This window comes from Equus caballus, chromosome 3, assembly GCF_041296265.1.
Source record: "Equus caballus isolate H_3958 breed thoroughbred chromosome 3, TB-T2T, whole genome shotgun sequence".
Taxonomy (NCBI): Eukaryota; Metazoa; Chordata; class Mammalia; order Perissodactyla; family Equidae; genus Equus; species Equus caballus.
Genome location: NC_091686.1, coordinates 35090869 through 35608030, shown reverse-complemented (window position 1 = coordinate 35608030; position 517162 = coordinate 35090869). Strand labels below are relative to the sequence as shown.

At 59.2% G+C, this 517162-nt stretch overlaps 15 protein-coding genes and 4 long non-coding RNA genes across 71 annotated transcripts; 14 read left to right on the top strand and 5 right to left on the bottom strand.

Moving 5' to 3' along the window:
• The first annotated feature begins 27570 nt into the window (after positions 1 to 27570).
• Positions 27571 to 64001, top strand: LOC111772822 (uncharacterized). 2 transcript variants are annotated; one of them, XR_011436982.1, is made up of 3 exons: positions 27591 to 28065; positions 52259 to 52421; positions 63220 to 64001. It is a non-coding gene; the product is annotated as an uncharacterized lncRNA (long non-coding RNA). The 2 variants fall into 2 exon arrangements; XR_011436980.1 differs by lacking the exon at positions 52259 to 52421 and having other exon boundaries at positions 27571 to 28065.
• Positions 64002 to 102457: 38456 nt separating this feature from the next.
• CBFA2T3 (CBFA2/RUNX1 partner transcriptional co-repressor 3) lies at positions 102458 to 196843 on the top strand. Of its 4 annotated transcripts, none has more exons than XM_014738362.3 (12): positions 102929 to 103000; positions 168571 to 168723; positions 171832 to 171909; positions 176381 to 176622; positions 176753 to 176842; positions 181259 to 181440; positions 182186 to 182409; positions 185911 to 185996; positions 186522 to 186720; positions 187383 to 187451; positions 188984 to 189174; positions 190611 to 192703. In XM_014738362.3, exons 2-12 carry the CDS (start codon positions 168603 to 168605, stop codon positions 190908 to 190910), a joined length of 1782 nt encoding a protein of 593 aa, XP_014593848.3. In that variant the 5' UTR covers positions 102929 to 103000; positions 168571 to 168602; the 3' UTR covers positions 190911 to 192703. The 4 variants fall into 4 exon arrangements, with proteins under 4 accessions (XP_023493270.1, XP_014593848.3, XP_014593850.2 ...); XM_014738364.3 differs by lacking the exon at positions 102929 to 103000 and adding an exon at positions 133980 to 134191; XM_023637502.2 differs by lacking the exon at positions 171832 to 171909 and having other exon boundaries at positions 102458 to 103000; positions 190611 to 196843.
• A 2449-nt stretch (positions 196844 to 199292) lies between these two features.
• Positions 199293 to 202422, top strand: PABPN1L (PABPN1 like, cytoplasmic). The gene is made up of 7 exons (XM_070262165.1): positions 199293 to 199584; positions 199748 to 199886; positions 200193 to 200260; positions 200756 to 200862; positions 200965 to 201052; positions 201655 to 201797; positions 201922 to 202422. Exons 1-7 carry the CDS (start codon positions 199354 to 199356, stop codon positions 201959 to 201961), a joined length of 816 nt encoding a protein of 271 aa, XP_070118266.1. The 5' UTR covers positions 199293 to 199353; the 3' UTR covers positions 201962 to 202422.
• A 2024-nt stretch (positions 202423 to 204446) lies between these two features.
• On the bottom strand, positions 204447 to 209769 carry TRAPPC2L (trafficking protein particle complex subunit 2L). Of its 8 annotated transcripts, XR_011436979.1 has the most exons (8): positions 209435 to 209769; positions 207879 to 208051; positions 207485 to 207572; positions 207266 to 207345; positions 205641 to 206333; positions 204919 to 205146; positions 204754 to 204820; positions 204447 to 204621 (listed from the first exon to the last, which is right to left on the bottom strand). XR_011436979.1 is itself a non-coding variant. In XM_001488335.7 (5 exons), exons 1-5 carry the CDS (start codon positions 209465 to 209467, stop codon positions 206288 to 206290), a joined length of 420 nt encoding a protein of 139 aa, XP_001488385.1. In that variant the 5' UTR covers positions 209468 to 209769; the 3' UTR covers positions 204447 to 206287. The 8 variants fall into 8 exon arrangements, 1 of the variants encoding a protein (XP_001488385.1); XR_001380385.3 differs by having other exon boundaries at positions 204919 to 206333; XR_011436978.1 differs by having other exon boundaries at positions 204754 to 205146.
• GALNS (galactosamine (N-acetyl)-6-sulfatase) lies at positions 208555 to 238706 on the top strand. 3 transcript variants are annotated; one of them, XM_070262163.1, is made up of 14 exons: positions 208555 to 208683; positions 214326 to 214449; positions 215026 to 215100; positions 215966 to 216068; positions 219950 to 220093; positions 221103 to 221169; positions 221254 to 221381; positions 221741 to 221880; positions 223286 to 223389; positions 226666 to 226802; positions 227707 to 227809; positions 231966 to 232087; positions 234855 to 234972; positions 237698 to 238706. In XM_070262163.1, exons 2-14 carry the CDS (start codon positions 214326 to 214328, stop codon positions 237782 to 237784), a joined length of 1452 nt encoding a protein of 483 aa, XP_070118264.1. In that variant the 5' UTR covers positions 208555 to 208683; the 3' UTR covers positions 237785 to 238706. The 3 variants fall into 3 exon arrangements, with proteins under 3 accessions (XP_070118264.1, XP_023493274.1, XP_070118263.1); XM_023637506.2 differs by lacking the exon at positions 208555 to 208683 and adding an exon at positions 209587 to 209881; XM_070262162.1 differs by lacking the exon at positions 208555 to 208683 and adding an exon at positions 209716 to 213398.
• A 542-nt stretch (positions 238707 to 239248) lies between these two features.
• Positions 239249 to 242151, top strand: APRT (adenine phosphoribosyltransferase). Of its 2 annotated transcripts, none has more exons than XM_023637509.2 (5): positions 239249 to 239657; positions 239923 to 240029; positions 241141 to 241274; positions 241505 to 241583; positions 241794 to 242151. In XM_023637509.2, the coding sequence occupies exons 1-5, from the start codon at positions 239476 to 239478 to the stop codon at positions 241934 to 241936; spliced, it is 645 nt and encodes a 214-aa protein (XP_023493277.2). In that variant the 5' UTR covers positions 239249 to 239475; the 3' UTR covers positions 241937 to 242151. The 2 variants fall into 2 exon arrangements, with proteins under 2 accessions (XP_023493277.2, XP_070118265.1); XM_070262164.1 differs by having other exon boundaries at positions 239498 to 239657; positions 241928 to 242151.
• A 478-nt stretch (positions 242152 to 242629) lies between these two features.
• Positions 242630 to 247569, bottom strand: CDT1 (chromatin licensing and DNA replication factor 1). Of its 2 annotated transcripts, none has more exons than XM_023637503.2 (10): positions 247164 to 247569; positions 246581 to 246703; positions 246347 to 246501; positions 245675 to 245875; positions 245442 to 245587; positions 244928 to 245028; positions 244277 to 244465; positions 243894 to 244034; positions 243613 to 243814; positions 242630 to 243020 (listed from the first exon to the last, which is right to left on the bottom strand). In XM_023637503.2, exons 1-10 carry the CDS (start codon positions 247536 to 247538, stop codon positions 242857 to 242859), a joined length of 1797 nt encoding a protein of 598 aa, XP_023493271.2. In that variant the 5' UTR covers positions 247539 to 247569; the 3' UTR covers positions 242630 to 242856. The 2 variants fall into 2 exon arrangements, with proteins under 2 accessions (XP_023493271.2, XP_023493272.2); XM_023637504.2 differs by having other exon boundaries at positions 245675 to 245872; positions 247164 to 247564.
• An 18065-nt stretch (positions 247570 to 265634) lies between these two features.
• PIEZO1 (piezo type mechanosensitive ion channel component 1) lies at positions 265635 to 331453 on the top strand. Of its 5 annotated transcripts, none has more exons than XM_023637488.2 (51): positions 265635 to 266016; positions 297169 to 297264; positions 304207 to 304329; positions 305335 to 305377; positions 305515 to 305653; positions 308788 to 308956; positions 309107 to 309320; positions 309428 to 309599; positions 309702 to 309815; positions 309898 to 309991; positions 310773 to 310873; positions 311228 to 311488; positions 312219 to 312330; positions 312415 to 312593; positions 312662 to 312810; positions 312911 to 313078; positions 313504 to 313613; positions 313788 to 313948; positions 314106 to 314282; positions 314801 to 314926; positions 315022 to 315222; positions 315787 to 315991; positions 319459 to 319563; positions 320341 to 320494; positions 320755 to 320998; positions 321075 to 321171; positions 321391 to 321562; positions 322019 to 322108; positions 322189 to 322274; positions 322594 to 322665; positions 323261 to 323364; positions 323834 to 323930; positions 324004 to 324060; positions 324140 to 324312; positions 324475 to 324581; positions 324822 to 325016; positions 325152 to 325410; positions 325478 to 325666; positions 325849 to 326149; positions 326283 to 326406; positions 326502 to 326649; positions 326733 to 326947; positions 327095 to 327253; positions 327336 to 327483; positions 329153 to 329341; positions 329512 to 329604; positions 329702 to 329874; positions 329947 to 330069; positions 330435 to 330514; positions 330612 to 330801; positions 330874 to 331453. In XM_023637488.2, the coding sequence occupies exons 1-51, from the start codon at positions 265953 to 265955 to the stop codon at positions 331121 to 331123; spliced, it is 7572 nt and encodes a 2523-aa protein (XP_023493256.1). In that variant the 5' UTR covers positions 265635 to 265952; the 3' UTR covers positions 331124 to 331453. The 5 variants fall into 5 exon arrangements, with proteins under 5 accessions (XP_023493256.1, XP_070119255.1, XP_070119253.1 ...); XM_023637486.2 differs by having other exon boundaries at positions 265640 to 266016; positions 312388 to 312593; XM_070263154.1 differs by lacking the exon at positions 305335 to 305377 and having other exon boundaries at positions 265639 to 266016; positions 312388 to 312593.
• Positions 268794 to 269780, top strand: LOC106782956 (uncharacterized). Its single transcript, XR_001380377.3, has 2 exons — positions 268794 to 268956; positions 269488 to 269780. It is a non-coding gene; the product is annotated as an uncharacterized lncRNA (long non-coding RNA).
• On the bottom strand, positions 331410 to 340563 carry CTU2 (cytosolic thiouridylase subunit 2). Of its 29 annotated transcripts, none has more exons than XM_070263167.1 (16): positions 340360 to 340476; positions 339616 to 339690; positions 337953 to 338140; positions 337311 to 337753; positions 336166 to 336225; positions 334905 to 334965; positions 334342 to 334451; positions 333855 to 334159; positions 333618 to 333753; positions 333289 to 333420; positions 332651 to 332742; positions 332385 to 332488; positions 332142 to 332283; positions 331900 to 331966; positions 331715 to 331773; positions 331410 to 331638 (listed from the first exon to the last, which is right to left on the bottom strand). In XM_070263167.1, the coding sequence occupies exons 5-16, from the start codon at positions 336184 to 336186 to the stop codon at positions 331551 to 331553; spliced, it is 1317 nt and encodes a 438-aa protein (XP_070119268.1). In that variant the 5' UTR covers positions 336187 to 336225; positions 337311 to 337753; positions 337953 to 338140; positions 339616 to 339690; positions 340360 to 340476; the 3' UTR covers positions 331410 to 331550. The 29 variants fall into 29 exon arrangements, 22 of the variants coding, with proteins under 22 accessions (XP_070119268.1, XP_070119270.1, XP_070119267.1 ...); XM_070263169.1 differs by having other exon boundaries at positions 331410 to 331626; XR_011437423.1 differs by lacking the exon at positions 337953 to 338140 and having other exon boundaries at positions 331410 to 331626; positions 332142 to 332300; positions 337311 to 337389; positions 340360 to 340519.
• A 38-nt stretch (positions 340564 to 340601) lies between these two features.
• Positions 340602 to 351224, top strand: RNF166 (ring finger protein 166). The gene is made up of 6 exons (XM_023637501.2): positions 340602 to 340788; positions 346206 to 346362; positions 348055 to 348167; positions 348707 to 348821; positions 348972 to 349079; positions 350070 to 351224. Exons 1-6 carry the CDS (start codon positions 340634 to 340636, stop codon positions 350133 to 350135), a joined length of 714 nt encoding a protein of 237 aa, XP_023493269.1. The 5' UTR covers positions 340602 to 340633; the 3' UTR covers positions 350136 to 351224.
• Positions 351225 to 359167: 7943 nt separating this feature from the next.
• SNAI3 (snail family transcriptional repressor 3) lies at positions 359168 to 368305 on the top strand. 4 transcript variants are annotated; one of them, XM_023637481.2, is made up of 3 exons: positions 359168 to 359616; positions 362220 to 363078; positions 365171 to 368305. In XM_023637481.2, exons 2-3 carry the CDS (start codon positions 362346 to 362348, stop codon positions 365350 to 365352), a joined length of 915 nt encoding a protein of 304 aa, XP_023493249.1. In that variant the 5' UTR covers positions 359168 to 359616; positions 362220 to 362345; the 3' UTR covers positions 365353 to 368305. The 4 variants fall into 4 exon arrangements, with proteins under 4 accessions (XP_023493249.1, XP_023493251.1, XP_070119251.1 ...); XM_023637483.2 differs by having other exon boundaries at positions 359453 to 359616; positions 362461 to 363078; XM_070263150.1 differs by having other exon boundaries at positions 359481 to 359772; positions 362461 to 363078.
• Positions 368306 to 379967: 11662 nt separating this feature from the next.
• Positions 379968 to 388638, top strand: MVD (mevalonate diphosphate decarboxylase). 2 transcript variants are annotated; one of them, XM_001488033.5, is made up of 10 exons: positions 379968 to 380256; positions 382473 to 382543; positions 383197 to 383311; positions 383596 to 383742; positions 384676 to 384875; positions 385153 to 385227; positions 385445 to 385663; positions 386053 to 386168; positions 387115 to 387223; positions 387894 to 388638. In XM_001488033.5, exons 1-10 carry the CDS (start codon positions 380187 to 380189, stop codon positions 387972 to 387974), a joined length of 1203 nt encoding a protein of 400 aa, XP_001488083.1. In that variant the 5' UTR covers positions 379968 to 380186; the 3' UTR covers positions 387975 to 388638. The 2 variants fall into 2 exon arrangements, with proteins under 2 accessions (XP_001488083.1, XP_014593934.1); XM_014738448.3 differs by having other exon boundaries at positions 387094 to 387223.
• A 1038-nt stretch (positions 388639 to 389676) lies between these two features.
• On the top strand, positions 389677 to 399122 carry CYBA (cytochrome b-245 alpha chain). Its single transcript, XM_014738449.3, has 6 exons — positions 389677 to 389838; positions 395404 to 395473; positions 395951 to 396025; positions 396287 to 396370; positions 396926 to 397007; positions 398844 to 399122. Exons 1-6 carry the CDS (start codon positions 389781 to 389783, stop codon positions 399057 to 399059), a joined length of 585 nt encoding a protein of 194 aa, XP_014593935.1. The 5' UTR covers positions 389677 to 389780; the 3' UTR covers positions 399060 to 399122.
• Positions 399123 to 401371: 2249 nt separating this feature from the next.
• IL17C (interleukin 17C) lies at positions 401372 to 407071 on the bottom strand. Its single transcript, XM_070262879.1, has 4 exons — positions 406898 to 407071; positions 403440 to 403509; positions 402789 to 403272; positions 401372 to 402185 (listed from the first exon to the last, which is right to left on the bottom strand). The coding sequence occupies exons 1-4, from the start codon at positions 407069 to 407071 to the stop codon at positions 401924 to 401926; spliced, it is 990 nt and encodes a 329-aa protein (XP_070118980.1). The 3' UTR covers positions 401372 to 401923.
• A 1758-nt stretch (positions 407072 to 408829) lies between these two features.
• On the bottom strand, positions 408830 to 469447 carry ZC3H18 (zinc finger CCCH-type containing 18). Of its 2 annotated transcripts, XM_023637477.2 has the most exons (19): positions 469234 to 469447; positions 461828 to 462426; positions 453540 to 453624; positions 452702 to 452773; positions 443955 to 444103; positions 443527 to 443619; positions 442508 to 442665; positions 437196 to 437313; positions 435698 to 435966; positions 420585 to 420776; positions 419632 to 419757; positions 416338 to 416442; positions 414654 to 414797; positions 414134 to 414193; positions 412831 to 412991; positions 412459 to 412658; positions 411698 to 411794; positions 410576 to 410672; positions 408830 to 409730 (listed from the first exon to the last, which is right to left on the bottom strand). In XM_023637477.2, the coding sequence occupies exons 2-19, from the start codon at positions 462410 to 462412 to the stop codon at positions 409523 to 409525; spliced, it is 2919 nt and encodes a 972-aa protein (XP_023493245.1). In that variant the 5' UTR covers positions 462413 to 462426; positions 469234 to 469447; the 3' UTR covers positions 408830 to 409522. The 2 variants fall into 2 exon arrangements, with proteins under 2 accessions (XP_023493245.1, XP_023493246.1); XM_023637478.2 differs by lacking the exon at positions 452702 to 452773.
• Positions 469448 to 469535: 88 nt separating this feature from the next.
• On the top strand, positions 469536 to 473465 carry LOC138923593 (uncharacterized). The gene is made up of 3 exons (XR_011437418.1): positions 469536 to 469645; positions 471873 to 472173; positions 472718 to 473465. It is a non-coding gene; the product is annotated as an uncharacterized lncRNA (long non-coding RNA).
• A 3912-nt stretch (positions 473466 to 477377) lies between these two features.
• Positions 477378 to 482360, top strand: LOC138923594 (uncharacterized). Its single transcript, XR_011437419.1, has 2 exons — positions 477378 to 479541; positions 479623 to 482360. It is a non-coding gene; the product is annotated as an uncharacterized lncRNA (long non-coding RNA).
• Positions 482361 to 491789: 9429 nt separating this feature from the next.
• Positions 491790 to 502167, top strand: LOC100050529 (thyrotropin-releasing hormone receptor-like). The gene is made up of 3 exons (XM_014738286.2): positions 491790 to 492214; positions 493265 to 493691; positions 495643 to 502167. Exons 1-3 carry the CDS (start codon positions 491790 to 491792, stop codon positions 496012 to 496014), a joined length of 1224 nt encoding a protein of 407 aa, XP_014593772.1. The 3' UTR covers positions 496015 to 502167.
• The last annotated feature ends 14995 nt before the right edge of the window (positions 502168 to 517162 follow it).

Sequence of the window (517162 nt, the reverse complement as noted above, 5' to 3'; positions counted from 1 at the left end):
GCCCCCCAGTCTGTGAGCTTCTGTTACAGCCTCCGGAACAGACCAAGACAGTGCCCTAAGCAGTTGCCCACAGCCGTCCCGTCTCCTCCATCACCCCTGGTGCATGTCTAGTCCTGTTGGCTTGACCTTCAGAATCTTTCAGAAGCCAGCCACTTCCCCCATCTCCACTGCAGCCACCCTGGGAGGCCCTCTTTCACACCCGAATCACTAGAACAGCCTCCTGGCCTCCCCACTTGCACCTCCCCCTCAGTCTGTTCCAGCGCAGCAGCCAGAGTGGCCCAGTTAAAAGCTGAGTCAGATCCCAGCTTCCTGGCTGTCCCCACCTCCTGTGCCCCCCAGGGGACCCCCACCTGACAGTGGGAGCGGTCATCCTCAGGAAGACAACACTGATGGGATGTCTGGTGTGTTTGCCCATTAGAGGAGATTTGAACAATCGAGGGAGAGTTTGGGCATAGAAGATGGATAAATACAGAGAAAACTGATCAAGAAAAAAAGGCGATGGTGGAATACTAGGAAAACAGAGATGTGCAGCCAAGGGGAAGTGATCATGTTATTCTAGGAGGCTCAGTTCCCAGCAGCATTCACAAAACGGCAATAATGTAAACATTTATAATGTAAACACTGATGTGCAAACATTGGTGTTGATCTAACTGAGTTTATGGCAGACTCTTGTGGGGAGGGATGGGGGTGCAGGAAGGGTGTGGGGTGGAACACGGGGTATGGTGGGAGAGCGTGAACCCTGAGTGTCCATCACAAGAGCAAACAGTGACAGCAGTGACCGTGAGGCTGCTTAGACACATGAGGGTAAATATCAAGAGAATTGTCCCACGTTGTCACCTCCAGTGATCAGGAAGGGGAGGGTGGTTCCTTATACTGTGTGGATTATAACTGGTGAACTGTGGTAAATAGACTGTAGTGTAATTTTAAAAGGGAGGGGACAAGGAAACGCTTCAGGGGTGTCCATGTCAGTCTTCAGGGAGCCCCTGCCCAGCACTGTCGTCACCTCAGCTGCATTCTTGCCTCTGGTCCCCTAAACACTCCAAGAGGATTCCCAGGGGTTCAATTTGCACCAGGCACAAGATGGGAAAAGGAACCAGATCACCACCCACGTGCAAATCCTATCATCAAGGCTCCAACCCCCACGGAAGAACATGGACCCTAAGTGCTCCCCTTGGCCTCCCAGGCCTTCTGGGACAGATGGGCGGGTGTTGCTGCAGGTGCTAATGTGCTCGGTTGTGTCCCCAGCATGGGGTGTAGACAGAGCCCTTCCCTCCTGTAGCTTACAGCTCAGGAGAAGGAAAGTGAATGAATAGACAAACAAGTAATGTGCTCGGGGATGAGGTTATGGATGAATGTGTGTGTCCCCCCAAATTCACCTCTGGAAACCCTACCCCTTAATGTGAAGGCGTTAAGAAGTGGGGTCTCTGGGAGGCAATCGGGATTAGATGAGATCTTGAAGGTGGAGCCCCGGGATAAGATTAGGGCCCTTCCGAGAGTCATGAGAGAGCTTGCTGCCTCCCTCTGCTCTGTGCCCTGGGACACACAGAGAGAGGACGCTATCTGCAGACCCAGAAGAAGCTCTCTCAGACGGCAGGTCTGCTGTGCCTTGATCTTGGACTTCCTGAGGCCCCTGAGAATGATATCTGCTGTTTACGCCCCCGTCGTCTGTGGTGCTCTGTTATAGCCGCCGGAGCTAAGACAGAGAAGTGATCTGAAGGGAAACGAAGCCAGTCAGGCGATGGAGAAGGCTTTCAGACACAGAGGCCCCAGGGCCCTCTGAGGAGGTGCGTGGGAGCAGGGCTCTGCGGGCAGCGGGCCATGTGACGGTCTGGCAAAGGGCTGCATGGTACCCATTTTACAAATGAGGAAACTGAGGCTCAGAGAAGTCACATCACATGTCCGTGCTCACATTCCTACAAAGGGGCAGAGCTGGGATTTGAACCCAGAACTCCAGGTCCCGTGCCGCTGCTACATGCCTCACCTCTTGTGAGATCAAAGGAACAGACACGTGTCCCTGTGCTGAAGACCAGACTCCCTACACCAGGCCAGACCGTCTCCTGCAGGCTCTATCCTCAGAGGCGTTATTCATTATAGCCACAAACCAAGAAACAACCTAAGTGTCCTACCCCTGGCTTCTAAATTAGGAGACAGCGAGATAATGAGAGACGCATGGCCATCACAAGGATAATAACAGAGTTATATAGAAACCCTACAATTGCTTATAACCATCTATGGTTGAATAAAAATAGCGTAAAAGGGACCAGCCCAGTGTCGCAGTGGTTAAGTGCGCACGTTCCCCTTTGGTGGTCTGGGGTTCGCTGGTTTGGATCCCAGTTGATGACATGGCACCGCTCATCAAGCCATGCTGTGATAGGTGTCCCACATAGAAAGTAGAGGAAGATGGGCATGGATGTTAGCTTAGGGCCAGGCTTCCTCAGCAAAAAAGAGGAGGACTGGCAGTAGTTAGCTCAGGGCTAATCTTCCTCAACAACATCAAAAAAAGCATGAAAATAATTTCCCAAATCCTACAATTCAAAAATTACAACACAAGGGCTGGCCCCACGGCTGAGCAGTTAAGATCATGCGCTCCACTTCCATGGCCTGGGTTTTGCAGTTCAGATCCTGGGCGCGGATGTGGCACCACTCATCAGGCCAAGTTGAGGCGGCGTCCCACATGCCACAACTAGAAGGACCTACAACTAGAATATGCAACTATGTACTGGGGGATTTGGGGAGAATAAGGAAAAAAGAAGAAAAAGAGGAAGAAAAAGATTGGCAACAGATGTTAGCTCAGGTGCCAATCTTTAAAAAAAAATTCTAGTAAAAAAAATTACAACACAAAATTATGTGTACAGTAGAATTTCCCACGATGTCTGTGGACAGGTTCTAAAGGATGGCATGAAAAATGGGAGCAGCTGTCTTACAAAGAGATGAGCACCTGCACCTGCTCCCAGTGCTGCCTGGTGAACCCACGCATTCTCCCCGCACCTTCGATTTGGTGGGAACTGGCCCCAAATGTACATTGCCGACAGCTTTCTTCCACCTTGGTGGCTTAGAGCTGGGAGGCCTGCATCACCTGGGAGGAGAAGACCTCGCTGCTCCTGGAGCCCTCCAGAGGGAGTTCCACCTGTTCCGAACCTGAGCTGCACTTGGATTGGACCCTGGGAGAGGTGTCCTTGGGAAGGAGCCTTGGGTGGGCAGGGCCTCCACAGGGCCGGGTGGCGCTGGCCACTCAGTCTGCATCTGCTTCCACCTGGGAGCCCCTGCGAATATAAGGGAGCTCGCCGGTGTCTAATCCTCCCGTCTAAAAGATGGGGAGATGACAGCTCTCACCTCAGTTCCTAGTTTAATCCTGCTGTGAGGATCAGGGAGCCAGGACACTTAAGCTCTTCATAAATGTTAACTGCTGTTACCGTCCTCTGCTGTCGTTATCAGCATCTTTATCGCCAGCCCCCTCAAACAGAGACCCGAGTGGGCGCTCAGTAAATGGATGTTGATGCATGGGGATGGCTTGTCCAGAAGGCAGACAAGAGGGGTTGCGGCCTCTGCAAGGGGTGATGGCTCCCACCTGCCCCTCCGGGAGGCGGGCCAAGCCTCCCCACCCCGACAACTTGGGCAGAGCTCGGGTGTAGCTCAGCCTCACCCCCCATCCCCTCCCAACCCCCAGCCTTCCCCAGAGGAAGTCCTTCCAGCTGGAGCATCCTGGGAACTGGCAGAGGCGGGAGGAATCACCTCCTCCTTGATTCCTTCACACCTCCAGCTTAATGAGCCCAAACTGCTGGGGGCGTCTGGGTCGCACCTTTTCATTTGATTAAAGCAAAACACAGATCTGGCTGGCAGCAGTTCCGCACAAAGGGAGCTTCTGCAAACTGTGAACACATTACCTTCCCGCTGCAGGCTCCCAGCTCTGACCGGGAGCGGCTGTTAAACGCTAGGAAGGAGTCCCCAGGGCTGAGTCAGCTCTGGAAGCCATTACAGAAGACTCGCTAGTCAGCCACGGCTCGGGGTAGAGGTTACGGACCCCAGTGTCAGGGTCACGCAAGATCTGGTTCCGATCCTGCCTGCGGCCCTGGTGGACCCCGCCTCCTGGTGTCCATGCCCACATGTAGTTCCATTCCAACTGAATAGGCCTGACCCGTGTCAACAGCAGGGTTTTGAGGAATGGCTGTGTGTGACTTCTGGGCAAGAGCATAAAAAACATTAAGCTTCCTTCTGGTTCTCTCTCCGATCGCTCACTTAGGGGACGCCAGCCACTACATTGTGAGGACACTGGAGCAGCCTGTGGAGAGGTCAACGTGGGGAGGGACTGAGGCCTCCTGCCCACAGCCCTGTGAGGAGCCGCGTTGGAATCAGCTCCTCCAGCCCCTGTGGAGCCTTCACATGAAACACTGAAGCCCCTGTTCACGTGAGACCGGGAGCCAGGACCACCCAGCTGAGATGCACCCAAATTCCCAGCACAGAACTGTGAGATAATAAATATTTGTTATGTTAAGCCACTAAGTTTCAAGGTAATTTGAACACAGCGACAGACAACTAATACACGTCTTCTATCAGTTACAGCTGTGTGATATTGGGTCCGTTAATCTCTGGGTCTCAGTTTCTCACCCAAGGATAAGAATGTCTGCCTCCAGTGGGTGTAATAAAAACTAAACAAGATCTTCCGTGTAAAGCTCTCATTACTGTGCCCGGAATATAGAAAATGCTGAACAAATAGTGATCCTCATCATTAGAAAACATCTATAAAAATGTCTGTATCACAAGGTAGGAAGGGATCAGAAAGACTTCAGTTCAGATGGGTGGGTTCAAGGAAGATGTTGTGCGAAAGCAGCATTCGATCTGACCCTTGCAGGATGAGCAGGATTTGGAGATGGGAGGGGGAAGGACAGCAGGGCCCAGGGTGAGCAGTTCCTGCTCAGTGGAGAACTGCTCAGTGGAACTCGGGGCTTGAAGAGGTGTGCTAGGAGATAAGGCTGTGAGGGCGCTGGGGTCAGGTTGGGGGGTGGGATGGAGGAGTCGAGAATTTACACCACGGGAAGTAAGAAGCCACTGGTTCTGAGTCCACCGTGGGAAGCTGGAGGGAACCGTACGGTGTGCACTGGATGGGGCGGCCCTGCCTCTCTCCTGTGGTCTGCCCGGCACACGGAAGGCATTTGGAAGGGATGGAGGAATGCACGGAAGCCTCCCTAATTCTTGTATCTGGTCACCCCAAAGCATCAGCTGACGGATTCTGGCAGAAGCAATATTAAAGGGAAAGACTGGCATTGGAAGGAGCTGTCATCAAAGCCTGTTGCCACCAGTCCACCTGTGTACTCCCAAAACCCAGGACCACAACCCTGGCAGACCTGTTCACACCCACTTGACAAACGCTCACCACTCCACCTTCCTTCTTTCCTCTGAACCCTGATTTTGTTCATGTTCCCAACTTCCCCACGAGTCATGTGTTTCAGGAGAGGTGGGCCCAGACCTCCAGCCACAGAGGGCAAATCGTGATTGGCCTAAGCCACTGACAGCCATCTCGCTCCTCTTGCCGGGGATCTGGCCTGTGAGATGCAAGGGCAAGTCCGGAAGGTTTTCCTCACCAACGGAAGAGACGTGTTGGAAGAAGCAGCCCCACTTTTTCCAAGATGGATGTCACGTCTGCGTGTGATGTCTGGAATCTACACAGCCATCTCGTAACCATGAGGAGCGCCATCCTGAGAGTGAGCCAACAGGAGAACAGGCAGACAGAGCCCAAGTGCCAGAACCACTGCACTTATCATGTTGAGAGCTGTCCTCCCTCTAGACTTGTGCTCAGGCTGGCTAAGTGGCTTTGGCCACTTTGAGTCTGGATCTTCCGTTATTTACGGCTGAAGGTAGCAGAAGGTGGCAGTAGGAGGAGGGATAAGGCAGCCAGTCAACTCATCAGCCTTCCTCGCTGAGCACTGATTAGGGATGAAGAGAACCCGGTCAACACACTCAAGGAGCCTGGCCACGCAGCTGGGCTTCAAAACTGAGGTTCTACAACACGGCTAAGAGCAAGGAAGCAGGGAACCGTGAGGCTGACCTCGGGGCGAAAGAAGTCCCACAGAGACGCGTTTGGGGGGCTGGGAGGCTCTGGGCAAGGCAGGTGGACATTACGTTACAGCTGGGGCAGCACCAGGACAAAGGCCAGCGGTCAGGGACGGGCAAGTGCTCGGTGCTGGGGAGACGAATCCCCTGCGTGTTCCCTCTCGGGGCAGTGGAGGCGGGCAGAGCATGAACTCGGTCCTCGGGACCGGCACTCCTCATAGTCCGTCCCCCTGGCGGCCCCAAGGCCCTTTCAGGGTCTGTGAGGTCAAAACCAGCTGCGTGGTACACTCAGAGGTCATTGCCTTCTTCACAGGTTGACCTTTACGATAATGGTGTTGATGCAGGGGTGGCGGCGACATTGCTGCTGCGGGAGCAGGATCGAGGCCGCGGCCCCAACCTGTCTTCATGGTTGCCGTGCCCTTCACGGCTCCACACGCAAAGAAGCATGGCTTCCCTGAGACTGTCCTCGATGAGACCGCAAAATGACTGTTTATATTAAATCTCCACCCCGAGGGGTGGTCTTTTAACATCTTCTGTGACAACAGGGACGTACGCGCAGACCGCGCCCCCTGCTCTGGTGGTGGATTCCACGTGTCCACTTGGCTGATTGGGGGAGCCCGGATACACTGCGGTAAAACATCATTCCCGGGTGTGTCTGTGAGGGTGTGTCTGGAAGATTAACATTCAAATCAGTAGACAAAGAAGATTGCCCTCCCCAGTGCGGGCGGGCACCGCCCAGTCCACCCGGCCTGAGTAGAACAAGAGGTGGATGCTCCCTGCCTGAGTGGGCTTCCATCTTCCCCTCCCTCAGGCGTCAGCACTCCTGGTTCGCGCTCAGGCCTTCGGACTCAGATGAATTACACCACACACAGGTGTGGAGGGGCACACACAAATATAAGGGCAAGCACACAAATGCATGGACACACACGTGCATGTACGGGCACACGTAGTAAGCACACACGTATGGGGCACGCATGTGCATATGTACTGGCACACACACGTGTGTGGTCATGCATGGGTGCACACGCAAATGCATGGGCGCACATATGTATGTGTGGGCACACACATGTGTGTACATACTTAACAAGCATGTCCGCAAGCCTCTCCCTGGTTCCTTCCACCAGGCTCTTCCTTTTTCCACCCAAGGCCCACATCAAGGAGATGAGGATGACGGAACCTGACTAGGGAGTGCCTGCCCACCTGGACTTGGGGAAAGTTCTGCATTAGCTCGGAGCTCCAGATTCAGCCTCGCTGGCACCTTGCAGAGGGCCTGACTCCCATGGATGCTCATGCCATTACGTAGAGCCAGGCAAACCGTGGGGACCAGACTCTGTGGCTGACCTCTCTCCTGGAGATAGATAAACAGGCTGACTGCTCTGGGCTGATGCCATGGATGCAGCTGCCAATGGGGAAGGCCCAGCAGGATGGAGCTCCAGCATGGGCATGCTGCCCAATGCCCTGCGTGCAACACCTCCCTGCTCGGAGTTGGGAGAGAGGAAATTGTCCAAGTTCCAAAACATGTGTCTCTCGGCAGCCGGGCGCTGACTTGGCGCCAGCCCGCTACCAGCTCTGGCTCCTTGAAGGCGGCGCAGCAGCACAGCTGCCAGCTTGTCGAAGCAGCTGTAAGAATGGCCCCAGCCTCCCCTGTTGGTGCCAGTGGGGATGTGGCCGCTGCTACTTTGGTGACTACCTGTGGCTGGGGATGCACTTCCTGGCGACTGGAAATTGGATCTGTTTCCAAATCCTTCTTCATCCCATCGTGCTCCCCTCCTTCTCGGGCCTCCCTCCCTCCTCTGTGGTGGCCAGCAGCCCCCGAGCCCCACCGTCCCCGCTGCATCCCATGTGCCTCTCGCTGCTCAGCACCATCTGCACCCACTGCCAGTCAGGGCAGACGCAGTGTCTTCTGTGAGGGCCCCTGGGTCCAGGCCCTGCCTGCTGCCTGGTGCCCGAGGTCCCCAAGCCTGGGTTTTGCCCTCCACAGAGGGGGCAGCTGGTGCTGTGCAGGAAGGGACCTGAAGCGCCCTGAGGGATCCAGAAGCGGCTCTCAAGAAAGTGGCTCTCATGAAGTTGAAAGGTTCCTCCTGAGCAAGGGAACCTGCACTTGAATGGGGAGACCCACAGGAGCCAACGACAAGAGGGGAGCTCCTGCAAGAATCACCGTGTGTGGACCAGATGGCCCCTCAGCCCCAGGAAATGACGGAACACATCCTCACTCAGCACTTCTCAGTTTACAAAGCTCTTTCCCAGATGCTATGCCACTTGAGCAGCTCTTCCCAGCATTCGGAATCACCCCATCTCCACAGAAGGAGAAGAAGGGGGTGCTGGGAGGGGCCTGGGGTCTTTCCAGAGCATGGTGACAGCATCCCCTGAGCCAAAGTCTGGCTGAGTTTGGAGTGTCTGAGAAGTAAGGCACTCATTTGGTCATCCTTTCACTCGACCACTGTGTGGTGGACGGAGGGCAAGGATGAAGATAGAAATGGGTAGGGGTGAGATGGGGATGGGCCCAAAAAAAGATGGGCCAGGCCCCGGGAAACCGGCCCATCTGCAGAATGTTCTCAGGAATCCCGCAGCCAAGGCGGGAGCAGGTGAGCCAGACAATGCATCTGGAAGCCACAGCCCTTGTCCCTGCTGTCAAACACGAGCCGAGAGCTCCCAGAGGAGGACCACAGCCTCTGGATTTGTCCATGGGCCACAGTCCTCCCGGGTCCAGGGAGATCTTCGGTCGCCCAGGGCGGAGCCGTGGGGCTGATGGCTGGAGGGGTGGCTTGTGCTCCAGGTTCAACCCTGTCTCCTCAGAGCACGCTTACTGTCGGGAAAACCAGAAGTTCCAAACTGCTCCAGGGCCCAGCTCCACCACAGTCCTGACATACATTCTGGATGGGGGAACTGCATGGAGTCTCAGCCTGTCTCTGTTACCTTGGAAAGGTGCCCTGGCAGGTCGTGGGCAAGCGTGGCACCATGTGGCCAGCAGCTCAGCGCATAGGGGAGGTCCTGGAGGGGGTCCTGCCCGGCTCATGTCCACATCCCAGGCCCAGGCCAGGAGGTCAATGGAGCACAGCATGCGCCCAGGGAGGCCCCTTTGGGCCTGGCCCCTCCAGAACCACCCACCCCTAGGCCCCGCCCCGCCGAGTGCCCCCAGTGAGTCCAGCACCACCGCAGAGGCCCTGGCCGAGAAGACACATGTGGAGCTCTCACTTCTGCTGGGGCCTGGACTCGGCCTCCACGCCTGGTCTCCTCAGCTGTTCTCTGTCAGAATGACTTTTGAATTCAGGCCACTTTGGTCTCAATGCCCCATTTCCACATCAGCCACAGCTCTGGTGCTGGCCACAGCTCGTCCATCCGGGCTTTACCCTGGGCAGGCTCGGGGGAGCAAGGTGGCCCCGGGCCCAGTCCCAGCACCCACCCCGCTCGTTACCCCCCAGCAGGTGTGGGCTGTTCTAGTGACCAGAAGCAGCAGTGACAGGCTGGTGGGTGGAGGGGCCGCCCTGCACCGTGCCACAGGCCATCAGTGAGGAGCCTGGGTCTTCTGCAGCCTGCTCCTCCCTCCCCCGGCTTCTTACAAAGCCGGTTCCCGGGGAACACTTCTCCAGTCCTCTGTTTTCTCACTTAAACTCTCCCCAGAGCACATTTGGGGCATCTGGGTTTAATCACAATGACAGCTGAGCAGTCTCAGGCCCTCGCCTGGGGCGTTCTGGAGCGGGCTCAGTGCCAGCCAGTCTGCAGCACAGACTCCTGTCCTTGAACCCCTCCCTGCCACCCCACTGGGTCCCTCTGTGCCTTGATCTTCTTTCCCGGAGCACAGCAAGTGGGGCCAGATGATCCTGTGCTCCCCCAGGGCCCTTCCTGGGCAGGACCCTGTCCCATCCCCCCAGACAGGAGCCACAGCCCCTGGGATACCTGCACTCAGGAGCGAGCACAGGAGCCAGCCCCCGCGCTCTACATTGTTGCAGACCGCAGGGTCAGGCCGATTCTTGGCCCAGGAGAACGTTATCCTGGGAGACACGGAGCAGAAGAGGACTGGAAGCCTGAGGGCAGAGATTGCTGGGCCACTGACAGTCCAGGGCAATATGGACCAGGGCCTCAAGGAACTGGAGAAGGACGGGCAGGATAAGGTGACAGTGACGATGAGAGTCTCAATGATGACGAGTGACAAGAGTGACTCACCAGGCTGTAGCTCTGGGTTGGCACCGGCCAACCGATTCTACAAAATCGCCCCCTGCAAACTTCTTAGCCCACAGAGGCCATGATCTCTCTCCTTTTACAGTCAAGGATGGTGGAGGGGGCGGCCACTCGTGGTGAACAGGAGGCAGGGCCCAGTGCCTGGGAGACGCTCCTTGTAAGGGAGACACACGGGTACCATTGCATTGAAGAAAATAAGGCCTGTGATGGGAGGATGCATGCCTTGGTAGGGAGGCAGGAAGGAAGGGAGACCTGCTGGCTGGATCAGAAGTAGCTGCAGCATGGGCCCTGGACACCCTGGGGGTCCGGAAGTGGGAGAGCAGCCCCAGGGATGAGGAGGGGGCCGCAGAGCAGAGACACGGGCATTGGGGTCCCAGCTCCACCACTTACTATCCACGCCTCGCTAAGCCTCAGTCTACTCATCTGCAAAATGGGTCAGCAAGGCACCGACTGCACAGGGGTGGAAAGGTGGAATGAGAACGACTGGAGGGAGGCAGGCTCGACCAACACACATCATTTCTGACTTTTTCTGTCTCTTGAGTGCCGGTGACTAGAAGCTAGAAGCTCAGGGAGGGAACCACTGGGGTCCAGTGCCCACCCAACGTGCAATTTGCAGATGACACAGACGTCCAGCTCCCGTCCATGCTTAGGACAAGAAAGTGTGGGGAGGGGTTGGCTGCAGGGGCAAGTAGCCAGAAGCCCAATTCACTGGCCCAAAAGCCACAGCCCAGAGACTGCTCTGCCCTCCACCTGGGGCAGCTGGTCCCCTGACTGTTTCCCCAGCAAAAGCAGAGGGATGCAAGCCCCTGTGGCTGGCCCTAAACCTCACTTACCCCAGTCCTTCAGGGGAGAGGTGGACAGGTGGACGCACTGCCTCCTGAGCTGGTGCTGGTCACTCCAGGAGGGCAGATCTGGCCCTGGTTGGTAAGGCAGAAGGGGACATGGCCAGGATTTTGGGCTGTGTGGTGGCTGGCAATTCCTGTGTGGGAGGGGCCCCTGCATCCCCATATGGGAAAGGGAGTGAGGGCCGCAGCCACCCCAATGCAGCTTGGCCTCCAGCTCTGGACAGGGAGACCAGGCTAAGCGGCCACGGTGGGCCCCAGCCACTCTGGGAAGCACAGTTTGCAAACAAGACCCACAGCTGCGGGGCAGTGCTGGGCACTTGTCCTCAGTGCCAGGGCTGCCTGCCACATGTCTGCCTGCCGCCTGGCCACACAGAGCCCGGCCAAGGATTGCAGTCCTGTAGCACTGGGACACACACCAGATGACAGCCCTCCAGGGTGCCTGTGGTTCCAGGCCCAGGCGCCGCTGTGGCATTGCTGGCATGGCTTGGTCAGCCCCCCGAACTCCCCCCCAGCTGTCCCCTCCTGTTCCCCTCATCTTACTTTAGACACAAAGCTCATCGGGAGACTCTCCCCACCAGAAAACTGGACAAAATTCCCATTGAACAAACACCCCCGGGCCACTCCTTTCACCTGTACGATCCATTTATCCTTGCCCAGCATGCTGCCCCATTTACAGCTGGAGTCACTGAGGCTCAGAGAGGTCCAGCAGCTTGCTCAGGGCCACACAGCAAGCCCACAGCAGAGCAGGATTCAAGCTCAGGCCCCCCCAGGCAGGTCTTGCCTCAGCTCCTCGTGTGTCTATCTGGAACATGGGGCAGGTGCCTACTGTTGCTGCCCTGCAAATGTTTGCTGACAGCGGCGATAAGGTGGGTGGGGTGTGCCCAGGCCCCTGTGCAGTGGAAGGAGGGTCTCCAAAGGCCCCAGAGTCAGGCCTGAGCGGCAGAGTGGTCAAACCCGGCTGTGGAGGAGTTTATTTGGCCAGCACGATGATTATGTTTTTAAATTTCATTTTCTTTGCTAGGGCGTGACCTCCCGTTCCCCACCCCACACACCTCCTGGTCTGCACCTGGCCTTGCCCTCCTGCACTGTCGCTGTGCCTGGTCCTCGGCTGGTGGATATGGGGACAGCAGCCAGGCGTGAGGGACAGGCTGTCACCTGTCACCTGCCCCTCCCCAATCAGGTGATTCCACACACACGTCCTTCTCTCCTAGAGGTGACAAGCGCCTCACGAGATAGTGACCCAGTCCTCGCACGAGTCAGTCAGCACACAGATGTGGAGGTGCCACGAAGGGCAAGCAGTATAAGGGGCTGCCTGAGTCAGGAGCTGCAGGCCATGAGCCAGAAGGCAGCTCCTAAAGAACTTCAGACCAGCAGGGAGACCCCTAAACCTCTGACACCGGGGCCAGCTCCAAGCCCGTCCAGCCAGGTTCCAAGTGACCAGGCAGGGGACCTGGATTCTGGGTCAGCTCCATGGTGCCCAGGAGCTCACGTCTGCTCTTGGTGCCTCAGTTTCCCTTATGTGGAAATGCGGAGTTGCGTGAGATCCATTTTACATTTTAACCACATGTATCTCTTTGAACCACCCTTCCTCCAAAGATAACTTTTTTTTACATAGAAGTCCTATAGTCACTTATTCCAAACAATAATGACCAGGAATATGTAAGCTGAACAGCTGGAGTTCCTGGGGGTCAGGGTGGGGCTGGGGTTTCCTTGGCCACGCCCCAAGGCAGCCTCCTAGGGGCCAGGGAACTCTGGTTCTCTAGGGAACCCAGTATGAGAATGCCTACATGGGGCCGAGCATCAGACCCTCCTGGCCTGGCCCGGGAATGCTGTTGATGCTCACGACAGCTCAGAGGGATGGCAGGGGAATCATGCTGAGTGAAACGAGCCAACCCCAAAAGGTGCGGATTGGCTGGGCCAGTGCTCAGCTGTCGTCATCTTGAAACGCTTCATACTCCATAAACAAGGGGCCACACAGGTGACAGAACTGGTCCTGGCTCTGGGCCTCAGTTTCCTCATCTGCAGAAGTGGGTGGGTGGAAAGCGAGGACCGCGGCTGTGGGGCTGTGCTGAGCGACACGTACTGGGCGCTGAGAACAGGCCTGGTGGGCTGGAGTGTCACCAGCGGACTCTCTCCTGCAGGCTGCCCACATGGGCTGGACCCCAGACATGGCCGCCACGTGGGTGCACAGGTGCCTTGTGATGCGGCTGCAGGATCGCCTCTTCCTGGCGGACGCTGAGCTGATGGTCAGCAGCAGTCAGCAGGCTGGGCGGGCGGGGGTCTCTTTCTCACACCCGCCAGGGCCAGGCCCTCTGATCCTCAGCTGCGGACACTTGGAGTCCACCCAGGTGCTTGGGCAGCAGACCGGATCCCATCTACCCCGGAAAAACCTGCCTGGTGGACCCTGCTGGCCCTCGGCCGAACTCCCGGCACAGACCCAGCGATTTCACTTCCCGTCCCGGGGGTGGGGTGGGGGTGCGGGTGGAACGCCCCTCGCCCACGCACTGCATGCATCAGCTCAGGCGCAGCTGGCCAGGGCGGCCTCCGGAAGGCCAGGCTGCCAGCACATGGGGGTGCTGGGACCATCCCTCCCCTCTCACAGCCAGAGCAGATGGTCCCCCTTCAAGGCGGAGAGCATGCTGCCGAGCCAGCCACGGCAACAGAAGGGGCATGTTGGGGAGGGGGCCGGGCTGGGGCTCCAAACCAGGCCCTGGGCCTGGGACAACCTCCTCAGGCCAGCGGGCAGAGTGAGTGTGTGATTAGGAAAGCAAGTGGCTCACCTGAACATGCCTTCAGGTTCATGGAAACTTCTAGAAGCAGCAACAGAATGACCTGGCCTGAGGCGGTGCCCTCTCACAGGACATGGTCCTGGCCATCCTCAGGGCTCTTCACCAAACTTCTGTAGCCTCTGGGTCTTCCTAGGGGCTGGGAGTGCCTCTTAGGCCAAAGGGAACACCCTTCTGTGGGTTGTAAGGCCTGGTCCACTCAGGTGCAGCCACAGACATGCTGGGGGACCATGGACAAGTGCCCATCCTCTCTAGGTCGCCAGGGGCCCTTCCAGCTCAGGACGGTCATGGTAGGGTAGCAGGAGGCTGGCTCCCTGCAGATCGGCTGCTTTGGTCCTAGAGTCACCAGGGGCAGAGATGGTGCAGACACAGGGCAGAGGTGGTGTAGATATGGGGCAGAGGTGGTGTAGACACGGGGCGGAGATGGTGCAGACACGAGGCAGAGGTGGGGCAGACGCGGGGTGGAGGTGGGGCAGACACGGGGTGGAGGTAGGGCAGACACGGGGTGGAGGTAGGGCAGACACGGGGCGGAGATGGTGTAGACAAAGGGCGGAGATGGTGTAGATACAGGGCAGAGGTAGTACACACATGGGGCAGAGGTGGTGTAGACACAGGGCAAAGGTAGGGCAGACATGGGGCAGAGATAGTATAGATATGGGGCAGAGGTGGTGTAGACACAGAGCGGAAGTGGTGTAGACATGAGGCAGAGATGGTATAGACACAGGGCAGAAGTGATACACACACGGGGCAGAGGCGGGGCTCTGGGGGCCAGGCTGTGCCTCTGCTGTTCCCACAGGATCAGGGACTCCAGAGCTGAGCGTCTGCTCAGAAGTCAAGTCGTCCAGGCCTTGGGACGCCACCCTGCTGAAGGACGGGGCTGAGCCTGGGCCCCAGCTCCTGGTGGGGCCTTGGGTTTGGTCGATGGGCAAAGAGGAGCCGCTGACAGGGCTCTGAGTGGGTGTCCTAGGAGTGAATAACAGTCACAACGTTGCATGGTGCTCACACTGGAAGGTTTGTGAAGCTTGGAGGGCCAGATGTAACGAGCACAGAAAAGATACTTGCTTAACAAATGTTTTCTCCTCGAATGGCCATGTGGCCTCCTCAAAGGGACTTCACTCCTGGGGGAGAGGAGGGAGAAGCTTCTCAAATCCCTGAAGTGACACCTGTGGAGGCCAGGGAAGGAAGAGGAGTTAGCTTGGGGAGCGTCTCAGCTGGACCGGCTGTGTTACAGACTCCATTCCCAGCCGGCAGATGAGGAAACTGAGGTTCAGAGAGGAACATGTGAAGCCAGTGGGCAGCAGGTCTTGAACTCCAACCGTCACCTGCCCAGCTGAGCCCCACCCTGGCCAGGACCGGTTAGGGGCCAGGTGGGACCAGCGGGCCTCCCTGATGGCGGAGGGGTCATGCCTTCCTGAAGAGCACCTGGGACACCAGTGCTTGGCCATTCCCCACCCCTGCAGGAAGCAGAGAGGACTGGGCTGAGCTGTGGTGGCTCACGGGGCTCTGTGACCGGGTGGAGCCAGAAACATGGCTCCTACAGCACGGCAGCCAGACTCAGAGCCGCCGCGGCCTCTGAAGTCTCCACGGCTTGGAGGAGCTGGGGGTCGGTAGGAGGGCCAGTTCCCAGGGAGGCCCTTGTGCCTCTCCCCTACCCCCAGGCCCCTCGAGGAGCCGACCAGGGCACTGACCCCGACCAAGTCAGAGTGGGGCTTTTGGGCGGCCTCCCTTCCTGGCAGGCCATGGGTGCCACTGGGTGACACATAGCCCCAGCCTGCAGCCAGCTGTCCTGCTGTCCCGTGGTCTAGGGTGGGTGGACCGGGGTGGGTCATGAACTCGGCTCGACTGAAGGCCAGCCCACGTTTCCGGGGCTGGCTGTGTGGCCGGGAAACTCCCACAAGCTGGCCCGCCCTGGGCTCAGTCTCCCTTCCTCTTTCCTCTGGCATGGCCTGGCCGGACCACACCTGGGGGCTGCGGCTGGCCACCTGTGCCTGCTCTCTTCTCAGCTCCTCCTGCTTCTCAGCTCCTCTGGGGGCCCTGTGGATGCCCCAGCAACCTAAGGGCTCAAGAGGCAGCAGCTTCTTCCTGCAAGTAGGGGCGTGGGGTGAGTATCCCCCAGCGGCCCCTGCACTCCTCATGGTGCTGGAGGGGAGACTGAGGCCAGAGCACACAGGACGCCTTCCTCCAGCCACGCGGCCAGTGAGCGGACCCAGCGACCATCTTCAGACGGTATTGGGCCTGCAGTGGCCATAAAGCTCCTGGACGAGGTCGTGAGCACTGGCTGCTCCCTAGAGAGAAGGCACAACCAGGCCCAGGAGCCAGGGCAAGGGTTGGGCCGCCAACACCCATCTAGCCTCCTAGTCCCCGTCTGTGCCTGTGCTCATTTGGTTGACTCCATTCCTGCGACCAGAGAGCCTCCAGCATCTCCAGCCCTTGGGCCAGTGGTCCCAGCCCGGGGGGGTCCGGCCCAGAGGCCATGGCCTGCCTGGGACCTGTCAGCCCAGGGGCCCTCACTCTGTCCTTGGGTTAACACACAGCTGCCAGGGACACTGTTCCACTGAAGATGACCGTGTCCTCCAGGACCCCCTTTGCCCTCTACCACCCCTCCCTGGAGACACTCGGTGTCCACCCCTGCAGGTAAAGCCCCAAACGGACTGCAGCCCCCTGGGTGGCTTCCAAGGAGCTCGGAGAAGAGAGAGACACCCTCTGGGCTTTCAGCCTCTGTTTCCGTGAGGAGCCTGCAACCCAGCGCTGTCAGCTTCTCTCCAGGGCCTTGGTGCATGTATTCCTATAGACGTTCTCAAGGTCCTGGTGTCCGGAAGCCTTCCTGGACCCCTGCCCCAGCTCCTACCGAGCTCACCTCTCCCCTGGACTTGCTGCAGACCAGCTCTGGCCACAGCCTGCCCGGGGCCGCTCTGTCAACATGGCCCCAACGACCACATGCAGGGGCACTTTCGTCCTCCTCCCATTCTTCTGTGTCTGTGGCACTCCCTGTCTCCGGGGTCCTCTGGGCCCTGGACCCCCAGGACCCCCACTGCGGCCCCCTTCACAGCCTTCTCTCGCCTGGCCCACCCGTTATTTACAGGGCCTCCTGATTCCGTGCCACCCTCTGGGGTGGGAGAGGGCGGGGCCGACTGCCAAGGGGCACAGGGAACTTGGGGGCTGGTGGACATGCTCAGTATCTTGGTTGTGGTGATGGTTTCATGACTGAATACACACGTCAAAACTTAAATTGTACATTTTAAATATGTGCACTTTGTCATACGTCAATTATGTCTCAATAAAGCTGTTTACAAAATGGCATTACTGTCCTGGAGAGCAGACCTGAAGAAAATGCTAGAGTGTCAGGGAGACCCGTGGCTGGCATTCCCATAAATAGCCAAGAACACGTGGGACAGAAGCAACAACCTATGATGTGACAGAAGGAGACTCCTTGCCTGGAAGTGAAATGGCTTGTCTGCGTGCGGTGAAATCAGTGAAAGAAAAACCGTAGATGATCCTCAGAGGAACAAAGCATTTTAAATGTTGAGACTAAAGAAAGAATTCTATTAACTTCCAGGCAGAAAAAAATTTAAATATTACATTAAATTCATCACTTCCTTAAAATCATAAATTCTGAACAGAATAGTAGCAATACATTCAGAGTTTTGAAAGAAAATGATTCTGATCCAAGATTTTATATAAAACCAAGGTGTCATCCTGTGTGATGGCATCAGGAAGACATTCTCAATTATGCAAAAACTTAGAAATTATGCCACAGGTGAGCCACAATCTAACAAAGAAGAACTGAGGGGAAGAAATCCACAAGAACAGGGGAGTGGTTGTATAGAAGACCATCCAGGGGCCGAAAAGCCAAACAGAGGCGAATCCAAATGACCTCTGCGATGTGATCAGAGACAGGATCCGAACGCCATGAACATTCTGAAGAGAAAATGTAACATGTTAACTCAGTTAACATCCACCAACTGAGTCTTCCCTTCCTAACATGCGATAAAAATAAGGCAGGTGGCGCAGGAGTCAACGGGGTGGGTTCAAACCTGATGTGGCCGATTAGGAAAGCAGGAGGTCAAATATGTTTTTAAAAATAAGGTACCTGCAAGGAAATTTGAAACAGGATGAATATCTCCCAAGCAACGAGTGAAAATAAGTTAACTAAAATATAGTCTATCTGCGATAATTAGGAAGTAGCAACCCCCCTCTCCCGACACACACACAGCAAAAGAAAAACAGAAGCCACCGCCCAGATGACGGGAGCACCCACAGACACAGTGTTGGCTTGTGAAACAACTGTAAACAAATTTGACTCCTTCCTTAAAAGACAAAACCTCTCAGATTTAGTAAAAAATCAAAATCTAACTGAAATCTGTAAGAAAATATCTAAAAGAGAGCAAATTAGAAAGGTTAAAATTGAAAAGTTAGACAAGACAGGCCAGGAAACACAAACCAAAGGAAGTAGAATTTCAGTGTTAAAAGTGGAATTCCACCTGCGGAGTTTTAAATGAGACGAGAGATCAGGTCTTGTTGACGAAGGATGTCAGCTGCGGCGACGAACTCTTTAGAGTCCTCATTAATATTTATTAAGTGGATGAATGAGCTGTGTAGACCACGTACCTAGTGATAATCCTGAAGGCGGAGTCCCCAAACCACCACAAATGCACTGTTTTCAAGGTTTTCTCGTCCTTGAGGTAGTTTTTAAAATCCACCTTTTGGTTTTGAGATAACTGTGGACTCACATGCAGTTCTAAGAACTTAGAGAGACTCCGTGGGGCCTTTACGCAGTTTCTCCCAACGGCACCACCTTGCAAAGCGGAAGAGCACCACAACTAGGCTGCTGACGCTGATGCGCCCGAGGACATTTCCGCCCCCTCGAGGACTCCTCGTGCCGCCTGGTAGCCTCCCTCCCACTCCCGCCTTCTCCTTAACCCGGCGACCGCGGATCCCTTCTCCATTTCTGTGTTTGTCATTTCAAGGATGACACACTAACGCAATCGTGCAGTCCGTACCTTTTGGGGTTGGTTTGGTTCACGCAGCGTGATTCCCCTCCCATCCCTCTGAGCTGTCATGAGCATCAACAGCGTGTTCCTTTTTACCGCCAAGGAGCATCCACGATGTGGACGCGCCACTCACCCAAGGAAGGACGTCTGAGTTGGTTCCAGTTTGGGGCCATTACAAATAAAGCTTGGATGAGTACTCACGTACAGCTTTTACTGTGAACATGAGCTTTCATTTCTCTGGGATAAACGCCGAAGAGTGTGATCACTGGGTCATATGAAAGTTGCCTGTGTTGTTTTATAAGAAACTGCCAAACTGTTTTCCCAACAGGCTGTACGTTTACATTCCCAGCAGCAACGTCTGAGAGATCCAGGTTTTCCACATTCTCACCACTTGGTGTGGTCACTATTTTTTATTGCAACCATTCTGATTTGTGTATAGTGATGTCTTACTGTGGTTCTAACTTTCATTTCCCTGAGGCTCGTGATGTTGACCATCTTTTCACGGTTTATTTGCCGTATCCTCTTCAGTGAGATGTCTGTTCACGTCTTTTTCCCCTTTTCTAGTTGGGTTGTCTTTTTACTGTTGAGTTTTGAGTGTTCTCTGTGTATTCAACATACTCGTCTTCTGTCAGTTCCTTGGCTGGCAAATACTTCGTCCAGTGTGTAGCTTGTCTTTCCATCCTCCTAACAAGGTATTTCGCAGAGAAGAGGCTTTCCATTTTGATGAGGTTCAATTTATCATTTTTTTCCATTTATGGATCATGCTTCTGTTGTCAACTCTAAGCACAAAACTCTCACATAGGCCTGAGAGATTTTCTCTTGCGTTTTCTTCTACAAGTTATACAGTTTTACATTTAAGTCTGTGATCCATTTTGAGTTATTTTTTTTATTCAGTAAAATGCACGTAACATAAAATTCCCCATTTTAAAATGCACAGCTCAGTGGCGTTAAGCACATGCAGCTGCCGCCACCATCTACTTCCAGCACTGCTTCATCATCCCAGATCTAAACTCATACCCACTGAGCAGAGTCCCCACCTCTCCTCTCCCCAGGCCCTGACAGCCACAAACCTCATTTCTGTCTGCATAGATTTGTCTGTTCTGGACACATTTTGAGTTAAATTTAGATAAGGTGTAAGGCTTAGGTCAAGGTTCATATTTTTTGCCTATGGATGTCCAATCGCTCTAGCACCATTTGTTGAACATGCTGTCCCTGCTGTTGAATTGCTTTCAGACCTTTGTCAAAAACCAGTTGGGCATGTTTGTGTGGGCCTATTTCTGGGTCCTCCATCTTGTTCCACTGATTATGATCTGTGCCTCCACCAATAGCACGTTGCCTTGCTGCTGTAGCTATATATTAAGGCATTAATATCAGGTCGAATGATTCCTCCACTGTCTTCTCCCTTTTTTCAGGATTATTGTAACTATTCTAGATCCTTTGTCATTCTCAACAAGAATTTTAGAATAAGCTTGTCTATGTCTACAAAATGCCTTGCTGTGGTTTTGATAGGAATTGTGATAAATCTACAGATCAATGTGGGGGAAATTGACATCTTCACTACATTGAAATCTACAATCCATGAACATGGTATGTCTCTCTGTTTATTTAGGTCTTTGATGTTCTGTCATCAGCATTTTGTGACATTCAGCATATGGATCCTGTATGTGTTTTCTTAAATTTATACCTTAGCGCTTCATTTTTTGGAGTGATTAAAGATAATATGGGATTTTTAAATTTCAGTTTCCACATGTCTGTTGTTTATATATATATGTGTGTGTGGTTGATTTCTGTGAGTTTATCTTGCATCCTGCAACTTTGCTGAACTCACTTACAGTTCTAGTAATATTTTGTAGAAACCTTGGGGCTTTCTACACACACAATCATGTCATCTGCAAATGGGGCAGTTTTCATTCTTTCTTTCTAATCTATATGCCCTTTCTTTCTTTCTTTCTTCTTGCCTTATGACACTGGCTAGAACGTCCAGGACAGTGTCGCATGAGATTGGTAAGAGTGGACGTCCTTGCCTGGTCCTTGGTCTTAGAGGCACACATTCGGCCTTTCACCATTAGCTACAGGGCTTTTGTAGGTCCTCTTTATCACATTGAGGTGGTTCAGCCTTTATTCCTAACTTGCCGAAAGTTTTTGTCATGATAGATGTTGGATATTGTCAAATGCTTTTTCTGCATCTATTGCTATAGTCACATGATATTTTTCTCTTTAGCCTGTTGATTGATTTTCGAATGTAGCACCAGCCTTGCATAGGTGGAATAAGTCCTACTTGGTTGTGCTGTTTAATTATTTTTCTATATTGTTGGATTGAGTTTGCTAATATTTTGTTGATGATTTTTGCATCTAAGTTCATGGGAGACGTTGGTCTGTCGTTTCCTTTTTTTGTGTTGTCTTTGTCTGGTTTTGGTGACAGGGTAATGCTGGCCTCATAAAACGTGTGTTCCTTCTATTTTCTGGAAACGTTTGAGAAGGGTCGGTGCTAATTCCTCTTTAAATGTCTGATGGAATTCTCCAGGGAAAGCACCTGGACTGGGAAGTTTCTTTTTTTGGAGCTCCTAGGTCATGAATTCAATTTCTGGAACGGCTGTAGGTCCGTTCAGAGGGTCTGTTTCATCTTGATTGATTCCAGCGGTGTGTGGTGTTGGAGGAGCTGGCCCATTTCTTCCAAGTTGTCAAGTGTGTGAGTGTAAAGTTATTGGCAGTGTCCCTTGACCGTGCTTTTACCGGCTGCAGTGTCTGCAGTGTGTTCCTGTTCGTTCTGATATTGGTGATTTGAGTCTTCTTTCATTCTGGTTTTGTCAGTCTTGCTGGAGCTTTATCAATTTACAGTCATAGACTTTTATGTGAAAAGTGACAACGTTGAAATATATAAGGCAAACTCTGTGTGAAAACATTGATGGTTGCAATAACAGAGGTGATAAACTTTAAGACACTTCTCTCAATTTTTGACTAATCAAATTAGCGAAAAAATAGACCTAGAGGAACTGAGAAATATTATTAATTAAGTTAATGAAGCAGGTCTAAATTTAAACTCCGCACCCTACAGTCAGGAAACACATTCTTTTCAAGTTCCCTTGTAGCAAGAACTAAAACAAGTCACATTTTAGGTGACAAAGTCTCAGTGATTAGAGTGGCCGGTTCATCCTGGTTTGCCTGGTACTAAAGGACGCGTGTCCTGGGAATGCCTTGGTCCCAGGAAAACCAGGATGGTGGGGCACCCAGATATCATCCAGGCAGAATTCAGAGGCCAAAATACATTAAAACTAAAAGCTCACAATTTAACATTTGTTACAATTCCCAATTTGGAATTTAAAACATAACCTAACTGTTTATTTTAGCAAAAAGAAGACCAAAACTGTGCTTCCAAAATATCTAGAAAATAGCACACTGAGGTTCCTCAGTTTTGAGACTTATGTGACACAGTTCAAGCTAGACCGAGAGGCACAGCGACGGCCTGAAATATTTCCATCATTAAATGTGGGGTAAAAGGCAGCCAAGTCAAAAATTTGAAAAGAGAAAATAAACCCAAAGAAAGTAGCAGAAATAAACAAATAAAGCATAAAAAAATAAATTATGAAAGAAAAAGTCATATTGATGGACACAGCAGAGAGATTTATTTCTTGATTGAAAAAACAAACAATAAAATAGTTCAACTTCTACTTAATCTAATCTAGAAAATAAGAAACTGGGAAACAAAATGAAGAATAAGAAAGAGCCTATAGCTACCAATTAGAGGATCTTAAAAAATCACAAAAGAGTATGCATGATTCCTTACTAATATATTCTAAAATAGTACTGAAACACATAATTTTCAAGAAAACTATATACATTCAAAATTGACCTAAAGAAGTAGAAAATCCAAACCAACCAATAATCATAACCAAAGAAGAAACTGAAGAAATAATTTAAAGTTTCTCCAAGAAGGGCTCTCTACTTGGAAGTCTTTATAAGTAAGTTCTTCTAAGCAGTCAAGGAAAATCAATCCTCAATTTATTTTATGAAGATAGCTTAACCCCGACACCAAAACCAAACAAAGACAACACAAAAACAGAGGAGCCCCAGGCTGACAGAACAGCACGTGCAAAGGCCCTGGGGCGGGAGCTGGAGCGTGTGTTCCAGGAAGAGCGTGGAGGCCTGAGTGGCTGGAAGGGAGGAGGCAGGGGGGACATGCCTGCAGTTCCTCTGTGTCAGTCATTGCACCTGATGTTTCCTCAGCTCCTTCAGACAAATTGGGACAGAAATGAGCACAAGATCACATGGCCTGAAAGGTCCACTTGCACTAGCCCTCCTGTCCTGTCTGGGGTGGCAGAGACGGGGACACATGTGGAGGCCCTGCGGAGCAGCATCTCACATTGACATGTCGCTGCTCACGCCCAGCACAGGCCCCGGGGGACCTCAGGACTCATGACCACCTGCAGGGCTGGACGGGCTGCCCCCAAGGTCTCTCCCAATGCTGGGACCGTGATGGTGGAAAGGGCACTCTCTCCCACTTACTCGCCCGCAGATGCACACACCTTCTCCCAGGCGCGCCACGCGTGGTCCACGCAGGCTGGGAAGCACAGGTGCTCACGTGTGCACGTGTCTGCATGCTCACCGAGGCCGGCAGACATGCACCTCACAGCCCCCTGCGCTCAAATGTAAAAACCGTGGTTTTCACCGTCCTGAGCTTCCGCTCCCACCGTTATGTCTAGAGCTGCACTGAGGTCTCACCTAGCCTGTGAGGAGTACTGTTCTATACTGGGGTAAACTGAGGCATGGAAGGGTACAGAAGGAGCAAGCCTGAGCAGTGGGGAAGCTGGCTCTGGACCAAGGCTACTGGTCAGTGTGCCTCTGCGTGTGTGGTCACCAGACGGAGCTGCAGACCGCCCCTCCCCTATGCCTCCTATGTCCACCGCACAGCCCCAGGGCCGGGGTGGCCCGCAGAGCTCTGAGTCCATGGGGGAACAGTGGATAAGCCAGGGAACCCTGGGGAATGTTACCCCCACAGCCAGACCACCAGAAGAAGTCCCCTGACAAGGCAGGCAGCAGCAGGTGGCTCCTGGCCAGTGTTCTGGGGGCTGAGGGCGGCAGGTGTGCCCAGCCACCCACCTGCCCAAGCTGGGGAGGGGTGGGGGGCGAGAGGCACTTAGCGCCTGCTCGGTGGCCTCTGAAGGCATGTGCCCGGGGCTGCTCGGGCAGCTGCTGCGGCCAGCCCTGCCAGCAGCCCTGGTGATGGATGAGGTTCGAGTCCCACAGGCAGCAGGGCGCCAACCCCAGCTGGGGGTCCCCTGACTTGGCTCATCCATCAGGGTGACAGGTGGAGCCCAGGGGAGCTGGAGGGCGGGAGGGGAGGAGGAGGCTGAGCCTCAGGGAGCCCCGCAGGAGTGTCTTGAGGAGGCTGGGGCTCAGGGGCACTGTGGTCCCTGGTACATCTCTGCGGTCAGACTGTGGCTGCGGGTCCATCTTCCCAATGGCCTGCCCACCCCCTGACCTTGCCCTAAATGCAGCCAGTGCCAACCTCACACTGGACACCTGGTCATTCATCATCCCGTGTCCATGTCTGCTCTCCCCAGCCCAGTGGTCAGCAAGCTCATTTTATTTCATTTTATCGGGACATTCTGGAGCCTTCCATCCTTCACTTCTATGTGGACTGAGGGCAAGGAAGGGGCACAGGGAGATGGGAGACGTGTCCCTGTCCCGGGTCCCACAACCACGCCCAGATGGCAGATATCACCCAGACAGGTGGAGTGGCAGCTGCTACAGGGGTCACGGACCTCGGGTCCCACAGCCCTGGGGTGCACCCAGCTCCATCACGAGTGGTGGGACAACCGCAGCAGGCAGCAGAGCGCAGTGGGTGATGGGTGCACCCTTGCCCATGGGCGTGGGACAGGAGCAGGGTGACCTCCCTAACCCCAACAGAGATGCAAGGACCCAGGGCTTTGCTTTCCTGCGTGGGGAGCGTGCTGTCCTCCAGTCCCTAAGCCAACCACTACTCGTGCGGCCATTCAACTGACCGCGTCCTCTGTGCTACTAAAACGCTTCCCTTCTCATCCAAAGCGAGTCTGGTCCCCGCCCGGCCGCGCCTGGCACTGGCTGACGTGGTGGTGTGACAGCCGGGCCCATTCCCGAGACACGAGACAGGAGTGTGCCTGTGAGGGGGATAAACCACCGGGCTGTTTAAAACGGAGGCAGATCAGCCGAGACAGGAACGGAGCTCTGACACAGGCCGCGGGGGGATGGCCCACGAAAACGCGGTGCAAGAGAGAGAAGCTGCATGTGGACGATTCCTCGGCGGTGGCACGCCCAGCAGCAGATCCACGGAACCGCGGGGGGCCGGGGCTGGGGCGGGGCGACTGCCAATGGGGATGAGGCTCTTTGGAGGGCGGTGGGATTGTTCTGGAACCAGGTAGAAGTGGTGTTTGTGCCACACTGTGGATGTGCTAAATGCCGCTGAATCGTGCATTTTCAATGGTTACAGTGGTGACTTTTATGTTATGTGGATTTTACCACAATTAAAACAAAAAGGAATGGTCAGGCAAGACCCCCTGAGGAGGGGGCGTGTGAGCCAGCCTTGAATGCGGAGGAGGATAGGCCCATGCGAAGGAGTAGCTAGAGCCTCAGCAGGAGCTGCTGGAATGTTCTGGAAGCAGTGAGGAGGCTGTGTGGGGGACGGGAACCGAGTAAGTGCCGGGAAGCGAGGCTGAAAGGCCAGGTGGCCCTCCAGGTGAGGCCATTCCTTCCAGAACCTCCTCCAGCCTGGGGCCAGGGCACACCCTACAGAGAGGAAGACTCAGTAGCCTAGAGGTCAGAGGTTGCCCCGGAGGTCACCTCGGAGCCTAAATGTCAGCTGTGACCAGGAGCAACCTTGATGGTGCGGAGGGACACGACCTGGTAGAGCAGAGGGAGGTGATGACTCGAGGGAGGCGAGAACCCGAGGGAGGTGACGACCTGAGGGGCTGATGACCTTAGGGAGCCGATGACCTGAGTGGGTGACGACCTGAGGGAGGCGAGGACCCGAGGGAGGTGACGACCTGAGGGGCTGATGACCTTAGGGAACTGATGACCTGAGTGGGTGACGACCTGAGTGGGTGACAACCTGAGGGAGGCGAGGACCCGAGGGAGGTGACAATCCGAGGGAGTGAGGACGTGAGGGTGATGAGGATGTGAGGGAGTATGAACCTAAGGGGGTGACGACCTCAGGGAGTGAGGATGAGGGAGGTGAGGACCCGAGGCGGGGGTCTGCTCCCAGCTTCCGTGGGCTTGTGGAGCAGAGACGCGGGCAGACGCCCAGCCTCCACTCCGCAGGTTCTAGCCTCCATCGGGAGTGGCGCTGGCGGCGATCCCGGCGATACCCACGATGCCGGGCCCGCAGGGGAGCAGGCTGTGGCCTGGGGGGATGGACTGGCAGGAGCACGGGGTCCTGGGCAGCCAGAGTGTGGGTAGGCGTGGGCTCTGGGCGTGTATCCAAGTTGGAACTTCCCCACGTCACTGCCTATCATGGTCACCCTGTGGTGACTTTTCCTTTGTGTCTATTTGGGGACTTCAAGGAATTTTGAAGCTAATTAGTCTTGTCAGGTCCTTAGGATAATTGGCAAGAAAAACGGTGAACACCCAGAAAAGCCGAGTGAGGCCTGAAGGCAGAGGCTCCCGGAGGCTCCCCCACCTGCACAGGCGCCCCACAATCGCAGCTGAGGCTCAGGGTGACCTCTGACCCAGAGCCAACGTGGCCCAAACAGGGGTCCCCAGTGGACCCCCAGCAGGACGGCTGGGCCGTCCCCGGACTGGGGGAGGACCCCTCACACACATGTAGCCACAACGCCATCCTGCTCCCTCCCCATGCTGGCACTGTGTGACCGCCTGCAGGATCATGGAGATCTGATGCGGGACTGGGGACACGCCGAGCGGGGGTGATGAGAAAGTGGGCGGCGGCAAGTCCAGGTGGAAGGCCACTGCAGGGGTCACGAGGCCCAGTTCCTTCTGGTTTCCTCTAGTTCTTTCTGGTTCCCTCTGGCTCCTTCCGGGTCCTGGCTTGCCTGGTGAAGGAGCCGCTCTCATGCTCTCAGCCTTGAGGGGCCAGTGTGCACTGAGGGCAGGGAGGGTGAGGGCAGGGGGCCACGTGACCTGCCTCTGTCCCCACCCCTGCCCCGGATGCCCCTGAACAGCCACCTCGGCTCCTGGGTCAGAGATGGCCACCTGCCCTGAGCCCTGTGGGCTGTGTGTCACCAGGTCGTTCCCTCAGCGAGGAGGGGAGGCTGGGCTCTAAGCAGACAGCTGGCAGTGCCACCCTGCTCCCTCTCCACTGGACTCTGACCCAGGCCCCCAGTCCTGCACCCCACCCTGGCCAGAGGCTGGCCTGGACCCTCACGTCCACTTGGGCCCCTGCACTGCCCCTCAGTCGACTCAGTTGCCCCCACAGTCAGCCCTGCCACCGGGGCATGAGTGCATGTCCTCGCGGCGTGTGGTTAGTCATGTCCCGGCTGGGCCGCACGCTCCAGGAGGCCAGGCCCACGTCCAGCTAGTTGACTGCCCAGCACGTGGCCTGCAGCCAACACTCCGGAAAGAGCATCGCTGAGGGAGGGGACGGTCCCTGCAGCACAGGGGACCATTCGGGAGGCTGGGGCTGGGCTGGGGCCAGGGCGTGCGGAGGACCAGGCGGGTGATGTGGGGGACCCAATCAGGAGGCTCCGAGGTGCGACGTGAACGTGACTTCCTTCCTGCTTCCTGGTGCTTTGCGGACAAGGGCGGTGATGGGAGAGGAAGGGACGAGCCCAGGCCGGGGTTTCCACGGCTGGCAGCCCGGCTCCCTGCCGCCCGCCCGCTTCTGGGCTTCTTGGCTGGGGCTGCTCCTGACAGAAGGGATGCGTGTTGTCGGGGGCGGGGGGCGGCGTGTGTGCGTGTGCGTGTGCGAGAGTATGTGTGTGCGCTTAAAATACAAAAAAAAGAAGGCTGGCTACACTCAGCTGCGAGAGGCTGGCCGGGCTCCGTCCGTGCCAATTCCCTCCGAGCTGGCACCGTGGGGACCGGGAGGGGGGAGAGGTGAGGGAAGATGGACGCTTGCCACGGACGAGCGGCAGGGCTGGGCGCCTCCCGGGTGCCAGCGGGCGCACGGGGCCAAAACTCACAAACAAAAACCGCAGCAGATCGCTGGCAGCCCGTCCTGGGGAGGCGGCAGCCACTTGGCAGAGGAGCCATGGAGGACCCGGCTGGGAGTAGGCGGCCGGCGCACAGGTAATGACCACATGGGGCTCACGGAGCATGTGGCCGGGTCCTGGCCAGGGTGTGGGTGACATGGCATGGCAGTTGGCAGGGATGGTTGCGTCTGGGGGTCTAGGGCCTCCTGTGCCAGGGCCAGCATGGTCACCCCTCTCGCCTGGGGTTCCCCGAGCACTGCCCTGAGAGTGGTGGCGTAGGTGTGGTCACCTTGAGTCCTCCGGGTGGCTCGGGAGCCGTCTCTGCACAGAGGAATGAAGCGGCCAGCCGGGCTGGGCAGGGGCAGCACGGTTTGAGGGGACAGCAGCCACACCCAGGGTCCCCCACATGGCAGCGCCTCTGGCTCTGGCACTCAGGCGCCTCCCTCTGGGGCCTCGTGGCTGCGTCACTGCCACCCCACACCCGGCTGGCTCTCAGGGCCAGGTCCTCTCCGCCTCAGTTTTTGGAAGGCGTCCCCAAACCGTCCTTGAATGTCTGTTTCTTCTCGCGGGCCATCCTGGGGACACAGGCGGGGGCTGGGAGGAGGGTTGGAGGACAACACCTGGTGGGGTTGGGTGGTCCCAAGAGAAGCGTCTCTACTTCCCTCCTGCCCATCTGCCCAGAGTCCCAGAGCCAGCTCGGCGCCGCAGTGCCTGTGTGCAGACCGGTGGGACCGCAGCCAAACGTGCCCGTCAGAGGGAGTGCGGGTGGCGGTGCCAAGGAACCCAGCTGCCGAGGGCATGGGGGCGAGCTGCTGGGGTGGGGGGGAGCCGTGCCGGCAGGGACCCCAAAACAAAGCGCCGATGGGCAGAAAGTGCCAGGGCAGCGGAGGAGGCTGTGCGGACATTCGCCCACTGGCGGTGGTGGCAGAAGGGTGCATGAGGGGCAGTGCCCGCCCAGCACCCGGCCACCCCTCCCTGGGCAACCTACGGTGACAGTGGGAGGGAAGCTCCGAGCGCACCACCCACGGGGGGCCAGCCACACTCCTTGGGCGTGGGGCACTCGGCCAGCAGGCCGTGGCAGGCCGTGGCGAGGCCCTCGCGGCGTCAGTGCCCTGGACGGTGGCTGGCCCCGGCTCTGCTGAGTCAGGAGGCGCTTGTGCTGCGGAAGCGTGAGAAGTGGAGGTGGAGCCAGCCGGGGCCAGAGGAGCCTCAACGCGGGCAGTGAGGGGTCTCTGAGGTCTGGGCTGGCTGAGGGGCAGTCACGTGGGGGTGACCCGGTGCTGAGAGACCCAGGGGACACGGGATCTGGAGTCAGGAGGGTGGAGATGGAACAAGAGGCCCAAGGGGGTCTCGGCTGCGCCTCAGGGCTCCAGGCAGGGATCAGACCCCTGGCAGAGGCCCAGCTGCGAAGTCGCTCGGGTGGAGGAAAGGGGCCCCCGGCAACAGGCCATCCGCTTGGCCAGGTGGGTGATAGGGGGTTTCTGAGGAGGGCAGCCTGCCCCTCAGAGCACCGGTGGGCAGCACTCTCTGGGTCTCTGGGCGCACTGGGTGCTGGCTGGGCTCTGCACTCAGCGGGGGTGGCCAAGGTCTGCAGGCCTGTCTAGTGGGCTGAGGGGGGCAGGCGCCCCTCGGCACAAAGGCTGGTGTGGACCAGGTCATCCTGCAGAGAGCTTCCTGGCTCTTCGGGCGGGACCATGCCCTGGTGCTGGCCGAGGTTTTCTCAGGTCTTCGAGACCAGCAGAGTCCTTCCGTCTCTGGCTCCCAAGACTCCCCATCGCCCACCCTGATACCCCCATAAGCAGGACCCTGCTCTGAGCACCTGGCATGGGGTTTCAGAACCCAAGGGGCTGTGGCAGCCATGACTGTCCACCGTGCCCCAGCAATGGGATGCAGGGACCCCCACAGCCCTATTGCACAGCCCGCCGCCCCATCAAGCTCCAGGGGGGCACTCTCTGCTCCCTGGTCCGCCCCCAGCCCCAGAGATTCAGACCCCAGGTCTAGACCCTCTCTGGGTCCCCTGCTCTCCGAGTGGCTCTGACTTGGCCATGGCCCTGGGTGGGGCAGGGTGGGCAGTGCGAGCCGTGCTGTGAGGGGACATGAGGAAGCTGGCCCAGGACTTCTGCCCCATGCCAGCAGGCCTTTGTCCACGGAAACAGAGGGAGGGGGCTGCTGGAGCAAGGGGGAGAGCCGGCCTGAGTGGCAGAGGCTGGCCCCCCACTGCCTCCGCGGCTCCTGGCCCCCTCCGCCTCCGCGTTTCACAGTCCTGCTCCTGCGCGGCTCCCAGCTCCCTGGAGACTCCGCCAGATGTTGCTCGCGGCCGACACATTGCTTCCCTAATGAAATATTCATGGCGTCTTTCTGCCTCTCGACAGAAAAGCCTCTGCAGCTTCCCCCACGGAAAGTGAGCCGGGCACCCGCCTCCCAGAAGGTCCCGGGAACCAGCGGGCACCGCCGGCCCCACCCCATCTGCTCCAAACCCTTGCCACCTCGTGTGGGCACTGGCCACTCCACATGGGGGCGGCCATCCAACTTTGCAGCCCCAGTGGAAAGGGATCTCTAGTTTCCATTGACTGTTTGCGCTGCTGTCTGATGGCCCCTACCGCACTCCAGCGAGGCCTGACCCCTAGCCCACTAAGGCCTCTCCTGCATGTGGTGGCCGACAGGGAGCCAGACCTCTTCCTGGCATGCCAGTCACCTGCCATCCATCCATCCACCCGTCTGTCCATCTGTCCATCCATCCATCTGTCTATCCATTCATTTGTTCAGTATCAGTGGAAAACCTACTATGTGCCAGGTTCTGTACCTAGAGATTGGGCATCAGAATGTTGAGCAAAACCTACTCAATCCCGTGCTCTGGGCCAGACATATGTGACGTCCTCCACGCGATGGTCACGCAGGCACCCCAGGCCCTTGCAAAGACCATAGAGAACCCCAACTACTGTCTGAAGCCTCTGAGGGGCCAGCCCCTGTGTCCCCCTAGATCTGCCCACAAGGTCCCTGAAACGCAATGGACCGGATCTCAGTTGCTGTGCCCCAGCCACACCTGGGTGGGAGCAAGGACAGGAAGGCAGGAGGCCTTGGCAGGGGCCGGGCCCAGGGGCGAGTTGGCTGAGTGGCTTCATCAGGGTCACTTTTCCAGGTGCCCCCACCACTGTGCAGATAGCTCACACAGGTAGGCCACGCACTCCATGTGCATGCGTCCCGGCCCGGGTGAGCTGGGCTGCTGTGCCCTGCCCCCCATGCTCCCCAGACCCCACTATAGCGTTCCATGAAACAGAGCTGACGGACGGCTGGGGTTCCAGGCCTGAGCTCCTGGGACGGCTGGCGGTCCCGCCCTGTGTCGGTGCCTGGCTGAGCCCTGCACAGACCCTCACCAATGGTGTCAGGCGCCTCCCCGACGGCTCCAGGGCCAGCTGCCTGCACCTTCTTGACTGGTCTGGCCCGACCCCTCAGCCAGCACCTCCGCCTCACTGCTCAGGCAGTGACCACACCTGAGGCGCCCACCCCCCCTCACCGACTCTAACCCCTCCTCCACCTTGCGGAGCCGTGGGGTGAGTGTCTGCTGAAGGCAAGGCTCCCCCGGTCCTTACAGCTGAGTTGTTGGATGAGCGGGTGGGGGCTGGACAGAGATGACAGGGGGGGCGGAGGGGTGCGGGAGGGGCCTCATAAGTGTCCATGAACGTGGGGGCCCAGCCCCAGCACTGTGCTTGCTGTGTGACCTTTGTCCTCTCAGCCTCCCCGTTCTCATGTGTAAGACGGAGAACGGCCCCTGATGCACTCAGGTTCACGAAGGCCGGCGCTTGCCTTCGTGCCTGGCCCGAATTGCCCCCAGCAATGTCACTGCCGTCACTGCCCTGGGTCTAGACAATCTCTCTGCCACCTCTTCCTTTGGGCCACCCTCACAGAGGACCAGGGAAGCCCCGGGGCCCAATGGAAACTCTGGTCCAGCTGCCTCCAGGATGGAAGGGCAAGGAGCCATCAATGCTGTTGGCAGGAAAAGGGGCTCAGAACCCTTGAGATCTCTGGACCCAATGTCCTTCTCTGAGGAGCCACCAGGGTGCCCAGCCCTCCTGTAGGACCGTTGCCCAGGTCGGGGTCGAGGAGCTGGCAGACAAGCGGCTTCTCCAGACCTGCTCTCTCTGGACCTCACACCAGGGGGGTGGCCAGAATGCGGCCCTCGAGAGCAGGGCTCGAGGAAGCTTGGGAGGAGGAGAAGGGGCCCGTTGGTCTCCCACCTGAGGGGTCCTTATGGCCCTGCTCTTTCCGCGGAGCCGAGGGCTATGCTTGGTCCCTCTGCCCAGCCAGGGTCTCCCGGGTCTGGAGAGAGGGCTGGTGGGACAAACAGCTGCCCCTAAGACCCCCACAGGGGAGAGGAAGTGCAGTGAGACCCGGGGGGTCTGCAGGCAGCCGCCACGGGGAGGCTGTGCCCACGGTGGCCTGAGTCCTGCCCGGCGGGCTTCCCTCAGGCGCTCTCAGGGTCCACTCTCAGACACTCTGTGCAGGATCAGAACCATGGGGCCCTGGGGTTCCCTCTGCCCACATGTTGTGGGGGGCCCTCCCCTCTGCACTGGGGCCTGGCCCGCCTGCCCTGGCCTCTGGGTGGGTCTTTGTCATTCACTGTCTGCTCTGACCTTGACAACTGTCGCCTCCGGCGACAAGATAGAAACTCGGGCAACGGTACTGTTTACTGCGAGCCCGAGAGCCAAGCATGAGCTTTGCCTGCGTGGTTTGTCTAAGTGTCTGGGCGTCAGTTCCCCAAGGCCATGGAGCCGGATGGGGCAGGAAGGAAGCTGCCCAAGAATGTCAGGCCTGGAGCCCTGGCCTGTTGTCATCAGGAGGCAGCCAGAAGCTGGGACCCTCCTGCAGGAATGACCCCAGGGGCTGACCTCAGCCCTTCCAAGGTCACAGTCCAAGGATCGGGCGCCCTCCTCCGTCAGGCGGTGGGCTTGGGGGGAGGAGGAGCTGGAAGGGCCACATCTCCCCCCGCCCCCAGCCCAGGCTGCCTCTCTCCCCACGCTGCCAGCAAAGTAATAAGCTATGCGTGTAGTGTAGAAATAAAACATGTTCTGCAGAACAAATGGTGTTAATTTGCAACGCGCTCCGCAGCCTGGCATTACTGAGCGCCTGGAGGGCGGGGGCCGCAGCTGCGCCAGAATTAACAGTCGTGCGCGGCGAATTAGTGGGCTGTGCATCCCCATCAGAGGGACAAAGCCCCCGCACCCCAGCTTGGGGTAGCCCTGCACCTCCCCGAGGAGGCTGGTTCTGGGAAGGCAGGAGGAGAGGCTTTCCGGCCCCTCTCCCCTCAGAGGTCGCTGCTCAGAGTGGTCAGCACCCACTGCTGGGCCCACCCAAAAGCACTGGCGGATCAGGTGTGGCCAGCTATCGGATATCCTCCTCCAGGAACCCAGGTCACACCTGGAGGGGTGGGTGGCCTTGTCCTGTCTCAGAGGCTGCCCCACCCACTGGGCCTCCAAAATGCGTTAGGGGCTAGTCCTGCCTTGGTCCCTGTGCTCTCAGTACCCTCTCTCTGGCGGCCTCGACAGACACCCCACCTCCTGACTCCTTCCTCACCAGAGGTTTGAGCTCCTGGCCTTGCTCAGAGGCACTCCAGCCCGGGCCTAATTAATCCACCTGTCTGCCTGCTCCTATTTATTACTATCGGCTGCTCAGAGCGGCAGGTCCTCATCGATCGGCAGCGATGTTGGCGGCTCAGAGATGTGCTGCTTCTCCTGGGCAATTTGTCTTCCTCGGCCAGCCCCCGTCTGTCCGACTGACAAGCGTCTGCCTTAGGTGCGAGGGGGGAGCTGCCATTCACCCCGGCCTCGTGGGGGATGCCAACCCCTTCGCTGCATCTGCTGAATATTTAACATTCTCCATCCATCCTTGTTGGCGCTGGTCGGGCCATGTGCTTCTGCTCGCCTTCTAGGCCCTTCTGACTCTGGAAATCAGGGCTGTTCCCTGGGACGGGCAGGAAGAAGGCAGGTGCAGAGGGCAGGGGTGTTGTCTGCCCTGCTGCTCCTCGCTGGACCCAAGGGGCCGAGGAGCCCAGGACGTGCAGAGTCCGGGTCCTCTGCCTTCTCATCTTGCTCTTGCCGTAGCCTCTGCCTCCTCCTCCTCGTGGGAGGAGGGTCATTCTGGAGCTGGGTGCGTCTCCTCTCGGGACCCGCCCTGCTCCATCTGCCGAGGTCGGTGCTGGGCACCCAGAGGCCTTTGGTGAATGCTCATTGGGCATGGATGATGGACAGACGGACACGTTAACTAACAGGGTCCTGGACTCAGAACTTTGCCCGGGAAGGGTCTTTGTAGGGCACCCGGTCCGACAGTCCTACAGTGCAGAAGGGAAAGCTGAGGCCAGAGCAGAGGAAGTGGCCTGCAGGCCCTGTCCAGTGCCCACGCCTGTGTCCTTCGGAGCCCAGTCCACATACCTGCTTCCAGGTGGGGAAAGTGGAGAGGCTGCTCTCATCTCCGGCCCGGGATCCCCCAGGCCCTGGGACAGCCTCCTGAGACCCAAGGCCCCATCTTGCCTGCCGGCAAGGGTGCCCACCCCTGGCCTCCGGTCAGCTTCAGGCTGGGTCAGCCAGCCACCTGTCTGCCTGCTCCCAGTCTCCTTCTAACCTCGTGGGAGAGGCAAGGGTCTCTTGCTGCTAGAGCCCCCCTCACGTGGGAGCTTCCTTCTCCTCTGCGGCCTGCGTGTCTGGCGGGATGGGGCGCCTGTCAGTCCTCTCGGGGGCTTCTCAGTGGGCAGAACTTCAAGTGTGCCAGGCCAGGGCCGGGGCTGGGGGGCGAGAGTCCAGCACAGGAGTCCTGCAGGGCTTGGAGACAAGTCAAGAAGACCCTCTGGCTCTGGGAAGCCTAACCCCACACTTCAGGAGGCCTCTCAGGAGAAGTGGTCCCGGGGTGGAGGGAGGGGACAGAGGCTCAGGCTCAGGCACCAGTCTGGAGCTGGGCCCTGGGGTTGGGGACTGAGGAGGAGATGAGGGGAGGACAAGAAAAGCGAGTCCCACGTGAGCAAACCGGGGCCAGCGGGGGCAGTGTCCCTGAGGGCTGCCAGACGTGCGGGAGGAGGAGGCAAGGATGGGTCGTGATGGCCCCGGAGGGCTGGGACTGACGGCCAGGCGGCTCGAGCATCACAGGCAGAGGAAGGATGAGTTCCTTTAAGAAAGGTGGTGGGGGCGGCCTGGCCCATCTTTGGCTCCTGGGCTGCCCTCTTCCTGCTGACACCATCCACCCCGGTGCCCAGGCCTGCTCCCTGTGCCCTTCTGCTGCTCAAACTCCATTCTGCAGAGAAACACCCTTTTGAGATGAAATTTTACCCACAACCGCAACATATAAAGCAGCTTGTGAGAGGCGTTCTGCTGAGGGGGGTTGCAGGTGAGGGTCCCACGGGCCAGCCTCCCCCTGCCTGCCCCGTATGGGGGCCTCTCAGAGGAGACTGACCACTTTCCTAGACCCAGTGCAGTGGAGCTGACCACCTGCCTGGCTCTGGCTGCCCTGTGGCAGCCATCACCACAGCCCCCCATGGTCCTGCCCGTGGGTACTGGCACCGTGGGGTTGGGGGCCCTTGTTTGTGGGGTGGGAATGTGGGGTTTGGCTGGAGAGGAAGAGGGACGGTGCACAGAATCCCCACTCTCCTCTCTCCCCTTGCCTGGGGCTGGGGCAGAGAAGGAGCCCTGCATCCCCTTCCTGAGGCTGGGTGGCCGCGGTTACCACCCGGTCACATCTGCCGGGCACACAAGAGAGGCTCCAGATGTACCAGAAGGGCCCTGCTAGAATGTCAGCTCCCTCTTCCCACGATCATTTCAGCATCCTCTTAGCACCACGAACCAGCCTGCTCGTTTGAATGCATAATTAGCCCAAGCATTCTACCTCGCTAATTTCGAGGCAGGGGAAGGGAGTGGAGGGGGTGAGGAATTTGCATATTAATTTAGCCGAGGGAGAGAAAAATTGTTTACCACTTCCTTCTCACAGAAGACTTAAGTCCTTCCTGCTTGCTGCCTGGAGCCTGGGGGAAGGGCCTGTGTGGGGGTGCGGCCAGCCCGCCAAAGCCGGGCCTCCCACGGCATCCCCCCACCGGGAAGCCCCCGCACACACCCAGCTCAACCTGCAGCCCCTTCTTTGCAGGGCCCACATGGGGGCACCCCTATGGCCAGGCAATGCAGGAACGAGGGTTGCTGGGGCCCTCAGTGGACCCTCACTCATGGGTTTCAGGAGTTGGAGATGCCTGGGTCCCCAACGTCTTCATCTATTTGTTTATTCCACAACCTACACACACACCAGGTTCACTCTCAGCACAGTGTGGGAGGCCAGGCGGGGTACACATGGCTGCCCGCCCCCCACCAGGGCAAGAAGCCTGTGCTCCCAGAGTCGTGGGCTGGTGGAAGGTGAGGTGCTGCTGAGAGCCCTCTGATTTCAGAGGGGAAGATGAGCTTCCACTGGAGTGGGCAAAGTGGGCTTCCTGGAGGAGGTGGCATTTGCCCCAGGCCTGGGAGGAAGAGGGTTTTCCCTGGCAGAGGAGGACATCTCTCCAGGTGATGGAGCTGGTGAGAGGAAGGGCCCAGGGGCGGGGGGCACACTGGAGATGCTTGGGGAACTGGGTTCTTGTTCTGACCAAGTTTGGGGCTCGTGAGGTCTCAGAAGCTGGAAAGGTGTGTGAAAGGCCTCGACGATGGGCCAGGCAAGGCCTGTGCCCTGGCAGACAACGCCGTCCCTCTGCGCCTCCATCCCATCTGTAAAGTGGATAACGTGATTCCGGGGGTTGCTGCAGGACAGGACGTGGCGCTGGGATGCATTCAGCACCGCCAGCACCCGGCATGTCTTCGGTCAATGGTGCCACGTGCTGTGGTTGCGATTCCCACTCTGACGTCGGCAGCAGTCCACTTAGGAAAGGTGCCATGCATCACAGCAGATGTGGCTCCTGACGGCGACCAGAACCCACGCCACACGCGGGCAACTCAGAGCATGTTCCAGAGTGCGCTAACACCGCCTAACCCACCGCTGGTCACATGGGTGTCGTCTTCCTTAGAATCAGGACAGGTGCCCCACGTCCGGGGGCAGCCCGCAGAGGGCCAAAGGGCAGCTGCTGTGGACACTCTGAGGACCTATGGGGACTGTGGGCGTGAAGGACAGGCTGTGAGAGGCCCGGGCGGAGGGCGAATCATGTAGACTGAGACCTGCATCCGCAGGGGAGGGTCCAGGCCAGGCCACCACTTCTCCTCTAGGAGACTCAGTTTCTCTGCATCACGAGAGGCTGGCCCAGTCTTGAGCCAGGCAGACATCACCAATCAATCATGGCACCCTCTCCCACAGCCCTCGGGAGCTCCAGGGAGCTGCTGTCCATTAGTTGTTTGCACCTGGATTAGGTGAACTCCAAGATGCCCCTCTCGGGGCTGACCTGTGCCCCACATGCAGGTCCCCAAGAAGCCCTGGTGGCTGCCGGCATTGAAGAGACCTGGGCCGCAGACCCAAGAACGTCCTCTCCACAAGCTTTTTGCAGTCACAGACCTGCCAGCAGCTGGCGAGTGCTGCACTCCAAGGTCTACAGCCTAGTGGGCTGGCAGAGGCCAGATCTGCCCTGCACACTGCCCCTAAGAATCTCTCAGCCACATGCTGCCTCCCTCCTGGCTCGCGGTGCATTGTGACCAAGAACACGGGCCTTGGGCTCACAGAGACCTGGGTCTCGGAAGGCCTAGGCTCTGCCGCTGACCATCTCGTGCCCTGGGTGAGATGCCTTCCATGGGGTCACATACGGTGCCTGGCACACAGCACTTGCTCGGTAGCCAGTGCCGGCAGCATGAACACACATGCTCGACTAATGAAGCTGACAATGACGAGTGCAGAGCAATGGGCCGGGACTGTGGGCACAGGGTGTGCACCTCCCTACATGGGAGCCTGAGGACCCAGGGACGCGGCCGAGGGTGGGGAAAGAGGGCAATGTGGGCATGGGAGGGGAGCCGCTCCACCAAAGCACACACGCGTGCCGACAGGCCAACAGCCGGCCCAGCGGCTGGGAGCTGCGGGCGGCAGGACCAAGGACTCGATGACGTCCAGGGCCACAGCTGTTGGCTGTAGTGAGAGGAGGTGGCCCCGAACTACCCTCCACACAGCAGCAGGCATCAGCACACCCCCAGAGCCAGTGCGGGTGAGTCAGAGCCTGGACAAGTCCTCAGTGCCCCAACCTGGCCAGGTCCTGGACTGGCCCTTCACCATGGACCCCTCTGCCGGGGGGGAGCACGGAGGGAGGTGCTGCCACCCCTCAGCCTTTACACCACTCAGCCAAGCTGCCAAGATGTGTCCTGCGGGGCAGGAGAAACTGAGGCACAGTGGGCTCGGTAACCTGCCCAAAGCACACAGCCCGTGTGGAGAGGCTCGGCCCGCCTGTCTTCTCTGTCCATCAGGGTGTCCCCCTGCTGGGTTTCGGGCAGAAGGTAGGCACTCTGGAAAACTCTGGGGGCACAACCAGGAGCCTGGCAGGCACAGACACAGACTCACTGCCCGCCTACCTGGGGCCCATGGGAGGTTGAAATCGCTGCTGCGTCTGGAAGCAGGAGAGGGAGAGGTCCCAGCCCTGCACCCTGCCCTGCCCACGCTGGTGGTCACCCACTCCTACCCTGCCTCCTGGAGAAGGGAGGAGACGAGGCCCAGGGAGCCGAGGGTGGGCAGCACAGCAGGGTGGGCGCTGCTGACCAGGGGCTGCTCCCATCTGGGCACGGGCTGGTGGGGCTCTTCTGTCCTTGCTAGGCAGAGGCCCCAGGACTCAGGAGTGTGACCCACGGGGCACCTGCCAAGGATGCCAACTCCTGGGCCTGCCCAGGCCCAGTGAGTCCAAACCAGCTCCGAGGGTCCCACTCCCTGATTGTTGGGGCCTTCCCAGGGTCGTTCCCCACCCAGGGTCCGAGAGCCCAGTGCCCTTGAGCCTCATGTGGGGGCAACAGCCTCCCCCTCCTGCACCTCTTTCTTTGGAAACAGCAATGAACTCGAAAGCTGAGCCATGACAGAGGTGAGAGGCTATTGCTGGGGGAGAGAGGCCAGCAGAGCTCAGACCCCTGAGCAGGTGGACGCTGAGTGGGGCAGCAGTGGGGGTTGTGGCCCCTGAGGGACCATGCACAGTTGGGTGCTCTGGGAGGGCGGGAAGAGCTTACTGGGCCCCCTGCCATCGCCGCTCATCCAAGTGAGGCAGGACAGCTCCTTTATTTCCATCCGTGGGTGTCGCGGTGGGCTGGGTCTGGAGGTAATCTGTCTGCCTCCTGCAGCTGGCTGTCAGCGCGCATCTGGAACCAGCTTCCTTTTCAGTCATTAAAGAATCCCAGGTCTGACAGGTAGGGAAAATCTGACGTAAAAACAACCACCCAGGGACCAAGTGCAGCTCCAGGGGAGCCCGGCTTCCCGCGTAGGAGCCCAGGCCCTCTGGGAGACAAGTGGGGAGTCCGCCCTGCGCCCCAATGTTAGGGGGTGGGCTGGGCTAAGCTGAATAGGTGTTAACCTGCCATCAGCACAGCAGGACCAGAGGAGAGACATGGAGAGAGAGGCAGAGGGAGGGGACAGAGGAGGAGGCATGTGAACCAGGAAAGGCCACGGGGTGTGGGGGCAGAGACCAGCCCCAGGCCACACCTGCACATCCATGGGACGCTGGACAACACGGAGGGTGGCCCGACACTGTCCCATCAACAGATGAGGAAAGGAGACACGAGAGGTCTTGTAGCACGCCACCATCACACGGCTTGAACCCGATGCCCACTTCTGACCTCCACTGGGCCTCCTAGGGGAAGCCTCTGGCCAGAGACCGGGGCCTGCTGTCCTGGAGACACGAGGCCTCCCTGCCCTTCTGGTCTGCCAGGGCCCTTGGGAAGAACCCGTGTCTCTCCCTGGGCACTAGAGGAGCCCTGCTGCCCTGACTAGGTCATCCAGCCCCGTGGGCACTCAAGCAGGTCACAGGACAGATGCCAGCCCTTTTTTTGAGATTTCTCCATCACTTGGGCAAGCCACTCGCCCCTTCTGAACCTCTGGGGCCACAACTATAAATGGCAGGAAGTGGGTGTATGCACCCAGCGTGGGGCACATGAAGGGCATCGGGCCCAGCCTGCGTGGTGGGGCTGGCTCTGCAGGTCACCCCGGGGTTCTGCCCTCACTTCGTCCGGCCAGGCCCTTGGCTGCAGTGAAGTGCTTAGCTCTCGGGGGAACCCACTGCCATCGCTTCTCTCACAGGGTCGTAGCACATGCTGGACACCAGCCGCCAGGTCACGGACCTGGGATGACTGTGCTCAGCACCCATCTGGAGGCCCTCCTGTGGTGGTACTGGGGCATCAGGCCTCAGGGATCCTCTGTTGCTGCTCTCAGCTGGCTGGGGCGGCCAGGAGCCTGGGTGAGGCTGGCCCCATGGAGAGCCTGGCCTGGCTGAGGCGGGCTCAGAGCCTGGGTCTCTCCCCAGGGCGCTGGTACCTGTGTTGTCATTGACATCTGGAAAAAGAGGTCACAAAGGGCTCTGGAGGACGCCCCCTTGCCAGTGTGGCCAGCTCCCTCCTTCTCAGAGACAGGGAGACCTTCGCAGGGCCCGGACCACCCCACCCACCCCCTGAAACTGAGGAGCTGGTGCTGGGGAGCCCAGCACATAGAGGGTTAAGCCCTGATTGTGGCTGTCTCTGCATCGGGTGCATAATGTGCTCATTTGCATACTGCAGTGTGCGCTCAATTAAAATGAACTTTTAATTTCTTCTAAGTAAATTACTTCTTGCCTGTACGTGAGGCGCTCGAATGTCAGAATAATGGGAGAGCCTTAATGAGCTGGGGAGAGGAGCAGGGAGGGGGCTGCTGGGAATAACCCCAGGAACACGCGTGTCCACACGCTGCACAGACACACACGGATGGACGCACAGACCCATGACCCGCGCACACACTCACCCCTCCACACACAGCCAGCTCCCTGCATGTGTTCCATGTGGGCACTCCCATTTGCTCACACATGTGTACAGGATCCCACCCGAGATGGACACAGAGCCTCAACCTCCCTTCCTCCTGCGTCTGATTTAGACCATCAATAAGGATGTAAGTTCAGAGGAGTTAAAACAAAGAGACAGAATCCAGATCAACAAAGGCCAGGCTGTTCCCCTGCCCCAGGGTCAGGAGGGAGCCCTGGGGCTGTTCAGGGGGCAGGCGGGGGCAGGGGTGCGTCCCCTGGCTATAACCCAAGAAGCAAACATCACCTTGTCCAGCTGGGCCTCCCAGAGGCTGAGCCCAATCTCCATCCTCCTCCTCCTCATGCATCTGAGTGGTGTAGGGGCGTTACTCCCACTGGACTTCAGGGGAAATAGCCTGAGAGGCGATGCAGTCTGCCCAGGGCACTCGGCTCAGTCTTCTGAGAACGGTGGGGGAATGGTCTGTCTGCCCCCAAAGCCTTGGTCCTTTATCTCCTCACCCTTTGGAACCCAAGATAGGAGAATGTGGAGGTGGCATCAGCCTTCAACTGACCAGGCGGGAATAAGGGGCCATGAGAGAAAGTTGACCAAGGCTCTAGGCTCCAGGCCCCTCGCCCTGCTTAGGATCATTTCAGCACCTTGGAGAGAGCCAGAAACAGGCCTGAGCCCTGAGCCCTGACCCTGGCAGGACCAGTGGGCCTGAAAGGCCTCAGCCCTGATCCTGGGCAGGGCTTGAGTTACCAGGAGGTCTCAGGAGAGGCTCTGGACTCTGACCAGAGTCTGGCACAAGGTCTGTCCCTGTCCAGAGGAGGCAGGAGACACATGGGTGCTGGGTCCACATGGACTGGGGATCAAGCATGGGCTCCACCCCCACAAGTCAAATGGCCCTGGACAAACCCTGGAGCCCTCCACCACTCAGCTGTCTCCTCTGCACCCGCTGGGGCCGGGGCTCCCTGAGGCCGCGTTTAACCCGCCCCACGCTGTGCCGAAGCCGCCGCTGGGCAACTCTGTGACCAGGGACCACCCCGTGGAACTGGGTCATAGCCACTGCCAGACACCTCTCAGAACCACCACTCAGCTGCCCCACGGGCCAGCGTCCCCATCATCCTCCAGTGTTTGAGTCTTGGGAGGGCCAGTCCTCGTCGGGTCTGGAAGAGTCAAAGGAGAGTCAGTGATGTCGACGACGATTCTCAGGACATGGGTGGACACGGCTCCCGAGAGGACAGAGCACAGCCAGGAGCTTGTGGCATGCATTCTGGGCCTGTGGGGAGCCTCACAGTGCTTGAAGAGGCCCGTGGCCCTGTGAGGAAGGGTACGGACATCATTGACAAGGCGGGATGAGTGCCCGTCCTTCAGAGGGTGGTCAGGGAGGGCTTCCTGGAGGAAGAAGGTCTAAAGCCCAACACGTCAGGATGAGGACTCACCTGGGGAATGCAGGGGCTGGAACAACCCAGACGAGCAGGTGGCTCGTGTCGGGTGCATTGGAGGTTGAGGCCGGGGGCGACCAGGAGTGTGCCAGGGGGAGGCACATGGCAGATGGGAATCGCTCATGGGGGCACGGGGCATGGATGTCCAGGCTCAGAGACATGCACCAGAGTGCCTGAGAGGAGCATGCTGGAGACGGCCGCCCTAAGGGACGTGACAGAAAGGCAGCATCGTGAAAAGGCCTCGGAAAACGGGGGTAGAGGGGCTGGGGTCTGAGGCTCCCAGGTGGGCTGTGGGGGCTCCTCAGCATGCGGGCACTGAGAAGGCGGCAGGCTGTGTTTGTAAATAATTTATCATTATTTGCAGGCCAGGGGCAAGGCCATGGTGGCGGCCAGCGGGAGGACAGAAGCTTCCAGCCACTGCCCCTCCCCAGTGTGGCCCTGGGCACCCAGGGCACAGAGGGAAAGCCCCCGTCCAGCCCTCACTGAGCAGGTGGGGAACCTGAGGCCCAGAGTTCTCTCAGCCAGCACAGCCTGGTGGACAGCTGGACGAGAGAGGTGGCCCCTGGCGTCTGGGAGGGCCAGGCTGTTGCTGTGCAGCGGGAGATGGTGGCTCTGCCACATCTGCTGCCCCAGGACCCTGCAGTGTCCTTGTGAAGGGCAGCTGCAGAGGTCCCGGTGATGAGCTGGCAGGTAGGAGGGGAACTCGGAAGCCGGCAAGGACCGGAGAGTCAAGGAGAGCAAGAGGCAGCCACGGGGCCAGGAGGTGCAGCAAGGCCTGCTCACGCCCCTCCCCTGCTCAGGAACTCTCTGTGGCTCCCCATTGCCACCTGAACAAGCCTCGCTGGGCACCTGCCCTCAGCACACCTCATGACCAGCCCAACTGAGCACCAACACCTCCCCACTCTGCTCACGGGGCCCTGCACCTGCAACGCTCCTGCCTCCCACCCCTGCCTGACAGAATCCCCAGAACGAGCAGAACTGCTGCTTCCACGAAGCCCGCCCTGCCCCCCAGCAGAGTATTCCTCTCTTCTGATCTCTCTAGGATGATGTGCTGATGGCCCCGAGGCGTTGGGCACGGTTGTGCACAGCGGGGGTGCAGGGACACCACAGGGCCAGGGCCAGGCACCCAGCTGTGTGTGCGTCCATCCTACGCCAAGGGCAGCAGCGTCCTCCTCGGGCTCCTGTGGTATCCAGGGCCGAGCTCGAACACTGACCAGCTGGACGTCCTGCCAGGTTCCCACCCCCTCCATGGGGGAGGGGCATTCTCCACCTGCCCACACGCGTCTGTGCCTTTAAGAGGACAAGTCTCACCCTCGGCCCCCTTCCTCCCTGTTTTTCATGCCAGTCTCTCCCCCTGGATAGGTTCTGACAATTACCACTTCGCTGGCAGCTGGGGTGTGCTGCGTGTGTGTGTGCGTGTGTGCGTGTCTATCTGTGCACATGAGGTGACTGGAGCCCAGCTTTCCCCCATTGCTGAAATTTACATTGAACCACAAATTAATTTCATAATTTTTTCCTCTCTAATTATGCCAACATCTGCTGCAAAGCCAAGCTGTGCACATGCATTTTAATATTCTCCCCTCTCTCTCCTCCTCACAGCATCGCTGTCTGTCTCTGCGCTGAACTTTTCAATAATTATCGCCAAGAGAAGATCTTGACTTCCATTTCTCTTGCCTTTCAAGAGCGGGGGGAGGAGGGGGAGATAAGGAGGGGCAGAGAGAGAGAGAAGGAGGGAAAGAGGAAGAATGAGAGAGAGAGAGTGAGGGGGATAAGGGGGAGAGAGAAAAGATAAAGAGAGAATGAGGGCGGGGAGGGGTGAGGGGAGGGAGAAAGATCTCAAGTTAACAAACAGGACTGCGCATCCGCATCCGTGTCTCTAGGAGGCCGTGCGGGGTGGGGGTGGAGGGGCCGCTGACGGTGATTTCTTTGTTGCTGAGGAGGAGAGGGTGGGTCTGAAGGGAGAGAGAGAGGAAAGAACAAAAGGAGAGGGAGGAAGAGAAGGAAAAGGGGAGAACAAGGAACCGCGGGCGCAGCAGGGAAGTTGGGAGGGGAGGGCCAGGCCCGGCCCGGAGGGCATGAGTTTGCGGGTACACCCAGCACCCCAAGACCGCAGCCACCCCAGGGCCGGGGACAAAGTTGTTTTCCACTTCCTGCAAGCACAGGGCCATAGGAGGTTATGGGGACCCACCCATTGTCACCCACTTTCCTAAGAGGGCCGGCCACCCACAGGCGCAGTGGCTTGACCCCAGCGATGCTGTCTCGGGTTCCCAGGCACCTTCAATGAGGATGTTCTGTGGGCTCTCTGACGGGAGGGCTGGCCTGGCATGTGTATGTGGGCGCCACACCTGACAGGGAAGGTGCTTCCAGGTGTGCACGACCACCCGTCTGCCACACTTTCCTCCCCGCATGCCCACACCCACCCAGTCGCCACCGCCCACTCAGGAGTGTGGGTGCACCAGCCCTCCACCAAGACTGAGGGGCTGGGCGGCTCCCCAAACGATTCCCCTCCACCTCAACTCAGTGTGTGTGTGTGCACACGTGTGTCTTCATGTGTGCAATATACATGTATGCATTTCATGCACACCTGTGTGAGTGTGTGCACACATGTGTGTGGAAGTGTGCGCACCCGTGTGTATGTGTAGAAGTGTGTGGGAATGTTGTGCATGTGTGAGTGTGCAAAAGGCACATGAGTGTATGTATTCACATGTGCACACATGTGTGCCTGTGCGAGACTGTGTGCATGAATGTGTGTGCACATGCATATACACACAGTATGTGATGGTTTGTGTGCATGTGCACATGTGTGCACACATGTGACAGTATGTGCATGTGTGTGTTCATATGCATGTGGGTGTGAGTGTGTGTGTATGAGTGTGTGACAGTGTTTGTGTGTGTGCATGTGCGAGCCTATATATGGAGTCTGGGCCCGCATATTCATCTCGGCTCAGCCCTGCAGCATGTGGATGGACACCCAGAGAGAGCACGTGTGGCAGAGTGCTGGACAGGAGGCAGGAGGCAGGGTTCTGGCCCCAGTTTGGTCAGCTGTACTGGGTGACCCTGGGCAAGACGCTGGCCGTGTGTGAGCCTCCGTCCCTCCAGGTGTCCAGTGAGAGTAAGCAGCCGTCCGTCCGCACCGACCACCTGCACACAGCAGGTGCTGTATGACGCATGTTGAATGAAAAGCTGTGAAGCCCTCCTCTCCTCTGTGCCCTTGGGTCTGGGTCTCAGTGCAGGGACAGCAAGCTGGCACTCAGTGAGTGGATCTGGTCCCCCGTCCACCTCCTTGTCCCCCTGGAGCCCGTCCTCTCCTCTCCACCCCTACGACTCCTCGCTGGAAGAGCTCCCAGCACTCCCCCTCCTTCCTAGATCCTCTCTCCTCCAGCCCACGGCGGCCGCAGTGGGAAACGTGCCCCTCCACCCTGATTTAAAGCTCCCCATGGCTCCTCGCTGCCATCAGGACCAGGTCCACCCTCCTCATGCTGGCACACGAGGCAGCACCATGCCCCAGTCCTCGGTGAGCCCACGTGCACACCCCAGATGCCACCCTCTCAGGGCCTCTTCCTGGCCCGTCCACATGCTCTTCCCTCTCCTTTCCCTTGATGATTACACAGTTCAGCTCTGGCCTCCTTCTTCCAGAAAGCCCTCCTTGTCCGCCCCAGGCTGGCTGAGGCCCCTCCATGCTCACCCCGCAGGGCCCCTGGGAGGACATCACTTATTTATTCCCCTGTTTCTCCCACCTCACCCCAATCTCAGAGCATTTGGAGGGCAAAGTGTTTTATCTCTAGCCCGAGTGTCGCATACGGCTGCTGTTCGGTGATATTTTGTTAAATGATGAACAAATGAATGGTGTAACTGTGCTACTCAACTTCCCCGGGTCCCTCTCCTCGTATAGAAAGTGAGGGGCTGGCTCTCCTGTAGCCAAGGATTCTCACCCCCACGCTCCTCCGCGTCCACTGCAACCTGACTGAGAGGTCAGCAGTGGAGGGAGAGGAATGCCCTCTGCCTTAGCAATGATCCAAATAAACACACATTTCTTGAAGCTACGATGCGCCAGACCCTGTGAAGGGTTTTACAGTGGCTCACTGTCCAGAAGAGGATGCACAGACAGCCAGCTACGACGCCCGTGAGAATGAGATACAGCTCATTGTGGGGACTGCTCCCCCGTAGAGGGAACAGGGGAAAAGTTACAGAGGACGTAGCATCCAAATGGAGTCTGGAGGAGTGAGGGCTTTCATGGGACTTGGGACAACCTCGGGAAGGGCATTACAAACGGAAGACAGTAGGTTGCAAAAGAAGAGAGCCAGCTTCTTCTCTGGCCATGATAAAAATAATGGGCACCAGATGTACCCTCCTGCTATAAACAACCATGGAACTGGACAGAATATGTGTGACAACTGTTTTCAGACATTGGACAGCAGACAGTTCCACATTCCCCCCAGCTTCCTGCCTCCCCAAACCAGCACAGGGAACCTGAGCCCCAGTGCAGTGCAGTGATCTCAAGAGGTAGAGGAAACACAGGTTGAAGCTGGGGCTGCTGAAGCGTTGGCAATTTGCAGAGTACCGAGGGGGAGGCCCGGAAACCTGCACAGGCGTTCCCTGAGTCTCCCACTAGCCAGCTGCGCGTGGGCGGGGCACGGCTCCACAAGACCTGGCAGAGAACCGCTAAGGGCTGGGAGTTGACTTGAGAGTCTGGAGTTGATACAGAGCCGGGAGACACTGCGCAGTCCAAACAGCTGCAGTGCAGAGCCCACAGCAAACATCCCAGGACAGCGCGTCTCAGGAGCAGGGCTATGCGGCCCTCGGGCAAGGACGGCCTGAGAGCCCGCCCAGCAAAGCCCGGGCCCAGCTCCAACGGGCCGAGCCACGCTGCCAGGAAACTGACCATCTGCCAGAGCAAAAGGGAGCCCCCCTTACAGAAGACGGCATGATCCGGACCCACAGCCAGGCAGGACGCACAGTGTCCAGCACACAATAAAAAACTCCTGGATGTGCAAACAAGCAGGAAAACTTAACCTGGAAAGAAAAAAGAAAACCCGGTCAATAGACAGACCCAGAGATGACGCAGATGTTGGAATCATGAAAGAAAGATTTAAAACAAAAGAAAGACACGAATGAGGAGAGGGGGGCTCTCTAAAGAATGGGAACCATAGGGGGTGAATCTAATGGAAAATGTAGAATTGAAAAACGCAAAATCCGAAATGGAAAATCCACTGGATGAGTCTATAGCAGGTTGGAAATCAGAAGAAATGATTCGTGAACTTGAAGAATGGTGCATAAAAATCCAATTAAACAAAGACAGAGAAAAAGCCTCTAAAAAAGAACAAAGGCCTCACTCAGTGACCTGCAGGCAACATCAGACAATCTAATTATATCTAATTTAATTCCCAGAAGGAGAGGAAAGACGGTGGGGCAGAAAAAGGCATTTGAAGAAATAGTAACTGAAAATTTCCCAAATTTGATGAAAAATATCAACTCACAAATTAACAGAACCCAAGCATCATAGACATTTAAAAAAACCCTAAGAATATACTGATACCAAAGGTAAAGAGACCACCTTAAAAGCAGCCAGAGGAAAACAGACACATCACAAGGAACGAGGATGAGAAACACCGTTGCCAGGAGACAATTGAACGACATCTTTAAAGGGTTAAAACAGAGCTGTGAACCTAAAATTCTACATCCTGCAAAAAATAGTCCTTCAAAAATGAAGGTGAATTAGAGATATTTTCAAGTCATCAGGAAAGCATAGCAATCATAAATGAGCACACACTTAATAAAAGCTTCAAAGATATGAAGCAAAAACTAGCAGATTAAAGGGAGATAAATCTACTATCATAGTTGGAGATTTTAACACTCCTCTCTCGGTAATTGGCTGAATATGTAGAGGGGAAGCCAGCAAGGCTGTGAAGACGTGCACCACCATAAACCAGCATGACGCTCCACCCAACGGGAGCAGAAGACACACATTTTTTTTCAAATGCATATGGACTATTCACCATAAAACGTCTCAATAAATATGAAAGGATTAAAATCATACAAAATATACCTCTAACCATAGACAGTTAGAAAGAAATTACATTAACGTACCTGTAAAATTCCCTCAAATATTTGGAAATTAAACAAAAGACTTCTAAATAAACTGTGAGTAAAGCAAATCCCAAAGGAAATTCAAAAATGTTTTAAACTAAATAATAATGAAAACATGACATATTAAAATTTGTGGACTATAGCCAATGGATTGTTTTAAGTGAAAATCATAGTTTTAAATGTTTGTGTTAGAAAAGACTAAAGGGTTTTAAATAAATGATCTAAGCTTCTGCCTTGAAAATCTAGAAAAAGAAGAGCAAATTAAGCTCAAAGTAGAAGGAAGGATGTAAGAAAGAGCAGAAATCAGTGAGACAGAAATTGAACCAGCAATAGAGAAAAATGTTAAAAAACCAAAAGTTAGTTCTTTAAAAAAAATAATAAAATTCATAAACTGCTGGCTATGTTACTCAAGGAAAAAAAGAGAGAGAGAAAACACAAATCACCAGTATCAGGAATGAAAGATAAGACATCACCACAGATCCCACAGATATTAAAAGGAGATAAGAAAATATTATAAGCAACTTTATGCTGATAAATTTGACAACTAGAGGAAATGGACAAACTCCTCGAAGGACACAAACTGCCAAAACTGACACAAGAAGAAATAGAAACTCTGAACAGATGTGTATCTGGTTTAAAAAATGAATTCATAATTAAAAACCTCCCCACAGAGAAGAAAGTGGAGGCTGTTTGGTTCCAGGACGGGCGAGGGGGAGTCCTGGGGTTCGGCTGAAGAACATGAGTGTGGGAAGGGCTGGTGCGCGTGGGCGTGACTGTGACGGGAACCATGGTGCCATCCGCCCCTGTGCAGAGCCTGCTGCCCAGCAGCCTTAGAATACAGATGAGGAGGAAGAGGCTCAGAGATCCCGTTTCTCGACAAGGTCACACAAGAGCTGGCAGAGCTGTCTCCTGGTGCCCACGGCAGGGAAGGTACTTGGAGACGCCCGGAGCTTCCTTCCCACGTCTCCTTTTCCTTCTCATCCTCAAGCCTTTGAGACAAAGGACAAAGGCCCCATGAACCGCAATCAACCTACACCATCAGAAGCCAAATCTTGCAGACATTCCCTCTTGCTCCTTGGACCTAGTGTCTTGTTAAGTCTTTCCTACCACGCGCCCAGGCGATCAGGGACATCATAATATCTTAGCAATACAGTAGAAATACAAATGCATACATACACACACATAGATATGGTAGCCATGAATTGATCCTTCAAGCCAAGACGCTCAGAAGGTGAAGGGTGCTAACAGTCACATGAGGACTACGGCAGGACCAGGACTGACCTGAAAAAACTAGGATGAGTGGCGGATCTGAGCGGGAGGAGCGAGAGCATCCTCGCTCTCCAGGCACGTCATGTAATACAATAGCCGCTCCAGCCTCGGTCTGCACCGCGCTTCACAACCGCCAGGAAGTGGTGGACGGCACTATCATTCCTGCACAGGCTGGTCGGCTGACCCTCTCCCAGGCCTTTCGCGGCCTTCCCCTGAAAGCTCCTTCTTCTCCTACAGAAAAAATTCTTCCTTTCCTGAAAAACCTGAACATACGAACAAATCTCTAGCTAACGAACCCCTTTTTGCCCCAGGTGCCAGGGAATGCAGAACAAAAGTGAGGGCTGCCTTGAAGTCTGGTGATCAGTGCAATCAACCCGCCACTTCTGTTCCCACAGCTCCACTGTTTTCCTGCGTTTCCCAAAACCCTTCTGGAAGCAGAATGGGTACAAGTTATAAATCACATTTTTTTTATTGAGGTTATGATAGTTTACAACATTGTGAAATTTCAGTTGTACACTATTATTTGTCGGTCACCGCATAAGTGCTCCACTTCACGCTTTGTACCCACGCCCCACCCCCCTTCTCCTGGGTGACCATTAATCTGTTCTCTTTGTCCACGTGTTTGTTTATCTTCCACATATGAGTGGAGGCATACACTGTCTGTCTTTCTCCATCTGGCTTATTTCACTTAACATAATACCCTCAAGATCCATCCATGTTGTTGTGAATGGGACAATTTTGTCACTTTTTATGGCTGAATAGTAGTCCATTGTGTATATATGCCACATCTTCTTTATCCATTCATCAGTTGCTGGGCATCTGGGTTGCTTCCATGTCTTGGCTATTGTGAATAAAGCTGCAGTGAACACAGGGGTGCATAAATCTCTTTCAATTGCAGATTTCAAGTTCTTTGGATAGACACCCAGTAGTGGGATGGTTGGGTTGTATGGTAGTTCTATTTGTAATTTTTTGAGACATCTCTATACTGTTTTCCACAGTGGCTGCACCAGTTTGCCACCAGCAGTGTATGAGGGTTCCCTTTTCTCCACAACCTCGCCAACATTTGTTATTTTTTGTCTTGGTGATTATAGTCATTCCAACGGGTGTAAGGTGGTATCTTAGTGTAGTTTTGATTTGCATTTCCCTGATGATCAGTGATGATGAGCATCTTTTCATGTGTCTATTGGCTATCTGTATATCTTCTTTGGAGAAATGTCTGTTCATATCCCCTGCCCATTTTTTGATCCGGTTGTTTGATTTTTTGTTGTTGAGTTGTGTTCTTTATATATTATGGAGATTAATCCTTTGTGGGATATATGATTTGCAAATATTTTTTCCCAGTTGGTGGGTTGTGTTTTCATTTGCCTTGTAGAAGCTCTTTAGTCTGATGAAGTCCCACTTGTTTATTCTTTCTATTGTTTCCCTTGTCCGAGAAGAAATGGCATCTGAAAAGATCCTTTTAAGACCAATGTCAGAGAGTACTGCCTATATTTTCTTCTAGAAGTCTTATGGTTTCAGGTCTTACCTTCAAGTCTTTGATCCATTTTGAGTCTATTTTTGTGTAGGGTGTAAGATAATGGTCAATTTTCATTCTCTTGCATGTGGCTGTCCAGATTTCCCAACATCATTTATTGAAGAGACTTTCCTTTCTCCATTGTATGTTCTCAGCTCCTTTGTCGAAGATTAGCTGTCCATAGATGCGTGGTTTTATTTCTGGCCTTTCAATTCTGTTCCCTTGATCTGTGCACTTGTTTTTGTACCAGTACCATGCTGTTTTGATTACTGTAGCTTTGTAGTATGTTTTGAAGTCAGGGATTGTGATGCCTCCAGCTTTGTTCTTTTTTCTCAGGATTGCTTTGGCAATTCAGGATCCTTTGTTGCCCCATATGAATTTTAGGGTTCTTTGTTCTATTTCTGTGAAGAATGTCATTGGGATTCTGATTGGGATGGTGTTGAATCTGCAGATTGCTTTGGGTAGTATGGACATTTTAACTATGTTTATTCTTCCAATCTATGTGCATGGAATGTCTTTCCATCTCTTTATAGCGTCATCAGTTTCTTTCAGGAAAGTCTTGTAGTTTTCATTGTATAGGTCTTTCACTTCCTTGGTTAAATTTACTCCAAGGTATTTTATTCTTTTTGTTGCGATTGTGAATGGGATTGTGTTCTTGAGTTCTCCTTCTGTTAGTTTGTTATTAGTATATAGAAATGCCACCAATTTATGTAAGTTGATTTTGTACCCTGCAACTTTGCTGTAATTGTTGATTATTTCTCATAGTTTTCCAATGGATTCTTTAGGGTTTTCTGTATAAAATCATTTCATCTGCAAAAAGCAAGAGTTTCACTTCTTCATTGCCTATTTGGATTCCTTTTATTTCTTTTTCTTGCCTAATTGCTCTGGCCAAAATCTCCAATATCAGGTTGACTAAGAGGGGTGAGAGTGGGCACCCTTGTCTTGTTCCTGTTCTTATAGAGATGGCTTTCAGTTTTTCCCTGTTGAGTATGTTGGCTGTGAGTTTGTCATATTTGGCCTTGTTATATTGAGGTACTTTCCTTCTATCTCCATTTTATTGAGCGTTTTTAAATCACATTTTTAAAGGAACCATCTGTGTGCAGAGGCAGCCCTCACAATCTGCTCCCCAGTCCCGCCCAGCACTGAGACTCCTGGACAATGCCTCCCTGGGGTGTCCTCAAGGCTGGCCGCTCTCTCAGTCGCCTCGGTGTCTGCTTCCTGGAGGAGCGGCCCTCACCATGGAGAGCTGGTGAGTGTCTGGTGCCGTGACTGGGGCACTAGCTTAGGAGCCAGGTGACTCCCCCGAGAACAGCAGCCCTTCAGGGCTGGGACTTGGGGCCCTCCTGGTGCCACCTCTGCAGAGTGCAGGCTCCTCGAGCAGGCGGATCCTCAGCCCCCCAGGCTGTGAGCCCGTCCAGGCGATACTGCTCGCCCTGCAGCTCTTCCCGGTCCCCGCTCCAGGACCCGTCTGCTGGCACCTCCTGCAGACCCCCATACGGAAAGCCAAGACGTCGCCAAGGGACACCCCTCCCTTTCCTCCACACCAAGTCCAAAGCCCCTCCCTCCCCACTCCCGAAGCATGTTGTGTGTGCGCCCCATCTGCAACTCGCGTGCCGTTCTGCCTGGACCTGGTGAGCTGGGAACATGCCTGTGCCCTGGACGGCCACACTGAGACCTGCACACTGCGCAGCCTTCAGGAGCTGGGCCTCCTCACCTGTGGAGTGGGGCGGCCCACAGCCCACCTCTGTCACAGCCACAGACACAGGCACCTGCAGACCGAGGCCCACCATCCCAGTGGGAGGGCAGGTGAGGACTGGAGGAGTCAGACCTGGACTGGCCAGTGACAGCCAGGACTGAGGGTGCTTGGGAGCTCCCGCCCCGCCTGCCTCCTCACACCCGCCTCTGCTGTTTGCTATTTTGTTATTGTTGTTAATTCCTCGCCAGGTGGAACCCGGCACTGTGGGGCTTAATTAAGCTCAGCCAGCTGTTGCCGAACATGGGGAGTGCGATGCGTGGCAGAGCCAGCCTCGAGCGCTGGAGCAGGGTGGGCGAGGGGGCGGAGCGGGGCGGGCGCCACAGAGGCCCTGGGAGGCCAGGAGCCCCAGGCCCAGAAAGAATGGGGTCTGAGTTAGGGGGACAGGAAGCTGGGTTGGCAGGGGGACCTCTGGGCAGGTTCAGGATGTGGGTGGACCAAGCCCGCTGCCACCTCTGCCCCCATGGACACAGAGACCCCAGCTCCCGAGAACCAAGACCCCAGAGGACAAAAGATGTTGCGGGGGGTGTTCCTGTGCAGGGGGAAATCGTCAAGGGCCTGCGCTGAGGCTGTGCTGCCCAGACGCTGGACGGCAGCCCCCAGGGCGCATGAGGTGTGTTGTGTGTGTGCATGTGTGTGCTGTGTGTATGTGTGTGGTGTGTCTCCATATGTGGGATGTGTGTGTGGTGTGTATGGTGTGTCTCCACATATGGTGTGAGTGTGTGAGTGTGTGTGTATGGTGTGTCTCCATATGTGGTTATGTGGGGGGGGGGTGTGTGTGGGGTGTGTGTGGGGTGGTGTGGTGTGTGTGTGTGGTGTTTGTGAGTGTGGCGTGTGTGTGTGTGTCTGGTGTGTGTGGTGTGTGTGGTGTCTACACGCCCAGCCTCAGGGTGGGATTGGACGGGTCGGCATTTCCCAGTGTCATTTCACAGAACAGGACTCACGACTTCCACACGACGTTCACAGACATTCCACAGAACCACGGTCAGGTGAGCGTGCACAGCCCTCGTCCAGCAAAGCTGAGCTGGCTTGTTTGCTGCAGGCTTTCTCTGAGCCACTCACGCGTGCTCTGAGCTCTGTGTGTGACCACGCGCACCGAGGAACCCTTATTTGAGGGGTCCCAGTTACGCGCACACACACTGGGAAGTGCTGGGTGCTGTGAACAGTGAGCGTCAGGCTGCTGCTGGGTGTGGGCCTGGCGGGGCAGGAGGAGGGTCCACCCGTGTCGCACCTCCTCCCCTTGTCCCCACAAACTGAACAGTCCCCTCAAATAGATAACGAACTCCTACAGATCAGTCAGAATAATAGGCATAGATTTGAGCAAACCTCCACAAAAGGAGCCCTCCACATGGCCAGTGAACATATGAGAGTCGTTCAGGCTTTGCTGTGACACCACTGCTCACCCCCAAAGTGGCTACAATTAAAGAGACCAACAGACGGAGTGTTGGTGAGGACGTGGAGCACCAGAAGCTCTTGCACGCAGGCAGTGGGTCTTCGAACTGCTCACCGGGCCCTGAGGAGCCGCTGGCACTTCCTATGAACGTTGGGCACAAGCGAACCCTGTGCACGGTCTTCACCTCTCTCCTGCCCCCCGTCAGTCCGTTCAGGCAGCTCTGCTCGGAATACCCAGACGGGGGCTTGCACTGCAACCAGGGATTTCTCCAAGTCCTGGAGGCTGGAGGCCGCAGTCAAGGCACCGGCAGACTCGGCGCCTGGTGAGGACACTCTTCCTGGTCCGTAGATGGCATCTTCTCGCTGTGTCCTCACATGGCAGAAGGGGACAGGGAAAGGAGGCTAATCCTATTCATGACGGCTCCACCTGCGTGACCCAAGCCCCGCTCCTAACAGCATCACATGGAGGGCTAGGTCTCAACAGGTGGGGGACACGACAGTCCGTCTATGGCACCCACCTAGTAGGACATTGGGTCCCTCTGCCTTCTCTGCCCCGCAGTCCCAATTTACCTCCGCCCCTGCCTGGGCCGCAGGCCTCTGATAAAAGTTTGCCAAAGCAGGTAGAGTAGCGGCTCCTCCTTCCTAAATGTGCATTATCTCGGCCGTTGGAACGAAGCACCAGGAAATGAACTGAGGTCTCAGTCTGCGCTGGGAGGAAGAGGGAGAATGGAGATAGTCGTGTCTTCCTTCCGATGAACTCTGTGGTTTTCTGAGCACTTTTGCCAACAGAACTTCACTGGCTCTCACCGCACCTTAGCGAGGTGAGCAGGACCTTCATTCCCTGCCCAGCTCACACTGCTGACAACAGGTGAGACCAAGGGAGGAGCAGGCCACCCCGGGTGCATGTGGCTGCGCGTACCGAGCTTAAACGGGAGGGGATGTCACGTCCCCAGTGGAGGTCCAGAAACAGGCAGGTTCAAACGCTTCACGACGTCATCAAAGACCCGCATTCTTTTCACATCTCTGCCCTGCCAGGGTCTCCTGTGGGTCTGTGGTCAGAGGCACTGATGGCTTTGGGTCGGCCCATCTGTCCAAGGATGCCCGGTTAGCAAGCAGCCCTGGTAGAGAGAATGCCGAGGGCAGAGCTGTCTGTTTTCTGGGGTGAAGTTCGGGCAAGTCTGCTTGCAACTCATCATAAGATTCGGAATCCTGCCTCAAACGCCTGCAGGCACGGCCTCCACCTGGACCAGCCACGGGCCTTGGGGGAAGAGGGAAGCCCACACACCGGGAAGCTCGAGCTTTTGGCCAGGCCAGGAGTAACGCCATTCTTTGCCTCTGGTCCAGGAGCCTCGTGTCTTCCGCCAGCATCTTCAAAACCGGGGCAGGCCAACTCACTAGCCTCAGACTCCTCGCCTGGCTGGTGCAAGACGGCTCAGTGACACAGGCACCACCCCAGACAGGGTAACTAACAGGGGAAGGTGGTCAGTCCTGGGGGCCTCCCTTACAAGCCAGAATAATGTTTCCTGGAAGTCTCCCTCGTGTTGGGCCACGTGCCCAGCTGATAGGTAAGTGGGGGAAGGACTGGGTGGGCAGACGCCAGCGTGCACCGTCCACCACAGGAGGGCTGGCGAAGCCACGGACCAGGGCAGCAGCTCACAGCCAGTCCTCATCCAGAAAGCTAATGTGAACCGAGCACTTTCTGTGCATCTCGCTCCCAAAACACAGCCCTCGCTCTGGATGAAGCTAGAAGCAGCTCACGGAAGGGGACCAAGCTGGCCAGTGGCAGCACTGGGGCCGAACCAGAGGTCAGCCATCCTCTACACCGTGTTCCTGCTTTGAGGTGACAAAAGGCCACAGTGTCTTAAACCAGGGGGCTGCCATCACCCTGGGGACAGGAAAGGCCTGGCTGGCAGGCGCTAGCACTGCAGGGCCCCGTGTGTTCAGACGTGGAGGCCTCACATGGCGCTCCGGGGAAGAAGGCCTGGCAGTGTGTGTCAGCCACGATTCACGCCTCCTGCCTGCCACGGAGGCTCCAGCTGGGGGCCTGGCAACTCAGCCTGACCTCCACTCCCTGCCATCGTCTTTCCAGCTGTCATCACCTGTGGCCCCAGGGTCTTCTTGGGGACCAGATAAGCAGGCCACAGCCCTCCCCAGTGGCCCCCTCACCGGGACATCCCCTGCACCACCCTGGGTGTCCTTGTCAGCTGGGAGAAGACAGCTGCCCTGGCACTGGGACAGGCTCTGGACCCCCAGCCCGTCCCAGAGCCCACTGAGCTCCCTATCTACCAACAGCCCATAGAGGAAGGAGCAGAACGGGGAGGGGGACGTGACGCTCACATGGCCCAGACCAGGAGATGCCCGTCCATCTGGGTGCCCACCTGGAACCTGGTGGTGGCCTCACCTGCAGATACACCTGGGGAGGCGGGCTCTGACCTATCAGTCAATGGCCACCTGCCCCACTGCCGGTTGGTGTAAACGCCTCCCACAACATGGGATGATTGACATGCTCTGGGTCCAGTGAGCATCAGATTCGTTCCCAGAGTCACTGTGCCTGTGCGGGAGCTGCCTTCACAGCCAGACTGTGGTGGGTGGAGAAGGGAGGCCCAGGGCAGGTGGCCATGCGGCCGGTGCGCCTGCCTCAGGGATGGGCTACCCTGTCTAGCATGACACTCCCATTAGGGCGAGCTGCTTTGGGGTGGAGGAAGGCAGGATGCAGGTGTCTGCAAGAGTAGTTAATGGGAACACAGCAGCCCTGCTCCTGGAGCAGGTTGTCAGGTCAGGAGGGGGGCCGGCGAATGCCACCCCCAGCCCGTTCTGACCCAGAGACGCCGTGGCCATCTGGAGACCTGGGGCCCAGCCCCATGTGTTAGCCCCTGCAGAGTGGTGGGCAGGCCTGGGCAGCCTTCCACACTGGCTCCTGGTGAAGTCCCATGGAGGCTGGCTTGCCCTCCGTGTCCTGGCCTTCTACTGGACACAAGGTGGCAAGCCCCAGAAGCCTGCTGAACACAGTGACGTGCCCGCCCACCTGCTGCTCTGGCCTCCCACCTCCTTCCATCCTCAAAGGCCAGAGCCTCAGAAGCCTCTGGAAGAACGGGGGCTCTGTGCACTCGGGGCCGCACAGGTGGGCCCGCATGCCCGCCTGCCCTCTGCAGTCTCTCCTCCCTAGTGCAAGCCTTTTAAATCGTGTCCTGTACCCTCCTCTCAAAATGCTACGGGCCTCCTCATTGGCCTGAAGGAAAGTCCGGTCCCCACCAGGGCCCGCACATCCGTGCCTGCCTGCGGTGGGCGTCTCTGCTTCCACCAGTGTGGACTCTGCCCTCCCGCCTGCGATGGGCCAGCGAGACACGGCCAGCTTTCGGGGAACTCGGAGGGGAAGCAACTGTGTCCCCTCCTGTGTGTGGCTCTCCCTCCATCCCTCCCCAGTGGCCATTTAGAAGGTTCTGGCTTCCAGATGGCACAGCTACCCTTCCCCCGGGAGCCCTCCCCCGTCAGCCCCGTCCCTCCTCTGGTCTCTTCTAGGAGAGGAAACAGAACCCATCTAGGTCTTCGTGGTAAAGACGTGCTGCGTTGACCAAGCCCGGTCCTCACCCTCGGGCAGGCAGGAAGGACCGGTTTCAATACCTCGTCACCACTGGGGGCTCGGCCGAGCTCTGGATGTGGGATGGGGTGGGAAGCATGCAGGCAGCATCCGGGCCTGGCCCCTAAAGCCTTGCACTGGAGACACTCATGTTTTGTGGGTTTGCTCAATGTCAGGGCCTGTCCACCTTCTGTGCAAGCAGTTGGTGGGATCGCGTCCTCACCCGGGAGCTGAGCAGGGAGCCCAGAATCGACGTTGCTTTTCAGCCTGTGGAGGGAATGCAGGTGGAGGCTGAGAGAGCAGACAGAGAACACTGGCCCGTCCGCCCCGCGCTGCTCCATAGCCACACACAGCCACACACGCCCTCCTGCTCAGACTCCAGCTTCCAAACGTCAGCGGCCAGCACGCTCCCAGGAACACGGAGCAGGCTTCCCGTGAGCCAGTGAGAAGAGGCGCCCTCTCCCCACAGCGAGACTGCAGCCGTGCTCTGCTGAACGGACGGGTGAAGAGACGACATCTAACGAGTTTGAAATCCACATGCCCTTCGATCCCCCGGCCCCACTTTCAGGAGTTCAGGGTGTGCTGCCCAGTGGCGCCCGGCATCATCTGTGGTGGCGGAGGGCTGAGAACCCCGATGCCCATCACTGAGGACGGGCTGTGGCTCAAACATGACAAATGCTGGGTGTCCGAGAGAACTGCAGAAACAGGACCTGGCCTGACAGAATCCAGCGTGTCACACAGGGGCCGTGCGGTTCTCAGTGCTGGCTGGGGGTTGAAGTACCCAGATGTTAACAACACAGAGTAACCCCTGCCCCAAACGTCTCCGGGTGGGCCCAGCATCTCCGGGGGTGGGAGGGGGGCTGGGCTTCTTGCCCTGGGGGTGAAGACGCTCACTGTCATCGAGCTGCCACCTTCAGGTAGGGCCAGGAGGTGGGGTGCCAGGCACGCTCGAGGGAGGGCGAGGAGCTCACACATGAGGTATCACGTGATCACACTTGCACATTCACACTTGGTATTGCATGATTGCACATGCACACTCAGTATCACGTGATCACACTCACACATTCACACTCGGTATGACATATACTCACACACTCATACTTGGTATCACGTGATCACACATGCTTGCAAACTCACACTCGGTATCATGTGATCACACACACTCAGTATCACATGATCACACACTCGCACACTCACACTCAGTATCAAGTGGTCATACTTGCACACTCACATTTGGTATCAAGCGGTCACACACACATACACTTGCATACTTGGGCATCATGTGAGCACACACATACTCACACTCGGTATCAAGTGGTCACACACGTACACTTGCACACTCAGGTGTCACGTGATTGCACACCTGCACACACACATTCACACTACACAGTCACACAGACACTTGCGTGTGCGTGGCTGTCCCTGGAAGGGTGCAAGGACCCAAGGCTTGGGGGTCGGGAGCAGAGGGGCCGTGTTGGTGGCTGCCTGCCTGCTGGTCGCTGGCTTTTGTTGCTGTGTGGTGGTGGTGGTGGTGTAGCACTTATTCTCCCTCCAAGAAAGGGATTTCTGCTCAGTGGTGACCTCGGAGCATCACTTAGGGGCAGACAGGCCCCCTCAGTCACCTCCTCTGTGGGGTTTCCACCTCAGCCTCCAGGGTGAGATGCCACTCCCGGGTAGAGGGTGCAGATGACCCTGGCCAGAGCCGTCCCACCACGGCCTGCCTGCCGATGGTCCTGAGCAAGCCAGTGCTGGACGCGCCTGCTCTGGGCTAGACCCTGGGGAGACAGCCTTGGGAACTCTCAGCCCGGATTCAGGCCCCTGATAGCAAACAGCTGTGGTCCCACCTGACAGTGGAAGCTTTGGGGAGGAACACGTCCCGGATTCCCGAGAAAGCCCGTCCCAGCAGGCTCGTTCCCTGGTGAGGACTCAGATGCAGAAGCACCCTGGCCTTCCTCACCCTGGGCCGCAGGCTGGCCGCTGCCTGAGGTCCCTCCCCAGCATGCAGCTCCAGAGCCTCAGGCTCCCGGTGCAGCCGCAGGCCCAGCCTTCCTCTCTGGGTGGCAGTTGATCCTCTCTGGAGGGAGGGCGCTGGACTGCTGCCAGCCACCAGCCTCGCCTGAGCTTCCCAAGATCACCAGCCAGGATGAGGGGGGCCAGTGAATCTGCATTTAATAAGCACCCAGGTGACTCCCACGTGCGTGCAAGTGTGAAGATCACAAACTTGGGGGGTCTGGAGGCAGCGCTGAGTGAATGCATCTCAGCTTTCTTGGCATTTGGCTCGACTGCGAGAGAGCAGGACTCACCAGGCACCCAAAAGGGGAACGGGTGGGCATGGGGGAGCCCCAGGCAGCAGGAAAGGACGGGGCAGGTCCGAGGACAGCGAAGCCTGGGTCCCCACAGGTGTTGGGGAGTGCCCAGCCTCCTTCGTTCCACCTAAAGGTCCAGCCTGGTGAGCCCCGGGAAGGCTGCCAAGACAGGGAGGAGGCAGCCCGAACTTTCACTAGGAAAACAGGCAACAGCAGCCTGGAGTCCCCAGAATGTCCCCCACGGTTCGTTTTTAATTGGATTTAATTATTTTCCTTTTAATTGCATTTTTTGAAGCTCTCCCCAGCGGTTTCTTGGTCTGAGGATCTCTCCTCCCCTGTCTCCTCCCCGGGCTGGAGGCTTGGCTGGGGCGGAGATGGAGAGATGGAGCCCAGGTGCCGTGGGGTTGTGGTCCGGCCGAGGCTCTCTGTGGACCTGGGGAGGGCCCGCGGCCAGGGTTGTCGGGGTGAAAGTGGAGCTGCCCCCCGTCCCGCCCTGGGACGAGCAGTTCCTGGAGGCGTCCCTCACATGCCTCACAGCCTGGGTCCCACACACCCTTCCCCAGCTCTCCCACCCTCACTGCCCCACATCGGCCCCCACTGCTCCCCTGCCTGACTCCCCGCTATCTACCCCCATCACTGCCCCCTTGCCCAGAAGCCTTCCCCCTCCCTGTCACCCTTGGAATCACGTCCAGAGCCCTCTGCATGGCCTCCTCTCCCTCCCCAAACCGCCTCTATCCTCTGCTCCCTCGAGCCCCCTGGCTCCCCCCTCCTCTGCGCCCCCGCAGGTGCCTGCCTCGCCCCCTCCCTGAAGCCTTGCACAGGCGTGCTCAGCAAACACAAGTGAGCCCTCAGCAGACACTGTCCTGCACTGGGCTATCCATCCTCCATGAAATGTGGCCACAAAGGACTTGTGGAATCTCCCACCCCAAGCCTGGGTGGGCCTCTGCCTCGCTTTGGCCAATAGGATACGGTGGAAGTGATGTTGTGCGAGTTTGGAGCCTGGGCGCCTTAGGGTGTGCGGCCTCCACTTGATCCTCATGGACCGCTATGCTGAGAACACCGTGGAAGGAGGCTGGTCTAGCTCTCAGGGGGACCTCAGGGGCCTCATGGACAGCCAGCAGCCCCTGCTGGCATTCAGTGAGGCTGTCTTGACCCATCCAGCCCAGCGACCTCTGACTGAGGCAGCAGCAGGTGTTACACCCGGGCAGAGACGGCCAACCCACAGAGTCACGAGAAGCGATCAGTTGCTGTGGTTTGAAGCCACTGAGCTCTGGGGCGTTTGTTACACAGCAAGAGTTAGCCGATGCACGACCACAGCACGCAGCACTGGACTTTCCGTACTCTGCTGGACTCCCTGCTCCCCCAGCAGTGCCAGCCTCCCTTCCTCCTGTCCTGAAAGAACCTCATGAGCACACATTCACGGAGGACACCTGACACCATGGTCTTCCTTCAGCGGTTCCCGTCACCCACCAGGGTGGAGGGCAAGCTGCCTGCCTAACTGGCCTCAGAGGCCGTGTGGGTCCCGCCCTGACCACCTCCTCCTGCACCCCAGCCCCCTTGCTCAGCAAGCTGAGCGGCCCCCCTTCTCCATTCGTGCTGAGCCAGGGGGCACCACCCTGGCCCTGCTTGTGCCAGTTCTGCCCATGGAATATTCTTCACCAACTTCCCCATCTGACACACTCATCCTCCAAGACCCACGTGAATCCTCACCTCCTCTGAGGAGACCTCCGGGGTCTCCAAACGCCCCTCATCCTGCAGCCTCACACGCCTGGCCGAGGAGCCTCTTCCAGGCAGTCGTTACCCTTCCTCGTGCCTGGCCAGACCTCCTCTGGCTCCCTTGACCGCAGCCCCCTAGCAGAGAGCTGTGGCTGGGCACCACCCCACGGAAAAGGGAGATCCAGAAGGAGTCGTTTAAATAACGAGATGGGATAAAAGGCACACAGTAGGGGTGTCAATGTCTCCTTCCTGCATCCCAGGGGATCACTTCTGCAGCCCCTAGGGTGGGTGCACCCCTGCCTGGAGCCCCACCTTAGCTTGGAAGCTTGAGGGTTCACACGGGGCACTGTTCATTGTTGTACTTCCCAAAGGCTGCGACATGCTAGACACGTGGTACAAACTCAGTGAATATCTGTGAGTAGGTGGATGGTGGATGGGTGGTAGATGGACGGATGGATGGGTGGATGGGTGAGTGTGTGAGTGGATTGATACTGTGTGTCCACGAAAACAAAGTAGAAGCTTGATGTCCCAGATTTGAGAACTCGCTACCCTGAAATGCTAGCCCGCAGCCTTGGACAGGCCAGGTTTAGCCTTCTGTGCTTCCTAAGACACGAAGGAGATGAGCTGAAACCATAGTTCTGGGAATGCTCCCCTCTCCCTGATGCAGGAAAAACAACTTAGTCCTAGGCCCTACTTGGGGTGTCAGGACACAGCTGACCTCTGGACACACCTCCGGGCCCAGCCCTTCCCCAGGGACAGCCTCTGAGTAGGCCCCTTCCCAGCCTTTCTGGGCCTCACTGCCACCCAGTGCTTCTGGCAACGGCTGAACCGCTTGAAGGAGTGAAGCCTGGGGGGTGGGGGTGGGGGCGGTAATTAAAGGGTCTGCTTAAGCTGCTTCTTCTTGGGGAAACAGTTGGCAAAGTTGAGGGCAAGGCCTTGGGTAGCAGTGGGGGTGACCTCAGGGGCCTGCATCTTGTCCTCCACCCAACCTGGGGGCAGGCTGAGCTGCGGGGAGGGTCAGGAACCTGCAGAGGATGGCAGCCCCTGATTTCCGTTCCTCCCTGGGTCTAACTCACTCTGGAATCCACTGTGATGTCTTGAAAAGAAGCTGAGTTAGGAGAAAGGACAGCAGTTTCTGGTCTCAGCCCTGCTGATAGCTTGTTCCAGAACATCAGACAAGACACTTTTATTCTCTGGACCTCAGTTCCCCGTAAAGTATCCACACCTGGCATCCATCACCCTACACTTCTCCCAGGACTGCGCCTATGCAGACATCACTAACTGACCCCAGTTCTCTCTGTAGGTGGCCTCAAACAGCCTCAGAACCTTTCCTGACACAGATTTCGGGCAGGCACGATGAACTGACTGGCCTGGAAGATGACTCTTGTTTGCCATCCTGAATTCCAAGGGCGCCGTCCGGCCAAGATGCTGAAGTGTAACGTCCTATTGACTCTGTCCATCGTCCTCACGACACTGTGGGTACATTGTGGGTTCCGGACTGCCTCTTCAACTCTGCATTTTCCTGACACACAGGAATGGGCCCCAGGAAATGCTGGTGGAGAGAAATGAATGACTAACTGTTTATAATTCTAAGTCCTTTCGCTTCTGAGCCTGGACAGGACAATGGCTGGGGTCCTAGGACCCACATCTGCTCCTGATGCAAGCAAAGTGTTGGATCCCATCAGGAGCTCCAGCCTCACACTCACGTTTTAGGAAACTCCCGGATGGAGCACGCAATGTGAGCCCCAGTTAACCACCACAGTGCATCTCCTTGGCCACATTTAGGCTCAGGGGTAGGCCCACAACACCGTCAGAGCAAATGAGATGCAACAAGGTTTCCCCACCCATTGGGAATTCTTGGAGGTGGCCCCTCGCTCGTTCCCCAGGGTGGACACTGGGAGGATTGTAGGGGTCAAGTTCAGCATCTTGCAACCACAAGAGGCCTGAGAATGGAACCAACATTAGGATCTTGGTGTTGGAGAAGTTAAAGAGAGAAACCAAGTCCTGGATTAACCTGTTCCTGAAGCTTGATCAATCCCATGGTCACCCCAGTATATGAGTCAATAAATTTGCTTTTTGGTTTAAGACCGTTTTGGGTGGATTTTCCATCCTTCACAAAAGAGGAAATCTGTTAGAGAGCCCAGCCCCCCTGCATCTAGGATGTGGGAAGGCTCAGTCCATTCTGAGTGCCCTGCCCCTTCTGCAGACAATGCAAGAGAAAGGACTGAACGCAGTTGGTGGCAGCGAGGGGTCAGCCACTGCCCGGCTCGTCGGCCCTCAGATCTGTCCTTATTGGACTCAGGAGGAGCGGGCAGAAGGCTGCAAACACAAACTGAGGAGCAGGAGGAGGCTGAGCTCCACTCACTGTGACGGGGCCATGGGCTGACACAGAGGCAGTGACCTCCCTCCCGTGGCCGAGGCTGTGGGCTCAGCAGGCACAGGGGACTCAGCGGGCATGGGGAGGCCAGGCCTGGTGTCGGCCCCACAAGGGCCACAGTTGACCACACAGGTTGGCGGTTCCTACCCTCAGGACCATTAGCCAAGACATCAAGGAAAATGTTCCAGCTGGGTGCTCACAGACAGGCAGAGGCCAGCTCTGACCCAAGAGGAGCTGACCTCAAACCACAAGTGGCCCTCCAGGCCTCGGCCCCCTGTCACCTCCCTCGCTGTGGTGGCTTTGTCCCGAGTCAGCCGGCCAGGCTGGCCTGCATTTCCCGGAATCCCTTCCCTGTGGGTTACAGACAGGGTAGGCTCCGAGGGAGGTCTCATGAGGACCTGGAGGGAAAGGGAGAGCCACCATGCGCCACCCCTGATCTGCAGAGTCACATGTGGTGTGCAGCCGGGCCTGCCACTGTGCCACCATCCCCTGACCCTCCTTCAGCAACTCTGATCCTGGGCAGGGCGTGTCCAGCTCCAAGGTGTGGCCCTGGCCTCTGCAGGACCACCCAGTCCCCAGGCACAAGCGTGAGATAGCCTGAGGCTGACCTCCAAGGGTCACGCTTGGGGTACAGCTGTCCCCCTCGCTCTTTCCAGCCACTCCCCATCCAGCATCAGACAACAGCCCTGCAGAAACTGTCTAACTAGATCCAAACTGCATGAGCGCAACTCACTGTAGTGAACCCACACATCCCTGCACTTCTATATGTCCACACATCCCTAACACACACAGGCACACATGCTTGGTGGGTCTGCTTCTCTGACTGAGTCTGGCGGTTCTCACACAGAGCTGCTCAGGGACCCCCAAGTGGAGCATGGGGGAGGAACAGTGGCAAATAACCGTATGAAAAATCTCCTCCTTAGATGCCATGATTGTTGAAAAATGATGTCAAAACAAAAGCCCCTTTCTCTCTGGTGATGTGTCTGTGAAGCGACTGCCTTTGTCTGATTCCCAGCTGTCTCTCTGTCTCTTTGTCTCTCTCTCTGCCACTGTCTCTCTTTCTCTCCCTCTCTCTTTCTGAGTCTCTCCCTTTCCTCTGCTCTCCCATCCTTTCTGACACCTCTTGTCTCTCACCTGGCTCAGACTGCCTGGGAAGAGGTTCGACCGGGACCGGGTGCCTGGGTCCCAGGGTGCGAGGAGCGACATGTCCCGAGAAGGTGGTTCAGCACCACGGACAGAGGATCAGTATGGCAGGATCTCTGCCCCAGGCGTTTCACATCGTGCAGGGCCCCTAGCCGGCACCCCTCGTGGTCCCCACCCAGGACTCCTTCATTCATCTGTCGGTTCCCTGGGCAAGCTCATCCAGGGCAGCGGGGCTGTGGCTGCAACGGCAACAGTTATGACGCCCCTTTGTGCTGCCTGCACCTCGTGTGTCATCTCATTTGATCCCCATAACGGTCTGTGAGGTAGGCACTATGGCGCTCGCCCTACAGCCAGGGAAGCTGAGATGCAGTGCAGGAAGTGGCTTTCCCAGGGTCCCTCAGCTGAAAAGAGGAGGAGGCGGGAGTCCAGCCAGCCGCACAGACCCGGTCCCTGCATCCTCCTTGCAAGGCTCAGACGTGGAAGGTGTGATGTTGGCCGATTCCAGATACCAGCTCGCCTGCCACCCTCACTTCATGCTTGGGATCACCCGCCTATCCATCAAGCCACAGCCCTGTAGAGGAAGCCCAATCACCATGGACCATCCCACCACCCAAAACCAGCCACAGCCTGGCCTGTGGTCTGTGGGGGGAGAGGCAGGCAGAGCAGCCGAGGCTCCCCAGGCCCCATCAGGCGCCCACTCTCAAGAGAGACCTTCCTGTTATAATTCTCATTTATTTATAATTCTCATTAATGATTATTAATGATGGCTGATATTTGCACAGGCTTTCCTGCTGCCGAGGAGCTCTCGTTCTGGGTGACTTGGCATTTGCTTACGAATGAAGCCAGATGCGGAAGCAGACCGGCCTTGAGGGAGAGGCGTCAACGGCACCGGCCGTCCACGACCCGCGGAGCAGCCAAGAGGACAGACGCTGGGAGACACCGGCCGCCACTGGCCTGAGGGCATCTGTCCTGACATGTCCCCTCTGACGCTTCCGGAAGAGTTGGGAGGCTCTTAACAACCAAAATATGTGCCTGGAGAATTGGGGGAATTAGGAATCTGACCCTTCCGTGCCCCTGTGCCTTCCAAAGCATTTCCTCTTTTGTTCTGTCCACTTTCCTTTGAATGTGCTCGCTGCTATCCGCTCAGCCACGAGGAAATGAGGCCTCGTCCCGTCTGCCCCAGGGACCAGGGGAGCAGGGAGGGCGGGGACGTGCTGCCTGAGGCCTGACAGTGGCAGTGCGCGTCTCCTGGTGCCGTGCCCGTGCCCCTCACAGCATCCCCGCTGGGAAGTCCCCAGTGTTGTGCCCATTTACAGACGAGGAGACGGAGGCTCCGGGAGGAGGGGTGCCCCCACCAGGGAGCGTTGAGCCAGCGTGCGCGCCCAGTCTGTCGACTCCACGGTCCAAGCCGACCTTGGGAGGGTTGAGGTCCCTGCACCTCAATCTCCACAGCTGTGGAGCAGGGGTGGTGAGAGTCCCCACCTCGCAGAGTCACTGTGAGGGTCCAGCCGCTGAACGTGTGCAAACAGGAGGAGAGTGCAGGTGGAGAGTGAGCAGTGCTGGTCGTCTTGACCCAAACATGTGTCCCCAAAACCAAAGTTTCCCAGCACTTACTTTTTCCACGTGCAACACATCCTGATGGTTTTTGAAAAGCTCTGCTGCCAACAGCGGGAGACCCCCGCCTGGAAGAAGGATGCCCGGGAGCAGTGCCTGGGGTGCGCCATCTGCCCCCCAGGGTCCCTTCTGCTCGGCCCAGGATGTGGTGTTTTGTTTTGGCAAAAGGGCGGTCCCTCCCTTTGGTCCACCTCACAGAGACCAAGTTACGATAAGGCTCGAGGAAGAGTCCAGGAAGGTGGAGCATGGGGAGAAGCGGCCCCAGGGAGCAGCGCGGACGGGCTTCAGCGAACAGACGCGCAGGCTCTTCTGGTGCGGTTGGTAGGACCACCTTGTCAGCTCATTCAACAGGCTTCACTGGGACTGCGGTTCAAGCGGCTTCACGATGTGGGGGCGCCAGTGTGCCCTCACGTCCCTCTGTCCCTGGACCTTTCAGTGCACAGCAGCCAGGTGTCCACCTGCCAGTCCCAGCATCCTTACCTGGCTGCTGGAGCCCACCTGTGAGCATGCTTCTGGGGAGCCCCAACCAAGACAGCTGAGCACGAGCTGTGCTGGAGGCCTGCAGGGAGCTGTGTGCATGGGAGGAGCTGGGCATGCTCTCACACTGCTCATGAGAAAAGTCCCCCAGAGTCATCCATGGCCCGAGGGCCCGTGTGCCTGGCGCACTGTCTGCTGCCTCTTCTCTCTCATACTCTCCGGCAGCCACCCCGACCACATCAGACTCCAACTCAGGGCCTTTGCACAAGCCAGTCCCTCTGCCTGGAGGTCCTTCCTTCCACTCTCTGTGTCTAACCCTGGTTCCCCGTCCACATCACCATCCCACTTTCCCCCACCCCAGCATCTAAACTGGGAGCCCCGTGCCCATTTTTCCCTTCACTCAATAAACGTGCATGGGGAACCTACAATGTGCCAGACCCTGTTCCAAGCTCTGGGGTCATATAAAATGGACACAAATTCCTGTTCCATGGTGCTTTTACACTGTGAATGGGGGTGGGGGATAGTAATGTGGTAAAGGAGGTGAGGAGGCAAAGGGGTGGTCAAGGAAGGCCTCTAGGAGGAGGTGGCAAAGACTTGAAGGCAGTGGGGTGGGTGCCAAATGGACCTCTGGAGGAAGATGAGTTGGAGAGGCAGCGCAGCAGGTGCGTTAAAAACAAGGGAGCACAGCAAAGGCCAGGAAGGGAGGCCTCGGGTGCCGGGGGCTTGTCACTGAGGAGGGGAGCTGCCAAGGGGTCTGAGCGGACCGTGTGGACGTCCTCCCCTCAGGGCGCTGCTCTGCCCCGGTCGCACCTCTTACTTTCCCTTTCCCATAATTGTACGTTTGTCTGTGTGGTTGTGTGTTTAGCCGTCGTCTCTGCCAGCGGGCGGACAGCTTGGAGGAAAGGCCACACCCCACACACAAAGGACTCGGAGGGCGAGGCTGCCGGCCCCGCCCGTGCCCACTCCCCTGTGCCAACGTCAAGCCGTTTCCTTCCTAAATCACTGCAGCCCCAGGGCCCGGCCGGGGCTGCCGCCCGCCGGCCTCCCCTCCCCGGGCAGGTGCGCCCCGGGCCTCCCCGTCAGGTGTCTGCACCTGCCCTCCCTCCTGGTCCTCCACCTGTGTCTGGAAACTTCCCTTCCAAGTGGAACTCAAGACACGGAGACGACAGCCAAGGAGGGGGCAGGAAGGGGCGACATGATGGAGTGTCACGCTCCTGACGGCTGAGCTCTCAACTCTGCATTTTCCACGGCGTTTAATGCCTGAAGCGGATTAATGAGGTCTGGGCGGCAGCAGCGGTGGTAGTCTATATTTATTCTATCTGGAGCACCAGTTGGTCGGCCGTGCACACGCCGATGGCGGGGAGGGGTGGTGGGGAGGGGGCAGGCGGCTGCGGCCTTATCTCTTGGGCACAGGCGGCCCGGCCCTTATCAGGCCCCGGCTGTGCAGCTGCATCTTCAAGGGCCCGCACCCGCCTCCCGCTGCCTGCTTTGTAATCAGAAGAGAAGAAGTTGCTGCCTTGATATTTCCATTTTTATCTCCTTTATTTACTTCATTTTAATGTCTTTCAGGGGATATTTTCTTTGCAACAAGGCAAGGCTGCCGGTTGCTTCCATCTCTCCACCGCCGCTGCCCCGACCAGGCTGGGGGAAGAGGAGGGTGAGGACTGGGCGAGGGTCCCACTCCCCATGCTCCCTGCCCTCGGTCTCCTCCTTCCCCCCAACCCTGCACTACGCTGCTCTCTGTCTTTCTTGTCCCTCCTGCCCCCCGCCTGGGCCACCCCATCTTCTGCCTGCCACCCCTCCTGATTCGCCAGCTCCAGATGCAAGCCTCCAGCTCCCCTGTCCTCACCCCTCACCCACGTCTTGAATTCCCAGCCCAGCCCCGATGAGGGATCAATTACAAGGAGCCTTAACCCACAGCCCCTGAGGGACCCCCGGCGGAGAGGAGCCTGTCACAGTTGAAGAACAGGCCGGGTCCGAGCCTCCTTCCCCTCGCCGTCTCCACTGCTCTGGGGAGACACGGTTATCTCCCCTCCCAGACGAGGAAGCCGGGGTTCCCAGAGGTTATCAGTCTCTGCCACCTGGCTCCGTGCTGGCAACTCGTGACAGAGAGGAACTGCAGAGCGCCAGCTTCGGAGTGGCCGCCGCGTCCGGGGCAGGGTGCAGCCGGGCTCACCTCGCCTCTGCACCTCGTCCCTCCTGGGGAGGTGGAGGATCATGTCCCGTTAGGACAACCAACCAAGACAGCGCGCAACGGGCTCATCATAAGGGCCCAGGCCTCCGTGTCCTGGTCGAGTTCTAGCGTCATCACTGCCCCTGTGGTGGGTTGAACAGAGTCTCCTGAAAAGATACGTTCACATCCTGACCCCCCGGAACATGTAAATGTGGCCTGTTTGGAAAAAGGGTCTTTGCAGATGCGATTAAGTGGGGAATCTCAGGACGAGATCGTCCTGGATTTGGGTGGCCTTAAATCCACTGACTAAAGTCTTTATAAGAGAAGAGAAAGATTCAGACACAGCGGAGAGGCCATGTGAAGACAGAGGCAGAGGTGGAGGGACACGGCCTCAAGCCTGGGGTGCCTGGAGCCCCCAGAGCTGGGCGAGTCAGGAAGGACCCTCCCCTGGAACCTCTGGAGGGAGCACAGCCCTGCGACCCCTGGATTCAGACCTCTGCCCAGAGGACTGGGAGAGAACACATTTCTGCTGTGTTAAACCCCCAGTCCGTGGTCCTGTGTCACAGCACCCCTGAGACACTCACACCATCCCCGCCTGGCTGGGAGCCCCTCATGGGCATGGATGCAGTGTCCCCATCCACCCCAAATCCACAGCAAGGAGCCAGGCCCCCAGCAAAGGCTCCCCGTGGAAGTTCCTTGAAGGAGCGAATTAACCCAAGGGCGGGAGTCAGGCCCAAGCCCCAAGAAGCGGGGTGCAGGCACCGGGGCCCTGGGCTCATGACGCCCAATGGCAGCAGCACGGCCAGGCTGTCCGAGCCCCACATGCACCCACATCTGCCAGCCCCACGTCCCAGCTCATGCCACCCCAGGGCTCCAACTCCCCGTGAGATGCCGAGATGGTGGCTTTGGGAGGTCTGAGCAGCCTTGGCAGGAAGCTGGAGGACGCTGTCCTGCAGGGGTGGGGGCTCCACTCACAGCCACACTTGTGTGAACAGAAATTAAATTTTGCTTGTGCCGAATCCCAGAGATCTGGGGGTGACTTGCTCTGGCAGCACACCCAGCCCTCCCGACAGCACAGCGGCCGACCCCCAGTGGGCCAGGGACTGAGTGGGCCCCATGTTTGCACCGGTGGAACCCCAGCCGGTGGGACCCAGAGACGTCTTTGCCATCTTCTTCATAAAGTGTGATAACCGGAGGCCACCCCAGGAAGGGGTGGAAGTGGCAAGAGTTTTTCTAAAAAGCAGAAACCAGAGAATCCGGGGAGAGGGCTGCCGCATGCATTTGGGATGTTATTTTCCAGAATTCGTGCTGAAGAACAGAAGGGTTAGGAGCTGACGAGGATCGACGTGGTTTCTGTCACTAAAAAGAGAAAGGTCAAGGCTGCGAGGCCACACTGCCCCCTCCATCTGGAGACTGAGGCACTCCGTTAAGCCGATGTCCCCGCCAGCCGCCTGGGGAAGCCCTGCGGTGTTGGGTCAGCCCCCGCCACAGGCGCGATGAACGCCAAGATGCTGGGCCCTGAGGAGGGACACGTGGGCCACTCTCAAGGGGCCTCGGTGATTGCCTCTGGAGTGGGGAGGGGCACACTTGGAGTACAGACCGAGGTCGGAGCAAGAGAAGCCCTGGGCCAGAGGGGAGAGAGACCCCGGGGGATGCGGGTGGGAAATGCCTAGGATCAAGGTGTCCCTGGGGTGAGGGGGAGTTTGGGGAGCCATCCCTCTGGCTGTGACGGCAGACACGTGAAGGCGAGACAGAAGACAGGTCAGAAAGGATGGGTATTCCCAGGTGAACCCACAGGGTCCCCAAGGAAGCTCTGCTGCCCGGCTGGGGGCTCCCCAGAGTGGCCCCGGGGGAGGTGGAGGGCCCCGGGTGATGGAGGAGCAGCTGCGGCAGGCCCAGGAGGAAGCCTCAGGGGAGGTGGGAGCTGGTCAAGACTCAAGGAAGCTCAAGGTTGGCCAGGTCGCACAGGCTGGTGACGACGCAGCCAGACCAGGCCTCCCGCACTCCAGGAGGAGTGTCGGAACAAACGATAGCCCCAGGACCCCGCCCACGAGCAGCCTTATAGCGAGCAGCAGATACTGCCATCACCCCGGTGTGCAGCCAGAAAGACTAAGGCCCGGGGCTGGAAAGATGCTCGGTTGGCCAGGCCAGGGCAGGCCCCTGGGCGCAGCTCTCCAGCTCCTGGAGAAAAGGCCAGGGTCCCTCCACGGTAGGACCGTGAGGCCACCAGTGAAAGGCCCTCACCCTCCTGGTCCCATCATTAGTGGGAGCCAGGACTTCAATTCGGCAATGTCCAAACTGAGAGAGGCCACAGCTGCTGCAGCCTAAGCCCCACGACACCCCCACCAAGAACGAGGAGCAGGAGCTGTGGGTACAGGCTCCAGCCCTGCCTTGTCAATGCGACTTAGGGTTTTCTGTTCTTCTGACTAAACCCAAACCTGCCTGACCTTCCTTCCAGACCCCTCCATCCTTCCCCCAGCCCCCCCCATGCCTGTCCACCCCACGCCCCTCAGCCAGCCCTCTCTTCTCTCCTCACCCTCTTTGACCCCAAGGGTCTCCCTAGCTAACACTCTGGGTATGCTCCCCACTGCCTCTCGCTCCTGGGAACGAAACTGCTCTTCGAGGCCTCTCCAACTTGCCTCCCCTCTGGGTTGCTGGAAACGATGGCAGACAGGGCCACGTCCGAACTTTTTCTGGGTCACTCCTCACGGCCATCAGGCCTTGCTGATTCCACCTGCTGATAGCCCTCGGGTTGGCCCAGCCGCTCCATCTCCCAGGCAGAGCCCAGACCAGGGCCGCACTGCCACTCGCCTGGGCTCCCAGACACCTTCTGGCCCCAGAGCTGTGAGAAAGACGTTTCTGTTGTTTTATGTTGCCCAGTTTGTGGTCCAGTTGGCAGCCCCGGTCACTCGTGCAGTGGGTAAGACTTAGCCCAGGCCCAGCCTGCTGACCAGCCTTCGTAGCACCGTGGGCGTGGACCCTGGGGCACCAGGGTGGGGTGTGGCGAGGAAGACCCAGGCTCAGGGCAGGGAGAGGTGGCAGCGCCCACACTGTGGCTTCAACAAGGGCACCAGGGAACTCAAGGAGAGGGGCGCCCCCTCACACCGGGCTGAGGGGACTGCATCCACCTGAGCCAGACGCCACAGGGAGAATGCGCGTGCAAAATCGCTCACCCACCTCTTTGTGAAAGCTAACGGTACGTGACTTCCGGAAGGAAAGAAGAGAAAATCCACCAGCAATGATTCCTCAGTTAGGACACAAAAAGAATTCCCTGTGGAAGAAAAAACAGTAAAAGGACTTCATCAAAATTAAAGGGGCCGGCCCGGTGGCATAGTGGTTAAGTTCGTGCGCTCCACCTCAGTGGCCCCAGGTTTGTGGATTTGGATCCCGGGTGCAGAGTTAGCATCGCTTGTTAAGCCATGCCGTGGCAGCGTCCCACATGAAAAATAGAGGAAGATGGGCATGGATGTTAGCTCAGGGACAACCGCCCTCACTGGAAAAAAAAAAACTAGAAAACAAAAAACCTGACAGTATCAGATGTTGGTGAAGACGTGGAGCAACTAGAACTCTCGTCCGTGCTTGTGGGACACTACCTTAGAATAGCTAGTCGGAAAAACAGTTTGGAAACTTCTTTAAAAGGAAATCCACTTGCTAAATAACCATCACTTTTACTCAGAGGGATGCAGCTGGAAGATACTAAAGTGTGCACCCACAAGAGTCCTGCGCACAAACGGTCATGCGGCTCCATTCGTGCATAACGGTGTAAAGTGGGAGCATGCGGAGTGCGTGAGGGGTGGCAAATGCCCCGGGGCGGTGACCCGAAATTCTGAGGCTGCTCAGTGATGGAGCGTGAGCTGGTGACGCACACACATGCATCTCTGGAACATAGTGACGGGCTGGGAACTGGGACACAGACAGGGCTCACCAGTGACTGTATTTATATGAAGTTCCAAAAGTGGCGAGACTAATCCTATAATGATAGAAATCCATCAGTGACTGAGTTGAGGGGTGGGGAGAACAGATTTTAAAGAGATACGAAGAGATGGAAACGTTCTGCATCTTGACTGGAGACACAAAGGCACAGGTTCACATGGTGAAATGTCCACCTGAAACGTGCGCATGTTATTGTCCATAAATCACACTGCGATAAGGTCAGTTTGAATAAGCGTCAGTGCATCACGGATGAAGCTCATCCTGCCTGTGTCTCGGTCAGCTCGGCTGCGGTAACAGACAGCCCCACCTCCGTAGCCTTCACCCACACACGGCCACACCTCGCTCAAACTTCGTGTCGGCAGCAACAGGCTGGCTGTCGCTGTTCTCAGTCTGGTGGCAGGATCAGCTCCACAGGGACGTTCTGTCTCAGATGAAGGGTGAGAGTGAGCTGCGGTGGAGACGCTGGCGACTCCTGAAGCTGATGGTCGGGTGTGGCAAACGGCAGTCCCCCCACATTCCACTGGCCAAAAGGCCACGTGTCCATGCCTGACACCAATGAGGCGGATGTATCCCCCTCCAGAGAGGGCAGAGGGGTCCTCAGAGTCACAGGCGGGTGAGGTGCATCCTGTTCAGGGAAGGACAGGGAGCAAGTCATTGGAGATGCACCTCCCACCCCGTCAGGAAGCTACCCAGGGCTCCGAGCGGGGGCTGGGAGGCCCAGTGAGGAGGGGACACAGTCGGGTAGAGGGAGGGTCCCCTGGGCAAAGCCAAGGGGATGAAGGAGCCAGTGGGTTGGGAACGACGGTGATCCCCACCCCTCCTGAGCCCACACGCCCAGCCTGTGTGGGCATTGGCGCAGGCCAACTCCCTATACCCTCCGCTGGCCCCGCGGGGTGGGCGCTCTCTGGAGGAGGAGCAGGAGGCACAGGCAGGCCACAGACCCACCCCGAGGCATGCGGTAAGCCGAAAGGCTGGAGTGAGCCAGGCGGCCCGGCAGAGCGGCTCAGGCTCCACTGCAGATTCTTGGGGTGTGGACGGTACAGGGGAGGCTGGGACCACCCCTGGGGGCTGGCACGCCATGTTGCCAGCTAGCTCCTCTGCCAGGGCCACGCTAGGATGAACAGGGCCACGCAAGAGCTAGCCCCAGCTTGCCCAGCCCGCTGCCAGCCCAGTGAGCTGCCAGGCCGGCCAGCTGTGTGCCGGGATGCCGGCGGCCGGGGGTCACCGCTTCCCATCTGTCTCCTCTCCCAGGTGGCACTTATTTTTAGAGCTGAGGCTTCACAGACAAGGCGGCAGCAAGGCTTCTGTGGGGTGGGCTCAGGCTCGGGCACGGGGAACCTTGGCAGGCGGGGAGCCAATCGTGGGGGGAGCCCAACCAGGACCACCCAGCCGAGAGCAGCAGGCTGGCAAGGGTGCACTGCGGGCCCAGGCACCCTCTCTCCTCGGAGGGGCTCGGCCACTGTGTGCTGGCTGCCTGCGGGCCCGCCGCCCCTGCTCCTCCCGAGCCCCCTCTCCTTTCCACCCTCCTGCTCCTTCCTTCCTCTCTGGAAATACCTTTGCCCCCTGGCCTCCAGGATGCCACGCTCTCCCGGATCTCCTCACAGCCCCACGACTGGCCCCCCCAAACTTTGGAAGATCTGAGACTCTGTCCTTGGGTCCCTTCCCTCCCACTTGTGCCTGCTCCCCGGTTGGCTTCTGATACCGTCTCCCCTCTGGCGACTCCCACAGTCACGGTCAGGACCAGAGCCAGCTCTGAGCTCTGCGCCGCAGACCCATATCTCCAAGAGGTGTCTGTAAGGGAGCATGTGGGGCCAGCTCTGGTCCTGTCCCCCGGCCCCATCTTGTCTGGGTAGCCCGCCCTCCCACACACCCCGGTGTCATCCTAACCCCCCACTCCCCACATCCCATCTGTTGGCTCTACTGTAACCAGCTCTGGAACCAGCCTCTCTCCTCTCTCTGGCACCACTGGCTCCAGGCCACCATCAGCTCTGGCCAGGATTCTCACCATGGCTGCCTCACTCCCTCACCCCAGGCTGACCAGTCCATGGCTCCACCCTGGTGAGAGCCCCATATGACCTCTGACCCTGCCCCCTACACCCTTCACTCCCTCTACTCCAGCCACAGTGGCCTTGAGCACCAAGGTCCCCTGCTGTCCCAGGGCCTTTGCGTCATCTGTGCCTTCCTCTTGGGCCACTTGTTCCCTCACCTCCTTCAAGACTTGCTCCATGTCCATCCCCGGGAACCCCTGGGCAGGCACCCCCTATGCCACACCCCATTGCTGGCTGTAAGTTCCCCTGTGGGTTTGCCACCCACTGGCTCCATATAGATTTCACTTGTTCATCCTGTCTCTTTCCTGTCTCCCCTCAAGGGGGTTTGTGTCCGTTGTGCTTGTGCTGCCCCCAGTGCCCAGAACAGCACCTGACACATAGTGGCGCTCAATTAACATCTGTCCTGTTAGTCATCCACAATTACGAAGACTGGGAAGGGAGACAGAAGCGCAGAAAGACTATTTCCATGCGTCTTTGTAGAGCGGCAGCCCCCTCACCCCCGCCCGACCCCAGGAAGGAACCCAGAGAGGGGGGACCCGGGCAGAGGAGGCCAACCCCAGAGGCTGGCCTGGTGTCCTGTGCGGAGGAAGAAGCGATGGATGCAGTGAGACCCTTGGCCTCCCAGACTCCCCGAACCTGCCGTGCCCGCATGTGGTTAGTGACAACGGCCTGCTGTGCTTGAAGACCAGGTGGGGTCCCCAAGAAGATGCCTGCCCCCCCATCTCCCCACTCCCTTCCCAGCTCAGACCGGTGACAAAGGCAGACCTCAGCCCACCCTGGAGAGGCACCCAGCCTCCTGAGTTAGGGGGCAGCGCAGGAGCTGCGGGGTCCGGCTGACAGGTGACTGTGACGGCTGGGGCAGGGCGGGTGGAGCCCTGAGGCTGCTGGGTGGAGGGACGGGGTCGGGGGTGATGGCAAATGATCAGTATGAACACAGCTCTGTGACGCAGGATTTGTCACCCTGGCGAGGACTCCAGAAGGTAGTCAGTGCCACCCTCCTGCCAGGATGGTGCTGGATGGAGCAGAAAGGCACCAACGGCCCTGCGGGAGGGCAGCCGGAGCCAAGGACACTCTGTGTGCGATGACAAGGAAGGCACAGTTGAGGGGCACCAGAACCCAAGAGGAGCAGTGAGGGCTGTTCTCCAGGGGCCGGCTGGGAGACGGTGCCCAGAACTGGCCTCCCCGATAGCTACAGGGACCGTAGGAGCCAAAGCAACAGAGGTAGGTGAGGCACCTGACGGTCAGAAGCCAGGTGGGACCGACCATGCAGCCGGTTGCAGGTGGGAGCGGCAGGTGAGGCCCAGATGCAGGGAGCGCAAAGGTCAATAGGATGGGACGTTCCTCCAGAAGACAGAGGGGTGCCAGCAAGGTGTCGCTGACTCCTGAGGACGGGGTGTAGCCGCCCCTGAAGCAAGAAGGGTTAATAATCACTGGAAAAGGCTTGCCAACAAACTGTGACCCGGAGATGAAAAGGCCGGTTAGCCAATGACGGGTAAGACCTCCAAGGGGAGGCAACCTAAGCCAGGCATCAGTCACCTGGGGGCACAGATGGAGACACGATATCGGGAGCAGGAGGGGCTGTTGTCTAGGAGGACTTGCATGCTCCGAGATAAAATATACGAGCACAGCAATAACATGATAATATCAAAACAGAGGCCAAGGGAGGGGTCCTTGAGAAATCACTAAGAATTCTTGGCATTCGCTAATTGCATTGTCCAGAACACCTGTGTATGTTCAACAGACGTAAGCTATGTATATATTGAAACGCTGGTTGTAATAAACTCAGAGTGGCCATCAGCCCTCTCCGCATCTATCCTGATGTGTCCATTGGACTGCGACACCGACACAGGGGACCAGGGGCTGACAGCAGCTGCCCTCCCCAGGTAAGCGAGGCCCCCCTGCCCGGTTTTCAAAGCTGAGCCAGTCCTCAGACCCAGAAGCCACTGACGGAAGGAACCACTGGCCCGACGAGGCAGGCGCCGCCAGGCCGCAGAGAGTATATGCACTCGAATCCCCCAGGCCTTCCCCATCAAAGACCCACAGAATGCAGGCGTTGGCCCTGTCCTGTCCCCATTAACCCACCAGCTTGGTCCCTACAAAAGCCAGTTTGTCGGTGTGAGGTAACAGCGGGCTGCACACATTTAACCAAGTGGCCCAAGTTGTGAAGAACATGCCAGCCGAGGTGTCTGTGCTGGAGAACATCACTGCAGCCCCCACCACGTGGTAAACCACCAGTGACCTGGCTAACAAGGAGGCTTGGCAGGTGTGGACAGCAGTGACATCTCAGTCTTCCCCAGGGCTGTGGTGACTCTCCAGCCCACTGTCTGTCTCGTCTGGGTGTCCAGCAGAACATCACAGTGGTCCGCGGATCATCGACCCCGTGCTGACTGGACCAGAGGAGCAAGAAGTGCCTGGGAGGCCTGGGTAAGATTCCCACTCCCCAGAGGGCGGAGAGAAACTGTACAAAGATTCGAGGCACACCACCCCAGCGGAGGTTTTAAGGAGCAAGTGTCTGGGACGTGTTGGGACGTCTCCTCCAAAGTAAAGAACAAACAATTGCATCTCGCCCTTTTCACCTCTCGGAAGGCGGGCTGGTAGGGCCCTGAGATATGGAGGCAGCACGTTTCACACTTGAGAACCATGCTGCGACCCATGTTCTGGGGACACAAATGCTGCCAGCTTTGAGGGGGGCCCAGGCAGGAAAGGGTTCAGCAGCAGGTCCAGGCTGTGGAGTTCGCCGCCCTGCCGCTGACCATACAGCCTGGCACGTCCTGCGGCACAGGGCATCTGTGGTGAGAGGAGACCCTGAGCGGCATTCACGGCAAGTTCCCACGGAGAACGGAAACGCAGACCCCCGAGCTTCTGGAGCAGGGGCACGCCTTCCGCAGCAGAGACCGATGCTCCGTTCAAAAAACCAGCTCCCGCGCGCTGCTGGTCCTGAGAAAGACGGGACAGCTGACTACGGTGCAGCCAGAGCTGCCCAGCGTGAGCGAGGCTGTGCCGGCCCTGCTGTGTCATTAGGCTCAGCAGCCACCCGTCATCTGATGGAAGCAGTACATCCAGGACTGGACGCGGGAGCAAGCTGCACGAGAAAGCAGACCCCACATTGTCAGCCAGCGCCCCCTCTGCATGTGCGTCTATGGCTACCTGGGGCGCTGTTAGGATTGGCTGGCAGGGGAGGCTCTCAAATGGGTGGATCCAGAGTGTTGTGAGCTGACAGTGGCTAGTCACTGTGCTACAGCCCCACTCGGGGCTCGCCTTCACATACCGTGGTGAGCAGAGTCCCCCTGGGGTAGAGCTCTGGATGGGGCACCTGGTCATCCACCTGGGGAGCAGCAAGGACTGGCTCAAGGGAAGAGCAAGCAGGACCTCACGGGCACTGGGAACGGCCTGGCCTGGTCAGGGGCCTGGAAGGAGAGATGGGGAGGTTGGGGCGGGACGTCTGGGGAGAGGCATGTGGATGGACACATGGGAGTGGTTCGAAATTGGAAGGTTTGTTGCCCCGAATGTAATGTGTCCTTTTCTTTGGCTACTTTCATGCTTTTCTTTAGGTTTCAGAAGTTTGACTATGATGTACCTCTGGGTGGTTCTCTCTGTATTTATCTGTCTGAGGTTCACTGAGCTTCTCAGGTCTGTAAATTGATGACGTTCACTAAATTTAGGGAAGCTTTGACCGTTATCTCTTTAAATTCTTTTTCTGCCCCAATTTCTCTCTTCTCTCATTCCGGGACTCCAAGTACACGTGTATTAGACAGTTTGTATTGTTCTACAGATCACTAGGCTCTGTTCCTTTCTTTCAGTGTTTTTAAAATCACTATTCTTTAGAAGAGATGATTTCTATTGCTCTGTCTTCAAGTTCACAAGTCCTTTCTTCTATGGTTTCTAATTTGATGTTAATCCCAGCCAGAGTTTTTTATTTCAGATATATATTTTTTAGTTCTAGAATGTCTCTTTTTTTTGTCTTTATTTCTCTGCTGGGAATTCCTGTCTGTTCATTCATTGTGAACATCTTTTTTGTTAAGCATTTGAACACATTGTAACAGCTGCTTTAAAGTCCTTATTACTGTCTAATACCTGATTCATCTGAGCGTCTACCACATCAATTGATTTTTCTATTAAGTGTGGGTTGTGTTTTGCTGTTCCTTCACATTTCTAGTATTTTCTTATTGTATATTGAGTATTGGGGATGGTGCATTGCTATATATTTCTTCCTCTGTAGGATATTGATTTCCCCTCCTCTCTCCCTGCCTACTCTGGTTTTAATTGTATGATTTAATTGCATGTATTATATGATTACTTTTATCTCCTCTCCTGGCGTATCAATAATACTTTTAAAAAATTTTAGTAGTTGTCCCAGAGTTTACAATGTTCATTTTTAACTAACCTAAGCCCACCTTCAAATAACGCTACACTGCTTCACGTGCATCGCAAGGACCTCGTGCAGTGAGAGAATTCCCAATTCCTCGCTGTCGTCCCTGTGACGCGGCCGTTGTTCACGTCACTTATCCATATGCTACAATTGCCTGATGCATTGTCACTATTACAGCTTTATGCAGTTCTTGTGGATCAATTAAGAATTAGGAAAACAAAGATTGTGTCTGACCTTCATTTATTCCCTTCCTTGGGGCTCTTCTTTTCTTTTCTTAGACCCAAGTTTCTGACACATATAATTTTCTTTCTTCCTGAGGACTTTTTAAAGACATTTCTTACAAAGCAAGTCTGCCAGTGATGAATTCCCTCCGTTTTTGTCTGTCTGAGGAAGTCTTTGTTTTTCCTTCACTTTTGAAGGAAAATCTCACTGACTTCTAGCTTGGTGTTTTTTTCATTCAACACTTGAAATATTTCACTCCACTCTCTCCTTGTTTGCCTGGTTTCTGACAAGAAATCCCTGTTCTTCTCCAGGAAGGTTCCCCTCTGGACTCTCAGATTTTCTCCATCTTTGGTTTTCTGCAGCTTGGGTACAGCACGTCCAGATGTGGGGCTCCTGTTGTGTCACACTGTTGTCTTCATCCTGCTTCGTGTCCTGTGAGGTTCCAGCATCTGTGGTTTGATGTCTGTCATTAATTTTGGAAAGTTCTTGGCCCTTATTACTCCAAATATTCCTCCTGCTCTATTCTCTCTTGCTTTTCCTTCTGACCTTCCAATCACGTGAAGACTCCACCTTTTGATATTGTTACACGGTTCTTGAATGTTCTGTTTTTTTCTTTTTTCCTCTTTTTTTTAGTTTTGGAATTCCCTGCTGGCCTGCTTCAGGTCACGGTTTCTCCTCAGCCCAGCTGAGTCCACTACAAGCCCGCAGATGTCTTCTTCACTTCTGTTACAGTGTTGATTTCCAGCATTTCCTTTTTCTTCTTTCTTAGAGTTTGCATCTCTCTGCTCACATTATCCATCTGTTCTTGCATGTTGTCCACTTTCCCCATTAGATCCCTTAACGTGTTAGTCATCGCTATTTTTAACTCCCTGTGAGTTTAAAGTTCTGGCGTCTGTGTCATGTCTGAGTCTGCTTTGAGGCTCAGTCTCTTCAGACTGTGGTTTTTCCTGATTTTTGATCTGCCTTGTAATTTTTTTATTGTTGGAAGCCAGACATACTGATTGGTAACTGTTCCAGGACTTCCGTGGATGTCTGATCTGAGCCTCAGGAGATGGGGTGCTGTCACCCGACAGGGCAGAGAAGCACACGTGTGCCCCCAGGGGACCTCGTGCTGCCCCTGTGCCTGATTCTAATGGAGACAATACGGCAGCCGTGCCCTAGAGGAGCCTGTTAACCAGGGGCTTGTTCCCTCAGGAATGGGGTCTGGTCAGCAGAGATGCTCGTCAGGGACGCAAGGTCCAGAGGGGTGGTGTCAGCCACGGCCTCGGGACCCACTGCGGTGTGGTTGATGGCGTCCTCCACTTCTCCTAAGACTTTCCCCAGAAAATGTGTCCAACCGCGATTCTGGAAGAGTTTTCCTCAGTTGGGGCAAATTTCTTGTAAGGAGCAAGTGCATTCAGCACTCGAGGGTGGGTGCTCTGCTCCCCCAAGCCCGTCTTCAGGGCTGACACACTCACCCCTCTGTGGGAACTCTCGCTGTTGACAGCTCGCAGCTGCATTGTGTGGGGAGTGCAGCTGACAGAGCACGAGAGGCGGCAGGCTCTGGCCCCAGAAGAGCTGTGACCGCCCAGCACGGACCTCAGGCAGGAGCCTCCACTGTCCGGGCCTCAGTCTCCTCATCTGTGAAGTGGCCGTAATGGTGACAGGGCTGCCCATGGGCCCTGCAGATGCACCGACACAGGGCAGGCTTTCCAGAGATTTCTCTAATGATTCCCAGTCGTGAGAGAAAGTCAGCTGAGGAATGGTGGGCTGTCAGAGTGCAGAAGGACGACACAGCAGCAGATACTGTAGCTAGCAGGGGAGAAAGTATGGCAGGGAGAGAGAGTGGGGGCATGGGGAGAGACAGAGAGACAGACAGACAGACAGAGAGACAGAGACAGACAGAGACAGAGACACAGAGATGAGAGATAGAGAGACAGACAGAGAGACAGAGACAGAAAAAGACAGAGAGGTAGAAAGAGAAACAGAGAGAGATAGAGAGAGGGAGACTTGGGGGGAACCTGCTCACGCAGAGGTCGGCGCCTCCTACAAGTGGGCGGGGGTCTCGGGATCCCCCATAGGCCTGTGGAGGGACTCAGAAGGCAGGGAGGCCAGCCTGCCCTCCCAGCCTCACAATCAGGCTGTGAGCAGTGTCGTCCAGGGGGTGGGATGGTGTGAATGAAGGCTGGAGGTCCGTTCCACAGAGCCCGTCCACCTCTCTGCTCTGACTGACCACCGTGGAACCCCCGGGAGCCTGAGCAGGACAGGGAGGACCCAGCTGACACCCTCCGGGATCCTAGCCCATCCTAGGCAGCAGCTCCATCTGGGAGCCCAGGAGCCTTAGCAGTCGGTCCTTAAATTGAGTGCCAGCAGCCTCCCTCATGATGGAGAGAAACTTCATCCACTCACGGCCCCAGGTGGGACGCCACAGGCTACTGTGCAGCTGGCCTTTCCCAGGCTTGAGCAGGAGATGCGAGTCCTCCGGCCTCACATTGGCCTGGGCTGGGATCCGCCAGGAGGGCTGCTGGGCGGGGGCTGCTGCGAGGGGCTGTGCACCCAGGTCCACGTTAGTAACCTATTAGGGGCACCAATGGGGTAAATTCAATCCATGCTGCTTTTGACTCCATTTTGAAACCCGTATTATTGGCCCAGTGGAGCATGACCAACTCCTCGAGGGTCCGTCCAAGCCGCTTGAGTGAGGCCAATAGGAAAGGCTGTGAGGCAGGCAGCAGGAGAGCAGAGGCGCACAGCGGGCCCAGCACGCCTGCAGCTCAGCTTGTTGACTGTGTGCCCACCACCCCCATCCCTGCCAAGAGCCCAAGCCCACCCGCCCGTCAAAATCCTACCCCGCCCCGGCTCTGCACAGACTCTCCTGGGGTGCCAGGGTTGGCGAGGGGCTGAAATTCAGGATATTTAACTGTTACGGGTTGGACTAAATCCCCCCAAAATTCGTGTTGAGGTCTTGACCCCATAGCTGTGAATGCGGCCGTGTTTGGAAATAGGGTCTTTGCAGACGTAGTCAAGTCAAGACGAGATCATTAGAGTGGGCCCCAACCCACGATGACTGGTGTCCTTAGAAAAAGAGGAAATTTGGACCCAGAGAGACACGCACACAGGGAGACCCATGTGAAGATGGAGGCAGAGATGCGGGTGAAGCTTCTACAAGCCGAGGAGCATCAGAGATGCCAGCAGACCAGCGGGAGCCGGGGGTGAGGCCTGGGGCAGACTCTCCCTCGGCCTCAGAAGGAACCAGCCCTGCCGGCACTGTGGTCTGGGCTTCTGGCCCCCAGACGGCGGAGAGTGGATTTCTATGGTGTGAGGCGCCCGGTCTGGGGGACTTTGTTACAGCCGCCCCAGGACACTCACAGACACACTATCAGAGCAGGCTCGGCCGTCAGTGTAGGGCTGGAGCAGGTCCCATAGGGCCCCCTGGGCCCAGCACCACCCCATTAGTTACTAGATGGTGGGGGGCCTTGGAGGGAGGTGCTGGGGTGGTCAGGACAGGGGCGCGTCCCCAGGGCCTGGGAGAGCTGGATGCAGCAGCTGTTCACAAATATTTCAACAAGTTCGCACGAGGAGCAGCTCTATCTGGTTCCAGAACTTTTTCACCATCCAAAAGCAAACCCCGTCCCCACTGGCTCCCCATTTTCCCCAAACCCCCAGCTCCTGACACCCACCAGTCCACCTTCTGTCTCCGTTGACCCGCTTCTCTGGACATTTCCCACAGACGGACTCGCACGACAAGCGCCCTTGGTGACCAGTCTCTTCCCCTCAGCACTTGCTTGTGACCAACGTGTTTTAGTGAAATAGAATAAAATGGAAATACAAGAGCTGGAAAGCACAGACCCAGGGCCCAGCATGTCCTCCCCCAGAGCCAAACCCAGAGATGCCCCTGGCACCAGGGGTGAGAGGACGGCGCCTTTGGCAGTGGAAACCCTGCACGGCTGGGGACCGAGTGACAGGCGAGACGGCGCTTACTAGGCGTGTGGGCAGGAACGAACATGTGAACACTGACAGCATGGAGAGAACACGGGAAGGAGGCACAGCCGTGTGCCGGCCCTGGCACCAACCAGCAACCCTGCCCTCTATCTCGGGGAAGGACGCGGAGACGGCAGAACTGTGAGGCAAAACTGAGGACGGGCGTCGTGGAGCCAGAGCGGCCGTGGGAGGAGGCGCCGGGCGAGCGGATCTGGAGGCTGTGGCTGTGGTCACACGAAGTGTGTTTGTTCACATAAAAGGGTCAAGAATCGCTCAGACACGTGACATAGAAGCATTGCCACTCCTGTCAGGAAGTGCAGCGATTTGGTGCGCACACGCTTTATGACGCACAGATACACACACATAGACAAGTAACACACATGTTAGTCACAGGACGCACATGAGCACGTAAAGACTGAGTGGATAGACAATGGATTTCTCACCACAGAGTGTACTCAAAAAGGCTTGAAACCTGCAGATCTGGTCAATTCTCAATAAAAACACCAAGATTCTTCCGATTCCCGTTTGACAGATGAGGAAACTGAGGCTTCTGAAGCTTGGGTGACAGTTGGGGGTCCGGGTTCCCTGTGTGGGGAGTCCCTGCTCCGAGCCCCTCTGAGGGGTCTGCAGGAGTGCTGACCGCGAAGGCGGGCCCAGGCTCTAGACCCCTCCAGCTGGCTCAGGTCACAACTGTGGCGGGAGGACGCCTCTGGGGCACCTGGTCCCGCTGCTCAGCAAAGCAGGCCAGGCCTGGGCCCCGCATCTCCGCCATCTGGAGACCAGAGGATGCGGATGTGTGGAACTTGGTGGAGGGGCTGGGCTGAAGTCCAGCTCTGCCATCTCCTGCCCGGGAGACCACGGCCCTCAGGGAGAAAGGGAAGTGCCTTAAAAGGAGACGGCCCTCCTGTCCACCCACAGCCTCCGTGGCCACCGCGCCAGCCCCACACCCCTTGAAAACCCAGGGTGAGAGCTGAGAGCCAGGGGACGAGGCCCCTCTGTGCCGTCCGGCGCCTGAACGCAGGGCTCCCCGCCTGTGCAGGGAAGGGCTGAGTCCTGGGACTCTGTCGCAATGGCCCATCTCCCTCCGGGCAGGTCCTTATTCCTACCCAGCCATCCAGACCCCCGGGCCTGGGGCCACCGCTCGCTCCACTGTCCCTGCGACTGAACCACAGGGGAACACGTGTGCAGGTGCCTGGCAGCGGGCAGACGCCTGACAGGAGGAAGGAGGCAGGGCTGCCTCTTCCACCTCTATTTCCTCATCTCCCCGACAGTCCTGCTGTCTCTTCCTCCAGCTACACCCAGATTCCATCCCCACCACTGCCTCCCTGGTCCAGCTCCATCCTCAGCCTCCTGAATCACAGCCTCCACCCGGGCTCCCCACTTCTGCCTCGTCCTCGTGGGGGAGGGAGGAAACACCTGCCTTTTCCCTTTCTCTTCCTCTCTTGAAATGAGACCGGTGAACACGTTCACCACATGCAGTAGACAGGTCTTAATGTGAGCCTCACAGCAAAATAAGAAGTCATCTTTTAGTCCCAACCTTGTCTAAGCAAAGATCTGGAGCAGGTGGGGGAGCGGCCATGTGGCCCCGGGGGAGAGTCCTCCTGGCAGAGGGAGCTGCGGGCACAGATGCCCTGAGGTGGCTGTGCCTGGCACCCACCTGTGGTCCGGCTCCATTCGGAGCAGAGCCCATGTCCCCATCCCGCTGTAACCCCACGGCCAGGCTCACAGGGAGGGCTCAGGGCAAAGGAGCCCATCTGGGCCAGGGTCCCCGCCTCCCCACTGGTGGGTGAGGCTCTCTGTGGGTTCTGCCCCAGGATGTTCCTCCTGGGCTGTGGGGGAGGAGCCCCCCTTCCCGAGGAGGGGGCTGTTTTGGCCACCAGGCTCCTGGGGCCGGGAGGGGGCCGGAAAGGGGACTGGGCAGCAGGTGCCACTTCTAACAGCCTTGACCGGCTGCCAGTCCCTTGGAGCTCCAGAGCGCATCTGTGCTCATCGGTTGGCCGACAGATGGGCCCCGGCGCAATATTTTTGGATTCAGTTAGACTTGGGGTGGTGGGAGCCCATACGGAGCGCAGGTGCGAGAGCAAAACAGCGTCCTGGGCCGGGCGGGGGGTGGGGGGAGGGGAGTGTCACCAGAAGCAGAGGGAGGGGACTTGGGGACCTGCTGGGGTGGCACACGGAGGCTGGCTGGAGACGCTCCAGGTGCCTGTGGGAAGGATCCTCATTTTACACCTCGGGTTTGGCTGAAGATTTGGGGGGAAGCTTCTAGCAAACCACTGGACCCTAATCCCCTCGTCCACCTGGGAGTGAAAATGGCGGCCCTCAGGGCTGGGCCAGGGGAGACCACGGAGGAGGGAGGAGAGCACGGCCGGGAGGGCCAGATGGCGGGTGTCGAGGATGATTTTCCCACCAGCAACTGCTTTTGTTGCTTAATCTTGTCATGGGCAGGAAGGCGCCACCCCCACGCCTGGTATCTCTGGGGCCACCTTCACGGCCGGCGGGGGAAGTTCCCAGGAACCGAGATAAGGCAGCCGGATGCGGCCTCGGACCTCAGAGCTCCAACCAGGATCCTGCAGACGGCCCCACGCCGATTGTTTGGGATGGGAACGGGGAGATGGTACTGACCGAGGTGCCTCGGGCAGCCCAGCGCAGGAAGATGTCCCGAGGCCAAGGTCCTCAGCGGGTCAGCGGCAGTCCCCAGCGGGCCCAGCCTGGGGTCCTTCTACACTCGGGGCTCTGCAGGGGGCAGTTTGCTTTTTCTTATGATGCCCTGCTCTCCCTGGCTGACAATGGGGAAACTGAGGCCCAGGGTGGTCAGGGAGCCTACCCAAATCACAGACATGCAGGCCAGGCCCGCAGACGCAGCCGGCACACGGTGTTGCGTCCTCGCCGACCCCAACGGTCCTACGAGGCGCACCTCGTCTGTACGTGTTCCCCTGTTCCCGTGTCAGCCTGCCTGTCTCCCGGGCCCATGGCCGCAGCTGTGTGTGAGGTTCTCCAGCGTGGGGACCCTGCATCAATATAAATATCAGTATTTGGTGCGTGAATGCGTAGCTACAGGAATCAGGGACGCTTTGTTTTAAAAGTACGAGTGGAGATTTTTCAGAGCAAATAATAAAAACAAACCTCTTTTGGAGTCTTAGTACGCGCCAGGACACACGTTTACGTGAAGCCGCGTGGGCCTCCTGGCTGCCCCGGGAGGAAGGCCTCACTGAGGGTTCCCACTGTATTAGGAGGGGACCCCGGGCACCCAGTGCGTGTCCCCACCCAGCAGCAGCCAGCAGCAGGGTAGAGTCGGGCCAGGGGGAGCTCGTCCCAGGCAGAGGGAGACACGCTCAGCTCCCCAGGAACCTCCAGAGTCACCAGCTTATGATGTTCTTTGGGTGGGCCGTCTGCTGACTCCAGACCCTCCGCCCGGGAGGACGAAGTGTGACTTTGCTCCCTGGCCCCCGGGTACAAGAAACAACTCACGCTTAATTTATCTAAGTCCACACAGAGCTGCCCCTCCCCCCTCGCCAGGACAGACCCCTCCCCCATCGTCACCGTTCTAAGATGTGTAGTCCATGCCCAGGGGCCGCCATGAAGTGTCCAGCGCTGAGCACCAGGGCCCAGCTGGGTCCGGGCCTCCAGGCTTCTCTCCAGAACCCAGCCCTGCCCCAGCCTTAGGGACGCCCCTCCTCTCCTTCCAGTCCTGCCGCCTCTGCCTCCTCTGAGCCCTGACCTCCACCCTCTCCATCCTCTCCCTGCCAGGTGCGCACTGAGAGCTCATCGCCTCTCAAAGGCAAGGACCACGTGGGAGGTTCCCAGCCTCCTTTGCAGCTAGGCACAGCCATGTGACCCATGTAGCCAATAAGCTGGAAGGGGAGATCTGCCTGGAGGTTTCCGGGAAAGATTTTCCTCCCTGGCTCCTTTTCTTCCCTCCTGGAACGAGTAGTCAGAAGTTGTGAGAGTTGGAGCTATGGCAGTCATCTTGGAACCGTGAGGCAAAGAGCCAGAAGACAAGAAGCCAGCACACAGGAGCTGGCAGGGCGCAAGGGTGCAGAGAGTCAGGGCCCCTGACGATGTCGCTGACTTGCTGCAGCCACTCCAGCCCCTGCTCCAGAGCTCCAGGTAACTAAATGGCTGTTTGTCGACCTCTCTTCACTGGAGATCCCGTCACTTGCAGCTGAAGTCTTGCTAACGGAAATGTGAAGCTATGTGCCCGTGAGCCCCTGGGCTCAACCAGGGCCTGCCAGCCCTGCTTAGGGCCACAGTGGAGGGAGGACACGAAGAGGAGGCGCCAGGAGGGCTCTGCCCCTCACTGCCTAGCGACCTTGGGCAGACCAATGGAGCCACCCCCACCGGGCCTCTGTTTTCCACTGGACATCGGAAGGGCCCTACAGGCCCCGGCCGAGCCGCCTCCAATGTGCCCCAGTCTGGAACCACCACACTGGGCCGTCTCTGAGGGCTTGCTCACATCACCCACGGCCCACGACTTTAGGAGGGCATGCTTGAGCTGGCGGTGAGGGAAGGGACAGTGGTGGGCATTCTAGGGGAGGAGTTTGTAGAAACTTCCTGGAGCCACAGCCGTGGAGGTGAGCAAGGAGGTTGGCTTGTTCGGGACCTGGAACGCTGAGCTCCGGCAGCTTTGCTTCCGTGGGAGATGGGGAGCTGGTGAAGGTTCTTGAGTGGAAGCATCCCCCAGTCCAGTCTGAGTCCTGGCTCTGCTCCCAGCTCCCGGGCTCCCAGGCAACTCCAGCTCTGCTGGGAGCAGGTTCGGTCTGGCAGGGGAGGAGGCAGAAATTCCGAGGTCCTCCATGTGGCCAGGGGAGGCCCTGAGCTCTCCTTCTCCTCTGAGAAGGTGATCCCATGACAGGCCACCTGGTCCTCCCGCGGGGCCACAGGGACACCTGGTTCTCCCCCCGGCCTGGCCCGGAGCCAGGAGTGAGGAAGAGGAAAATAACAGCAACACTGCTGCTGGGGGCTGCCAGGCAGGTGTGCCCGCCACGCTGGCGCTGGGCCAGGCCCCGGCACCGCCCCCATCTCGTCCTGACGACCCGGGCTCGGTCACCCCGCCTCGGCAGGCAGGGAAATTGAGGCTTAGGGGGGTGACCTGGCAGCCAGTGAGAGGCGGGGCCAGGACTCAAGTCCAGGTCCGTCAGACCCACGTGCCCCCAGGGCCCGGGGAGCCGCTAACCCGGCAGGTGGAGACGCAGCCTGTCCCCTGCACGCCTCCTTCCCCACAGCGAGGGAGGGGAGGGCGGCCTGAAGAGAAGCCATATGGCCCAGATTCCCGGCTTCCGCGGAGACGCGAGGGAATGAGACCTCCTCTCCCAGCTACTCTAGCGACTGAAAATATTTACATCCAAATACGTCCCAATGTGCCATATTTTTGCCTCAAGCCAGCCTGGGAGTCTGTCCTCACCACCTGGGAGGTGGCGACGCCTGGTTAGGGAGGGTCTGGCCTCCCTTGTCGTCAGGAGAGCTGACAACAATCTTGCAAGAGGTCCTGATGAAGCAGCAGCCGGGCATGGCGGGGGCCTCGGGGTCTGAAACATGTCGGAGCCAGAGGCCAGCCTGCAGGGCACTCCTGCCTCAGGGCCTTTGCACGTGCTGCTGGCTCTGCTCAGAGCCGCTTCCCGCAGAACAGGCAGGTGCACACCCTGGGTCACCCACGGCCTGTTCTGCGTCTCCTCTTCCCAGAGGCCCTCCGACCTGACGTTGCCTCCTTGGCCCTCTCCACCCTTAACCACGCGTGTTCCTTCCCAGCAGCCTCACTACGTAATGTGTCACATTTATTTTGTTTCTCCTCTTGCTGTCTTTCCCCCTCACAGAAATATCAGACTTGTAAGTGTGGATACTCGGCCTTGCTCACCCCGGTTCCCTGCACAGAGACCAGCACTCAGCTTGCAACGGGCCCTCAGTAAACACTTGTGCAATGCATCAACAACTGAGTGTGTGGGAGGGGGCATGCCCGGGGGCTGGGAGCTCCCGCTGACCCCCGCATGGAGTGGGGAAGTTGAGTGGGTCACTGGCCTCGGGCCTCCCACCTGTAAAACGGGCACGACCAGTACCAACAGCCGCAGCTCCCCTTTCGTGTCAGAGGGGGCTCTGCAACAAGCGGCCACGAGCTAGGGGCATAAAATAAGAGCCATTTATTCTCTCAGAGTCCCGGGGGGCGGAATTCCAAAACCGAGGCATCGGCAGGGCCCTGCTCTGTGTAAAGGCTCGAGGAAAGAAGGTTCTGGACTGAATCGTGTCCCCACAGACTCCTGTGCTGAAGCCAGAACCCCAGCCTCTCGGCACGGGGCCGAGCTCAGAGACAGGCCTTAGAGAGGTGGTTCTGCGAGGCGGGCCCGGCCCTCTGACGGGCGTCCCTGGAAAGAGGGGGATTTGGACACACAGAGAGACACGGGGGGCGGGACACTCAAAGCCCACGTCCACACGGAACCCGCACGCGGACGTTCAGAGCGGCTTCACTCAGAACCGCCACAGCCTGGAGGCAAGCGCGCTGCCCCCAGCAGGTGGACAGGCGAAGGCACCATGTCCATCCAGACGAGGGAACATACTGAGTCCTAAAAAGAAGAAACGAGCTGTCAGCCATGAAAAGGCACAGAGTAGCCTGAAAGGCATATGACTAAGTGGAAGAAGCCAGTCTGAAAAGGCCATACATTCTATCGTTCCAACTCTGTGACATTCTGGAAAAGAGAAAACCACGGAGACTCTAGAAAGTCAGACGCTGGCAGGGGGGAAGGGGAGAGATGAACAGTGGCGCACAGAGGATTTCTAGAGCAGTGCGACTACTCTGTAGGACACCACAGCAGTGGGCACATGTCAGGACATGTTTGTCCAAACTCACGGGACATCCAACGCCAACAGTGAACGCTAATGGAACTGGACTTTGGGTGACAGTGACATGTCTGCAGAGGCTCATCCCCTGTGACATGTCCCATTCTGGTTGGGGATGTTAACAGTGGGGACCCCAAAAGAGGAGGACATATATGGGAAATCTCTGTACCTTCTTCTCAGTTCTGCTGTGAACCTAAAACTGCTCTAAAAAATAAAGTCTGTTTAAAAGAAAACAGCAACAAACCCGGCCCCATGGAGCTGACCTCCTGGTGGAGGGCCTGATGGTAAACAAAATTAATAAGCAAACTATTTATCACAGCAGAAAGAGACACCTGCCATCTGAGAAGAAAAAGTGCGGGGCAGGAGGAGGCACACTTTTAAACAAGGGGATCGGGGGAGCAAAGATGCAAAGACGGAGGAGGGAACCAGGCAGATAAATGGGGGAGGGACACTCCAGGGGAGATCACAGAGCGTGCAAAGGCCCCGGGGCAGCCCTGTGCCCAGGCTGTACACAGAACAGCAAGTAGACAAGAGGGACCAGAACAGTGAGAGAGGAGGCGTGGCTGAGGATGCGGTGGCAGACCCCCACATAGAGAGGGCTCCTGGATCCTGCCCCTCCCCCAGCACACACCCCTGGAGGCCCAGGGGCTCCCGGCTTATTGAGGGTCCCGCAGCCTTCCTAGAGTTTCTGGATGCCCCAGGGCCCTCAGCGCCCTGCTGTGGATCCCAAGGCCCCTTCCCAGGATCTAGCACCCTAACTTCCTGGGGACCACAGATGAGGAGGCTTCCTGGAGGAGGTGAGCAAGCTGGGCAGCCAGGAGCTGGGAGAAGCAGGATCGGGTCGAGGCAGGGGGCAGCTGGAAGGCAGAGAAGGCCAGAGCCTGGCCTGAAAGTGGGACAAACCCGCCACACTCTGTGATAATGGGGGAGGGGAGCGAGCGACCAGTGCCCGGCCCCACCCAGGGCTGCCGGCGGGGAGCCACCGCCTCCTCCCCTCCGCCCTTCTTCCCTCCTCCTTCATCTTCCAGTTTCCTCCCACGAAGCCCGAGTCCCACCCCCACCTCCCGGGCTCAGCACCTCCTGACACAGGAAGGGGAATCCGGGTGACCCTGAGGCTGCAAAGGGGGGCTCCGCGCCTGATCCCCAGGACTCCATCTGCAGCAGGGAGGTCCCTGCAGCCCCCGCGGAGCAGAGATGACTGTGACAATGGCAGAGTCGTGGCGCTGACCTCACAGACTCCCCGCACAGGCCCCAGGGCACACCTTGTCCCTCCCGTGTGACCGTCTCCCACTGCAGGTGCATCAGGGCATGAAGGGGACAGAAGCACTCCGCTGGCCTCAGCTCCTGTGGCCTGGAGTGGACAGGACACGTGACAGGGTTGACCCAAAGTCAAGCAGGACTGGTGAAGGCATGCAGCCTCCGAGAAGCGTCTGGGACACAGAAGTAAACACTTACACGAATGGTCGCCTCTTACTATGGTATGACACCTGTCAATCAAGGCTGCCTTCGTTACTGTGTCCAGAATATAATTCAAACTAGCACAGGGAGATTTTAGTGCCTGTAACACTGACACCCAGGAGGGTTTCAGGCATGGCTGTGTCCAGGGGCTCAACAATGTTGTCAAGATCTGGTGCTCCAGCTCCTGTTCTCTTTGTCTCCATCATTCCATGTATAGGGTCTCTCCTTGGGGCAGGCACGATGGCGCTTCAGCTGCAAACTCAGCCCCCTACCCTGCCTGGAGGAAAGAGACCATCTGCACCATGTCTGTGGATCTGTCCCAGGGTAGATTCCAACAGGCCACCCTGGGTCGGGGGCAGGATTGGGTGGCATGATTGTGCCACCCTGGGGGAGGAGTTCCCCAGAATCAAAGCAAGTGGGGTGAGGAGAGAGCTGGGCAAGAGTGTAATTTCCACAGTAGATGCGGGCACTGTCTCTGGGCTCCCTTCACTGCCCTGCCCCACGTTCCAGATGAGGAGGCTGAGGCACGGGAGGGGAGTCACTGTCAGTCACACTGCGAGCCATGACCAGGCCCTCAGCGCCGCAGGCCGGGGCCGAGGTGTCTGGACACGGGGAAAGGGCCGGGCCACATGCAGGTGCGGGCATGCAGACCTGGCCCCCGCAGACCCCAGAGGACCGTGCCTAGAGAGCAGCTGTGGGGGGCACCAAAGGCAGACGGGGCTCGTTGGGGGACCAGGGGCGGGTGGTCCTCCTGGGCTCCCTGCCTGTGGGAGGGCTTGGCCCTGATGGGATCCTCCAGGGTGCGTATGCACGAGGCCAGGGGAGGGCGGGCCCAGAGCCGGCAGCATCCAGAGCAGTCAGGGATGAGTCTCTCTATCGGCCTCTGCTGCCCCCAAATGCAGGTGGCTGCCTGTCCTGGAGTCCCCGCAACGCCACCCTCGCATCTCACTGGCCAGAACGGCTCACACAGCCTCCCAAACCAAGCGCATCGCAAGAGGCGAGCCCCTTGGCTCGGCCGTCGGGACCACCCGGGCCTGGGGTGGGGCCCCTGAGGCTCCAGAGGCGGATCAGGGTCTGTCCGTGAGGAGGCGGGGTGGCCAGTGGGTGACCCTGTGAGCAGCCTCCTCAAGGGGCGCCGGGGGGCCCGCGCTGGGGAAAGTGTGCAGCTGCCGGGAAGCGAGGGAGCCACTGCTCCTGACGGTATCTACCCCAAAGAGACGGAGATGACGTCCCCAAAGACGGGTGTGTGAGTGTTCCCAGCAGCTGTGCTGTCCTGTCCCCGATGGAAACGGCCCAGGCGCCACGAGAGGTGAAGGGAGGAGCAGATTCGGGGGCAGCCACCAACGGAGGACCCGCAGCGATGAAAAGGGACGAGCTATTGGCACTCGAAACCTCATGGATGAATCTCAGGAGAATTGAGTGAAAGAAGACAAAGAACAGACACTGATGATGCTGTGGACAGAAAATTCCAGAAAATGTGAGCTACTCTGTAGCGACGGGAAGCCCACCAGCGGATGCCGGGGGAGGGGAGGAAGGATTGCAGAAGGAGGCGCAGACACTTTGGGGGTGATGGAAGGTTCGCTGTCTTGACCGTGGCGACGGTTCCCGAGGTGCACGGACGTCAGAGCTCAGCAAACGCACTCAGACTCCCGTCATTTGTCCTGCGTCCATTATACACAGTAATGCTGTCTAAGGGGGGACTCCCCAGCTCGGGCGAGTCACTCCGCTCTGCCCCAGGGGCGGACGCAGGCCAAGTCCCTGCTCTCTGGGCCTCTGTTTGCCCATCTGTGAAATGGGGCTGGGCTCTGGCGGGGTGAGAAGTGCAGGGCTGGCCCCCCACACTCGCTCTCCCTTGAGCAGAAGGAGCCTGGCGGGGCAGGACGAAGGCCAACCTGCATGGTCTGGGTCCTTCCAGGAGGGAAGGTCCCGGCTAAGAGGTGGGATTGGGGGTCAGGGGTTCCCCTGCAGGGCGGGCCTGTGTGGTCAGGAAGGGCAGGTCCCTCTCTGCCAGGATGTCCCCATGTGGTCTGAGTGTGTCCCCATCTTGGACCACAGTTCCCTTAGACGGGGGGCAGGAGGGCGGGGGGTGCAGACTGGGCCGTCAGACCTGCTCCTCTGAGGGCGTGGGAACAGATGGCTGGGCAGCCCCCGGGTGTCTCAGTCAGCAGGTCCTGGGGCCTGAGAATTTCTAGCTCGTTCCCAGGGGCCGCTGATGCCCCCGACGGGGACGGCCTGGAGAGCCGGGTGCCTCTCCCTGGCCCCTCTGCTGCTCGTCCTGACGTGGCCAGAGCTTGGACTGAACAAGCGCAGGGCAGGGGCGGTGTTTCTGGGCGACGGGAGCTGCTGGAGCAGAGGCACAGAGGTGCGGCAGCTGGAGCCCGAGCAGCACACAGCCAGGGTCCAGGGAATGAGCCCGGGGGAAAGGCCGCAGCAGCCAGTGGAGAGTCAACGAGAACAGTTTGGGTTTTAAAGAAAAATGTGAGTAAATAACAGCAGAGATGGGTAAACCTGCACTCCCGGGCCATCACCTACCACAGGTCACCGTCCCCGACACCCAGATGGCGTGAGGAGCGTCCATGGATGGTGAAACACCAGGTTCAGGAGGCGCAGCTCTGAGTGGATGGCAGAGTCCCCAGCCGCTGCGGAGTCTCTGACCTCCGGAACCTTGCCGTTTGGCGAGGCCGAGGGTTGCCGTGTGGGTGCGTGTTATAGTCTAAACTCGCGTGTGTTTGGGAAACTGTCAATATGAACTTAAATTTAAAAAACACGGAAAATAAAAGACACTAAGATTATTCCACGGTGGATGCAGACCGATGTCTGTTCTGGTCCAACTCAAGGCTGTGTCCACATCACAGTGACAGAGGTGTCAACACAGACCGGCTGGCGACCATGCAGACCCCCAGGACCCGCAGCACCTGCGACATTCGGGGTCCAGGGAAGATCGGAGCTCAGTGCTCCAGCTCCAGGAGGATCCCGGATCCTTCCATGGCTGGCACAGCCTGTTCCCTCTGGCCCGGCCTGGCTGGGTCCTCCTTGACCCCCACACCACCGCTGCCTGAAACAGCCCACAGGTGGGGACCCTTCACACGGGGTCCCCTGTGGAGCTGCACCCCCATCTCGAGGGTGTCGCTACAATGAGGGGGAGCAGGATGTAACCCTAAGCTGGGAGAGCAGGGCCACCACGTGTACCAGACCCACTTGATTCTGCTCATCATGTGCCATTTACCAGGTTATCGATATTTTCCTCATGTTGATGCTGCTTCTTCAGCTGGCTTTACTAGTTCCCAGGTCGTGTGAGTAGAATGTTCTAGAACATTCTAGAAGGTTGATTGGTGGGCCACAGCCAGTCTCCTCCCCTTTTAAGCTGCTGCCAGCCCCAAGGCAGGATGGAGAGGAGAAAAAAAGGGCAAAAAGGAAAACAAGACATCCGTGCCCAAGGCGGGTTTTCCCTGCTGTCCTTTCTGGGTCAGACACATGGTGCCCAGGTCAGCCGACCTTACGGCCCGTGGACTGTAAGGAAGTGCAATTAGGGCCGACTGCTGCTGTGGGGGCCTCGCCAGGCTCCTCAGCTTGGCCCCGTGGGCACGTGGGAAACCTCAGCCAGAGTCAGAGAGAAACCGGGACCAGCCAGGGGCCCGGCCGGCGGGCGTCTCGCCCCACCGCCCTCCACCTGGGGCTCCTCGGAGGGAAAGTGGCCTGGGGGGCTTTCCCCCCGTGCAGCTTGGCCGCTCAAGGGAGCAGGGGGCCGCGCCCCAGCCCCAGAGGAGGCCGCTCGGCAGGCAGGCGGGGCCGGCTGGCTGGTCCCCAGCAGAGTTGGGGTCACACAGGGCTGACGCCCCATCTGCCTGCATCGGGTTCCCTCTCCGAGCCTCGGTTTCCTCTTCTGCTGGAGGAACGGCTTTGCCCGGGCTTGATGCCAAGGGCTGGGGGGCTGGGGAGGAGCAAAGAGACCAAGGGTGGGGTCCCCAGGGGTGGTGCCCTGAAGTTGGGGTCCTTGCCACAGCGGGACCCTTCACCCTGCTCCACCCAGCTACCCTCGGGGATGGACCGGGATCCAGCCTTAGGCCCCAGCCCCAGCCCCAGCCCCAGGCCCGCCAGAAGGTGACTCGGGCAGGGTGCTAGCCCCCGAGCCTCTGGGCGACGGGCGTCAGCAGCTCCAGGCTCCTCGGGTGCTGAGCAGACGCGGCAAGATGGCGCGAGGCCCGGCGGCGGGCGCTCAGTGCGCCGGCTCTGCTCCTCCAGCCAGCGAGCGGGCGGCGCTGCGAGCTCCTCTCTTTCTGCTAGAGCCCCGTCCTACTCACGGACGGATGAGCGACGCTCAGAGTGGGCACACCGACCCAGTCACACGGTGGGTCCCACCAGGGCAACTCTCCCTGCTGCGCATCCCCCCGCCAGCCTTGGGAAGCCACGCGGTCCTGGCCCGGCACCGAGCGCGCTCCTCGACCTCGGGGACGCGTAGGCCTGCCCTGAGCCTCTGGGCCCGGAGCGCACCCCCCTTAGCACACCATGGTTGTCAGAGGCGACCAGTTCGGGGTTCTGGGCCCAGTGACCCACTTCCCATGAACTAGCCAGACAGCAGGGGTCCGGGGTGGGGGTGTGGGGAGGGCCAGCCATTCCCTCGATCTCCCACAGAGCTGAGTGCAGGGTCCCGAGGGCAGGAGAAGGGGAGACACGTACCAGAGACGTTACAGATGGGGCAGGGGACAGGCCTCCAGAGATGGGTGTGCACTCACTCAACCATCCGTCAGACTTGAATGGAGCCCAATGCTGCGCACCAGGGACACAGCCACCACCAAACAGTGAGACCCCCACCCTGGTCCAGGGAGATGGGCCCACAGCAACCACAACCCAAGGTGCTAATGCTGTGATGCAGCATCCAGGGGCTGTGGGCACACAGGAAGGGCGTTTCCTGATGCCTCTGAGGGATGTGTAGGAGTTTGCCAGGTGAGAAAAAGTTCTGTGGGAGGAGTTGGGGAAGGCCCTCGGAGGTCATGAAAGCACCTCGAGGGGACAAGCAGCTCTGAATGAGAGAGCTGCACACGGAGGGGAGAGGAGCAGAGTGTGGAGTCTCCTGGGTCACCTTTGAGTCTGGCCTTTATCTCGGAGCCATGGGCAGCCACTGAAGGTTAAGAGGAGGAACAGGCACAGAGCAGTTTGGCAGATCTTTCTGCTGTGGGGTGGGGGTTGGAGGGCCGGACCCAGGGGGCTGGGAGGAGGCAGGAGGCTGCTGCAGACACGGGGAGGGAGGTGGAGGGTGTTGCCAGGGCAACAGGAGGGGCTTCCCCACTCCAAAGGCGGTCCTGGGCAGGAGGCCTGGGCTTGACAGGCAGAATCACCAGGGAAACCGACGGGAGCTCAGGTTAGCAAGAGCTTTCTTGTGACAACGTGCCCACCTTAGAGGTGGGCCTGACCAGACGGCGGGGGGACATTCGAGCCTTCCCCTGGGTGGACCCTCCCAGCTCGGGGGTCTCACAGGGTCCACAGCCGACCTTGACAGCAGGGTCTGTGTGTGGATTGTCTCATTGAATCCTCACCACCCGCTGTGGGTGAGCCCTGTGGTCATCTTATTTTATGATTGAGGAAACTGAGGCCCAGAGAGGTTAAGTCACTTGCCTGAGAATACCCAGCAAAGACAGCTAACGTGGGCACGTGGCCCTGGGGGTCTCTGACTCCGGAACCCTCACTGTGGCAGGTGCACCGAGGCCAGAGGGCCTTGGCCCAGGTGGTGGATGGGAGGGGTCTTCAGGATGAGCTAGAACCATGGTTCTTTACTTAGAATTTAGGGGGTTCATGAACTTGGATAGGAAAAAAATTACATCTGCAGTTCACTGGCCTCTCACCAAAATTCAGCACTTCCTTTAACCGTGAACGTGGGAGTGTCAGCCATGCCAGTGCCCATGACGTCGGCACCAGCAGAGCTGTCTGCACCCGCCGCTTTTGTAGGTCAGCAGCCGAAGATCGGAATTTCACGGGGTTCAACCCAACATTCGCATCACATGTCGCGGACGCGGCGTCTCAGAGTGGGGCTCACTCTCGGCGCTGCTTCAAAATCGTAGTTGAATAAAGAGCACATATCACCACACCAGGAATTTTCTAACAATTTGGCAAGTATGTTTCCATTGTAATTATATGAGCGTATTTGTGCTCTCAAAAACATTGTTTCAAGGGGCCAGCCAGGTGGCATAGTGATTAAGTTCACAGGGTCCACTTCAGTGGCCCAGTTCATGGGTTCAGATCCCAGGCACGGACCTGCACACTGCTTGTCAAGCCACACAGTGGCAGCAACCCACATACGAAGTAGAGGAAGACTGGTACAGACGTTAGCTCAGGGCTGATCTTCCTCACCAAAAAAACCCCTATTATTTTGGGAAGAGGCCCACAGGTTTCACCAGACACCAAAGGGGCCCTCAGTGCCAGACAGGTTGAGACTGGCTGATGCTGGTTCCGGTTCTCCTGAGTTGTTTCCAGGACGGGGTCAGCCTCTGGACCCCAAAAGGCAGAGCTACTCTCCTCCCGCCAGGAAGCGTGCTGTAACTAATGGCCACCGGGGACCCTGGAGCCCAACATCACGTGTGCAGGATTTCCACGTGTCCACCAGCCACGCACAGGGCACCTTCCCTGTGGCTCTGGGTATGTTCAGCAGTGCCCTGTACTGGGGAGTGGCAGGTGAACCAGCCCTGGACTCGCCTCACTTGTTCTGCCCTGAACGAGCCCATGGGGGCAGGTCTTTTCCTGCCCCATCCCTGTCACCCACCGCCTTCTGGCCACACCTCCTTTGGGACTCGGAAGCAGAGGTCGGCCACCTGCTAAGCGCTGAGTTAGAGGGTGCTGGCCTGGCTTGGCTCACATGGAGCTGCCCACATCTCCCTGACCCGCCTCCTCCGGGGCTGCCTTGTGACTTGTATCCCTCTTCTGGGGGCTTTGTGACTGGGGACATCACCCCTGTGGGCCATGGTCCTTCTTCTGTAAAGTAGAGCTGAAATGAGACTTGCATAGAATCATGTTTCCACTGATACACCCACCCACCTACCCACCCACCTTCCCATCTACCCATCCACCCATTCATGCAAACTATCCGATCATCCATCATTCATCTATCCACCTACCCACCCACCCATCCATCCATCTACCACCCATCTACCCACCCATCCATCCACCCACCATCCACCCATCCAACCATCTGTCCACTCATCTACCCACACATCCATCTACCCATCCACCCATCCATCCATCCATCTATCCACCCATTCACCCACCCACTCATCCACCCACCCATCTACCCATCCACCCATCCGTCCATCCATCTATCCACCCATCCACTCATCCACTAATCCATCCACCCACCAGTCATCCATCCATCCACCCACCCACCTATCCATCCACCCATCCACCCACCCATCTACCCATCCACCTATCCACCCACCCATCCATCCATCCATCCACCCATCCATCCACCTATCCATCCACTCATCCAACCATCCATTCATCCATCCATCCATCTACTCACTCACCCATCCATCCATCCACCATCCATCCATCCCCCACCCATCCATCCACCCACCCATGCACCCATCCATCCATTCATTCACCCAGCAGTCATGGGCCTCCTATGTGCCAGGAAAGGAGGAAGAAATAAGACACGCAGACTGGCAGGCTCCCCCACCCACCTCCGCCCTTTGTCATCTCCCCCTCTGTCTGCCACTGGCATGGGTCCAGCTCTCTGGCCATGCTGCAGGCTCCTGAAAACCTGTAGGCAAGACTGCCTCCAGGCCCCTCTACCTGGAATCCCCACTTCGCCCTCCCCAGAGGCAGCTCCTAATTGATCTCTCAGACACAGCTTCCAAAGCACCTTCCCGACCGTCACACAGGCCACATCTGCTGGAGGCTCATTGATGGAATGTCTGTCTCCCATAGGTTCCCAGAGAGCAGGAACAGGGCTGCCCTGGGACCTGGCTAACCCCAGCATGGGCCCTTATAATGTTTGGGGGGAAGGAGGGGGCAAGGAGGGCAGGTCCCTGGCTCCCTCTACCCACCCCCATGCAGACAGGCAGCGGTCTCTGGAGGGAGCAGCCCTGGGACCAGGCTGGGCAGGCTCAGCGCCCCACCCTCCTGCACCCCTCCTCCTGCAGCCACTTCCTCCTCAGCTCCTTATCTCCCGGGCCGCCCAGCTCCGAAAGCCACAGCCAACGTCCGCTTCCCCACAGGCACCAACTGCCCTGCCCTGGGGAAGCAGGCCTCAGGCCAGTGCCCCCAAATTGGCCAGCAAGGGGCCAAGCAGGCCCCACCCCCCACTCATGGGCAGCTATCTTCTCTTTCCAACCCAACCCCTGTCGGCCCCGCTGGTTAGAGAACCAGGCAGGACACGAGGCCCCCTCACGAAAGTGGAAGTTTCCTGTCTGTGGGGGCTGCTCCACAGGTGCAAGTGGCCCGGACATCTGCCTGGCGTGGGAGTGGGGGCTGTCCCCCTAGGCTGCGTCCTGCCGCCTTCACAGGGGACCTGGGCCTCCCCAAGACCCTCCCACTTCCCGGCTCTGAGGTGCCCTTGGAAAACAACAACAAGAGCTTTGACGAGAATACTAATACTGGCGGTCGGAGTCACAGCTGCATGGCTGCGTGCTGACCACGTGGCAGGCCACACTCGCTCAGCGTTAGTGCAGCCACCCCTCCCAGACACAGTCTGGGACCTGGGGCCACCGCGATTACTGCGTCACGCCGAGGAGGAAACGGGCCAGTGCGGGGTGGCCAGGTTGACCCCAGGACCTTGCATCCCACCCTCAGTCAGAGCACAGGAGGCAAGGAGGGGCCATGAGGACAAGGGTGATGCCCAGGGGCCAGCCCCTGCCAGGAACAAACACAGCCTACTTCAGAGTGACACAGGCTCGTTCCTGCAGTGACTCTAGAAGGATGTTGTGATGGGGTGTCCTCTGGGGAAAGACACCAGGAGACACGGGGTAGGAGTTGGGGGTCCTGCTATTTCCCGCCCGCCCTTCTGCACTGCCTGGATTGTTCACCGTGTGAGGCATTCCCTAAAAATTCCGCTCGATTCAATCAAAGTAGCAGAGAAGCCTGTGTGTCCACCCCGGGTCTGCCAGTCGCACACCGCTGGCCTGCGTGAGATACCGTGCCAGCAGCCGTGGTTGGGTCCCAGGGAGCTGACCGCCGGGTCATGGGGGGTACAGGGCACGCAGGCTCCTTCATGGGGCCACGCCTCGCCTGCCATCTGCCCACAGTTGTTGTGCCTTTAGTAAGTGCTTCATCCGGGCCTGGGATGTGTCTCGCCTCCTCTGCCAGGTGCCCCATGGGGAGGGGACCCTAGGATACCCCCTAGGGCCTGAGTGGTCACAGAGGCCTCTGACACGGTTTCTGGAATCCCTCAGGCAGGGGAGCAGCCCCAACCCCGAGGAGCCAAATTCTATCCGTGGGCTCAAATCGGCCACTGTCCTCACAAAGCCTCTGTCAGGGCGCAGGGAACAGGTCTCCAGGAGCCCCATCCAGGAGGCCGTGACCCCCAGAGCCCTGAAGGAGCCAAGCACAGAGTAGCCAGCGGGTGATGCTTCCAGGGGGGCCAGAGCCAGGGACCCCAAGCAGCAGCCGGGGGGGCCTGAGGGGTCAGGCCTGGCCAGACCACCGGACCAGGACCGGCCAGGACTCACCCCGAGATCTGGCCCAAGGGCATAGCTGAGGCCCCCTGATGGTTGACCCTGGGAAGGGGGCTCTGGGGGAAGTCTGGCCGAGGGCAGGAGAGGGAGGAGACCCCAGGCCATCTCAGGCTGAAGGAAGGGCCAGCCCTGGGGGACACAGGCGGGTGGGGCATGTGGGACGGAGGGCTCTGCCAGGATGGACACTGTCCCCAGCCAAGGTCAAGGAAACACACCCAAGGCCAGGCCGTCAGGGCTCGGGGTGGGTGGGGTGTCAGAGCCAGGCGGGAGGAGGAAGTTGTTGGACAGTCAGACCGGAATGGCCGCGAGGAAGGCAGGGCAGGGCCGGGCCCAGATGGTTCCTGTGGAGGAAGCAGCGGGCACAGCTGCACGCCTGCTTCCCGGCCCGGCCGCACTATCTTGGTGACACAGCTGGCCGCCTCGCCTGCAGGCTGCGGGGAGACCTCCCCTACAGCGGCCTCCCCAAGCCCGCCCCGTCACATGAGCCCCTGCGGCCCCCCGCCCCTTCCCCAGGCCGCAGGCAGCGGCTGCTAGAAGGCCCCGAGCGGCCTGGGGGACGGAGGCCTCCGGCTCTGAGGAGCCCAGGCTGGCCGCAGCCCCGCGTCTTCCCTCCAGGCCCCACGAGGTCAGGCGGGGCACTCACAGCCACGCTTGGGCTCCGGCCCCACGTTGGCCACTGGAGGGCGGCCAGCCTCACGCCCAGCGTAGGATTTTCCATCTCCTGGATCCACCTCCAGCTCCATGTCCCGGGCATCTCCTGAGCTGGAGAGCGGGCCCCTGGCCTCCACCAGCTGCTCGGCGCCCCGGGGTCCCAGGAAGGGCGGCCCAGGTAAGGGGATGGGGGGCAGGGGCGGGAAGACAGCCGGAGCAGGTGGCCGGAGTGTGACATCTCCAAGCTGCCGCCGCCCGGCTCTGTTGACAGCGAGCGCCCGCCGTGTTGACTCACCTCGAACGGCAACAGGCCTCCCCACAGGGCACGGACCCACACAGCTGGGGCAGGTGGCCCGGGAGGACCCGGCAGGTGCCAGGCCAGGCGTGCAGGCCCCACCCAGAGGCAGATGTTGGAGGTGGGGGCTGCCCAGTCCTGTCCAGGAGGGGGTGGGCTCTGTCCTCCTCGATGGGCAGGGTCCTAGGAGCCAGTGAGGAAGGTGGTGTGCAGACAGGTGGGGGCCTCGCACAGAGCCCTCCTCCTGGGAGGCCCTAAGACTTGGAGGTCGGATGAGGAAACTGAGGCCAGAGGGGAAAGGGCCTGGCCGAGGGCCCTGGGAGTGACTGAGGGTGTGGGACTCAACCCCAGCCGCCTGCCGAGGAGCCATCCCAGCCAGGGCTCCTGTGCGAGGGCCAGTGCCAGACGGAAGTGGGGACGCGGAGGGCAGGGCCCCTCGCCCCCTGTGGGCGCTGGCTCGGGGAGGGGGCCCCTGTGGATCTCCTGATCCCCCGACCCCAGCTGCAGAGCCCCTGGGGCCTTACAGGGCCTTGTCCCAGGGCATGGGGGCTGGCCGAGCCTCGAGCTCCCCAGCCCACGGCCACGTGGCCACACTCCAGGCAGGCTTGGGGACCTCCCAGGGTTCATGGTCTCCTCTACTGCTGCAGTCACCTCCAGGGGCCACACGGCCCCTGAGCCCATACCCAGCACCCCAGCCCAGGCCAGCCCTGCCCCTCTGCAGAGGGACCACTGCCCCTGAGTAGTGCCCACCCACTGCTGTCCTGGCCTGAGGACCAGCCCCCGACACGGGGTTCTGTTGTCATCAGACACTTTCAAACCTGGAGCGCCCGGCATACAGGCGCCCGACTTCACACGCGGTGACGAGCGTGTTTTTGGCTTCTCCCAAGTGCGCGTGATTCAGGGGAGGGGCCGGTTGCCAGCACTAGGATGTGGTCACCCGGATCCCGTCCCTGCTCCAGGACCCGTCTGGCTCCTTGTGGCACAACTCAGCTGCCCCCTCCTTTCCTGGGATGGCCCCGCCTGACCCCACTGTCCTGGAACCAGCTGCCAGGTTCTGCCACCCGCCACTGTGCCCTTGCACCAGCCCTCCCTGACCTGGGCCTCCGTTTCCTCATGTGGCAAACCCGTCCTGTCCTCCTGCTCCCTGATGGAGTATAGGAGCGGCTTCCCAAAGGCTGGGGAGGGTGGGAAGGGGCAGGTGCGGGGGTGTGAGAGCTGCTGGCTACTGTTTTGTTTGGATGGGGGTGTCCACCGTGGAAGGAGTTTGAGGCCAGGAGGTGGCAATGACCCCCTACTGTGCTTGCAAGTCACCTGCGTGTTGGTCAGGCTGCAGATTCCTGGAACAGATGGTCTAGGTGGACCTCTGACACAGGGTCCCAACCACTGGTTCATTGGCCCCATGGTCACCATACATCCCAATAGGGCGCTGCTTGCCTGGGGGGCTTCTCTGGGAGGAGGGAAAGCAGGGGGCGTTGGCTCATGTGTTGGGCTGGGGCCTACGTGGATGCAGGGGTACCAGTTTTGGGACACTCTGGCTTTTGGGAGCCCCCATCCTGTCTTTTTGAAATCACCTGGCCCCATGGGACAGCCATGGGACATCCTGCTCCCCAGGGCCCCCCCAGGGGGACAAATGCTTGGGCCCACAAGGCCAGAAGTCACCAGCAGGGCAAGCAGCAGGCGGGGCCGTGCTGGAGGGAGCCCTCGGGGCCCGGGGTCCAAGTGTGGACAGGCCGGCGGGCAGCAGCTCCACCGCAGCTTCCCCAGAGTCCATGAACACCTTTGAGACCCCAAAACGTGTTAAGTGGCTCTAAATTACAAAGCGAGCAGCAAGTGAGAGCTTTCAAAGCTGAAGCCCAAGATCCTCTCATTAGGGAGCCAGCGTGGGTGAACACGGCTGCGGCCGCCCTGCTGCTCAGAGGGAGGCCGGCAGGCGGGGGCTTCCGGGCCCAGGGTGTGGAGGACGAGGCCTTCGCCCCTCTGATGGTTGGCCCCCCTGCAGAGTGCCTGGCAGCCTTGAGCAGCCTGGCCCCTCCCTGGCGCGTCCCCCTCGGCAGGCCTGGACTCTCAGCAGCCCCGCGGTGGCAGAGGGTCTGGGCCCAGTCAGGACCCACAGCGTGGAGCGGGGAAGCCAGACTGCGACTGCGTAGCACAGAAGGAACAGCCCATTTAGAGGAGAGTTTGCTGTACTCGGATTTATTAGGCGCCTATGGCATGCACTAGGAGCTCAGATTTATTAGGTGCCTACGGCATGCACTAGGAGCTCAGATTTATTAGGCCTACGTCATGCACTAGGAGCTGTGCAGGTACCAAGGGACTTGTCCCAACAAGCCTGCTTTCCAGATGAGGAGACTGGAGGTCACAGGTACTGGGCCCCCAGGAATGAGAGGTGGGAACCAGGGTGCACAGCAGAGGGTGCCGGGACGGAGGCACTGAATCTGCTCACGGATTTAGCCTGAAGCACAGGACGCTGGGGAACAATGTACTGTGACCACCCTGGGGGAGAGACCCAGTCGGGTCTGTTCGGTGAGAGGGATGGCATGGGGTCCAGGTGGCAGAGTTCAGCTTAAGCACGACCAGGGAGGTAGTGAGTGTCCCCGAGCCGGAGGAGTGCAAGCAAAGACAGGCAGGATGTCAGGGGCGTTGGGATGTGGAGGGCGCCATCTGTGAGGAAGCCTGGAGCTGGCCAGAGCCCAGCCTTGGGCCACCTGGTCCAGGGGAGCGGGGTTCAGAGGCCACCACTGTCCCCAATGCCTGGGCTCCTCCTCCCACGCACCCTCCCCCCATCCTCGCCCTCCTGCCTCCAGCTGCCCCCCACCGCAGGCTCTTCCCCTGGAGCGCCCTGGAGCGCCCCCCCTCCCCGTGACAAATGGCCACAAACAGCTGACTTAAGGCAGCAGAAATCCGTTCCCCCAGCTCGGGTGCTCAGAGTCCAAAACCCCGGCGTGGCAGGGCCGCGCGCCCTCTGGAGCTCCAGGGCAGAGTCCTTCCTGCCTTGTCCAGGCTCGGCGGCCCCAGGTGTCCCTGGCAGAGATGCAGTCCCACATCACCGCATCTCTGCCCCCGCCTTCACGCCGCCCTCTTCTCTGTGTCTCTGTGTCTCTCCTCTTCTTATGAGGACAGCTCTCATTGGATTTAGGGCCACCTCAATCCAAGTGACCGGAGCTCCAACCACCCCGCCCGCATCCCGGGCAGCAGGCCACGGGGGAAGGGGCCCAGAGCCCACACAGCACCCTTCTCTCACCACCCACGGCCGGGGCTGGGGCACGCGGCCTCCAGCTGCAGCGGGGCCGGGCACCTCAGGGGAGTGGCTCTCGGGAGCCCGCGTGGGCTTGGCCCGACCCCAACGCCCCACTTTTCATGCAGCCACAGCCCCTGGCCGGGCTGTCAGGGCCTGTCGGGAGATGCTCAGTGTGGATGCTGGAGGATGCACACAGGGAGGCCGGGGTCTGGGGTGGGCATGCGCGTGAGAGGATGTCCCCGCCGTGCACGTGAGGACAGAGCCCCTAGTAACCGTCTGGCCTGTGACCCTCCACCCGCTACCCGCGTTTGTGTGCAAAGTACCATCAGCACCGCGTTATGTGATTCATCTGTATCGTCGCCCTGTGAGGTATGGCCCCCATCCCTGCTCTGTGCACGCCCTGCAGGGGCATCTCCACTCGCTCAGGCCTGACACACACCCGCGTTGACAGACCTGCCTTCCACCTCCTGTTCCCCCTCTTGTTGACCATGCAGTGCTGGGGATCCTGTGTCAGGATTGAGGCTCAGGGCCTGACAAGCCCCACGTGCTGCTGTGACTGTCATCACAGAAGAACATACTGAGGTTCAGAGGGGCACACAGCAGACAAGAGCAGAGGTGCAACTGAACCCAGCTCTGCTGACCCTGCAGGAGGGATGCAGCAGCAGGTGGGCGTGGGGGTCATTTAGGGCCCCAGACCCCCTGCCAGACCAGTCGGTCCTGGAAGGAAACCAGCAGCACAACAGTGGGCGGAGGGGGGGGGGGGGGACATAAAGGTCAGACAGAGCAGCAGGGAGGGCAAGGAAGTCTGGGGGCTGAGCCCCCTTGGCCTGAGGGTGGAGAGGGGCGGAAGGGAAGGAGCTGAGAGAGGCTCCAGGACAGGCCGTGGAGTGGGGGCTGTGGCCATCGGGGAATTGGAAAGCCCTCAGGCGAGTGCGTGTCTGGGCAAACAGCCACCTCCCTCTCCCCTACACTGCCTGAGGCCGCCTGGCAGGGTCCCTGGGGCCAGCCTCCAGGGCACAGGGCAGAGGAGCAGGGCGCAGCCCGAGTCCTCACGCACAGCCCCTGTCCCCTGCGTCCTCGTGTCAGGACCTAGAGGGGCCTGTGGAGGGAGGACTCCACTCCACCCCAGACCCTGGGACAAGTGGGACTCCCTTCCTCCCCCAGTAAACGTGCAGAGTTCTTCCCCTGAGACCGGCAGCTTCTGCTGGACCTCTCCCGTTCCTTCCCCATGCCATCCCCAGCCCTCAGGCCTGTGGGGCAAGCCTCCTGAGGCTGGCAGCAAGAGGACACTGGTCACCCATGTCCTCCTCATCCATCAGACAGCAAACCCGAGCCTGGGAAGACAGAGCCGCAGGGCAGGGAGACGCCCAGGGGACAGGGTGCAATCCAGTCCAGCTTCCTGGAGGAAGTGGTCCCGCGGGGGCAGCTGGAGGAGGCAAAGATGACTTTCACTTCTCGAGGCATCTTGACTGAGAAGAAAGGCACCCGCGTTAGCCTGCCTCAGCTGGCCCGGCTGCGCACAAGGGGTTTTCTCAGACTTTCGCTTCCGTGACTACACTTGACCAGGCAGGCACAGCCGGGAAGAGCAGCCCTGGGAGAGGCCCGAGGGGCTACGACTGGGCCAAGACTCTCCGTCCAGGGCTCCTTCCCAGAGATGTCCGCTCCAGACGGGGCCTCAGCTGCCCCTCACCGACGGAGAGGACAGGGCTAGGGCAGCCGTGGGAGGAGAGAGGCGGGGCCTCTCGGAGCGCTCCCCATACCCTCTCCCCTCTGACAGAACTCCAGGCCAGTGAGTGCCCCTGGGCTCCGGTTGATTGTCATTGTAGTGGAGCCAGAGGTCAGACAGCCGTGGGCATGCGCATTCCACCTGCATAGCCAGGGTGGCGGGCAGAGACCCTGGGGCAAGCGGCTGCCTGGAGACATGTGGTGACCCTCAGACAGCTGCCTAGGACGGAGGTGGGCGTCAGTGGGGACCCCAGCCAGGAGGCTTCCGGGGGGACAGATGCTTCTCGTGGTGCTTTGTCACTATGTCGTCTGCAAGAGTGAGCCGACAGAAAGTGAGGTCAGATAGTGTCCTGCCTGCACATACCCCCAGGGGCTTCTCCCCTCTCTGCCTGCCTCCTGCCCTCCCTCTCTTTCCTCTCCAGCCCCCTGGCCACTGGCTGCTCCACAAACACCCCAGGGCCTTTGCATATGCTGTTCCCTCTTCTGAACTCCTTCCCAGGTACCTGCACAGCTCCCTCCTCACCTCCTTCAAGTCTGCTCAGGTCACCTTCTCAGCCATGCCCCCCGCCCCCACTTCCTCCCCCGACAGCCAATCTTCCTTTCCCACTGCATTTCTCTCCTTCCATTTATTATTCCATCTGACAAACTGGGTGTTTCCCGAGTTTTCGTATTCATTTATCATCTGTCTCCCCGATGGTGCAGGGGTGCCGGATCTGCCGTCTGCTCACTGTGGTGCTCTCCACGCCCAGAACAGCACCTGCTCGCAGTGGCACTCAGCAGGTGATGTCAGCGAATGCACCCACGTCCAGACCAGACGACCTCCCGCAGTGGATCTCTGCTGAGGCCACCGCAGGGACTAGGGGAGCGTCTGCATTGGTCTCCAGATTCTAGAGCGTCATCACAGCCACTGCCAGACAGGAGCCGAGGCCCCAAGACAGGGGTTGACGAGCCTGGGGTCACACAGCAAGCTGGGCCAGGGCCCAGCGTTGCACCTGGGTGTTGGCCCTTGGGCCTAGGGTCTGGACTATGCCAGTTGGCCCTGTGCCGGACTCCAGGACCCAAGAGTAAGGGCTCGGAGACTGACCTGGAGGGACCTGTGCTCCCAGTGGGGAGCCCCATGATGGGCTTTTGGGGGGGTTGGGCAGCCAAGCATCCTGGAGATGGTGGGATCTACACAGGTCCTGGGGCACCTCAGCCCAACATGGGCTCTGGGGTCAGTCACCAAGTGACCCTGGGCAGGGCCCTTCCCAAACTCCTCCCCAAGGTGGCCAGCAGGTGTTCTGGGTCAGAGGTCAGCTAAGGGCCTCTCCAGAAGAGGTATGGCCTCAGCCAAGGGGGATGCTCCTGGCTCCCACCAACCCCCCTCAGCTTGTCCTAGCAAGGTCAAGCCCTCCTGGATTTAGGGGTCAGCCTGGGGCCTGGAGCTGAGGCCGAGGGCACCTGGGTGGCTGCAGTCAAACCTCCCGAGAGTGTGTCCACACGGGCCTCAGCTTCCTCCTGGGCAGTGAGGACAGGGATACAGCGGCCCCTGACAGCCCCTCCTAGCCAAGGACATCCTGCAGGAGCCGGGGTCCCTTGCCCTGAAGCCCGAGGCGTCTCGGCGTGGACGGTGCCAGGCAGCAGGCACACAGGCCACCTGCCTTCCCATCTTCTCTCATCGTGTCCTCCACAGAGGGACACGGGACCCAGAGAGGGGAAGAGACCCCCAAGGCCACACAGCACGTCCATTCAGGCTGCTGTCACAGAACACCCTAGACAGGGGGGCGTGTGAAGAGCAGGCACTGAGTCCCCAGAGCGGGCAGGCTGGAAGTCCAGGTCAGAGGGAGACCTGGGGAGGGCTTCCTGGCCCACAGCCGCTGGCTCCTGTGCCCTAACCAGCATTCCAGGGGGACCCAGGGAAGGGGCGGGACAGGGACTGCGCAGGGCACGCTGGCTGGTGAAGGGACAGATAGCTCCCCCATGAGGATGGAAATCAGAGAGACCAAGAAACCTGCCAGGGTCATACAGCAAGTCACAGCAGGCCTGGGGCCTCCCTGTCTGCTGAGTGCCCTCCCTGGGAGAAATGCAGCCCAGGTGGGACCTTCTGCACCCACTGCTCCACATGTGGACACTGCACTGAGCAGTGCACAGCCTGGGCAGGACCCTCAAGCCCGTGGTGGGGTCTGCCTGCTCCGCACCCACGGCAGGCGCTGCCGGACGCCATGCAGCTGACACCTGGGTCAAGTGATGCTGGCAGAGCTGCCTGCCCAGCCCAGGGTGCTCGGGGTGAAGCCCCCTCTGCCGGCAGTGGCTTTTAAACCTTTTGTAAAGGGGGTCGACCCTGCCCCAGTTGAACACCACTGGCCATGGAAGCATATGTGGGTTCTGGGCACCCGGTCTGTGCAGCTGAGGGTTCCATAGGGTGTAGGCCTCTGGGTGCGGCTCTCGCTCTCACAGGGGCAGGTGCAGACGGGGGCCCCTCCCTGAGAGGGAGCAGCCTTGGGCCACCCACCCGTGTGGCGCTCACGGCCTCGAGGGAACATGTGGAGAGGGTGCAGGTGAGCAGGCAGGTCAGACGGCAAAGAATGGGGCTCACCATAACCGCCCCAAAGCCGGGGTGCCAGCGCTCGCCCTCGTGACATAGCCAGTGTCCGCGGTGCCCTCGGTCCAGGCAGAAGAGGGACTCCCAGGGTCTGGCCTGCCCTCTGGCTGTGCCCCCTCGCTGGGCCCACAGAGCTTCAGGAACACTGCAGAGGAGAGACGCCCACCTTGGGGCAAGAGGGACGGAGAGGGTGGCGGAGGCCACTCCGAGGGCCTGGCTTTTCGGCTTTTGCTCTGGGCAGCGGGTTGGACCCAGCGGCGAGGGCAGCTGAGCCCGAGGGGCTGGGCTGGAAACAGCTCCGTCACTCGCCCAGCACCCCACAGGCCGCTCCTCGCCTGTGCCGTGGGCATGACAGGCAGCCCTGGAGAGGCCCGGGGTCCAGCCAGCCTGTCACCCCTTCCCCCGGCAAAGGCCGGGCGGCTGAAAGGGAGCGGTGGAGAAGGAAGCGGGACCGGCCCGCCCTGCGGCTCCCGGTGCTTCCTCCTTCCCTCCCAAGTGGTGCATTTTGAGTGTGTGGAAAGCCCCGACTTCACAGACCCCAGGAGGGGGAGTGGAGCAGGAGGCAGGAGAAGGGGGGCAGGAGGGACTCTGCACACTGCCCCGCCCGGCTCCGCCCTCACTCGGCTGCAGGCCCTTAGGACCCCAGCCCAGCCGTGTCAGTGTCTGTGTGGGGCTCAGGCTTCCTCAGAGCAGGTCCCCTCCACCACACGCAGGGCGGGGCACCGGGGCTTGCTCATGGCTGCCTCTGTTACTCAAAGGAAAGACCTGAAGCTCCCCAGCCCCGCTCGGTGCAGACCCCAACACCCGGACCCTGCAGCTCAGAGTCTGAGCTCAGAGAGGTTGCAGTTTGCCCAAGGGGGCCCAGGGCCATGCCCCCAGGACACTGCCATCACCGTGAGCCCCATTGCTGGCCGCACACCTGCTCCTTCCAGGCAGCACCTCAGCCACAAGACCACGAGGCTTCCTCCCCTGGGGGCCCCGGGGGGCCCTGACTCCTGTCTTCTCTCTGCTTGTTTCCCAGGAGCCCTCAGTGGAGGGTGTTGCCTTGACGTTCCCACAGCCCTGGACAGGTGGACAGACAGACAGATGTCAGAGCCCCTCCGCCACCACAGCATTTTCTAGACCAAGGGCTGGGACCGCACGTCCTAAAGCAGGTGATAGGCAGGTGACAAAAAACGCAAGTCAGAACCCATGTGGCTCCCCTGTTCACGGCCCCCAGGGTATCACCCCCCCCCCCCCCCGACACGTCCTCCGAGGCCCAGGAGACAGCCCAGGGGCTGAGCTTGGCCTGGCCCCTCAGCCGGGGCTTCCTCGTCTGCAGCACCAGGGGCCGTCCCCACCTGGGGGCTCTCCAGGTCAGGCTGTCACCCGGAGCTGCAGGGCAGAGAGCGCAGCTGGCGTGAGGGGAGACAGAAGCAGGCGGCTTCCTGTCAGAAACTGAAACTGCCAGGTGCTTCCCTCCTCCCGCGGTGACCCAGAGACAGCTGGACCCGCCGCCATGCAGCCCCACCCTCCGTGCTGTCCCCAGGCGGGGCGCGCAGTCCCCTGTCAGGCAAACACCCGCGGTCCACCGGCTCCGCTTCTCGCATCTCACCACGAGTCCTCAGAAGCCCCATGTGCCACCTGTGAATGGACCGGGGTGACCCCTGCCCCTGGGGCGGACAAGTGTGGTGGCCTCGTAGCTCTGCCACCTACTGGGGCTGCTGGTCCAACCTGCGCCACTAGCATGGGATTTCAAAGTGCAAAAACAGGATGCAAAATACCTTAGTAATTTTTAACTTGAATGCGTGTGAAAAACATAACATTTCAGATCAGCTTTAAGGGAACGTGGTAGTGAAGCCAATACCACTTGTCTCTTCTGACTCCTCTGCTCTGGCTGCCAGGACATGAGACATTTCACATGCGGCTCATGTCCAGCTCCTACTGGACGGGCTGCTCTGCGTCCACGGGACCCAGGAGACAGGAGGGGCAGGTCTAACCCGTCGCCGGCGGCCGGGGTCTCACGTGCTCTCTGCTTGCCTCATCCCCTTCTGTCTGTGGCCAGTCTTTAATTTAAATGATGAAACAATTCGCACACACGAGAAAAGCCCCATCACAGGGCACAGACAGAGTGAGCATGTGCACCCTTATTTCAGAGCCTGCTCCCTCCCTGCCTTCTTCTTCCTAAAACGAATTATTACAGTCAGTGCCCCCACTCCCAGGGGCTGCCCCACCCTGAGGCGGCGACATTTGATCGGGAGATGTCTAAAGCCAGCCTGCTGGATCAGGACCCAGCTCCCTGCCCCCAGTCCCCAATTCCTCCGTAAATGGGGACAATAACACGCCCCCGCACAGAGACCACCCAAGGACTATTTTCACTGTGTGCTGTTTCTGGACACACAGTGCCCTGTGTTCTAAATTGTTGCGCTTGCCATGTGCTCTTTCGCAACATTCTATCTTCTCTCCACCTTGTCCACGTACAGGCATCAGTGCAGGAGGCTCCTTCTTGCTGTCTCTGTGACCCCAAGAGCCCAGACAGGGCCAGAGGAGGGAGCAAGGAGGAGGAGACCTCCTTGCTCCTGGTGAGAAAGGCCTTTCGTGCAGCTGGTGCCCAGCGATGGTGTGGGTGTCTCTGTGGGTCAGCAGCGCCCCTGACTCCTGGAGGAGCTCCCCACTCATGGAGGCTGGTGCCGGCAGAGAGATGGGGGCAGGGTGCGCTGGGTGCCTGGGCATTTCTGCTGGCCCACCACTGAACGTGGGGGCCTCGGCCAATCTAAGCCCAGTCCTTTCTGGATGTGGGCTCACTGGGGAGGCCGGGGGAAGCCCTGAGGGGAAGTCCAGCTGCAATAAGCCGGCGGGAGAGAGGTCAAGGACCCCCGGGGTATACCTGCGCCCCTCTGGACGCACAAGCCTCAGGAGGCCTGTGCTGGGAGGCCCTGGTGTCGTGGGGGGCCAGTGAGAAGCGTGGCCTTCAGAGCATGAGGCCTCCACATCAGTGGGGAAACCCCACTCCACTGCAGGAAGCCAGACACGGGGTTCCTAGTGGCCAGGAGGCGGTCTGGGCCCCCATGACACTGCAAGGAAGAGGTGGCTGGGGGGCCTTCTGAGTCTGCCATTTGATGGTTGAGCCCCTGGCTGCCTCCCACGACTCAGCTCACGGCAGAGGAGGGTCAGGAGTCTGGGCCGTGGAGCAAACACCCCATCTGTCCCTTGACGAGGTCGGGAATGTGTGACGGAGCCGTGCCTCGCGCTGGGGCCCGACATGTCCTCCTGGTGGCCCAGACCCGGCTGCAGAGAGTGGGATGGGACAGAACTTCTGCCTCCTTGTTTGGCGCACTGAGGCCGGTTGGGGGTGGAGGGGGGGGCGCCTGATGGGACCCCACAGGGGTCCTGGGACAGTGGTGACATAATAAACGGTTACGAGCTGCCGAGCTCTCCAGGAAGGGCTTTCCCTGCAGTCTAGGGCGAGGGGGTGTGGCAGCGTCCCTACTTTGCTCCCGGCCCCAAGATGGCACAGCCAAGATGGCACAGCGGTACCTGTCACGCCCAGACACCAGGGCCCATTCTCAAAGCCATTCATTCAGGGGATTTTAATTTATTTTTGCTTGTGTGCTCCCGGAAACGTTTTTGGAAAAGCAGCCCCTTTAAGGTGATATTTCCTACAAAATGGTTCACCCAGCTCAGTCATGCCCGACCCTTGGGCTGCTTCTCTCTTGGCAGATAACAGTGGCCCTGTGGCCACTAGAGAACTTTGTGAAGGTGCCGGTTAGCTACGCCCCACACCTGGCGGCAGGGTCACGAGAAGGGCGGGCCTTAGCTCTCCCCAGCCCCGTGCAGACTCACGTGAGGCCTGCATCAGCGAATAGAACAGAGGGCACATCTGTTCACAAACTCTGCCCTCAGGCGCCCAGACTACTGGGCGTGAAACACGACAACATGGCAGAGGCAGGACTCGCGTCCTCTGGGGGGCTTGGGCTGCGAACACCCTTCTAAACCAATGGCTGACGCAGGACCCTTGGCAATGGTGCCAACGGGCCAGTTCTCAACATCTAAACATTACTGTCTAAAGTCACAAAGGTCGTGTTGTCCAGCATGTTGTATATTTTATACTGTACACGTGCTTGGGACCTCCTTTCATGAAAACCTTGAAGCTGCAGATGTAGCATACTCGATTAGTGGAAATGTTGCCACAAAACCAAATTAGCAGGATGTTCTTCCCTGGAAACCAATCCAGCCAGCTGATGTTTGTCAGTTTTTAATTCATTATGTTATTAAATGACCCGACTGTCTCACTTTGGAATTCCAATTCTGATATAAATGGATGGATGGATGGATTGATGGTGGGTGGATGGATGGATGGATGGTGGATGATGGATGGATGGATGGATGGATGGTGGATGGATCGATGGATGGTGGATGGGTGGATGGATGGATGGATGGATGGTGGATGGATGGTGGATGGATGGTGGATGGATGGATGGTGGATGGATGGATGGATGGTGGATAGATGGATGGATGGATGGATGGATGGATGGATGGATGGTGGATGGATGGATGGATGGTGGATGGGTGGATGGTGGATGGGTGGATGGTGGATGGGTGGATGGTGGATGGATGGTGGATGGATGGTGGATGGATGGATGGTGGATGGATGGATGGATGGTGGATAGATGGATGGATGGATGGATGGATGGTGGATGGATGGATGGTGGATGGGTGGATGGTGGATGGATGGATGGTGGATGGGTGGATGGTGGATAGATGGTGGATGGATGGTGGATGGATGGTGGATGGATGGATGGTGGATAGATGGATGGATGGATGGATGGATGGTGGATGGATGGATGGATGGTGGATAGATGGATGGATGGATGGATGGATGGATGGATGGTGGATGGTGGATGGATGGATGGTGGATGGATGGATGGTGGATGGGTGGATGGTGGATGGATGGTGGATGGATGGATGGTGGATGGATGGTGGATAGATGGATGGATGGATGGATGGATGGATGGTGGATGGATGGATGGTGGATGGATGGATGGTGGATGGATGGATGGATGGATGGTGGATAGATGGATGGATGGATGGATGGTGGATGGATGGATGGTGGATGGATGGTGGATGTATGGTGGATGGATGGATGGATGGTGGATAGATGGATGGATGGATGGATGGTGGATGGATGGATGGATGGATGGATGATGGATGGATGGTGGATGGATGGATGGATGGTGGATAGATGGATGGATGGATGGATGGTGGATGGATGATGGATGGATGGATGGTGGATGGATGGGTGGATGGTGGATAGATGGATGGATGGATGGATGGTGGATGGATGGTGGATGGATGGGTGGACGGTGGATAGATGGATGGATGGATGGATGGATGGTGGATGGATGGATGGTGGATAGATGGATGGATGGATGGATGGATGGATGGTGGATGGATGGTGGATGGATGGATGGTGGATAGGTGGATGGTCGATGGTCGATGGTGGATGGGTGGATGGTGGATGGTCGATGGTGGATGGATGGATGGTGGATGGATGGATGGTGGATGGTCGATGGTGGATGGTCGATGGTAGATGGATGGATGGTGGATGGATGGATGGATGGATGGTGGATGGTCGATGGTGGATGGATGGATGGTGGATGGATGGATGGTGGATGGGTGGATGGTGGATGGGTAGATGGTGGATGTGTGGATGGATGGATGGTGGATGGATGGATAGATGGTGGATGGATGGTGGATGGTGAATGGGTGGGTGGATGGATGGATGATGGATGGTGGATGGTGGATTCATGAGTGGTGGATGGACAAGTAGAAAAGAAAACAGAAAGACAGGCAGGAAAGAAACTTCAAAAAGTTAAAAACATAATTCTTAAATTAACAAACACCAGGCACAGTCAAAGACATGTCTCCCCCATCGATGAGAGAACCAGCAGGACGGCAAAGGCGATTCAAGGGAGGACATGGGCACTTCTTGATCCCACGAGGAAGGATCACCACACTAAGACCGTCAGTAAAGCGCAATCTTTTCTACAAATTTGCAGTTTGTCCATTTCCTGCAAACTAACTCCTAGCTTGGCAGAGTCTGGGACCCAATCAGTGTAAATAGTCAATGAAGACACGTCCGGGGACCGCTGACCCGTGGCAGCCTGGCTGACACCAAGAGGACGCGAGGCCATGCTTTTGCCTCTTTGCACATTTGAGACAGCGGTTTCCTAACGGGCAGGGAGGGAGACCTGGGCCTTGCTGAGCTGTTACCCCTGAGGCAGAGCACCGTGGCTGGAGGACAGGCGTGAGGTGTGAGTGACAGAAGGAAGACCAGGAGAGGCGAGGTGAGAAGGAGGACAAGGAGGACGGGCAGACCACAGGCCTGAGTTTTGGCCAGAACAATCTGGAAGTTGAAGACCTGCCTGGGAAGTCTCGAGTACACGCCCATTTTGAAGACCCCATTTGGAGACCAAGAGCCTGCTGCGCGGGGGCCAGGCTCGGGGCAGGAAGTCCTCTCTGGCCACTGGAAGACAGACCTGCTTCTTTCTGAGGAGGGGCCAGCTGCCCCCCATCCACAGCGTGGCCTCACGCTCAGGGGGAGAGGAGCCCCGCGACCTCTGTGGCTGCGCTGGAGGCCGTGCTCGTCGGGGCCTCCAGTCTGCCTGGTCATGTCACTGCCTGGACAGCCTGGCTCAGACCAGGGGCTCCAGAAACATCAGCTGCAAGAGAATCTGGGAGAAGGTTGAGCTGGCAGAAGCTCGATGCCTTTAAAAGGTCCCCCTGACACGTGCCACAGCGTGGATGGACCCTGAGAAATTAGGCAAAGTGAGAGACCCAGGCACAAAGGCCACACATGTTGTGTGATTCCATTTACACGATGCCCAGAGCGGGCAGATCCATGGAGACAGAGAGCAGACGAGCGCCTGGCCGGGCTGGGGGCCAGCGACAGGCAGTGAGCGCCGACAGGGGTGGGGGGGGATGGGGCTCACCCTGGGGGCGATGAGGAAGTCCTGAGAGTAGGGAGAGGTGCTGGTCGCATGACAGTGTGAATGTCCTTACTGCCACTGAATTGTTCCTTTCAAAATGGTTAAAATGGTAAAATTGGAGTTAGTGTATTTTATCACTTAAAAAAATCTTAATTTCCTTTAAAAAAAAAAAAAAAAGGAAAGCATGCAAGATAAGCACTTAATCCAGGCCTCAGGGCTCCCACTGACATGTCCAACCACATCCCCCCTCGCTCCAGGGTGCTTGTGTCACATCCCCTCCTGGGGCTGGGGCCACGTTCCCTCCCTCCCCCTGGGCCTGCACCCCTTCCCTGGGCTCCCCCAGATTTGCTGTGGGAGGAGTCGGGCCCCCCAGGGCCCCTCCAGCCAGGCGCTTACCTGCCCCGCCTCCCCTCCCTTATCTCCCCCTCTACAGACTGGGGCGTCTGCCTGTGCACGTGGCTCCATCCTCCCCGAGGCTCCTGCCTGCGATGCGGTGTGCGCCCCTGGTGCACCTCTGGGGGGCCGAAGCAAGATGTTCTGCACACAGAAGTCAGGCAGGGAAACGGCCCCTCTGACCCCTGGGGTGCGGGGTGCCAGGGTGCGCCCCACTGTTACACCAGGCTTCTGGGGATGTATGTGCCACCAGCATCAAAGGGGTCACTGAGTGTGGGGATGCTCCATGGGGCTCACCAAGTACTGCCCTCCAGAACGGGCTTCCCCAGAACCTGGACACCTGCTTCCGTCCTTTCAAGGGGACCTTTGGGCACTGGTCTGCCAACTGGCCCAGGCTGCAGCTCCCCCTCCAGTGGCCTGGGCGCCTGCACCCTCTTCCAGGGCTGGTGGCAGGAGTGGCTGATCAACCACAGAGCCTCTGTGCTGAGCATGAGTGAGGCCTCGGCATCCTGCACAACACGGTGCTCCAGAGGGCTGGGCAGATGGAACGAGGGGCATTCACCTGGGAGTCCTGGGGATCCATGGAGAAGAGCCGTCCCCCCAGTCCATTGATGATTCATCCTCTGCCAAATGCAGTTAAAATGTCGCAGAGGGTCTGGGGCCAGCCCAGTGGCATAGTGGCTGAGTTCACATGCTCCATTTTGGGGGCCCGGGGTTCATGGGTTCAGATCCTGGGCAGGGACCTAGACGCTGCTCAACAAACCATGCTGAGGCAGCATCCCACATACAAAATAGAGGAAGATTGGCACCAATGTTAGCTCAGGGCCAATCTGCCTCACCAAAAAATGAGTTGTGGAGGGTGAAACTGCTGTGGAAGATTGCACCACCCACTTACTACAAGCGAGTCGTGGGGCTTTTATGAGTCTCCTTTGCACACCCTTATGGCAGGTTTAAGAAGGCACTAGCGACATAAGAACAGGATGAAAACAAGGGCGGCCCCAGAGCGCAGGGGACAGAGCCTGCACCCCACCACTGGCTCACCACGAGACCTTGGACAAGTCTGTAAGCTCCCTGGGTGCCATTACTTCACCTGTGAATAAGGTTGCAGTTAAAGGCAAATTTCGATAAACAATATTTTAGTATAAATATGTCCCAAATATTGCCTGGACCTACTTAACTGAAAAATCACTCACTGTTTATCTGAAGCTCAAGTTTTATTGGACATCCTGTATTTTTGTTTCCTAAATTTGGCAGCCCTATCCATGAAGGATTTGAACCCTGAATCCCATAGGATTGCATTCAGCTGCAAATAGCCGTATAAACAGAATTTGCTTGTTTTTGTCCAGATAATAAAAGCCCAGAGGCAAGTGGTTTGGGCTGGTGCAGCAATGATGACATCTGGGACCCAGGCTTTTTTGCTCTTTCTGTCCACCCTCCTCTTGTGGCTTCCTAGCTGCAAAGCGGCTGCAACACCTCCAGGCATTACATCTTCCTTCCAAGAAGGAAGAAAGAGGAAGAGAGAAGGTGCAGAGGACAAAAACTGGGCCAGTGCCTTTGTATAAGGATGCTGGTGGGGCCATGAATGCCATGAGGATGGGGTGCTCGCTCTGCTCACCTTCCGTCCCCAGCCCTGGATGGTGCTGGCACTGACTCAGGGGGTCGAGCAGATGAGCACATGCAGGCCCGGCTGGAGGGGGGCTCAGAGAGGAATCCACTGTGCTGGACTCTCCAGCTGCTCCAGGCCTCAGACCCCCAACCTGAGAAACGGGAGTCCTCTCTCTGCACCGTCGGGCTCTTCCACACACAGCGCCTGCTGCCCAGGACGCTGAGAACCCGGCGAGAACTCTTTCCTCCTCCACCGCCAGCCCTGCCGGCTTCACCCCAACCCCTGAAATAAAACTTCTCCTTCCCCTGCACGAGGGGTTCCCCATTCGAGGCGACCACACGGGCCTCCACTTCTCCCCGGAGTTTCGAGTCTGAGGGTTATTTTCGGTCTCCTGGCCCACACGGCCCGCCTGGAGCCTTCCTCGGGCGCAGGCCCTGTGGCTGTGGTTTCTGGGCCTCCGCCGGCCCGTCCTCCTGAGTGCCCTGGGTGACGCCCTGCTGCACCTGGCCCACCACTCCAGGACTCCCCCAGGGCCCCGTCCCCCTGTGCTGGGGGCGCCGCCTCACGCCTGGAGCATGGGGAGCGCGTGCAGCTCAGCAGGTGCTTCAGCGTGGGGTCCTCGCTGATGTTACAACAGCGTCCTGCGGGAACCCACATGGCACGGGGTGCACCTGTCTGACGGCACACGGCAGCCCTTCTCAGCACATTCACAGAGCTGTGCAGCACCGTCACCACCAACGCGAGAATGTTTTCGTCTCCCCTGAAGGAAGCACCGTGCCCCTGGCAGCGGCCCTCCCCTCCCAGCCCTGGCGGCACCGAGCTGCTGCCCGTCTCTGTGGGTTAGCCTGTTCTGGGCATTTCCCACAAACGGGATCACGTGGCACTCGGCCGTTGCGCCTGGCTTCTCTCCCTGAGCATCGTGTTTTCAAGCTCCGTCCGCGTGGCACGCGTGTAGTGCTTCACTCCTTCTGCCTGAACTGTATTCCCTCCTGTGGATGGGCCATGTTTTGAGTTAACTTTGCTCAGCTGGGCAAGTGTGACAGCCTGAGTGTGACCCAGACCCACACCTCCGAGCTGTGCATCTCTGTCGAGTCACTGGCCCGTCTGGGCCTTGGCTTGCTAGCCGCACAACCCATTGTTATGAACATGAGAACAGCCACGCGGGACTCGGGGATGGCTCAGCGCAGGGCGCGGGTGAAGCGCCCTTCACGGGTGGGAGGTGACGTGTGGGTGCTGGCTGTCGCCTCGCCATCCCCCTCCCTGGGCTGCGTGAGAGGCGACGGGCACCGGGCTCTGATCCAGTTTGCGCTCCGTGCTCAGAGCTCTCGTCCCGGTCGCCTTCCAGCCCCAGTGGCGAGTATTCGAGTGCGCTGCCAGCTGGGGACACAGCCTGAGAGGCCGCGGGGTCAGGCCAGGCCTCAGGGGGAGGTGTTTGGGAGCGGACGATTCTGACCAGGAGTCCCCCAGGAGCAGGCTGGGGTCCGCACTCCTGACCTTTAGAACATTCTGGAGCACCTGGGGAGAGCGGAGATTCCTGGCTCCCTCCCGAGGTTCGTCCTCAGCGGGTCTGGCCCTGGGCTCAGTTGGGGCTCCGTCTTGGAGAGAGGATGACAAATGCCCAGAGGGGCTCCCAGTGACCAGGCATTTGGGCTGAGCCGTGGGCTCTGATTCGTGTTCCACGTTTACGGTGCCCGGCTGGAGAGCCGTGATGAACGAGAGGGGAGACCCCGCGGGGCGAAGGGGACAGCGCGAACGAGGTGACTGCCTGCGGAGGCTCAGGGTCTTCCCGTCTGTGCCCTGGATGGCAGTAGGACGAGCTTCAGGGTCTGACTGTGTCTGGGGGCAGCAGGGACAACCCCAGGGGAAGGGTGGGAGCTCGCTCTGTCCAGGGGGCCAGGAGGCTGGGTGGAGACCCCCGCCCTCCCCATCAGGGGATGAGCTGACCTCCCCCGTTGCTGGGAGCTTGGCTTTTGCCGGATTTTCCCAGGACGAGGGTTGTCACAAAACCAGCCCGGTCTCCGTGGTCACCCTTCCTGGCACATGAGAACCAAGGCGCTGACCCCACTGTTTCCACCACTGCAGCCCGAGGTCCTGCTTGGCCTCCGGGGGCTGGGTCCAGGCCTGGAAGAGCTGCGGGAGCCCAGGTTGCAGTCCTCTTGGCCATACGGTGGTCGTCCCAGAACCCCTCCCTGAATTCCCTCAGGACTGTGTCTTGTGCTGGCCGGGCCTGGGTCAGGAGCCAGGGAGCTGTGGCTGAGGGGCCAGGGCACACGGTGAACCTTGGCTGGGGGTCCTGGCGATAGGTGGGCCCCATTGCAGTCGGTGGCATGTGTGGGAGGGAGGTGACCACACTCAGGTGTGTCTGAGGTGCGTTACCAACAAGAAGAGGAAGGAAGGGGACGGCTTGGCTGGGAAGAGGAGAAGGAGCCTTCAGGGCATGAGAAGCTTCCCAAAGTTCTTGGAGTGGCTTTGGGGTGTGGGGAGGGTGGGGGTGGAGGTTGTTCCAGATCACCTGGGCAGAAGTGGAGCCAGCATGTTTGGACGGGCCTCTCGGTGCAGCTGATCGCCGGTTCCCGCAGGCGGGCAGCCCCCTCGTCTTGCCCCCGCTCCGCTGCACAGCAGAGGAAAACTTCTCCTCCCCGCCCCCAACATCTGATCCCAGGAAGGTTCCGGGTGCTGCTGACCAGCCCTGGGGGCCAGAGCGATGGTGTGTCCAAGTGGCCCTGTCTGGTCAGGGGCCCACTCTGTGGCCAGAGGGCAGGCCTGTTTCCAGCAGAAGGAGGGCACCGTGCAGGCTGGGTGGCCCCAGACTCCCAGGGGCCGGGCACACGTGTGTGACGCACAGGGAGGCTGAGGCTGGCAGAGGGCTCTGAAGGCCAAGAGTGAGGGTGGAGCCAGTGCCCTTGAGGGAAACACCGAGACTTCACGCTGTTAAGATTCAGGGACGTAGTCACAGCAAGACAAACCCAAACGTTCATTTTCCCAGGAGTAAATTGTGACTTCAATAGGCAGAAATCACAGCCGGCAGGCGCCCAACAGAAATGAAAGGCGCTCTGCCATCCCGCCGTCTCACGCAGCCCAAGAACAGAGACGCCTCATCCAGTTCACACTGACCCGCTCCCCCAGCCTCCCCTGTGCCGTCCCTGCCAGGAGCCCCACGCTGTGTCCAGATCCCGGCACTCCAGCCCTCCCGCCATAACCAGAGCCGCACGCTGAGGGCGGGAGGCCTTGCCATTTCTAGAATTCAGCTGGACCAGCGTCTCAGGGCAGGGTCCTCTCTGAGAGGACAGCGTGCCCTGGACTAGGTCCTCAGCGCTCAAGTGGTCCATTCATCCTCCAGCCGGCGTGGGCCCCACACTGCTCAGGCTGGACCAGGACCGCAAGGCAGAAACGGGGGTCGACAGCTCCTGCGCTGGGAGCCCTTTGTCTGCAGGGAGCAGCACTTCGGGGGCGTAACCCAGCCAGCGTCTCTTACACAGGAGTGGGTGCGGCTGACTTTGGGGGACCCGAGCGCTCACTTCTGGTTTTTTCTGCCACCCTTTGCCTTTCCGGTGCCCGGGCAGGGGAGGGGCAGGGGGCTCCCGCCGTCCATAGTGGCCTCTTCTGGCAAGAAGACAGCCCTCCCCTGGCCCCATAGCAGATCCGGCTCCCATGTGCGTCCAACCTCGCGGCTGCTCACAGGGCCAGCTGTGCGGGCAGGTGGACAGCGGGGAGCAGACTGGCCCCCTCAGACCTTTTGCTGTTCCCCTGAGCTTGTCGGGGCCTCCTGGCAAGGACAGGTCACTCGGAGTCCTACCCCCTTCGAGCCCCTACAGTGACCGCCTCAGAACTGACAGACACAGGGACCTGGTGGGGGAGCCCTTGCCTGGACGTGGTGCCTCCCCCCGCCGGGGCCCCGTCTCCCCAGTTGTGACATCAGTTCACTGAAGACGGGCCCTCGACCCTCCCTCCCACGGAGCCAGGCCAGCAAGGGGCAGGGCGTTTCCCCCCCATGCCTGCTGCTGGGGGTCAGGGACCGAGGTCACACTGTGGACACCGGGGGTGCAGGGAGCCCAGAGGAGGGGGTGACCACCCTCCGCTGCCTCATCCTCTGTTCTTGCCCCTGGAGCCAGGGGCTATTCGGGACAAACGGGGCACAAGAGGGCTTTTCTTTGGGAGTGAGGACGACCATTCATTTCATCAGCCACTCAGTCAATGGCCGACACAGCAAAGCCTGTTGACAAAGCCCTGTATGTGGGTTCTGGACACTGTACCCCAGGACACAGTGGGGGCAGGAAGCCATGGCTGGGCGTCCAGGGGCCCCCGCCTCCAGGGAGAGCCCCCAGACACATGAGCAGCTGTGACTGGGCTGTCCCGGGGGTGCAGGCGGGCAGGAGGGGGAGGCCCGAGGCCAGAGGGGCACCAGGCAGGGTGTTCAAGGCCAGGCCCCGCATGCGCACTGGGTGGGGGGGGTGCAGAGCACAAGAGTGGCAGGCGGTGGGGACTTTGTCTCAGGCGGCTGGTGGGGCCAGACCAGCCCTGCAGAAAGCCGTCCCAGTGCCCTGCAGGTGGACGGGAGGGTGTTCGGCTCCTGTGAGGATAACTGGCCCTGTCAGGGGAGAGGCACACGGGGCGTGGGGGGCATCCACCTGGGGCCTGCCAGGCTCGGGCTGATAGAGGGACCATGCACTCAGCGCAGAGCCCAGCGGCCCACAGAGGCCTCTGCTTAGCTCTCGGGGGCACAGCGTGGCTGCGGGGCGCCGGGGGAAGCACACACCTCCCCACAGGGGCTGGAGTGTGAGGATGCTGCAGGGCAGGCGACAGAACGTGCTTAGGGGAGCTCGGGCAGACTGGGAAGGCCTTGGCTCCAGGAACAGACTCCAGGGAGCTCAGGGCAGACGGCCCAGCAGGTGGCCCAGGCAGCTCTGGGCACCGGGCGCCCAGTGAGCGGAGCAGACAGCCAGCTGCTCCGTCCCTGCCTCTGGGCAGGAACCTCCCGGAAGGACTGGGGTTGGCCCGACTGGGGCCACATCCTGGCCCAGTCACTGCAGCTGTAGGGTGAGCTGCCCGCAGTGGCCTTCTGAGCCCCGTGCCCAGCCTGGGGCCGGGGAGCAGCCTGGCCCGAGCAGGAGCAGAAAAGCCACAGGCCTGGCACCAGGGACAGTGGCGAATTGGCAGCCATTCCGATTATGAACTACAAGTGCACTTTTATAACTAACTGCCATTTTTTCTTACTTAAAAAAGCAAAAATATGGTGCTGGATCTGTGGCATAGTGGTTAAGGTTTCGCACTGTGCTTCAGCGGCCAGGGGTTCATGGGCTCAGATCCGTTCATCAAGCCATGTTGTGGTGGCATCCCACATACAAAATGGAGGAAGACTGGCACAGATGTTAGATCAGGGCCAATCTTCCTCACCAAAAAAAAAAAAAAGCAAAAATAAAACATAAAATACTTACAGAAAAATCCAAATACAAAGATAAGACAAAAGAAGGTGAAAATAAAACAAAATGAGAATAATAATTCCTCTCCGAGAGTTGTGTGACAATTAAGTGGGATCACCCACTCACTCAACGAACACTCATTGGGAATGTACCACATGCCAGGCCCTGGGGATACAATGGTGAACAGACAGGCATGCCCCAGCCCTGGGGAGAGAGACACAGCGAACGAGGATGTCACAGGTAAACGTGCTGTAAATGCAACGAAGGGACAGGACAGGATCCCCGAGAGCTTAACAGAAAGGCCCCTGGCTTCTCTGAGGCCACACTGAAGGGCTGGGAGGGTGTTCCTGGCGGAGGGCTTGGCTGTGCAAAGGCCCTGAGGGGGGAGAGCAGCTGGGCTTGGAAGCAGGCGGGGTCCCAGTGCGGGCGAATGGTCCAGAGAAGGAACGCTGTGGCTGTGTCGTCAGACCAGGGAGTGGGGCTGGCTCCTGACACAGGCTTGGGGGCGTTCTGGAGGAAAACCCCAGAAGTGAAGTGGGTCGTTGTCTCTTTCTATTTCTTCCTGTGGGATCTGCCTGTTCAAGTACTTTGCCCACTTCTTTTGTGTTTGTACTTTCCTTCTTTGTAGCCGTCTCTGTCCGCGGGCACCCTCTCTGTCTGTTACACCTGTTGCTGGACCCGGGCCCGCCACCCTCTCACCTTTCCGGTGTCTCTGGCGCTTTTGCCAGGTTGTGAATGCTTATCGTGCCGCGCCAGCACTGCCCATCTTTGCTCCCGGGTTTCTGGGTTTCCTTCATTATAAAGGAGCGTCACACAGACACCCTGGATTTTCTCTAAGACTTTCCCTGTTTGTTTTCCACATTTTATTCTTTAACACAAGTGGAGCTTGTTTTTCCAAGTGAAGTCGGCGCACACTTTCCCCACCACGGCCGACCATCCACTGGAGAGGGGCTGCTTCTCGGGGACTCATACGCCCCCTGCCCCGCGGACGTGCCCCTCACGGGCACGGCAGCCCATCCCCCGTGGACCGCTTCCCACCGCCCCGCCTGGTTCTCGTCTGAAATTGAACAAAGACAAGTGAGATCTCGGAACTCGGCTTCTGGCCGCATCACAAGGGTGTGAGCCAGGCTGCACTCGTCACTCCTGCTCCACAGAGACGACGAGGCTCAGAGGGCTGGCCCCCGGTCAGGGTCTGGGGCGAGGGAGGGAGGCCGCTGCATGGTGAGGCCTGCCTCACGCGGCAGAAACAACACCACCACTTTAGGGAAAAATCAGAGGATCAGAGGCTCAGAGATGGCCACGCAGCCCAGAGCTGCTGCTGGGCCCTCGGTGGCTGGTGTCCCCTCTGCTCTGTCCTAGGCACGTCCACACAGAGTCGTCTTTGCTCTTCCTCTAACGACAGAGCATGGCGTGTTTCCACTTGGTTCCCGCGTTCCACACGGGGGACCAGGCTCTCAGGGGACACTTGTGTTGCTTCTGACTTCCATGGTGACGCGGTGCTGCTGACGTGACCGGCACCCTCTCATTGATAAACCTGGGCATAGAATTGCTGGATGGATTTACGGCTCTGGATAACTTGCCCAAATGTCCCCTGAGGAGCCACGGCCAGTGAGCATTGCCGGCCTCCATCCCTGAGCACCGCTCACAGCGGCGTCTCGTTTTTAAGCTCTGGCCCTTTTTATGGGTGAGACGCAGCGCCGAGGGGTCCGCCCAGCGCTCGGGGCCGGGCCGCCCAGGCTCAGTGTTTCCCCGCAGCCTGGGGTTCGGCCGCTTCCCAGGTGAGGGAGGAGCCTGTGAAGACCCTCTTTCTCCGTCTTCATCTAGGGTCCCCGGGGAGAACTGGGGGAGAGAGGGCAGACAGGAAAAGGGCGCAGAGAGCCGGCCGCGGGGCACCGCGTCCAGGCACGGGGCCACGGCCCAGCCCGCGGAGGCCGCAGGGGCCCTCGGATGGCTGCGACCAAGGCACTCCGGAAAGGAAGGCATATCCTCAGGATGCTTTCGGTTGCAAGAAACAGAGCCCTCCGCTAAAGCTGCCCTTAACGAGGACATTTATCATCGAAGTAGCAAGTCCAGGTAGGGTGGGCTTCCGAGTTGGTTGATTCGGCAGCTCAACGATCCTCCGAGGGACCCCCCGTCCTTTCTGTCCATCGGCCCCCCCATGTCAGCGTGTCCTCAGGGTGGTGCCACGGGCGGGGTGGGTCCAGGGTCACCTCCACACACCGCCGCACCAGCAGCCGGGACTGAGCGCCTTCTGGGCACGTGGGCACCAGGCAAGTCCCAGGAGCCCCTCCCCTCACACCTCATTGGCTGGAGTCGGAGCCAATCAGCGGCAAGGGAGGAGCTTCTTTCTGGACCTGCAGATGGGCGGGGCTCACCGGTGCGCGCAGGGCTGGGTGGGGTCCTGGAGTGGTGGTGGCGGCTGTGCTCCGGAAGGGGAAGAGGATAGTGCGGGGTGGGGTGGTCGGCCAGGGGCCCAGGTAGTCAGGCTCCCCATGGAGACCCCAAGAAAGCATTTCAGATGAGGCTGATGGCAGGCCCCCTGGTGACAGGCAGAGCCCCCTTTGTGGGCACAGAGGAAGGCCCCCTTGTTCCCTGAAGCAGGTCCACCTGCCTTCCCTGCCTGTTCGCTGCTGCAGTACGCTCCCTGCACAACCTTACACTGCGGCCCTGATGCCAGCTGGACAGGATGATCTCACTGCCCTCCCCTCAGCCTTCCCGGTGTGTCTCTGCTTGAGGCTCTGGGTGGGCCTCCCCAGCAAAAAAAATCAAAATTCTAAAACATTGTTTTCATAGTCAATTCAGTGAAAATTGTATCAGCAAGCTTTCTTCTTTTTCTAAAAATGGCATTGAAGTCTGAATGCCCCCCCCCCTAAAAAAAATGCCCCGTCTACAAGAGGGGCCATCCCTGGATCAGGGTCAGGCCAGGCTTGAGCGAGGGGCCAGAGGAGAAAGCCAAGACAGTCTCCTGGGGCCGGCAGGAAGCTTCCTGGCTGCAGCCTGGACTCTTTCTGCTTTAGGTCGCTTTCCCTGCCTTCCTGCTCATGTTAAAGCCCCAGAATCTGGTGCCCACACCAGCCTCAGCCGATGGCCAAGGTAGGATACCGTGTGCTGTCCCCTTTCCCAGCATCCCTTGCAGAGTCACTCTCTCTCACTTCCCAAAAGAAGACCAGTGACTCGCTGCCTGGGCCCAGCCATCATGCCTCCCCTCCATCTACTTGCTTGCAGCAAACACATCTTTTTGCAATTCTGGTGGTTTCTAGTCTTTGCTTGCAACAAAATTGAAGGAGGGACTGCAGATTTGTCAGCTGGTAGTCATTAGAAGTCATTTTCACCAGCAGTCACCACGCGATTGGGGCAGCTCACTGTCAGAAGGAGGCCACAGTGGACTCAGTGGTCCCTTAGTCATGTGACTGAGGTTTCTCCGGTTTTCATGTTAAACCCCACAATAGGAATGCAACTAATGTCGTACCCTGTCTTTTCTGAGCAATAAGTAATATTCATGCATGAATACACACACTCCTCAAACAAACCTGCCCTCTCTGTTTTTAGGAGAGGCATTTCCAATAAAAATTTACTTTTTATGTTCAACAATTCTTAAAATGTATAATAAATTCACGTTGTTGGTAGCCGTTGCATACTAATAACGATCACGATGACCCAGTCCAGAGGACAAACAACTTTTAACACAAGAAAATGCTTAAAGCTTGACCTTCCAATTTATTTACCTAGTTCTGTGTAATAAGGGAATCAAAACACTTTCAAACTGAAAATAAATTAGGATACAATTCTGCTGGGTGGAATGGACACGTACACTCGGAGAGAAGGCGATGTGTGGAAAGTCAGGCGTTAGGGAAGAGGCTGTTTGTGAAGGTTTCCCAACTGTGCGTACCCTTTGTTATTTAAATAAGATGTTTAAAATGTCATTGATGTCTCTTTTTTTTTCCTTGATCGGCTTTTTTTTTTTTTATTAACAGAATTTATTTTTAGAGTAGTCTTGGGTTTACGGAAAAACGGAGCAGAAAGCAAACATCCCAAATATTGCTGCCCCTCCAGTTCCCCTGTCACTACCACCTTTATTGGTGTGATGCACTTGTCACAATGGATGAGCCGACATCGATGCATTATTGTTAACTAAAGTCCACAGCTTCCCTCTTGGTGGTGTATGTTGTGTGGTTGGGAATAACGTATGACATCATGAACCCCTCCCACTGTCGTATCCTACAGAGCAGTGTCACTGCCCTAAGAGTCTTCTGTGCTCCACCAGGCCATCCCTTCTGCCAACCCCGGGCAGCCACTGATCTTTTCCTGTCTCCACAGTCTTGCCTCTTCCAGAACGTCATATGGTTGGAACCACAGTCCGGAGTCTTTCAGATTGGCTTCTTTACTTGCAATATGCACTAAAGTTTCCTCCAGGTCTTTTCATGGCTTGACAGCTCACTTCTCTTTAACACTGAATAATATTCCCTCCTCTGGATGCACACAGTTTGTTTATCTCTTCACTTTGTGAAGGACATTTCAGTTTCTTCCAAGTCTGGGCAATAAAGCTGTTATAAACATCCACGTGCAGATTTGTGTGTAGAGATAAGTTTTCAATCCTTTGGGTAAATACCAAGGAGCATGAAGGCTGGATCGTACGATAGGAGCGTGTTCCACTTTGTGAACAAACGCCGATCTGTCTCGCAAAGTGGCTGTACCGTTCTGCGTTCCCATCAGCGGGAACAAGCGTTCCTGCGGCTCCACGCCCTCTCCGGCACTTGGCGTTGCCGGCGTTCTGGATTTGGACCATTCTAATAGGTGTGTAGTGGTATCTCCTTGTTGTTTTAATTTGCATTTCCCTCAGGACGTGTGGTGCAGAGGGTCTTTTCATGTGCTTATTTGCCATCTGTGTATCTTCTTTGGTGAGGTGTCTGTTCAGATCTTTTGCCCATTTTTTATTTGGGTTGTTGGTTTTCTTACTGTTGAGTTTTAAGCATTCTTTGTATTTTTTGGATTACAACCCTGTATCAGATGTGTGTTCTGCACATATTTTCTCCCAGTCTGTGGCTTGTATTCTCATTCTCTTAATAGTGTCTTTCACAGAGCAGAAGTTTTAAATTTTAATGAAGTCCAACTTATCAAATTTTTCTTTCACAGATCACGCTTTTGGTCTGTATTTCAAAGCTTACTGTTTCAGTTAGGTTGCTGTGTGAAAATGCAGGTGTTAAAGAAGAGTTTATTCGTGCATTTTTATGCGGATAATGTATTGAATAGCAATAGCGTCTAGGCACCGGCTGCTCCTTTATTACAAAACATCCATATTTACAGAAGGTCAGATTTTATATTCTTGGCAAGTATTTAAACTTCTGTTGAAGATTTTTAGCTACAACAGAAACATGTTTGAGGGGTCCACGGTCACTCAGAATTCCTTTTAAAGACCAGTAAGTCTGCAGTGGCCACTGGCCTGGACCCCCAAGCCACACTGGCCTGGTGGGACCCCAGCTCCACCAAAAAGCAGCCTGTGACATTCCAGAACCCAAGCTCCCTGGGCCCTGGGGTCCTCAGGCCGTCGGGGCTGGTGGCAAGACCCACCTCCCAGGTGGTGGTAAGGGCCGCGTGGAACGGACAGGGGAAGCTCCCCGCACCTGGCCAGGGCTCCAGATGGCAGCTCCCACTGGGTGTTGGGGGAAAGGACGGCCCTTTATTGCAGCCGAGGCAGCACGGTTCAGGGATGCCTTTGACAGACATTCAGAAACTGCGTCTTGGTCAAGACCCTAAGCTGGGAGCTGTGGGGCTTGAGTGAGAAAGCAGATGGGGTGCAGCCTTTTAGGGCTCCTCATCCAGAGGAAGGACCAGCATTTGCAGAAGTGATGGAAATTGCAGTTGGAGACAACTGGGCAGTATGGGGCTGCTTACCTAAGAGGACCCAAGTGCAAGTCGGAAAGCTTGGGTGCTGGCCCCAGCTTTGCCACCGTGCACCCTCGGGCAGAGCACATCCTTCTTGGTGGGTGTGGGTTGGGGGACTACATGCTGGCAGGGAGCTGGCTTCACCCCAGGAGGCTGCAACACCAGGATGAAGGTGAGGTGGCTCCTTTGAAGTGAACTGGACCCTGGCCTCTGTCGAACCTGGCACCGCAGAGGCTGCACAGGGGCCCCTGATTCTCACCTCCACCGCTGTCTGCTGCTGCGGCCCCTCCTGCTCTGCGCACTCCTGCAGCCTTGGCACCGACCTGCCCATGACCTGGTCTCCTTTGGGTGAGTCCTGCCTTGTGGGCCAGAATGCACACATCTGGGCGGTGATGAGACTCTTCTCCTTAAACGTCACCTTGTGGTGCCCAGGAGTTGTGACTGGGCCATTTCCAATGTGAGAAACCAGTCCATGGGAGGCAAGAGGGAGACTAGCGGGTGAGGGAGAAGTATGGGCACCCACCTGTGTGGCCGTGCCACCTGCCAGAGCCTCAGTCCCTCTACCTGTCAGACAGGGGGGTTCCGGTAGCATGTGCTTGGCAGACAGCTGAGCATTAAGTGGGGAAATGCAGAGGTCCCGCTCAGCCAGTGCCTGCCCCTGGCTACTGTCATGACTCACCATGGCTACCAGATGGCCACACTGGCCTGGTTGTCGGACTGACCCAGTCACAGCACGCGAAGCAGCCCTGACTCTGCCGGCTCCTTCCTCTCCACCAGCCGCAGCTCTCACGCTGGGACGAGGGAGCCTTCACACTGCCACAGGGCTCGGAGCGTGGTCTCTGATGACTAGTTTTATTCTCGGGGTTTTGGGGTCTGTCGTCTCTCCAGTGGTTTTCAGTATCCCGCTGAAATCGGCAACATTGCTATTGGTAATTTAACACCAACAACGGAGACAATGATGTACTGTTTGCAGGGGGTCAAGTTGGAAGGGACCCCAGGCCCAGGTTGGGTCCAGCTAATGCTAATACTCCGTGTGAATTCGGTGGTGGTTTGGGGCTGAGAGCCCCCTAGGCTGGCTTCAGGGCCGTCTGCTGCTCAGTCGCCCCACCTGGCCCACTTTTTGCATTTAATGTCTCTGAAATCCAGAGGCATTTTTAGAATTATAACAGGGAGCGTGTTCTCCTTTCTTAGTGGCACATCAAATAACGGTGCCTTGTAAATTCAGTGGTGCCTCTGAGTCCACGAGGCTAGGAAGTCGCTGTCGATAATATTGGTGCATAAAGTCTGTGGCCTTTAGCAACATGTCTGATGCTTTTAGATCCACGTTCCTCTCTGGATCAGGACCCCCTGCCCTTGCGCAAGGACTGGACTGAGGCCACATCTGAGCACGTTCTGCATGCCAGGGAACGCAGGTAGCTGCCAGACATTTGCGTTACAATTAAATCATTCACCACACCCCTCATATCCACAAAGAGAGGGGCCCAGGAGGTCAGGGAACTGGCTGGGGCCGCGCAGCAAGTTGGTGACCCAGCTAACCAGGCCCTGGCCCGTGCCCCCGGGGGTGGCCACAGGAGGATGGGGGGGCCATCCTCCCCCTCCCCGGGGCCCACCTTCCTCTTTCCCTGACTTCCTCTGCTGGGCTCCGCTTGGGTGAGCAGAGCTCAGTCAAGGAAAGGGACAGGGCTGGGGAGAAACAGGCCCGGGGAGCAAACCCGGAAGGAGAAGGACGTTTTTTGGCACGTTGCTTTATTTTTATACTCGAGAACTGGGGACCTTGGACCTTCACATGCAGATTTATGCTAAATGAGATGCAAATCAGGGCCCTGCTCTTCAGAAGTTCTGGCCCCCTGTCTCCTAAGACCGCGGGACCCCAGCTGGTCTCTAAGAAATGAAGCGTGTGCAGGTTGGGAGAGCAAGGAGGGAAAAGGGACCGATTTTACTAAAATTGTACTAACCGATTGTACCAATCAGGCAAACGCATGAGACAAGCCACAAAGCGCTTTAGGGAAAGAGGCGCCGTGGTGCGGTGCGCGGCGGGCGAGGGCCGCAGGGGGAGGGGAGCGGAGGGTGCGCGAAGGCGGGCAGGCCCCGCAGGTGACAGGTTCAGCGGTATGCAAATGAATGCAAAGCGCATGCAAATATACCGGGCGGGCGCCCGCCGGGTGGGTGCGGGACCCGGAGGCCGCGGGCGGGCGGGGGGAGGGCGCCCCCTGCCGGCCGAGCGCGGAGACGCCCCGGTCCTTCCCGGCCCCCGCGGGCGGGGGGCGCGGCGGGGGGCGGGGGGAACGGGGGGAGGGGCGCGTACCGCTTGCCTCCCGCCCGACGACCGGGCCGCGGCTCCCAAAGCTGCGAGCGGGCGGCCCCGCTGCTCCGAGGTGGGTGTGCGCGGCGGCGCGCTCGCTCCAGGCCCCCCACCCGCCGCCCTGGGCTAGGCTGCGGAGCCGGCGGGGTGGGCGCGGCCGAGGGATCAGCCAGGCACTGCCCCCTGTCCCCCCCACGGCCGCCCGCGCTCCGCACACACTCCGCGCTCCTCTTGCGGGCGACCCCCCTAAAGAGCAGCGCGCATCCCCTCTCCACGGCCCCCCGCACCCTACATTCCCCCCGCATCCCGCGCGCCGCACACTCACCCCGCTCACACCCGCCCCCGCGCCCCGGCCGAGATCGCAGGTCCGCCCGGGCTCCGCGGTCGCCCAGTGGCGGGGACGGCGGGGGCGGCTCTCGAGTCGGGCGGCGGCGGGCGGAGCCCCTCTCCCGCGCCAGCCCCGCACCGAGCAGGGCCCTCTCCGGCGGCCGGCGCCCCGGGGCGGAGCCGAGCGCGATGGGCGCCGGGCGGGAGGCAGGTGGCGCAGCGGCGGCGGCGGGGGGCAGGAGGCGGAGGCGGAGCGCGCGGGGCGGGGGCCGCGGGGCCCCGTGAGACGCTCGGGCGAGCGCGCGGCAGCCGGAGCCCGGCGCCCGGGAGCCAAAGGCGCGGCGGCTGGACCGCGCGCGGGCCGCGGAGCCGGAGACCGCCCGGGGCGGCGTGCGCGCTTTGTTCCCGCGCGGGCGGCCGGAGCGAGCGGCCGGAGCGAGCCCGGGGATGGCCCAGGCGGCCGCCCCGCGCGCCCCGGCCCCGCCGCGCGCCTGAGCCTGGCGCGGCGCGAGAGGACAGCGCGCGGATCGCCCCCAAGTTACGGAGGCGGGGACCGAGTTCGAAGGAGAAGCCACTTCACAAGCCCGGTCGCGAGAGTGTGATCGCCCCCCGTCCGCGGGACCTCCGGACCGTAAGTGTCCCGCGCGCCCCGCGCGCCGCCGCTGCTGTCACCCGACTTCGCCCGCGGCTGGCGTCCCGGGGGTCCCCCTGCAGTTGCGCCGAGGGCACGGGCCGCCCCGGGCACCCCCTCCCCACTTTGCAAAGTTGGAGCCCACGGCGGGGTAAGGCCTGCCTACTCAGCGCCCACCCACTTGGGCCGAATGCCCCCCCTCCAGGTGAGCTGAGAGCTTGACCTGCCCGGGGGTGTGGTCAAACTTAAGGTGGGACTGCGCTCTGGAGGCCTGCAGGCTACCCTAGGGTGCCTGGGCTTCCTGACAAAGGCCCTGGACCGGGTGAGAGAGAGCTGTGGGGGCTCAGATGACCACCCTGGGAGAGATGGAGGGGCTGGTGGCCTGGCTGGGGAGGAGGGCCAGTGCTCCCCTCTACCCTTCCCCTCTTGTTTGGGTCCCTGGTCCTCCCACTGAGCGGAGCGGCAGTTGCCAGTTAAACGGTCCTGGGGTGAAGTCTACCCAGAGACCTCCAGGCCCTGCCCACTCCCAGTGGTGGGGAGAGGGTCTTGGGCCACCCTCCCCGGTGTCCTGACAGCCCGCGGTGCCTGGGGCGCAGCCCTGTGGCAGCGATTATGTTCACACCCTTTGGGAACCGTCCATCTGTGTGTTGGGCAGGCCGGGAGCCAGGCTGTGGGAACGGCGGGAGGGAGGTGCGAGGCAACGTGGAGGGACAGATGGCTGCAAATTCAGCCCTAGACGAGCTTACGTGGAGCAGAAGGCAGCGGGGCTGGTGGCAAGCCACACTCTGAGCCGCTGGGCTCTGAACACACAGCCCCAGGCTGTCCCTCCTTCCTGGCCCCTGGGAACTGTGGGTGTGCTGGGCCCCGTAGCTGCAGAGGAGGGGGAGACCCCTGTAAGTGTGGACCCCTGTGTACCTCCCCGGAAAACTGTATTCCCCACCATTTGGGCTGAGGCGGACTGACTTCAGACCTGTTCCAGAGAGCAGGGAGAAAAGTATTTCCTTTGAGACAGAGACCTCGTGCCCCTGTGGGGGGCGGTCTGGTGACTGTCAGGCCCCGTCTTTGACCCTGTGGCCAGGATGCCGCTTCATTATGTGGAACTGGGCGTGCATTTCCTCCGCTGGACCCGGAAACAGGAGGTTCCTAGGCGCCGCTCTCGGAGGACGGGGGTTGGCTGGGGACAAAGGAGGGCAGCTATTCTGTGTCCCAGCATTGCTCTTACAAGTTGCTGCGAGGTTTGAGAAACTTCTGGAGGTTGGGACCCCAAGGGGAGTCCTGGGCCGGGCCCCGGATGTGAGGTGGCCCCTGGCGTCCTTTCCCTGGGGGGGTGGGGGCAGGAAGGCCCTGTCCACAGTTCCGGGACTCGTTCTTAGAGAGCTGGTGCTGTGACATGCACTGGGCGTGCTGGCATTTGCCCCACCCCACCCGCCTTCTGTCCTGGGGGGTTGGGGAGGACAGAAAACTCAGCTGGGCCCAGGGGGGCAGAGGGTTCTGCTCTGTGTAGCCAACAAGCCCAGCCTGAACAGCCTCGCTGTGTGGGGCTGTGCTGCCAGGCCACCCTTGTACGTTGAAAAGGAAACAGAAGAAAAGCTTGAGCAGTAGGAACAGATGTGGCGTTCCCTGCTCCCCGAGAGCCAGACAGACGCAGGGCGGGAGGAGACTATCGCATTAGGACCAATTTTCTGGCAGAATCCCTCTCTCTTGAGGTGCCTTCATCGACAAGTGATGGGGGAGGGGACGGTGACGTGCGTGGTGCCCGGTCGCTCACAAGCCCGTCCAAGGCTGGTGAGCCGGAGGGTTTCAGCCTGACTTCTCCCTCCAGGACCTGGGGCTGCCTCAGGTCCACAAGCTCTTCTTCTGTCACCGGGTTATCCGCGAAATTGGGTTGCCACCTCCAGGAAATCTCTCTGATTTGGCTCCACATATTTTCATTGCTGCATGACTGGAAGAAATTAATTTCCTTCCTACGCAAGGATCTGGAGACGCTATCGGGCTGGGTCGCTAATCCGTAAGATCCAAGCCAGCGGGGCAACCATGGCAGAGGGAGGGCCCCTGGAGCCGCTGCCCAGGGGACATGGGAAGGTGGGGTCTGGGCAGGGCGTTTCCCCACCACCTTCTGGACCCATCCTCATGGGCTCTGGGCCCTCGTGGGCTCCGTGTCCTCGTGGGCTCTGGGTCAGCCTCCCTGCCCTGCTGCAGGTTGAGTTCTGGGTTGTCTGATTGATGCTCAGCCTCCTGCAGCGCCTGGGTGCGCAGGGTAGGGGTTGGATCCAGCTGAGCTGGGTTCCCTCACCGTCAGTATGCACGCCTGTGTGCCTTCAGCATGTGGGCATGGGGAAGAGCTGGCACACAGTGGGTGCTCAATGAGTGGCGCTCCCAGGAAGGGAGCTGGCGTTTCCATAGGGCAACTCTGTCCTGCCCACTCCCTCCGGTGCTCACGCCGCTCGCTGCCCTGCTCTCGCCAGCCGGTGTGTCCCTCTCCTGCCCACGGCAGCCCGAGCGTCAGCCCTCACACTCGCCCTCCGAGTCTGCGGGACGGCCTGCGAGGGTGCTGGAAATTTCCCTTTTTCACAGATGCCTGTTAGGCTCCTGACGGAGCCAGTGTCTGACTGCCGGCCCCTCTCCTTCCCCACACGGCGTCTGGGCGTCTCCAACAGACTGCAGCCGCCTGGCCTTGGGCTCCGGCCCCCGTGAGTGCACTGGCCCGTGGCCCTCGTCCTTGGCCAGCCTGTCAGCGTTCCTCCCACGCCTGCAGGGGCTGGTGCTGACTGCTCAGTGCAGGAAAGGGGTTAATGCCCAGATGTTCGCACCCTCACCTGACATGGCCTCAGGCACGTGGGCACGACCATAACTGATATCAGAGATGCCACCTGGGGTCAGGGGCCACCTGGGGTCAGGGATGGGGCAGGAATACTTCTGCCCTGTGTGGGTCACAGAGACCCCACCCCAGTTCTTCCCAGATCTCTTTCAGCTCTGGCCAGCCCCATCTCTCCTCTCATCCCCCTGGGAGGGAGCTTCTGGTCATTCAAGGCCCCAAGGGAAGCCACTGGACATTGTCTGGCTATTATAATGGGGTGTCCACATGTGGCATCGCTGTTGGGCAGCTGGTGTCACCTCCTAGGCTGGCCACAGGCCTGGGGCGGTCAGTGGGGTCCTGAACTCTGTAACATGTAAATGCGTGAGTGTGGCCTTGCCGTGATTGCACTCACTGGACAAAACTGGCCCCAGAAAGTGTTTGTCATCGACTGCTCATTCACGGGGCAGAGAGTGACCGGACCCCCATGTCGGGCGGGCAGGGGTGGAGTGATCATAACGCGGGCTGTGCCAGGCTTCCCCTCCTTCGCCTTCACAGCAGCCCTGAGGCGGGTACCTGGCTGTCCCAGTTTCCGGATGGGCAAGCTGAAGCCCAGAGAGGGTCCACTACTCCACACTGTGCTCCTCCTGTAACACAGCGGGTGGACAGGCCCCTGCAGCTTCCCGCCGAGGTCTGACTCCCGAGGGCCATCGTGGGGCCCTGGGCGCCTGCGTACTCGGAGCCCCGGCAGATTCCACGTGCGTCCACACCCGGGGCCACTGCGGCCGAGGGAGGGGTGGGAGGAGACTGCAAGCTCGTGATTAGCAGGTGTCCACCTGGGGCGCGGCCTTTGAGGGCCAGGGCTCACGGGGGCAGTTCAGAGGGTTCACTGAAGCTCCTTGTCTCAGCCCGGTCACAGCTCCTGGGAGACCAGGTCTCCGAGGTCCCTGCCAGGCTAGGCGGGCACCACACTGTGTATTCCAAGAAGTCCGTGCCAGGGCTGTCTGAACTGGTGAACCACACCTCCACGTCCTTTCCTGGGGTCGTGTCCCCACACCTCGGGGCAAAACAGGCAGGGCTGACTCCACCCCCCGGCTCCCCGAGGCTGGGGCCTGCCTTTATACGGGGCCTGGACGGGGCGTGCCGAGGCCGAGGCTGCAGGAGGTGATCCGGCCCCCAAGCACCTCTGAGGGCCGCCTTTAGCCAAGAATGCAAATGCAGGCAAGCTCTGGAGACGAATTCCTGGAGTGGAAACCGCCCTCGAGCATCAGTGGAAAGACCTAGGCAGAGACCTGGCGTTCAGGATGGAAACTCGCAGTGATGAAAGCGATAAATAATTGGTTCCTGGTTCCCACTTCTGAGTTCACGGCTCCACCGGGCGTGGGGCGCGCGGCCGAGCTGGAGCCTCAGATGGTCCAGAGTGTGCTTCCCGCCTGCGCCGTTTGCAGCAGTTTCCTGCAGCAATAAAACAGAAGTTAAGACTTCTGCTTTTTGTAATTCGTGGGACCTCACGGTGAGCCAGATGTCACTGGGAAGGGAAACAAAGATGCATTTGGCCGTAATAGGGCCGAGGCGCCAACAGCCGTTCTCTGCTGCTCGCCTGCACGCTCTGGGCCGCCTCCATCAGCCCCATTCACTGTCCTCACAGCCTCCTGGAGTCTGGGCTGCCCGGAGCCGCCAGGCTGCCCTGAGGCCAGGAGCATGGTGGACGTGGCAGGAGGTTTGGGGAGGATGTCCGGGCAGTGGGGCATTCTTCTGTTTACTGGGCAGAGAAAAGTCCACGGAGGGCAGGGCAGGAGGAGGACAGGGCGGGAGACACTCTCGACTTGCCAGGGGCAGGTCAGGAGGGCTCCTTCTGCACCCTGATGACCCTGGGCAGCGTTCGGGACTCACAAGGACGTCCTCGCCTGGTGGTCCTGACCCAGGAGCACCCCAGAAGGCCAGGGGAAGCCCAGCCGGGAAAGGAAAGCCCTCCTTCCGGCAGCCTCAGGCCCCTCTTACAGGTGGGGAGGGGAGGAATGGAGAGGCGACAAGGGTCTTCAGGACCAGAGGAGGCCACAGCCCTACTCGGGCAGCCCCTGTCCCACTCACTGAGGCAGGGAGAGGTGAATGGGCAGCACGGCGGCTTCTCTGAGCCCCACAGCTTGGATTCAAATCCAGATTCCCACCCAGGGGCTGTGTGACCATCAGCAAATCACTCACCCTCTCTGTGTCTCAAGTTTCAAATGCAGTCACAGGGCTGCTCCCTCTTCAGGCTGTGATGAGGTGTGAAAGACCTGTGCGTGTCTGGCCTGTGGTGTGCACTTGTTCCTTCCTGGCTGGTACATGTGGCTGTCAACCTCCCCTCTCTGGGGGGACTCCCGTGCCGTCCTGGGGCTCGCTGGTGGGTGTGGGCATCAGGCAGCTCTGCACTCACGCCACTCAGCCAGCCCTGTGTGGGTGCTCATTCTCCCTGCGCCTGTGTCCTCCTGTGCCCACCGAGGTGATGCGGAGTGGCAGGCCACGGCCTCCAGCACGGCCCAGGCTCCATGCCTGCTCGCTCTCCTCCCCACGCGTGGGACATGGCGAGCTCGGAGCCGAGACCTGGGCTGTGTGCACCGTGCCACCTGGGGACACGAGCTCCATAGCCCTGCCTTTTCATGGCGGGGAAACTGAGGCTGGGGTCATCACGTCCCATAGCTTCGTGGTGTCAGAGGTTGGATTCCAGCTCGGGAAGCCAGGTCCTCTGGCTGCAGAGTATCTGTGTTTCTGCCACACCGTTGTCCGCAAACAGCTGTTGGTGACATCTCCCCGGGCCTTGGGGTTCCGTGGCCCTGCCTCTTCCCTCGGCCACCCCCGAGTCCCCATAGCCTCTCTGGGCCCAGCCTGGAAGCGACAGCACCGTAAGCACAGGGTCCCTCCTCCGCACCTGAGAAGTGAGGACAGGGCACAGCCACCCTGGGCAGAGGGCATCAGTAGGCACCTGAGCCTGGCAATGCCCCGGACGGGGGGGAGGTGGCATCTGACCTCTGAGGCACCAGGCTCTGCAGCATCACGGACATCGACAGCAGTGTGGCCGGGGACCTGGCCGGGTGGCCCTCTGCTATCTTAGGGACCGTGTCTCTGACATCCAGGGCACACTGTCCATTCACTCATGGAAGCGGTGGTGCTCGCCCCTCCAGGCTTCCGTCCTCTGGCAGGGGACAGGAGTGACCTTGCCTCGCCATGCCCCTCGGAAAGTTGGGGTCCTGTCTGTCACGTGCCTCAGGGCACGGATGGGACGACACCACAGACGTTGCTGCTTCCTGCCTTTTACACGGGAAGATCGCCTCTCCTGACGGCTCAGCGTCGGGGTCTGGGCTGGGACCCTCCACGTGGCCCGCTTATCCCCCCGCCTGCTCTTTGCCCAGATAACTCACCTCGGCCCCTGGGGGCAGAGGGAGAGACAGTGCACTGGGGGCTCCGGGAAGTCTGGAAGTTTCCTTTGCTTGTTTCGCATGATCTGAACAGCTGTCAGCGGGTGCGACTTCCCACGCGCGCCTCTGGGGCCTCCAAGGCCGCGTCCTGTAGGAGCTGTTCTGAATCGAGGCTCCTCTCAAGAAACCTCGGCTCACACAACCCGGTGTGCCCGGGACCGTGCCCGGCACCTGCGAGCTAAGCAGACGTGGCCGGGACTGACCACAGGGACAGGATGCCGGTCACGCGTGTCGAGTCAGAATGTGGCCCCGTTGAAAACAAGGAAAAGAAACTGGCGCAATTTTAGTAGGTTATTTTATTTAACTCAATATATCCAAAATGTTGTCATTTCAGCGTGCAATTGATTTTTTAAAACATTGAGATCTTCTATCTGTTACAGACTTTGAAGTCAGCGTCATCTTATACTTGCTGCGTGTCTCAGTTCTGGCCAGCCGCCTTGGCTTGTGGCTGCCACCTTGGGCAGAGCGGGGCAGAGGGCCCAGGGACTGCCTGGTGACCAGTCCGGTGAGGGCGGCTGTGCTGGCCCTGGGGACGCAGGCACGTGGCGCTGTGAGGTGTGAGTCCGGGACGGCCCCATGGAGGTGACAAACAACACAAACAGGAGGGAGGGGCACTGGGTGGGGCCGGGTGGCTGGAGCCAACACGGGAGGACCGTGGGGCACAATGGACGTGGAGGGGACTCAGGCCTTTGTCCCTGGAGTCTCAGAGGCCCAGGGAAACCCCCTGACTGTGCTGGATGGGGTGGGGGCTGGTCAGATTTATGTTTTGAGAAGGTTGCCCTAGGGTGACAGAAGGTGAGGAGGCAGGGCCATGAGGGGGTGATGTCCAGACGCGGGCACTGGGAGGGCAGGCAGCGGGGACGGGTGCCAAGGAGGCGTCCAGGGTGGGCCTGAGTCCTGGTCAGTCTCTGGACGCTGTGCCGTCCAGGAGAACTGCGCCTTCTCCCCTGCCCTGAGCTCCGGGGACGGCCGAGAGGCCCCTTCTGTCCCGCAGTCAGTGCCTCGGCCTACCGTCTGGAGCCCAGGCCTCTTTTCCTCAAAAGATGAGCTTCTGGCGGCAGTGATGCTTCCTGTGTGCCCACGAGGAGGGGGGCCGGGCTGCCCGGAGGTCCCTGGACGGGGAGAGGGCCGTCCAGCGGGGGACCCACTCAGTCCGTAGACCATGAAGCTCAGGAGCCCTCGTGTGCGAGTGCTTGCGGGTATGTGCGTCTGAAAGAGTGTGTGTGAGTGTCTAACGTGTGTGCGCAGGCATGAAGACAGGCAGAAGGTGGCAGTGGGACCTCAGCTGCCCTGGGGCACTCACAGGGGAGCCCCCTGGCCAGCCTGATGCCCAGATTCTGTGAGCCCCCATGTCCAGAAATGATGACAACTTGTCCCAGCCCAACTGTGCTGCGACCCTGTGGGACTCGGTGTAAAATATGACCCGGGGCTTAGGTGGGATCCAGCCAGAAATCAGAACAGACCCGCGGCTGGGAGGCTGAAGTCAGCGTCCACGGAGGGGACCAGCGAAGGCCTCAGAGATGGGACTTTATGCTCTGGACGCCTGTCACTACCATTAACGTGGACTGTCCCAGGACGCCTGTCACTACCGTCTACATGGACTGTCCCAGGACGTCTGTCACTACCGTCTTCATGGACTATCCCAGGACGCTTGTCACTAGCAGCTACATGGACTGTCCCAGGACGCTTGTCACTAGCAGCTACATGGACTGTCCCAGGACGCCTGTCACTACCATTAACATGGACTGTCCCCAGGACGCCTGTCACTACTATCTACATGGACTGTCCCAGGACGCCTGTCACTACCATTAACATGGACTGTCCCCAGGATGTCTGTCACTACCATTAACATGGACTGTCCCGGGACGCCTGTCACTACCATCTACATGTACTGTCCCAGGACGCCTGTCACTACCGTCTTCATGGACTATCCCAGGACGCTTGTCACTAGCAGCTGCATGGACTGTCCCAGGACGCCTGTCACTACCATTAACATGGACTGTCCCAGGACGCCTGTCACTACCGTCTTCATGGACTATCCCAGGACGCTTGTCACTAGCAGCTGCATGGACTGTCCCAGGACGCCTGTCACTACCATTAACATGGACTGTCCCAGGACGCCTGTCACTACCATCTTCATGGACTGTCCCAGTTCACCTGTCACTACCATTAACATGGACTGTCCCCAGGATACCTGTCACTACCATATATGGACTGTCCCAGGACGCCTGTCACTACCATCTTCATGGACTGTCCCAGTTCACCTGTCACTACCATTAACATGGACTGTCCCCAGGATACCTGTCACTACCATATATATGGACTGTCTCAGGACGCCTGTCACTACCATTAACGTGGACTGTCCCTGGAACGCCTGTCGCTACCATCTACATGGACTGTCCCAGGATGCCTGTCACTACCATCTTCATGGACTGTCCCAGGACGCCTGTCACTCCCATTAACATGGACTATCCCTGGGATGCCTGTCACGACCATCTACATAGACTATCCCAGTTCACCTGTCACTACCATTAACATGGACTGTCCCCAGGATGTCTGTCACGACCGTGTACGTGGACTGTCCCAGGACACGTGTCACGACCATCTACTTGGACTGTCCCAGGATGCCTGTCACTACCATCTTCATGGACTGTCCCAGGACGCCTGTCACTACCATTAACATGGACTGCCCCCAGGACGTTTGTCACGACCATATACATGGACTGTCTCTGTTCACCTGTCCCTGCCGCCTGCACGGACTGGCCCAGGATGCCTGTCACTACCGTCTACACGGACTGACCCAGGACGCCCGTCACTTTGCTCCTGTGTGGATTCCCGTAGGGAGCCTGGCTCTGGGTGTCGGACGCCTGGATCTGAACTTCAGCCGCGTGAGCCCCTCAGCTTGGTGTGCCGGGTGGCTTCTTGGAGGTCTAGTTTCTTCTCTGTCGCTATGAAACCTCCTTTCAGAATTTCAACAACCGTGGTCATTAAATACCTTGCTGAGGGGCCCGGCATAGCGCCTGGCGCCACCTGGTCGGGTGGACACAACTTCCCTTTCCCAGTCCCAATCAGAGCTCATACTGGCCCTGGGGCTTTGAGGGTGAGGGGCTGGGCCAGGGGGCAGCCGTGAAGTCCTGGATTTGCTCTGGTTTGACCTCGTGTGTCCTGAGGGCTTCCGTCTGATTCTCAAAGGGGCCGAGACCCCGCCAGGCGCCACCCAGCCCCTTGCCTCTCCTCACGTCGCGGAGGCCGTGGTTTATGAGGGTATCGGCTCAGGCTCCCCCTGGCCCGCTAAGAGCATCCCGTGTGTATGGGGTGTGCTGGAAAGCAGAGGTCTTGGAAGCCCCCACGTCCCCAGCCTGTGGGGCCTGGCCTTGCCCTCACCAGCCCCAGGAGAGTGGGGATGGGGTCAGCTGGGGTGCCGCCCACTTGTAGGTGGACAAAGAGCTCGGAGCTGGGAAGAGCGAGGCTGCGGCCCCCCACGTAGCGCTGCCCGCGGGGTGGTCCTTGGCCGCTGAGGGAGGACGGTCAGCCTGGGCCATCACACAGCACGCTTGGCCGGGCGGGGCTCAGGCTCCGTAATCCCCTGTTGTTAGCAGGGCAGAGGCGACGGCAGGGAGGGGTGGGGAGGCCACATCCTGCCTGGCTCAGTCTCTCCATTGGACTTTTTTTAATTGTGGTAAAATACACGGAACATAACATTTACCGTTTTATTCCTGTTTAAGTGTCCAGTTCTGCGGTGTTGAGCGCGTTCACACTCGTGCGAGCATCCCCATCTCCACCTGCAGAACTGTTCCCTCTTCCCCAAGTGAAACTCTGTCCCCATTGGACACTGACTCCCTCCCCCTCCCCGGCCCCTGGCGCCGCCATCCCACTTTCTGTCCCTGTGAACCTGACTCCTCCAGGGCCCTCATATAAGTGGGATCACGCAGGGTTTGTCCTTTTGTGAGGGGCTTATTTTACTCATAGCGTGATGTTCTCAGGGTTCATCTGTGTTGTAGCAGGTGGAAGAGTTTCCTTCCCTTTGAAGGCTGAATAGCATCGCGTTGTGTGCGTGGACCACCTGTCGTTTGTCCGTTGTCCGCTGATGGACGTTTGGGTTCTTTCCACCTTTCGGCTCTTGTGACTCACGCTGCTGTGAACAGGGGTGTGCAAGCACGTCTGCTAGGCCTGCTTCCCGTTCTCTTGGGGATGCACCCGGAAGTGGGATTGCTGGTCAGATGGTGGTTCTATTTTTAATTTTTTGAGGAACTGCCAGACCACCGTTTTAACCATTTTTAAGTGAACAGCTCAGTGGCATTTAGCACACTCACAGTGTTGTGCAACCGTCACCACCATCTAGTTCCCAGACAGCTTCATCACCCCACAAAGAGACCCCACACCCATTAGCAGTCACTCCCCACCCCCTCCCTCAGCCCCTGGAGACCACCAGTCTGCTTTCTGTCCCCGTGGGTTTACCTGTCCTGGATGTGTCATCTAAATGGCCTCCAACCACACGTGGCCTTTTGTGGCTGGCTCCTGTCACTCAGCATAGTGTCTTCGAGGTTCGTCCGTGCTGTCGTGTGTCAGTGCGTCACTCCTTGTTGATGACTGAACAATCTTCTGTTGCAGGGATGTGTGCCTTTCGTGCGTCCATCACCAGGCGGTGGGCGTCTCGGTTGTTTCCGCCCCTGGCTGGTGGGAGTACTCTGTGAGCAGGCGTAAGCAGGTGTCGGTGTGGTTGTGCATTTTCGGTTCCCTGAGGGCCACACCCGGGAGAGGGACTGCGCGTCATGTGGTCACTGTAGGTTTAACTTGTCCACCGGATTTCGACCGTTTCAAGGGATGAATTAACGAGAAGAGCCGCCTGCCCTGGGGGCCCAGGCTTCCAGCGTTGTCACCGGTCCTCCCACACCTGTGAGGGTGGCCACCCCACCGTCTTGTCACAGGTGACCGTGCCACGGCCTGGGGTGGTGAACACAGTTGCCGCGGCCACCGGCCGGCTGGGACGCCCTCGCCGGGCGCCTGGAGAGGGCTGTTTGAACAGCAGTGCCCATCTGCCTGCAAGCTGTCGCTGTATTTGGTTCCACAAACAGTTACTGGATCTCCCTGCCACCTGTTTCTAACCTTCACAGTGTGAACAAGGTTCTGCACCTGGTCTCCCAGCTTCATCCTTACCCCCCACAGGGGAGGCAGAGGGGTCCCCTTAAAAGCCAGTCAGATGTGACCCCTCCAGGTACAGAACCAGATTGTCACGGCAGCTTCGAGGCTGCACAAGCCCACCCTCTGAACTGTTCCCTCCCTTCCGTGCTGTTTTCCCAAACACGCCAGACACCCTCCCACCTCAGGGCCTTTGCACTGACAGGTCTCTCTGCCTGCACTGCTCTCCCCCAACATGGGCGCGGCTGCCACCTTCCCCTCCTCCGGGTCTCGCTCAGAGTTCCTCTCTACAGTGAGCGCCCGCCCTCCCTGCCCTCTGCGGCTCAGCGCTCCTACCCTCCCTGTGCGCGTCGCTGCCGTCTCCCCACTACAAGGTCAGCCCGAGAGGACTTTTGTCTGTTGTCCCCCCTCCCCCCCCCCCCCGCTGGAGCCCGGGCAAACGCCTGGCACACAGGAGGCCTGGGGGACGGGGAGGAGGCTCACCTGGGGCCTCCCCCACCCCCCTGACAGACGGTGACACCCTCGCCCGGTGCTCGGAGGGGCTGTTTGAACTGCAGTGGCTCCTTGCCTGCAAGCTGTCATGTTTGACTCCACAAACAGTCGTGTCCTCTGAGTCTGCCTTCCAGCCCTGGAGCAGGACCGGCGTCTCGCCTGCACGGCCCCAAGGGAGGCGGCGTGGGGTCTGCCTGGGCGGTCCATCTTCGCTTCTGACCTCGTTCACTCCTGAGCCGACGTTACTGGGGGTCCGCTCAAGGCCGGCCCCTGGGCCATGGTGGCAAACGCGTTCCGTTCGGGGAGGGGAGGGCGCGACCCCCAACCAGGTGATCCCGGAGAAGTTGTCCCACAGCCCGGGGGCACGGCACCACTGCATCCTGCACTCTCGAGTGCTCAGGTCGGGGGTTCAGACGTGCCGTCCTGTCTCTGCCTCGTGGTGTTCAGGCCTTGGCAACTGCTCTTGGCCACAGCACCGAGGCTGGCAGGGCGCTGCGACATCAGCCGAGGCCTGTGGTCGGAAGGAACCGGCAGTGCTCACTCGTCCTTCACACGTCACGGCGCTGGGCTGTTCTCGAGTCAGGCAACGGATGCCACCCTCGAGGGGCTGTGGCTCTGCCTGGAGAGAGGGGATGGTAACGGGACTGTAACAGGGACAGTAATGCAGATGGGCGGCATGTCCTCCCCCGGGGGCGGCGGGGACGGGCTCGGCCGGGCGGTGGTCACTGTCCCGTCAGCTCGAGCTTCTCTGAGGAAGTGACGTTAAGCAAGTGACGTTAAGCTGAGGCCTGGAGGGCACAGTCTGGGTGGCACTGGGGACAGCCCACTGGAGGCCCTGAGCAGGGAGCGCACCCACATCCGAGTCAGGGGGCCTCGCGGGTGGAGAGGTGCAGAGGGGGCCGGCAGCCTGGGGCGGTGTCAGTGCGGAGGCAGGAGGGTCCCATGGTCTGGAGCCGGCTTGGGCTGGCGCCCCCTGCCCAGCTGCCCACCCTCACGGCCACAGGATTGGTTGTCCCTGTGGATGTGCCACATAGAGCTGTGCCTCCCCTGGCCTCGGGCCTCTTGGACGGCAACCGGCTACAGCGATGGGGAGCCTCCACTCCCGGAGCCCCAGGCACCTGGGTCCCGCTGGTCCACTGGGCCCTGTGGCCGCTGGGCTCATGCTGGCCCATGTGCTTCCCACACCAAGCTCGGTGGTTGGCCCGTGTGAAGTGTGGGAACCTCTGCGTCAGGATGTGTTCCTCGCTTGGCCTGGTGACCGCAGTGCGGCCAGAGGAGCCGGGGCTGGGGCGGCGCTGCCGAGCGGACAGGCAGAGGGACTGGCCTTTCCTTTCAGGAGCCAGAACAACCCCAACCTGAGCCCCACTCGCCCTGGCCTTTGGCCATCCTGGCCGTCGTGCGTCGACTGCTGCATCGGCTGGCTTGCTGAAGCTCGGGCACCTGTGCTGCCTGGCGCGTCACAGCAGCCCACGCGGCCAGGAGGGGAAACCTGGGCACAGACACTCACGTGGCGGTCGGGGTGAGCAGCCTGTCTCCGCCCGCTCTCCCCCTTAGCGACTTGCCCACTCCCATTGGGTGGCGTGCAGGTGACCCCGGGTGCCCGTCCTGAGGGGCACGCGAGCCAGGTGCAGCTCCGAGAGTCCGATGCCCGGGAGTCTGGTGCCCGGGAAAATGCTCTCCTGGGTTCAGCCTGTGCTGCAGGGCTCAGGGAACCAATGGCTGGCAGTGTGGTCGGGCACGTCCCTAACATCTCCCAGCCTCGGTTTCCCTGCTGTCAGATGGCAGATCACCTCCTCCCCCAGCCTCAGAGCCTCTACCCGGATCTGTGGGGCACTTTCCACCGAGCAGGAGGAAGGTACTCCACCCCACCCCGCGAAAATCCCCGAGGGCTGTTGACTCAGCAGGCTTACCCCCAGGTCTCCTCGAGGTTCCCTGAGACCGTGTGGTGGAATGAGTCAAAACATCCAGAAGGTTCCTGCTCAGGAGGGAGACAGTGGAGCCCAGCTCGCCTCCCCCAGAGCAGCTGCCACCGCGGCTGCACCAGCGCCGGGCCCATCTGCCAGCCTGGCGTCCTCCCAAGGCTTGGGGGAGGGGACCCGGAGGGCTAGAACAGACCCTCTGCTGCTGTGGGCACGGGGTCCGGGAAGTGAGGGCTCCAGGAGGAGGCTACTGCTGTGTGGCCTTGGGCAGGCTCCTGACCTCTCTGTGCCCCTCGAAAGTAGCACAGCAATTCCACCCTGGTGCTGGTGCAGGGCCTGGACGCTCTGAGCCCTGGGCTAGGCCACAGTGAGCACTCACTGACCAGTGGCTTCTAGTTCCTCCCGGGACTGTCCCTCTGCTATAACTGTCCACCCCACGGCCCCTGTCCCCTGGTAGGGGGAGAGCATGATTCTGCCACTTCGGAGGAGAAACGTTCAGGGGGGTGGGACAAGCCCACCCCTCAGGCTCTGGGCAAGGTCACCCTGGGGAATTCATTCATTCAACGGGCAGTTTCCACACACAGATCATTCACTCAACAGGGGGTCCTTGCTCCAGGTCATTCATTCATTCAAGGGGGTTCCCTGTGTAGTTCGTTCATTCATTCTCACAGAGAGGTTGTCTTTGACCAGCAGTCTCCGCCTCCCGTAAGTGGGTGAGGCCCCCTGCCATCTGGACCATGGGGCTGCAGGGCAGCCAGCGAGGTGTCCCTCCGCCCTCAAGGACAGGCCTTGGGGACCAATTCTGCTTCCTGGCTGCCCCTCGGAGAGCCTCCCACATGGGGACGGGCTCTTCTGGTCAGGACCCCGCATGGGCCCAGCGGTGCCCACATGCTGTAGGGAGCCCCACCCTTTAGTGACCTTGCTGCTGTCAGATGCGTTTTTTCACTCAAATTGCTTAGAAGACCCCAGACACACAGCCCAGACCCTTGCAATGGCTGGTGGGTGTTGGAGGACACGTGTGTTACAGAAGGGCAGACAGAGGCCTCCCCACCGGGCTGGGGTCCGAGGAGCAAGCTCCCCAGCATGTGCAGGGCGGGCCTGACCAACGCCGCGCCGGCCCCCAGAGGCTCAGGAAATGCCAGGCTACAAGCAGGAGTTCAGCCTGGCAACCAGCCTGGAAGGGGAGGCAGGCGGGGAGCAGGGGGCAGAGAGACCTCCAGGAAAGCCCTGGAGTCCTCAGGCCCAGGCTGCGAGGCAGAGGTGAGGGTCCCCCATTCCTCAGGGGAAAATGCTGAGGCCGAACCAGGAAAAGGGACCCGCTCACGGCCCCTGGGCAGAAACGGGTGCCTGACTTCAAGCCAATGGTTGTGCATCCCCCCACCAGCCTGCTGCTTGTCCGGGGCGCCTTACGAGGCTTCTGCAGGTCTCTCCTCCCTTTTGTCAAATTGGGGAGGCAGGATATCCAGGCAGCTGTATGAGCTCAGGCTGGACCCCGCGGAGCTACAGGGACTGGGTTGGAACCCCAGGTCCGCCTGTCCTAGCTGTGTGCCGTGGGCGGTAACTTAACCTCTCTGAGCCTCAGTTGTCTCATGTATAAAATGAGAGTAGTAATATGTTTTACGTTTTCATTATTATTATTAAATAACAGAGCAACCTGGCAGGGCTGCTGGAAGGATTAAATCAGTTAATATTTTGTTGGCCACTAGGCATTGGCTGTTTCCCTCTCCCCTCTCTGAGGCTGGGTCGAGGTTCCAGGCAGGGCCTCGCAGCCCATGTCTGAGGGCTACGAGCTGGACCCAGCCTTGGAAGGGATGGCGGGGGTGGACTCTGGCCTGTCCATTTGTGGAGGTGACCCCCCTCCCTCAGAGAGGGTCCAGAGTGCAGGCAGCCCCCTGAGCAGGCGCACACAGGTGGTAGGACAGGCTGACTATTCTAGAACACCGTGGGCCTCAGGCTTCTCCTCTGTGAAGTGAGATAGACTGGATCCTAATGCACCAATGTGTGGGGTACCTTCACCTCCACCCACTCTGATGCCCATGGCAGACATGGCTAATTGATCCCTGCCCCACTCTGATGGCCATCGTAGACATGGCTAATAAATTCCTGCCCACTCTGATGCCCGTGGCAGACATGGCTAATTGATCTCTGCCCACTCTGATGCCTGGGGCAGACTGGCTAATCGATGGTGGCACTCCTTTCCCTTTGAGCCTACCTGAGACAGCAGCGTCCTTCTAGGGGTGGCTCTGGTGCCCATTTCTGGGTTGGATTTAGCATGCGAGTGGAAACCTATTGGCCACGCTGGCTTGACAGGCTCTGAGGGCCAGCCAACTCCGACTGTCTCAGCGTCTATAAGCCCTGGAAACCCAGGAGAAGAGATGAGGAGAGCATCTGAACACTGCATGCAACTGTGGGAGGCGGGAGTGCCCTCTCGGGTGGCGCAAGGACCCGGAGAGGCCCCTGGAAGGAGAGACTCAGGCGTGGAGGGAGCCCCCGCGGCCCAAGTGTGATCGGGGTCCAGGGTCCCCTGGGACCTGTCAGACGTAAGCCTTGAGGGTCCACCCCACATCCAGCTCCCCGGGGACCACACCAGCTCGTGGGCTTGGCCGATCGTGACATAGACAGTTAGGGTCGGGGTGTAGACGGTTGTGTGACTCTGCACAAACCCTGCGATCGGAGTCGGGGGTTCAAGTCCTCCTCGGGCGGGTGAGAGCGATGCGACTTGGACGACGGGTGGTTGCCCTCCCCAGCCTTCCCTGTAAAGGGGAGCAGTGCTGCGTCTGCCCCTCAGCCAGCGTTCATGGGTGGGGTTCCCTGGCTCACTCGCGAATATGTCCTGAGCACCTCCTGCGTGCCATGGGCCCGGCGGAGCAGGGCCGTGCGAGTACAAACCGTGATCAAGGGGAACCGAAGGAGGCTGGCGGCGGTGGGGGGGTGAGGGGGTTCAGGTCTGCTCCCGAGGAAGCAGCCCTAAACGGGGCCTCCAGCCTCGCACACAGGGCACTCAGCACGCAGCGGCTGGCCCCAGTGTTCATTCTCAGTGGTGCCGTTTGGGGGGACTCTGATCCCCCCTCCCCTAAGGCAGGCCTTCCTGGAAGAGCTCCAGGCCTCCGCTCCTACGCCATCTCCCTCCCACAGCAAAATGTGGTCAAGACGTGAGTGGGGCGCCCACAAGGCCCCTCCTTCCTCTCCAGTGACAGCGAGGCCTGAAGACAGAGTCGTGGGGTTGCAGGAGGCAGAGGGGCAGGGAGGTGGTGGGGTGGAGGCCATGCAGGAGGGGGCTCCACCCTCCCGGGTGTGAGCCAGGAGCCCCCCCAGCTGGGCCCCGACCCAGGGGCACCCTGGGAAGAGGTGCCCACTCGGCAGCCCCGGATCGGGGAATCCCAGCTGGCACGGTGCCACCACCTCCCTGCCACCCTCCTCCACCAGGAGCCAGCACATTCCGGATCCTTGCCAAGCTGGGGGGAGGGACTGCACTCGGCTCCCCTACTCCCAGCCCTCCTTTCTGCTGCCTGCGTGTAATTAACAGAGTAATTAAAAACAGGATGAGTTAATTGGTATTCATTTATGTGGCAGATGTTTTTAATTGAGGCAGGAAACAATTTACCTGTTTACATAAACAATGGCAAAGGCAGGCTTGTAAAACACATTTTTAAAAATATTTTCCTCCCCCTTCCTAAAAAGAAGAATTGAAATCACTTGGTCTCCTGTGAGCCTCCCTGTGCGAGCCGAGCAGGCCCCGCCTGGGGGAGGCCAGGCCGGGGAGGCCGGAGGCTCAGGCCAAGAGGAAACATCTGTGTAAGAGGTTCACTTCCAGAGGAGGCTGTTTTCCTTACATTCGGAGAAAGGAGGTGTTGTTCCCAGGTTGTGGGGACACGGCTCCTGGTGACACCTCCCCAGACATGGGGATGGGGAGTCTGTGTCCCTTTAGTGTCATCCCCAGGGCCAGGCTGGGGGAGGACCACCCAGCAGGATGGGGGGACAAGGAAGAGCCGGGAAAGGGGACCCCATCCTGGTGGGGCACGGCGGGCGGGTGTTGCACCCCTGGCTCCCTGTCGTGTGGTGGGGCCGCTGCAGTCACCACGTGCCACATGGGTTAAAATGAAGTAAACTGAAGACTCAGTTCCTCCACTGCACGGCTGCCCTGCCTGGTCGTGCACAGCACAGATCTAGAACATTCCGTCGTTGCAGAAGTCTTGGTGCCGGGTCAGGCCTTCTCAGTGCCGGAGAGGGTGCCTCACGTGCCCTCGTGTGAGGGGGTGAGAACAGCCAGCCTCGCAGTGCGACCCTGGAGCCATCTGGGGTCGGTCTGCATGAGCGCTCCAAGGAGCGCCTTCAGGAAGCAAGTGTTCAGGGAGCTCCTGGTTGTAGACTGGCACTAATTTGGCACCTACTGTATGCCCGGCTGCTGCGGCAAGCTCTGCGTGTGCTTGTTGTCGCTGTGGTTCTCTCGTTAACTCTTGAGGGAAGCGTTCATCACCCCCACTGCACGGGAGAAGAGACCGGGCTGAGCGTGGCCTGGGGGCGGCCCTGGAGAAGATGGGCGACAGTGGAGGCAGCGATGACAGCACAGCCTGCCTCGTAGGCGTGCATCTGCCTTTCTTAGAGGGCGCACGCGCACAGGACCACACTGACGCGGAAACACCCAGAAGGCGCTGCGAGCGTGGACGCGGAGGCTCCCCCAGTGGAGGTGGGACAGGCGCCTGCTCCGCTGCTCCCTCTGTCTCTCTTCCCGGGCCATGGAGCGTCTCTCGCCAGGAGCGGGTTCCTCCTCCGTGGTGGTAAAGCCGCGATCTGGGGCCAGCTGCCGGGCTGCCACGGGCACGTCACTGACTTCTCCAAAGTGGTGTGCGTCGTGGGGTGGTATGACCTTGAGCGACGTGCTGTGGGTGGGAAGCTAGGCCCCAGGTACACAGCAGGCACACTAAAGCTCTTCGCACTGAGGACTGGGGGCGTGTGGTGCCCTGCAGCTCTGGGCATTTAGTTCCTGGGGCAAGAAGATGGAATGTTCCAGAATCTATCAGTCGGAAGGGCCCTGGGAAGACAGCGCCCCAGAGCTCGGAGCTCAGGGTGCCGGGAGAGTGTGGTCAGCGGCCACCCCAAGGCTGGGACTCAGTTCCCTCCCTCCAGGAGGGGACGTGAGGCCACCCTGCCTCCAGGCCTTGCTGGCATTGCTGGGGCTAAGTCATAAAACCAACAATATCCGTGGGTGTCTGAGGAGGTGAACATCAACCAGCACACTGGGGCCAGCGGAGCCTTTGGCGTCCCTAGGAACTCAAGCCCTGCACCAATGCTGTGTGGCCTCGGTGAGGGCAGTAATGGCCTCCCCAGTGCTGTGAGCTTTGACCACAATAATGACATAGCTGAAAAGCCCCAGCACGGGGCTGGCCCTCCGAGGGCGTTCCCTCCTGCCTACCCAGTTCTCTGCAAGAGGAAGTGAGAGCTTTTCCAGTAGCTCCCCAGGAAGGCGGAGGCAGGAGGACCACCCTGTGATGCCAGGGGCAGAGGGCCCGGGGCTGCTGCCCTCTCAGGGGTGGCGTCCGGGGTGGGCCTGACCTCGTCCTGGGTGTGCGGGGTCCGGGAGGGTCCTGGTCGGTGCCTTCAACATCCAGGAACTGGGGGATGCGGTGGGGGGTGGTGTGCGTGTGCCTCTGGGCGGGGTGAGGGTGCCTGGGCGGCCCTCCCAGGCCCCGGAGCCGCCAGGGCGCATGGGCGGCAGGGTGGCGCGCGTGGGGCCAGCTCTCCCCAGCTCAGCTGGCGTCCTCGCCCATGGGCAGCCTGAGGTTAGCGACGGTCTGACCCAGGGCACAGCCGCCCAAGCCCGCCTCGCACCCCGGCCGCTCCCGGGAGTTACTTCTAAAATCCCGTTTCAGCCGCCCGAGTTGAGGACCTGCTCTGCCTGGTCACCTGGGGTCCCACAGGCCCTGCTGGTGGGGGATCGTGTCCCCACCCCTCAGCGGAGGACGTGAGGCTCAGAGAGGTCACCGAGTCCTGGGCCACGACCTCCTCTGCGGTTGTCTCAGCTGTGCCTGTCCCCGGTGCCCGGGCCACGCGGGCGGTCCATGGACAGGGTGGCCGCTCTGTGGCTGGAGGCTCCTCGGGCGCCGGGAGAAAGGCTCTCGCTTGGGCGCGCGCGATACGCCGCCGGCCCCGGGTTGTTTAGCATTCGCAGGAGCAGCGCTATTATTTTAAATTTTGGCAGCGTTCCTCTGGAGAGTTCAGGGTGATATGCAGCCAACTGTACGCGTTTTAAACAATGAAAACACTTTGGGAATCGGTTAAGCCGTCGGTGGCGCCTCGTTGCCGGCAGAGGAAAATCCTGACCGCTCGGCCTGGCTTCCCAGACCCTCCGCAGCTGGCGGGACCTTCCACCCAGCATCCCGCCCCCTCCGCCGGCCCTCAGGTGGGCATATTCTGGGGCCCTCAGGACCCGCTGCAGCGTCCCCTCTCAGAAGCTGCTCTGACACTGTGATGTCGACAGGACTTCCGGCTTCATGTCGGACTCGGGGGGCAGCCCCCACCGACTTCCATCCCAGGCCCCATGAGTCCCTGGATTTTGTCAGTTCCTATTTAAATAAGTAATCTGTACGAATGTATCTGTGTATTAACTTTATTAACGTATGTGACAGTTTGTAATTATCTGTTACTTGTCGTCACTGTCTCCTTCACGCCCCTGGGGGGCACAGCGTGGTGGCAGGGGGCCCTCTGACCGTCGATCAAGGACCTGGTTGAGTGGGGGCTGGTACGGAAGGAAGGCTTGCCCCTTCTCCCCGGGGGCAGCTTCTGTTTCTCTCTAGACATATTCCATGTGTGTATTAGGTCGTCCTTTAAACATTCCAGGGGTGTTTGGCAACCTTTCTTGGGGTCACGCCCCCTCCCTTGTAAGAAATGCCCATGGAGACACCCCCCCACGCTCTGCATGTGCCATCCCCCTGCCCGGGGCCTTGTCCCAGCCCCTCGTAGGGGACAAACTCTACTATTGGACTCCTGTCCAGGCCTCAGCGTAGGTGTCCTTTCCTCCAAGAGGCCTCCACTGACTTCCCCCAGCCGAGTGCGGCACCTTCCTGGGGTCCCCAGCCCCCGACCCCATCACGTCCTATTCAGGTGTGTGTGTGAGTGAGGCGACTGTGGAGAGTTCTCTTAAGAGGTGCTCACGTAACCTCCCCCTCCATGTGCAAAGGAAGAAACCGAGGCTCAGAGAAGTGAGGAGGCTTCCTAAGGCCACCCAAATGATGAGGCCAGGAGCTGAACTCAGGCCTGCCCGACCCCAAAGCTGGGCTTTTCCCACTGCTACATGACTCTGTATGGCAGCCTGTGTCCACTGCCCCCACTGCCTGTGAGCGCCTCGGGAAGGGACTTGTCTCTACCACTCTTAGTTCACTGTGCCATCCATCTACTGATCACATGTCTACTTATCTGCCCATCCACCTATCCACCCATCTGTCCATCCACCCATCCACCCACCCATCCACCGTCCACCATCCATCCATCCACTCACTCACCCATTCATCCATCCATCCACCCATCCGTCCACCATCCATCCATCCACTCACTCACCCATCCATCCACCCATCCACCCATCCACCCATCCATCCACCCATCCATCCATCCATCCATCCACCCATCCACCATCAACCCATCCACCACCCACCCATCCACCATCCATCCATCCACTCACTCACCCATTCATCCATCCATCCACCCATCCACCCATCCATCTACCATCCACCCACCCATCCACCATCCACCCATCCACCCATCCAGCCAGCCATCCACCCATCCATCCATCCTTCTACCCATCCATCCATCCATCTATCAAACCATCCATTCACTCATCTATCCATCCATCTATCTCTCCACGCACCATCTACCCATCTACATATCCATTCATCCATCCACCCACCTGTCCATACATCTCCCATTCACCCACTCATCTCTCTATGTATATCCACCTACCCACACCCCCTCGTGCCCACCCACCCGGGCAGCCACACCACCACATTCATTATCACAACCCATCCCCACTCTGCTAGGTGTGCCAGTGTGCAGATGGACCACTTCCCTTGCTGGCAGGTGTGCATGGGGGATGGGGGGGACTCCCAGAGTACTAGAAATGGTGCTGGGAGAGGAGGGTGCCCCTTCCTCCCACTGCGCCTCCCCCAGCCTGGCACCCCCCTACCCCGCCACGGCGGGCGGCCCAGATGTCCAGGCGCCTCCCCCTCCTCTCTCAGGGAGCTGCTCTTGGCAGTGCAGCCCCAGCAGCTGGGCGAGGAATGTGCTTCCTTTGTGCGCCAGCCGCAGGGCGAGCGGCCCCGACATCTGGATCCCGTTTGCGGCCCTTTGGAGAGCACGGAAGGTTTTCATTCCAGCCGCTGTGCATGCTCCCCGTCCCCCACCTTTTAACGCTTTGCTCACCACCAGGAAGCTGAGGACACCGGGCTCCGGGACCGTCAGCAGGGCTTGGGTCCGAGGGGTCGGGGCATCTGCGGTTGGCGGGAGCTCTGGGCTCCGTGGCCCAGCGGAACCCCACACTCTTCCTGACAACACAGGCAGGAGCACAACAGCTCCAACCCGATTCCCGCCCAGGCACCGCCGTCACAGTTCGTTTCTCGTCCTTTTCTGTGCATTTGTTTACTTACAAGGTGGACTTGCGTCTGTTGTTGCCTCTTGGTTTTCACTCGTGTGCCACTTATCCACACCGTTAGAGTGTCCCCTGCATCGTTTTTGCTGGTAGGTGGGTATTTGAAGTACAACACACACGCACGGAAAATTGTACAGCTTGGACTTGCACAAAGTGTGTCGGATGACAAACGACGTCACCTGGCCTGCACCCCGGCCCCGCACCTTCCCGGTCACCCCCACTGGGGAGCCTCCGACCTGTCTCTGACACCGTGGCCCAGCTCGCCTGTTTACCCTTCGCATCAGTGGAGTCACAGGGCACGCGCTCCGTGGGTCTGCGTCTTTCGCTCGGCCGTAGCTTTGTGAGATTCGTCCACGTAGGTGCCTGTGGCTGTATTTGTCCTTTTTCTCTGCTGTATAGGATTCCACCATATGAATCTCCACACTCATTTGCCCTTTCAACTCTTGATGGGCATTTGACTGGCTTCCAGTTTGGGCCCTTGTGAGAAAGTGGCTAAGGAATTCTTTTTGAGGTCACATTGGTTTACAACGTTATATAAATTTCAGGTGCACGTTGTTATATTTCGACTTCTGTGTAGACTTCATCCTGTTCACACCAGGCAGACCGGCTCCCTCTCACCATGATGGGATATCATGAGCCCCTCCTCATGGTGGCAGGCGGCCTGGCCACTGCAAAATGTCCCCTCCGTGGCTGTGAGGGGGCTTCACTGTGCCCCTGGGAGGTTCTCTTGTGGACCCCTCACCCTCGACAGAGGCTCACTGTCACCCCTCTGGGTGGGCTCTGAGCACGTCCACAGTGAGGGACAAGCTCTGCCTGCGACAGCTGGGGACATACACCTTAGGGCTGGACACACATGAGATCTTCTGCATGAGGGCTGTGTGACCCAGGGCAAATGGCATTGCCACTCTGTACCTCACTTTCCCCATCCATAACTCAGGGCTCCAACACCTCATGGCTTTGGAAGAGTAGAGAATGAGAGAAGGGGTCTCAGAGCCCAGGCACGTAGACAGCTCTCAGCCAAAGGGAGCCGGTTTAGAATCAAAGTCGAGAGGGCATGCCGAAGACAAAGCTTCCTCCTGGGACCCCTGCAAGGCCCCCTTGGCACCCCACGCATCTTTAGAAGGACGCTGCTTTCCAAACATAGGTCACCTCCCACACGTGCTGGGTGCTTTGGTGGGTGAGCGCGTTCATCCTTCTGCGACTGTGGGGTGGGCTCTGTTCTCAAACCCATTTCACAGAGGGGAACAGTGAGGCCCAAGGTAGAAAAGCCATGGACGTTCCAGCCGAGAGACTGAGACGGGCAGTGGGGGATGAGTAGGAGCCACGGTGCTGTCCAGCTTACAGAGCCCATTTGGGCTCCTTATCTAAGACCGTCCCCACCCTGAGAAGCGGGAGTTATGGGCCCTGTTTTACCGATGGGTAAACTGAGGCTCAGAGATGTGCCAGTGTGATTTCCCCAAGTTCGCAGTTAGTCGGTCACAGACTGGGTGGGAACCCAGGTTTCCTGACTCCCAGGCCAGTGTTGTTGCCGTGGTGACCCATGACCTTCGTGTCATCATCCACAGGCCCAGGGGGTCACGGGATCCCTGGAGCCAGGTGGACCAGGGTGGCTCAGCGCTGTGTGCTGGGAAGGGTGGCGGCAGGCAGAGTTAACAGGCCAGAGGGACAGCCTGCCGGGGTCAGACCCCGAGGACCAGGAAGGGCCGGGCTGGAGGATCCGGACGGACGTGGCTGGAGCACTGTGGGGGTGGGGGCCCGCCCAGACCAATGGAGAGAAAATACTAACCCTTGTATTTTTATATGATTACTTATTCATCGGGCGGCGGAGGCCTTGATATAAACCAGATGTGGGAAGCGACTCAAGTTCCAGCGCCTGGGACTCATTAGGGCTGCCTCCCCCCGCCAATCCCCGCTGAAAACTCTCAGTGCTTTGCCGAGCGTCAGGCATCAACGACCGTGGTCCTCTGACGTTGGCCTTGGAGAGGGTACGGGAGGGGTCAGCCTCCAGGTCAAACTGCCCGTCTGGATGTAGGGGGTCACCCAGTGTCCTGGGTTTGCCCCAAACGCAGGCAGCCCCCCAAGTCCCTTTACCTTCAGCCTGGGCGCCCCAGCCATCGCTGGCCACAGACCCTCCTGACATGTGGCTGCTTCCAGGGGTTTGCGCCTAACTTTTCCTCTCCCTTGGGAGGCTCCAGAAGAATCCCCCACACCCCAGGGAAGTTGTGCTCAGCTGGGAGATCGCCCAGCTTACTGGAGACCCCCAGGATCCAGGAGCTGCGGCTGGACCACAGGTCCGGGAGAGAAGCCCCCAGCCACCTAAGGCCAGGCCCCTGGGAAGGCCTGTGGGGGGAGGGGAAATCGGAGAGAATGACGTAAGTGAAGGTTTGGGGGTGCAGACGCCCCCTCCTCCCCGAGAGGTCTCTGCCCCCACGCCTCGCATTCCGGCCACTCTGGGGATGGGGCCCTTTGAGCTGGTGGGGCAGCCATCTCCCTTTTGCTTGGGCCCCACATGGCGGCCGGTACACAGTGGTCAGTGGCCTCGAAGGAGGCAAATCTACCACCACTGGTGACAGGGGTTGGACTGGCGGGGGCGCATCGCAGGCACCAAGGGCTTCCACGTAAGGCGCCCTGCACCCCAGCGTCACCCTGCGCCTCACAGCTTTCAAGGTCCCACCCAGCGGTTACAAGGCCAGAAAACCTGCCTGGGTCCCCCTGAGTCAGAACGATGGCCACTCTCCGCCTGGATGCAAAGGGGCCATGTACGCGCTGAGCTTGGGGGGGCTGCTCCGTGATGCGAGGGGCCTTGCTCTGACCCTCTCAGAGCTGCTTGCTGCTCAGGGACACGTCCCCATGGCTGTCGCCAACCCGGACCCTGCGCTGCATTGGTGTCCGTGAGCCCCACCCAGTGTCCCTGCCCCTTACCGTCCTCGTCTTTTCTCCAGGGCAGTGACGCCCCTGGACCAGGACTTTGCCGCACAGTGGAAGGTGGCAGCACTCAGGAGCCATGGGGGCTTGGAGGCCACGGGGACGAGCCTGTGCCGGCAACTTGGGCAGGGTTGCATGGAGCCCCGAATGCCACACGGCGGAGTCTGGACCCCACGGGAAGGAGATAGGGAGCCACGGTGGACTCTGTGTGCTAGAGGGGCCCGCCAGGCATCTCACCCGCTGCCTTTGGGCACCAGCGTCCCCATCCGTGAAGTGGGGAGAGCAGTGTCTTCCTGGGGGGTGCTGTGAGGACGGTGGGAGCCCTGGGGTCTGTTCCCGATGCTGAAGGCCGGGATGGAGGAATGCTTCTGGTGGACGCCCCCCCCAGAGGGCCTGCCCCCCGCCCCCCCCGCAGAGTCCACCCTGAGCCGGGCTGTGTGTGCGGAAGCCGCTGGCGGGTGCGTGTGCCCTCCCCACAGCACCCGGCTCTTCCCGCAGGTTGGGGCACTGAGCTGGCCGCCCCACCCCAGCCAGCGGCTCCAGAGGACACCCAGCGGGGAGGTTCCCATGGAACCTCCGGCCGAGGGCCCTAGGCAGACTTTGAGGCAGAGGGGTCAGCACTTGCATCGCTGAAAGGGAGCCTGTGGGGCTGGGGCAGCTGCCACAATCCCGCTGTCAAAGGACTGCGTCTCCCTGGGTCCCCTTGGTCATAATCAACAAGTATTTCTTGGGCACCTACTGGCAGTGTTCTAGGCACTTGGTTTCACTGAGAAAGAAAGTCACATTTGGGCAAAGACTCGGAGGATGCGAGCAGACTGTGCAGGTATCTGCGGAAGGAATTCTGGGCAGAGGGTACAGCCAGTGCAAAGGCCCTGAGGCAGGAGCAGCTGAGCAGATGCCAGGGGAAGAGTATGAGTGGTGAGGGCAGAGAGGGCTCAGGCCATCAGAAAGGATCCTGCAGGCACTCTCAGGGCACTGGCCAAGGGGCAGGGGAACTGTCTCTTACTGGTCTTAGGAAATAAGTCTTAGAGGGGCCGGCTTGCCCGAGAAACCTAAGTGCACGGGTTTACCTTGGCAGCAGTTTCAGAATATTGGCCTGCTGCCCGGCCCAGGAAATTCAGAAGCTGGGGATGCAGAGACGGGGGTCCAGCTCCTGGCTCTGCCCCTCCCCCACCATGTGGAGCCCTCGCCCCTCGAGGGACAGTGGGGACGGGCTGGTCCCTCTTGCCAGGTTGTGGAGGCCACAGCGGGCATGGTCCTGGCTGGACGACCTCGCAGGGGGTCCCCTGCCTCTTGCTCGCCTGAGCTTTTCCTACGAGGAAGACGCAGCGGTTGATGATATGAAGGGAGATCCTCGGACCGCCATCTAAGGGCTGGTTTGCTTTCGTCCTCCCGCCGGCAGAGCCGCAAGCCGGCAGTGGCCGACCCTGTGCGCGTGTGTGCTCTCCCCTCATCCCTTCCTGCGGATGTGGGAGCTGGGCTGCGGGCAGGGTCCGAAAGGCCCCCCCGAGTCCCTGGGCTCCACCCTTTACAGAGGGGAACCGAGGCACGGTGCCCTTGCCCAGATGGAGGACCCCGCCCCACGCCCCGAGACCCGCTGCACAGCCGCCCCACAGAGGTTTCTGCTCCTGCACTTGCTGCTCCCAAGGCCGGCCTCTCCATCATCCCGGGAACTTGAGGGGGCCGGGAACCTCCAGGTCCCCTGGCCTCCCACAGGCATCAGGAACCCCTGCCTGCAGGTCAGCTCCCAGAAAGGGGTTGAGGTGGGGCTGTGTCCACCTCGGGTCAGCCAGGCCCTGGGAGCAGTGCCCTGCCCAGTGTCCACACAGGGGTGCATCCCAAAACCCCACAGAGAGAGTGGCTGTCCGGCCCCTGAGGTCAAGGCCAGCTTCCCTCCCTGTGCCTCAGTTTCCTCATCTGCCCACCTCATAGGTTTATTGTGGGGACAAGGTGAGGTGGTTTGTGTGAAGTGTCAGGTCAGGGCCACCATAGCTTTGTCACCTCTCAGCACCCGTCGGCCTGTCGGCACCTGTGCAAAGGGCCTGAGGCAGGTGACCTGTTGTTACCTGCCTGCCTCCATATGTCCCTCAGCTTTTGTGAGGGTCAGATGGTAACAGCAGAAATAATCAGACCACAAAAGATCAAAGCAGGGGCTCACTGTTCCCACAGCAACGTGGATTTGAGGGGAAGCTGAGGCGTGCTGATGCTGACAGGCCTCCTCCCCTGGAGAGTTCTAGAACCCCAGGCCTGGGAGCGCTGGGCTGTGGCCAGTTCTCAGCCTGGCAGGGCGGGCTGGGAACTACAAGCGGACAGGGACAGTGATGGATGGAGCGGCTCGTTCCGGTACATTCCGTGTTCTTTCCCACCGCTCCGCCCGGCCTTGGAGAGCTGCTTCCTCTGTGGACGGATTAGAGACGTTTAGCTGGGAACTGGATATGCCGTCTGGGAAAGACTCAGGGTCTCCCACGGGCCCTGGGGAGCGCCTCCCGGGTCTGGGAATGTTCTCGAGGGGCGGGAGCCGCGGGCGAGGGCGGGGCTGGGGGAGGAAGTCCGGCTCCCAGGAGCGGCTGGCGGGGGCGCAGGCCTCCGCTCGCCCGCTCGGCTCGCTCACCAGGGCGTCGCGCGTGGCTCCTGCACGTTCAGACCCCACGTCAAGACACCAGCTACACCGCCGTCAGCCGGTGCCCCCAGCCCCCAGGATGCAGGGTGGGGAGGGACACAGAGAGCCCCTGTGGGGTGGGGGGTGGACAACTAGAAGAGCAGTAGATGACGGTGCTCTGTGCAGCAGCCTTGAGGGAGCGGACGCCTGGCTCCACGCCCAGACACCTTCTCAGCTGTGTGAGCCGCTGAGCCTCTCTGTGCCTCGGTTTCCCCATCTGTAAGGTGGCGAAGAGCACTGTCTGCGTCCGAGGGTTGTAGAAGGTTGCGTGAGTTGGCTGGCTGGGCCCTTCGATAAGCAATGTTCTCTTCTGTGCATGGTGGGGCTCCCTGCACGGCAGGCCCCTCGCCTCTGCCCACCGCCGAGCCAGGACCACGGCGTGAGGCCCGGCACCCCCAGACTTGTCCCCCACCAGCCCTCAGCACACGGGCCGCTGTTCTGGCTGAGACACCGTGCAGGGCTCCAGGGGAACCAGCGGGGACCCCGGTGTGGGTGACAAGGCCCCGTGTCCCTTCTCCAGATCTGCGCTTTCTTCCGCGAGTGTGAACTTGGACCCGAGTTTCGCTACGGCCAGTTTCCGCACCTGCGAAGCTGGGCCTGACAGGCTGTTTGGGAAGAACGGGACGCCCACAGCGATCGGGGGCCTGGGCTGCTCTGGACACTGGCTTTGCCGCCTGCTGCTGACGGGGCTGCAGAGGCCAGGGACCCGGTGGCTGGGGCTCATTTCCTCTTCTGGGGCATCTGAGATCTGGAAAGGGCCCCGTGCAGCCAGGCAGGTGGTCCTCGTGCTCACCTGCCCCAGAGTCGGGGCGTCACCCGAGACTCGGCGCAATGAACCCACCCCAACCTCAAACCCCAGGCAGCCGCCCTCCGTGTTCTGGTTGGCCACGCGGCCTTTGCAGACAGCACTGGACGGAGCTCCGGCCGGGCCGGCTGCGGAACTCTCTAACCTCCCTGGCGACCCTGGTTCACCAGGAGCTCGAGGCCCCATGCAGAGGCCCCAGGCTCAGGCTGCTGCCACTGGGCTCTGTGCTTCTGGCTCTGAGACCCTGAGCAAGTCACTTGCCCTCTGTGAGCCTCAGTTTCCCTCTGTGAAACGGGAGTCGTAAAGGGCCCTGGCTCCTGGGGCTGCTCTGAAGTTGCGGTGAACCCACGAGCAGGACGCGGCATGTGGAATTCCTGATGAAAGTCAGTCTTGGGGCCAGGCCTGTGGCGTACTGGGTGAGCTTGACATGCTCCACTTTGGCAGCCCGGGTTTGCAGGTTTGGATCCTGCATGTGGACGTCCACCACTCATCGGGGCCGTGCTGTTGGCAGCGTCCCACATACAAAATAGAGGAAAATTGGCAACAGATGTTAGCTTAGGGCGAATCTTCCTTGGCAAAAAAGAAAAAAAAAATGTCCTGGGGTCACTCTCCTTTTCCTGACCCGAGGTGTGGGCAAGTTAACGCTTGGGGCATGTGGTGACCCTACTAGAGGGGGCAGCTGTTATTCTTACTGTTACATGTTAATTTTATAAGAAAAAATAAACTTAAAAGACACACATCCAGTTGCCTGGGCCCCACCGAAGACTCGCCGAACCAGAGCCCCTTAAAAGGGGGCTTGTCCAGGGGACGCCACCGTTTGGTGGAGGTGCTGTGGGGCTGAGAGCCCCAGAGGACCCCAGAATCAGCGGTGGGGGAAACGGAGGCCTGGGGTGGGTGCAGAGGGGACAGCTCGAGCTCGGGGCTGAGTGGACGGGGTCAGGCCCGGTCTGCCTCTCACAGGCGGGGTGACCTTGGGGAGCCCGGACACACAGGCCCTGACACGCTTTTCTGGGAGGGCATGAGGATCCCATGAGGAGCTGTGTGGATGTCCAGGTGGGGCCGCCTCCATCTGGGGCTGAGGACACCGGGAGTGGACACCAGGGGGGACCCGAGACGGCGGGAGGGGAAAGAGCTGCCCAGGTCTTCGGGGTGGCGGTCTGGACTTTGCTGGGAGCTGTGCCAGCTGGGCTGGCACCCTCACAGCCTTGGCGGGACACTGGAGCTGTGCCCTCACCGGCTCCAGCACCCAGCATATGCCGTGGGGCCCCTCCCCGAGCCCCCCGCACCCCGGCAGCTCCTGCCCACCTGGCGTGCATGCGGGGTCCCACCTGGATGGCCCTGTGTTGGCTGCCAGCCGGGCAATGAGGTCGTGCGAGAGCCGCCAGGGTCCGAGCATCATGGTGGGTCTTGGGGGCCAGGGAGTAGCCCCAGCTGGCTCAGGGCCTTGAGAGGGGACAGGGCAGGAAGCCAGCACCCGGAGAGCAAGGCTGCCCCTGTAGCGGCTTGTACGCTGTTTGCCATCACGCTGGACAGGCTGGGCCCCAGCATGGGCTGGTCAGGGCCCCCACATGGCTTGGGGTGCAGAGGAGGGACAGGCTAATAATAATAGCTAATAGCTGCTGCCGTAATGGCGGGACTGTGGTGGGTGCCAGCCCCCACCGGCCTCGTCCCCACTCTGCCTCCTTTGATCCATCCGCCCCCCAGGGAGGGGGGGATCGGTGCACCCCCTTTAGAGGCGAGGAGCCGGGCTCAGAGGAACAGCGACTTGTTCCGGGAGGGACAGACTCCAGCTCCTGCATGGCCTGCGCCGTGGGTTGACCTGCCCTGCCGTCCTCGCCCGGCCGGCCCCGAGGAGGGTGAGCGCCCAGGATGCGCTGTGTGTGCCCCCCCAGCCCCGAGGTCTGCTCGTCCTGGAGCTGGGGCAGCCACACCCCTCTGGACCTGCCCCCTCCAGCCCCTGAGTGGGGAGACTTTCAGACGGCTCCTCTGGGAGGGCTGCCTGGTGGTGACCTCCACCTCGTGTCCCTGTCTCGCGTCCAGCGAATGCGTGGCCCGCCTTCTGAAGGCCCCATCCAGCACCGAGCCCCTGCAAACAGGTGGGCCAGGGAGCAAGATGATCCCAGAGTGGGGTGACGTCCCTTCTGGAGGAACTAAATGGGGGGGTGTGAAACAGCTTTAGTGGGGGGCACTTCCTGAGGAAGTGAGCTTGGAGCTGAGTCCCCAGGAGGGACAGAGGGGTGTTCCAGGCTGGGTGCTCGGCTCAGAGCCCAGGCGCCCTGGGCGTGGGAGGAAGGCGGAGGAGGCAGGTGTGGTGGGGCCGGCAGGGGTGGGAGGGGCGACCAGCTCAGGTGAGACCAATGAAGCACCTGTCGGGGAAGCTGCTGACGGGTTCTAGGTGGAGAGACGGTGCACGCTAGAGACCCGCTCTGCTGCCGGGCGGAGCCCTCGCTGGCTCCCTGCTGCCCTCGCAGCACAGCCAGTCCACACTCGCCAGCCGCCCGGCCGACCCCGCTTCCCGCTTCCCGATTCCCCTGCAGGCGGCCTGCTCAACCAGAGGCCCTGCGCGCCCTCTGCCAGGCCTTTGCGCTCTGTTCCCTGACCACAGATGCTGTTCCTCACCATCTCCACACCGCCTCTGCTGTTCCTAGAGGTCTCGTCATTTTCTGCTTTCTGGGGTGGGGGCAGCCTGCAGAGCTGGGCCCAGCCACGAGTTGCTCCATAAACCTTTTCCGAATTTGACTGTGTACTGGCGTGTGCACACTGGAAAGGGGCTTGCTGTTGCTCCATTTACAGAGGAGTAGTGGGCTCAGAGAGGCAAAGTGACTTCCCCAGGTCACACAGCCAGAGGGCAATGAAGCCAGGACTCAAACAAGATTCAAGAAAGACTCACGATGGGCCAGCCCAGTGGCGCAGCGGTTAAGTTCGCACGTTCCACTTCTCTGTGGCCCAGGGTTCGCAGTTTTGGATCCTGGGTGCGGACACGGCACTGCTTGGCAGCCATCCTGTGGTAGGCGTCCCACATAGAAAGTAGAGGAAGATGGGCACAGAGGTTAGCTCAGGGCCAGTCTTCCTCAGCAAAAAGAGGAGGATTGGCAGCAGTTAGCTCAGGCCTAATCTTCCTCAACAAAAAAAGGAAGACTCACGAGATCCCTACTGCACACGTGTGGTCCCACTGTGTGCAGCCCTGGTGGTGGCCCAGAACCCAGCATGGGATGTGGGGCCTGGGAGAGCAGTGGGGAAGCCCCTCCCCACTGCAGCCTCCGTCCTGCTGGCTTGCGATGCCATGACTGCTGCCTCTTCGGGAAGGAGAGCGCACGTTGATGACTACCAGGGGCTTTGAAACCCTGCAGACCCACGTGCCCCTGCAGAGACACACCCGCACTCGCTGTGTGCCCTTGGCAGATCACTGCCCCTCTCTGTGCCCATAAAACAGGTCTGCCGCAGCATCCCTTCGCGGGGTTCCTGTGAGAATAGCAGGAGCGATGACTGTCGCGTGCCCAGAGCAGAGCTGCCAGCAGCGAGCCTTCAGTCCCCTGAGTGAGGGGCGGCCCCAGGCCAGCGTGGTGGCCTCTCTTCCTCTGCCAGGGGAGGTCCCAGGCACCAGCGGGCGTGTGTGTGTCCGGGGGGGAGTGTGTCCACCAGCCCATATCTTGGGCACTCTCGGTCGCCCGCGGTCGCTCCTCCCCAACGGCGCCGGTCTCACCAGACGAGCCGGAGTGAGACGCGCTGCAGCCCGGCCCTGGCAGCACCCTCCACCATCCCTGGCGGGTTTCTCCTTCTCTGCTTGTCCAACGAAGCCCCACTGTGGAAGGGCTTTGAAAAGTCAGAACAGGCCTGTGTCCTCGGCGTCCTGGCCTGGCATCCGAGACACCCTCCCCGGCTGCGTGTGGGACCGCCTGCCCCAGGGCGTCCTGGTCGGGTGAAGGGCTGGCGAGGACAGGCCTGCGCCCCACAGGGGTGGCCCGGGGCCCACGGTGGCGGCCACGTTTGCCTTCTTTGGTTGTCACCGGGGACTGGCCGCCGGCCCTGCAGCCAGACACGGCGTTGACAGGCCCGCACAGCTGCGGCACACGTGTGCCCGGCCATCAGCCTCCTGACGGGCAGGCCGGGCGGCTGGGGGGGCCGGGCGGCGGCTGCAGCTGAGCGGACAGCAGGTGCCTCGGCCGGGGAGGCTGCTGACTACCGGCTCCCGCCCCTTCCACGGGGCCTGGGGGGCTTCTCTGCTCTCACCCCACGGGCCCTGGAGTGCAGAGGCTGTCAGAGCCCCACCCCAGACGATGGGCACCCCCACTATGACCAAGAGATGGGGGCCGGGAGGGGAAGTTTGCACAGCATGGGGCACTAGATACGCAAATGCCATTTGTTGGGTGAGGCCCTGTCGGTGTCAGCAGGACAAGCTGGGGGCAGCGTGGGCTGGGCCTCTGTTGGGAACAGGTACAGGATGCCCACCCGACCACCCCGAGCAGCTGGGCCACCCAAAACCCTAGCTGCCGCTCCCAGGTCTTTGCCGCCTGCCCAGGCGCTGACTGACCCTGAGTCAAGACAGAGGGGGCCAGGGGCTCGCCTCTCCACCTGTGAAGAGTGCCCGGCAGCTGTGGCCCAGGGCTTGTGCAGCCGGTCAGATGCGCCAGGGCCTTTTCCTCAGGATCCTGCTTGCTGGGGGCCAGGGCTCAGGGCCTCCCCGGCCTTGGTCTCTTCTGGCCGTCTCTACTCCCTCTCCGCACACCTGACCCTTAGCAGAGCGGCAGACCCCATGGGACTCGACCAGTGTCCGGGGGCCGACCCGCTGGACTGTGGACCACACTTTGAGCGGCCAGGCCCAGAACAGCCTGCCGTTGACCGTGTCCTCGGCCTGGCTGCTCGAAGGCATCACCTGGGCCAGGAGATGGCTAACCGAGGCCCCGCTGCCCCAGAGGGCCTGCCTCAAGTCTCTCCTGGGAAGACCCCGAGACCAGCCCGTCAGCCTCGGAGAGCTGGCAGGGCGCCAAGAACCATGGTTCCTCCGAGTGGGCCCCCAGCCTGCTGCTGCAACCTCACCTGTTAGAGACCCTGTTAGAAACGCCAATTCTCGGGCCCACCCGGACCTGCTGAACCGGAAGTGGGGTGCGGAGGCTGCACCTGTGTCTGAACACGCCCTCGGGAGCTGCCAATGCAGGCAGAGCCCTCGACCCCTGCCTGGGGGGTGCCGCCCAACTCCCTAGTCAGCAAGAGAGGAAACTCAAGCCCCCCAGACCTCTCCCCCAGGGAGGCCCCGGGCCCCTTCTGGCCAGCCCAGGTCCTCACAGCTACACCCTCTGGCCCACCCGAAATGGGCTGACCGGAGCCCGCCCTCTGGTCCCAGGTGGGTGGGATGTTGGCCACCTGTGAGCACACCTGGGGCTGATCTGATCTGGAAGGCTGCGCCCTGGGACTGGGGCTGGCTCTGTGGGCACAGGCCCAAACCCAGCTGCTGGGGGCCCTTGGCTGGGGACCAGCTGGGGCTGGGGTGGCCACTGGCCCCCTCGGCCCTCCAGCTGCTTCACCTCTCTCTTTTTCTCCCCTCTGCACCTCCAGTTGCAGCAGACAGGAAGGAGAAGGCCGCAGCGATGCCCGACTCCCCCGCCGAGGTGAAGACGCAGCCCCGGTCCACGCCCCCCAGCATGCCGCCCCCGCCGCCCGCCGCATCCCAGGGGGCCCCACGGCACCCCTCCTTCACGCCCCACACAAGTGAGTAACCCCTGGGCCAGGGCACTGAATCGGGCAGAGCGGAGAGGCGCCTCGGGGAGCCCCTCCAGCTGTCTGAGCCTCTGAACCTGATCGTGAATCGAGCCAGTGCTGCAGTCCCTCCGCCCTGAGCCCCTAAATGCCCACTGTTGGGCCCTTCGGAGGGGGCCCCTCATCATGGCTCAGAGCCCACACTTTGAGCTTCAAATCCCAGCTCTTCTACTTTGTAGGTGGGTGGCCTCGGACAAGCTACTTGACCTCTCTGGGCCTGGTATTCATCATCCGTAAAGCGGGGTCAGCCGTAGTACCTGCCTCACGGAGCTGCCGTGAGACAAGTGAGTTAATAGGAGTTCTTACTCAGTGGCCGGCACATTGTGAGCCTTCCATCAAAGTGAGCTTTTATACTTGGAGCTCAGAGAGGGATAGGGACTTCCCCAAGGTCACACAGCAGGTTACTTGAGTGTGGGTGAGTTCCATCAGGCCTGCACCCTTCAAGAGGGCCCATCGGAGGCAGCTCTGGCCTTGGGAGCTCTCGGCTCTGATACCAGGGCCTCTGCAGCTGGACCTCAGCACCGTGTGAGGGTTGGCCAGGAACTGGGGTCAGCAGGGGCTTTGGCTGGCGGTGACATGGCAGACAGGACCCTCAGGTGGTGTCTCGCTGGCCCTGGGCAGACCCAGGTTGGGCGTCTCTGTGCACACAGCAGCCCTGGCTGGGGTCCGGAGGGCACAGCCACCACGGGAGCCCCATTCCTTTGAGTCAGAGAAGTTGGCAACTCAGCGGCTTTGGGTCTTGAGCAGTCAAGAAGGAGGCCCCAGCCTTGGACCAGTGTCGGGAACAGTGTCCCTTGGCCCCCAAAACCAAGGCCTAGCAGTGCCTCCCAAGCATTTCTGGAGGGCGGGGAAAGGATCCATGTGCCATCGTAACCCCATGTTCAGAGGCAGAAGCCCCACACCCGGGGGCCCCCCAAGCGAAGCCCCCCTCTGGGGGAGGGGCCTCAAACTCCTGGGCCTGGTGGCCCCTGGTCCCCACTGGGCCAAGAAGTAAGAGCTGCTTCCTCGGGTCCCCTTCCAGCCACCCGGAGCCCAGGGTGGACCGCAGGGCCTGGTCTGGCTCCCTTCATCCCTGGACATGAAGGATGCTGGTCCTGCCATCCAAGGCCTGGCTGCTGACTCTGTCGGGCTTGGGCGTGACCCAGCCTCCATCTGAGGCCTGGGCTGTGGGGTCAGGTGGCCCAAGTTCAAGGCCAGGCTTGGCCCCTTGTTTGTAGAATGGTGGCTTCAGGCCAGTCTCTGACCCATCCCAGTCTCCGTTTGGTAAATGGTGTGACACCACCTGCTCCCAGGTGCACTGCCTGTAAGCAGGGACATCCCAGCACACAGTAGGAGCTTCATGGCCAAACACTCCTTCCTGCACCTTCTCCAGCCCCCCTCCTGCCAGGGCCCAGATGAGCCTGGGTCCCCACGTGCAGTGGACACAGGAATGGGCCCGGCCTGCCTGTGTGCCAGCATAGAGCCTAGAACCGCGGGGCTCCCGTATCCTCAGTGGTTCTCCCGTGGCGACGGTGGCCGGGCCCTTCTGCCTTTTCGGGGAGAGACAGTCCTCACCTCTGGGCTGAATCGCAGGCAGGGTCTCCGTCCACCACACAGGGGCCGCTCCGTCTGGCCTCCGTGGGCAGAGGGGCGGTTCCCGCATGGTTTCCATGTCGGCAGCAGACGCCCAGCCCTGAGAGAGGAGGACTTATTCCTGACAGGCCAGCAGCAGCCCCCAAGTGCACCGAGACCATAGGCGCCCCACCTAAAACAACGCCACCCCCTACAGTGCTGTTCGGTTCCGAGGGGAGAACCCAGCAGACTGCCTGTTGGTCTGGCCAGGGCTCTGAGGCGGGTTCCCCGACCCTCGTGGGCGGTCTCCCCAGCCTGCATTCCCTCTTGGTCCAGAAGCCCATGTTCCGGAAAGCACTGGTCTGGGAACCAGATGTTCAAGGTCGGGGCGGGGCTGGGTCAGCCCACACCGCCGGCCTGCTTTCATGAGGCCTGTGAGCAGATGTGCGGTGGTGGGCCTGTGTGTGGCTCGGGTCCCCTGCGCCCCCACCGCCCCGCAGGCTCGCATCTCTGGAGCCAGGTCCTGGCTTTATGGAGAGAGCGTGGAGGTTAGAGAGACCAGCGTTCTCTCTCTCCTTCAGTTTCTCGGGATGCTGCGAGTGTCTAAGTCTCTGGTCACCTCCAAGGTGGCCTCAGATTTGTCCCCTGACCCACAGAATTCCCTGAAAGCGGGGTGGTTAACCACGTCCGTGCACCTGGCTGGCAGCACCCGCAGTGGCCAGAGCCTCTGCTCAGCCGAGGCTCCTGCCCGGAGCCTTCCCGGGACTGCCTGCGAGCCAAGCTGACCAGAGGCTGGCCGTGAACCACGCCTGGAGGGCTGTGGGAGTTTCCCCAGTGACCGCCCCGGGCAGATTCCATCTGGACCTGAAGGTCTACTGTGGCCAGGCAGCAGGCAGGAGGGCGGAGGGACTCTGGAAGGAGCGTGAGGAGCTGCCCTGCTGCTGGGAGGACCCCCAAAGAGCCGATGCTCCATCCCGCCCTCAGCTACGGTCACGACAGGGGGCTCACTCTGCTCGCAGCCATCCAGCCTGTCTCCTTGCGGCCTCTGCCCACTGACTCCAGCTCCGTCAAATCAAACGTCTCTCCCCGTTTGGTGCTTCCCCCCTTCACGGCAGCTCCGTCCTGGACCTCATTTTAGAACCGCTGTTGGCCTGTCTGTTGATGGAGACTTCAAGCCCTGTGCGCCTGGGCTCTGGGTCCCTTGAGGACAGTGCCGAGTGGGGTCACCAGGCACCTTCCAGGAAGAGAGCTTCTTAAGAACCAGGGTGTCCCGCCCTTGCCGATGGAGAACAGAAGTTCTTGTGGAGTCCTAGACGTTCCTGCAGAAATGGCCCTAAGAGACCCCCGGATCCAACCCCATCCCTTCACGGAGGAGGAAACTGAGGCCCAAAAAGAGAATGGACGGGCCCGAGGCGGTGACCCCAAACTGCTGTCAAGAGGCGGGGGGAGGGGCCCGCAGCCACCCCGCGGGCCTGTCCTGATGGCGTGTTTTTCTTATTTTGCTTACAGATCGAGAGGACGGACCTGTGATGTCTCTGCCCCACGGCCGTTTTCATGGCTGCTTAAAATGGTCTATGGTCTGTCTTTGTAAGTAAAATAACAAAAACTGCAGGGCTCCTGGGAGGTCCTCACCCAGCACCCTCTGCCCAGGGAAGGCACCCCACTGTGCATCTGCAGTGTCAGTCAGTCCTGCCTCCCTTGGAGAGAAGAGGGGTCCTAGGGGCAGGCGCAGGAGAGCAGAGCAGACAGCGTCCCCGAGTTCACACCCCAGCCCTGCCCCTCACGAGCTGTGTGACCTTGGGCAGGTGGACAGCCTCTCTGAGCTTCCTTTTCCCCAACCGCAAAGCAGGGTAAATAAGGCAGCTCCCAGAGTTGCAAGAAGGTCCATGTCAATGACAAGTCCGTAACTCAGCCGCCTTGAGGGCAGACCTGGGTCGAGTCCCAGCTCCTGTTCTTCCTGGCAGGGTGACCTTGGGCAAGTCCCACACCTGTGCCTCAGTTTCCCCATCTGTAAAATGGACATCCTCCTGACACCTGGGTGATTACAAGGAGCCACGAGATGCTGCTGGTCACGTTGGCGGGAGGGCTGACGCACACGGGGCACGAGGCAGGCATCGGTCACTAGTGGACGTTTCCGTCAAGGTGCTTGCGGCACAGCTGGTATCCGTAACGGGAAGCTCTCATGGGGCGATGCTCAGAGTATCTGTTGGCCAGCGAGAACGGCCGGGCTCGGCTGTCAGGACAGGCCCCGACTCTAAGCCAGGCGGGATGCACAACGCAGGTGTGGCCGCCGCGTAGCTCGCGGCTCTGGGGAGGGTGACGTGACAGTTGGGCGTTATTTATGTCCTGTGAGGCTGTCGCCCTCCTTGCCATTGTTCTGGGATGCGCCTGGCCTTGCTGTGGTGCCCGGAGCGTCCACGGAGATGTGGCGCTGTCAGGGCTGTGTGACTCGTGTTGACAGTGTTTCCTGGTGCCCGAGAGCCACCTCTGCACCAGGGAAAGGGGCTGTTTGCGGGGTTCCTTGTCCCAGCCCGACCCCTGCCCGGGCCCTGGGGCTGGGGGAGCCGCGGGGGTGCTGGCGTGCGCCCCCAAACCTCAGCTGGGGACACGTGTGCTCTAACTTAGTAACACACCTGTTGTGGGGTGGAAGCACTTGTGGCGGGGTTATTTTCGGCGCTCCTTTAGCGAGCTGCTGAGACCGCCCTGCAGCCGCGGGAGGGAGCGCGGGCAAGCGCGGGCGAGCAGGCTGCCGGGAGGACCCAGGCGCCGAGGGCGAGCTGGTAAGGGAGCCGCAGGGAGGCCATGCCCAGGCCGGGCCAGGGCCGGTGCGGGGGAGGAACGGGCCAGGTGGCGCAGGCAGCCACACATCTTAGAAGCCTCTGGAAGGCCAGACCCCAGAGGACAGCCCCGCTCACCAGAGAGCAGCGAGCCCCTGCTGTGGTGAGGTCTCCCGTGGCAGCGAGCCATCTCCTGGCCTGGCTGCAGTGACCGCCAGTGGCTGTCATCAGTCTTGACCAGGCTGTGTGTGTGCTGGCGTCGGCCGTGGTGTCATCTGCAGCTCACCAGTGAGAGGGAGGTAGCACCACCGGGGGTCTCCTGGTCTCTCTGAGGGTCCTCTGGACGGCGCCTCGGAGAGGGTGAGGGATGGGCCTCCTCATGTCCTGCGTCTGGCGTTCACTGTCCATCCAGAGCAACAGGGAAGGCCAGAGCGAGGTGCACTGCACCCGCGGGACTATGAGCCGGGTGTCACTCCTGGGCCCAGAAGGTGCTTCCGACCCAGGGGCCACACAGGTTTCCACTCCCACTGTGTCTCCGGGGGAGGGGGGCCTGGCGAGAAGGACTCAGCCCGGAGCAGCGCTGGCCTCTGCTCCTGCAGCCGCCCTGCTCAGGAGGGGGCAGCACATCGCTCGCGTTTTGGGGCCAACCTTGGCCTTCAATCAATCGTTTCCATACTTGTGCTAAGTAGGGGCTGGTTGCTGACGAGCAATCGTCCAGCACGTAAAACCAATCAGGCTGAGTGTTCCTGGCTCCTTCTGGTGGTGGAAGGACAACCTGGTGGCTTCTATGAGCCGGGGAAGCACAGAGCAGAAGGGGCCCGGGCACCCCGTCCTCTGGCCCCTGGAGCCCCTCTTCTGGTTCCGGCCAACAGCCATTCGCAGATGAAGAAACTGAGGCCAGGCCCCCAGTCTCACCACACAGCACGTCCTGGCTACACCAAGCGGAGGCAGGGCCTCGGGCAGGACACCCACTCCCAACAGTATGGCTTATCTCTCACCCACGAGGGGCAGGGCTGTGTCTGCTGCTGAGGGCCTACTGTGGGCTGGGGTCACCCTGAGGTGGCAGTCTTGGGAACCGTATGGCTTGTGCGTGATGATGGCGAGCCTCGTTACCTGTGGATGAGCAGCCCAGCCCCTGGCCTGCGGCAACGCTCAGTGAGTGAGGGAGGGGCCTTTGCAGGCGTCACCAGCAGGCCGGTCAGGGGGATGAGCCAGTCATCGAAGCTGGGGTACAGGCAGCGTCTGGGGAAGGCAGAGCTGGCCAGACGGTAGGCTCAGGGTTAACAGAGGTTGTTTACTGAAGGGCTCAGTGTGTGCAGAGGGGTGGGCTGGTTTTGGAGCCCCCAGGGCTGGTGACAGTGGGAGCTGTGTCCCCTGGACCTGCAAGGGTGGGTGGAGGGGATGACTGGGACATAGGAGAGACACAGGGTGGGAGCGCTGAGGCCCAGGAAGGAGGGACCAGCACGTGGGCCCCCCACCTCATGTGCTCCTGCCCTTCCAGGCTCCGTGAGTCCAAGACAGTCAGTAGGTCACCCCCCAGGCCCAGGTCAGGATGGCCAGGGCATGCATGGTCTGGGAGACAAACTGGCACCCCACCATCCAAAGCAAGCAGAGTAAGCAGCAGGCAGCAAACATCAAACGTCTGAGCCTGCTCAGGAGGAGCCGTGTCACAGAGCCGAGCCTGGCAGTGTCCCCATCCCGGAGAAAGGAGGCTCCTGCCCCCCCATTGCTGCACACACAGGCCTCCAGGCCTCGGCCACAGGTCAGAGGAGAGGCTGGAGCCTTGGAGGAATTCCGCCCTAAGGGAGTGGCGGCTCTGAGCTGCCCTCAGCCCCAGACCACACAGTTTGAGCGAAGTGTGAGAGCATAGGCGCTGTGCACAGACCCTGCGGGCCAAGGCAGGGGGAAGGCACGGGCCTCGTGGACCACCGCTGAGGGAGTGGGAGAGGTGTGCGTGCGTACGTGCAGGCGTGCATGTGCACAAGCGTGCATGTGTGTGTGCATGCAAGTGTGCGTTTATGGGGGTGTGCATGTGCACATGTGTGTGGGACTGCATGCTTACATGTGTGCACTTGTGTGTGCACGTGCATATAGACCTGTGTGAGAGCGTGCATGTATGTGTCTGCACCTACAAATGCATGTGTCTGTGTGTGTGTACTTGTGTGTGTAGGCATGTGTGCGAGTGTGGGTGTGACGGTGCTGAGGGAGGCATGGAGTTGGAGAATGGAGAGCGTGTGCAAGGGAACAGGTTCGGACCAGTCATGTAGGGAGTGCAAACACATACAGGAGGAGGGTGCGAGCGAGAGGGTGCCAGGTGCTGAGTGTGCGCACATGAGCGACTTGGACCGGGGACCTGTGCGGCCTGTCAAGGGGGCGAGACGTGACTGGCCACTGGGGTTAGCAGATGTGCTTCTGGCCTCCCAGAGGCATCCAGTCCCCCTTCCCCTGTCCAGAGCCCCCTCCACCATTACCAGGGGCCCTGGGAGCCCACAACCTCTGACCTCTCTGCAGACTCTGGAGGCTGGGGCTCAGGTGACTGGGCTCAGGAGGGCTCCCCCAGCCTCCAGTGTGGAGGCTCATCCTTTCCCTCCATCACCGAGGCTGAGGAGCAACATCCTGCCCTAGGACCATTTCACAGGGTCCAGGAGTCTGCCAGCCCTGGGATGCTGACCCCAGTGGCACGACCTCAGTGACCAACAGTGCTGCCCCTGGGGCCCCTGCAGCATGTTCACCACGAGTCCCTTAGGCCACCTGCTTGTCCTCCACACACAGCCTGGGGCCTGTGTGCACGCACGTTTGTGCCCTGCAGCCCCAGAGAGTAGCTGGCCCAGGGCCTCCCTGCCAGGGTCCAGCCCCCTTGTCCAGGGGTGTCTGATCCCTCTGCCTCATGCTGAGCCCCATCTGCCTGGGCACCGGGGCTCTCTTGCGGGCAATAGCACCTCTGTGGGACTTGGGCACTGCTCACGGCCATCCTGACAGAGGTGGGGGTCACTGGCCTTCCAGGGGGGACAAGCGGCCTCTCCTGCCTGGTGGTGGAGAAGCCCCTCTGCCTGTTCACAGTGGACACCGAGCAGCCCGGCCGGGAAGTTGGCACCTGCCAGGCTGGCCGGGGCGTCCCCCTGGGTGTGCCAGAGTAAGGCCAAAGGGACTGTGCCACCTCCCCCCCGCTGGGGACCTGGGCACAGCTGTGCCTCTCCAGACCCCAGTGGGCACACCTGTCAAGGGTGTCGGTGACCCCGTGGCCGCTCCCCGCCATCCTCACGCCCCTTCTCCCCACACAGTGATGAACGGCAGCACACACTCACCGACGGCCGTCAACGGCACCCCGTCCACGCCCAACGGTTTCAGCAATGGCCCGGCCACCTCATCCACGGCCTCGCTGTCCACGCAGCACCTGCCCCCCGCCTGCGGGGCGCGGCAGCTGAGCAAGCTGAAGCGGTTCCTCACCACCCTGCAGCAGTTTGGCAACGACATCTCGCCGGAGATCGGGGAGCGCGTGCGCACGCTGGTGCTGGGGCTCGTGGTGAGTTGGGTGTCGTGTCCCTCGGGTGAGTGAGGCTGGGGGCGCCGGGCTGTGCCAGCGCTCGGGCCTCCTGCCCCCTGGGCTGGGTGGACAGGGCTCAGCTGATACTCCGTGCCTTTTCTCCCCTCAGAACTCCACGCTGACCATTGAGGAGTTTCACTCCAAGCTCCAGGAGGCCACCAACTTCCCGCTGCGACCTTTTGTCATCCCCTTCCTGAAGGTACGGACAAGCCGCGCCCCTCCGTGGCGGGTGCCCAGGAGCCCGAGTCGCTGCCTGCTGGCTCTGATTGGGCCTCCCTCTCGACCTCCCTGGACTCGGGGGCTCCCCCATCCCCCGGGGAACAGTGCTGACCAGTCAGGACCAATTCCTACTAGTTAAGGCCACAAACTAGTTGCCAGACTGGATTAGTGGCCACCAAACCCAGCACGCTAAGACAGAGCTGCCCAAATCAGTCCCATTATTATTGGCCAAATTTGCTCATCCACTTGACAGCCAGTTTTTGAGTACCTACTGTGTGCTGGGTACTGTGGGGCTCGAGGATCTAGCTGTGAGCAAAGAGGGCAAGTCCTTTGTGTAGCCAACGCCCCGGTGGGAGGGAAGGCAGCCAGCCAACCATGACTCTAGGGTCTGTGGAGATGTGCACCAGGACTGCAAGGAGGGGGCATTTAGTGGAGGGTGAGGGAGGGAGCTGGGTGGATAGTGGAGGACAGAGCCTTCCAGGCACCTGGGACAGCATGTGCAAAGACCCTGAGGCAGGAGGAACAATGAGGAGGCCGTGTGGCTAGAACAGACTGAGGGGAGAGGGACAAATGGAGGGACAGGCAGGGGGTGGTTACATGGCTGGGCAGCCAGATGGATGAATGGGTGTCAGATGAAAACAGGGTCATGTGGTCAAACACAAAAGATAAACAACGGCTCAACAGTGGAGCGGCCTCTCAGCGGGAATAGTTCATGTTGGGCTGGGAGCAGCAGCACCAGAAGCCTAGGAGCCGTGCAGGCCCCCAGGCCCAGCGCAGACCCACTGATCAGAATCGTATCTTAACAAGGTGCTGGGCATTCGTGTGCCACACCAGTGGGAAGAGCGGTCCAGGCCGCGTGAGACCAGTGTCTCCATGGCAGCACTTCTCAGGGCCTTCACTCCCAGTGAGGGTGTGCATCTCCCAGAGAGGGCAGAGATGAAACGCTTCCCAAGTGTGTCTGACCCTATGACCCTTTGCTGCCCCACACCTCCCAAGGTCCGGGTTCCTTGGAGCTCACTTGGGAGGTGCCCACCCCCAGTGCCGCCGGCCTCCCCCGCAGGCCTCTCGTTTCCCGGGCCCGCGCGATGCCTCCAGCGTGGGCCCTGGTGGAGCTGCTCTCCAGAGGGTCTTGAGGACCAGACCGGAGGCTCCCAGGCTTGAGCCCGACCCTGCCACTTAGCCCCTGTCGGCCTGGGCCCAGCTGGCCTCCCCGGGCCTTGGCCTCTGCAGCCGTGCAGAGGGGAAGGTTGCATGAAGATTGCACGCAAAGAATTTGGCTCCTGCTTGAATAGCGTTGGGTGTCATCATCTGGGGATTAAGGCGCTCCCCGGAGCAGGCTTGCTTTGCAGAGCTCTTTCACCACTGCCCCTGCTGAGCCCCCCACTGCCCCTTGAGGGGGCAACCCAGGCCGTACCACTGTTCCCAGTGAACAGCGGGGAAACTGAGGCCCCCCGGAGGTCCCCACCGGTGCAGACATGGAGCTGAGGCTGGAACCTGGATCCATCAGACTCCAAACCCACTGGCCTTCGCAGGGCATGCCCAGGCCAGCACTATGTCTCCCGTGATCCCTCACAAGGGGGACCCCGTGTCGCTCCCCGACATCCGCTCGCTCCCCCCTCCTTCCTGCCCTCCCACCCACGCCCTGCTGTGCTCACACTCCTGAGCTGGTGACAAAGAGAAGCTGCTGGCTGGGACAGAGCGAGGGTTTGGGCCCATCTGGCAGTCATTGCAATTCATTACGAGCCCTCCCTTCTCTTCTCTCCTCCTTTCAACTCGCTGTGGCTCCACCGCTCCCCATCTTTGGGGACACAGTGCGCCTGCTTCCTCTGTCAGATCAAATATTTACAGCAGATGTCCCACCCGCGTCAGCTGCCCTTGTTTATCCGAGGAGCCAGGGCAGGGAAGACATTGCGCGTCCCCGCTCTGCCCCAGCCAGGCCTGCATCCCCTGACCACTGCGCCGTCACACCCCAGCATCCTCCGCCCAAAGTGGCAGCACGGTGCCGCCGAGGTCCCTCTGCCTCAGTTTCCCCTCTGCCCACAGCGGCTCTCACACGCTATTGGGGCTTTCAGGCCTGAATTGCTCTCATGGTCATCGGGGCCAGCTGGGCTGAGGGCCCCCGTCTCATGCCAGTGACCACACCCAGGGCCCTGGGCTGAGGGACGGTCAAGGACACGGAGTCCACTCGTCACCCTGAGCAGACCTCCTTGGGTGTGGCCAGTTCTGTTTCCAGGGCTTGTTGACAAGGCACCGGCCGGAGTCCTAGCCCCAGGGGCCTGCCTGGGGAGCAGCCCCCCCACTCATGGTGGCAGCTCACTGCAGGGGCGCCAGCGGGACTGCCCCTCCCCACCTGCTGGGTGACCTTGGTTTCCCCGCCTGTGACTTGGGCTGGCAGCAGAGGTTGCACCTTCCTGAGGACTCCGTGCAGCAGGCCCACTGCGTGGGCAATGGCGGCGCAGCCTCACGGCAGCCCTCACAGCCTCATCCCGTTCGAGAGGCAGGAACTGTGGCTGACGCTGCGGCTCGGGCCCCTGCCTGGCTCAAACCTCAGCTCCAACTTCGGGCTGCTGAGAACTTCCAGGCCTCACTCTTCTCTCTAATCACTGGGGACGTGACAGCCCACCTCACGGGCGGGGAGTGGCTGAGTTAATTCCTACGGAGCTCACAGGAGCCCTTCACACCCAGGACCGGGAAGGGTGAGAGCTCCTCACAGCTCCAGTTGCAGGTGAGGCAGAAGTCAGGGAAGTCAAGCGACTTGCCCAAGGTCACACAGCAAAGCCAGGGTGGGCTGACCGCAGGGCCCACAGTCATGCAAGCTGTGTGGGCATTCAGCGAGGTGCCTGGCGAAGCAGCGGGAACATGGCAAACCCTCAGTAGATGGGAGACATCGGCTCAACCAGCACGGGATTGCGGCTGTTTTTGCAAACGCTGATTTCCCTCTGGCCCAACTTCCCATCTGTGAAGAGGGAAGTTCCAGGCTTTTTGCATCATCAGAAACTTCGTTCACATGCGAACTTGGGGTCCAGAGGGCTTTTGCAACCAGCACAGTCCATCCAGCCTGTCAGTGGCGAGGCCTCCCAGGCGCCTGGGCCCTGGGGACAGAACAAGGACCGCTGCCCCGGGGGATGCGCAGCACGAGGTTTTCCACACGCTCCACCCATTTCTTCTGCGCTGGGGTCCTGCTCCCCTCAGCCAAGGGCCCCGGGTCCCCTGCACACCCCTGGACCTAACCCTGTGCACGGCTGAGTGGCAGGGCTTTCCAGAAGCCAGGAGATGCTGCCCCGCCCACCCGGCCTCCACCCTCGGCCCCGGCTCCCAGCTGGCCCCAGCCGGCCAGGAATCCAGATGTTTCCACCACCCTGACAGCGACCAGCCGGTGCCAAGGGGAGGCTGCGCGGGAGAGGAGGGGCCGGCGAGGGAGACAGAGGAAGTTTGGCGTCTTCAGACCTCCCGGGACCTCCTTTCCCAGCTCACGCTCCCAACGTGCTCGACAGATGGCGGGCTGGCCCCCGTTCAGCTATCCAAATAGAAAAACAGGCCTGGCAGCCGGCGCTGCTTGACAAAAATGCCTGGGCTGCTTGATCGGGTCCGGGTGGATGCACTAATGGGGGCTGGGGAGGCAGAGGCAGGAGAAGGCTGCCGTGGCAGCTTTGAATCGCCATGAGAAAGTTGGGGAATTGTATTTATTTACAAATACTTAGAACTCTGGCTTTCCCAAGCGGCCTGCCGCTGGGCCCCCATCCAGCCTGCCCCCCGGAGGCGGCTCTGGGAATATCTGCAGAAGGCGCTGAGGACCGACTGCAGCCTAGCAGTGCAGGCGGGGAGGCCGCAGAGCCAGGCAGAGGCAGGAGGGCACAGCGCTCCCGCGCGGGTGTTACAGGCAGGGTCTGTGGTCTAATCTTGTGCCCCCCCAATGTCATTCCACCCCTGTGCCCTCCTGTCCTTACCCATAAATATGGAACCAGGTCATAGGTCTGTCCCCAGTGGCTGTGAGGACCATGGTAGGTGTGACTGCTCAGAGCACTATGGGCGTGCTAATGCATGGAGTCCCATCTCCAAGCTTCATTCAGGGCCAGGCTGGGGACCCGCAGGAAGTGGGGGGGCGGGCCCGAGGGCATACCTCTGGGTCCTGCTCCAGCTCCTCTGTGTAAAGTTACCTGTGGGCAGCACTGCCTCCCCCTGCCCCCCGTCTGAGCCTCGGTTTCCCCCTCTACACAATGGGGACTCGTGCCTGCTTCCAAGGGCACAGGCAAGGAATCCTCATGATCCCCCCACACCATCTCCAGACCCGCATGGGAGGGAAGGAGCTCAGTGAAGTGGAAAAGCCCTAGCCTGGGAGTCTGGGATCTGGGCTCCGTCAGCAGCAGGTCCAAACCCCCTTTCCCGGCCCCCCCAGGCAAACCTGCCGTTGCTGCAGCGGGAGCTGCTGCACTGCGCCCGCCTGGCCAAGCAGACCCCTGCCCAGTACCTGGCCCAGCACGAGCAGCTCCTGCTGGATGCCAACGCCTCTTCCCCTATCGACTCCTCGGAGCTCCTGCTGGAGGTCAACGAGAACGGCAAGAGGAGGACCCCTGACAGGTACCTTGGGGGGCTTTCTGTGGTGGGGGAGGGAGAGCGTGGAGGGCTCCCTCCCTGCCTGACTCTGGGTCTCAACTCTTGAGAGCTGCCTCCAATACCACAGCTCAGCAGGTGCCCTCGTTCCAGGGCTGAGAGAATGCAAGTCGATACTATGTTGCATTCTGTGGCCCACAGCTAGTGGGCTGGTAAAGTTCAGCCTTACCTGCAAGGCCACTGCACAGGCTGAAGCACTGAGAGGCTGCCCTGTCAGGCTGTGGGGAGGCCTCCTGAGGACTCAGATGCCCCCTTGGGTGGGCAAGGGAAGAGGCAGGAGGGAGTCTGTCTGCAGGAAATTCCCTGGCTGTTCCCTTTGTGCTAGGTGGGGGCCAGAGTGTCCAGGAGTCCAGGGTCCCCAGGCACCTGGGCTGGCCCTCACTGCTGGGTCACAGAGTTAGGTGCTTGTCCTTCTGCTGCGAGAGGGTGTCTCCTTCTCCTGGTGTCTCAACAGAGGCTCAGCCTTCTTGACCACTGGACCCCAGGAGCCCACACACCAGGGGCAGGGTCGAGGCTGGCAGGAGCCCCAGAGAAGGATGGAAGGGTAGTCTAATGTCTCCTGTTGCCCATCTCTCTCGCTCTGTCTCCCTCTCGCTCTTTCTCTTTCTCTCTGCCCACACCCTCTCTCTCTCTCTCTCTCACCCCTCCTGCTGGACCTCTGTCCATGCTCCTGGTCTCATGACCAATGGCACCCTGCCTGCTCTTTGGCCAGGACCAAAGAGAACGGGTCGGACCGGGACCCGCTGCACCCCGACCACCTCGGCAAACGGCCGTGCACCCTGAGCCCTGCCCAGCGCTACAGCCCCAGCAACGGGCTGCCCCACCCCACGCCACCACCGCACTACCGCCTCGAGGACATGGCCATGGCCCACCACTTCCGTGACTCTTACCGCCACCCTGACCCCCGGGAGCTGCGGGAGCGCCATCGGCAGCTCGGTGAGCAATGTGCTGGGGGGCGGGGGGTGGGCGCGTGTGTGCCTGTTAGTTGGAGCACACGTGTGCCTGCATGTGTGTGCAGGGAGCATCCGAGAGCTGCCATGTGCATGTGTCTGTCCAGGAGGGACACTGAGGAGATGGGTGTAGCAAACGGATTTGAGCGGGGAGCCAGCCCAGGGCCCAGAGGGGACCCACTCTGGCTAGCTGCCTGAAGCAGAGCTGTCTTTCCCAACATCTGTCTGGGGGCAGCCAGACATCCCCACCTTCAGGGCCAGGAAGGCCCCTCTCTCCCCAGGGGCGGGCTGTGGCTATGCCTGTCCTGGGGCCCAGCTGGCCAGGGGCAGCTGTGGGCCTGGGGGACCTAGAGCCACTCAGCTTGAGGGGCACTGGCTGCCTGCTGGGCACACAGCCTTGGGCTGCCGGTGGCCCCTGCAGCGGGCGTTCATCTCCTGATAGAGACAGGAAAAGAGAGGCTGCCAGGCTCTGCAGGGGGTGCAGGGAGGGTGTTAAGCCAGGTTCCTGGACCCAGTTTAACGGGGGACCGGGGGGTGCTTCCCACACAACACTAAGCAATTCTCGGACACCAGCAGGGTGCCCTACAATTCGACTCAGTTCTGACTCGGTCTACCTGGAGACAGTGTCAGATCCCCCAGGTTAAGGGTTCTGTCTACAAGTCTGCCTCCCCTGCAGATGCCAGTTGTTGCAAGCACAGGTTGTCACCTGGGCTTCTGGCAGACGGGCTCTGGATCGGAGTTTCCCATGAGCCCCTCCTCGGGTTCCATTAATTTGTTCGAGTGGCTCACAGAACTCAGAGAACCAATTTACTCACCACATCACTGGTTTACTTTAAAAGGACACGACTCAAGAACAGCAGATGGAAGGGATGTGAGGGCGAGGTGTGGGGAAGGGGTGGGGAGCTTCCGTGCTCTCCAGGCACCACCCTCCCCGTCTCCACAGGTCCACCAACCCGGAAGCCCTCCAAACCAGCCCTTAGGGTTTTTACGGAGGCTTCATTACACATCCCTAGTGGTTGGTGATGGATCTGACGTCTAGACCCTCCGCCCTCACGGAGGTCGGGGGTGGGGCTGGAAGTTCCCGGGCTGATCACTGGTCGGCTCAGACTCTGTTGGTAACCAGCCCCCACCCTTGGGTGGGGTCCAAAAAACATAACAAAAGATATGTTTCACTTTCAACACTTAGCAAATTCCAAGGGTTTGGGAGCTGTGAGAAAGACGCTGTGGATGAAGATCAGATGTGTATGAGAAACACATTTTAATCATCTCAATGACAAATAGACATTCCTTATAAATCGCATATCTCAGGTGGGGTGGCTGGGCCAGCCAGGAAGACACTGTTCACGGGGAGGGTGGGCAAGGCCCGGCATGTGGCGGTCCCCACGTCGCAGGAGCTGCAGCCCCTGCCCCCAAGGCGCTCCCACAAGGTCTTGTGGCTGAGAGCCTGGCTGTGGAGCAGAACCCCACCGTGCGCCCTTGGGCGGGTCACGTGACCTCTGTGCCTCAGTCTCCTCCTCCGTCAGCTGGATCTAACAGGAGTGCACCCCTCAGGGGGTGTGAGGATGGAGGGAGTTAACACAGGGCAGCACCGAGTGGGCGCTGTGAGCCCCACTGTTGTGGTAACAGCGGTGACAGCCTGGGCTGGAGGATACTCATTTCTTGGAGGTGACGAGCCCTGAAAGGTTCTGACAGCCTGCAACATGTCTGCAGGCGCGCAGCACAAATGGGGAGACTGAGGCCCAGAGACACAGCTGACATGCCCGCAGTCTTCCAGCCACATGTGTCTGACCCTGCGACCTTCCTCTGTGCTGGGGACAAAGAGATGAATAGGACCACCCACCCCAAGCCCCCAGTGTGCTGGGGAGCACAGCTGGGGACAGCCGCCCCTGAGACAGAGGCCCAGGGCACGGATGGGGGCCCAGAGGCAGGGTCAGCAGAGGCCTCGCCCCGTACAAGGCCGTCTCCCGCCCCCACCCTGCGGAAGCTTCCAGGGCCTGGGCCAGGCAGCAGGTGATAGTGTCTGGCTCCCTGCAGCCGGGTCAGGCAGGTGCTGATTCCCGCCCGCTCCTGCTAACGCAAAAATAAACGCCAGCTGTTGGGCAGACCTCAGCCACTATTTTGGTTGGGGTGTTGGCTCAGGCCCCAGCTCCTCCGACGGTGGGGCAGTGGACAGCAGACCGTGGCCGCCACCTCCCACTCTTTTGCAATTTGGGGAGGCATTTTGGGTTTGGGGGGGCTGGGAGATCCTTAGGAGCTGAAAAAGGCCTAAATAGAGAGATCTCAGCCCAGGAGCATCAATAGCGCAGGGTCACCCAGCACGGGCTTGGGGCACCCAAAGCAGCAGGGGAGAGTGCATTCGATATTCCAGAAATCAGAGGCCGGGCCATCGCGAGGGCCGTCAGATGCCATTGCCCCATGCCCATTTCTCAGCTCACAGCTGTTTTGTTTCTGATCACTGAGGTGGGGACCCCACATTGTTTCACTCCCTGGAGCCGGAGCAGCCAGTGGCTGAGAGTGCACGCCGGCTCAGGCCAACGTCCCCTTCACCAGTCTCGGTTTCCTCCTCTGTAAAAGGGGGTGACGCTGGGACCCCTCGGAGGCTGACACAGCAGGGGAAAGAGGCAGGCATCTGGCACAGCCTGCTCGGTGGGCTCCCCACTCCAATGCACGTCCTGAAGGTCTTCTTCCACCCCAGGGAGGTAGGCAGGTTGGGGAAACTGAGGCACAGAGGCGAGATGAGGGGCCCAGGGCCTGTGGGGAATGAGTGTGGAGACTTCTGGCTTTGCCTGACCTACCATCTCCCTGTGGAGCCGGCAGTGTGGCCAGGAGACCGTATTGGACTGGCCCACTGAGGCCCAGCGCCGGAGCGCCTCCTCTCGCCTAGCTGGAGCTCAGCCCAGGGGACGCAGAGGTGAATGGGGCATGCCAGCCCTGCCCTGGGGACTGACACAGCCTGTTGAGGGGACCAAGAATAAACAAGGAAGTGCGTGGAATTACTAAACAACCAGAGATATGTGGGGCTCAAGGAATTTAAGGGCCCAGGGCCGCTGAGGAGGAAGGGGCTTATGACCTGGGCTTTGAAGGATGCATAGGAGTCCAGCTGGCTGAGAGGAGGTAGTAAAGCATGGGCTGGAGGTGGGCAGCCACAAGGAGCCCCTGAGGGCTTTTGAGCAGTGGTGAGGCCCTCAAAGTAAAGTCTGGGGCAGCTTTGGTTGGTAGCAGGGGGCAGAAAGAGTGAGCATGGCTGGATTGGGAGGCAGGGAGGTGGGGAAGGGTGGGGAGCACTGGGTGGGGCTCTACTCCCAAGCATCGGGTAGAGGCCAGGCCTGTTCCAGATGCCCCCAGGGCGGTGGGCAGAGGGTCACCCTCTCATCTTCCCCAGGTGGGCACAGCCCATGGACAGGGCCTGGGAGAAGCTGGGGTCCTGGGAGCACAGGGCGGGGCTGGGAGCCCCGGCAGGTCCTGAGCGTCCACTCCCCTCCTGCAGCGGTGCTCGGGTCCCGGCAGGAGGAGGTGATCGACCACAGGCTCACCGAGCGCGAGTGGGCCGAGGAATGGAAGCACCTCAACAACGTGAGTGTCCAGGCCTGGGGGCCACCTCAGCCCGCCCATCCACTTCTGGTGACACTCGGAACTGGCCCTTCTCTGCCCCTCGGGGCGTCTCCCACAGGAAGGGGCTTGGCGTGGGAGCAGGGCCCCATCAACTCTGTCCTTCGGTCCTCCCTTGCCCTGCTCCCTTTTTGGGCGGGGAGCCCAGGCAGAGGGTGCATCCCCAGAGCGGGGCACCCCACTCTTCGCGGGTGGAAGGAGAGCCCAGGCCCCTGCATTGAGCAGGCTCCCCTGTGGGTCAGGTGCCCCCGGGGCTCCAGATCCAGGTGGAGACCTAGGGGCTGTCTCAAGCCCCCGTCCCAGCTGCCCGAGTGTCCTTCCAGGCAGCGGAAGTGGGTTTTCACGCCCTGCCCTGAGCACCCCATAGCCAGCCCTTGTGGATGGCGGGCTGGCCGAGGCCTGGGAGTGTGGGAATAGATCCCCTGGCCATCCCCCTCCGTGCCAAGCGGCCACAGCCGGCCCCCTGTGCTCACGGCCGCCTGCCCGCAGCTCCTGAACTGCATCATGGACATGGCGGAGAAGACGCGGCGGTCGCTCACCGTGCTGCGCCGGTGCCAGGAGGCCGACCGCGAGGAGCTCAACCACTGGATCCGGCGCTACAGCGACGCTGAGGACACCAAGAAGGGGCCCACACCCACCACCGCCCGGCCCCTCAACAGCTCCGCGGGCGCAGAGGGGCCTCAGCTGGGTGTGCACCGGGGCAGCATGGGGGCTCAGGGGGGTGCTGCAGGGGCACCAGGGACCAAGGCCCGTGCCCGAGAGAGCAGGGCCCTGGGGCCGGCACTGCAACAGCTGGGTGTGCACCGGGGCAGCATGGGGGCTCAGGGGGGTGCTGCAGGGGCACCAGGGACCAAGGCCCGTGCCCAAGAGAGCAAGGCCCTGGGGCCGGCACTGCAACAGCTAGGTGTGCACCGGGGCAGCATGGGGGCTCAGGGGGGTGCTGCAGGGGCACCAGGGACCAAGGCCCGTGCCCGAGAGAGCAAGGCCCTGGGGCCGGCACTGCAACAGAGCACAACCCGAAGGGTTTCCCTGGGAAAAGAGGTGCCCTTTTGGCTGTGCACAAAGATGCCAGCAGCTCCCTGCAAGCCCAGATCACAGTTGCTCTGCTCGTCCTTCTGGATGAGACGGTGGAAACCTGGAGGAGCCCAGGACGGGCCAGCTCCCAGCCAATCCAAGGTCCAGCACATCTGGAGCGGCCCCTCCCTGACATTGCCCTGCCCCCACCCGGAAACTAGTACAGGGTTTCCCCCGATGGGTACCTCTGGTCCCCCCACTGAGAACACAGAGCTGCCCCCGTGGCCCAGCTGGGTGTGGCCCTGCCTGTGCGTGACGCTGGCCCCCGTGTTTCAGACATGCCCCGGGAGTTCCTGCCAAGGACCCTGTCCGGCTACATGCCCGAGGAGATCTGGAGGAAGGCTGGTGAGTGGGGACAACCCCCGGGGAGGGGGGGCTGGGGCTCCAGACCCCTGTGGCCCTGTCTGTCTGTGAGGAGCTTCCGTCTGCCTGGGGGTTCAGCCAGGCCCCAAGCTCACAGCACAGCTCACAGGGCTATACAGACCCTGCCACGCGGGGCTCACAGGAGGGCAGGATGATCACCAGCCAACAGCTGCCAGCGAACAAGCATGTCGCTCAGCAGGACAAAGCGGGTCCTCAGGCCCCGTGTACACATGCGTGTGCACAGATATCCACACAGGCGAGAGAGGCCCTTAGAGCTGGGGTCCCATGACCTGAGCGTAGCATCGAGCATGGTGCCAGGGGATGCTGGGAGCACACTCACTGCGTTGTGGGAACAGACCGTGGGGAGGGACCGGCAGCAGCAGGGGCCCGTGGGTGGAGAGGCCCCGGCGGGCTGAGACAAGGCGGTGGCCATGAGAGAGGGAGCAGGATTGCAGATGCATTTTGATTTGCGGGTGGACTCACCATGTCAGGAAGAGGAAGGAAAATGTCAAGATCTTGAAAGCAGAGAGAGAGAAGGGTTCCAGCCCAGAGCTGGAGGCCAAGGGGCCACGGACAGGTGGCAGCTGCCTGGAGCGAAGCAGGAGGATGGGAGTCTTCATTCTCCTTTGTCTCCGTCTGACCCATGGCGGGGCTTTATGGGACCCTTGCTGACATCCACTGGAGCTTGGGCAGTGACATGGGGGCACACGGCAGCAGCCAGCACTGCCAGCAGCTCAGCACACACCCAGCGAGTAGATGCTCGGATGGGAGGCCTGTGGGCCGTCTCCGCCCCTTAAACAGGAACCTTGCTTAATCTCACCCCAGCCTCCCTCACGCCACGCTACAATAACAGAGCTGGCAGGTAAACCGAGGCAAACCTAAAAGCCCCTGGTGGGGTCAGCAGGGGCTGGGGGCCCTGTTGTTCCCAATGTCCAGAGGGCACAGTGCAGTCTGAGCAGACACTCCTGGCTCAGCTGGACAGCTCAGCTCAGCACAGCAGACACTGGGAACGGTGCACTTCATCCGCAGAGGGAGGCAGCCAGAGGTGGCGAGAGCAGGGGAGACGAGACACGGCTTTGGGGGCGATAAGACAGAGCCTGGCCGGGGTAGTCTCAGGATTGCTCCCGGGTGGGCTGCAGGGGAAGGCAGACTGTCCGTGGGGAGAAACAGTACAGCTGTGATTCTCCAGGTGGGCAGCAGGACCAACAGCAGCACCTGGAACTTGTTAGGAATGCAGATTCTTGGGCCTTCGGGCCTGCTGAGTCAGAATCTGGGGGCAGGTCCAGCCCAGTCCTCGCCCTCACCCTCCAGGGGTGCCACTGCCTGTGCAAGTGTGAGAACACCATGGTAGAGGACAAGCTTTGGAGATTCCCCCACGAGCATGCTTGCACACACGTGCCCGGGATGCACATGATCATGTGTGCACAAGCCCCGTGCCCAGGGTTGTGGGCGGTGAGGCCCGGGAGACCCGTCTGGGCCGGCCTGAGTGACGACGGCCATGGCGTCCTTTGCAGAGGAGGCAGTGAACGAGGTGAAGAGGCAGGCGATGTCTGAGCTGCAGAAAGCTGTGTCGGACGCAGAGCGGAAGGCCCATGAGCTCATCAGCACAGAGCGCGCCAAGATGGAGCGGGCCCTGGCCGAGGCCCGGCGGCAGGCCTCAGAGGACGCCTTGACTGTCGTCAACCAGCAGGAGGACTCCAGCGAGGTAGGGCGGCCTGCCCGCCCCACACCCCATCCCCGCCTCCGGGTCCAGGGCCAGAACGCCCTCTCTGCCACCTCCCAGCAGAGTGCCCAGGGCAGCCCTGGAACTCTCAGGGCCTCCTGACCCCACATTGCCTGGTGAGGCAGGTCCCGTGGGCATCCCCACTGTACACGTGTAGAAGCTGAGGGCTCCAGAGCGTAGGCACTGCCCCCGGGTCACACTTAGGAAGTGGCGGGGCCGTTATTCGAACCGGCTGGCAGATGCCAAAGCCCGCGTTCTCTCTAAGCTATGAAAGCAGAAGGCACGCGGAGGGGTGTGAAGACCCCAGGTGGTTTCAGCTCCTGGCGCACTGCACACCCAGAAAGAGAGTTACCATCATGCTAGGAGGCTGGGCTGGGCCCAGCAGGGCAGGTACAGGGGGACCCTCGGTGACCCGCTTCCTCCTTGTTGGACAAGGACTCAGTCAGCAGAGAAGTCAGGGAGAGGGAGAGACCCTTCCCGGGGTGGGCGGTCCTAGCACTGTCTTTTGGGAAGGAGTATTCTCCAAAGCCCCCAGGATAGCCAGTGCCTGGGCTGGCCCTGAGGGAGTGAGCAGGGGAGCTGGTTCCCCACCAATTCATGGGTCTCTGCACTGGCTCTCTCAACAGACACCCTCGCTAGAGCCGACCAGACAGTGCGGGGAGAGTTAGCAGAGGGGAAGGGAAGCCATGGTGTTCCAGGCTTAGGAAGGCAGGCGGGGTGGCAGGGAAGGCTCAGCAGGACCGTCTCAGGAATTGGTCCTGGGAGAAGTGAGCAGCCATGCAGGAAGCGGGGTAGCAGCTCCATCCCCGTGGGGGGCGCGGCAGGGACAGAGGCCAGGCAGGGGCATGCCTGGCAGAGTGGCAGAGTGAGGACCACGAGGAGGCCAGTGTGGCCGGGCAGAGCGAGTTGGGGGAGAGCTGGAGGGGCTGGGGGCCCAGAGGCGTTGGGGGATAAGTAGGCGCTCGGGCCTTTCTCCTGGGTGGGTGTGGCTCCCCTGTCACACAGCCCCGGCTGCCCACCTTCTGCTCGCATGGGCCACTGAGGTTATAGCTCCTTCCACGGAAATGCAGCAGAGGCCCAACAGCAGGGGAAGGACGTGACCCAGGAAGGCAGTGGCTCCCTTCCCCCTGAGGACCCTGTGCACAGCGTGAACCTGTCTGGGGTGGGCCAGAGTTGTGCCACACAGTAGTGGGAGCCCATCCCCCTGAACTGGCCCAGCCTAGTGCCTGTGACCGTGGAGGGTCCCCCACAAGCCGTAGTGCCTTGGGGTTCTCTCTTCCCGCTTGATGGCCTGTGGCTGGGTCCAAGCGGGTTCATTTGGACTGTGTGCTTCCCTATCCTCTGGCCGGGCTGGAACCTTGGGTATTTGGGGGGGCCCGGCCCTGCCCCATCCCTGACCATGCCCCTCTCGCATCCAGAGCTGCTGGAACTGTGGCCGCAAGGCAAGCGAGACGTGCAGTGGCTGCAACGCGGCGCGCTACTGCGGCTCCTTCTGTCAGCACAAGGACTGGGAGAAGCACCACCACGTGTGCGGCCAGAGCCTGCAGGGCCCCGCAGCCGTGGTGGCCGACCCCGTGCCCGGACCGCCCGATGCCACCACCAGCCTGGGCCCCTGCCTGCCCACGGGCGCCACCAGCCCCAGCGAGGCCGGCTCCGCAGGGCCCTCTCGCCCCGGCTCCCCCGGCCCGCCTGGCCCACTGGACCCTGCGCCCCGCTGACCCCTCCAGGACCCCGATGCCCAGCCCACGGACGCCGCGCCCACCCGGCCCCGGCCCTCTGGACGCTGCGCCCGGCCCCGGGACCCCGACCATTGGAGTCACTGCTGCTACTGCTTCTCTCCAAAAGAAAACACAGAACCAACAAAACTGCATTCAACGCGACTTCCTCAGCTACCTGGCGCTCTCGCGGGGCGGCCTCCTGAGCATCCTCAGAAGCCCCCTGAGGGCTTTACCCCGCGGGGCTGACCTGCCTCTCTCTCTGTCTCTCTCTTCTGTCTTGACGACTTTCACACACTTTATCTTTAAGGAAAAAATCTAATCATTCGGTGGCTTATATTTTCAGTGAAGAATTTTGGGGGGTTTTGTAGCAGAAGAGCTACTCAGAAATGGATACAGAAAACTGTGGGGGTTTTTTCCCCCCTTCCTGATGAAAAAGGGAAAAAGAAAATGTATTTTATAGCCGGAGATCTGAGCCGCTGTCTCACCGGAACCACCCAGGGGTGTGTGCGCCGCGGTGAAGACGGTAAGAAGGATTTCAATTTCCGACTCAAGAAGCATTTTTTGGTTTCAGATTTTTTGTTTTTCCTTTAACGTCAAACTCTTTGGCTTTAAGTAGAAATCCAAAAAGTTTTTTTAAGAAAAGTACAGGAAGCATTCCTGTAAACTACCTTGCCAGCTAGCCAGCCAAGGACGCCGGACACACCTCTGCTGCAAAGGAAATCCAAAAAGCAAACACACAAAGTTAAAATCCAAAATGTTTTGTCACTGCCAAAGTAATTTTTCACTGTTCGACTCCACTCTTGGGTTTATTCCGACGTCGGTCTTTCTCTCACTTCAATTCTGTTTCCGGAGTGTTGGGATCCTGGGGTGTGGAGGGGTTTGCCCAACAAGAAGCAACTTTGTTTCTCTTCACCTCGACCTCGACCACTGCGCCTTCGCGGTCGCGGAGGGCAGGTCCGGGGGGCAGCGCGGTGGCGACGCCCCGTGTGTGCACGTGCGCGTGTGTACATGTGCGCCAGCGGCTCACCAGCTGTGTGTCCACTTGTGTGCAGGGGACGATACCTCTGTCTGTCCTCATGCCCTCTGTGAATTTTTATCACATTTCATTTTTTCCACTTATGAAAAAAAGTGCTAACGTGTCCTTCCCAGAGAGAGCGTAATTCCGAGACAAGACTGTGACAATCTTTTGGGCTGATCCTTGACTGCTTTTGCAAGCACAAGGAGACAGCGCTGGCCTCTGACTCTGCTTCTCCGTGTCCCTCCTCTACCTCTCCCGGCTCCGCGATGCCGCCGCCCATCTCGTCCACCCCAGTGTCTCCTGCGCCCACTCTCCTTTCTCCACACTTTTGCAGAAAAAGAAAAAACTACCGACAAGAACAGTCGCCCTCTCGGCCCCTCTGGAGACTTGGTCAGCTGTATATAACCCGGCGCTGTGTCCCGCTGCTCCTCGGGGGTGTTCCCTCGGACGCCCCTGCTCAATTCCCTGGCGAGCCCAAGGAGGACATGAAGGAACAGGACATTCTCGCCTGCAGCCCACAGGAGAACAAACAGCAGACACGGCCCGCGAGCTGCCGTGCCCGGCGTCGCTGTAAGAAGTTCCCAGGACTGGAGTGCAATACGGGGAGTGACCAGCTACTGAACCCGGGGCTCCCGGGGGCCCCGCCGAGAGGCGAGGAGTCAATGGTGTGCGTTAATGTGAATGTATATAGTCCCTGCAGAGGTCCAAATAATGATATTCATGATGATGATAATAAAGAAGATGTTTGCCAAATAAAAAAGAGAAACCTTGGAAATATGTAAACTTTAGAAAATAGATTTTCAAAGAAATCTGAACTGTGCTCCTATGGAGAGCAGTGGGTTTGTTTGATGGCTGTCGTTTTTTCAGAGTTGTAAGAATTCATTCTCTGAGTATTAAAAGGAAGGATCCCAACCGGCTGCCACAGACCAGGTGCCGTCCCGAACCACCACGCCTGACACCGGAAACCTAATTCTGAAAGTCGAGATAGCTTTCTCTTACCCTCCAGAAAGTTCCCTGGCTACAGCCACCACCTCCATTGCCCAATGCTGCGGGTCCATCAGCCTCTCAGAGGTTTGCTTCTGTGGGTTTCAGGAAAGCAAGGGCCAGTCTGGATCTGGGCTCCCCAGGAGACGGCGGAGCCGCCTGACCTGCCTCCAGCTTGCTGTCTTTTTCTCGCGCCAGCGTTGAACCTGTTAACACGGCGTTTTCGGACGCACAGTGAATTGACCCGTGCCCCCTTGGAGGGGGGCGCTCTTGGACTGTCCCACGAGGTGGTGCTGGTGAACGGGTGGCTCCACCGGGGGTCTGGGCCCCTGAGGACTCGTGTCCCTGACGTCAGGACTTAGGGGGCCTTCCGGTCTGAGGCGAGTGGTGGAGGAGCCCTCACCTGGAAACCCGCTGGTTTGCTTTGCTGGCCTCTGTGTCCCTTCCCCTCACAGGGTCCCCCTTTGGGGACAAGCAGGCATGCCAGGGATGGTAGCGTGTTGGCCAGCTGGTGGCATCCTGGCCAGACCAGCTTCCAAGGCCGGACCACAGGCTGAGGGTCCAAGGTGGGGCGGCCCCTCCCTCTCCAGCTGTTGGGAAGAGCTGGCCCCCAAGCCAACTATAGAAGCCTGTCTTCCCAGTGTGGTTCCACGTCCACAGCCCCTACACCAAGACGCAGCGCTGACAGGCACTGCAGAAACCTGCGTGAGGGGTGGCCACAGGCCGACCGGTGGAGCCCCTGCAGGCCGAGAGTGTCCTCGGGATCAGGATGGCAGTTGGCGGCGGGGGGCTTCCAGTGAGGAAGCCAAAGCCCAGAGTGGGTGGGAGGGGGGTGTCCTGGTGCGCTGTGTCAACCGATGCCGGCAGGTGTGGCTGGCTCAGACAAGCAGGTGGCTCCTCCTGCCCAGGGAGGCCTGGGGGGCGCTGGGGCTCCCTTCCAGGCTCTGGGAGCTGGCGTTTCTGTCGGTCACTGTGCTCAGGCCTCATCTGGCCAAAGACTTCACAGCAGAACCAAACAGGGAATCAATAGCTTTGGGGAGGGGAGGGGCGGGCAGAACTCTTGCATCAGGAGTTGGACGGTGGCAACAAACAGCAAGGGTTTCCCCTGCTGTCTGCACCTGGAGCACCTGCCTTTCTCATGCAAGGAGGGGATCCAGACAGAAGGGGCTCTAGCCGCCTGCTCTTAGCTCCGAGGCCGTCCTGCCCTGCTACCTCCTGAGCTTACAGACCGCTGACCAGCACTGCAGCGTGCGAGGGTCTCCTCCCCGCGGGCCACCGCCAGCATCAGACACACAGGTGACCCAAAAGCTCTGTGAGATGTGGCTGCTCGCAGAGCCTCCCTCCCCCAGATTCTGAGGCCAAAGCTACAGCAGGAAGGCAAAGTGAGGCAGGTGGGCAGGGCGGCAGGCAGAGCACCCCAGCCCACAGGGCCAAGCCAGGGATGATGGACGGACAGGGGACAGCAGGACAGATGCTGGCACCCAGGCCCTCTCTTTCACCCCCATGTAGAAAGCCCCCCAGTGTGTGACTCCTCGACCTTTCCCACCCCCTCGCCGCTCGTTTCCCATCCTGCCCTGGACCCGCACTGGGTTTTCTTTTAGGACGTCTTTCCACCCCCAGGTGGTATCTGGGGGTGTTCTGTTGACCCCCCACTGAGACAAAGGCAAACACCAGGGCATCCACACACGGACAGGCTGGCACAGCCCCAACCCCATATGAACAGAGAGGGTCCCAACACCATGGCTCACCATGACCAAAAGGAGGCCTTGGGTGTTACCAGGGGGCAAAGAGGAAAGCTAGAGAAAGTCTCAGGGGTCCGGGAGGGTAATGGTCATAGGACAAGAGGAGCCGGCCCATCAGGAAGGGGCTGCCCTGTGGGCTCGATGGGTGGGGGTCACTCATCGGGACCCGAGAGGTTGAGTGGTGGAGGGAGACGGATGGGAGAAGGGCAAGGGGCTGTTGGTTTTGGCTTCACCCCAACAACTTGGTGGAGAGAGATCAGGACAGGCCCTAACTTTCTCCTGTTTGCTAATTTTTCCAAATATATCCTCAAAATGACACCAAAGCCCCATCTCTGGCATCTATCCTGTCTGACCCAGCCCACTCTAGCCAGCATGTCTGGGCATTAATCTGCCCTTTCCCTCAACCAACCTACAGTTATTCATTGATTCTTTTCTTTCATCAGTTCATCCTTCTGATTAATCCAGTCATCCACCAGTCCATCCATCCATCCACCCACTGACTCACCCATCCATATGTCAACTCATCCATCCATCAGTCCATCCATCCACCCATCCATCCATCCATTCACCAACCCATCTGTCCATCTACCCATGCACCATCCATCCATCCATCCGTCCACCCATCCGTCCATCCATTACTTTATCCCAACTATCCCATCCACCTCCACCCATTCTTTCGCCCATCCACCTGTCTCTCCACCATTCACCCCTATACATGCCACACATGTGTCTGCCCATCCATTCTCCAATCTAACACACCCAACCACACCTCAGTCCATCACCCCATCCACTTCTCCATCCACTGAACCCAGAGTAGCACCACCAACTCCTTCGATGTCGAAAGCTGCAAGGGTGCTTTGGACCCTCCTGTGACCTCAACTGCCCCATAGGAAACTGCCTGTGGGCACAGCCACCCCCTCCCAGCCATTGGTCCCCGCCTGCTCCAGGCATTGTGGGCAGATTGGACCAATGTCCTAGCAACAGCTCCGGCCAGTCTGGGCCCGCCTGGCAAGTGTGGTGGCCTTGGGCCAGGAGTGCGCATTGGGAGGCAGCCTGCACACCTGCTCAGGGGCCCTATGACCGGGGCCACCAGTCAGGGTGAGCACATTCCCTGGCAAGGCCCTGACATTGCAAGGCGGGGCTGCCCTCTCCTCCCCTTGTCTCCAGGTCACTGCCCGGAGGAGGTGTCCCCAGGAAAGCAGGGAGGGGAGAAGGAACCCAGTTCTGGCCTCGCCCCAGACCCCAGCGCTCCTGCAGCCCTGCTTCCTGGGGCTTGCTCTGCCTCACTCCCACTCCCACCTTCCATCCTGGGGCCCCAGGTGGCTGGAGATGAGCCTTCAGAGCTCTGCAGAGACAGAAACAGACCCTGCCCAGCTGCATTCTGCCGATGGTGATGGGTGTCCTCTGGGACCCTGGAGGCCCAGCACAAGCCCCCAGTGGCTGCTCCCACCTGCCTCCAGGCTCCCAAGCCACACAGGGCATTTTCCAGAATGGGGCTGGGAGCAAGGCTCCCCGATTATGGTCCTGCTGGCAGGAGAGGAAGAAGAGAAAGAAAGCAGAGGGGATGCAAGGAGAGCTGGGCTTGGGGGACGTCTGCTCCTCTGGACGCCTCACAGATAAGGCCTGGGGAGCTGGAGTCTGTGACAGCACCCTGCACTGGTGACCACAGTCCCAGAAAACTCCATCTTGCATGTTTTTATTCCTTTCATTTCAATTCAGCTGGCCCCTGGAGTGCCACCCAAAGACCCCTTGTAGCAGTAACACAACATTGGAACTCAGATTGGAACCTGGTTTTTAAGCATTAGGAGGAAGGCACTAGGTGGCCTTGCTCCCCATGGACAGGGGCCCAGCCAGGCTGGCTCCAGTTCACCCACTGGGTCCTCCGCAGGCCGAGGGGCCGGGCCGTGGGAACAGGGCCAGAGCACAGCCATGCACAGCCTGTGGGGAACGGGCTGACTGTCCCCTTCCTCTCTAGTCTTCTTTTTTTTCAATTCCCCAAAAGGAGCTGGCCCGAGAGCACTGGGTGGGTTTCCCGCTGCGGCTTCTCGGCGCCGTCTAGGACCCATGGTGCGCATCCCCTCGCGTGTCCCGATGTACGCTCTGTCTGACCTGAGCGCTGTGAGATGTCGCACCAGGTCTCGTCGGTTCTCTCTGTGTCGTGTAATAAAGCCAGCGTTTGCCATCGCGGACTCTGCCTCTCCTTGGGTTCCTGGCGACTCCGGCTAAGCTCCAGTTCACACTCTTATTCACCCACGACCTGCTGCAGGCCTTCTTGGTGCCGGGCAGGAGAGACAAGGCCCTGCCGCACGGGGGTGGACAGACAGACGTGGAGCATGGGTTGGGGTGTGAAGGGACAGAGGCAGCTGACCCCCTGGCTCAGTCCACCCACAGCCTCCTGTGTGCTTGCACGTGGGGTGAACTTTTGAAGGTTGTGTCCTCAAGGTGATCTGGACGACCTTAGACCCCAGATGACAACTATGGCTTCAAGGGCGCCAAGCCCCACTGCCTGTGGCAGTGCTGGCACCTCCCAAGAGACCCTCAGGGTGGACAGGGGACCTTGGACACTGAGGGAAGGGACACCTCGACCCCGAGGAGCCAGAGTGTCGTAGCCGTGGTGTCCTGGTTCCCAGGGCCAGTCCCGTCCAGAGTCGGGTGCCCAGGACTCGGCGCTCCCAGGAGGAAGTGGTGTTATTAATACTCGGGCCCAGGCTTGGAACATGCTGTATTTTGAAAGGCGTCATTGGAAAGACCAGCGTGGGGGCGAGCCTGTCCACACACCAGGCGGCTGGCAGGAGCCCCAGCTGGGCCTGGTGTGTCAGCAATCTCAGCAGAGAGCAGGTGACAACGTTTTTCCATTGCAGAGGTCTGAGCTCGGAGGAGGCTGGCCAGGGCCAGGCCTGAGTCCAGCCAGCTCTTGGCTCGGACACAGCCACAGGGTGTCCTGGCTCCCATGTGGAGGCAGATGGAAGGGCCCAGGCCAGAAGCCCCCTGTGGCCTCAGAGCCACAGGGAGGAGAGACCTGCCTGCCTCATGTTATAGGAGAAAGGCAGTGGCTGCATGTCCACCCTCGTGCAGCCAGCCCGAGGCCAAGGCCCTGTCCTCAGTGCAGACGTGGACGCTGCCCTTGAAGCCCTCTGGCCTGCCAGGGGAGACCTGGGGACATGTAATTCACAGAGGACAGACAGAGGGCGAGGCCTGGGTGCCACGGCCACAAGAGGGAGCAGGAGGAATCAGGGAGTCTTCCTGGAAGCAGCGGCACAGTGGCAACAGTGCCCCCTGGGGTCGCACACATGTAAGTGCGTGTGGCTGTGTGGGGACGGGGAAGGGGACGTGTTCTGAGGACCCGCATTTGAGGAGGGCGGCAGCTGGGAGGCCATGCGCACAGGCCCACAGCCGACTCAGGGCAGGTCTCCCTTCTCCCAGGCCGCAAGACTGTGCCCAGGATGGCCCTCCCTCGGGGGCGCAGGGGCACGGTGCAGTCCCCATCCCGCCTCTGTGAAGGCGAGAACACAACTGGGCAGAGGGAGGGAGTCGGCCGAGCGGCAGCACAGGTGTCCCCTGACCCTCAGCCCGGGGCGGGGAATGGCTGCCCAGCTCCACTCCCAATTCCAAATTCCCAGGAAAGAGACCCCAATGGGCCCAAATTGGACTTGCCAGCTGTGGCCTTGGAGGGTGGGCAGTCACGCCCAGAGGGTCCCCCACAAACCGTCAGGAGGACGGAACAGGCACTGCAGGAGCTCCAGCAAGACTGAGCCAGGGCCAGCCCAGGACAGATGGAGGAGACCAGGGCACACAGGGACACAGGCCAGCGCCGCCCTCAAGGGGCGAGAAGAGGGGAGCAGAGGCCGACAGCAGAAGCAGGAGACTTTACAAAATTCACCTTCAGGCCCCCAGACGATCACCGGAGCTCCCCGTAATTCAACCACTGTGCCTGTGGCCAGGGCAGGATTACGGCCATATTTAACTGGCTCCACCTAAAAGCGGGTCCAGAGTTGGGTGGAGGAGGGGAGGGTCCGTAGGGAATCGGTGGGAGGTCAGGAGGAGTGACAGAAGTGGCTGTCTCTCCTCCGGGCCCAGGACCCCACCCTGGACCAGCCCACCGGGCTCTGACTCCTGTGGTACATGCCCTGCCATCACTCCTCGGGCCTCTGCTCAAGCTGCCCCCTCCACCCAAGCTGTGCGCACCCAGCCTCTGCCTGACCCAGTCCATCAAGGCCGGCTCAAAGACCACCACCTCCAGGAAGCCTGCACTGACAGCTGTGCCCTCCTTCCCTCTTGTACACGCTCGGGTAATTCGCTTATGCCCATGTCATCCTAACTGTGGCCCACCACTGAGGTCTAACCCTGAGTGGAGACCCCAGTGGGCTTCCCAGGCTGTCACCGCCCCCAGCTCAGGCATTGTGGCCAGTGTGGCGGGGCTAATGCAGGGGGAGGCCCTCCCAAGCTCCACCGCAGCTGCGCTCCTTTCTCTGCACGGAGAGTCCTGGAAGAAGGGCCAGGGGCAGGGACCAGGGCCTTTTATGCCTCAGGGCCCAGGAACCAGGGCTGGAAGCTTGGCCCCAGCCCAGAGGGAGCTCTTCAGCGCTCTATTGGGAGCAGCTGGCCTGGGGGAGGGCTTAAAGCCCCGCGAAGGCGCGGGCAGGTGCTGGAGTGGAGGAGCAGTGGAGGCCTCGAGTGCCCTCTCCTTGTCCCATCCACCATGTGGCCCTTCCTCAGCCGCACACTCTTCCCGCCCCCCACCGAGGCCTGGCTCCAGAGGGCTTCCTCCGACCCTGAGGCCCAGGGCTGGGGGGCCTGGAGCAGGACTGAGAAGTCCTCTCTGGGGCCAGGGGGTGAGGAGCGGGAGGCCAAGGAAGCTGACGAAGAGGCAGGCTTCCTGCTGTCTCTCTTGGAGAGGGAGGACCTGGCCGAGTGCCCGGTACCTGACCAGGTAGCAGCCATGTGGAGCACCCAGCAGAGGCAGGCCAGGGATCCCAGGGGCCCCGTGCATGGGGGGTAGGGGACCCCGAGGACAGGCAGGGTCGGGGCCTCCCTCAAGAGGAGCCTGGGGGCTGTCCTCCCTCCGGGCTCAGCCTGGGGTCATGTGCCAGCAGGAGCTGGAGGCCATCAAACTGAAGCTGTGGGCCATGGAGCAGGCCCAGGGGCTGGAGCCGCCCAGGGTGCAGGCCCAGGCCAGGGAAGAGGCGGGCACGGGGACCACGCTGGCCGGGCAGCTGCTGAGCCCCAAGACAGGTAGGAGCCAGCGGGCCACGCCGACCCCTTCCCTGTGCAACCGGCCCCCCGAGTCCTCGGGCACGTGGCTCTGAGCGCCCTTTCCTCTAAATCGGGATGGGCTGTGGGAGGCTGCAGGAAAAGCACCTGATCCCAGGGAGAATCAGGGTTTCCACCAGCGTTGGCTCCCCCAAGAGCCTGGGCGACCCTCTCCCCCGAGGAGTGAAGTGAGGAAGGAGCCACAAACGGGAGGTTCCTGCCCTTAGCAGCCACACGGAGACCCCCTCACGCTTGACCCCCCCAGTCCTGAGGCTACTCTCTCCGCAGGCTGCCCAAGCCCCGGGACCCCCACGGAGAAGGTGCAGGCAGACCACAGATCCATCTACGTGGGCAACGTGAGTGCGGGAGGGGAGCGAGCTGGGATCCCTTCAGTGAGCACTCTGGGTCTGGCGGCTCCACCTGGCCGTGCAGATTGAAGGAGGGGACACATTCAGGGTGGCACACAGGCCCCGGAGGGAGAGGAGGAGGAGGGGGTCTGATGCGGGTGGTCCCCAAGAGGGGCCGAGCCTGTGTCCTCAGGCGTTCTGATTTCCCAACATGAGCTGGGATTCTGGATTTCTGCATGAAATCTCCCAGTTGGCCAACTGTTGGCAACAAATTTCTCTTTAAAAAGTCACACACTCTTTGCACAGGCCAAAGAAACATGGGGGGCCCCCTAACACGTGGGGAGTGGTCATCTCGGTCTCCAGTCCACCCCGTCAGGCCTCCACCCAAGGCCTCTGCCCCCAACCCTGGGCACAATAGACGGCTGTCTAAGAAAACGGGCTGCAGGAGACCGCGGGAGGGCAAGGCCACTGCAGGGCCCCCACGCCAGGCCGTGCCCGTGTCAGGTGGACTACGGCGGCACAGCGGAGGAGCTGGAGGCCTACTTCAACCAGTGCGGGGAGATCCGCCGGGTCACCATCCTGTGCGACAAGTTCTCCGGACACCCCAAGGGGTCAGTGCGGGGCCCAGGGAGGGGCCGGGTGCCCAGGGTGCTGCCGAGGATGGGTGACCCAGGGTGGGCCCTCACCTGCCCCCACCCCCACCCCCACCCCAGTTATGCCTATATAGAGTTTGCCACAGAGAGTGCAGCCCAGACCGCTGTGGAGCTGGATGAGAGCATCTTCCGAGGCCGGGTCATCAAGGTGCGTGCCCCCACGAGTCACTGCGCACCTTGGGGAGCTGGGGGTGTGGGCTCTGCTCTGAGCTTCTCTACGTTAACCTGTTACCCCCCAAGGGGTCAGAAACAGCAGGCACAAGGAGGCCGAGGCACTTCCCCATGACACAGCTGCCCCGGCCTGCTGCTTAGCCAGTCTCATTTTCAGTCTCCGAGCATCTCTGGGCACATCCGCTGGGCGGCAGGGGCAGGGTGGGCGGGGGCCCGTCAGACCCCAGCAGGTTTGGCCCAGGTGTGGTACTGGGGAGGCTCCCCTGCTGAGCCAGACCCCCCACACACACCACATAGGGAGAGATGTCGGCTTGACAGGGGCATGGCACCAGACCACAGCTTGTGGCTGGACAGTTTGGGCCTAAACAGGGATCTTGAGAAGGTCTGGAACGGGTTAGGGTCTGATTCCTCAGATGGCTCCATGCCCTGGAGTCTCAAGGGCCTGGTGAGCACTGGGGTCTGTGCATATCTGCCTGTGAGCCTCCAGGAGAGAAAGCTAGGAAGGCTTCCTGGAGGCAAGTTTAGCCAAGATGGGATACAAGAATAGGGGTCTCAGACCGGCTCAGCCTCTGGTTCCAGGTGCTACCCAAAAGGACCAACTTACCAGGGATCAGCTCCACGGACCGCGGGGGTCTGCGGGGACACCCAGGTGCTAGGGGAGAAGCCCTCCCCCACAGCAGCCTCCAGGGCGGAACCCGCTTCAGGCCACGGGGGCGGGGCCGGTGAGTGGGGGCGGGGCCCTGGAGGGCGGGGCCGGGAGGGCGGGGGGGGGGGGGCCGGGGGGGGGCCGGGGGGGCGGGGCCCGGGGAGGGCGCTCATCTCCCCTTCCTGCCTCTGTCCGCGCAGGTGCCGTGCAAGATGCTCGCCATGGTATTCACCATATTGAAGAGATGACTGGACTCAGAGTGGGGCTGGCTCAGGAGTAACCACCAGTCGCCACGTGGGACCATTTATGCCAGAGGGCCGGGTCTGGGGTGCTGTGGGGGTCATAGGGCAGGCTGGCAGGACGGATGGCAGGGAAGCAGGGGCTCAGCGGAGAGCTGGTGGGCGTCCAGAAAAACCGCCCCTGACCCTCCTCTGGGTGGGAGGACAGCCCACCAGGGCCTCGCTGGGCTGAGGCCACAGAGGTGAGAAGCAGGGCACGCGGTGTGCCTGGCATGGGAGTGCTACTCGGGCGTTGGAGGGCACTGGGCAAAGCTCCAGGCAGGTGAAGCCCAGGCAGCAGAGTCAGCTCGGGTTGGGATACTTGGGGTTCTTGGACTCTCTCATTTTAAAGAAAAACAGAAACGTGTGTCTTAATGGTAAAGCATAAATTATTAAATTTGAATAATTTTTAAAAGCACGTGACAACGGACCTCTCCTTTATTCTCTTCTCTTGGACACCTGTCCAGTCTGTGCTTCTCAGGTGGGACTCCACAAAAAGGCAGGTGTAGGAGTGAGGCTGTGGGTCCCAGGGCGGGCTGGACCCCACTTCACTGCTGACAGCCAACGGGCAGCGTTGGGGTTTGCGGTGTAACCGCCAGCTCCTGGCTACAGAGGAAGCATAGCTAACCGTGTCTTCACTCCAGGTTTGGCAGCCTCCAGGGCACACGCTCCCCCGTAGCGAGTGACAGACACCTGCCTCTGTGTGTCCTCCCCTGTGAGTTGCTGGGGGTGGGGGGCGGGGCACACCTCGTCACCTGGGACAGGCCTGGCCCTCGTCAAGGGTTCAGGGAGCAGAAGGGGAGCTTCCACGCTGGGCGCCCTGCTGGCCCCTGGAGCCAACTCGCCCACTTTCTGCCTGGAGGTGTACAATGTCCTTCAGTGCACACACACTTGGTTCTGGCGTTAAATCACTAACAGACCTGTCTTGGCCTTTCTACTGCCATTCTCTTCACCTTGCTGTGCTTATTTACCAGTTCCTTAAGCCACGAACAGCTGCTCTGTGCTTCAGTCCATGGTGGTGGTCCGTCCCCAGTCCCCTTCTCCAGCACTGGCAAAGACAGCATTCTCTGGGTGGGGGGCAGCCGCCTCTGCACTCTCCACCCACATGCGTCTCTGACTTCCTCCCTCAGGCAAGGTCCACACTCCCCTTGTGATCTGGGGTCAACGTTGGCCCTTGTAGTGGGGTAAATAATGGCCCTGCCCAAAAAATATGTCCACATCCTAATCTCCAGGACCTGTGAACGTGGCCTTATCTGGAAAAGAGGTCTTTGTGACATAGTTAAGAGAAAGAGCTCGGGATGAGAGCATCCTGGATCATCTGGGCCCTAAATCCAATGCCATACACTGGATGTGAGAGCACACACAGAGATGTGCAGGCAGAGGTGGAGTGGCGTGTCTACAAGCCAAGGAAACGCGAGGATTGCTGGCAGCCGTAAGAAGCTGGTGAGCTGTAGGACGGACCCTCCTGAAGGAGCCAGCCCTGCGGACACCTTCATTTCTGGCTCTGGCCTCCAGACCATGAGGGAGCAAACTGCTGCTGCTTTAGCTGCCTGGTGAGGGGGTAGGAGATGTCGCGTCGGGGAACCCTCCCAGGCTGCCAGGTGGCTCAGGGTGGAGCCGTGCGTGGCCTGACCATTCGCAGGTGGGGGCTGCAGAAGGGGCACGCGCCAGGACGCACGGCCCTGAGCTGCAGTTCGCCAGCACCACGCAGACGGCACCACCTCCGCCACTCGGCACTGCGGGCTGTTCCCCTTCCTGGTCTTGATGTGGTCCCCGTGCCATGGCTTTCCTGTGCAGTGCCCAGCAATCTTCTACCCCGAGTAGGTGCTTCTCTTTTGGAAGTGTTTTCTTGATCCCTTGTTTGGCCACTGTGAGGAGTGGGCCCGGGAGGCCATCCTTGCCTGTGGGTCTCAGGCCTGAGCAGGCCGAGGCAGGGGGAAGACCGAGAGCATTCCTGGATGTGGCTGCCACGTGGGTGCTGAGGGCTCCCCGGTGAGCCTCGGAGCAGACCCGCACAGGCCGAGACACACAGGCTCCCCTTGCCCCTGCTGCTCTGGGGCAGGAGGAAGGGGAGAGAGTGGCGCTGATGCCCGAGGGAAGACACTGCTGACAGTGCACTTCAGCAGAAGTCTCCTGGAGCAACAGCCAAGGGCTGACTAGGAGCTGCACGGACGGGGCTGCCGCGGAGGGATGGGCCTGGGGGCCAGGGGGCCAGGCAGATGGCCCTCAGTGAGGCCAACCTCACGGTATAGAGATGCGAAAAGATACCATGAAACTGCCCCCTGATGGTTCTGTTGGCAGAACAAAGGCTAGCAGGTTACTTCTAACCCTTGATTTTCTCAGGCTTAAAATTGGGACGCTATCTAACAATGTGTGTGGAAACTCCCCAATGTAAAAAGTATTTACGGGTTGATCTGGCTGCACCTACAGAAAAACCCAAATAGAAGTAGCTTAAAAAGATACGGGTTTATTTTCTCACATAAAAAAAATGCTAACATAAGTAGTCCAGGGCTGGTATGTCAGCAAAAACCCAGGCTCCTTCTAGGTTTCTGCTCTCCCATCCTTAGTGGGTGGATCTTGTCCTCCTCCTCTCAAGATGGTTGCCTAAGCTCTAGCCATCACCTCCAAGTTCCAGGGAGGAAAAAGGAAAAAGATGAAGAAAGGGTACTCCACTTGCCAGCTGAATCCCCCTTTAAAGTGTCTTTCCTGCAAGTCCCTACCAACACCATCCATTTAGGTACCATAACTGCCTACCCTTGTATGCTGCGGAGGGTAGGAAGTATCTTCTGTCTGGTCAATTGTCCCCAGTAACACTGGGGTTCTGTTAATAAGGAAGCAAGAGAGAATGGGTGCTGGGTTGGCAATTTGCAGCCCCTAGCACAGCCGCTACCCAGGCAGGAGAGACTACCGAAGCCCCACCAGAGACAGGAGCTGCACTGCAGGGAAGACGTCCGGGTGTGGGCAGCCTGCGGCCCACTGGCATCGGAACCAGCACCTGCGTGTTGGTGCTTCTCGGCCCTCCTCGAGGTCTTCAAGTCCACGTCCAGCAGGGGAGGAGGGGGCGTGGCGGCGGGGACTTACATGTTTCTCACACACTCTCTGCTCATTTTTCCCCTTACTTCTGTAACGTGAAGAATCGATCCTGTGCTGGTTAGACAGGCAGAAACCCAAAGGCTTGCAGAGTGAGTCCAGCTGAGCTCCAGCCCTGGGCCCGCGAGGCTGCCAGCCTTCCCTGACGCCCTGGGCCGCCTCACTGTGCTCAGGACCCTCTTCGGAGCGGCTGAGAGGGTAAGAGGGGCTCACAGCTGCCCCGGGGAGCCCGAATCAAGGAAGCCAGCAGCTCAGCAGACGAGGAGCAGACTCTGCGTGGGGCTCAGGCCCAGCAGGTACTCACTGCCTCTCTCACTTCATGGGCCATGTTGCCAAATGACAAAGGCACGAGAACCTGGGCCACCTGATCCCACAAGGGGCTGTCACCAATCACAGTCAGCTAGTTAGACAATCATCTGAACTCGGCTGAGGAGGCTTCTGCGGAAGCAGAAGGCAGAAATCCACGTGCATCACCCTCTCCTCAAACGCAAGCCCCCGACGCCACCGCAGCGGGCCCCTGGGCACGGGGACAGCAGGGGAGGGGAACTCACCTCCTGGGCCGCGTCTGGCCCTCGGGCCATGAGGAAGCGCCCAGGTGGAAGAGGGCTCTTGCACGTGACTCCTTCAGCTCAGAAAGCAAGCAGCAGCCGAGGAGACGCTGCAGTCACAGGAGGCTCCTGGGTCTCCTGAGGGCTGCCTCCCAAGGCTGGGCTGGGCCCAGAAAGAGGACTTCTCCCCTTGGGGAAGGCATGCGGCTGTCCCATATGCCCCTCTCCATCTGGTTCTGGGCACAGACAGCCCACTGGTCAGCCACTGCAGAGCACAGAGGGCAGACAGCAAAGCAAAGAAGCGAGCCCACGGGTCCCTGTGTGCCTTCATCTGCCACCCCACTCCCCATGCCCCTTCACACCTACTGGGCACGACGGCTCTCCACTCTGTCTGGTCCCTGACCTCTGCGCCCAGCCCCAAAAAGTCCCGTGTTAAACTCCCTTTAGTCAGACCCTCTGCTGACAGAGATGGAAAACGCCACATCTGATCTCACAGGACCTTTAGTCGACACGTGCTGTGCTCGAGGCCTCGTCCCCGGCAGCACGTGCAGGACACTCGGGAAAAGGCAGAGGATAATAAATACATGGCTAGACACTCCAGTTATGTACAGAAGTCTTCTCTCCCAGATGACGTGCAGCAGAGTGCTCGCTCAGCAGACCTGGATCATCATAGACGTCACCATGCTGTCGAACGCCCTGCGGAGAAGCAGACCAAGTCAGAGAAGCCCCCATGCTCGCCAGCAGAGGGACAGGCTCAGCACACCGCCAGGCCTGGACACCAGGGGCGGCGGTCTCCACGGTCCAGATAATCAACTCGGTGGAGAGGCCAGGATGTGCGTCCAGCCACAGCAGGGGATGAGAGCCTCCTGCCTCACCGCTCAGCCCCTGGGCAGGGTCTCCATGCAGAGCTGGAGGAGCTGTGCATGGGCATGGAGGCTGGGGTGCAGTGAGCACAGCAGCTGCCCCTGCCCTGAGCGGCCCGGGAGACACAGGCTTCTGCATGCTTCTCCCACCTGGGACCCAGGACAACCAGACACAGTGTCACAGCTGAGGGAAGGTGCCACGGGAGGGCCTGGCTTGGATTACTGCAGTGTCCTCTCCCCTGGTGGCTACAAGGAGCCCCTGGGCACTGTGCCTAGGGATGCTGGGGTTCCCAGGAGCAGGTGTGAAGAGTGTGCACACAAATGCTTCTCTGTGAAGCATCTTCGTGATGGTCCCACATTAAGACTGCGTTTATCTGAAGACTATTTGGAAGATCCCTGCAATTCCATTTCCTAACCGTCCAAGTTCAGCGCCAAAGACAGAATCAGGCAGTGACAAGGGGAAGTTTTCTCCCGAAAGGCCCCTGTCCATATGTCTGGGCCCTTGCTGGGTTCTGTGGAGGTGCCCCTGTGCCTGCTGGGCGCAGGTGGGAAACCAAATGGGCGAGCCCTGCCTGCCGCTGAGCCCTAGCTGCCCTCCGTCTGCTTCCTGTGTTGGAGATCCCTGTAAGAGTCTGTTTGGAAAAACAGGCTTCTGCTGCTTCAAAATCACTTAAAAAGACGTTCTCTCCCTCGCTCTCAGGATCGCTGCCTTTAGCAGGGCTACAAACGGCAGAAGGTGGCAAACCCCGGGGGGCAGCGGCCCACCTGGACTGGATGCGGTCCCCCGGGTTGTAGAAGGGGTTGCACATCACATCTGTGTAGGAGCTGTGCAGCTTCCGGAACATCTGAAACAAGAACCAACAACGTTTTAATCCACATGTACTCATGGCTACTGCCAAACTTTTGGCCTCTCAGCATCTCTAAACAAAGGGGAAAAAATAAAACAAACCGGCCCAGGCCTGGCCTGCGCCTCCCCCGGCTTACACTGCGGATCTCGTTGTCCCGCAGCGCCGTGTTGGAGGAATCCACCACCATGACAAACTTCACCCTGGAGTTGGTCACGTAGCCGTATCTGCACAGCTGGTTAGGGAAGGTGCTTTAGCACGGGCACTCTGCGACAGCATGAAACACAGCATCACCGTGGAAAGCGTGGAAGCAGAGGGCCATCTATGCACGTCCCCGCACTCCAAAGCCACTTTGCAAAAACAGGACAGCCTTGCATCACAGGAAGTGCCCAAAGCTGGGCCGTCCCAGCCCAAAGAAGACCAGCCATTCAACATTACCTGATCCTACAGTACACCTCGGGCCCAATCCCCAGATGCAAAACCCCGAGGGAAGAGACCCTCACTGACAGGCCCCCCACAGGCGTGAAGGATACACCTTGTAGTCCTCTGTGGGGTACAGCAGGCCCAGGTAGAGCTCCCTCTGGTCCACCAGGGCCTTCCCCATGGCCGAGATCTTCTCGTCCACCACGTCCAGGGATGTGTGCACCATGTAGTGGAACTTCAGCTCATTCTCCGTGGGGACGCTGCGGATGTAGAGAGGGTAATTCTGCAAGAAAGGATGACAGCAACTGAAGTGATGAGAATCCACCCCGTGCACTGATGACGAAAAGGAGGCCAGAGCACTCAGGAGGGAGAAACAGCCAAGCGCCAACCAGCAGGGAGCATGCTCTCCTTCTTGAAAACTCTTTCCTAACTCTGAAGGCACTGCCTTCAGGGGACCCAATCTCACCTGAGGTTTATATATTGTCTGCAAAGGGGCATCACTAGGGTGGGCAGAAAAGAGAAGACAGCTCCGAAAAATGGATTTGAGCACAGCCTGACAACTAACTCGGTCACCTAGACAGGTCAGCCACCTGCCATGTGGGGCCCGGTCCTAGCGCGCGCTCTACTCCTGGCCCCGGAAGACTGGCTGCTTCCCAGTACTCCACCCACCACTGTCTTCTCAGCCCAGCAGAGACACTGGCAGGCCCTCTCAGCAAACCCTTCAGGGCTCCTCCCTTCACCTCTGCACAGCCTTCCTGACCAGCCTAACCGCGGAATTAACAGTGTCTTCCCGGGGCTCCACGTGCCACAATTCATGCTTCTATCCCATGCCTGGCGCTGCACACAACGCTCTGCCTACTCTAATGGGGCTGACATCTGGTGAAGGAGATAGTCAACAAACCAGCCAACAAGGAGGTAACGCGTTGTAGGGGAACGCGCTGAACTGGACTCAGAGAGCTTCGCAGCGGGACCGCCCGTAAGCCTGGTCTTCTAGGAGACACGGCTTTGTGCAGCAGGAGCACGAGGACGGCCACCCAGCTCAGTCTTAGGATTCAGAAACAGCTTTTAGGAGAAATGAAATCTATGGGGGCCAGGGAAGGGATGGGAGTGGGGAAGAGGGGTTCCAAGTGCGAAGACCCAAAGGTGAGAGAGCAGAGCCGTCGGGGAGCTGCAAGAATTCCGCTGGGTTGGAGTGGAAGGATGTCAGGGGTATGAGGGACGGGGATGAAGCGACCAGGTTATTTAGACATTATTCTAAATCAGTGAGAAGCCACTGGAGAGGTTTTAGGCAGGTGCATGGCACGATGTAATTTGTTTTCCAAACAGCACTGTGGCTGCGGTGCGGACACTGTCAGTGGTCCGGGTGGGCGCGGTGGAGGAGGACGGAGAGGCGTGGACGGCCAGACGCGGGGGCAAGAAGGCACAGAGCCCGCGCCCGGACAGGACAGAAAGTCAGGGCTGTGGGCGCCGGGGGCCACTCCGGCAGGAGCAGGTGCGGGTCTGGGAGGGGCCTGCCCGGACCGCCCCGCACCCCCGGCGCTCGACGAGGCCTTGGGGCCCGCCCTTCCGGAGCCCGCGGGCAGGGACGGAGCGGACGGCGGAGAGCGCGGGCGGGGCCCGGCCGGGGTCCCGGGGCCGCCCTCCGCGGGGCCGCCCGCGTACGCACCTCCTTGGCGATCACCGCCACGCACACCGCCATCTTGGGAGGTCTGCGGCCGCGTCACGTGACCCCGCCGCCGGTCACGCAACCGCCAGAGCCCCGCCCCCGGATCACGGGGTTGGTTAGGACCCGCCAGTCTCGTCACGCGACCGACCCACGCCCCAACCCGTCGGTCACACGGCTGGCCCTGGCCCCGCCCCTCCTGTCACTCAGCCCGCCAGGGCCCCGCCCCTCCGGTCACGCGGTCGGTCCAGGCCCCGCCCCGCCGCCCTGCCGGAAGGGCCGCCAGTCGCTTCCAGACGCTGACCGGGCTCTGCTGCTCCCGGCGCGGTTGCTATGGCGGCGGTTACCGCGGTGACGAGGTGGCGGCTGCTGCTGGTGCTGAGCACTGCAGCACTGGGGGCCGCGGGCGCCCCGCAGCCCCCCAACATTCTGCTGCTGCTCATGGACGACGTGAGTGTAGGGTGGGCCGGGCTCCGGGAGGGCTGCGCGCGGGCTGCCGTGGGCCGCCGTGGGGGTTCTGCGGGGGCGGCCGGCGGTGGGGCAGCGCCTGGCCCTGCGGAGGCAACCGCGCGGGCGATGAAGCCGAGGTGAGGTATCGAGTCCAGGCTGCGCCAGGAGATCCCTCCTGTGCTCTTCCCTTTTCCGCTCCTCCCGCCCGCGGAGGACGGAGGGCCAGCCCAGATCAGCGCGGCTCTGGCCGATGAAGACAGCTCCCCGGCACCCCTGCACAGCCTTCACCCCCCAGTGCCTGGGGTGTGTGGGGCAGGGAGGGGTGCAGAGCTGACCCAGACCCAGCGCCGGCCAGCCTGCCTGCCTGCCTGCCTTGGAGCTCGCTTCCCTCTGCCTTGGGCTACTGGACCTGCCCGGCCCCCGGGCTATCCTTGTCCAGCAGGGCAGGCTGCTCCCGCCCTGCCAAGAAGTCTGGCCAAAAGTCAGGTCTTTGTGGGGCCTGGAGGAACTGAACCGGGAGGAATGTCCCTGGTTGTGTGTGTGCAGCCCCGGGCCCCCAGTGACACCGGTGACGCTGGTTGGTCAAGCCCACAGAGGTTAGCAGGATTCCTGGCTGGGAGCTGAGCTGTACACTTGTCGCTTTGTGGTTGTGTCCAGTGTTCCTTACCCGAGGAGGCTGGGATGCGATGGAGATTCTGAAATCAGTCAATGTGAGGCATCGGGGTAAAGCTGGAGCCCGCACACACGTGGGCGCAGATCCCACTGCCCCCTGAGCTCTGGGAAGGCCTTGGAGCTCTTTGGCCCCTGTCCTGGCCATAACCAGCTCTGGGAGCGTCTTTACTTGAGGGAGGGTGATGTCGGGAGCTCCCCTGCCTGGGTGCCCCAGGGTGGGGCAGCAGGAAAGGGGAACAGCCAGCCAGGAGGCCCAGTGCCAGGCCCCTCCTGTGCAGCTTCCTCCTTGTAGCTACAGGGTTCTTAGACAGCTGAAACCCAAAGAAGCCTGGCAGACCTCTGTGCTGGTCAGCGAATGTGGGTTACTCAGGACTTTTTTGGTAGCAAATGAGAGAAAACGTACTCAAAGTGACTTAAGCAGAAATGGGAACCCCAGCTATCCTGACTGGATGGCTTCAGGCCGGTGGGATCCAGAGGCCCCCACTCCCCCAGCTCTGTGTCCTCACTTGGCCTCGTCCACCCCGACGGTCAGCAGACCCAGTGGGAGGGCACACTGCCCAGCCCCCTGAGCCAGGGTCTCGGGGGAAGGGGTCTGCTGGCCTGTCCAGCTGGGGCCTCGAGCCCACCCCGGGGAGGGCCGCTTGGGGAGCCGGACGAGGACAATTATGGCGAGGCTTGCAGACCCCTCAACTGCCCAGGGTGGCACCTGGGGAGGGTAGGGATGGCATCTGTCTCCTTCCTCAGCCTGTCCTCAGACCCAGGACAGGCCCCCTGTACACGTGTGTGGAATGAGTTTAGAAGACACTGAGAACCATTTCTTCTCTGGAGCTGACTCATCACCGTTGTCCAAGGACAATGGGGCCCTAGGGACAGGGGGCCAGAGGCTCCCTCCTGGGGTATCCCAGACCACTCCTGCTCCCAAGGGCCCGGGCACTTCCTTGTCTTTAATATAGGACTAGGAAGGACTTCTCCGCCTACTGAGGAGGTTTAACGTTGGACTGTACAGAGGCCAACTCTGGTGTCACCATGGTGGGCCCATCAGTGGGGGCTGCAGCCTGAACCTCCAGAGCCAAACAGTGGACCCTGTGTGTCCTTCGGTGTGTGATCACGTGGATGAGCACATGGCCAGAGTGTCTTCATAATCATCCCTCGCAGCCAGCCACGAGTGAGGCTTGCATTGATCAAAAGTCTGGAAATTCTAAGTAGAGGAGAAGCCGAGGGCAGGAGGAGGCCATAACTCCTGGGTCCTGGCTGCTTTTGCTTCTGTGAACGTGGGCAGCCACGTAGGGGAGGGAAGAGATACTTAACGCTGCCTGCAAAACCCGCATGGGGTCTCTTCCCTGATGGCTTCATTTCACCCCAGTGACTCTGCAAGGTGGATGTGAATGTCCCTGTTCTCATAGCTGAGAAAGCTGACCAATTCGTAATAATAGAATGGTACTGAGCAGAAGAGTTAGTGCAGCAGGCTGATGGCTGCCGGTCTCAGAGAGGCCCACCAGGAGGCCGGTCGGCCCTTGGCCGGCGTCAAGGACCTGGGATTCAGGGAGGCCCCCCCACTCCCTGAGGAGAGGCTCTTGTGCTGAACTGTTCCTTCCTCCCAGAGGCTGGAATTTTGGTGGGTGCCAGGTAAGGGGTGGCCCCATGACCAGCCCCCCTGCCTCTCTCTGCTCCTCTGACCTGGGATGTGGCGGCCTAGAGGTACAACAGCCACCCACGCCCGCGAGGACAAATCTGCATGCTGGGGTGCTCCTGCCTGCCTCCCTTTCTTCCTGCCAGCCGCCCCTCTCTCCAGGCATGCGTTTCATCCCAGCTCCTGTTGTCACCGAATGTCTTCAAAATAAACCACCTCCAAAGGGGCCAAAAGCCGAAAGGGCCAAATCCAGGTCTGCGCCACCCAGAGGGCCCCTGAGAGCAGACGCACAGTCGGCTCTTGGCGCCCGGTGTGTGATGCCCAGCCTCGAGCTGCCAGGCCCGGCGGAACACCGGCACTGTGCTTCGCGCCTCACACAGTCCTCCCAGTTCAAGTGGGGTTCATTGGTTGCTAGTAAATTCATGGCATCGTGCGCCCATCACCACAGTCAGCCTGAGGTCATTCTCCTCACCCCAGAAGAAACCCTGTCTCCGTTGGCGGTCACCCCCGTGCCTCGTTCACCCTGGCAACCGCTAATCTGCTTTCTGTCTGTGGATTTCCCTTCTCTGGATGTTTCTTATAAATAGGATCCTACATCTGTCCTTCTGTGACCCACTTCCCTCACGTGGCATCTTGTTCTTGAGCTTCTCCACGTGGTCACCGTGTGGGTGCTTCACTCCGCTCTACGGCTAGTTGTGTTCTGCCGTGTGGATGGACCACGTTTCATCAGTTCATCTGTCGATGGACGCTGCTTGTATCCACCTCTCAGCGATCATAAGCAGTGCTGCTGGGAACACGCATGTGCACGCTCTCACGTGGTCGTGTTTTTGGACTCTGGATTGCCGGAGTGGAATCGCTGGGTCCAACGGGCACTTGGTTTGGCTCTTGGAGCACCTTCTCGGGGGGCAAGGATTTGAGGGAAGACCCCACTCACGCGGGCTGCAGCTCCCTGGGCCCCGCTCTGCAGCCGGAGCTCCCCCTTCTTCAGGGGAAGCGGGGACAGCGTTGAATCATTGTGGAAGCGACGCCCTTGGGGCTTACGCTGAGGGGACATTTAAGGAGACTGGTTTGGAGGGACCTTGTCGCAGTTGACGAATCCGGAGGAGAACCAACGCCACCAGGCCAGGCCGCGTCCCGCCCGCCCGTGATGCTGAGGGGAGTCCTGGTGTCAGGGCTCCCCCCAGGACGTGGGCTCCAGAAGGATGCGTTCAGTCGGCAAGTAAAGTTCATGTCCCCATGTCCTTTTCGAAGTGTTGTTTAAAAATGTCTTAGGACGACAGTTCAGAAACACACAGCGAAGGTGGAAGAGCGCTACGGCGCACCTGCTGGGGATCCCCCGCCAGTCTCCTCTCCTCCTGGCTTCATCGCGGGTCTGTGCGTCCACCCACGCCTGCCCACGTGTTAACATGTCTTACCACTGGGCTCGTTTGATTTTGGTACAGTGCATTTAACATAAAATTGACCGTTTTAACCATTTTTAAGTATACAGTTCAGTAGCATTTAGCACATTTGCAATATTGTGCGTTCACCAGTGCCATCTAGTTCCAGAACATTTTTGTCACCCCAAAAAGAAACCCTGTCCCCAGTGCAGTCACTGCCCGTTCCCCTCCCCCAGCTCCAGGCAACCATTAGTCTGCTTTATGTCTGCGGCTTTGCCTGTTCTGGACATTTCGCGTGAATGGAATCAGACCATAGGCGGTCTTGTGTGTCTGGCTTTTCTCACTGAGCGTCACGTTTTCCAGGTCATTCAGGCCACAGTGTGTCAGAGCCTCACTCCTTTCGTGGCTGAGTAGTATTGCATAGTGTGCACATTAGTTTCTCAGGACATAAATTACTGCAAACTTGCTGCCTTAGAGGAACAGAAATTTATTCTCTCCCAGTTCTGGAGGCTAGCGTCTGGAAGCACGGGGTCACAGGGCTGGCTTCCCTCTGTGAAGGCCGGGATTCTCTGTGAGCCAGCAGCGTTGGGGTAGGACTGGAAAGGGGTGGCCGGGTGGCTGTGCCCACCAAGAGGAGCCGGCACCTGTGACCGAGCCCCACGTGCTGGCGCCAGTGCCCGCACCCGGGCCCCTGGCCTGTTCCCACTCATCTTCCCCGGGACGGAAGGAGGCTCATCCCATCTCTCTCTGCTCTTTCCTGCAGATGGGGTGGGGTGACCTGGGGGTGTACGGAGAACCTTCCAGAGAGACCCCAAATTTAGACCGGATGGCCGCTGAAGGGATGCTTTTCCCGAACTTCTACACGGCCAACCCCCTGTGCTCACCGTGTAAGTCGGGGCTGGTACCGGGCAGGGGGAGGGACGGGGCACGGGCGTTTCCTCTGAGGGCCCAGAGCACGGGCAGGCGGGCTGTGCCCTTCCCTGGGATCCTGGCGCTGGCAGCACCCGGGCTCCGGCCATGCAGGCAAGGCCGGGAGAGGCCCAGGGGCTTGAGCCTCTAAGGACCCTTGAGGTGAAAGTCACTGCCAGCGGCAGGGCTGCTGTTCTGATTCCTGGAGCTGAGCTGCCACTGGCTGGGGAGGTGCCTCTGGCCATGGGGGTGGGGTCAAAGGGCGGGAGGCAGGGGGTCCCTTCCTCAGGGAGAGACCCACCCCTGCTGAGAGGTAGGGCGTACGTGCTGATCTTGAGGCAGAGAAGTAACGCCTCCCGGGGCGGGGGGGCGTGAGGAGAGGCCTGTGGACCCTGCGCTCCTCGTGGCCCACCTGGACCTGTCTGTGCAGGGGTGGTCTGCCCACCCTGGCCCTTAGGAGGCAGGCGGGATTCACAAGCGCCGGGAGCAGAGCCGGTGGCGAGTCTGACAGGTGGCGCCCACCTCATGGCCTCTCTTTTATCACCTCCATGTAGCGCGGGCGGCTCTGCTCACTGGACGTCTGCCCATCCGAAACGGCTTCTACACGACCAGTGGGCACGCCAGGAACGGTACGCTGTGCACTCAGAGTGCTCCTGCAGCATGGGGGCCCAGGACAAGGTGGGGTGCGGGGGGGACATCTGCCACCTGCTCACCTGGAACCCTCCCTCTCCAGGGCAACACTCCTTGCTCAGGTTCAAAGGCTTTGTTTGGGTTATAACGTGTCATTTTAAAACAGACTGCAGCATTTCCACCAAAAACAACACGTTGTAGGCAAGTAGAGAAGAAGGTGAGGTCAGTGCGAGGGCTCGGGGACCAGGACGGGGCCAGGCCTCCTTCCTGGCTCCCGCTCTGACCAGACGGCTGAGGCCCACAGGCAACACTCACAACTCCTTCCCTGCCCCGTCCTGTCCCCAGGGCTTCCCAGCATGGGCTGGCGAGTTGGGAATCTCCCGAGGAGCTGCTGCCCTTTTGCGGGGGGGCAAGCTATACGCCCACAAAGAGACCTGAGAAAGCCAGGTGCTGTGGGTCCAACCAGGGAGCGTGCTGGGACAATCATGCTCCAGGGCCAGCCTCACAGACAAGAGGGATTTCATGTGGCCATTGAAGAAGGGAGGCCTGGCCAGAGCAGGCCCTCATGGTGTCAGATGGGGTGTTCCCGAGACCCCAGGGGGACCAGCAGAGGGGTCAGGAGGCTGGGGCTCTGTCCTGATGGTCCAGACCCCTCTGGGACCGGTGGTTTGCCCCATCTCCACCTGGTAACGGTGCAGACTTTGAGGCGGTGCCAGGAAGACCCCAAAGGGCCACACGGCAGTGGCAGCTCCTAACCAGGGCTTTGCCGTTGACCCTGAGGGTCCAGGGTTCAGATGTGTCACCTTCTGTAGCATGGCCTCCTCCACATGTGCACATGGCTCACACGCTGCCTCGCTCTTCCAGCCTACACGCCGCAGGAGATCGTGGGCGGCATCCCAGACTCGGAGCGCCTCCTGCCCGAGCTGCTGAAGGAGGCCGGCTACGTCAGCAAGATCGTGGGCAAGTGGTGAGTCCTGACGCTCGCCTGCCTGGCGTGTTCCGCACGAGGGATCCTTACTAAACCCTTCCAGACAGGGAGGACTTCTTGGCTGGCGAGTGGGGCCTCTGAGTCCCAGGTCCTTTTAGAAAAAGCATTCCTTTAAAAGCTGGCATGGCCATACTGGGGGACCTCCTGTCACAAGGCTGGGTCCTCAGCCGCGAGTCCATGAACTCCTCGCACATCACGTGTCCCAGCCACCCGCCCCTTCCCTCTGCTCTTGTCCCTGGGCTGCCTGTTGCTGCAGCGTCACCAGAGGAGCCACATTATTGCACACACGGTACCGTCACAGGTGACACACCTTGTCAGCAAGCACGAGGCTCTGTCTGGCAGTGAAGTGAAAATGCAGCCAGGAGGTAGAGGACAGTCGTGAGCTGTGGAGTCACCGGATCGAATGATTGTGTCATAGCTCATGTGGCTGCACACGCCGTTTACACTGTTTCAAGCACGTTAAAGAGTTTCTCTCTCTTACTCCCAGGAGGATGCCCAAGTGAGCAGCCCTGGAGGGTTCGTGTAAAGGTGAAATGTCTCTTTCCTTTCCCAAATGTTGAGGCCCTTGGAGACTAGCAAGGTCGCTTCCTACAGGAAGCCTTTCCTGATTTTCCAGCCCTTATTGTCTTTCCTTCACTGCACTGTGGCCCTTCTGCTCTTAACCCCTGTGGCACTCACTGGTGCTGCTTTCTCGAGGACAAGCGCCTTGTCTGCGCCCCTCAAGCACGGCCACTCCACACACGTTGACAGTCATGGTGACGAAGGATCTGCAGATACCAGGAGAGTAGTTGTCAGAAACTCCCAGTGACCCAGAGAAGACTTGATGAATGCCTTCTCACTCCTGAGACAAGGTGGGGGCCGTCCTGCCCAGCGGACGAGCTCCGAGCAGATGGTGGCTGCAGAGCAGAGCTGACAGGGGTGCCCTGGGCCTCAGGCACCCTCCCAGCCTGCATGGTCCCCAGCAGCGCCAGGGAGACTGTGGTGGAGGGCAGCCACAGGGCCTGCCAGAGCCAGGTCAGGGCTGTGCCAACAGAAGGCAGAGCCCTAGCAGGCACCGGAGTTCTCTGTGCCCATCCGATGGCTCTGTTCCAGGTCCAGCAGCCTCTCATTCACGGTGTTTGACTTGGGGCCACCAGGGCTGGAGTGCGAGTGTGCCTCCATGAGCTCTTGAGGTTTGTGACAACCATACAGGAGAGAGGTGAACCCAGGAGGGGAAGAGGAGTCGGGCAGGGGCTAGAGAAGCAGCCCGTGTGGACTGGGGTGGTAGACGCAGTGCTGGTGGACCAGCCAGGGTCAGGGCGACCGTGGCCAGTGCAAGGACGGGCTTTCAGAGGCCTGGGCAGAGGGCTCGGCCTCTCCTCCACCAGGTGGGGGTCCTGGTCTCAGCAGGGTCCCATAGGGCCATGGTGAGTGTTGGCGGCTGAGGCTGTGACTGCCTGATGCCCTGCCTCCAGTCCCCAGTGCCAGGGATGCGGATTCCCTCAGCCTGACCAATCCTGGGTGGACAGGGCCTAGACGCCCGTAAGAGGCCATGCCACAGGGGACTGTGACAGGCTGCCACCCAGCTCACCTGCGGGCAGTGCTGGCCCGCCTGCTGTTTGGTGCAAGCACTTTGAATTGACGATTTAATGTGAGCGGACCCTTGGCCAGGTGTTTCTGTTAAGCAAAGGCCGTTTGAGCTGACAGATGTGGGCATGCAGCAGTGTCACACACAGCCAGCGTGACTTCCTCCCAGCAGGTGCTGGAGTAGGACACTGAGAAATGGCAGGGCATCATCGCATCAGGCCCAGAGAGGATGTGAGATTCAGGGAGGCAGCTCAAAGCACAGAGCTGGCAGTGAGGTTTCTGCAGAGAGAGGAGTCGCGTAGGGCCGGTGCTCGTGTACCTGGCAGAGGAGGCTCGAGGGGCCCTAGGTAGGCGCTGCGTGGCCGTCCGGGGCCGAGCGTTTTAGAGCTAGCAGTGGGGAACTGAGGCCCCAAGAGACACACTTCCTGGCGCCCACACTCAGTTGCTGACCGGCTCAGTTCTGGCCCCAGCCAAACCAGCCCCTCCACTGCCCACGCCACGTCCTCCCTGACCGAGTGAACAAGCTGTGCAGTGAACTCATGATGACTTGGGCTCTGTGTGTCCGGAGTAGCCTCCGAGTGGTCAGGGTGAGGCCTGCAGCAGAGGAAGAGGAACCCCCGCTCCCGGGACACTGTTTCCACACCCGTGGCACTGCGAGAGTTTTTGTGCAATGTAAAATGTAGACCTAGAAAACCAATCCATTTCCTAGGTGGAGTCGCCTCACTCCACGAGTGCCCGTGACCCAGAGCCAGTCACCCCAGAACCACTGCGTAAGCCAAGTGTTCTGAAGAGCGGGTAGGCCATGCTCAAGGGCCCCCAGCCCCTCCCATTCAGATGGGAGCTTGTTGGCACTTGCCGTTGGCAGGAGGACCCAATGTTAGGTGCCCCCAAGGAGAAGGGGCGTGAGGGAGGGAACGGGGCCAGGATCCGGCAGCAGGCTCTGCACAGCTCCACCTGACACCCGCAGGGTGGGGGGCCTTGCAGACACCCGCTCCACTCCAAGGAGAGCCCGTCTCACGAACAGCTTGGCGTTTGTCCCCCTGCGGGCACTTGCCGTGTTCTCCAGCCGTGCCATCCCCGTTGCGGCCAGGGCGCTGGGTCGGGGAGCAGCACTAGTCTGAAGAGGGTGGTCCCGCGTGACAGCTCACCCAGCCCCCCAGGCCGTGGGTCCCGTGGCCATCATCCTGAACTGGGAGAAGAGGCTCTTAGCAGCCTTAACCGGAGACACTGGGTAATTCCCTGATGGGAACATTTCCTTCTTTGCAAACTCGGAGGGAAAACACTGTGTTCCGAGACACAACCCACAGAGGTGTCCTGAGAATTAATAAAAAGCCAGAGGAAGCAACCAGAGTGTGCGATGGAGCTGAGACTGGAGCTCTGGATGTTTCCCGGGTGGGTGTGAGATTTCTCATCACTTACCATCTTCCAGAGGCCCTCCTAGCATTCGCAGCAGGACACCTGAACACTCCTTTCCCTCCTCTCTACCCGGACACCCTTATTGTGCCTGAACACCATCCTCTGTGCTCAGATGCCCTCAGCATGCCTCAACAGCCTCACCATGCCTGAACACCCTTACTGTGCCTGGACACCCTCACCCTGCCTGGACAGCCTGACTGTGCCTAGACAGCCTCTCCCATGCCTGGATGCCTTCACTGTGCCTGGACACCTACACTGTGCCTGGATGCCCTCACCATGCCTGGACGCCTGCATTGTGCCTGGACAGCTTCACTGTGCTTGGACGCCCGCACCGTGCCTGGATGCCCTCACCATGGCTGGACACCCTCACTGTGCCTGAACGCCCACGCTGTGCCTGGACACCCTCACCGTGCCTAGATGCCCACACTGTGCCTGGACACCCTCACCATGCTTGGATGCCCTCACTGTGCCTGGATACCTACCCCGTGCCTGGACACCCTCACCATGCCTGGATGCCCTCACCATGCCCAGATGCCCTTGCCATGCCTGGACACCGTCCTGTGTGCTCAGATGCCCTCACCGAGCCTGGACACCCTCACTGTGCCCAGATACCTTCACTGTACCTGGACACCCTCCTCTGTGTCTGAAGCGCTCGGATATAGCCTGGGCAGTGTGTCACCCAGGGAGGGCAGGGTGGGTCCTGACACTCTCCTGAAGGGTACAGTCTTGATGTGTCCTGGGCTCAGTGCATACTCAGCGTTGGAAGGATGCTGGTTTCGTTGAATGTTCTGTGAAGGTGATGGGTGTCGCTGCTCAGAACTTTGGGGTGTCCCCGTGCTGTGTGAAGTCCTTGAAGTGTCTTGGGTTCCTGTTTCTAGGCATCTGGGCCACAGGCCTCAGTTCCACCCCCTGAAGCATGGATTCGACGAGTGGTTTGGATCCCCCAACTGCCACTTTGGACCTTATGACAACAGGGCCAGGCCCAACATCCCTGTGTACAGGGACTGGGAGATGGTCGGCAGGTAACGGGTCCCCCCTTCCTCTGCTGTTGCCCTGGGAGCGGGACGGAGTTTCTGGAACCACCTGCCCACCAGTGCTGGCGGCTCAGTGTGCAGGGCTCGGCTTTGCCACCTTGTTCTGCCCAGAGCCTTACAGGACTCAGCGCCTAGGGCCACTGTGCCAGCCACGCCCACAGGGTTTCTGACCTTTTCAGAAAATATGATGAGGTGTGTGCACACGGCAACCATTGCACGCCATTTCTGGGGTTCGGGCCCTGTGCAGCCCTTGGGCAGGCCCTGGGATCCAGCTTCAGAGGCCATCTGCCTCACCACATTGGCACGCCGGCTGAACTCGGGCTGTGCGGGATATCACAGCGTCTCAGAGGAAGGGTGGACGAAACCCTACTGTGCCTTCGAGAGCGAGTGCGTCTGCAGGCCGTCGGCTCCAGGACAGGCCTGTCTGGCCCACGGTCTGGCTGCAGGGCGCCTGCAGGTAGCCACACGGGGCCAGGGCCCTGGTCTTTCTTGAGTTTTGCTTAACGTTTTCTTTCTTTTTCCTTTTTTACTATTTTTATTTTTGATGGAAGCTCTCCTTACCCGTCAGTGGACCAAAGAGCTGGGCTGACTCGTTGCCTTTTCCAGTAACAGCTTTGTTGAGATAGAACGCACACCCCGCTCGTTCACCATCTGCAGTGGCAGTGGCTCCTAGGACAGCCATGCGCAGCTGGGGCGTTGCCTCATGAAGAAGCCCCGCCCATTAGCTGCGGCCCAGCCCCCGTCTCCACGCCCCGGGCCTCCTCCTGGCAGGTGCTGGAGTTGCCGTGGTGCCCAGCCTTAGCCCACCTTGTGCTCCACGACCTGTGACCTCAGGAGCCATGCGAGCACCTGTTCATTTGTTCAGAAATAGACATGGATGGAATAAGATAGAAATCGTTCTTTTAAATGAGGCTCATGACATTGCCTGTGAAATCAGGGAGAAGGGGGCCGTCTCGGCCTGTAGTCTGATTTCTTTCTGGATGTGTGTTATTCTCAGATATTATGAGGAATTTCCAATTAATCTGAAGACCGGCGAAGCCAACCTCACCCAGATCTACCTGCAGGTGATGGGAGCCTGGGCTGGGCGGGCTCTGGATGCGGGCAGGTGGGCCTCTGGGCGGAGGAGGACGCTGTGCTCCCCTCCTCAGGAGGCCCTGGACTTCATCAGGAGGCAGCAGGCAGCACGGCGCCCCTTCTTTCTCTACTGGGCCGTTGACGCCACACACGCACCTGTTTACGCGTCTAAGCCTTTCTTGGGCACCAGTCAGCGAGGGCGGTAAGTCCTTGGTCATGGAGATGCAGACCCCACCTGGGGGGTTCAGCTGTGCTTGCTTACCTCCGAGGGCAGGGCACTCGTTTCCCTTACGTCTCTAAGTATCGACTGTAGAGGACAACAGCAGTGGCTGTGCCTCGCTGGGAGTGTCCGCCAGCGCAGGATTGGTGGGGGGAGGGCTGCGGCCGTGTGGCTCCTGCCATCCTGGCTTAACTCTGCCAGCTTGAACTTGAATTTTCCTCCTTCTCTTCTCTGGGTTCAGCCAGTCTGTTTCGCTGTCCGTCCCTGAAGTTATGATTTAAGTGCTGTCTGATCAGACAGATGCCGTTGGCCACCTGATAGCCGTTTGGTCTTCCTCACAGATACGGGGACGCTGTCCGGGAGATCGATGACAGTGTTGGGAAGATCCTGCACTCACTGCAGGACCTGGGGATCGCAGAGAGCACGTTTGTTTTCTTCACATCGGACAACGGCGCTGCCCTCATTTCTGCTCCAAAACAAGGCAAGTGTTCAGAGTAGCCCCACTGGTCGTCGTGTGACGAGACCATCGATGTGGGTCCTTTCTTGGGAGTTAAATCAAATTGCACCAGAAGTAGTTGTCTCACAAAGTAGAATTTTTATTTGAGGCATGAAGAATGGAGACCATAGGCAATAATTTCACAAAGCTGTGGCCCCCCCGAGCATGGGGTTAGGGGGCGTCTTTATTTGGGTGGGGGATGAATATTCAAAGGGCAAGTTTCATTGTCACATGTGGAGGCGGGAACAAGCCTGCACGCACGGGAATTGAAATCAGGCATCACGTGACTTCAAAATGGCTGCTTCACCCTCCCCGAGGACGGGAATTCCTGATGTGAATGCGGGCAGGTCGCTTTAGTCCAACGCTCTGCCTGTCTGTGCCCCTGCCAGTCTTGTGGCTATGGTCTGGGCCGGCCTCGTCCCAGTCAGAGCAGCTGGGTCCATGGCAGTTGTGGCTTAGAGTGTCTCCCTGGAACATCCTGGAAACCACGTAAGCTCAAGGCCCTGAGGTGTTAGATAAAGGAACAGCTGCCTCTTGCAAGAAGACAAGAGAGTAAGGTCAAACACAGAGGTTAGAGTTTAGGCAGGACAGGAGAAGGGAGTTAGGGTCCGTGTCTGGTGACAGTGATGACCGCAGATGAGGCTCCACTTGAGAACACCTGGCTCCCGCCACTTGCTCAGCGTCCCCTCAGCCGCCCGTGGGGTGGAATGTGGAGGGGCTCAGCCTGGGGCCGTCCAGTGGGAACAGACGTAGAAGCCCCAACAGCTGTGCTGTGGGGTCGACCTGGTCACACACGGGCAGGGCCGCCCGCTCACGCCGCCTTCTGTAGCACACTGTCGTCCCCTCAAAGGATGGGCACCTCAGCCACTCCTGACCCAGGAAGGGCATGTCAGCGTGGGAGTGGTGAATGCCCGTTCCAGGCCTGACGCCCCCTCCCCAGTTTTGGGGTTTCTGGCTTCCCTGCAGGTGCCTGGTCAGGAGAGAGAGCTTGGTGGGGGAGGACGGAGACCGAGGCCAGCGCCTTCGCCCTGTCCTGGCTCTGCCACTGAGCAGCCCTGGGGCGGGTGACATTCTGCTTCCCATCATCATCATCATCCGCATCCACATGCTAGCAGACACAGGCCCGATGAGAGGAAGTCACCTGTCGGGACCTCCCAGCTAGCAGGTCACTGCTGCCTCCTGTGCATTTAGGGCTGAATGAGGTCACTTCTGGGCTTCTCCTCTGACGCTGTGCTGTTCTCCATTGGCATCTTTTCCTAAACTCACAGACAGCTTGCCTGGCAGGGATCAAAGTGGACAGACGCATCTGAGGGCAAGGGCCCCACCAGGTGCGTGTGGCCCCGGGGACTCGGGGTAGATGGTCTGATGGGCGACACCTCTCCCTCCCCAGGCGGCAGTAATGGCCCCTTTCTGTGCGGGAAGCAGACCACGTTCGAAGGTGGGATGAGAGAGCCTGCAGTCGCGTGGTGGCCCGGGCGCATCCCTGCAGGCCAGGTGAGTCAGGCTGCCTGCCCAGGCCTGCAGCCATCCTGGGGTGTGGAGGCTCAGCCCCCTCGCTGCCCTGCCCCCTCCACTCACTCTGCGTTGCCTAGGAAACGCGGAGGTCAGACTCACCACTCCCCTCCAAGCCAACCCCTCCCCAAGGAGGCAGCTGGTAAAGGGTGCATGCGGCAGCCACTGGGACAGTGTCCTCTGGGGCGTCACATGGGGTGTCATTAGCTACCGTGGCAGGCAGAGGCTTCCGTGGTCAGTCAGTGTGGCAGAAAACCGAGTTAAATGGGTTTCTTTTCTGCAGGACTTGTCAGAGCCTTTAGTGTCTAATAGGTATCAGGAACTTCTGGAAAAGGCATAGATCTAGCTGAGTTTTTAAAATCTTGTTTGGCCACAAGCTTGTTTCCCAAAGTGCGTCTCCAGGCACTGTGTTCTGTGGACACACTGTCAGACAGCAGTGGCTGGACGAGGCCTTGACAGCTGTCTGCAGTGCTGAGTACAGAGCGCAGGGCTGGGGGCCTGGCCCTCTGGCTGGGCACGGTGGGTGTCCTGCCGCTGTCTGGACCAGCCAGCCTTTCCTGCTCCTCAGAGCCCCTCGCTCTGCCCTCCCTTGGCTGAGAACCCACAGGCAGGGGCTCCTCTAACTGGGCACCCAGTTCAGGCCCGTCACAGACGCGGTCTCGAGACTGGAGTTTCTAAATGTGATGTCGCACTCTCCCCCGGTCCCTTCCTTTCTGACGGGCTTCTCCAGAGAACAGTGTTGGACGCTGGTGTCAGCTCAGCCCCACAGCAGCACCACAAGGAGTGTCCTGTGGCTGCTGGAACGGTCCCCACACCTAGTGGCTTAAACGGCACACGTGTCCTCTCATGGGGGTCGGGGGTTGGGGGGTAACCCAGCACCGTCTCTCGGCTAAAATCTGGTGTCGCAGGGCTGGTTCCTCCCGGGCTCCAGGCAAGAATCCATTTCCTCGTCTTTTCCAGCTTCTTGGATCCTGGCCTGTCTCTCCCTCGTCTGGGTCAGCAGTGGCCGGTCACATGTCACCCCTGTCACTCTGACTCTGACTCTCCTGCCCCCGTCCCAGTATAAGGACCGTATGATGACACGGGGCCCCCCCCCAGGGATCCAGGATCAGCTCTTGTTTAAGGTCAGCTGATTGGCGACCTTGATCCCCGTTTCCCATGTAAGGAAACGTTCACAGGCCTGGGGATTAGGGCGTGGGCATCCTGGGGCGGGTGACATTCTGCTTCCCGTCATCATCATCATCCACATCCACATGCTAGCAGACACAGGCCCGATGAGAAGAAGTCACCTGTCGGGACCTCCCAGCCAGCGGGTGGCAGAGCCGAGTGCGGATCCCAGCTGTGGGCGTGGAGCCCACCCTCCTCCCCCTGACGGCCTGTCCTCCTGGGATGGTCCCAGAGAGAGCCCTCTCCCCACTCCCGCCATGGGAAGGCTCCAGCCTGTGGGACTCCCGGCCCTGCCGGCCTGGCTCCAGGCCCCTGGGCCCTGTTCCTGGAGCAGAAAGGACATGTTCTCAGAGCCACACTACGTCTCCCTCCACACGTCCCGCGGGCAGACACTGGGACTGAATCAGAGGGGCCTGCACCCTGTGCTAGCTGCGCGAGGATTTTATTTAAAAGCGTCCTGACATTCGTCCACCCAGCCTCCAATCTTGGGCTCTCTCCTCCGTACCTGGTGGGGCGACTTTGTTGACTGTAGCCTTGGATTCCGAGTTAGGTCTTGAAAGTGTTGATAACAGTCTGATGACGGCCTGCCACGGACGGATTGCATTTCTCCTGAAGCCCTTGCGTGCAGGTCGAGCGCGTCTGTGTTTCTAAGAGCCCCCCAGAGCTCCCGGCTGCCGCGCCGATGCAGGCCATCAGACGCCCCTCCTGCCCGCTCCACCCGCCTACATGGCAGGCTCACCTCCTGATTGATGTTTTCCAATCGTTTCAAAAAAAGTAATGAAGGAGGGAGGCAATGGGGACAGGAGACTGCCGTGGGCCACGTCTCCATCCTCCCTGCCAGGGCCTCGCAGAGCGTTGGAACCGAATGTCGACCCTCACGTCCCCACACTGGGCCGCGGAACCAGATGGCGCACGTGGCTGGGCGTGCGCTCAGGGTCCACGCGGAGGTTGTCCTGGTGTGGAGGAACACCCGTGAGGACCAGGCAGCCGGGCGTGGGAGGTGCTAAGATGAAGGGTGGCTCGCAGTCGGCCCACAGCAGGTGCAAGGGGACACCTGCCTTGCCAAACCTGCTGGCGGGTTCATCCTGCTGACTCGGCGCATCCCGATCCAGACCTCAGGAGTGCGGGGCGGTCTCTGCACATGGGTGGTGGGAGGGTGGAAGGACCTCGGTGGGCTCCAAACAGGGCAGAGCTGCATGCAGGGACTGGACCTGCATCCATGGAGACCAGTGGGCAGCCCCTTTCCCACAGTGGTCAGCTCCTCAGGCCTATCCGCAGGGCCGCTTCCTGCTGGCTCTGTGGAGCTGGACCATTCAGTTTGGCCCAGTGTGGCCTCTGGAAAGAAAGGCGGGCCCTGCCCACCACTGTCCCCTCCCGCCAGCCTTGGCCAGCTGCCCCCCAGCCCCGGTGCCTCCAGGCTGCTCTGGGCTCCAGGGTCCTTTTCCACCTGTGCTTGGACCTGATTTGCGAAGTTCACGTGGTTCAGTGTTGCAGTGACGGTGACAGATGGCCGGTCAGAGAGGGCAGGCCTCGAGCGGCGAGACCCTGCTGGCCGTCTTCTCTCTGCTGGCTGATTCCGATTCGCAGCCACAGCAGAAGTGAGGGCTCGGGAGTAGCAGACAGGACGTCGCTTCGGCCTGCTCTGGGGTCAGACGGCCCAGACTGAATCCCCATGCAGCCCCCAACCTCCCTGCGGCCACTCTCCCCATGAGGGGCTGCTCCCTCCCTCATGGGGCCCTGAGGCAGGAGAATTGTGTGCGGCCACACATGAGCCAGCATGACCCTCGTGGACATGAGGTGTCCAGGAGAGCCGGGGGTCGGTGGGGCTGGGGAGACCAGGCCCGGCGAGGCTGACAGGGCGGGAGGCCTCTCGTGCGCAGGTGCTGGGGCCGGGTGTGTGTGCACACGAGTGTACATGGGGCAGGGAAGGCCTCTGTTCAGGGTGGGTAGACACGCTGTAGGGCATGTGATGATGTGCGAGCACGCACGCCTCTGTAGACCCAGCTGGGCAGCAGAAGAGTGCGCAGACCTGGCCCTGGCTGCCATCTCGTCAGGGCAGGGCGTCCTGAGTCTCCACTGTGTCTGTTTCAGGTGAGCCACCAGCTGGGCAGCATCATGGACCTCTTCACCACCAGCCTGTCCCTCGCAGGCCTGGAGCCGCCCAGAGACAGGGCCATCGATGGCCTCAGTCTCCTCCCGGCCATGCTGCAGGGCCAGCTGATGGACAGGTGGGTTCCAGCCGGACGCTCGCCCCTGCCCCTGTCCCTGCCCCGAGTGGCGGAGCCCGTGCCGGTTCCTGTCCCAGCTAGCTTGGGGCAGAGGCAGGGCAAGGGGGAGGCGAGGCCCCAGGGACTTCCTGGCACAAGAGGCATCCTGGAGCATGAGCTTTGGTCCTCCGCGACCATTCCCGACATGCGAGGCATCTAGGCTCTCCTGGGTCGGGGTGAAGAAGCCTCGTTCCTTTGTTCAGCGTCCATCACTTCGGCCTCAGGCCGTGGCGGGGAGGAGAGAACCTCTGCCCGGTCACCAGCCGTGCCAAAGCCCTGGAGCCTGACCCGTCCCACGTCCCCCTCTGCACCGGAATTCTCTGTGTCCGGAGTCACTTTCTCTCCAGCTTCAGATCACTATCGTTGTGCTCAGACAAAATGAGTGTCCCGGGCTGCTGTGACAGGATGGGGGTTTTAAAATGGTAAATAGCATAGCGGGAGCAGGTGCGCTGCTGCACTCTGAGAGCCGTGTGGCCTCGGCGGCAGGGCAGGGCAGGGCTTAGACAGGTCTGTTTGGCTTTTTTCAATATTGCTTATTTTTTCTCTCTTGCAACCTGGTACGTGAGCCTGTTTGCTGCTGGGGAGAGAAGGTGCCGGAGGCTGTGGTCACCCCGCCAGGCCTGTCTGCCCCGGGAAGGGGGCTGGAGACTCTGCCGCAGGCTTCACTCCACCGCCCAGCCCCCACAGGGCCAGGAGTGAGAGGGGGCGACTGTGGGGCTCGTCTGACAGCCTCAGGGACCTTTCCACCCTGCACAGCGTGACCTCGGCATGGTCATTGCTGTCAAATTTCAACCATAACCTACTCACGGGGAGCCGCCTGCCCTGCTCCCGGGGTTTCTGGTGTCACCTGACCCTCCCCCCACAGGCCGATATTCTATTACCGTGGCAACACACTGATGGCAGTCACCCTCGGCCAATACAAGGCCCACTTCTGGACCTGGACCAATTCCTGGGAGGAGTTCAGACAGGTAAGGGTCTCGGTGCTCCGTGTCCTCTGCACCCCATGTCTGTCCTTCAGGAGGAGGCGTCTGGCCAGAGCAGGCCAGCAGGCGGCAGGATGGGGGCCTCTGCCAAGTGGTGTCAGTCACGGGGTTTCGAGCTCCCCTACCTCAGTGTGTTTACCTGCCCTAAGAAGGAGTTGGGGGCGACGCAGTGTGGCTACAAGGATGGCCCCTTAGGAGCCTGGACAGCTCTCCTGGGACACGTCACCCTCTCTCAGGCCACTCAGAGCCTGAGAAAAGGAGGTCTCAGGGCAGGCTCAAGTCCAGACCCAGGTCAGACGCCTCAGGGGCCCAGGCCAACCCGGGGCGCCTTCCCCGGCCCCTCCCCCGAGGCCTGGCCTGGTGCTCAGCGGCTCTCTGAGTGGGGCTGTCATGCCTCTGCGTAGGCTGTCTGCCCCGCAGGCTCGAGAGTGAAGTGCCGCACGCCCAGGGTGCAGCGCTGTCCCCGGCGTGGCCTGTGCTCCCCTTCCCTCCTCTTGCCCACCCCATCCCCAGTCCCACCGCCCCCTGCCCCCCAAGTCTTCTGCCTGCTCCTCCTGGGTGTCTCCACCCCACCCCCTGCAGGGCGCTCAGCGTCTGGGTCTTCAGACACAGGAAAAGCCTGTTAATGTGTGTTAATTGGGAGGAAAAGCAATTTAAGTTAATAGAAGATCTAAGCACTAGAACACTCTGCATCAATTGGGATGCAAATTGCAGACTCAGCGGATGTGAGTCTGGTGCCCGTCTGGGTGGGGCTGGCGGGGCCCAGCTGCCAGGCCAAGTGCCTCATGTGGATACGGGGTCACCACCCTGGGCACGCAGGCGGTCGTGGACAGCGTGCGCTTCCTCCCTCATGGCCCAGTGCCCGCCAGCGTCCCCTGCTTGTGATCAGGAGCAAAGGTTGGCCTGAGGGTGGGGGTGGGCTCAGCTGGACCCAGCGAGCCTCTGCTGCTGTTCTGCCCTCTGACTCCGTGTGAGCCTCACATCAGCCCTAGAGTGTCCTGTGGGCCCCTCAGACTGACTGTGACAACACCACCCAAGCTAGTCTCTTCCGAAACTCCTCCTCAGTGAGCAGCACAGCACAGCCCCGTCCCCTGGCTCGAGCTCTTGTCGCCGGCCCTCCCCACTTGTGGCCACCTGCCTCCTCTCCACGCGCCTGGGGGCCCCCCACCCACTCCTCACCCCCAGGCTAAGCCCGCCTGCCCTTCAAGTCCCATCTCAGCTGTCACTGCCACCGAGGGCCATCCTAAGCCCCAGGTGCCCTGTCCCCTGACAGGATGCCTGGTTTGTCCCTTTAGACACCCAAGGGCTGAGAGGCCGTAAGAGCACTCAAAAGGGGCCCAGTAACATTAACGTGCAACTAAAATTTCACCAGATTGTAACCTATGATTAACTCAATAAAAAAAAAAAATTTGTTAACAATAAAAAAAAAAACTGGGGCCCAGAGGCTGGCAGTGTGGGCACCCACAGGGACGGCCATGTGGCCTCACCTCTCCCTCCCCAGCCCCCCGCCCCCCATCACACAGCTCCCCGGTCCTCCAATGTCTCTAGAGTCCCCATTGTCAGCTGCCCGCAGCTCCCAGCAGCATGTGCAGGTGCAGCTGGTGTTCTGGAAGCCGCCCCTCTGGCCTGCACGGTTCTCCCTGCGGCTCTCAGGGCCTCTTGGGGCAGGACCCAGTTAGCCCTGGCCTGAGTGAGAGCGCCCAGCTTCCATCCAGGCCAGAACCCAAGGGCGCTTTTTCCATAAAGGGTGCTAGAGAAGTCCAGAGGGTTCTGTGGGCAGAGCGGCTACCTTGACCACAGTTACAGTGGCGTCAGAAAGTGTCAGGAGAGGGCACCTTGGCACAGCCGGGTGACACCCCGCCCACACGGCCTCTGGTTCCTAAGGGTTGCTGGCAAGCTCCTGAGATGGTTTGTCTGCTCTGCTTCTTGGGAGATGAGGAAACAAAATTCCCTTCTCCAACCACGTAGACGTTAGGGGCATCCCTCCCTGGGAGGGTGGCAGCCCCAAGCCAGGATGGGGTTGGCCTGCATGGCCCTTCTCCCTCCAAGGATCAATAAGGCCAAGGGTGTGTGAAGTCAGAAGGACCCCACAACTATGACAGCGGCCCCCATAGCTATCGGCTGCTCCCCGAGCACCAGAGGAGACGGACCTGCCTCTTCCCGTCACCTCCACATGGCTCACATGTTAGGGAAGTTTTGTTCAGAGGCCAGGCAGGGCCCGGCTGGGGCGGCCAGTGAGTCCTGGGCCTGCTCCACCCTGAGGGAGAGGCGGGTGGGCCTCTCAGTGGGGACACGCGGGTCTGTGGCCCCAGATCCGCAGGTCGCCTGAGTGGACCTTCTTATCTTCTGGGCTGTCCGTTTGTCCATGGGTGTCTCTCACCCCCCGGCCCCCCACTTCCGGGTCCTGCTGTGCCGGTGGCCCCCTGTGGCACTGTCCCCGGCAAGCCCATGACCTGCCCACCACAGGGTGTCTGAGACCCAGGGAAGAGGTGGGAGGGAGGGTACGTGTGTGCAGGGTGTGTGTGACCTTCTGCGTTTCTGGACTAAATCCCACGAACGTTAGCCGCCGTGCACACTCGTCTCCCTCCTGCATCCTTCCCGCCCTCCGAAATGCCAGCGCTGTGACGAGCAGGTCATGTGAGTAGGAGAGGAGCCGTGTGGGGCTCAGTGCTGCCCGCGGGCGAGAGTCACTGCGGTCCTGATGAGCGGGATCCTCATTCAGTAGCGTAGTGGATTTGCATCCCCATTGCGATTTGTCTGTGTCTCGTGTCTAGACTTGACACACTTCCATTAACTGCTCGGCGCTTTTGTGCTAATGGGGCTCTTTCTCCCACTGTCACGTCTGTATTGTTCTCTAGCACTTCTGCTTCCTGAAGGTCAAAGGGTCACCCACTCTGGAACCCACCTGGCTGGGGATGCGTCCTTGGCCGCCCTCAGCAGCTGAGATCGCAGCCCCTTATTTTTCCAGCCACTGACTTGGGAATCTACAGCTCCGTGCAGGTCAATGGAATTTCACGGGCTCCTAACCTCCCCGCTTTGTTGAAAAGCAGAACATTAACTGCTCCCCTGACCAGCCATCCCTTACAGACACACGGGGGTTAGGCAGCCGTCTGCCCGTCAGACTCTGCCGCCTGCGGACACCCTCAGTCCCTCGTGGTTGAGAAGCAAGCAGTGCAGCCCCCGTTTTAGGGTTGACATGCAGCAGTCATGGCCATCTCTCCAGACCCCATCAACAGTGTTCTGTGTCGGCCAGACTCCAGCGCCAAGCTGCTTGCAGGGCCCCGGGGTCACCAAGGCCTCAGGATGGGGAGCCTCTGGCTTCGCCCCATTCCCCCTGGAGAGCAGGGGGCTTTTTCCTCTTCCAAGTTGAAGAGCCCCGAGGGGCAGCCTCCAAGCCTTGGGGACAGAGCTCCAGTCTGTGGGCCATAGTGTGTGGAGGGACCCCCTGGGACCCCAGGACAGGACAGATCTCAGACCACACACTGACATGCAAGCCCACTTCAGATGCGCTCCAGAAGCCACCACGGGCAGGGGCGCCTGGGGAGGGCAGGAACCACAGGGCCGTGGGCTCACAGCTGAGCGTTAAGGGAGCCCAGGGTTCCCTGTTCTGTCTTCCTGTGTCCTTGCCCATATGGGCCACAGTCGTAAGGTCCCTTCCCGCTAACTTCCACATCCGGGTTACCCGTGGCCTCGCTGTGTCTGTGTCATCCCTGGCTTTCAGGCCTGCGGTCCCCCTCCCCTGAGGAGTCTCAGGAATGCCGAGCACCGTGAGCTTCACTGGCTGCGGGGCAGGCAGAGCAGGGTGAAGAGCTTTGCTCTGGGAGTTGGTGGCGGTCAAGATATGAGAAGGGCTGGAATAGTACAAGGAGATTCACCTCCCCTTAAAAACTAGGGGCGGTTCACGGGGCAGATGGCTCAGCAGCTCCTGGGCCCGGGGACGGCGGGGCTGCACCCACAGGATGGCCATCGCTGTCCGTTCACTCCTTGAACACCCGGCGAGCATCCATGATGCGCCACGCACAGGCATGCCGCCCCGGAACGAGATGGGCCGGCCTTCCTGGTGGAGCTCCCGGCCGCTGGGTTCCTGGGCTCCGAGGGCACAGCACACACAGCGCCCCCCACCCCGCACCTCTCGTTCCAGGGCATTGATTTCTGTCCCGGGCAGAACGTGTCAGGAGTCACCACCCACACGCAGGAGGAGCACACGAGGCTGCCCCTGATTTTCCACCTGGGACGCGACCCGGGGGAGAGGTTCCCCCTCAGGTGAGCCGGGCACAGGGGAGCCCTCCCCTCAAGCTGCCGAGAAAACATTAGGTGGGCCTGAACAGGAGCACACACCGATGTATGCATGTTGTGAACACGTGGAGGTGCATGCATGCACACTGGGAAGCGTGGAACCCCCCCCCCCGCCCCCTCCGGGCACATTGGGGCCTGACGCTGTCCCGTCTGGCATGGGCTGTGCTGGGCCGGCTTTCCTCTCCTGTGCGCCCCCACCTCTCCACTCACTTGTCTCCCACACCCATCAGTGCATGCAGCCCACCACGTGATCCCCTGCCTCGAGCTGCCTTCAGGGATGGCCGAGGGGGAGGGTCGGGCATGGGGCGGAAGAGGACCTCTCCCCACGGCCACCCCCTCGCACACGGGCAGCACCAAGGACACAGAGGGTGGTGACACCAGGCCCAGAAAGATCCCCCGCAGGGCTCCCGTGCCCTCGATGGGGCAGCCACCTGCCCCGGCCCAGACTGGGCTCTTCCAGTGAGGCTCTCTGAACGGGGCCTTTGCACCACCAAGCTGCTTGGGCGCTTCCTCCGGGCACCTCCCTTTCTCTGGAGCTGCGTCCAGCTCAGAGGCCTGGGACCGTGGGAGGGAAACACAGAGATGCTGCCATGGATGAAATAGTGTCCCCTAAATCCATGTCCACCAGAACCTCGTAACACGGCCTCGTTGGACATAGGGACTTTGCCAGAGTCGTTAGGGTGAGGGTCGAGATGAGGTTGTCTGGGATCAGGGTAGCACCAGTACAGTGAGACTGTCCTTGCAAGAGACCGAAGAGGAGAGATGTTGACACGGGAGAGGCCATGGACGACGGCAGCAGAGATGGGACAGCGTGGCCACAGCCCAGGGACGCCTGCAGCTGCCAGGGGCTAGAAGTGGCAGGAAGGATCCTCCCTTGGAGCCACTGGCGGGAGTGTGGCCCTGTGACACCTGGATTTCAGACTCCTGGTCTCCAGGACGAGGATAAGTCCCTGCTGTTTAAGGCGCCCCCCCCACCCCCCCGCCGCAGTCTGCGGCAATTTGTTACGTGGCCCCAGGACACTCACATGGGCGAGGAGCCTCCTCATGGCCGTCACAAACCACAGGAGGTCTGGAGCAGGGCCACGTGCAGGTGCAGGCTGGGAAATTAGAACTAAACAGGGGGCTGGGAAGTCGTGGTCAGTGAGCCCCCCTCCCACCCCCGATCCCCGGAAGTCATTTCAGAGCCAAGATGCAGCAGGACCAGGGCAGTGGATCCCAGGGCCTGGTTACCCAGACGAGTGCCCTCACACCTGTGCCCACCAGGCCCCCACAGCCTCAGTGTTCCCTTGGCCCCCCAGAAGTTAAAGGTCAGTTAAGGTGACAGCCCTGCTCTGTCCACGTGGGTCCAGTTTGGCATAATGTTACGTCCACGGGGCATTTCTCTCCATCTTGCTTCTCAACACCACCTGTTCATTGCTCCTGGCCTTCTTCCAGCGGGGCCGTGGTGAGGGGCACCACAGGCCGTGGCGGGCAGCCCCCGGGGCCGTCAGCCATCTCACAGATGCCTCCATGGCTGGAGCAAACCTGGGCACCTAGGGTGTACGCTCCCCTGAGGTGGGTCAGCGGGGAGAGACGGCGGCGAGCCTCCGAGAAGCCCACCCCTGACCGCAGACCCCCGTGACGTTGCTTCTCAGACACATGTGCGCACAAAACAGCTGCAGCAACAAGCTGGTCACCGTGGAAGCTCGGTGCAAGCCCTGCCCCTCGCTGGCCGTGAGCGTGGCCGGATGGCCCTCCCACCTCAGCATCTCCCGAAGTGGGCAGTCACAGGGCTGCCTCACAGGGCTGTGCCGAGACGTGCAGAGCACACTGCCTGCGAGCTCTCCTTAGACCACGTCATCTCCATTCAGGGTCCCCTCAGGCCCCTGCCTGCAGCCCCCTGTGCTCCAGATGGGGAGACCCGGACCTGGGAAGGGATGTGACAGGCCCAGGGTCACTCTGGGGGTATGCAGAGCTCTGAGCAAGAAGACACTGCATCTGCCACCTGGCCTGGAAGAATTTGGGCTGAATATGGGGCCTTCTGGTGCTCCCCACATGCACTCACCCCATGGCACCACCGAGAAACCTTGTCACCCAGACTGTTGAGCTTGGTTAAGCCAGTCCTTTCCAGTGCGTTCGGCCACAGAATCCTGGAAAGACACGGGACACACCAAGAACCTGCTTGGGAAAGCTTGTGGGCCACGTGTGGAGCGAGTGTAGCTGAGAACAGGAGCCCGATGGTATGGAGGCCCGAGGAGTGGGGCTGGTCTGGGAGTGACAGCCTCAGACGGACCCAGAGTCGGGAGCAAGTAGGGCAGGACCAGCCACTCCTGAAACAAACCTGAATCAGAGGCCTGAAGAAGGGGCACAGGAGTGAGAAAGAGGCAGCCAGGAGCCCTGGAGCCCGGGTGTGACTCAGGGACACTGGGCTATGCCCTTGGAGGTTCCAGCGAAGGCCGAGGCCCCAACCAGCCAGACAGAAGAGTCACGGCTGCCGCCCCTGTCGTGTGGTTCTGCCTGAAGCCGCCTTGTAGGGAAGAGTCCCAGGTCCCCGCCTGCCCCCAGGAGGGCAGGGTGAGGGTGGGGGCAGCCCCTGCTCTCTCAGCCACTCTTCCCAGGAGGCTGCTGGATGGTGGCCCATCAGGGAGGGGACTCCTGAGCCCCCAAGCCCCTTCCCGGCCTCCCTGGGTGGCTGCCCCTGCCCACCTTGTCCCTCCCCTGCCGCTCGGTGACCTGTGCTCCCATCTGTCTCTAGCTTTGCCAGCACCGAGTACCTGGATGCCCTTCGCAGGATCACCCCAGTCGTCCGGCAGCACCAGGAGGCCTTGATCCCTGGACAGCCCCAGCTCAACGTGTGCAACCAGGCAGTCATGGTAAGCAGGAGGCTGTGGCTCCTGAGGGGGAGTGTCCCCAGGCCCACAGGAGTGCTGGGGGTCTGCACGCCCCGGAGCATCCCCCACATCCTCGGCACAGAGGTTTCCAAGGTTACACTGAGTCCGGGCAGCCGAGTGCCATGTGGAAGGGCTGCCCTCCTCGCACGCAGGGTGACCACTGGGCAGCGTGGTGCGACCCCAGCAGAGAGCGTGCTTCCAGAGGCTGTGGGGGCTGCAGGCTGGAGCCCTGCTTCCCTCCTGCTGCTCTGTCTCAGACCTCAGAGGTGTGGCCGCGGGCCACTCGCCCCCTCTGCAGGTGCAGGACAAGCCAAACTTGAGTGGGCTGTGGACACACTGGGCAGACGGTCTGAGTGTGGAGCTGGCCCGTGGGGCCCGCCTCCCAGCACAGCTAGTGTGGGTCCCAGCAGCAACAGCCCTCCTTGAACCTCATGGGGGACCCGCCCTGAGTCTGTCCCTGTAACTGATGTGTCTTTGGGGCGCCCTGCTCCAGAAAGTTTGGTGATTTGCATGTCCCAGTGTCATAAGCTCTGGTGGCACCCCAAACCACACAGAGCAAAGCTGGATGGCCTAGCCCAGCGTCCCAGCCCATCAGCCCCTCCTCCCGCATGCCCGCTTCCCCAGAGCCTCCAGGCACACGCCCCACCCCCCCCACCCCCCACCCCCCGCCACAGGGTGAGTCAAGTGCTGAGGAAGGAGCCCCCGCCTCGAGGAGGAGGACCCAGGAAAGACGAGTTCAGTAGTTCACAAACTGGTGAACGGGTTCCTTGTGCGTGGGAGAAGAAGATGAGTTCAGACCCACTTCCACGGTCAGACAGAGCTGCAGCCATGGGAGCTGGTGGAGTGGGGTGCGGAGTGGGGCGTGGCAGAGGAAATCGTGCAGGGAAAACGGAGTCGGCACGTTAGAGGCGTTTTCCTAGCGGTGAGGACTCTCAGAGAGGCTGAGGCTGAGGGGCCCAGGAACAAGGCGGCCTCGTGAGCCTGGGGCGGGGGGGGACTGCGTCGCTGTTGTCCACGCATGGGGCTTTGTGTCCCGAGGCTCAGCCCGGGAAGACAGTTGGGGGCCAGCAGGGCCTCCCCCTCCCTCTGAGGTACACCACGAGGCGCCAGCCTGTCGACTCAAGGCAGTGGAGCAGAGGGCCCCTCTCAGCACCGCCAGGTCCCTCTGGTCCCAGGAGGAGCCCCTGGTGGCTGCCCCAAGCCCTGCTTGTCCTTCTGTGAAAGTGATGCTGTTCTCTCTTCCTTGCCACCCACCCACACACGCGCACCCACGCACACCCACCGCTCCGCAGGTGCAGGCTGAGTCCCCAGGAAGCGGAGACGCAGAGACGGAGGGGGTCTTAGTGACGGGAAGGGACGGGGTGAGGGTGAGGCAGAGGGACCTGGCCCGGGCGCTGCCGCCATCTCCTGGGCACCACGAAACTGCCGCAGCCGGCCACGCCCTGGAACGAGAGAAAGCGGAGACCCCACAAGCCCCCCATGTGAGCTGGAGACAAACCGGCATAGTGTGTGTTGGTCTCCAGACTTTAAAGTGAGCCCTGTCACCAGAGAGCTGCGTGGGTTTACACATGTGAACACGCGTGGGCATGTGTGTGCAAAGCCTGAGAAGCCCCCCACTCATCTGCTCCACACCCCTGCCCCCTAGTTCCCAGATGTTGGAAAGGTTCTGCTCTCTGCCCTCGGCCCCTCTTTCACACACTCCCCCCAGCTCAGCCTGGCCCCCACATCCAGGCCAGCCAGGTTGAGGACTCAGTGTGGTGTCCTCTGGTCTGTGTAACGTCAGTCCAGTGCAGTGTGTCACAGCCCGCGCGCAGCAGCTGGCTGTCCCGCTGTGCGTCAGAACTCTGAGGAGCCTTTTAAGAAACATGGGCGTCACCCCCACCCCCCGACCCTGCAGACTCGCAGGTGGGCCCAGAATGTGTTCTGCACAACCCTGCTTTCTCTGCCTTGCCTTCAAGGTTGGGAGCAGCTTCCCAGTGGAGACCCTGCCCTCCCCACAGCAGCCAGGGCCCACACAACCAAAGCCACGGACGCCATCCAGGGCGGAGAGGCCTCCACCTGGGGCCCTCGGTCATCCATGCTCCAAGTCAGTAACACACAGACTCGGGTCCCATCCACCCCAGAGTGATTCTGGGTCTCCTGACCATGGCCGGGGCACTGCCTGGATTGTGGGGGACACGGTAGAGCCAGGAAGGCTCCCCCTTAGGGGCATGAGTCTCCCTTTCTGTTGCCTGGAAAAACATGGCCACGTAAAGCAAGTCTGCACGCTCAGGTGCACACCCAAGGGGGCCACCCACGCTCCACGCCGCCCACCAGCTGAAAGGGGCCTGCTCTCCCAGGAAAAACCAGAGTTGACAGCTTTCCATGGGGGAGCTGGAGGGGGCCCCCTGGAACATGGTGCCCCCTCTCACAGGTTCCTCTACTTGGAAATGAGGCCACAGGCTTCAGGGTGGCTGGCAGATGTTCCCGTCGATAACAGAGGGGTCAGGCAGCAGGCCCTGCCCCCGGCCACCCACACCTGGGGCCTCGGCCGCCTGGTGAGAGGCGCTGAGCTGCCCCCCAGGCCGAGGTGGAAACGGGCAGTTTCCAGCCGGCAGCCTGTCAGATGGGGCAGGTCGCAGCCTGTGCGGGGCAGGAGTCTGGAAACTGCTGAGTCCAGAAGCGCTTGAATAACAGCATGTCCTCTTTCTGAATTTTTATTTTCCAGAACTGGGCGCCCCCGGGCTGTGAAAAGTTAGGGAAGTGCCTGACGCCCCCAGAGTCTGTCCCCGAGAAGTGCTCCTGGCCCCACTAGCACCTCCTTGGGCCCACTGGCCCTGCAAGAGCCTGGGGGCAGGAAGGCTCTGGCCTCAGGGCTGCCGTGCTGGAAGAGCCCCAGTGCCGTCTGCCCTGCTCACAGCCCTGCTCACAGCCAGGTGGACGTCATCTGCAGCCAGCCGCAGGACCTGCAAGGCCACACATGCCGACTGGGCCCTGGGGTCCTTCCGCGCTCTTCTCCTGGCCCGCCTGACCTGCCACCTCAGGCCCGTGGCCTCACATCAGCCTCTGGGCTCAACACAGCCTCACACGTCTCAGGACCCTGTCCAGCTCACGTCCTCCTACTCGGGCTCGGACCACCCCCGGACTGGCCTTGTCCAGGACCTGGGGGCGGGGGAGGGTGACTCCCAGCAGCCGTCCCTCTTGCACTTCAGCCTCGGTGTCGAGGGCAGCTGGACCAATCCTGTGTTGAGCCCCTTGGTGATGGCAGAGGGGACACCCCAGTCCCCCCTCCCTGCACCACCCCACAGCGGCAGGGTTGTGAATGTGGAGGGGGAGCAGGCAAAGGGCCTCCCTGACCCGGACCCTCGACAGCCAAAGCCTCCCTGGCCCGGTGGGACAGCTACTGCTGGGTCCCTGGGGACACGAGGACATCAGCACCCTCGATTTTCCGCCTTCCTCAGGGATGCAGACCCCTGCCCCAGCGCACTGTGAGGCTGGCTGTACCCCACAGCCTCGCTGCCGGCCCTCCTCCCCTCCGGCCCCTGCAGGGGATGAGCCCTCTCACTGAGTGGCCAGGCGCAGACTCCAGGGCGTTTGCACCCTGAAGGCCCGTGGGCCACCTGCCATTGAGCGGGGTTTTCAGGTCTCTGGAGTGACCCATGCCAAAGCTGTATTGTTCTAAGACTCGGAAAATTATGAAGAAAACAGTGTCAGAATAAAGGAATACAGGCATTTTAGCATTTTTGGTTTTTAAATGAGATTACATTTGGGGAATGTTGTTCTCCCTGGGGTACCGCGGTGGAGGGGCTGCAGTGGGATTCCTCATTCTGCCCCAAGGCTGCGGGGGGCCACAGCCTTCGCAGGCTCGCGGTGTGCTCTCAGGTGTGGGCTTCCACCAGGCCTAGCATCCCGCACTCCCTCCTCGAGAGTCCGGCGGGCAGCACACGCCCCGGCCTCCACCTCTGGTTCGGCTCCTCCCCGGCCGGGCCGGTCCATCCCAGGCCCGCTGCTCCTCCCTGAACTGCTCCCCAACTCGGGCCTCCCCTCCAGGCCCCTGCATTGCGCTCCGAAACCTCCCTGCTCCCGGTCTCGTTCACCTGGCGCTGGAGTGTGTGACCCTCGTGTGCGCCCGCATGCCCCGCGCAGCAGGACTCAGCTGAGACCCGCCGGCGAGGGCAGGAAGAGCGGGCGCGGCGGCGGCGAGGCGGGTGCGCGCCTGCCCGAGGCCTGGGGTCCCTGCTGAAGCTGCCAGGAAGACCAGTGGGCGCTCTCGGGCCCCGCCAAACCGAGTGAGAATTTCCACTAAAGCCCAGCTGGGCCTGCGTAGACGCCATATTCCTTCGACCTTGACTTGCACCTCGGCCCCGCGTGAACGGCCCCGAGGCGCGGACGCGTCTGTTCAGAGTCCAAGAGATAAGCGCACGTCTTAAAATTGGTGGCCCCGAAGATTCGACGAACCACGGCACTTCCTACAGGCGACGGGGCCCCGCCCCTCGCCCCGCCCCCATGCTGGCGCACCGAGCCCCCGCCCCTCGTGCCGGTCCCGCCCCCGGCCCGGCCGGACACGCGCGGACGCCCCGCCCCGGCCAGACACGAGCGGACGCAGCCATGGCCGAGTCCGAGCTGCAGCTGGTGGCGCGGCGCATCCGCAGCTTCCCCGACTTCCCCATCCCGGGCGTGCTGTTCAGGTGCGCGCGGGCGCGGCGCGGGCGCGAGCAGGCGGGCGGGCGGGCCATGGGGGGCCGCGCACACGGGGAGCCATCCGACGGGCGAAGCCGCGCGGGGGGCAAACGCGCAGGGCCGGGCGACGCTCGGGACCGCCAGGCGAGGCCGTGGTCCCGCCACGTAGGATGGGCGCGCGGAGGGCCGGCGGGACTGGGCTGTCGGGTCCCCGGGCCGGGACTCCGCCCCACCCGGCCGCGTGCAGTCCTGACCCGCCCTGCTCCCGCGCAGGGACATCTCGCCGGTCCTGAAGGACCCCGACTCCTTCCGCGCCTGCATCAGCCTCCTGGCCAGTCACCTGAAAAAGACCCACGGCGGCAAGATCGACTACATCGCTGGCAAGTGGACGGGCACAGGCGGGACCTTGACTCCGGGCGCTCCTGCCGCCGCGCCGCCCTCGGGTCTCTGGGGCCAGCCCTTCCTGTCTCCGCATACTCGGCCTCCGGGCCGGGAGGGGTCCCCCGAACAGGGCAAGTGGAGGGAGGGCCGCCCCACCTCTGTTTGAGCCTTCAAGGCACACGCCCGCGCGGGTGCTTGTGGGGTAGCTCTCGCGTGGGTTGTAAGGATAGACTTGCTGTCCCCACTTTGCAGCCCTGAGTGGGGCGGCAGGCCCCCCCCCCAGCGGCCTGGGGAACAGCCTCTGCCAGGTGGGTACCCCCTTGGAGGGGCTCGCAGCTGAGTGGAGGCCCCCCAAGTTCCTGGTCCCCAGCATGCACAGATGAGGCCACGGGTCTGGATTTCCCCAATACTGTCTGACCAGAGTCCGGTCTGACCAGAGTCCGCTGGGCCAAGCACTTTCTGTTCCTGTTTTACAAGCATGTATTGAGCACCTGCTGTATGCGCCAGGCTTTACCCAATATGGGGCTTCAGGAAGGTGGAGAGATCAGGGAGGACCCTGGCAGGCTTGCCTCTCCTGAGCCCCACCCCCTGGGCCTCGTGGTTCCCACTGCCTACTCTGCCTCAGCACACTTCCGGCCCTCGGGGCCCTGAGCTTCCCCATCACAGCTCAGTCGCCACAGGAGATGGCTGGAGATGGTCCTGCCTTTCTTTCTGGACTAACAGCTCTTGGGGCACACGCTGCTTTAGGGATAAGAGCCATCTGTTGAGTGCCTTTTCTGCTTTCCTATTACGGTTCCTGGCCCAGCCCCTGATGGGCAGCAGAGCTTGGAGGGCACCCTGGGGGCTGTTCCCGCAGCCATGTAGGATAGACCTAGGCCCTGCCTCAGCTCCTGACTCCCACCTCCAGCACCCAGCAGTCCCTGCGCAGGGCAGATGCTCAGTCAACATTCCCTAAATGGGTGGATGTCATCGGCCTCTTAGCTGGAGCCAGCAAGGCTGGGCACCCTGTGTGCCTGCAGTGGCCACATATCACCATCCAGCCCTGGCCCGTGGGGACCCAGTGCTGCTGTGCCACAGGCTGCCCTTCAACACCCTGACTCTTGCCAACAGGCCTAGACTCCCGAGGCTTCCTGTTCGGTCCCTCCCTGGCCCAGGAGCTCGGTGTGGGCTGCGTGCTCATCCGAAAGCAAGGGAAGCTGCCAGGCCCCACTGTGTCTGCCTCCTACACCCTGGAATATGGGAAGGTGAGTGGGCTGGGCTGCTGCTGCACACATTCCATTCCCAAAAGGAGAGTCGTGGAGTCAAGTGGAGGTGGGGGCTCAGAGGGGCTGAGATGCTGGGCCAGACTCACACAGCTAAGAAACAGGGTGGATTGGAACAGGGTCCGGTCAGTAGCCCCTTGTCAGCTACCAGGCTCTGCACACCAAAGCTGTTTTTGGAGACAAATCAACCACACGCCCATTCCCATCTGCAGGCTGAGCTGGAGATCCAGAGAGACGCCCTGGAACCGGGGCAGAAGGTTGTTGTCGTGGACGATCTGCTGGCCACTGGCGGTGAGGGTCTCCCCTGAGCCAAGGAGGCTTGGTGGGGGTGGGAGAAAGTGCCTAACCTGGGGCATGAGAATGGATCAGGGGCTCAGCACTCTACAGTTTACCAGTAAGCAGCAGGACCCTACACGCCCGATGGGAGCCCCATTGCCATACTGACTCCTCCCCCAAGCCCCTGGCCCAGGCTGCCTGGGCCTCACTCGTGCTTCCCCCCAGGAACCATGCGCACCGCCTGTGAGCTGCTGGGCCAGCTGCAGGCCGAGGTGCTGGAGTGCGTGAGCCTGGTGGAGCTGACCTCGCTGAAGGGTAGGGAGAAGCTGGGGACTGTGCCCTTCTTCTCTCTCCTGCAGTATGAGTGAGCCCTGCTGGCCACCAGGGGGCACTGGCCATCCGCCTGGACTCTCTTCTAACCCTGGTTGGGTGACTCTCCAGCCCGGGGCCTCCACCTGGGGTCCTTCCTGCAGATTCTGCAAGTGCCAGCACCTGGGGCTGATGGCCCGGGGCAGAACCCAGCCCAGGCCACTGCAGGTCCATTTACAGTGAACCAGGACCATGAATAAACAACTTGGCTAAAGAGGCTGTTTCTTCATCCAGGGGTGGGATCTGGGCCTCAGGCCTGGGAGGCAGGAAGGTGCAGGGGTTGGTTTGTAGCAGGCTGTGGTCCTTTCCTCCCTGTGAGCCATGTCACATGGAGCAGACAGGCTCAGGAGGCACATGCTGCCAGCTTGGTGTCCCACTGCTGCTCTGACAGGTCATGCAAACCTGGCTGAAACCTCCTCCTACAGTTCTGGAGGTCAGCAGTGCTCATTTCCTGCCTTCCCCAGCTGAGGCGCCCACTCCTGGGCTCATGGCCCCTCCTTCCATCTTCCCATCTCAGAAGGGCCCTGTGACGGCCCTAGGCCAGCCCAGATAACCCAAGACCATCTCCCAGTTCAAGGTCCTTGGGAGGCTATCTGAGCTGTCACTCTGCCCAGCACACTACCCAAAGCTGCGCTGACAGCAAAGCTCTCCCACCCACTGCCTTGCACCCCCGCCAGCTGCAGAGACACAGCCACCAACAAACCAGTTTAATGACAACGTGCTGTAGGAGGGTGGGCCCACCACCCAGTGACCAGAGGCCCTCGGGCCATGCAGAACCCAGTCCAGCCTCTGACCCTCGTGGGGACTCAGGAAGGGGAGAGCAAAGTGCATCGTGTTTATAAAGGACATAAAACAGGCATGGGGGCCAGGCCAGGGAGCCTGGAGCCCTAACGTGGATGCTGGCTCACAGCTGCCAGGCTCACAGCATCTCCTCAGCCCTAGCCAGGTGGGCCAGCTGCGCAATGATGCTCGCCAGGTCCGCGGCCTTGTCCAGCTTGACGTAGGTGTCGGTGCGGATGCAGTGGAGGCTGAGCCAGTCGGGCAGCAGCTCAGAGAGGAGCCGCACATGCGTCTCCATCTCCCCTGCAGAGAGGGCACGTGTGAGGCTGGACCGGCAACCGGAGCCTCCAGGCCTGTGTACACATCTGTACGGGGCGCCCTGTCAACAGGCCTGCTTTTGGGCCAGCCCCACCCCAGGCCTGCTGTGAGCCAGGCCTGGGCCAGACCCATCTGTGCCCTCCAGAAGCAGAGTAAACAGTGACAAGCAGGAAGGACTCAAGCCAGGGCAACGACTTGCAGCCCTGCCAGGAGGTGGCCCTCCCACTGAGCCAGACAGGAGTCCCAGCCTACAAACACCTGCCTGTGGGAAGTGCCCTGCAGCGCTGAGGGACCAGAGGCCTGGGAGGGAGCGGACAGTCCCCTGGGGCCTCAGGGCTGACTGAGGGACTGCAGAGGCAACAAGGCGGGGTGTGTGAGGGGGAGGCAGCCTGGTGAAGCTGCAGAGGTAAAGGGAGCCAGGCAGAGACTCAGGAAGTGACCTCAAGGGTGCTGTGCCCCCAGTGCACACAGCAGGCACCCAACACACATGGGGGACAGCGCATCCATAGGGCCCACTCTGATCTGGGACTCGGGACACGGGGAGGGAGCCCCGCACCTGCCCCTACGCTGCACATACCAGGGCTCATGGCCGCACGGTAGCTGCCCACCATCCTGGCACAGGCCACCTCCATGGTGAGCGCCGGCTTGCGCTCGGACACGAAGACACTGCGCAGCAGGCGGGCCAGCTCGGGCAGCCGCTCGAGCCGCTGCAGCCGCTGCTCCTGCTCCGGGCACCGCGTCATCTGTGCCAGCTGCTTCTGCGCCTCCTTGGCCCGAATCTGCAGGGAGCATGGGGAGTGGTCAGTGGTCAGCTGGCCCACAGCTCCCCCCCCCGCCACCAGGAACCAGAATACTCACCCGCTCCAGCAGGGCCTGGGACACCCCCTTCAGGGCGGCGGGTGGGGTGGCCTGCGGGCTGGCCGGCAGTGCTAGGCTGGGGGATCTGGGGCTGCCGGGCTCTCCTGTGCGCAGGGCCAGGTCACTCAAGGCCTTTTCCATCTGGGGCAGATCAGAGAGAAAAGGTCAAAAGAGACCTCCCCCAGCCCAGCCACAGGCCCATCTGCATGGACTCCCCTCCCAGGAGTCCCTATCTGTCCAACCCAAGCTCACCCAGTGCATCGGGGCCTGTGGGCATCACCCCAGGGCAGAGCCTGCCAGTGGGCGTCACATCCCGCTACCCCTGAAGCCCATGGTGGGGGATAGGGCCTGTCAGGTGCCCAGCTGCTGGGGGCCAGCCTCACCCTAGGCGACATCAGGCTGCGGGCACGGGCCAGCACCTCCTGGGCGGTGGCCAGCTTCTCCGTGGTGGGCGGCTGGGGCAGCTCCGCCGGCTCGATGTCAGGCACTTCGTCCACGTTGAAGCGGGGGTGCCAGCGCATGAGCTGGTCCTCGGGCACCGCCATAGGGGGGCTCAGGGAAGCCAGGAAGGCCTGTGCGAGAAACAGGGTTGCCAGTGACCCTGGGCACATTTGTTGGGGGGGGCGGGGCTGTCTGGGTGACCTCAGGAAGGTCACTTCACCTCTAGGGGCCCCAGGAGCTCAGCTGGGCTGAGGGCGTGACTTAAGAGCACCCACTGAACTCACCACGTGCCTCCCAAGACCTGAGGCTGCAGCCCCGAGCCCCCCGTCCCTCAACTGGGAGCCAGGGCCAGGGTCCCCGGCCAGCCCCTCACCCACTCATTTGTGAGATGGCCACGGAGACTGGTTAAGAGGACTCGAGGACTCGGCCTCTCGAGGGGGGCCCGTTCCCTGCTGGGTAAGAGAGGGCTGTGACGGGAGAGAGGGTGCAAGTACTGAAGGAGGGGACAGAGAGCAGGCCCAGTGCCAGGCTGCTCTGGGAGAACGCCTGGTACCACAGGGACCCAGCTGGTCATCCCACGGCTGCCCGCTCACCCTGTGGTGCTCCCGGACACGCTCCACCAGATTCTGGCTGAAGACCTGCCGCCGCTGCAGGAGGCGAGAGGCCGTGAGCTGGGGGGCCGTGCCTCCAGCCTCTGTGGGAAGAGTCCAGGCCTGAGCCCCGGGGCCAGGTCCGCCCAGTCACCCAGCAACAACCATGGTCTCAGATGAGGCCCAGCGCCCAACGCCTCACACCCATGCTCAAGACCACGCAGGGTCGGGGCCGGCCCCGTGGCCGAGTGGTTCAGTTTGCGCACTCCACTTCAGCGGCCCAGGGCTTCGCTGGTTCAGATCCTGGGCACGGACATGGCACCATTTATCAGGCCATGCTGAGGCGGCATCCCACATGCCACAACTAGAAGGAACCACAGCTGAAATATACAACTATGTACTGGGGGGATTTGGGGAGAAAGAGCAGGAAAAAAAAAAGAAAGAGCGCACAGGGTCACAGGTGGGGAACTGAGGCTCAGAGACGAGGAGACTCAGCCACAGCGCACAGCGCACTCACCCTGGTCCAGCAGCGGCTCGATGGTGAGCTGATAATCAGACTTCTTGACCCCGTCCCTGAAGGTGGGGACATCGCGTTCCTGGCGGAAGCGGTAGGAGGCAGGATACACAGTTTTGATCTGGCCCACGTTGCGCTCCTCAAAGCGCCTACGGGACGAGCGGGCCAGGGTCAGAGAACCGGGCAGGGCGCAGACTGCGCAGTCAGGCGAGCCGCCCCCCGACGAGCCCGCTCACTTGCGCATCATGTCCTGGACGCCCTGCTTGACCTTGGCGAAGGTTACAGTCTCAGAGCGGTTGTAGAGCATGCCCACGATGGTGTCCATGCTGCGGAACATCTCGGCCAACACCTGGTACTTGTAGGGCAGCACGAGGCCAGGGGGCCCAGGCTGGGCCAGGGCGTGGAAGCGCTGGTAGGCAGGCGCCTTCTCTCCACTGCTGGGGCGGGGCAGGGGGAGCCAGGCTTGAGAGGAGCACCAGACCCACCCCCACGACACACTGCAGTTTGCAAAGCCTGCACACTTACCACCTCCCCATCACAAGCACTGTCGGGGACAGAGTGCTTCAAGCCAGCCCTGCCATGTCCTGCCCATCACCCAGGGAGGTCCCTGGGCACCCCCAGCCCTGGCTTCCTTATCTCCAAGAGGCACATGGCGGCAAATCCCCAATAGCCACCGGCTGTGGATATCATTCGAAATTCACAAGGGCCCACTGAGGAACTGGCGTCCTCTTACAGATGGAGCTGGAGGGCGCATAGGCAGCGAGCGGCAGAGCTGGGAGCTGAGCTCTGTCCACTGCGCTGACTCCCTGTTAGGAGCAACCCCCCGCCCTCTGCCCAGTCCTGCCCCTGCCAGGCCTCCCATCAGCCTACACTTTCCCAGGGGCCCTGACCACCCACCCAGGACTCACCATGGCCCCACTGGGGGCCCCTCGGCCTCCGGTGCGCTGGGTTCTTCAGCATCCTTCCTCTGGGCACTTGTCCTCAGCTCCTGGACCCGTGTCCCCAGCTCCCGTGCCCGCCGCAGGCACGACTTGAGCTCAGAGAAGGTGACCTTCGAGGGGACCTGTGGACACAGGGTGCTGTCAGCCAGCTGGTCACCCCCATGCCACTCCACCTCCCTGGCCTTTGTCCAGCCTCCTCACCTTGCCCTCCTCGGATGCTAAGCAGGACGGCGGACCTGCCGAGGCGGCGGCCTTCTTTGTCTTCTTGCTGGGAGAAGAGTGCTCTGGGGAGTCATGGGCAGCCGGGGACCTGGGGCCAGACACCTGGTGGGAAGGACCCCCAAGGTGAAGGACCCGGGGGACTACAGGGTGCCCCCAGCGCTGCAGAAAGAGGCCTTCTGCTTCCCTCGGCTAACCAGAACACGCTGCTGGAGCCCGGGCTCGGCTCCCTGTCGGGCAGGGCTTTGCTGACGTCAGCGGGAGGGCCTGGCACACCCACTCGTTTGTTCTGGGGACAGTCGCCCACGCTGACCCCTGACCCAGCCTTGCCGACGAGCCGCATTCCCCGGCCCCTCCGGCATCGGTGAGACGCGCGGCTCCCTGGAAGTCCTCTCCAGCCGAGCCCCTGCGGGGGCCGACAGCACCGCCACCGGGTCCCATGACCCGGCCCCAGACCCTCCCCGGACTGTCTCCCCGCCCAGCCCGGCGCGGCCCTCCTGCCGGGGCCCCGTCACCGCCGCACCGCCCGGCCTCAGTCTCCCCGCCGGGCCCGGGGCGCGCTCACCTCCTCGGCCGGCAGCTGCAGCCTCCTGCGCGCGGGCGGCGCGGACTCGCGGCACGGGGGCTCGGCGGGCGGGCGGGCGCGCTTGCGGCTGCCTGGGGCCGGGGCAGGGGCGCGGGCCGCGGGCTTGGCGGGGCTCGGGGTGCGCCAGGCCGGCTTGGCCCGCGACGGCGCAGCGCAGGGCCCGGGGCGGCGGCGCGCGAAGAAGTCGGTGACGCGGCGCTGCGCCATGGCGGGGCCGGACGGGACGGGACGGGACCTGCCGGCGGGACGGCGGGCGGAAGTGGTGCCGCGGTTCCCGCCGATTTTCGCGCCACAACCAAGCCCCGCCCCGCCGCGGGCAGACGCGGAGGCGGGACACGGACGCCCCGGGCGCATGCGCGCTGGCGCTCTCGCGCTGTGCCGGCCGTGCGCATGCGCCGCAGCGCGGTCTCTCGGCCGGCCTACGGCCGTCCACGGTCTGCCCCAGGTGCTGCGGTCCCGCGGGGTGTGCGCGGCCGGCGCGGACGGCGGGGTGGGCGCCACGCGAGACGAAACGGGGTGTTTAACAGAAAGATGCTGAGGTGCTTCCAGCGTAAATTTACAGCGTGATGAAACGCGAGCACCCCGCTGCGCAGGCGCGCTAGGGCGGGAGGGCGGGGCCGCGCACGTGACCTGGGGCCTGCCGCCCCCGCGGTGCAGACGGGGAAACTGAGGTTGGGGCGCTGCCTGCTTTTCCGAAGTCACCCGGCGCGGGGCCGGGGCCTGACCGAACTGGGGCGGGGAATACACCTGGGAAAGAAAAATGTCCTGGAATTAGGCGAATTACTAAAACCACTGAGTTGTACACAGTTTTTAAAGGTGAACTTTATGATACATGAGCTATATCTCCATCGAGCTATTATTTTTTTTAAAAAAAAGGGTTGCCTTCAAAATGGCTAAATTGAAGAGAAGTGCTGGTTCTTAAAGCGTAAAGCTTGTGTTGTCTGGACAGTGGAGGCGCTGGCGCTAGAATTCGCGCGGGGAATGCGGTCCGTCCGGTCCTGCGTCTGCAGGTCGGGAGGAGGAGCAGTCACAGGGTTGTCTCGGGATGAGGTGCGGTCTGAGAGGGGCTTCACTTTTCCATCTTCTCCAAGTTTTCCGTAAAGAGCCTGAACTGTGCCTATAAAAAAAAAGAAGCTAAAGGAACTGAAACGTCGGCTGGGTGATGCCATGGTACCTGCAAAATGACAAGAAAGTTGGGGGTCGCCGCCGCCGCTGGGGGAGGCCCCGAGTGTCCCGTGTGTAATAAAGGGGTCGGCAACTAGACCTGCATCATGTAGGCACCGGCGGCGCGTGGTTAGCGGGCCGCAATCAGTGCAGGAGGCTGTGGCTGGCGCTCTTAAGGCGACGCCCTGTTACAGTTCTGTTTTAGTCTGTTTGCTCTGGGACATCGTGTAAAATTTCTCTTTTTTTTTAAAAGATTGGTATCTGAGCTAGCAACTGTTGCCAATCTTCTTTTTTTTTTCCTGCTTTTTCTCCCCAAATCCCCTCAGTACACAGTTGTGTATTTTAGTTGTGGGTCCTTCTAGTTGTGGCATGTGGGACGCCGCCTCAGCATGGCCTGATGAGCGGTGCCATGTCCGTGCCCAGGATCCGAACCAGCGAAACCCTGGGCCGCTGAAGCAGAGCACAGGAACTTAACCACTCAGCCCTGGGCCGGCCCAAATTTCTTAGTCAAAACAGTGGCTGGGGAGCCGACCCAGTGGCACAGCGGTTAAGTGTGCATGGTCCGCTTCTCAGCGGCCTGAGGTTCGCAGGCCCGGATCCCAGGTGAGGACATGGCACCACTTGGCAAAAAGCCATGCTGTGGTAGGCATCTTACGTATAAAGTAGAGGAAGGTGGGCATGGATGTTAGCTCAGGGCCAATCTTCTTCAGCAAAAAGAGGAGGACTGGCAGTAGTTAGCTCAGGGCTAATCCTCCTCCAAAAAAAAAAAAAACAGTGGCTGGGGGTTAGAGGCAGAAACTGACCTGCATCAAAGTGGAACACTCCGAAGCCAAGCGTTGCTGTGCATTAAAGAGAGGAAGCTCATAGGATTCTATGTCTGTAATGGGGCATAAATTACAGGCACAGTCTCTTCCTAAGGGGACCCTGTCAATCTTTTGGCTCATAGCTGCTCATCAGGAGGGTGAGAGCTGTCTTCTCTCCCAGCGACAAAACAGCTCCCCACTCTCAGTTTCACGTTTCGAAATAAACACCTGGTCTCAGAAAGGTAGAGGCAGCTGAGCCGACCTCAAGTGACTGTTCAGTGTCAGGCTTCTGGCCGGCTGTCTGGCCCAGCCTCTGCCCTCTGCAGATAAGCAGGTGGGGAGGATGCGGCCAGGAGGCCTCCCCAGCGCCTCCAAACGCTGAGCAGACTCCACCAGCATTTTTGTTGGTCTTGCCGCCTGCCCACCCTCCATCCTGGAACCACAGAAGCTGTGCTGGGCTCTTGCCCCCCCAGGGCTGTGTGAGGGGCTGGAGGCAGGCCCCAGGGTCATGAGAAATCCAGAGAGACCACCTCAGGGGGCCGTCCCCCTCTGCCATCACACATGGTGTGACCCCTCAAGGGGACTCCTGGAAAGGAAGGAGGTGAGCACGGGTGGTTATTGTGTCGGCCAGCCCTGGGGCGTGAGCCCGGAGGCAGAAACGGGCCCTAGCAAGCCCTGAATGACTCCGGGGATGAGCTGAATCCTAAAAGGACCGTTCACCTGGGTCTTGTAGAGTCCAGAACGGAAGGTGAAATGTGCCTGCCCCGTGTGGGATGAGGGGCGAGGTTTCAGAAGCCTTGTGAGTCTGGGGACCTAAGGACGTGGTCTGCAGTCACTGCTCAACCAGCCAGTGGGAAGGGGGCTGCCACACAGCAGGGGCCTCAGCCCGCTCCAGCGCTCTTCCCCTGTCCGTGCGGTGGCACAGGGTCTGGCTGGTCCACTGCCACGTATTTTTAATGTCACCCCATGAGAGGAGGCCTTGGGGTGACTTCAGCCTTGGGAGCGGCTCCTTCTCAGAAAATTGCCCGGCCCACCTCCGATGACGGAGTTCAGCCACTGCTGCACACGTTGTGACCCCCGCCTCACCATCACCGCTGGTTAGACCAGAGGCGCACAGCAAGCCAGGCAGGTCCTCTTCTGGGACCCAGACTCGAGTTGGCATCAACGCTCCGCCTCCTCTGGTTGCGGGAAGTAAGATGGAGCAGGCTGGCCACTGTCCACCATGTGTGTGGAGACAGAGCAATGAAGGCCATGTGGCCCCAGGGACAGACAGCCAGACACAGCAGCTAACTCAAATGATTTGTAATGGTTTTCGATTTGGTCTCAATTTTCAACTTTACAACGTAGCCTTGATTCCTTCCCATACATTTGCTTCTTTTTCTCTTTCTCTCAACCCAAGGAGCCTTGATTAAAGCATGGTCACAAAGACTGATCCATATGAGGCAGCATTAATAAAAGTATAGAGTCTAGAATAAGGGAGGTGAAAGCCCTTCTCTGCTCTGTTCTGCTCAGTTTCCACCTGAAGTGTCATGTTGGCTTACAGATATAGAACGCTAAGAGGATATAGCCTGGCTGGAATGCCTTGAGGGGAGAGAGACCAGATCAGAAGGGGCTAGAATACTGTCCGTGATGTTTACCCTGGAGAAACTTGGAGACTGGGGACTGCGCCTTCATTCATGTGATGGACCAGTATTTATTGAGTGCCCACTGGGAGCCTGGTTGGGCAGCCAGGGCCCACTACGCACAAGGTTGAGAACAAAACAGGTGCAGCCCCTGCTCTCAAGGAGCTCACATTCTAGTGGAGAGAGAAAAAAATTATTTAAAAAATAATAATTTCAACTGAAGAAAATAAAACCCAGCTGTGGGATTGAATGACTGGGGAGCCGCTTTAGATCTGGGGGGTCGGGGAGGCTCTTGGAGGAGATGACATGTGAGCTGAGACCTGAATGGCAAGAAGGAGCTGCCATGGCAAGATCTGAGGAAAGAATCAGAGCAGAGGAACCGTGTGTGCAAAGGCCCTGCGGCAGAAACAGCAATAGAAAGATGGCTTGGTGGCTGGAGCAGATTGAGGGAGGTGGGAAGGCAGGCCCAATCACATAGGACCTTAAACGCCACAAGAGGAATATGGTTTTATTCCATAAAACCTGACACATAGTAGAAAATATTAAATCAGTGAATGAATAATCAGGGCTGTGCCTTCAATTAACTCATTTCTGTCACAATTGTAAGCACCCAAACATTTGCTGAATATCTGTGGCCCCGAAGAGGTGTGCTGGTTCTCTACTGCTGCGTGACAAGTCGCCCCAAAGCTTAGCAGCTTAGAGCAGCAATGGTCATCAGTTATCTTGCGTGGCCTCTGTGGCTCAGATTCAGGACAGGCTGAGCTGGCAGCTCTGGCTGGGGCCTCCTGTTGCTGCGGTCAGAAGGCGATGGGCTGGGGCAGCCTAGAAGGCTCCATCCCTCACGTGCCACCAGGAGAAGGGATTCCAGCACCGAATCTTAGCAGCCAGAGCATGAGTGCTTACCCCGTGCCAGGTAGGGTCCTGACATCTCCACATGTTGATGCGTCTGGTCCACACAGCCAGCCACCTAGGACATAGGTGCTATGAATATGCTCATTTCATGGACGAGGGAATCAAGGCCAGAGAGGTTGAACCACTTGCTTCAGGCTGCACAGCCTGTGTGGCCAAGCTGCCCCTCTGGGCCAGGCCAGAGCCCATCTGGGGTGGAGCAAGTTGGCTCTCCCTCACACCAACTCCTGGAAAGGCTGGTTGGCTTCACCTCCTTGCAAGCAGGGCCTGTCCTGGGCCTGGCACAGGGTCGGCACTCAGTAGCCGTGGGATGCCCTAAACTGCTGACCCGGAGGCTGGCCCGTGGGACTGCCGCCGTCTCTGGTGGGCTTTTCCCGCGGACCTCAGGCCCAGCTCCGCCTCGCGGTGGTGCGCAGCGGCACCTTAAGGCCTTGGGAATCTGGCGCTTCCCACGCGTTCTGTCGCTGCGCCCTGGGCCCAGGCAGCGTCCTCCCTGCCTGGACAGGTGAAGTCCTCCTCACCGTGTCCCTGTGGTCACCTCACGGGGCTGTCCTGTAGTTTTAGAGCACATTTACTGCGGTTTCATTGTTGTGACATGTGACAGACACACAGGCGTAGTGCGCAGTCTGCGTTTGAATGCCCCCAGAAGCAGACCCTGGTGCAAGGATTTGGGGCAAATCATTTATTTGGGAGATGGTCCCAGGAAGTAGGGAGTGGGGAAGTAAGACAGGGCGGGCGGGAGCCGATAAAAGGCGTGTTCACGAGCAGGTGACCGCCAAGGGTGACTGCCGAGGGTGACCGGGGCCCCATCCCTTCGGGGACCTCTGGGGGACACAGCCAAACACTCTCAGCACTGTCCCTCCTGGACCAAGGAAGCCGGGAGTTCACGCACCGACTCCATCCTCCCGGGGTGGGGCTGCTCCCAGGGGCCTTGAGCATCACCCCCGCCCCCAGCCCACTACGTGAGTCAGGACTGCTCCACCCTCAGGCAGAGAGACCCAGGAAGCTGTCCGCAGAGATGGAAACTGGCTGCAGCGACCTTTGGATTAGGCCGAGGGGCCTGGGGGGCTGCACAAGTGTCTGCTGCACACACACGTCCGTGTCTACACAGGACCACGTGTGTCCAGCAGAGCAGTTCTCAAAAGTGGGCCGTGGCCGTGGCCGTGGCCGAGTGGTTAAAGTTCCCGTGCGCTCTGCTTCGGCAGCCCAGGTTCACGAGTTCGCATCCTGGCACAGACTGACTCCACTCACCAGCCGTGCTGTGGGGACATCCCACATGCAAAGTGGAGGAGGACTGGCACAGATGTGAGCCCAGGGCTGATCTTCCTCAGGCAAAAAGAAAAGAAAAGAAAAGAAAGAGGAAGATTGGCGACGGATGTTAGCTCAGGGTGAAGCTCCCTCACCAAAAAAAACAGGTAGGGCGTGGGGTCAAAACTATTTTCATAAACTTATCAAAGAAGAATGTCCTCAGCTATCTGGAGAGGCTGTTGAAATACTCCCCTCCTGGCTACGTCTCTGTGCAAGACCAGATTTTCTTCACACGCTTCAACCCAGATGACTCATCTGGCTTCCAGGGCCTGGAGTGGCTGTGAGGACCCAGCTGTCTCCTATTAAGCCAGACCTTAAAGAGACTGGCAAAAAGTTAACAAATGCCACTCTTCTCACTAAAATTTTTTGTCTTGGAAAATACAGTTAGTTTTCATTAAAAAAATACCTGAGGGGGCCGGACCTGTGGCCAAGTGGTTAAAATTCTGCGTGTGCCACTTCAGCAGCCCAGGTTTGTGGGTTCGCATCCTGGGTGCAGACTGACTCCACCATCAGCCATGCTCTGGGGACATCCCACATGCAAAGTAGAGGAAGACTGGCACAGATGTGAGCTCAGGGCCAATCTTCCTCAAGCAAAAAGAAAAAAAAAAGAATTGGCAATGGATGATAGCTCAGGGTGAATCTTCCTCACACACACACACACACACACATATATATGTTATGGGTTTACTACTGTTATTTTTAATGATTTAATATATGACTGTTTTTAAAAGTTTTAGTTTTAATTTCTAATATGGTGAATGTTGATAGATATAGCCCACATCAACAAAAGCCCTGAGGGTCCTCAGTAGTTTTTAGGCGTGTACACGACATGGAGCAGAGCTGGAGTCTGGATTCAGGAACTCTGACTTGAAATGAGGAGGAGTGCGGGCAAATGCCAGGACCTGCAGTCAAACAGCCCACGTGGAATCTGGCTGTGTGACTCCACGCAGGGGCTGTACCTCTCTGAGCCTCAGTCTTCTCATCTATAACAAGGAGTGATCATACTTGGCTCATGAGGAGCTTGTGAGGATTAACTGTGGGTAAAGTGCTTAGCACAATGCTGGGACCAAAGCCAGTGAAAATAGGTGGGGCTCGTCATCATCACCACCATCATCACCACCATCACTGTCATCATTATCACCACCATCATCACCATCATCACCATCACCACCATCACCATCACCGCCATCGTCATTCATTATTTTAACCACATTCCAAAAAATGATTAGAGTTTCAGCAGATTCTGAGTTTGGACCTGTCAGTCTGCCTCCTCAATGCATGCATGACATAAATGGCCGCTTCTCAACTGTGGTATCCTGGTGCCATTTGCACACAACGACTACCACCCAGGGAGGTGCAGTGCCTTACTGTTTTCAAAGCAATTTCACAAAACAGTAATAGCTGGCCTCTCTCACATGGCTGTATGCAGGCCCTGTTCCCTGTGGTCGGAATCGTATCTATGCACACTCAGAGCAAACCTACCACCCCATTTTTGGGTGAGGAAGCTGAAACTCGCAGGCCACAGAGCTGGTGCACCAGGGGCCAGCTCTGCACCCCCACCTCCAGCTCTCAGTCAGCCACTCTTCCTTCCCCAGAAACCAGAGAGGAGCCAGAGACTAATGGTGGAATTCAGGCTTTCGGGGATCCCCTGGGCCCTGCTGAGAGCCAGTCATCTGCAGCCCGGGGGCAAGTTTCATAGTCTTGGCTTATCACGCAAGGTCCGCGGCCAGGTCTGGAGGCGGCTCTCCCCTTTGATGAAGGCATTTGGGTCTCAGCCAGGATCCATCTGCACTTTGGCTCACTGTCCACTGGACAGCCTTGGACCATTATGGGATGGGACCAAGCAGGAGAGTGGAGAAGTGCTGCTGCCCACATGCTGAATGACTTGGAAGTCTCCTCTCATCTGCAAGCCTTAAGTTTCCTCATCTGTATCTGCGAACCTCAGTGGAAGCCGCTCTCAGGCGGGCTGCTGTGAGAGTCCTAGGAGAGTGAACAGAGCCTCAAACTCCCGTGTGATAATGATGACCACCATCCCCGCACGCGTGGTCCCAGAGAGCACCAGGGTGTGGCGGGGCGCACGCTCTGGATCCATGTCTGAGCATCTAGGGCAGCGCCATCCAGTGTGTGCGGGAGCCGCAAGTGTGATTTACAATTTCTGGCAGCTGCATTAAAAAGTGAGAAGAAGCAGGTGACTGCAATTTTAATAATGTATTTGTATTTCACCCATTATATCCAAGATATTATCATTTCAACACATGATCAGTATAAAATATACTAATTAGGGGCTGGGCCAGTAGCGCAGTGGTTAAGTTTGCATGCTTTATTTCAGCAGCCCGGGGTCCACCGGTTTGGATCCCGGGTGCGGACCTACACACCACTTGTCAAGCCATGCTGTGGCAGACATCCTACATATAAAATAGAGGAAGGTGGGCACAGATGTTAGTTCAGGGCCAGTCTTCCTCAGCAAAAAGAGGAGGATTGGTGGCAGATGTTAGCTCAGGGCTCATCTTCCTCAAAAAAAAAAACACACCCACATACTAATTAGACATTTCACATTCTTTTCCTCATCACCATCACCGGTACGAGGTGATAGTACTGATCACACTAAGTGTAGTGTGTAATTTACACTTACAGCACATCTCAATTTGGAGATTGTCATGGAAATATTTGATCTTTACTTAGACTTCAGGACATTCATAGTTGGAACCCTGGACTCCGGTGCCCAAGTTGATCTGAATAGATGTAAAAATTTTCTGGTAACTGCAGAGAGTGTTTAAAATTAATTGAAAGTCAATACAGGTGCAGGCCCAGTTCTCGGTGGCCCTGCCCCAGTCCGCAGGGGACACTCCAGACAGCCCAGGGGCACGGCCTGGGAGGGGAGCAGGGTGGGCGTTCCTTCCACAGCAGGCACCCGCAACAGGAGGCCGGACACATGGGAAAGACGGTGCGAGAGCCCCACAGCCGCAGGAAGGCGCCCTTGGAGACGGGACAGAAGACCTCGAGCCCCCAGCCCTACCAGCCCGTGAACGCGGATCCGCGAGGGCAGAGCAGCGGCGCAGCCTGGCGCTGTCAATCATGCGGCGGCGGGAGGCGGGGGCACGGGGGCGGGGCTTAGTGCCCAGAGGGGCGGGGCGAGGCTCGCGGACGGGGCGTGGCCCGAGGAGGGGGCGGAGCTAGTGTGGCCGCGGGGCGGGGCTCGAGAGGAGGCGTAGCGGGGGGGGGGGCTTGATCACTAGGGGCGGGGCTCCAGGGGCGGGGCGGGGCTCGCAGGGGCGAGGTCGGGCGCGGCGGAGTGCCCGAGGAGAGTGGGGCTGGGGGCGGGGCTCGGGAGGAGGCGTGGCCGTGGGCGGGACCGTGTGCTCGCGAGAGGCGGGGCTAGAGGCGGAGGGGCGGGGCCGGGATGAGCAGGGGCGTGCGGGCGGGGCCGTGCGCAGAGCAGGGAAGCTTCCACGGGCTCTCGAGTTCCAACTTCCCAGACAGACAGGCGCAGCCGCGGCGCTGGCCTCTGGGGGCTCACCCCGGGTCACCCCGGGTCGCTGCAGCCCGAGGGCTCCGCCAGGCCGGGCTCGTCCGCAGGCACGGGGCCGCCTGCCCCACACCTGCTGCCCTCCCTGGCACAGCTGGCCGCAGAGGTGGCTCCTCCGTAGGAGGTGGCAAGACTCCTCCATGACTGTCAGAGCCCAAGGGAGAATGCCTGGAGCCGCATGGATAACCTAAGAAATAATGCATAGGCCGGCCAAGACGCAGGGGCTTGTTCTGGAACCACCCCAGCCTCCGCCAGGCCCCTGTAGGTGAGGGTGCGCGTCTGCCCTTCTAAGAGGCGCCCCTCGTGACTGTCGCCGTGGCCCATGGGCTACGCTTGAGGGACTGTACCTGTCCCTCCTTTAACAATGACTTTGAAGGGCTTGCCACAAGCCACTCCAGATCCAGGGTGAGATCCATGTGTCCTGCATCCCAGGAGTTCATAGCCTGGCAGAATCCAAGGTTAGTTCAGTCCCTAAGAGGTCAGGCTCTGGAGTGAGACGATCGTCCATTTGGCAGTATTAACTGAGCTCCCACTATGCGCTGGGCACTGTGCTGAGAGCCCAGCGGACCACGGCAAGCGTCCAGTGGGGTATCACACCTTAAACAGGCCTGTGAAGTGAACTCCCCCTGGGAGAGCCTCACCCGGCGAGGCAGACTGGGTGGGAGCAGCATGTCCACTGCAACCTGAAGCTGCAGAGGAGCTGCACGGAGCAGCTCTTCGGAAGCCGGGGCAGAAGCCAGGGGCCTGGCGTCCGGCAGTGAGACCGATGTGTGGATGGGAGAGGGCGTGCAAGGTGTTTTCAGCCTCAGAGAGAAAAGACTGTCCTGGCTGGGAAGCAAGCCTGAATGGAACCAGGATCCAGAGAGAGGCTGATGTGGTTGCCTGGGCAGAAGCCTCTGGCGTTTGGGTTAGCGGTGGGGGTAGACTCAGGATGACGTCAGATGCTGGCTGGTCAACAGACCTGCATGTGTGGTCATGGGCACGGGAGCACTCTTAACACGAGGGCGTCATGAGGGTCAGTGGGGCAAGCCTGCGGTGTGCCTGCCTTGAGGGCAGAGCTCAAGGACCAACAACTGACTGGCCATCAGGAATGGTGGCAGAGCCTGATGGTCCACGTACGAGTCGAGGAAGGCCCAGACCGGGGGCTTCACGAGTTGAAGGGAGGGGCAGTCTAACCTGCGGCCAGGGTGGGAGTGGTCACTAGACCACGAAGGCCTTTGACTTCCTCCTGAGGCTGGTGGGGAGGGAAGCAGAGGACAGATCCATGTTAACAGGAGCCCGTTGGTTGCTGTGGGGAGGACTGAGTGGGGCAGGAGGCTTGGAGGAGGCGAGGCCATGGCTGCAGTGGCTGAGAGAGGATGGCAGTGGGAAGGGAAGGGTGAGCAAAGGCCTGCAGGGCGGCAGGTGACCGGCATGGGGCCTTGAGTAGCTCCACTCCTTCTCGGTTCACTTTGTTTGAGCCCAGCCTGTGGTGAGGAGGTGGGGACCTCAGGATGGGAACAGGGAAAGGGGAGGTCCCACGGCCTTGACCTGTGAGGGGCAGAGCCAGCAAGGAGCCCCGAGGTCTGAGGAGAGAACCATTCACCCCTCAGCCCCCTGGACGCTGACTGGCTTGTGGGCGGAGCTGCAAACCCATGTGCTCTGAGGAGGATGGAGGAGGCAACTTTTCCAGAGAGCACAACTCTGCTTTGCCCCTGGGTCGAGGCCTCTCTTTGTAAAGGTCACTTCAAATAGTGATCGATCCCCTATGTTGGGAGGCCTGGCTTATTTCTTTCTGTAAGAGGACCAGGATGCTTTCCAAGCAAACCTCCTCTGGACAGTCGGGTTCCACAGCTGCGATGTCGAGGTTGTGCGGGGTGCTCAGCTCGCAGGCGGCTCTGACTCTTGGCGAGCCTGCCCGTGACTCTGCCACAGTTAAAGACCAGCTCCGTGCCAAGGCCAGTCAGTGAGGTCGGGAGGCTCAGAGGAACCAGAGAGGAGGCTGCTAATGAGTGGGGGATCGCGTGGTCAGTGTGTCTGTGGGGAGCACTGCCCTGGGCGGGGGTGGGGCCAGGGGCTCCTGGCTGTAGGTCTGCCCCGTCCGCAGACCAAGCCCTGTTGGGACTGCCTCAGAACTCACATACGTGTTCTTGGCGGGGGCTCTTTGCACCTGGACCGCCAGAAAGCAGATCCTGGGGCGAGGTCTGGTGTAGGATTTCGCTGGGTGAGCACTGCAGGGAGTGAGGGGTAAGAGGGCGTGAAGGGGACGGAGGAGCCAGTGGATGACCGTCCCTGAAAAAGCCAAGCAGATCACATCTCAGGACTGTCCAGGGGAGAAAGGAGAAGAGTTTTTCCACTGGCTCCCATGGGTCAAAGGTCAGCTGTGCTCCCTTTCTGCATTGTGCACATGTGGACACGGTCAGGGTCAGGGGTCACAGAGCTCTGGGCAGGAGGCAGCAGGAGGGTGGGCATGGGAGGGCACTGCCAAGGGTGGGGGCCTGTGTGACCTCACTGTATATGGCCACACTGAGCTGGTTGCTTGGCAGCCACTGTCAGTGGTCAGCCCTTCGAAATGGCATCTGATAAAGGCACTGGCCTCGCACCCACTCTGGAGGGCTGGGTGGCCCCAGGAGTGCAGTGTCACCTGAGACAGAGCCCTGGAGAGCCCCCAGGCTTGTGGCCCCAGGTGGTTACCCCCTGAGAGATCAGGGCTGTCACAGAGAGATGCTGGAGGCACCTGGGGCAGCCACGGCAGAGCATGGTATTGCCTGGGCAGTCAGGAGGGCTGGCAGATCAGGGACTTCAGAGGTGTTCCCAAAGAATGAGGGGAAGTTTGCAGAGAAGGTAGGGGGATGGCATTCCAGCAGGGTGTGACAGAGAGCAAGACACTGGCGATTTCAGCAGCCCTACGTGGTTGGCGCAGGTGTGCAGGGGATGGGGCAATGTGGTGGGTGGCCACAGCACCGGAACAGGGTGCCAAGACCCTAGGGGTGGCTGGGGCTGACAAAGACCATGAGGAGAGGGGTGAAGTGGTCAGGCTCCCTGTGCCTACCTGCCTCGGGCGTGATGCTCAGAGCCTCCTGTCTCCCTCCTCTGCTCCCAGCCAGGGGCCCCCAGGCAGGAGGGGATGCTCTTCCACCTGCTCCTCCTCGCCAGTGCTCTGCTCCGGCAAGCTGGGGCCTGCTGCCCACTGTCCACCTGCGACTGGCAAGGGACACTTTCCTTCCTTCCCTGAGCCTGAGCGAGTGGGCAAGCGACTTCCATCAGCAGGACCCCCGCCAGGAGCCAGTGATCAGTTTCATGCCAGTGACATTAAGGAAAACCAGTAGTACTGATGGGCCAGGATGGGCAACCAGCAGGAACCTGGAAAGGGCTCAGACTGAGGGGAGCGGGGGCTTTATCAGCGAGGCCTCCATTGTTGGGGAGCTTCCTGCAACTGAGGAAGGCGCAGGGTGTGCCCGGCCCTGCTCCACCCTGAGCTGACCTGGCAGCTCCAAGCCCAGCAGTGTGGGCAGGGAAAGGGCAGGCCCAGGGGGCAGCCAAGTTTGCACATAGGCTGCGCATTCCTCTTTCAGCTCCCACCAGGCCCCCAGGAGAGCCAGCCACTGTGGTGGGCCCAGATGCGAGGGTGGGTGAGTCAGCAAGGCTGGAGGAGGCCAGTGAGCACCGGGTCAGGGCTGCAGCTGCCCCGGAAGTCCTGGGTTTCTGTCCTGGCTTCCCTTGGGGTGTTGCTGGGGTGGTGAGATCTCGGGATTTCCCACGACGTGTTTCTTGGCTGCTGAGAAACAGGCGCATCCTCCCCCTCAGCGCCTAGCTCAGAGTGGCTGCGTGGGACTGGAAGGAATGAATCCTCCACACGGAGAGGCCCCATGAGTCCTCGCAGCCAGCCCAGGTTTTCCTGCTGTGGGTCTCCCTGCCTGAGCCCTCTCTCCAGCACCCCTGGGGGCGGCAGACGGTGGGTAGGTCATCCACAGACTGCCCTTGAGCTAGGCGCTTTCCTTCTCTGAGCTCAGTTGCTTCATGTGTTAGAAACCCTTGAGTATTATTGGTTTTCTTTTTTTTTTTTCCTGAGGAAGACTGAGCTAACATCTGTGCCAATCCTTCTCCACTTTATGTGTGAGTTGCCGCCACAGCATGGCTGATGAGTGGAGTAGGTCTGCACCCAGAATCCAAACCTGAGAACCTGGGTGCTGAAGCCGAACATGCAGAGCTTAACTGCTACGCCCCTGGTTTTCTCTAAAGCCATTGGTGCCCTGCTGACCCCTGGCCCCCAGATCCTAATCGATGGAGGAGGTGGTGGCCCATCTCATGCATCCTTCGCCTCTTTGCACATCATGCTGGGCACTGGCTGGAACGTGTGGATGAGCAGAGCCCAGGGTACCCTGAGGTTGGCCAAGCAGGAGGGACTCCCTAACTCTCACCAGACCAGGAGTTCCTCGCGTTTCCGTGCTGGCGTCAACCTGTTTCCTCTGTTCCTTCATTCACCTGCTTTGAGCAAGTATTGATGCTGGACATTTTTCACAGCCTTCCCCCCAATATAATCCTAAAAACCACCTGGACGGTGGAAATGATCCCATTTCCCAGGGAAGCCACAGTGCAGCCCACTCTCCCTGACCTGGCCTCTGCTCTTGACTGCCCCTGCCACACCCTCATCTTTGCCTCGACCCCACTGCTGCCAGCGACGGTCATCCTTCTGCTCCCTCTCAGGCAGAGCTGGAGAGGCAGCAGATGCTGACCTGGGCCAGGCTGTGGAGGGCAGAGCAGGGCCGTCAGTCTTAGCTGTGTGTGTCACCTCTCTGAAGTCCCTCACCTTTGCTTGCTCTGCTAGCCGGTCAGCCTCAGGGGACACTAGACATGATCAGGTTCATGGCCGCAGCTCCAGGCCGTGTCTGCTGCTCAGGGGCAGGCCATCAGCCCCTGCTCTCCTTTGGCCCTCCTGTCATCCTGTCCAGCCAGACCCCAGTTTTACTGCTGAGATGGGAGGAGGAAAACAAGCTTCTGAAAGTTGGGTTCCCATGGAAAATGCTGATTGATTTCTCATCGGGCCCCCTTTACCGGCAGCTCCCTCTCCGGGTGTGGGTGTGACTGCCGCCTGACTCCTTGTAGCCGTTTGTAAAGAGCTCCTGGCCGCAGGCACCTGTTGGCATGTTTCTGTGTAGTGGGTTCCAACTTCTAACCCTCCACCTCAGCCAGCCCCGAGGCCAGCAGGCAGGTTCCAGACCTGACCTGGAGGCATGGGTGCAGAGCCAAGCGCCACTGCTGACTCTGGTGCAGTTACGTCCTGCAGGAGACAGCTGAATGCTGGGCCTTCGGGCAGCAACAAAGCAGAGTCACCAGGCCAATTCTAGATTGGTGGCAGGTGGGTTGGAGGGGACAGTTTGACGGCCAGCCCTGTGCCCGGGTGGGACGTGTCCCTTACAAGAACCCTGGGATCTGCTGATGGGAGCAGGATGTGGGCTAACTCTCTGCTGGATCGATTCCTGTTCTCCGTTTCCAGGAAGGGGGGCCGGGGAAACTCAGTGGGAATGTACTCAGGGAAATAAACAAATAACTCGTCCAATCTCATCAGGTCTCTGGCCAGGAGTCAGGAAAACAATATTTGGAAGAAACAGACAACATCGTTGCCAATCTTCATCTTTTTGCTTGACAAAGATTGTCCCTGAGCATTTTAACCATTTTAAGTGTACAATTCAGTAGCATTAAGTACATTCACAGTGTTGTGTAACCACCACCATTTCCTGAACTTTCTCACCATCCCAAACAGAAACTCTATACCCATTAAGTAATAATTCCCCTTGCCTCCTCCTCTCAGCCCCTGGCAACCTCGAATTTACTTTCTATTTCTATGAGCTTGCCTTTTCTAGATGCTTTAGATAAGTGGACTCCTACCCTCTTTGTCCGTTTGTGTGTGACTTCTCTCACTGAGCACCATGCTTTCGAGGCTCCTCCACGCTGTAGCCTGTGTTGGTGCTTCACTCCTTTTTACAGCTGAACCACATTCCATGTATGGATGGACCACATTGTATCTGTTCAGCCATTTAGGTAGAGTCAAGCAACAATGATTATATTACCCTTGGGGACAAATTAAACCTGAGTCAGCAGGTCCCCTCAATGACACGCTTGCCCGGCCCCTCCTCTCTCCCTGGGGGACCTGGCCACTCTTGCTCATCCAAGACTAAATTACTATCTTAATCCACAATGAGGAGCCTCATAGGACCCCGAGCTGTGGGGTGGCAGGACAGAAGTGGCTTTGGACTTGGAATCAGGAAAGCTGGCCTCGAGGCCTGGCTTGTCCTTAGGCAATGACTTCCCCTTCTGGCTCCTGTGTTCTCATCTGCAAAGGGGGTCTGATTAGAACTGAACGGATTGGCTGGGCTGCGGAACAGGCTGGGCTCCCCGCTGCCTCCTGCCTGGCAAGTAGGCAGGTCAGGAAGTTCTTCTGAGAATCTGTCCCCACTGTGCTCATCTTAAATTTATTTTGTGAATAGACTGATACATGTATATAGCAAAAAATCAAAACGGCGCAAAAGAGTATTTCAGTATGCTCCCTCCCAGAGAAAGGGTCCGGGCAGGGGGCTTGTGGGCGGGCATGCTGCTTTCTCCCAGTTGTAATACTGTATCTTAGAGATTCTTTCATAGCGATGCTCGGGGAGTGCTGTATTCTCTTTAACAGCTGTGCAGCAGGATACACTGTAACTTATTTCGCAGCTCCTGTGGATGGACAGTTACTTTTTTTCCTAGTCTTTTGCTACTCACAATTCTTAGAGGAGCCGTTCGGCAGACCTGCAGGGCGGGTTCTCAGATTTCCCTGTCTCTGTGTAGCCGCTCTTTCAGGGCCAGACCACAGGGGAAGCACTGGGAGCTGTTGGAGCTGGGTGGGTCTGGGGGCTGCGGGCCCGGCCGGCCGCTCTAGGGCTCTCCTCCCCTCATCCCCATTCCCCAAATGCTCCTGCCTCCCCGCCCGCCTCCCCCGGCCCCCGCCCTTGCTCTTGGGAAAGAGTCTAAAACCTTATGTCCTAAGCCTTTGAAGGACTTAGCTTGAAAGACTGGTTTTTAAACTTTTCTCTTTTTTTGCATTGAAACCCTTTATACAAACAAGATTGTCTCACGCCCCCCACATGTAAAACAGCTGCTCCCACTGACACACCAGGGTGGGTGGGGCGGAGGCTCACGCGAGTCTTCCTTCCTACCTGTGCACGGATTTGAAAATCCCTTGTTTAGGGTGTTGCCGCTAATGCTGAGTGGACAGCCCTCTGAGACTGTCCACCTCAGCCCTCTTGTTTTACTCCTGAGGGCAGAGCCCAGAGAAGGGCCCGCACAGAGGTGAGGATGCCTGCCCAGGATTCGCCCGCTGCCCCTCTGCCCTGGGCGGGTCTGCTTTCCGACACTGTGGGCACTTCACTAAAAGGTGGTGTGTCTGGGGGGTCTGCCCTGAGCAGGTGAGGGGGAGTTGGATGGTTGGGATTGGGGTCAGTGGACCTGTGCAGGTCGCTGTCAGTGTCCCCAGAGGGGAGCCCCCAGCTGCCCCCATGATTATAAGGGCAGGACAGGCGGAGGAAAGGGTGAGAGGAGCCCTAACCCTGCTGCAGTGTCTCTTCTGCCCATGTCCACTGCTGGCTTCCAGGTGAGCCTTTCTCTCTCTTTTCCTGCCCTCCCTGTGCCAAGCCATAGCCTGATTAAGAAGGATGATGGGGGTAACTGAGGGGACAGATGGCAGTCCCTCACCGGTTACATGTTACTTCTCAGTCCACTTTGACATGGTTCCTCTTAGAACTTCACAACTCCACCGCTTGGGGCCCCCACCCGATCTCGGAGATGTTCCCTGAGCACAGAAAGGAGGGAGGCCTCCCGGGCCAGGGAGCCAGCAGCTGGTGGCACCCATGTGTGTTGGCCTTTTGGTCATCTCCGTTGATGCGGATGCTGCTCGGAGACCCTGGCCACCACCCCTGACAAGGGATGACCCAAGGCAGCCAGATCCGGCCTTACCTGGGGGGCAGCTCCAGCTGTCTGTACCAGAGGCTGGGAACAGGCGGCCTTTGCAGGCGGCTCCTGGGACCCCCAATCAGCAGGACCCCACATCTCCAGCCTCCTTCTGGCTCTGCCCTTGGGAGGAGCTCCGAGGCTACAAGTCTCGAGGGACCTAGAAAAAGTCCAGGGTCAGATGGGACCGCAGTCAGGAGTTAAGAGGCTCCAGCAGGCAGGAGGAGAGGTGGGGAGGCCAGTCAGCACCTAAACGCCAGACTTCATCGAAGTCCACATTTCTGGCCTTTGAAGAGTGGGAGGGTCTGGGCCTGTGTACAGCCCGGCATCAGTCGCTGGTGGGGAGCTGGTCAGTGCTGGGCATAGGCTCTTGGGGTCCCCACCCCTCAACCTTGCTCTTTCCCTACACAGAGAGTCTGGGACCCTGGCCTGAGTCCAGCCACACTGTGGGCTCTGCCTCTCCCTCTGTGGGGCCCTTCCCCCCCTCCTTTCCGAGCCACCTCAAGGGTGGCAGAGGCCCAACCTAGTGGCCTGGGTGAAATGCCGGCAACCCTGGACTCAGCCCTGGCCTGTCCACTCAAGGGGCAACAGGCCTGGCGGGTGCTCTGGCTGTCATCACTCCACTTTGCGATTAGGGCCAAGCTGAAGGTGGCGGCCGGCGCGGCTGGAGCGGCGGGGGCCTCCCATCCAACCCCCAGACTGGTTGTGGCACTGGCACTGCGGGCGGGCCCCGAGCCACCTCGCGGTCCCCAGGGGGCGCTGCGACTTCACGTCTGTGGGAGCAAAGCGAAAGTCGCTCCTGACACGCGGGGCGCAGTTGCGCGTGGGGTACTGCCCGGGGAGGCCGGGCACTAGGGAACCGGTCTTTGGCGCTCGGCCGGGGCCGCCGGAGGAGAAGCGCCGCCCCCGCGCGCACGCCGAGCCGCGGCACCAAGGCTATTGGGGATGGGGTTCTTCTGGGACGTGCGCCCGCCGGCCGGGGGTCTCCTGTCCGGCTTGCCAGCCCCGGCCGGGAGGGCTGGCTGGGCACGCGGGCCGCGTGGAGCCGCGTGGAGCCGCGGAGAGGGTGGCGGGCGCGCCGGGCCGTCGGGGGAGCGCGGAGGCGGGCCCGCGGCTGAGGGCGGGGGCCTAGCTTATAAAGGCCCGCGGGCGGGCGGGCGGGTGGAGGGAGGGAGGGAGTTGCTAAGCGGCCGACCGGCCCTGCTCGGCCGCCGAGAGCCGCGCGCTGCGCTCCGCCGCGGGGCAGGGCTGACGCCGCAGCGGACGCGGGCCCCGGCCGTCGGCACCGGAAGGAGGAGAAGGAGGAGGAGGCCGCGGAGGCGCTCGGGTCCCCGCCGACCAGCCGGGGGTACTGGCCGCGGCGCTCCGCACGTGCGGCGACCCGCCCTGTGCGCCATGGCGCGTCGGCCCCGGTTGCCGGGTGCCGCCCCTTAGCGCCGAGGCGGCCCAGAGACCCCGGGACCCGGGACCCCCGGGCATGGAGCCGCACGTGCTCGGCGCTCTCCTCTACTGGCTGCTGCTACCCTTCGCGCTCCTGGCCGGTGAGTGGGGCGGGCGCGGCGGGCTCTGGGCTGGGACAGGGGCTGCGTCCCCGCTCCCTACTTCCCGGCTGGGCAAGGGCCGTGCGCGGGCGGGCGCAGAGATTCCCCGGGACGCGCGGCCCTGGGCGCCCGCATTCCAGAAGCATGAGAGCGCCGGGGAGGCCGGGGCGGCGCGGGCGGCCTCGGCGGGGCCCCCGTCCGAGCGCCGGGCTGAGAGGGCGGCAGCGGGTGGCAGAGGGATGGCACCCCGGCGCCCACGGGAGCGGGAGGCGAGTGCCCCCGAGAGCGCGGCTGGTGCCTTCGCCCGGGGCGCTGGAGAGGAGGGTCGCCGGCCAGGGAGGAGATTGCCCCTATGTTAAGGGCCGGAGTGCTGGTGAGGGGGGCACGAATCTCTTTTTCTCTTTCGTGTTTAAAAAAAAAAAGCGCAAACTTGCATCATGACTTCCTGACCAATCTTGGAGAAGGCGGGCTTCCTGCCTGGAGCTGTTTAATCTGGATCCTCCAGAGCAGAACTAACGTCCGTGCCCTGGGCTCAGGCCCTCGCTCTTCCCCTTCCCGTCCCCACCCCGCCAGCCGGACTGGGGCAGGCCCAGGCTTTGGAAAGAATAGTCCGGGTTCCTCCCTGCCCGCCGGCCCTGGCTTGCTCCCTGGGTTGGGTGGGAGAACAGCCCCTGGAGGCTCTGGCTTTAGGATCAGAGCTGGGTGTCCCCAACTCTGGCATCAGTGTCCCCTGCTGGCCGGGTCATCGGTGCCCCTTCCGAAAAGCATGTCGCTGTGGTTCTGTCCTCTGCACCCTTCCCTGCGGCCACTGTGCTGAGAGCACAGCACCCAGGAGCTCATCCCACCCCTCGCCCAGCCCCCAGCCCCCTCCATGCCGGGCTGTCCTAGTGGCCGTGAGCTGGACAGTCTCATTAAATTAATTCACTGAAAGATAGAGTGGTTTGCATTGTGAAAGTCTGTCTGTTGGGTGGAAATCCTTCAGACCATGGCGGGTGGGGGTGTTTTTATTCTGAAAGCCTTTCCAGAGCCTCTTCAGTCACTCCAGGTAGGCCTCTGCCAGCGTCTATTACAGGTCAGAGTAGACGCCCCGTGGGCCAGGAATGCAGGGGACCCAGAGCAGCCTGCACTGTGGCTCCCAGACAGACCATGTTTTGATCTGTAGCAGAGAAAGGTGGTGAAGCTTGGGGACATTTTCAGGACAGGAATCAATGAAAACCATTGAGGCCGGAGAGGAGGGTCTGAGTCAGCCCTTGTGTGGACAGACAGCCTGGGCTCTGCTCCGGAGAGCGCAGGGTCAGCCGGCTGTGCTCTGTGCCGGCTTGGTTTCCTCCTCGGGCCTCTAGACAGCCAGACGGTACAAACAAGCAGAACAGACCCAGCTAGAGGTCGGCGGAGGAGCTGGCAGTGTTGGGGGGAGTGACAGGGAAGGCTCTCAGAAGAGCAGGTTCACCCCTGCTGGCCACACCTGCAGCCCCCTGAGCACAGGGAGGGGACCCGTGAGGCCTGGGGGGAATCGGAGCTGGGCTCCTTCCTGAGGGGCGGCTCCCCGGTGGTGGAATCTCATGGTGCAGGGTCGGTAAACTTTTTCTGTAACGGGCCCCCTAGTAAATGTTTTCACATCACGAAATCTTCTGATATTTTTTCCAACCATTAAAAAATGTAAAACCACTCCTAGCTTGTGGGCTGTACCCAAACAAGTGGTGGGGCCAGATTTGGCCTGAGGGCTGGAGTTTGTTGATCCTTGAATTAGCCGGGGGTCCCGGGTTCTTCCCGGGTTCTTCCGGCTCTCTGGTGGCAGCTCCCGCCTCTACAGGCACTGGGCGGGGTGGGCCGGGGACCATTCTCTGGTCCTCTGGACGCTGCGCTGGCGCTCACGTGGGGTTCCCACCTGGGCCACAGTAGAGTCACCTGAGGGAGCTTGTTGATGAATTCTCTGTACTTCTTGCTCAGTTTTTCTGTGAACCTAAAACTGCCCCCAAAATAAAGTCTATTAATTAAAAAAATAATAAAGCCTGCTATCCGGGCCACGCCCACCTGGGTTCTGTGCCGCGTGTGGGGCGGGCTGCAGAGTTGTTTCTTCAGCTCTGGGGGAGGGTGACGTGGAGCCGCCAAGGCGCTGCCCAGCGACACCTGAGACTCTGGCGCTGGCTCCCGCAGGCATGGGCAGCTCCTGAGGGAGCCTCGCACCGTCCTGCTGATGTCGAGGCCCGCCGGCCTGGCTGGGATGGGGGGGCTGTTTGCTCCGCTGTCTTGTGAGGCTAGAAAGGGTGAGTTCTGCATGTTTTGGAAGTGAGAGACGGGTGTGTCTAAAGCCTTCAGAGGAGATTAGTCAGACTGGTGCCCTATGCTGGCTCGGGCAGCAGCTGAGGCGAGGGTCTGAGTCATCCTGGAGTGCCCTCAGCCCCACACCACTCCCTGTGCAGAAGCACTGCCCGGACAACGAAGAGAACGCTCTTCCTCGTGGCAGGGACTCTCCGACTCCCCCTGGGAGGGGTGACGCTGCCGCATCTCACCTGGGGGGTCTGGACCCAGAGCTGGAATCTTCGAGAGGGATGTCGGGCTGGGCGTCTTGTGATTCCCACAGGACAGGCCGTGCCTCCTGACTCTTGACCTAACGGGGGCGGCCAGGAACAAACAACGGAGCCGAAAGGCAGGTGGTTAGAACAGGAACCTCCTCGCCGACGGCGGAAACAAACCCGGTGCCGCAGTGTCGCTTCGCCTTGTGGGACCAGCCTCCCTGGCAGGCCCGCCCACCGCACACAGCCAGCCCCTGCGCCAGACTCATTATCACTGAGAAGTGCTGCCGTTTAGAATGGGGACACTTCCTCCTTTTCGTGGTGTTTCCACCAGCGCTGACTCAACACCCCTGTGAGGCGGGCAGGACGGGGTCCTCTCGACGAGACAGCGGAGGCCTGGACGCACGGCCTTGTTCGTGTGCAGGTGTGAGATCCAGGACTGCCCAGTAGCCCCTTGGGGGTGAACCATGCTGGGCTCAGAGCCAGCTTAGGTGTGGTCTGTCCCATCCAGAGGCCACACTCTGCGGGTGCCACTAGGAAGGAGAGCACCCAGGACTGGTGGCCTCAGAGCTGGGGCAGGCCCTGCTTTCCTCTGGGGAAGGGACGCTGCCTTGGTGTTGGCCCCCCAGGAAGACTGGATGAGTCAGCAAGACTGAGGCGCCTGGTTGACAGGACCGAAAGGGGGTGTGTGCACGTGCGCACGTGTTTGAGGGAAGGGCGGGGGTCCACCCAGAAGCTGAGCATGGTTCACCTGTGGCCATCCCTCTGGGGTCATCCTGCTGGCAGCCAGGCCTGGAGAGCCCCGGGCCCCACAGGGAAGGGTCCTGCAGAGGAAGTGTCGTGGCTGTGGGTGGGAGGAGTGCCCAGTCTCGCTCCTGGCCGCGTGGGGCGGGCTGCTTCCTGGGTGGCGTCTCTCCCATTCTGACTTGGCACTGAATTTGCTTTCGGTCCTCAGAGATGGAGAGGAGGAAGGGCGGCCTCCTCGACCTCACCTTGAGGGGCCCCATCCGCCCTGAACGCCGCCGCCGGGGCCCGCCTTCCTGGCCATCCTGAGATGGGGCCATCCCCGAGGAGTCACAGAGGTCCCCTTCCTGCCACCACAATCTTCAGCCCCCCGGTGCAAGCCACCTCTTATGGGAAGCGATGCATGGCCACTCTGGTCCTCAGAAATCCCCTTTTCCTTAGAATTCAACAAAAATTGGTCTTTGTCATCTATTTTCGAAATATATAGACATTTTTTTATGTGGATTCTTTTTTGACGTAGATTCTTTCCCTCTGGTTACCAAAGCAGTTCTGTGCTTCCTCGTGGTGAAGACGCAGGCGTCACAGAAGCAGCTAACATGGCGCACAGGCTGCCCGGCAGCGCCCGCGAGGAGCGTCTGCTGCGTGCTTTCCCTCAAGGGGAGCAGGGTGGCCATGTCCCTGTCCCCAGCTCCTTGTCCCTCTCAGTTTGAGACTGTCCTGGGGGGTGGGGCAGGACCACCTGCTCTACCCTTGAGCTCTGTCCCACCCTTGACCTTTGAACTCCTCTGGCTCAGCCTGTTTTCTGGGTGAGGAACCCGGCTTGGCGATGGGTGGCTTGGGGACGGGGATTCACGCCCCCACCAGATCAGGGGCAGGAGGGATGAAGCTGAGGGTGGAGTTTTTCCTTCTCCAGGCAGGTGAGTTCCACACCTCCTGCTGGCAGGATGTCAGCTTTGGGGGCCCTGGAGTGGAGTTCCAGGTCAGGGCAGGCTGCACTGGGGAGGGAGAGGTCGTGGGCGGCAGCAATCTCTGTGCTTCTCTGAACTTGCCTCACCCCTTCTCTGGGCCTCAGTTTCCTCCCCTGTAAACGAGACAGTGAAAACTGGGAGGCTGCTCCAGCTCTCTGGGCTCCCCGTCCCCGGCCGCCCGGGGCAGGGCCGCCCTCCCACGCCGGCGCACCAGGCCGGGCGCAGAGCACTTTCCCAGATGTTCGGCTCCCGGCCGGAGTGCTGGCCGCCGACGGCCAGGTCGGGCCTCCGGGGAGCCGCGTGAAGGGGCCACCCACCGCTGGGGTCCGCGCGCACGGGGCTGCCAGGCCAGCCAGGGGCGTTCCCGGGGACGGCCGGCCCCCCGCGCCCCGCCGGTTCCTGCGCGCTCCCGCGGACCCTGCCCGCGCCTCCGGAGTTCATTCAAGCGTTCGCTCATCCGGGTCTCGAGGGCCCAGCTCTGGGCGGGTGCCAGGAGCCGACGTCCTGGTTTAGGGCCAGTGGTGGCGGCGTGGGAGGGGCTGGGCTCATTCTTCTCCTTCTAACCAGCCCGCGGTTTCCTGGCCGCCGAGGGAGGTCTGGGGTCCCGCCAGCTCGCGGCGCTTTGCTTCTGGAAGTGCGTTTGCTGGGCTTCACCGCGCTTCAGCGCACATGGGAAAGAGATGGCGCAGCAAATAACGCCCGACAAGACGGGGTCCCCAAACAGCGCCCTGCAAGACGGGGTCCCCAAATAGCGCCCTGCAAGACGGGGTCCCCAAATAACGCCCTTCAAGACGGGGTCCCCAAATAACACACTACAAGATGGGGTCCTCAAATAACGGGCTACAAGATGGGGTCCCCAAATAATGCCCTGCAAGACAGGGTCCCCAAATAATGTGCTACAAGATGGGGTCCCCAATAGCACCCTGCAAGACGGGGTCCCCAAATAACACCCAACAAGACGAGGTCCCCAAATAATGCACTGCAAGATGGGGTCCCCAAATAGCACCCTGCAAGATGGGGTCCCCAAATAATGTGCTACAAGACGGGGTCCCCAATAGTGCCCTGCAAGACGGGGTCCCCAAATAATGCCCTACAGAATAGGGTCCAGGCTGAGCAGGACTGTGGGTAGGTGAGCCCCAGAGGAGGCCACTCTGCTGGAGGGAGAAAAGTCGGCAGCCAGGCTGGGGCAGGGCAGGGTAGCAGTTCCAGGCCCCAGACCAGGGCAGCCCCCATAGTTGGACTCTGTCTCTAGAAAGAGCCGGGTGGGTGGCCTGGTGGATGGGGGTGCTGTGGGAGTGTGTTTCCTTCAGGGCTCCAGTGCTGGATGGGGTGGGGTAGGGAGATTGGGCCTGGAAAAGGGCTGGAGGGACCCGAGACTGGAACCCCTCCCCTGTTCTGATTTTTATTTCGTTTTAATTGCACAAATAATCTATGAATGCTTTCCATAAGACAGTGAAATGCTAGATAAGGTTAAGTTCCGCTTTTAACCTTAAGCCCGCCCGCCCCTCCCCTGTTCTCAGAAGGAAGCCTCTGGTTTGCCCGTTTCCAGGTCTGTCTGCTCCTGTCGAAGCAGAAATGTGTCTGCCGTCGCAGCCGCAACACCGCCACTCAGTCTCCCCTCTCCCTCCCTTGTGGCGTCGAGGTTACTGGGGTGCCCCTCCTGGGAATTTAGGTGGCTCCCAGGTCTTTGGAGTCACAGTAACGTCCCCCTCTGTTGCTCATGGGGAGTGTTTCTCAGGGGTGGAAACAGGGTCAGGATCCTCCCATTCTGTGGATGAGCAGACAGGCTGAGGCCGGTGGCTGCGATCAGCCCTGGGGGAGGCTGCCAGTCGGGGAGATGAGAACCACCCCAGGGCGATGGGGCAGTGTCCGGGCCAGCCCAGCCCCTGGGTGATGCCAGGGCACCCTCAGGCCGACGTGCGTAGCCTCCCGCGTCCCTGCAGCCGTCTCAGGGCCTCTGCTGAGTGGGGTGGGTCAATTTTTCTGGTGTGTTTTAATAACATAATTATAGGGAATATTTTTAGGTTCCCTGTAACGGGCCGGCTGTTTACCAGGCTCCGATCTGCACACTGTTTTTCTCCATAAGTATATATAGCTGGGACCACTTCTCCTTCCTCGGGTTCCGGCTAAAGAGGGACAGTGGCTGCCTCGGCCACCTCCTGTGGTTTCCTTTGCTGGTGAATGGGCGGCTGAAGTGGGCCCAAGAGCCAGCCGGCTCCCGCAGAGCAGGAGGGGGACTGGGGCCGACTGAGAGCAGGAGGGGGCGTCCATCCGTGAGGTGGGGGTGGGGGGCTTGGGGAGGAGCTGCCCCCTGCAGGGAGCTGAGCTGGGCGAGGGACACGCGTCCTCAGGCCCCATCCCAGCTGCCCCCGGCTCGGCTCTGGCGCCAGCAGGGCCCAGGTGTGCCAGCTAGGCCTCTGCCTCCCCAGCTCTCCTGCCTCCTCCCTGGATGGCCTTCCTGTGGATCCCTGGGGGAAAGGAAGAGAACAAAACTGCTACACAAACAGATTCCTCAGGCCTGCAGGAGCAGCCAAAGGCTGTGACCGTGGCCGTGGTTGTGGCTGGCCCGGACGGGCGAAGCAGGAGGGGACCAGGGTGGGCTCCCAGGGCGGGGGGCCCTCTGAGGAGGAGCCGCAGCCTCAGGCCTGGGTCCTGGCCTCTCACCTCCTGGATCCGCTGGGGCCCCGGGTCCCATCTCCCTCCCTCCCTTCCTCTCATGTACTTGATTTCTGTTTATGGTTAAAACACCACCTCATTTTAACAACATTAAAGGGGTTTTAAGAGGGAAAGGGAGCCACCGTCCCCCTGTCCTGTCCTAGCACTTCCAGCTTTCCTCCTTCCCATCTCTCCATCTGCCTGTGGCCAGGGGTGATAATGGCCACCATGACCCCCCACCACACAACACCATCGGCAGCTCCTGAGCACCAGGCTTTCTCCGCGCCTGTCTGTCCCCCATCTTGTGCTGTTTACAAGGAGCAGGTTGCCCGAACTGCCTGAGGCCACCCTGTGTGAGGTGCTGCGCTCGCCGGCAGGCCCCCCGTGCGCCCTGCTAACCAAAGTCCAGGTGGGGTTTGCAAGCTGCCTTTCCGATGTGGATCAGGGGCAGCAGCTCCCCAGCCCCCCGGGCTCTTGGCCCTCGGCCTCCGTCTGCTCCTCTGGGCACTGGCTCTGCCTCTTCGTCCCTGAAGTTGTCTGGTCACCTCCTCCAGCTGACCAGTCACTTGGGCCCAAGCCTCTGCATTGTTTTTCCAACTCACTGTCCACTCTTCTCCCCAGCCCTCTGCAGCCTCCGCCCATGTCCACTGCCATTGTGTCCTCTGCTTGGACAGACACAGGGGCCTCTCCGCCCTCCTGCCCCAGGCTTCTGGCTCTGCGTCCAGATGTGTCCCACGGCCAGCTGGCCTTCCAGAGACATCTGAGCAGCTGTTCCTCCACTTAAAGCCCCGAGAGCTGCCCACTGCCCACTGGGAAAACCCTGCTGCCTCAGCCAGGCACAGGGTCCCCGACGTTCTAGTGCCCCCTCAGAGCGAGACCCTGCCAATGCCCCGCCTGCTGCTGGCAGCTGCGCTCCACAGTGAGCACCTTGACTTCCAGCAGGTGGGCGGTGGTGGCCACATGTCACGGAGGAGGACATGGGGGTGATATAATGGAGCTGGAGTGCCGATTGGCACCTGAGTTCTTGACGCTGACAGTCCTGCCTCCCGGGGAGCCCGCGGGCCCCATGCCTTCAGCATGGCAGTGCACCTGGTGACTCCCCAGTTCCTTGCTCCAGCCATGCCTTGTCCCCACAAACCTCCAGCTTCTATCCTGTCCATCACCCCGAGCTCGTCCTCACCTCGGTCCTGCGGGCTCTTCCCTTGGCCACCATCTTCCTGTGGCTGACACATGGTCCCTCTGCTGCCTTCTTTCGGGCATTCACTTGACACACATGTTTAGAGAACCTGCCGTGTGCAGGTCCTGCTTTGGGCTTTGGGGTCCGACATAATCCCATGGAGGACAGCGCCCAGTCCACACAGTGTGTTTTCAGATGAGACATTGTGAGCGGACAAAGGCCTCATCTTCCATGTTCTGGGGGATGGGTTTTGACAGTTGAGCACGTCCATATAACCACCTCCCCAAACCAGATAGAGAATGCGTCTGCCCTGGGGACCCCATGCCCCCTTCCGGTCACCCCCCCACGACTCTCTGGCTTCTGTCACCCCAGTTAGTTTTGCCTGCATGTGGGGTTCACGTTCGAGGGGCCACCAGGGCCGTGGCCTTCGTGTCTACTGCTGTCGCTCAGCGCGGTGTTTGTGGGAGCCGTCCAGGTGGCTGTGCCCGTGCATGGCTCCTCCATCTGCACGGGCCGCAGGTGCTTGTCCTGCCAGCACGAGGCTGCCAGCTGCATGTCCCTCTGTGCACACACTTGACTTTCATTCGCTCCTACACCCCTGGGCGTGGGGTTGCCGGGGCATGGGGCGCACGGCTCACCTTGAGGACGCCGTGATTGCTTCTTCAGGTAGTGTCTTTACACCCCGAAGCGAGGCAGGGGGGCTTTGGGGCCCACACCCTCGCCTGCACATGGCGTGTGGACCTCTGACTTCAACCCGTTCGTGGGCGCGAAGTGGCGTCTCCTGTGGCTCTAACCTGCCTCACTCGGGTGCCGAGTGATGGTCATCACCTTCGACATCTTCTCTGGGAGGTGTCTCTAAAAATATTTCATCCATTTAAAAAAATTGGATTGTCTTTTTATTTTTGACTTGTGGGAGTTCTTTACAGGTTCTGGGTTTAAGCTCTTTCTCAGCCACATGTCCTGCATGTGCTTCCCTGCCTGTGGCTGACCGGTCCTAATTATTTTCTTAATAGTGTTTTTAGGAGCAGGTGTCTTTAATTCGAAGTCCTGCTAAGTGGTGACCTGCTCTGTTTAAACGGTCAGCTTCCTGCCAGAAAGTCCTCTCTCCTCCCCCATCGAGGGGGCGGCTGTGGCCGGGTGCTTGGCAGGCAGGGGCCTCTCAGTGTTTCCTGATGGGTGGCCGCTCCGCCCAGGCTGGGCTGGTCCCCACTTCCTCCAGGCCCTGCCCTGTGCTTCCTGCTTCCCGCCTGCGTCCTCCTGCTCAGCCCCCCACCCCTCGTCTGCCTGCTTAGCCCTCAGACCCTCTCAGCTCCCCTCCCAGGGCCTTTGTCCCCCTGTCCCAGGGCCACCCGTTTGCTTGCCCCTCTTGTCCTGGGTGTCTCCGGCCTGCCTGGGTCTCGTGCCCTGTCTTCAGCGTGGCCTCCCCGGGCCCCCTGTTGGATGGAGCGTGCTCCTTTTGGCTACTGCACTGTGACCACCTGGGCTCCTGATCTGCCTGCTGTTCCCAGGGGCACAGGGACCGCTCGGTGTAATGCCTGACTTTCCCTCTTCTGGCTGTCCCCCTCAGACAGACTCCGCACGTTGGACCCTGAGTTCAGGGACAGGATGCTCTCAGGGCTCCACAGCACTACCCCCAGGTGCTTTGGCAAGTGCGGCGTCTGGGCATCCCGCGCAGCCTGGCGCTGGGGCCTGTCCTGTCTGACACCAGGAAGCCCCATGTGTCCCAGTGCTCTCCCGGCCTCTCCCCAGTAGAAGGGCTCCTGTGAGTCCTCGGCAGCACGGCCACATTCCTCATGGGCCAGCACCGCGTCCTGCTCCCTCTTCTGTCCCCTCGGCCCTCAGGCCAGCTCAGAGCCTGGCCCTGGCCGCACAGCCATTGCTCCTCCGCTCTGTGCAGAGCCATCTTGCTGACCATGCCTTGCTTCTTCATTGATGTCACCCTGCCTGGTCAGGGCCAGGCCGGCCACTGCCCGATCCTGCGGGTGGGAAGTGGACGTAGGCGGAGGCTGTGACACGCGGACCCTGCTTGAAGCTGCGCCCTCTGATGCTCCGGGTCTCAGGGTCACCCCGCACCCGGCTCCCAAGCCCCAGCTGTGACACTTCCATCCTGCTGCGGGAGCCGCGTAATCAGTGGGCGCAGACCTTCCAGCCAGGGAGAGGCGGCCAGGAGGGCCCTAATCTCTGGAGGTCAGGAGGGGGCTTGGTGGTGCTGAGGGACCTGGAGGACCGAGGGGCAGAGGCTTGAGGCCCTGTGTGGGCCCCGGGGTGGTGCCTGAGGGGGCCCTCGGGTGGGGCAGCCTCATTCTTCAGGGGAAGCCACGTGATCCTGGCACCTGTTTGCTCCGTGACCTCGGCCAGGACCTCCCCTGCTCCAGTGTCCCCATCCTGACAAATGGGGAGATAGTATGACGGCAGGAGAAGGAGGTCAGCACAGAGGCCAAGTGTTAGAGCATCTCTGGCCCAGAGGAGGCTCCACACGGGTCCTGGACACTGGAGGGTGGGGGTGAGCTCAGGGTCCTGTGTCCCTGTGTCCTCTGCCTGAGGAAGCCGGGGGACGCTGGGTGCCCTTCTGCCCCTGGGATTGCAGGTGGAGACACCTGCTAGGGCTGGGGGGTGGGGGCCGCCGTTCTCAGTCCTTCTACAGTGAGGCCTGGCTTATGCTGAATAAACAAAGCCCAGGCAGCAGCTCACAGGGAGGGAGCCCGTGCTCACTCCCAGCGTCTCGCCTCCCACCAGACCATCTCCTGTCCACACATCTCTGGATTGTTTCTGGATCGAGGCCCGTCTTCTCCCTTTCCATCTCCTCTCATGCCCCTAAATTGGGCAGACATCACGTCCCGGTTCCCCATGCGGGGGTGCCCCCCCTCAGCTCTCTGCTCTCGGCGGCCGTCCTGTCCCTCTCTGTCTGCCCAGGGTCCCCATCGTGGAAACACATAATGAAGGGCAGGACGCCAAGAGGTATTGGCAAGGACCAGGGGCCCATGCTCCTCTAGAGGCCCGCTCTGAACCGAGGAGCCCCAGCTGGGAGGACCCCCCAACCCTCAGGGGAGGAGGCCGCACGAGGCAGAGGGAAGAAGAGTAATTGCTGCCTCCAGAGGAGGCTCCAGAAGCTTCTGGGCTGGACAGGCCATATCACATTTCAGAGCCTGCGAGACGCTTCCAGGCCTCCCGAGGGGCCGGGAGCCGGCAGGGTGTCCAGCCGTGTCTTCAGGAGCCTGCGGGGCGGGCGAGGCCCGTGTGGGGGCTGTGGCTTTCTGGACGGAGTGGGCCCTGTCAGGGAGGACAGTGCTGCCGAGGGGCAGGGGCAGGTGCGTCCTGTCCAGGTGGCCTCAGGAGCTTGTGCCTTGGCACGGGTGACTTAAGGACGAGGTGGGAGCTGCCAAGGGTCACCCCTCAGAGAGGAGGGGATGGCAGGGCATTGAAACTATTTTATGGGGAAAGGAGCTGGGGCACCATGCTTCCTCTGTACCCTCTGCCAGACCTGGCCTGCTTCTCGCAAAGCCTGGCCTGCCTGGGGCAGGGCCGTCGTGTGAGATCCTCCAGGGACTCCATCCCCGGCCTGTCCGTTGGTCACTTGTAACTTGGGACTGGTTTCCTCCCTGAACAGTGCCCTTGGTGGTAGCTCCTGCCAGTGGCTGGGCCACATGGCCCCAGAGGCTGACTGGACACTGGACGATAAGTTGCATCCGCAGCTTCCTCACTGCCTCCGTGCAGGCGGCCAGGATTCCTGCCACTTCTTCCCAGTTCTGACACAGGCCTGGGAAATCAGCCCTTGGAGACAGGAGATGCTGGACCCCGGGGTCTCGGTGGTGGTGGGATGGTCATGCTAGCAGCCGAGTGGGGAGCCAAGCCTCCTGCTAGGCCGGCCCCAGGGCATCGGGGTGTTTGGACGTCATTGCCGCCTGTGTCACCACCGTGGCGCCTGTTCTGCCCCAGCCCCACTCTGTGCAGGTTAAAGGTGGGGCCCACTGGGGCAGCCTTGGGACCTCTGCTGACTTCTGCCCTGTCCTGAACACTGTCACTGGGGTGCTCCAGAGTATGGCCGTGCTGGGATTCAGGCTCGAACGTGCGTGGCCCCTGTGTGCCCAGCAGCTGCCGGGCAATGAGCGTCCTCAGAACCAGTGGGGTGGGAGGCAACACATGCCTTCCTCTGTCTGCGGGGGTGGCAGGTACCTGTGGAGCAGAGGCAGTGGCCTGGAAAAGCTCCCAGGCCAAGCTTCTCGTCACCTTTCTCTTCCTGCCTCCAGCCGGTCCTGTCAGACATGGCTCCAAGTCCTAGCTCTGCTGCTGGGCGTCCTGGGGCAAGTTACTCAGCCTCTCTGGGCCTTGGACTCTCCACCTTTAGAAGTGGGACATACCAACCTGCTATTCTAGGCACCCAGTACCTGCAGCCACCCTTCCATCCACTGGCCCTCTCCACGCCCCACTTGGTTTAATTTCCACTCGTAAGATTATAGCCTGCCCCGCGTGGCCTCATGGCCCTGGGGACAACCCGCCAGGTGGTGTGAGTGGAAGTACCTTGCAAAATCCACCTAAGCAAGAGGCAGGGGTGGTGCCACCTGTCCCACGCCCTTGCTCTGCCTCGGGCTGCGGGTGCATGACGAGTCTCTCCATCATGGCATCTCAGGGTGGCCGGGCTGCATGTGCCTCCCAAGGAAGCCTGCCCCCTGCAGCTGCTTGTCACAGCGCTCTGATTAGGGAGCTCTTCACCAAAGGCCTCGGGGCATGTTGGTGGCCTTGCCGGTAAGGTGAGGAGTCCTGGCCGAGTTGACTGATGGCTTGGTGACGTCCCACGGCTGAGACCGGGCATCGGAGCAAGGACACCCAGCCCATGGCTGACCGCTCAGGCGGGAACAGTGGAACGTGCTGGGTCTGGCTGAGTCACGGTGCTGGGCACTCCCGCAGGACAGCACTGAGGGCACTGACTTTGTGGGCTGCTGGTGGGAGGGTCTTCCCCAGGCCAGGGAGGAGGGAGCGGTTGGGCAGGCACAAGCCCCTGCTCCCAGCATGGAGCCCTGGCTTGGGGTGGTGGGAGCCCACACTGAGGGCCACCTTGCCCAGCTCCTGAGAGTGCTGGCAGCTGAGAGTGTTTCCTAATGCCCCTAGCCCCCCTGAGGAAGGATGCTGGGTCCTGCACACTGGGGGCCATCACCAGCCTTGGCTGGAAGCTCCCTGCTCTCAGGACGGGGTTGGGAGTCAGCTGATGGAAGGGGCACGACAGCCGTGCCCTGTGTGGCTGCCCACCCATGAGACCCTGTGCTGTCCTCAAGGCAGCACCACAAAGGTTCGCACTTTGAAGAGCTTAAGCAAGTTCCAAGTCGCACAGCTGGAAGGGATGGAACCAGACATCAGCTCTGGGGCCCGTGTGCTGGGTCACAGGAGGGCGAGTGTGTGGTTGGCATCAAGCACAGAGGCCGGGGCATGCTGCAGAGGGAACGGGTGTCAGGCTGTCCCTGTGGGCTGCCTGTGCCTTCAGACTCCCATGGGATCCGTCTAGATCAAAGCTGCAAGGATCGAATTGTGTGCTTTTGGCCAACAGAGTGGGTGGGGAGGGACCCCAGCCAGTGAGTGTGTCTGCGTGTGGGTGGGGGGGCGGCCCTGGCCTTGGGGACCTCTCCAGGTGAGAGGGACACTGTAGAGGAGGCGTTGGGAATGGGTTTCTACAGCCCCACTTGGCGTTCTGAGTACAGGAGTTGACACCAGGCCTGCCCACCTGTCTCGGCTCCCTGGCCCTCCTGCCCTCTGGCCCTCACTGGTGTCCTGCCATCGGCTACAGCAGCTGGAGGAGGCGCACAGGAACCACACGTCTGTCCTGTCTGTCTGTTAGCGGGGACCCCGGGAGAGCCGCAGTGGCAGCCAGGCCTGGGGCTGGGGGAGCCGGCCAGATGCCGCTTTAGGCTTCTTTCCTTGTGTCTGACCCTGAGGAGCAGGAGGGGCCTGGAAGGGTGTCTGTGGTCAGGGTGCAGCGGTGGAAGGTGGGCGGTGAGGCCTGGTTCTGCTCCCAGGGCTCTGCGGCTTTGGGCAGGTGGCTGGCATCTTCAGAGCAGCCTCCGGCCCTCAGGCTGGAGCGCAGGTCCTGCCCCGGGTGGGCGTTGGCAAACACCTTCATGTGAATAAAGAAAATGATGCTGGTGCTCCAATCACGACCTTAGTCACTTCAGCCTCTGCATGGAGGTGGTTGGCGTCCCCCTTTTACAGGTGAGGAAACTGAGGCTCAGAGAGGACTGCAACCCACAGAGGTGGAACTAGGCCTCTGGCCAAGGCTCTTCTGACCCCAAAGCCTGAGTCCTATAGCCACAAGTCTGCCAGGCCCAGGATCAGGTCCTTCCAGCTCGTGGCATCTCTGGTTCGTCCAACTTGCCCATCGTGGGCGGCAGCCCTGAGGTGACAGCTGTCCCCACGCAGACTGGCTGAGGCCTTCAAGGAGCAGGGTCCAGCTGAGATGGTGGGGGGGAGGGGTGGACGAGAGCTGACCTGCTCCTCGCTGCCAGGAAGGGTCTGGGGCGAGGGGTGGGGGCATGCTGGGATAGAGGGTCTGACCCTCGTGAGTGGAGCTGGCGGTGGGGAGGCTGGCTGGGCCACGCCGGACCAAGGGAGCCCTCAGGCCTCAGGGGGGCCTGTACATCATGGCCTCCAGGGACCCCCACGGATGTCAGCTGCTTGCTTTACAGTTAGGAATTAGATTAGTTTTCCATAAAAACAGGATGTAGGGTGAGCCAGCAGTGTGCTGGGTCTTCATTCTCACTCCCCTGTTTCCTGGAATTGGACGTATAGCTTTAGCCAGGACTGCCCTGTCCCCACCCGCTGCCTCCCCCAGGGTGCAGGGATCGGCCTCGTTCTGCTCTTAAGTGACTGCTTAATCGTCTTCTGCTCTCATCTGGGGAGCTTATCCGTCACCAGGAGCCAGCGTGCCGGTGGTGGGGACACTCCTGCCATCCCCACTGCGTGGTCCCGGGGCCAGATGGGGCATGGGAGAGGGGCTGCAGGCGTCAGGCAGCATGCTGAAACGCCCACTGTGCCACAGTGGTGCTGGAGGAGAGGCCGCTGGCAGCTGCCTGCGCCGGCTGCTCTGGAAGTCTGCAGGGCTGGGCCCAGCCTTGGGTGACGGCCTGTGCCTCGGCCCCTCCCCCCACCATCTGAGGCAGCTCAGAGCTTCAGGGGTTCGCGGGTCCCACATTGCAAGCCTGGGCCTGGAGGGTCTGTTGAATTAAGGTGGCAGGGACGTAGGCAGGACACGGGGGCGTGCCCGCCATGCATGCAGTGCGGGGAGGGCTGCGTGGGGGGCAGCGGGTGTGAGCCGCGTGGATGCTTAGGGAAGAGTCCGGTTGTCAAGGAGCTGTGGGCACATCTGCGAAGGCTGGGGGCATGTCGGGGGACATGGGTTTTGTCCTGTCGCGGCGGGCGCCTAGAAGGGAGCTGAGTCCCAGTCCTCGGCTCCCCCCGTTGCTCTGAGTCCTGAGAGGGGCTGCTGCTCCCTGGTTGCCCGGGAGGCGGCCCCACATTAAAGGCTGGAGCTGGCCAGCCTGGCTCTGTCACTCATCGGCTGAGTGGCCTTGGCTTGTGACCCTCCCAAACACAGCCCCTCCCGGGTGAGCAGACAGCAGTGGGGCCTCCCTCCACCGGGCGTGTGCTTGTCCTGTGAGCGCAGGGCCGGCACCTGGGCTGAGCTGAGGGCATCGCACTTGGGGGAGGGCCGGGGAGGGGGCAGGGCTTTCCACAGAGCCATCGCTTCCCCTCAGCCACTCTCAGCCCCTCTGGTTTCATGCCTTTTCATGCCTCTGGCGGTTTCAGCGCTGACTTCAGAGCGGAAGAAGCCGGCCTGCTTATACCGAGGCCAGGGCCTGCCCCCTCGCCAGGCCTCTGGGTTCTGGTCTCCCGGGAATTGGGAGGGACCCAGCAGGGCTGGCAGGAGTGTGGGCGAGGCTGGGCCCTCTGGGGCGGGCGCAGGGCCTGGCCCAGGAAGGTCAGCATGCTTTGAGGTTCTTTTGTTCTTTCTGGCCCCAGACAGACCACAGCCACAGGCCCGGCATGCCCACTTGGAAATGACCCCGGATGGGATTCCAGAGCTCAGAAATGGCCCTTTCCAGGAAGCATATCCCCAAATTCACAAGTGCTTTTTGAGAGGAGGAGGGAGGGATTGTGGGGAGATGAGCAAAGGGCCCTTCAGCTTCATCAGTGGAGTTTCATTTGGTAAAATATGAGTTGGCAGGAGAAGCGTGTCAGAGGCAAGGAGACGGTGCCGGGGGAGCGGGGCTGGCTGTTACTTTCTGTGACCAGAGCGCCTACTTTCTGTGCTTCTCTGCAGCTAAAAACCTTTTGCAAAGAGAAGAAAAGGAAAGTGAATGTTATATTGAGCTGGTCAGTGACCTTTCACACAAGGGGAAAACTGAGGCCCACTCCTGGCCTGATGGAGCCCAGGGTTCCAGCCTGGGGAGGCCTGCACCCATCCCCTCGTGCCTGGGTGCTCAGCGCAGCGTGGGCTGGGCCTGTCCCAGGCTGGCTCCTGGGTGGGGCCGGGCTGAGCTGCTGCCCAGGCTGGTTGTTATGAGCGGACCGTGTTGACTTTTCCCTTGGCCACTTCATGGGCTTGTTGAATTTCCAGAGGACGTGCAGGGCCCCCGCACGCTGCTCACCCAGCCCTGAGCCACACAGCATCCAGAGTAGCTTCCTGGGCCCGGGTCTCAGAGAGATGGGCCAGCCTGGTGTGCGCAGTGCAGGCTCTCGAAAACAGGGGTCAGTCAGGGTTCCCCAGAGAGACAGGACCGCTGGGGTCTCGGTAGTTGGGCTATCTCCTGTAATGCATACGTGCATATGGGTACACGCACGTGCGTCCATCATCCGTACACATGAGAGAGAGAGAAGGTTGATTTTAAGGAACTGGCTCACACAGTTGTGGGGCTGGCAAGTCTGAGATTTGCAGGACAGCCTGGCAGGCTGGAAATTCAGGCAAGAGTTGACGTTTTGATCTTGAGTCCGCATTCTGCAGGGCGGCTGTTGAGTGTTCCCTCATCCCCTGGGGCCTCGGTCCCGCCTCCTAAGGCTTTCATCCACCGGCCGCGGCCCACCCACGTCAGGGAGGGTCACCTGCTTTACTCAGAGTCCACAGAGTTAAGTGTGAATCCTAAATCCTGCCTTCCCAGCCACAGTCCAGGCTGTGTTTGACCAAACTCTGGGGCCGTGGCCTCGCCAAGCTGACTCATCAGCTCACCGCCACGCTAGCCCGGAGGCCCGTTACCCCGCTCCCAGCCTGCCCGCTCTGAGGAAGCACGCAGAGCTGAGCACCCAGCGTGACCGGCACGTCCCCTGACCTCAGCGCCCTTGTCCCGGATGGAGATAGCTTATCAAGTTCTCCAGGCTGCCCCGAGCACGACCTGTCACCCGGTCATCACACAAGCTCTGTGACGCACTTCAGAAGGCAGTGGGGGGTGCCTTCTGGGGACAGGTGCTGTGCTGGGGCTGGCATCTGCTGGGGAGCGTTGTTGTACCATTTCCCTAAAGGGGAAACCGAGGTACAGAGGGGGCAGGTTGAGTAGGACCTGACACCGTGTCCTGCTGAAATGTGCAGAGATGACCCCAGCCACCTTCCTAAACACCCTGACCGCGACGCCTGCCCTGTGCCACCCTGGCCTCGGCTCTTCATCCCTGGGGACGCCAGGGCTCTGAAGGGGCCCCCTCCACCACCTGGCCAGGCTGCCCCCCTGGAGCCAGTGACCCCGCCCCCACCTGCCAGTAGGAGGTGGCCGGGTGGCATTCCTCCCTAGGTGCAGGGGAAGGGCCCTAGAGAACAGGGCCAGCCTATGACCAGGCTCCGGGGCCTTTGCAGAAGCCAGAGCAGACAGGCCGGGGGACTGAGTCACAGGGCAGGGCTCTGAGTCAGCACCCCAACCTGTGTCCCAGGCCCGGAGCTGGGGGTAGACGTGGGCCCCAGTCTGCCTGGGGTGGACCCCCAGGTTTGGAAAGGCAGCCCTAGCCCTCAGGGGTGGCACCGGCAGGCAGTCACAGCCCAGAGCTCTGTGGAAGCCCCCGCTGCCTTTGGCCCGGCTGCTGTGGGCCATGCTCCTGGGGGAGAGGCACGACTTGGAAGAAGGCAGCAGCCAGAGATCGAGAGGGACAAGGTGACCCCTGCCAGGTAACGAGGACAGAGGGCACTGATCTCCCAGGGGACGTCCCCGGTCACACCGTCAGGTTGGATGCCACACATCAAAGGACAGGTGTGGCAAGTGGACTGTAGTGAATAAGCCTTTGCTCCTTCAAAGTTGGAAAAATGACACGCCTGCTTCCTTCCAGCTCTTGAGGTAACCTTCCGGAGCACTGGGTCTCCGTCTGCAGGGCACGCCCACGTCCCTGGAGGGTGTTACAACATGGATTGCAGGGCTGGCCCTGCGGGTCTGGGCGAACCTGAGAATCTGCATTGCTACCAGATCTCCAGGTGATGCCGATGGTGTGGCCTGGGAACCCCCCTTTGAGGACCGCAGCTCTTTAGAATGGGTTATGCTAAATTTTGTCACAATAAAAAATTGATGGGAAAATGTTGCAGAGGGGCCTTCAAAAGGATCCAGTCTCCTGTGACTGAGACCCAGAGACTGCATGTGGCCTGTGCTGTCTGTCACAGCAAGTCCCACCTCGACACCCGCCCCCTGCCCTCCTCTGGGTCCCCTGAGAGCTAGCTCCCAGGCATTTCCACCCTAGGACCTTTGCACTGGATGTGCTGCTGTGGGGTTTCCCGGCCAGGTCCCGTCTCCCTCAAAGGAGAGGGCTTTGCTCAGGACCCATCTGAGCAGCACCCGCCCTGTTGGCTCCCGCAGGCTTCATGTTTTCATCATCTCATTCTCTTGTGTTTCTTGTGTGCTAGTTAATTGTCCACCTTTGTACCCAGGAAACCGTTGGTCGCTGAGGGTGGCCCCTTGGCTGTCCTGCTCCTTTCCGCATCACTGGGTTTATGAGCACACCTGACACGTGACGGCTGCTCTGTGTGTGTTAATTGGGGGCCTGCAGCAGAGAGCCTGAGTCCTAATGTGCAGCACGCTCTCCCGCCACGCAAGCTGGCTCACCTCACTGGCTGGGTGCTCTCGTGCGGGCCCCGTGTCAAACTCTTGCATCCTCTGCCCTCTGCATGCAGGAGCGAGGTGGCCACCCTTGCCCTGAGGCCTGAGCGGCTCTGGGTAGGGCCATTCTTGAGGGTGGGAGAGGCCCTGTCTGGTGGTCAGTCCTGGGTAGCTTCTGTCCATGTGAGGGGTGCTGGGTGCCCAGGCACGTGGCCTCTGAGGACGAGGTGCACAGCCTGGTGGAGAGGCCTGTGTCCTGGTTCAGGAAAGTCCCCTGTGCGGCGTGGCCTCATCACACCCATCATTTCAGGTGCCCCCAGTGGGGCCGCCTCTGCAGGACCAGTCATATCCATTAGCCTGGAATTCGGGGGTGGGGTGGAGGTGGGGGTGGGGGCAGTTCCAGGTCCTGGAGCGTGTTTGTTTACCCAGAGCTTGAGGCCAACCCCTTTCTGCGCTAATCTGTGTGGTCTGAGGCCTCTGGACTCTCGGGGTCAGGCAGGGAGGGTGGGGGGATGGGAGACCTGGGCCTCCTCTGTGCACTCGGGAAACCAGCGAGCAGCTCCAGGTGGTGAGGGCGCTGGGTGTGCACCTGCTTTAGTTCTAGAGTGAACTCTGGTTCCTGAAGCCACTCGCCCTCCCCTCACGCTCGCTCCCCCCATGCTTGCGGCAACCCCCACAGGCAGATGCTCCTGCACGTCTGTCTCAGAGATCCTCACAGTCCCCCTGGGAGGGCAGGGCCAGGACTGCCGTCCCCACTTTCTAGATGAGAGACCGAAGGTCACAGAGGAGAAGCAGTGACTTGCCGTGGGCCCACAGCCAGCTCTGCTCACGGTCAGCCTCGCGCCTTCCCTGCCTCCCGCTGCCCTCTCCTAGAGGAGCTGCGGGTGCGCCGGGGCAGCCAGCACGGACCCTCCTGCTCCAGGCGGCAGCTCCGTGCGGTGGCCTCATTCCAGCGGAGGATGTTAGCCGCCCGCTGCCAGCTGGACACTTGGGCAGACACGAATCATAACCTGGATCTCCAGGTGTCACCTGGCCCCATCCCCGAGCTGCTGTCCTGTCACCATGCCCACTTCTATCTGTGCCTCCCGATGGGCGCCCTCTGTGACAAGGCTGCCCGTGGACGGATGCTCCTGTTGTCAGGGGCTGCTACCTGGAGCTGCTGTCTGTCCCCGGCGACCTGGTGTGCGGGTCGCATGTAGGTTGTTCCACCAAGGTGGCATTTGCGAGTTTGGGCCTGCGGGTCCAGGAAAGAGCAGATGGTACCGAGCTTCGTGTGCAGAGGCACAGAGGTCGCAGCTCGGTCTCCAGGAGAGCAGTGAGGCTGTGGGAGGACGTGATGTCCACACAGGCAGCCCGGCTGGGCCCACCGAGCTTCAGTCTCCCCATCTGACAAATGGCCCAACAGGAGGCCCTCGCTGGCATGGAGCCCAGGGCCAGGCCTTGGGAGCACTCACAGCAGTGCAGCGAGGACCCTGTATGACCTGGCGAAAGTCACCGCATGGTGGGGTCTGCCCTTCACAGTCTAGGGGTGCAGCGCAGCTGGGAGCCCCTTTCCTTGAGGCTGGAAGGGGTCCTGCCCGTCCCTGGAGAGTCTTGGTGGCAGGAATCCAGGAGGGCAGTGACCTGAGGATGAGGCCCGCCTCCCTCTCCCACCCACCGTGTGGCAGCAGGGCTTCCTGTGCCAGCTGCTGGCTGTGGGGACCTCATGATGGGCTGACTGTGTCACCCCCTCACTGTGGGCCCCCTCCATCGGGTTCTAAGCTCTGGGTGGCCTGGTGGGTGGGGTGGTATTACCAAACCACATCCCCGCGGAGGTGGGTGTGGGCAGTGTGGGGGCTGCGACGCGTCTGGGCCCTGCGTCCATAAACTGCCCCTTCCTGGGCGCCCGCCCGTCTGCCTGTTTACCTGTGGAGGTGGCTGTGCAGATGGGAGCCTGGTGCCTGCCCAGGGTGGGGGTCTGTGCATGGGGGTCCCTCCCTGTGGAAGGTGGGCCCCACCCCTGGCCTGGAATCTGGGCGTGTCCCTGTGGGTGGAGGGGTCGCTGTGGCAGGGTGGTGACCTTTCAGGGGAGCAGAGCTCAGGACCAACGACGGGCCAAGGCCACTGTGGTTCTCTGGCCCTGGGCAGTGGGGAGGGTCCTGGGAGAGGAGCAGTGGGTCCCATGTGGGGATGTTTCCTCGGCTGGAAGGTGGGTCTTCACTGATGGCCGAGCCCCTCCTTGCTCACCTGTCTGCCTGGCAGAGAACGTCTACCTGTGGTGGGGGGACCTGGAGGTGACTCCACGTTCAGACACTTTGGGGTCAGGAGGCCTGTAAACGGTCAGTGAGGCCAGGCCGCCTGCACCCCCCAGGAGCACCCTGCCCCACCCGTCACCCCCAGCCCGGGCTCCTTGGGACAGGGCAGTGCTGGCTGAGAGGTCGGGCTCAGGGGTTCAGGTCCCTCCTGCTTCAGCTGCCATCACCTGGGGGAGCCACGTCCTCTGCAGCCTCGGTCTGTGCATCTGTGGAATGGGCAGAGTGGTGTCGGCCTGGGCTCCTGTGGGGTCTCAAGACTGCCCCCGCGGCATTGTTGCTGCTACACCATCAGGAGCCCCCAGGACTGGTCCAGTCCCCTCCGTCCACCCCTCGCTGCTGCCTGTCTGCTGCTGTCCCCCGCCCCTCGGAGCCTCATGGCCGACACGAGTCAGGTGTTTCACCAACAGCGTAGGCCCAGCGTGGCTGGAGCGTGGCCCGGCTCCAAGCTGGTGGGTGCTCTCCAAACCCGGGGGGGTTGAGTGGGAGGACTTTGGGGTTCCTCTGCCCAGCACACAGGGGCCATCAGGCCCCCTCAGCCCTGGGCACTCACCATGGCTTCATGGAGCTAGCGGTGCCGGGAGGGGGCCTGGCCGTCTCTGCCTGGCCCTGCTCAGGTCAGGTGACCGTGAAGCCAGGTTTCCTAACCCGGACGCCGAGCTGGTTAAACCCAGACACCAAGCTACCCAGACGCCATGCTGGTTAAACCTGGACACCATGCTAGTTAAACCCAGACACCAAGCTACCCAGATGGCATGCTGGTTATTGATTGATTGATTGATTGATTTGGAAGATTAGCTCTGAGCTAACATCTGCTGCCAATCCTCCTCTTTTTGCTGAGAAAGACTGGCCCTGAGCTAACATCTGTGCCCATCTTCCTCTACTTTATATGTGGGACGCCTGCCACAGCATGGCTTGCCAAGTGGTGCCATGTCTGCACCCGGGATCCAAATCGGTGAAACCCTGGGCTGCCGAAGCGGAATGTGCTCACTTAACCGCTGCGCCGCCGGGCCGGCCCCACCATGCTGGTTAAACCAGAACACCATGCTGGTTAAACCCTGGCCAGCACGGCAGTGCCCCAGGCTTCTTGGCCAGGCTCCAGGCAGGTCACTGTGCCCCTCGGCCTCTCCTGCCCATGGCTGCTGAGGGCCCCTCACCCTGCCCTGGCCTCCCCCGGGAGCCCATGTGTGAGTCCTGTGGTCTCCGTTCTGTGGCGGCCTCGGTTTCTTTCCTGTGAAGCTCCTTTAGAGCTTCGTAAACTGTGACAGGCTCTAGACCTCTTCCTCTCTGCACCTCGGGATCTGCGCCAGCCCTCAGAAGGGGTGAGGGTGTGAGCTCCCCAGCTTCCTCTGGGCTCTCCGTGAGGCAGGAGGGGGCCTCCCTCCGTCCTTCGGCTCGGGGCCAGGCGGGGAGTGGGAATGCCGTGAGGGTCTCGGCCCCGCGACTGTCCAGTAAAGCCCCGAAGGCCAGTGTGTGGCCAGTGCCAGGGTCGCCAAGGGGGCAGAGAGGCTGCCCCTCACTAGGTGGGCCTGTGGGGTGGTGGGCGCTGGCGGGGGACGGGGTCTCAGGCAGGCATGTGCTGGAGAGTGTTTCACAGAGGGTGACGAGCAGGTGACAAGCAGGAGGCGAGTGACTGGAGCACAGGATGCTGAGTGGCTGGTGTCTGGGAGGACCAGGCTTTCCTTGGGCCACCGGCGTGGCTGGCGGGGCTGGTGTGGGCCGGCCAGGGCCCTCAGCTCCTCTTCCCACCCTCCACTTCCCGGTCTGCATGCTCTCCAAGGGCCCTGCGTGCCCAGGGCCTCTGAGACGCCAGGCCCCCTGCCTATGTTGACTCCCACCACAGTTCTTGCCCCCAAAGGGTGGGGGGCGCTCAGATGGCCGGCTCCCCCTATGCCCTAGGCCGACCTCGCCAGCGTTCCTCTTCCAGAAAGGGGATGGATCTAAGTCCTGAGTCACCTCTGGGTCTGGGTCTGGATTCAGACCAGATTCTGGATTTTTGTCCCCTGCCTTGGGGGGCTGGGGCAGGTGTGGCCACTCGAGTGCTGTGGGGGCTGCTGTGGGGGCTGTGGGCCCAGCTGGCTGGGCGTCTCCAGAGGGCAGAGGACAGCCAGGCAGCCTCGACGTGCCCCGTCTGTCTTCCCTCTTCCTCTTCCTCCTCTTCTCGCCCTGCTGGCCTGCTGGCAGGAGCTGGCAGGGAAGTGTTTATGGGCTTCTCTTCCAAGCCAAATAAGGCAGAGCGAGGGCTCACAGGGAGACGCAGCGGCTGGGGGCAGGCGGGACTCGGACTAGGACCCCTGCCCCCAGCCGCTGCCCTGGCCTGGCAGCCGTCATCTGGGGACTCTGGTCCTCTCGTCCCTGGGCTCTGCCTGGCTCCGAGGAGCTTAGCCCGGCTGGTGGCAGAAGGCAGACCCACGAGGTGCCCACCCGGGTCCGGAGACCCCAGGTCTAGTCCTGCCACTGCCTTGGTGCTCCAGGACTCAGATGGCTCACGTCCCTCCCAGCCTGCAGCCCCTCTGGGAAAGGAAAGCCTGGGCCTTGCACCCGGCCCCTCTGGTTCACTTCCTCCCATCTTTTCTTTTCCATCCGTTCATTCGTTAACGACTCCAGTAACGCGTGAGAATGTTCTCCTTGTAAAAAAAAAAAGGAGACCGTACAGATACTGCCAGGACCCTTCTGCAGGGTAAACACTGACATCAGGTTGATGTAGATTTTTCCGGGCCTTTTTATGTTTGCGTAAACGAATGCTCCTTCTGCTTTAGTGTCACACAGAGGAACCGTGGTGCACCGACGGCTGCCTGGGGCTCATGGCGCCCCATGGTGCCTGGAGACTAGGCCACCTTAGTTCTCTCCTGCTACACGCTGGGTGCGGTTTCAGTTCCACCCCCTAGGGGGAGCAGTTACAATCCCTCCCGCTTAACAGATGAGGAAACTGAGGCACAGAGAGGCATCCCCCATCTCCTGCAGAGCTGGGCAGAACCCACAGACCACAGACATCAGCTTGTTGGCTCCCCTGTGTCACAGGCAGTGGGACCGAGGCCCAGAGTGGGGCCAAGACAAGTTTTCCGACTCCTGGCGTGGGCTGTGTGCCACCGTGTTGCCTCCTTCCAGAACCTCTTCCTGATGTCCCAGCCCACGGCCAGCAGCCCTTCTCCCTTGGCCCCCAGGCAGCTCGGGTGCCCTGTGCCGCACCTCGAGGAGAGCACGGCAGGAGGGGGAGGGGTGGCCGTGTGGTGGGGCAGCAGCCCCTGGACTCTGGACCCTGCCACCTCCCCCTGCCATCCTGACTCTGTTTCCTCCCTGCACAGAGGCCCTGGCCACCCCTCTGGCCCAGTGGGAGGGTGGGCAGCTCTGCCCTGGGCTCCCAGCACCCCTTAGCCCCACCCTGGTATCCCACGTCGGGCACTGCCGTGTGCCCTGCTTGCCACTGTCCCCTCTGCCGAGCTGGTCCTGAGCCACCTCCCTCCACGTTTGTCTGCAGCTGTCCTGTAGGGCTGGCTTGGCAGCCCCTTCCTCCTGGCCTGGGGTGACCCTCACCCACCCGCCTTCCATTTTCTGGCCTGGACCTGCGCCATTTACGAGGGTGTCAGCTGTGTCCCTGGGTCTCCCTCAGTTTCTTCATCTGCAAACTAAAGGTGACTACATGTCCCTCGCAGTGCCCGGGGACAGTGATGGCGATGGCCGTGGTGTGTCCCCCGTCCTTGCTGCCTTTCTCTGGGACACCCGGCAGCCTCCTGCCATCTCTCCCTGGCCCACTGTCCTGTCAGCTCCCAGTGCTCATGCTGGCCGCAGCACAGCATCCCTCCACCACGTCGGTCACGACTCCCCGTGAGCCCAGGTCATCCCGCCCACGCCGGCCTATGGGCACAGGCACCTTGGCACTGTGTCCCACTGGCCACACCTGTCTCCTACAGGCTCCTTGTGAATGGTACCAAAACACCTGCTCAGAGGGAGGATTGGGTGAGGGCCCCACGAGCCGGGGACCTGCCCACCCGTCACCACCACAGCCCTCATGCTGCGTGTCCACCCTACTCTTCGAATGGGGAAACCGAGGCTCGGAGCAGGCGCCCCCACTCCAGCTCCTGTAGGAAGGACGGGCCAGGGAAGGTCCCGGCGAGTTCCAGAGCCTCGTGGCTCTTCTCCCACCTGAGTTGGAGGCCAGCCTCAGGGACACGTCCCAGGAACCACATGCTGACACAGGGTCCCATGTGTCTGATGTCCCCTTGGCAGACACCGTCTCCCTGTGGCCATGGCCATGGTGTCCGGCCCTCTGCATGGACCGTCCCTCTCCCCACCTTCCCTTCCTGACCTGGCACCAGTGGAGACCAGGGGTCGGTCCCTCCCTCTCTGGGCCTCAATTTCCTCCTCTACAGGACAAAGATCTGGCCGGCTGGATGTGGGCCAGGGCCTTTAGGCTCCAATGCACCTTCGGGTGAGGGTTCGGGCAAGGGTCTGTGAAGGGTTAAGCTGTGCTGGTCGGGGGGACAGGCGGCCAGGGAGCCCTTTCCTGCCCAGCACGCTTTCTCCCCGCGCCACCCCCATCCTATTGTTCCTGGCTCAGGAAGATGCATATTTCCCTCATGAGGTCACTGCCCTGCCACTGGCAGCTCCTGATGGGGCTGGGGAGGTGAGCTGCCCCGAGGCAGGCCCTGTCCCCCTTTCTTGGAAAGTCTTTGGTGCCCACCTCCTCCCCAGCTGGATTTCTTCTTTCTCTGCTGGAACCTGAGGCTAATTGAAACCTCCTCCAGCCTTGCCCACGTCTTAGCCAAAAGCTATGCCACCTCCTCCAGGCAGTCTGCTCTGATGCCCTGAGCCTCCTCAGCAGGCACAGTCATAGTGAGACCGCGTTCATGGCACTTAGACCAGCAGCCCCACAAGCCACATAGACCAGGGATGTTTTGAAAGACCTAAGTCCTGGCTGTACCACTACGAAAGCCCTTCTCCTCTGAGAGCCTGTTTCCTCATCTGAGCAACGGCGGGGTGGAGCGTTGGCCAGGAGTCCACTATCTAGGCCAGTTTTCTTCTGCTCCCGTGCTGGCCGAGGTCACTCTTGCTCTGCTGGCCGGCCTCTCGCCCACCCCCAGTCCCTGCTCACTGGGGAGGGACAATGAACTGGGGGCATAACCTGAACCCCTTCTTTATCCTGCCCCCCAGGCTGCCCTGCTGGGGTGGGAGCCAGCGGGTGCAGCTTTCCCAGCTCATGTCCCCTGGGCTGGCATCTGGGGCTGTCCGGGCACCACCCGCCTGCCCGGTGCCAGCTTCCTGGCAGGGCTGACAGCAGAAGATGGAGTCAGGGAGACCAGCCAGGGCCAGCCCATCTCAGCCTGTCTCTGGGGGAGCCGGGTGCTCTGGTGGGACAGCTGCGCCGGGCCATGCTGGAAGCATCCCGGGGCCCCCAGGAGAGCTGAAGGCTCAGCGTGCTCGTCTGTGTGGGCAGAGAGCTCACCTCCTGGCCTTTCTCTAACTGTTCGCTGTGTCCCCAAGCCTAGACAGTGCCTTCCACAGGGCGTTAGCTGTGTGTTAAATGAATGAATGAATGAACGAATGAGGGACTCTCAGGCAGGCCTTGTGCGTGCTGTGGTCCACAGTTGGTCCTCCCAGGGTGGGGGCGGTGCCATCCGTGCCCTGAGCTGGGGCTGCTGTGCATCCGTTCCCAAGTGCCTCCCACACCCTCCCCTCTGACCCCGCTCCCTCTGACTCTGTCTCTGATTTCCCGCTTTTGGCAGCCAGAGCTTCTTGGAGATTCTTTCCCTCCTGCTCAGCCTGGGGGTGGGGAGAGGACGGGAGGCCCTGCGCCCGCGCACCTCGTGGCTCCACTGGCAGCCGCAGTGCCGGCCTGGGCTGGCCCCTGCTCTCGGGTTCTGGTTTCTGAAATCCTTCACTGATTTCAGGGGCTGTCTGCTTGTTTTTTATTTTGGTAAAATACATATAAAATTTACCATCTTAACCATTTTTAAGCATACAGTTCAGCGGTATGAAGTATGGTCTCAGTATCGTGCAGCTGTCACCACTGTCCATCCGCAGAACTTTTCATCTTCCCAAACGGGAACTCTGCCCCCGTTAGACAGTGACCCTGTGCTCCTCTTGCCGCAGCCGCAGGCTCTGCTGGCAGGCCCGGGGGAGACCGTGGGAGATGTGGAGGCGCCACCGCATCCCTCTTCCTGGGAAGCTCCGCCTCTGGGAGCTTCCCTGGTGCCTGTGCCACGTTAGATGCCCCTGTCACAGGCTTTTGAGACCATCCGTGGTCACGTGTGCTTGTTCAGTGTCTGGTGTCCCTGGCGGATCAGAACAGGAGTGCCTCAGGGCAGGGCCTTCAGAGCAGATCTTCAGGAGAGAGGTCCTCCAGTGGGGGGTGCGCAGGTGGATGAAAGACTGGATGGGTAGGTGGGATGGGTGCCTGGACAGATGGATGAATGGGTGAATGACTGGAAGGTTGGATGGATGGATGATGGGTGGGTGGGTGGGTGGCTGGCTGGCTGGCTGGATGACTGGAAGATGGGATGGATGGATGCATGGATGGATGCATGCATGCATGGATAGATGGATGGATGGATAGATGGATGGAGGGATAGATAGATGGATGGATGGATGGATGGATGGATAGATGGACGCATGGATGGATAGATGGACGCATGGATGGATGGATAGATGGATGGATGGGTGGGTGGATGGATGGATGGATGGATGAACACCTGGCTAGAGAAGATCTCACCAGGCTGGTACAACAGGGTGGGTGCTGCCCTCTCTGGGGACAATGCTGGGTCTGGCGCTGTGGTGGGGAGAGAGGCAAAACCCAGTAGGCTGAAAAGTGCGACACTGGAAACAAGAAGGAACTTGAGAAGCCTTTGCCTGAGACGCATTTCCCTCCTTCCTCTTGGGCCAGATCAGATTGATTTTTTTTTTTTTTTATGAAAATGTATAATTGTTGAAAAACTTTAGATTTAAAGAGTTGAGCTGATCACTATAGCTGGCATGCGTAATGGAAGGAGGAGGCGTCCTGACGTTAGGGACAACTCCTAGGGGAGCGAGAGGGGTGCTGTGTGTCCAGAAAGGAAGGCAGCAGGTCAGGAGTTCGGACCGTCTGCGATGAGTCTATTTGGGGCCCACCATGCTGACCACGTGGTTCTCAGGTTTCCTCATGGCTGGGTTGAGAGGAGCTTGGTCAGGTGTTGGAAGGGACTGAAGCCCTGCATCCCAGCCCTGCACTCAGCACCTCACACCCGTGATTCAGTTTAACCCTCCTGACACCCCTTCAGGCAGGTGGTGTTAAGCCCCTTGTATGGATGTGGAAACAGACCTGGAGGGCGAGCTGACCACACAGGCTATGAGGTCCGGCTGAGAGTTGGACTTGCTGCGTGGCCGGCGGATGGCTCTGTCGAGGAGTGCTGGCTCCTCTAGCCACCATCTCCTCTCGCCTCTGCAGCGCCTGAGCCCCTATTTGGGCCAGAGGCTCGGAGGGAGGTGGAGATGGAGAAGGGGGATGGGCGAGCCAGCCTGGGCCCCCTCCAGAAGCCGTCCTGCGTCCTGAAGATGTGAGGAGGAGGTGTGGACCGCCCCTGGCACTGCCAGTGTTCCTGGGCCTGGGTGTGGGGTCGAGTGTTGGCAGCGGGCCGCGGGGTCTCAGTAGTCTGAGTTCTGTGAGGGAGGAGCCCCTGCTCTGTCCCGGCCTCTGGGATGACCGTTGAGGGTGTCCAGCTAAGGCCTGTCTGCACCACAGGGGCCCCAAGACCGATGCTTCCTTCTAGCACAGAAGAGGGTGCCATCGTCACCAGCTAGTGACCGGCAGCAGCTCCCTCAGCGCCATTCACATGTCCTTATCTCCAGAAGACCCCGGGAAGGTCATTGTGATCCGGGCAGCTAGGCGCTAAGGCCATGCCCCGAGGGGACCCCGGGCGGGGTGCAAATGCCTCTTCCGGACAGTCGCGATCTGCTGGCATCCTTCCCAGACATGCTCCCAAAGGGCTTACTGCAGCGCACCCCGCCTGGCTCTGCTGGCCCCCAGGGGCGATGGTCTGTGTAGCCAAGTCCGTGGCCAAGTTCAGGTCAGCGGGTTTCGGCCCTGGCTGTCCAGGTCGCTGCTGGGTGGAGGTCTCAGTCACTGCCAGGCTGGTGACTTGCTTCTGGGGGTCTCAGGAGTCTGGGGGGCAGGAAGCGTGGGTGGGATCCTGGGCCCCTCTCTCAGGGACTGTGTCCAGGGCAGGCTTTTTCCGTGCCTCTAGGTGGGAAGAAGAGGAATCGGGTCCCCTTGCTCGGTCACAGATGTCTGGGCTGTGAGGCTGGCTTGTCCAGGAGGGGACAGATTCCTGGTGGCACTGGTGCCTGCAGTGGTCTGCTTGGTCCTCTCGGGCCTTGGGTGGACGGGGCTGGGGTCAACCTGGGCCTGCTCACCAGCAGCAGCGACTGAGGAGCGGGGCAGGCAGAGGTGGCTGCAGCCCTGGGGCTCACCAGCAGTGCCACGTGTGCTGGCCCCCGTGGCAGCATGTCGTGCCTCTGCTGGCCCAGCCCCCTCGGGTAGCCCAGGAAAGTCTGGGTGGGCCCCCAGTTCCCTGGTGATGAGACCCACATCAGGACACAGAGCATTTCCTACGCCATCTCCTGACGACCCTCAATTCTGGGACACAGGCTCCGCCAGCACACAGCAGGCCAGGTCCCCAGCCACCCTGATGTGCGTTGTCGAGACAGCGTCAAGTGGGCCAGGCTCAGAAAGGGCCCCCGGTGGGAAGACTGTGTTTGAGCTGATAGGAGGAGAGGCGGGAACAAGCCACTGAGACATGGGCCACTCGCAAAGGCAGGTCAGGAGCCGGGCTGAGGCCATGTGCGATACCACGTGCGGATGCTCTGGGGAGCATGGCCGTGGGGGCCGGGTGAGTGGCGGGTGCCAGGATGGGGCTGCTGCTGGGCGCACGTGGGCATCCTCATGGCTGTATGTGACTGAAGGCTTGGGGAGCTGGATCCCAAAGTCAGTTGTGCTGTATCTTGGTTGAAAACAAAAAACTTTAAAAAGGAGAAAAAGCAAGTTATGAAAATCAGTCATGACCTTGGTATCTGTCCACAGGAGGGTGGACACCACATTGTCATGTGTGCCTGGGACACATGTGACCTGTGCCACTTGGGTCCATGTGGAACAACCCCCAAACGGAATTTGGGGAGCAGAACCAGTTGTAGGAGGACACAGTGTGGCAGTGTGATGGTGTGACAGTGTGTGCTGAGAGACGGATGTGTCATATGCTAAGCGGTCACTCACACCTGCAGGGAGGCGGGCAGCCTCACAGGGACAACCAGCCCAGCCCAGGCAGCGATGTTCTGGGGGCAAGGCTCAGGGGAGATGTGTGGGGGGTGCTGTTCTGGGGAGATGCTGGGGGAGGTTCTGGGGAGATGTAGGGGGTGCTGTTCTGGGGAGATGCCGGGGGAGGTTCTGGGGAGATGTGCAGGGTGACGTGGGGGAGATGCTGGGGGAGGTTCTGGGGAGATGTTGGGGTGACGTGGGGGGTGATGCTGGGGGAGGTTCTGGGGAGATGTGCAGGGTGATGTGGGGACGATGCTGGGGGAGGTTCTGGGGAGATGTGGTGGGTGGGGTGGGGGTCGATGCTGGAGGAGGTTTTGGGGAGATGTGCGGGGTGACGTGGGGGGTGATGCTGGGGGAGGTTCTGGGGAGATGTGCAGGGTGATGTGGGGACGATGCTGGGGGAGGTTTTGGGGACGGGTGTGGGGCTGGCTGGCCCTGCTATGCGGCCGTGGTAACCTGTCTCCTCCCCGCAGCCTGCCTGTTCCGCTGCAACGCGCTCTCGCTGGTCTACCTGCTGTTCCTGCTGCTGCTGCCCTGGCTCCCGGGCCCCTCCCGGCACAGCCTCCAAGGTAAGGGCTGGGGGGCATGTCTCGGGGTCTTTGTCCAGGTGGACCCAGCCCAGGCACCTGGGAGCAGGGGGGTCTTGGGCCTCGGGCCGAAGCCCTGGGCAGCAACGGACTTTCTCTGCGGTTTAACAGCCGTGGGTAAAGGACGAGCACCTCGTTTCTTGTCATAGACCTCCGGCTAGTTTCAGAATCTCTTTTCTGACCTGTGTTTCAGGGAGCATGCTAAAGGTAGTGGGGGTGGTCAGATGGACTCCTCCATCCCTGGGCGTCCCCCCAACAGGAGGCTCAGGCCCAGTGCTGTGGGCTGGCCGTCCTCCCACTGGCTCCCTCTCTCATCCCCCACCCAGCCCCCAGCACCGTCCACACAGCCCCTCTGCCCAGCCACCACGTCAGCTCTCCCTGCCCTCGCAGAGTCAGGCTCCATCTTGGCTCTCTTTTTTTTTTTAGATTTTATTTTTTCTCCCCAAAGCCCCCTGGTACATAGTTGTATGTTCTTCGTTGTGGGTCCTTCTAGTTGTGGCATGTGGGACAGTGCTTCAGCGTGGTTTGATGAGCAGTGCCATGTCCGCGCCCAGGATTCGAACCAACGACACACTGGGCCGCCTGCAGCAGAGTGCGTGAACTTAACTACTCGGCCACAGGGCCAGCCCCATCTTGGCTCTCTTGGCGTTCCAAGGGGCCTCAGTTTAGCTCCGACCACCTCGTAGGTTGGGTAGCTGGGCACACATGTCTCCTAGGTTCTGAGCTCCTGGAGGGCGGGCGCTGTCTCAGACTTCTGTGCCCACAAGACAGACAGAAGTGGGAAGGCCCATCAAGGGGCTGTGCCACAGGAGGGTCTAGACAGTGACGACCATGGCACAGCCATCCAATAGGGGCTGGGAGCTGAGAGCTGTCACCTGTTGGAGGGGGACAGGGCCACATGGGCACCCTGCTCCCTCTCCTGCAGCCAGATGACGTGGGGACAGACGGTGGCAGGGGCCCAACCCCTCCATCCTGGGGCCCCTCCCACCCACCCTCTGGGTACTTCAGTGTCCATTTTTGTCCCATCTCTTCAGTGAGAGCAAGTACTCAGGGCCGTGTTCCCAAGGCTGCATGCATGCCTGTGGGTGGGAAGGGCCCTTAGGTGTTGGAGCATGAGGAGAGGTGCCCAGGCCTTAGAGGGGATCTCCAGGAAGCAAGTTGTCGGTGGTGTGGGCCCCAAGGCCCGGCAGGGATGGGCGACAAAGCAGGGCCAGGGTTTGGACGAGAATCGTGAAGGGTGACAGGACCCCGTCCCCGGGGGGTGCTGGGTGCAGCACACTGGCTGCTTTGGGGCCTCTGGAGTGTCCTGTGGCTGCTGGACCAGTCCCTGCACCGAGTGGCTTAAATGGCATACGTGTGCCTCTCACAGTCAGGGGCGGAACCAGTACCATCTCTCGGCTAAAATCAGGTGTCACGGGGCTGGTGCCTCCCAGAGGCCCCAGGCGAGAATCTGTTTCCTCGTCTTCTCCGGCTTCTTGGCTCCTTGCCCGTCTCTCCCTCGTCCAGGCTGGCAATGGCTGGTCATGTGTCACCCCTGTCACTCTGTGACCCTCCCACCCCCTCCCAGTGTGAGGACCCTGTGATGACGTGGGGCCCCCTGGGATCCGGGATCAGCTCCCCTTTTAAGGTCAGCTGATTGGCGACCTTGATCCTCCTTTGCTGTGTAAGAAAACATATCCACAGGCTTCCGGGATTGGGGTGTGGACATCCCTGGGGGGTCAATGTTCTGCCTCCCACAGGGTGACAGGTCACCCCCTCCCTGGAGTGTCACATCTGGCTCTAACCGCGTCGTCTGTCCCCCTCCTTGCTCCAGGCGCTTGCAGAGGGCGCTGGTCTTGGAGTGAGGGTAGAAGTCAGGGTGCAGAGAGGATAAAGCCTTTGGGGAAGGGCCTCCGCACAGGCGCCTTGCTGGAAGCTGCTGGGGACCTGAGGCCACACCCCTCCCAGGCCGGCTGGGGCAGCTGTCGGCTGATTCCCAACTCAAGCCATCCGGGTCCACCTCCCCACTGAGGAGGGCCTGCTGGGCAGCCTGCATCATGCCTTCCTCTTCACTCTGTGGAGCCAGTTCTGTCTGTTCCCAGGCCCTCGGCCTGTCCCTTAAATATTTCATGCCCTGTAGGCAATTGGGAACACTCTCCTCTAGTCAGCCGTGAGGACGCGCAGCTCCTGGCCAGGGCAGGAGGCCGGAGTCGGGAGGGTTGGGCAACAGGGGAGGGGCACTGGGAAGACCTCCCTGCCTGATGTCCATCTGTCTATCGGTCTGGACTCAGAGGCCCTTCAAGGACAGGGGGACTGCTGGGTTTTTCCGGGCGGGAGAGAGGAAAATGTGAGGCCTGCCCGTGCCTGAGCGCCTGGCCGAGGGCTGTGAGCTGTGCAGCGGCCGGGCCTGGGCGTCTGCCCCTGGTGGAAGGTTTGACGCTGCCTGGGCCCCTGTGGGCTCTGACCCCTGGCCCCATCCCTGCGTGGGTGTCCGCTTGACCTCGGGAGCCGGGAAGGGGGCTCCCTGTGCAGGGAGGAGAGAAGGTGGGAGTGTCCTCTCAGTGTTTCTTCAGGATGGTTCTGGCTCCTTCCTTCGTCATCGTGCCCGGCTCTGGGGGTGGGCCAGGCATGGGGGCTGGGGTGGCGGGCGGGGACCCATGTGCCCCAAGAAGGGCAGGGCAGGGTGGAGGTGCAACAGAAGCTGCAGTAGACCCTGGGGACAGCTCCTGGTGACCTGCTTAACATTTAGGGACCCGAGGAGGCCCCGTCCCTGCCTTAGAGCAAAACACCCCAGGCGGCCCTGCCCCTCAGGCCTTAGCTCGCCTTTGATTCAGGTGGGGTGTGTTGGCCAAGGGCCAGTCTGGTTTGCTTCTCAGAGGGTGAGGAGCCTAACATTGGTGGGATGAAGGGACCAGAGGCCCCTGTGAGTAATCCCATCGCCCTTGCCCAGACGCCGGCATCCGGGGGTCTCAGACCTATGAGCAGATGATGCCCCCACCCAGTCTCAGCAGAGCGGAGCCCCCAGGGCCTCATGGCTCAGACTGGATTCACCCCCTGGCCCATCCCTCTTCTGCCCCCGCCTGTGGACCACCCTCCGTCTGATGGGGCCTCGGACATCTGGAGGGTGCCCCTTCCCTCGGTTTCTCAGAGCACATACTGGAGCACCCTGTGTGCCACTCCGAGGGACCCCCACAGGCACCCCACGCACCAGCCTCGGCCCTTGCTCAGCTTGTCTTGGGTGGGGGGCTCCTCACGGCACAGGAGCTCTGCCCTGGCGTGGGCGCTGCACCAGCCCCAGAAGAGGGTTCTGTGCGCCAGGCCTTTGTGGATGGCGGGTCAGCAGGGGGAGGGGGGAGGACACTGAAGGGGCAGCAGGGAAGCCCGGAGGGCGGCGGGCCGGTGGTCTGTGAGCCACCACTGGTGGCAGCGGGAGTCAGGACCACTGCCGAGGGCAGGGGACGCCCTGGAGCCTTTGCAGACTGAGCAGCCCCATCAGGCCAGTTCTGGGGGCTTAGACCCAGGGCTCCCACTCAGGGTCAGACAGATCAGACAGCTGCTCTTCGTGCACCCCGTTTGGCCCCCCCACTTCCTTGCCCTGGGATCCACAGCCTCCCAGCCCCACTTCCCATCTCCCTGTGGAGTCCTGCCCGAGCTGACGCCCTGCGGGGGAGCCCTGCTCCGTAGGATGGGTGATTTCTGGGCCCACCCTCCCCACCATGGACAGAGGATGGGGCAGGGAGCAGGGACAAGGACAGGCCATTCCCCGTGGACTCCCTCCTGCCCCACAACAGGTCTTTGTCCTTCCATGATGCTCCCTGCGTTATGCAGGCCCCATGTGGAGGAGTGAGTGACCCTCGGTCCCAAGGAGAGAGGCAGGCAGCACCTTCCTGCAACTGTGGTGTGGGGTCCAGAGCCCACGCCCACCTGGAGCCGCTCCTCCCCTGCCTGCGGATGGCTCCGTCCCGCACTCAAGGCCGGACCTCGGCGTCCACGGGGACCTGTTGCAGCACTCCCGTGAGCCCCACCACACCCTTTGTACCTCCTGGGCATGTGCAGGGGCCCCTCACCTCCTGACCCCCTGCCCACCCAAAGCCAGAGCTCCCTTTGGGCTCGCCCATCCCTGCTGTCCACCAACCCTGTGACTCCCAGGGCGCTGGCTGCTCTCCCAGCCTGAGGCTGGGCTCGGGGGCGATGGCGGGAGAGCAGCACAGCTGGGACAAGCACGTGCCGAGTGCCGGGCAGGGTCTCCCCTGGACTGGGGTCCGGCCAGACGCCCTCCCTGGGGGTCAGACTGGCAGGAGGCGAGGCAGAGGTGCTGATGGGGTGAGGGGGGCCGGGGCTCAGCAGTGCAGGAGTTTGAGATGCCACCAGACCCCAAGGAGGCGTCAGGAGCTCGGGGCTCCAGGAGTGTGCGGGCTGTTAGAGGCAGACGTTTGGGGTGCTGGCAAGTAAAGGGGGTCCACAGCCGCCTCTGGAGGAGAAGGCCAGGTTGGGGCGCCTGCCTCGGCCTCTGTCTGCCCCACAGGTCAGCATGGGGTTCCCGTCCCAGCGGTGCCTGGTGGAGCCTCCCGGCCTCTTCTGCTCCCTTGCTGCTCCAGGCCTGGCCGGGCAGGGAGTGCCAACACTGCAGGCCCAGGGCTCTGGCCCCTCTGGCCTTGCGCTGGCTCATGGTCCAGGACACTGTGTGGCCAGCCGAGAAGTGAAGCAAGAAGGAGAGGGGGCGGCAGGGGCAGGGGTAACTCTGACATGCCTGCTGGACAGATGTCCAAGAAGTGCTGGACGGGAAGGTGGTCGGGCAGGGGCCAGGTGGTCGGGGCATCCCTCTTGCCGAGGGGCCTTGGGCCTGGGCCTTCCCTCCCTGGCCTGTGGGCTCTCGAGTGGATGAGGAGCCCATCAGCCTGGCGCTCGAGGCTTCGGTCCTGGTAGCACGGCCAAGGCTGCCCTCAGGTCTCTGTGGCTCAGGAGCGGGTGAGTCCACAGAGTGGGGCCGGGTGCCCTCCTGCCGCATCTTCCCCTGAGACTTCCCACAGCTGCAGGAGGGGAGCCCCACGGGTGAGCCGGGCACGGGGGTGCTCTTCCTTCCTGGCCCTGTGGCTCCAGTGGGCTCCGGGTGGGGAGGCGGAGCAGGCGGCCCCTGGAAGGTTCTGTGCCCTGGGAGCCCTGCACGGCCGCCCACTGGCAGCCCAGCTCTGTCCTCCTGTGAGGAGGCCTGTGGCCTCTCGCTCTGGCCTGGGGCTCTGAGCAGAGGGGCCCAGCCGGGCCGAGGCCCAGTTGTTCCTGTTCAGTTTCCATTCCTCCTTCCCGCCAGCGCTTTCTCCCACAGGCCCCACCCTGCTCTCCCTCTCGCTCGCCCACTGCGGGTCAGAGGCCATAACTGAAGGGTCAGAATGTCAGGGCCGGGAGGGACCTAGAAATGAGTGAGGCAGAGGAGCTGTCCACATCCTGTCTGGGAGTCTCGCTGGGCTGCCCAGGGAGTCCCTCACCCTCTCTGATCCCGGCTTCCCTTGGTAAAGTCAGATGAGCCAGCAGGCGACTGCGGAAGGACTCGGTCTTCACTGTGGACACTCACGTGTCACTCCAAGAGTGTCATCTGCTAGGCTGACCTGGGGAAGGGGACACAGGCCAATTCTGAGTCTGTTTAACAAACAGCAATTATGCTGCAAGATCGTGAACAAAATGGACATGGGCCCTGAGCTCGCCGGCCTCAGGGCAGGAGAAAGAAGGTCCTGGCTGATGGTGACCTTGCCTGTCCCCGAGCTCTGGGAAGTTGAGAGAGGTGCCCGGGCTGCTCTGCAAGTTCTTGGCGACCAGTCAGCTGGCCAGCAGGGGTGAGGACCCGGGGGCCCTTGCTGAAAGGCCCTGGGTCAGAGGAGGAGGAGGCGTCTGCAGCCCACATCCTAGACCCAGGATCCAGGGCTCAGAGTGCGGGAGGCAGAACCCTAGCGGAGGCCTCTGGTCCAGGGCCCCTGCACGATGCGAGCTGCCCACCCACTCACAGAGCAGAGGTGACCCCAGGGCTCCAGAGTCCATGCTGAGCACAGGCCATGGCCGCCCAGCCCTCTCCCTGCAGCCAAGACCTCCCTGCTGGGTGGGCCGAGTCCTGCTTCCCGGGGAGTGGGTTCTGCGATGTGCGGAACAGGCACTTGTCTGGGGCCACCCACCCTGGCCTGCACTCGGGCTCCTGGGCCCGGCTCTCAGACTCAGCTTCTCCCGCGTGGGGTGGGCCTCCCGCAGGGTTTGGGGCCCCCCGGGATGGGTGAATAAGGCCTGGGAGGCTCCTAGCCCCACCTGGCACAGCAGGCGCTGGCATGTGGGCAGCCGCTGTTTCTGCAGTGACCCATACCGCGCACACGCTGGGAGCATTTAGCCCTACGACACCCCACCAGGACGGCAAGGCTCGCCCCACTTCCTCTGAGAGCCGAGATCCCAGCCCTGCCCCCTCCACCCGCCCATGCCGGTGCCTGTTTCAGTCCACACTGCGCAGTGACAAGTTTGCTGGATACGTGCACAGCCCTGCAGGGGGCTCCCCGAGCCCGGGGGCCATCCCTCTCTTTGCCGGCTCCTGCCCCCACTGCCCCACCGCCCCAGGGAGGGGAGGACCCAGGCGGTGGGCAGCCTGGGTGTGCTGTGCTCTGCACATTTCCTGCTGTGTGATGTGGGCCAGTGGCTTCCCATCTGTTCCTGTGTCCTCGTCTATAATCGAGGGCCACGAGGGTCAGTGGGACAGTGTTGGCGGGGTGGGTAAGAGCGAGCATGGCATGGAGTCAGCTGCTGATGGCCCCCTGGGACCCCGTGTCCGTGCTCAGTGTGTGTCCTGCGCCAGGTGGTCGTGGCCTGGCTCAGAGCTGAGAGCCGGGCTGAGTGGCCTCCGTGGGTCGAGCCCTTCCCTGTCTCCGTTCAGGCCCGGCCGCGTGCTGGCCTCACCCACGCCTGCTCTGCCCACAGGTCACACTGGCCGCCTCCTCCGAGCCCTGCTGGTCTTCAGCCTCCTCTTCCTGGCAGCCCACTTTGCCTTCCAGATATGTCTGTACACCGTGCCCCACCTGGACCAGCTTCTGGGGCCGAGCTGTGAGTCAGCAAGGATCGGGAAGGGGGTGCCTGGGGGAGCTAACTGGAGGGCCTGGGGAGGGTGGAGGGGAGAGAGGGAGCCACTCCAGCCCTGTGGGGCCTCAGTGTCAGTGTCCTCGGGGAGGTCAGCTTGCCCTGCCTCACCAGGCCTTGCCTGATATGGGCCTCCCCTGAGTACCTTTCTGTGATTTGTGTCCAGCTGGCCCAGTTAAGCGCCCTGGTAACGGCCGCTGTGGGGCTGGGCCGAGCACTGCACTGTGCTGATCCCAGAACCCAGGATCCGGCTCACGGGGCTGGATCCTGTCAGCAGGCTCCTCCCTGTCAGCATCTTCCTCTGGTGCGCGCTACTGGGGCTTAGAGACTCGGCTGGGTGGCGCCAGCTGCCCTCGGAGCCCTGCCCACCCCCACCCTGCGCCCTTTCACCCCTTGGACAGTATCTCTAGCTGGCATGCAGCCCTCCCAGCTCCACTGACATCAGCACCTGCTCCTCAGATGAGGGAGCCTGGGCTCCAATCCCCCTGCCTGGCTGGGGTGTCCCACCCCTGGGCCCTGCCTGGCGCGGCTCCCCCAGCACAGCGCTCAGCCATGGGCGTGGGCAGGGTCCGCACCGACTTCTCTTTTTATGCTGTGATGACTCTGTCCCTCCTGGTTCAGAAACTGAGACGTCAGGTGCCTCGAGGGTGCACGGGTCCTGGCAGCCCCCAAGGAGTGCCGGCCACGGCTGACGGCTCCCAGAGCCCTATCGGCCCTGCCGTGGCCACACACTGCCCAGCTGGGCCGTGAATCCCTGGTCTGCCAGGCGGAACAGGTGGGCCCTCAGTCCACCAGCTTGGGCCTCAGTCTCCCTACTGGTAAAGACAGCATTTTGCGACATCCCTGAGACCAGTCACGGGTGCCCTGGAGACCAGGGGTTCTGTGACTCTGGCCCCTGAGGGCCTCCTGGCGACAAGGAGCAGGTTGCTCAGTGCTCACCACCTGACCCAGGTCCTGTGCCTTCCTCTGCAGGCAGCCCCTGGGAGACCCTCTCCCGACACATAGGTGTCACGAGGTAAGAGCCCCGCCAGCATCCCTCTGGGATTTCCTGGGCCTGCGGCTGGAGCCTCCAGCACCCAGGGTCCCCCACACCCCGCTCCCCCGGCACCTACCCTCCTGGGCCAACCCGCAGGCTCTCCCTGCCCTTCACAGGTTGGACCTGAAGGACATCCCCAACACCGTCCGGCTGGTGGCCCCTGACCTGGGCATCCTGGTGGTCTCCTCCGTGTGCCTCGGCCTCTGCGGGCGCCTCACACGGGACTCCCAGCGGCGCCAGCACACCCGGGAGCTGGTGAGGGCTGCGGGCGGGCCGGACCGCGTGTCGGAGGGAGGGCTCTCTAGGGCTGTGTCCAGCCGTCTGAGGACGATTTTATGTTCGTTTAGTACAAACATGGACTCTTTAGTTGTGAGAGTTGGTATGTGCTCACTGTGAAGAGATGACACACCAGGGAGAGAGGTGTCGTCCCCCTGGGGGGGCAGCAGTGTGGCGTGCCCCTCTAAGACCTGGGCCTGGCAGGGCTCCTTCTCGGGCAGACACGTGCAGGGAGCCCCAGCCAGCATCTGCGCCCTCAGACCCTTCCTGGAGGAGACTCCTGGTGGCCACAGGGCAGTAGGGAACCAGCAGCGTCAGAGGGCTGTCTGTGCCGGCCGTCAGGGAGCACCCCGGGACTGGTGGACAGATGGACAGATGCTGAGCAGCCACACCCACAGCAGGGGCATCATCGGTGGGGCTGCGGGCAGGGCGGGGCCATGTAGGCTCAGAGCCCAGCGAGGCCCTAAGTCAGACTGTCCTTGGAGGGACCATCCAGGGGTCTTCTTCGGGTGGGGCTGAGCACTGGGCCCTCGATGTCCTCTGTGGTCGAAGGCTCAGTGTCCTCTGCCCTGCACTGAGGCTGCGCTTGCCAGCCCAGCCTGGCCCCCCACACCTGGCCTCGGGCTCCATCCAGGGATCCCGGCACAAGAGCTTCCTCTGGGGAGGCCCTGGCAGCCACAGGCCCACCCCCCCACCACCAAGTCCCAGCGTTTACTTGTCCAACTGATGCTTGCTGGGAACTAGGGCCTTGACCTCCAGAGAGCCCAGAGAGGGGAGGGGCTTCCCAGGGCCACACAGCAGGTCAGGGGCGACTCTGCCTGCAGCTCATGTGGCCCCTGTCCCGCCCTTCCACGTCCTCAACCTGCAGGGCAAGACTGATGCCCCATTTCAAAGTGGGAACGCAGCCTGGAGGTCGAGGGGCTTCTCTGGGCAGTTGTGGGGGAAGCCAGGGCTAGGACTGCCCTTCTGGCTGCCCTCGGGACACCCCTTCCCTGGGCCTCCCAGCTCGGTCGGCCCTTCTCCAGCCCCACGGTGGTGTGTGGGCGCCAGCGGGTTCGTGGGCCAGGGCTGCCTCTGGCTTCCTCGTTAGTGGAGCTGGGCCTTCCCAGAACGGCTCTGCCGGGAAAGGCTGGACTCATCCCCCAACCTGGGGTGGGCGGGCTCAGCCCCACTCCGCGCTGCCATCGCCCCTCAGAGCACATGCTGCCCTGGCGGCACGTGGAGGCTGGACTCTGGTCTATAGGGCACTGGGACAGGCCCCCATCACTCGAGCGTCCTCGGTGGCAGATAGGGGCCTGCGTGTCCTGCCAACCCCAGATGGCTGTATAGACGCTGAGCGAGGAGGTAGGGGCACCCTTCCCAGGTGCCCACTTTTAGAGACCAGAGCCAGGAGCAACCCAAATGCCCTCTGCATGTACGACACTGCCCAGCAGGACCACACGTGCACACAGTTGCACATGACCCACGTACGCGCACACGTCCTGACTTCACACGCATGCACATGCCCTGAGGGGGCAGACGGGCTGTGGTGGGAGGTGCGGAGACATGTGGAAACTTCTGCTGAGCCTGTGGGCCTGTGGGACGTGCCGAGTCGGGCCGGAGCCAGGCCTGGCCCGCCTGGCTGCCGCAGGCGGCCCCAAGCACCTGTGCGTCCAGCCTGCAGCTGCTTCTGTCCCTCCCACTCCCAGAAACGCTCATTTTTCATGGGCCTTCCCAGAAACTTTCCCAGGGCCAGGGCCAGGACCAGCTGTGGGCGGGGGAGCCAGGCCTGGCTGCCGCGCCCTCCGGCCGTCTCCCTGTCCCAGGCGGCCGGGCCCCCAGCCCTCACAGTCAGCGTCTGACAGAGGCACCCTGACCTCAAGGGCTCCTGCTCCACTGTCAGTCCTTCCTACCCTGGGCCCTGTTCCCCTGGTCTACCCCTCCCCTCCTTCCACGCACAGCTCACCGGCCTCCCTGGGGCCTCCAGACCCCCCAGCTTGGTGAGGGCAGGACCTGTGTCTGGCTCGTCTCTCCTGCCTGGTCTCACCCACACTGACAGGCGGGAAACAGAGGGGTTAGGTGACTTGCCCGAGGCTGCACAGATGGGAGACTTGGAGCTGGGCTTCGGCCAGGTCTCCTGGCTCCAGAGCCTGTGCTCTCTGCTCGGACGCCAAGTGCCCCTCAGCTGCTGGGAAGGGCACATGTACAGCACCCATTTTACAGATGGGGACGCGGGGCGCCTGACGCAGAGTCCGGGTTCTCTTTGCCTCCCCTGGCTCCGCCCGACGTCCAGGAAACAGCTCTGTTCTGGGGAACCTTGAGGCTGGGCAGGGACACAGACCCTGGTGGATCCCGTGCCCCACCCCACCCCACAGCAGGTGAGGCCTGGAGGGGCCGTCCGTTTCCTCGTCCCTCCAGAGGGCAGCCTCCAGGCACTGCGCGTCCGGAAGAGCTGGTGGGGCACCAGGATATCCTGCACCTGCTGTGTCCCTTGGTGCCCACCCCTCACTCTCCAGAGGCCCCACGGGCAGCAGAAAGGGAGCAGGGAGCAGATGGGCGCCACCACTGTCCAGCTGTGTCATTTGGGGTGCCCTCTGAGCCTGTGTCTTACTTATAAAGAAAGTGCTGCATCAGCACCTGGGACTATGTGCAGGGCTCTGTGTAAAGTGCTCTGTAAACTGTAAAGTGCGTGTGCTGCTCTCCTTCCTTTTCTTAAAAATCCCCTCCTGGGTCCAGGGGCTTTGGGGACACGTGCAAGAATCTGTGGGGCCTTCCCTGTGCTCGGGGGCTCCCTGGTCCAGATGGGGAGATAACAGGCACTCGAGGAGTTCTGGAATAATCCAAGGTCGGCCTGCACAGGTCAGTCATCATGAGTGCCAAGGCTTGGCAGGAGCCTGTCTTGGGGCCGAGGTGGGCCGCCTCCAGGAAGGCCTCAGGGCTGTGAACTTGAGTGAGGCAGCAGGAAGGTGGTGGGTAGACCTCCGGGCACGGAGGGTGGTGCGGGTCCACACTCGGGCTGGCAGTCCCATGGCCCTCAGAGGGGCAGCGGACAGCGTGGTGCCGGTGTGGCCCCAGTGCCTCCTAGTGTCCTGAGTGCCATACACCTGACCCCTGCCCCCCCGTGACCTTGGCAGGACGATGATGAGAGGGAAGTGGACACAGGCTCTCCGGCAGGACTTTGGGAAGCCCCTGCACTGGCCCCCAAGCAGAGGTCTCGGCTGGCTGCCCGGTTCCGGATCACGGCCCACTGGCTGCTGGTGGCCGCTGGGCGGACCCTGGCCATAGTGCTGCTGGCACTGGCAGGTACCACTGCAGTGGGGAGCGGGGACCCCACACTGGCTGTCACACTAGGAGGGGTCTTGGCAGCCTGCTGGAGCTCCCCACTGACTAATGAGACGGCCGTCACACGGCCCTGCCTGGCATGACCTTGCCTGCCTCTGCCTGGCCCTGCAGGCATTGCCCACCCCTCGGCCTTCTCCAGCGTCTACTTCCTGGTCTTCCTGGCCATCTGCACCTGGTGGGCCTGCCACTTTCCCATCAGCCCCTTGGGCTTCAGTGCAATCTGCGTCATGGTGGGCTGCTTTGGCACCGGTCATCTCATCTGCCTCTACTGCTACCAGACTCCCTTTGCCCAGGCCATGCTCCCACCTACCAGCATCTGGGCCAGGTAAGAGCTCGCCTGCACAGGCCCCCTCCTTCCCCTCGCCCTGGCCCTGCTCGCCTGGCCCCGTTGCCTCTGAGGCTGGCAGTCGGTGATGTGCCGTCTCTGGGCAGGGTGTTTGGTCTCAAGGACTTCGTGTCCCCCACCAACTGCTCCAGTCCCCATGTGCTGGTCCTCAACACCAGCCATGACTGGCCTGTCTACGTGAGCCCTGGCATCCTGCTGCTTCTCTGCTACACGGTGACCTCGCTCCTGAAGCTCCGCACACACCAGCCCGCAGACGAGGTGAGTGCTCGGGGCCAGCGCACCTGCGCTGCCCAGCCGCCCCCTTCAGGCCACGATCATGCACGGAGTGGGGAGCTGAGCTCTCGCCTCTGGACTCTGCAGAGGAAGGAGGCGGCTGGGGCCGACGAGGAGCGGGAGGTGGAGCTGACCGAGGTGGACCAGTGGCCCCAGGGCCAGACCCGGGCTGTGGCCTCCAAGGAGGAGGGGGCTGTCCAGGTGAGGAGTCTGGGCTGAGCAGTGGGGCCGAAGCCCATCTGCCTGCGGGCTCGGCTGACCGGCTCTGGGGTCGCTTCTGCAGTGCATGGAGCCCATGCCCACGGGGCCTGACTCGGAGGCCGACAACTGCATCGTGCACGACCTGACCAGCCACAGCCCCGTCCAGCAGCGCCCCCGTGAGTACGGCGCGCCCTTAGCCACCCAGGCACGCCTCCTGCCATGGGCACACCGGTGCTGCCCCCTGGTGGTCACCAGGTGGTCTCGCCTTGTTGGCCTCTAGCTGCACCCATCTGGCTGCCCAGGGCCAGGCGGGGGGCCATGCTGCTGCCCAGCCCCTGAGACCCTGGGGGAGGGGAGGCTCCAGGTCTCCCACCCCCTCCCCACCTGCCCCAGGTCCGCAAAGAACTTGACAGCTCCGCCTTGGGCTGGCCCCGCGGCCCAGGGTGGCCAGCTGTTGTCCAGGCGGGTGCTGGCCCCGGAGCTTGGCATTGGCGGAGCCCCACAAGGAGGCGTATTTTCTGGTGCTTTTTCTCTTTGCCCTAAGCCTTCATTTCTATTTTTTGAACTGTCCCTGCATGAAGCAGGAGCTGAAATTGCTGTCCTTGAGAGCTGGCACCCTAGGGACCTACATGCCCACGAGCTGGAAGGGGGTCAGAGTCTGGGAAACGAAGTGCCGGGAGGGGCAGGGACTGGCTCAGGGTCACAGACACATTGACAACTGAGTCAGACAGAAGCCCAGCCCTCTGTGGATGCTTTCTGTCCCTGTGCCCACTGGGAGATGTCTGCCGTCTGCGGCTCCCTCCTCCTCGCTGGGCCCCTGCTCCAGGGCCCCGCTCCAGCAACCTGTCCACATCTTAGGGCAAAGTCAGGTGTGGGTGAGGGGCTCTGGCCTATGATGTTGGAGCTTTCCCAGCTGGTGGCCTGACTCCCTGGGTGACCCCCACCCCCACCCCTTAGTGCACCCCAGGCTGGCTGAGCACAGAGAGGCGTCTCCACTGCATGGCCTGGGCCACCTCATCATGGACCAGAGCTACGTGTGCGCCCTCATCGCCATGATGGTAAGAGCAGCAGCCCCGGCCCTTCCCGCGGGTTCTCATGTGACACCTGGAAGGCAGATGGCAGCCTCGTCATCAGAAATGGATGGAGCTGTGACCCACTGGGCCGCATGTGTACGCACATGGAGCCGGTGGGCGGGCGCGTGAGAGAGCATGCATGCGTGTGTGAGAGCACACGTGGTGAGTGCGCAAGTGAACGTGTGTGTGAGTGTGTGTGCATGTGTGTCCTATGCTGTGGCACTCTGGGCCGACAGGGTGTGTCTGAGCGCCTCCCCGCGGCCCCACCACTGCTCCACCTGTGGGAGGGTCAGGGCCTGGGTGCGCACCCTGCAGCCCTGCCCACCGCCCCGCTGCCAGGTGTGGAGCATCACCTACCACAGCTGGCTGACCTTCGTGCTGCTGCTCTGGGCCTGCCTCATCTGGACTGTGCGCAGCCGCCACCAGCTGGCCACGCTCTGTTCGCCCTTCATCCTGCTCTATGGGCTCGTGCTGTGTGGCCTGCGCTACGTGTGGGCCATGGACCTGCGCCCCGAGCTGCCCACCACCCTGGGCCCCGTCAGCCTGCGCCAGCTGGGGCTGGAGCACACCCGCTACCCCTGCCTGGACCTGGGCGCCATGGTGAGTCCCCCGCCCCGCCCGGGCGCTGTGGGTGGACGCGGTGCCTTGGGTTTCGGCAGGAGGACGTGTGACAGGGCAGTCTGTTCAGTTCCATAGGGGAGTGGGAGCTCAGGGAGGGCAGGGCCCAGGTGTTTGTTGAGTGAATGAGTGATGACCTCGCATTGTTGGAGGCACAGTCCCTGTGTCCCTGACCCGGGCTGCATTAGTGTTGCCTGCTGCTCCGGGTCTCAATGAACCTTTGTGCCCTCACCGTGTCCCTCCATCAGACAGGTGTATGCCAGAGTGTCATTGTACCTGGGTGTCTGTGCTACTTCCTGTCATGTGTTTGGGGGACCAGTGGGTTATATCTTACTGTGTGAGATGTGTGAGCCCATGTGCATGAGTGTGTGTGCAAACACGTGAACTTGTGTGTGTGAAATGTGTGAGCCTGGTCATCTGTGTGCAGGTATGAACCTGGGAGCCTGTGTGTGAGAACATGTGCATTTATGTGTGGATTGTGCGTGTGTGTATATATGAGAGTGAGTTTGCCCCCTTAGGAGGATGGTGCTGGGGGGACGGCCCTGATGGGAGGCGGTGCCGGGAGGGGAACGGTGTCAGGGGGACAGTGCTGGGTGGGGGCTACTGAGGGTCCGTCCCTGGGGCTCACGCCTTCTTGGGCTGGACCCTGGCTCTGGGAGGGGTGCCGGGCCACCCGGCCCTTGGTGACCCTGCCCCCCGCCCCCCGCCCCAGTTGCTGTGCACCCTGACCTTCTGGCTCCTGCTGCGCCAGTTCGTCAAGGAGAAGCTGCTGAAGAGGGCGAGGGCGCCCACTGCGCTGACGGAGGTGACCGTGGCAGACACAGGTGAGCAGGCGGGGCAGTCAGGGGATAGCCCCCTCCTGCCTGACCCCAAAGCCACAGTCCCCTCCCCGCCGGCTTGTCCCACAGAGCCCACGCGGACACAGACGCTGCTCCGGAGCCTGGGCAAGCTGGTCACGGGCATCTACGCCAAATACTGGATCTACGTGTGTGCGGGCATGTTCATCGTGGTCAGCTTCGCCGGCCGCCTCGTCGTCTACAAGATCGTCTACATGTTCCTCTTCCTGCTCTGCCTCACCCTCTTCCAGGTACCTGCGGGCGCGGCGGGTGCGGGGCCCTCGCGCGGGCTGGGCCTCACTGCGCCCTCTCTGGACAGGTCTACTACAGCCTGTGGCGGAAGCTGCTCAAGGTGTTCTGGTGGCTGGTGGTGGCCTACACCATGCTGGTGCTCATCGCCGTCTACACCTTCCAGTTCCAGGACTTCCCCATGTACTGGCGCAACCTGACGGGCTTCACTGACGAGCAGTGAGTCGGGTGGGGGGCCCGCTCACCTTCTCAGGGTCCAGCGCCATGGGAGCCCCGGGGCTGGGCCGGGCCGGTGCTGACAGCCGCCCCCTCGCGCCAGGCTGGGGGACCTGGGCCTGGAGCAGTTCAGCGTGTCCGAGCTCTTCTCCAGCATCCTCATCCCCGGCTTCTTCCTGCTCGCCTGCATCCTGCAGCTGCACTACTTCCACCAGCCCTTCATGCAGCTCACTGACCTGGAGCGTGTCCACCGCCCGCGCCCGGCCCACAGGTGCGCCCTCCGCCTGCTGCCTGCCGCCGCTGCCACCCCCGAGGGTCACAGGCTCCAGGCTCGGCTCATGGGGGCCTGGGGGTCTGCAGGGTGTCGCCCCTGACCTAGCACAGAAAAGGGCCTTGTCTGGGAGGGGGAGGGGGCTGGAGGAATTTGGAGGGGGGACCTGGAGAGGAGGGAAGGCCTCGGCGCCCAACTCCAAATGCTGAGGGGCCTCAGGCGCTGGGGGTCACAGGGGCGGAATGTCGGCTGGCCCACTCACGGCCTAGGGGCTGCAGCACAAACAACACAGGTCACAGAGCAGAGGGGGTACAGGCAGGGCTTCTGTCAGCTCCAGGAGAGCAGGGGTAGGGGCAGGGTGAGGGTGGGTTGGGGCCTACCCCAGGAGTGTGTGTAGGAAATGACACTTTGGGGCTCTGTTCTAGGCAGGACCTGGTGAGTGGGACCCCATTGCTACAGCAGGAGGAGGAGGAGGCCCCCAGGGACGAGGGGCTGAGCACAGCTGGCCCCCCCCAGGCCACATTGGTCCTGGAAGGTAAGTCAGAGGGGCAGGCTGTGGCCCCAAGAGGCGAGTGCAGCGTGCTGAGGGCTGAGCCTCCGGGTCGTGTGCTGGAGCCCTGTGAGCTGCGGAGCCTTGACTGTACGTGGGACAGAATGGCCCGAGGCCCGGGCGTCCCAGCCCCTCCTCACCGTGGCCCCTTCCCCACAGCCACAGCCAACAAGTGGGGCCTGGTGGCCGAGCGGCTGCTGGACCTGGCCGCCGGCTTCTCGGACATCGTCACCTGCGCGCAGGTGTTCGTGGGGCGCCTGCTGGAGCTGCACGTCTTCAAGCTGGTGGCCCTGTACACCGTCTGGGTGGCCCTGAAGGAGGTGAGAGTGGGACGCACCTTCGCTGTCTGCAGTGGGGTCACTCGGACACCCTTGCTGGCCTCCATGGAGCCCAGGACCTGCGGGTGGCTGCGGATCGCGGGGCCTGGGCAGGGGGTGCTGCTCCACCCACCACTGCCCGTGTGCCTGCCACCCGCAGGTGTCGGTGATGAACCTCCTGCTGGTGGTGCTGTGGGCCTTCGCCCTGCCCTACCCGCGCTTCCGGCCCATGGCCTCCTGCCTGTCCACTGTGTGGACCTGCATCATCATCGTGTGCAAGATGCTCTACCAGCTCAAGGTGGTCAGCCCCCACGAGTACTCTAGCAACTGCACCGAGGTACGGGCCCGGCCGCGGGGGCTGCTGCTGCAGCTCAGGGTCGGGAGGCATGGATGCAGAGGGCCTGTCCCCCGGCCAGCGGCTTCTTGGAGAGGGTAGCCTGGCCTACAGAGGGCCCACTCCCCACGCCAAGGTGTCTGGGCTCAGAGAAGTGTCCTGACCTGGCTGACAAAGCACAGGTCATGGTGTGAGGTGGTGCTGAGGCCAGACGTCTCCTGGAGTGCAGGGGGCCCCGAGTCAGGTTGGGACGGGAAGGCTGCTCAGGCCCAGAGCTTTCCTTTACCCTCCTCAGCCCCTGCCTGTGGCCTCCCCATCCCCGGACACCCTGTCCTCTTCCCCATTAAGGAGGGTTGGAGGCTGACATCCCCCAACGTTCCTGGCTGGAGGCAGCTGTGGTCTGGCCCAGACCCGGTGGGAGCTGTGGTTGGAGTGGGATGTGCGAGGCAGAGGCGGTGGTCCGTGGGGTCAGCGTCCAGTTCCCCATGGAGAGCGGGTGCTCACGCCGTCCCCGCCCCCAGCCCTTCCCCAATAGCACGAACCTGCAGAAAGCAGAGATCAACCAGTCCTTGCTGTACCGTGGGCCCATTGACCCGGCCAACTGGTTTGGGGTGCGGAAGGGCTTCCCGAACCTGGGCTACATCCAGGTGAGTGAGAGGCTTGGGGGCTGCGGGGCGGGGTGGCCCCAGGGGCCGGGGTGGGCAGGGCGGACGGGCTGTAACTGTTCTTTCCCTCCTTCCAGAACCACCTGCAGATCCTGCTGCTGCTGGTGTTCGAGGCCGTGGTCTACCGGCGCCAGGAGCACCACCGCCGCCAGCACCAGCTGGCCCCACTGCCCGCCCAGGCCGTCTGCGCCGACGGCACCCGCCAGCAGCTGGACCAGGACCTGCTCAGCTGCCTCAAGTACTTCGTCAACTTTTTCTTCTACAAATTTGGGCTGGAGGTGAGGCCGGGTGTCGACCCTAGCCCTTTCTCCAGGCAGGGCTCAGCCGCCAGGGGTCCCTGCCTCCCTCTGTGGGGCCTTTGCTGAGCATCCGCGTCTTGCAAGCCCACATAGGCCAGCTGGGGGCACGGGCGGTGGACCACGGAGGGCACTGGGTCCTCCCGGGCCTGGTCAGCTTGCACTTGGAGAGGGGCCTGTGGAGTGAGGGCAGGGGGTCTGGGACGCAGGCTGGAGATAGGGTCAGAGTCTCAATTCTGCCACAGAGCACCCCCAGCCTCAGTTTCCCCCCCTGCACGATGCAGACATGTCCAGCCTTTCCATCCCTCCCAGGAGGGTAGCGTGGGCTGTTGTGAGCTTGGGCCCCTGGCCGTACTCTGTGCACAATGCCGGACACCTCAAGGCAGAGGGTGCACCACTCCGAGCCTGCCTGACCTCCCTGTGCCACCTGTGGTCCCTGGATCCAGTTGGCTGGGCCTGAGGCTGCCCGGAAGCAGAGCTAAGAAGGTCCCTGCCACCAGCTCGCTGTGTCCCCTTCTCACCTCCTCCCCCTTCTGCCGCCCCCAGGTCTGCTTCCTGATGGCCGTGAACGTGATCGGGCAGCGCATGAACTTCATGGTCATCCTGCATGGCTGCTGGCTGGTGGCCATCCTCGCCCGCCGACGCCGCGGGGCCATCGCCCGCCTCTGGCCCAACTACTGCCTCTTCCTGGCGCTCTTCCTGCTGTACCAGTACCTGCTGTGCCTGGGTGTCCCCCCCGCCCTGTGCATCGGTGAGCGGTGACCGCCGCTGGGGGCAAGTGCTGAGTGAGCCACAGTGCCTGGCTGTGGCCAGGGCTCTCTGGGCCTTGTGGCTGCGTGGAAGCAGAGGGGTGTTGCCCATCTTCTCTGGGCTCCCCCAGCTCTGAGTTGGCCTCACTCCTCCACGGCCCGGCCCCAGTGAGTCCATCCGGCTCAGCGCCCACCCGAGTGCCCCCAGTGCTCCCTCCATGACTTGGCCGGTTACAGCTGTGCCAACTCGGGTGGTGGTGCTGGCCTCTCGCTGGTCTCCCTGCGTGCACTGCTTTCTATTTTCATTTTTTGCCCAAGATTCTATTTTGAAGAGCTTCAAACAATCAGAAAAGTTGGGAGAAGAGACCATTGTGGGGCTCCATGCCCAGTGCCGCTTGAGGGCGGGCGCCCTCTGTACCCCAAGACGGGGCCCCATGCAGCAGCCCCTTCCTGGACGACACTCTGGTCTGGTGTGCTGTTGTGCTCTGCGGCACCATCCAGGGTGGCTGTGGCTCTGCTTTGGGGCCAGGTGTTTGCATGTGGCTATCCCCTTGTCTCCTTGGGCCTGACTCTCGTGATGTTTCCAGAGTCAGGCGGTGGGTTTGCAGAGAGCTGTGACTTTAGATTTGTCAGCTGTTCCCAAACGCTAGACACTGGCAGATGCTGTGGCAGGAGTGGCCCACAGCAGTGCTGTCCTCAGCAAGGCCACAAGTGGCGTCCAGTTGGCTGTCTGGCCTGTCCCGGGGTCCCCAGCCTGCCCTGGGGAGGGGCTGCCGCTCTGCTTCCACCGTGGGCGGTGTCCGCATCCAGCGACTCTCGGGAGTCGGCCGTCGGCGGGACTCTCAGACGGGCGCGTTCGATGTGTGATTCCTGGCGCGGTTGCCGGCTGGCTTGTTTGTGAAGATGAGCTTTGGTTTCCTGCCCTCCCACCTTTCTGTTTCTCGTCAGCAGATCCACGGAGCCCTTCTTGTCTAACGTGTCACAGCCCAGCCCTGCTGTCCCTGATGTTCAGAGGGTCACTGCTGGCCGGGGGTCCCTTCAAGCTGGTGCTTTTGACGTGCTCTGTCTCTGTCCTTGAAAGTCAGGTCCATCAAGGCTCGTTCATGCTCAGGAAAACTCCCCCTTTTAGGGTTTGGACACAAGCATAGAGAGCTGCGACTGCCACCACAGTCAGACACACAAGTGTCCAGCACCCAAGTCCCCGCCCATGTGGCAGCCCCCTTGGCTGCCCACCTCTGGCACCCATTGATCTGACCGTTTCTGCTCTGCCTTTTCCAGAATTCTTAGAAAGAGACTCAGGCAGCACGTCGCCGTTGAGCCGCATCCTTCAGAATACATTTGGGATTCCACATGTCGTTCTGTGTCAGCGCTTGGTTCCCTTCCGCTTGGTTTTGTTGTTAACTTGTTACATGGAGTGAAGAGGGTTATGAGCTGTGCAGGGCTCCCAAATGCCCTTTGCCCAGTTGTCCCTTGTTCTGCCTCTGACGTGACCCTGGGCAGTGACCAAAGCGGAGACGTGAGCGCTGGCGCAGTGCCACCCACTGCCGACGAACTGCAGACGAGTGGCTCCCCAGCCAGCCCGGTGCCGCTTCCTGTGCTGAGACCCCGTGTAGAGCCCACGTCACACTTGGTCGTGCTGTGTCCTCCGGGCTGGGATGGTTCCTCCCCTTTCTTCCCCTTTCATGACCTTGAAACCTGAGGAGCACAGGGCTGTTATTCTGTAGAATGACCCTCGATCTGGGAATGTCTGGTGTTTCATAATTAGACCAGGTTACGCACTTTTGGCAAGAATGCCACAGCTCTGAAATGTCCACCCAGTGCATCACAGCGGGGCCAGGTTGTCTCATCCCGGTGGCATTACCCTCGTCACTCAGGCACAGCGCTGTCTGTGGGTCTCTCCACGGTGAAGTTAGTCTTTTTCTCCTTGTAACTAGTACATGTTTATTTGTGGGGAGACACCTTAAGTGACCACCTGCTAACCTCAGCATCGCTGCGGGATCTGCCTGCAGCTGCTGTTAATCAGGTCTGCACGTGGCCCTCTCTCCTGTTGTTAATTGGCGTCTTTGGTAAGGGAGAGCTGTCGCTTCTCCCATTTATTCGCTCAGTTGTTTGTCTGTGTCTGTGTGGACTCTGGAGCTTTCTTCCTCGGGTGCTGCCCCAGTCCCACTGCTGTCTGCTTTGCCGTCCACACGGGCCCTTTCAACGTGCCCGGCCTCTTCCAAGCACACCCTGCGTCTGCTCCACGAGACGTTCCAGCCTCAGCCCGTGCTCCCTGCCCTGCCCTGCCCACGGAGCCTGGCCCCTTTCACGGAGGGCGGGCTTTAGACCCCGAGAGCTGGGCACTGCATGTGCTTGTCGCCGTGCACGTCACTGCTGCCTGGCCCTCTTGGCCAGCCCTGTTCCTTCTGTCACACACCGTTTTCCCAGGTTGCTTAGGCTGGTTCCTTCCCCTGCCTCCCGGTAGGTGCGTCCCATGCCTGTTGTCTAGTGACACTCACTTGTCAGTCTGTGCTCCGTCCTGGGTCCCCCGCCATCCGGTTGATGTTTATTTTTGGGACAGTAAAGTCCCCTTGTGGTGTACAATTCTGTGGGTTCTGAGCGGGGCGCAGAGGTGTATGTCTGCCCCCACATTTCTCTTCCGAACATTTCCATCACCCCGAATTTTGCGTCATGAGGCCCCTTTGCAGTCAGTCCGACCCCTCCCCCACTGCACCCCCAGGCAACCGCTGAGTTTTCTGTCCCCATAGTTTTGTCTTCTCCGGAATGCCATGTGAGTGGACGCATCCAACATGGAGCCTTTAGGGCTGGCCTCCTCCACTTAGAAAACTCGTTTGAGGAGCATCTCTGGGTTGTGCGCACCGGTGCTTGTTCTTTTTCCTTCCTGAGTAGTATTCCTGGCTGGATGTACCGTGGTTGGTTTGACTCCCTCCAGGTAATACTCTGGTTGTTTCCAGTTTGGGGCTCTTAGGAACAAAGTTGCTGTGAACGTCCTGTGTGGTTCTCACTTCTCTGGGATTGATGCCCAGAACGGCCGTCCCATTTTACCTTACCCCAGCCGAGTGAGTGTGACCCACTCTCTCTGTGTCCTCCCCAGCATTTGGTGTTGTCACTGTCTTCTCTTGTAGCTGTTCTGGTGGGTGTGTGATGATGTCTCATCCTGGCCCGTCCACACCAGGCGCCCTGCCCACCTACTGGCCATTACCCTTAGCTGTCACTTGATTCATCATCCCCTGGGGGCCTGGGGCTCAGTCTGTGCCTGAGAAGTGTGTACATAAGAACATGGCAGAATCTTTGGGCCCACATGTTCTCGAGACGCCAAGTGAGAGGGGGTGTGTTTTTGAGACTGTGTGAACACATGCAAGTGGGTGTAAGAATGATTCCTGTGGACTCGGGGCTCCTGGAGGCCGCTGGCCAGCAGATGGGGATAGGCCGGGACGTCTGGGGCCTGACACACACCCTTCACCCACAGACTACCCGTGGCGCTGGAGCCAGGCCATCCCCATGAACTCCGCACTCATCAAGTGGCTGTACCTGCCGGACTTCTTCAGGGCCCCCAACTCCACCAACCTCATCAGTGAGTGCCCACCGGCCAGACCCTTCATCCACACGCATACCTGCCGGCCTCCCAGGGGGCCGTGGAGGTTCCACACAGACGCGGGCAGCGGGCAAGCATGGGCCCTCCTCCCCAGCCAGCGAGGAGCATGTTGTTCAGGCCTCACCGGCCGGTCTAATCCTTCAGCTCCCCAGTGGGGGCCTTTGTCCCATGAGTGCCCCGTCCTGCAGGCACATCCCCGTGAGACTGAGGGGTCCACCTCACATGTGCACGCCCAACCACGCAGACACGCTTCTGCTCACCAGTGTGTGCGCAGGGGTGCATGCAGGTATGGGCACAGGTGTGCCTGCAATTGCGGACACAGGGATAGTTGCAGGTGTGCATGCAGGGTGGGCACAGGTGTGGTCACAGGTGGCTGCAGGGTAGACATATGTGGACACTGGTGTGGACACAGGGGTGGGTGCCCACGTGGTGTAGTCAGGCGCATGATGGCCTTGTTCCTGACACACATGTGGTACATGTAGAGCCACGTGTACATGCACAGACACAGAACGTGTACACAGACAGGCGTGTTCCCCGACATCCACGTGCACACCCCCACCCGTGCAGACACCACGGGCCCGCGTTCACACAGGTAGCTGTGTGTCTGCCCACGCACACTCACTGCTGCTTCTCTCTGGTCTGGGTTCACGGTGAATGCCGGGCGGGATGCGTGCTGCCACTCCGTCGTGGCCAGGCCCCTGCATGGTCAGTGGTTCCTGGGCTGCAGTGCAGAAGTGGCCTCCCGTGTGCCTGCAGGTGACTTCCTCCTGCTGCTCTGCGCCTCCCAGCAGTGGCAGGTGTTCTCAGCCGAGCGCACCGAGGAGTGGCAACACATGGCTGGCGTCAACACTGACCACCTGGAGCCGCTGCGCGGGGAGCCCAACCCTGTGCCCAACTTCATCCACTGCAGGTAAGTCTCGGGGTGGCGGCAGCCTGAGGAGCCCGCTCAGGGCTGGGGGCTTGCGGGGCTGCGGCGGCAGCTGGTCAGCAGGGCTGAAAGACGTCCCCAGGCTCCGGCTAGGACCGAGCCCGGGACAGACACTGCCAGTGGTGTCCCTGTGGCCAGGACGAGGGGCGGATGCTGACCTCGCAGCAGGGGGAGTTCTTCTGGTCTGAGGCTGCCGGGGGAGGTAGGGGACCCGGGCGCCACGGTGACACCCCGCCCGGCAGGTCCTACCTCGACATGCTGAAGGTGGCCGTCTTCCGCTACCTCTTCTGGCTGGTGCTGGTGGTGGTGTTCGTCACGGGGGCCACCCGCATCAGCATCTTCGGGCTGGGCTACCTGCTGGCCTGCTTCTACCTGCTGCTCTTCGGCACCACCCTGCTGCAGAAGGACACGCACGCCCGTCTCGTGTTGTGGGACTGCCTCATTCTCTACAACGTCACCGTCATCATCTCCAAGAACATGCTCTCGGTGAGCCCAGCCCGCCCAGCCCTGACCCCCAATTCCTGACCCGGTGGGCCCAAGCTGATCCTCCTCCCACCCCTAGCTCCTGTCCTGCGTCTTCGTGGAGCAAATGCAGAGCAACTTCTGCTGGGTCATCCAGCTCTTCAGCCTCGTGTGCACCGTTAAAGGCTACTATGACCGTGAGTGGGCGAGGGCAGGCAGCTGGGGGCCAAGGACATGCCAGGGGAGGAGCCGCTCAGGGACATGTGCTGCTTCCAGGATTCCCTGACTCCGACCCCAACAAATGCACCTGACCTGTGCCCCACACCCCTGTCCTTGGCCTGTACCCCGACCCACGTCCCTGATTTGTGCCCCTGATGCTGACCACGCCTCTGACCCGTGTTGCGTCTGTCCTGCAGCCAAGGAGATGCTGAGCAGGGACCAGGACTGCCTGCTGCCGGTGGAGGAAGCCGGCGTCCTCTGGGACAGCGTCTGCTTCCTGTTCCTGCTGCTGCAGCGCCGTGTGTTCCTCAGTCACTACTTCCTGCATGTCAGGGCCGAGCTCCAGGCCACTGCTCTGCTGGCCTCCAGGTTGGCCCTGCCTCAGGTCCCCCAGGGCCCTCTAGGGCAGGCGTCGCCTCTCCATGACACTGACACGTCCCCTGGGGGGAGAACCGAGGCCCACAGACCTGTAGGACCTTTTCACAAGCCTGAGTGCCTGACCGATGATGAGCGGTCCCGGCCCGGCTCTGCCGTCAGCTTGTTGCCCCCATGCCGGCCAGAGTGTGCACCCCGACTGGAGGGCCTTCCTCCCGTGGCTGGGCGGCCAGGGCTGCTATCCCGCCGACGCCTCTTCACTAGCACATTTTCCACCTATGAGACTGGAGGCCACTCCTCCCTTTCACCAGCACATGACAAGGCGGGTGTCGTGGTGGGGAGCTGGCCCTTGGTGTGAGCAGGGAGGACCATGGGGGCTGGGCCGGGCCCAGAGGCGTGGGAGCCTGTGCAGCTGAGCTGTGTGCCCGGCCTTCCTGTCCCTCCTCACAGGGGCTTCGCACTCTACAATGCTGCCAACCTCAAGAGCATCGACCTCCACCGCAGGGCGGAGGAGAAGTCCCTGGCCCAGCTGAAAAGACAGTAGGTGCCATCTGGGGTGGGCGCCCCAGGTCTCCTGACCCACCCACCTGGCACTCCGAGCTGCCTCTCCCACCCCACAGGATGGAACGGATCCGGGCCAAGCAGGAGAAGCACAGGCAGGGCCGCAGCCGCCCCCAGGATCCCCTGGACCCCAGCCAGGAGCCAGGTGAGTGTGGACACAGCCTCTGAGGGTTCTGGTGCCCTGGCGTGTTCGTGCCTGCTAGGGCCTGCACACGTCTGTGCCATGTGACGTCCCACAGGGCTTCTCGCCCATCTGTCCTGTGCCGTGTGGTCATTCTCTGTCCCCGCAGGCCACGCAGCAGGCCCATGACTGTCCATCTGCACATGTGGGCTGAGCTCTGCCCCCAGGGCACCATGTGGCCCCTCTGGCTGCAGGGGCTGCATGTCTGTCTCTGCCCAGGGGCCATGCTCACCCCGTCTCCCTGCCTCTCCTGCTGGCTCATGCTCGCCCTGCCCCTCCACAGGGCCCGGCAGTCCAGGGGGCTCCTCCCCGCCACAGAGACAGTGGTGGCGGCCCTGGCTGGACCACGCCACAGGTACCGCCCCAGCCTGGCCTGCCCTGACCACCTTGTGGGACCTGCTGTTCCCCAGGCTGCTGCCCCCTTTCGCCTGCTGTCTCCTGTTGAGGCAGAGGGCACTCGCCTGCACTGGCCTCCAGCCTGTGCTCTCCTTTCCCTGCATTCCCTGGGAGCCCTGCCGCGTGGGCTCTCAGGCCTTGCCCCACCACACAGGAGTGAGGGGCTGGGTCTCCATCTAACTGGATCCCTAACAACAAGCCCTGCATTTTTCTAACTCTCGATTCAGAAGCCTGAATCTTCACTGCTAATCTGCCCTCTCCTTCCCTGGCCCTGACCCCTGTGTTACTCTCGTCCAGTCTGGTCTCGTCCCACCGCTCTGGCTGTGTCCTGTGCATGTGTCACCGTCCCCTAGCCTGCTGCTCTGTCTCCAGCCACGGTGGCTGTCCTCTGCAGGGAGGGTGCATGTGGCCTTGGTCCTGGGGGTCACAGGATGCTGAGGGAACCCAAGCTGGGCAGCACAGTGCAGCCTGTCCTGGGCCCCCTCCAAACTGAAGAAATGAACTGGAGGGTCTTGTGGGTGGGAGGCCGGCGCTCAGCTCCACTCTGCCTGCAGTCATCCACTCTGGGGACTACTTCCTGTTCGAGTCTGACAGCGAGGAGGAGGAGGAGGAGGCCCAGCCCGAGGACCCCAGGCCGTCGGCACAGAGCGCCTTCCAGGTGAGGTGGGAGTGTCTCCTGCCTGCCTTCCCATCTGTGGAACTCCAGGGCAGTCCGGGGAGCCCAGCACCCACCCCCATTGAGACCCCCAAGTCCACAAGGCAGGTGGGCAGCCACATGCCCTTCTGCCCACTGCCTCCTGGGTCTTGACTCTGACCACGCAGGCCTGTGGTGGCTGTCGGTGGCCTGGTTTTTGGGAAGGGCTCAGCATGGTTGCTGGACACACATCTGTCTCCTGGGCCAGGAGCTGCTTGTCCATCTCTGGGTCCCCAGTTCTCAGTGTGGGGCCCTGGCGCCAAGTGACAGCCATGTGTGCTGAGGGCCTGCGTGCACTGCCCTGTCCCCAGCTGAAGGTCCCCAGCGGGGACACCTGATCCCAGACCCCTTTTCCTTGGGAGCTCAGAGGTGGCTGAATGGGACCCAATGGTCCTGGGAGGCAGGGCGCTAACCCCAAGGCCCCGGCCTGCAGATGGCATACCAGGCATGGGTGACCAATGCCCAGACGGTGCTGAGGCGGCAGCAGCAGGAGCGGGCACAGCAGGAGCAGGCAGGGCAGCTGCCCACGGGTGAGTTGGGCCACGTGTGGCTCTTGGGGGGGATGCAGGGCCGCAAGGCACTAACTAGCACCCCTGTGCCCAGGAGGTGGCCCAGGCCAGGAGGCGGAGCTGGTGGAGGGCCCTGAGGATGAGGTGGCAGGTGCGTGGGCTGCAGAGTGTCGGGGGCTGGGGGCTGGGTGTCTCCCACTGGCCACCTCTCCAGACTGTCCTTTCCTCAGGCCGCAGCCACGTGATGCAGCGAGTGCTGAGCACCATGCAGTTCCTGTGGGTGCTGGGGCAGGCGCTGGTGGATGGGCTGACGCGCTGGCTGCACACCTTCACGCGGCATCACAGCGCCATGAGCAACGTGCTGCGCGCCGAGCGCTACCTGCTTGCGCAGGAACTGCTCAGGGTGAGTGGGTACCACTGCACCATGCCACACCCCATCACACCCCCGCCCAACCTGCGCCTGCCCAAGCCCACCCAGACACTGCCCCCGCCCCCGCCCCCCACCGCCCCAGGCCCACCCTGCACTGGGCCGGAACAGAGCTGGGACAACTCGGCTGTCCTATAGGGTGGAGAAGTGCACCGGGGCCTGCTGGACCAGCTGTACACGAGCCAGGCTGAGGCTGCGCCACCAGGCCCCTCGGAGGCCCGTGACGCGCCGAGCACAGCGTCAAGGTAGGTGCAGGACTCAGGGGCTTGGTTGCTGCGCCAGGACCCACCCCACACAGCCTGCCCTCAAGCCCCAGAGTGTGGGCCAGTCTGGGCACCTACACCACTGTACTCAGGGGCACACAGCCCCCCAGGCATGTGGCCAGCTGGCCCCTTGTCCACCAGGGACTTTGAGGCCCTCCCGCCCCACCCCAGGGACCCGGGCAAAGCAGAGGCAGCCTCCGTGACTGGCCTTCCCTCCCACAGTGGGCTGGGGGCCGAGGAGCCACTGAGCAGCATGACCGATGACACGGGCAGCCCCCTGAGTACTGGCTACAACACCCGCAGCAGCAGCAGCGAGGAGATGCTCACCGAGTCCAGGGTGGCCCTGCATGGCTCCTCGGAGCTTCCCGCCAACACTCACATCTGGACGCGCACGGCCAGCGAGCTGCTCCTCCACAGGTGCGTGGCGAGGGGTGGAGGCGGGTGGGCAGGTGGGCCCTGGCCTCAGGGCAGCCCTGGCGCAGAAGCTGCCTGCGCTAGGCTGGCAGACCGGCCTTTGCGGACACTGCGGGGGCCTGAGTGTGGTCCCCGCAGGTGCCTGTGCATCCCGGAGCTGGAGGAGGCCGAGCGGTTCGCAGAGGGGCAGGGCCGGGTGCTGCGGCTGCTGCAGGCCGGGTACCAGTGCGTGGCCGCCCACTCAGAGCTGCTCTGCTACTTCATCATCGTCCTCAACCACATGGTCACCGCCTCGGCTGCCTCCCTCGTGCTGCCTGTGCTGGTCTTCCTGTGGGCCATGCTGTCCATCCCGCGGCCCAGCAAGCGCTTCTGGATGACGGCCATCGTCTTCACCGAGGTGGGTGGCGACTGGAGGGGCTGGGGTGGGGGCCCGGCCCTGCTGTGCTGACCCCTCTCCCCTGCAGGTCACGGTGGTCACCAAGTACTTGTTCCAGTTTGGCTTCTTCCCCTGGAACAGCCACACGGTGCTTCGGCGCTATGAGAACAAGCCCTACTTCCCGCCACGCATCCTGGGCCTGGAGAAGAGCGACAGCTATATCAAGTGCGACCTGGTGCAGCTCCTGGCCCTGTTCTTCCACCGTTCCCAGCTGCTGGTGAGCACCACGCGCCTGGGTGGACGGGCACCTTGCGGCACCCCTCCCGCCCCCGAGCTGTCTTCTTCCAGGAGGCAAAGCGGATGTCGTGAGGTCCAGGGTGGGCCTGGCCGTCTTGCCTGGTCCCAGGGCTGCCCAGTGCGGCCACGTGGCCTCCTCACGGCCCTCCTTCTCCTTCACAGTGCTACGGCCTCTGGGACCACGAGGAGGAGCCGCTGTCCAAGGAGCATGACAGGGGCGGTGGGAAGAAGGGGGCTGAGGAGGAGCCGGCCCTGCTGGGACTCCGGACTGAGGTGGGCACGGGGCCCCAGGAGGAGCCAGGGGTGGCTGTGGCCCCCATCGAGGACGACATCCAGGTGGCAGTGAGTGACGGGCCCCCAGAGTCCCCAGTGGACCTCAAGCCCCGCGACAAGAGGCGCATCAGTCTGCGTTTTAGGAGGAGGAGGAAGGAGAGCACAGGGCCCAAAGGCCTGGCAGCCACTGGTATGATGGCCCTGTCCACCCACAACCGCTGCTGGCGGCCCTGGGGAGGTCCCTGTACTCAGTCTGCTGGTCTGTAAAGGGGGTGATGTGAGCCCCCCGTGGACTTTTGTCATCAGTGGCTGCCCCCCTACAGAAGCCGAGGATGGGGAACAGGAGGAGGAGAAAGCAGCAGCCACAGGGAGAGAGAAGAGGCAGAGCCGCCCCAGGGAAAGAGTGAGGGAGGCCGGGCTCCGGCTGCAGAGCTTCTGCCTGTCCCTGTGAGTGATCCAGCCTGGGAGCGGCCAGGGGCCGTGGGGCAGGTGGGAGGCACAGAGGCGAGCACCAAGCTGACCACCACCCAACACACCCGCAGGGCCCAGAGTGTGTACCAGCCCCTGCAGCGTTTCTTCCACGACATTTTGCACACCAAGTACCGTGCGGCCACCGACGTGTACGCCCTCATGTTCCTGGCTGATGTCGTCGACTTCATCATCATCATCTTCGGCTTCTGGGCCTTTGGGGTGAGCCAGGGCTCGGGGCCATGGTGTGCGCAGAGCCCAGTGACTGTCCCGCCTCCCCCTGACATCTGTTCTCCCGGCCACAGAAGCACTCAGCAGCCAGGGACATCACGTCATCCCTGTCAGATGACCAGGTGCCCGAGGCCTTCCTGGTCATGCTTCTGATCCAGTTCAGCACCATGGTGGTCGACCGTGCCCTCTACCTGCGCAAGACGGTGCTGGGCAAGCTGGCCTTCCAGGTGGTCCTGGTGCTGGCCATTCACATCTGGATGTTCTTCATCCTGCCTGCTGTCACCGAGAGGTGGGCACCAGGGCCTCTGGCCCTGCCCCAGAGAGACATACTGGCAGTGCCTGGCAGAGCTGGGGTTGGGTCCGGGGACCTTGGGGCTCTGGCCCCCAGACTTGGGCGGGTTGCCCTGACCTGGCCTTCCTATTCCGTCTCACTCAGGATGTTCAGCCAGAACGCGGTGGCCCAGCTGTGGTACTTTGTGAAGTGCATCTACTTTGCCCTGTCCGCCTACCAGATCCGCTGTGGCTACCCCACCCGCATCCTCGGCAACTTCCTCACCAAGAAGTACAACCACCTCAATCTCTTCCTCTTCCAGGGGTGAGTGTGGGCCAGGCCGGGGGCGCGAGGAGCAAGGCTGCCCTCCCTCGGGCCCTCCTGACAGTGCCCTGGCCTCGGGCAGGTTCCGGCTGGTGCCGTTCCTGGTGGAGCTGCGGGCTGTGATGGACTGGGTGTGGACGGACACCACGCTGTCCCTGTCCAATTGGATGTGCGTGGAGGACATTTACGCCAACATCTTCATCATCAAGTGCAGCCGAGAGACGGAGAAGGTGCCGGGCCCAGAGTGGGAGTACGAGGGAGGGTGGGGACAGTGCTTACTCCCTGCTGGGGCCAACATGCCGCGGTGCGAACCACATGGTGCTCAGAGCCCACATCAGCATGAAGGCAGAAAGCCACCGTGGGCCAGAAAGGGCATCTTTTTGAAACTCCTCCCAGCCAGAAGGGGCTTCTTAGGAGAGGGATGGTGAGCTGGGCCCTGTGGTACAGGCAGTTGGCAGAGTGGCCAGAGCAAATGCCCAGAAGAGGCCTGGCCTCTAGGCTGTGGGTCATGGCGTGAGGTGGGGCACTGAAATGTCAGCCAAGGGTTTGTCAGTTTTTAGCAGCTTTATTGAGATAATTCACACAGTGCGAGATTTTTCTCATTTAAGGTGTGCAATTTGGTGGTTTCTGGCATATTCACGGGGTGGTGCCACCATCTCTACAGGCAGCTTTAGCACAGGCTCATCACCCCAAGAAGAACCCCGTCCCCTCACTGCCCCAGCCCCCCACCACTGCCATCTGCTTTCCACAAACATGCCTGTCCAGCCAGGTCACAGGCACGGGGTCTCCATGTGTGGCCTTTGGGTCTGGCTTCTTTCACTCAGTGTGTTATCAAGGGCCATCCGGGCTGCAGCCTGTCTGACTCCACTCCCTTTCGTGGCTGAGTCGTATTCCATCGTTGTCAATGGGCTGCACTTTATCCAGCTCTTCCAAATGTCGATGGACACTTGGGTTTGTTTCTCCTTCTTGATTATTGTAAAAAATGCCACTAAGCACACTCGTGTACAAGATTATGTGGACAGTTTTCTTTTCTCCTGGGTGCATACCCAGGAGTGGGACTGCTGGGTCACATGAGCACTTTAGGTTTCCTTTTTTGAGGAGCTGCCTCAGTTTCCCATGGCCACTGCCCCATCGACATCCCACCAGTGGCATACAAGGGTCTGATTCCCCACATCCTTGCCAATACTTGTTGTGTGACTTTTCCTTTTTGCCATCCTGCTGGGCTCCCACTGTGGCCTTGATTTCCATTTCCCCCACAGCCAGTGACACGGAGCATCTTTTCCTGTGCGTCTTGGCCATCTGTGCATCTTCTTTGGAAAACCATCTATTCAGATGCTTTGCTTGTTTTGTTGCGTTGTAGTTCTTTATCCTGAACACTAGATCTTTATATTTTTTATAACGTCCAGTTTAATTTTTTTCTTTTGCTGTTTGTGCTTTTGGTGTTAGATCTGAGAACATTCTGCCACGTCCAGCGTGACGAACATTTGCCCATAAACGTTTTTTAGTTCTTACGTCTGAGTTAGCTTTTGTATACGGTGTCAGATAGGGGTCCAAACTTCATCCTTCACATGTGGGTGTCCAGCTCTCCCGGCGCCATCGCCCTTTCCCACCGCGTCCTCTCAACGTGAGGCTTGTTTCCAGGCTCGCACTTCGATTCTGTATCTGTCCCAGGCAGGGCCACAGTCTCCACTGCCACAGCTTTGCAGTTTTGATATGTGGTTGAGGTCTGACTTTGTGGGGCCACTGGGTGACCTGAGCCCATGGCCGTGTGAGGATGGGAGGGGCAGGGAGGGCAGGGTCTGGACAGTGCCTGCCGCCCCGGAGCAGGATGGGGGCAGGGCGTGGGGCAGCAGGAGACAGGCAGAGCTGAGCGGGTGGCCTCTGCCACATCCCCCCCAGAAATACCCGCAGCCAAAGGGGCAGAAAAAGAAGAAGATTGTCAAGTATGGCATGGGCGGCCTCATCATTCTGTTCCTCGTGGCCATCATCTGGTTCCCACTGCTCTTCATGTCCCTCGTGCGCTCCGTGGTTGGTGTTGTCAACCAGCCCATTGATGTCACTGTCACCCTCAAGCTGGGCGGCTATGAGGTGAGGGGCAACCTGTCTGTTCCAGCCAGGGGAGGCAGGGGACAACGCTGCGTGGGGGCTCCTCTGCTTTCTCATCCTCACAGACTGTGAAGAGTACTGTATGGGTGCTGGGGGCAGAGGCCGGGGAGGCTCCCCCAGTGCCATATGGCCCATCCCGTTCCCACTCCTAGCCCCTGTTCACCATGAGTGCCCAGCAGCCGTCCATCGTGCCCTTCACAGACCAGGCCTACGAGGAGCTGTCCAGGCAGTTTGACCCCCACCCAGTGAGTGAGCCCCATGCTGGGTCTGCCTGCGGGGAGGCAACAGCCTAGGGGAGGGGTGGCCTGGCCACACCCCACTGAGGTGCCACCCTGTGCCCAGCTGGCCATGCAGTTTATCAGCCAGTACAGCCCTGAGGACATCGTCACGGCTCACATCGAGGGCAGCTCTGGGGCGCTATGGCGCATCAGCCCACCAAGCCGGGCCCAGATGAAACGGGAGCTGTACAACGGCACCACCGACATCACCCTGCGCTTCACCTGGAACTTCCAGAGGTGCGTCCTGCACTTGGGTGGGGCCTGGGCAGGGTGTGCCCTGCAGTGGGTCACACTGTCCCCTGCTTGCAGGGATCTGGCCAAGGGCGGCAACGTGGAATACACCAACGAGAAGCACACCCTGGACCTAGCCCCCAACAGCACTGCGCGGCGGCAGCTGGCCAGCCTGCTCGAGGGCACCTCGGACCAGTCAGTGTGAGTGGGGGCTGTGGGGGCACCCAGAGGGCTGGGCCAGGGGCCAGCCCTGTGACATAGTGGTTAAGTTCAGTGCACTCCACTTTGGCAGCCTAGGTTTACAGCACACTCCACTTTGGCAGCCTAGGTTTACAGCTTCGGATCCCAGGCACAGACCTATACCACTGGTCAGCCATGCTGTAGTAGTGTCCCACACATAAAGTGAAGGAAGACTGGCACAAATGTTAGCTCAGGGACAATCTTCCTCAAGCAGAAAAAGAGGAAGATTGGCAACAGAGGTCAGCTCAGGGCAAATCTTCCTCAGGAAAAGAAAAAAAAAAAAAGAGGGCTGGGGCAGGCCTCACCGACTGGCCTCCTCCCCACAGGGTCATCCCCAACCTCTTCCCCAAGTACATCCGTGCCCCCAATGGGCCTGAAGCCAACCCCGTGAAGCAGCTGCAGCCCAGTGAGTGTGGGCAAAGGGGCTGGGGGCTGGGGCTGGGCCTCGGCCCTATGAGAGGGTGGTGGCCTGTGGCCCTGACGGTTTCCTGGCTTGGACCCAGATGAAGAGGCCGACTACCTCAGTGTGTGCATCCAGCTGCGGAGGGAGCTTGTGGGCTCGGGGGCTGCCGGCTTCCTTGAGTGGTGGGTCATTGAGCTGCAGGACTGCCAGACTGACTGCAACCTGTTGCCCATGGTCATCTTCAGTGATAAGGTCAGCCCGCCCAGCCTGGGCTTCCTGGCTGGCTACGGGTAAGTATGTGGCACGGGGGCCAGGGTGTGCTCTGGGCGGCAGCCCCCAGGACTCACCACCCCTGCCCACAGGATCATGGGGCTCTACGTGTCCATCGTGCTGGTCATCGGCAAGTTCGTGCGCGGCTTCTTCAGCGAGATCTCGCACTCCATCATGTTCGAGGAGCTGCCGTGCGTGGACCGCATCCTCAAGCTGTGCCAGGACATCTTCCTGGTGCGGGAGACGCGGGAGCTGGAGCTGGAGGAGGAGCTGTACGCTAAGCTCATCTTCCTGTACCGCTCACCCGAGACCATGATCAAGTGGACCCGCGAGAAGGAGTAGGAACCAGCTCCTCATGCACCGTGAATGAAGGAGCCGCCCGGCAGGCCGGTGGGCAGCGTTCCTCGGGCCACAGGAGCAGACACCCCAGTCCAAGGCCACCAGCTGTGACATGTCCACCCGGCCCACTGAGCCCTAATGCTGCTGTCAGAAGGAAGCTGTGGCCCCTCCACGGCCCAGCACAGGACTGCTGTCCCTTCCCGTCATCCCTGCTGGGCCCAGTGCAGCCCACGGCCGGCCACACTGGGCCAGGGAGCCCGGCCCTCCCTTTCCCACGCGTACTGTAGAGTTTTCTAATTAAAAAACATTTTTATTTATACAAACGGACAATCACATGCCGTCTGCCGTCCTTGCCTTCCTGCTCTAGCGTGGCAGAGGTCCCAGCCCTGGCACCCTGGGTGTCTCTGGTCCAGGACACTCGTCCTCAGGCTCAGCTCTCGCCAGTCTGCGCCTCATCATCACTGTCCTCAACCAGGTACTCCTGGATCTGCTGCTCGATGCAGGCCCTGGGGAAGCAGCTGGGTGGGAAGTGGCCCCGCAGGCGCTCCGCCCCAAGGCCCCCCAGGGCTCCCTGAGCAGAGTGGGCGTTGGTACCTCTGGCTGCGGAGCCGGGCCTCGGCCAAGATGTAGGGCGGCAGGGGGTCCAGGGAGGGCTGCAACAGAGAGCCGACGTGGGCGAGGGGCTGTGTGGCACAAAGCCAAGCCAGTGCCCACCTGCCCCCCTCATGCCCTGAAGGAGGACTTCCCATATCCCCAACACACGGAGGGCGTCCACTCACCAAGTCCTTCATGTTCACACGGCAGCCGTAGCACAGCTGCTCGATGACGCGGGCTCGGGGGTCCTCCCTGCGAGAGCAGAGCTGCACCTGTGTGCCCGGTCGTGGCCCTCAGCGAGGGGTCCGCGGGCGCAGTGAGGGAGCGCCCTGCCCCAGAACATGTTCCTGAGGTGTCCCCCTGCTCCCGCCCCCCGTGCACCTACAGGGGCCAGCCATGGGGTGGACAGGACGGGGCAGGGACTCACCTCTCGCAGGGCCTGGCCCCCCCACAGCAGCCCTGCACCCGCCCCATCCCTGCAGAACAGCAGGGTGCAGTGGGCGGTGGGGTGGGGGGCTGCGTCTGGGACAGATGCAAGGGAGTCTGAGCCCCAAAAGCCGTGGCACTGTCTGCAAGTAGAGAGGAGCTGAGGGGACCAGGGGGCTGCTGAACCCCAACACCCACTCGCCAGTGCCCTCCTCTGAGCACCCTGGGGAAGGCAGACACAGACCAGCAGTGTCGATGTCCAGTGCGCACATACAGAGCAGGCAGCGGGGGCCAGGGGGACCGGCAGCACAGCCATCCCTGGGGGCCTTAACCAGCTTCTCACTTGTCCTGGGGACATGGGGGATGGGGCACAAAGGCACTGTCACCACTTTACTCCCACCCTGGCCTGAGCACCAGGGAGATGGGCTCAGCACCCCACACCCCTTCGTTTCCCTGCCCCACAGGCCCACGCGCACACACACACACACATGTGCACACACAATCACACACCTGTACACAGTGCTGACTGTGGAGGGGAACTGGTCCTGCAGCCTGAGCATAAAAGCCTCCATCAGCCGGTGAATGCTGGCCTTTTCAGGGGCCTAAGGACAATTGGATGGGGAGCTGCAGGAGTGGCCCCAGTGCAGAGGGGTAGCCCACAGGTCTGGTCAAGGGGCCACCTAGAGTCGAGGCCGTGGGCTTCTCTACACTGTCGGCCCAAGAGTCTACCGTGTCGGGCGGGGTGAGTGGGGCACCCACTCCTAAAATATCCCTGTCGTTACACACTTTAAGTTGTTAAAATTATATAAATATAAATTGTCCCTGACAAAGATCGTCCTGCCCCATCGTCCCCTCCTCCGTGTCTACGACCCACAAGCTGAGGACCTGGCCTTCCCAGCGACATGGGCACCGGAGGCCGGCTACCTCCTCTCCCTGAGAGCCCCTCCTCCTCAAGGGCGCCTCCCTGCCAAGGCATGCGGCTGCCCTGTGTGTGCTCCGAGAGTGCTGGGAGGCACTGCTAGGACACCAGGTGGTGGGCACTGGGGCGAGAGAGCTGGTGTGGACACAGCTCGGGCCACCAACGGTGTGCCAGTGACCTCTGACTCCAGGCTAGAGGGGAGGCCTCCCGTGTAATCCTTGCGGCTCACCTTGGTGTCGAGGGCTGGCGTGAAAACGGAGGGGACGGCAAACAGGTGGTTGTAGAAGGCGACCTCCTTCAGCGTGTGCTCGCGCATGGGCCGCACTACCACCACGTCGCCGTGCCGCTCATCTGAGAAGCCCTGGAGGAGCGGGACATTTCTCACCACACTCAAGTGAGCAGGCTCACAGCTCCCCTCCCTCCCTCCCAGCTGGGGAGTCACAGGCTTCCCCACTCCATGTGGGTGACCCCAGGACTGATTCACGAGACACTACTTTCAAATGAAAGGGCCAGAGGTGTGACAGCAGGAGGGGCCCCTGGTGGCCTGCACCCACGTACCGTATCCCAGGCAAGGAATGCCCCTCTCCCCAGTGCCAGGCTGGTCATGAGTTTGATGGCCAGGCGTGTGCAACTGTCTCCTGTCATCACCTTGGAGTAGCCATGGGTCCGGGCCACATGCAGGATCAAGTGGGTCCTACAGAGCAGGGCAGGGGGTCTCAGGAGCCCAGGTGGGGCAGGGGCAGGCCCAGGCCCCCCATGGGAGTTGTCTCAAGGGCCTGGAGGGGCGGGGCTCACCGTAGTGCCTGCAGAAGCTCCTCCTTGGCTGTCAGGGTCTTCACGGAGTCAAAGAGTCTGGACAGAGCCTCAGTCTGGGCAGCTGTGGGTGGCCTATCTGGGCTCTGGGGGTTCTGGGGATCCTGGGTGCAGGGCCAGCTCAGCTGTTCCTCCCCTTGGGCGAGGCTGGGGCTGTCCCCAGCCCCTTCAGCCCCCAGCACATGCTGCTGCTGGAGGAAACTGTCCACAGCTGCCTTATAGGCCCCTTCAGTCCCCACTGGCTCCTGGGCAAAGCAGCGCAGCACGGATGGTGGCAGGTCAAACACCTTCCAGGGCAGAGGAGGATGGGGGAGAGAGCATGAGGCCCAGGCCCACCTCTCTACGTACTGGGGAGAAACAGACCCAGGACGGGAGGCCCAGGGGCTGGCTCCAACAAGCAGGCACACGCCCCTCGTGGACACCCCAGGGGTCACCTCCAGTGGCCTTTAACAGGGACAGGCACACCCACCTCTTCTAAGGCGACAACATGCCACGGGAAGCCAACGGTCTGCAGGATCAGCTTCATCTCGGCCAGGGCTTTTGCTCTGGCCTCTGGGCTCAGGCCACAGGCTGCTCCCTCTGAAAAGCACAGGCAGAAATGAGAGTCCTGGCTCACAGGAGAAGAACCCCAGCAGGTGAGACAGGGCCAACACCACAGAAGAAATCCCACGAGGCTGTGCTCTGCAGGGTGGCAGTTTCTGTAGAAACCACAGGATGCTGAGCCATCTTCCTTGGGGGCATTTTTGGGGGACGGGGGGGCATGACTGACCTCAGCACTAAAGACCGGCCTGGGAGCCCACCCCACAGGAGCGGGTGGAGGGCTTACTCAGTGCCCATGACCCCGTGGGCAGAGGCTCCTGCCCAACTCCAATGACGGTGTGAGACTTAAGACAATAGCAGTGCTGTCTGTTGCAGGACATGTGCGCTCTGTCTTCAGAAGGGCACCCACCAGGGCCGTGGCGTGGGCACAGCGCCAGCTGTTTCAGCGAGGCCTACCCCAAGCAGCCGGGGAGGAGGAACAGCCATGCATACCATCAATACAGACGATCCCTGGCACAAAACGCAGTCTTTTGGCAGATTCTCGACTCAGGCCCTGGAGGGGGAAGGGACAAGGCTTCAGCCTCATGGCCAGAAGCCATGTGACACTGTCCCGGCAGGGACCATTCTCCATCTGGACTGAATGCCCTCCAGGAAGGGGCGGTGAACCCCACCCGTTGTGGACCAGGTGCCAGACAGGCCCCATGGGGAGGCCACACAGCCTGACTTGCTTCACAGCAGCCCTGCCTGGGCATCTTCGCTCCTCCTAGTAAAACCCACCCCTCGCCAGTGTGTCCCTACCTGCTATCAATGCCCCAGGGGAAGCCCCCTGTTCAAGCACCTCTGACCACTCAGAATGGAACAGAACAACGTGGAAAAAGGAAGGCATCGCTGATCACAGGGAAGAGCAGTGCCAGGTGCGGGACAATGACCCAGGGGAGCAGGCACTCATCTCACACTGTCTGGCCAGGTTTAGAGGACTGTGAGTTGAGAGCAGAAAACCAACTAAAGAAGTCCCCCCTGGAGGCCTGGGCCGCCTCCTGTACCCTTGCTACTGCCACCCTGTGGCTGCACCCTCTTCCCCAGCCCCTCTAGTCTGCGTCCCGCTCAGGGAGTGCAGATAGTCCCTGTGTGTCCCACCCCCAGGTTAAGGCCTCCAAGGTGCCGCAGTGCCATCGGGAGAAGCCTGCCTCCCACACTTTGAGCTGGGCCTGTGGACGCCCAGAGCGCAGCCCCACACTCAGCCCCACTTCACTCTCCTCTCCCCGCCTCGCTGCCAGCTGCCCTCTCCACTGACATGCTACTCTCTTCACTGCACCCAGCAGCCCCCTGCTCACTCGGGTCTCCCCTCGAACCTAAGGACGCTGCTCCAGGCTGGGCTGGGCCCCTCTACATCCCCCAAGGCTCCCACTCATATTTCACTGTCTTGTCCCAGATACACTCCCAAGAGCGAGAGGAGCCCCATGGCCTCTAAGACACAGTGAGTGGTGCTCTGCCATGCTGCGAGACCCATTTTCCAGCGACTATGTTTCTTCGTAGTCAAGCAAGTGGACAGAGCACTAAACGGCTGGGTACTCCAGATGCAGTTTTCGGTTTGTGTACCTCTTGTATGCACATCCGAGAACCCCTTGGGCAACCCAGCTGGGGAATGGGCCATTCTCTCTAGCCTCAAACAAGAGCCCCTTGGTGCCGGCCCCCTACCCTGGAGGTCAGTGGGGCGGCAGCCTGGGCCCCGGAGGATGGTGTGGAAACGCACCTCAAGGACCTGCCAGACCATGGAGCTGGACGAAGGCCCTCCAGACCACGCCAGGAGCACCTGAGGGAGAAGGGACATCACTGGAGGCACCGCATCTCCAATACGAGTGTGCCACCCCTGGGGACGCCCTGGGCGTGAGCCCACCCTCAGGACTCAGGTGTAGGACAGCGGGAGTGTGCCACCCCTGGGGACGCCCTGGATGTGAGCCCACCCTCAGGACTCAGGTGTAGGACAGCGGGAGTGTGCCACCCCTGGGGACGCCCTGGGCGTGAGCCCACCCTCAGGACTCAGGTGTAGGACAGCGGGAGTGTGCCACCCCTGGGGACGCCCTGGGCGTGAGCCCACCCTCAGGACTCAGGTGTAGGACAGCGGGAGTGTGCCACCCCTGGGGACGCCCTGGGCGTGAGCCCACCCTCAGGACTCAGGTGTAGGACAGCGGGAGTGTGCCACCCCTGGGGACGCCCTGGGCGTGAGCCCACCCTCAGGACTCAGGTGTAGGACAGCGGGAGTGTGCCACCCCTGGGGACGCCCTGGATGTGAGCCCACCCTCAGGACTCAGGTGTAGGACAGCGGGAGTGTGCCACCCCTGGGGACGCCCTGGGCGTGAGCCCACCCTCAGGACTCAGGTGTAGGACAGCGGGAGTGTGCCACCCCTGGGGACGCCCTGGGCGTGAGCCCACCCTCAGGACTCAGGTGTAGGACAGCGGGAGTGTGCCACCCCTGGGGACGCCCGGGACGTGAGCCCACCCTCAGGACTCAGGTGTAGGACAGCGGGAGTGTGCCACCCCTGGGGACGCCCTGGGCGTGAGCCCACCCTCAGGACTCAGGTGTAGGACAGCGGGAGTGTGCCACCCCTGGGGACGCCCGGGACGTGAGCCCACCCTCAGGACTCAGGTGTAGGACAGCGGGAGTGTGCCACCCCTGGGGACGCCCGGGACGTGAGCCCACCCTCAGGACTCAGGTGTAGGACAGCGGGAGTGTGCCACCCCTGGGGACGCCCTGGGCGTGAGCCCACCCTCAGGACTCAGGTGTAGGACAGCGGGAGGGGCTAGTGGGTGCAGCTGGGACAGGCCACCTGCGGGAGGGGTAGCAGGGGCTGAGAGCCAGGGCCCAAGGGACCCCATAGGAGTCACCCCGCACTCTACCTTCTCACCCGGAAAGATCAGCCGGTTCTTCCCAAGCACGGCTCTGAACTTGTGGATGTAAAATGCCTTGAAACAGTCCCTGCAACACACCCCCCAGCAGCTGCAGCAACACAGCCCAGGCCGCCTGCCCTCCACACAGAGATGGGCAAGCTGCTCACACCTGCCTCTCTGGACAGCAGCCTAAGTTTCCACTTGGTTACGTTTTCTTCTGTTAGCAACTTCCATCTTTAAAAGCAGCATCTTGACGCTGAGGCTCCACGCAGAGACCAGCAGGGGAGCCAGAGTTCAGCAGTTCTCGCCAGCTGTGGCTGCCCCAGGATGAGCCTCATGCCACATGGGGAGGCCTGCCTGGGTCCCCCCCAATCCTCACCAGTATGAACCAATGCCTGAGGGGCCCAGAGCCCAGGAGCCACCTGCACCCACAAGTGCTCAGGAAGATGCAGCTGGTGGAACAGACAGACACAGGTATGTGTAGGGTGAGACCAGCATGACCCACCCTCAGCAGAGTCAATGATCTGATCCAGGACCCCCACACAAGAAGCACCAGCTCTCAGGGGGAGAGGGGAAGCACTGAGCAGGCTGCAGGGGGTGCCCAGGGCCCTGAAGCACCACACTGGCTTCTCTTTAGTGCACTGAGCCCACCTGGACCAAAAATGCTTGGGAGGCTCCTGCAAATGCAGAGTCCTGGGCTCTTCCCCAAACCCACAGAATCAGAGCTTCCAGGGCAGGTCTTTGGAATCTTCATTCTTGATAAACCTTCCAGCTGGTCCTTCGGCTCACCAGGTTAGAGGTTCTTAGCCTTAGCTGCACATTAGAACCACTCAGGCCAACTGCGTGAGAATGTATAGGGGCGAGGCCTGGGTATCTGCATTTAAAAGCCCCCCTAGAAATCCCAGCAGGCAGTCAGGGGAGAACAGCACCTCCAGTAGAGCGGTGGACAATGCTGCAGGAGAGCTGCCCTGGCCCTGTCTGGCCTGTCTACCCCCTCCTTCCTGTTCAGACACACTGGTGTCCACAGCAATCCCCCTAACGCTGAAGAGGCACCTCTCAAGAGGGGCCAACCAAATACCCCAGAGTCCTCTGCAGACAGTAAGTCAACTCAGCGTTCAAGAGCAAAATGCCAGGGCTCCAAGGACCCCAGGTGACCAGCCACAGGAAGTGACTTCCAGGAAGGTCGGGGTGTGGTGAGGCTCCCTGAGCACACACAGACGCACTCTCCCTGGGGGCCAGGCCAGGGTTGCCCACCCATGTTGATCCTCACAATCACTGAGGAAACTTGCTCAAAATCTAGACTGCAAAAGTCCACAACCTGGAAAGCCAGCTTCTCACCTTCTCTTGGGACCAACAAGCACAGGAGGGGAGCTCTGGGCCAGGAGCCCTGCCAGCCTCACCTGAAGCCACTGCAAACTCTCTTCTTATCAGAGTCTCCAGGCAGACTGGGGCAATCGTCATTTTCACATGCCCCAAGTGGTTAAAACCTAACGTGTATTTGCCGGTAACACACATCTCATTCTACTGGGCACCTGAGAGACCGGCAGGGATGAGTTTTTAGGAAAACAGCTTAATCCCATTAGTTTCTCTCTTGTAACATTTTAGAAAGCAGAATCCAAGACTCTTGGAAACCAACTTAAAAACGTGAGCCAGTCACTCATTCAACAGACGTTTGTTTGCTATACAAAGCATGCAACATCACCAAGAATTAACAGGGATAAAATGGGAAACAGGCTCTGCCCTCATGGAGCTACAAGTCCAGGGAATGTGACCAGACATTGGAAGAGTGATGATTCAAGGATGATGGAACAGGGCCACAAGAAACCTTCAGGCAAAATGGAACATGCTTGTGCCCAGGCCCCTCTGGAAATAAGCCTCTGCTCCTGTCTGAAGACCCCCCCCGAGCTGGTGGAAAGCTGGAGCTCTCCTTCCATCCCTCTATCCCTCACAAGTAAAACAGGCCATCACCCAGAGCACCTGCCCAGGATGCTCTAACCTGCCGTGGATGTGTTCCAGCTGCCAGGAAATGCTCATCTCACCCACACCTCACCCCACTCTCACTCCCACTCTCCCCAAAACTCCATCATATACCTTCCCGCCACCTGACCCACAGACGGTTGATGAGAGAACATTACCCATGCAGGAAACCACACTCCTCCCACACACCAGGGTCTCCCGGAGCAACATTACAAGCAGGAGTAAAGTGACTAAATGCTTTTAAAAGCAAGAATTACAGTTACATAAATGGGGGGCAATCCTGGCTGCTGAGTGAGATCGTGTTTGCCAAGGTCTTCTCCCCACCTCCAGGCCTCACCTGCAGAAGGCATCTCCTGCTCGGATCACCACGACAGGAAGGCCTTCCTTGCACTTCACACACTTCTGTTCACGGCTTTGGAGACATGGAAAGAAGAGAGAACAAGAACACAGACTACACACCCCTCCCAGCAGCCTTCGGGCATACTGGTGTTGTTTCTCACCCCAAGCGGGTGTACGAGAGAGAGGTCAGACTGGGGCTGTACACACACAAACGAAGGCTTGTGTCTTATCCAAACTACCAATCTGAAGAAAGACAAGGGCCCTGAGGGTAATTTTGTCTGTTAAAGCCGGCACAGGGGCACATAAAGTCCACCTCTCAATCTCTCAAGAGATGGCACGAAAAGAGAGACAGTTTGCGTGGCCTGGAGGGGAGAAACGGAGCAAGTGGGTGGAAGCGACAGTGAGATCAACTTTCTCTCCCAGTAAGAACAGCCCGGTCGGGGGCGGAGCCGTCCCCACCGGCTACAACAACTAGAGATGCGAGCGAACAGTGGAAGTTCCTTCCTGGGATGTTCACCACCGGCTTCACAGCCACGCCCAGGTTGCTGCGCAGCGAGGTTCAGCGCCCACCCTCCCCGGGGACCCCAGGACTCCTGGGCCCCGGCCTCAGCGACCTCTAGGCTTCCCGGAGCGCCGCGCCCGGGACTGATGGCAGAGCGCAGGCCGGGCCCTCGGGGCAGGGTTCGCCACCAGCGGGGAGCCCCGGGCAGAGGAGGGGCAGGTGCGGTCGCTCAGCTCTTACCCAGGCTGCCGAGGCGGCGGCTCCTCGGACGCGGGCTCCGCGTAGTCCTCGCCCACCTGGCACATGGCTGGGCCGGGTCGCGCTGGAGACCGCGGTGGCTGCAGCTGGTCACACGCTGAGAACGTCACGGCAGCGCCGTCGCGGCCGTGACGCGAGGGACGGAGGCGGGGCGCGCCCTAACGACGTCATCGCGCCGCCGTCGCGGCCGTGACGCGCGGGCCGGGCCGGGCCGGGCCGGGACAGGGGAGGCGGTGGCGGCGGGCCTGGCCCCGGGATGGCGATGTTCCGCAGCCTGGTGGCCTCGGCTCAGCAGCGGCAGCCGCCGGGCGGGCCCGCGGGCGGCGACAGCGGCCTGGAGGCGCAGTACAGTTGCCCCATCTGCCTGGAGGTCTACCACCGGCCGGTGGCCATCGGCAGCTGCGGCCACACGTGAGTGCGCCGGCCTCCGGGAGGGGAGGGGTCGGCGGCCCGGCTCAGCCACGGCGCCCGGAGGACGCGGGGCCCGGGGTTGCCGGGCTCCCTGCACAGGCCGCCCCTGCCCTCTGGGCGCGTTCTCCAGCCTTAGCCCAGCCCCCTCCCAACCGCTCGGCACATGGGGCGACCTGCAGCCCTGCCGGGCCTCGAGGTCCTCGGGGCTGCTGACGGCTCGGCGGGCCTCCCCAGGTACCCAGAGGGCAGCAGGCGCGACCTCTGCGCCAGTCGCCTTCGATTCGGTTTCCTGGAGACTGGGGCCGGCAGTTGTAAATAAATGCCTTGTGGGTTTTGCTGTCAACTTTTGTTCAGACCGCTGTCTGCTTGTCTTGACTGCAGAGTAGAGGAGTTCCCTAAAGTTAGGAGAGGGGCTTGTTTGGATCTGGTGCTGTTTTCTTTTGATGGAGAACTTGGGCCACTTGGATCACCGAGCAGCTAGGCAGGCTGGACCTCAGGGGACTAGATGCCAAGCACCTTGCTAGGGTTTCCAGCTGCACCAGGGCCCACTGGGGTGTTTTAGGAACAGAAACCTGAGGATGTGGCTCTCCTCCCAGCTGAGAGCTGTACTCAAGTCTTCTCAGAGCTGCCAGCCTGGTTGGGAGGGAACCAAAATCAGAGTGTCTGCTCTCCGATTCTCCCAAGTGGCTGAATAATACAGCGCTGGAGTGAAATGAGCAGGGGGAGGAGAGGGGGCAGGAGGGCTTGGCTGCCAGCAGAGCTGCTGAGGCGTCGGGGCTGTCACTCCAAGGAATTGGGCTAGAGGTTCACCTAGGCTGGTAGGAGGTCCCAGAACATTTTGCAAACAAAAGCAGCTGACTTAGGAGGCTCCTGATGCAAAGAGGGAGCTGGAACTACTGGCTAGTTGTGTGACTACTCTGCACCCAGGGAGGTGGCAGGGACAGTGTCAGGATCCAGGAAGCCTTCACTTTCCTTCCTCCGGTGTCAGGCAGCACAGGTGCTAACCCATACCAGGAGAGCACTGCCGACTTGTCCTGAAGGGCACTGCGCCTCTCGCTCTTTCATGCTGCTTGATGTTTTGGCAGGGCCTGACAGGACCTCCTTCTTGTAAGCACGTACTAGTGGGTGTTTGGAGGTGTGTTCTGCCTCTCCCAGTCCCTCAGTGAGAGACCTGTAAGGCTTGTCCTGGGCCTAAGAAATCCTTTCCTCAGCTTTGGGTGGTGTCCCCTTGGCATCAGCACTCACCCAGCCCTGGGCTGCAGCGTTTCCAGTTTCTTGGTCTGCACAAACTTGTATATTCTATCTTTTTTTTCTCCAAATAAGTCTTTTCTTAAAATGTGGTTTTCAGAGAGCAGAGCCACACAGAGCTGTTGCGAAAGCATGACTTCCTGCAAACCCCTCCCCCTGCCTTCCTGGGCAGAGTCTGACCCCTCCCCCTGCCTTCGTCGGCAGAATCTGACCCCTGGTCTGGTGGTGAGACGGTCCTGCGCAAGCCTCTTCTGGAGCGTCTGCCTTAAACAGACCTTCTCCCTGGATCTCCTCGCTGGTTTTCCTGGCTATTCTGTCTCTGACTCCTACTTTCCCGAGTCCCTTGTCCAGTGTCATGAAGGCATGTGTGCACATGAGCACAGGTTCAAAGGCTCGTGCCTTTCCTTCAAAGAAAGTTTGCTGGTGGTCTGCTTATTTCTCCTCCATGGCCACCTGATTGTCAGCAGTTTCCTTCCACAAAGTAGAATTTCTGGTGGTGAGAACAGCCTCGTATGGGGCGGGTCCCCTGCTCTAGCACCGGGACCGAAGAAGAGGGGCCAGGGAGAGGATTTTCGAGCAGGAGCCCAGGGGCAAGAGGCCCTTCAGCTTAGCTTGTGGAAGAGCTCCCGGGAACGGGTTGGGGACATCCGCAGCAGTGAGCCGCATCCAGAACAGAAGCTTCAGGGCTGTTTCTAACCCTCTGGTGGGCCCTCCGCCCAGCTCATGTTTGTTTGGGGCTGGGCTCAGCCCCAGGCTGCCTCTGGCCTGTATATCTTTTCTTTTATTCCCTCCAGTCCGTGTTGTCACATTTTTCCCTCCAGCTAACTATTCTACTTGCAGTTTGTTAACGAACAGAGGTCATGAAAATTAAAAGGCTTGTGTTTAAGGGGAACCACGAGGAGTGGTAAAGTAGATGGTTTCCGAGTACTGCCTGCATGCCATGGCCCTGTGAGGCAGGTACTGTCATTATTTTTTTGTGCAAGGAGAATGAGACACAGAGAAGCTGAGTAAAGTTCCTGAGTGTCACCACAAAGCCAGGGTTTGAGCTTGGGCAATCAGGCCTGGGCCGGCCTCTTAGCCACTCCCCCCACCCCCTTCAGCGGCCCCACCACCTTGAACTCTTGCAGCAGTGACCACAGAGACCCTGGGGACCACTGAGCCTGTACAACCCTCTGCTTGCCAGCACCCAGGCCAACAAGCTGGCTTCCCTGGGTGGGATCCCAGAGGCCTCAGGAGCTTCTGTCACTTCCTGCTTGGCCATCGAGAGCGCAGGCCTTGGTCAGGGCGCAGAGAGGCCTGGGCCCACAGGCGGCTCATGTGGATCTGCATGTGGGTGAGCCGAGTCAGCTGGGCCAGGACGTGAGCGATTGAGAGACCGCCCGGAAAAGGTTTTGAAAGTTGGCCTCTGCTGCTTGGGATGGCTCTGGGTGCCCAGGGCCTGGCCTGCTTGCCTTTCTCTGAGACATTGGCCCGTCCTAGTGCACCTGTGTCTGCAGGAGGCCAGGACAGGAGTGAAACACATTGGTGGTGCCGCTGTAGCCGGGAGTCCACGTGGCGGCCGTCTGGCTGCTCCAGCTGTACCCATGAGTCTGGCGTGGGAGAGCAGACTCCTCAGCTCCTCAGCTGCCTCCTTCAGCTGAGAAGCTGCTCGGCACCAGCCCCTTGGGCGGACGCTGGCAGAAACCTCCTGTTGGAGAAGTGGGCACTGCTCGTCTGCTGCGGCTCTCAGCACACCGTGGTGATGATGCTGGAAACTAGGCCGTGAGCTGGGCTGCCACATGGACACCTGGTTCTGCCTCTGACTCCTCAGGGACCATGACACGGAGACAGGCAGTACTGTGGGGTGGGCAGGCAAGTCCAGGGGTCATGCGGGGGCTGTGGATACCTCCTCAAGATGCCGAAGCTTCCCTGCCTCCTCCTTCTGGAGGCGCCCTTCACTCCAACCTTCTGTGCATTTCCCCAGGGATGTACCCTTCCTGAGGCCTGTCTGGGACCTTGCCTTCTGCTCATGTGGCGACTCATCCCCCAGTGGCTCCTGTGGCCTCTTCTGTGTGTGTTTTCCACAGCTTCACTGAGATACAGTTTCCTCATTTAAAGTGTACAACTTAGGGGTTCCTAGTACATCCACAGCATTGAGCGACCATCACCACAGTCAATTTTAAAACATTCTTTACCCCAAAAAGAAACCTCGTTCCCATTAGCAGTCAAACTTCATGCCACCCACCCCTCACTGGCAGCCACTGATCTGCTTTCTGTGGATTTGCCTGTTCTGGACACTTCGTGTAAATGGAATTGCACACTGTGTGGCCCTTTGTGACCAGCTTCTTTCACTGAGTGTCACGTTTTCATGGGCCATCCGAGTGGTAGTGGCTCAGCACTTGCCTCCCTCTGTGGCTGAGCAGTAGCCCAACATGGGGACAGGCTGCGTTCTGTGTGTCCGTCACCCATTGAGGACACTGGCTTCTTCTCACTCTTGGCTCTGTGGCTGGCGCTGCTGTGAGCCCTAATGTGGGTTTTCATGTGACCTCCCAGGTCTGACCCTCTTGCCAGCACTTTCCTCCAGCGATGGGGTGAAGTAAGAGGCCTCCCCTGGCTGTTCGGCTAATCAGGTCCTGGGGTCCATGAGGGGGGCAGCCCTGGAGTCCTCGCCAGAGCGCCAAGGGGTGGGTGCGTGGGTGTCTCCCGTGCATGCTTATGGGTGGTGCCTGGCGAGCCCTCACCGGGGGAGGTGGTGACAAGTGGGCCGACCTCCTTATGCTGCAGGAAGAGGGGTGTCGGAACTCTGCTTTCTCATGGGCCTCAGGCATCAGGCTGAGCTGGGCCTTCTCTCTGCAAATGTTAACACGAGCAGTGACAAGCCAGGTGGCGGCTGCACCGGAAGCCAGCATGTAGGAGGAGGCCTAGCAGGCGGGACTCTGGATCGCCCTCAGCTGCCTTCTCTTGAGAAGGAGGTGAAAATCTCCTGATGGCAGAGAGAACGCTGATCCCTTAGCTTAGCTGAGTCTTCTGTACACTTGGGAACATTCCCACATCCCCTATGTCCCATACAGCTCTTGTCCCCACCCACGGCCCAGCCTGCCTAATGCACAGGTAGGAGTAGAATTGTGCGCACCCAGATTTCTTGCAGATTTCTTGCAGTCTGTGAAGTTGCCACCTTTCTTGTGGGTGTGGGCCTGATCCCCTTCCTGTGGCTGAGGATGCTCTTCTGGGGCTGTGGAGGCCCCATTTCAGTGTCTCCACGTCCCCAGTCCCACGTTGCGGCTGAGCAGTCCCCACGGCAGTTCCTATGAAGCTGGAGTGAGGTGGTCCTGTGCTCAAGCTCTTTCTCCCTCTTGCTCCCCACTGGGAGTTCTGGAGCCTGGTGTCCCCTGCTGATCGCCTCTCCTCCCGCCCAAGCGATGAGCATGCTTCTGCAGCGTGGGGGTGGGTCTAAGTACAGCACCGTGTCGCTGCTGGGGCCGCACACACGGGACTGCTAGTACCTATATCCTGCCAGCCAGCCATCCTCGCAGCTTGGCATCTCAAGGACCAGTTCAGGAGCTCAGGGCAGCGAGGAGCCTCAGGTGCCGGGTGCCCAGGGCCGTCATCGTCACTGCTCGGCGGAAAAGAGCCTGAGCACAGCCCCTTCTGTCACCAAGCCTCTGCTCAGGCCAAGCCAGAGCCCTTCCTGCCTGGGGAGGGGGCACTGTCCCAAGGCTGGTGACACTACCCTGCCAGCTTTGGCCCTACCCTGTCCCACAAGTCCTGGGCCCCACGGCCGGCAGTTCTTCTCCCACCATCGTTAGTGATTTTACTCCTCAGGGCTCAGTGAGTAGAGGGCCTCCAGGGTCCCCCTGTGCTGTCCCTGCGTCCCCTTAACCCCCTGAGGTGTTGTCATCTCTGCATAGTGGTGAGATGGGCAGGCTGAGCCCAGACCTACTGCAGCCAGAGCCCTCGCTGGGACCAGGGTTGGCACAGGTCCTGGAGAGGCATGGCGGGGAGGGGACCCCGGTCATCTTTTAGTCAGAGATGCCATCCAGCCAGTGGGACTTGGGCACACAAGTGACCATCTCTAGCAGCCTGCTGTTGACACCATTGGGGAGCTGCCTCACGTGCGCTGGAGCAAGAGGGTGGTTAGCGAGGACCATGTGACCGGCGGCCCTCAGGCTCATGTCCCCCACCCCCTGCAGGTTCTGTGGGGAGTGCCTCCAGCCCTGCCTGCAGGTGCCGTCCCCCCTCTGCCCGCTGTGCCGCCTGCCCTTCGACCCCAAGAAGGTGGACAAGGCCACCCACGTGGAGAAGCAGCTTTCGTCCTACAAGGCACCCTGCCGGGGCTGCAACAAGAAGGTACCCTGCCCCACAAGGCTATCCTGAGGCCGGGTGGGAGCTCTGGCCAGGCAGCTTCAGGCCCAGTCCTGCTGTCCAGCAGAGGAACTGGGCGTCGGCTGCTTGTCTTTCCTGTGGGACCTGTGGCTCCTCTCAGGCCCCTCCCCCACCGCATTGCTCACCGCTTATGGCTGCAGGTTCCCCACCCACATCACGTCCCCACACCCCACTGCCTGGCCTGGGCTCTGGGTCGCTCATGTGTATTGGGGCCAATGCAGGGACACGGTCTAAGCTGAAACCCACCCTATATGCAGCCTCGACACCCTAGTGACCTGTCCACTGCAAGCCATGCCGCTGAGGGGAGAGCCATGATGGTGGTACGGTGTGTGTCACAGGCAGCTTGAGAGCATCTGGTGTGCTGGGCGCCTGTAGCTCATCGTGGCTCTCAGTGCCCCCCATTCACCCCCACAGCTCACCCACCACCCTCCCTACACCCAGTGTGAGGGGTGGGGAGGCCTCAGCCCCGGGAGCTGATTTTGAATTTCCATTGTCGGACTCTGCTGTCTCGGGTTAACAAGTTCCGTCAACTTGGCACAAAAGGGAGCAACCCCTGGTTGCTTTGTCCTAAAGGTCAAAGGTCTGAATGTCCAGGGCCTGCCCTGAGGTCCATGGTGAGGGGGCTGCTGTGGCTTCCTGCAAGCTGGCATGCCACCCCCTCCCTGGCAGGCTTCTTCCCCCAGAGAGTAGAGCAGACCAGAGTCCTGGAGTTTCACACGCGAGGCAGCCCTGCCCTTTGCTGCAGCATTTTCGGTTCTGTCCACTCGCACACGTACGCAGGGCCACGGGGCGGGCCTGGGGGGGCGGGCTTCTCCCAGTGTCCGCCAGCCCTGGGCAGAGCTGGGAGCCTGGCTGCTATTGGAAGGACCTTCTCCTGCTGCCCCAGAGGCCTCACCCTGGGGACAGGGCCCCATGCGCTCATGGAGGCAGTCGTCCCTCCTCGGCCATCCCTCGCCACTTCCTTGGCTCTGCGAGGTGGTTTCTTTTTGTGAGATGTTGACCCCAGCTTCTTGGCATTGGTGACATGGCAGAATTGGTGGCGTCCACTCCCCAGGGAGGGTTTACCCCGTCTCTTCCTTCTGGTCGTTCACCTGCATCTGCCCGAGGGTCCCCGCGCCAGCTCTCCGGAGTCGGTGCTCCCTTCCCCTGCCCTGTTCTGAGCCAGCTTTCCCCCTCGGCCAGCATGCATGACTCGGGCTGCCGAGGAGAAGGTTGTGCTGGGGTGGGTCCAGTTTGGTTTGGTACTTTCGGTAAGGAGTTTTGTCAGACATTGAGCTGTCTAAAAGGATTTTGTATGTTGGCTCCCATTAGGAAGGGATAAATGCCCTTCCTGGTCCCCCATGGACCGTCCCTGCCCTTCTGCAGCTCCCCGAGGGCCCCACTAGGGCGTGCTCCTGTCCGGGGCTGGTGGCTGGACGCCTGCCTCCTGCACTGCCACACCTTGAAGCTGTGAGCACCTGCTGCTGGGCGGAGCTTGGCGGCCCCTCTGGGTCCTGGCCTGTGTCTCCCTCCCTCAGCGTCTCTTCTCTAGCAGGGACACGCAGCCCCTGAGAGAGGCCTCCAGGAACCTGCCCTGCCTGCTGGTCGTTCCCTCGCCCTCTGCAACCTGAGGCCTTGGCCTCCACTGACCCCCATCCCCCACCTCTCTCTTCCCAGGTGACACTGGCCAAGATGAGGGTACACATCTCCTCCTGCATGAAGGTCCAGGAGCAGATGGCCAACTGTCCCAAGTTCGTCCCCGTGGTGCCCACGTCCCAGCCCATCCCCAGGTAGGCCACCCTGCTGGGGGTGCTCAGGGTCCCTGTCCCTTGTGGGGACAGCGCCTGGCCTGCGTTGCTGGGTGGGGGCAGTGCAGCTCCACCCTGAGGAGGTAGGAGGGGCTGCTGCATCCCCTCTGTGGAGGTTCTCGCCACCCTGTAGGAAGGGGACCCTGAGGAGGGCCCAGGCGCCACCTCCCAGCAGGAAGTTTGGCCCCCAGAAATCCTGGGGCTGGACAGACGCCTCCTCTCAGGGCAGGCGGTGGAAGGGCAGTCCTCCCCTGCTTGCACAGGCGCGTGGGGAAGGGGAGGGACTGGGAGTGGACTGGGTGGCGAGCAGAGCTCCAGAGCAGTCGCAGTGGGGTGTGCCGGGGGGAAGCAGAGTGCCCATGGCAGCCGCAGTCCTTGGCACTTTGGCTGGGCCTCCTTCCTGCCCGTGGCCCGGAGCCCACAGAGGGGAGGGCACGGCAAGCCTGTGATGGGGTCGGGGCAGGCGGCAGGAAGGTGGGCAAGGCCGGCCTGGCCACCACTCACACTCCCCACCCCCGCAGCGCCATCCCCAACAGGTCCACCTTCACCTGCCCTTACTGCGGTGCCCGCAACCTGGACCAGCAGGAGCTGGTGAAGCACTGCGTGGACAACCACCGCAGCGACCCCAACCGCGTGGTGAGCACCTGCGCCTGCCGCGGAGCCTGCCCCCTGCATCCAGGGGTGCCTGGGTCCCACTGTCCGCCCACAGGTGGCCCTCCTGGGACCCCAGGGTGGAGGGCTTGCTCCCAGCCCCGAGCGCGGCTTCACCCAGCGCCCCTGTTGCAGGTGTGCCCCATCTGCTCAGCGATGCCCTGGGGCGACCCCAGCTACAGGAGCGCCAACTTCCTACAGCACCTGCTCCACCGGCACAAGTTCTCCTACGACACCTTCGTGGTGGGTGTCTCCCTACCCATAAGCAGCCTCAGCCCCAACGGCTGCAAAAAGGAAGCTGGACGCAGAGGCTCCCCTGGCTCCTGTGGGAGCTTCCTGTGGTGGGGTGCTATGGCCATCAGGTCCGCGTGGACACCAGGGGCCTCGGGACCTTGGGTCTGCACAGAGCAGTCCTGTGACGGCCCCTTTGTTCTGCGGGGTCCCTCACCACCGGGCAGCGAGCTCACTTCACATGGAGCCCTTCCGGGAGAGGCAGCCACAGCTACAGCAGCCGTGGCAGGGTCACCATATCCCCAGCCCTGCACGGTGGCCTTGGGACAGAGAGTGCCTTGGTACCTTTAGTGGGTGACAGGCTCCCTCAAGGTGCCTGTTGGAGATGAGCTAGAGGGACTCTCATCCCATGGAAGGACCTCCGGCTCCCTCCCTCTCCAGCTGCAGCAGGTCAGCCCTGCCCTCCCCGCCCTGTCCGTCCTGTCCGTCCAGTCCCCCTCCAGCCTCCAGCCTCTGGGCGCCAGGGCTGGTGAGATTAATCACTCGCACTTCTGTCTGCCCGGGTCCTCATTGTGAGGCTGTGAAGATTCTGGCTTCTCTGCTCATCTCAGAACCCTGTTTTTGCGGTGTTCTGAGATGAGAGAACAGCTCTCGTCCCACGTGTCCTCACAGACCCACTCAGCCTCGGTCACTGGGCGAGCTGTCTGCTGGGGACACGCTGCACGGCCCGCGCTGCCCTCGGGGGATAAAGACCTTGGGAGAAGCCAGATGTTGCCCCCACGCGTGGGCAGCACTTCAACATCCCACCAAGCAGTTGCTGCGTGACCCTGGGGACTCGGCCTGGGCTGTGACCTGGGTCGTGCTGCAGGGAGGTGTGGAGACTGGAAGTGGTAGCGCTAGTCTGGGGTGACCGGACAGAGGAGGTAGCTCTGAGACGCCGCCAGCACAGCCGGCTCGCCCGGCCCTTGCGTTCCCCTGGCCCACTCCACTTCTGTCTTCCAGGACTACAGCATCGACGAGGAGGCCGCCTTCCAGGCTGCCCTGGCCCTGTCTCTCTCGGAGAACTGAAGGCGCAGCCCAGCCACCGGGACCAAGCGCTCCTGCCTCGAGGGACAGGGCTGTGCTGGCTCTGTGCGGCCCAGCGCCTGCATGGGACCGCGCCTCGTGGGCCAGGTGGAGCCTCCGTTGTTGCAAGAGGAGGGGTCCCCGAGCCTACCAGAGGCCGGCAGAGACCACGGTGCCCTCGCCGTCAAAGGACGGCTGCCTGTGCTCCTGGCCGAGCGTCGCTGGTTTCTTCGGTGCTTCAGGCTGAGCAGGTGGCCCTCGCAGTGCCGGCCTGTGGGGGCTGAGAGCAGCTGGCTGTCTGTCTGTCTCAAAGCCATGATGTCCTCCCCATGCCGGGAGGACCCACTGCTGAGCAGGGAAGCGTGGGAGGGGTCCGAGCTGCCCACCCGGCCTCTGGCAGCACCTCCCCCTGTGCCCTTGGTACTGGCTTTGTGATACCTGGAGATCCTGGCACTTTTTCTATATTATCTGGTGTGATGACCTTTTCACATTTTATAGAGCAAAGACAGAGCAGTTACTCTTCCTATTGCAATATCTGTGTTTGATTAGGAACAATAGTATTTTTATGGAACATTTACAAAATTATATTTTTTAAAAAAACGATCAAAAATAAGCAGTTTTGGTCTTGGTGCAGGGGAGGGAAGGAGAGATGGGGCAAACGCTGCAGCTGAGATGAGCTGCAGGGCATCACTTGTGCGCAGGACCGAAGTGGCCGCGTCCCCAGGTCACCTCACCGTTCTCCCGGGTTCCTCTGGTCAGCCTGTCGGTTTCCCTTTGATAATAACCAGGAAGAAATATCAAAGCCCCCGGCCACTTGCAGCGGCTGGGTCTGCTCTGAGGCCTCCCCAGTGGTGCAGAGGCCTCCTCCTGCCTGCGGTCCTGGCCTCGGCCCCACTGTCGTGTTTCCAAAGCTGACCACAGCCCTCCTCAGGCAGGGCCGCCCCTAGCAGTGGCAGAGCTCGGGGGCCTGGTCGGGGTGGGCTTGGCCAGTGGTGGGTCCAGCCAGAAAGCACTCATCAGTACTCGTTCGGTTCATGGCATAAATTATTGCTGTCTTTAAAAAAATTTAAATAAAATGTTTCAAAGCATCTATAGCAGCCTTGACGGGCAGGTTTCATGCTGCGAATGTTGAACGTAGGGGGCTGGTTTGCAGTTGCCGCAGCTCCCTGTGCTGAGGGCTGCAGGTGTGCACCCCCCCCAGGCCGTCCCGACTCAGAAAGCAGCTGGCTTCAGGGTCACCCGTAAAGAGGACACAGTGGCCAGGAGGGGCGCTGTCGGGCAGCTGTCCTGCCTGTGATGTTCCGAGGAGCAGAGCTGCCCCCTGCCAGCTGGTCCTGCCAACTCTCCTGGGCCCTTGCGGGCCTTGGCTTCCCTCAGCCTGTGCTCTCACTCCTGGCCTGCTTTTCTCTCTCCCAGAGCACATCCTATTTCTTGAACCACATCTGGTCCCCTGGAACTTCCGCAAAGGTTTGCTGGGCGTTGGTGCCTTTCGCTTCCTTCCTCGTCCTCAGGCTGGCAGGGTGGGCACTTCCTGGAATCCCTCGGCTGGGGCAGGTCTGGATGGGGCCGGTTCTGGGGCCCACAGGTGCCTTAGTGGCCTTTGGGGTGGTCTTTGGGACTCCGTTGATGTGAAACCTTGCCACCCCAGCTATGGTCCTCGTATGGCAGCCCCTCTCCCCCACTGCTGCCTCTTGGTGCGCCACAGCCTCCCTGGCAGCCTGCCTGGTGCCCCAGCCTGTGCTCTCAGCCCTCGAACCTGGAGCCTCACTCGAATGCTGGAGCATTGCACGGAGCTGTTTAGACATCGGCACCAGGACTTCCTGTGAAACACCCACCCAGGAATGGCACTTGGGGCCACCATCAGTGCCACTGACCCCTGCTGTTCCCAAGTCACCGTGGGCCTTTAAAAGCCAAGAAAAATCACCTGCTGGCCAATGTCTTGGCGTTTGGTCAGCGAGCCACACTCCTGCCATGCTCTCCACTATCCGTTGCTAGTCTGGTTCCCCAGGCAGGGCTATGTTCTGGTCCATTCCTCTGAGGAGAAGCCGGGTCTCCTGAGCTTGAAGCCTCCACAGGGCTGGGCCAGCAGCAGTGTCCACAAGCAGTCACTCGAGGGGGAGCTGTGATCTGGGCGGGTTGCCCCCTTGAGAAGCAGTCAGCCTCAGACACCTTTGTTAGGAGCCACTATCCCCACCTCGCCTCTGACCGCTCTCTGACCCCACTGGCCATGGACGCCAGGCTCCAGGGTGCAGCGGAGCTGCAGGCTGGCCTGTCCTTTCCATTGCCTTCCAGAAGGAGGCCTGTGATGAAGCAAGTCCTAGGGGAGCCATCTGAGTCCAGTCTCAGCTTCCCCCAGGGCTGATGGGGCAGGAAGGCCGGTGCTGTAGCTGAGCCCCTCCTGCAAGAGGCCAGGGGAGCTGGGCCCCCGAACCTTAGCCCCTAGGGAGCCACACCCCCTGCCTGTCCTCCCGACCGCCTGCCAGGGACATGGCCCCCAAGTGCAGACCCAAGGCCACATCCCCAGGGCCTCATTGACGGGGGTGAGGGACCAGGGTCTGTCAGCACCGGGGGGAGCCTCAGGATGGCCCTGGCCAGTCACCCAGGGGACCCGGTGCCAGTTTGGACAGTGCTGGGACCAGCTGGGCACTGGACGCCAGGTGCGGATGCTTCTCCCTCCCTCTGTGCTGCCCCCATCTCCTCTCCACTCTCCAACTCGGCGCCTTCGTCCCCTCATGAGCCTCCCAGCGCGCCCGGCAGTCCTAAGCACTGGCCTCTCCAGGGCCAGCTGTACATCCTCTGGTGCAGGACCCTTGTTGCTTCTTCCCTAAAGCTGCCAGCACATCCTGCGTGGAACATGCAGCAGCTTTGGTTCTGGGCCGCCCACGTGGGCCTGTGCCCCGTCACTAGTTAGGCCCCGAGCCCTCAGCCCTGAGAACAGGGCTGCTGTCAGCAACTGTGCCCCCACCTGGCCACCAGCCAGGCCCGTCCACACCTCCCAGGGGAGCAGGACGGGTGCTGCTCTCACACGCCCAGGCAGCTTCGCAGCGGTCATGACCCTCGGCGCCAGGAAGCCCTGGAGGCTGCTTCAGGGCCGTCTCAGCAGGTCCCGACCTCACCAGCACCCCTTACTCACCGCCTGCCCTCGGGGAGTGGACGCCGGGGTGACTGTCCCCTGAGTCTCACCCTGTGGAGGCCTCGGCACCCACTACGTTGCTGAGGGCTCCTCACCGTGGGGGGGCGCTGGGAGGAGGAAGGAGGAGCCAGGCGCATCTTAGAGTCCTCTGACACCGACAGGCCTCCACCGAGGGCCCCTGAGGACCTTAGTCCCCTCCAGGCCCCTCAGCGTGACCGCAGGGCCAAGAGCCACAGGACAGCATCCAGCCATGGCCTCCGTCTTGTCCCTGCCACTGCAGGCCCAGGCCAGACGGGGCCACACAGACACACGGGGCAACATGGGGGACACGGGACACAGGGTGACTCAGTGTCCAGGACAGTCTGCCCAGGGGAGGGCATCAGAGTGAGCCCTAGAACCATGTGGGGGACACGTGCGAGCTGGAACTCAGCAGATCCTCCCTTTCACTTTGGATAAAATCCGAGGTAGAGGAAAATGTCTGAAACCCAGGCCGGTGGGACTGCCCCAGCGAGCATGAGGAGGCCCAGGTCACAGCGGGGGCACAGCCTCAGCCCAGTCCAGCCCCTCTTCGGGGTTCCCTCCAGAAACCCGTCTGGGCTGCACAGGGACCTTGATGCGGCTCAGACTCGTGGACCCACACACTTCAGTCTGGGAGTTCCTGGAAGCCAGGGTCTCCCTCTACCCTGACATAAGCAAGGATCGACAATCCCAGGCCGCTGATCTCCACAGCACACAGCCAGACAGTCCTACATCCACTGGGCCCCGGCCCCTATGCCGTGGGGTGTCTGCAACTGGGCGCCATGCCCTTCCTCTCATGTTACATAACGGCGCAGGGAGTCCACATGCACCCTGCTGTCTAGAAAGTGCCTCCAGGTCCCTGGGTACCTGTGACCTTCTCTGTTAGGAAGGGGACAGGTGACCAGCCTACCTGAAGACAGGATGCCCAGAGCATGGAGCCCCCTGTCCCTGGCCGGGCTCCTTCATTAGCCCTGGGGCTCCTGAGAACTGGCCGCAAATCTCGCCCTTCCCTCTTGCAGGAGCGCTCGACAGCAGGCAGACACAGAGGGGCTGGGCCCAGGCCATGCAGACCCACTGCAGAGGGGCTTCCTGGTGGGCTCGGCTCAGCCTGGGGTTTGCAAGACTCCAGTCCTTTCGGGAAACACAAGAGTGCACAGGTGCCTGGCGCCAAAACCAATGGTGAGTCCCCCTGCTTGCCTGCAACTGTCAAGGGCCTGGTACGCAGAGTCGTGCCCCCTAATCTCTTGGAGGTCATCTAACACAGGGCCCCCTTGATTTCGGCTCACGAGCCCTGGGGAAATAGGCCAAACCCTGTGCTGGGCCCAGCGCCAGCTCCTCCTACTGGGCACCTAGACAAGCCCCGAGGCATCTATGGGGAACCGGAAACGCCTCTGCCCCAGGATCCGACTCGAGGGAGGGTGTGTCCTCATGACACAACGCCCCAGGGGCACCGGTGAGCCAGCCCCTCCTAGACGTCTCTGAAAAGGCTGCTGAGGCCATCCTCCCACGGTGCTGACACCCCACGCCGCCGAACTCCCTCCCAGGACTCTGGTAGAAACCAAAGCTCCCCACCTCAGTCCCTCTCAAAACATGCTGGTGGGGGAGGAGCCTGAACCTCACTCACAAGGACAGGCAGGGTCCAAAGGCGCCTTAGCACAGCCAGCCCGAGGAGCGCATCTCTGACGGTGCACTCTCAGACGATCGAACAGAAGCACACAGTGAGCTGGTTGGCGTCGCACCCGGAGCCTGGGCCTCAGCAAAGGAAAAAGTCAGCTGGCCGGCTGAAAACAGACCTGGCTCCTCCGACCATGGCAGGTGCAGCCAGCCGCTTGGCCCCTCTCGGTCTGGGCTCTTCTCCAAGGGAAGAGCAGAAGAGGCAGGCGCTGGCCAGGCTGCTAGGTGGACCTGCACCTCCCTTGCGGAGTCTATGACACCAAACCTCTGGAAACACTGGGGTGGGGGGCGGGCAGGCACAAGAAGAGGGCATTGGGAGCTGCAAACGGCACCAATGCAGCCTCTTTCTAGAAACTGAGCACATCTCAGGTTTGCAGGGCTGAGGTTAGTTCTCCTTTTGAACCAACAGCTGCCACATTTCAGCTGGGCCCTCCCAGCAAATCAGGACGAGTCCAGGCCTGCAGCCTCTTGGCCAGGCCACTGTCTGCATGAGCGTCCTGGGGCGGCTGTAACAAAGTACCACAGCTGTGTGGCTTCAACAAGAGAAACTTATTCTGCCACAGTCTGGAGGCCGGAAGTCTGAGATCTAGTTGTTGGCAGGGCTGGTTCCTTCTGAGGGCTGTGAGGGAGCATCTGTCCGTTCCCCTCTGCTCCTCGTCAGCCCCGGGTGCTCCTCGGCTCGTAGCTGCACCACTCTGACCCGTCGGCTCACGAGACGTTCTCCCTGTGTCTTCACGTCATCTTCCCTCTGGGTGTGTCTGTGTCCAAATTTCCCCTTTATGAGAGCACCAGTCCTTGGTCTGGAGCCCACCCCAATGACTTCATCTTTACTGCACCTGCGAAGACCCTGTTTCCAGGTAAGGTCACAAGCACAGGTGCAGGGGTAAGGGCTGCAGCGTCTCTTCAGGAGACATGAGTCGACCCTAGCGCTGCCCTCAGCTTGTTGTCAGTTCACGCTGAGACGCGGGAGCCGGGCAGTCGCTTCTCTTTGGGGCCAGCTAGGCGTGAGCTCCAGCAAGGTGCCACCTGGAAAGGAAGACCACCCGCCCCCAAGGGGTGGGAGCTGGGAGCTGCAGCTCTCCTTAGGGCTGCTCTCAGCCGCCTCATGGGTTTCTGGAGGGTGCTGGAGCCACCGGCTGCTGCCAGACTCGCTGAGGGCCCCCTCGAGAGTTTGACCCACTGCCCTGACCCAGCCCGGAGACAGAACCAACTGGGCTCCCGCAGAGGCATCTGCTGAACATGGTGGCCGGCGGGCCAGGCCAGTGGAGAAGGCACCTTTGGACCCAACAGACTCGCAGCTGGCTCCTTCAGGACGTGCCTGGAAGGGACTCCAGGTCCTGCAGTCAGTGGCTTCTGGTAGCCTGCCCCAGGGCTGGCTGCGTGTCAACAGGAGGCCGGGCCCGGGAGGTGCATCCTGGCGTCCTGGGCATGCTCCTGGGCAGGACTCAGGCTCTTCGGATGGAGGCTGCTGCACAGGTTCGAGACGCCTCCCCTGGCTGGTCTCCGTCCCCCTGGTGGCCGAGTGAGAGAACACAGCACACTGACCATGTGCACATGAGACCGTGTGCTGAGGTGCAGACACTCTGGGAAGGGCAGATCAACAAGATGGGGATGTTCAGCCCCTCTCTGTGACAGAGAACCACCTACACGTGACCCTTCCAGTCTCTCAAACAACCTCTGGGGGACGAGGGGCTGGTTCACTGTGTGGACAGAGAAGAAGCTCTGAGAGGATGTGGCAGGGCGCGGAGCTGGGCACCGAGATGTGGACCCCTCCCCTCAAGTCCCTGGGTTCACCCACTCATGCCTGACCTCTGTGTCACGCAAAACAGCTCCTGAGACCTCACATACGCATGCACGCAAAACACATGGATGTACACACAAATACACGTGCGCACATGCTTGCGCACATGCGTGTGCTGTGTGTGCACATCATACAGGACATGGGCCTGCACACACACGTACATGCATGCACACATACTGACACACATATGCACACCGTTCATCCCTGCTTGGCCCCCTGCTCAGTCCTCACCTCTTCTGCCCCAGCCCCCAGGAGCCCCTCCTCAGCATCCGTCACTTTCTCTGGCATGCCCTAAGGTATCTAGAACTCTACGGCCTGTCTTACAAGCTGCGTGTGAAGGGACAATGTCTCCTGTCAGTAGCCCCATATCACACAGGCTGTGTCCACTGAACCCCAGTTCAAGAACCAGTGTCACCTCTGACAATCAGGCCCAAGATAGAATGAGCAGCTGTAAGTGGTAATGAGTTCCCCTTCACTGGGGGTGACCAAGCACACACTGGTCGGATGTTGGGAGCTGGAGCATTGAGTCTAAGTTTCCACAAGTCCATGGCCTTAGACAGCCATGGGGTTGCCCCAAATCAGGACGTCTAGCCACACCCACCTCTCTCAATAAATGCTCTATACACTGACACAGGGGGCTGCTGTTGCCATGGCTAGTGCCCCCAGTGTGAGAAGCCATCTGTCCTGGGTTCTGGGACAGCACACCCCATCTGGCAGCCTGGTTCTGGGCAAGCTGTCATCCCCAAGGTCCTAGGTGTCAAAAGCAGCCCACTGTGGTTTCTGAGGGAAAGTGGGGACCTTGGTTCCCGACGAGTCTGCTCTGGTTGAGAGAGAGGCAGTTCTAGGAGCTGGTGGGAAGTGGGTTTCCCACGGCGGTGGGGCACGAGGCTTAACCGCCAGGCAAAGCGGCCGAATTGAGGACAGAAGGACACAGGGCAGAACGGATGGGGACAGCCACAGCCCCCCTCTGGGGCTGCAGAGACGTGGACAAGGCTGACGCTGAGGTTTTCCGCTGTGGGTTGTCCTCAGGTCCAGCCGGGACACGACCCTGTGAGTCACAGCCTGACAGTGAGTCCGCGTGACCACAGGAGGGCAGTTCTGAGAGTCAGTAGGGACCTCAAACTCCCCTGTAGGGTCATCTGGGAAAGGCAGCCCTGGGAAAGGAATTCACAGCCCTGACCCCAAAGGTGCTCCAAGGACCCTTGGGACCCCTGGGGTGTTTCCAGGATGGGATCGGCGGGCTCTCCCCCGAGTGCTTGGCCTCCCTGAATCACGTGAGCATCTCTCTGGGGATTAAGGCAGTCACCTTGGCCAGCGGCCACATGATGGGCGGCTGGGTGAGGAAGGACAGTGTGGTGGAGGGTTGGCCCAGGTATTTGCAAGTGTTATCTATGTCTAGGAGGGGGAGAGAAGGAAGAGAGGGTATAAATAGGAAGCTTGCGAGGCCACAGAACAGGTGAATAAGCAGAAGGCAGCCACGTGTCCTCTGAAATCCACACTCTCGGCAGCGTGGTGCCAGGCCGCGGCCCACAGAAGAGACACGCGCCTTCTCCCGGCAGTGCACCATCTGTCCTTCCATGCTCCCTCACTGAGCCACAGACAGGGGCACACACACCTCATGTGAGGCTGGAAGTGTGGGCCTGGGTCCCAATTCCACAGTCTCTTAGAGCCTCAGTTTTGTCCTTTGCAAAACTGTGGGAACGTAAGACACTGTGTGACATGGCCCTTCCTCCGCACTGTCTCTCCACAGGTTCTTCTGCAGACTCACTGCCGTCTCCACCTTGCCCCCCCAAGCCCACAGCTGGCAAAGAGCATCAGGCTGTCATGTGGCACCCCCTGCAAGTCAAGCCTGCTGTGAAGCCGTGGAAATGCCCAGGGGCTCTTGGGGGCTAGTGGGGGCTGTGTCCCTCCACCTAGAGACGGCCCCATCTGATCCCTGAACTCATGAAATGTCCACATCAAAAGGGACCAGATACCCAGACCTGACTTTCCCAGCTCTTTGTGGCACTAAGGATTCCAAAGGACACAGAAGGAGGGACATGGCCACCCAGGTCACAGACTAGGCTGTTGCAGGTGCACACGCTTTGCCGTCTTTGATTAAACCTCCCATAATGGCATGTGAGAACCCCCTCGAGTTCCAGAATTGGAGGCTGTGTTCCTTCTCCCAACCAAACGAGCTTCCTGGACGCCTGGGGCCAGCTCCTAAAGCATTGTCCCCAGAGGGAGGGAACGCTCTGGGCCTTCATCCCACCAGGAAAGGGCCACTGCTTCCTAGGCTGGCTGATTCCCTGGTCACCACCATGGCTGGTCAGCAGCGTCAGCTTTAGACTTCTGGGCTCGCGCTCATCCATCCTACCGAGGCGGGTTTGCGCAGGAGGTGGGGCGGGTGTCCCGGCCGGACCGGAGGGTTCTCTCAGTCTGGGCTCGGCGCACGCTCCCGCGCCGTGTGGACGGCAGCCCGGCTCGGCTTCCACCAGCCCTGACCTCCGCCCTTTAGTCCACGGTGGGTGGGTGCGCCAGGTCCCAGGGGTCGGTGTGACTCGCGGCGCGCGCCAGCGAAGTCCCGTGGGGAGGACCTGGCGGCCACGCGCTCCCTCCCCCGCGGCCGCGCACCTGTCCTGGGCGTGGCCCGAAGCCCCGCCCCGCGGCCCCGCCCCGGCAGCGCCGCGCGCTGGTTGGCCGAGGCGGGGCGCTATGCTAATGAACCTGGCCCTCCCGGCACCTGCCGGCCGCGGCCCGCGGGCGCCCGGCGGACGCAGTGGGACCGCGCCGCGAGGGCAGCATGCCGCGCTCCTTCCTGGTGAAAACGCACCTCGGCCACAGGGTCCCCAACTACGGGCGGCTGGAGACCCAGAGAGGTAGGGGATGCCCGCTCCCCAGGCCACGCCCAGGGCTCGGGCTCCCGCGGGGCGGGCGGGAGGGGCGGCCCCGGGAACTGGGACACCTGTCCCAGGTGGAAGGAGAGGAGTCAGCTCGCCAGCATGGCGGTGGCGGCCAAGACCCTGGGGCTGGAGGTGAGTAGGTAGCCCGCGGGCACCTCTTCCACTTCAGGAACCACTTGCTCGTCGGGCAGAGCGGGTGGGGATTCTCTCCCCACTTAGAGAAGTTTCCAGGCCCCCAGTCACTCGGGGGCTCTCCCCCTGTGGCCTCGCGCCCCCATCCCAGCCAAGGGGATCCCCGAGCCGCCTTCCTGGTGGAGGAGATTTGGGAATGCCCCCACAGATGGTGAGGAGAGAGACGGAGGGCGACCTAGGGCTGCCGTCTGAGGGCTCCCCCAGAGCATCCTGGCTAGGGTGGTGAGCGGAGGGGAGGGGAAGAGTGGTTCAGCTCGTCCAGCGTTCCTCTGGGCCCCCCAACGCCTTCTCACCCCTCCTGTGGGCCTCCTTCCCTTCTGCCTCTCCTCACCCCAGTGGGGGTTGCCCGGGGCAGATGGGCTGAGCAGCTGCAGTCCTCCCCCGGTGGCACAGTGGGGAGATGAGCCTCCAGGACCCAGCGTTCGCCACTCTTTTGCATTCCCTGCTAGGCACAGGGACATGAGAAGTCCCTGGGACAAAGGCCTCTCTAGATGGTCAGCGCCATTCCCCCAGCTCAGCAGCTTCTTGGGGCAGAGACCCTTTGGGGGACTTCTCAGTGACTCAGAGGGAGTGGACAGGAGGGACACTGAGGAGGCCAGGTGCCCCTTGCGAGCCTTTAGTGCACTCAGATCCGGAGTGGGGAGGGAGTCCCAGGATCAACACAGAGGCCACTGCCACTAGGGGGCGCCTCCTGGGACTGGCTCCTCAACTCAATGTCACCACCAGCAATTTTATAAAATAAACTAGAACAGAAGCCATCAGAGTGCAGCGCTTATGGTAAGGGAAACTTTTGTTTCAGATATATACATATATGTGAATATACATGATGGAAAATTTAATTTACATGGATTATAGTTTTAAAAGTTTAAAAAACATTGCCTAGAGCCCAGTCATACAGTGCAGCCCACTTTACCATCTGAATGTGCACGTCTGAGCAGCTGAGGAAGGCCCAGGATTGATGGTTTGTCAAGAACAGCCTCATAGCCCGTTAGCACTCTCTGCTCCCCTCTCCCCCTCTCTCTCCCCCTCTACTTTCCCCTCCCCAATCCTCTTCCTCCTCACTGTGGCTCTAGCTTTTGGAGAGCTGGGTGGCCACGGTGACCCTTTCTGCCAGGATGTTACCCCAGGACAGACCTGAGGTGCTAGGTCTGGGGTCTCTCACTCTCTCCTTTTAAATAAGTGCCATTTTAGGCCTCCCTAGGGAACCCCTGACGACAAGTCTTTTCTAGGAATCTGACCTACAGAATGAATAAAAAAGTGAGCCAACCCAGAGGCTATGGGGAAGACTGGGGAAGGGGTAGCAGAAGTGAGGGATCAGGAGCACCCAGCGTGGCTGCCTCTCCCCTGCCCTCCCTCTGGGGTTGGCACTGGCCTCCTGGACAGGGTTTGTCTCCTAGCCTGTCACTGCCCTGCCCTCATTTCTGGGAGGACAGAAACCTGGCTTGCCGATTTTGTAACTGGGGTGGAAGATGGTGGGGTTAGGGGAGAGTGGAGGGTGGGAACCCTTCCACTTTCCCATTTCTCTACATCCTCACAACACTTGTAATTGTCTAATTTTAATTGTTGCCATCCTAGTGGGTGTGACATGGCATCTCATTGTGGCTTTAGTTTGCACTTTCCTGATGGCTAAGGATGTTGAGCATCTTTTCCTGTACTTATTGGCCATTAGTATATCTTCTTTGGGGAAATGTCTGTTTGGATCCTTTGCCCACTTAAAAATTGTATTATTTGTCTTTTTTATCGTTGAGTTGCAAGAGTTCTTTATATATTCTGAATACTAGTTTCTTATCAGATAGATGATTCGCAAATGTTTTCTCCCATTCCTTGGGTTGTCTTTCTCTGCCCTAAGCCTTGGCCCAGAGGTAGAAACGGAGCCAGAGATTTATTTCAACATCTATGGTAAGACACGGCTGTGTGGAGACTCAGGCTTCGGGGAAATGCAGAATTTCACTCTGACCTGCTAACCTGTTCACTTTGGGGGCTTCCGCCATTCTCCTCTGGGTCAAGCACAGGGCATGCGGGCCCACAAATGCGGGAGCAGCAGCCTGAGGGCAAGCCCATCCAGGAGGCAGTGTGACACCGCCCAGGACAGCGTGCCTTGGCCGGGAGTGTTGGCAGGGGGCCGAGTGCACCCACGTCATGATGGGCGAGGGGTGATCAGGAGGTGACTGGAGCCTAATTAGTTATTTTCCACGCGGTGGCCTGCTGCCAAGTGTTGTGAATGAATACTGCATGGGAGCCTGGAGGGTGCCGCCCGAGCTGGTCCTGAGGAGGGTCGGGGCTCAGAGGCAGGGCGTGCCCTGCCCTGGTGGTGAGGGGCCCTTCCTTGACCCCAGGACGGCTGTTTTAGAATCCTGTAAGATGTTGCTCTTTCTTTGTTTTTAAAGAGGAACTGAGATTGCTCCTCTAGACCCCGTGGTCTCCGGGCTGCAGCCGTCGTCGTCACTTCCCTCACCAACACCTCCCTCTTCTTGGACCTTTCCCCGCATGCCAAGCTGTGGTGGGCCCAGAAGATGGTCTGGCATCTTCCGTCTTGCAATCTCCCAGGAGATGAGATCAGGAAGTTAGACGGGAAGCGCAGGCCTGGGACTCAGCCTCCACCGTTTGTTCTCTCTCCTCACCTTCCAGAAACCGATGGCTCCTGCGCCGCCTGCGGGGGGCTTGTGGTGCCCCTACTCCTCCCAGACAAGGCAGCCCCTGCCACGCCTGCTGGCCCCGCCCGGCCCTGGGACTGCACCTCTGTCGTCGCTCGCATCTCCCTGCCCCTCCCACTGAACAGGGAAGCTCGGGGGGTCTCTGGGCCAGACCCCCTGGAAGTCAGCTGGGCAGAGTCTCGGGCTGGCTGGGCCCCCAGTGTACCCCTCAAAGACAGCCTGAACCACCTCAACCTTCCCCCGCTGCTGGTTCTGCCCACACGGTGGCCCCCGATCCTGGGCCCACATGGGGACCAGGCTCCAGACAGACTGCTGGGGGCTGAGCGGGGCCCCCGCCCCTCAGGGGGCTTCCAGTGCTCCCACTGCCTCAAGCCTTACCACACGCCGGCCGGGCTGGCCAGGCACCGGCAGCTGCACTGCCACGTTCAGGCCCCGCGCTGCTTCACCTGCAAGTACTGCGACAAGGAATACGCCAGCCCGGGTGCTCTCAAGATGCACGTCCGCACGCACACGCTGCCCTGCGTCTGCACCCTCTGCGGCAAGGCCTTCTCCAGGCCCTGGCTGCTGCAGGGCCACATCCGGACCCACACAGGTGGGACGGTGAGGGGTCCACGAGAGGGATCTGGTTGGGGCAGGGTGGGACCTGGGGGCTGGAAGAGGGGAGGGGTTAATTTTATAAACAAGAGGATGGATGGTCACCCAGCCTCTGCTTCCCCGTGGCTCGGTGTCCTAGGGCGGCCGGCACAAAGTTCACAAACCAGGATCTCAAAACAGAAATGTTCTCTCTCCCAGTCCTCGAGCTCAAAGTCTGAAATCCAGGTGTGGGCAGGGCCACGCTTCCTCCAGAAGCTCTAGGAAGGGTCCTTCCCGCCTCTTCCAGCTCCTGGGGGCTCCAGGTGTCCGTGGCTCTTGGCAGCCTCCCTCCAACCTCTGCCTCCGTTCTCACACGGTCTCTCCTCCCTGTCTGTGCCTGTGTCCAGATTTCCCTCTTATTATAAGGACCCAGTCATATTGGATTCAGGGTCCACATACTCCATTGTGACCTCATCTTAACCTGATGACATCTGCAAAGCCCCTATTTCCAAATAAGGTCACATTCACAGGTAGGGGGTTAGGATGTGAATGCATCTCTTTGGGGGGACACAATTCAACCCATAACACCCAGCAAAGTACAGAAGGTGCAGGGCTGCGGTCGGGTCTGACTTCTCACATTCCACAGCCTTCTAGAATTCTAGAGCAGCAGGAGAAGGGAGCGAGACAGGCCTGGCCTGGGGGCGAGGAGCACGGGGTCACACAAGCCTGTCCGAAGGGCAGAGATGGCGGCTGGGATCTGGGAGCAAACCTGTCTACGGGTGGGAGGACGGCCAGCAGAGCAGAGGGCAAAATGATGGGGAGAGGAGCAGCTGTGGAGGGAGAAGAAGACAGAGACAGAGTGGGCAGAGGGAGCGGAGCTCAGAGATGAAGGAGCCTGGGCGCGGCAGCCTTTTCGTTCTGCCGATTACAAAATTCTGCCTAGAAAGAGCACAAGTGGCCTGCTCTGAACTGGACCTCAACCCAGCTCTCCGCCTGGAGTCTGGGTCTTGGCTGAGCACACCGTGAGAGTGAGAGACGGGCACAGACGGCCCAGGAGGAAGACTTTGGTCTCGGCCGCAGGCCCGCAGTTGCAACACGCACTTTCTGTAACGCGCCTCCCTCAGCCTGAGGTCTCGGCTCCGTGGCTAGAATCTTCTGAGTCACACCTGGGTGGAGGCTGGGAAGGAGGGTTGTGCTGGAGCCTTTCTCCAGGCTGGAAATCCCATCTTGTTTTCCTTGACTCTTCACTGAGAGTGTCCCCAGAGCGCCTCATCACACAAGGTCAGGGACTCAGGACTCCTGGTCTGGAGCCCGGGAGGCCCCGCAGGAGGCCGGCCCCGGTGTCGGGCAGCAGGGACGCAGAAGCACTGGGCCCTGCAGGGACTGCAGGCTGGACCCTGTCAGGACTACAGGGCTGCAGGACGAGAAGCCACTCCACATGGCAGAGGGGGTCCGATGACTCTCCTGACTCCAACATCTGTCCGGGTCATCCTGGGACCAAGGTCCCCACAGAAGGACTTTGTCTAAATCTCTAGTCCTCCTGATCGGAGGTGGCCTGGAGGCTGCAAGGATCGGAAGCTGATCCTGGATGCTGCCTCCTGTGCCAGGATGAGGGCCCATCCCTCCAGCCCGCCTTCTTAGTAAACTGGCCTTCAGGGGGCGGGAACAGCTGCCAGAAGGCTGCCGGTCCTTCTCCCGGTCAGATCTGGGCCGCAAAGGGCCCTGGGAGGGCTCTGGCAGAAGCAGAGAAAGATCTAGCGACTGTGGTGGGTCCAGCAAAGGAATGTGCTAGATCCCTCCTCCTAGGAAGGGTTTCAGATGCTGCAGTCCTGCGCAGGTGTGGCAGTCTGACCTCGGTCACCTGTGGCCTCTCGGCCCTGGTGTTTCCTCCTGGTGCAGGTGCTGAGGCCCCTACCCCCGTCGCTCATCTCCCAGGGAGGCGCAGTGAAGGTCAACGCATGGGAATCACTGTGAGGGCCCATGGGGGAAGGACAGGGTTCTTCATTGATAAACAGGGACCCCTGAGCCCTGGGGCCACCTCCCATGGTACTGTTCTGGCCGTTGCGCCTGGACCCCGATGGTCGCTCAGCTGGCTCCTCTTCGTCCCACAGGGGAGAAGCCGTATGCCTGCTCTCACTGCAGCAGGGCCTTCGCCGACCGCTCCAACCTCCGGGCCCACCTGCAGACACACTCCGACACCAAGAAATACCAATGCAAGAGCTGCGCCAAGACCTTCTCCCGCATGTCGCTCCTGGCGCGCCACGCGGAGTCGGGCTGCTGCCCCGGGTCCTGAGAGGCGCCGTGGTGCAGGTAGGAGGGACAGGACCGCACCCCGAGAGCTGATGGCTGGTGCCCCTCTTGGCAGCCCCATGCCGCCTGGGGACCCAGAGGAGCTGGTCATCCTGGGAGGGCAGGGGCCCGGCCTCCCGCTCGGCCGCGTGTCTCCTCTCCTTGCTCGCCACCCGCTTCCGGAGCAGCCCCGAGGGTGGGCGTTAGCGTGAGCCGGGGCTCCTGCAGCCCTCCCGGCCACCTGCCCCTGAGAGGGACGACACTTCTCTCCCCGGGAAGACTCCATCCACACGAGAGCCGCCGCTCTTCTTCAGCTTGCTCTGGTTTGCTATGCTCTTCTTCCAAGAGGGAAAGACTGCCGGGAGCTGGGGGCCGGCGCGGACAATTCCTACTGCTAAGCTCATGAACCGGGCCACCTTTGGATCCCTTCACAACCCGAAACCCACAGTTCTGACTCGTGCTGAGCACATCGAACGGTCCAGCCTTCGTGGGCAGGGCTAGCTCGAGGCTCACCTCCACGTGCCTTTGCTGGGATCTGGCCCAGGTGTCTCCTGTCACGAGTGCACACACGCACATATGCACACACACACACACACACACACACACACCTCACCCGGCTGTCCCGAAGATGCAGCAGCAGTAGGGGATTTAGGCATGTCAGGATGCAGCTAGGCCTCCCCCAGGACCGTGGGGCATTGGGAGGCCCACAGCCCTGCCCGCTGTCCTCTCAAGTTCTGAGTCTTGCCCAACCCCTGGTCTAGGGAGGAGGCCGAGCTCTGAGAAGTTTCCAGGGGCAGCAGGAGTCCTGGATAGTTTGGGCCCTTCCAGCCACAGAGTGGGGACACTGGGGCAAGGGCCCCGAGCTGCGAAGTGTTGTGGGATCGGAGCAAAGCTTGCCGGAGGCAGGCTGGGGATGGGAACGGCATTAAGCAGCATGGAGGAACAACTGAGGGGCGTGAACTCACGCTGGGGGTGAGGGGTGTGAGGGGCCTGGGAACCAAGGGCGGAGGCAAGGCCATGGGTCTGCTGGCAGGCACTTGTTCCCCAAAGTCTCAGAGGACAGAGTGTGTCCTGTGTCTGCACCCCCTCTCCTGGATCCTTACGGCCATCTGCACTGCAGCTGAGGGGCTGTTTCAGCACCTGCCCTAGACACACACGCCTTTCCAAGCCGGCCCGGATGCCGGCCCGTAAGGCACCTGGCCCAGCATCCTGCCCTGCCTGGAGGCGGCATTCCCTTCTTGTATGGGGACTCTTCTCACCCCTAGACGTGGGCCGGTCACCCGCTGGACTGGTCCTGCCTCTTGCCAGTGTGTCTTAGCCGTCTCTGGCTGGACCCTGGAGGGTGGCACCCAGAAGGAGGAAGGCGGCCTGAGTCTGACGGTGACTGACTGAGTCCTTGACACTGGGAGGGGACATCTACCTGCTTGTCCCTGTGGGAGCCTGGCCTGCTGTCGGCGGCTCCACTTCTGGCCCCGGCCGAGGGACAGAATGAGGCAGCCTCATGGCAAGCAGCAGAGGCCCCTCGGGCCTGAGCTGCCCAGCCCTGCTGAGCCTCCTCTCCACGCGCAAGGACATGCCAGACTTCACCAGGACCGCACCCGGGCACAGGGGACCTTACTCTGCAGCTACCCGGGGGCTGCAGTCCCAGCCCTGGCGGTCCCCACCTGAAGATTCTGTCTGACATTCGTCAGGGATGAAGGGCCCTGGGTAGCTGGTTTGATGACGGCCATTGGAGGGGTCTTGCAGACATCCCAGAGGAAACGACATTGATCTTGGGCTACTCTGGACCAAGGGTGACCTTAATGAAACAGACCACCTAGGAGAGCCCCTCCTCCAGCCTGCATATCAGCTGGTGGAATGAGGACACTCTCTGAGGAAGTCAGGCTCCCATTCCTGGGCCCACAGCGCTGCCTTCCGCCACAGGGATCAGCTGTCCCTCGAGGGACAGACGGCGTGAACTGCAGGCTGGGAATGTGCCATTTAGTGATGTATCAGTTTGCCGTGGTGGCTGTAACAAAGTCCCCCAGACCGGGCGCCTCACACCACAGAAGTCCATTCTCCGCCGTCTGGGGGCCAGAAGCCCAGACCACAGTGCCGGCAGGGCTGGTTCCTTCTGAGGCCAAGGGAGAGTCTGCCCCAGGCCTCACCCCCGGCTCCCGCTGGTCTGCTGGCATCTCTGATGCTCCTCGGCTTGTAGAAGCATCACCCGCATCTCCGCCTCCATCTTCACATGGGTCTCCCTGTGTACGTGTCTCTCCGGGTCCAAATTTCCTCTTTTTCTAAGGACACCAGTCATCTTGGGTTGGGGCCCACTCTAAGGATCTCGTCTTGACTTGACTACGTCTGCAAAGACCCTATTTCCCAATAAGGCCACATTCACAGCTATGGGGTCAGGACCTCAACATACGAATTGAGGGAGACACCATTCACCCCAACAGCTAGTGAGAACACATGGTTTGCTAAGAGATGCCTGGTGGGTCCCTGTGCTTGAGCTTAAGGAAAGCGTCGAATCCTCTTCTCCCCTAGTCCATAAAGACTCGAAGGAACAGTCGATTTTAACTAATGGATTTACTGCTCCCAGGCCATGTGGATCCCCTCCCCACATATGGCCCCCCCTTGAGCGCGTGCCTGCGCCTGTCCCTCACTTCCTCCATCTCCCGGTAGGGGCCCTGCTGACCCTCCCTTCCCACTGTCTTCCAGGCCCCTCTGCTGCATGGCAGCCCCTCCTCAGGCCGGGTGAGGCCAGAGCTGCAGCCTCACTTGTGTTCGCGTCCGGCCACCTCACAGGAGGGCTCTTTTTTTTTTTTGATAGCATCCAGATGCCTGAAGGAAGCTATATTGTAAATTGTGTTCTATTTCTGGGCCCCAATATCTAAATGGGGCGATGCACCTGTTGGGTATGAAGGAGGGAATTTCACAGGCCTAAAATAAAGCCCAATGCTTGCCCTTCTGCACCAGCCCATGGAAAAGGCTCTTATATTTATATCTGGGCTGGCGGAGGGCAGGGGTGCGGTGGGGGGGGGGTGACTGAGGGGGAGGGAAAGCCTGATCACCTGCCAGGGACCTGACATGGAATGAGTGGGGCACGTGCCACTCCAACTGCAGCAAGGCCACCATGTCCCCACCGTGGGCCACGCCGCCCACTTGGGGCCCAGCTCCCCACCTCGCCTTGCCTCACTGTCTTGCCTGAGCATCAGGTCCTCCCTGGGATGCTCATTGAGAAGCTGGGTCTCTGGAGCCCTCTCACTGCACCTACAAATGGGAGTCAGGAGGGGCTCTGACTCCAGTCCACACTTGACCCCGGGTGAAGTTGGCTTGGCTGGCTCTTCCGTTGGGGGGCTGCTATCTGAATCCCTTCACATATAGGCCTTCTTTTTCCTACCAAACTTTACTCATCACATTTCACTTTTCTCCCTAAAGAAGGCTCTCTGATGGCACTATTCCAGGGGTGTTGTCAGAGCCCGTCTCCAGGGCAGGAGCAGGGGTGGAGGGATGAGAGGCCCGGGGCCAGAGGAGAGGGACGCAGGGCTTTCCACTGCAGTCCGTTGAGTCTGGGCGAAAGCAGAAGCCCAAGAAATCAAAGACTTCTGGAGAAGAGAAACACCAGGCGGCGAGCTCGCCAAGGCGGGGACGGCATCTTCACAGCATGAAAGTGCTCCCAGGACGGTGAGGGACAGGCTGGGGACGGGACTGCCCCACAGTACACAGGACATAACCCCCCCGGGGCTGCGTGCCTCCGCGGTTTCTGACTCAGCTCCAAGCGCCGGCCGCTGTGACCGAGCTCAAGGCCTGGAAACAGGTGTGAGAGGGACACTGGGCTCTCAGTGGCCCAGTCCCTGCCCCACTCCTTGTTGAAAGAAACCTCTCTCCTGAAAGCTGCCGACGCGCTAAGGCTGTGCTCTCCCTTCCAGAAGCCCAGAGGGGTCTATAAATATCATTTTGGCCCAGAATATTCTGGGGGGTTCTCTGGAAGTTTGAAAATAGTCCACTTGTTACTATCTATATTCAGAGAACCCACTCCTGGCCTCCACTTGGTGGCTAAGTATAGCTCCCTGGCAAAGTGCAATGGAACAAAAGTTTCCAGGCCTCCATCACCTTGTGGATGGCGGAACATTCCAGGGAGAGCACCTCGGCTGCCAAGACTCAGGCTGAGAGGAGGCTGGAACCGGCGCGGGCCTCCTCCGTCCCTGTACCCGAGCTGGGGGAGTCTGTGGGGCTGTCGGCACACGAGGGTGCCCTCACCAGAGCCAGAGGTGAGGCGTTCTGATTCCGGCTCTGTCGTTCTGTGGGCTCGGGTCAATTCCATTATAGAGCCTTGGTTTCCGCTTCTGTAAAAAGGAATCGTGCTAAACTCTCTTTCGGAATTCAGGAAGAGTGCCAAGTAAACATGATGGTAAAAAAGACACTTAGGACGCCTGAAATAAAATATAATTGCTAACTTTAGAGACACCCTCAAGTTACCCCCTTTATCCTCTTAGAGTCTATGTCCATTTCTTGACCGCCAAGTTCTGGCTCCAGGAACTCTCTCCTCCCAGCTGCCCCCGCCCAGCCCACCGAGCTGCCCCAGAGCTGGTCTGGCACCTGTCCGGGGCATCCTTAGCTGCCAAGAGCGCCAGGTACAGCTGAAGTATACGGATGGTGCGAAGGGCGGGAGTGGCAGGGGGTGGCGATTCAGACCCCGTCCTCCTGTCGAGTGGGCGTAGCATCTTTGAGTATCATGTGGAAAGGTTAGAGGCCGCCTTCCCACAAGACGTCAATCAGTGTGGCCCACTCTGCCCCAGGCTGACCTGGGAGCACCCATTGCCTCCCCCTCCCCACACCTCTGCCCCTGCGGCTCCTCTTTTGTTCTCCCAGTAAGGATCCTCCTGCTACTGGTCCTTAAGGAAGACACCGAGTCGCTTCAGCTTTGCTTACCCAGTTCAAAACACCAGCCCCCCTGCCTTCCCCTGGCACAGGCCTGGGGACCCGGGACACCTCCACTTCAGACACGAGAGGCGGGAAGGAAGGTGGGCCCTGGAATCACTGGAACTCTTCTCTGAGATCTGCATATTTACCTTTGAAATACAACTGTTCTGAATTGATCAAAAAGGGACTGAGATTGAGGAGAGTCGGGGGCCTGACCCTGCTGCCATTCCCTTCACTGAGCATCAGAGGAGGCGTGGCCTGCTGTGCCCCTAGACCCTCCACGGCACACGTGGATGAGGCGTGGCCCACTATCCCTGTGGCTCCAGTTCCCTTGGTGGGGTCGTCTCCCTCCTCTCTCAGAACATGCACCCCCATGTCCGTAGTTCTCACAGGAGACTGCCTGCAGCCTGGCTCCAGGGCGGCTGTGCTAAGGGAGACTCCCCACGTTCGGCACACACGCTGATGGGCAAGAATGGTGGGGCTGCCCTGCTGGCGTGTCTGCACGGACCGAGGCACCACAGTGCACCAGGAGTCCTGGCATTTCCCCACCATGCGCGCTTGGAAAAGCAAATGCAGCTTAAGAACGTCCTGCATTATATTAACCCTCAGCCCTGAGTCCTGGTGCCTTTACTGCTCTGAGAGAAGAAGGAACGGGACGTGCGTGCGGAGCCCCTCTGAGCCTCCGGAGTGCGAGGGTCGTCTCCAGGGAGGAGCGTGCTCGGTGCGGCTTGGAGCCAAGCCAGCTGCTCTGCCACGGAGCGCCGTGTTCACGGGACACGCCACGGTGACGCTGGCCTGGGTCCTTGCAGATGTTTTCTCAAGACAGAACCAAGTGCGCCAGCCACTTCGAGAACCGACGGTATTCACTGCCAACGGCAACACTTATACACTTTCAAGGGAAAATGACAATTTTGGAAACTTTTATCTTCCACTAAAAGCTGGGCAGCTCTCCATGCTTAAAGACTTTCCTGATGAGAAAGTGATTTTTTGATGTAAAATGAAACATGTCAACATTTGGAAGCTCTGCATAAATCAGTGAAGTAGTATTTTCCAAATGACCGATGCAGATGTTACAAAATACTGCCCGGGGCCCAAGACCCAAAGCACAGGGTGGACCAATGGATTTCAGTGGAACCGAGGGCAGGGAGCACTCACTGACAGCTGTCAGTTCCACGTCGCAGCTAACCTGGAAGAGATACCCTGGTCGCGTCTTGATGTGCTGTTAAGAAAGAGCCGCAGTCATCTGAAAGCTGTGAGCACGTGTCCATCCACAAACCTGTGAGGGCTGAGCTTCCTCCCACGCACCAGCAGACGGTATAGCTGGTGGCTCCACCTGTGGTCAGACGCTATGGAGATTTGCAAAAATGTGACATAATGCCACTTTCCCCACTAAAATGTGTTTCAGAAAATAGTTATTTTTCACGAAAATATGTTAGCATGTGATGGGTTTATTATTGATTTAAAAATGAATAAACAGGGGCTGGCCCTGTGGCCAAGTGGTTAAGTTCGTGGGCTCTGCTTCGGCGGCTGGGGTTTCGCTAGTTTGGATCCTGGGTGTGGACATGGCACAGCTTCCGCTGAGGTGGCATCCCACATGCCACAACTAGGAGGACCTACAACTACAATATACAACTACGTACTGGGGGGCTTTGGGAGAAGACGGAAAATAAAAATAAAAATAAAACAATAAAAGATTGGCAACAGATGTTAGCTCCGGTGCCAATCTTTAAAAAAAATTAATTAAAAAAATAATAAAATGAATAAACAAATCTCTTAAAAATGTACTAATTTTAACTTTTTTTTTAAAGATTGGCACCGGAGCTAACATCTGTTGCCAATCCTTTTCTTTTCCCCTCTTCTTCTTCTCCCCAAAGCCCCCAGTACATAGTTGTGTATTCTAGCTGTGAGTGCCTCTGGTTGTGGCATGTGGGACTCCGCTTCAGTACGGCCTGATGAGTGGCACCACGTCCGCGCCTGGGATCCGAACCAGCGAAACCCTGGGCCACTGAAGAGGAGTGCAGGAACCCAACCACTTGGCCACAGGCTGGCCCTCCAGTTTAATTTCTAATGTGGGTAAATGTAGATATGTAAATGCACCCCACATAAACAATAGCTCTTTGGGGCCCTCAATAATTTTTAAGAGCATGACAGGTTCTGAGACAGGTGAACCCCCCACGTGATCGCAGCGTGTGAACTCGAACCCACTGGCGCCAAAGCAGCAGCTGCCCGGCCCAGTGCGGGAGAAGCCTGCAGTGCTCAGCGGGGGATGGTTCTGCCCTCTTTCTTAGGGGCTTTAGGGGCTTTTGTGGGGTAACTCCTATGTGTTTTCCACTTTATCCACTGACTCTGGAAAGGAATCCCTGAGGCCATGTGACTTCATCACACGTGCAGACTAGACCTGCTGCATTGGTGAGAATGGCCCCGATACACACCACGAGGGGCCCCCACATGCCCGACCCCATGTTTAGTCAACTGCTTCTCTAGAGTTTCTCAGACCATCTCTTCATCTCCATCCTCACACCATCGCCTTAGTTCAGGCTCCTGCAAGTTCAGCTGGACAACTAAGAATCCTTCTAGCTCCCCCGTTTCCACCTTTGGTTTGTCCTCCACCCTGTACCCCAGTGCACTTGCACAACCCGCTCACAGCCCCCTGCAGCCTCAGGCTCAAGCCCATAATCCTTGGCATCGTGAGTGAGGTGACCTCCTCCCATGAACCCCACCGTATGGGAGCAACGTCTGTATCGCACGTGCCCACCCTGCGTCTGATCTGGGACAGCCACTCGACGGACGCCAGCGGCTGATGGGACACATGGAGCAGGGCCAGGCTCAGCCGAAACCAGCCTTTTCCTTCTTTCTCTCTTCTCTCCATTTTGGGGGCTAATCTCACAATTGTGGCCTTTCCCATCCTTGGAAAGGGATCTGCTCTCTTTAGCACCATCCCCAGCCCAGGAGGCCCGGCCAGCAGCCTCCCGTATTCATCCAGGCTGCGTGAGTCCAGCCCTGGATCAGTTTATCCGGGCGGGCTGTGGTGCAGGACAGCTCAAGCAGGCCTTTAAGGCGGGTGAGCGGGGTGCATGCAGCCCCTCGATGAAGGAAGTGTTCCCTCATGAGTGGCTCAGGCAGAGAGATGCCAAGGTGAGCGTGGAGAGGATGCAGCGGCCGGCCCAGCTGGCGAGGCCGCCCACCCATGTGCACACAGTAAGCAACGGCCTGCTAGGAGCTCTCATTTTGGAAAACAGGAAGGTCTAGAAGCAGCCGTGTTATTTACTCACCGATTTAACCACATGAACAGCCTGTTTCTTCTGAAAGGCGACTGCACTCATCCAGGAGCTTCTTTTGGGACCAATAATAAATGAACGCTGACCGTGATCAAAGTGGCATGACACTGACATGACCCTTCTGAGGGCTTTATCTCCTGTGAGGGAGGAACTACCTTATCCCTCTCTGACAGGTGAGGAAACTGAGGCACAGAGAGGTTGAGCAGCTGGTCTGAAGTCACACAGCAGGTGAGTGGCAGAGCTGGGATGTAAACCCAGTCTGTAATCTTAGCCGCTAAACTATGTTGCCGCTTAACAAGAAATTCTGAGCTTTCCCGTCACTTGGAAATGAGAAATAGGGTTCCAGATCAGGATGGCAGATCCTGGGGCCAGGGTGGGGGGAGATAGATGGTCAGAGGGTGGCTGGGAGGATGTGCAGGAAGGGGAGCTGCCCGGGACCCCGAAGGAAACACTTCATGGGTCTGGAATTCCAGCATGGGAATGGGAAGCTGGGTTCCCTTCCTCGCCCTGGTCGGGGAGAGCAGGTGCGATGAGCAGGAGGAAAACGGGCTGGAGGAAGTCTGAGAACACAGGGAGGGCTCCGAATCCTACAGAGCCGACCAGGGTCTGAGGAACACGACAGAAAAGGCAAAGAGCAGAGAAGAGAGGGGAGGTCAAGGGTCGCGGGGAGACCAAGGGGATCCGAAGACGGACCTGGAGTGGACTCTGCTGAGCCAGGCAGACATTGCCGCGAACAGCCGGGGTGCGGGACCAAGGGCATCACAGCACCTGGCACACAGGAGGTGCTCAGTTAATACTCAGCCCTCCGCACTCTGGCGCACAGTTCTGTCTTGCTGGTTTACAACGAGACTGGAAGCTGTTTCTGTTGGAACCATAAACCTTTCAAGGAAGACCAGACTGGCCGACGCGGCTGGAAGGTGCCTCTGAAGACCTGCAGAATGCTGGGGGGGGGAGGCGCGATGGGGGGCCCCGTTACTGCCTCCAGTTAAGTATGCACAGCACACCTGCCCTGTGCCCTGATTCCTGGGGACCTGAGGAACACACTGTATCATAACTTGTGCATCAGTTTGCTGAGGTGGCCGTAACAAAGCACCAGAGCCCCGGCGGCTTGTGGCACAGAACTTCAGTGTCTCCCAGTCCTGGAGGCTGGCAGTGCGAGACCATGGCGTCAGCAGGGGGGTTTCTGCTGAGGCCTCTTTCCTTGGCATATAGATGCCATCTTCTCCCTGTGTCCTCATGTGGTTGTCCCTCTGTATGTGTCGGTGTCCTGCTCACCTTTTTTTTGCTGAGGAAGATTCTCCCTGAGTTAACAACTGTTGCCAATCTTCCTCTTTTTTTTTTTTGGCTTGAGGAAGATTGTCCCTGAGCTAACATCTGTGCCAATCTTCCTCTATTTCGTGTGTGGGTCACCCCCACAGCATGGCTGGGAGTAGTGTAGGTCCATGCCCGGGATCTGAACCTGCGACCCAGAGCCGCCACAGCAGAGCCATGCACTTAACCAGGCAGCCTCAGGGCGGGCCCCTGATGTCCTCTTCTCATAAGGACACCAGTCCTGTGAGATTCGGGTCCACCCGAGTGCCGTCATTTAACTTAATCACCTCCTTAAAGACCCCATCCCAAATACAGTCACATTCTGAGGTCCTGGGGGTTAGGGCTTCAACACACAAACTTTCAGAGGACACAATTCAGTGCCTAAGAGCTTCCTTTCAAAACCACTTCATCTTATTTATTTTTTGAGGAAGATCAGCCCTGAGCTAACATCTGCTGCTAATCCTGCTCTTTTTGCTGAGGAAGACTGGCCCTGAGCTAACATCCGTGCCCATCTTCCTCTACTTTATATATGGGATGCCTACCACACCATGGCTTGACAAGCGGTGCCGTGTCCACATCCCGGATCCGAACCAGCAAACCCCGGGCCGCTGAAGCAGAACGTGCGAACTTAACCACTGCGCCACCGGGCCGGCCCCACTTTGTCTTATTTAAAAACGCAACACTGACGCAGCCCTCCCAGGCCGGTGCTCCCAGCACCCTTCCCGGAGTCTGTTTGGTCCTCTGAGGTGGAGGCTGCTCTCGCCCGGTTCAGGGGTGGAGGGCGCAGCATGGGAGGGGAGCTGACCTGCCGAGTCTCCTGGCTCCGTGCTGGGACCGGGATCTGAAGCCGCCAGACTCCGCCTCCCCAGGACTTGAGAATGCTTCTCATGCCCCTGTCCTGCTGGACACAGCAGCTCTTTCAGAGGCCGGCGGGCTCCTTGCTTCCTCCGCTGTTGGCACAGCCAGTCGCTGGGCCTCCTGGCGCAGGTCTGGAACCGTCGTCCCTCCTCTTCCTCAGCATGCCTCCGGGGTGAGGGCACTCCAGGTGGGGGGGGCACACCATCACCTGGCCTCCTGGCTGCCCACCCCCTTGCAGAGGCTTCCTGGCAGCTCCGACTGGAGCATCAATTCCTCACCCACACCCATCACGCATCCCCAAGACTAATCCCTAAGGAGAAATAAAGAAGAAACTAAAAACCTAGAAGTCACGTCCTCTCCTCTGTTCTGTCTCTGCTGATAGAAAGGGGGACCATCAACACTTGCTCCCTGCAGGCATGACACCTGCTAACAGGCTCCCAGCAGAAAGGACTCTGTAGGAAGTGGGAGGGCGCAGGGGCCTGGGGCCTGCAGAGTCCACCCCACCAGCGGCAGAGCGGAGACGCAACCCCGGTTCTCCCCTCCCCCAATGGGCAGACATTGGGAGCTGCGAGTGGAATCTAGAAGTGGCATGAACTGCTCCTGGAGCACTGAAAAAATGTCAATAATTTCAAAAGGGAGGAGTAGGGACCATGCAGACAGATAAGGCCAGGCCTCAGGCGCCCGTCCTGGCAGGGACAACCTCTTTGTGTCTCCACATCGTGGTGACGACCACACAGGAGTGCCCCGTGCTCTGGTGAAAGCTCCGCTGTTGTCATCTTGAAATTCTTCAAACAAGAACAAGGGGCCCACATTTTCATTTGCACTGGGCCCCTCAAATGATGTCACTGATCCTGCACTCCAGGATGGATTAACAAAGACAAGAATAATGAAATGATGGAGGGGAGCCTCAACACTCAACGTTCCGTCAGTGACATATTCTCCCTCCTCCATGCTCAGCTCCACTTCCCCACTTGGGGGACTTCATCTTGTGCTGCCTCTATCATCATTTGATTCTGAGTTCAAAACGCCACTTTCAAGGCATTATGCCCGGTTCAAAGAGTGTATTTTGGTTCCAAAACTGAAGGGCAAATATTTTTAGATTAGCAGTTCAGCAAAGATGACATCCATGGCTCTGAAACGAGGAGCACGTTAGTCACCCTCGGACAACAGGAGAACCCATTCCAGTCAATAAACCTAAAGCAGCCGGGAGCCAGACTCCCTCCCCTCTGAGCCCTCAACTCATACCCCTGCCCCTGGCAGTTCAGACACAAGCTCGGCACAATCAGACGGCCTTGCTGAGGCGTCACCGGCTGCAGGCAAGTGCACGTGTGCCCAGTGTACTGTGATGAGCTTTGACATCTGTGCACGCCTGTGAAGCCGTCACGCCAGTCGACACGACACATCCCACCACTGACACGACACATCCCACCCTCTGTAAGTTTCCTCGTCGTGCCCCTTCGCACCCCCTCTGCCCCCGCCCCTCAGCCCACACCAGAACCACTGATCTACTTCCTGCCCCGGCAGGTTAGTCGGCATCTTCTAGAGCTGTTAAGAGGGAATCTGCCATGATCTTTCACCCACCTTGCCCTCAGGCTCTGCTCCCAGGCCCTCCTCCCATCACACTCCTCGAGGCCTCACACTGCTTTTATTGCCCCCTCCACTGCTGGCCCGGCTCTTCCATCACACACGAATTACCATGGTCTGCGTCGCAACAGACGACAGACGCCACCGACTATCACAGCCTACAGCCTACAGACGTCGGACGTCACCGACTGCCGAGATAAGCTTTTAGGGGTCTCCCTGCCTGGAGGGGGTCCTTGCTCCAACTCATCCATGTCACCAATCGTTTCTGCTCTCAAGATACAGTGACAACCGAGTCGTTCTGCAGACTGAAAGGCAGCCCTGTCTCTGCTGTGGGACCTCGGCAGTCCCAGCATCTTCCGTGAGTCACTGCCTCCCCTGGGGCCTCTGGAGCAGGTCTCTGCTGTACTGTTGTTCACTTGTCAGGAGCTGTCTCATCTCCACTACGAGGCTGTCACCTCCTGCCTCACCTGATGCTGTGCCCTGCTGGAGGGGGACCCCAATAAAAGCTAGCGAATGAACAGAGAGGAGCATACACAACTTCAGCAAGGTTCAGAAGAGACTCCGAGGCTCAGGACTTTTGTTCTGTGATTATTAAAAAGCTCTATACTTGGCCGGCCCGGTGGCGCAGCAGTTAAGTGTGCACGTTCCACTTCAGTGGCCCAGGGTTCGCCAGTTTGGATCCCGGTGCGGACACGGCACCGCTTGGCACGCCATGCTGTGGCAGGTGTCCCACACATAAAGTAAAGGAAGATGGGCATGGATGTTATCTCAGGGCCAGTCTTCCTCAGCAAACAGAGGAGGATTGGCAGCAGATGTTAGCTGAGGGCTAATCTTCCTCAGCAAAAAAGAATTGGCAGTAGTTAGCTCAGAGCTGATCTTCCTCAAAATAAAAAATAAAATAAAATAAAATAAAGAAAGCTCTCCAACCACTCCTGGAAGAGGGAGAGAACGGAAGGATAATTCTGAAAGCCTGAAAGCAGGAAGGCCGGCCAGGGGGCCTTCAGACCAGTGCTCACGCCAAGTGCCGGCCGGGCTCTGGTCCCGGCCCTTCCCGGTCTCGGCCGCTCTGTACGCGGTGATCTTTCCGTTTCTGCTGCTGCCCCGCTGCCCTCTCCTGCCCTCTCCCCCAGGGTGCTGGCAGGTACTCCGCAGCTGGAAATGCTCGGCCCCAGCCAAGTCGGCCCTGGATCCCCACAACACTGACTTTGTCCTGTGAAGAGTAGTGCCCCTTAGAGATGGAACTGGGCGTGAGAACAGCAAGGTGGGCATAGGTGCAGCGCTGCTCAGCCTGCAACAGAGCAGGGCCCGCCACGAGCTGGCAGCGGCCGACGCACCGGGACCCTGGACTGGTCGGGGTTCTCAAAGCGAGTGGTAGAGGCTGGAGGTTCACTTTTTGATGACGAGCTGGGCAAATTATGGGACTTCCAGACAACAAAACCGGGGAGCTCTTTTGTAGGAATCGGATGTTCTCCAAGAAACACATAAGAGGAAACAACAGGGTGGGGAGAAAGCTATTTGCCTGTATGATGCATAAAATGTTGACGGATGGGTACACAGAGAATGGACAACACTGACACTTCCGGGAACAGAACTGGGTGGCCCAGGCCAGGGTGGGAGACTTCACATTGCGGACTCCTATCTTGACTGACACTGCAATCACTTTACAGCTAAAAATAAATTTTTATGAAGAGAAGGGGGAAACTGGGAGTTATTGCTTGATATGGAGTTTCAGTTCAGGATATCGAAAAAGTTCTGGAGATGCATGGTGGCGACGGTTGCACAACGGGAATGTGCTTAATGCCACACAGTTGTACATTAAACGGGGTTAAGACGGTAAAAGTTACACTACGTCTATTTTACCACAATAGAAAACCCAAGGCAATACAAATGCGGCAATCCACTTCAACCGTGGAAAAAGAGTCCTTGCTCAAACGGAGCTTCAGAAGGGGAGTGGGGTTTGAAGGCGCCCATCTCTGAAGCAGCTCATCCCTTAGCAGCCGCCCACCCAGCGGCACTGATCCGCCGATGGGGCGGGGAGCCCGTAGGAACCCCGGGCGGCGTGACGGGGGAGACCCTCAGATTGTGGTGCGCGGGGAGACCCCGGCTGGGGGGGGCAGGTGACTCTTACGCTGCGGGGATACCCCGGGCGGCGGGGCGCGGGGGACCCTTACGCTGCAGGGAGACCCCAGGCGGCGGGGCGTGGAGGACCCTCAGGCTGCGAGGAGACCCCGGGCGGCGGGGTGCAGGGGACCCTCAGGCTGCAGGGGTGCTGGAAGGATCCCGGGCGGCGGGGCGCGGGGGACCCTTACGCTGCGAGGAGACGCCGGGGCGCCACGTCCTGGCGTGCTGGGAGCCCGCTTGCCTTTCGGCCCCGGCGGCACCCCGGCGCGGTCACTCCGAGCCTCCGGTCCAGAGCTGCTGGGGGCGTCGAACCTCTCGCGTCCCGCTCAGCCCCACCCCCGCAGAGGGCCAGCCTCCCGTCTCAGCCCAGGATCACCCACCAGAGAGACCCCCTCAGCCGAGGTCCCAGGCCCTCGAGGGTTGGCTACACCAAGCGCCTGCGCAGTCCCGGCGCCTGGGCCCACTCCCGCCCTTGGGGAGGCTCCGCGCCTGCGCAGAGTCAGCGCCTGCGCGGACTCCGTGTCTGGATAGGTTCCCGCGCCTGCGCAGAGCCAGCGCCTGCGCGGACTCCTTGTCCGACTAGATTCCCGCGCCTGCGCAGAGCCAGTGTGTGTCCGCGGGCCAGCGGGGGCGGGCTCTACGTCGGCAGCTCATCGTCCGATCTCGCACATTGGCTGAGAGGTAGAGCGTGAGGCTGGCCCGCCGCTGGTTGGACGGCGCGTGAACATCTGGGGTCGCAGCGGCAGGCGGCAGCGGGCCGGTGGCGCCGTGCTGCTCGGACATGGCGTCGGAGAAGCCGCTGGTGGCCGTGACCTGCACCGCGCCGGTCAACATCGCGGTCATCAAGTACTGTGAGTGCGCGGGCCCGGGGCGCGGGCGTGGGGGCCGCGGACGGGGAGGCCGAAGCTCCCAGGGGCGGGTGGTGGTTGGTCCGCGTGCGGTCAGGAGACTCACCCCCGCGGGGCCGGGACGCTCTGTGGACACGGTCCCTAAGGGATGTCAAGCCCTGGGGGGCCAGGAGGCTGGGTGGACACGGTCCCTGAGGGATGTCCAGCCCCGGGGGGCCGGGAGGCTGGGTGGACACGGTCCCTGAGAGATGTCCAGCCCCGGGGGGCCGGGAGGCTGGGTGGACACGGTCCCTGAGGGATGTCCAGCCCCGGGGGGCCGGGAGGCTGGGTGGACACGGTCCCTGAGGGATGTCCGCCCTCGGGGGGCCGGGACGCTCAGTGGACACGGTCCCTAATGGACGTCCAGCCCCGGGGGGCCGGGATGCTCCGTGGACACGGTCTGACACAGAATGTCCATCCTCGAGGATCTTGCCCACCTTGCCTTAGCATGTTGTCCGTTCCAGAATGCTCGGTAAATGGAATCATGCAGGACACAGTTTTGAGATTGGCTGTTTTCACTCCTAGTTCTGGAGGTTGGTCCGGGTGGCTGCGGGCACCCGTACTTCCCTCCTTTAGCGCTGGGTCCTGTTCCTGGGGTGGACCAGCGCAGGGTGCTTCGCAAACTTGGAAAGGTAGCTAGCTGCTCGTTTCCACTTTGGCACTCTTGCGAATGAAGCTGCTGTAAACTTTTGTGTGTGGGTTTGTGTGTGACCCTAAGTTTTCATTCTTCTGGGATAAATGCCCAGGAGTGCAACGCCTGGGTGTAGGGGTTTTTTCAAGCAAACCATTAGGCTGTGTTCCCAGTGGCTGTACCATTTCCGTTCCCAAACAGCTGTGTGTGATCCGCAGCTTTGGCATTTGGCGCTGTCTCTGGTGTCAGTCAGCCGATCTGATAGGTGTGTGGCACTATCTCATTGTGGGTTTTGTTTGCATTTTCTGCTGGCCAGTGGCGTTGGGCACCTTCTCAGGGCTTATTTGCCACCCATGTGTGTCCTCTTCGGTGAAGTGTCACTTCGTGTCATTGGTCCATGTTCTGCTTGGCTGTGTGCTTTTTACTATTGAGTGTTGAGGTCGTTGTGTATTCCAGGTGCTGATCCTTTGTGGGATGTGAAGATGGCAGATATTTTCTCCCAGGCTGTGGCTTGTCTTTTTATCCTCCTCACAGGGTCTTTCAAAGAGTCAAAGTTTGTAGAATTTTGGTGCAGTCCAATGTGTCCCTTTTTCCATTTATGGATCATGTTTCTGGTGTCAAGCCCAAGACCTCTCTGCCAGCCCTACATCTGGAAGACTTTCTCCTGTGTTTTTTCTGAGTTTTATAGTTTTACGTGTTGAATTTGTCTGCGATGCCTTTTGAGTTATTTTTGTGTGAGGTCTGAGACTTGGGCCCAGGTCCCGTTTTTGGCCTGTGGGTGTCCACTTACTCCAGCAGCGTTTGCTGTGAAGGCCGTTCCTCCGCCATTGAATTGTTTTTGCACCTTTGTCAAAAACCAGGTCGGGGTACGTATGTGGGTCTCTTTCTGGGCTGTCACAGATCACCCGCCAGGTGTTAGTCTTTACTGTGTCCTGTCGCTGTCCGCCGTCCCCAGAGACCCCCACAGAAGAGTGCAGCGCGTTGTGTGTGCTTCACGAAGAGTTTAGATCTCTTGGTCTTTCAGGAAGGTTTCCCATGTCTGCTCTGAGCTGCCAGGAGTGGAAATGCTCGGCAGAGTGGGGTGATTCTGTGTCTCCAGGGAGTATGGGCAGGGAGATGTGAGGAGTTTTCCGTAACTGCGGCCCCTCCTCTTGGGGAGGAGACGGCAAGAGCCTGACAGTCAGAGCGCCCAGCACCTGCTAGCCTTAGGCAAATCCAAGGTGATTTGTCAAATGAGCGAAAGAAGATAAAACAGAAGCAATGAAGCAGGGAGATGGACTGGCCTCCAGCTCAAATCTGGGACCTGGAGCTCAGTCAACTGAGGAGCAATCCAGGAGGCCTGCCTGAAGGCGGGGGCACAGCAGGAAGAGGAATCAGATTGTGCAGTGAGAGAACAGGGTCTAGGGGGATGGGGCAGCTGTAGGATGGGAGTAGGGGTGACTGGGGAATTCAGGTGGGGAGGGGTGGGGCACTGGTGGATGAGGGCAAGAGTGCACTGGTTTGCAGGGCCGGGAAACTGACTGACTTTGCCTTGGGTTGTCTGTTCCAGGGGGAAAGCGAGATGAGGAGCTGATCTTGCCCATCAACTCCTCTCTGAGTGTCACTTTGCACCAGGACCAGGTTAGTGTGGGCTGGACTGGCAGTAAGCACCAAAATACATTTTTTTTTTTGGTGAGGAACATTTTCTCTGAGCTAAAATCTGTGCCAATCTTCCTCTGTTTCTTGTATGTGAGATTCCCACCACAGCATAGCTTGATGACCGGTGTGTAGGTCTGTGCCCAGGATCCAAACCGGGTTAAGTGGAACTTACCCACTACGCCACTGGGCCGGCCCCAAAATAAATATTTACTAAACTTTTGTTAAACTTTTTTAAACAGTTGGTAGCAACTTATCCCCAGCCAGTGAGCAATGTCCATTCCATCGCCCGCCGTTCTAGAGGCTCATGGCGCGCACACGCAGACCCCTGTGCCCCCGGCTCTCCTCTGGAGGTCCGCGTCCCCTCCTTCCCCCAGCCCAGCTCTGGGGCTCTGCTGTGGGAGTGGAAGTGTGGGCCGCGTCCTGTGTGGCGAGCCGGCCTGGGCGAGCCTGCCCCGTGTCTGCCGGCCTTCCCCACCACCTGGCGTGGCCGCCCTGGCCTTCACCTCCCTGTGTCCCGGCAAGGCCGCCCCCGCCCCCGAGCAGGCGCCTGGGAAGGGCTGTGGAGGACAGGCCTCCCCTGCAGATCGGGGTTGGCCGGCACCTGCCCTGAAGTGGCCCTGCGTTTTCTTTCTCAGTTAAAAACCACCACGACGGCTGCCATCAGCAAGGACTTCACCGAGGACCGGATTTGGCTGAATGGCCGGGAGGAGGACGTGGGGCAGCCACGCCTGCAGGCCTGCCTGAGGGAGAGTGAGTGGGGGCCGCGGGGCCGGCCGGGTGAGGCCTGCTCCTCCCCCTGGCGCTCCCTTGCCCTGGGCACTGAGGGTGCTGCTGCCGCTTCACCCCACCTGGCTGCCCGCGCCCTGGGCACAGTGCAGTGCCTGTCAGCACCGGCCAGCTTCGGGTCTGGGGTCTGGGCCTTGCCCCGAGAAGGAGGTCGCAGCTGTGCCCCCGCCCTCCCTGACCCACGACAGCCCAGGCGCCAGGAGCAGGTGGGGGCCGGCTCTGCCCGGTGACCGTGCCCCTCCCCGCAGTTCGCCGCCTGGCCCGGAAGCGGAGGAGCGCTGGTGACGAGGACCTGCTTCCCCTCAGCCTCAGCTACAAGGTGCACGTCGCGTCGGTGAACAACTTCCCCACGGCTGCAGGCCTGGCCTCCTCAGCAGCCGGCTATGCCTGCCTAGGTGGGTGCCCGCAGGGAGACCCGGCCCCCCAGTGCTGTGCTGCGGCTCCTGGCGTCTTATGCTCTGGCAGCCCTCAGGGAGCCCGCTGCACGAGGCCGAGGCCTTGGTCACTCACAGGTCTGAAGGTTCAAGTCTTCTGGGGGCTCCATGTCTAGGACCCTCTAGGTTGTACATGACAGAGATCCACCTCAAACCAGCTTACGCCTAAAGCAGGGTCAGGTTCTTGGCTTGTGTAACAGAATTCCACGGAGTGCGGCTGGCTTCAGGAGCAGCTGGCTCCAGGGTCTCTGACAGCCTTGTTAGGGATCCGTCTCTCTCCCTCTCAGTCCCAGCTCTGCTCTCCTCTGCATCGGCTTACTCTCCAGCAGGCTCATCCCGTCCCCATAGCCACTGAGACCTGTGGCCCGAGTCAACTCCTGTGCTCGGGCCTGAACCACCCTCGGTGACAGGTTGCGTGAGCCAGGCCAGGAGGGGGCTTGTGTCGAGGGGCAGAGAGCTTGCCTCATGGACCCCCATCTCCATCCTGGCATCTGACCCCTGACCGGCCCAGCGCTGCTCCCTCATGCCCCACGCTGCCGGCACCCTGTGCAGGCACGTTCCTCAGGCCCTTGCGCCTGTGTCCCTGCCCCACATGGCACCCTGAGGGCCAAGTTTGTTGTCTCTCCTCGGAGAAACTCACCCTGGCCCCTCGGCGCTCGGCCTTCAGGGCCCCCTCTGGGCAGCTCCGAGGGCTCCAGGGGTCCCGTGTCTGGCGCCTCTGAGAACACTGAGTGCGGGCCGGGGGGGTGAGTGGGCGAATGCCAACTGCGGGAGCTGGCGGCTGGAGCTCCGTCATCTCGGGATTTCTAACCTCCCGTGGGGCGAGTCCTCATGGGGCGCTGAGCAAGCCTGAGCCGGCACCCCACCCAGCCCGGCCTCCCCCTGTGCCTGCAGCCTACACCCTGGCCCAGGTCTACGGGGTCGAGGGCGACCTCTCGGAAGTGGCTCGCCGGGGCTCGGGCAGCGCCTGCCGCAGCCTGTACGGCGGCTTCGTGGAGTGGCAGATGGGGCAGCGGGCCGACGGGAAGGACAGTGTCGCCCGGCAGGTGGCCCCTGAGCTGCACTGGCCCGAACTCCGAGTCCTCATTCTCGTGGTGAGTGAGGCCGGCGTGGTGGGGTCCTTGCGGGCGTGCCAGGAGTGGCAGGGGCACGGCTTGCTTGGCTCACGGGCTCACCGGGGTGAGGAGGGGACCCCCACGGAGTGCTAGGAGGGCTGCTGACTCAGACGTCCCTGTTCCCTGAGCTGCGTCATCCCTGCCACATCCCTGGCTCCCAGCCCGCTCCCCCTCCAGTGCAGGGGAAGGACGGACGGGCCGGGATGGCACGGGTCGGGGGCCTCGGGGCATGGTCCAGGCTGTCTGCTCCTTGCAGGTGAGTGCCGAGAAGAAGCTGACGGGCAGCACGGTGGGCATGCAGACCAGCGTGGAGACCAGCCCCCTGCTCCGGGTAAGGCCAGCACGGGGGGGACGTGCAGCTCCCCAGGGCGCGTCCTGCATGTCCCAGCACACGTCCTTTGAAGCCGAGCTCGTTGCTCTGTGGGCCCTGTGGACGCTGGGCACGGAGGCCGGGTGGGGCTGCTGCCGAGCCGGAGCTCCGACCGGAGTGCGCTCTGGACACTCCGCTGTGAAGCAGCCAGCGCCTCACGGGCGGCGTGTGCCTGCAGTTCCGGGCCGAGGCGCTGGTGCCGGCGCGCATGGCGGAGATGGCCCGCTGCGTCATGGAGCGGGACTTCCAGGCCTTCGGCCAGCTGACCATGAAGGACAGCAACCAGTTCCACGCCACCTGTCTGGACACCTTCCCGCCCATCTCTTACCTCAACGACACCTCCAGGTGCATCATCCACCTGGTGCACCGCTTCAATGCCCACCACGGGCAGACCAAGGTGAGTGAGGGGCAGGCGGGGGCCGGCGCTGACCCTGCCCCCTTGGAAAGCGCGGGCACTCCTGAGGGAGGAGCTGCAGTGAGACCAGGTGGTGACACGTGCGAGGGGTCTGTGACAGGGCCTCGCAGAGCCTGCTGGGCGCTGCTGCACAGGGCGCCGGCAGTTCCTGTCCTGTCATTTCGTTTTGGTTGGACTACCCCCGGGGGATCGCAGCCCACACATCGAGGCTCTGGTGTGGGAAGCCCCTCACTCACCCCACCACCCCACTCCAGCTTGGCCCCGTTGGCGCCTGGGAGCTGGTCTAGGCCCCAGCCCAGGGGTGGGAGGCCCGGGTCTCCAAGGCAGATGAGAGCCACCGTGCAGGCTGTAATGCTGACCTGCATTTCCAGGTGGCATACACGTTTGACGCGGGCCCCAACGCCGTGATCTTCACCCTGGACGATACCATGGCTGAGTTTGTGGCTGCCGTGAGGCACAGCTTCCCCCCTGAGTCGAATGGAGACAAGTGAGTCTCATGGGTGCCCCCATTTGGGAGGCCATGGAGGGAAGAGCAGGGTCTTCTGCCGAGATCGGGGTGCAGAAAGGGGCGTCCGCAGCAGGCGTTGATTCCCCGGGGACGACAGGCAGTATGTCACCAAGTGTGCCTAGCTGTGATCACAGACACCTCACCATCACATCCCAGCGCCGTGGTCACACACACACGCACCTGCGTGCAGCGTCACAGCTCCTGTGTGGACGTGCCTGCGGCCTCGCTGTCACGGCCGTTTAGATTCCTTCCATCCAGCTGTTCTGACGTCCTGTCTCCTCAGTGTGGGGACACCTGCTTGCGGGATGTGCTGCAAGTGTGTGGGCTCCTCTCGTCTGTCACTGTCACGGGGCAGGACTGACTTCTTGGGGTGGGCGGGGATCCTCACCTCCCCCGGGTGGGATGGCTCTGGAGGCTGGGCCCTCTGAGCTCATTGCCCTGTCCCCCAAGGGGTGGTTCACAGGTTCTCACTGTCCTGAGGGACCTGGGACAGACATGCCCCTGGGCTGAGGTGTTTCCTTCTTAAGTGGAGCTGTCCCACTGGGCATAACGGTAGCTGTGGGCCAGGCATGCAAGGAAAGACCCCAAAACCTCGCAAGGTTTTCTGAATCCCTCCCCTCACATGCCCCAGGCAGGCCCTTGGCCAGCCCTGCTTAGCGTTGTGTGTGTGTGGGAACACAGGTAACGCACGGTGGACCGTCTTGCGCGCTGTGAAGTGTACAGTGCAGCAGCATTAAATACAGTCAGCGTGCAACCAGCACCTCAGTCTAGTTCCAGAACTTTTCATCAACCCAAAAGAAACCCCGTACCTGTTGGCAGGCACGACCCCCACCCTCAGCTGCCACTTCTGCGCTTCCTGCCATGGACCTGCCCGTTCTGTCACTTCCCATTGATGGACCCCCAGGTGTCCTGCCTCCCGTTCCAGGTTTCTGAAGGGGCTGCCCGTGAGGCCTGCCCTGCTCTCAGACGAGCTGAAAGCTGCGCTGGGCATGGAGCCTACCCCTGGCGGCATCAAATACATCATCGCCACTCAGGTGAGGCCTGGTACCCAGCCCTCAGCCTGGCACGGTGCGAGGGCGGGCACCCGCCATGCGAAGAGCTCCCTTCACCCCTGTCTCAGCGGGAAGCCGACTTGCTAACAACACAGCAGGCGCGGCAGTGACGTCCCCATCGGTTCTCAGAGGGTGCCGCCCACTGCAGTCTGTTTCCTTCAGTCGCTCGCTCGCCTTCAAGGCGGACATCTAAGGACGCCCTGCGCTGGGCGCCGCTGAGTGGGGAGAGTGGGGCTGGGGAGGCAGAGCCTCGGGGTACAGGCAGGTGCTGGGGGTCCTGGGGACCCTCAGGGCTCATGCACACCCCCCCACCCAGGAGCAGATCAGGATTCCTACTCAGAGCAGGAATTTCCCTGCTGAGCCGGGATTTCCCTGGGATCCGCCCTATTTCAGGCCCCATGACCTTTGCACCCAGGCCGAGGTTTCTACTTCCGTCCTGTGACTGGCTGTCCACCCCAAGTCTGGGGGATGGGGGCTGACTGACCGGGCACTCGCAATGGGGAGACCATGTCGCTCTGCCCAGAGGAGTTGGGCACAGGGCCTGGGTGTCCCCACGTAGGTGTTAGCTTCTGCCCTGCACTTAGCCAGCAGGTTGGGGCCCACTCTGTCCCTCCCTGATCTCTGATCTGACATCAGTTCTTCTACACCCCAGGTGGGGCCCGGGCCTCAAGTCCTGGATGACCCCCACGCTCACCTCCTGGGCCCCGATGGCTTACCAAAGCCAGCTGCTTGACCGTCGCCTCTGCAGGAGCCCTGGCCGCTGCTTGGAGAAGGGGCCGCTTCGTTGGGACTGGGGAGCCAGGTGTGGCGGCCGCCGGGCTGTGCTTGCTGGGACTTGTGGGTGGCCACCTGGCTCTGGGCTGGGCAGTGGGCTGTGGCCGAGTTGGGGCAGGGGAGTGGCCACCTGCAGGTGTCCAGGCGGTCAGGAGCGGGCCCCCCATCATGTGCCTCACCTTTCCTGGCCTGCGCCCAGCGCTTTGCCGGGATAGGAGCTGGGATCAGGATCCAGACCTGGAGGATCGAGCCAACGGCGGGTGGAGCTGCCACTGCCCCCTAGGGAAGGGATCTCTGGCCCCGTGCTCTGGGGCCACTCCCACTGCCCCGGAACAGCAGCTTGATCAGTGGAGACGAGGGGGAGTCGGGCATCCATCCTCGGAGCTGGAGGACAGTCACCGTGCAGGGAGCAGCAGCCTCCGCAGGCCTCTGGAAACCTCTCCCAAGTGCTCGCAGCATGGTGGCTGCCCATGGCTCCTCTGCCCAACTGGGGAGCGGACTCGAACTCGGGCCACGAGGTGTGGATGGACCGTTTCTTTATAAGAAGACCAGTGGTGTGTCTCGGGTGGGAGGCGGGAGAGCAGCACCAAGGTGCGAGCTGGCAATAAAGCTGGTGTGGCTGACTCCTGGCTGCGTGCTTCCTCTTGGTTCCAGTGCTCCGGGGTCCCTGCTCTGAGAGGGCCTGTGCACACAGTGGGCAGCACGCACCCTGGGGCTGGCGAGGGCCTGGCAGTGTGAGGACGTGGAACATGCAGAGTTACTGACCCCGGATCTGCTGCCCAGGGAGCCGCCTTCTGCCTCTGGAGGCCCTGCGCCCCGCCTGCTTCCCAAACCGCAGTGCGGGCCTTGGGGAAGGAGCTGGGTGCCTGCGCTCTCTGACCCGCCTCTCCTCACTCCCTGGAGGGTCAGATGCCCCAGAGTGAGCAAGGCTGCAGTTGGAGCGGGTCCTGGGCTGTGACCCTGAATGGGGTGGGCGGAGGAGGCACAGGACCCAGCACTCGTGTATTTGGGATTTTCCCAGAAGCTTTGCACATCCTGGCCCCTCCCGTCAGTCCTGTGAGCAGAGGGTTGCCTGCAGTCTGACCTGGGCCACACCTGCATGATGGGGAAGTGGGCACTGGACCCACCACTGTCCTTAGTAGCTGACTTCCAGAGAGGGCAGGGCCACCCAGGCCCCAGCTCCGGGGCTCCTGGTTTGAGGCCCTGCTTCCTGGCGGGGAGCCTGCAGTGGGCACAGTGAAGGCTCCACCTTTGTAAGCCCTTCTAGGAACCCAACCTGCTCACAGGAACCACCAGGAACCACCCTTGTCCTTAGCGGCCAGGGGATGCTTGGGGACCCCGATTAACGGTGGTGGGCGAGTAGGCAGGGCAGGCAACCGGCACAAAGTGAGCATCAGAGTGGTGGCCTGCGCTCAGGTGCAGCGCGCCGGGAAGGAGGAAGTGACCGGGACGCCTGGGCCGGAGAAGCTTGCGCCGGCGCCGACCCGCCGAGGAAGCCGGCCTGATGGGGCCGGGAGGACCGCAGCCTGAGCTCCAGCCAGGCTCTCGTGGGGGCAAGGCTCCTGCGGCAGCACCCGAGTCCATCCCACCCGCCTGGCTGGGCCTGTCGCCTGGGGGCGGGGTGGGGGCGGTGCCGGAACTCCGGACCGGACGGGACGGGGCGGGGCGGGGCGGAGGGGCGGAGGGGCGGAGGGCGAGAGGCCGGGCGGGAGAGGGACCCGGAGCGCGGCCGCAGAGTCCGAGCCGAGCCGCCGCCGCCTCCGCCATGGGGCAGATCGAGTGGGCCATGTGGGCCAACGAGCAGGCGCTAGCGTCCGGCCTGAGTGAGTGCGGCGGGCCCCCGCGCTTGGGGCGGGGCTGCAGAGGGCCGGCCCAGGCTGGGCCGGGGGCGCCCAGTCCCCAGGCTGCGGCCTGGCAGTGCAGGCTGGAACCGGGGCTTGGGGAGTCAGCGACTGCAGGCTGCGGGCTGGGGAAGTGGGGGCGCTGGAGACCCCAGACTGAAGGCGGAGGAAAGGGGCGGGCTGGAGATGGGGTGGGGAGCTAGGGTCCTGAGGGGTCAGAGACCCTAGGCTGCTGGCCAGGAAGTGGGAGCGCCAGCCTGGGGTCAGGGCTTGAGACGCTGCTGCCTGGGACCTGCAGCTGTGGGGCAGCCCCTGGGCGGGGTGGGCTGGAGCGTGGCCAGGCTATCAGGGACCTCGGGCTACAGAGGGGGTTTGGAGACCCTCTCGCCCCTACAGACTCATGTGCCACCCCCTTCCCACCCCCATCCCCTGTACCCCCCACCTGACTCCTCTTCACTCCTCCACCCAGGAGTGAAAGAGGAAGTTGCAGCCCGGTGGTTTCCGGGGAGTCACCACCCCTCAGGGTTGGGAAAACCCCAGGGATGACCCGCCCCTGTGGCCCCTGGTGCCCTGGAGTGAGGGCTTTGCCCAGGGGTCATAAGGGGCTCCCTCCCTGGGGTCCTGGGCTGCACGGATGGCCTCCTCCTGCCTCCTGACCAGGAGCTTGGGCTCGGCCTGTGGGGGTGACCACTCTCCATCTGGGGCCCAGCCCGCAGTCTGTGCGGAAGGACATCTAGCATTTCACAAGGCCGCTGGAAGCCACCCAGAGTGAGCCCCTCCCAGCTCAACTCCCGGGGACTGCTTCTGGGGAGGATGGCAGGGCCCCGCCACCCTGCCAGCTTGTGTTCAGGGTTCTGCTTGAGGAGCAGTGGGGTCTGATGCCTGCTGGAATTGGAAGCAGGAACCGTTCAGGAGGGTGTAGGGTCTGAGACAAGAGGAAGCTGCTCAGAGGCTCTGCCCCCCTTGCCTCTGGGGACCTGCCCCTCCCAGGAAGGACTTGCACCCAGTGGGAGTGGGTGGGAGGAGTGTGAGAATGTGGCCATGAGGAGGGTCCCAGCCACCACCATTTACCGGGGACCCACCTTGAGGCCCCCCTGCCACCTGGGCACGGGAGGAGCCGGGGCGCAGCTCTGGGAGGGGAAGGAGCAGAGGGAGACGCAGGCTCCCCGGCTGCCCCGTCAGGTCACATTTGGGGTGGGCAGCTTTGGGCGGTGGGGCCCAGCAGTCTGTTCTGTGTCCAGACAGGTCACCCCTGTTTCGGCATCTCGAGTGGCTGAGAACTCAGTGAATCGGGTAGTTCTCACTTCTCCCCAGAGCTGTTCCTAGGCTGTCCCCCCGCCTGCTGTGGGCTGGGAGGCCTCGGATCCCCAGACCCCTGCAGACCAGCCTCCCTTCCTCCCCTGCCCCACCCCGAGAAGTAGAGGGTGACAGCAGGCAGCATGCCAAGGGCTGGGGGCCTGGGGGCTAGTCCCCGTGGGTACGGACCGTGATGGCCCAGCGGCCCGGCCATGGTGTGCCGAGTGTGTGCAGGCTTGCCCGCCCTGCCTTAGCTGGTGTCCGACCGCCATGAGGCGGGAGCTGTGCTCTCGTCCACTTTACAGACGGCGAGGTCAAGACCTGGGGAAGTGACAAGCCATGGCTCAGTTTCGGCCACTGTCCGATGGGGCCCTTCCTGCTCTGAGTTCCTCCTTGTGCTGACTTCTGTTCGTGACTCAGGATGGACTGCAGCCTCCTGGACTGCTCGGGCCCGGCCAGGCCCTGCCGACAGCTGCGTCAAACAGGCTTCCTTTTTATCGTAGAAAAAAACCATCTAATCACATCGTGTCACCTCCTGCCAAAAACCCTCCGCAGCTTCCCGTCTCGAAAGATATAGCCAGATTCTGGCCACTTTGCCACCACTGCCTCCCAGCGCCCTCCCTCCCCCTCTCTGTCCTCAGATCTCCGCTGTGCACCGCAGGGCCTTTGCAGAAGCGGCTTCTTCTGTCTGAAGCCTCCATGGCTGGCTCCTCCATTCATTTCTCAGCTCAAATGTCACCTGCTCAGAGAAGTTTTCCAGAGCACCCAATCTACATTTCCTTACGTCCCCTGTTCTAGGTCACTGCTACGTGGTGTTTATTTCTGTCCCCTCAACGAGACTGCAAGCCCCCTGAGAGCTGAGGCCTTTTCTGTCTTGTCCCTGCTGCGTCCCAGTGCCTCCTAGGAGCCGTGCACGCAGTAGGAGCTCTGTCAGGGTGCCCTCCTCCTGCTCCCTAGTGAGCTGGTGGCGTCTTGGCGCCTTCTTGCTCATGGCAGGCAGCAAACCCGAAGCTCGAGATGGGGCGATTACACCCGGGACGAGTGAGCCTGGGCGCACGGGGAGACCACCCTCCTCTCCTCCAGCTCGCGGAAGTGCTGACGCGCAGCCCGCAGTTAATGTGTCATGAGCTCAACACTGAGAATGAGACCTGCTGGCAGCCACAGCAGACTGAGGTTCAGGGTGGTACGCTGGGCCGAAGGAAGGGGCCTGGGGAAGCGGCCCGACAGGCTTGCCCGGGGCTTGGGGCCTCTGTGTGGAGAAGCGCCGAGACTGAGCTGTGTGCCGAGGCTGCAGGCCGGAGCCAGGAGGGGCTGCCTGCAGAAGCAAGAGCGGGAGAGCCAGGCTGATGGCCTCGTGGGGAAGGCGCTGCGCTCTCACCACGTTGGAGGCCACGGTTCGTTGCCCGGGCGCGGAACCACACCACCTGTGTGTGTCGCCGTGCTGTGGGGGCGGCTCACAGAGAAGAGCTAGAAGGACTTACAACCGTGCACTGAGGCTTTGGGGAGGGGAAAAAAAGAGGATGTTCCCTCAGGGCAATCCTTCCATGCAAAACAAGAAGCGCTGGACAGCTGTCCTCCGGGGAGCTCGCTGCCTGCTGCGTGGGCCTGGACGAGGATGGCCACAGACCAGGCAAACCCCAGAGCCGGCCCGTGCTGCGCACCGAGTGAGGCTGAGTCTCCTCCACCCTGGGACCTAGAAATGCAGATCCAGCGGATTCAGGACTGGAGACTCCTGCAGGCCCCCAGCAGAGGCCCCGGTGGAGCCGTGTTCTGGGGCGTCTCCTCAGCCAGGGCACGCGAGACGCAGGCAGACCCCGCTGGGTGCAGCATGCGAGCGTCCCACCCCTTGCAGAAGCAAACACTCGGAGGGAGAGTCAGCAGGCGCCACCAACAGGAGGATGTCCCTCCTCAGAACCAGCGCTTCTAGTGCCCTTTGGGAGGGACGCAGGAGTGAGGGTGCGTGTTTAAACACGTTCAAGGAGATGGAAGAATAGAAAATTATGCGACAAGAACAGGACGATGCAAAAAGTAAACTAACAGAATGTCTAGCAATAGGAAAGATGAAAAGTCAGTAAATGTTACTGGATGAAGTGAACACTGTATGGAGATGAAGAGAGAAGCAGTGAAGTGGAAGATGGATCGAAGGAAGCCTCAGGGAGTTCAGCTCAAAGAGGTGAAGGGGTGGGAAGTGGTAAACAGAACCGAGTCGTGTACGACGTACAAGACGACCCACCACAGGTAGCGTGAGGGTCTCGGGAGAGTCCGTAGAATGAAGGGGGCGACACAGAGGATCGTGGAGAGCATTTTCCAGAAATGCAGAAATCTCAGGTTGAAGCAGAAAACAAAGTCCTTTGCAGAATAAAGGAAAACAAATCCCTTCTTGGACACTTTGTAGTGACATTACAGACCATTAAAGAAAATCTTAAAGTTTATCAGAGAAAACACTGGATTGGTATCAGGCTGATTTTAGACTTCTCATCATCAATAATAGATGCCAGAAAACAATGGGATGATATCTTAGGTGCTGAGAGAAAAAGATGAATTCTATACCCAGATAAACTCATTCCAGAATGAGGGCATTTTCAGGTATCTAGAGAGTTACTACTCACAGACCCTCACTGAAAAGGCTACTAAAGGGTATGCCTCTGCAAGAGAAAAACTGAATCCAGAAGAAAGATCCAAGATACAAGAGTGAAGACACCGGTGAGTAAGTATCGACTATAATAATAACAGGCTGTGATTGAAGTTACGCATCCTAAAGCCCACATGTGGCTTAGGAAGAAGGATTTAAATTAAACAGTTCATTCAGGGCAGCAGAAGGCAGGAGAAGCAACAAGACACTGTTAAAGGGGCCGGCCCGGTGGCACAGCAGTTAAGTGCACATGGTTGGCTTCGGCGGCCCAGAGGTTCGCTGGTTTGGATCCCGGGTGCGGACAGGGCACTGCTTGGCAAGCCGTGCTGTGGCAGGCATCCCACATATAAAATAGAAGAAGATGGGCACGGATGTTAGCTCAGGGCCAGTCTTCCTCAGCAAAAAGAGGAGGATTGGTGGCAAATGTTAGCTCAGGGCTAATCTTCCTTAAAAAAAGAAAACTCAGGAGCGAGTGACCCACGCAAACCACGGGAACGGCCTTGACAGCCTTCTGTTGAGCAAGAGAAGCCAGACGTCAGGTTCTAGGTGTGATCTGGCTGGGGCCACCAGAGAGCTTTCTGGGATGATGGAAATCTTGATTTGGGGGGACGTCTCTGGGGGAACACATGTAGAATTCACCAGGCTTGGGGCGGGCCCCGTGGCCGAGTGGTTAAGTTCGCACTCTCTGCTTTGGCGACCCAGGGTTTCACGGGTTCGGATCCTGGGCATGGACATGGCACCGCTTGTCAGGCTACGCTGAGGCAGCGTCCCACATGTCACAGCTGGAAGGACTCACAACTAAAATCTACAACTATGTGCTGGGGGGATTTGGGGAGAAGAAAAAAAAAAAAGGAAGAGTGGCAACAGATGTTAGCTCAGGTGCCAATCTTTAAAAAAAAAATCACCAAGCTCACGCCTGTGCATTTTACTGTATAATAATTATACCGCCATAAGTCGTTGGAAATTCTGGGAATGGATTGTGGTGGCTGCACGACAATATAAATGTCCTTAATGCCACAGAACCGGACACTTTAAAAAGGCTAAAATGGAAAGTTTTATGTTATGTGTATTTACCACGATAAAATAATTGCAAAAAGCGAATTCCTGGGGAGAAGAGGTGCAGACCCTGCCTCTCGTCGGCCTGCAGAGAGCCAGGCCCACAGGGCTGAGGGTAAAGGGGCCGGCTAGCTGGCAAACGCCGACTGAAAGGCGGCGGTGGGAGTATTAAAATCCGACCAGCGTGCGGGGACAGGCGGGGCCCTGCGAGGTGCGAGGCCCCGGGAGCTGACGCGCAGTCAGCAGCGTGCGTGGTCTGTAAGTGCGTCCAGCAAAACCCAAAACGACAAGGGCTCGCGGGGCTCCAGCAGCGCGTCCAGGCAGAGTCCCAGCCGCCTCCTGCCTGCGGCTCCCTCAGCCCTGCCCCCGTCACGGCCGGCGCTTCCCGGGGGAGGCGTCCCCCCTTCCCCCGGGCTCTGCACCGCCTTGGGCCCCCTCCTGGGCAAAGGTGTTGACGGACTGGAGGCACCACTGTGTGGGCCGATGGACCCCAGCCCTGCAGGGATGGCCGGGCATGCCCTTCCCCGGGGGTTCCTGCTAACCCGCTTCTCCTCTGCCCGCAGTCCTCATCACCGGGGGCATCGTGGCCACTGCTGCCCAGTTCGCCCAGTGGTACTTCGGCGTGTACTCCATGTATCCTCCCAGCGTGGACCCCAGGGCGGGGTGGGGCCCGGCACCACCATGGGCAGCGCTGGCGGGCTTGGGGTAGAGATGCTGCTGCCCCTGGGGGCACAGCCCTTCACAGTGTGCCGAGAGCTGCTCAAGTCCCTGGGTCCTGGTGAGGGGGTGGGAGGCCAGTGGCCCTGAGGGCCGGTGCAGAGGCCTCAGGATGCTTGGGGTCCCCTCTGCTCCCCCCTCTATCAGCCACGCTCCCCTGCCGGCCTGGGCCTGTCCAGGAGTGCACTGGACCCTCCGTCCCCTCCTGGCCCTGCTGGCCTGGCTGTTACAGGCCCTCTGGAAGCCAAGGACAGGCAGCAAAGTGGCCACCAGGCTGTTTCCCAGCTGTGTGACCCCCAGGCAGTGGCTGCACCTTTCTGTTTTCTCATTGGCAAAGGGGGCTCAGTGTGGCCGCTCAGGCTGAGCCGGGCTCTTCCTTGACCGCGGCGTCAGTGCAGCAGGTGTGTTTGTCTGCCTGCTGGAGTACCCCCGGGGGAAGAGGAGAAAGGGCTCCACCATGGAGAGATGGTGAGTGTGTATGTCCCCCCCTCCACCGCTGCTCTGGGGTCTGTCCCAGGGCTGCGATGCTTTGCCAGTGGCCCTGCAGGAGCCTGGTCCCATCCCTCCGAGGCTCCAGTGCCAACCCGTTTGTCCTCCTGGGCGAACTGAGGCTGGTGCCCGCCCAGTTGCTGTGGCCTCATGGTCCTGGGCGGAAAGAAGTGGGGCGCCTGGGCTGGGCGGGCGGCGGGGGCGCTGAGTAGGACATGGTCTGTCCCCACCCCCACCCAGTGGACAGAAGTATATGACGAAGGTGGTGAAGTTGTTTGGGCCGCTCACCAGGAACTACTACGTCCGGGCCTTCCTGCACCTTGGGTGAGTTCCCTGGGACGCGCGGCCCTGGCCTGGCTGCCCGCACAGGAGAGCTCCAGTCCCCTCCCAGCCCAGATGTTTTTCCCAACAAAATCCCAGGTCCCAGGCTCTGCCAGAGGTCCCCAAACTTACACCCATCATCTCTCGCCATCTAACAATTCACCCCAAACCTTAGCAGCTTAAGTCAGGAGTCAGGGTCCTGGGGTCGGCTGGGCTCACCGGGGTGGCTCTGGGTGGCTGCCTCGCACACGTGTTTGTGGTTCCTGCCGGGGAGGCCGGGACACCGTGCGCCCTCCGGCTCTGGGGCTTCTTCCCAGCGTGGGGGCTGGGGGCCGAGAGCCGGTGTCCCCAGAACGGTTGCGGCCAAATCAAGGCAGAGAGCAGCTCAAGGGGCCCAAGCTGGGAAGCCCGACCTTTGGCGGGCTGGGCGTCCCCTCCGTTGGGATCCTGGGGCAGAACGCTTACGTCTGTTTTGTCCTGAGATCCTGTGGCCTCTGACCGAGGCCTGGGGCTGCAGACCCCCTCTGACTGCCCTTCTGAGCCTCCCTTCCTCCCCAGGCTGTCGGTACCTGCGGGCTTCCTGCTTGCCACCATCCTGGGGACAGCCTGCTTGGCCATCGCAAGCGGCATCTACCTGCTGGTGAGTGTCCTCTGTGGTCAGCCCCACTGGTGCTTGATACCTCGGTCCCTGAAGCTGGCTCTGCAGGGCGAGCCAAGGCCAGGAGCCTGTGTCCTTGCTCACCTCGTGGGGATGGTGACGACCGTAGCTGCTGTCTGTTGCACGCCTAGTGTGCACTGGCTGTTTCCCAGCATGTCTCCTTTGATCTGCACCACAGCCCTGCCTGGGGGCGGGAGGGGGGCGCTGTGCCCACTTCCCAGCTCAGAGAGGTGGCGGCACTGGCCCAGGGTCACACAGCCAGCTGAGGCCCAGCCTGGACTGGGACCCACTTACCAGACTCTTCTCAACTAAACCAGCCTTGCTCCCATTTGGGGGGCCGTCAGGAGACTTCCTGGGGGCTCGTTAACAGTGCAGACGCACGTGGCCGTTCTCCCAAGCTGCCCAGCAGGTTTGCGGGGGCTGAGATGTGTAGGACACCCAGAGCAGAATTTCTAGAGGGCACGGGCCCCATGCCGGCTGTTCCCCGGCCTTCCATGCCCGTCTGTTGTCTGTGCGTGTCCTTAGGAGCCCTTGGCGGGCTTGCTCCCCCGTGGGACTCCTTCCTTTCACTCAGCTCTCTGTTGCTTCTCTGGCTGCGAGTGTGTATCCCCACGTCCAGCCTCTGCACCCCCGGGGCCACCGCGCACCCCCAGCTCCCTGCCACACGCGGCTGGGCCCTGAGCCAGAATTCCTTGGGTTAAACCGGAGCGCAGGTGCCCGCCCCGCAGCGGTTCCGCCCTCTCTCAGCGCTGTGGGGCTCCAGGCACCTCCTCCGGCTTCACCGGCTCATCTTCCTCCTCCCAGACGCCGGCTCGCGGCCGTGGCCCATTTTTCTCTTAGGGTTTGTCTTTTCCTTTCTAAGTTACGGGAGTCTCCTGTGTATTTTGATTATGATCCTGCGTGAGTTTAGACCCTGTAAATGTTTTCTCCGTCCCTGTTGAGGGTCTGCCGTCTCCCCCCAGGACATCCTCCCCTGAGCAGGGCACAGACGTGCATCTGTCTGTGGGTTTATCTGCTTTATGGTTTGTGCTTGTTCAAAATGTCTTTCCCGCCCACACGCCGTGTTTTCCTGTGTTCTCTTCCATCGAGTTCATAGTTTTACTTTTCAGGATAGAATGTTCTCGTCTTCAAGTTAGGAGGTGGGATCAGAGATGTTCGTTTTATTCTTATGCTTCATAAATTATATGGTATCACGTATTTTTTAAGCTGGCAAACATTATGGGCTATACAACTAAAAGTACACATCCGCAGGCCTGCTCGGCCCGCCGCAGGGGTGCAGGGCCCAGGAGCCTGCATTTTAGGCAGTTCCGTGGGCTGCACGCTCTTCAAGCCCCAACGTGCCTGGGTGCCCCGGGAGGCTCCAGGCCGGGGTGGGTCCAGGGTGAGGGGGTGCCGCCCACCAGGGCAGAAAAGGGCACCCTGCTCTCCCTGGCCGCCCTCCTGGGCCTCGCCACCCTGCCAGCTGCCCGGCTGGCCTGACTCAGTGTGCTGGACGCCCAGGCCTGGCCTCCCTGTCCTGCCGGCGGTTGGTCCCTGGTCGTGGAATGTGCACCCGGAAGTGGTGCACAGCCCAGCGATTCCAGCCCCTTCCCCATTGTGGGCCCCTCCTGGCATGGTGAAATAGCTCGAGTTTGGGGTCAGGCAGAGCCTGGTCCTGGCTGTGTGGCCTCAGTCCAGTCACTTAACTTCTCTGAGCCGCAGTCCCTTCACGTCTTAGCAGATTCGGACTTGGATCCCGCCCTGTTCCCTGGCAGGGGTGGGGGCAGGAGTGGGGGTGGCCCCCGGGAGGCCCCTGGCCCAGCCCCTCGTGTCCTGCAGGCGGCCGTCCGTGGTGAGCAGTGGACCCCCATCGAGCCCAAACCCAAAGAGCGCCCCCAGGTCGGGACCACCATCAAGCAGCCGCCCAGCAACCCCCCGCCCCGCCCCCCAGCCGAGGCTCGCAAGAAGCTCAGCGAGGAGGAGTCCGCGGCCGCCACAAGTGTCCCCAGCGGCCCCCAGGAAAACCCCATCCCGGTGACCGATGAGGTCGTGTGACGGTGTGTGACCAGAGCCTCAAGCCGCTTCCCCAGCGGCCTCACAATAAAGAAATGAAAGCTGCGTGTGGCTCTTCCTGCAGGGGGTGCGGGGTCCCGCAGGTGCCGAGGGTCACCCTCAGAACCATGGGCCCTGTTTCCCGTTGAGTAGCAGCAGTGGTGCCATCCTTCTCAGTGTTACAGGGAATCGGGGTGTGGCATCTATTCTGTGACATACGGTACATGGAATTCCAGGTGTCTGGGTTTCTCCCTCAGAGCACCAGGGACGCCTGGGTGGAGGGAAGAGGGACAGCAGATGGGGGCGGGGCCGGGGGCGGGGAGAGCCCCTCCTCTGCTGGGGCAAGTGTCCTTCCTGCCCCCACCAGGCCAGCGAGGGGCTTCTGGCCGGTCCTCTCCCCTCACTGCAGTCCTGGTGCTGCAGACACCCCACACACCCCCCATACACACACACAGACATCACACACACACATCCATACACACACGTCACACATACACACACTATACACACACACCCAATACACATACACATCGTACACACACACGCCCCATACACATACCCCATACCTACACACACCCTATACACACACACGCATCATACACAAACACACCCATACACACACACGTCCCATACACACACATGCCCCATACACACCCCTCCCCCGTACACACACACACACCCCACGTGTGGGCTGGGCATGGTCCTCCCGGTTGCCCCTGGCTGAGGCTTGTGTGGCTTGGCCCCCACGCAGCCTGGGCAGCCCCTCCCTGTGCTGGGCTCCCCCAGGCGCCCATCTCCCAAAGCCTGGAACAGCCCTTAACCCCTCACCTCTCAGCACCTCCGACGCTCGCTGGGGGCTGGGGTCCTCTCCGTTCCGGGGAGGACATCCTGCCCTGTCGGCGACGCTCACCACTGGGCCAGTGTCTAAATGCAGCCCGGCTGGAACGGCTGCTCTGGCCTTCTGGGAGGTCAGCAAAACCTCGACCCCTTACACGCCCCCACACCCAGTCTAGCGTGAATCCGGATGGCCCTTGTCACCTCCCCACTCTGCCGCCCCCTGCAGGCCATCCCCAGCACTGCCGCTGACCCGCTGGGCGGCTCCGAAGCCCCAGCTCTGGCCCAGGACCGTCCCACAGCTCAGGTCCACTGTCCCTACCCGCTCGTAGGCTCCAGCCACACTGACCTCCCTGGAGCCTAAGACACGGGCACGCCGCATCCTCAGGGCCGTGGCACGGCTGCTCCCTCTGCCTGGAACACGGGCCCCTGGGTGGCCCTCCGTCTGCGCGGGCCGCAGCCACCCTGGCCCTAATTCCTTCGCCACAGCAGACCAGCCCTTCCTGCTGGCCGTGTGGTGGCAGTCACTGCCGGCCGTTCATGGCGCTGTCCCCAGTGCCAGGCACAGAGTGAAAACTCAGCAAGTACGTGCCGCCAGGGAGCCCTTCCAGGCTCAGACAAAGGTCTCCTCCTCCGCTGTTGCTGGGCACCCACGCAGTGGGCGTCAGTCAGTGGGTGACGATGGCAGGCAGGCAGGTGCTGACATAGACACAGCCCAACGTCAGCCCTGAGCAGGCCAGGCCCATACATCGCAGGCGGGGAAACTGAGGCTCCAAAGGGGCGTTGAGCCACAACTGCCCCAGAGCCCCTTCCCACAACTTCCCTCTGCTGAGGCCATGCGCTCCTGTGCCCCTTAACAAAATGCCACCGACTGTAACAGCCCGAATGTGCTCCGATCCTGGACGTTCTCAGTAAGAGTGGGGCGCCTGGCCTGGGGGGCACCAGCCAGCTTGGCCACCAGCTTGGCAGGTCACCGGGGCAGGGGCAGAAGCCTGAGGGGGCATCTGGGCCACGAGACTGGTCTTCACATCTGCCCACGCCTCTGCTGGGGCTGGGGGGGCTCAGACACCTCGAAGGTGAGGGTGCTCAGCCAGGCAGCGAAGGCGCGTCCCCTGAGCCGACGCCCCGGGAGTTTACACTCAGAGACACCTGTCCACGGGCTGCTCGCTGTCCTAGCAAAGGCCTGGCCACTCCCAGACCCCACTGTGGAGGGGGCCTGCCTGCATCATGGCTGGGCTGTGGAGCGAGACCTGTCCCCAGGCTGGGAGGGACCACCACATGGAAACTGCAGGGGCGGCAGGGGACCCGTGTCCCACTCTGTTAGAGCCCACCCCACCCCGGACGAAGCCGGGGGTCACACAGAGACCTTTCTGGAAGGACACACGAGAATCTGGGCCAGTGGCTGCCCCCGTGGGGCCGGCAGGGTGTCAAGGGCCAGGCAGGGGTGAGAGCGAGGGGCGCATCCATCCAATGCTGTGCTCTGGGGAGTGTTTATCAATTTAATACCACATAATACATTTAAAATAAATAATTGTTTTACAAATAGAAGGGTGCTTTTTCCTTGTGGGGGCGCTGGGAAGAGGGAGCTTGGGGGGTCTGGACCAGCCCGAGACCAGTGATGGGGCGAGGGGACCCTGGAGGACCACCGACATGGAGGGAGCCACCAGAGCACCTTTTCTGTTGTTTTAAGAAGTTCTGGAAGAGTAAAAGTTTCCTTCCAGCCCAACTGTCTGTTTTTGTGAAAGGGTAAACTGAGTCTGGAGATGGGGACTGCCCAGCGCCGGGGTCAGCCCTCGGGGCACCGGGGATGCGGCCCTTCCAGCACCTGGTCTCCGCCGGTATTTCCTCAAACCAGAGGCCTGGAGCCTCAGTGCCTGTCCAGGGACCCCACGGGCAGCAGAGCTGGGGCGCGCTGGGGCACATAAATAACCAATAAATACATATAAATAGAGGGGGCCTCTGAGAGACCCCGACAGTCCAGTGCGGGAGGCGATCCTGCCCCACAGCACGGTGGGGACGGCTGAGCCCGGCGGTCACCGCGCCGTCCTAGGCAGGACGCAGGTGCAGCCGACGGGCACGCGGATGAACTCCACGTGGAAGGTGAAGGCGCCGGGCACGGGCACGCCCGTGGCGTCCGGGGCGCAGGGCCGGCGGCGCAGCACGAGCAGGCTCTGGTGCAGCGGCACGGAGTTGAGCGCGGCAGTCTCGCGGCCTGTCCTGGTGCTGATGCAGCCCTTGCACAGGCACTCTGCGAAGGCCAGCTTCTGCGGGTAGCGGCTCTCGTCCGTGTCCACGCTGCGGGGACAGAGAGGGTGAGTGTCCCGGCCCTCAGAGGGCCTCAGCCAGTGGGCGGTGGGCGGACAGGGGGCCTGTGCAGTGGGTGCACATCCCTTCCCGCCAGCAGCCCGGGCTGCCTGTGAGCTCAGGGATGCTCCCCTGAGACAGCCAAGGGGGTCAGGCTGCAGGGAGGGGGTAGGGCTCCGAGGCTGACGTGGCACGCACCTTGCATGCAGTTGGTGCTCAATAAGTGATGATTGCCCACGTCCACCAATGCCCTCCCAGAGCACAGGAGCCCCCTCCCTACCTCCCCAGTGGATCCAGCCCAACCCCTGCAGGGGCTCGAGTGGGGGCCCCAGGATATTCCTAGGGGACCCTGGTAGCCGAGGTCTGGGCTGAGGCCTCGGAGACATCAGTGGAAGCAGGAGCTCATCTGATGGAGCCCTGCCCCCCCGGGTCTGTGGGGCTGGCTGGCTGGAGGTCAGGACGATTATCTCATTTCATGGGTCAAAACACTGAGGCACAGAGAGTCTGCAGGAAGCCAGTGCCCAGAGAGGGGAGGGAACAGCTCAATGTCACACAGCGGGAACCCCGGTGCCCAGCGAGCCCCACGGCCCTCACCGATATCTCCAGGGCGAGATGGAGCGCTGGTGGATGTCAGCTTCCAGTACTTCCTCAGGCCCTAGCACCGGGCACTGTGTCTCAGCCAGAGGCCCCTCCTGCCGCCTCCTGCGACCTGTTGCCTCCAGGCTGGACACCAGGGCTACTGGCAAAGCCTGCTCCCACTTGGCAGCTCGAGCCAGCAGGTGTGGGGGGACCTGACCCGGGGGCAGCTCTTCAGGCGAGTAGCAGCGCGGAGTCCCATGGGTGTGGAGGCTGCCCCAGAGTGGGGGACCGTGGCGGGCCGTGCCGGTGGGCAGCCAGAGCAGAAGCAGGAGGCCAGGGAGGATCTGCTGGAATAGGCGGTGGGTGGTCAGGGGGCACCCGGGGAAGGGGCACTTCACTGCCACCCAGCTTGCCCTGTTCCCTGTGGAAAGAGGGGGTACAGCCCTCTCTCTACAGTTGGGGAAACTGAGGCTCCAAGAGGTTAGCCTCTCAGCTCTAGCTCCTCAGTGCACCAGGCTCCTGGGTCCTGGATGCTTCCTGCCCCTAGATTTGAGGGGCTTCCTTGACCCCATCCCGACATCCTCAGCTTAGGGGTCAGCGAACCGCCACCGCTTCAGGTCCAGGCGGCACCATCCAGGTGGGGGCTGGGGAGAGACAGCGGCTCACCATCGCAGCGGCTGGGCTCGGAGCGGCTGGCACACCTGGCAGCGGTCCTGGGGCGCACCTGGTGGCAGACCTGGTGGCGGACCTGGTGGCGGCTGGCTCATGGCGCCCTTTATACCTCTGGCCACACCTGGGGAAAATCCGGGCAGCGCTTCCTCCTGGGGAAGTGCCCGGCCGTGCTTCCTCCTTCCCGCCCAGCGGTTCTGACTGTCCCCTCCTTCGCAGCCCAGGGCAGGCCATGCCCACCCCACCCCAACCCTCCCCGTTACCCTCCCTCCATCACCAGAGGGACCTTATCCCAGGCTGAGCCCCTGCAAAGGGAGCCGTGACCAGGTCCTGCCTGTGTGACATTCGCGAACCTTCTATAAAAGGGTCTCGTCCTGAGGATCCTTCTGCGACTTGCTTTTTTAGGTTTTTGCTGTCTGGACCTGGTGGCCCGGGTAGCTGGGGTGTGGGCTTGCTCATGTCATGTGCTGTGTGGCACTTCTCTGGGGTTGATTCTCCTGTCCTCTGTTGGTGGATGTGTGGTTGGTCCCATGTTTCACCTGAGATGATCCAGATCAAGTGGAGCACAGCGCGCCCTCCTGCCCAGGTGGGGCAGGTTCCGGGAGAGACTGGGGGGCTGCCGGCGAGTGGCTTCGGGTTTCTGTGCTGGGCTTGGTGGCTTTGTTCAACAGAAGCTCAAGCTAAAAAGTCTGAGAGGGAGGGGGTGAGGATGCCTCGGGAACTTTAAAGTGTGGTGCATCCTAAGGAGCTTTATTTAAGGAGGCGCAGGAGCCCCCAGCCTGCCCCCCCCACCCCAGAGCTGCTGGCTGGTGGGGGTGCTGGTGGCACCATTGTTGTTCCGAAAAGGAGACAGTTGGGGGCCAGGTCTTGCAAAGTTTCGAATGTCTAGGGTTTGGACGCTGTCCTGGGGAGGGCCTGCTGGGGTCCCCCGGGGGCCTGGCCACATTCCCAGACCCTCCCCGAGGGCATCTGCCCTGGCCCTCTCAAGTCAGAGCCTGAAATGCCCAGCTGAGGAGAGTCTGGGGAGGGAGGGTGGTCAAGGTGCCTTCCAGTCTTTCTTCACCCGCTGGCAGGTGCCAGGACGGACACCATTAAGGCGCCATTCTCTGCATTTGAAGCTGCAAACTCAAGGGACATGAAGACCCCCAAGAGAAGGGGCCGGAGGAGGCAGCGACGCCTGGTCTCCCAGCTCCACTCAGCAGCGTGTGACTCTGGGCCCCAGTGTCTGCACCTGGAAGGGGGCTTTGCTGCTCTCCTGGGAGCAGGTGAGGATGGAAGGAGAGCCTGCCCAGAGGTGGCCTGGAGGAAATGCCGCGGCAGCAGGTGCTGTGTCATGACCGTTTTCTCTACTTCTTCCCATTAGATGTGGATAGATGCATGCAGTCCCCAGGGCTGTTCCTCCCTACAATGGCCCTGCCCATGGCCATCCATCTTCTGCTTGCATACCTCCTGCAATGGGGAGCTCACCCCCTGTATTGGCTTGCTAGGGTTGCCATAACAAACCAGGGGGCTTAAAACAAGAGAAATTTATTGTCTCCCAGTTCTGGAAGCCGGAAGTCAAAAATCAGTGTCAGCAGGGTTGGTCCCTTCTGGGCTCTCTGAGGGAGGATCCTTCCTGCCTCCCTCCTGGCTTCTGGTGGCTGTTGGTGATCCTTGAGGTTCCTTGGCTGGTAGACCCGTCACCCCAACCTCTGCCTCCATGTTCACGTGGCCTCTCCCTGTGCCTGTCCCTCCTTTTCTGTCTTCTGAGGCCATTCACCATTGCGCCTCCTCCAGGATGCCCTCAACTCAAGAGCTTCCCCTTAATCACATCTGCTCAGACCCTCTTCCCAGAGAGGGGCACGCTCTTCACAGGCGCTGGGGCTGGGGCTTCAACAGATCTGGACAAACTTGAGCCCCGACACCCTCCGCTGGGGCGATGGAGAAAAGACCCTTCCTAGGCTGAGCTGAGCCCGGCCTCCCTGTAGGGGCGCGGGGAGCTCAGAAAAACTCCAGTCCCTCCTGTCTCCCCCAACGAAGCAGGTGAGCCCCTCAGGGGCGGGACCGCACCTGCAGCGGACCCGTGTGTCCCCAGCACAGAGCTGCGCCCGGCGCCGAGGGGCTCCATGAGTGTCGCAGAACGCAGGGAAGAGGGACGAGCCCGGATTCCTCCGCGGGTAAAGCGGGGTGACAGTGCCACCCACTCGCGGGGCCATTTGGAGGTCAGTCTGGCAGGGAGGGGAGGGAGGTGCCCGGAGGCAGGAGGAGGGAGGTGTGCGGCCTCACCCTCCTTTGGGCCGGGAGTCCGTGCACGCAGGCTCACGTAGGAATGAAAAGGCCGTGAATGTGTCGCCTGCAGGGGCTGCTGCGGCGTCCCCACCCACGAGAGTGGCGGATGCAGGTCCAGCGCAGCCTGGCCGGTGCCCCACAGGGTGACCTTCGGCATTCTCCGTGTCCGTTCTCAATAGCCGCGGGTGGGGCCTGGCCCCAGGCTGTGCGCCCACTCTTCCCCGGGCGCGGGGTGCTGTCCCGCGGGCCTGGGAGGACTGCCCGAGGGGCCCGGGGGCTGGGGTCGCGAGGCCGGAAGGACGCAGGGCGGGGGCTGGGCGGTGCCTCATTCCTGCGGCAGCTGAGGCAAGCACAGAAGTCCCGGATTGGGCAAGACTGGAAAGGAGCCACCAGAGGAAGGCCGGAGGGCATCCTGGAGGCAGTGTCCCAGAAGACCCCCGTCCCAGGCCTGGCTGACCACACCCTAAGTCCTAGCCCTGAGAGATGGAGGTGCAAGGAGAGGAGATGGAGATGCAGGAGGAGAGGAGGGGATGCGGGAGGGGGAGATGGACAGAGGGCACAGGCGGAGAGCCAAGGAGACTCCACAAACGCAGAGACAGGCAGATGGAAGGCAGGCAAGAGAGAAAAGGCAGAGGCCAAGGCAGGAAGGCAGAAGCCTGGGGACAAAGGAACAGACGCACCAGGGCCAGTCTCTCTGGGCACCTCTGGTGTGGCCCAGCCTGTGGCTCAGAGCCCTTGCAGCTGTGGCGGGACAGAAGCAGCCCAAGGGGACCTGGCTCTGGGAGGCGGCCTGCAGGAGGGGTTGGCTCCAGGCTCTTCAGGCTCGAGGCTAGTTCTCCCCATCCTCGAGGGAGGCTCGGTGGCAGGACTTAGCCCCCTCATCTGTGAAGCGGGGACGACAATACCATCTCCCCCTTCCCGTGGGCATGGCTTCCCGACCCCTGGGCCCCGGCAGCCCTGCCCATGGTCAGTCGATGACACTGCCGGGTGTCCTGTGCTCACAGCACTCTGCACCATCAGGAACGACCTCTCACCTCACCCTTGTCCATGACCCTTCTAGGGCGCTGCCAGGGCAGGGTCCATGCTTGCTTGCCCAGGGCCTAGGCCAGCGCCTGCGTCTCCTTCAGCCTGAGCTCGCGAGCCCTCCTGCCAAGCAAGGCCAAGCACTGTCCGTGGGTGGGGCTCACGGGCCAGCAGGGGCTACTGTGCTGGTGGAGCCGGCGCTGGGGGCAGCTGGGCAGGTGGAGGCCCAGGCCTCGGGGGGTCAGGTCCCAGCGCAGGAAGTAGATGACAGCGGGGCTGGGCTGGGCGGGGCAGGGTGTCATGTATTCCTTCTTGCCGCTGGAGGTTAGATTCCACATTTGAGTTGGGAAAATTTAAGCCAAAAAAACAAACCCTTTCCCTTTTATTTCCATCCGTTCGAGAGAGAGGGGGATCAGGAGCAGGGCAGGTGGCTGCAGGCTTGAGCACAGCTGGAGCTGGAAGGAGCCTGTGTGGGAAGGGAAGGGGCAGTCTGGGGGTGGGGTGGGGGTCCGCAGCGCAGCAGGCGCTCTGGCTGTGGACGGGCAGGAGCAGCCTATAGGCAGAGCCCCAGTGGAGGCCCTGGCTGCCACGCCCACTCTGGGCATGGTCACCCCATCAGGACCTCAGCCCTCGGGCTCCCCGGAGGGCCATGACGCATAAGACACTTTCCTCTTCCCAAAGGCCACCAGGCTGGGGAGGGGGCAGAGTTGGCTTGGGGTGTGGCCCTCACCTCTCAGGACAGGCACCTGCCCCAGCCCAGCCCAGGCGCCGCGACCCCAGATGGCAAAGGGAAAGCAGCTAGCTTAAACCCGGCTGGGATGGAGGGGACCCAGGGCGGTGGCTCCAGCCCCGGTGTCAGAGGCCAGGCTGGGGTCAGCTGCTCGGGATAGGAAGGGACCCGTCAGGCCGGCAAGGAGAGCTCAGAGCAGAGACCTGTGCAGTGGGCTCACCTGGGGGCTCCAGCTTTAGAGGGGCAGTCACTGCATGGCTGGCTTGTGGGCCCAGTAGCTTGGGGGCACAGAGTGCAAAGGGACAGGCTAGTACCCAAGTGTCCTGGATTCTGGCTCCATTTATCCTCAAAGGCCACCCACCTGGACACTGGGAGTTCTCTGTGCACCTGGCTTTGACCTGCTGGCAAGTCAGATATGCCTTCAAAAATTGCTGAGACACACGATTGAGGCCACGGTGACAAGAGATGTATTGCGTGTCCTGTGCCGTGGGAGGAGGCGGACGTCAAATGGAAATCAGTCCATGCAGGAGGCCCAGGCCTGTCCCGCGGCGGCAGGCACTCCCTCCCATCTCTCCCGGCCCACGTCGTAATTGCCACGTGGCCTCGGGGCAGAGCACCCGGCACGCACCCAGGAAGCTGGACGCAGCTTGGCAGGTCACTGCTCAGCGAGAGTGCAGCCTGCTGCTCCTGCCACTGGGCCCTGCAGGGCCACCCAGAACCAGAGCGGGGGTGCCGGCGTGGGCTGGGGGCATTGGCCCGCGAGTGCTCGTGGAACTCGCTGCACAGTGATCTGAGAGCGGAGGTGCAGGCGTGAGGGGGCTTGGCGGCCGACGGGCACTGTGCTGCGAGTTCAATCTCATGGAAGGCGCAAGCCAGCCCCGGGTCTCCCAGCGGAGAGCAAGGGCTGTAGTGGGCGTGCGGGGCCCCGCTCCAACGGCTGACGGCCCATTTCTGCTCTGCAGTGAGATGACAGTGGCCCCGGGCCCGGACCTCTCACAGCGGCTTATCTGCGTGGGGACTGGAGGGTACCTTTAAGGCACTGGGGAACTGGCTGTCGGGCTGGGGTCGGCCTGGCCCGAGGAGTGTCCTTGCTGCCCTCTCCAGCCCAGGGCCCACTGCAGGGAAGGCACCCCGGCTCCCGTGGGAGGACTCCAGAACCCATGCATCCCTGCCAGGCCAGTGCCACACGGAGCGAGACGAGGCGTGGGGCTCCAGGGGCTGGGGCCGGAGGGCAGAGCCATGTGCTGGCGGAACCAAGCGACTCTCAGGGGCCTCCCAGTGGGACCCTGCGTTCTCAGCCTCCCTCAGTCAGGGCCCCTCAAGGCCCGACAGGCACATGCAGATAGCACCACTGGGGCAACACAGCTGCTTATCAAAATATTTTATTTTAGGAGACCCCTCAAAAAAAGACCCTCCACATTAGACAGACGCCCAACAATACCCTTGGCCTTTTTTTTTTTGGTCTTTTTCTGTATTTTTTTTCCTTTTTAAATCAACTAAAACAATTTGATGCTTAAAATAAAAGACAGGAAGTATTTCCCAATCAGACTTCAGTCAAGAATATATATATTTTCTGAGCCGGAGCCCGGTGGGGCCAGGAAGAGGCCGCTCAGAAGCACTCGGTGTTCCGGTCCGTTCCTGTCGACAGCGAGGAGGGTGGCGTGGTGTGAACACGACACAGCAGAGGGAGGAAAAGGAGACGGAGGAGGAGGAGCGACAGGCCAGACGGGGCGTCAGGGCCTGAGAAGTGACGTGGAATTGGTGCCGTGCCCTCGCCGTGCGGCCGGCCTGTCTGCCTGTCTGCCTGTCCGCCTGTCCGCCTGTCCGGCGGGACTCCTGCTCTGGGAGGGACTGTCGGTCTGGTCGGGAGAAGGCTGGGATTCAGCGTCATCTTCATTGTGTGTGTGTGGCTTCTTTTCCAGCTGAGGAACTTTTTTTTCTTTTTTAATTTTTAAAAAGACTCACAGCCAAGATAAGACATTAACTGCAAAATCCAAAATGGCTGTGCTTACCCTATTATAAAAACAGCTGAGTCTCTCCCCTCGCGGGAGCGGCTGGCCTACACCTTCCCGGGAATCTTGGCCCGCTTGCGCGCGATGGCATCCTCCACGGCTTTGAGCTGCTTCAGGAGCTCCTCCCGCCGTGAGAGCGTGCTGGCCTTCCCTGACTTGGTGCCGGTGGCAGTGGTGGCGCCAGCATCTGAGGCTTTGCCGGGCACACTGGTGACCTTGCTGGAGCTCTTGGACTGTGGTGACAACTGGCGCTTCCTGCAGGGGCAGGAGGTCGTCAGGGGGTTGCAGGGCCCCTCCCCTCTTTGCCATGATCCTCCTGCCAGGCGTGGCAGGCCTAGCTGGGGGCCAGGACCCCAGAAGCTGTGCCTGCCGAGCAGAAGGCAGCCCCTCCCGTGGAGGGACACCTGTCCTGGCCAGTCAGGTGTGGGCCCCACTGCCCCCTGCTCCCCTAGTTCGTGGAGCAGAGACTGGAGGGTGAAGGGGGCCCAGTGTCTGGGGCTCGCCTGGTGATGTGCTAACCTGTTCCTCCTGCTCTGGGCCTCGGATGCGCCCTCGCTTGGCAGTAAGGCAGACTGTCACTGTGGACTCAGGAGGAGCCCCAAGGGCGTGAGGTTCCCCTAGGCCGAACCCCAGCTTGAAGCAGCACTGTGGGCCGAGGGCAGGGGTGTGTGTGGCGCATGGCACAGCTAACCCAGTCCTGTACCCACCCTCCCCTTGACCCCCAGCTACACAGCGTAGGTGCACAGGGACTTGGAGCCCACTTCCTGGGAAAAGGAAACCTAAGCTACTTCCTATGCCTGACAGGAAAGAGCTGCAACCACTTCCCGCCCCACACCCCCTGCCCCTGCCCGCAGCCCACGAGCCGGGTGCCACGGGCCCTTGTGAATTCTCGGGCCGGCTGCTGGGGCAGAGGAAGAAGCAGGCCAGGCCACTCTCCTGCCTCCAGATGTAAGCTGAGTGCCACCTTCCTGCTGTCTCGGGGCCTGCCCCTCGGCTCGTGCTGTAGGCCGGGGCCTCCACCTGGGGAGGGAGGCTCGGCTAGCCCTCCCCATGGCAGAGGAGCCCATGTGGTGTGCCCAGGACCCAGGCAGGGCACTCACCTGTCTGGTGGGGCCACCAATGCTTTGGAATTCTGTCCTCTTTGCCGCTCTGGCTTTGGGGAGCTGAGTCTTCCACCTGACTTCCGGTCCCGAGAACCTGGGTGACATGGGCCAATAAGACCAGGGTCCCAGTTACACACGGGGCAGCAGCACAGGGGCTGGCGTGCATGGACAGGGATGGGCGGCCTCACTGACACCAGTGACCCTGTTCCACAGAGTCGTGGCAGCTCAGTGCAGCTGCCCCAAGTCACAGGAGGAGGCCAAGGGCAGAGCGGGGGTCAGGTGAGCGTGGACTGTACTGGAAAACCACCCCAGCTGAGGTCAGATCTGGGTTCCAGGTTCCTGAGTCAGTGTCCAACAGGCCACGGAACTCTCACTATCCAAAGGAAACAAAACTCTCTCTCCTTGCTTCGAAGAAAGTCATAAGTGTCTTCAAATGGGGAACAAAAAGGCAAGGCAATTTAAAAAGTAAAAGTGAGCCCAGCAATCCGGCGTGTGCGCCGCACTGCTGCCGGGTGGCAGGCTCCCTGGGGCAGGCGGAGGCTCTGGGCCCAGGTGGCTGTGCCGGGGGCGGCCCCGGGCCCTGCACCCCCGCCTGCCCCGATCTAAGAAGATGGCTGCGCAAACTGCTCGTTACCGCAGCCGCAAGGCGCTCTGCCTGCCCCAGGCCAGCAGGGCGGTTGCTAGACCATGGGGTCCCCGCGGTCACACTGTTCTCAGAGCGACAGTGAGACATGGCCTGCCCTCTGCACTCTCATCCTCGCACGCCCAGGGTTGGTGCCATCACAAGAGACGGGAACCCGGCCGGCGTCTGCCAGCCAGACATCAACGAGGTTCACAAGACAGAAAGGCCAACGCCGCTCTGCTAACTTCTGTTTGGGAGACATTCTTATTTTTCATAAGAACGTTGTCTGTGGTAAGCACAGTGGTTCACAGTGTTATTTGAAAACAAATATTAAGCAATTTTTGTTAGTTTTAACTTCTAATACCGTAAATATTGACAGATGGAACCCACACGCTAAGTTCCTTGGGGTACTCAATACTTTCTGGGAACAAACGGGGTCCTAGTCCCCGTGGCCTGGAGACCCTGCAGAGGGCTGGAGTTCCGGAGGCGGGGCTCACCTCGGTCTGGGGACACGTTAGCCCGCTTGGCTGGAGGAGGACTCTGCCTGTCCTTGTCGGAAGGCTCGTATCGCTTCCTGCTCGCTTTGTCAGCCGCCTGAAACGACGAAGGAGCACCCTGAGGAGGGCTGGGCTGGCCCTGCACCGGGGCGGACACGCACAGCGCAGGGGCGGAGCAGGGGGTCCTCATACCCACGCCGGCTCTCTGCTCCCACAGTCCCTCCTTTGGGGCTCCCCCACGCCCCCGAATGAAGCAGGGCCCATGGTTTCAGGGCCTTCACTCTCCGTAGCGAAGGTGTCTTGAGAGATGCTGCGCTCCCTGTGGGGGCCACTAGCCGGGGACGGGGCTCCAGTGGACTTGGCCTCTCCTCCAGTCCCACGGGGCCTTAGGGACATCAACTCGCAGAGGGCAAGTGTGCTCTGCTGTCTGTCCCAGTGCTGCTCTGTGGACTGGCTGGGCCCAGGTACATGGAGAACGGCCGAGGATGCACGTCCTCGGGGACAGGCAGAGCACCCACAGCCCCGGACACTTGATCCCCCAGGACGTGCGATGGGGACTCGTCTATCCCGTGCCCACACATCCCTCTACTTCCCACAAGGTTGTCCACCAGGGCAGGAGGACAAGCAGGGGCGAAGGCACAAAGGCCACTTGCTGGTCCCCACTTGGTCTCAATCTCAGGAGGAAAGTGGCTTCCGGCAGCAGGACGACCCTGAGGCGCTGCGTTCCCCGGGGCTCCCACCAGCAGCGCCCGCGGCCTCACCTTGTTCAACAGTGTCAACTTGATCTCCTTGTGGGCCATGAAGGCGCCCTGCTGGGGCTGCCCGGGGGGCGCCTGCTGGGGGGTCGTGGGCTGCTGGGAGGATTTACCGCCTGCGGAAGGTTTCGAGGATTTGGGCGGTTGTGTAGACGAATCCCTTTTCCGCTTCTCCTCTTTAACACCATCTTCTTTTTTAGACTTTCCTGCCAATGAGAAACGCTCAGTCACCGTGACTGTTGCGGCACGACGGCCTCCCGTGTGCCACCTGGAGGAGGGATGAGGTCCCAGCCAAGCACCATGTGTGCAGAGACAGCACTGGGGGCTCCACACACAGCCTCTTTCCACCAAGGGCCACCCTCTCTGGAGCCACTGTACCTTTCTCCTTCTTGGTCTGGGCTGGGGTGGGGGACCGCGAGCTGGCTGAGGACACGGGGCTGGCCAGGTCTGCATACATGTCGTCTGAGTCCACACTGTGCACTGAGCTGCTACTTGACGTGGCGCTGGACACCGAGGAGACGCTGCTCACACTCAGAGACCTGGGCACACACAAGCATGCTTGTGACAACAGGCCTGACTGCAACATGGGCCAGGGCTGGAGGCCGCGAAACTGGTGCAGGCTTCTAGGTCCACTTTCCCCAATTCCCACTTTTAAAGTGTAGCCACCAAGCCTGAGATTTCAGGGGGGCTCTGGGTAGTTCATGAAAGGTGCACACAGTGAAGGGACGCCCACGTCACTGAGTCGCGGGCCCCCTTGTACAATGAGCAGCGATGCTGTTTGCTGGGCAGGGCCACACACTAAGCGTGACCCCAGAGTTGGCGAGACAGAACTAAGAGTCTTGGTTAACAATGCACAACAGGAGGAGAGAGCCTCAGCCCACAGGAAGGCCAGACACCAGGCAGACGCCCCAACCCTGCGTGGCTCAGGAGAGCTCGTACGCAGCGCCAATCTCACAGGTCCTCGGTTCTGTCACAGCTCACGCTACACAAGGACTTGAAAGGCACAAAACTGCTATGTCAGTCTCTTACACTTCCAGGAAACACCAACCACTGCTTCCTAAGGCCATCAGATGCCAGAATGGGGTGGTAGGAACAGAGTCTAATTTTGTTTTTAAAGGTTAGGACTGTAAACCTATTTAGAAAGATTTGGGCAAATGTAAAATATCCGCTCGCTGGAAATGAAGAGAAAGTTTGACTTAAGGAATCTAAGGACTGGTTGAATACTGTCATCTTTTTAAACAACAGCAAAATTCTTTTCTACTTATTCTTTTCTCAGATTTTTTTTTAATGGCTGTCCCCTGGCTGCCCTGGGCACCAAGGATAGGGCAGGACCCAGCCCTCATACAAGGACAGGGTGGTCGCCTCTGTGCCAGCCTCTCCTGGGCCCGCTGGGCTGAAGCGCCTGGCTTCCCCCAGCCTGTCCTGGCGCTCCTGGGACAGACTGCAGCCGGGCAGCTGCCTGCGCTTGGAGCTGCTGGGGAGGCCTGCCAACTATGTGAGCATCAGTCTGTTCTCTTCATCCGACCGGAGACAGCCAGCCCTCGCCAGCAGCAGGCCACAGGCTGCCTGAGGGAGAAGGATGCCATGCTTGAGGTGACCTCTTCCTAGGGTTTCCTGGACCTCACTGGGAGGAAGGAACAGAGGCAGAAGCTAATGGAGCCAGAGAGATGCTGACAATGACCTGGATCTGGAACTAGAGCCGCTGTAGCTGCTGCCACTGCCGCTGCCGCTGATGGTCCGCCTGCAACAGAAGACAAAGGCCCCCACTCACGTCTCTGCAGAGCAGACAGAGGCCCAGCCCCTCCTCAGAACCAGGCTCCCTGCAGGTCTGGCACAGATGTTCAGCAGGGAACCTGTACCGACTTGAAGAGGGGAGGGCTCTACTCTAGTGCAGCTCTTCTCATCAGCGTCCCCGCCCCACCAACGCCTCTGTCCAAGGAAGATTCTAACGTCCAGAGTGCCCGTGTCCCTCACAACTGTGCCTTCTCTCCTCAAGTGGAGCAGTGGGACGGGCTCACACCTCCCATCATGCTCATGGGAGAACTGAGGCTTGGTGAGTGACCTGGCTGCCAAAGACACACAAGTCAGGGACAGAAGAGTCCCATAGCCTCAGCCGCTTGGCTCGGGAGTGCCCCCCTGACAGCTCTGGCACCAAAGATGTGGAAATCCCCTCGAGGGTCCCCGAGAGCCAGTACGCTCACCTCCGGGGGGGGGTCCTGGCCTGTCGCTCCCTCCTCCTGGCTTCCCGAGGGTCTCCTGGCTTGGCGGGCTCAGGAGCGGGAGCAGTGGTTTTAGGGGCCTGTGGTGGGGCTGGAGGTGGGGCTGGCTTCTTCACCAACTTCTCTCTGTGATAGGAGACGGAGGGAGGGTCAGACGTGGCTGGGCAGCAGAGGAGGCCCTGCTGGCAACCTCAGGGCGTGGCGTCCCATCGTTGGGACGCGAGGTCGGCACAGACACGAGAGGCCATTTCCTGTCAATCCCATGTCACTCTGAGGTCTTGGAGCGTCTCTGCCCAGCACCATCCCGCTTCCCTCTGAAACGCAGGAACAGGAGGTGCCTCTGAAGAGCCCACAGAAGAACTGAGAGCTGGTGCCGTGCTCCCTCAGGAATGTGGCCCCCACACAGCCTGGCTGGAGACCATGTACCTAGGCTGCCCTCGACCTCCTGCCCAGACATGAGGTGGCCCTCTGACGGCGCTGGGTGCGCTCACGTGTGGGAACCACACTGCAGTGAAGAAAATGGCCCCCAGAGCTTCTCTTAGTACTGTTAGCGTGGCAAAAGTATTGTGCAAATTATCTCCATGGCACTGAACACGTGGCTCAGCTGGAGCACGGCGCACAGCACTGTATGAGAAACCCTGTCAACAAGTGGATGCAGCAGCAAACAGTCGTGGGCAGAATCGAGCCGCTCAGCACAGCATCAGGGTCAGCTGGAGTCTGTGCCGAGAGAGACGCAAAGAAGGAAGCGTGTGCCCATGTGACGCCATCTGTACGAAGTCTGTGCTGGCACAGCCTCTGCAGAGGCTGAGGGGTCCAAACGGCGGGCTCTCACGTCTGTTAGGCCGTTGAACGGTACAACGGAGATGGTGTGGGGCATCGGACATGTCACACCTCAACACCATTTGCTGTCTAACAGTGAGCTGTTCAGGGTTCTCTAAGTGTTTCTGAGGCCTGTTAGCAGATTCCATTCAGGACGAAAAACCCTGCCGTGTAGAGCTTTTCACTGCCTGCCACGCAGGAGGTCCCGGGCTACTTCCTGCTAACCAGTTAACCAACGTGAGAACGAGTCCGAAAGCAGGACCGGCGGTGTGGCAGGAACAGGAGCCAGGCCAGTCTGCGCAGACGTGGGCTGCTTCGGCCCTCCGGTATCAGGGCCACCTTGACCTCCGAGTGCCCTGAAGTGCCCAGGAAGCTGCAGGAGGGGAGGCCACCTTCACTCTGGGGCTGCGACCCAAGGCCTTGCATGCTAGGTGTCATGACGTTCACATAATAAGTTCTAAATGTTTCTAACTTCTCACGTTAGTCGCATCTGTTGAGAAGGATCAATATGACCGGTTCCAGGAGCAGGAAAAAAGGTGCAGGACGAGAGGGAGTCTGGCAGGGCTGCTCCTTTTGTGGGCAAGACACAGCTCCGGGGGGAGCATGGTGGGAAACCACCTCCGACCTGCCTGCGGGCCCTCCACTTGCTCCTAGGAGCACAGCTGTCACCATGTGGCCCTGAGGTCCACAGCGGGCAGTGAGGCCAGGTCTGTGCCCTGTGGCCTTTGCACACCTTCCAAGGGTCCCGTGTGCAGTTCCAACTGGGCTTCTCCCCAGACGAGACATGAGAGGGAGGGAGAAGGCTGGAGGGTGCCAGCTTCCTGAGAGGCTGACAACGAGCACTTACCCTGCTTTCCCGGGAGGCGGGGCTGGCTCCCCCTTGGTTCTGATGGAAGGTCTGTGTGGGGAAGGCGTCGGGGATGGGGATGGGGACGAGGAAAAGGACCGGGACCTAGGGAGGAAACAGAGGCATGAGGAGGGAACATCATGCGGCCTGGTCGGCGCCTAGGAACACTGGGGACACCGCCCCAGATGCACAGAGAGGCCACCACGAGTTTCTACTGATTTGCCTCAGATTTAAAATGGATTTCAGGCAGTCCTTGGTCATTCCCTGAAGTACACCATCAAAGGAGAAAGGAGAGTGCTGGTGGTCCTCCTGGAGGCCGTGGGGCCCAAGGCAAGATGCAAAAGGCACAGGCTCTGCTCTCCATGCTCCTATGAAACTCCGACAAGAGGACACAGCCTGACCTGGCCATGGCAAGACCAAGGGACCGAGGACCAAGCCGGGGAACTGGGCAGATTTGCTCGGGGCTGAGTGGGGACCTGAAGCAGGGGCTGAGGGTGGCTCTGAGCACGACAAGGCAGGCCTGTGAACAGACGTGACAGCGCTAAGAGGTAGGGGCTGGCCCGGGGAGTGTTCCAGCTGAAGGAAACTGTGACGAGCTCCATTTCGACACAAGTTTCAGGTGTCAGCAGGATGGATAAAGAGTGCTGGGAAAGGGCCGTTGGGCTGGGAGGGGTTCCAGGAGGCACGGCCTGGCCAGGCTGCTGACTCCTCTGTACCGGGATTCACGATGACATCACACAGGAGGTAAGCCTTCGAAAGGCTCATGGGTTGGCCGGTTTTTCCCCTACTTAGAATCTGTCATATAAGATTTTCAACATTTTCAGCAAAACTACCACTACAGCTAAAGTAACAGCAGACTCCCGCAGTCACACCGGCTGCGATGTTCAAAGACAGAGCCGCACAGGAGAGACGCCTGTCTCCTCTCCTGTCCTCAGACCCCTTTACTTGGCAGGGGCCGCCGCGGCAGCAGATGGGGAAGAATGCCCAAGATGACTTCCAGGAAGCTTCTGTAAGACAGTGCAGCATGGTGTCCCCGCCAAGACGTCCTCCTCGGGGTCACTCCCTCCCTGTGCCCGTTCCTCAGAAGGGGCTGCTGCAGAGCCAGTGCCCCCATGCGGGGAGCAGGCAGGGCAGCACTCCTGTCACTGTCCGCAGTGGCCACATACACGCACCCAGGGGCAGCCGCGGCATGGGCCAGGGGAGAGCTCTGCTGAGTGAGCGGACACAGGAACGGTCCTGGTTGGCAGTCAGCGGGGCCCAGAGGGGAGGTGAGCAGTGAAGAGAGTGCTCCATCTTGTGGAAATGGCTAAGAAGCTTAGGATCCAATTGGGAGGCTACTCTGCAGCTGATGAGGGACAGTTTGGGACACAGGGCTGGGTCCCGAGTGGAGCTTCTCAGAGCTGGGTGACGAGGAAGTCGAGCTCCCTCCTTGGGGTACACCCGCAGGGAAGGGCAGCCAGGTTCCTGCCGAATTCCTCCTACTGGCCCCAGAGGCGAGCCCCGTGCTTCACTCAGTGTGAAGGCCTGGCCACCCGTGAAACTGAGCTGGCGGTTCTTTCTCCCGCCATTGAAACCTTGGGCCTCCTCACAGCTGCCCCCAGCCCTGACCTCAGACAACGCCACAGGCCTTTTTCCCAATCTCGCCTAGTGTCACCAACTGCACACATGGAGGACAGACTGGAGGTGACTCCTCACCCCGACTATGACTCCCTAAACCTCCAAATGTCTCAGCGTGGCTCAGGGTTCTTCCCCACGGCTCATCAGTCTTGTTTCTGAAATGAAGCCACACATGGTTTCTCTTATCGTTGATGCTCTGATCAGCGTCCTCTCTGCCTTCTACCTCGCCTCCTACATGCAGCAACCCTGACTGCCCCACGACTGGCGGCCTTCCTCTGCTGCCCTTGGGTGCTGCTTATACTCCTGGCAGGAAGGGCGTGAGGCCTGGTGCCCACAGCTGACCCTCTAGACATCCTTAGAAAGAAGTGTGTTTTTCTTTCCCACAGCTGTCACTCTGCACAAGATCCAACATTCACAGAAAACAGGCCCCACGTGTAATCTACTCCGTTTGTTCTTTGCCCCACTAAAAATGTCAACTTGAACATCAGATCTAGTGACTTCGGTGGTCTCTTCACGCTGTTCTGGTCCTCTCTGCAACCTAAGATGACTGCCAGCAAGGGGCACACTGGGGACAACAGCCCACTGCAAGCTGGCACATCTGCTGACAGGCCTCCCAAAGAAGTGTGTGTGGGGGGTCTGCGTGGGGTTCTGTTCACTCACTGGGATGAGAGCCCCCACAGCTACTCCCGTGGCGTTCAGGGAGAGCTGTGCTGCGTGCGGGGACAGAGCGAAGTGACAGTGGAGCTCGGAGAGGGCGCAGACAGGACTGAGAGCTTGGTGAGCGTCTGCGTTGTCAAGGAGGAAGCTACAGGACAGCAGCCTCCCTCCGCGCTAGGATTCTTCTCTCCCAACTAAACCCTGAACGGGGCCAAGGGAGAGGAAGGGGAGCCGGGTGGGGTCCCCACAGGGGCATCTCACTCAGGCTGGCAGAACGAGACAGAAAGGGACTAAGCCAGCCAGTGGTTTCTCCAGGGCTGGACAGGGGGTGCGATGACATCGGGTCTGTGCACAGGTGGGCACATGGCAACGTGACCGCTGGGAAGCTCGAGAACCAAAGACAGAGCGCACTTTCCTGTTAATCACGGAACCAAAGACTGTTCCCACCAACAACAACCAAGAATCCTCTACAACTCCAGACAGAGTCTGCCTCTTTCTTTTCAACTGGGAAAACACACAACTTGTTTGATCCTCCTAGAACAGTCGAGAACTCCACGTGAAGATGGAAATGTTCTACATGTGAACACCCAAATGGGGCTCACGCACACTTCAGAATTTTCACTGTACTGGAAAGTGAACTGCAACGTGTGGCTGGCCGCCTCCAGTGGACAGTGCAGCTACACATGGTGTGGCTGGGGCTGGCGCTGACCCCATAGCTGCCTTATTTCTCACTTTAGCAAACCCCCAAAACAGGCCAGCGTAGGTGCTGCTTCTGAACCACCGACTGACGTGCGCTGTGTTCAGAACTCCCAGCACCTGCAGTTTATCTGGCATCTTGCTGCGTGCTCCATTTCAGAATCGACCACGGGACAAACAACCTAGCGACTCTGTTCTGAAAACTGAGTCCCTGGACAAACACGTCAGGACAGAGACCTGTCACCACCCAGGCACCTCTAGACGCTGTGGGTCGCACCCAGAGGTGCCCACATCCACTGCAGCTGCTGGGCCGCGGGGACGTACCTGGACCGGCTGCCTGAGAATGAGCTGTGTCTGGAAGACCGGCTGGAGTAGGAGCTGTAGGACGAGGACCTGGACCGGGAGCGGGACGAGCCAGAGCCAGAGTAGGACGATGACCGTGATGATGACCTGCACAATTCGAGGAAGGGGCGGGGGCTGAGTCTTCCTCCGGCCGCCTGCCCACTGTGCTGGATGATGGCTACACGTGCATGCACACCCCCCTGACACCTGTGTGGAGACACTGCCATCCAGTCCCCCTTCTGGTGGGAACGGTGTTTAGAAACTGACAGCTGGTGTGCTCATTTTTGCGGAGCGACAGCTCCTGGGCCCTTGGTGGACAGAGCCAGGACATGTGCGCCACGTGTGTAGGTAAGCATGTTTGACCCGTGTGTGTACCTCTCTATCTGTCCACCCGTGCATGCAGTGAACCCTGAGCCCAAACTGACCCTTCCGGGCCCCTCTAACACCCCAGACTCCTCCCGGTGCCCCTTTCCCATCTGTACTCCTGTCTCTGGCGAGGAAACTCAGCTCTCACCCGCCATCCTCACTCGGCCGTTCAGGCCCAGCATGCACACACGTTTCTGAGCTGCTAGCCAAAATCGCAGGAGAAGGGGACAGACAGAGCAGATGATGGGGCTCAAGCCCTTCTTCTGCTCTTCGGCCTCACAGCGTCCCTCCCAGAGCGACTTAGGCCAGCGCTGCTCCTCCCTGCCTCCCAGGCCAGGTCTGTGCTCCATTCTGGGCCACCCGTGTCCTGGCTGACCCGGTGTTTATTTTGGGCTATGCGAAGCTCCTCTGTCTGTCCGCTTGGCCGCTGCTGCTCTAGCGCCCCAGTCACTCCACAATCTGCTGGCCAGCCACACCCCTCAGCCCCACCGACTCGCCCTCAGGCAGCAAGGGCGCAGCGCGGCCTGCCACGCTTATGGAGCAGCCATTCGGGGCAGCGGCCTCCTTACCTGGAGGAATTGGAGGCTGAGGCTGACGAGGCTGATGTTTTTCGACGCCTCCGTGCCCGGCTAGGGGAGACTGACACCCCGAGTTTCTTCTTGGGAGACTTGGACCGGCGCCAAGGGTCCTTCCACTCGTCGGCTCGCTTCACCTGTGGCCCTGCAGAGGCGACCTCCTTCTTTGGTGGCTCAGCTTGACGGCTAAAATCACAGAGCTATTAGTAACTCCCAGGCCACCTTCCACTTGATAGCACTGCTGTATGCTGCAAGAAACTGAGAGGTGAGGACTGTGACAGCACTGGCTTATTTGGGGAATGCCTGAAAACTAAAGGGTTCTGGACAAGAGGCAGCAGATACTCCCCTCACAACAAAGCTCACCGTGAACCAGAACCTCAGAGCTCTCCACAAGGCTCCACGCACACGCAGCTTTTTCAGGGGGATGTCTCTCTCCTTCATGGCACCTCCCATACTGGTACTTACTGAATTCCTATCTTTCCCACCACCCTGCGAGCTCTGGGTAGGACAGGGACGGAGCTGGCTCCTCCAACACACTCCCTCTAGAGCCAGCACCCGGGGTGCACAACAAACACTTATGAAATTAAAGGGTAATGAAGTACGTTTGTTTTCAAATGCATTAGAAAGTTGGTGAATTATCAACCCAAGCCTTAAACATTTCCTCTGTTCTCTGACTTAGGTTTAAAGAGCCTGGTTTAATTCACCCAGAGAACATCCTGAAGAGAGCCCCAGAGAGAGAGAAAGGAGACAGCAGCCCAGAGAAGGTCACAGGGGCGCCCAGAGAAAAGCCATTAACTGCCAGTGGTCAAGACTGAGGGCTAGTGGGTTAGTGAGAGGAGTACAAGGCCCGACCAGCAACTTCTCCGGGATCCCGGTGGGGCTGCACACGCTGTGACCGGTGGGCAGACGAGATCAAAGCCTTCACAGTAAAGCCACACTCTGCGGTAGCCAGTGGACCAGAAGAACCCAGGAGCCCTCCTCCCAGGAGGGAGGCAGCTGGCGACGGAGTCCTGACCATGTGAGCCTGCCCACCCCACTCAGGAGCTCAGGGTGGAGAGAAAGGGGGAGCAGGGAGCTCTGCCGTGCTGGGCGGAAGCTGAGACCAAGCCAGGGTGCCCTGCGCCCCACAGAAACACCCCACAAACCAAAACATCTTCCCTGAAAACAGCCAAAGTGCAGGGGCCCAGAACCACTAATGGCAGTTTAATGTGAAGGCATCTGTTGGCCTTGTGATATATGTTTTTATTAATTAAAAAATCATATAGGAGCCGGCCCAGTGGCGCAGGGGTTAAGTTCGCACGTTCCGCTTCTCAGCGGCCCAGGGTTTGCCCGTTCGGATCCCAGGTGCGGACACAGCACCGCGTGGCAAAAGCCATGCTGTGGGAGGTGTCCCATGTATAAAGTAGAGTACGATGGGCATGGATGTTAGCTCAGGGCCAATCTTCCTCAACAAAAAGAGGAGGATTGGCAGTAGTTAGCTTAGGGCTGATCTTCCTCAAAAAAAAAAAAAAAAATCATATAATTTAAAATTTTCAGAAAATACACAAAGTAGAAACAAGGAAATAAAAATCTCATCATCTTCTTCTCTGGGGACAGCCAATGCCAGCATCTCTGCGTCCCCTCCCCACCTTTCTCGTATTTTCCTTGATGAACACTCACGTGTGCACTCACACTAATTTTGAACACAACTGGGACCTGCCTGCATACTGCTCGGCCAGCAAGGGGGCTCTCTCTTCCCACGTCGTCCATCTGTGGACACGTGGTCTTGACTATGTGATAATTCACTGTCACACGTCACAACATCCGAACATTTCCATACTGTTAGCTGTTTCTAACTTAAAAAAAAGCAACATTAAAATGACCCTTTACGCCACAACTAGAAGGACCTGCAACTAAGATATACAGCTATGTACCAGGTGGGATTTGGGGAGATAAAGCAGAAAAAAAAAATGACCATTTATATATAAATCCTTATGGACGTCTTGTCTTTTTAAGCGCAAATTCCTCAGAAGTGGAGTCAGTGGGCCACAGGAGAGGAGCTTTTTACAGGTTCTTGGTAAGTTGTTGACTACTTTCCCTGAAAGTGAAACCAAGTGAGACTCCCCAGCTGTGCGAGGTTCCCAGTGACCTCGCTCTCAACGAGTCTGGGCTCCTGCGCCACAAAGACCACAAGTACCACCCAGTCGAAAATCAGCCCCAAGCTGGGCAACAGCGTCCACAGAAATGGCTCCCGTTTGTTGCCTGAGGTCCCCAAGGGCTGGAAGGTTCATCCTCCGGGCTTCCTGGCCACCTGTGAGTGTTGGCAGCCTGCTTTGTTCCTGGCCAGTCTTCCAGAAGCTCTTCACACACGAAGGCCCTGCATTTCCCCAGGCTATTTGTGTGAACCGTGTTGGCGGTGGTGGCTGACACTTTCAGTTGTCAAACCAACCTCTTCTCTGCGTAGTTTCCTTTAGGTTCGCGGAGCCCCTCTCCACTCCAGGTCACAGTCACTACATTTTATCCTAGCTGATCTGGAGTTTCTTGCCTTTCAACCCTACTCTGTGGTGTGCCTGGAATTAGTCTGTTTTAGTATCTGGTACGTATGGTCCGGCACAAGGGGACGATCCACGACCCTCCCCTGCTGACCATCGCCGCAGGGCTGGCTGACAAGCTTCTCTGTCCTGAACGTGTGATGCAAGGCCGCCTTTGATGTATATAAATTCTTACTGGGAGGGGGGAGTGCTCACGGGCTCTGCTCTCCATTAATCTATCTACTCTCATTCTGAAAGCCCATCTGCAGACAGGGCCACAACATAGTCAAAATTCCCAATACTCTTAATGTTCACAGATTTCTTGGTGCATCCTGCCTATGTCTCCCTATGGAGGAACTTGAGCAGTGCTGTCAGACCCCGCTCCCCTAGTCCCACTGGGCTTTGCATTTGAAAGTTGTATTACACTTACGAACAGCATCTTGCCTTTTCTTCATGTCTTCTTTTACGGGTGTCAGCAAAGGATAATAGTTTTCTTCATAAAAGATCCTGCCTTTTTGGGACTGATTTTTAGTTACTGCGGATTCTCCACCACCAGCATCTTGGTCTACACCTGGCTTTGCTGTGACTAGCATCTAGTTAGATCACATCGTAACAATTAAAAACCATTGCCTGTTGATATTTTCTGAACCGTTTAGTCAGTCAATCTACAACTAGCAAGTTCCACACCTATCAGGCCCAACACCTAACACTTAACACTGCCCCAGGGACACAGTAAACTGAGGCCTAAAATCCCTGCTATCTCAGCCCCAAAGCCTGAAAGCTGCTGCCACACCAGCTCCTCAGCGTGGCCTCCTGGAAAAGCCCAAGAAGGCAGTGAAGCTGTGGGACAGCCCCGGCCTGTTCCAGGCAGCCCGGGCGCTGCTTTCACCTTTACACTTCCTGGGTTACTGTCATTCTGAGGCTGCAACAGGAAATGGAATTCCTTGGCCACCAGGTTTCCCATTAGTCACCAGAATGGCCCAGCTCTGTCAACTGCAGCCTTTCTAACAGGGAGAGAGAAGGAGGCGGAAACCCAGGGAGTGACTCATGATGCAGCCACGACAGGACTCAAGTTCTTGCTGTAGCCATGGGGACCCTGCCCCCACCATGGCACGAAAAGAAAACCATATGAGGCCAGAGACGTGGCCAGCACAGGCCTCCACAGGTTCTGAGAGTCAACACTCACCGGGAAGACTCCTTCACTTGCTCTGAGGATAAGACTACAGGTTTTAAAAGCTGGCTCCATGGCTGGCCCTGGGGCCAAGTGGTTAAGTTTGCACGCTCCGCTTCAGCGGCCCAGGGTTTCGCAGGTTCAGATCCTGGGCGCAGACATGGCACCGCTCATCAGGCCATGCTGAGGTGGCGTCCCACATGCCACAACTAGAAGGACCCACAACTAAAATATATAACTGTGTACTGAGGGGATTTGGGGAGGAAAAAGCAGGGAAAAAAAAAAAAAAAGAAGATTGGCAACAGTGGTTAACTCAAGTGGCAATCTTCAAATAAATAAATGAATAAATAAAAGCTGGCTCCTTGAACAGTGCCAGAAAGAGGCCTGGAGGAGCCCCAAAGCCTCTCATTCACTGTTCCAGTGCCCAGACTTGGGGACCCAAACCAGGAAGAAATGGTTTCAGACTTGGATGCACAACTAAAATCATCAATTTTAATGGTAGATGTTTTGGAAAGAAAAAAATGACTGAATGAACTGTCAGTAAAGAGTCCACTAAAAATCCATTTGGGGAAAATGCTAATATAATATTGGAGAGGGGAGAGAGAGCAAGATGGGCGATGCCCCCAGATGCTTGGCCCCACAGCCACTGTGTGCGGCATCTGGGGAGTGTGGCCACTATGCAAAAGCAGCCATCCTCTCCAGGCCATCTCTTCTTCCTTACTTCTCTCTTTCTAGAAAGTTTTCCAAACTTTCCTAAATTGCCATGTTTTACATTTATTACAGAACACATCTCAAATGTTATTTAAAATTTCTTCCATCTCTGTAAAGAAAATCTTTTAATACTGTTGACTAGTACATACTTAGGCATTCTACTAAAAACTGGTCTTAGTGACATATTCTCACCTCTCGTGGGGACCTCCGAGGAGAGGCAAGGTCCTGCTCACTGACGGAAGGCGCTAGAGCACAAGGGCTCCTGAAGAGCACAGTGCTGCTGGCGTCAGTCCTCAGCTCTCTGAGCTCACCACCCTCGGGGCCAGCACTCGTCCCGCACCCATCAGGAGGTCAAACACGACCCAGGTGGTAAGGCAACAGTAACTAGAGGACACAGCGTAGGCTGATGTGTGCTCCGCAACTCCTGGAGGAGGCCGGCACCTCTGACCACCGGGCCCACGACCTGCGTCCAAGGTGGCCTGACAGGTTTGCTCTCTGACTGTGGGGCTGGGGTCACACCTGGGCCTCCAGCTGATGGCAGAGAAGTAGGGCTGGACCTCTGCTTTCTGAGAGAGCCCAAGGCACCTGAAGCCAAAGCCCTTCTCTCACTGAATGGCAACAGCCAGAGGAGAGGCTAATGAGACCTGGAAAACCAGAAAGACAAAGAAACCAATGAACCAACCACGACCTCAACAGGCCTGCCACCCCCTCTACACGGCCAGCCACCAAAGCCCCTGTGCCATGTGAAGATGCAGAGGGAGCCGAATGGGGAGCGAGGACCTCGGTGAGGAGGACCAGCACCCAAAGCTGGCAGCACAGACTTGGAATTTGCATAAACACTTCTGAACAGAGAGGGGAAAAAACCCTCCAGTACCCTGGGAGGGAGCAAGTGCCTTCCCCAGATGCAGCCACAACACAATCTTATCTCCCAGGCACCTGACCCTGTGCTCAAGGCCACAGGGGAGAGACTCCAAGGAGCAAAGGTCAGCTGTACCTGTACCTGTGACGACTGTCACACAAATACAACAAAGGGCCCTTAGTCAACTCAGGACACGCCTCACTCTTACATCAGCGGCCAGAGGTGTGCGGTGCCCATGATGCAAGAGTGTCAGGAAACTCCGACCTGAGCAGCTCCAGGTTTGGGGTCAAAGACGAAAAAAGATAAAAAGAATGAAGGCCTCTTCTCAAAGCAAAACATTCAACATCTGATACAGATCTGGGAGAAGGGCCTTCGAAGCACATGGACTTCTCCCAGACTGCACTTGCTTACATGTGTTTCTTGAACAGCTCACAACGCCCTTCACAGCAGCTCTATACTACCTGAATCGGAACCTTTGTGGGGCATGAAACAAAAGACCTGTACTCTGGCCACCTCTCTTAGAACTGAAGGAAACCGCCCACAGGGTCCCAAATGGAGTCCCTGTGTCCCCAAGTGCTGGCTCAGGGCTGCCACATCTCTCTCCTGGACTCCTGGGTGGGCCCCTCCCGCCCAGCCCCCTGTGGACATCCGAGCAGCTCCCAATGCCAGCTGCCCCCCTCTCTGCCCAAACACCGCGCCCGTCCCCCCAAGCGGGGTGGACGCCCGCCAGCTGAAGCAGCCCTGAGCCTGGCAGCCAGTCCCTCCCTCTGGAACACCGACCTCCGGCAGAAGCCCACGAGTCCCCCGTCCAGGACTATCACTTTTTTATGATCCACCCAGCTGGCTACAACCCTCCTCCAGCCTCCACCAAGCTGTTTGGCCCTCTCTCAGGGAAAGTGAGAAAGTGACAGAATTTCTATCTCCTAGTCACGTTTCTCAACCTTGTGATACCTCCAGGACCCAGCAGAAGGCCTGCAACACAGGCCAAGTGCACGCTGACTCAATGGGGCACAGAGCAAAATCCCAGAACCCTGACAATTCCAGGAGCCCAGAGCCTGGTCCTGAGCCACGGCCTCAGATCGAACAGAGCTTCTGCCCACGAAGGGCTGCCCTCACTGCCGACCGTTCTTCCAAGTGAGGCTGGAGAAGGTGGGGCAAGACAGACAGCCCTCTCCAGCGAGGGGAACCAGGGCTGGAGAGCCGCCACTGTAATGCACAGACTTTGAAAATGTACTTCAACTGAATCACAAGCAAGTTGGCCTGAGAGAAAGGCAACTGCTAAGAAGGGTGAGACACATGTTCCCACCCACTCACACTTTAATTTCTGGGTGAACAGAAAGAAGAAAAACCTGCACTGTTTCAAGTGGTGGGCAAGTGTCATTAAGACTTTCTGTTTCAATGGTGAGGGCTTGTCCCTCAAATACATTTTCCGACATTTCCAAGACTACTAACGTTGCGTTAGGTTTTCACATCAGGTCTCTACTTCCTACTGTGGCTCCCCACACTGAATGCACAGCTATAACCGTGGAGAGGACTGTTCGAAGAGGCTCAACAATACCTGGTTCTAATTCATGACTGTATTTGTATTTGTCTCTATTAACCTAATGCCTAGTGACGTCAGATGTCTATACTTAGATATGCGTACATGAAAGACCACTATTTACCTCTCTTTTCATCTTTCTCAAACAGTTGGGCAACTTCTGGACAATTCAGTGGGTACGTAGACAAGAAGTTAAAAAACAGGATCCATTTTTCCTCAAAAATGCCCTGGGCACAATGACTTTCTCAGAAACAAGCAATTAGGCCAAGCCCAGGATGGATTCGAATGAGAGATCAGAAAGGCAAAAGGTTTATTAAATTCCCAGGGGAGTGTCCTGTGCAGCAAGAGAAAGATGAGTGACTGCTTTAAAGGCAAGGTGACATGCTGAGGGGCCTCTCTGAGCCACCTCTGGACGTTGGCTCATCAGGAAGCATTGTGATGCCAGAGCTGGGAGTGGAGCTCGAGGCCAGGGTGACATGCCCATCGCATGGCATTCAGGAGACGGCGCCGTCCTGCTTCCCCAGGTCACGCACATCCTGTGTGGCTGCTGACAGCCATCTGGGTATGGTTGTCTGACACACTGAGGAGCAGCAAAGGTGTGTGACACCACATAGGGGTCTAGACGCAATCAATCACAACTTGTAATGGTCAAGTCCATGAAATCAATGAACTCCAAAATGCAAGATGAGGACACCAATGGGACGAGATGGCACTGAAAGGTGGTGATGAGCCACGGCTGCTGAGGCAGAGCAAAGAGGAAGCCGTGAGCCACCAGCCCCAGCACTGGGCTAGGCCTGGGGAGCAGCTGCGCCCAAGAAAACAGGGAAGGAAAACAGTCCCGAAAGCAGAGGGAAATCTGATAGGTACTTTTTTCAAAAGTGGGAGAGTCACAGATTCCCTTGAAGAAAGCGATGTACACTTGCCCGCCTCCAATGCACCAAGATCCCCAGTGTACCCCAAACTGGAGACAGGTAGGTCAGCATGCTCATGCCAGAGCAGGTCTCAGGGTGAAGTGACAGCCTGCCCAGCACTTGCACTGATGGCCTGTGCGGGGCGAGGGCCCCCTGAGACGGCCCATTACCCCAGTGGGAAACGAGCAGGCTTCAGTGAGGGTGAGGATACGGCAGGAACAGTGCAGCGGATCCCCTAGGAAATAAGAAGCCTGTCATTTCGCCCCCAAGGGACGTCAGGCCTCAAACGTACACTGGAGTGTTTAGTCAACATCTTTAAAGACAGCAGGCAGTCTGGCAATTCCTCCAGGAAGTCTCAATTACTATGTCTATTGAGAATGAAATTAATTTGCACATGCCAATCAACACCCCAATTACCTGCCTCGGCCCCGCCCGATACAGCATGCCCCACTGGCTTGGCTATAAGGATCAGGAGGAGGCTTCACAAAAGGGGTTTCCCTTGTTTACACTGATGTGTTCTATAGAATTGTTTAGTCTAAAAACAGCCCTGATGTGGGAGTGGACAGGAGGCCTCAAAAGGCGTAATTACCGCAGGAAAACCTGGACCAAGACAGTGACACAATCTCTAAACATCCTTACATTGTACTGAGCCTACAAGGTCTGGAGGAAAGCTGACAAGGAATTCCTGGGGCGGCCATTTGATAGAACACAGCTCACCCGCCGCCTGCCCGAGAGGGGCGCAGCTCAGGCAGGTGAGGGAGAAGTGAAGGGAAGACGGCTGACAGGCGGCGGGCGAGAGGAAGGGGGCCCCTGGCATCGCAATGGCGCATCCCACGGCTCACTGGTGCGTGCCTGCGCCTCCCGCTCCTGGCCAACGGCAGGGCTGGGGTTAAAGAGCTCTTGCTGGCCACAGACAAAACAGAAGAATCATCACACTTCATTAAAGTTTATCATCATCTACTCTGACTGATGGCCCCTGGACCCTGCAAGTAATATTCCCAGTGGATTCTGCCTCACTGTACAGAGTCCCTCAGGCAGTGGCTGAAGACAAAAGCTTCTCAAGGCTCCTCCTGGATGGAGTTATGTCATTCTGTTTTAGGTGAGAAAAGTTCTTTTCATTCAGCTGCTGATGAAAAATCCTCAACCTGTCAAGAGCTAAACAAATAAAGCCTACTTTATAGTATAGTATATAGTATGGAAGGAAGATCATATAACGTTTTACTGTAGGGAAATTCAGCCACGTCCTGAACAAGTGGGCATGCCCGCTCTGGCTGATCCAAGGAAAAGGAAATAGGAGGACCATGCTAGAAATTCTGCTCTGGCAGTGGGCTGGCAGGGTTCCAGCCAGGGCGATCAAAGCTGGGGTTCGGGACTCCCTAGTGCCAGTGAGACAGGCTGAGTTCAGACCAAGTGATGGGGAGTGCCCTGCCTCTGCTGGTGGCAGCAGGTGCTGGGGGCGCAGGCCCACAGGAGCCCGCTGAGAGTTCTGGGAAGAAAAGGAGAGGCCGGAACCCCACAGAAGGAGACAAACCAGGCCAGAACCCGCTGGAGAGCAGAGAGCTGCTCTGATTTTAGGAAGGACTCACTCAGTCCCGCCTCCTGAACCTGACCTGCTGGAGCGGCTGAGTCCTCAGCGACCCCTTCCCTCACTTGAGAACCCATGGCTGTGCAAACAGAGCGACGGAGGCTGTTCTTCACAGTGACCTGCTGCCTGGGGGCCGAGCCAATAAATGCTACGGCCTTTAAAACCCTCTTTGTGGGTTCAAGTGACACTTCCTCTCGTGGGGTCAGCAGTAGTGGAAACAGGAATGAGCACCAGATGGGCCTGTCTCATACACACTGTCCTGTCCCTGGGTTACTGATGAGCAGGGACACACAGCTGACCTGTGCAGCTGCCCTCCAACAGGCACTCTCAAAGCACACTCGTGTGTGTAAGTGTCCCTGAGCTGGAAATATAGACCTCTGACTTGCAAGAGTTGCCTGGCTTCTTGGAAACAACAGGACATGTTAGCAGGGGCTGGGGAAGGGGGTTTGTGGCCAGAGTAAATACGCCTGTAAATGACAAAACCAGTAAAGTGGACTTGCTGATGTGACTCAGGCATCCATGGAGTCACATGGGCAGAGTGACACTCTGACCTAGACATGCGTCTCTGCTTCTCAGACCAACAGTCTGTATAAGCATGAAAACAGCCATTTGATGAATCTGGCTGGAAAGCAGACTGAGTTAGTTCTGTTTGCAGAATTCAGTCTGTGATTTTCCCTGTCCTACAACACTCACTGCATCACATAAGGTCAAAACGCAGGCTGCGACCAGAGCCACAACTCAGAGTACCCAGCAAATGTTCTGAGACTGCAGTGCCCCCCAGGGGGTTACATTCTAGAAGGGTGACAGATGGCAACAGATGAGTAAACAAGTTGTATGACACCAGGGGGTGAGAAGAGCTATGAGGAATAAAGCAGGGTAGGGAGACAGGAGTGAGTGGGGGATGCGAGAACAGGCTGGGCTGGGGTGCGGCTGATGAAGTGCAGAGGCGGCCGTGAGCAGAAGGGAGCTGGGCCTCCTCCTCCCAGCGGTGCTCCCACGGGGACCGCAGCCCCAGGACCGAGTCCACTCTGGAAACGCTGTGCAGCTTAGGGGAAAGGGCTTCTGTCAAACAGGGGCTTCAAAGGGACCAACAACAGAGAGTCAGGATCAGGCTGTTCCATTCAAATGAATACATAAACGTCAAGATAACTGAAAGAGTGATTACTGTAAAAAAAGATTCATCAACGCAGTCTCTTAAAGAACAAACTCTCAGCGCATCTAAACTATGGGATTTACTCTGAGTGTTCTTTGAGAACATTACTTTGCCCAATGTTAGGAAAGTATGAAAAAACCCAGCAAATTTAGGGAGGTCAGTTCACTGCAACCCCGAGGATGACAACAGTCAGAGGCGGCACTTACACAAACCGGGGGCCCTGCTGCAGCCACAGATAACCTTAAAACGGAAGACTCCTGTCCTGACATCTACTGTCAGAAACAGATGCACACAGGAAAGGAGCTCGTCCAATAAAAAGGACAAGATACAGGAATGAGGTTCTGGTTTCACCCACCAAACACTGTTAGAACCAATAAAACCAACGCAGTCAAGTTGCAGGACACAAACCCACACGCAAGACCCAGATCTGTGTCTGCACACTAACAACAAATAATCTGAAAGAGAAACAAAGGTGACAATCCATTTAGAACCGAGCCAAAAAAGAATAAAATACCAGGAATAAATTTAACCAAGGGGGTGAAAGACCTGGACACTGAAAACTATAAGACACTGATGAAAGAAACTGAAGATGACACAAAGAAATGGCAAGATGTTCTGTACTCACGGACTGAGAATCAACATTATTAAAATGCCCATACACCCAAAGCCATCTGCAGATTCAATGCAATCCTTACCAAAATTCTAATGACAGTTTTCACAGAAACAGAACAATGCTAAAATTTGTGCGAAACCACAAAAGACCCCAAATAGCCACAGCAATCCTGAGAAAGAAGAACAAAGCTGGAGGCATCATGCTCCTTGATTTCAAGCTGTACTATGAAGCAACAGTAATCAAAACAGTATGGTACTGGCATAAAAAGACACATAGAACATGTAACAGAACAGCAAGTCCAGAAAGAAACCCATACATCTATGGTTAATCAATACTTGACAAGCGAGCCATGAATACTCAAAGCGGGAAAGGACAGTCTCTTCAACATATGGTGCTGGAAAAACTGGACAGTCACAGGCAAAAGAATGAAACTAGACCCTGTCTTACATGACTCACAAAAATTAAATCAAAGTGGGTTAAAGACCTAAATATGAGACCTGAAACCATAAAACTCCTAGAAGAAAACAGAGAAAAAGCTCCTTCACATTGCTCTTGGCAATGATTTTTGGATATAACACCAAAAGCAAAGGCAACAAAAGCAAAAATAAACAAGTGGGATTATATCCAATTGAAAAGCTCCTGCACAGCAAAGGAAACCATCAACAAAATAAAAAGGCAACCTATCAAATGGCAGAAAATATTTGCAAACCATCTACCTGATAAGGGGTTAATATCCAAAAAATGTATGGAACTCACATGACTCAACAACAAAAGACCAAATAATTCTATCAAAAAGTGGGCAGGGGAACTGAACAGACATTTTTCCAAAGAAGACACAGATGGCCAACAGGTATATGACCAGGTGCTCAACATCACTAATTATCAGGGAAATGCAAATTGAAAACACAATAAGCCATCACCTCCCACCTGTCAGAATGGCTGTGATCAGAAAGACAAGAGGTGACAAACGTTGGGGAGGATGTGGAGAGAAGGGAACCCTTGTGCACTGTTGGTGGGAAGGTAAATTGGTGCAGCCACTACGGGAAACAGTATGGAAGTTCCTCAAAAAATTAAAAATAGAACTACCACGGGGCTGGCTCAGTGGCAGAGTGGTTGAGTTGGCGTGCTCTGATTCGGCGGCCTGGAGTTTGCAGGTTTGGATCCTGGGCACGGAACTAGCACAAACTGCTCATCAAGCCATGCTGTGGCAGCATCCCACTTAAAATAGAGGAAGGTTGGCACAGATGTTAGGTCAGCAACAATCTTCCTCAAGCAAAAAGAGGAAGATTGGCATTGGACGTTAGCTCAGGGTTAATGTTCCTCACACACAAACACACACAACGTAGAACTAGCATATGATCCAGCGATCCCATTTCCGGGTATTTATCCAAAGAAAATGAAATTACTATCAAAGAGATATCTGCACTATCTCACTATCAAAGCGATATGTTTGCTGCAGCACTATTCTCCATAGCCAAGACCTGCAAACAATATTAAGTGTCCACCAACAGATGAACGGATACAGAAGTGGCGGTATCAAGAGTCACGTGCCACATAACGGCATGTCAGTCACCGATGGCAGCGCCCTAAGATTACTGCCATTTAGCCTCGGTGTGTTGTAGGCTCTGCCATGTAGGTTTGTGTAAGTGCTGTAGGGGAGGAAGAAATTTTCCTGTACCCTTCTAGTTTCTTCTGGTTGGTCTAAGAATTAAATTGACATGACACAGATCAAGGGGAGAAAAACAAACAAAAGATTAGTAACATGTATACCTGGGAGAAACCCAGGAAAACAGTAACTCATTAAAATGGCTGAAGCCCTCACGTTAAATACCATCCTCAGCTAAAGACAGAAGATGATGTTGGGGCTGAGGAGAGTCAAGGACTTCAAAGGGAAGGAAGGCAATTCACAGGTAGGTGACAAGGAGCAACGTCTGGAAAACAAGTGTTTGGCCACCTAGAAACAGAAGAACACAGAGGGGAGCCCAACAAATCGGCTTTTCTAGGTTCTTCCTTGTCTTCCCCCTAGTTCATGTGATGCTAAGGTGAGAGTTCACTTCCTGAGACAAGTTTTTTTTTTATCTGACTGAATTCTTATTTAGGCAGTTAAGGGGGAGGTGAGAAGAAAAACTGTGAGTCTGTTATTTCTTAAAAATAATCAGTCTAGGGGCCGGCCCTGTGGCTGAGTGGTTAAATTCCCACGCTCTGCTTTGGCAGCCCAGGGTTTCACAGGTTCGGATCCTGGGTGTGGACATGGCACAGCTCATCAGGCCATGCTGAGGCGGCGTCCCACATGCCACAACCAGAAGGACCCACAACTAAAAAAAATATACAACTATGTACTTGGGGGATTTGGGGAGCCAAAGGAAAAAAAAATCAGTCTAAAATAATCCTCACGTTAAAGAGACACATTTTAGGATGGCAAATTTTGTTCTCCTTTCGTATGCTCTATGATGGTCGCACAATGACAAAATCTCCTAATGCATTTTTCAGAATGCACCCCGTCATTAAGCAAGCTATGACTGTATATACGAGGGAATATTACTTGGCCATAAAAAATGACATCATGCCATTTGCAACAACACGGATGGACCCGGAGGGCATTATGCTAAGTGAAATAAGTCAGGCAGAGAAAGACTCTCTGTTCTCACTATATGATCTCACTTACATGTGGAATCTAAAAAAGCCAAAATCAGAGACGCAGGGTAGAATGGTGGTTGCCGCGTGCTGGGGGGGGGCGGGTGGGAGAAATGGGGAGGTGTGGTCAAATGGCACAAATTTCCAGTTATGAGGTGAATATGCTCTGGGGAGCTAATGTGCAGCACAGTGACTAGAGCTGGCATACTGCACTGTACACCTAAAAGTTGCTAAGAGCGCAGGTCTTAAATGTTCTCACCATACACACACAAAGTGTAACTGTGTGAGGTGATGCTGGTATTAACCAGCTTTATTGTGATAACTGTTTTGCATTATGTCCCTCTATCAGATCATCACACTGCACACCTTGAACTCGCACAATGGGATAGGTCAACTGTGCTCAATAAAGCTAGGGAAAAAAAATAAGAGGCTTTCCCTTAAAAAAATTAAAAAAAAAAAACAGGGACATCATCAAGAAAGCGGAACGACAACCCAAAGAAAGGGATAAAGTATTATTTGAAATCATAGCTGATAAGGGACTCGTATCTAGAATATATAAAGAAGTCTTACAACTCAAAAATAAAGACAACCAAACTACAAAATGGGCAAGAGATCTGAGTAGACGTTTCTCCAAAAAAAACATACCCACGGCCACTGAGCACACGACAGGATGCTCGACACCACTGCGCGCCCCGCGGACGGGACCGGAGGGCGGGCCGGGGAAGAGGCGGCCCGCGCGCGGCAGGCGGGAACGTAAGCGCGGCGCCGCTGGGGTCCGGCGGCTCCTCCGGGGAAAACACGGAGCACGGGCCCCACAGGTCCCTCCGAGGCGTGCGCCCAGGAGAGAGGGAGCCGCGCCCGGGACGCTCACCTTCAGGGCGGCCAGAAGGCGGAGACAACCGCACCGGAGGACGCGCGACCCCCCACGCAGCGCCGGTGGGCACGAAGAGGGGCGCAGGGCCGCGTGGAGGAGCCCGGGGACACCCTGCTGGGTGGGCAGCCACGAGGACCCTCAGTCCTGACCCGCGATGCGCCCCGCCAGGAGCGCGCACCAGAGCGCGGAGCCGCCGGCTGTGAGCCTCCTCTCGGGAACGAGAGGGTTTTAAAGTCGCAGCGGCGGCGCCACCACTCCGCACATGCGGGACACCGGCGGATGGACTTGAGCTACGTGTTCACTGGGTGAGGAAGGCCGGCGCTGGGCCGGCATCGGCGCGCCCTGGACGCGGGCCGAGCACTGTAGACGGCGTGCCGTACCGCAGGGTGGGAGCCACCCTCGGTCGAGCCGCAAGACCCTCCGTCCAGCTCTGCGCCTCCTAACGGACCACCCGCCCTGCTCCAGGCCTCCCCGCGCCCGGGCAGCGCGGCCCACGAGGCGCCTACCCGCGAGCCCGAGCCCCCACGCGCTCCTCCGGCCGCCTACCTTGGGGGCTGCGGGGAGCGGGGCTTTGGCTTCTCCTTCTCCTTCTCGCGCTCCTTGTCGCGGTCGCGGTCGCGGTGCTGCCGGTCCTTCTCATCGCGCTTGGCGCGCTCGCGCTCCCACTCCTCCTTCCGCCGCTGCCGCTCCTTGTCGCGCTCCCGCTCCCGCTCGCGCTCGCGCTCCCGCTGCCGCCGCTCCCGCTCCCGCTCCCGGTCCCGCTCCCGCTCGCGCTCGCGCTGTCTGTTCTCCCGCTCTCGCTCGCGCTCGCGCTCCTGCGGAAGCAAGCAGAGCGGAGTGAGCGCACAGGGCGGCCGAGTGCTCCCGCAGCGCCGCCAAACGCGATCAGCGCCAGGTTAGAGGCGACACGACCTAGAGGGGCTCCCCCACCCCACTGCACGGGCGCCCCGGCCGCAGCCCCCGCGGTGGGAACAGAGGCCAGGCTTTCTGCAGCCTCGGGCAGCGCCCGGAGCACCTTGCTCAGCCGTGTCTGCAACAGGTGGGCACCCCAACATGGTGGCTTCTTGTTTTCCTAAGCACAATCCTCCAACACCTGTTTGAACGGTTACTCTGTTCCTACTCATTCCTTTGCTCTAATACTCAAAGTTAAAACGGAATCCAGCCCAGACTGCAGCACACAGACAGGCTTTGGGCCTCAGGTGGCCCGTGGGAAATGATGTGCACTCCGGACCCCATGCTGGCCGCCCCTTGGACACAGCAGGGAACGTGGTGCAAAGAGACTCCCGCAGGCCCCTGGTACCTCCAAGTTTGCCCTGCCTGGCACGAGGCACCGCACTCCTGCAGCCCGACCCCAGCAAGGAGCCTGCTCTACAGCGGAGAGGGGCTCAGATGGTCAACCAAGTCCTCTCCTCTCCACAAGCTCACCATCTGAGGGGTTCCCAGGCAGTTCCCTTTGGTCCTGAAAACTCATGACTCTGTCACTTAAGTCACAGCACAAAAACTGCGGAACTGATTCTGACTGATCTCTTCCCAGTGGCAGCTGTATCATCTCACCCTAAGAGCACCAGATCAGGGACCCGAAGCCTGAAGCACAGAGGATCTGTACAGACACTAAACCCTCAGAGGAGCGCCAATGCAGATCAGCCCTCCCTTAGTCCAACATGGTACGGCTGGTGGAGGCCAGAGGACCGCACTCAGCCCGCTCACTGCCACATGGGAAGGGCACCATCATCATGAACACTGTCGCCAAAGCGCCAGAAGAGGGCGCAGCACACTCCCCTACAAATGCGTATCAATAACCCAACCAGCAAATCTAATTTTACAAAAACCAGACTAGAATGGAGATAAACTCAAGGAAGTCTCTGTTCAAATCACCAAATTTAATCCATGGATCTGAATTAGTTCTCTATACTCAACTGGGGCTTGAAATTGGTACAGTTTGCCAACACTATATAGCCCATATAAAGTCCTATAAACAACAAAAGGGGTGATTTTAACGAATTGATGAATGCAATTGAGATGTGCACACTCCAGTCACACTCACCCGGTAATTGTGGTACGGTTCCGTCTCTGTATACTGCACCCTGAAGTTCTCATACTGCCCACCACGCCAGAACCGCTCTATTTCATAGTCATAATAAGGATCTGCATAAGGCTCAAGTCTGAAAAAAGAGCAAGTAAAAAATAAATCTCATCTCTTAGGAATATTAATGCAAAACGTTACATAAAATGTTAGCAAACAGAATCTGACACCACATTAAGAAAATAATATACCACGGCTAAGTGGGATTTATTCCAGGAAAGCAAAGTTGAGTCAATATTAGGAATTCGTGAATACACTACATATCATAATGGACCTAAAGAGAAAAGTCATAGGATTACGTTTGCAGATGATGAAATGTCTGTGACAAAAATTCAATACCCATTCCTGATGAAAATACTCAAGAAAACAGGGAATGATACTTTAACGTGATAAAATATACATATACACTTCAGAACTAAAGCCAGCATCTTACTCAACGGGAACAGAGGAGGCATCTCTGTAGGATCAGTATGAGGAGGCTGCTGCCTCCTTGATGACCCACCAAGTGTGCCAGAGGCTCCGCCAACGCTGTCAGATGAGGGAGCCCATGAGAGGCAGATGAAGGGGAAAAGGGGTGAAAAGATCCCAATTTGCAAATTAAATGATGCTGTCCCCAGAAAACTGACTTGGTGATAGAGCCAATTCCAAGAGCCAGAAGAGCCCAGTAATTAACCTACAGAAACCAAGGCCTTCGTATACACAAATGACAACCAGTTAGGAGACGGGTACATGGTAAGTGCTCCTCACTTACAACCGCAAGAAAGAAGAAAAAATACTTAAGAACAAAACACATTTAACCAGAAACGTGCAGGACCTACTTGAGGAAAACTCTGTAAAATACTCTAGGAAGACACAAAAGCCTGTGTGAATGAATGACACGACGTTCCTGGTCTGTGGATAGGGTGACTGGACATCACTAAGATGTGTCAGCTCTCCCTACGTTAATTTACAAATTTAGGGCAATCCCAGTAAAAACACCAGTAAGCTAGAAAAGCTGATCCCCAAGTTCACATGGAAACAGACAGGTAAGACCAGCCAAGACGACTCTGGAAAAGATAGGACACACCCTCTGAGACATTACAACATTACAGGAAGCCTGGCATGTGCAGGAACAAGTGGACCAGAGGAATAAAGCACAAGTCTGGAAACAGACCAATACATTCCATAAAGGTCGCCTCTGGCTGGGCAAAGGTGGACTTCTGATCAACAGGGACAGGACAGATGACCAACCACTGGGAAGAAGCTAACAGCAGACCCCACCTTGCCCACCAGGGCCAGATGCTGTGCACGCTGACCCAGAGGACCTGGCCCAGGGGTGCTGTGAACCCCAGGGGGGCGGTGGAGAGGAAAACATGCATCTGGCGACAGGTGGACCCCAGGAGGTTCTTTCAGGGTTTTCTTGGCTCCAGACCAACTCTCTCCTTTGGGTAAAATGATGGGGAAACTGAGGTGCCCATACGTGCAGAGGCCCCGCTCTGGGAGGCCCCTGCTCTGCAGGCCGTGATGCTGCCCTCACTGCCACATATCTCCAGCTGTCCGCATGGCCTTCGGCTGGCTGCTTTCTAGGAAATCTCTCCTCCAGCATTTCCAGCACCTCTGGCAGGGACTAACCCACGGCTGGCTCTGCTAATGACAGCTCTTTTCCATTCCAAACAGGCAGACATCTTTCTCATGCTCAAATCTTCACACTACTCAGATAATCTTTAATTACAACAAACAGTGCCTATTGCAGAGGCCTGCGGCAGCCCAGCATCTTGTTACACAGAAAGGAAGAGATGACAGCGCGGGCCCCGAAGCATAGACTTCTCCTGTGATCTTAAAAATATAGGACTAACACCACACACAGCCAATTAAGACCCCAGAAAATGCTTTCCCAGGTGGGCATGAGGGTGTGCTTCCTCACAAGGGAGGGCTGTACGGGCAAATGCCTTTAGGAAGCTGCTAAGCCAAATGAAAGTGGCCTCTCTCCTGTGGATTTCTCGGAGTCTGAGGATACAGCCGAGAGGGACAGGGCACATGGTGTTCCCTCAGCCCATCTCCCTCAGAACCAAGCCTGGGCTGCCCACCAGCCCGGCAGGGCCTCTGTCTTCGGGAACAAACAAAAATGCTGCCACGAAACACAACCAGGCAACAGCCCACTCCTCGGGCACGTCTCGGAGGACATACCTGGCAGGTGCGCAGTCCCAGGCCCTGGACACGTGCCTGGTAGTGTGGTCCTGGTTTACTATGAAGCTCTGTTCCAATGACCTTACCCCTCGCAGGTGACACCCTGTGCATTCCTGGGGGTCCCTATGTCTTCTGGATTGCACTCCCCCTGCGTGGGACTCAGTGGAACATTCTGGTACACTGTCTCCGCAGCCCCAGGCACAGACATTTCATAATGTCTCCTGCGCATGAGGTCTCACAGGTCAGATGGCATCTGAATGAAGTGCTTGAGGTGCTGGAAAAGGAACTTTTACAGCTATGAATTGGGGGGTGTCTGTCTAGAAAAGCAGTATTTTTCCATCATTTTAAGTGGTCCTGCTAGACAAATTGTTTAATTCCAAAACAATTTAATAGAAAGAAGCAACCCATTTTCCTGGTCTTTACACCACCTCAGAACACTTCCTCAAGAGTTCTAGAACGGGCACCTTTTCCCACTGGTCCTACAACACAGCACCTGGCTCCTAACTACCAGAACCTGACCATGCTGAGAGGCTGTGTCACTTTTTCTTTCCCTGAAACTCAGCGTCAGGTCAGTGGGCCTACACCCCAGAACTGCAACCGTGGCCCTCAGGCCTCAGTGGCACTGCAGTCTCCTGGAGGACTTGTTAACAACAGCCGGCTGGGCTCCACCCTTCCTAGGACTGCTGACAGTGCGTTTCTAACAAGCCCCCAGGGGGTGCTGCTGCTGGCTCAGGAACCACACCTGCGAAGCACAGCCTTCAGTCCCTTCTACCACCCTCCCTCCCCTGTGCAACAGGCTGTAACCTTATCACAGGCCTACTGCGCCGCTGGGTAAGGAGTGCGTGGGCACAGTAGGTCCCAGGAAGCAGGAACCAGGAGCCTTGGTCTTGCTGAGTCTTCCACTGATGGCCCTCGAGCCCGGTGGTAAACTACCGACGGGTTTCTCTGCCACCCTCCTCACACTCTGCCAAGTGCACCCTGCTGTGCCAGCTGTTCCAGCGAGGGCTGGCCGACAGCGGGTGCCAGAGGGAGCAGGCCGGCTGGGGCGGAGAAGGGCTCGCTCTGTCCTGGTCTCCTTTCTGTTCCCGTCAGCAGGACTTCTGTCCCAGCAGCAGCAGTTCCCTCCACTTCCCCAGCCCGGCCTCATCACCCACCTTGGAGATGCTACCACAGCTGGCCAGTGTCCCCTCCTCAGCAGACTGAGTTCCAGCTCCTTCTCCCAGATTCTCAGTTTTAACAGTTCCAAACTCTTCTCTCCCTCCCTCCCGCTGGGGTGGCAGCTCCTTCCTGCAGTTGCTACCCCTCTTTCTGCTTCTGTTATCCCCTAGACAGCAGGTCTTTATGTTCAGTGCTCTCCGTGACAAGAGGGAGGTGTGTCCTCTGCTTGGTGGACCCTGACTGACACAGCCCTTGCCCTGAGTGCCAGCAGAAACAGCTGAGGCACTTTCCCACCTGATACATGCCAAGACCCTCTTCCCAGAGGTCTGGACTTACCAGGTCTGGGTGGGGCCTGGCATATGCATGTCACAAAAGCCCCAGGTTCATTCTGATGCACAGCATATGTTTCAAAAACAAACAAAACACAAACACAAGTCACATCCTGGCTCTGAGGCCTGTCCCTGGGGGCTTTAGAGCCTGAGGGCCCAGCAGGGAAGGTGCGGAGCCAGCAGCCAGTCAGCCTGGCCCTACACCCAGGACAGGCCTTAGAACACAGCTCCTGTGCAGCCACCGTGCACAGCACAGATCTGCCCCTCGGGCTGCTCCACCAGGCACTTTCAAGGTCCTGCTCCAGCCGGGGACGGGAAGTAGTGTGTCGAGGATGGCCCCGAGGTTCTAAAGCCTCCTTGCTCACAGGCACAGTAACCACACAGAGCAGGTGCTGTGCTCTTCTGAGTGCCTCCGTGCGCACTGGCTCCTGTGACTCCACACGCCCCGGAGGCAGGAAGGACAGTAGCACCACCCTCACTTTACTCAAGAAAAAGGCGAGGCCTCAAAACTTGTAGGGATATGGCCACAGGGACACGGCAGACGCAGCCTGACTCACACGCTCCTGTCTGTGATCTAACACTGTCTCCACACACACAATTAGAACACAGAGCAGTTTGAACGACATCTTTAAATCTCCACCTGTTGACCGCTGAGCTGCTACCTGCCACAAGAGGCGTGGACCACTCAAGCGTCCTCCCCTCCCATCCCTGCAAGCAGAGAGCCTGGGGAGCCAACGTGGGCCAAGAGGGCCTTGAGACAGCCTTGTCACGGGTCCAGGTCAACACGACTGGATCCTGAAGCAAGCACTGCATGTGTGCCTACTTTCTGTACCTTTTCCTGTTGTTTTAGCCAGGAATCAGCGATTATGGCTTTCTAGCAGCAAACACAAAAGCACAAGTGCTGCCACGCACCAGGGTGATGCTGGAGCCAGCTCGGATGACTGAGTTAGGGCCGTCCCGGACCCGAGCCCACTCTGCACTGGCTGCTCAGAAGCCTGGTCCCTTCTGTCGTCTCAGAAGTGAGCAAGACAAAGCCAGGCTCCCCTGAAATAGGAGCGCTGGGAGACGAGAGCTGTACTTAGTACATCACACAATTTCTGAGGATTTGACTCAGGTTTTTCAACCATATGTACTTCTTCTGTAATCATCTTTTAAAAGACTCATAATCAAATGTCTGGTAGAAAAATAATTAAGGCAGCATTTACAATGAAAAGGGTCCCACCTGCTATGCTCCTGGGCATTAGTGACAAACTGCACGTTTCCCCGGGTCCTGGGGGACTGCAGGAGGACTGGAGAGCTAGGGGCTTCAGGGTCTTCCAGAACAGCTGGGAAAACTCTCAGAGCTGGTAAGAACCCAAATGGGAGCAAGCCCTCCCCAGTCACCTGGGCCCGTACAGAGCTGAAACATTCCCTTCATAGAAGCAAAAAAATGAGGAATGCCAACTGCAAAACGTCTGCAATTCACTCAGGGCAGGGCAGTGGTCTCAGTGCAGGGAGGGGCGGGCACCAGCCACAGGCCTCGGGGAACCTCCGTGCCACTGCTCTCCCGAGCCCGGCCCCCCAGTTGGGGAAATGCCATTCTCTCTCAGAAGGGAAAGAAGAGGCAGAACCAGTCCTTACGCTGTGTCTCTGACATCTCTCGTGATCCGATAGTTCCAATCTCGGAAAGCTTCATTTTCTTTGTCAAACTCCCGTTCATCTTCACCAATGGTCACTGTAAACCTTTTCTCCTCAAAATCGGGCTCTTGTTCTTTTCGAATGGTTGCTTTTTTTAAAACCTACAGGGTAAGAAAAAAGAAGCCAAAACTAGTTACTGCAGGAAAAACAAAGGGAATGGCCCTCGGAGCCGTGGCTGGCGCAGCCCGATGGGGAGTGCTCAACGGGTGAGGTGCGCCAAGCTGTGGGCCTGGGGTGGGTGCAGGATCCCACGCGCCTTCCACGGGGACTGGAACACCCCGTCTCTGCACACCTAGCTGCACCCAGCACTCAGGACAGGCCCACCAAGCAGCGCCCTGGAGCTCACCCTTGTGTGGGGAAGGGTGACAGAGCTTGTCACTTCCTAGAAATAGTCCCAGCCCTGAACCAGGGAGTCCCAGAGATTCCGTCAGTGACGAGGACCGACTGTGGAGATGAAAGTAAGTCTGCTCTTGGCAGAAAAGGCGCACGGAAGCGTTCCAGTCTTGGAGGAAGGGGTGGCTGAGTGTGCGCTGAGGGCGTGAGGAGAGCGGTTTTGCTTTAGTCTGCCACCTCAGTGAAGGGAAACCCACGTGGGTGCTCAGAAAGCAGGCCTGGTGCCCACACATCACAAGCCTGGACACCCAGGGCCAGAGCTCTGCCTGGCGGGAGGCGTGGGGAGAGGGGAGGCCTGGTGCTGCTCAGGCCACATGAAGACAGGGGCCTGTGTTCCAGGCGGGGCCTCTCTGGCCTCCTGGGCTCTGTCATGACCTAGCACATTTTGGAGAGACAGTCAGACATCCTTTTCCATTCTTTCACTCTTCAGAGAAATCACAGAAATACACCCCTCAATTCGGAGGCTTTACTGAATTCTTGATCATTGTCTCTGGACCAAAGAAATGCTAGTTCTGTGCAAGGACCACCACTAGTATTTTTCTTCTCAGGTGTCTGCTGAACTCTGTTACCTCCTTCGCATGCCGGAGTCCTCGTTCCCAGGCACTCTCTGTGGGGGGTTCTGGAGGAGGTGGAGGCAAAATTTCATCAACTATTGGCCCACCCTATTAAAAAACGAGAAGGGAAAAGTTGAGAAAGCAAACAAAACGTTAGAATCTATAAAGAAACAGAGGAGCAAAACATCAACTAACACATCAGTCGGCCACACACTGCCTGCTTTCTCCTCCAAGCCTGGCTCCGCCCCAGCACAGCAGCTCTGAGTCTAAGATTACCACTACACAGAGACCATGGAAGCATCTGGAAGACGGCTCTGTGACTCTGAGATATCACAGAAATAACTTTTACACATGGCATACTAATGTGCCTTAAGCTGGAGATTCACAAACAGAATTTAGATGTCTGATTTGCTAGCAATTAAAGAGAAGAGGCGTTCACGCACCCAGGGGTTGGCCGGCATCAGTGGGTGAGGTCCGAGAGGTGGGGCGCCATTAGGCGGGAAAGGCTCGGCTTTGGTGATGAGGGAGTAGTTGCCCTTGTCGTTGACTCCAGGATGTATAAACCTGCAGTTCATCCCCCACGTACAGTTCCCTGTGGAAACACAAGGAGGTCAGAATGGGTCCCTGAATCAGGTTCCTGGTACCAGGAGCAGCAGCTGTACTGAGGGCCTGTGATGTGCCAGATGGCACTAAGGGCACTCACAGGCCACGGGTGTGACCCTCCCCACCCCACGGGGCGCACGAGCCAGAGCATGGATGGCTGCAGTGGCAGGGCCAGGGCTCAGAGCAGGCTGCTGGGCCGTCATCTCCCCCCATGAGGCCAGGCAGCTGTGCAAGAGTGCGTGGACTCACTCCTCACACCTGAACCGAGCACAGCATCCCCCGTCCCTCACCTGTCAGCAGGTGTGCGTGGATGTGCGCACGTGCGCGCACACACATGAGTTCCCCAGCAGGCGGCCCTGGACAGTCTTGGGCCAGACTATAGGCAGGGGGACTTCATGCAAGTGGCACTTGCTAAAGGGTGCCTGGAGGTGGCCAGGGACATGTTAGAGGAAACAAGGCCCTGTTCCAAAGTCACTGTGTGAACAGTTCGTTTCCCCTGAAAACAGAAAAGTCCAAGAGCTTTTCTCTTGGACCCCGCTCTGTGGGCTCACTGCTTAGGAGACTCTGTGCCCCAGGGGCTCAGGGCACTCCCGGAACAAGATCGTCATTCTGACCCAAAAAACCACTCACACTGAAAGAAAGATCAGCAAGATGCCTAAAAACAACCAGAAGTCTGCAAGTCTGTCTCAGGATTATCTTTACCAGCTCTGTACATGTGCGTTTCTCTTATCAAAAGCCTCACAAACCATTTCAGGATATTTCTGGTACTTTAAAAGTGTGTTAAACAGAAAACAATAAAGGTCACCTTTTAGCATTACTCAGCAACAGAACACCAACACTATTCAAGGAAATCATTTGACTTTTCAGCACAGAAGGCAAGAAGTCTAAGTTTTTAACTCAATTAGGGAATGAATCACTTTTTAAAAATTTAATTTTTTGAATAGGTAATATGCACACAGGCTCAAAAATAATTACGGCGGGCTGGCCTGGTGGCTGAGTACTTAAGGTCGCTCGCTCCGTTGGCAGCAGGACAGAGGAGCCAGTGGATGAGAAGAAACAAGGGAGAAAATGAGAGGGAGGGCAGGCGCATGTGCCCCCCAGAGATGCGGGCGGTGGGTGACAGAGCCCAACTCCCTGGGCGCCCTGCTCCTGGGCGCCAAGATCCTTGCTGAGCATATGCTGGACCCCGGTCACCAAAGAGAAGCAGCAGCTCCAGGAAGAAGTACAGGCTGTCCCCACGTACGGCACGGACCAATGTCCAGCAAATGTGGGCACAACAGAACAGCAGAAATGGTGTGATCCCATAGCCTTTTAAAGATTTTATCTACTTTTCTCCCCAAAGCCCCCTGGTACATAGTTGTGTATTTTTAGTTGTGGGTCCTTCTAGTTGTGGCATGTGGGACGCTGCCTCAGCATGGCCTGAGGAGCAGTGTCATGTCGGCGCCCAGGATCTGAACTGTCAAAACCCTGGGCCGCCAAAGCGGAGCGCGTGAACTTAACCTCTCGGCCCCAGGGCCGGCCCCTCCTACAGCCTTTTAAAGATGAATTTTATCTGTGTAGAAAAAAGTCTGGAAGGATATATCCCAAACTGTTGGGACTGTGGAAGGAGAAAGACTTTTATCTTTTACTGTCTTGACTCTGTCAGCACACATTACTTTCATAATCTAAAAAAGGAATTTGTTTGGAAAAAAAATTCTTCAGGAAATGAAAGCAAAAATAGATCTTCTGGTTTTAAAATTATGTGGTCTTCGGCTTCTAAATGAAATTTCACAACATAAACTTCTTGTGGACTGTGACTCTGACAGGAAAAATGATGGAAGGATTTTGTATATGGACGTGGCAATGAGCCGGAGGGGACAAGCGAAATGCAAAGAGCTGTGGGGGGCAGGACGGCGGGATGAGTTCCGTCACCTTGTGTGCAGGCTTCAAAGGCCTGGAGATCTTCTCTTTCTTAACGGATGGTGGGTACGTCAGGAATTGTTTTATTTTTTTATTAGTCCTTATGCCTGTCTCATTATATTAGTTTATGTATGTGAAACATTTCATAATAAGACTAGTAAAAGGAATCCACGTAAACAAAGCATCCAGAGACTCTAAAAGGAAGGCTGTGAAGTCTCCGTCTCCAGAGCTGCCATCTGAGGTTATCAACGTATTAGGGGTCATCAATCAGTCTGGGTGTCCATCCCCATTTTTCCTGGTTATATCAGACACTCCATGTTGAACTTTGCTTTTTGTCACTAAACAATATATCTACAAAAAAGGAACGTGCAAACTCAATAGCAACAAACCCAAGCTATCAGTGACACAGACACGACACACGCAGAAAACCTGCAAGGGTCGCTCAGCAGAAATCCAGGAAACTCAACACGGACGACAGGAAGCGAGAGCCACGTCTCCCATGCCAGCAACCTGCTGGTCACAACCCACACGCTGGACCAACCCAAGGAATCCATCTCTCCCAAGGTGTGAAAGGTCAGGAGAAGAAGATACCCGCTCCTGTGGCACACGTGGGAGTGTGTGTGTGGTAGGTCCGGAAACCAGATTTTTAAGTTTCTGATGGTCAGACTGGTGAGCAGTCCAGTGCAGTGCGGGTATCATTTACAGACTGCATGGTCACTGCATCCGCGATGCATCCTACTGGAACAGTTGAAATAATTTTATAATATCTATTTTCCAAACCAAGTACTTACTTCATGATAGAATTTTAAACAAAGACTTTCGGATATAATGGTCTTACTTAAATATTCCTTGGTCCCATTTCCTGCTACTCTGAATAATTCAGAATAGGTAATAAATACAGGGACAGTCAAAATGAACTTTAATGTGCTTTATGGTTTTTAAACAACACTTCATGAGAAGCTGGCCCCGCGGCTGAGTGGTTAAGTTCGGCATGCTCTGCTTTGGCAGCCTGGGTTTGCAGGTTTGGATCCCGGGTGTGGGCCTACTCCACCATCAGCCATGCTGTGGAGGCGTCCCACATACAAAGTAGAGGAGGACTGGCACAGATGTTAGCTCAGGGCTAACCTTCCTCAAGCAAAAAAAAAAAAAAAAAACCAGAAAAAAAAAGGATTGGCAACGGATGTTAGCTCATGGCAAATCTTCCTCACAAAAAAGAAAAAAAGAAAGAAAAAAACTTCATGAAAAGGAGGCAGAATATATAAAAATCTAATAATTAAATATTAAGGACAAACCTAACATCTACAAATACGTATTCTAACAGGCATAAAATCCAACAATTGCATACAAACTCTGGGCTCTTCTCTGTAAATAACGTAGACTAGAAACCAGTGGCTCTCTCACTTTTTGGTCTTAGGACCCCAAAGAGCCTTTGTTTATACAGGTTATATCTACCGATATTTACTGTAGAAATTAAAACTGAGAAAACTTAAAAGATATAATACATATGTAACAGGTTAACATAAACGTTTTATGAAAAATAGCTATATTTAAAAAAATCCTTGCTGAGATGAGCAGCACCATCTTCCTTTTTGCAAATCTAAGGCTGACACTAGAACAGCAGAGAGCTGGATTCTCACGTCTGCTTCTGCATCCAGTCAGCTGCGATGGGTTGCTCTGGATGAAGCAGGTGAGGAGAATCCAGCCTCAGAGATGTAGGTGGATGAGGAAGTTTATTTTAACAGCTTTTTCAGATGCTCTGGATACTCTGATGCTAAACTTGACAAGTGAAGGCTTCTTCAGAGCTGCCACGTGGGCTCCATAACCCTGTCCTGTTACTTTTCCAACTGATCCACTGGAGTCCACTGGTCTGTCTTGACCTGGTAATGGAGCTCCTACCAAGGCATGACCTTGTAACACCAGGGAGTGGTCACTTGCAAGTCATTAAACACTGCAAAGCTGTCAGGCTCACGGTGGGGTCACAGGCTCTCCAAATTTCTCATTTTCACCTGTGAGCCTGAATTTTATCAGTAGCCACAGACACTGTCAGCTGTTCTCCTTGAAGCAGCAGGCTCACCTGGCTCGTCTTTGAGGAGACTTGGTTCTGTGTCACTGTGGCATGGCTCAGTTGTCCCTGTGATGGAACCTGGCACTCCCTGGGGAGAGCGGCTGGCTCAGCTCACAGCACAAACCGCACACGGGCGGCCTCCCTGGAGACAGGCTTCATACTTCTGTGCACAGCGAGGGGCTCCACGTGTGCTTCCCATATCATAATATTGATTATTGAAGAGACAGGTACTGAGGGGTCTTATTGGGGTGATGGAAACGTTCTAAAACTGGATTGTGGTGATAGCTGCACAACTTGGTAAATTTTAAATCATTGAATTGTACACTTGAAATAAGCAAATTTTATGGCATGTAAATTATACCTCAATGAAGTTGTTTTTTAGAAAAGATCCAGGGGGCCAGCCCCGTGGCTGAGTGGCTAAGTTCGTGCACTCCAGCAGCCCAGGGTCTTGCCAGTTTGGATCCTGAGCGCAGACATGGCACTACTCATCAAGCCATGCTGAGGTGGCGTCCCACATAGCACAACCAGAGGCACTCACAACTAGAATATGCAACTAGGTACTGGGGTGCTTTGGGGAGAAGAAGGAGGGGAAAAAAAAAAAAAGACTGGCAACGGATGTTAGGTCAGGTACCAATCTTTAAAAAAACAGATCCGTACTCAAGTATGAAATTTAATTATAATTCATACTGCTCTATCACAGACATAATTGAGTGAAACTGGCATTCTTTAACTGTGAGTGCACAGTGGTTGACCACTGACTACTAGTACAGTCTTAGTACTATTATGAAAATAGTTTTGACCTCAGGGCTCCCCTGAAACAATCTCAAGGACCCCTAGCGGGCCACAGACCACTCTTTGAGACCTGCTGTTTTAAACACAAAAGAGAACACTGAGAGAACAAAAAGTACACAAAAGTGTGTTCAATATCACTAATCATCAAGGAAATACAAATCAAACTACAATGAGATACGACCTCACACCCATTAGGACTATCAAAAGATCAGAAAATAATAAGTGTTAGCGTGGATGTGGAGAACTTGGGACCCTTTGTGTACTGTTGGTGGAAATGTAAAATGGTGCAGCTGCTGTGGAAAACAGGCTGGCAGTTCTTCAAAAAATTAAAAACAGAACCACCATATGATCCAGCAATCTCACTTCTAGGTACAGACCCAGAAAGATGTGAAGCAGGGTCTTGAAGAAATACTTGCACACCTATGTTCAGAGCATCATTATTCATAATAGCTAAAAGGTGGAAGCAATTTAAGTGAACACTGTTGGACGGATGGATGGATAAACATGTGGTCCATCCACACAATGGAACATCACTCAGCCTTAAAGAGGAAGGAAATCCTGACATGTTACAACATGAACGGACCTTGAGAACATTATGCTGAGTGAAATAGGCCACTCACAAAAGGACAAATACTGTTTGATTCCACTTATAAGAGGTACTCAGCGGCATCAAATTCAGAGACAGAAAGTAGAATGGCAGGAGCCAGGGGCTCAGGAGCGAGATGGAGAGTTAGTGTTTAATGGGGGCAGAGTTTCAGTTTTACAAGATGCAAAGAGCTCTGGAGGGGCCGGCCCTGTGGCTGAGCGCTCCGCTACGGTGGCCCAGGGTTTCGCAGGTTCGGATCCTGGGCGTGGACATGGCACCGCTCATCAGGCCACATTGAGGTGGCGTCCCACGTACCACAACTAGAAGGACCCACAACTAAAATATACAACTATATACTGGGGGGACTTGGGAAGAAAAAGTAGAAAGAAAAGAAAAAAAAAAAAGGAAGATTGGCAACAGTTGTTAGCTCAGGTGCCAATCTTTGGGGAAAAAAAAAAAGCTCTGGAGGTGGATGGTGGTGATGGCCACAAGATGAACGTACTCAACGCTACTGAACTGTACACTTAACAATGGTAAATCTTATATCATGTGCATTGTATCCCAATTAAAAGAGAGAGCGTGGGAATAGGAAGGAGCAGAGACAAGGCGGCCTGGCCCACAGTTGGGCTGGGCACTGATGACAGCTGGGCACACCAGAAACCCATGGTAGGACACAGTGTAAAGAACATGCTATTTATGCCTTCGTGGACAGAACTTCGTGTCTTGATGATTCAACTCAAACACATGAGAAATAAAACTATACCTATCAAAGCATCGGTGCTTTAAAATGTTTCAATTTGTATTTCTAAGTATATTTTGCTGTCAACGGTCACAACTGTCAATGTGTGCGCTAAGGGAATTAAATGATTAATCTGCAAATTACAACTTGTAATAGAAATATAACTAACCAACTTTTTAAAAAGAATTTTCAAATTAAGATATAATTCGCATCCCATAAAACGATCCCATTTAAAGTCTACAGTCCAGTGGGTTTCAGTATAGCCACAAAGTTGTGCAATCATCTCCACTATCTAATTCCAGAACATTTCATCACCCCAGAAGGAAACTCTGCACTCCTCAGCCACCCCCCACCCCCTGCCTAGACAATGACTGATCTGCTTGCTTTCTCTATGGATCTGCCTAATTTGGAAGCTCATATATGTGTGACTGCACAATATGGGGCCTTTTAGGGCAGGCTTCTTTCACTCGGCATGATGTCCTCAGGGCTCACCCATCTGGCAGTGTCAGGACCTCACTCCTTTTACGGCTGAATAGCAGTCCCCCGTATGGATGTGCTGCATTGTGTTGATCCACTCATGAGTTGACGGACATTGGTTGTCTGCACTTTTTGGCCACTGGGGATAATGCTTCCATGAATATTCATGTACAAGTTTTTGTGACCCGCTTCCATTTCTCTTGGATAGACACCCAGAAGTGGAACTTGTAGGTCATGTGGTGGCGCTATCCTTCCCCTTCTGAGGAGCCACCAGCCTGTTTTCCAGAGCAGCTGTGCCATTTCAGATTCCCCTCAGACCTGTATAAGGGTTCCATTTCTCCATGTTCTTGCCAAATGCAACAAACTTCCTTTTATTTTTAAAGTCAATTCTCTTGCTATTGGAGGGAATTTAAATGAATTCATCCTGGGCCAGCCCCAGTGGCCTAGTGGTTAAGTTTGGTGCATTCTGCTTCAGCAGCCTGGGTTCAGTTCCCAGGCACACACCTACACCACTCATCAGTGGCCATGCTGTGGTGTAGCTCACATACAAAAAGAGGAAGACTGGCAATAGATGTTAGCTCAGGGCGAATCTTCCTCAGGGGGAAAAAAAGGATTTCATCTAAATTTAACACCAAGCTTATAAATTGCTGGTAAGTAAAAATATTTACATCCAAAAACTTTCTCATAACTAAGACAAAGCACGAAATATGTTCTAGAACACCTACAGAATGAACCATTTCCTTTCACACTATATCATATTACTCTGCAGAATAAATAAAAAGTAGAGGAAAAGGTAAATATATATTCAAAAAATACATTCCTGGAACAAGTTACTGATCATGCTCAGCTTAACTAAGCTGCAAAAAAGGCTGCTTGCCACTAGCTTCAGCTGTTCCTCCTGCAGAGCCTTACCCACGGGTCTCAACTCCTGGAAATACAAACTGAGCACTCAGTTTGACCCTGGAGGCATCTCCCCTCCTACTGCGATGTGCCCCTACCCGGTGACATCCGTGGAGATGGCCTCCTATCCTTGTCTGTCCAGGCATCTCCTGGTGCTGATCTGCAGTGCCAGAATAACTTCACTTCACTTGTTTGTGTGCTTCTGGTGCTAAATTCTGGAAACTACTTCAGTGGCGTGACCCCCGGGCTCCTGCACCAGAGCCTCCGTGGCAGGAACAGTGGACACTGTGCCTCCCACAATGGGAGCCTCTGGCTAGTCCTGACTGGCCGGCCAGGCTCCTGAACCACACAGTTTGTGAACAGTGCTAACTGGAAACGACTACAAACACGTGTATGTATTCACATCTGTGTCCATTGCTTTAATCTAGAAACTTCAGAGATGGACTGACATTATTTATTCCCTCATTATTATGAAAAACAGGTCTGCTGCTTAAGTTCAAATTTTCTGAAATATCGATACTTCAAATACCCCAGCTTTTAAGCAATTGTAACAATTTGCTTTCTAAAACGTATCACATGCTTATCTGCCTTCTTAGGGTGGCTACACTGCTCACAATGTCACGTCTGCTCTACAGCACATGACTGCTGGCTGCCCTCCTGAGGGCACAGCGCACACGGTCGCACAGTAGAGAACATCACATGCACATCTCACTCAGATGAGTCAAACTGCGTGCCAACAGCACAGGCCACGACCACAGGCCCCAAGGAGCAAGCCGACCTGGGTCCCCAGTGTGCTGGTCCCTCAGGTCTATGCGCCTTCATCCTCGGGTCATCTCGACACTAGGGATAGGATCGTTCAAGGGCCACCCGAAGTGCAGAGCCTGCCCTCTCCCTAAGACGGGACTCCACCATGCCCCACTGGTCCCGCCCGCCCGGTGCCGCCAGCACGCAGCCCCGAGCCTCATGAGGGGCCTCTGGGCATTAAGGTTCACAGCCGCTCTCCGCCCCTCAGAGCCCCCCCTTCCTTCTGGCTTCACAGCAGTGTTCTGGATCCAGGAGAGAGAAGTCTGGTCTCCGGAGCGGGGGGGCTTTGAGGTTCTAAAGAGAGTGAATATCGTATATTTTGTACCTTTAACCTGGCCTCTGAATGGTATGGAATTTGATATTGGTGGAAGAAGAGTGGATAATGGTGTCACAACATCTGGAAGAGAAGTACAGGAAGCTCTCGTGAACTTGAGACTGCACACGCAGGCGGGTCAGCGAGCAAAGTCATCCAGGGTCAGAGCACAATTAAGGGAAAGAGAAAAACACCTTCCTACCCGTCTACGGAAAACGCTGAACTACCAGAAATGTGCCACCTGCTGCTGCACATCCAAGAAACTTCCAGATGGGAAGTCTCATTTCCATTTCCAAATCTCCCAAGACTTTCAACAAGACTTTGTCACACTGCCACCTGCTACAGCTACTTGACTCACACTGTTCACTCTTCAGGAGAGAGGCCTTGCTGCTCAGAGGCCACCCCTTTCTACTCAGAAATCCATTCCAAATGAAGGATGTGCTGTGCTACATCCTGCAGAAAAATAGTAACTCTCCTTACAGAGGTGGGAGGATGTCATAACTGGAGCCTGGGGCATTTGGTCTTATAAAAAGGCCCACTTAGAAAGATGACTGATATTATCCACCTTACAGTCACGGGGCTCTTATAAATGGGTGCGGTAGAACCACAAGTGTGACAGTGACCAAGCTGGCTCCCCTCTGAGTTAGTCATAAAGTGATGAAAGGACTAGTACAAGGGTCTACTGTTTAACATCAATGCCACCATCACCGCCACCACAGACTACCACCGTCTGGCCCTAAGAACAGCCTTGCGTAGGCTGCAGGGCACTTTACACGGCTGAACCACCACCACAGGCCCAGGGAAAGCCAAAAGGCCACACCAAGGACCAAGGCCCCACTTGGACAATTACCTTTCATGAAGAATCGGCAGGTGGGACGAGGCCTCACCTTCCTGTCACTGGGGTCCTTTACTTCGCCCTCTTCCAGATCATCATCCTGAAACAGAGGACAACGTGACTTGAAGAGGGAATCATCTTAACAAGAGAAGGGGTGGGAAGGGCCTCTACCGACTGACATGGTTTTCACCAAACCAGAAAGGATATTTTCACACGACCTGTGTCTCGGCCACTCACCAATTCATGGACATCTTCTAAACCTTAGATCCCTCATCCACACATGGGGATGTCTCAGAGCTTACCTAGGAGACTGAGGCACTACACAAAAGAACACTGAGTGAAAATACTCTGTGAGGGACATGATGCATGGTACAAAGCAGGGCTTCTGTATTTCTCTTCATGAGCAATTCTGGGCAGGACATGGTTCCACTTCAGGTTTTTAATATTTTGTATATTTAAACAAAATTTATAAAACAAAATATTTTATGTCCTTAAAATTAAACACTAACTTCCTCTGATTTAATAGTCTGGGGGCTGGGAGAAGGGAAGTGAGGTGACTCAGGTCACTGAGGCCACCTGGTCAGTTCTGTGGACCCACCTGTCGTCTCAGATCTAGGCCCTCCTCTTCTCATTCTTAGTCCAGAGTTGCTAACCTTGCCTGTCCAGCTTTAGAATAACACAAGAGCTTTAAAAATACCAAAGCCTGGGTGGGTCTCACCCTCAGAGATTCTGAAGAGCAGTCTCGACCTGGACCATTGCTCTGTGCCCTTCCCAGTCCCAGGGCCCAGTACCACTGACCTGCATAAGGACTCCTACCCGCACCCCTCAATCACCACCGACCTGCACAGACTCCCACCTGCGCCCTTCAGTCACCTCCAACCTACACAGACTCCCACCTGTGCCCATCAGTTGAGAACCCCCTGGGATCGCCCCAGCCCAAGTAGGTAGCTGGTCACCCTGCTGACATCTATCAGTCTGTCCAGAATGGAACGCCTCAGTGCTGCCATGTCCCAGCCTGTTCCTGAGTGCCCTAGGGCAATCAACCTAAGGTGTCATGCAGGGCAGAGATCAGGGAGACCCCTCTCTCCTCTCCTCCTGCTGCGCCACCCTTGTCCAAACTCCTGCCCAGTCCTACCTGGTCTGGGGAACCACTTCCTAACTGACACCCCTCACTCTCTCCACAGTGCACAGTGACCTTTTCAAATCCCACCCTGACCATGTTCTTCCCTTAGCATTGAACTCTTCTCATTTTCAGATCGCAGCTCGAGCCCCCTCCCCAGGGGTCCCCGTCTCCCTTCACAGGGGCTCCCCAGGACCCTCTGCCTCTGCGGCACTAGTCATGCAGTCACGGTTTGCCTGACTGAACTGGAGGCTCCACCAGGCAGGCCTGTGTCTGTCTGCTCACTCTGTGTCACTGGTCCAAGCACAGCGGCAGGCTCAGAGTAAATGTCAGTATTTGTTGGAGGAAGGAATGCCGAAGTCAAACCGTGGATTTATGATGACTTATTTTTAAAGCTTAAATATTTGTATAATTTCTGCCTTGAAAGTGTTTAGTTATTCAAAAGCATTTTATAATGAAAAGAACAGATGCCTCAGAACTACATCCCTTAAGAGAGCCAAAAGAATGATTTTTTTTTCTGAGAGTCAATCATTTATACAAGTCTTTTTAAGTCCCAGAATTTATTCACCTTACAACTGAAAGTTTGTACCCTTTCAACAATATCTCCCCATTTTCTCCAACTGAAGAACGACTTCCTGAAGTTTTAGAGCAACCGTGCTTATTTTATGCTAAGGGACAGAACATCTCTTTCCTCCGGTCTTTTGGCCTGTACCTGCTTTGTACCACCATCCTGACAGTAATGATCACTACACGAAAACCTTAGCCTGGCATTTCACATAAGCTCAATCTCAGCTGGGAGCAGATTCTCTCTGTGCTCATTAGAAAAATAAAACCCTTTTGAAAAGTTAGAACCCATCCAAATCTACCTGCTTTACTTGGAAATCAACGCACAGCAGCTGAAATGATGAGTACAGAAAAACGGTTTTTCAGAAATCAGGATTCACAGTAAGTGCACTAGAGCAGATTTAGAGAGGTGTGGGTTTCTGCAAAGATGTGACATGCTCTCACGTTTGCAAGAGCACACAGCAGAACCAGCCACCCATCTCAAGACTGGTGCACAGTCCCACGAACATGCAAGGGAGTACTAGGCAGCGACTAAAACGGTCAGTAAACAGACTTAGACACACACAGCAAACAATTCATGATTTAACGTCAACTCAAAGATCGCAGAACAGCATCTGCCAGGACCACCACCATCTAGTGCCCACACCTGCTGGGACTGAGACACAGGGCTGTACACATCAGTGTGGTGGATTTATGGTCTCTCCTTTAATTAAAAACAAACAAACAAAAATAATCAATAATTCATTCAGCAATATAACATTCTGAATTTTCAACTAACCATTCATTTAACATAATGGCTCTTCAAGGGATGGATGATTAAAATGGGCTCTTAAATCTCATGAAGAGTTTCACGCAAATACAACTCAAGAGGGATCTCTGAAGCCAAGCTCACGGTGCTCGGCTGTCTGCAGGCTGTCACAGCACGCATGGCCCGTCCATGGTTCTTTCAGGCCTCCTGACGTGGCAGCGGACCAGAGACAGCTGAGAGCCTGGGACAGGAGACGCCCTAGTGGTCCGGCCAGAGCACACTGGTGGCTCTATAAAAATGACAACGCCTGTGAGGCTCTCGGCAAACAGCACCCCGGACTGGCTAAGACGGCACCAACACCGAAATGTGGGAATGTGCAAGGCGCTCCACAGTTTACACAGCTGAGGACAGTCACGGCTCACGGGCGCACCTGTCAGTGATTCCTCACAGGCAGATTCAATTTTAATGCCTTCATAAAATATGTATACTGGGGGAAGGCCTGGGTTCGAATCTTGGTGGTGTGGCCACCGATACCCCTCCACCGTGAGCTGCGGTCTCCTCAGGAACAGCAATGCCGTGGGGCTAAGCAGATGCTGTGTGTGGCAGGCACAGGCCCAGGGCCTCCCCTAAAGCCCGAGCACGCGAGTGACCCCTCTTCTAACGGAAACGTCTCAGAGGCAGCGCCCGAATGTGTTCACCTCCGAGCGCCGCTGGCCTAGGCAATTTTTACCTTCTTCTTTGTGTAGGTTTTTACTTTCCTTAAAAACCCAACAAGGTCTGTATATTACTTATGTAATGAGAAGTCACATGCAACACGGTGGCTCCGGAGCACCTGTGGCTAAGGAGACACCGAGCATGCAGAGCTGCCGTGTAGGGCAGCAGCTGCAGCCAAGGGCACGGGCCCCAGGGCAGAGACCCAGACGCCACCCTGGTGCTGCCACCTGGGCCAAGTGCAGTCTCCTTCCACCCCGATTCCGCATCTGCGAAACGGAGGCAACAACACAGGTCCACCAGCCCTGACCCCAAACCATGTTTCGGGAGTTGAGAACTGTTTTGGTTTCAGAAAGGCGATATAGTGGGGTCTGAAACAGGACCCTGTGGTGGACACAGCAATTGCTCTGAGGAGATGTGTGACCAGCCCCATGATGGGGTAAATACGGGACAGTACACAGCCTCGTGTCAGCTCGGGCCAGGTCTGCCACCAGACGAAGGAGGAAACCTTTCCATTCTCAGAGCTCCTGGGCTCCCCCAGCCGAGGGTAAGGACAGTGGCCTGTGCTCACTCACGCGGCTGTGCTGACCAACCGAGCTGAGGGACACAGAAGGCCTTAGTCCTTCAAGTGGTTGACAGTGCATGGGCTCTTTTCTCAAATGAGGCTCAGGCAGCTGCTTCCTAGGCTTTGGGGGCGGGGTACGGGGGAGCGCTGCTATTCAGCATCTAAATGACACGGAGGAGCATGAACACAATGAACGTGCCTCCTGAGAGGAACGGGCCCTTGCCCTAGCAGAGAGTGAACAACTCAGCCCCCAGGGTAAGCTACGGAAGACCTTGTGTAGAAGATATTATGTATCCAGATATAAAAGGAACAGGTGCAGTGGACAGGAGAAAATATAAAATACCACCAGCAGAGAAAATGCTTCAAAGTCCTGTTGTATGTGGGTGGGCAGAGAGCTACCACTTCTCACCAGAGTCACGTGGACTGTCCACTTAGGACGTGGCTGCTGTCCCGCTGTCTCTGACGGGCCACCCTACCAGCATGAGAGTCACCGATGAAAGGAGGAACAGAATAAAACAGACACCCCACCCTCTTCCAAAGGGATGGTATACTCTAGGTGGCCGAAATTCTGTGAACCAGATGACAAGTAAGATACAAAAACAGAACCCAGTAATCAAAAAGGAGGGGGTACAGAGACCAAGACGGGAGGACCAGAGCTTGTACAGGTGAATCAGAGACCCATGCAGACCAATCCACCTGCTAGACAAACCCAGAAGGAAGGAACAGTTGTGGTGAAAGACAAGCCAGAAGTGCAAGAGAAAGACAGGAAGACCTTCACACGGCAGCTGATCGTGGTGGCTCTGCTCACTCCTCTGGGCGATGCACAGGTAGGAACAGAACCACAGGCACGTCTGGTTTTCCTAAATGTGGCTTCCTGAGCAGGTAAATTGAAAAAAATTGAAAAAGCTGATTAAGTGAGGCTCACCTGAGGCTCCACTGTCAGGACCCCGCTTTCAATATTTGGCCCACAGTCCTGTGTGCAAAATCCCGTCCCCACTGGAGCAGAGAAGGGGCACTTCCAAAAGGGCATCTGTATCAGAAGGGTATTTTGGTAGCACACTAAAAATATAGAGGTAATTCAAGGCCTTAGTCACAAACTGTGTTGTTTAGACAACAGAATTTCAAGGATTTATTGTACAAACTGATGTCACTATCAAGGAGACTAGCAAGAGAGCAGAAAAGTTGGGGAGGGTGGGGGTGATTCCTCCTAAATCAGTTCCCCTGTCCCAGGGACCCAAAATCTAAAAGGGAATGAAGCAGGACAGCATGCCCTGACAGCAGAGAAAAGCTCCCCAAGTTAAAAGGAGGGTGAACTACACAGCTTCTAAGATGCCTCCACCTAGCTGTTTCCAGCAAGTCAGGGCAGGAAACAGGCAGAAGATGCCCAGGAGGGCCCTCAGAACCAAGCGAGCCTCTTGGATTCACTGGGCCGCAGACCCCTGCCAGGCACAGAAACTCTCAGGGGTCTGCAAATACACATTTTTGAGGTGTAAGCCAGACTGCAAGTTTCTTCCTCATAAAAACATCCAGGGAGCTCGCCTGATACCAGAGCTGCGTTCGAAAGCAACCAGGAAGAAGCCCATGCTTTCCATCAGGACCAGAGTTACTTGGCAGAGATTTCACCCAATGGGGCCGAGGCCAAAAGCTGGCCAGGAGCAAGCTGTTCATGGACCCAAGTGCACAGCTCTGGTTCCATCTCCATCTGAGAAATGTATGGGGTCAGAGAACTAGATATGGTGTGGGAATGCTAACAGGGTATCTTGGGAAAGAAAGATACAGGAATACGTGCTTGCTGGGGACACAGAGCAAACCCTGTAGCAGAGATCTGACCGGGAGTGAAGGGTTGGAACTGGGACAGAGAGCAGGAAAATGAATTGGTAGTAGTTATCTGTATACAAGCTGATAGGCATCTACACTGGTTTCTTCCAACAGTGTTAGGTTAGGGCTGGGGCTGGTCACCCACACCCAGTGCCTGCACTGCCTGCCCTCTCTATGCGAACAGCTTCCCAGGGTAGACCTGCCTGCTGCCACGCCACATCTCCAAGGCACTCCACGGTAATACGCCCCAAAGCAGTGGGGGCTCAGCTGTCTGCTCAGAAGGCAGTCACTGGCCGCCTGCAATGTGCCAGGTCCTGGGCTCAGAGGGGAGCAAGCCAGGCAGGTCCGGCCTTAGAGAACATGTGTTCCTGGAGACAGGGATGGTGGGGGAGCAGCAGAGACAAACACACTAACAACCTGGTTAACTGAGACTGTGGAAGCATGGAGGTGCAGAGCAGGTATGGCGGAGAGTCAGGGGTGGGGGCAGAGCCTACGTAAAGGAGGTGACATTTAAGACATCAGGTAAGGACGGGGAGGAGCCCACAATGCAGTTGGGCATGGGCAAGAGCAAAATTCAACGAGAGAAGCTTCTGGATGGCAGGTGTGCTCACGTGAGGGCCCAAGTTACCATTCAGTGTCCCTGCCCCATGCCAAAGTCTGCCAGTCCCCAGAGTGGGGATGGGCTCTGCTCTGCCCTGTCACCCCCCAGTCCGTTACAGGGAGCCTGGCACACTGCGGGGAGGCATGTCTGTCGAGTGGGAAGGAAACCGCCACCCGTGGCTAAAGGAAGCTGTGCTTGGGTCCCCGCAGAAGCGCGCTGTTTCCCACTGGGCTGTGGGGCCCCTTGCAAGAGACTGCCATGCAGGGCAAAACAAGCCAAGCCAGCCAACCAACCGTGGATCTGAGTGGGCAAGAAAGGCAAACTGGATTTTTATTTCACATGCTGTTTCTAGGGGAAACCAGCCAATCTCCAAACAATGGGCGCTTTCCAGGGCTGGCTCAGTTCGACCCAATGTCCCACACCGCTACATCTAAGCACAGTGGGAGAGCTCACTGGTGTGACGATGCCAAAGCCCCCCAGGAGCTGTAGGGAGACACTTGACCCCATATGATCATGGAAAGTCAGGAGAGTAGACAAATGTCCCCTGAAGACTTATTCAACGGTTGAAGAACAAAGAGTTTGCAACTGGTCCTCTCTTAACAGGAAACGGGCCATGCAGAACCCCTGGGCTGCAGCGGCCCGGAAATGAGGAGCTCCGCCCACCCCGCATTCCCTGGTGGCAGGACACAGACGTGGCTTTTCTCTGTAACACTGAAAAACCAAACTCAGGGGCAACCTCAACGAACGATTTCATCTTCTGCCAAAAATTTCATCCAAATTGATTAACTTGAGCCTCACAGGATCTCTCTTCCCTTTGCCGACCCTGTGGTAGAGGTGAATTTTCCAAAAGTGGACAGGAAGCAGAGCCGGAAAAACCTAAGGACACCTGTGTGATAACGTCCCGACAACATCCTTTTAAGTGAGGTAAGACTAAGCAAAGTTAGTAACTCAGGAGACCACCTCCTACGCCTAGTTGTGAGAATATACAAGATCTGAAATTCTAAGCTGTGAGCACACAAACACACACACACACACGCCCGCAAAGTTCTGTTCTTAGGAACGAAGTTAGATAAGCGATGTCTACAAGCCTGTAAATTTGCCAGCACAACCATGGCCACCGCCACATTTTAAAATGACCTGAGCACACACACGCCAACACACCACCAGAGCAGTGGGAGGTTCTGCTAAACCTGAGGGTAAGGATGTCACCAGCAACCTTTCCCTCCTCAACCTAGCACGTTTCTGGGACATTCCACATGCCTTTCACCAGGCTGACTCTCAGACGAGCAGTCTCCTTGTCGGGGCTACTTCCGTCTGCCCTGCCCCTCGCAACTCCTTTGAGTAAAAGCATTACTCGGGAGGACTTCAGACTCTTTCTCCCCAAAACTAGGCTTCTTAACGATCACGATTCAAGTGCTTTCAATAGCATTATCTGTCCTAAAAATCCTACCCATATCTCAGATGATATATTTCCAGTGTCCCCTTCTCCTCAACCTGAAGGCCAGATCATTTACACAAATTATAAGGAAGTGTGACGGCTGGATCAAAAGCAGAGGCGTTCTGACGCACACGCCCATTTTATCCAGTCCCGAGGGTCTCCTCAGGGACACTTCCAAAGAAGCCTGGCCCAGCTGGGACCCTCACCAGAGGGCAGGCCATGGGGCACAGTTATAACGCCTAAAAAAGAGAGAACCGGAGCCAAGCCGGTTGAGCCTTTTCCGTCTTAAGAACCTGACAAGAACTAAAACCCATGATGGCTCTAGCTGAATGCTAACTCAAATATTACTTAAAGATAGCAGGCACAAAGGGAGAAATTACCACTTGACTTGTTAAAAAAAGGAATTCACAACTTAAAAAAAAATGGGGGCTGGACATTTGAATACCATCCAACGGAGAGAGACAGACAGGTGAGTGGGGGTCCACGGGGAGTGGGCCAGCTCCCGACTACAGGCACCAGTTTTCTGAAGCGCCTATTTCGCCTCCTTGGCTCTTAGCACCTCCCGATTACCATGGTGACCGCTCCCAGAACAGTCCTCTCCCTTCCCTGCACTCCTCCGCCCCCACTGTGCTCCGAGCCACGAGCCAATCCCAAGTCAACCCTGGAAGGAGCCCTGGTCCTGGTGTCCCTGTGGTGGGGTGCTACGTGGCACCCTGTTCACAGCTCGAGCATACTCACGTCAATCTCCCCGTCGTCGATCTCCCCGTCGTCGTCCTCTTTCCTTTTCTCCTTGGCAGCTTCCAGGGGCTCCCTGTCTTGCACACCGTGAGCACCTGCGGGCCCCTCCTCCCCGAGAGCTCCTGCCCCCTTCTCCTCGTCGCCCTCAGGCCCGGCCCTCTCAGCCTCGTCCTCCTGCCCTGCAGGGGCCGGCTCCTCAGGGACTTCCTCGTCATAGTCTAACTCATGCTCGTCCAGTTCCCTGGTGACCGACGAGGCCTCATCCCTCAGGTCGCTCGTGCGGTCTTCCTCCCCCCCGTCTCCCTCCTCCACACGTGGGGGGCTTGCTGGGCCCCTGCTCAGCTCCTGAGCCTCCGAGTCCTGGTCCTGGTCCTCCTCGTCAGAGCGACTCTCCTCTTCCTCCTGGCTCAGTCCCGGGGCGGGGTTTTCCTCATCCTCCAGATCAGAAGCCCTCCCCCCAGCTCCGTCCAAATCCTGATCAGACCCACTCTCCCTCAGGATGTCATCGTCGGAGAGGCCCTGCTGCTCCTCCTCTTCGTCCTCTGGAGAGCGAGGGTCCCGTTCAGGGCTCTCAGCCACATCCATCGGTACCCACAGTTCTGTAAAAGAGAACACAGGTTCACGGCACTTAGGAAAACGCAAAGTCAGCCTTGCCCTGGCCTTCCTGGCCACACTCACCCCGACCTGCAGGCGGGATGAGGACCCGCACCTCGCTGGGCCTGTGCACCGCCTCCAAAGCCCAGACTCCACTCCGCAGACCACTGCTGCTGGCTGTCCCACTGGGGAGAATGGAGGCTGTCGCCACACACATGGCCACCATGAGCTGGACTGTGCTCCTAGGCCATGCGTGAAGCCTCACCTCTGAGCAAGCTGGCAAAGACCTGGCGTCGCTCTCCCCTCTCAAGTGCAACCAGAACGGTTAAGAGAGTGAGCGACAGGACACAAATTACAAGGACAGCTTTCTGGACTCCTGAACAACTTTTGAAATTCCAGAAAGTTTGCATTATGGAATGAGGCAGCCAAACTGAAGGCACGCTTCCAACTACTTCTCTAGAGCCATCCGAAGGGTCTGGAGCAGAAACCCGGGCCCGCCTTTAGGAATTCCCAGGTTGAGGGCCGTCTCCTGTTCCTGAACACACTTCTCCCCGTAAGGCCCTGACTGCCCCATCCGAATCACTTGGGATGGTCTTCAAAACTGCAGATCTGGGCCTCAGCACAGACCCTCACGTTGGAGCTGCCATCAGATGCCGAGAAGGTGTTCACGCACCCCGTGACTCTCACGAGAAAGTGGAGAAGCACCGTTCAAATATGGGTATGTATGGGAAAAGAAATCTGGCAGGAAAGTTTACATATTTAAGTAACTTCTTATGTAAAAAGACTAACAGTGTGATTTGAGAAGACTTCATTTCTACTTTTACTAATCTAGATTTTATTATAAAGTGAGTATTTTCTGGTTTTCCCACCTCAATGTGTAAAGACATGACCTGGCTCCATTTGTTCTAAACACAGATTGCATCGGGTGGGGCAAGCGTGTGTGTGCGTGAAACCGACACCAAGCAGTCTGTAAGCAAACACTGACCATTCTCTGCAGGCAGAGCAAGTCACCACCAAGTCAGCCTGACATGACAGAGTGCAGGGCTCAACATTCAGTTGATTCTTCAAAATTTTTTATTTAAAATAATGCATGTCACAGTCATGTCACTTCTTATCTCAGCGAGATCTGGAAACCTACATGCGTATATGTACATACTTTAAATGTATAAATTTATTTTACATACTTATATAACCAATGATAGTTTTATATATATATTATATATCACATAAATATGTATCTAAAATATATACTGTCAAAAGGACAAGCTATGTTTAAAGACACACATACCAAAAGTTGGTATCTGAACGTGGAGTTGAAAACATTTTTTTGCTGTTAATGGAAATTATTATAATTGAACACACATTAGGACAAATCACTTAAAATTCATCACTTTCTAGATAAGCTAAGTGGTAAACAGTAATAGAAACTTACAACCAATCAGTTTACTCAAAGTCACTTAAAAGTAGACAGCTTTGAAAATGATTCACTTTTCAGTCTTCTAACTGCACTTTCCAGAGGTAGGACTATTGGAAAGAATTATTAAAAAGTTAGTCCTGGGCCCTCCACAGTAGCCTACTGGTTAAGTCCAGCTCACTCCGCTTCAGCGGCCTGGGTTTGGTTCCCACGTGCAGACCTACACTATCCTGTTAGTGGCCATGCTGTGCTGGTAGCCCACATACTAAAAAATAGAGCAAGACCGGCACAGATGTTAGCTCAAGGCAAATCTTCCTCAGCAAGGAAAAAAAAAAAAAAAGGCAGCAGCAGCAGCTAGTCCTAAAATGGCGTACTCTCCTGAAAATGGATAAAGTTGAGGCTACCCCGTGGCTTTCTGGCCTCTCTGCACAGGGCAGAGCCTATCACTGCACACAGTACTTCCACGGCCACAGCAATGGGCAAGGTGAAGATGCTACCAAGGACAGGGCCGGCTGCTCAGGCCCTGCACTCTCAACTGCTCCAGAAAGAGCCTGGGGGTGGTTACAGCAATTGGTCAGGGGCCAGCGGCAAACTGGCAGCCTCGCCCCGTCCCTAGTTAATAAGACTAATAAAACACGTAAGATTTTCCTCTATGTATGACATCCTATGCCTTATCTTTGTATAGTTTTCATTAGATTGTATATATGAAACCTTCTCCATAGAAGGGCAGCGGCTTTCACCTCCCCAACTGCTTGAGCCAGCGCCTAGAGGCAGGCAGTCACAGAACTGGCTAGTGAGCCTTTTCCCTCCCAAACTGAAACCTGACAAGTTCTGATGCTCTCATTTTACAGTATAATGACTGTAAAACCTCGTGCAACCTTGGAAACAAAGTTACCTCTTAAATCAACTGTTATCCAAAATCAAATGTCCCCTCAAACTAGTTTAAAAATCACACAACTGATACTCTGCAGAAAACACCCCTCGAACCTGGAACCTACCACTGGCCTCTCAACATACTATCCTGTTCACAGCCACAAACTCTCATAACCCGGTAACAGCCCTTTTCTGGGGCCCAGGTGCAAACTGGTTTCTACTTTGTTTTCATTGTTATGATTAGGTCCAACCAAATTGCTTTTTATATTTTTGGCAAACTTGACATTAAATCCCAGAGTAGGAAATGGAAGAAGAGTGCCTAACTTCAGTATCTGAACCAGTGCCGGTGCGCCAGCGTCAGGCGGGAGGTCTGCCTCTTGGGGTGTTGTGCCTTTCCAGGACATATGAGATAGTGCAATCGGTGTGGGCTTCTGAGTAGAACCTGACCCCCAGCTCTGCTTCCCAGCTTTAGGATCTTGGGCAAATTATGAAAAGTTGCCAGGCCCCAGCTTCTTCATCTGAAATATGGGGACAACAGAATCTTCTTTACAAGGGTGTTGCAACAAGCAGATGAGATAAGCCTAATAATGTGCCTGGCGCATGCTCCACACATTTTAATTTAAACTGAATTAATGTGAAGATGAGTAAAGGTAATCCTCAACTTCCCAAACCCATCCTCCTATCACCCCTGTCAGATTCAGTTCAAGTCTCTTGGAGCACTCAGCAGTAATTCATTCACAGTTTCATTCAACAAACGCCTGAGGACCTACTATACTAAAGCAGGACTCGGTTACTAAAGCCACCTTGGCAATAAAGCCCACCGCCCGGCCGCCCGCTGAGACTCCTCCTCTGTGTCTGGCTCTTGCCCGATTTCCTCACATCAACCTTCCAAATAAGTGATGTCCCCCTTCCTACACAAGGAAACTGGGCCACATGGCCATGGAGTGCGTATCCCAGGACTGCCACGCAGAGCTGCTTCTGGAGCGCGTGCTCAGTCGGAGCCTGGTACTACACGTGAAATGAGCTTCTGCTCACTGCCTAGGAACCAAGCCCCACTTCTTGCCATGGTTTCTGTAGGAAAATGGGACCTGAGTTCCAAAGTGATTTCATAAGTTCTCTTTTGGAACACAGCCCACACATAAATTGGGGACTTGTACTGAACCAGCAGATTTTGTCTGTTCTTTTCTCCCTTCTAAAGTTTGCGCTGGTCCATCTATACTCCTATTTTAGCCCTTCTAGAACGAAAAACACATATTTTCATATAGATGGAAAAGTTACTATGTGATCTGTATAGACCATCAGGTAAAGATGGTAACGACCACAAGGAGATTCGGCTTGTGACAACAGTCATTCATTTCATGATTGTGAACTTGTCTGAAGTTTGAATCTTAGGCACTTAAACCAAACGTGAATCCAATCAAAGAAACCCCCCCAAGGGCACACCTGTCTACTGACACCACAGGAAACGATGACTCAAAGTAAGATCCCGAGAGGCTGCTGTGCCATGGAAAATAATTTTAAGAATGTTATTCAGCCTGCATGCCCTCCACAGCTTAAATTATGGAAACCACTTCACCATTCCAAGGACGCAAAGGTAACTTCCCAACTCTCAAAGGCAGTTCTCGGTGCTGACCAGAAGGTGGCGGAGCCCACGGTCCTGAGTGCACCTGCCACTGTGTGGGGCCCAGCGCTCTGTCAGTGGTGCTCACTCAGCCGTTCCAGGAGCACGCACTGCTTTGAGAATCTGATGAAGTGGATGGGTCCTCTCCCTAGAAAATCCTCGACATATGCAATATATCTCCCACTTTAGGGAGTTCAAAACCTCTTGAGGTCCACCCACAGGCCCCAGGTTAAGAACTCCTGCCCAAAGTACAGTGCACATTCGTCTATTAGGTATCCATACTTACCACGCTGTACTGAGGCTATCTGTTTGTGAGGTCTGCTGGGAGACCCCCTCATGAAGTGCCTGAGTGGAAGGGCTCAGACTCACCTCTGTATTCCCCAAACGCAGCAAGTGGCTGGCACTTAGGAGCAGAGCTATCACAAAATTGGTCATCTAAACTGGGACACGTTTGAGACTGAGCGGGTCACTAGTAACAGTCACAACAGGCATGATCAGGAGCTGTCCCAGGCACACTGGGACATACAGTCACCCTTAGGAGGCCCTGACAATTTCCTGAGGAAAGAAGTCACAGCTCTTCTTTCCTATGGAACCTCTTGAGACTGTACAATCTGAAGCTGCACAGAACTGAACACCTGGCAGAGGAAACCATGCTGAAGAATCTACCTGTTTATTAGAAGCGCCCTGAATCACACCTTGCTGCACAGAAGAGAAGTGTCACTGGGGTCAGAAGGTGGCTTGCATTCCAGGCCCACTCTGGGCAGGTTAACTGTCTCTCTGGGCGCCTGTGTCCTGTTGTGAAATTAATTCCATGTGGCAAATATCTGAGTGCATGCTCTATGTCAGGCACTAGGAAAAACACGTGGCCTCCTAAGTGCAGACAAGGAAATGGAGGGCCTCTGGTCACGTCTTCCTCAGGCTCACAACTCTCACACAACCACCCTGGAGCCATTCTTGGCAAAATTGAGAAGACTGTTGTCCTCTGATCCACAAGGCGGAACGACAAGTCTCCATCATTGTGTCTCCATTGCTTACTGCATTTGGCAAACAGTGACTGATAAATGCTTGATGAATAAATGAATGAATAAATGGCAAAATCTCGTTACTTGATAAACTACCTGTTGCATACCAGAAAGATTTGAAACAAGTGCCTTATTTTTAGAAGAGTATACCAGAACTCAGACGTAGAGTGAGGGCTGTCTCATTTCCCAGCAGTCACCCTGGAAGGCTGCACAGTGATTCCAATGGCAGTGCTAAAGCACACAACATTTTGGGTACTTCTCTGAGTGACCTTTAGAAGCGTGCAGAACACTCTCTTGGCACTCTCAAGGGCAGCAAGGTGCTTCACTTTGAGAAACCGCAGGAAGCCATTCAGAGCCTGGTCTGGTAAGGGAGGTGAGTTACCAAACCAGGTAAGACAGTTTTTGGTCAAAATGGGGCATGAGCATTGAATGAGATGGATTTCCTTATACGGCTTATACATTCACTACCGAAACAGGAATTCTAAAGAGGTTTTGGCAAAGGAGCACCAATGAAACCCAAGTACAGCCTTTTCAGATGACAACTTTCAATAGAGCAGACACTGTGTGAATGCCTCAGTTCTAGGATGGCCGGTTAAAATTGATTCGTAACTTCATGGATTTACAACATCCAAAATAAGGATGTCAAGGCTGGTGACAGATACCACCCCGAAAGTGACTAAGCTTGCCCACCAAAAAACTCCCCAGGGAGAAAGTACTCACCTTGAGACGATCTGTAGCTGTGAAAAAGTAAAACAACCTCTTTAAACATGAGCAAGGCCACAGGTTACCTGTTTGCTCTCTGAAATGATTCCACAAGGCTTTCTTACAATGTTTGAACATTTCCCACCCCAAACCGGAGACGAGTTCCAGTCTTCGGAACACATAGGACTGGTTTCCAGAGCTGGCTGGGCTACACACATGTGCTCCGACTGTAAAACTGTCAGACAGACTCCCTTCCCAGGGCTTGGAGGTGGGAATCAGCCTGGGTTCAGGCTCACCCTGAAATCCCAACCTTTGCTCTGGGAAAGGACCACTCTGCGGGCACTAGGATGAAGGTGAGTCTCAAAGGAGAAAGGATGAGAGCCATTGCTACGCCCCCAAATAATACTTCGGATGTCAAACACCCTCCTTTTCCTTTTTCCCCAAATGCATCTGAAAGTTGACCTACTCTTGCAAATGAGTTTCCTGGACAAAGCTTACTTAAATGATCAACCACACTACCCGGCAAACTCAGCCGTCATAAAGCATTCCGGAAAACTTAAGTCTCCGCAGGGGCAAGTCTCCCAGCATCCCAGCAGCAGTAGTTTATCCCAAGGACCCGGCATCGCTGGTGCTCCTGACCAAAGGCGCAGGGAAGTTTCACATCCTGAGAGAGTGGCGCGCGTCTTGGGGCACCGCCAACGCGTCCAACCTGTGCACACTGTAACGCCGAAGGCGCAAGTTCCAGGAGGCTCCAGCGAGCTCAAAGTTCCTGAAGAGCCCATCGACAGCCCCGCCGATCTCCGCCGAGGGCCCACCTGCGTGTCCCCCCCGTGCGGGCAGCAAACATGTGCCCCGCGAACGTCCCGGAAGAGAAATGACAGCTCCGGCAGAACCAACTCCACGGCGGGGCGCCGAGGCAGCCGCGCGGGGCTCGGGCTCCGAGGCGTCCAGGGCCCCGGGCTGGCTCGCCGCAGACGGAACGCGGGATCGTGCCCCTCTCACGGCCCCTTTCCGGGGCCCGGGAGCCACACTGCGGCCGGGGGCGCAGCCCGGAGCGCTCCCCGGAGGCGGCGGCGGCGGGGCTCCCAGGCCTGGGCTCCGCGCCGCCGCCACGCTCCCCGCCCGGCCGCCTCGGCCTCCCCTCCCCGCCGGCCCGGCTCCCGCCGCAGCCGCCGCTTACCTCAGCGCGAGGGCGGGGAGGGGGCCACGGCTCCGCTGGGGTCGGGGCGGCGCGGGGAAAGCGTCCCTCGGCCCTTCCGCTCCTCACAGGCTCCGGCTCGAGGCGCGACGCGGGCGGAACAAACGGGCTCCACTACCCGCGGGGGCCGGCCATTGTGCGACGTCATCAGTCCGCGACGGCCGTCTTGCGGGCCGGCGGGCTTCCCTCGCTCGCCCCGCCCTCCGCCCGCTTCCTTCCGGCCTCCGCGCGGCCGCCTCCGCGCGGCCCCGCCCCCGCGGCGCGCGCGCCCGGCCTCACTACAGCGCAGGCGCCGCCGGAGGCCCTGCCCCCGGGGACGGGTTTCTGAGCCCGAGCGCCGCCGGCCGCCCGACGACACCGGCAGTGAGGGCTCAGCGCGCCGCGCGTTGGTCAGGTGACGGGCCGCAGGTCACGTGACCGCGCGGAGCCGCCGGTTCCCGCGTGCCCCCGTGGGGAGGTGGCCCTTCGCAGTGGTGGTGGTTTAACCCTCAGAGCTTCAAATTTTAGTTACTTTGATCGGAGGACAGAGCTGCCCCCTATTAAACGTAGGCAGCTGGCAAAGTAATCATTTTTGAGATGTTGAGTTTAAATACCAAAGCTTAAATGTTTTTAACTATTTCCCCTTTCTTAAAAATAATCAGCTCAACACAAAAATTAGTCATGTTTTGAAATACTGAGTTTAAATATCAAAGCTTATAGTTTTTAACTATTTCCGTGGGACTAAATAGCTCCCGCTCTATTAAATATAATCAGTTCAACACAGATTAATTTGATTAAGTAATGATTGATTTGATTAATGTTTATTTTTGAGATACTGAGTTTAAATATCAAAGCTTAAAATTTTAAAACTTTCTATGGGACTGATGGCTCCGCGTCTTACTAAGTGTGAAGAACTTAAGCCGACGTAACCTTTCCGTGATCAGAAGGACGTCATGTGGTACTTGGAGCATTTTTACAGCTCACTAACTGCCTCCACAGACCCTCAGGCTGGAGCCTCCTAGAGCGGCCCTGTGGGGATCGGGGATGTAATAGCGTGCTCTCCATTTTGGAGACAAAGAACCCACGCTTAGAAGGGTCCCTTGGTTGAATGCCCTGCTGTTCACACCTTAACATTCTTAGTCATTTTTGAACAAGGGGCCCGTGTTTTCATTGTGCACTGGATCCTGCAAATTATGTAGCCTGTCCTGGGGAATAACTAAGGGTTTTGGGGGATAGCAATCAGAGCAGGCCTTTCCTAACCCTCATCTTCCTCCTCCAGGAAACCTGCAGTAAGTACTGTCAACAAAAATAATCCATAACCAATCTATAAATGAAAATTTGGGAGAGTTTATTCTGAGCTAAGATCTGAGGACCATGGCCCGGGGCCTTTCTTCCCGAAGGAAGAAGGGGCACCGAAGAAGTGAGGTATACAGAGTGGTTATATACCCCCAAACAGGACGTTTCACATATGATTGAAATGTCCCTCCCACAATAGTCACAAGATTGCCCTGTCGGCACAGCGCTTGATGGACACAGCAGGTAGTGGGTCTGCTGTCTCAGTACTAAGAAGGGCTCCTCCTTGGGGCAGCCTGCCTCCAGTCTGCCTCCAACTGTAATGCCTGGCATATGGTGAAGTTGAATAACTCATGGATGTTTGCCCCATGTTTTCTGAATGAATGAATGAACAGGGGAAGAAATGAAGGCATTAACATAGACTTACTGGGGGTGGCCCTGTGGAGGAGTGGTGGCTTCAGGCGCTTGGCTTCAGAGGCCAGCGTTTCACCAGTTTGGATCCTGGGCCTGGACCTGGCACTGCTCATCAAGCCATGCTGAGGTGGTGTCCCACAGAGCAGAACTAGAAGGACCTACAACTAGAATACACAACTATGTACTGGGGGGCTTTGGGGAGAAGGAAAAATAAACCAAACCAAACAAAAAAACAGAGTTATCATATAACCCAGCAATGCCACTCCTCGGTATCTAACCCAAGAGAAATGAAACGTGTCTACGAAAATAGCCGTACACAAATGTTCGCAGCAGCACTATTCACAATAGCCTCAAAGTGGAAACAACCTAGATGTCCATCAATAAATTGACAAATAAAAATGGCAAGCAATAGGATGTATTGGAGAATATGAGGAAGCCATTTGGTATAAACCTAATTCAGCCTGACCTCGTCTTTCCAAAAGGGCCTGACCGTGGCTGTTGAGCATGCATTGTATATCTGCTTTAGATATTCCCCATGGCAAGAACAAAGGCCCTTGAGATAAAGGTGCAACTTCCCTCCCCCTCCCAATTTTGGCGTCTCCTTAAGGATTAAGCATCTTTCCTTAGGCTAGAAACTGATTGCTGCGCTCACCTGTGACTGCCCAGCTCGAGACAATAGACTTGCCTCCTGCTAGCCCTCTGAGACAGCAGACCCACTACCTGCTGTGTCCATCAAGCGCTGTGCCGACAGGGCAATCTTGTGACTATTGTGGGAGGGACATTTCAATCATATGTGAAACACCCTGTTTGGGGGTATATAACCACTCTGTGCACCCCGCTTCTTCGGTGCCCTTTCTTCCTTCAGGAAGAAAGGCCCCGGGCCATGGTCCTCAGATTTCAGCTCAGAATAAACTCTCCCAAATTTTCATTTATAGATTGGTTATGGATTATTTTCGGTGACAAGATGAATGGATAAACACAATGTGGTCTACCCATACGATGGAGTATTACTCAGCCACAGAAAAGAATGAGATGTTTATAAGAAGAGATACCAGAGGGAACCACATCGCATCTCTCCCTCCCGTGGTCCCCCACCCCCCACCCCCGCCGACCATGTGAGGACACAAGAAGGTGGCATCCACAAGAAGGTGGCATCCACGAGAAGAGAGCTCTCACCAGAACCTGACTAGGCCAGCACCCTGATCTTGGACTTCCAGGCTCCAGAACCGTGAGAAAGTAAATTTCTGTTGGTTAAGCCCCTCAGTCTATGGCATTTTGTTATGGCAGCTGGAGCTGACTAATACATTCCATTTACATGAAATGTCCAGAAGAGGCAAATTGGTAGAGTTAGAAGTGGAGGCATGGTTACCAGGGGCTGGAGGGAGGGAGGATGGGGAGTGACTGCTAATGGTGTTAAGGAATGAAACAACAGGCCGGGGGTGGAGCCAGCAAACGGGGCTTAACTGCAGTTTCAGCCCCTCCCAGGAACGGGACCTTCAACCACCAGTCTGGAAATTCCTGATCAACACCAGTGAGGTCACCTGCCTGATAAGACCCCTGAGCCCTCCCCCAAAGAAAGATGAGCTGCCTGTGACAAACCTTTCTTTTCTTTTTTTTTTTTGCTAATAACTTTCTTGTCCCGCCCAGTTTCTGCCTATAAATACCTTCCACTTTGTACAACTCTCTACTTGCTAGGTGAGATGCTGCCCGATTCATGAATTGTTGAATAAGTCCAATTAAATCTTCAAATTTAGTCTGTTGAATTTTTGTGCATTAACAGATTTGGTGGCAGCAGCAGGACCAAAGGAAACTTCCAGCAGCTTTGGGGACAATGAGAAACAGGCGTGGTGCCTGTGAAAGCTTTGAGTTCTCTGTCTTTCTCTCCGTTTCCGGGACTGTTGGTGAGTTCCTCTCGGTTTGAGCTCCGCTGTCTTTGCCTCAAGCTCCCGATCTAACTGGCTTTCCTTTACGGGGAGGTCGGCTTGAGCTGGTGGAGGTCTGCCCAGAGCCACACCCCTAGCCTCTCAGACTGCAACCCCAGGCTTTTGCCAAAGTTCCATGGGAATTCTTGGTGGTTACCCGCCAGAGCTGGATTGGGTCCAACTTAAAAACTGGACTGGGTCCGATTTAGGCTGGACTGGGTCCACTGGGAGGCCTCGGATGAATAAAATTTTGTTCAGATGGGATCCTTTATATCCAGAGTTGAGTGCTCCACATTCTGGCACACCTGCTGATTTTATGTGCAGTCATGCGCCGCATAACGATGTTTCTGTTAACAACAGACCGCATATGTGATGGTGGTCTCATAAGATTATAATGGAGCTGAAAAATTCCTATTGTCTAGTGACGTCGTGGCCATTGTATGTTCGTAGCCATCGTAATGTCATAGTGCAACATATTACTTGCATTTTGTGGTGATGCTGGTGTAAACAAACCTGGTGTGCTCCAGTCACATAAAACCATGGCACGTACGATCATGGACTGTACGTGGTACTTGATAATAAAGGACTATGTTACTGGTTTATGTATTTTCTATACATTACTTTTTATTATTATTTTAGAGTGTAGTCTTTCTATATATAAAAAAAAGTTTACTGTGAAACGGTATGCCGTTGCTGGCAGCAGCCTCATACAGCTCTTGCTTACCATGTATCTTGATTGCATCATTTTCTCTTGTGCTTGATTTCATCTCATGTCATTTTGTTCATCATGGCCCCTAAGTCCACAAAATCCACTGCTAATGTTGCCAGTCAGAGGCCATGTCGAGTGATGGACCTGCAGATGAGATTGAAAGTGATTAAGAACCACGAAGGTGGAAAATCAGTGATGGTTATTGCTTGCCAGTCAGGCAGGTGCCATTCCATCATAGCTACAGTCTTGAGGAAGAGAACAAAGTGACAGAAGCTGTTAAAGGATCTACCTCAATGAAGGCAATGAGACTAACAAAAATTTGAGAAGAGCCTAGATCGGACATGGAGAAACTTCTAGTGACCTGGATTGGAGACCAGACACAGAAGCGGGTCCCTCTCAGCACTATGATGATCACGGCCAAAGCAAAATGTTTGTTTGCCATATTGAAGGAAAAGGCTGGACCTGACTGTGGCACTGAATTTACTGCCAGCTCTGGGTGGTTTAAACGATTGAAGAATCCTTACCCATTACACAACGTGAAAGGGAGGGGCGAGTCTGCGAGCGGAGGGGCTGAAGAAACTTTGGAAACTCTAGATAAGCCGATTGTGGAGGAAAACTACTTGCCAGAACAAGTATTCACTATGGATGAAACCTCCTTATTCTGGAAATGGACGCCTGAAAGGACTTTCATCCATAAGGGGGCCAAGTCAGTGCCAGGTTTCATGGCTGTTAAGGACAGGATGGCAGTGTTGCTTGGGGGCAGTGTTGCAGGCTACAGGTTGAAACCCTTTGTGATCCGGCACAGTGAGAACCCCAGGGCCTTCAAGCGTGGGGTGGAAGCACACACTTCAAGCCAAGAAGCACACAGAGCCAGTGTACTACTGGAGCAATAAGAAGTCATGGACGACCCAGCTCCTCTTCCAAGACGCTCTCCTGAATTGCTATACCAATGAAATGGAGAAATGCTTTTTGGAAAATAACATAGCTTTCAAGAATTTGTTTATTGTTAATAATGATCCTGGACATCCTCTTTTTATTGGTGATCTTTATCCCCATATCAAAGTGGTGTTTCTTCCTTCAGACACCACCTCTTTGATCCAACCAATGGGTCAAGGAGTTCTAGCAGCTTTTAAGGCCACCTACTGGAGGAGGACCTTTGCCCAAGCTGTTGCTGCAACTGAGGAAGACACTGAGAAGACACTGATGTGACTCTGGAAGGAGTATAACATCTCGCACTATATCAAGAACCTTGCTGGGCCTTGGGGCGGTGTCACCAAGGAGTGTATGCTGGCGTCTGGAAGAAGACCCTCAAGAGGTTCGTCCATGACTTCAAAGGGTTTGCCGAGGATGAGGAGGTTGCAGAAATCCACAAGGCTGTGGCTGAGGTGGCAAACAGCTTTTACCCTGCGTGTGGATGAGGACGACACTGAGGGGCTCCTAGAGGGGGTTCCTGAGGAAGTGACTCATGAGGAGTTGTTGGGACTGGAACAGGAACTCATAGCCGAAGAAGAGGCGAGAGAAAAGGAAACTGCAGGAGAACAAAAAGAACCCCCAAGAAAATTCTCAGGGAAGGCTTTCGCAGAAGCTCTTGTAGGCCTCAGCAAGCTCCTTAAAAAGTTTGAAACACGGACTTCAATACCAAAAGGTTTTCTCTAATAGAGAGAAACGTTCATGGTGCATTACCTGCTTGCAAGCAAATCTTTAATGAAAAAAAGAAACAAACCAGGCAAACCGCCAAGGACGTATTTCTGAAAAGAGTGAAACCTCCTCAAGAAGAGCCCAGGCAGGTCCTGCAGGAGGTTCCAGAAGAAGGCATTGTTATCGTAGGAGATGGCAGCTCCAGGCACGTTACTGCCCTGAAGACCTTCCGGGGGACAAGAGGTGGAAGTGGACGACAGTGATATTGATGGTCCAGACCCTGTGTGGGCCTAGGCTAACGTGTGTGTTGTGTCTTCGTTTTTAACAAAAAAGTTTAAAAAGTAAAAATAAAAAAATTTTTAATAGAAAAAGATTATAGAATAAGGGTATAAAGAAAGAAAATATTTTTATATAGCTGTACAATGTGTTTGTGTTTTAAGCCAAGAGTTATTACAAAAGAGTCAAAAAGTTAAAAAAATTAAAGTTTATAAAGTAGAAAAGTTACAGTACGCTCAGGCTAATTTCTTATTGAAGAAAGAAAAATGTGTTTTTATAAGTGTAGTGTAGCCCAAGTGGACAGTGTTTATAAAGTGCAGTGGTGTCCCGTAACGTCGTGGGCCTTCACAGTCACTCCCCACCCACTCACTGACTCACCCAGAGTGACTTCCAGTGCAGCAAGCTCCGTGCACGGTAAGTGCCCTGTACAGGTGTACCCTGGCTTATCGTTTACATGGTATTTTTATTGTACCTTTCCTGTGTTTAGATTTGCTTAGATACACAATATTTGCCACTGTGTTACAGTTGCTGCAGTAGTCAGTACCGTCACATGCTGTACAAGCTTGTAGCTGAAGAGCAAGAGACGACCAGACCGTGTCACTAGGTGTGTAGTAGGCCAAACCAGCCAGGACGCTCTGATGTCCACACGATGATGAAATTGCCCAGTGACGCATTTCTCAGAACGTTTCCCTGTGAAGTGACACCGGACGATGATAACTATAGTCCCAGACATTTCAGATGTCTAGCAAGATGACCAAGCTTTGCTGGAAACAGCCTAGAATGACAGTGGCCACGGTGGGGACCGTTCCAATTAGACGAGACTGTTCACTGAGGAAGTACCCTTGAGAGCAAGGGATCCCACGCTGAAGAGATGGGATGGAGTGCCTGTTTTAACTGGTGTGCAGAAGCTTCCAAAAGGCTTCAAGGTTCCAAAATAACGTCATTGAAACACTCATTACAAAAGCCTAGTGAAAACTTAAGGAGACAGAGGTTCCTAAAAGAAAAGATGAGAGGATGGACGTGACTCCGACCGCCCACCTTCCTCACCGAGCGCTCTGTTTACCGAGTCTGTCTGAAACGCCTGTGCGCTCCGAGACCGTTAGACAGTCACCTTTTAAAATGAAACCACCTGAGGCTGCAGACGAGCCCCCCTCAGGTGTCCTTCACCCCTTGGTCAGAGCCTGAACTGAGGGCCAGAGTAAAAGAATTTCCTAGACCCAGGGAGGAGCCCCCAAGGTTTTTTGAAGAACTTAGAGCCGTTGTCAGGGCCTCTGCTCCCAGCTGTGTGCGCCCTGGGAGGAGCCGGGGAAGCCCCACAAACGGACACAGGAAGCAGAACGGTAGGCCCCGAGGATGCTGCTCGAGCTCCTTGACCAGAAAGGGTTTGGAAAATAGCAACTGAACTTTTATGAGCTGTTTCTGGAGTCTTCTCTGCCCACACGGATTGATCTGTTACACAAACAGGCAAACACCACCAGGTGAATCTGTGGCTGAGTTTTTTTTTTTTTTTTTTTTAGGAAGATTAGCCCTGAGCCAACAACTGTCAATGCTCCTCTTTTTGCTGAGGAAGACTGGCCCTGAGCTAATGTCCATGCCCATCTTCCTCTACTTTCTATGTGGGACGCCTACCACAGCATGGCATTTGCCAAGCGGTGCCATGTCCACACCCGGGATCTGAACCAGCGAATCCTGGGCTGCCGAAGCAGAACATGTGAACTTAACCGCTGTGCCACCGGGCCGGCCCTGTGGCTGAGTTTAAAGCCCGTCTGGAAGCCCTTTTCCTCCAGCGTTCCAGGTTCCATCCAGTAAATGAGGTCGCCCCGCTTGCTCTAGCTGCCCTCTGTGTAAATGGATTATCTCCTGAGATTAGCGGATTGAGAAAAAGACAGAAAATAGGATGGGAGGCCATGGCCTGGCTGAACTCGTGACTAGAGCTGAGCATTTTGAAAGGAACCTGGAGCAGGATCACACCTGCAACCACCTCGGCTGTAAGCACCTCAGGCACTGGCCAAGAGATGGCACTCAGAAACTCTTCTCCCACATCCTCAGACCTCCCCCCAAAGGAGGGCCCCTCCCACAGTGGACGGGACCCCAAGGGTTCCCCAGTCACCGTTCCCAATAATTCCCTTACACAGCCAAGGGGAAAGTAAAGTGAGCATTAAAGCTTGCCCACCTCTAGTTGATATTGGAGCTCCACTCTCCACTTTAGACCCCACCGCCGTAGGACGGGAAATCCTTGAAGTAAAAAGGAAGTTTCCATATTGGGGGCATCCAATAAAGTTCAGAGAGAATTTCTGTCTCAACCAGGACGAATGACTCTGGGACCTTTCACTGATCAGCCTCCTCCTTGCCACGTGGCACAGCCTCGGTCCCTCTGTCAGGCAGAGGTCTCCTTTCTAAATTAAAAGGCCTGGTGCGTTTTTGCCTCCGCTGGAGACCTCACCTTAGAATGTCCTGACCAACCCGAACCTGACCTGTTATGCTCTTTACAATCCATCCTTGACACAGAAAAGGGAGAATCCAGCAAACGTGCCCTAGTTTGATTGAGGTGCCCGAAAACCTGTGGCTACTTCTAATACTGACAGCGGGAGAGTAAAACGTGTGGAAACGGTAATGGCTCAGATAGATGTGACTGACCCTCTCCCCAAATTGCCTCAGTGTCCATTAGAGCCTGCGGCCACACAGGACCTCGTCCACGTGGGAGAAAACCTACTCACCAGAGGCTGGTCACGCCTGCACAGCGGCTGTAATGCCCATCTTGCTGGTTCAGAAACCTAATGGGCGCGGATGGCGATTTGTCCAGGACTCAAGAGCTACTAACAAGGTAGTTACTATACTAACAACCCGATTCCTGGTGGTTCTGAACCTGAACGCCCTTGTGTCACAAGTTCCACCAGACTCAAGTGGGTCACTGCTGTGGACCCCGCTCAGCCTCCTTCAGCGTCCCTGCTGTGGACCCCGCTCAGCCTCCTTCAGCGTCCCTGCAGACCCCGCTCAGCCTCCTTCAGCGTCCCTGCTGTGGACCCCGCTCAGCCTCCTTCAGCGTCCCTGCTGTGGACCCCGCTCAGCCTCCTTCAGCGTCCCTGCAGACCCCCACAGACAGTATTGCCTTCACTTGGAACAATCAACAATACACTGGGACGATCATGCCTCGAGGGTGCACTGGGGCCCCGTCTCGCTTCTCCCAAGTGCTCCACCAAGCTTTAAGCACCCAGGAGGTCGACCCTTTTACAGCAGGTGGAGGAACTCTTGCTGTGCGCAGTGACCAAAGAGGCGGCCATAAAGGATGCCATTTATTTGCTGCAACAATTGGCTGGAAAAGGACACGAGGTCTCTCAGGAGAAACTACAGTCATCTCTGGACGCTGTTCATTGCCTGAGTCATAATCTAAGCGCTGACGGAATCCAGCCGGCTCCAGAAAGAATTAAGCTAATCCAGGAATTTCCTAGACCCACAACCAAGCCACAGCTCGGTGGATTTGTAGGCCTGGCTGGTTGTTGCAGACCATGGGTTCCTGATTTTCCTCTATTGGCTTCCCCACTCGATGAGCCTACTACAATGTCAGTCCTGAGCCCCTTCCTCGGGAAGATTGACGTGAGCAGGCCTTTGTAAGACTGAAACAGGCTCTGTAAGAACCGCCTACCCCAGGGCTACCTAAATATTTAGTCTTTTCACTTTATTTGTGCAGAAGAGAGAGAACCCAGCCCTGGGGACGCCCAGGCAGGAGCATGGCAGTAAACCCAGGCCTGTCGTCTTGTCGCCTACGTCTTGGTCCTGTTGCCCATGCCCGTCCCAGCTCTCGTAAGGCCGTAGCCGCAGCTGCAAAGTGAGTGGAAGCCTGAGCAGATTTAACTCTAGGAAATGACATTGATTTGCAAACTCCACACACTGTCCAAAGTCGTCTTAAATGTGAATCGACTCGAAATTTCTCTGCAAGCAGACCGCTCCTACGAGACCCTCCTGCTTTCACCGGCTAGTCTACGTCTCAACTGCTGCGACGTCCTCAATCCCGCTGCCTTACCGCTTCTGCCCGACGCAGGCGAGCCCTGTGCCCGGCGGGTAATACCGTTGCATTCTGTGACACCGAGTCCTGATCTGTGAGATTCTGTTTAATCCTCATGTAATCTCGTTTGTTGATAGGTCACCCTGTAGACACGGGAAAGGGACTTTCCACGCTGGATTGCTGTTACGACGCGATGTCAACGACTTCAGCGGGGAAACCTCCCACCAGCTTTAGCCCAGTGCCCTCGCAGAGCGTGCCGGTTATCCGAAGGACAAACCACAGATATTGACACTGACAGGCCGGATGCCTTTGGGATTGTCCCTGATTTGGGGATGTTATGGGAACAAAGGGATTTTCTTATGTCCTCTGGGACCCCAATCAAAAATGGACATTCCCTCACACACCACAGTGCATTTAAGATGACTCAAATTATGAATCGACATTGGTGGGGAGACTTCTATAAAAGTGTGAAAACAGCCTCCCAGCAATGTCTGACCTACCAGGTGCATAATCCTGGAAAAACTATTTTTGTCTCCAGAGGCCTCAGACCTCCTCCCTCTGGTCCTTCGAGCACCTGCAGCTGGACTTCATCCAACTGCCACCCAGGATGGATGATCAGTATGTTCTTGTTACTGTCTGGCTGTTTTCTGGGTGGCTGAAGCCTCCCCCTGCCACAAGGCCACTGCCCTCACAGCAGCAAAGAAACTGCTGGAAAATGTGTTTCCCACTTGGGACATACCTTCCACAGTCTCCAGGGATTCACTGGGCAAATCATGTGAGCCTTCATGAAAGTGCTCCAAGCCTCTCAGAATGATCACTGCCCCATCACTGTCAATCGTCAGGCAAGGTCACGAGAACTAACGGGATCCTCAAACTCAAGATTTCTAAACTTGCTCAAACTGCTGGGCCCCCTGGCGTGAGGTGTTGCCTCCGGCCTTGCCCACTGCTTGCAGTCCCCTCTTTGGGAGACATAAACTCACTCCACATGAGATAGCCACTGGGAGACCGGAGTCGGTCGGCACACGACCGCCCTCTGATCCCTTGTTACTCCATGCCGGTGTGACCAGCCACTGCCAGTCTTTAATGTCTCAGACTGAAGCCTGTCATCAACAGGCTAAAGAAGGCCTCCCCGATCCCAGTTCGAGGGATCCTGTTGGCCACAGTCTGGAACCCGGGGACTGGGTCTTCTGGAAGCGTCATCGGAGGAAGACAGCCCTCGAGCCCTGTTGGAAGGGACGTTACCAAGTGCTCCTGTCCGCGACAGTGCTGAAGAACTAGGAGGCGTGAGCTGTGGGCACACGTCCCACAGCTGAAGAAGGCTCCTTCCGACACCCGGTCCTGGACAGACGCTGGCGAGCTCCGAATCAGATCGACGGGGAAGAGAGGCAGCGGACGTGGTAGATTGCTTCTGCCCGAGGCAGGGGATCGAGACTTCCTACTTTAACTAAACGTGAAACCCATTCCTCTTCTCTTTCTTTCCTTTATCCCAGCGTTGGCCTGGAAAGATAATGCCCTCCTCTGTATCTCCCAGGCCATCGCTAAGGGGGGTAACTTTTCAGAAGCTGGATTTGTCATCAAAGATTCTCATCTATTTATGATGCTAGAGATGCCCTGGTCCTCCCTGTGCCCAATTCCTCTTCTCTCCCTAATGTGACCATAAACTACGCTCAACCCCCCTTAGAAGTCTCTTCACCCCCACGTTCCCATGATTGTCAGGTCAGATCTGCCCTCCCTCGCTGAGAGACCTCGCCAGCAGCACCTGTCTTTGTGGGGGATTTAGGGTGACTCTATTTCAGGCCAGGAGATTCCCTTCCCGCATGCGCTAACACCTGGCTGACCCCGGGCTTGAAGGGGTAGACGCGGCAAGCCCTGTGAATAGGCCGTTCCCTGGTCAGGAGCGAGTACAAATGAGAGTGTGATCAGGACCGTCTCCTTAGCTCTTGAAGACACTGCAGATTCCATTGCTAAGACAGGAGCTGCCCAGCAATGATCCTTAGACGCGCTGGCCAAGCTTGTTCCTGGTAACAAGACAGCCCTGGGTTACCTTTTAGCTGAGCGAGGAGGCGTCTGTGCCGCAGCCAATACCACCTGCTGCGCCTGGGCGAACGCTTCTGGGGAGGTTGGAACTCAGCTATAGAAGACCGCTAAGCAAGCCACTTGGCTTAAGAGGGCGACTCCTTCAGTGGGGTCTTTGATTGGTTGGAGTCTTGGGGACTACGGCTCGGAGGTGCCAGGCATGATCCTGCTTGTTGTAATCATAACCGTCTCCCTGGGGCACTGTGTCCTCTCAAAACCTTCAAATGCGTGTTCATAGCCACTGACCACCAGGCAAATGGTCTCCCTGAGACTGGAGGTCAAAAAAGGAGCGAAGGGAATGACCAACTTAAAGACTGTGAAGCTGGAGCCATAACTCGTGACTGTCACGCGGGGGATCAGCAAACACCTCGGGAAGTGCAGAGCGGGGAGCCGAGAGTCGTGCACATGCCTTGAATTGGTCACATCTCTCAGGCCGAGAGTCTGATCCAAAGGAAAAGGGGAAACAATCGTCAATGAAAGAAGCGACAGGCGTGGGGTGGAATCACTTGCCCCAGGACGGCAAACTGGACTTAATTACAGTGTCAGCTCCTCCCAGGAACGGGACCTTCATCCATCAGTCTGGAAATTCCCGATCAGTGAGGTCACCTGCCTGACAGGACGCCTGAGCCCTCCCCCAAAGGAGGGTGCGCTGCCTGCAATGGTCTGTTCTTTTTTTGCTAACAACTGTCTTGTCTGTCCAGTTTCTCCCATAAATACCTTCCATTTTGTCCAGCTCCTCCGAGCCCGCTCTATTTACTAGATTCATGAATTGTTGAATAAAGCCAGTTAGATCGTCGAATTTACTCGGTTGAATTCTTGTTTGTTAACACCGCTCCCCCAGCTAACTTAATCATTCTTCAGGTCTCGCCTTGAATGGCGAGCCTCGCCTGTGTCCGCAGCTAGGCTGTGAGCTCTTGGAGGGCGGGACTGCGCCCATCACCCCGTAACCCCGGGTCAGACACTGAGCTGCTAGTCACAATGTTTGCAGCATCTGGAGTATGCGTACTGGGGGGGCACTTAGAAAGCCAGACAATGGCTGAGGCAGGATGAGAACTCAGGTCTCGCTGAATCTAAATAGTGCGGGCTCAAACCACTGTGCTTTGAGCCAGAGGCTCGGGTGTGAGGAGGCACACAGTGCCCCCCGAGCCTCAGTTTTCCTGATCTGTAAAGTGGGGCTGTTCACACCGGTGCCTCCCTCTCCGGGGGGAGTGAAGAGACAATGAGGTGGCAGCCACCAACGTTTGCAGGTTTATGGAGCTCTTCTCTCCTGCAGGCCTGGCACCGAGTGTCCTCATGGAGTCCCTGCGGGGAAGACCCAACGCTGTCTCCATTTCACAGCTGGGGAAATAGAGGCTGTCAAGTCACAGAGCTGTGACTCCACCCCAGGCATGCGGACCACAAAACCCAAGCGTTCTGTGACATAACACACGAGGCTGTCTCCGATTATGTTACTCTGGCGCTGTGACTGTTGTGTCAGAGAAACGTAGACAGCTGTTTTACCAGCCCTGGTATTTGAGGTCACTGTCACTGGCAGCCACCCTAACACTAACTGGCACATCCCCCCCAGTCTGTGGGCTGACAGTCGTGGTCCCATCCGGGAAGGGCCACGGGTCAGTTGAAGCCAACGGGCCTGTGTTCACATTACCCACCATATGACGGCTGCTGCCACGAGCTGTGAGGGACATTTGCACTCTAATCATGGAACGCTGACTCCGAGTTTAACAAGTGTGGTAATCTACACTGGGCCATAACCACTCTGGAAAACAGTGTGGCCTTATGAAGACCAGGGCCCTGTGACCAGCAATTCCAGAAATACACCCTGGACTGTCATTCTCAAAGTGGGGTCCCCGGACCAGCTGCAGCAGCAGCGCCTGGGGTTTGCTGGGAATGCACATTCTCGGGCCCCAGCCCGCAGCTGCTGCAGCAGAAACTCCGGCAGTGGGGCCGGGAGTCAGCACTTTACCAGGCCCCTGGGGCATGCCGAGGCTCCCTGGAGTGTGAGGCCCCCTGGATTTGGACTCCCTTGCCCATGGGCACCAGGAGACACGAACAAGGAGATTCATGGAAGATCTTTTAGTAATAACCAAAAGAACAAAGGAGAAAACCCAGGAACGGCCCAAAGGTTTATAGGTGATTGTAATATTGCACAATACTTAGAATATTGCCATTGTTAGAAGTTGTGATCTGTGCATCTCAAGTGTATATATATAATGTCGATACCTGGGTGAAGCTGTTTTCTTTCCAGTTTGTGGAGCTGCTTCTGAAGAGGGACTGCCTGCCCAGCTGGAGGGCGAGGGAAACCGGGTCGGCTGGAGCAAGGCAGGGCTGCGGAGACAGCAGCGTCCTGGTGGTTGGAGGGCCCATCTGATCACTGCCCCCTCTGAACACCTGTGGGTCTGTGGCTTTTACTCTTGGTTTTCAGGGATGGGGTCCCTTTTTGTTGCACACCTTGTGCTTTTGAATTTGATGTTGGACATTGTGGATGAATTATTGAGGGGATGCTGGGACGGTGCTGCCTGTTCCCAAAGAAGATATGGCTTGTTCTTACAGGCAGATGGTTTTACCAGATCACTGGGCCCTGGTACGGATTACTTTGGGACCTCACGAGGGCTGGCCTGTTTCCAAGTGTGGCAGTACTCGGTATTGGATACCGGGTACTCGGTACTCCAGGGAGGAGCCTCACTCTTTGCTGACCTCCACCTCCAGGCTGTTTCTCCTGCTGCCATGTGGTTGTGGCTGCAGACTCTCTGCTCAGCTCCTGGCTCCCAGGTGCTTGTCCCGGCTGGTTCTTGCATTTCCTGGGCGTGGGCAGCCTAAGGGTTGCCCACAGCCTGAGGGGAATTGTGCTCAGGATTCTGGGCTCTCTCTCCAGGGCTGCCCCGCAAGCCCCCTCTGATCCGGACCCCCTCTCCTGAGCTCACAAGGCCGTGCTCGTGCTTTCTCCGCGCTGCCCCCCAGGAGGAAGGTGGGGCTTGCTGTTTCTCCCCGCAGGGGTCACAGCCCACGTCCTGCCAGCGTCGGCTGCCTCCCATTGCCGCATACAGGCATGTGCGTCTGGATGTGTTCGTCCAGCTTTTACAGTTGTCGTTAGCGGGGGTGGGGGGGGGGCGTGAGTTCACGACAAGGATTCTGTCTGAAAGTAGAGTTTTAGAAAGGGAGTGGACGGGATGGACGAAACGGCGGGAGGAGGGACCAGGACGCCTTGCGCTTCTCCAAGCGGGCCCTTGCCGTTCCCTCCAGCCGCCACCAGAGGGCGCGCCGGCCGCGGTGCTTCTGCGGGTCCGGGCTCTTGCGCAGCGGATCGCGACCGGGGGTGGGCGAGGGGGCTAGCGCTTCGGGCGCGTGGCGCCGATCTGGCCTCCAGGCCTGTCATCCTTCTCTTTCCCAGGTCGCTGCGTGGATGGCGGCTGGGAGGTGCAGCGGCGTCGGGCTCTGCACATACATGCAGTCTCGTGCACACTTGTGTGGGCTCTCACACACATGTGTACACAAGCACACGTGCAGGCTTGTGCACGCACCGTGCAGGCTCTCACACTCACACGTGTGCACACACACACTTTCATCTTCATCCAGAAGCCCCTTCTCCAGCCTCACTAAGAAATTAATGGAGCACACAATTCTCAGTTTTTTCCCTGCATTTGGAACTCACTTCTTCAAGACAGCCTGGGTGCAGCTTGTGGGAGGGCCCCTGCCCTGTTCCATGTGGGACCCCCCCACTCACATCACAGCCCCTGTTCGGACGCTGTGCGGGGGAGAGGAGGACAGGGCTCCGCCATCAGGGGCCTGTCTCCTCCGAGCTCCGACCCAGTCTCCCAAGGGGTGACCTGCCCGGCCTCCGTCCTCCTTCGAGACGTCCAGGGGTGACCCTCAGGCCTAGCTGAGCGGCGCCTGCCCCGCCTCTCTGACAAGGTTCACGGGCCTCCAGGGAGGTTGGCTGAGGGATTCCCAGGCCCTCCGCGCCCGACGCTGGGGAGTGTGTTGTTTCTGCGGCCCCAGGGCCTGGCACTCTGCAGGCCTCGGCAGCTGGTCTGGGTGAACAATGAACGGATGTCAGTTCAGTTGCCACCTCTCGGCCTTTACCGAGGGCTGGACTTTCTTCCCGCGGTGACAATGTGGCCACAGCACATTTTGCACTCTCATGCCTTCCTCTGCTTCGGCCACTGATGGAACCCACGTGGATCCATGTGTCACGCTGCGATCCGGCCAGCAGCTTCTCCATCCCGGCCTCAGCGAAGCCCTCCCTGGAGAACAGGGGGACTGTGGTAGCCACTCTCCACGATGGCCCCAAGGAAGCCTGCCTGCCAGATTCGTGCTCTGGAGCGGCGCCCTCGGTCTGGGCTGGCCTGTGACGGTTTGAACGGCAGGTACGGGGAAGGGACGCTGTGCACTGAGAAGCCGTGCCCCCAGGCTCCGTAACGAGGCCACAGCCTGAAGACGACTTCTGTTTTCCTTTAGCACCAACCCTATGTCTCCACCTCCGTCTTTTACACAAAAGTGCCTGACCTTCAGGGAGCACCTCCCACGCCCACAACTTTCCGCCCAGATTTCAGCAGAACCCACCGCCAAACACCCAGGTGTGCGGCTCAAATATTAGCTCATAACCAGGCAGCATGGCCGCCACCAGCCAGAAGGGCCACAGCCGTGGGACCAGACAATAGCCCTTTGGTTCCTGGGCCGTGGGAGAGATCTCAAAGGTTCCAAGAAGGGATTGGGGCTGCTGAGGTAGAGGGCCTGTGGGTTCTTGACAAGCTACCTCCCCTGGGTGTGAGGATTCGAGGCTGACATTTTAAGTTTCACTTAAGTGGCTCACTGCCCCTCCTGCCCGCACCCCATTCTGTCCTCAGGACCAAATATAGGAAGGGTGCCACGAAGCAGGCAGGCCCTTGAGTGGGGACATTTCATTGTTTATTATAATTACAGAGTCAACCCACATTTATAGATGCAGATAAAAAAATAAGGCCCTGGGTGAGTGTCCTTCCTCCAGGCGTGTCCAGAGTTGCAGGGACAGGAGTGGCCACCCACTTTGCAGAAGGAGAGATCTGAGTTCATATCCTGCCTCTGCCTTTTACCAGCTGTGTGGCCATGAGAAATTCGCCTTGCCTCTCTGAGACTCTGCTTTCTTTTCTGAAAAACAGCGACAATAACAGTTGCCCCCACATGGGGATAGTTGCGATGGCCACACAAGATGCCACGGGGCGGGCCCAGTGCCTGGCACTGTAAGCTCCTGGCCCGTGGTTGCTGTTAGATATGAATACATTTTGCAGACAGGAGAGGCTGTTATTTACAGTCTGCCCTTACACTCAATCTTTTGTGAGCATCTTTCGGCACCAATCAGTGCTTCTCCATGACATTGGTTTTAACAGCCAGACATTCCATGGAGGGACACAGCAGGACACAGGGGGGACCTAGCATCGAGTTCTCACCGTTCTGAATGGACGTTGAAGTTGCCAGTGAGTTGTCTTATTATGAACAAAAGCTCCGTACCTGCGCTGCACCCCGCGGGATGCCTCTGAGGGTTTCTTAGCTGCTGCTGGGGGGCAGCTGGCTGCAGGACTCCTGGCACACGCAGACGGCAGGGACACGAGAAAATCTGTGCAGTGCGGTCTGTCCACAGGCGGGCTGGCAGGCGCGAGGACTCCAGGCGGAGGGAAAGCACTCTACAGAGTGTTGGGCGGTGACACGATCGCTGCTTGGCTGATCCTTCCTGTCCTAGAGGGAAGGAGGACCCCCAAGATCAAGGGCGAGGGGAGGGACGTGGAGGGGCCCAGCATGAGGCTGAGGATGTGGGTTCTAAACCCAGCTCTGCCGCTTCTCCTCTGTCGAGGGGGCACGGTCACAGCACCCTGTTCTTCAGACTGCCGTGTGGCCTGACTGCGATACTCCGCACATGAACACTCGGCACAGCGCCTGGGATGGGGAAAGTGCTCACTAAGTTTTCGCTGTCCTGGTGAGTTCATTTATTGTTGTTAGCTGTGCAACTTTGGGCAAACTGCTTCCCTCTCTGGACCTCTGGTTTTGCTTCCATGTGATGAGGGCCTCGGTGTAGATGGCTTCGTAGACCCATTCCATGCCATTTGAGTCCGTTTCCTCCCCGGGTCACGGTGCCTGCGGCTTCTTCCAAGGCCGCGGGGTAAGGCAGCCTGGTGGTTTCAGCACCAGTGGGGAGGACAGCAGCCGGGAGCTGTCCAGGAAGCTGATCCGCGGGGAGGGCCAGCCTGGAGGAGAGGGCAGGGGGTGTGGGAGGTGGGCCTGGAGGAGCAGCAGCGGATGGTGAGAGATGGAGAAATCCTCTGCCCACCAGGAGTGACTGAGCCTTCCTTGTGGGGATGGTTAGGGAGTCACAGCCTTCCCAGTGGTTCTAGGCAGCCCCAGTGGGGAGCTGGGGTGCCGTGTTGGGAGCACTAGGGACCACAGCCTGTAGGTATGCTGTCTCTTCTGCCACCTTTCCCCTCCTCACCAGCCCTCTCCCCCCTCTGCTCATCTCTGTGGTCTTGGCTTCAGCTGGGTCCTGGAAGTCACTTCTTTTCTTTTGGTGAGAAAGATTGGCCCTGGGTCAACATCTGTTGCCAATCTTCCTCTTTTTGCTTGAGGATTTCTTAGGTCACTGTGCCTCCCCTGTGCCAGTCTTCCTTCACTTTACATGTGGGACACTGCCACAGCATGGCTTGGTCCACACCCGGGGTCCGGACCTGCAAACCCAGGCTGCCAAAGTGGAGTGTGCCAGACTTAACCACTATACCATGGGGCCAGTCCCCTGGAAATCACATCTTTGGGGACCAATCTGATGAAAATGCCACTCAGCCAGAACTCACGAACAGGAGTGTTGACAGTAGCGTCATTTGTGGTGCCTGCAAACTGGAACCAAGCTGGAAGCCCCTTGATGGTCTGTCATGCAGGAACACACTGCAGTCTAGTCCTATGGTGGAATGTTACACAGCCCCGGAAGGGGACGAGCTCCAGGCACACGCAGCAGGGGTGGTCTCTCAAAGTGATGACGTGGTTGGAAAAAGCCAGACACAGACAACCATGCGTGGTCCTGGTTGTAGAAAGCTCGCAGACAGGCAAGATGAAGGATGGTGTCTGTGGATGTGAGCTGGGGAAGCAGCCGAGCTCCGTGGAGGGTGGGCAGGGCCGGGAGGGCAGGGCGATGGTCACCCCCGGGCTCACTTTATCCATCCAATCCCTAACTTATGTTTTGTGCACCTTCTCTGTATACCTTACATTTCACAATAAAAATGTGAAAAAAGAGAAAGACACTGGGGCCCTTGGACTTTCTGGGGAAAGGGCTCTTAAAACACATATTTAGGGCAATGCCCCTGGATCCTCGATTTGGTGGCCCATGCTAACGGCTCCCTCCCTGGTTCCGAGGTGCATGCCTGTGACTTGCTGCTGAGGAACCTGGGCCTGGGGACTGGAATCTGCATTTTAAATGCCTCAGAAGAGCCAGGACCCTGGCCATTGGGGGGGAACAGTCTGGAATTCCCACTTTCTGAGCCAGCTGAGGGGCCCTTCAGGGTCTCTTCCCAAGGGTTAACCAAGAGAAGGTGTGCCAACTGTGTCCCTGGTGGGGTGCACAACGGCAAGCCCAACCCCCAGCGAGAAGGGCCTGGGGCACCCCTAGTCCTAAGAGACCCCGGATCTGGGCTCCCATCCCGCTGCTTTGCCTGAGCCAGCCACTCCCCTTCCCGAGCCTCAGTGTCCCCTCTGGTGCCACTGCAGGAGGTGCTCAGGAAGTATGTCCTTCCTTCCTCTCCAGGCCACTCACTGTGAAGGGCCCTTGCGGGGTGGCCCCCACTCCGGAGTCACCTTCAGATTCCAGACACCTGAGCCCCCTAGTTAATCCAGCCTGGCCTCTCAGGATAAGGGGATTGGCCCATGCCCTCCCCAGCCCCTCCTCTGTCAGGCTACTGACCGCTCAGCTGGCTAGAGGGGTCCTTCTCAGCCTGATGACCTCCTGGAGAGCCCCCACCCTGGGCCTTGGAAGGGAGGCAGGGTGTCCATGTTCCCCACATGGCCCGGGGCTTGCTTCTCACAGGGCTCCCCGCTGGGGAGGCTGCATCAGCTGACGCAGAGGAGGGCGAGGGGCGTGCGGGAGTGGGGAGAAGTTGGCGGGGCCGTGAGTGTCTGTGCAAACGCACACCGCGCGTATGTGTGCGGCACTGCAGCCTGCAGAATGAGAAGACTTCGTCTGTGGAATGACGAGCTGTGGGCACTGTGTCCCCTCCCTCCTCGTCTCCCTCTGCAAGGAGGTGGGGGAAGGTGCCGAGCTCCTCCCTGGTAAGTTCCCAGCACTTGTAAGTTTCTCCTGGGGGCTGGGAGAAAGTGGTCCCGCTCCCCACCCTGAGGAAGGATCTGTGGAGAGAGGCGGGTGAGCAGGAAGGAGGCGGAGATGGAGGTGGGCAGGACAGGGGTCCTCTGAGACACCGAGGAGGCAGGGGTGGGGCGAGCCCCCGGCTGCAGGGGGCTCGCACATCTGGAGGGGCAGCAGTGAGAACTCCAGACTCAGTCCCCTGGGCTGCCGGCCTTTGCCAGCTGGATGGGAAATGAGGCCTCTAGGGGTGGTCGTAGCAGCCGCACTGGGATCCTGGGGTGACCGTCTCCTTGGCTAAACAGAAAGGGAGGCTCATTTCAGGAGGGCGACTGCCTCGGGGCCTGTGTGGGTCCGTGTGTGGGGTGTGTGCAGGTGTGGTGAGTAGAGGTATATAATGTGTGTTCCGTGTACTTGTGCACATGGGCATGGAGAGTGGATGATGTGTGTTGTCTTTACAGGACATACACCTGTGTTATGGGGGTGTGAGCAAGCTCATGTTGTGTATTTGCACACACATGTGTGGGTCCTTGTGTGTGTCTATGTGTTGCATGCATGTGCAGGTGTGTTGTGCGTCTGTTGCCTACATATGCATGTGTGCAGGTGCCTGGGCAGCGTCCTGGGGACCACCACTTCTTTCCCAGCCCTGCCCCAATTCTGCGCCCTGGTTCCCACCCCGCGGGGGCTGCAGTGGAGGCTGGGGGGCCACTGGCCACTCAGGATGCGCAGGAGTGGGCTGAGCACCCTGCCCAGTGACCGGCTGTGGGTGGTCGTCAGCCTCAGCTTCATCGGCACAGAGGGGCATCCTGCCGCCCGCTCTAGGTTGTGTGGAGTCAGCCTGGCTAATGGGGGCACAGGGCGGGGCTGCCGGGGACCAGCTGGGGCTCTGAGGAGAGCTGACATGTGGCCCTTCAGGCCAGCGACACTAACAGGGTTAAAGGGTAGAGGTGTGTGTGTGTGTGTGTATTGTGTGGTGTGTCTTATGTGTGTGTATGTGGTGTGCACGTGTGTGCGCATGTGCATGTACGTGTGCATCCCGTGCCCTCACGTGTCTGCCCCGGTCCCAGCTTTGACTCCACTCATCGAGCAGATGACTCAGTGGCTTGATCAGCTCATAATAAACCCCCTTTTGCCGTCATCCCAGGAGCATGAGAAGGGAGAGAAGAAGTGTGGGGGGCACCTCTGAGGGATGACAGGTGGCGGGGCTGGCTGACATCGGGGCTGTTTCCAGAGTGGGATGGAGCAAGAGTCTGACCTGGCCCAGCCTGGGGTCTCTGGGCAGGAGGTGGCTATGGGCTCCAGCTCTGCTCCTGGGAAACCGAGACGGGCATCCAGCAAGGCCTGGCGTGTCTGTCGGTTCACTCCCCATAGCACCCGGGGGGCTCCTGCTCTTGTCCCCTCTGACAGATGGGGAAGCTGAGACTCAGGGAGATCAAAGCCTTAATATTGCTATTAAATACCAGACTTTGAACATCCCCAGGCTCCAGGCCTGGAACTTTCCGTGCCTCACCATTTTTCGAGATTCTTACCACCCCGCTGCGGAGCAGGGGCTCTGTTCTCCCCACCTCACAGTGCGCTCACCAAGCTCAGAGAGGCCGTGTGACTTCCAAATGACAAGGGGCAGCTGGCCGCCCAAATGGCAAGGGGCCTTGACGCGCATTTCAGCTCGTTAGCCGTCCCCTCTGTCTCACGTTCAGGACGATGGTAACCTGTATTCATGCTTAGGGAAGCTGAGTTTGCAGCAGAGGGACTTGCTGATACCATTAATGGCAGAGACTAGAACGTGCACGCCCTGTCCCATCTCCTCGCCTGGCCAAGCGGAGTCGCTCTGCAGGCCTGGGGTCCCCGCGCGTCCCTGGGGGCCTGGCTCGAGGGAGGTGCAGGTGTTCACAGACCGTGCAGCTGGGCGAACCTAGCCCCATGGAGGCGGACACCTCCTGGAGCTCCCTCTTTTCACCTCCCCCAGAGCCTGGTCAGCCACCATGGAAAACGGGAGCAAGCTGGGTGTCACTGGCGCATGGTGATGCTGTCCTGTACCGGATCGAATATAAGATGGTTGCGGTCTTCCTGGTGCTCCTGGTGTGCGTGGTGGGCATTGTGGGCAATGCCATGGTGGTCCTGGTGGTGCTGACCATGCGGGACATGCCCACGCCCACCAACTGCTACCTGGTCAGCCTGGCCCTGGCTGACCTCACCGTGCTGGTGGCTGCAGGGCTGCCCAACGTCTCTGACAGCTTGGCCGGGCAGTGGGTCTACGGGCACGCTGGCTGCCTGGGCATCACCTACTTGCAGTATCTGGGCATCAACGCCTCCTCCTGCTCCATCCTGGCATTCACCGTGGAGAGGTAGGTAGGCCCAGCCCTCACCTGCGTGCTGTTTCTCACCACCAAGCGATGCAGCCAGGACTTCCTGGACAGGATCCTTGGTAAACTGAGGCCCGGCTGAGCGGGAATTTCTGTTCCCCACTTACAGAGAGTGGGGCTGGGGTGGGAACCTGGCAGAACCTGGCCAGGAAGTGGAGTTCTCATCTCAACTCTGCTGCTAACTTGCTAGAAAATGCCAGCATTTGTCTGGGCCTCAGTTTCCCCAACCGGAAAGTTGGCATTTGGACTGGGCAATCCCTTGGGTCTCTTCGAGCTCTGGTTTTAACACCCAACAGGCAGTCTAGCCTTGTGGTTGAGCATGTGGACTTGGAAGCCCACTGACTGGGTTCAAACCCAGCTCTGCCACTTCCTGGCTGCGTGGCCTTGGGAGTGGTGGCCCAGAGGCTAGGTGGCGCGTCCAGGCCATGCAGAACAGGGACCGACTGAGGCCTCCTGACGTCCAAACCCTGGCCTGGTCCTGGCTGTCCCTGGCTGTGCCCGCCGGGGGTCCAGTGGCCTCCATCTCCCACATCCACCTGGGTCTAGGCACTGCGTGGTGGGGGGAGCCCAGCTGTGGGGGGCGCACGATGTCGGCTGACTCAGTCAGCAACCTTTGGAGGCGCGCAACAGAAAACCCACGGAGACTTGCGCGAGGTCAAAGGTCTTCGAAAGGGCACAGGGTCTCTGGGCCCGCAGCAGACACAGTGGAGCCTGGTGGGCCTCAGGGGACTTGTCCTGGAGAGTCTGCATGTTCCCACCTGCCTACCGCCCTCCCCTCTCACCACCGGCTCCCTTTGCTCTGCCAGCCCTGGTGGCTGCCTCAAAACCGCCTCGCTACCCAAATCTTCACGGCCTTTGAGTTCTCCTATGAGAGGACCAGGTCGACCATGGGGTCCCCAGGCCAGTCTCCCCAGATGGGGGATCTGACTGGCTGAGCTGGGGCAGGTGTCCTTGCTTTGGTCCACTCACTCGGGGTGGGTGGGTCCCGAGACCCTGCCCTCAGGGTCAACAGGGCCGCCGCGTGGCCTGCAGGTACATCGCCATCTGCCACCCGATGCGCGCGCAGACCGTGTGCACCGTGGCCCGGGCCGAGCGGATCATCGCGGCCGTGTGGGGGGTCACGTCCGTCTACTGCCTGGCCTGGTTCTTCCTGGTGGACCTCAGCGTCAGCGAGGGCCGGGGCCTGGAGTGCGGCTACAAGGTGTCCCGCAGCCTCTACCTGCCCATCTACCTGCTGGACTTTGCCGTCTTCTTCGTCACACCGCTGCTGGCGGCCACGGTCCTCTACGGGCTCATTGGGAGAATGCTGCTCCGCAGCTCCCTGCCCCACCCACCCCACCGCGGGGGCAGCAACACCTGGCGGGGGGCAGGAACTGCGGAGAGGCAGCCCCGTGGGCCAGGCGGAGGTACGGGGGGCAGCTGCCCCGCGTCTAGAGGCTTCCCGTCCTCCCGGAAGCAGGTGGGTGAGGTATCCTGGGGGTCGGGTGCGGGGGGCAGGTAGGGAGATGGAGGGGGGTCAGCGGGCAGAGGCCAGAGATGCGGCAGAGGCATAAATGGGCTGAGAGAGGATGCGAGCTCCGCACTCGTCGTCCATCCAACGAGTGTCCGCTGAGTCCCTCCCGAGTGCCCATTCCAGGCGCCGGGCCTCGGAGGACACGACACGGCAAACACCCTGCCCCCAGGGCTTGAGCAGGACAAGTGCGATCCTCTGTCAGAGGAAGGGAAGAGAGAAAGGAAGCTGGGAGGGAGAGGGGGTGCAGAAGGAATGTTCTGGAAGGCCTTGCTGCGGTGATAACTGAATGAAGTCTGCAGCTGGCTTCTGGGAAAGGCTTCCAGAGAGGGGAGCCGGCAGGCTGAGGTCTGGGCGCAGGAGCCTGGTGCCTCAGGATGGGCACGGAGCCGTGGTGGGACCTGGGCCTTGGGGGCTAGATGCACTTGGCTCTGCCGGGAGGGGGCGGGCAAATCGCGGGGGCCCCGGAGGAGGGACAGCATTGGTGTCAGGTGTCAGCAGGGTCCCCACCGGTACGGAGCAGGAGACGCATGCCCAGACTCCTGAGGCTGACCTTGGTGGGCCCTCGGGGAGACTGAGGCAGAGAGAGAGCTGAACAGAGAGGGCAGCCGTGCGTGAGCAACGGGGATGAGGTGGAGGGAGAGAGGGAGACAGACAGGGAGACAGAGACAGAGAGAGACAGGGAGAGAGAAACAGAGACAGAGAGAGAAGGAGAGAGACAGGGAGAGAGGGCAGAGCCGGGCGGGCAGTGTGGCGCTCTCTGTGTTCACACTCGTGGGGGCAGCATCGCCCCAGGCACGGAGCTCTGGGCACACAGATGGTCACCCTTCCTGGGGAAAAGGCGAGTGATGACTTCACAGGTGCATCCTCCTCACCACAATTCGGGAAGGAGACTGCTATTATCCTGATGCTCCAAGTGGGAAAGGGAGGCTCAGAGAGGTTAGGCTGTCTCCCCAGGGTCCCACAGCCAGGAGTGGGGAGCTGGGATCTGATTAGGCCTGTTTCGCACCCACGCTCTCACTGGCTACCTCAGCACCCTGAAGGCTGCAGCAGGGAGGGGCAGGGACTGGAGCAGATGAGGGGAGCCCTGAGACTACCCCTCAGCTCTGGGGTCCCCAGGAAGCTTCCTGCCTGGGTCAGGTTGGTGGCCACCCTGCTGAGGTGGCCAGGACACGTGTCCCTCCCCTTCCTACTGACCCCCTCCCTCACAGAGAAGCCTTGGTCCCTGCAGACAGTCCTTGGGGGGGGCACAGGGACAGGTCTTCGTTTCTCTGCCCCCCCGACAGGATTGTCTTTCTGGGTCTGGTGACTCACTCCTGGGCTGAAAGAGCAGAATGGGGTGCAGGTGGGGGTGGTCCCAACCAGAGCGACATGACCCGAGCTGGAAGGGGCCATCGAGACAGCGGAGAGCGCAGACGGCTGCGGGAGAAGCTGGTGCACTGGCGGGCGCTGTGTGACCCCTCCGTTCTCTGTGCCTCTGCGTCCTCGTCCACTAAGGGAGACGATGGCAGCCCCGTCCGGAGGGACAGCAGAGCATCAACCACCACCACAGTGTCGTCCTGGGCCTCCCTGCTGCTTCGTGGTTCCTGCACCCGGCTCCAGGCGTCCAGTCTGAGAGGTCTGGGGTGCAGGTGCCCTTGGGGGTCTCAGGGCAGGGGCTGCTCACGCCCTGGAATGTTCCACAGGCTTGTCAACTGCACAGCTTGGAGCGTCGCGCTGGGTTAGCGCAGTGCCCAGAAGACATGCAGAGAAGTTCATGATTCTGGCGACATTCTCATCACTCACTCAGCAAACACTTCCCGGGGCAGGAGCCGCGGCTCACCTTCCCGTGGCATTTGCTCGGCCACCAGCCCGCGGTGTGCCGGCTCCGTGGCCTCCCTCCTCCCCCCTCTGCCCGCAGGTCACCAAGATGCTGGTGGTGGTTGTGCTGCTCTTCGCCGTCCTGTGGCTGCCCTACCGCACGCTCGTGCTGCTCAACTCCTTCGTGGCCCGGCCTGTCCTGGACCCCTGGGTCCTCCTGTTCTGCCGCACCTGCGTCTACGCCAACAGCGCCATCAACCCTGTCGTCTACAGCCTCATGTCCCGGAAGTTCCGGGCAGCCTTCTGGAGGCTGTGCCGGTGTGGGGCGGAGGAGCGGCAGAGGCCCTCGGCCCACCTCACCTCTACCAGCCACAGCGTGGTCCGGGAGACCCCCCAGACGACGCAGCCCGGCAGGGGCGAGGCGGCCGGGCCCCCACCACCGCAGCAGGAGCCTTGTTTCAGCGCTGTCTGAGCGGCCCTCCGCCACCTCTGTCTCCACTCCCTTGGTTTGCTTGCCTGCTGGGGCCTGCAGGCGTCTGCTCCGGCCACTGGTGGCTGGCAGGGCCACAGAGGGGAAGGCACCCCTTTTGCCAGTGGCTCTTAGTGGCCGGGTCCCCACTGGCTTCCCTCCTCGTCAACTAGGACGTTAGTGTGTCCTGGCTCAGGCGGTTGGAGCTCAAGCCTGGACTCTGTTTGGGTAGCTCTCTCGCCTCCTCCAGAGCTGGGGGAGGCGAGAAACAGGAAGAAGCAGAGAGGCCCTCAGCCTTCATCCGTGTCAAATTACGACCGTCCATCTGTTATTAGCATTTTAAGTATCTTTTTCAGGGGAAAAGTCTTGAGGCATGAAAGGGACGTGCTTCCGGTCTCCATTAACATCTGTCGCTCAGGCAAGCAGTGGGGAGAGTCTGCACTCATGGATTCCAGTGTGGACCGTGCCACCTGGTGCCACCCTGGAAGGTACCTAGCTTCCACCACGGACACCCAGAGATGCTCCAGGCTACACCCAGGGCCACTCCATGGGGCAGCAGGGCCCCCGCCCCAGGCCGCCCCAACACCCCAGCGCCCCAGCCTAAAAAGCACATCCACCCGGAGGTGTCAGCAGGGCTGGCCCCTTCCCTGTCCCATCGCCATGTCCCTGTCACAGGCCAACGTGCCGAGCAGGGGCTGGGAGGGACTGAGGTGAGCGAGGAGCCAGAGGAGGCAGAATTGCCCCTGGGCTGCCGGTGGGACGGTCCTTGGATGATGTGGGGCTCCGCACCCTGGGCCAAGTCAGCCACAGGCCTCCCTCACTCTACCCAAGCAACGGCCCTGTCGAGCGGGACTTCCAACTGTCCCCGTCTTATGGACGAGAAACTGAGGCCAGAGACATCCGGACATGTCACCTATTCCCCTGTGGTGACCTCAGAGCTAGGCAGGACCCCGACCCTAGCCCTCTTCCTTCGGGCGGGTTTTCCTCTCGGCCCCGGGGACGTTCACTGACCTTAGATTCCCTTGGAGGCTTGTCTGGGAGGTGGGTGCGTGTCTCCGAGGTGGCCTGAGTGGGATGGCCTGTGTAGGGCAGAAGAAGTGGGCCTGAGGGAGGAGGTCAGGTGGGGAGCAAGGCATCCTGGAAGCGGGGGCCAGCCCAGCGGACTGTCGGGGCAGAGGCAGGGCTGTGTCCCCGAGTGGGCTGAGGGACAGATGGAGGGGGCCTCGCTGGAGGACGGGCACCACACTCCAACCCTGTGACCGAGCTCCGTGGACACAGGCCACCTGGATGTCAGTGTCTCCTTCGGCCACTGATGGCCTTGGTGTCGAGGGCCAGTCCTGGCCTCCTCCTCCATCCGTGAGATCGAAGGTGAGCTCTTCGGGTCCCTCAGCAGGGCACACCAGGATGTGGCAGAGTTTGAACGGATTTCTGTGTTTATTCTGACTCCAGTATTCGAGCACATTGCTCAGGGTCTAGCCCCGTCTGGAGAGTCACGCATGCTGAGGGTCCCTCTCAGATGAGAGGCTTTGGTTCTTTATGGACGTCAGTTCCCGCTGTCTCCTCCTGTCCTTCCCCTCCTCCCCCTCCTCTGTCCCTCCCGCACGGCTGGGCTCACAAAGAGGGGCCCAGCGTGGGCATCTCCCACCCGGTTCTGGCTCCCCCTCTGGTCGGTCTCGCTGTCTCGACTGTTCCTTTTTTCACAGAGGAACATCTCATCCACAGGGAGCTCACTGTTCATTGTCTGCTCCTCAGGACATAGATGCAAATCAGGAAATAAGTAAATTTGTGCTCCCCCCACCCCCTGCAAACAAAGGAACTTCTCTAAGTCCGAGAGGTCACCAGCCGGTGCGTTGGCGCCCTGGAGTGAGCCTGTGCTGCTGCTCACGTGTTCGGTGGTCCAGGGGCCCCCACACCTGGCCGTGCAGCAGACCCGCCCGTGTCTGTTGTGAGATCTCCTTAGTGAAGCCCTGTGCGGGCTCTGATTTCCCTTCCCTGGTTCTCACTCTGTATACCAGAACAGCGAGTCCCACGTCCGGATCCCCTGGGGAGCGTGTCAAAAATGCAGATTGCCAGGTCAGGACTCAAGGTCCGGGTGTCCGCGAGAGAGGGCTGGGCGCTGCTCGTGGGATGCGGTGGGGGGGCGCGAAGGCCACGACGGCCAGCTCTGCGTTAGGAAGCACGTGGAGCTGGGGCACCTGCCACCCTCCACCCCCTTAACTGTGACAGGCCACGTCCCCTCTTCTGGATGACACGGACCACACACTGTGCTCTAGGTGGCTTTCCCACCCCAAGGGGCTAAAAGCAGAAAAGCTCTGGTGGGTGAGGACACAAACCTGCGGTTCTCAGCTGCACCCTGAAACCTGCAAATGCATGTGGAGTTCCGATTTCCAGCTGAAATTCACTCTGCGACAGCTTGGAATTCGTGTTCTGCTGGTGACACATCAGAGGAGCTTCCGGCTCCGTGGACGTGGGCGCAGCAGTCAGGGCGAAGCCGGCCCCAGAGGAAGAGCACGTGTTCCCCAGGAACGGGCCCAGAGCACACTGCTCAGAATGTGACAGAGGCCGAGAGCCACTCGGGTGGAGGGTGACACGGCGGAGCCCTTGGGCATCGAGATAAGTTCTCATTGTGACTGTGTGACCTACTCAGTGTCATTCGGAGCTCCTCACCACAGTTGCTGCTCTCTGACGAGCGTGTGTTGCCTCGACATAGGGGCTGAGACCTCAGGGTAAACGCCTCATGTGGTGTGGCCACCAGGGACCAGGGCCCGGTGCTGGCACAGCTGGAGCGAGTGAATCCTGGCGGGGCTCCATTTCCTCCCTGGCGAGGCCGAGCCTACCGCGAGGAGCAGCCGTGAGGACAGAGGAACGGACGTGGGCGCACTTTCTGGTTCAGAGCCAGAGCTCAAGCAGCTGTGGGCCCTTCTAGGAAATGGCCAGACCAGTGAGCACCACTGTGTGTGGTCGCCTCTGAGGTTTTACCTGAGCCTGTGCCCCCAGAAATCAGGGACAATGGAGAACCCCCCACAAACCCTTGGTTTTCTGAAATAGCCCAGGAGACGACTTAGTGCAAAGAACCTCCATCCCAAATGACTTCGAAGAAACCCCTGCCCACTCCTCCTCAGGACCCCCCTGAGACCCAAGACAACCCCTGGTTTATCTGGGACCAGGCCAGACCTCGACCCTCCAGCCCCCCGTTCTTTGTATCATGGTTGATTAGCTGCGATCAGAGCGGTTTGTCCCCCTGAAACTTGCTGCACGCAGAGAGAAGCATTTCACAGGCAGCTGACCGAGATCCCCTGATTGCAAAACAAGCCCAGCAGCAGACCCCCAGCTGTCACCTGCCGACTCCCTACCTGTCACCTGAAGATCACCCATCCATCACCTGTAGACCACCCACCTGTCACCTGTAGAGTGCTCACCTGTTATCTGCAGACCACTCACCTTTTACCTGCATGCCACCCAGCTGTCACCTGTCTACTCCTCCCCAGGGCAAAACCACCTGCAGGGACAGGTGAGCTCTCCCTACTGCAAAGGCCTGGATGAAACCAAGGTCCTTACATGGTTTCGTCTCTGGCATCAGCCACGCCGAAGGCTTTCTTGGCCTTTATGTCTTTCCCGACTGACCTCTCCCGTCCCAGGGCACGGGCGTCTCCATGCCTTGTCTGCACACTCAGACTTTCTTCAGGCGAGCTGTGTGCTGGCCGTGACCGTGGGCGGCCCACATCGGCTCCTGTGTTTCTTGTGCACCCTCCACGTGGCAGGGGCTTCAAGTGTGCCTAATAAGTGACAACTCCATTGCTCGTGGTTGCACGTCCCCACCCATGCACCCGGCAGGCACCTCGGCCCAGAGTTCGCTTTCCTCTCAATTCGCCCGGCTGCTGGTGTCATCCACCTCATTTGCTGAGAGCAGAATGTCTTGGGTGTTTTCACGGCAGTGTTTTGATTGTCGCAGGGTTGGGCGGAGCCACTGGCCTTTAGTGGACGGTCCAGAGACCCCTGAAGGCCCCTGTGTGCACCTGGGGGCCGTGCCTGCACAGCTGGATGGTCGTGGAGGTGAGAGAGGTGTTCGCAATCCCAGGTACTTTGTGTGTGAACCCTGAGCACGTCGGCACCTTTTGAATCCACCCTGGCAGCCCCAGGGGAGCAGCCACAGTGCAGCAGACGGAGGCTGCGCGTGTTTTTATGTGGAACTCCGCTGAGCAGGTCACCGTCTGGGGAATCACATCATTAAAGCAGCCGTTGGGGGTCTCCCCCTCAGGGCAGCGCATCTTATATGTGCGGCCTTCCCCATGAGCCTCCTCCTCCAGGGAGGCGGGGGCAATCCCAGCCGTGGCATCTCTTCCCACCCCTCCTAAGACCTCACACTTCCCGCCTGGTGCTCAGACTTGCCTGTGCGCCTTCTCTCTCCTTGGAGACTGTAGATGCTGGAGGCAGTGACCTCTCTGCTTGCGTTTTTGCATTCTCGCCTCTAGCTCCAGTGCGGTGTGTGCAGTAAAGTGGCCGGTGGGTGACAGCCAGCCAGGCCTGAGTGGACCCTTACGCTTGGTGCAGGTCTTACCCAGGGCGGTGTGCACGGTGGGCCGGGGACCTCGGTGAGTCCCTTCCCTCGGGGCCCCGGTGAGGGGTGGAACTGGGCAGCGGTTCTCAAGGGGCTGGACCAGCATCCTCAGCGCGGCTGGAACCTGTTAGAAAAGCTGCGGGCTCCTGTGAAAAGCCTCTGGGAATTCCAAGGGGCTTGAGGTGAGACCACTGGTCCTCTGGCTCTGAGCTGTGCAGTTGACCTCGCACTCATCACCAGAGCTGGTTCTAGAGGACCAAGAGGGGACGAGAATCTGTGCATTAAAGAAAGTGCCGAGAAAAACATGAGGGAGGAGGCTCCATCCGAGAGACTGCTTAATGACGTGCAAATACACGCTTCCAGCCCCCGGACCTCACACCTCAGGTGCCCTTAGAACAGGCCTGGGGAAACAGGCCATGCCCACACTCAGCAGGGCCGGGACTGGGCTGTGGGCAGGTGGGACTCCTGCTCCCCTGCTCCAGTTCTGGAACATTCTTAGGCTGTCACTGCGTGGTGTCAGCACCCTCCCCCTTGGCCCGTGGCAGATGTCACAGAACGCTGTCTCTGTCTTCCTCAGAGCCCAGGGTAGCTTCAGAACCCTCCGCCACCCAGTGTGCCAGGCGCCTGTCACTGGTCATCAAAGGTGGCGCGTCTCCTGACGGCTCCTGTCACTCTGAACCCACTGTCTGCATTTACGGGCAGGGTCGTATCTTCCTCTGCCCTACGAGGACCAGGTGTCCACTCGGGCTTTCCCACCAACCTGACCGAGCAGCGCGGGGACCCAGCCCAGACCGCAGGGCGTCCCTGCTGGCTCTGTGGGAACCACACTGGTGCCGTGCATGGTGAGCCCGGAGCGCCGGGAGGAGAGCTTGGCCCTCCGCGGGTGCGCTCCCCGTGGCCTGGGCACAGAGTTCTGGGCTTTCTTAGGAAGAACGCGGTTGCACATGTCAGGACCCCGACTGGACTGGCTCAAGCAGACAGGATTTGGTGATAGCACAGGAATTGTCCAGGAGGCACGCAGGGGACATGACGCCTCCTCGGTGGTCTGCAGAGCCCTCCGCCTGGAGACTGGCCCAATCTTAACCCTTCCTGTGGCTGAGGGGGTGGAATGTGCTGGTTGGGGACCCCTGCAGCCTGGGTTTAGGTGCTGCTCCCAGCCCAAGAGGGAATGTGCCGGACAGGCAAAGGGGAGAGGCGCTCATGGCTGATGTGAGCCCCTGGTCCCCGGCTCTTTTGACTCCCCCACTGTGGCTCCCCGACTTAGAGCCTGGGGGGCAGAGGCTGGAGAGACCTGGGGGGAGGTGAGGAGTAGGGTTAGGAGAGCCATGATCCAGGAGGTGATGGCTTGGGGCCTGGTGGGCCATGCCCTCTCTGACCCTCCGTCCCCCACTGTCTGCTCGGAATGACCCTCGCGCTGGTCCTGAGGGTGACGGAGGATCAGGTGTGCTGTGTAAACGGCAGTGTTCCTGGCGTGTGGGAGTTCACGCACACAGTGAGCTGTCACTTGAGGCTGCAGGGGTGGCTTGGGCATCTGGGGGCCCCAGTTATCCAGCCGGTGGAGGGGAGGGGGCCTGGGAGGGAGGCCTTAATAGAAGGAGACAGAGAAGAGAGCTGGGGCTGCCCGGGGTGGGAGCTGCAGCTCCCCCGGCTGAGATCTTGGGGACCAGGGAGCTCCCTGCCTGGCCCTGTGTGTGGAGGTCACATGTAGATTCCTGCCCTGGTAGACAGGAGTGGGGCCAGGCTGCATGGGGAGAGGGGCGGGCCTGAGGGTTCCCTGGGGACAGAGGTCGGGGCACCTCATGAACGTCACTGAGCTTCTAGTTTCTTCTCTGGCAAAAGAGAGAGCTCACCTGCACGGCCTGGGTGGGGGCGAGGGTTTAATCTGGCAGTTCTCAAAGTGTGGTCCTGGAACCCTCAAGGTCTGGACGTCGTTGACTTTTTCACGAGTTGACCTTTGCACTGATGGGGCCGACGCAGCGACACTGCTGCCGCCTGAGCTCGACTGTGGCCCCCCGCGCTGTGCTCACGGTCGCCGTGTCCTTCGTGGCTCACACTCCCAGTCAGGGGAACGCGGCTCCCCTGAGACTGTCTCGGACGCGGCAGCAACAATGCTGATTGTATCAAATCTCAACTCTAGAATTCTGCTTTTTTAATGTTTTTGGTGATGACATGGGACGCGCACGTGGAGCCCCTCGCTGTGCACAGAAGTACGAAGGCCGTCTCCAGGGAGGCTGCCCGTGTGCGGTTTGTGCTGTGGGCTGAGCCAGCCGCTCTCCCCAGGGAGCACCGGGTTCCATCACAGGGACAACTGAGCCATGCCACAGCGACACAGAACCAAGTCTCCTCAAAGACGAGCCAGGTGAGCCTGCTGCTTCAAGGAGAACAGCTGCCAGTGTCTGTGACTACCGAGAAGATTCCAGCTTGCAACTGAAAATGAGAAATTTGGAGAGCCTGTGACCCCACTGTGAGCCTGACAGCTTTGCAGTGTTTAATGACTTTTCTGATAAAATTGGGGGTGACATTAACGAGTGCTGTGTCTGATGTCGTATAATGAGGCACGTCACTGTCTGGAAGATTTGCAGGACTTAGTGAACTTAGATTGCCAAATGACCTAATGCGAGTGTTCAAAATCATGCCTTCAAAGTGCAGAAAATACCCACAGATTTTAATGTAACAGAGGAGGACAAGTTCAGGGACGTGATTTTATCTGCTGTGTTTTTTTTTTTCTTGAGGAAGATTGGCCCTGAGCGAACATCTGTGCCAGTCTTCCTCCATTTTGTATGTGGGTTGCCACCACAGTGTGGCCACTAACCAGCAGTGTAGGTTCACGCCTCGGGTCTGAACCCGTGAACCCGGGCCGCCAGTGTGGCGCACACTGAACATAACCATGAGGCCACGGGGCCGACCCATTTCTGTGTGATTTTATGGGAGTGAATCTTTAGGAATCTACCACTTGTCGGGTTCTGGGGCGATCACGAGATCCAACGAGGCTATTAAACCCCCTCCCTGTCCAACCACACCTGGCATGAGGCCAGATGTTCTTTGTAGATTTCAACCAAAATAATGTATTGACACGGAGGTGAGGATCCCACTGTCTTCTACGAAATGGCCAACATTAAAGAGACGTGAAAACACTACAACCTCATTCTTCTCATCGAATTCCCTTTTTATTTTGGAAACTATTGTTTCTCATAAAAACATTTCTGTTAACATGTAATGGGTTTACTACCGTTATTTTTAAATAAAATAAGTATTTAAAAAATTCTCAGTTTTGTCTAATATGATAAATACAGATAGATACAACCAATATAAATCAAGGCTTTTTGGAGTTCTCGGTAATTCTTGCGTGTGTGTGTGAGGAAGACTGTCCCTGAGCTGACATCTGTGCCCATCTTCCTCTATTTTGCGTGTGGGATGCACCACAGCCCGGCTTGATGAGCGGTGTGTAGGTCCACACCCAGGATCCAAACCCGCAAACCCCAGGCCACTGAAGTGGGGCATGCGTGCAAACTCAACCACTGCGCACTGGGCTGGCCCCTCAGTAACTTTTAAGGGTTGGGCCCTGGGACGAACAGGTTGCGAACTGCTTAATCAGATGAGAGATGAGAATTAATTTGCATCGTCCCGGGCAAATACTGATCATTTTCCTTCTTCTGGTTTCCTTTTGGGGAGACTGATGTCCAGACAGGAGAGAGTCACCTACGGACACAGCAGGACCAGGCCGCTGCTGGACTCCAGCCAGTGACGCTCGGTTTACCCGCCTTGTTCTCCGCCCCCCTCCATCCCACTTGCCGCTCTGACTCCTCCCTCCCACCTCTGACTCCTGAGTGAGTGGCAGCTCGTGACACTCGCCCAGAATTCCCCTTAGGGGCCTCCAGCATCTGTAAACACCTCATGGGCCGGCACTTCAGAGAGAGAGACCCAGCGCCCGTCTTTGAGGAGCCTGCATCTGTGTCCCTAACAACAGACTCAATACCGGTTTTAATTGTAACACATGCTTATTATGGAAAACTAGGAAAACAGGAAAAAGAAGAAAGAACTCCATAGTTTCATCCAACATGTTACAGCACAAAGTACCTTCCAATCCATCATGCACGCAAGTTTCCCTGTCTGGCACAGAGGCAGCGACCGGGACAGTCTGCGCGAGCCGGGGAGGCACTGGGCTGTCCGCGGTCACAGTGCCGGGCCGAGGCCGGACTGGGGCTCTCTCCTCACCTGCATCAGCTGTCAGGGGAAAATGATTGAAACAGAATCTCCTAACAGCATGGTACTGGCACTAAAACAGACACACAGATCAATGCAACAGAATTGAGAGCCCAGAAGTAAACTCACACATCCACGGGCAGCTGATCTTCAACAAAGGAGCCAAGAATATACAATGGAGAAAGGAGAGTCTCTTCAATAAAGGGTGCTGGGAAAAGTGGACAGCCACAGGCAAAAGAATGAAATTAGACCATTATCTCACACCATACACAAAACTTAACTCAAAATGGATTAACGACTTGAAGGTAAGACGTGAAACCATAAAACTCCAAGAAGAAAGTATAGGAGTACGCTCTAAGACGTGAGTCTTAGCAGCATCTTTTCAAATACCATGTCCACTCAGGAAGGGGAAACACAAGAAAAATAAACAAATTAGCCTTCATCAGACTAAAGAGCTTCTGCAAGGCAAAGGAAAACAGGAACAAAATGAAAAGACAACCCATAAACTGGGAGAAAATATTTGCAAATCATATATCCGACAAGGGGTCAATCTCCAAAATACATAAAGAACTCACACAACTCAACAACAAAAAGACAAACAACTCAATCAAAAAATGGCCAGAGGATATGGACAGACATATTTCCAAAGAAACTATACAGATGGCCAACAGGCACATGAAAAGATGTTCAACATCACTAATTATCAGGGAAATGCAAATCAAAACTACAATGAGATATCACCTTACACTCATCAGAATGGCAGTAATTATCAAGACAAGAAATAATAAGTATTGGAGAGGGTGTGGAGAAAAGGGAACCCTCACACACTGCTGGTGGAAATGCAAACTGGTGCAGCCACTATGGAAAACAGTATGGAGATTTCCCAAAGAATTAAAAATAGAAATACCATACAACCCAGCTATCCCACTACTGGGTATTTCTCCAAAGAACTTGAAATCAGCAATTCAAAGAGACTTATGCTCCCCTATGTTCATTGCAGCATTATTCACAATAGCAAGACGTGGAAGCAACTCAAGTGCCCATCGACTGATGAATGGATAAAGAAGATGTGGTGTATGTATACACAAAGGAATACTACTCAGCCATAAAAAAGACAAAACCTTCCTATTTGCAACAATGTGGATGGACCTTGAGGGTATTATGTTAAGCAAAAGAAGCCAGACAGAGAAAGACAGACACCATGTGATTTCACTCATATGTGGAAGATAAGCTAACACGTGGACAAAGAGAACAGTTCAGTGGTCACCAGAGGGGAGCGGGTGGGGTGGGCACAAGTGGTAAAGGGGCACATTTACATGGCGACTGACAAATAATAATGTACAACTGAAATTTCACAATATTAAAAACTATCATGACCTCAATAAAAAGAAAAAAATCTGCTGACCCAGAAAACCTCTCCACCAGGGGAGAAGGGATAGCGGATGGTTTTATTACCGAATAAACGTGACACCAGAATGTGGTGCGTGTCACACCCGCCAGGCGACGGCAGGTAGGAGGAAGCACCCTTCCCTTTAGCCGAGAGGCAGCCGGTCACACACGTTCTCAAGACAGATGAGAGCGAGTCCTCAGGTAGAGGATGTGACAGCGCCACTTGTCACGTGTAGCTCATGCCAAATCCACCTGGGCATTGGGGGGCCATCTGTGGGAGTGAATGGCCTTTATCTACAGGAATAACAACACTTCTCTTGTCTCTGACAGGAGCCGGGTTTGCAGCCCGGAGCCAGGCGCCTGCTAAGTTAGGCTCCTGCCCTCCGCAGAACGTGGGGACAGACAGGACGCCACTTTCTTCAAAGAGACTCCTCCCCGGTCCTTGAGGAAGATGGCCCTGGGTTGTAAAACTGGCAAGAGGCTTACATAGCTTGTTAAAAAGATTTGCACACACTTCAAAAGAGGCAGAGGAAGAATTTACAGGTTTTCTAAAGTAAATGCTAGAAGGAATGGGAGGGGGCAGCCCCGTTCCCTGTCTGCACCAGGAGAATGAAACTTTCCCCCTATTTTAACGGGCATTTGCCTCGCACACCCCACCAGGGTGTCCCCAGAAGGTCAGGAGGTAATGTGCCAGCCTGCGTCGGGCTGGAACCGGGACCGGGGAGGGGCCGTGCAGGGAAACAGGCCGGTGGAACGTGTGCACCTTCAGGAGCATCAGACTGCGTGGCCCGGCCGGGCGGCACCGTGCTCTCTGTCTCCCAGATTGGGGGACTGGGAGCGGGGAGCACGTGTGGAGCTGGAGCGTGACTGCGACTGTGCAGGCAGAGCGCCGGGAGTGATGGGGCCAGGGGTGCGAGTCGTGACAGAAGCGCAGGCAGAAGAGCGAGTCTGGAGGGCAAAACCCGCAGCATCGTGGGGGTGTGCGTCCCCTGAAGGCTGAGCCTGAGGCGAGGGCCTGGGACCCGGTCCTTGCCTTGGGAGGAGATTTGATTTTCGAGGTGAGGAACGGGGCAGGGAAAGAGAAGTACCGCTGAAAGTCACGTTACTGAGCAGGCACACGGGGCTCGGTCCATGGGGACCTGCCAGCAGCCGTGGAGAACGTCCTCTGGGTCCTTCCTCTACCGGCAGGTGCATTTGTCCCCGACTCCTGCCCCACGGCCTGAGGGCTGCCCTGGGGTGTTACCCCCCCACCCCCCACCCCCGCCCTGGGGAGCTCCCTGGCTCCGCATGTGCTCCCCAGCAGTGAGACGCTGAGTGGACCACACACCGGCGGTGGGGTGGCCTGTGTGCCCGGGGAGCCATCTCCCATAGCCACAGCGACTTCAGGGTGGGCCGAGGGGATGGAGCAGCAGTACCACTGAGAGGAAGTGACACAAAAGGCTGCACTCGGGTAGTAAAGCACGAAGCAGGAAAAGCAGCATCCGGGCAGGAGCCACCCCAGTGAGGGAGGCCACGTGGGGCTTCCCCACCCCCGAGGGCACAGGGCTCCAGCCCTCAGGCTGGTCCTGAGCGCCTGGCATCCTCGTTCTACCTCCTTCTGTGTGTGAAACATGTGATATAAATAAATACAAACTTCCTCAAAAAGTTAAACACAGAAGCAGCACAGGACAGAGCAGTGCCACTTCCAGGAGACGCCCCAAAAGAACTGATGGGCTGTGTCTCCAACAGGCACTTGTACACGAATGTCACGGCTGCGTTATTCACCAGGGTCCAAGGTGGAGACGGCCTGACGTCCATCAGTGGATGATGGATAAACGAGATGTGGCCCAGCCACACAGTGGAATTTCACACGGCCAGAAAAAGGAGGGAAGGGCTGACACGTGGTACAACACGAGCGAACCCGAAAAACATCCGCTGAGTGAAAAGCCAGACACAAAAGGCCACATGGCGTATGATCCCAATCATATGAAATATCCAGAAAAGACGCATCCATAGAGACAAAAGTCGGAGGGACTGTTGCCAGGGGCTGGGGCAGTGGGGAATGCGGAGTGACTGTTCATGGGCACGGGGTCTCCTTTTAGGGGTGAAAATGTTTTGGACCAAGAAAGAGATGGTGGTCGTGCAACACTGGGGATGTGCTAAATGCCACTGAAGTCTTCATTCTAAAATGTTTAATTTTATGTTATATGAATTTCACTCAATAACAGAAAGAAAGAGCAGAGGGCCTGTGGGCATGGAGTCCAACCTGCAGGCAGCCCCCGGGGATGGCAGCCTGTGCCCTCTGAGCGGCCCGGCCCCCAGACAGTGGCAGCAATGAGCTGTGCCCCAGAGGATCCAAGCCAGTTGAGTCCTTCCGAACACAGACTCCAGGATCTGCCTGACCCTGAGTCCCTGGCCATTCGCTCTCTCTGCCACGAGGAAATTACAGAGCCTTAGAACAGGGTCCCACCCAACCGATGCTCCCACAGCGCCAGCCTCCGTCCGGGCACCTGGGCCTCATGCGGCACATTTGCCCATCCCCGTGGTCCTGGGAGCAGGGTCCTCCCTGCTTTGCTGATGAGAAAAGACGAAGCTCGTGGAGTTTCAGAGTCTCACTCATGTCGCAGGGTGGGCACTCAGGGGTGGCAGGACCGAGCCAGACCTGGAACTCCCAGCCCTCTGTCCTCTCCAGTCTGCCCCACACCCCTTGTTTCTCCTCACCTTCTCACCTTCTTTAAGATTCTGAATTTTTTAAAAGTCACTTGTGAGTGAGAGCGAGCCGCCACCACCCCCCCCCCCGGCCCCCTGCAGCTTGTGACTGTTGACCGAGAGGGGCTGAGAATGAGCACATCCGCGATGAGCAGTGAGTGCGAGCGATTTGGAAGACAGAGACACTTAGCACCCGGCCCCACGCGGCCCAGTGCACGTGCAGATGTACAAGAGATGGGCTCGGCCACTGTGAGACCTGAGTGAGGCTGCAGACCCAGGCCCTAGGTCTGTGCCGGCAGGCTGGGAACCGCTAAGCCAAAACAGAGCTCTCCTTACACTGCTGGGGAAACTGAGGCCCTAGAGGGGAAGGGACTGGCGCAGGGTCACTTGGAGATGGCAGCCCCAGGCCCCGTCGTCCTGATGCCTGTGGTGTGGCGTCCATCACCACAGAAGCTCTCCCCAAACCTGGTGCTGGCATTGTCGTGTCTCCATGGCAACCAGAGGCAGCCGTGGTGGGTTTCGTCACCCTTGAATGTAATCAGGGCTCCTTGTCCTTCCACAGCAGGCAAAGGATGGCTCCCACCGCCTGCCTCTCACCCCTGCCTGGCCCCCAAGTGTCCCTGAGCTGGACTCTGAGGTCAGGGTGGGAGGGGGCCCCGAGGCTCAGTCACGGCCCCCCCTTGCAGCAGGGCAGTTCTCACTCAAGCTTAGACAGTTAATAACAAAATCAGAATCCAAACTGGCCCTGCTGGGCTGCTTCTCCTTCCTGCTGTCTTGATTCAACCCCGCTAAAGCTGGAGGGTTTCTTTCAGAATAAGGCAGCATGTGAGCGTATCAGTGTCCCGGGGCTGCGTGAGAAAGTGCCTGACACCCTGGCTTAAATGACAGGAATTCATAATCTTCAGAGATCAGAGTTCTAAGTCAGCATCACTGGGTTGGAATCCAGGTGTCGCAGGGCCCAGCTCCCTCCAGAGGCTCCAGGGGAGGGTCCCTCCTGCCTCTGCCAGCTCCTGGGGGCCCCAGGCATCCCTGAGCTGTGGCCGCGCCCCTCCAGTCCCTGCTCTGTCTTCACATGGCTTCTCTGCTTCTGTGTGTGTCACATCTCCCTCTGCCTCCCTCTCATAAGACACATGAGATGACACTGGGTGCACCCTGATAATCTGGGATAGTCACCCCATCTCAAGATGCTAGATTTAATCACATCTGTAGGGCTGGCCTGGTGGCATAGTGGTTAAATTCACGCACTCTGCTTTGGTGGCTTGTGGTTTGCGGGTTCACATCCCGGGCATGGACCTACACACCTCTCATCAAACCACGCTGTGGTGGTGTCCCACATACAAAACAGAGGAGGATTGGCACAGATGTTAGCTCAGGGCCAATCTTTCTCACCAAAAAAAGGAAAAGTCATATCTGTAAAGATGGTTTTTCCAAATAACATGACATTTGTAGGTCCTGGGGCTGAGGACCTGGTCTGTCTTTGGGGCTGTACGCAGCTGACCACAGCGAGCGTGAGTGGCCGGCCTGGAATCCGGTCTCTGAGAGGGCCCTGGTGGTCTGCACTCGGGTGCTGCGAGGTTACGAGGAGGATAAGCGATGGCAGCCCCCGGCATGCGCAAAGACAGCTCTAAGTGTATCTGTTCGCTTCCGTTTCTCTTTCTCGCTCTAACGGAGCAGTTGGCTCCGGCTCGGTGTCGGGCGGATGTGCATCGCCGTACCCGCTCTCCACCCACGAGCCGGGTGACAGGTCACCTGAGCACTTTGTCGTCCTTCCTGTAAGTGGGGTTGAAGGCGGCGCTCACCCGGGTGCCCTCAAACGACTCGCTGCACGCACAGGGCCTGGGGGTCGTCTGGCACCGCAGGCTCCTGGAAACGGGGAGCTTTTGGTGTAAACCAGGAGTGAGAATCCAGGTGGAGATGGAGGCGGCCTCTTGTGAGGTCAGACAAGGACATGCCCGGTGTGTGAACGTGCTGTGCTCCCCCCTGGGGCTCTGGGGCTTTGCGGGGGCCAGCAGGTTGTCGGGGACAGATGGTGGCGACGGTGTGTCCAGGACACCTGCTTGTGGTGAGAGAGCCCCTTAGTCAGCAGCCACAGGGTGGCATCTGCCAGGGCCCCGAGGGCACCGGCTTCCGAGGACGCTGTCCCTGGAGTTGAGAGCCCACGGAACGGGGAGAAATCAAGCGTCTGAGCGGGGATCCAGGCTCAGGATCAAGAGAATCCCTGCAAATCAACGGCCCACCCACATGGCCGGGTGCAGAGACGGGCAAAGGACTCAGACAGACGTTCCTCCGGAGCAGACACACCTGCGGGAAGAAGCACGGCCCGAGGTGCTCAGCCTCGCCGGTCAGGAGGGCGACGCAAATTGAGGCGCAGCGAGAGGCCTCCCCACAGCCGTGAAGACGCCTGCCGTCCAAACCCAGAAGCCAACCAGTGTCAGCGAGGATTTAGGGAAACCAGAAACGTTGTGCATGGCGGGGAAGGTGGGGCAGTGCAGCTGCCGGGCAGACAGGATGGTGGTTCCTCAAAGAAATTAAAGACAGAATCACCACGTGACCCTGCAAAATCCCACTTCAGGGTACATTCCTCCCAAAATTGGAAGCAGGATCATGAAGAGGCATTTCCACACCCATGTTCGTGGCAGCAGTCCCCACAATACCCAAGGTGGGAAGCAACCCAAGCGTCCGTCAGCCGATGGGCAAATAACACGTGGTCCATCCACATGACGGAATATTACTCAGCCTTAAGGAGGAAGGAATTCCGACACCTGCTACAGCATGGATGGACAGTGAGGACTTTATGCTGAGTGAGATAAGCCAGTCTCGAAAAGACAAATACTGCATGATTCCATTTACGGGGTCTCCAGTGTCGGCAGATTCACAGACACAGACAGTAGGACGGTGGACGCCAGGGGCTGGGAGCGGCGGTGGGGAGTGCGTGTTCAACGGGCACAGAGCTTCTGTTTGGGAAGATGGAGCAGTTCTGCGGGTGGGTGGTGGGGATGGCTGCACAACAATGTGAACGTACTTAGTACCACTAAACCGTACACTTAAAAATGGTCAAGAAGGCAAATTTTACGTTACGTGTATTTTGCTACAGTAAAAATTTCTTTCAATAAGGGCAGCACAGTCAGACTCTGGGGGCACTTCGTCACTTCCTCTGCTCTGACACCAGAGCCAAGCACCCTAAGAGCATTGGGCAGCCCTGCGGGTCCCCTTTGCAGATGATGGATATTCTGGGGGTGCTGCCGTGTCCCTCATTTTCCTTGCTTGGCGGACACAAGAGGCGATGTGTGTTCATGAACTCTGGTTTGAGCCCCACGTGCGCCTCCGCCCCAGGCTCCCGGAGACAGGATGATAGAAAAGGGCGTGGAGGGGCTCGCCTGGAATTCCCGTCTAGCAGGAGAAGCCAAAGAGCTGCGGAGAGGCCGAGAGGGTGCAGGGGACGGGGAGATGGGAGGCAGAGACAGAGAAAGAGCCACTGGAGTAAGACGAAGAGAGAGGGCAGCATTCAGATCGGGAGCAGAAAAGGCTGGGAATTAAGATGAAATGCCGCGTAAAGGTTATGTGCTCCATCCAGCGATAATTCGCCAGGATGGAAAAGGTCAGAGTTTGTAGACGGAGGTGGAGGCGGTAGAGATGCTGCCTGCAGGGAGGCCATGGGGCGCTGGGTGGGGCGGGAGGTGAGGAACGGGGAGAGGGGTTTAACTGGGGAGGGGTGGGCAGCAGGCAGGGAGTGGCCCCGGGGAATCAGACAAGGACTGTCCCCCAAGATGAGGAATGGAGGCCATGGGGAGGAGGCCAGAGGCGGCAGGAGCAGGAGAGGGAGACGGGGCCCAGAAGTGCTGCCAAGGGGGCCATTTGGTGCCTATGAGGAGGGGACAGAGCCAGCCCAAAGTGGGAGTCCTTCATTCATTCACTTACTCGCTCATCCACGTTCGCGCCGTCTGTGCCACAGGACTGCACTAGGGATGGGCAATGCCGGCGTGCCTGCCCTCGTGGAGCTGGTGGGGTGGCGGGCGAGGGGATGGCTGCCCTCAGCGGCCAGCGCCCACGTCAGTGCACACGAGGTGAGGCTCCAGGGCAAGGCTCACGAAGGTGACTTCAGGGGACCCGACCTGGCCTGGCAGTGGAGGGCGGGCCAGGCCTGGAGAGCTGCTGCGGGGTCTTTGAGGAAGATGGAGCCCTTGGGGAGCTCAGGGGAGCAGCAGGGAGGATAAGGAGGAGGGCTGGAGACAACTGAGTCCTGGGGGCCGCCCACGGCATTGGCGGGAGTCCAGCCCGGGGCTGTAAACTCACCCGTGCCCCCTGGATTCAGATCTCTACCCCTGGACGCCCCTGGGCTCCAGACCCACTGCCTCGCTGCCCACCTGGCATCTCCACCTGCTGTCTGTGGACCCCGGGAGGGGATCTGCCTGCTCCCCATCATGTCCCCACTCGGTGACCATGATGCACATGGTTTTCCATGCCGGGCCCCCAGCACTCAGCCTGTCCTCCCACTCTCCCATGGTCTCGGAATGCCCAGAAGCTTCCCCCCCACTGAGTACCTAGAACCTGCCCACTTCTCTCCCTCCCCTCCTTGGTCCTGCTGCAGGGTCGTCTTCACCCGGGGGGCTGCAGCTGCCCTCCCGTGGGCTTCCTGCTTCTGGGTTCTCCTACCATCCATCCTCCACTGGGCCCCAGTCTGGGGACCCCGGAGAATCCCCTCACTCCAGAGGTGATGCCAGCCCAGTCGCTGCATGTCCCGAAGCCGGGCAGCCGTGGGTGCGCAGGGATTCCCTGTCCCAGAGCCGGGGCATGCTGGGTGCACAGAGCGCGGCCGTGGAGCCAGGCGGGACCAGCTCCAGTCCAGCCATGTGACGTGGGCCAGGTCCCCTGGCCGAGCCCGCCACTTGTAAAACAGGAGCGTCCCTGCCTCACGGGGCGATGGTGAGGCTCAGACAGGGACACGGAAGTAAGCGCCTTTAAGACAAGAGCCGTCCCTGCGTAAGGGACTCTGAGGAGCCTTCCCTGCTCTGCTGTGGGAGGCCGAGTCCCCATGGACGTGTGACCTCACAGGTGGGGCACTCGGTCAAGGACCTTGAGCTGGGAGGCGGTCCTGGATTTTCCGGGTGGGCCCAGTGTCATCACGGAGGCCTCCTGAGAGGAGGAGTTCAGGCAGGTGAGGAGATGCTGCCCTGCTGGCCTGGAAGATGGGGGAGGGGACGAGCCGAGGAATGTGGAGCCTCTAGCAGCCAGAGAGGAGAAAACAGAACCCCCGGACCCTCCGGAGGAACCAGCCCCGCCCCCACCTGGATTTGAGCCCTCGAGTGCAAGCCCTGCTGGACTCCGACTCCCGACTGTGAGCACAAACGTGTGTACTTTAAGCCTGTAGGCTTGTGGTCTTGAGTCACAGCAGCCACAGGAAACCGACAGGGACAACGTCCAGGCCTAGCCAGGGGTCCTCCAGTGACCCACTCGGACACCTGCCCCTCTCCTAGCTGGGGGGCTGTAAACATGCCTGTGACGAGGCGCCAGTGAGAGAGGGAGCACCGTGCCCAGAGTGACCGAGCAGCCGACGCCTCGACAGACTCTGGGGAGAGTGGAAGGGACAGCCCTGGAAGGCCAGCGGAGTCCTGGAGCCGCCCGTCCCCAGGCCGGGCATCCTGTCCCAGCTCCGCACAGCCCGGGTCCTTCCGACGGGCGGGGCTCGCAGCCCCCACTCCAGGGAGCCCCAACCTGGCTGACGCCCTCCTCCCCCAGCCCGCTGAACGGGGGAGGGTCCTCTGCTCCGCACAACATCCATTCCACATAAATGATCTTTAATTGAAAGTTTGTAAGCTCTTCCACTTTGCTCATTGTAGCTGAGACGATGTGTGTTAGTGCGGCTTTATTGAATGATGAATGTCGTTGTTTCCCAAACGCCCATTCAACTCGCTTTTCACGGCAGGTTCCCGGGAGGGAGATGAAAGCAGGTCACTCGCAACGCTTAGAAAGCATGGCTTTAAGAAAAAGCATCGAAGAAATGACGATGAGTCTTGGGAACACTGGCCTTGGAAGGACTGGACCTCGCTGGTCCCCATGTGTGTGAGGTCCATCTGGGGCCCCACAGACTGTCTCCCCACTGTCCCAGCGGGCCTCAGCAGTTACTAAGCGCCAGGGCTGTGGGTGTCATGATAATACATGCAGGTCGTCTTCAAGGAGCCTTCTATCTGATGCTGGAGGCAGAATCTGCAGGTGAATGACGGTAATTCAGGGTACAAAGTCACCAGGCGCTGGATGAGTGCCACGCGGGAACAGTGACAAAGAGTCACACACTGCGGGGCTTAAGACACAGGAATCCATCTCTCATGGCTCTGGAGTCTGCGAGTCTGAAATCAGTGCTGTGGGGCCGTGCTCTCCCCGATACTCGAGGGGAGGACGCTTCCCGCCTCATCCAGCCTTTGTGGATGTCGGCGACCCTCGGGGCCTGGGCTTGTGGCGCGTCGCTCCATCTCTGCCTCCGCTGCCACACGGCCTCTCCCTGTGTGTTTCTGTGTCTCTGTGTCCCGACCTCCTCTTCTAACACGGCCTCCACTCCTTATGTCGGCTCAGGGTCCCCCCAACCCAGGACACCTCATCTTAACCTGGTCACGTCTGCAAAGACCTTATTTCCAAATGAGGCCTCAAGCCCAGGTACCAGGGCTCAGGATGTGGACATACCTTTTTGGGGACACAATTCAACTCACAACAGGCGCCAAGTGAAGAGGTTTCAGAGGAAGGAGTGCTTCCTCCAGTCCCTCATGGGCGCAGAGGGGCAGGCACGTGGACCCTGAGGAAGGGGCAGGATTCCGGTGTGGAGAAGACACCCACTGGAAGGACGTCTTGGCCAGAGGGGACAGCCCACAGTGAGGCGGGGAGGAGGCGAGAGGTGAGGCTCAGGCCTGTGGGGCTGGGGCTAGGCAGGGCCCGGGCTAGGCCATGTCCTAGAGGGAGTGAGACCCCAGGGGATGCTGCCAGCCAGGTGTCACTCGATGGAACCCCTGGACAAGGTCACCGCTTCCTGGAGAGGTGACACCACAGTGTCTCTGGTCCCTGGGGAGGCGAGGCTTTCCTGGCCTTCATTTTAGGGAAGATGACAGGAGGCCAGGAGAGGCCACACTGCCGGGAGCTGACAGGGTCCAGTTCTGCCAAACTCCCGATTCAGAGCTGTCCCCTGCCAGCTGCCCCCAAGCCATTTAAAACGTAACAAGACAGAAGCCCACCTGCGGATGGAGGATCAACAAAATGAGGCCCATCTGCACGACGGATATTATTCAGCTTTAAGAGAGAACGAAGTTCTGACACTCGACAACATGGACGAACCCTGGAAACAGGCCAAGGGAAAGAAGCGAGTCGCGAAGGGCCCCGTGTCGAGTGACCCCACTTCCAGGAAACGTCCAGAGCAGGGAGATCCACGGAGACAGGACACAGATGAGCGGGTGCCGGGGACCGCAGGGAACGGGGGAAATGAGGAGTGAGGGCCAACTGGGGACAGGGTCAGCCAGTTTTGAGGAGATGGAATGTGCTGGAAATAGAGAGTTGGTGGCCACAGATTATTGTGAACGTGCTAAACTCCACGGAACTGCACTCGTGAAGAGGGTGGATTTCATGTTGCGTGCATTTTAGCTCAACTAAAAAAACAGGAACAGGAGCAGAGCCGGCTGGAGGAGGCAGCCAGGGCGGGGCGCCTGGTCCTTGAGCTGCCCTGGCAGGACCCACAGCCGCCCTGGATCCTGGCTCACTCCCCCTGTGACTAGTCACACGCGGCCCTTCTGTGTCCTTCGCTCTGTGGCCACTGTGAATGCTGCCCTCGCCCACCTGCCCTCGGAGGGTTTAGCACCTCTCGCTGGCTGCCAGGACGGCGACTTGTTCTTTTCTGTCTCACTGAGACCAAACTGGAATATTCTGTCGATTCCAAGTCGTCTTAACATAGATGAAGCGCTTAGAAAGGTCAGTGGGGTGATGCGCTGAGTCTGGTCTCCTGACGTTTGGGGAACTGGTGGAGCTGACGGCTCTCTAGGGCTCCTTACCCGGGCGGCCTCTGCATCTGGGCTCTGACCCCGGCCTCCCTCTCCTGGAGCCCCGGGCAGGTGAGGGAGGCCACGTGGGGCCTGCAGTGGTCGCCGGCTGGCTCTGGCCCTCTGCTCCCACGGAGTCTGGGCTGGGGGAGAGAGCCCCCGGCTCCATGGTTCTCCTGGCCCAGTGTGGCGGGGGCTTTGCACGAGGCAGGCAGGGGAGGGACTTCGCCCCAAGCCTACCTTCTGGCAACTGGCAGCGCCTCCCGGTGGCAGGTTCCCCTCCGAGGCCGCAGCCTTTGCC

Coding starts and splice junctions, on each gene's coding strand:
- CBFA2T3 (XM_023637502.2), top strand. CDS start 102,913: ATGTCCCGGGCATCTCCTGAGCTGGAGAGCGGGCCCCTGGCCTCCACC. Junction 187,452..188,983: donor GGAGATCTGGAGGAAGGCTG/GTGAGTGGGGAC, acceptor CGTCCTTTGCAG/AGGAGGCAGTGAACGAGGTG. Junction 189,175..190,610: donor AGCAGGAGGACTCCAGCGAG/GTAGGGCGGCCT, acceptor TCTCGCATCCAG/AGCTGCTGGAACTGTGGCCG.
- PABPN1L (XM_070262165.1), top strand. CDS start 199,354: ATGTGGCCCTTCCTCAGCCGCACACTCTTCCCGCCCCCCACCGAGGCC. Junction 199,585..199,747: donor AGTGCCCGGTACCTGACCAG/GTAGCAGCCATG, acceptor ATGTGCCAGCAG/GAGCTGGAGGCCATCAAACT. Junction 199,887..200,192: donor GCTGCTGAGCCCCAAGACAG/GTAGGAGCCAGC, acceptor CTCTCTCCGCAG/GCTGCCCAAGCCCCGGGACC.
- TRAPPC2L (XM_001488335.7), bottom strand. CDS start 209,467: ATGGCGGTGTGCGTGGCGGTGATCGCCAAGGAG. Junction 207,573..207,878: donor CCCACAGAGGACTACAAGGT/GTATCCTTCACG, acceptor CCAGCTGTGCAG/ATACGGCTACGTGACCAACT. Junction 206,334..207,265: donor GGGGACCGCATCCAGTCCAG/GTGGGCCGCTGC, acceptor GCTTCTCCGCAG/GGCGTTCGACAGCATGGTGA.
- GALNS (XM_023637506.2), top strand. CDS start 209,765: ATGGCGGCGGTTACCGCGGTGACGAGGTGGCGGCTGCTGCTGGTGCTG. Junction 214,450..215,025: donor CAACCCCCTGTGCTCACCGT/GTAAGTCGGGGC, acceptor ACCTCCATGTAG/CGCGGGCGGCTCTGCTCACT. Junction 220,094..221,102: donor GACTGGGAGATGGTCGGCAG/GTAACGGGTCCC, acceptor TGTTATTCTCAG/ATATTATGAGGAATTTCCAA.
- APRT (XM_023637509.2), top strand. CDS start 239,476: ATGCTGGCGCACCGAGCCCCCGCCCCTCGTGCCGGTCCCGCCCCCGGC. Junction 239,658..239,922: donor ATCCCGGGCGTGCTGTTCAG/GTGCGCGCGGGC, acceptor GCTCCCGCGCAG/GGACATCTCGCCGGTCCTGA. Junction 241,584..241,793: donor CGATCTGCTGGCCACTGGCG/GTGAGGGTCTCC, acceptor GCTTCCCCCCAG/GAACCATGCGCACCGCCTGT.
- CDT1 (XM_023637503.2), bottom strand. CDS start 247,538: ATGCGCCCGGGGCGTCCGTGTCCCGCCTCCGCGTCTGCCCGCGGCGGG. Junction 245,029..245,441: donor CGAGCCGCTGCTGGACCAGG/GTGAGTGCGCTG, acceptor CTCTTCCCACAG/AGGCTGGAGGCACGGCCCCC. Junction 243,021..243,612: donor CCGTGCGGCCATGAGCCCTG/GTATGTGCAGCG, acceptor CCCTCTCTGCAG/GGGAGATGGAGACGCATGTG.
- PIEZO1 (XM_023637486.2), top strand. CDS start 265,953: ATGGAGCCGCACGTGCTCGGCGCTCTCCTCTACTGGCTGCTGCTACCC. Junction 297,265..304,206: donor CTCCCGGCACAGCCTCCAAG/GTAAGGGCTGGG, acceptor CTCTGCCCACAG/GTCACACTGGCCGCCTCCTC. Junction 309,321..309,427: donor CCTACCAGCATCTGGGCCAG/GTAAGAGCTCGC, acceptor GTCTCTGGGCAG/GGTGTTTGGTCTCAAGGACT.
- CTU2 (XM_005608494.4), bottom strand. CDS start 340,424: ATGTGCCAGGTGGGCGAGGACTACGCGGAGCCCGCGTCCGAGGAGCCG. Junction 334,452..334,904: donor AGGGATCGTCTGTATTGATG/GTATGCATGGCT, acceptor TGTGCTTTTCAG/AGGGAGCAGCCTGTGGCCTG. Junction 332,489..332,650: donor ACAGTCAGCACTGTGTACAG/GTGTGTGATTGT, acceptor CCATGTCCCCAG/GACAAGTGAGAAGCTGGTTA.
- RNF166 (XM_023637501.2), top strand. CDS start 340,634: ATGGCGATGTTCCGCAGCCTGGTGGCCTCGGCTCAGCAGCGGCAGCCG. Junction 346,363..348,054: donor GCCGGGGCTGCAACAAGAAG/GTACCCTGCCCC, acceptor CTCTCTTCCCAG/GTGACACTGGCCAAGATGAG. Junction 348,822..348,971: donor GCAGCGACCCCAACCGCGTG/GTGAGCACCTGC, acceptor CCCCTGTTGCAG/GTGTGCCCCATCTGCTCAGC.
- SNAI3 (XM_070263150.1), top strand. CDS start 359,541: ATGCCGCGCTCCTTCCTGGTGAAAACGCACCTCGGCCACAGGGTCCCC. Junction 359,773..362,460: donor CCAAGACCCTGGGGCTGGAG/GTGAGTAGGTAG, acceptor CTCACCTTCCAG/AAACCGATGGCTCCTGCGCC. Junction 363,079..365,170: donor CCACATCCGGACCCACACAG/GTGGGACGGTGA, acceptor TTCGTCCCACAG/GGGAGAAGCCGTATGCCTGC.
- MVD (XM_014738448.3), top strand. CDS start 380,187: ATGGCGTCGGAGAAGCCGCTGGTGGCCGTGACCTGCACCGCGCCGGTC. Junction 385,228..385,444: donor AGACCAGCCCCCTGCTCCGG/GTAAGGCCAGCA, acceptor GTGTGCCTGCAG/TTCCGGGCCGAGGCGCTGGT. Junction 385,664..386,052: donor CCCACCACGGGCAGACCAAG/GTGAGTGAGGGG, acceptor CTGCATTTCCAG/GTGGCATACACGTTTGACGC.
- CYBA (XM_014738449.3), top strand. CDS start 389,781: ATGGGGCAGATCGAGTGGGCCATGTGGGCCAACGAGCAGGCGCTAGCG. Junction 395,474..395,950: donor TACTTCGGCGTGTACTCCAT/GTATCCTCCCAG, acceptor CCGCGGCGTCAG/TGCAGCAGGTGTGTTTGTCT. Junction 397,008..398,843: donor CAAGCGGCATCTACCTGCTG/GTGAGTGTCCTC, acceptor CGTGTCCTGCAG/GCGGCCGTCCGTGGTGAGCA.
- IL17C (XM_070262879.1), bottom strand. CDS start 407,071: ATGTGGAATCTAACCTCCAGCGGCAAGAAGGAATACATGACACCCTGC. Junction 403,510..406,897: donor ACAGTAGCCCCTGCTGGCCC/GTGAGCCCCACC, acceptor GTCCGCCACCAG/GTCTGCCACCAGGTGCGCCC. Junction 402,186..402,788: donor ATCTCGCCCTGGAGATATCG/GTGAGGGCCGTG, acceptor CTGTCCCCGCAG/CGTGGACACGGACGAGAGCC.
- ZC3H18 (XM_023637477.2), bottom strand. CDS start 462,412: ATGGATGTGGCTGAGAGCCCTGAACGGGACCCTCGCTCTCCAGAGGAC. Junction 437,314..442,507: donor AGAGATGTCAGAGACACAGC/GTAAGGACTGGT, acceptor CTCTTTTTTCAG/ACTTGAGCCTTATGCAGATC. Junction 412,992..414,133: donor GGCTCTAGTTCCAGATCCAG/GTCATTGTCAGC, acceptor GTGTGTGCCCAG/GTCTCTGAGTGTGAGCAGCG.
- LOC100050529 (XM_014738286.2), top strand. CDS start 491,790: ATGGAGGCGGACACCTCCTGGAGCTCCCTCTTTTCACCTCCCCCAGAG. Junction 492,215..493,264: donor CTGGCATTCACCGTGGAGAG/GTAGGTAGGCCC, acceptor CGTGGCCTGCAG/GTACATCGCCATCTGCCACC. Junction 493,692..495,642: donor TCCCGTCCTCCCGGAAGCAG/GTGGGTGAGGTA, acceptor CTCTGCCCGCAG/GTCACCAAGATGCTGGTGGT.